General features: G+C 36.6%; 7 protein-coding genes, 2 non-coding genes and 6 pseudogenes across 25 annotated transcripts; 8 read left to right on the top strand and 7 right to left on the bottom strand.

Moving 5' to 3' along the window:
* Positions 1–20,394: 20,394 nt before the first annotated feature.
* DNA2 (DNA replication helicase/nuclease 2) lies at positions 20,395–109,999 on the bottom strand. 2 transcript variants are annotated; one of them, XM_077125106.1, is made up of 21 exons: positions 109,834–109,999; positions 107,698–107,880; positions 106,622–106,805; positions 104,226–104,371; positions 93,745–93,876; positions 73,274–73,493; positions 67,924–68,041; positions 66,094–66,256; positions 64,684–64,875; positions 63,198–63,428; positions 56,626–56,742; positions 56,438–56,547; positions 55,906–56,015; positions 54,151–54,375; positions 45,897–46,090; positions 45,702–45,791; positions 45,412–45,616; positions 43,910–43,999; positions 42,680–42,862; positions 22,574–22,720; positions 20,395–21,977 (listed from the first exon to the last, which is right to left on the bottom strand). In XM_077125106.1, exons 1-21 carry the CDS (start codon positions 109,905–109,907, stop codon positions 21,909–21,911), a joined length of 3,183 nt encoding a protein of 1,060 aa, XP_076981221.1. In that variant the 5' UTR covers positions 109,908–109,999; the 3' UTR covers positions 20,395–21,908. The 2 variants fall into 2 exon arrangements, with proteins under 2 accessions (XP_076981221.1, XP_076981219.1); XM_077125104.1 differs by having other exon boundaries at positions 20,395–22,720.
* LOC143653076 (large ribosomal subunit protein uL18 pseudogene) lies at positions 66,625–67,514 on the top strand (annotated as a pseudogene).
* Positions 110,000–115,135: 5,136 nt separating the features above from the next.
* SLC25A16 (solute carrier family 25 member 16) lies at positions 115,136–187,661 on the bottom strand. 2 transcript variants are annotated; one of them, XM_077125102.1, is made up of 9 exons: positions 187,438–187,661; positions 182,763–182,855; positions 173,992–174,125; positions 172,989–173,052; positions 145,666–145,787; positions 145,229–145,295; positions 122,669–122,831; positions 119,847–119,915; positions 115,136–116,891 (listed from the first exon to the last, which is right to left on the bottom strand). In XM_077125102.1, the coding sequence occupies exons 1-9, from the start codon at positions 187,556–187,558 to the stop codon at positions 116,735–116,737; spliced, it is 990 nt and encodes a 329-aa protein (XP_076981217.1). In that variant the 5' UTR covers positions 187,559–187,661; the 3' UTR covers positions 115,136–116,734. The 2 variants fall into 2 exon arrangements, with proteins under 2 accessions (XP_076981217.1, XP_076981218.1); XM_077125103.1 differs by lacking the exons at positions 172,989–173,052; positions 173,992–174,125; positions 182,763–182,855; positions 187,438–187,661 and adding an exon at positions 155,671–158,226.
* On the top strand, positions 136,352–138,678 carry LOC143653812 (coiled-coil domain-containing protein 138-like). 2 transcript variants are annotated; one of them, XM_077125101.1, is made up of 2 exons: positions 136,352–137,570; positions 138,034–138,678. In XM_077125101.1, the coding sequence occupies exons 1-2, from the start codon at positions 136,377–136,379 to the stop codon at positions 138,139–138,141; spliced, it is 1,302 nt and encodes a 433-aa protein (XP_076981216.1). In that variant the 5' UTR covers positions 136,352–136,376; the 3' UTR covers positions 138,142–138,678. The 2 variants fall into 2 exon arrangements, with proteins under 2 accessions (XP_076981216.1, XP_076981215.1); XM_077125100.1 differs by having other exon boundaries at positions 136,352–138,678.
* Positions 162,107–165,920, bottom strand: LOC143653075 (large ribosomal subunit protein uL6 pseudogene; annotated as a pseudogene).
* Positions 187,662–239,980: 52,319 nt separating the features above from the next.
* Positions 239,981–399,524, top strand: TET1 (tet methylcytosine dioxygenase 1). 5 transcript variants are annotated; one of them, XM_077125088.1, is made up of 13 exons: positions 239,981–240,077; positions 247,580–249,597; positions 280,493–280,546; positions 329,405–331,736; positions 335,329–335,419; positions 335,972–336,065; positions 359,542–359,753; positions 372,023–372,173; positions 372,502–372,588; positions 376,572–376,661; positions 383,407–383,544; positions 386,152–386,500; positions 390,125–399,524. In XM_077125088.1, exons 2-13 carry the CDS (start codon positions 247,699–247,701, stop codon positions 391,144–391,146), a joined length of 6,519 nt encoding a protein of 2,172 aa, XP_076981203.1. In that variant the 5' UTR covers positions 239,981–240,077; positions 247,580–247,698; the 3' UTR covers positions 391,147–399,524. The 5 variants fall into 5 exon arrangements, with proteins under 5 accessions (XP_076981203.1, XP_076981205.1, XP_076981204.1 ...); XM_077125089.1 differs by lacking the exon at positions 239,981–240,077 and adding an exon at positions 240,581–240,655; XM_077125090.1 differs by lacking the exon at positions 372,502–372,588.
* LOC143653810 (uncharacterized) lies at positions 304,573–436,808 on the bottom strand. Of its 8 annotated transcripts, none has more exons than XM_077125097.1 (4): positions 435,885–436,371; positions 434,376–434,436; positions 376,653–376,750; positions 304,573–304,795 (listed from the first exon to the last, which is right to left on the bottom strand). In XM_077125097.1, exons 1-3 carry the CDS (start codon positions 436,145–436,147, stop codon positions 376,691–376,693), a joined length of 384 nt encoding a protein of 127 aa, XP_076981212.1. In that variant the 5' UTR covers positions 436,148–436,371; the 3' UTR covers positions 304,573–304,795; positions 376,653–376,690. The 8 variants fall into 8 exon arrangements, 4 of the variants coding, with proteins under 4 accessions (XP_076981212.1, XP_076981211.1, XP_076981213.1 ...); XR_013161540.1 differs by lacking the exons at positions 304,573–304,795; positions 376,653–376,750; positions 435,885–436,371 and adding exons at positions 389,442–392,150; positions 397,374–397,435; positions 436,384–436,808; XR_013161542.1 differs by lacking the exons at positions 304,573–304,795; positions 376,653–376,750 and adding exons at positions 389,442–392,150; positions 397,374–397,435 and having other exon boundaries at positions 435,800–435,899.
* On the bottom strand, positions 334,654–334,761 carry LOC143654676 (U6 spliceosomal RNA). Its single transcript, XR_013161873.1, has one exon. It is a non-coding gene; the product is annotated as a U6 spliceosomal RNA (small nuclear RNA).
* Positions 380,422–382,351, top strand: LOC143654523 (dynein light chain 1, cytoplasmic pseudogene; annotated as a pseudogene).
* On the top strand, positions 415,393–416,366 carry LOC143654522 (programmed cell death protein 6 pseudogene; annotated as a pseudogene).
* LOC143653074 (uncharacterized) lies at positions 425,949–427,288 on the top strand. Its single transcript, XM_077124384.1, has 2 exons — positions 425,949–426,462; positions 426,546–427,288. Exons 1-2 carry the CDS (start codon positions 425,949–425,951, stop codon positions 427,286–427,288), a joined length of 1,257 nt encoding a protein of 418 aa, XP_076980499.1.
* On the top strand, positions 435,945–492,762 carry CCAR1 (cell division cycle and apoptosis regulator 1). Of its 3 annotated transcripts, none has more exons than XM_077125093.1 (25): positions 435,945–436,087; positions 437,278–437,400; positions 448,505–448,677; positions 449,171–449,215; positions 451,185–451,214; positions 454,139–454,332; positions 455,264–455,378; positions 455,487–455,679; positions 466,112–466,241; positions 466,367–466,528; positions 469,151–469,376; positions 469,932–470,045; positions 470,582–470,748; positions 471,490–471,700; positions 472,510–472,593; positions 476,251–476,436; positions 482,932–483,123; positions 485,968–486,207; positions 486,526–486,637; positions 489,199–489,281; positions 489,597–489,743; positions 490,586–490,706; positions 490,806–490,991; positions 491,472–491,677; positions 492,420–492,762. In XM_077125093.1, exons 2-25 carry the CDS (start codon positions 437,328–437,330, stop codon positions 492,477–492,479), a joined length of 3,450 nt encoding a protein of 1,149 aa, XP_076981208.1. In that variant the 5' UTR covers positions 435,945–436,087; positions 437,278–437,327; the 3' UTR covers positions 492,480–492,762. The 3 variants fall into 3 exon arrangements, with proteins under 3 accessions (XP_076981208.1, XP_076981209.1, XP_076981210.1); XM_077125094.1 differs by having other exon boundaries at positions 435,945–436,214; XM_077125095.1 differs by lacking the exon at positions 435,945–436,087 and adding an exon at positions 436,289–436,811.
* LOC143654692 (small nucleolar RNA SNORD98) lies at positions 470,389–470,453 on the top strand. The gene has a single exon (XR_013161887.1). It is a non-coding gene; the product is annotated as a small nucleolar RNA SNORD98 (small nucleolar RNA).
* On the bottom strand, positions 482,456–482,795 carry LOC143653811 (large ribosomal subunit protein eL30 pseudogene; annotated as a pseudogene).
* Positions 492,763–520,709: 27,947 nt separating the features above from the next.
* LOC143653073 (SUMO-activating enzyme subunit 2 pseudogene) lies at positions 520,710–522,477 on the bottom strand (annotated as a pseudogene).
* Between the last annotated feature and the right edge of the window lie 16,608 nt (positions 522,478–539,085).

The raw sequence follows: 539,085 nt of genomic DNA, 5'->3' as shown, positions 1-539,085 counted from the left end.
CAAAGGTGATTCTCTAGTGAGTCTAGAAGTTATATTACTATATTGAAGAGGAACAAGATTGAAAGGGGTTGTATAGACCTACATGTCACACTGACACATTAGAAATATGAATGCGTTCTTATAAGAATTACTTCAAAGATATAAAGAGTGTTTAAGTCCAGGATACTGGGGGAAAACTGCTATTACATGCTATGAGCTATGTGCAAAAGGAAACCATCAGCACTACCACAGCAACAGCAGAGGTAAATAATGGGGTGAGGGACAAGTTAAGAGGAGATTTAGATCTCCTATTTGGTGAGGGTGTGTTTATTGGTTTTCTGTCTCTTGGGAACAATGAAATCATCTAAAATTGAGAATGTTTATGGACTGTGGAGTTTGGGCCCTCTACATTATGCCTGATGAATGCAGGTGGCTGAAGGATGCACTAACGGAGAAGTAGATTGGCAAACAATGGTGTATACTTATAAATGAAGGCTGTACTGCTACAAAAAGGAACATTGTCGTGAGGCATGCAATGATGTGAATGAACATGTGGACATTTGGTGAGACAAAATAAGCCAGAAACAAAAACCAACAATGCTATGTTCACCTTTAGAAAATGCTTATAAGAAAACAGGGGCCTAGATTGTAAGCTTTTAGAGCAGACACATTAAGTGCAGAGTGGTGATAATTATTTCTGGATTTTGAGAGGCTGTTATATATATATATAAACTGATATTTAGAGATAAGAATGAAACCGAATAGGTTGGGGTTAAAGTAATTCAGAACATAGGGGTAAGGAAGACAGTGTCTATATTTTAGAACCACACACATACTCTTTGAGACCAATGGAAGAAAGGTTTACTTGATCTGGAATTGAAATTTTCTGTAGTGCATAATCTAATTCAACCTATCTGTATAGCTCATTTGAACAACTAAGACACAGAGAGCACAGAATGAGAAAGAGGTCCTTTAATCCTGTATAGGTTATTGTAATGCCTGGAAACATCCTAGAGTATATTAACCAGATAATCAAAAATATTGGCAAAGTCCTCTGAGGGAGGGAAGAAAGACTATGGAACTATTAAACCTTACTATCAGGGAATCCCCTGATTCTGTGTCCAACTTTGGGGATACCCAAATCAATAGGTCATGCCCACCATCATGAGGCTTACTCTTGTGAAGCTTATGTAGATAGTGGAGAAGTTTAGACTACCTATAGGTATGCCTAAGAGTTACTTCTGGAGGACCTCTGTTGTTGCTCAGATGTGGCCTCAGTCTCTCTAAGTCCAACTCTGCAAGTGAAATCATTGCCCTCCCCTCTATGTGGGACATGACATCCCAGTGTGAAAGTCTCCCTGGTGATGTGGGAGAGGACTCCTAGGGATGAATCCAGACCTGGCAACAACTCCATCCTGACCAAAAGGGGGAAAAGAAGTATAATTAATAAAGTGTCAGTGGCAGAGAGAATTCAAATAGAGTCAAGAGGCTACTCTGCAGGTTGCTGTTATGCAAATTTCAGGTAGACCTTGCTACCTATCATAACCTGCCAAACCCCAACTAGGACCATTCCAGCTAATCCTAAAGAATACCGACAGATTCCACAAGGGTTCCAGGCACTAGAGTAATCTTCCAGAAACCTACAACCCTCATATGGGTCCCTGGTCTAGATAAGTCCTGAAACCTAACCCAGCCTGTCCAGAACATCAGATAGTTCCATCTCCCTACCCCATATTAGCAACAGACCCTGCTAATATCAAAAATTTAGAATTGCCATAGCCCAAACAACTCCAATGAGAGGTATAGAAAGATCAAAGGTGATGGTGGAATTATACATAGAAGATAAGACTTAACGAATATGAATGCTGAATCATTAAATTGATATCTCTTAGTCTCCAGTGTTTTAGAGCAGCTAGAAGTAAACACCTAAAATTGTGAAACTGTAACCCATGTCAAAGTCTGAACTATGTACTACAACTAATTGTGGTGCTGTGCTTGGAAAATCATAGTTTTTTTGTATATATGTTATTGTTCACAAAAAAAGTAGGAAAAAAGTCAATTGTGATGATAAAAGAGTATTTAAGCCCTATAGTCTCCTATATTCTGGAGCAGCTAGAAGGAAAAGTATGAGAGGATCATATGGTAGCCCATGACAAACTCTGGGATCTGTCCTGTAACCACTTTTTGAAGCGTGCTTTGAAAACTATTGCTTTTTTATTTTTTGCTTTGTATATATGTTATACTATACGCTAAAAAGTTTTTAAAAATACCTATGCAAATTATTTGTAAATATTAAAGCATACTATGCATTATTACTGGTGTAGTGAAAAATTAACCTTGCCAAAAAAAAGTCTGGCCTTTGCCCTTGGCTACTGTGAAGTGCATCTATTGGCCCTTAGAATGTCCTTCCTGAGAGGAGTGGAGTGTCTTCATTTCCATGGGGGCTTTGGCTATTGGACAATCTAACAATGTGATTTATGATGAAGATTTTGAGACATGCCATAACAGTTCAGATCTCTGGAGGTACTGGAGAGTAAAGATATTAACCTGAATCTCCAGGACGGTCTGGAGACTAATGATCAGCCATAAGAACAGTATATATTAGAGTCCTAGTGAAAATTCGGGACATCAACTGCTTGGGTGAGCTATCATAGTTAGCAATACTCTGCATGCTGTCACACATAGTGCCTGGAGTGAAGTGACATCATCCATGACTTTATAGGGGAGGATGACTGGAAACTTCAAATTTGGACCCCCCCCAGACTCTGCCCTATGCATCTCTTCCTTTGGCTAATCTTAATTTGTATCCTTTTGTAGCGTGAAAACCACCTCCAAGAACTTTCCACGAAGTTTGAACAGGCTGAGACTAAGGATCTGTAGTTTCCGGAAGCAGGTTTTATTTTCTATGGACATAGGGCTCAGCTGAGTAGCCTCTGAAAGTCTGAGCCCAGAACAAAAGGCAACCTTAGCTTTTATAGACTGTATAACATGTTAAAGACAAGGAAAACAATTGGCTGATTTAAGTTGAGAATGGCCCAGAGCTGAACTGTTGAGGGGCCCCCACCCCAGGAATGTCTTCTCTTGCCTACGTGCATCTTCATCAGTTCCTGAAGGCTAGGGGAGGGGGTTTCTATCCCAAGAATGTGCCTTATCTCGCTTGCCTGTAAGGAGATGGGGTTGGGATTTTCCACAGAGAGCACAGCTAAACCAGAAAGAGGGGGAGGGCTGCCTGCTACATTTTTACCATAATAAAATCGTAATTTTAAATATAGTGCTTTCCTGAGTTCTGAGTCACTCTAGCAAATTATTGAACTTGAGGGTGGTTGTACGGACCCCAAATTTGTAGCCAGCTGGTCTGAAGTGTGGGGAATCCCAAACTTTGGTGTCTGAAGTGAAAACAGTCTTTAGAGAACTGTTTCCTCTTCCTGTACAGTTGGGTAAACTCATTGTAGTACTTTGTACAACTACTGTTAAAAAATCAATAAATGCTATGAAGCTACAAAAATACTATTATAAAGATGAAGATAGGCAGAGAAAAAATTAGCAAAGGCTTTCTGGAGAAGGTAGCATCTTAATGTCTTTCAGACTGAGGAGAGTTGCATAAATGGTAATAGAGGACTGTACAAATCTAGATAGAGTACAACAAATAGAGAAAAGACAAGACATGCACAGCGAATAGCAAAAAAGTAGTTTATAGTTTAGCATGGCTTTGACCTGAGCAAGATAGCAGAATGAGATGCTTCAGAGCTCCATCCTGCCATAGAAGCTTTAAACAGGCAGACGTTGGCAGAAACATCTTTCTCAAAGCTCCAGACAACAGTTAAAGGACTAATGTAACAGGGCAAATGCCAAATCAGGAAAAAAATTTTAAACATATTACAGACTCACAACAGCAGATTTCAGGAGACAGAAGAATAAACAAATTAGAAGACACAACAAATGAACTTGAACATTCAAAAGAACAAATTGCAAGACAGATGGAAAAAATGCAACTTGATTTCAGTGAAATGAACATGAAGTGTACATAATATAAGAATTATTGGTGTCCCAGAGGAAGAAGAATAAAGGGATAGGAAGGCTAATTGAAGATTTAATGTGGGAAAACTTCCCAACCCGTACAAAAGACATAAATATCCAAACCAAACAAGCCCAATGAATCTCAAATAGAATAAATCCAAATAGGCTTAGTGTAAGACATATACTTATCAGAATGTCAAACCCTGAACAGAAGCAAAAAGTCATGAAAGCAGCAAGAGAAACTATGTAAGATTGAGCTCAGACTATTCAACAGGTACCATGGAAGCAAGAAGGCAGTGGTATAATATATGAAAGACTTCCAGCCAAGAATCCTTTATCCTGCCAAGTTGCCTGGTAAAATTGAGAGAGAGATTAAAATCTTCAGATAAACAAGTTGCAAGAATTTGCCAACAAGAGAGCTGTCCTATGTCCCTTGGGAGACTGAGGAGAAAGAAGGAAACATTCAACTTCCCCATTTGGAGACTTTCTGATATTTGTGCAGGCAGTGGGGGACAACCAAACCAATAAGGTGAGCCTCGATCTTGGGGTTCAACTCTACGAAACTTATTCCTGCAAAGGAGAAGCTAAGCCTACTTATATCTAACAGTCACCCCCAGAGAACCTCTTTTGTTGCTCAGATGTGGCCTATCTGTTCTCTACAGATTTACTCCCAGGTGTAAATCTCCCTGGCAATGTGGTACAAAACTCCCAGGAATCACTGGGACCCAGCATCATGGGACTGAGAAAGCCTTCTTGACGAAAGAAGGAAGAGAGAAATGAGACAAAATAAAGTTTCAGAGGCTGAGAGATTTCAAAGAGTCAAGAAGTTATCCTGGAGGTTATTCTTATGCATAATATAGTTATCCCTTTTTAGTTTATGGTGCATTGGGTAGCTAGAGGGAAGTACCTGAAACAGTTGAAATGTGTTCCAGTAGCCTTGATTCTTGAAGATGATTGTGTACCTATATAGCTTTTACAATGTGACCATGTGACTGTGAAAATCTTGTGTATGGTGCTCCTTTTATCCAGGGTATGGACAGATGAGTAAAAAAAATAAGGATAAAAAAATAAATAATGGGGGTGGATAAGGGGTAAAAAAAATTGGGTAGATTGAAATACTAGTGGTCAATGAGAGGGAGTGGTAAGGGGTACGGGATGTATGAGTTGTTTCTTTCTTCTTTTTATTTATTTTTCTGGAGTGATGGAAATGTTCTAGAAATGATCATGGTGATGAATACACAACTATGTAATGATATTGTGAGCCACTGATTGTACATAATGTATAGACCATATGTGTGTGAAGATTTCTCAGTAAAAATATTTATAAAAAAAAAAGAGAGAGAGAGAGAGACCTGCCCTACAAGAAATATTAAAGGGAGCTCTGCCGACTGAAAAAAGACTAGGTCTGGAAGAGGGTACAGAATTGAAGAGCATTAGCAAGGGTAACTTAAAGGATAAAATATGAGAGAGGGAAAAGAATATATAGATTGAACAAATAAAATCTATAGGATAAGGTGCTAGACCCAAGAACTGCTTTCACAATAGTAATTTTGAATGTTAATGGATTAAACTCCCTAATTAAAAGACACAGTTTGGCAGAACAGATTAAATAATATAATCTATCTATATGCTGCTCAGCATAAAGACTTATCTTAGACCCAAGGATACAAACAGATTGAAAGTGAAAGAATGGAACTAGATGTTCTATGCAAGTTGTAGCCAAAAGAAAGCACAAGTAGCTATAGTAACATTAGATAAAATAGATTTTAAATGTTATAAGGGATAAGATTTTCATGTTACTTGCAAAAACATTTGTATCTTAATATTTTCCTGAAATCAAAAATTTGAAAATTTTCAGTAACATGCAAAAACATTTATATCTTAAGATATGCCTAAAATTAAAAATTTGAAAATGTTCAGTACCATAGGTCATTAATATAGCAAAGTTGACATTCTAATAATTTTCTAGTTGATATTTTGAGAATGTACACAGTTTTAGTAGCTAATCAAATGGTATTTAAGTTAGGCTTCAACATTTAGAATTCAAGAAACTCTGATATCTGTAGATCTTTTCGTTTGCCCTCATTTTAAATTGGCATTTGAAACTTACTATACAAGCACAGGCTTTACAATGGTTATATTTTATTTAAAGTGGCAAAAAAAATAATAATAATTTAAAAAATGAAACTATAAACAAAAGTGGACCAGACCTGGGACATTCCAACAATGACTTTTTAAAAATGGTCCAAATTATACTTAAAGGGCTAAAGGAAACCATGGACAAAGAACAAATGAAAATCAGAAGATGACAGCTGAACATGACAAGAATATCAACAGAGAGACAGAAATTATGAAAAGAAGCCAAACAACTTAAAAAATTCAGAAATTAAATTAACAGAAATTTAAAATTCCATAAAGTTCAACAGCAGGTTGAACTTGCAGAAGAAAGAATTCGTGAATTTGAAAAGCAGACCACTGAAATCATCCAGTGTGAGAAACAGAAGGAAGGAAGAATGGAGAAAAGTGAACAGAGCATGAAGAACCAATATCCACAGCGTGGGAGCCCCAGAAGGCGAAGAAAGAGAGAAAGGAACAGAGAGAATATTCAAAGAAATTGTGACTGAAAACTTCCCAAATTTAGCAAAAGACATGAACATACAATCCAAAATGCTCAACAAACCCCAGACAGGATAAATCCAAATGACCCGTGCCATGGCATACTTTAATCAAACTGCCAAATGCCAAAAATAGAAAATTCTGAAAGACATGAGAGAAGAAACATATCATGTACCAGAGGGCTTCAATAAGATTAAGTGTTGATTTCTCATCAGAAACCAGGGGGGCTAGAAGGTAGTAGGAGGAAATAATTAAGTGCTGAAAGTAAAAAAATATTGCCAACAAAGAATTCTGTATCTAGTAAAACTGTCTTTCAAAAATGAGGAAGGAATTAAGACATTCTCAAATAAACGAGAGCTGAGGGACTTCATCACTAGACCAGATCCACAAGAAACGCTATAGAGTTCTGAAGATTGAAAGGAGAAGAACTAGACAATTGACTAATGCCACACATGAAGAAATAAAAATCTCTGGTTAGGATAATGACGTGGGTAAATATAAAACCATATATTTTTTATTTCTATCTTCACATTTTCCTCCTACAGAAGCTAAAAGGCAAATGTATAAAACGTAATAAATCAATAGTTGTACACTCATAATATACAAATACGCAATTTGTGACAGGATCTATATAAAGGTGGGGGGATAGGGGTATATGGAAACATAGTTTATGTATGCTATTGAAGTTATTAAACTGGTATCAAAGTAAACAAGATTATTACAAATTTATGATGCTGAATTTAAGCTCCATGGTAACTATAAAGAAATATTGGGGAATTTTCAAGCTCATGGACAGAAAATTTAGAGTACAGATTACTAGAAGGGGCAGGGAGAATGGAAAGTTAATGTAAATGGCTAAATCATTTGCTTAGTGACATGGCAAAGTTTTAGTAATGGAAAGTGATAAGGATACCACAACGTAATGAATGTAATTAATCCACTGAATAGTATGCTTGGGAGTAGCTGAGATGGAAAGTTTACATGGTATACATGTTCCCACAATTAAAAAAAAAAAAAAAAGAAGCAACTAAAGAGACAATGTGAAAGGCAATACATGATCCTGGATGAGATCTAACAGGAAGGAGAGAGGACTCAAAGGGACATTACTGGACAGACAACAAAACTGGAATATAGACTGAACACTTCATATTCGTGTTAAATTTCTTGAACTTGATAACTGCAATTTAAGGTGAATACATAAGTGAATATCCTTGTTCTTAGAAAATGTACGTAGCAGTATTAAGTGTTCAAGACACATGATGTGTACAATCTACACACAAGTATTCAGAAAATAGAATGTTAGACAATCAGACAGGCAGATAGATGGATAGAATGATGGATAGGCAGGATAAGGCAAATGTGGCAAAACGTTAAAAATAGTAGATCTGGGTAAATGGCGGGAGAGGGGTATGTTGGAGTTCTTTGGGTATGGTTTGTATTTTTTTTTTTTTAACATTTGTTCCCCCTATTATTTATTTTTATTTCATATATTCCTCTCATCTATTGACAAGGTAGATAAAAGGAGCATCAGACACAAGGTTTTCAAAATCACACAGTCACATTGTGAAAGCTATATCATTATATAATCATCATCAAGAAACATGGCTACTGGAACACAGCTCTACATTTTCAGGCAGTTTCCTCCAGCCTCTCCATTACATCTTGGATAACAAGGTGATATCTACTTAATGCATCAGGATAACCTCTCGACTCTGTTTGGAATCTCTCAGCCACTGACGCTTTGTCTCATTTCGCTCTTCCCCCTTTTGGTCGAGAAGGTTTTCTCAATCCCTTGATGCTGGGTCTCAGCTCATTCTAGAGTTTTTCTCAATTCCTTGATGCTGAATCTCAGCTCATTCCAGGATTTCTGTCCCACACTGCCAGGAAGATCCACACTTCTGGTAGTCATGTGCCACGTAGACAGGGGGAGGGTGGTGAGTCTGCTTGCTGTGTTGGCTGGAGAGAGAGGCCACATCTGAGCAACAAAAGAGGTTCTCTTGGGGGTGACTCTTAGGCTTAATTTTAAGTAGGCTCAACCTATTCCCTGTGGGGTTAAGTTTCATATGAACAAACCCCAAGACTGGGGGCTCAACCTATAGCTTTGGTTGTCCACACTGCTTGTGAGAATATCAAGAATTCAACTTGGGGAAGTTGAGTTTTCCCCTGTTCTCACCATTCCCCGAAGGGGGCTTTGCAAATACTTTTCCACAAACTGATCAAATCACTCTGGGATTCATCAGGGCATCACCTGGAAAAACCAACAAAATCTCATGTCCTACCCAAAGTTCCATGTACTTAAGGTGTTCAATCAACTATCTACATAAGTTATATTAGGAGATGCACTAGTCAAAGTATAGATTTGTACCAAATAAACATTTTTTGCTTTAGTCTCACACATTAGTTGAAATTTTTAAATATTAATTACCATCTATTTTCAGCACACTGCAGTAATGACATTCTTTTGTTCTTCCTCATGCAAAAACATTTTTAAAATTTGTACATTGTACATTTCACTATTATTATACACTCTAGGCATTCCTAGATTACACCATCTCTATCTTTACCATCTATCTTTCTTTCTGATTTCATTTACGTCCCCAGCCCTCATCCCCCTATCATTCTCTATGCAGCTTCATTCAGTGTTTTAACATAATTACATTACAGTTAGGTAGTATTGTGCTGTCCATTTCTGAGTTTTTATATTCAGTCCTGTTGCACAATCTGTATCTCTTCAGCTCCAATTACCCAATATCTCACCATATTTCTATCTCCTGATGGTCTCTGTTACCAAGGAAATATTCCAAGTTTATTCACTAATGTCAGTTCATATCAGTGAGACCATACAGTATTTGTCCTTTTGTTTGTGGCTAATCACACTCAGCATAATGTCCTCAAGGTCCATTCATCTTGTTACATATTTCATAACTTTATTCTGTCTTACAGCTGCATAATATTCCATCTTATGTAAATGTCACAGTTTGTTTAGTCAACTGTCTGTTGATGGACATTTTGGCTGTTTCCATCTCTTGGTAATTGTTAATAATGCTGCTATAAACATTGGTATGTAAATGTCCATTTGTGTCCTTGGCCTCGTGTCCTTTGAGTCGAGACAGCATATAGATAATCCATTCTGCCAGACTATGTCTTTTGATTGGAGAATATAATCCATTAACATTCAGTGTTATAACTGCATGGGTAGTACTTTCTTCTACTATTAGCCTTCTGGGTTTTATATGTCATATCTAATTTTCCTTCTTTTTACCTTTACTCATAGTCTTCCTTTCTACACTCTTCTCCACACCTCTCTCTTCTGTCTTCGTATCTGTCTCTAGTGTTCCCTTTAGTATTTCTTGCAGAGCTGGTCTCTTGGTTACAAATTCTCTCAGTGATTTTGTATGAAAATGTTTTAATTTCTCCCATTTTTGAAGGACAATTTTGCTGGATATAGAATTCTTGGTTGACAGTTTTTCACTTTTAATAATTTAAATATATTATCCCACTGTCTTCTCGCCTCCATGGTTTCTGCTGAGAGATCTGCGCATAGTCTTATTGGGCTTCCCTTGCATGTGATGCATTGCTTTTCTCTTGCTGCTTTCAAGATCCTCTTTCTCTTTGACCTCTGACATTCTGATTAGTAAATGTCTTGGAGGATGTCTATTTGGATCTATTCTCTTTGGGGTATGCTGCACTTCTTGGATCTGTAATTTTAAGTCTTTCATAAGAGTTGGGAAATTTTCAGTGATAATTTCCTCCATTAGTTTTTCTCCTTCTTTTCCCTTCTCTTCTCCTTCTGGGACACCCACAACACGTATATTCGTGCGCTTTATATTGTCTTTCAATTCCCTGAGTCCCTGCTCATATTTTCCATTTTTTCCCCTATAGTTTCTGTTTCTTGTCGGATTTCAGATGTTCGGTCCTCCAGTTTAGAAATCCTATGTTCTGTCTCTCTAAATCTACTGTCATGGTTAGGGACAGGTGTCAACTTGGCCAAGTTGTGGTACCTGTTCATCTGATTGGGCAAGCGCTGGCCTGTCTGTTGCAATGAGGACATTTCATAGGATTAGGTCATGATCACGTCAGCTACATCCACAGCTGATTCCATTTGTAATCAGCCAAAGGGGAGTGTCTTCTGCAATTAGTGATGCTAAATCCAATCATGGGAAGCCTTTTAAGGAGGACTCAGAGGAGACAGGTCCCATTCCTGCTTTGGCTGGTGAGCTTCCCCTGTGGAGTTCGTCCAGGCCATCCATTGGAGTCATCGGCTTCGCAGCCTGCCCTGTGGATTTTGGACTCTGCGTTCCTACGGTCACGTGAGACACTTTCATAAATTTTATATTTGCAAGTGTTCCCTGTTGGTTCTGTTTCTCTAGAGAACCCTAACTAATACATCTACCATTGTAGGTTTCCACTGTTTTTTCATCTCTTCTACTGTGTCTTTCATTCCCATAAGTTCTGTGATTTGTTTTTTCAGACTTTCAGTTTCTTCTTTTTGTTCTTTCCTTGCCTTCTTTATATCCTCCCTCAATTCACTGATTTGGTTTTTGATGAGGTTTTCCATGTCTGTTCGTACATTCTGAATTAACTGTTTCAGCTCCTGTATGTCATTTGGATTGTTGGTTTGTTCCTTTGACTGGGCCATATCTTCAATTTTCCTAGTGTGATTTGTTATTTTTTGCTGGCGTCTAGGCATTTAATTACCTTAATTAGTTTATTCTGGAGATTGCTTTCACTTCTTTTATCTAGGGTTTTCTTGCTCGATGAATTTGTTGTCTATCTGTTCTTTGACATTCCGTTCAGCTTTATCTTGAACGTTGGCTTAAGTTTTATTTAACAGAGAATTTTTCAGTTCTTGTGTTCTAGTTTCTTGCCCTGCTTGTGTGGTGCCTTCCCCCCACACACACTTAGGAGGGTCTACTTAGATTTTATAGACCCCAGCCAGATTTTCCCAAACTGGCCTCCTATCAGGAGGAAAGAGTGACCTGCGTCAGTTTTCCCCGAGGGTGAGACCCAGCAGGTTGAAAGACTTCCTGTGAAGTCTCTGGACTCTACTTTTCTTATCCTGCCCTGTGTGTGGCGCTTGTATGACTACAGGTCCCACCAGCATAAGATGATGTGGTACCTTTAACTTTGGCAGACTCTCCCTGCTGGGGGTATGGTGAACACAGAGGAGAGGTTGTAGACTGGTTTTAATGGCTTCAAATTACCAAGCCCTGGGGTCTGAATTTCTTGAGGGAGGGATTCCACCTGAGTTGGGCTTCACCCCTCCCTGGGAAGGCACAGGCTCCAGACAAGCCCCCAAAAGAGCTCACTTCTGCCTATGCCTGGGGCAGTTGCAGCCTGAAAAGTTCTGCTGCTGTATCCAGAGGTAGTCAAGCCTTTGTAGATACACAGCCACAAAAACCTCGTTTCCTTCTTTTTTTTTTCCCCCCCTTTTTCTGTCAGTCCTGCCCCCTTGGCGCCAGGGCAAAAATGAGCAACCTCTGTTTTGATCAGGTTCACCTAAGCTGGGGGCCTATTTTTAGTAGTTAGAATGTGTTAATTAGTTCCACAATTGGCGTTTGATTGTGCCCAGTCCCTGCTGCTGGTAAAGTCCTTTCCTTTCCCCTCTGGGAAGCGGCCTATGGGGGAGGGGTGCTTGCTACCGCAACTTTGGGAACTCACAGTTCTGGGGGGTGCTTGCAGCTGGTCCGGCTGGTCCAGACTGGGGTATGCTGGGTGTCTGGTCACTGACGTGGCCCCAGGAGCTATTCTGTACTATTTCTGGTTATTTAGTATTTGTTCAGGAGGACGAACTAAAATGTGCACATTGTGAAGCCGCCATCTTGACCCAGACTGGGTTTGTATTATTTTTAAACTGTCCTACAAGTTTGAAAGTATTTCATAATAAAAAGTTTAAAATAAAAAAACGTTTAGTATAATTACAATAAGTATATAAAAAGATTAGAGATAATTTACATTACAAAATGTGTATCTCAAAATATTAGTAGGACATGAAAGTAACATAACATGCTGCAACCAATATTTTTAAGTAGGATAAGATAGAAAGTACTAGAAGGATAAATATCATTTTGTGAAAGTATTATTTCAGATTCATACATACACACATTTAACTATATTTTTTTCTTTTTTTTATTTATTTTATTTTTTAATTAAAAAAAGAATTAACAAAACAATTAGAAATCATTCCATTCTACATGTACAATCAGTAATTCTTAATAACATCACATAGTTGCATATTCATCATTTCTTAGTACATTTGCATCGATTTAGAAAAAGAAATAAAAAGACAACAGAATAAGAATTAAAACATTAATAGAAAGAAAAAAAACAAAACAAAAAACCTATACCTCACATGCAGCTTCATTCAGTGTTTTAACATAATTGCATTACAATTGGGTAGTATTGTGCTGTCCATTTCTGAGTTTTTATATCCAGTCCCGTTGTACAGTCTGTATCCCTTCAGCTCCAATTATCCCTTCTCTTTTTTTTTAATTAACGGAAAAAAAGAAATTAACCCAACATTTAGAGATCATACCATTCTACATATGCAATCATTAATTCTTAACATCATCACATAGATGCATGATCATCATTTCTTAGTACATTTGCATTGGTTTAGAAGAACTAGCAACATAACCGAAAAAGATATAGAATGTTAATATAGAGAAAAAAATAAAAGTAATAATAGTAAAATCAAAACAAAACAAAACAAAAACCTATAGCTCAGATGCAGCTTCATTCAGCGTTTTAACAAGATTACTTTACAATTAGGTATTATTGTGTTGTCCATTTTTGAGTTTTTGTATCTAGTCCTGTTGTACAGTCTGTATCCCTTCAACTCCAATTGCCCATTATCTTACCCTGTTTCTACCTCCTGCTGGACTCTGTTACCAATGACATATTCCAAATTTATTCTCGAATGTCTGTTCACATCAGTGGGACCATACAGTATTTGTCCTTTAGTTTTTGGCTAGACTCACTCAGCATAATGTTCTCTAGGTCCATCCATGTTATTACATGCTTCATAAGTTTATCCTGTCTTAAAGCTGCATAGTATTCCATCGTATGTATATACCACAGTTTGTTTAGCCACTCTTCTGTTAATGGAGATTTCGGCTGTTTCCATCTCTTTGCAATTGTAAATAACGCTGCTATAAACATTGGTGTGCAAATGTCCGTTTGTGACTTTGCCCTTAAGTCCTTTGAGTATATTCCCAGCAATGGTATTGCTGGGCCGTATGGCAATTCTATATTCAGCTTTTTGAGGAACCGCCAAACTGCCTTTCACAGTGGTTGCACCATTTGACATTCCCACCAACAGTGGATAAGTGTGCCTCTTTCTCCACATCCTCTCCAGCACTTGTCATTTTCTGTTTTGTTGATAATGGCCATTCTGGTGGGTGTGAGATGATATCTCATTGTGGTTTTGATTTGCATTTCTCTAATGGCCAGGGACATTGAGCATCTCTTCATGTGCCTCTTGGCCATTTGTATTTCCTCTTCTGATAGGTGTCTGTTCAAGTCTTTTTCCCATTTTGTAATTGGGTTGGCTGTCTTTTTGTTGTTGAGATGAACAATCTCTTTATAAATTCTGGATACTAGACCTTTATCTGATATATCATTTCCAAATATTGTCTCCCATTGTGTAGGCTGTCTTTCTACTTTCTTGATGAAGTTCTTTGATGCACAAAAGTGTTTAATTTTGAGGAGCTCCCATTTATTTATTTCCTTCTTCAGTGTTCTTGCTTTAGGTTTAAGGTCCATAAAACCGCCTCCAGTTGTAAGATCCATAAGATATCTCCCAACATTTTCCTCTAACTGTTTTATGGTCTTAGACCTAATGTTTAGATCTTTGATCCATTCTGAGTTAACTTTTGTATAGGGTGTGAGAGATGGGTCTTCTTTCATTCTTTTGCATATGGATATCCAGTTCTCTAGGCACCATTTATTGAAGAGACTGTTCTGTCCCAGGTGAGTTGGCTTGACTGCCTTATCAAAGATCAATTGTCCATAGATGAGAGGGTCTATATCTGAGCACTCTATTCGATTCCATTGGTCGATATATCTATCTTTATCCCAATACCATGCTGTTTTGACCACTGTGGCTTCATAATATGCCTTAAAGTCCGGCATCGCTAGACCTCCAGCTTTGTGTTTTTTCCTCAAGATGTTTTTAGCAATTCGGGGCACCCTGCCCTTCCAGATAAATTTGCTTATTGGTTTTTCTATTTCTGAAAAATAAGTTGTAGGGATTTTGATTGGTATTGCATTGAATCTGTAAATCAATTTAGGTAGGATTGACATCTTAACTATATTTAGTCTTCCAATCCATGAACACGGTATGCCCTTCCATCTATTTAGGTCTTCTGTGATTTCTTTTAGCAGTTTTTTGTAGTTTTCTTTATATAGGTTTTTTGTCTCTTTAGTTAAATTTATTCCTAGGTATTTTATTCTTTTAGTTGCAATTGTAAATGGGATTCGTTTCTTGATTTCCCCCTCAGCTTGTTCATTACTAGTGTATAGAAATGCTACAGATTTTTGAATGTTGATCTTGTAACCTGCTACTTTGCTGTACTCATTTATTAGCTCTGGTAGTTTTGTTGTGGATTTTTCCGTGTTTTCGACGTATAGTATCATATTGTCTACAAACAGTGATAGTTTTACTTCTTCCTTTCCAATTTTGATGCCTTGTATTTCTTTTTCTTGTCTAATTACTCTGGCTAGAACCTCCAACACAATGTTGAATAATAGTGGTGATAGTGGACATCCTTGTCTTGTTCCAGATCTTAGGGGGAAAGTTTTCAATTTTTCCCCATTGAGGATGATATTGGCTGTGAGTTTTTCATATATTCCCTCTATCATTTTAAGGAAGTTCCCTTGTATGCCTATCTTTTGAAGTGTTTTCAACAGGAAAGGATGTTGAATCTTGTCAAATGCCTTCTCTGCATCAATTGAGATGATCATGTGATTTTTCTGCTTTGATTTGTTGATATGGTGTATTACATTAATTGATTTTCTTATGTTGAACCATCCTTGCATACCTGGGATGAATCCTACTTGGTCATGATGTATAATTCTTTTAATGTGTTGTTGGATATGATTTGCTAGAATTTTATTAAGGATTTTTGCATCTATATTCATTAGAGAGATTGGTCTGTAGTTTTCTTTTTTTGTAATATCTTTGCCTGGTTTTGGTATGAGGGTGATGTTGGCTTCATAGAATGAATTAAGTAGTTTTCCCTGCACTTCGATTTTTTTGAAGAGTTTGAGGAGAGCTGGTACTAATTCTTTCTGGAACGTTTGGTAGAATTCACATGTGAAGCCATCTGGTCCTGGACTTTTCTTTTTAGGAAGCTTTTGAATGACTAATTCAATTTCTTTACTTGTGATTGGTTTGTTGAGGTCATCTATGTCTTCTTGAGTCAAAGTTGCTTGTTCATGTCTTTCCAGGAACCCGTCCATTTCATCTAAATTGTTGTATTTATTAGCGTAAAGTTGTTCATAGTATCCTGTTATTACCTCCTTTATTTCTGTGAGGTCAGTAGTTATGTCTCCTCTTCCATTTCTGATCTTATTTATTTGCCTCCTCTCTCTTGTTCTTTTTGTCAATCTTGATAAGGGCCCATCAATCTTATTGATTTTCTCATAGAACCAACTTCTGGCCTTATTGATTTTCTCTATTGTTTTCATGTTTTCAATTTCATTTATTTCTGCTCTGATCTTTGTTATTTCTTTCCTTTTGCTTGCTTTGGGATTAGTTTGCTGTTCTTTCTTCAGTTCTTCCAAGTGAACAGTTCATTCCTGCATTTTTGCCTTTTCTTCTTTTCTGATATAGGCATTTAGGGCAATAAATTTCCCTCTTAGCACTGCCTTTGCTGCATCCCATAAGTTTTGATATGTTGTGTTTTCATTTTCATTTGCCTCGAGGTATTTACTAATTTCTCTTGCAATTTTTTCTTTGACCCACTCATTGTTTAAGAGTGTGTTGTTGAGCCTCCATGTATTTGTGAATTTTCTGGCAACCCGCCTATTATTGATTTCCAACTTCATTCCTTTATGATCCGAGAAAGTGTTGTGTATGATTTCATCTTTTTAAATTTGTTAAGACTTGCTTTGTGACCCAGCATATGGTCTATCTTTGAGAATGATCCATGAGCACTTGAGAAAAAGGTGTATCCTGCTGTTGTTGGATTTAATGTCCTATTAATGTCTGTTAAGTCTAGCTCATTTATAGTAATATTCAGATTCTCTATTTCTTTATTGATCCTCTGTCTAGATGTTCTGTCCATTGATGAGAGTGGGGAATTGAAGTCTCCAACTATTATGGTATTTGTGTCTATTTCCTTTTTCAGTGTTTGCAGTGTATTCCTCACGTATTTTGGGGCATTCTGGTTCGGTGCATAAATATTTATGATTGTTATGTCTTCTTGTTTAATTGTTCCTTTTATTAGTATATAGTGTCCTTCTTTGTCTCTTTTAACTGTTTTACATTTGAAGTCTAACTTGTTGGATATTAGTATAGCCACTCCTGCTCTTTTCTGGTTGTTATTTGCATGAAATATCTTTTCCCAACCTTTCACTTTCAACCTATGTTTATCTTTGGGTCTAAGATGTGTTTCCTGTAGACAGCATATAGAAGGATCCTGTTTTTTAATCCATTCTGCCATTCTATGTCTTTTGATTGGGGAATTCAGTCCATTAACATTTAGTGTTATTATTGTTTGGATAATATTTTCCTCTACCATTTTGCCTTTTGTATTATATATATCATATCTGACTTTCCTTCTTTCTACACTGTTCTCCATACCTCTCTCTTCTGTCTTTTTGGTTCTGACTCTAGTGCTCCCTTTAGTATTTCTTGCAGAGCTGGTCTCTTGGTCACAAATTCTCTCAGTGACTTTTTGTCTGAGAATGTTTTAATTTCTCCCTCCTTTTTGAAGGACAATTTTGCTGGATATAGGAGTCTTGTTGGCAGTTTTTCTCTTTTAGTAATTTAAATATATCATCCCACTGTCTTCTAGCCTCCATGGTTTCTGCTGAGAAATCTACACATAATCTCATTGGGTTTCCCTTGTATGTGATGCATTGTTTTTCTCTTGCTGCTTTCAGGATCCTCTCTTTCTCTTTGACCTCTGACATTCTAACTAGTAAGTGTCTTGGAGAACGCCTATTTGGGTCTAATGTCTTTGGGGTGCGCTGCACTTCTTGGATCTGTAATTTTAGGTCTTTCATAAGAGTTGGGAAATTTTCAGTGATAATTTCTTCCATTAGTTTTTCTCCTCCTTTTCCCTTCTCTTCTCCTTCTGGGACACCCACAACACGTATATTTGTGCGGTTCATATTGTCCTTGAGTTCCCTGATACCCTGTTCAAATTTTTCCATTCTTTTCCGGATAGTTTCTGTTTCTTTTTGGAATTCAGATGTTCCATCCTCCAAATCACTAATTCTATCTTCTGTCTCTTTGAATCTATCATTGTAGGTATCCATTGTTTTTTCTATCTTTTCTACTTTGTCCTTCACTTCCATAAGTTCTGTGATTTGTTTTTTCAGTTTTTCTATTTCTTCTTTATGTTCAGCCCATGTCTTCTTCATGTCCTCCCTCAATTTATCGATTTCGTTTTTGAAGAGGTTTTCCATTTCTGTTCGTATATTCAGCATTAGTTGTCTCAGCTCCTGTATCTCATCTGAACTATTGGTTTGTTCCTTTGACTGGGCCATATTTTCAATTATTTGAGCATGATCCGTTATCTTCTGTTGGCGTCTGCCCATTTAGACAGATTTCCCTGGGTATTGGATCCAAAAGTTAGGAAGATTTTTCTGTGAAATCTCTGGGTTTTCTTATCCTGCCCAGTAGGTGGCGTTTGTGGCACACGTTTGTCTGCGGGTCCCACCAGTAAAAGGTGCTGTGGGACCTTTAACTTTGGAAAACTCTCGCCGTCCGGGAGGTTCGCTAGCCGAAGCGGCTTGGAAGGGTTCGAGCCGGCCCGGGGTCCGAATGCGGGGAGGGTTGCTGGCCGCCGCAGCCCTGGAAAGCGCCCGTCTGAATTTCCTAGTCGCCCGGGCGACAAGCGTGGCGGGAGCGCGCCAGCGGCAGCGGCCCGCCCGGGAGAGTGCACGTTCCCGGGGAGTCACGGGTTTGGAAGGGGCCTCCCCCACCCGTCACCGTTCTCCGCGGCTTGGGGATTTCCGATCCAATTCTCTCAGTTGGTCCGGGGGGCCGCGCGTGGTGTGGGCGCCAGCCGCCGTGGTTTCAGGGGACCGCCTCTCCAATTCTTCCAGCCGGCCCAGGAAGGGGGAAGGGAGTGACTCCGGCCGCTTGCCGCCCCGCCCGGTGAAGCCCGCGCGCCTCGGCGATCTCACCCGAGCAGCTTCTCTCAGCCAGCCAGCCGTTCCAGGATGGGGTACGCTGTCTTTTTTATCTCTGTTGTGGCTTTGGGCGCTGTTCTGTATCGTTTCTACTCCCCTAGTAGCTGTCCTGGAGAAGAAACTAAGATCCGCGCGTCTTACTAAGCCGCCATCTTCTCCGGAAGTCCACATTTATCTATATTAACTCACAATGTAAAATGTATTTTTTACTATGGATTGTGGTAATTTTTGCTCCTCAAACACCAGTCTAGTTCATAATACAACAAATTCCAGTAGTTATTACTAAGGGATCATATTACAAAGAAATGTCATTTCCCAAAATCTGTAGTGTTTCCAAATTATAGAAACAGAGATCACAGGAGGAAGGCATTAGATCATGACATATCAGTTCTGTGTGTATTGAGTCTCAAATGCCCATAAAATATCGTGAAGACTTGAGCTAGAACTTGGATCAAATGGGGTAGAGATTTGGTGAACAGTCACAGGGTGATAGTTGAAGCCAGTGAATGCCCAAAGACAGAAAAGAGGATCAGAGGAAGCACAGAATTCTGGAGAAGACCTACCTTTAGAGAGTGACGGATGGGAAGGAAAAGAAAGGAACCAGAGAAAAGAGGGAGAAGAGACCAGGAGGCAGAAACTCTGGACTGAATCAGGAACGGGGCCAGCGGAATGGCTACACTGTCTTCACATCATGGATTTCATTACAAGGAAAAGGCCAGTGGTGCTTTTGATCAGGGACTGTACAAAACTAAGAGTCCAAAAAGGTTGGCGATCCACAGCCACTACTGTTTTAGTCCTCGGCATGGACAGGGCCTCACATGCTGCACTGAGTTCCCTCGAAGTCTGGTCTGGGTTTCACTTCCCCAAGCCTCCAACTCATAGTGCCTCATTCAAATAATTAAAAAGCCAGAATTTTGTGACTGAAACAAAACCCCAAATGAAAGGAAACATGGAACTCTTTCCCAGGCTCTTTTTCTACAGAGCTTTACTTTTTCAGGGCTTACATCTTTGGAATGAAGCAGCCACTGACTATACCAAAGGTATTAATCACCTCAAACACAGGAACTGAAATTATCTTCAATTCCTTCCTGTTTTATACCCCCACGATATCAAACCAATATTTAAGTCCTATCACAGCAACCATTCCAGGTTTTCCTGTCTGGTCTCTAAATATTTTCTGTCCTTGATCAAGTCAAGTCCATCCTGTGTGTTTCCCATTAATCCCTTTATTATTTCAATACTTCTTGGTTTCAGCTTTAGAATCAATATTTTAGAATCAATATTTTACCTGTCACTTCTGAAAAAACTGCTGTACAACCCCAAAACAAATTATTACTCAGTATTAATAATTGATACAGTTAAGATCCAACAGTAGAAAACAATTTATTCAATGAAAATTTCAAGTAGTTGTAATAATAATAATAATGATAATAATAATAATAATAATAAATACCTGAGGTAAAAGCAAAAACTTCAACATATTTAACATTCATTAAAAAAAAATAAACCTTGAAAGAAATGGAAGATTTCCTTCAAGAAGCCAAAAACACTGAGGTTAAAATCTGTCACAATTTACTTTTGTTTTACAACCATCTTTACATAAAAAGAGAAATCTGAATAATGCCCCCAAAACAAAGGGGCATATGAACATGAATAGCTGAATGTTGGGATATGTCTTTTAACTTCTTATCAATTCAGTAAACAAAATTTCTTCTCACCACAAGAGTAAAAATTATTTTTATACCCAAATTTACTCAGGAATACTCAAAATAACAAGTGATGGGGGTTGAAGGAATAGGAATTAACTAGAAGTAATCAATTCAGAAATCATACTTAAAAGGCCAGGTTTAAGGCGAAAACACATCTGATAGCAGAAAAAATCAGGGAAAAACTCAGCAAAACTGCCTTTGGATCAGGACCTAGAAATATAGAAAAGAATCACACCAGTTTTCCCATCACCATAAGATTATTCTTAAATAAAGACAACAATTCACCTTTTATCCAGTCTTCGAATAAACAAAAGTGTTATCATAAAATCTACAAAATCAAATTAGTCCTCGGACCTTTAAAATTCAAATCTCAAATTTAAAAGTCATCCACCGTTAAAGTCAGTAAAAATTTATCAGACTTACCATACAAAGACATAATTATAATGTCTATAAATCTAGACTTTTCACAGTTTTGGATACAGTTGTACTAAAAAAAAATCTACCACACTGAATCTTGTATGATGACAGAGCTTCATGCTGAATAATATTATATCAAAATGAGTTGAAGATGTGACTCCATCCATCCCAGGTGGATCTTGATTAGTTTACCAGCATTTTTCAAATGGGAATAATTTGGAGAAATCTCAGAAACTTCAGAGCATCACTGACACAGATGACAAAACTTGGGGATCAGAGACATGGTATCTGGAGATGATTGTAGCCCAGCAGACATTGCCATGAGATGTTAAGCAAGTCAGAAACTGGAGACAGCCTTGAGGAGCCAAAAGATGAAATCCAGACCCAGCAAAGTGAGGAACCGCTAAAGGAACAGAGTGTTAAAACAACCAAGCCGAAGAGCAAAGGACCACAGATACCAGCCATATGACTACCCAGCAGACAGATGTGTCCCTGACCCATTGGCCTTCCTTGAATTGTGGTATCTTTCCTTGGATGCCCTACTTTGGACATTTTTATAGATTTAGAGCTATAAACATTAACTTAATAAGTTCACTTTATGAAAGCCAAAAAAAAGATTATATCAAAAAAATTAAAAACAAAACACTGGAACTCTGAACAGAGTGCATTTTGTACCCTTTGAATGAGAACTATCTTCACAGTCTAAGCAGGTGCTGATTTTACAGCATATCCAAGCTAAAAATAGTTTGCACTGGTTAGAGGAGACCACTGCCAGAGTGTGAAGAAGGCAAGAGAAATAGTGTTTTATCCTTTTTGAAAATCACCCAATATGTAACAAAGGCTTTCATGTTCTCCTGGTGGAAGATCAACGATGTAAAATAAGTTAAGGAAGATATATTTAACATAATATAGAAATCACACAAAAACTTTTATGACACTATTCTTCAACATTTTATACTTTGGATTACAAGAGTGCTTTAAAAAAAAGAACATTTTGTTATTCTATGTATCATTATGTTCTTAAGCAGGAAGGTTTACATATCTTAGCCTAAGGTGTTTATATAAGTTTTTATAAAGATGACCTAGTTTTAAAATAATCTACTAAATGAAAAGGAATAATTGTCCATCTTTTAATACAATGTTTTGTCCTGGATATAAAAAAGTTTATCAATTTGGGGTGAGAAGGACCAGAAGAGATAATTTATTTTCATAGATGTGTTAGGATTATAGTTTTAGAGCAATAAAACAAGTCCTTCTTTTTCCCTTTCTCACTCAATAATCTACTACCCTTAATCACCTCATTATTTCATTTGCTTAACCTTAATTCCTGTGAACTGTTTTCTCTTTCTTTTGTAGAATCTGATCTTCAACATATATCCAGGAAAACACAGCACACAAAATTTTACAAGCACACAAATAAAGTACAAAAAACAGTACAAACATGAACTTGTAAAGAACAAAAAGGATATTAATTTTTCTGAGTTTAGATGAGAAAGTAGCTTCTCCAAAGGAGGATAGCGGTTTAATGAGGGGACACATCCAAGAAGAATTAGTTTATGTTTGGCTCTGGTGATAGCAACATTAAGACGTCTCCAATCTTTCAAAAGTTCACCAAGCTGTAAAAAATATAATTTCAATTATTTTAGTTTCTGATCATATATGTTACAATCATTTCAGTTTGTTCTAACAACAATCACAGTTTGGCTTGAACTACTTTTCTACTTCTAAAAACACTGACTGTTAAGTGAGAAAACTATAAGGCATAGTTTATTTTGGACATTTTGTTGGTTTGAAATTATTATATACCCCCAAAAACCCATGTTCTTTAATCCTGATTCAATATTGCTGGGTGGGACCATTTCAATTAAGTTGCTTCAATGGAGATGTGACTCACGTAGTTGTGGGTGGGACCTTCTGATTAGGTGGTTTCCATGGAGATGGTATCTCCATCCATTCAAGGGGGGGGTCATCGCCATGTGCCTTCACAGCTGACATCGACCCTTTCCTATGTCAAGATATCCTTCTCTGGATGCCTTAGTTTGGACATTTTAAGGCCTTAAGCTGTAAACTTGTAACCTAATGAATTCCTTTTTTTAAAGCTGCCCCATTTCTGGGGGAAAATTCAACTTCCCCAAGTGGAGAATTCTCAATAGTCTCACAAGCAGTGGGGATACCAAAGCAATAGACTGAATGAGACCCCAATCTTGGGGTTTGTTCATATGAAATTCAACCCCACAAAGGATTGGTCAAGCCTACTTAAAATTAGGCCTAAGAATCACCCCCAAGAGAACCACATGTTGCTCAGACGTGGCCTCTCTCTCCAGCCAACACAACAAGCAAACTCACCACCCTCCCCCTGTCTACATGGGACATGACTCCCAGGGGTGTGGACCTTCCTGGCAATGTGGGACAGAAATCCTAGAATGAGCTGAGACTCAGCATCAAGGGATTGAGAAAACCTTCTCGACCAAAAGGGGGAAGAGCAAAATGAGACAAAATAAAGTGTCAATGGCTGAGAGATTCCAAACAGAGTCGAGAGGTTATTCTTACGCATTAAATAGATATCATCTTGTTAGTCAAGATGTAATGGAGAGGCTGGAGGGAACTGCCTGAAAATGTAGAGCTGTGTTCCAGTAGCCATGTTTCTTGAAGATGATTGTATAATGATAGAGCTTTCACATTGTGAGTGGGTGATTGTGAAAACCTTGTGTCTGATGCTCCTTTTATCTACCTTATCAACAGACAAGTAAAACATAAGGCATTAAAATAAATAATAGAGGGAACAAATGTTAAAATAAATTTAGTAGATTGAAATGCTAGTGATTAGTGAAAGGGAGGGGTAAGGGGTATGGTATGTATGAATTTTTTTCTGTTGTCTTTTTATTTCTTTTTCTGAATTGATGCAAATGTTCTAAGAAATGATCATGATGATGAATATGCAACTATGAGATGATATAGTGAGTTATGATTATATATGTAGACTGGAATGATCATGTTAAGAATCTTTGAGTTTGTTTGTTGTTACATATATATATATATACATATATATATTTAAATACCAAAAAACACCAAACAAATGCAAACATTCTTATTTGGAGTCTCTCAGCTATTGACACTTTGTCTCATTTCACTCTTCCCCCTTTTGTTCGAGAAGGTTTTCTCAATACCCTGATGCTGAGTCTCGGCTCATTCTAGGGTTTTTCTCAATCCCTTGATGCTGAGTCTCAACTCATTCTAGGATTTCTGTCCCACGTTGCCAAGAAGGTCCACACCCTTGGGAGTCAGGTCCCACATAGACGGGGGAGGGTGGTAAGTCTGCTTGTTGTGTTGGCTGGAGAGAGAGGCCACATCTGAACAACAAAAGAGGTTCTCTTGGGGGCAATTCTTAGGCCTAATTTTAAGTAGGCTTGACCTATCCTTTGTGGGATTAAGGTTCATATGAACAAACCTCAAGACTGGGGGCTCAGTCTATAACTTTGGTTGTCCACACTGCTTGTGAGAATATCAAGAATTCAACTTGGGGAAGTTGAATTTTCTCCCTTTCTCACCATTCCCCGAAAGCGAGTTTGCAAATACTTTTTAATTCACTGTTCAAATCACTCTGGGATTTATCAGGGCATCACTCTGGACAAACCCACAAAAATCTCATGCCCTACTCAAGGTTCCATGTACCTATGGTGTTCAATTAAGCAGTCTACATAAGTTATATTAGGAACTGCACTAGTCAAAATATAAATTTTGTACCAAATGAACATCTTTTGCTTTAGTCTCAAACATAAGTTGAAATTTTAAAATATAAATTACCGTCTGTTTTTAGCACCCTGCAGTAATGACATGCCTTTGTTCTTCGTCATGCAAAAACATTTTAAAAATTTGTACATTTAGTCACTAAAAAAATTTAAAATTATACAAAAAAAGAAAAGCTACCTAATTTCTGGTAGATTGCATTCTGGCAGCTTTGGTAAACCAATACAGACATCATTCATGATGTACAACAGACGGAGGGAGCCAATGGGTACAATGACTGAGAAGCAGAGTGGTGAACTGTGATACATTTATATGATGGAATATGGTGCAGCTACAAAAAAGAAGGATGCCAAGAGGCAAGAAACGAATCGAATAAATGTTGGGGACAATGTTTTGTACAAAATAAGCCAGAAACAAAAGAACAAATATACTAAGGTCTCTTTCAGAAAATAATTATAAGAAAATTGGAGCGTTGATTGTAAGCCCTTATAGCGGCACATTTAGTCTACAGTTGCGTGTTTCTAGATTTTGAGACACTGAGCTATATGTGCATCAGCTGGTATTTCCCTGGACCCTTGCATAACTCTGTGATGCCTACGAATGAGGAATGGAGTGCTGCAGCCCTGAAAGTTAGCATAGCTATGTACAATAACAGTTAAAGACACCAAGACTGAGATCAGGCCTCAATTAGAGAGAAAAACGAAGCCAATCTGGCTGGGACTAAGGTATATCAGAATATAGGGTAAAATATGATGGTGTTTGTATTCTAGACCTCCACCTACAGTGTGAGACCAAAGGCAGAGAAATTTCTTGTGCTAGAACCTAAATTTTCTGTAACACAGTCTAAATCAAGCTGTCTGGATAGCTCACTCAACCCCAATTCCTGGAGTACAGAAAGGGAAAGAGGCCTTGTAATTCTATATAGCTTAATGTAATACCTAGATACATCTCAGTCTATGGTGGGCTAATAATTAAAAAGTATTGATAGACTGTCCCCTATGAAGGACATAACACCAGCAGTGAAAGTCTTCCTGGAAGCATGGGATATGGCTCCCAGGGATGAGCCTGCCCCTGGCACCGTGGGATCGACAGTGCCATCCTGAACAAAACAGGGAAAACAATTATAATGAATAAGGTATCAGTGGCTGGAGAGTTCAAATAGAGTTGAGAGGCTACTCTTATGCAAACTTCAGCTAGACATTGCTACTTATCATGGTTTGCCAACCCCCCACCAAAACCACTCCTCCCAACCCCAAAGAACACCTACAGCTTTATCTGAGATTCTACAAAAGTTTCTAGAAAACTACAATCTCCATTTGGGTTCTTAGGTTGAGAAAAGTTCTGAAACCCAGAGGGGCCAGCCTCTCCAGAACATCCCTCTATTCCATATTATCGACAGCCCTTTCCAACATGAAAAAGTTAGAATGGGTATAGCACAAATACCCCTAAAGATTGGGAGAAATATCAAAAGAGAAGGTGACATTCCAGCAGAGAAGATAGGATTTAATAGATTATATGACTGCTGAATCATTATATTGATATTTCTTTTAGTCTCCAATATCTAAGAACAGCTAGAAGTAAAAACCTAAAATCATGGAATTGAAACTCATACCAAATTCTGAAATCTGTTCTACAACTAATTGTTGTGCTGGGCTTTGAAATTTATTTCTTTTTTGTATATATGTTATTTTTCACCATAAAAAATTTTGGAAAAAAAAAGTATTGGTAGAGTCACTTGAGGGTCCAAAGGAAAACAAAATTGAACTATTAAACTTTCCCATCTGGGAAACCCCGAGTACCCTCTCAACCACTGGGGATTCCCAAGAAAATAGACCAAGCCTTTGATTTTTAGGCTGCCCTTATGAAACTCATTTCTGTAGTAGAGAAGCTAAGACTACCTATAATGAGGCCTGAGAGTGGCTTCCCGATGTGGCCTTTTGTTGCTCAGATGTAGCCTCTCTCTCTCTCTAAGCCCAGCTCTGCTTAGGAAAGTCATTACCCTCCCTACTACATGGGACATAACATTCAACCCACCACTGCACTGTTGTGCCCTGCATCCTGCTCCACATAATCCCACAAATACAAAGCTTTAGTCTACTGAAGGAAATCAGAAATAACCCTATCAAGTTATTTAAATGTCCAGAAAGTAACAGAAGATCACTAAGCATATCATGATGCAGACAGATATAACCCAGCCTAATGACCAAATTAAAACACTGGAGGATACAGACTTTGAAACAATTAATCAAAGATGCTCATATAACTACACTAAATAAAATCAATGGGATGGCAACTGACATAAAGGAGATAAAAAAAAAACTAAAGAGAATAAAGAAGAATTTGAAAGAATAGAAAAACAGCAGCTACCACAGAGATTAAAGATGCTATAGACCAAATAAAAAATATACTAGAGACACACACAAGCATAATTGAAGATGGAGAAGAAAGAATAGGTGAACTACAGGACGAGGCAACTGATTTAAAACCCACAAAAGAGGAAATGGCAAAAAAGATAGAAAAAAATTTACTTGGATCTCAGGGAAATGATGGAAAAAACAAAGCACACAAATATAACAATCACTGGTGTTCCAGAAGAAGAAGAGAAGAGTAAAGGGCCAGGAAAATTAGTTGAGGATATAATGGGGAAAAACGTCCCAACCCTTATTAAGGACATAAATATGCAAATCAAAGAAGCCCAATGAACTCCAAATAGAATAAATCCAAATAGGCCTTCCCCAAGACGCATACTAATCCATCTGCCAAATGTCGAAAGTAAGCAGAAAATCCTGAAAGCAGCGAAGAGAAAAATAATCTACTACATACAAGGTAACCACACAAGCTTGAATTCAGACTACTCAATTGGTACTATGGAGGCGAGAAGGCAATGGTATGATATCTTTAAGATCCTGAAAGAGAAAGGCTACCAGTCAAGAATTCTGTACCCAGGCAAATTATCCTTCAAAACTGAAGGAGAGAATAAAATTTTCACAGACAAACAAATGCTTAAAGAATCTGTCAACAAGAGACTGTCCCTACATGAAATACTAAAGGGAGTTCTGCTGACTGAAAAAAAACAGGAGAGGGAGGTCTGGAGGAGGGCACAGAATTGAAGAATACTAGCAAAGATAACTTAATGGATAAAAAGAGAAAGAGGAAAAAAATATGTAGATCTGACAAATAAAATACAAAGAATAAGAGTATGGATTCAAGAAATGCTTTTACAGTAATAACTTTGAATGTTAACAGACTAAACTTACCACTTAAAAGATATCGATTGGCAAAATGGATTAAAAAATATAATCCAGCTGTATGCTGTTTACAAGACACTCATCCTAGAATCAAGTATACAAATAGACTGAAAGTGAAAGGATGGAAAAAGATGTTCCATGCAAGCTGTAAAGAAAAGAACAGCTATACCAATTTTAAACAAAATGCACTTTAAATGTAAAGACTTCATAAGAGACAAAGAAGAACACTATATTAATAAAATGGAAGAAGAAGAAATAACAATCATAAATGTGTATGCTCCCAATCAAGGAGCTCCAAAGTACATGAGACAGACATTGGCAAAACTGAAGGGAGCAATAGACGCCTCAACAATAATCGTAGAAGACTTTAATACACCACTCTCCTCTTTAGATAGAACAACCAGACAGAGGATCAGCAAAGAAATAGAGATTTTAAACAATTTGATAAATGACTTAGTCCTAACAGACATATATAGGTCATAACACCCCAAAACACCAGGATATACATTCTTCTCTAGTGCACATAGTATTCTTCAGGATAGATCATATGCTGGGACACAAAACAGGTCTTTATAAATTTAAAAACATTAAAATTATTCAAAGCACACTCTCTGATTACAAATGAATAAAGCTGGAAATCAATAACCATCAAAGAATGAGAACTGCCACAAATAAATGGAGATTAAATAACACACTCTTAAACAACCAGTGGGTCAAAGAAGAAATTGCTAGAGAAATTGGTAGCTACCTGGAGACGAATGAAAATGAGAATACAACATATCAGAACTTATGGGATGCAGCAAAGTCTGTTCTGAGAGGGAAATTTACTGCCCTTAATGCCTATATTAAAAAAGAAGAGGAAAAATTGAGGACTTAACTGCTCACCTGGAGGAACTTGAGAAAGAACAGCAAACTAATTCCAAAGCAAATAAAAGAGGAGAAATAACAATGATTAAAGCAGAATTAAATGAATGGGAAAACAAAAGAATAGGAAAAATCAACAAAACTAAAAGTCGATTCTTTGAGAAAAATCAATAAAATCAACGGACCACTAGCAAGGCTGATAAAGAAAAAAATAGAGAGGATGCAAATAAATTAAACCAAAAACGAGAGGGGGGTTGTTACTACAGACCCTGAAGAAATAAAATAATCATAAGAGGATACTATGAACAATTATATTTCAACAAACTAGACAACTTAGAAGAACTGGACAAATTCCTAGAAACACACATACTCTGCCTCAGAAGAAACAGAAGATCTCAACAAACCAATCACAAGTAAAGACAAAAAATCAATCATCAAAAATCTTCCTACAGATTTTGTAGGTTTATCCAGAGGGATGCCCTGATAAATCCTAGAGTGATGATCCGATAAATCCCAGATGGATTTTCTACTGGTTTAAAAGGATGTATGTCCCCTAGAAAAGTCATGTTTTACTCTAAATCCCATTTCGTAAAAGCACAATAATCCCTATTCAATACTGTACATTTGAAACTGTAATTAGATCATCTCCCTGGAGATGTGATTTAATCAAGAGTGGTTATTAAAAATGTTAAAATAAATTTAGAGTGAAATGCTGGTGATAGGTGAGGGGGAGGGGTGGGGGGTAATGGTATGTATGAATTTTTTTTGTTTTCTTTTTATTTCTTTTTCTTAATAGATGCAAATGTTCAAGAAATGATCATGATGATGAATATGCAACTATGTGATGATACTGTGAATAACTGATTATATATATAGAACGGAATGATCAAAAGTTACAAATGTTAGCATTTGGTGTTTTTTGGTATTTTAAAACAAATTAAAAATTAATTTAAAAAGAAAAGAGTGGTTGTTAAACTGGATTAGCTGACGACATATCTCCACCCATTTGGGTGGGTCTCAATAGATTTCTGGAGTCTTATAGAAAAGGAAACATTTTGGAGAATGAAAGAGATTTGGAGAGAGCAGAGAATGCTGCAGCACCACGAAGCAGAGAGTTCACAAGCCAGCAACCTTTGGAGATGAAGAAGGAAAAAGCCTCCTGGAGAGCTTAATGAAACTGGAAGCCAGGAGAGAAAGCAACAGATGATGCTGTGTTCACCATGTGCCCTTTCAGCTGAGAGAGAAGCCCTGACTGTGTTTGCCCTGTGCCAGTTGAGAGAGACACCCTGAACTTCACTGGCCTTCTTAAACCAAGGTATCTTTCCCTGGATGGATGCCTTTGATTGGACATTTCTATAAACTTGCTTTAATTGGGACATTTTCTCGGCCTTGGAACTGTAAACTAGCAACTCATTAAATTCCCCTTTTTAAATGCCATTCCGTTTCTGGTATATTGCATTCCGGCAGCTAGCAAACTAGAACAGGGCACACACCAAATGAAGAAACATTTATTCAAGAAAATCTACAAAAATTTGATAAGAGTTAGAGGATGTGTTACTTGAGCCGCAACCCAATACCTTGCTCGCCCCCTAGATCAGTTTCCTAGCCATACTTGCTCCACTCCAGGCAAGTATGGCTAAGAAAATGTGGCTCCCTCTCTCTCAACTTCCAATCAAGGCTTATTGTATCTCACCAGGAAGGGCCAGCTTGTGGGAGGATATGGTTAAAGCATTTGTAAGCTTGCTCTGTGTTTGCATGTCCTCAAGCAGCAGAAAGCCACTGCACTTGTTTGTCTGTCAAAAACAACAGGAGAGCTGAAAACAACTCAAGATGTCTGTGTGCTTTGTTGTGTCATTTGCACATCTGTCTGCTTCGCGTATCTGGGGCATTTACTTATCTAGAACATATCCTCCTACTCATGGGAAAATACCTGCTTTGTTCTTAAAATTAAAGATACCTACTCAAGGCAAATGGGAACTTCCACTGATGTTCACTGGATAGTTTAACTCCAAATGGCCCCTTGACCCAATTAAAAGCTAGCAGAAAATAAACCTGAGTCTCTGGCTGTCTCTTGGGACACAGACTGCCTTGCTTTCTGACTTTGTGTTAAAGAGTTTTTCTTCTTGTGCTGATTCTCTGCGGGACAAAGAATAACTACCATAGGTGGTAATGCCCACACCAGTCACCAATATTTCCCATCTCCTCCAACCCCAAATTCTCACTATGTGAAAACAGCTAAGAGATTTGGGGGCTCCCTCCCTCCACCTACCCAGTTATAGGGTGGACATTCTACCACAGGCACAGCAGGCGGAAACCACTCTTACCCAAGCTCAGTCACAGGATGGTTCCACACTAGTAGTGGCAAGCTGAGAAGAGCCCGTGCCCAAAGTAGTGAATCAGTTTGGAAAGTTAGTCTATAAGAAAATAAAGCTTCAAAGACCTCACTAAAGAAAGTGATGGTGTGTGTTGGGGAAGTTCAAGCCTAACACAGTAGTTCACGAAAAAGAATGGGTGCTCTTAATTAAGAGAAACATGCTTTGCAAGAAATGTTTATTTGGTACAAAATTTATATTTTAACTAGTGCATTTCCTAATTTAACTTATGTGGACAGTTTAATAGAACACCATAAGTGCATGGAACCTTGAATAGGGCATGAGATTTTGTAGGTTTGTCCAGTGTGATGCCCCAATAAATCCCAGAGTGATTTGAATAGTGAATAAAAAAGTATTTGCAAAGTCCCCTTGGGAGAATGATGAGAAAGGGGGAAAATTCAACTTCCCATTTGAAGAATTCCTGATATTCTTGCAACCAAATAAACAGGCCGAGCCTTCAATCTTGAGGTCTGCTCATATGAAAATTATCCCTGCAAAGGACAGGCTAAACCTACTTAAAATTTCGCCTAAGAGTCACCCCCAGAGAATCTCTTTTATTTTTTTTCTGTTTTTTTTTTTTTGCATGGACAGGCACCAGAAATCGAACCCAGGTCTCCAACATGGCAGAGAACTCTGCCACTGAGCCACTGTGGCCCGCCCTTTTTCTCAGTTTTGCTACATTTTAATAGCAACTCATTAAATTTCCCTTTTTAAAAGCCATTCTGTTTCTGGTATATTACATTCCGGCAGCTAGCAAACTAGAACAGATTTGAACAGTGAATAAAAAAGAGCTTGCAGGGTTCCCTTGGGGGAATGGTGAGAATGAGGGAAAACTCAACTTCCCCATTTTAAGAACTCCGGATATTCTCGTAAGAACTGGGGAAAACCAAATCAATAGGCCGACCCCTCAATCTTGGGGTTTGTTCATATGAAATTTATCCCCGCAAACGACAGACTAAGTCTACATAAAATCAGGCCTAAGAGTCACCCCAAGAACCTCTTTTGTTGCTCATATGTGGCCTATCTCTCTCTCAGCCAACACAGCAAGCAAACTCACCACCCTCCCCCTCTCTACGTGGGACATGACTCCCAGAGGTGTAAACCTCCCTGGCAACATAGATCAGAAATCCTAGAATGAGCTGGGACTCAACATCAAGGGACTGAGAAAGACTTCTTGACTGAAAGGGGAAGAGACAAATGATTCAAAATAAAGTGTGAGTGGTTGAGAGATTTCAAATAGAGTCGAGAGGTTATCCTGGAGGTTATTCTTACATATTATATAGATATTCCCATTTTAGATTAAGGTGTATTAGGCTAGAGGGAAGTGCATGAAACTGTAGCAATGTGCTCCAGTAGCCATGTTTCTTTTTTTTTTTTTGTATATTCATCATGATTATCATTTCTTAGAACATTTGCATCAATTCAGAAAAAGAAATAAAAATAAAACAAAAAAAATCATACATACCATACCCCTTATCCCTCCCTTTCATTGATCACTAGCATTTCAATCTACTAAATTTATTTTAACACTTGTTCCAATTATTTATTTATTTGTAATCCATATGTTTTACTCATCTGTTGATAAGTTAGATAAAAGGAGCATCAGACACAAGGTTTTCACTGTCACACGGTCTATTGCGAAAGCTTTATCATTATACATTCATCTTTAAGATCATCTTCTTGCAATACAACTGTGAAAACCTTGTGTCTGACGTTCCTTTTATCAACAGTATGGACAGACTAGTAAAACATACGGATTAAAAATAAATAAATAATAGGGGGAAAAATGTTAAAATTTAAAAATATATATTGGATAGATAGAAATACTAGTGATCAATGAGAGGGAGGGGTAAGTGGTACAGTATGTACAAGTTGCTTCTTTTTTCCTTTTTATGTCTTTTTCTGGAGTGGCGCAAATATTCCAAAAAATGATCATGGTCATGAATATAGAACTATGTGATGACATTGTGAACCATTGATGGTACACCATGTGTGAAACGTTTGTATGTTAAGAATGTATGTGCTAGTACTTTGCAAAAATAGAAATTAAAAAAAAAAAAAAATCTTCCTACAAAGAAAAGCCCAGGGCCAGATGGCTTCACAGGGAAATTTTATCAAACACACCAAAAAGAACTACCAAAAATCCTGCTCCAACTTTTCCAAAATATTGAGGAAAAAGGAACACTACTTAACTCATTTTATGAAGCTAACATCACTTCAATACCAAAATCTGGTAAAGATGCCAGAAGAAAGGAAAACTACAGGCTACTATATTCCCTAATGAATATAGATGCAAAAATTCTCAAAAAATACTAAAAAATTGAATTCAACAACAATTAAAAGAATTATACACCACGGCCAAGTGGGGTTTATACCAGGAATGAAAGGATGATTCAACACAAGAAAATCAATTAATGTAATACAGCATATTGTCAAATCGAAAGAAAAAATCAGATGATCATCTGGATTGATGGTGAAATAGCATTCAACAAAATTCAACATCCTTTTCTGATAAAAACACTTCAACTCCTCTCCCTCTTTGTCCGCCGGCCCGGCGCGCGGCGCCCACGCCCCGCCAGCCAGCCTGCCCACCCGCCCTCCTCTCCCTCTTTGTCCGCCGGCCAGGCGCGCGGCGCCCAGGCCCCGCCCTCCTCTCCCTCTTCCCCCTTCTGCTCCGGCGGCGCTCCATCTGCCATCTTATCCTTCCCTTTCTCCTCCTGCTCCGGCGGCTCTCCAACCACCACCGTGCCCTCTTCCGCCTTCACCGGCTCCTCCGCCACCGGCCTCGACAGCCTTGCCACCCTCACCTTTCCTCCTCCAGAACAACTACTGGGGGAGTGGAGACAATACAGAGCAGCTCCCGGAGCCACGACGGAGATCAAAGGGACGGCATACCCCATTCTGGAACGGCTGACTGTCTGGGAGAAACAGCTCCGGTGAGATGGCCGAGGGGCGCGGGCTTTCCCGGGCGGGACGGCAAGCGGCCGGAGTCCCTCCCTTCCTCCTTCCCAGACCAGCTGGCAGAATTCAGCAGGCAGTCCCCTTGAGCCGCGGCAGCTGGCGCCCCCGCCACGCGAGGCCCCCCGGACCAACTGAGAGAGTTGGGTCAGAAATCCCCAGACTGCGGAGAACGGTGACCGGGGGTCCCTTCCAAACACGTGACTCCCCAGTCCGGCTGGGAACAGTGCACTCATCCGGGCTGCGGCAGGTGGCGCCCTCCCGCCACGCTTGGCGCCCCGGGCCGACTAGGAAATTCGGTCGGGCGCTCTCCCGTGCTGCGGCGGCCGGCGACCCTCCCCGCGTTCGGACCCCCGGGCCGGCTGGCACTCTTCCTAGCCGCTTTGGCTGGCGAACCTCCCCCACGGCGAGAGTTTTCCAAAGTTAAAGGACCCACAGCACCTTTTACTGGTGGAACCCGCAGACAAACGTGTGCCACAAGCGCCACCTACTGGGCAGGATAAGAAAAACAGAACCCAGAGATTTCACAGAAAAATCTTACAACCTGTGGGGTCCAACACCCAGGGAAATCTGACTAAATGCCCAGACGCCAACAGAAGATAACGGATCACGCTCAGAAAATTGAAAATATGGCCCAGTCAAAGGAACAAACCAATAGTTCAAATGAGATACAGGAGCTGAAACAACTAATGCTGAATATACGAACAGAAATGGAAAACCTCTTCAAAAACGAAATCGATAAATTGAGGGAGCACATGAAGAAGACATGGGCTGAACAAAAAGAAGAAATAGAAAATCTGAAAAAACAAATCACAGAACTTATAGAAAGGAAGGATAAAGTAGAAAAGATGGAAAAAACAATGGATACCTACAATGATAGATTTAAAGAGACAGAAGATAGAATTAGTGATTTGGAGGATGGAACATCTGAATTCCAAAAAGAAACAGAAACTATCTGGAAAAGAATGGAAAAATTTGAACAGGGTATCAGGGAACTCAAGGACAATATGAACCGCACAAATATACGTGTTGTGGGTGTCCCAGAAGGAGAAGAGAAGGGAAAAGGAGGAGAAAAACTAATGGAAGAAATTATCACTGAAAATTTCCCAACTCTTATGAAAGACCTAAAATTACAGATCCAAGAAGTGCAGCGCACCCCAAAGAGATTAGACCCAAATAGGTGTTCCCCAAGACACTTACTAGTTAGAATGTCAGACGTCAAAGAGAAAGAGAGGATCTTGAAAGCAGCGAGAGAGAAGCAATCCATCACATACAAGGGAAACCCAATAAGACTATGTGTAGATTTCTCAGCAGAAACCATGGAAGCTAGAGGACAGTGGGATGATATATTTAAATTACTAAAAGAGAAAAACTGCCAACCAAGACTCCTATATCCAGCAAAATTGTCCTTCAAAAAGGAGGGAGAAATTAAAACATTCTCAGACAAAACGTCACTAAGAGAATTTGTGACCAAGAGACCAGCTCTGCAAGAAATACTAAAGGGAGCACTAGACTCAGATATGAAAAGACAGAAGAGAGAGGTATGGAGAAGAGCGTAGAAAGAAGGAAAGTCAGATATGATATATATAATACAAAAAGCAAAATGGTAGAGGAAAATATTATCCAAACAGTAATAACACTAAATGTTAATGGACTGAATTCCCCAATCAAAGACATAGACTGGCAGAATGGATTAAAAAACAGGATCCTTCTATATGCTGTCTACAGGAAACACATCTTAGACCCAAATATAAACATAGGCTGAAAGTGAAAGGTTGGGAAAAGATATTTCATGCAAATAACAACCAGAAAAGAGCAGGAGTGGCTATACTAATATCCAACAAATTAGACTTCAAATGTAAAACAGTTAAAAGAGACAAAGAAGGACACTATATACTAATAAAAGGAACAATTAAACAAGAAGACATAACAATCATAAATATTTACGCACCGAACCAGAATGCCCTAAAATACGTGAGGAATACACTGCAAACACCAAAAAGGGAAATAGTCACATATACCATAATAGTTGGAGACTTCAATTCACCACTCTCATCAATGGACAGAACATCTAGACAGAGGATCAATAAAGAAATAGAGAATCTGAATATTACTATAAATGAGCTAGACTTAACAGACATTTATAGGACATTACATCCCACAACAGCAGGATACACCTTTTTTTCAAGTGCTCATGGATCATTCTCAAAGATAGACCATATGCTGGGTCACAAAGCAAGTCTTAACAAATTTTAAAAGATTGAAATCATACACAACACTTTCTCGGATCATAAAGGAATGAAGTTGGAAATCAATAATAGGCGGAGTGCCAGAAAATTCACAAATACATGGAGGCTCAACAACACACTCTTAAACAACGAGTGGGTCAAAGAAGAAATTGCAAGAGAAAGTAGTAAATACCTAGAGGCAAATGAAAATGAAAACACAACATATCAAAACTTATGGGAGGCAGCAAAGGCAGTGCTAAGAGGGAAATTTATTGCCCTAAATGCCTTTATCAGAAAAGAAGAAAAGGCAAAAATGCAGGAATTAACTCTCCACTTGGAAGAACTGGAGAAAGAACAGCAAACTAATCCCAAAGCAAGCAAAAGGAAAGAAATAACAAAGATTAGAGCAGAAATAAATGAAATCGAAAACATAAAAACAAAAGAGAAAATCAATAAGACCAGAAGTTGGTTCTATGAGAAAATCAATAAGATTGATGGGCCCTTATCAAGATTGACAAAAAGAACAAGAGAGAGGAGGCAAATAAATAAGATCAGAAATGGAAGAGGAGACATAACTACTGACCTCACAGAAATAAAGGAGGTAATAACAGGATACTATGAACAACTTTACGCTAATAAATACAATTTAGATGAAATGGACGGGTTCCTGGAAAGACATGAACAACCAACTTTGACTCAAGAAGACATAGATGACCTCAACAAACCAATCACAAGTAAAGAAATTGAATCAGTCATTCAAAAGCTTCCTAAAAAGAAAAGTCCAGGACCGGACGGCTTCACATGTGAATTCTATCAAACATTCCAGAAAGAATTAGTACCAGCTCTCCTCAAACTCTTCAAAATAATCGAAGTGGAGGGAAAACTACCTAATTCATTCTATGAAGCCAACATCACCCTCATACCAAAATCAGGCAAAGATATTACAAAAAAAGAAAACTACAGACCAATCTCTCTAATGAATATAGATGCAAAAATCCTTAATAAAATTCTAGCAAATCATATCCAACAACACATTAAAAGAATTATACATCATGACCAAGTAGGATTCATCCCAGGTATGCAAGGATGGTTCAACATAAGAAAATCAATTAATGTAATACACCATATCAACAAATCAAAGCAGAAAAATCACATGATCATCTCAATTGATGCAGAGAAGGCATTTGACAAGATTCAACATCCTTTCCTGTTGAAAACACTTCAAAAGATAGGCATACAAGGGAACTTCCTTAAAATGATAGAGGGAATATATGAAAAACTCACAGCCAATATCATCCTCAATGGGGAAAAATTGAAAACTTTCCCCCTAAGATCTGGAACAAGACAAGGATGTCCACTATCACCACTATTATTCAACATTGTGTTGGAGGTTCTAGCCAGAGCAATTAGACAAGAAAAAGAAATACAAGGCATCAAAATTGGAAAGGAAGAAGTAAAACTATCACTGTTTGCAGACGATATGATACTATACATCAAAAACCCAGAAAAATCCACAACAAAACTACTAGAGCTAATAAATGAGTACAGCAAAGTAGCAGGTTACAAGATCAACATTCAAAAATCTGTAGCATTTCTATACACTAGTAATGAACAAGCTGAGGGGGAACTCAAGAAACGAATCCCATTTACAATCGCAACTAAAGAATGAAATACCTAGGAATAAATTTAACTAAAGAGACAAAAAACCTATATAAAGAAAACTACAAAAAACTGCTAAAAGAAATCACAGAAGACCTAAATAGATGGAAGGGCATACCGTGTTCATGGATTGGAAGACTAAATATAATTAAGATGTCAATCCTGCCTAAACTGATCTACAGATGCAATGCAATACCAATCAAAATCCCAACAACTTATTTTTCAGAATTAGAAAAACCAATAAGCAAATTCATCTGGAAGGGCAGGTTGCCCCGAATTGCTAAAAACATCTTGAGGAAAAAAAACGAAGCTGGAGGTCTCGCGATGCCGGACTTTAAGGCATATTATGAAGCCACAGTGGTCAAAACAGCATGGTATTGGCATAAATGTAGATATATCGACCAATGGAATTGAATAGAGTGCTCAGATATAGACCCTCTCATCTATGGACATTTGATCTTTGATAAGGCAGTCAAGCCAACTCACCTGGGACAGAACAGTCTCTTCAATAAATGGTGCCTAGAGAACTTGATATCCATATGTAAAAGAATGAAAGAAGACCCGCATCTCACACCTTATACAAAAATTAACTCAAAATGGATCAAAGATCTAAACATTAGGTCTAAGACCAAAAAACAGTTAGAGGAAAATATAGGGAGATATCTTATGAATCTTACAACTGGAGGCGGTTTTATGGACCTTAAACCTAAAGCAAGAGCACTGAAGAAGGAAATAAATAAATGGGAGCTCCTCAAAATTAAACACTTTTGTGCATCAAAGAACTTCATCAAGAAAGTAGAAAGACAGCCTACACAATGGGAGATCATATTTGGAAATGACATATCAGATAAAGGTCTAGTATCCAGAATTTATAAACAGACTGTTCAACTCAACAACAAAAAGACAGTTAACCCAATTACAAAATGGGAAAAAGACTTGAACAGACACCTACCAGAAGAGGAAATACGGATGGCCAACAGGCACATGAAGAGATGCTCAATGTCCCTGGCCATTAGAGAAATGCAAATCAAAACCACAATGAGATATCATCTCACACCCACCAGAATGGCCATTATCAACAAAACAGAAAATGACAAGTGCTGGAGAGGATGCGGAGAAAGAGGCACACTTATCCACTGTTGGTGGGAATGTCAAATGGTGCAACCACTGTGGAAGGCAGTTTGGCGGTTCCTCAAAAAGCTGAATATAGAATTGCCATATGACCCAGCAATACCATTGCTAGGTATCTACTCAAAGGACTTAAGGGCAAAGACACAAACGGACATTTGCACACCAATGTTTATAGCAGCGTTATTTACAATTGCAAACAGATGGAAACAGCCAAAATCTCCATCAACAGAAGAATGGCTAAACAAACTGTGGTATATACATACGATGGAATATTAAGCAGCTTTAAGACAAGATAAACTTATGAAGCATGTAATAACATGGATGGACCTAGAGAATATTATGCTGAGTGAGTCCAGCCAAAAACTAAAGGACAAATACTGTATGGTCCCACTGATGTGAACCGACATTCGAGAATAAACTTGGAATATGTCATCGGTCACAGAGTCCAGCAGAAGTTAGAAAAAGGGTAAGATAATGGGTAATTGGAGCTGAAGGGATACAGACTGTGCAACAGGTCTAGATACAAAACTCAAAAATGGACAGCACAATAATACCTAATTGTAAAGTAATCATGTTAAAACACTGAATGAAGCTGCATCTGAGCTATAGGGTTTTTTTTTGGGGTTTTTTTGTTTGTTTTTTGTTTTTGTTTTTGTTTTTTACTGTTATTACTACTTTTATTTCTTTTCTCTATATTAACATTCTATATCTTTTTCTGTTGTGTTGCTAGTTCCTCTAAACCGATGCAAATGTACTAAGAAACGATGATCATGCATCTATGTGATGATGTTAAGAATTACTGATTGCATATGTAGAATGGTATGATTTCTAAATGTTGTGTTAATTTTTTTTTCCGTTAATAAAAATTTAAAAAAAATAAAATAAATTAAAAAACACTTCAAAAGGTAGGAATCAAAGGTAACATCCTCAATATGATAAAGGACATGTATGAAAAACCCATAGCGAGATCAAAATCAATGGAGAGAGACTGATAGGGAACAAGACAAGGGTGCCTTCTGTCACCACTATTGTTCAACACTGTACTAGATGTTCTAGCTAGAGCAACCAGACAGGAAAAAGAAATAAAAGGTATCCAAATTGGAAAGGAAGAAGTAAAATTTTCACTATTTGCAGATGGCATGATACTATACTTGGAAAATCATGAGAAATCTACACAAAAAAGTTACTAGAGCTAATAAACAAATTCAGCAAGATGGCGGGATATAAAATTAGTGTGCAAAAATCAGTAATGTTTCACTTCTGGGTAGACAGTCGACTAGAGTAACTTGAGATTAGCCCTGCTCCATAGAAAAGTTAGAGAAGGGACAGGAGGGCAACAGAGGCAGCAATTCGTGACTGCAGTTCTACGCATGACTTAACTGAAGACTCAGTTAAGGAAAAAAATTCCATTCAAAATAGCAACTAAACGAATAAAGAATATAGGGATGAACTTAAAGAGGGATGTAGAGGACTTGTACATAGAAAACGATATAACATTGCTAAAAGAAATCATAGGAGATCTAAATAGGTGGGAAGACATTCCCTGTTCATGGATAGGAAGGCTAAATATAGTTAAGATGTCAATTCTACCAAAATTGATCTACAGATTCAACACAGTACCAATCAAAATTCCAAAAACCTAATCTGAAGAAGACTTGGAAAAACTAGTTACCAAATTCATCTGGAAGGGAAAAAGACCCAGAAAAAAGCATCCTAGGAAAGAAAAACAAGGGAGGATTAACACTTACAGATTTTAAAACTATTATAAAGCCACAGTGGTTAAAACAGCATGGTACTGGCACAAAGACAGAAGTATTGACCAATGGAATCGAACCAAGAGTGCAGAAATAGACCATGAAATCTATGGTCAACTGATCTTCAACAAGACCCCCAAATCCAATGAACTCAGACTAAATAGTCTTTTCAATAAATGGACATGGGAAAATTGCATATCAATAGCCAAAAGAACGAAAGAGGACCCTTACTTTACATCCTATACAAAAATTAACTCTAAGTGGATCAAACACCTAAATATAAGAACCAGTACCACTCAGCTCCTAGAAGAATATGTAGGCAATTATCTTCAAGACCTAGTAATAGGAGGTAGCTTCCTAACCTTTACACTCAGAGCACAAGCAACAAAAGAAAAAATAGATAAATGGGAACTCCTCAAAATCAAATGCTTCTGCACTTCAAAAGACTGTGTCCAAAAGGTGAAGAGGCAGCCAACTCAATGGGAGAAAATATTTGGAAATAACATATTAGATAAAGGCTTGATATCCTGTATACATAAAGAAATCATACAACTCAACAACAAAAGAACAAGCAAACCAATTTTAAAGCGAGCCAAACATATGGATAGACATTTTTCTAGAAGAGCGAATATAGATAGCTAAAAGGCACATGAAGAGATGCTCCTTTTTATTAGCTATAAAGGAAATGCAGATCAAGACTACAATGAGATACTACCTCACACCTATAAGAATGGCTGCTATTAAACAACAGGAAACAACAAATGTCGGAGAGGATGTGGAGAAATTGGGACACTTACGCACTGCTGGTGGGAATGTATAATGGTAAAGCTGCTATGGAAGACAGCTTAGCAGTTCCTTAGGAAACTAAATATCAAGTTGCCCTATGACCCAGCAATACCACTACTCGGTATATACCCAGAAGAGCTGAAAGCAGTAACACAAATAGACATTTGCACACCAATGTTCATAGCAGCAGTATTCACAATTGCCAAAAGAGAAACAATACAAGTGCCCATCAACAGAAGAGTGGATTAACAAAATGTGGTATATACAAACGATTGAATATTATGTAGGAGTAAGACAAAATGATATCCTGAAGCACATGACAAGATGGATAATGTTGAGTGAAATGAGCCAGACACAAAAGGATAGAAACTATATGATTTTACTTTTATGACCAGGGTAAAGGTAAACTCAGAGGCGTATAATATATTATATAGGGGACCTAGAGATACACAGAAGCTTGAGATGGGTGAATAGTTAGCTAATGAGGTTGAACTTAATTATAAGTGAGTAAATAGAAGTGAAGGTGGTTCACTACTGGGTCTATAAGTAATATTACTATATTGACAGTGAACATGATTGAAAGGGGTTGTAGAGACTCATGTTTCCCACTGATCAACACTACAAATACATAATAAATTCTTGCATGAACTATTGCAAAAGAAAAAAAACATATGGATGTATTACATAGTTAAGAAAAGTGAATCAAGTGAGTAAAAATGCAAAAGGTAAATACAAACAAAAAACCCTGGTATTATCTATAAATTTAATTAGGAAGACTTAATGTTTAAAATGCCCTAAATGAACTAGTAGTAAATACATTTAACTCACAGTTCCATCCTTATTACTTCTAACAAAAGATACTAGGATGATGCTTTTGTCTCTTCCTTGGTATTTATCTACTGTATTAACTTCAACCATCCCAATAGAAGAATGTGCCAGTAAATCGTTGATGATCTTTAATTGCTGCTTGTACGGTGCAATGATACCAATATCAGAGGGATTACATCCAGCCTAAACAGAAGAGAATACAATTTAAAATGGAAATTTCTGATTTTACATTTTTTTAAGCTTTACTAAATTTATTAAATCAAATGTTTACATTATGTGCCCAAATGATATTTGTAAGAGATGTTCCTATCTTCTAAATGTAAACACAATTATTGAATTTGCTCTAAATTGATATCCATATTTCCCATTACAGCCATAATTCCTTCATCATAATTGTTCTCTTGATTTTTAAATATTGGTTTGCAAGAGTGCTGTGAAACCAAAACTAAAAAAGTATGAAGAAATACATTTCACTTACACAGAAAAGTATCCCTGACATAGAAAAGTTTCCTATCCCCAATCATACCAACTATAGTAAGCATAGTATTGTCAAGATTAGAACTGTCTGATGTTACAAAAATTATCCTGAATAGAAACCCAAAATGCCATTATAAAAAAATTATGTCTTAGATATTTAACTTTTTCTCGAAAGAAAACAAAACCAATCAGGGTTCAGTCTCTTTATCTTATTAAACAAAGGCTAACACCAGATCTTTAGTTCTTTACAGTCCTAACATTCTATGACTCCTCACCTTGATAGTAATTAGTTCTCAAAATTCACAGTACATGTGTGATTGTGAAAACCTTGTGTCTGATGCTCCTTTTATCTACCTTATCAACAGACAAGTAAAACATATGGAATAAAAATAAATAATAGTCAACAGACAAGTAAAACATATGGAATAAAAATAAATAATAGGGGGAACAAATGTTAAAATAAATTCAGATTGAAATGCTAGTGATCAATGAAAGGGAGGGGTAAGGGGTATGGTATGTATGAATTTTTTTCTGTTTTCTTTTTATTTCTTTTTCTGAATAGATGCAAATGTTCCAGGAAATGATCATGATGATGAAAATGCAATTATGTGATAATATTGTGAATTACTGGTTATATATGTAGAAAAGAATGATAAAAAGTTAAGAACATTTGCATTTGTTTGGTGTTTTTTGGTATTTAAAAAAATTTTTTTTAATTAATTAAAAAAAAATTCACAGTATATTCTAAATTACCTTAATAAAAACTGAGGCCAGGAACACTATGAGTTTGGCTTCTGTTAGGTTGCTCACACCACCGTTTTCAACTAGTTCTTGGGCTGGAACCTATATAGAAAAAAAGTACATCCTACTTATAAAACAACTACTAAGATTATTTTCAGTACCTAGCTGGCTACAGGAACTTTACTACCAGGAGACAAATGAAAAATATCTTCATCCTAAAATGTGGAGGTATAAGAGTTAAAAAAGAATGATATTAGTCATTTCAGAAATCCACAAAGTGGCAACCCATCTTAAACATGCTATGATTTTTGAAAGGAGATCACATATTTGGCCAAATGCTTTGCAAACTTTATTATCCCCCATTTATAGGAATGAAAGGCCAGAAAGGATAAATAACTTGCCCAAGACCACACAATTGTGGCAGGGATAACAAAGTAAATCTGGCTCCAATATCTGTGCTATTTCTATTTCCTTGTGGCCTGTTATGCAAATAACAGAGCAGATAAGCTCTACCATACCTGGTATTCAACTCTCCTAGTACTATTTTGATTCTGTATCATCACTTAGCAACCTTGATTATTTTTAATACAACTTACTTGGAATCCTGATACTAAGAAAGAGGAAACTTGAGTAGCAAAACTAAGAATCTGAGCAAGCATTTGTAAGGTAAATAATTGTAAATTATAATTAATAAACTAGAATTCTGGCTTGTAAAAGCAGTGATTTATGAGATCAGTTTATATGAATGAACTTCCCACAGGCTTCTTTCCCCTAGTTAAGTGTTAAGATCAAATTCTTGAACCTGAAGTGCTAAGTACAATATCTAAATGAATGAAAATTCCATCAAAGTACATGTGTTTAGGCCCTATTTAAACCATCAGCTGGGTCTACCTACCTTAATAACAGCAAACGACAAAATCAATTTAGAGGAATATGCACAGGTATAACTGGGCACTATATTTTTATCTGAACTTATATAAAGACTTTCAAATCAATGTAAAATAGCACTATATAAAATAAATTATAATAATATAGGGTCAAAACTTTCTTCTTAGTGCCTAGAACAAAGAATCAAGTCATTTAAGGTCCTTATAAAGATTTTTGTTAAATGAAGATTTCTGTTTAATGGTTTGTAAACAGGTCTTTAAATGACATCAGTTTATTATGTCTTCCACCTACTCTGTACGCAGCACTTTGGGAGTATCACTGCCAATTTCTTTTCTAGGAAACGTAATTATACCCTTGAGTTCACTTTCTGCCTTCCCATCTTCAAAAGCCACTTTTGAGAGCTATCAATTCCCAGAATATATTCCCTACCAAAGATAGTGAGGCTGTAGAAAGAAAAGACTTTTTGTGTTGAAGCACAAGAAGTACACTAGTTTCACCTTATAGCTGATGAGCTCTAATGGAGCACATACAACCGCAAACTGAAAAATTAAAATAACTTTTAAATTTATTTGTTAAATAAAATTTAAACAAAAAGAAAAAAACTAAAGGAAAAAAACATGTTTTACCTTGTCTGTATTAAGAAAACAAACAGGATTATTTGGATCAAATACTCCATTCAGCCAAGGATTTTCAGAATAATCAGCATAAAATTCCAGTTCCAGCTTCACATCTTTAAAGTTAGGTAGATTTATCACTGCATTAGCCACTTTGTCTGATCCGCACTCCAACTTTCCCTCATATATCAGCTTATTACTTAAGGACATAATTTTACTGAGGGAATTACAAAAAATAATTTCAGTTTTGGAAGATGGAAACAAACATGAAAATCACATATACCCGACACTGTTATAAATACCTGTTCATTCTGTACTGCACAGTTAATTGCACAACAGCATTCTTATGCTGCTCTAGCCTCTTGAATAAGCTCTCACTCATGCCAAGGGCTCTGTCAACAAACCACACACAGGCTTAACAATATATTAAATTTGGTATTAAGAAGAATACCTTAAGAAGAATCTAATATGAAATTAAAACTTAAATGCTTGCTTACTTTGCTTCACGGTTTAGCACGAGGGGAGGAAGCTGCTGATGATCCCCAACCAACACAAATCTCCGTGAAAAAAACAATGGTCCAAGGCAAACTGGTTGGCTAATTTGAGAGGCTTCATCCACAATACAAAAATCAAAAAGTTTACGAGAAAAAATTGGATGATTTATCCCCATACATGTTGTTGCAATTATAAGCTATAACCAAATAAAGAAAACAGATCAGTTATTTTTTTCTTTAAAACATTTTAAACTTTATTTAGAGCACTTGTAAGTTTAGATCAGTTATTCAATATACAAAGAAAATGTAATTTTGTTTTCCCACTTTTGAAACCAAAAGATTAAAATAAAATTGTCCTCTAACAAGAATCCTCCAATATTATTTTGTCTGAAATATTTACAGTATGTAAAAATAAAAGTAAAATTTTTTTCTTTTACTAAGAGTTGAAAAAGCTCATATTTTCCAGATACCATTGAATAATGTTCACATTTGGATATTTCCAAATGGAAATCTGAAATATTCAAGGAGTAATATGTTAATAAGCTTTTTTTTTAATGTCAATTTCTGCTTTCAAGAAGACGAAGTAGATGTACTTGCTCCTATTCCTTCAATTAAGAACAACTAAAAATGCTTATAAAACAAATATAAGAAGATACTGAAAAGTGGAGAGAATCCCAATTGGCTAGCAACCTTGGGAACCAAGGCACAACACAGTGGTTAGTTTTCCAGGGTTTCTTTTTGCCTCACATATCCCAAACCAGAAACTGAAGAAGCGAGCGACCCAATAAAATGAATGGGCACAGACCAAAAAAAAAAAAAAGAAAAAAAAGCCCCAACAAAAGCCTGCTCTCTCTAGCCAAAGGACCAGGAAAGGGAAAACCTAGCAACACAGAAAACTTACATAATAACTGCTCTACACAGCCAAACACCACAGAGAAAGCTGATGGCCACACTTCTGAAGAAAACAAAAGGCCAATTGTCAAAGGCCAATAGGGAGGCTAGATTTTCATCCTTGCAAGGCTGTAATGAAGAGCCCAAACAGTTCGTCCTCCAGGGTAGGGTCACAAGTAGGAAGCTGAGCTTTTGGAAGCCGCGGCCCCACTGGTGTCAGCCTGGACTTCTGCCCATGCCCACCATAACAAGGGGCCTCCCCTACAGTGGATGTCAAAGGAGACTGCGTAGGTTCTACTGCCCACCTGGCAGTAACGAGAAAGAGCACTCTCTATCCCCACTTGAACAGTGTCAGAGGAAACCAGCTAAACCAGAAGTTTAAAATGAGACTCACAGTCTCATAACAACAGGAAAATGCTCAGGTTTCAATCAAAATAGCTTATCATACGTAAAACAAGGAAAATTTAAAACTGAATGAAAAAAAGACAATCAATAGATGTCAACATTAAGATGACAGATATGTTAGAATCATCTGACAAAGATTTTAAAGCAGCTCTGATAAAAAGCTTTAAAAACCAATTACAAACACACTTGAATCAAATGAAAAATAGAAAGTCACAGCAAAGAAATAGTAAATAAAAGGAAGAAAGAAATGGAAATTTCAGAAATGGAAAATATGACAACAAAAATGAAAAATACTCTGATGGACTCAAAAGATTGAAAGAAAACATAAAAAATGATATGAAATAGAATACAGAAAAATAGAAATAACCCAATCTGAACAACTGAACAAAATCAGATTGGATTAAAAAAATGAACAGAACCTCACGAACCTGTGAGACAACATCAAAAGATCTTTGCATTTTTGCGGTTACAGAAGGAAAAGAGAAAGAGAAAGGAGCCTAAAATGTATTCGAAGAAATAATGGCTAAAAGCTTTCCAAATCTGGCAAAAGACATTAAACCTGCAGATTAAATAAAATAAGAACATTCCAAACAAGATAAACTCAAAGAAAACCTCTCTAGGACACAGCATAATTTAAAATCTGAAAACGAAAGTTAATAAAAAAAAAATACTGAAAGTAGTTAGAGAAAATGACACCTTATCTATAGGAAACAAATAATTTCAAATGACAGTGTATTTCTCATCAGAAACCATCAAAGATCAAAGGGACATAGCACAATATTTTTTAAATGGTGAGAAGAAAAGAAGTGTTAACCTGAATACTATACCAGCAAAAATATCATTCAGGAATAAAGTGAAAATCAAGACATTATCAAATGGAAAAAAATTTGTTGCCAGCTGACCTACCACCCTGTACCAGTTTGAAAGGATTTATGTACCCTAGAGAAGCCATGTTTTAATCCTGATCCAATCTTGTGGAAGCAACATAGCTTTAATCCCGATTCAATAACGCAGGTTGGAATCTTTTGATTAGATTATCTCCATGCAGATGTGACTTGCGCAGTTGTGGGTACTGCCCTTGATTAGATGGAGACGTGACTCCACCCATTCCATGTGGGTCTTGATTAGTTTACTGTAATCCTTTCAAAGAAGAAGCATTTTGGAGAAAGTTTCAGGTTTACTGTAATCCTTTCAAAGAAGCATTTTGGAGAAAGTTTCAGAATGACAAGAAAACAGAGCAGAGTCATGATGAAGCAGAGAACCCACACTGCCTGAGACCTTTGAAGGTGAAGAAGGAAATGTCTTCCCGATGAAGCAGAGAACCCATGCTGCCAAGAGACCTTTGAAGATGAAGAAGGAAAATGTCTCCCAGGAGCTTCATGAAACAAGAAGCCTGGAGAAAAAGCTGGCAGATGTCACCATGTTCACCATGTGCCCTTCCAGTTGACAGAGAAACCATGAACTTCATCGCTTTTTCTTGAGTGAAGGTAACCTCCTGTCAGTGTCTTAATTTTTATAGACTTGCTTTAATTAGACATTTTCTTGGACTTAGCACTGTAAATGAGAAATTTATTAAATTTCCCATTTTTAAAAGGCCATTCCATTTCTGGTATACTGCATTCCGGCAGCTAGCAAACTAGAACACACCCTAAAAGAATAACTAAAGAAAAGTTCTCTAAGCAGAAAGTAAATGATGAAAGAAGGAGCCTAGGAACAACAGAGAGGAAGAAAATATAATAAGCAAAAATGTGGGTAAAAATAATAGGCTTTGTTTCTCCTTGTTTCTTTCTCAAAATTATGTTTGACATTTGAAGCAAACATTCTAACACTATTTGATGTAGTTCTAAATGTATGTAGAGGAAATATTTAAGACAATTAATTACATTATAAACTAGGGAGTGTAGAGAAGTGAGGTTTCTAAACTTCGACTGTAAAATGACTACAACAGTAGGAGGAGGAAAAAACAAGCTTCAAAGTGGGAGAAAATATCTGCAAACCAATATCCAACAAAGGTCTAGTATATAATGTATATAAAGAACTCTCAAAACCCAACAGTACAGGCTTCTGGGAAGATGGTGGAACAGAGTGGAGTGAGTTCACTCCTGCTCCATGAAACAAGATAGGAGACAGGGAGAAAATGCCTGGGACTGCAGGTCCCGGGGTGGGAATAGTCTAGGAGGGTCTTTAGGCAGTTTTGGGAAGAGGATAATGGGAGAGTGAATGGGTCGGGTGACGCGGATCCCCACCCGCTGGGCTGCAGTGCACCAGAGAGAAGCAGTTGAAAGGAACTGACCCTCCTGGGCTCCAGTCTGCACAGCTGCCATCTAGGGAAACCTCCCCACCTGGCTACAGTGGGCAGTGTCGGCAGGGAGACCAGAGGCCTCAGGGTGGGGGGAGCGATCACACAGTCAGGTGTGGGAAAAGCCAGCCCTCAGTTGCCATGTCTGGCAGGCCCACCAGCACTGCAGATCAGCTGATCAGCTGACACCTAATGCGCTGGTCGGCTCCCCAGTCCCTCCACAGAGACCCACTGCCCGGCTGCCGCTGGCAAAGCAGCACCCCCTGCTGATCACACCAACCTCAAATTGCCCTGGCCAGGAGGGGCGAGCATAAGAGAGGAGGAGACTAGGGCCCGCCATCTGCTGGCTAGATGCAGTAAGTACAGGTGAGTGGCAACGGACAGGGATGGGAGAGCTTGAGGGACAAAGAGCATGACAGTCGCCAACTTCTGGAAAGAAGGGGTTAGTGCCGGCAAGCTAACTCCCTATCTGCCTAGGTCTTTTTTAAAATTTTTTTCCTTCTTAATATTCTTTTTTATTTCCCCCCCTTTTACAACATATTCATTCTATACATTTTTATTAGTAACATAATTCTCCTTTTCATTTTTATAGATATTTTATATTACTATATTTTTATTCATTTCTATTTTTAATTTCACATATTTTTATTTTTTATTCCATTTATTTTTATTATCACTGTTATTATTTTTTTACATTATTTTCATATTATTTTTCTCTTAAGTCTTTTCTCCATCTGGTGGGCACCAGTCTGACTTCACTCCCAGTATACCCTGGTATCTCCTTTTGATTTTGATGCCAACTACTGTTGAGGTGTATTTTGTTGTGGTTCTTGTTTTTGTGTATCATATTTTTATTATATTATTATTTTACTTTATTACTATTATTATTATCTCTTTTTTCTTCTTTTATCTTTTTTTTGTGTGTGTGTGTGTGTGTGTGGGCATAGGCTGGGAGCCAAGCCTAGGTCTCCTGCTTGGTGGGCAACCATTCAGCCACTGGAACACTGTGCACCCCAACCTAGCTTATAACTGACCCTTAAGTTGAACTGTATCCCCTACATGAGATTCAGACACTGATTTGGCAGAGAATAACCAACAAAGTGCAAAAGGAAACATTCAACAAAAACAAAGTAAATACAAAACTTTAGAAGAGTGAAGGAAACCAACTTGCAAAATAACCATATCAAGATAATCAAATGCCCCAAATACAACAGAAAATAATAGAGCACATGAAGATCCAAGCAGAAATGGTCCTGCCAAACTACCAAATAAAAATTCCAGAGGGGACACAGAATATGGAACTACTCAAGGATATTTATAAAGAAATAAAGGATATAAGGAAGACACAGAAGAGCACAAGGAAGAATTCAGGAGTTTAAATAGAAAAATAGCAGATCTCACAGAAATGAAAGATACAGTAGACCAAATAAAAATATACTGAAGGTATACAATAGCAGATCTGAAGAAGCAGAAGGAAAAATAAGTGAGCTAGAACAACAGAACTACAGTGCGCAAAAGAACAAACGGCAGGAAATGCAACTGAATCTTAGGGACATGATGGACAACAAGGGGCGCAAAAATATAAGAATTATTGGTGTCCCAGGAGGAAAGAGTAAAGGGTTGGGAAAGTTACTTGAAGATATAATTGGAGAAAACTTCCCAACCCTTATAAAGCACATGAATATGTTAATCAAAGAGGCCCAGTGAACTCCAAATAGAATAAATCTGAACAGGCCCACTCTAAGACACATACCAATCAGACTGTCAGGTGTTGAAGAGAAATAGAAAGTCCCGAAAGCAGCATGAGAAAAGCAATTTACTACATACAAGGGAAAACAAATAAGACTAACTTCAGACTACTCAACAGGCACCAAGGAAGCAAGAAAGCAGTGGTATGATATTTTTAAGATCCTGAATGAGAAAGGCTTTGAACCAAGAATTCTTTATCCAGCCAAGTTATCCTTCAGAATTGAGGGGGAGATTAAACTCTTCAAAGACAAAGAAAGATTGAGAGAATTCGTCAACAAGAGGACAGCCCTATAAGAACTACTAAAGGGAGCCCTGTCCGCTGATAAAGACAGGAGAGGGTGGTCTGGAGGAGGGCATAGAATTGAAGAATATGAGTAAAGGTATTTTAAAGGAAAAGAGAGAGACAAGGAAAAAATAAAATTATTTTCTGACAAATAAAAACTAAAGGACAAGAAGAAAAAAAATTTTTTAAAACAACAAAAAGAAAAAAGAAAAAGAAAACATAAAGGACAAGATGGTAGAATCAAGAACTGCCTTTACAGTAATTACTTTGAATGCTGTGGAGTTCATCCAGATCCTTCCCTGGCGTCATCAGCTTCACAGCCTGCCCTGTGGATTTTGGACTCTACATTCCCATGGTTATGTGAGACACTGTTATAAATTTTATATCTACAGATATTTCCTACTGATTCTTTTTCTCTAGAGAACCCTAGCTAATACAAGCAGGCAGCTTTTTTTTTTGTATGCTGTATGGCGGGGTCACATTTCTTTCTTTTTCCATGGGAGTATCCTGTTACCGCAGCACCATTTGTTGAATTTTTGTTTCTTTGGTTTTTGATTGGTTTGTTTGCTTGTTTGTTTGTTTTTTGGGGAAGTGCACGGGTCGGGACTTGAACCAGTCTCCCACATGGCAGGCAAGAATTCTACCACTGAACTACCCTTGCACCACCCCAGTTTGGCAGATTTTTAAAAAGCTCAATATGCAACTTACAAAACGACCCTGAAATTACACTCCTGCGCATTTATCTCAGAGAAAGGAAGATTTATGTTTACACAAAACCTCTACACAAATGTTTATAACAGCTTCAGTCATAACTAGAAACAATTCAGAAGTTCTTCAACAGGTGAATGACTAAATAAACTGAGGTACATCCACACCATGGAATAACACTCATCAATAAAAAGGAACAAACTACCTCCCAGGGAGCTTCATGAAGGGAAGCCAGGAGAGAAAGGTAGCAGATGATGCTGTGTTTGCCACATGCCTTTCCAGATTAGAGAGAAACCCTGACCCTGTTCGCCATGTGCCTTCCCCTTGAGAGAGACCCTGAACTTCATTGGCCTTCTTGAACCAAGGTACCTTTCCCTGGATGCCTTTGATTAGATATTTCTATAGACTTGTTTTAATTGGGACATTTTCTCGGCCTTAGAACTGTAAACTAGCAACTTATTAAATTCCCCTTTTAAAAGCCATTCCATTTCCGGTATATTACAGTCCAGCAGCTAACAAACTAGAACAAACAGCAACCCCAAAAGGTTGCATATTGTATGGTTCCATTTATAAAACACTGTTGAAATGAAAAAAGCATAAAAACCAAAAGCAGGTAAGAGTTTCCAGAATGTAAGGAGGGACAGGGCACATGGGAAGTCTGTAGCAACAAAATTACAATATGAGGGATCCCTGAGACATAGAACTGTTCTGTATCTTGACTGTATTTATGTCAGTGTCCTGGTGATATTTTACTATAGTTTTGCATGATGTTCCCATTGGTTAAAGGGCACATTATTTAGGATCTCTCTGCATTATTTCTAACGACTGCATGTAAATCTACAATCTGCTCAAAATAAAAAGTTTAATTAAAAAAAAAAGTCGGCTGGATATATGTATCTTAGCCACTTCAAAATTTTTCAGTAATGGGTACAGATATTAAATTAAAGTATATTTGTATTTGTACTGGTTTGAAACTATTATGTACCCCAGTAAAGCCATGTTTTAATCCTGATCCTATCTTGCGGGGCCAGACCTATTGTTTAGGGGGGGAAACTGTGATTGGATTGTTTCCACACCCAGTTGTGGGTGTGACCTTTTGATAAGAGATGTGATTCAGCCCATTCAAGGTGGCCTTATTGTTTACTGGAGTCCTTTAAAAGAGGAAACATTTTGGCGAAAGCTCAGAGCCCAAAAGGAGACCCAGACATTTGGAGATGCAGAAAGAAAACACCCCCGGGGAAGCTATTTAAACCTGAAGCCAAAGATCCCAGATGACAGAGGTGTTCGCGATGGCATTAGCTTTTCTTAAGCAAAGGTAACCTCTTGCTGGTGTCTTAATTTGGACAGCCTTAGAACTTAGACTTTTAACTTAATAAATTCCCCTTTAAAAATCCATTTCATTTATGGGATATTGCATTCTGGCAGCTTTAAAAACCAATACAGTAAAGAAAAGAAAAGAAAAATATAAAAAGAGAAAAAACAGGCTAATTCTGTTGAAAGAATAGGCTAATAACGCAACTGTATTTGAGGTGATTTTTTAAAAGACTAAATATCAATTAAGATTTCCCAATAAAAATATATACAGGCATTAAAAAATAAAACAAAAATTTTAAATAAGGTGATACATCAAAGCCTGGTATATTCATCACAAGACCATTCCAATGTTGCTTCTAAAACATCCTGAACATTAATAGTTTTCTAGGATATCTGAAACTAGAAAAGAGAAGCCCTTAATAATAAAACAGAAACCTCATTTCAGTTCAAAAGCAACAGTAAACAATACATCAATAAACTGGTCCTGAGCTATGCATAAATTAATCACTTGCAAATCTAGTCAGTGTGAGAATTTCCTAGTGTTGTTTCTTCCCTCATTCTGATTATAGAGATTACTGTCAGTATTGTTATATCATAATTGTACTTACTTGACTATTGTAGAGTTCTTCTAGAAGAGTTAAGGATTTAATGGACTTTGATCTGCAAATTTCCTCCTCTGTAAATTTCCGTATATCTGGATGTACCTTCTGAGTCTGACCCAAACGCAAAAATCCTACTTTAAACTTGGCTAACTTCAAAAGAATATTGTCAACAGCAGAATGTGTATAACTGGTCAACAGAACACTAAAGCTGCAGGCATAGAGAATTCTTACCTAAAAAAGGATAAGAGAAAGAAAAGAAGCATTACTTTCAATTTCAGGTATGTTTTATATTTGCTTCTATTTTTACATATAAATATATACGCTTATATTTTTCAAACAGAATTAGAAAACTTAATATGAAGACTATTTAAAAACTGAGCCAAATAATTTTTTATACATTATAAAACCAAATTATTTTATAAAAATCACATGGTATTACTACAGATTAGTAATGCTATATTAAAATTAAGTATTTTTATGCATGCACGTAACATATGTTATGTATGTATGTAAATGTACATAAAGCATCAACTGCCATCTTTAGTTGTGAGTAGAAGGAAGGGCTCAGTTTAGATATTGCAGGCTGCCCAGCGAAGGGCAGAGGTGACTGTTTTAGTGCAGAAGGAATGTGGACAGTTGGAAGAAAGCAAGGGCCCATAAAGACCACCAGCTCCCTTATAAATAAGCAGCCTAACTTACAGAAAAACCCGACTTGCTTGGATTTACTAATTCAATCTTTGGGAACAAAGTCAGCCTTCCACATAAGTGGACTCAAGCCTAGTAGAATAGTTTATGAAGTGCAGACAGGGCCCACCCACCCCCTAAAAAAAAAAGAAAAGAAGGGAATCCTAGCAATAGTAACACCGAAAACTCTATCATTAGCTGTCTTCCCTTTATGTTAGGCATCGATCCCTCCCTTTTGTTCTCCTTTCATAAAACAATTATTGAAGATAATGTAATAGAAATAGCACTGGCTCTGAACATGCCCTTTGGCCAGCAAATCTACTTCTAGGAATTTGTCCTACAGAAATGCCTGCTCACCTGTATATATACTAAGATACACATACTAAGATATACATGGCAGCATTGTTGGCAGTTTTAAAAAAAAGTGACAATAATCTAAATGTTTATCTATACAGGCAAGATTAAATACAGTACCCTATACTATGGCACACACTATACAGCTGGTTCTTAAAGAATGAGGTCATTTTTTAGGTACTGACATAGAGAGGTATCTGTGAAATATTAAGTGAAAAAAGCATTTTGCCCCATTTATGCAAAAAAATACCAAACATTCTGTATTTGTGTATATTTGTGTGGGATTATGTATTTACCTACATGTGCAAAAAACTGTTTAAGAAGTGGAACTGACAAGACAATCAAAAGGGGACTTTTATTTTTCCTTCATGTTATTCTAAATTGTTTTAATTTTTTCCAATAAGCACTGATTGCACATAAAATTAAAGATACAGAGTGATAAAAAATTAAGCATTTTTAAAGCAAAAGGAAAGCATACAATGATACACATACCACCAACAGAAAAAGATCTTAGCAAATTTTAAATGTAAGAAAGGTACAACATGATTACAACCATCTGTGATTTAATTTTACTATTTCTCATATCATCTTTAAAAGGTGATCTGAAATAAAGACAGTTTGAACTAAAATTTAGCCTTTTTGATATCAAACAACACATCCCCTAAACTGACAAGAAGCTGATGTAAAGACTTAATTTCTAAGGAAAAGAACAGCAAACCTTACGAGAGTACATATCGTAGTTGTTTTCCCTGTCCCAGGCATACCCACGATGAGGGTGTAGTCTTTTGAAAGAAGTACCTTTTTCATTGCTTGTCGCTGAGGCTTATTCAAACCTACATTTAAATTTAAGTAACAGGAAATTAAATTAAATTAAAATCAAAATAACAAGAAAAAAGGGCTGAATTTCAATAAGCAAAGTCACTATTTTATAAGAAAAGCAGTCTTCATAAGTCTGTTCTTCAATATACATTTTTTTTTTTTTTAATATGGGCAGGCACCAGGAATCGAACCTGGGTCCTCTGGCATGGCAGGCAAGCATTCTTGCCTGCTGAGCCACCATGGCCCACCCAATATACCTCTTAAAGTAAGAAACTATCATGGTGATTTTAAAAGATATGTATAAACTACATCCTCAGAGACTGTCTAAAAACTGTAATTGAAAGTCTAATAAATTAATAAAATACTAGATATAGCATTGCTTGATTTATAATAGAACCATTATAAACAGAACCAAATAGAACTGATGATAGCACACCTTTTAGAATACAGGCAACTGTATCTTTTGCATCATGCGGAAGAACAGAACTGAGGTAAGATATAAACTGAGGTTCACGAAAGTCAATAATTAAATCTCGAAGTTTCTTGCTGGAAAGAAAAAATATACTTTTAATGGTATTCTTAACGAAAGCGCAATAAAATTCAGATTCGTTCACTGTTACAAACCTTGTATAAGTATTTTCCATCAATTTAGAAAGATTTCCTAATGGAGTATCTATATCACAATTTTTTTCTTCCTGGTCGAGTCTGAATAAAGTTGATTCTGGGAGTCCCAACAAGTTCCTAAAACAGCAAAACAGATGTACCTGAATGCTTTTCATTCAACATAATCAGTTGGTCAGTACAAGAAATATGTTGCTATTTGTTAAAAGAACAAAAGAAGCCAGCACAACTATTAAGTGACTATGAGTTTCTAATTCACATTTATTCATCAAAGCAGCATAAAGCCCTGGATAGGTGGAGAAAGGGGAAGGAGAAAGATACAAGTCACCAAAGCCAAAGCAGCTAATAGCCAGGAACCAACATGTGCTGAAAATTCACTTGCCTCCGTGAAGGATCCTGAGCATGTGGCCCCTCTCTCCTCCAGACTGGAGTACAGTTTTCTTCCTAGAGGCCTTTACCAACTCCTCTCAACCCCTGCCCTCCAATCCCTGGCATTCCCTAGGTACCTTCCCTGTTCCATGGTACTATTCTTTCTAGTACGTATCTAGGTACATAGCTGCACCTTTAGGTCTGACTTCACATTCCTCATCTCCTGCCTGGGTCCTCACTCAACCTTCAGATTCAGATACTCAGCAGGCAGCAAGAACTCCCAACATCTCCATGGGTGATAAAAGCTCAATATATTCAAATGTGAATTTTCCTCCGCCCCTGAAATTGATCCTCTTGTGGTACTCACATCAGTTAGCAGCACTTTCACCTATACTGCTACATTGATTTTTCAGACTCCCTCACTCTCCTCCCGACCTGCATATCCCCTGCATATCCAATCGGTATTCAAATGCCAGCCAATTTTACTTCCTAAGTATTTCTCAAAGTCTTTCCATACTCTCTGCCAACACTTCCCTGCTATCAATCACCTCTTGCATGAATCACAACAGCTTATTCATTCCTCTGCTTTCAGTTTTTCCTGCAATAATTAACTCCATTCTCTACAATGCAACAGAAAAAAAAATGTAAATCTGTTTAATATCCTTCAATGCATCTCAATAAATAAAGTCAAAACTTCCTATGGGACCCCACCCCAACTATGATGGAGAAGTGAGATGCTTCAGCGCCCTGTCACTCCTACAGAAACTTAGAACCAGCAAGAACTGGCAGAAACATCTTTCTCAAAACTCCAGAAAACAGTTAAAAACCTGCAATAACAGGGTAAGAAGGGAAACAAGAAAAAGGCTACTAAAAAGCAGTAGGATTTCCTGGGGCTCTGGCTGCCTCCCATATCCACCCTTTACTGGCTTGGGGTGGAGCACCTGCACTCCAATTGTGGAAAGCCTTGTACACATCCTGGGAGCATGTACCTCGGGCTCAATCTGTCTTGTGGTGGCCTGAAAGACTCCTTTCCAGAACTTGCCCTGGATGTAGAAGGGGACTCACCAAGATCTCCTACAGAACACTATGGGAGCTCAAGCAGTCAAGTGGCTACCAGGGGCAAGGGATTGCTGGCTGCAGCAGATGTAGTACAGTGCCAGGACCCTGAGGAAATTGTTTCTAGGGAAGAGGGGACGTTTGTACCCATGGAAATGGGAGAACTCCCAGGTTCACATGTGCATATCCATGACAAGATGCACAGGTAGAAAGGATCAGGGTAGACCCTATAATGTGGCCTCAAGCTATCTGGATAAGCCCCAAAGAAGGCTTATCTCACACAGGTCAATCTGCAAAGATTGGAAAAGATATTTTCTTTTTCTTTTTTTTTTTAACATGGGTAAGTACCAGGAAATGAACCCAGGTCTCCAGAATGGCAGGCGAAAACTCTGCCACTGAGCCAACATTGCAATGCCCAAAAGACATTTTCTTTTATTCCTTTTCTCTTTTTTTGTTAGCTTCTAACATTCAGGGAAAGCTCTGTCATAACACCAGCTGAATACAAGCTTAAGGTTAAGATGCTTCAGAGTCTAAATTTCAGTAATAGCACATTAAAATATTAAAAGTCCAGGCAACAAAAAATTACAAAACGTACTAAGAAACAGGAAGCAAGGGCCCAAGGAAAGGAGAGAATTAAAGCACCAGAAACCATCAATAAGAAGGACTGTACCAGGGACATACCACACAAAGACTTTTAAAAAACATGGTCCTAAATATGCTCAAAGAGCTAAAGGAAAACATGGACTAAGAACAAAAGGAAATCAGGCAAATGAGAGATGAACACAAGGAAAATAACAATAGAAAGATGGAAATTATGAAAAGCCTCCCAACAGAACTGGACGCCACAGTAACAGAAATTAAAATTTCCCTTGAGAAGTTTCACACAGTGGGGCTGGCAGAAGAAAGAATGATTAAATTTGAAGATAAGACAAACTGACATCACCAGTCGGAGGAGCAGAAGAAAGAATGAAGAAAAGGAAACAGAGCCTGAGGAACCTGTGGACACTATTAAGCAACCAAAACATGCATTGTGGGAGTCCCGGGAAAAGAAAGAGAGAAAGGGGTAGAGAGAATATTTTTAAAGAAATAATGGCTGAAAACATCCCAAACTTAACAAAAGATATGGAGTATACATCCAAGACACTCAGTGAACCCCAAACAAGACAAACCCAAATAGACCCACACCACAGCATAGTTTAACCAAACAATTAAATATTAAATAGAGAGGAATTCTAAAAGTAGCAACAGAGAAGCAACATGTCACATATAGGGGAGTATCAATAAGATTAAGTGCCAATTTCTCATCAAAAACCATGAAGGCAAGAAGATACTGGGAGGACAAGAACCCCTGCCAACCAAGAATTCTATTTTTGGCAAGACTGACTCTCAAAAAGAAGGAGAGATTAAGACATTCCCAGATAAACAAAAGCTAGGGAGTTCATCACTACTAGACTGGGCCAACAAGAGATGTTATAAAGAGTTCCACAGGTTGAAAGGAAAGGACAATAGACTATAGATAGAAGCCACATAAAGAAATAAGTATCTCTGTGTGAGGGTAATGATAGGTAAATATTAATGTCAATACTATTATATTTTTTATTTGTAACTTCACTTTTTACATCCTACAGGATTTAAAAGGAAAATGCATAAAATGTAAAGAGAAAGGAGTGGTTTGGGTCTCAATATATAAACAAGTAATTTGGAACAAGAACTACATAAAGGTGGGGGAATGGAGGGATACAGGAATATAGTTTGTATATACTATTAAAGTTAAATTGATATCACAGCAAACAAGACTGTTACAGATTTAGGATGATAAATTTAATCTCCATTGTAACTACAAGGAAAACAGAGAATATGTAAGTTCATACAGACAGAAATTAGAGTACAGGTTGCCAGGGACAGGAGAAGGGAGAACGGAGAGTTAAGGTAAAACGGGTTTAGGGTTTCTGTTTGGGGAGAAGGGAATGTTTTAGCAAAGAAACGTGGTGATAGTACTATAACCTAGTGAATGTGATTAATCCTACTAAATGGTACGCTTGGGAGAGGCTGAGATTATATATATATATATATGTTCCCCCAATTAAAGAGAGAGACAATGACAGTTAAAAGTAATACATGATCCTGGACAGGATTTAGCAAGGGAGAAGAAAAGGCTCAATAGGACATTATTTAGGACATACGAAAAATATGAACTCAATAACTGCATTTAATGTGGTTATGTAAGTGAATATCCTTGTGCTTAAGAAATATACATGGTACTTCATTGATATCTCATATGCTAAAATAATATATATAAATGTAAAAATATCTTTTAAACATTTGTACTTTTTGAGCAAAACTACTCATAGTTTTACTTTCGCTTTTGGCTATACTTGAGAGTTTTCCTTTAATCATCAAAAATTTTTTTCAAAGGCTGATGACTGACATCCTACTAGATTTCTCATTGCCTCCTCAATTGTTCTCGTATTACTGCATTCATGTTTTATTCTTGTATTATTGAAATACTTGGTTGAAATAATCATAATCATGTGAGCTCTTAGTCTCACAAAGGAGCAACATGTAAATGTCAAGTCTGCACCCAGGTGTGAATAAGCTTTCTTCAACTGCCCTAGAAGGGGAAGCACCTCTTCCAGGTATCACAGGATATAAATCCTAAAGGAAGTAGGGAATAACTGAGATTATAAAATAAAAAACTACTGAAGTTTTATAGATATCTGTTACTTAAGATGATTATCTCTCTTTGCCCCTCATGTATATACGAGCCAATTAAAAAAATCACTCTGTGGAGACAGATCTTGGAAGGAAATCTGCCATGTCCTCCCACTATTGTAAATAAACCTTTTTTTCTTTTTGCCTCCTCAAGAAAAAGAAAGAAAGAAAGAAATACACATGGCAGTATTAACTGTTGAAGGAGCGTGATGCTACAACCTACACTGAAGTGTTCTGATAAACAGAAAGATAAATGGATAGAAAGAGATCAATAGATTGATCAATAGAATGAAACAGTAAATGTGGGAAAATGTTAAAATTGGTGGATCTGAGTATGGGGGGGATTGGAGCATGTTCTCTTTATGGGGCTTGTATTATTTTTCTAACTTCCCTGTTAGTTTGAAAGTATTTCAAAATTAAAAGTTTAAAAGAAAACAACAAAACAAAACAACTTTTTAATGGTATATAAGATCCTCCATGATCCAATGTCTCTAATCATTCCATGCCTTATATTTTTACATTACAGAAGTAATGAATTATCTGCTCTTTCCTGACCACTCCATATCATACCTTCATATCATATCATGCATTTACTCAAAATATTCCCTCTTTTTGTGTGCTAATCTCACACTGCTTCACAGCTAATTTAGCAATCCACAGAATCATGATCCAGGATTGTCTCTTTCACTAGCTTTCCTTGAACCTCCTAAAATTGAATTAAATTTCTCTCTCCCCTCTGTGTTCCCATCAATTAAAAACTTGTCATAAGTTTGAAAATATGTGTACATATTTGCCCACAAAATCTTATCAAGGATTTGTACAGTACTAACACAGAGAAGGCACTAAAAAAACACAGCAGGAGACTGCAATGAATTCTAATATTCAACAGAAATATTGTGGCTCATATGCCCATATCATGGAACCCATAGTGGGGTTGGTTATGACTCAACTAGGATTGCTGGTTTGTATGAGAACAAGCCTGGACATTTCCACTGCAGTTACTCAGAAAACACTGAGTCACAATTGCTAATCTCCAACCATTAAGAAATGGTGATGCATGCCAGCAGTTAACTGCAAGGAAGGAAGACTGAAAAATACAACCCAGCTAGCTGGGTGTGCAGGAAGCAGTGAGTATAGATACTGAAGAGCATGGACATGGATATTGACCTCTGCCACAGATTTTCATACCAACTACTCTGATATTTACTCATTACTTTTCTTTAAATCAACTCACTTTGCTTTTACTGAGATAAATATATTTTTATATCACAACTATAAATTAAATAAACATTTTCCTTAAAAAAAAAGAGAGAGAAAAAAGAAATGGAATGCCCAGAGTGCTGAAAAAGAGAAATAAACCTTACAACTAACACAGGATCTCTATCCTGCCTACCATACATGTGGTTTTGAGAATTAGGTAAGATTATGTCACAGTAGCACTATGGAACTAAACAAAAGTTTAGCAGTCTAGCAGTTCCCCAAAATGTTAAACAGAGTTACTATGTGACCCAGCAATTCCACACCTAGGTATCTACAAAGGAAAATGAAAATATGCCCACATAAAAATTTGTAAACAAAGGTTTATAGCAACATTATTCATAATACCTAAAAAGTAGAAATAATCCAAGCAACCCATCAGCTGGTGAACAGATAAAGAAAATGTGGTATATCCACATAATGGAATATTATTCAGCCATAAAAAGGAATGAAGTACCAATTAGACGTTATAATATAGATGAATCTTGAAAGTATTATGCTGAATGAAATAGAGCAGACACAAAAGGTCATATATTATATAATTCCACTTATATGAAATATCCAAAATAGGTAATAGAGGTAGAAAGCAGGTTGATGGTGTCAGGAGCTAGAATGAAAGGGAAGGGAACGACTGTTAATGGGTACAGGGTTTCCTTTTAGGGTGATGAAAGTGGCCTGGAACTAGATAGAAGTGATGGGTGCACAACACTATGCAAAATGCTGCTGAATTGTACTCTTTAAAATGGTTGATGGTTAATTCTATATATATATGTGAGTTTTGCCTCAATAAATAAAACAGAATGAAGTACTGATACATGCTACAACATGGAAATGAACTTCAAAAATAGAATGCTACGTAAAAAAGCCAGCCAAAAAATACCATAAATTATATGCTTCCATTTATATGAAATGTCAAAAGTATACAAATCCATAAAGACAGAAAGTTAATTAATGGTTGCCAGAGTCAAGGGGAGAAGGGAATGGGGAGTAACTGCTTAATGGACATAGGGTTTTGTTTTGTTTTTTTTGGGGGGGAGGTGATGGAAATGTTCTAAAATTTATTGTTGTGCAACTTTATGAATGCATTCAAACCTATTAAATTTATGCTTTAAATGACTGAAATGTACAGTATGTGAATGACATTTTAATAAAGCTGTTGTAAAAAATAAATGTTTCATTACCTGTCTAATAAACAAGTTACCGTTGTCCCATTAATCTCCTTCACATATCCCCTAGACAAAGCAAACAGTGTTCTCTCTTCTCCACTTAAAATAATTCTGTCACCTGCCATTAGATTTGTGATAGGGATGGCACCATTTTTACGCTGGAAATCATATAAATATTGTCCATCACTAACTGTCTTTACATGTTTTGTTCTAATCAGGTTTCCAATGCAATTGCCACCTTCCTCCCTAAGAAAGAGAAAGAATGACAGAGAGAAAAAGTTTCCATTATAATCATATATATTAGTATTTTATGTACGTTTTTCCACAATTTACTCCTTCATCTGACCTCGAAATGCTACAGTTAATATTGAATCAGTCATTTTGGCATTTCCCACAATCTGCACCAGAGTGTTAGACATGCTAAGTAAACATTCCCTCTTTAGTTTTAAAATAACCTTTTTAAATAACCTTTCAGCAAGACTTCTAACAAGTGCTGCATCTCCACAGGCTGGGATCTCTGAAGAAGGCATGTGTCAACACTTTAATATTGCACAAGACCCCTACCTATGGGGACACACAACATTACAGAAGACAAACCATAACAATTTGTTCCTGAACCTGATGTGAAGAAAACAATAGCCAACTTCTTTAGTATTTATAAAAGGTTTTCTCATTTATTGTTATTAAAGTATTGCCAAACAAAATTCCAGTACCTCTAAGAAATAATTACTAAGCACTGACATCCTCTTGGGTGCTATCATTAGTACAACTTCAGAGGCTAGCTAGCATGTACAGTTGACATATCGAATATACTTATGCAGCCTATAATCATTTAACCTGCTCCACTGTAATGTTTCATTGTATTAAAGTCTAATATTAAGGACATAATCCAATTATTTCTAAACCCACACTATCATCAACATTTTTTCTAAAAATATATAAATGAAAAGAATACATATAACTGGAACTAAAGCCCTAAATTTTACATAAAAATACTATGCAGACATACAAAATTACAATTTTACAAATAACTACAAAAAATGATGGATCTCAAGAAGAAAACAAGATGGACCTACCTTAGAAAATTTGAATCTATACCAAAATTTACTGAAAATATAAACCTTAATACTAATATTTTTAAAAATCAAATAAAACCTCATTAATTTGCACTTTACCAATATGCAACAAATCGCCTTAAGATATATTCAAGTTTATACTATTATCACTGATAAAAAAGAATTCACTAATAATTCTTAAAAGAAGATTTCATGACGCATACTTAATTTCTTAAAAATAACTAATTGTTTTTCTAGTATATAGAATACGTGGAAATGGTGCTTCCTTTAGAAACAATTCAATGACAGCCATCTGGAGTTGTCATGAGTTTATGAAACAGCGTGTCTTTACCATCTACATAACCTGAATTTGCCATGAATTCCAAATGCTATCCAACTACTCAATTCAAATTATGAAGTCTTACTATATTAAATGGGCCACTTACATTTCTGAAGCAGGCATTAATATATTTTGATGATTCTTTCTACTATTCTTTGATTGTGACTCCAGGGTTAACATTAGACACCAAAGGTTGAAATACTGTAAGTGTGTGAACTTCAGATGCTGGGTTTCTTCTTGTACTTTGGGCAGCATGTCAATCGGAACTGAACTGTCATCCATCTGTTGTTCAACTGCTCTGAAATAATAAGCCTTAAGTTAGTTAGAAATGTGTGGGAAACATTTCACTGACTGGTCATGAAATGAGACATTTCTAAATTAAGAACGCATTTATGCTGATCATCATAATTCATAACCATAGTCCCTAATTTTCTTTAAAAATCATTTCAATATTTTATAAAATTTTCAAACATTTTAAAAGCTTTATGGCTTTTTAACAAAACAAAAGGATAAGGAACTGAATATCGCATTATTTTGTCTTTAATGACTACCCCCCAAACAACTTAAGTTTAGCATATCCTGGTCTCCATTCCTACATGCAGCAAATTTTGGCTTTTTCTACAACTGCGCTTCTCAAAATTACAATATTTGTACTCCCAGCTCTGTGCCATAAGGAAGTCAATATTACATGGAGAATCCTTAGAACATCACTTTTGTTTAATAAATAAAAACATTTTTATATAAAAACAAAAATGTTATAGGATAACATACAAAACAGAGAATTAAACATAAGATTTCACAGAAATGTACTTGTACCATAGGTCCAGACTTCCCAGGGTTCACATTCCTCTGCTATTAAGGGATCCTCTGATACAATACTTATTAAAGTACTTTATTTGAATTTTCAGGCTGAAAAAGAACTTTGTTTCTGAATTTTTCTTATTTCCTAGTCTATACTTAGATCTACTTTTCTGTGTTCTTTTGAGCTTTCATTGACCTCTGAAGATATAAATACATAGGACTGTTCATATGAAAGCTAGTGAACTTGCTATTTGTGGAAAAATAGCTCTATATAAACAGTTGCATCTGGGAGAATCAATTTCACTATATCTAACTACAAAAGACCTGAAATTAAAATAGCAATGGGAAGACTTCTTGAAATATCATTTAGAAAAATTTGTATTGTTTCCTAAATGCCTAAACAATATTTTTCTTAACTAGATTCCGTACATGCTAAAATTATTTCATTTTCCCAGAGACTATATGCAGCAAGACTAAAATATTCACTTTTTTTCAGAAAAAGTTTTTCAAGTACTTTATTATTCCACTAGGAAATGGGCTTGTTAGAAAATATAGACTGTGTTTATCTTTCCCTTAATTTTAGAAATATTAACACAAAAGAAAATATAAAACGAAAATGAAGTTATCAATGCCGGTCTAGCCAACAATGTTAAATCATTTTGACTTGAGTTCATATTCAACACGAAATAATGTTTTTGGAAGACAATGGATTTACCTGCTATAAAGAGCACAGTTGTTCATTTGTGAACAATATTTACAGGTTTGATATTCTTCAATCATTTGTGGCAAGGGAGCAAGTTGTGTCTTCTTTCCAACAGCAGATTTGTTAATACGGTGAAACAATGAGAATGCCATCTGGTTTCTGAGCTTTAATAATTCTACAACGAAAAAAAAAGAGAAGTGGGTATCTTTTTAAGAACTAAGTAAAATTCATAAAATATCTTTCCCATTATTTAAGTAAAACTTTCAGATATAAAACCTTTTAAAAAGTAGAGAATATCATCCATTATTTCCCACTACACTAGAGTAAACCACTATAAACTTTTTCACTATTTCTTTCAAGTTTTAGTTCACTTGAAAAGATCTTTAAACAACTACGGATCTCATAATTAGTAAGTATTGTAAAATTGGTCCTTTATCAGCGGAGTGCTAAAAAGAAATATGACTATCTGGACTATCTCTGACATAGGATAGGAAGTTTGGCAGGCCTTTGGCGAGCCACGGAGGCTGGTCTCTGTTCCGCAGAATGGGGTTTGTTAAAGTTGTCAAGAATAAGGCCTATTTCAAGAGATACCAAGCGAAATTTAGAAGAAGGCGAAAGGGTAAAACCGGTAACTATGCTTGGAAACTCTTGGTAATCCAGAATAAAAATAAGTACAACACATTCAAATACAGGATGATAATTTTTGTAATTTACAGGGATATCATTTGTCAGATGGCTTATGCCCGTATAGAAGGGGACATGATAGTCTGCACACCTTATGTTCACGAACTCCTAAAGCATGGTGTGAAGGTTGGCCTGACAAATTATGCTGCAGCATGTCGTACTGGCCTGCTGCTGGCCCACAGGCTTCTCAATAGGTTTGGCATGGATAAGATCTATGAAGGCCAAGCGGAGGTGACAGGAGATGAATATAATGTGGAAAGTATTGACGGTCAACGTGGTGCCTTTACCTGCTATGTGGACGCAGGGCTTGCCAGAACTACCACTGGAAATAAAGTTTTGGGGGCTCTGAAGGGAGCTGTGGATGGAGGCTAGTCTATTCCTCACAGTACCAAACGAGTCCCTGTTTATGACTCAGAAAGCAAGGAATTAATGCAGAAGTACATCGGAAGCACATCATGGGTCAGAATGTTGCAGATTATACGGATTACCTAATGGAGGAAGACGAAGATGCTTACAAGAAACAATTCTCTCAAGACATAAAGAACAATGTAACTCCAGACATGACGGAAGAGATAAACAAGAAAGCCCTTGCTGCTATTCGAGAGAATTCAGCCTATGAGAAAAAGCCTAAGGAAGTTAAAAAGAAGAGGTGAAATAGTCCCAAAATGTCTCTTGCCCAAAAGAAAGATCGGGCAGCTCAGAAGAAGGCAAGTTTCCTCAGAGCTCAGGAGTGGGCTGCTGAGAGCTAAACCAAACTGCAATTTTTTGGGGGGAGGGGGTGTGTTTGCATGGTCCTGGAATCGAACCCAGGTCTCCCACATGGAAGGCAAGCATTCTACCACTGAATCACCTATGTACCCCTAAACTGCAATTTTATACAATAATTATAATTGTATAAATTTATACACTAAATTAACCAACATTTAAAAAAAGGAAATTTAAAATAAAGTTCTGTATAATAAAATCTTAAAAGGCTAACAATGTTTTCAACTATCAAGTATACTGTTAAAAGTCTTCTAAAAGATATCACAGCTACAAACTACAACCTGTATTAGTTCTAGCAAGGGCAGTGAGCAAATTGCCAGGTGTAACCATGTATCCAAAAGTTGGATGGGGGAAAAAAACAGAGAAGCAAAACTGAAAGAAAAGGGTTCACACCTCTTTTATCTAGATGTTTGGCAGTTACTGGGTACATCTGGCCAGTCTTGAGGTAAAGAAGCAAGCCTGCCTCTGGGTTAGCTCTTCTTTCTTGGCTTAGTAGTGTGTACAGAACAACCTGCAAAAATAATGGTACACTTTGTAAAATAAAATTATAACTTTCTATATGTCCCTAAATTGTTTTGCAATCAATACAAACTGTATAATTTTTTTTTTGTAAGCTGTATTGTGGAGGTCACATTTCATTCTTTTTCCATGACAGTTTCTTGTTATTACAGCACCATTTATCGAAAAAATTTTGGGGGCGATGGAAGTACATGGGCCAGGAATCAAGCCCAGGTCTCCTGCATGACAGGTGAGAATTCTACCACTGAAATACCCTTGCACCCCCCACACATATAATTTTAAGTCAAAATGCCAAGTAAGCTATTTCCATCTCGAAAATAATATGACCCAAAATTAGCAAACACAAATTTGATGTCCAATATTTAATTTCCACAAAGCACCAAACATATAGTTCATCCTTTTAGTTTTATTTAAGACAATAAATATTTAGATTGCCAATAAACTGAAGGGGGCAATAAATCAAGTTAATAGTATTTAGATACTATTTTCCCTGTTTAAAATAAATAAACAATAAAATGCTTATCATTACAAATGTTCTAAGAAATGATCATAATGATGAATATGCAACTATATGATGATATTGTGAATTACTGTTATATATGTAGAATGGAATGATCATGTGTTAACGATGTTTGAGTTTTTTTCTCGTCATATCTTTTAAAAAAATTTTAATATGGTATGTATAATCTTTTTTCCCTGTTATTGTTTTATTTCTTTTTCTGTTGTCTTTTTATTTCTTTTTCTAAATCGATGCAAATGTTCTAAGAAATGATGAATATGCAACTATGTGATATTAAGAATTACTGATTACATATGTAGAATGGAATGATATGTTAATATTTTTGTTTGTTAATTTCTTTTAATTAATAAATAAAAAATTAAAAATAAATTTAAAATGCTTATCATTTATGTCATTTGTTATTGTGACAAAGCAAAAGAGACTAACTGTACAGAAAATGTTCTGTTTCTCCCAAAGCAACAGGCATCATCAACTGCATTTGGTTTATGTAGCACTCTTCAGAGAAACGTCAAGAGACATGCTAATTCATGAAAAAACTTCAGCTGCAAGAGCAGTCATTTAGTTGGATCAAAAGCAAGCTCACACCAAGCTCATTTGTATTCCAAAAGATCTCCAAGATTAAAATATTAAATATTTTATAAAGACCCAGTCTTTAAACTCACAAAGTACTAAAATTCCAAATCTAGCAATTATAATTCACATGCACAAGTATGTAAAATAGTACAGTAGTCCTGTTTTCTAAACTACATTTAAATGATTAGTTTATAGAAGACACACAGATATTATTAATAGTATAAATATTAATTATATCTATTTATCACTAAGTGCCAAGAAAAGATTTACATACACAAACAAAATTGAATTTTAAAAAGTTTTAAAAAAATAAAAACAGAAATTTTTAAATATAATAAAAAAAAGAAATGTAGTTTGATTTTTGTTCTTTTAATTATATCAAAAATAGGGGTGTTTTCACAATTAGCAAAAATAATAGAAACATGGAAGAAACCCAAATACATAAATCTTGTAAACACAATACAACTCCATATGCTTCAATATTCAGAGACATTTATAGACATACTTATGCAAACCTCAAATGTCCTCAAATTTTCCTTCAGAAAAAATCTTTGTTTTAAACATCAAATTACCGATTTATCTATTTTCCGTCGAGGGATTTGCCAGTGATTCTGGAAGTCTCCCGTAAACGGCATCAGACGACATTCGGTTTTTTGTGAGTGGCTTCTTCAATTTGACTTATCTTTAATGCACAGTGGAGCATTCCCTGGCCAGCCTCAAACCTTTCTCCAGCTTCCCCTTGCTTTAGAGCTTGCAGGTCCCTGCACGGGAGTCTGCCAGCCTTGCCAGCTCCCCTCTTCCGCTCTCCCCTTCGTGCTCCTCTGCAGACACGTCAGCCTTTCTCTCCTCTCAGGAGCCTTTGCATGGGCTGCCTCCTGAGCTCATCCTCTCCCCACAATTTGCAGAAGCCTTCCTTACCCTTTCTGCCTCGCTGGAAACACCCCCTGCTCTGAGAAAGGCTGTCCCCTACCCCAGCCCTACATTTTGGACATTTAACCGCACCCTGTTTTCCAGATGACACTTGTCCCAATTCATAATGGCATGGTGGTTCGTTTCTCCTTCCCAGATGCGTGAGTCTGACTCAGGGCCGTGGTTAGGGTGAGGCAAGTGAGGCACTCAATTCCAGTGCAGAATTTAAGGGAATGTTAAATTGCTGATGTTCCCTCGCTAATGATGCTGGCTTTACCTAAAAGATTGATATTTTGTTTGTCATGCGTATTTTGCATTATTATTATCTTTAATTTTGTATTACAATATTAGTGATCTTGAAAAAAGAAAAAAAAAGTGGTGGAACAAAGTTTCAGTGGCTGAGAAATTTTAAGCAGGTTATCCTGGAGGTTATTCTTTTGCATTATATAGATATCCCTTTTCAGTTTATGGTGCATTGGAAGAGTTAGAGGAAGTACCTTAAACTGTTGAGCTGTGTTCCAGTAGCCTAGACTCTTGAAGATTGTATAAAGATACAGCACTTACAATGTGACTGTGTGATTGTGAGAATCTTGTGTCTGATGCCCCTTATATCTAGGATATGGACAAATGAGTAAAAAAAAATATGGATAAAAATAAATAAGCAAATAATAGGGGTGCCAGAGACCTGGATTTGATTCCTGGTGCCTGCCCATGCAAAATAAATAAATAAATAATAGGGGGAACAAAGGGTAAAATAAATTGGGTAGATGGGAATCCTAGTGATCAATGAGAGAGAGGAATAAGGTGTATGGTATGTTTAAGTTTTTTGCTTTTTTCTTTTTATTCCTTTTTCTGGAGTGATGCAAATGTTCTAACAAATGATCATGGTGATGAATACACAACTATGTCATGATACTGAGAGCTACTGATTGTGTACTATGTATAGAAAGTATGCACGTGAAGATTTCTCAATAAAAAATTTTTTTAAAATTACTGGTTTACAATGAACTTTTAGAATTCAATTCATTATAAAGATCTTCCTTAGTTGAAGTTAGTCTATAATTTAAACTTTTTCTATATTACCAAAGTGAAAAATTCAAATCTTCTAAAAAGGAAAAGCAATATTTCTTTCCTCATCTCCAGTATCTATATAATTGAAAATTGAACTATAATTTTTCATATCTCCTTGTTCCTTATCAATAAATATACAATACAGACAATATTTTTGTTTGAATCTTTTTCAATACAAGATATACAATTTTACTTTTGAAACTTCTTGCATCTTCTCTTCTTGCAAAGAAAAAAGTTCCAATTGAACAAAATTAAATACAGTGCTATTAATTCTTTGCTTTGAGCGCACTGCAATGTACAGCAGCAACCTTAATGGAGAAAGGTCCTTGAATCTAGCCCACTTAGGTGCTGAAATGCTCTCATATTTCTCCCCCATTTTATCATTCTAAAGTGATTTCAACCAAAACTGTCTTTTAAAAAAATAAAGTACAGTATTTTGTTTTATGTACACAAAATATATTTCCTCAAATCTTTATGACTTCAAAAACCTCTTTTCTACTATCTTGGTGGGATTCTCCTTCCTCAGGAGGGCTTTAGTCTAGCCAGATCGTTAGTTTATATCAGTTATTTCTGTACTTCCAAAGTGAAAACTTCAAAACATGAAACCTGTTTTTATCTTCACCCTCAATATCTAAACAACCCAATAATAGGTGAAACAACAAGGTTACTTTAGCTATTCATTCCCAAACTGAAAAGCTTTCATAAAAAACCATTAGTGTTTAGTATACAATTAAGTGTAGCAATCAAGATTTAAGAAGTTTAGAAAATCTCCTTAATCACTGATTATACAATTAAGTATTCTGAATCTAAAACTTATTTTTTGTAAAATTTGCTCAAATAATACATGAAATCCCAAAGGCAAAGAAAATTTAAAATTACATTACAAATGCTATGCTACTTGCTATATGTTATATATTCCCTGAATATATAATATAAAAATACAATCGTTTCATTAATTGTAAAACATACCACACTAATGAAAAGTGTGAATAATAGGGAAAATTGTGGTGAGAGGGAGAGGGGTTTATGGGAACTCCGTATTTTCTGTATGATTTTTCTAACCTACAATTCTCTAATTTAAAAAATTAATTTAAAAAATACAATATTTACTATCTTTCAGTTGTATCTTTGCTCATCTAAACATTTCTCTGAGAACATATGATGGATCTTTAATGTTGGATGTGTGTAAGGGGAGGAAAATAATTAGAAAACAAAACAGAATTTTGCTAATTGCTTTCATATATTAAATCACTGTAATTAATATAAACTTAAATAATTTTGAAGGATGACAGATGATTGATATGTTTACCAAAGGAGAAGAATATGAAATAAAATGGCAATAAGACACTTAAATTTAAGATAATGGTAAGACACAGTTCTATATTTCATCTTAGATAAAAATTATTATAATCAGATTACAGGTCTAAAATACAAGAATGAATTTATACAATATATTCCTAAATGCCATCCTAAATAACATGAGAAAACAGCTCCATGATAAATTAGGTTTGGAAAGTATGACATTAAGCAAAGCTAAAACAAATGGCATTACTCTAATAGTTCTCAGAACCTTTAATATATTAATATATATTCTTAATATTAATATAAATATTCAATATTTTATATATAAATATATATTTTTATATATAGTATGTTTTTATATTATATAATATATTATATAAAATGTATTTAAAATTATATATTATAAAATATATTATACATATATATTATATTATTATATTAATATATTAATATGCATTAATCGCCAAAATCTCCAAAGGCATTTGGTTTCCTCAACTTATATAACCAAGGAATTCTTTTGGGGTAGGAGAATATCTGTTGTTTCTGGAAGTTTGAAGGTATACACTTGGCAAACTGGATTATCACTTTGGCTATCATATTGATTTGCTGGAAAATATTTCTGCTGTAGCATATATATACTTACAAAAGAATTTGAGTACTCTATATTACAAATTGAAAAGCATCATATGAAATCCAAATTAAAATTACCTGAACTGAATAAAAATGTATAAAGCAGATTATATTATGAATAAAAATGTATAAAGCAGATTATATTATTAAATATGTTTAAAATTTTCAAAAATGTTTAAGTATTTTTAAACATCCCAACCTTCTTATTAATATTTATACCTGACTACGGTGTTCAATAGAATTTGATTCTTTTCCAGTTTTAAGTTCCAATGGCATTATCTTATATTTTGTTTTACTTCCTTGATGTATTCTCACACCAACAGTAACATCTATTTTGCCCTTCAATCCAAAGCGAGGGGACCAAATGCTTTCTTCAATATCCAGTGTTTTTACAACCTCCATATTACATGTTGAATTATTCTTGCTATCATCACTTGGCCTAAAAAAAAGAAAAACACATACACATTCACAGAAACACTTAATTAGAACACAATTTAATTTACACATGCTGGTAATGACTCTATACTAAACAGGAAAAGGGGGGGTAGGAAATACACTACATATCTCTAGAGTACTGGTTCTGAGTGTGTTCCTTGGACCAGGACCAATAGCATCCCCTGGGAATTTGTTCTAAATGTAAATTCTCAGATCCAACCCCTGCTCAATCAGAAACTCCAGGGGCAGGGCCCAGTAGTCTGTTTTAATAAATCATCCAAGTGATTCTGATGCATACTCAAGCTTGACAATTACTGTTCTAACGATTCTATATCATTTCAGGATTTTTTCCTCAATATTTATCATCTGTCCCTTTCAATTAATTCCTACTACAATCTTTCTAACTGAAGTCTTTATTTCCTCACACCTATATTCCTACAATAGCCTTACTGCTGCAGCCACATTGCCAACCTATTATGATACACAATTACAGCAACTACCATGCAATGGGTTGCAAGTAGTTCCTAGGTAGTAAGAGATGTGTGCCTTTATGGAACATCATATTAAGATGAATAAGAAAGAGTTATCTTTCCCCACAATTTATGCAGTGTAGGGCTTAAACATCCAACACTTCATCCCCATGCCCCTATGCAGCAATCTTTAGAGGAGTGCATATGTGTCATCCCTGCATTTCCCCCTTATTTTCCTTACTTAATTGATGAATTAATCCATCTCTGCCACCACTGATATTTAAAACTAAGTACTCATCAGCATGGAAGTTTTGACCTACTCCGTTTTCAACCTGGGTCAGTTGACCCCTCCTTAGGCAACCTGGTGATCTCCCACTCCCGGGAGGTCACCATATTGATGCCGAACTTAGTGCAGACACCCAATCAGCATAGCGCACTGCAGCCCAGAACTCCTGGGCTCAAGCGGTCCTCCTGCCTCAGCCTCCCCAGTAGCTGGACTACAGGTGTGTGTCACTGTGCCCGGCAATAAATTTAGTTTGAAATGCTAGTGATCAATGAAAGGGAGAGGTAAGGGGTATGGTATGTATATATATATTTTTTGTGTTTTCATTTTATTTCTTTTTCTGCTGTCTTTTTATTTCTTTTTCTGAATTGATCCAAATGTTCTAAGAAATGATCATGATGATGAATATGCAACTGTGTGATGATATTGTGAATTACTGATTATATACGTAGAACGGAATGATGAAAATAGGAATGTTTGCGTTTATTTGGGGGTTTTTTGTATTAAAAAATAAAGAATAAAATAAATCAAACTAAGTACTCAATATTCTTTATATCACAAAAGAGGCTCTGACTATAAGATCTTAATCACTAAATTAGCAATGAGCAGAGGAAGGAGGATAAGAGAATATATAAATGGCGAAGGAATTAGAAGAGATGAAAATTATAAAACTTCTTGAACTTCTCTTAGCTAAGATATACTCACTTTCAGAATATTAGTTATTCTGCAGAAGGAGTTAGAAGAAAAAGATGAGTTAACTTTTATTTATTAATCTGATCAACTGGAAAAAAGTTTAGACTTCAGACTGGCAGCCACAGAAAATGGCTAAGTAATGGAAAACTTAAATGAAAACAACACCTCTGAATTTTCTAATAATAAAACACATTTTATATCAGATCAAAATGTACATTTAAAATTATAAGAATTCTGTCTATTATAATAGAGAGTACATCATTTAGTTGTTTTGAGTTTGCTAATTTCATGTAATTTACGAGGACAGCTATTTCTTAACAAATAAGAATATTTTCTAAGAAAAAAATTTTAATAACAAGTATCTTCAACAATATTTTTAGTAAACTGTTTCAGAATGCTTCATATATAATCTCTAGACATATATGTATACACTCGGCATCTTTGAAGAATATAGTAATACAATTTGGTAAGCCACAGCTTATCTTCTGATACTAATGCTCATACTCTGTATTACACCTAATAGAGTGCTGACGGTGGAGTGGTATATGGGAATCCTGTATTTATATATAACTATTTGTAAACTGACAATTTCTTTAATAATGGAGAAAAGTAAAAAAATAAAACATTAATAAACTGCTGGCAAATTTATGCAAGTTAAAATATAGAGAGGTGCTTCCTTTACAAGCAAACAAGTAAATTACCACTGGAAAAAACTAAAACAAAGAAAAGTCCTGTACTGAGATATAGAGATGAGAATGCTGAGGAGGGAATCATGAGACCCCTTATTCTAGACTCAACTCCACAACAGGTTATTCATATAAAATCTGAACAAGTCACACCACCCTCGCTGGACTACAGTTTACTTATTTAAAATCAAGGACTTGATCTCAAAGATCCCTTTGAGGTCCTTTGAACACCAGACTTTTCACTTGTGAGTGGAAGAGATTGCCCAGAGAAACCACAGGCAGCAACAAAAGAGGGATGCATCCCTGGGAAGTTCCAGCCCTAGGTGAGGCCTGGAGGGACAAGCACGCTGTAAAACAGCTCCTAATCTTGTCCTAAAGGAACTGACTTCATTGGCTGTATGTGAAGAAGTTTAAACCTAAGAGCGCTCTCAAAAACAAGTGAGGGCGGGGCCAAGATGGCGGCTTAGTAAGGTACGCGCGTCTTAGTTCCTCCCCCAGAGTAACTACTAGGTGAACAGAAACAGTGCAGAACAGCTCCCGGGGCCACGGCAGGGAATGGACACACAGCGTACCCCAGTCTGGACTGGTTAGACTGACTGCAAGACTCTGTTGCGGTGAAATCCCCGAGCGGCGCGCGTCTCCCAGAGCCACGGCAGCTGGCGGCCGGAGCTCCTCCCTCCATTCTTCCCGGGCCGGCTGAGAGTCTCAGAGAGGCAAGTTTACCAAGCCGCGGCGGCCGGCGCCCCTCTTTTGCGGGTGGCTTCCTGGACCGGCTACGAGTCTCAGATCAGAGGGCTACCCAAGCGGCGGTGGCCGGCGACCGGCGCCTCTCCCCCGCGGGCGGCTTCCTGGTCCGGTGGGGAGTTCCCCAGGCCGCGGCAGCCGACAACCGGTACCCCTCCTCCACATGCAGCTTCCTGGTCCAGTGGCAAGTTCCCTGGGCCACCGCGGCGGGCAAACGGCACCCCTCCAGGGAGAGGAGGGAATTTCCGACAGTGGCAGGGACTGGGTCCAACCAAACACCAATAGGGGCATTAATAAAGGAGTGACAGGGTCCCCTCAAGCCGCGGCGGCTGACGCCCCCACCACGCGCGGCCCCCTGGACCAACAGAGAGAACTGGATCAGAAAACCCCAGGCCGCACAGAACGGTAACCGGGGGGATCCCTTCCAAACACGTGAGACAAATGTGTGCCACGAGCGCCACCTACTGCGCAGGATAAGAAAAAGAGAACACAGAAATTTCACAGAAAAATCTTTCAACCTGTTGGGTCCAACACCCAGGGAAATATGACCAAATGTCCAGACACCAGCAGAAGATAATGGACCACGCTCAGAAGATTGAAAAAATGGCCCAGTCAAAGGAACAAACCAATAGTTCAAATGAGATACAGGAGCTGAAACAACGAATTCTGAATATACGAACAGAAATGGAAAACCTCTTTGTTCTGGTTTGCTAGCTGCTGGAATGCAATATACCAGAAACGGAATGGCTTTTAACAAGGGGAATTTAATGAGTTGCTAGTTTACAGATCTAAGGCCGAGAAAATGTCCCAATTAAAACAAGTCTATAGAAATGTCCAATCAAAGGCATCCGGGGAAAGATACCTTGGTTCAAGAAGGCCGATGAAGTTCAGGGTTTCTCTCTCATCTGGAAAGGCACATGGTGAATGCAGTCAGGGCTCCTCTCTCGGCTGGACAGGCACATGGCGAATACGGTATCATCTGCTAGCTTTGTCTCCTGGCTTCCTGTTTCATGAAGCTCCCCGGGAGGCGTTTTCCTTCTTCATCTCCAAAGGTCGCTGGCTGGTGGACTCTCTGCTTCGCGGTGCTGCAGCATTCTCTGCTCTCTCTGAGTCTCTCATTCTCCAAAATATTTCCTCTTTTATAGGATTCCAGTAAACCAATCAAGACCCACCCATATGGGTGGAGACATGTCATCCCCTAATCCAGTTTAACAACCGTTCTTAACTAAATCTCATCAACCAGGGAGATGATCTCATTACAGTTTCAAATATACAGTATTGAATAGGGATTATTCTACCTTTATGAAATGGGATTTATATTAAAACATGGCTTTTCTTAGGGGGCATATATCCTTTCAAACCAGCACACTCTTCAAAACCAAAATCGATAAATTGAGGGAGGACATGAAGAACACATGGGCTGAACAAAAAAAAAGAAATAGAAAAACTGAAAAAACAAATCACAGAACTTATGGAAGTGAAGGATAAAGTAGAAAAGATGAAAAAAACAATGGATACCTACAATGATAGATTTAAAGAGACAGAAGATAGAATTAGTGATTTGGAGGATGGGACATCTGAATTCCAAAAAGAAACAGAAACTATCTGGAAAAGAATGGAAAAATTTGAACAGGGTATCAGGGAACTCAAGGACAATATGAACCGCACAAATATACGTGTTGTGGGTGTCCCAGAAGGAGAAGAGAAGGGAAAAGGAGGAGAAAAACTAATGGAAGAAATTATCACTGAAAATTTCCCAACTCTTATGAAAGACCTAAAATTACAGATCCAAGAAGTGCAGCGCACCCCAAAGAGAATAGACACAAATAGGCGTTCTCCAAGAAACTTACTAGTTAGAATGTCAGAGGTCAAAGAGAAAGAGAGGATCTTGAAAGCAGCAAGAGAAAAACAATCCATCACATACAAGGGAAACCCAATAAGGCTATGTGTACATTTCTCAGCAGAAACCATGCAACCTAGAAGACAGTGGGATGATATATTTAAATTACTAAAAGAGAAAAACTTCCAACAAGACTCCTATATCCAGCAAAATTGTCCTTCAAAAATGAGGCAGAAATTAAAACATTCTCAGACAAAAAGTCACTGAGAGAATTTGTGACCAAGAAACCAGCTCTGCAAGAAATACTAAACGGAGCACTAGAGTCAGATACGAAAAGACAGAAGAGAGAGGTATGGAGAAGAGTGTAGAAAGAAGGAAAGTAAGATACGATATATATAATACGAAAGGCAAAATAGTAGAGGAAAATATTATCCAAACAGCAATAACTCTAAATGTTAATGGACTGAATTCCCCAATCAAAAGACATAGATTGGCAGAATGGATTAAATAACAGGATCCTTCTATATGCTGTCTACAGGAAACACATCTTAGACCCAAAGATAAACATAGGCTGAAAGTGAAAGGTTGGGAAAAGATATTTCATGCAAATAACAAGCAGAAAAGGGCAGGAGAGGCTATACTAATATCCAACAAATTAGACTTCAAATGTAAAACAGTTAAAAGAGACAAAGAAGGACACCATCTACTAATAAAAGGAACAATTAAACAAGAAGACATAATAATCATAAATATTTATGCACCAAACCAGAATACCCCAAAATACGTGAGGAATACACTGCAAACACTGAAAAGGGAAATAGACTCATATACCATAATAGTTGGAGACTTCAATTCACCACTCTCATCAATGGACAGAACATCTAGACAGAGGATCAATAAAGAAATAGAGAATCTGAATATTACTATAAATGAGCTAGACTTAACAGACATTTATAGGACATTACATCCCACAACAGCGGGATACAGCTTTTTCTCAAGTGCTCATGGATCATTCTCAAAGATAGACCATATGCTGGGTCACAAAGCAAGTCTTAACAAATTTAAAAAAATTGAAATCATACACAACACTTTCTCGGATCATAAAGGAATGAAGTTGGAAATCAATAATAGGCCGTGTGCCAGAAAATTCACAAATACATGGAGGCTTAACAACACACTCTTAAACAACGAGTGGGTCAAAGAAGAAATGGCAAGAGAAAGTAGTAAATACCTCGAGGCGAATGAAAATGAAAACACAACATATCAAAACTTATGGGATGCAGCAAAGGCAGTAATAAGAGGGAAATTTATTACCCTAAATGCCTATATCAGAAAAGAAGAAAAGGCAAAAATGCAGGAATTAACTCTCCACTTGGAAGAACTGGAGAAAGAACAGCAAACTAACCCCAAGACAAGCAAAAGGAAAGAAATAACAAAGATTACAGCAGAAATAAATGAAATTGAAAACATGAAAACAATAGAGAAAATCAATAAGGCCAGAAGTTGGTTCTATGAGAAAATCAATAAGATTGATGGGCCCTTAGCAAGATTGACAAAAAGAAGAAGAGAGAGGATGCAAATAAATAAGATCAGAAATGGAAGAGGAGACATAACTACTGACCTCACAGAAATAAAGGAGGTAATAATAGGATACTATGAACAACTTTACGCTAATAAATACAATTTAGATGAAATGGACGGGTTCCTGGAAAGACATGAACAACCAACTTTGACTCAAGAAGACATAGATGACCTCAACAAACCAATCACAAGTAAAGAAATTGAATCAGTCATTCAAAAGCTTCCTAAAAAGAAAAGTCCAGGACCAGATGGCTTCACATGTGAATTCTACCAAATATTCCAGAAAGAATTGGTACCAACTCTCCTCAAACTCTTCAAAAAAATCGAAGTGGAGGGAAAACTACCTAATTCATTCTATGAAGGCAACATCACCCTCATACCAAAACCAGGCAAAGATATTACAAAAAAAGAAAACTACAGACCAATCTCTCTAATGAATATAGATGCAAAAATCCTCAATAAAACTCTAGCAAATTGTATCCGACAACACATTAAAAGAATTATACATCATGACCAAGTAGGATTCATCCCAGGTATGCAAGGATGGTTCAACATAAGAAATTCAATTAATGTAATACACCATATCAACAAATCAAAGCAGAAAAATCACATGATCATCTCAATTGATGCAGAGAAGGCATTTGACAAGATTCAACATCCTTTCCTGTTGAAAACACTTCAAAAGATAGGAATAGAAGGGAGCTTCCTTAAAATGATAGAGGGAAAATATGAAAAACCCACAGCCAATATCATCCTCAATGGGGAAAAATTGAAAACTTTCCCCCTAAGATCAGGAACAAGACAAGGATGTCCACTATCACCACTATTATTCAACATTGTGTTGGAGGTTCTAGCCAGAGCAATTAGACAAGAAAAAGAAATACAAGACATCAAAATTGGAAAGGAAGAAGTAAAACTATCACTGTTTGCAGATGATATGATACTATACGTCGAAAACCCGGAAAATCCACAACAAAACTACTAGAGCTAATAAATGAGCACAGCAAAGTAGCAGGTTACAAGATCAACATTCAAAAATCTGTAGCATTTCTATACACTAGCAATGAACAAGCTGAGGGGGAAATCAAGAAACGAATCCCATTTACAACTGCAACTAAAAGAATAAAATACCTAGGAAAAAATTTAACTAAAGAGACAAAAAACCTATGCAAAGAAAACTACAAAAAACTGTTAAAAGAAATCACAGAAGACCTAAATAGATGGAAGGGCATACCATGTTCATGGATTGGAAGACAATTATAGTTAAGATGTCAATCCTACCTAAATTGATTTACAGATTCAATGCAATAACAATCAAAATCCCAACAACTTATTTTTCAGAAATAGAAACACAAATAAGCAAATTTATCTGGAAGGGCAGGGTGCCCCGAATTGCTAAGAACATCTTGAGGAAAAAAAATGAAGCTGGAGGTCTCGCGCTGCTTGACTTTAAGGCATATTATGAAGCCACAGTGGTCAAAACAGCATGGTATTGGCATAAAGATAGATATATCAACCGATGGAATCGAATAGAGTGCTCAGATATATACCCTCTCATCTATGGACATTTGATCTTTGATAAGGCAGTCAAGCCAACTCACCTGGGACAGAACAGTCTCTTCAATAAATGGTGCCTAGAGAACTGGATATCCATATGCAAAAGAATGAAAGAAGACCCATATCTCACACCCTACACAAAAGTTAACTCAAAATGGATCAAAGATCTAAACATTAGGTCTAAGACCATAAAACAGTTAGAGGAAAATGTAGGGAGATATCTTATGAAACTTACAATTGGAGGCGGTTTTATGGACCTTAAACCTAAAGCAAGAGCACTGAAGAAGGAAATAAATAAATGGGAGCTCCTCAAAATTAAACACTTTTGTGCATCAAAGAACTTCATCAAGAAAGTAGAAAGACAGCCTACACAATGGGAGACAATATTTGGAAATGACATATCAGATAAAGGTCTAGTATCCAGAATTTATAATGAGATTGTTCAACTCAACAACAAAAAGACAGCCAACCCAATTACAAAATGGGAAAAAGACTTGAACAGACACCTATCAGAAGAGGAAATACAAATGGCCAAAAAGCACAAGAAGAGATGCTCAATGTCCCTGGCCATTAGAGAAATGCAAATCAAAACCACAATGAGATATCATCTCACACCCACCAGAATGGCCATTATCAACAAAACAGAAAATGACAAGTGCTGGAGAGGATGCGGAAAAAGAGGCACACTTATCCACTGTTGGTGGGAATGTCAAATGGTGCAACCACTGTGGAAGGCAGTTTGGCGGTTCCTCAAAAAGCTGAATATAGAATTGCCATACGACCCAGCAATACCATTGCTGGGTATCTACTCAAAGGACTTAAGGGCAAAGACACAAACGGACATTTGCACACCAATGTTTATAGGAACGTTATTTACAATTGCAAAGAGATGAAAACAGCCTAAATGTCCATCAACAGAAGAGTGGCTAAACAAACTGTGGTATATACATACGATGGAATATTATGCAGCTTTAAGGCAGGATAAACTTATGAAGCATGTAATAACATGGATGGACCTAGAGAACATTATGCTGAGTGAGTATAGCCAAAAACTAACAGACAATTACTGTATGGTCCCACTGATGTGAACCGACATTCGAGAATAAACTTGGAATATGTCATTGGTAACAGAGTTCAGCAGGAGTTAGAAACAGGGTAAGATAATGGGTAATTTGAGCTGAAGGGATACAGACTGTGCAACAGGACTAGATACAAAAACTCAATATGGACAGCACAATAATACCTAATTTTAAAGTAATCATGTTAAAACACTGAATGAAGCTGCATCCGAGCTATAGGTTTTTTTTTTTTTTACTATTATTATTACTTTTTTTTCTCTATATTGACATTCTATATCTTTTTCTGTTGTGTTGCTAGTTCTTCTAAACCGATGCAAATGTACTAAGAAACGATGATCATGCACCTATGTGATGATGTTAAGAATTACTGATTGCTTATGTAGAATGGTATGATTTCTAAATGTTGGGTTAATTTCTTTTTTTCTGTTAATTAATAAAAAAAAAAAAAAACAAGTGAGGCTGTGTAAAAGAAATTGTGAGAATATAGTCTATACCGTAGGCTGGCTAGTTTGCAGAGACAACCAGGCAATAAGACACTAGAAGGAGCCCTCTTAGGGTCAAAACAAATATCAGACCCTGTCATCACATACTCTTCATGAAAGAAGACCTAAGATTAGTATATAGAGGAAGATATGCCATCAGAGCACTGCTGAAAAATTAGTGAAGTTTAAAAGCTGGGTGTGTTCAGGGAAAGACTGGAAGAGAGTCCCACTGGTACCTCTGTTATCTGGGGGTATGACAATGGGCATACCCAAAGTTGACCCTTCTTTTTTTTTTTTTATTAATTAAAAAAAAATAAACTAACACAACATTTAGAAATCATTCCATTCTACATATGCAAGCAGTAATTCTTAATATCATCACATAGATGTATGATCATCATTTCTTAGTACATATGCATCGATTTAGAAAAAGAAATAGCAAGACAAAAGAAAAAGATAAAATGATAAAATAGACAAAAAATAAAAATAAAAATAAAAAATACAAAAATATATAAGAAAAAAAATTAAAAAAAACAAAAAAACTATAGCTCAGATGCAGCTTCATTCAGTGTTTTAACATAATTACATTACAATTAGGTAGTATTGTGCTGTCCATTTTTTTTTTTTTTTAGAAATCATACCATTCTACATATGCAATCAGTAGTTCTTAACATCATCACATAGATGCATGATCATTGTTTCTTAGTACATTTGCATCAGTTTAGAAGAACTAGCAATATAACCGAAAAAGATATAGAATGTTACTATAGAGAAAAAAAATAAAAGTAATAATAGTAAGAACAAAACAAAGCAAAACAAAACAAAAACCTATAGCTCGGATGCAGCTTCATTCACTGTTTTAACATGATTACTTTACAATTAGGTATTATTGTGCTGTCCATTTTTGAGTTTTTGTATCTCGTCCTATTGCACAGTCTGTATCCCATCAGTTCCAATTACCCATCATCTTACCCTGTTTCTAACTCCTGCTGAACTCTGTTACCAATGACATATTCCAAGTTTATTCTCGAGTGTCGATTCACATCATTGGGACCATACAGTATTTGTCTTTTAGTTTTTGGCTATACTCATTCAGCATAATGTTCTCTAGGTCCATCCATGTTATTACATGCTTCATAAGTTTATCCTGCCTTGAAGCTGCATAATATTCCATCGTATGTATATACCACAGTTTGTTTAGCCACTCGTCTGTTGATGGACATTTAGGCTGTTTCCATCTCTTTGCAATTGTAAATAACGCTCCTATAAACATTGGTGTGCAAATGTCCGTTTGAGTTTTTGCCCTTAAGTCCTTTGAGTAGATTCCCAGCAATGGTATTGCTGGGTCGTATGGCAATTCTATATTCAGCTTTTTGAGGAACCGCCAAACTGCCTTCCACAGTGGTTGCACCATTTGACATTCCCACCAACAGTGGATAAGTGTGCCTCTTTCACTGCATCCTCTCCAGCACTTGTCATATTCTGTTTTGTTGATAATGGTCATTCTGGTGGGTGTGAGATGATACCTCATTGTGGTTTTGATTTGCATTTCTCTAATGGCCAGGGACATTGAGCATCTCTTCATGTGCCTTTTGGCCATTTGTATTTCCTCCTCTGAGAGGTGTCTATTCAAGTCTTTTTCCCATTTTGTAATTGGGTTGGCTGTCTTTTTGTTGTTGAGTTGAACAATCTCATTATAAATTCTGGATACTAGACCTTTATCTGATATGTCGTTTCCAAATATTGATTCCCATTGTGTAGGTTGTCTTTCTACTTTCTTGATGAAGTTCTTTGATGCACAAAAGTGTTTAATTTTGAGGAGCTCCCATTTATTTATTTCCTTCTTCAGTGCTCTTGCTTTAGGTTTAAGGTCCATAAAACCGCCTCCAATTGTAAGTTTCATAAGATATCTCCCTACATTTTCCGCTAACTGTTTTATGGTCTTAGACCTAATGTTTAGATCTTTGATCCATTTTGAGTTAACTTTTGTGTAGGGTGTGAGATATGGGTCTTCTTTCATTTTTTTGCATATGGATATCCAGTTCTCTAGGCACCATTTATTGAAGAGACTGTTCTGTCCCAGGTGAGTTGGCTTGACTGCCTTATCAAAGATCAAATGTCCATAGATGAGAGGGTCTATATCTGAGCACTCTATTCAATTCCATCGGTCGATATATCTATCTTTATGCCAATACCATGCTGTTTTGACCACTGTGGCTTCATAATATGCCTTAAAGTCAGGCAGTGCAAGACCTCCAGCTTCGTTTTTTTCCCTCAAGATGTTTTTAGCATGAACACGGTATGCCCTTCCATCTATTTAGGTCTTCTGTGATTTCCTTTAGCAGTTTTTTGTAGTTTTCTTTATATAGGTTTTTTGTCTCTTTAGTTAAATTTATTCCTAGGTATTTTATTCTTTTAGTTGCAATTGTAAATGGGATTCGTTTCTTGATTTCCCCCTCAGGTTGTTCATTGCTAGTGTATAGAAATGCTACAGATTTTTGAATGTTGATCTTGTAACCTGCTACTTTGCTGTACTCATTTATTACCTCTAGTAGTTTTGTTGTGGATTTTCCGGGTTTTCGACATATAGTATCATATCGTCTGCAAACAGTGATAGTTTTACTTCTTCCTTTCCAATTTTGATGTCTTGTATTTCTTTTTCTTGTCTAATTGCTCTGGCTAGAACCTCCAACACAATGTTGAATAATAGTGGTGATAGTGGACATCCTTGTCTTGTTCCTGATCTTAGGGGGAAAGTTTTCAATTTTTCCCCATTGAGGATGATATTGGCTGTGGGTTTTTCATATATTCCCTCTATCATTTTAAGGAAGTTCCCTTGTATTCCTATCCTTTGAAATGTTTTCAACAGGAAAGGATGTTGAATCTTGTCAAATGCCTTCTCTGCATCAATTGAGATGATCATGTGATTTTTCTGCTTTGATTTGTTGATATTGTGTATTACATTAATTGATTTTCTTATGTTGAACCATCCTTGCATACCTGGGATGAATCCTACTTGGTCATGATGTATAATTCTTTTAATGTGTTGTTGGATACGATTTGCTAGAATTTTATTGAGGATTTTTGCTTCTATATTCATTAGAGAGATTGGTCTGTAGTTTTCTTTTTTTGTAATATCTTTGCCTGGTTTTGGTATGAGGGTGATGTTGCCTTCATAGAATGAATTAGGTAGTTTTCCCTCCGCTTCAACTTTTTTGAAGAGTTTGAGGAGAGTTGGTACTAATTCTTTCTGGAATGTTTGATAGAATTCACATGTGAAGCTGTCTGGTCCTGGACTTTTCTTTTTAGGAAGCTTTTGAATGACTGATTCAATTTCTTTACTTGTGATTGGTTTGTTGAGGTCATCTATGTCTTCTTGAGTCAAAGTTGGTTGTTCATGTCTTTCCAGGAACCCGTCCATTTCCTCTAAATTGTTGTATTTATTAGCGTAAAGTTGTTCATAGTATCCTGTTATTACCTCCTTTATTTCTGTGAGGTCAGTAGTTATGTCTCCTCTTCCATTTCTGATCTTATTTATTTGCATCCTCTCTCTTCTTCTTTTTGTCAATCTTGCTAAGGGCCCATCAATCTTATTGATTTTCTCATAGAACCAACTTCTGGCCTTATTGATTTTCTCTATTGTTTTCATGTTTTCAATTTCATTTATTTCTGCTGTAATCTTTGTTATTTCTTTCCTTTTGCTTGTCTTGGGGTTAGTTTGCTGTTCTTTCTCCAGTTCTTCCAAGTGGAGAGTTAATTCCTGCATTTTTGCCTTTTCTTCTTTTCTGATATAGGCATTTAGGGTAATAAATTTCCCTCTTATTACTGCCTTTGCTGCATCCCATAAGTTTTGATATGTTGTGTTTTCATTTTCATTCGCCTCGAGGTATTTACTACTTTCTCTTGCCATTTCTTCTTTGACCCACTCGTTGTTTAAGAGTGTGTTGTTAAGCCTCCATGTATTTGTGAATTTTCTGGCACACGGCCTATTATTGATTTCCAACTTCATTCCTTTATGATCCGAGAAAGCGTTGTGTATGATTTCAATCTTTTTAAATTTGTTAAGACTTGCTTTGTGACCCAGCATATGGTCTATCTTTGAGAATGATCCATGAGCACTTGAGAAAAAGCTGTATCCTGCTGTTGTGGGATGTAATGTCCTATAAATGTCTGTTAAGTCTAGCTCATTTATAGTAATATTCAGATTCTCTATTTCTTTATTGATCCTCTGTCTAGATGTTCTGTCCATTGATGAGAGTGGTGAATTGAAGTCTCCAACTATTATGGTATATGAGTCTATTTCCCTTTTCAGTGTTTGCAGTGTATTCCTCACGTATTTTGGGGTATTCTGGTTTGGTGCGTAAATATTTATGATTGTTATGTCTTCTTGTTTAATTGTTCCTTTTATTAGTATATAGTGTCCTTCTTTGTCTCTTTTAACTGTTTTACATTTGAAGTCTAATTTGTTGGATATTAGTATAGCCACTCCTGCTCTTTTCTGGTTGTTATTTGCGTGAAATATCTTTTCCCAACCTTTCACTTTCAACCTATGTTTATCTTTGGGTCTAAGATGTGTTTCCTGTAGACAGCATATAGAAGGATCCTGTTTTTTAATCCATTCTGCCAATCTATATCTTTTGATTGGGGAATTCAGTCCATTGACATTTAGTTTTATTACTGTTTGGATAATATTTTCCTCTACCATTTTGCCTTTTGTATTATATATATCATATCTGATTTTCCTTCTTTCTACACTCTTCTCCATACCTCTCTCTTCTGTCTTTTCGTATCTGACTCTAGTGCTCCCTTTAGCATTTCTTGCAGAGCTGGTCTCTTGGTCACAAATTCTCTCAGTGACTTTTTGTCTATAAATGTTTTAATTTCTCCTTCATTTTTGAAGGACAATTTTGCAGGATATAGGAGTCTTGGTTGGCAGTTTTTCTCTTTTAGTAATTTAAATATATCATCCCACTGTCTTCTAGCTTCCATGGTTTCTGTTGAGAAATCTACATATAGTCTTATTGGGTTTCCCTTGTATGTGATGGATTGTTTTTCTCTTGCTGCTTTCAAGATCCTCTCTTTCTCTTTGACCTCTGACATTCTAACTAGTAAGTGTCTTGGAGAACGCCTATTTGGGTCTATTCTCTTTGGGGTGCGCTGCACTTCTTGGATCTGTAATTTTAGGTCTTTCATAAGAGTTGGGAAATTTTCAGTGATAATTTCTTCCATTAGTTTTTCTCCTCCTTTTCCCTTCTCTTCTCCTTCTGGGACACCCACAACACGTATATTTGTGCGGTTCATATTGTCCTTGAGTTCCCTGATCCCCTGCTCAAGTTTTTCCATTCTTTTCCCTATAGTTTCTGTTTCTTTTTGGAATTCAGATGTTCCATCCTCCAAATCACTAATTCTACCTTCTGTCTCTTTAAATCTATCATTGTAGGTATCCATTGTTTTTTCCATCTTTTCTACTTTATCCTTCACTTCCATAAGTTCTGTGATTTGTTTTTTCAGTTTTTCTATTTCTTTTTTTTGTTCAGCCCATGTGTTCTTCATGTCCTCCCGCAATTTATCGATTTCATTTTTGAAGAGGTTTTCCATTTCTGTTCGTATATTCAGCATTCGTTGTCTCTGCTCTTGTATCTCATTTGAACTATTGGTTTGTTCCTTTGACTGGGCCATATTCTCAATCTTCTGAGCGTGGACAGTTATCTTCTGCTGCTGGTGTCTGGGCATTTAGTCAGATTTCCCTGGGTGTCGGACCCAACAAGGTTGTAAGATTTTTCTGTGAAATCTCTGGGTTCTGTTTTTCTTATCCTGTCCAGTATGTGGCGCTCGTGGCACACATTTGTCTCAAGTGTTTGGAATGGATCTCCCCCGGTCACCGATCTCTGCGGCCTGGGGATTTCCGATCCAATTCTCTCCGTTGGTTCAGGGGCCGCGCGTGGTGGGGGCGTCAGGCGCCGCGGCTTGAGGGTACCCTGTGGCTGGTCGTCTGCCGCTGGCCACAGCGGGCCCGGGGAAGTCACTACCAGACCAGGATGTCGCCCGCGGGGGAGAGGCGTCGGTCACCGGCCGCCGCGGCCTGGGGAATTCCCCACCGGACCAGGAATCCGCCCGCGGGGGGGGCCACCGCGGCTTGGATAGCCCTCTGATCCGAGACTTGTAGCTGCGGACTTGAAGCCGAGACTCGGAGCCGCCCGCAAAAGAGGGGCGCCGGCCGCCTCGGCTTGGGAAACTTGCCTCTCTGAGACTCTCAGCCGGCCCGGGAAGGAGGGAGGGAGTAGCTCCGACCGCCGCAGCTGCCGCTGCTCGGGAAATCATGCGCTGCTCGGGAATCTCACCGCAGCCAAATCTCGCAGTCAGACTAGCCAGTCCAGACTGGGGTACGCTGTGTGTCTATTCCCTGCCGTAGCCCCGGGAGCTGTTCTGCACTGTTTCAGTTCACCTAGTAGTTGCTTTGGAGGAGGAGGAACTAAGACTCACGTACCTTACTAAGCCGCCATCTTGGCAAGTTGACCCTTCTTGAGGATATACATCAGAGATATAACACTGTGTGTGTACTGGGGGACCAGCAGGACAATAGACATCATTACTATAAACCAGCCAGTCACTATACAAATAAGCAAATAACACTAATAAGCTCTGGGGGGTAGGGAGGACCCACTACCTAGAATTGCTACAATACTTATCTAAAACATCCAATTTCCAGCAAAAAAAATTATGTCATGCAAAGAAATAAAACATTCACAGGAAAAAAGCAACAAACTACCTCCAAAAGTGGCCAGATATTGGATTTAACAGGAAAAGATTTCAAAGTAGACATTATAAATATGTTCACACACAAAATAAAAGATTGATTAAAAAAGTAAAAGAAGGTATGACAACAATGTTACATCAAATAGAGACTATCAATAAACAGATTTTTTTTTAAAGGCAATGGAAATTATGGAGTTGAAAAATTTAATAGCTGAAATATAAAATTCACTAGAGGGGCCCGACAGTAGATACGAACTAGTAGAAGAAACAATTCATGAACTTGATGACAGAATGAAAGACATTATGCAAGTTAAACACCAAGAGAAAAAAAGAATGAAGAAAAATTTAACAGAAGCCCAGAGAAACATGGGATATCAGTAAGCAACCCACCATACATGTAATGGAAGTACCAGAAGGAGATGAGAGAGAAAAAGGAGAAGAAAAAATGTGTGAAGAAATAACGGGCTAAAAATTTCCCAAATTTATTGATAAACAATAATCTACACATCCAAGAAGCTCAATGAATTTCAAGGAGGATAAATGCAAAGAGACCTACTAACAGATGCATCATAGTAAAAACATAGAGAAGTCACAGACACAGAGAAAATCTTCAAGGCAGCAAAAGAAAAAAGATCCATCACTTTCAAGGGATCTCCCATAAAACTGACAGCTGACTTCTCACCAAAAACAACAGACGTCAGGAGGCAGTGGAATAATATATTCAAAGTGCTCAAAGAAAAAAAAATGTCAACCCAGAATCCAGTAAGCAACAAAGCTATTGTAGAAAAATGAAGGTAAAAAACGGAGGGCGGGGGAATAAAGATGTTCCCAGATAAACAAAAACAGAGAATTCATTGACAGCAGACCCACCTCATAAGAAGTACCAAAGGACATTCTTCAGGCTGGAAATAGGTGATCCCAGATATGTTCTTCTCTTAATTGATTTGTAAAGCAATTATATAAAACAATACATATATAAAGCATTGTTGGGCCTATGACACATAGAAATGTAACACATGTGAAATATATTAGCCAATAGCACAAAGAAGATGAGTGACAGCAAAGTTGTAATGGGCTAAGGAAATGGTAACAGATGATAAAGTAATAATTATCATAACGCATTCTTGGGTTTGTAACATCAATAGTTGTAATATGTATAACAATACTATATAAAGAAGAAAAGGGAATAGAATTATAAAGGAACATTTTTATATATTAGTGGAATTAAGCTATTATACATCTGAAGTGATTCTGATAAGTCAAGACGTACATAGTAAACACTAGAGGAACCACTAAAAAATTTAAAATGCAGTAAAAAGTCATTAATGCAATTAAAATACTAGGGCGGGCCATGGTGGCTCAGCAGTAAGAAATGCTTGTCTGCGATGCCAGAGGAGCCGGGTTCGATTCCCGGTGCCTACCCATGTAAAAAAAAAAAAAAAAAAAAGAAGAAGAAAAGAAATTAAAATACTAAATTTCAAAATAAAAATAAAGTAGAAGAGGAAGAGAGGAACAAAAAAGCATGAGACATGGAAAACAAAAAGCTAGATGGCAGATGTAAATCCAACCACACTAATAACAACATTAAAGATGAGGGGACTAAACAATCAAATCAAAAGTCAGGAACCGTCAAAAATTTCTGGATAAAAAACATGATCCAACTACATGTTGTCTACAGGAGATACACTTTAGATTCAAAGACACAAATAGAAAGTATAAGGATGAAAAAAGATGTATCATGCAAACAGCAATGATAGTAAAGTTGGCATACATCAGATAAAACAGACATTAAAACAAAAATGTTAGAAATAAAGAGGGACATTTTATAATGATCATTTGAAAAGGATCAATCCATCAGGTAAGATATAACAATTAAAAATACATATGCACTCGACAGCAGAGAATCAAAATACATGAAGCAAAAACTGACATTGAAGAGAGGTATAGACAATTTAACAGTAATAACTGGAGACTTAAATACCTCAACTTTTCTTTTTTTTTTTATTTGGGGGGGGGTGGTGGAGGCAGTACATACTCTGGGAATAATCAAATCCAGGTCTCCTGCATGGAAGGCAAGCATTCTACCACTGAACCACCCATGCACCCTTTCCCAACTTTTTAATAATGGATAAAACAACTAGACAGAAGAGCAGCAAGGAAACAGAAGACTTAAACAACACTATAAACCAACTAAAGCTAACAGACATCTATAGAACACTTCACCCAAAACAAAAGAATATCCACTCTCAAGTGCACATGAAACATTCTCCTGGATAGACCATAAAACAAACCTCAATAAATGTAAAAGGATAGAAACAACATAAAGTATATTCTCTGACTGCAATGGAATGAAAATAAAAATTAATAACAAGGAAAAATCTGGGACACTCACAAATATGTGGAAATTGAACAACACATTCCCAATTAACACTGAGTCACAGAAATTACAAGGGAAATCAGAAAACACATTGAGATGAAAATTAAAGACATAAAATACTACAACTAATGAGAGAAAGCTAAAGCAGTCCTCAGAGAGAAATAGAGGTACAAATGCACACATATTAAGAAAAAAGAAAGATCTCAAATCAGTAACCTAGGTTTACAACTTAAAACACTGTAAAAAGAGCAAACCAAACCTAAAGCAAGGAGAAGGAAGAAATAAAGATTAGAGCATAAATTAATGAAATAGAAAATAGATAAACAGTAGAGAAAATCAATGAAACCAAAATCAGATCAAAATACTCTGCACCTTTCCTCCCTAACTGCCTGACCATCAGCTGCCATCATGAATGACAATGTATCCAGACCAGGAAGTTCATAACCAACCCACTATTTCAACAGAAACAAATGGTCATCGATGTCCTTCACTTTGAGAAGACCACAGTACCTAACAGAGATATCTGGGAAAAACTAGCCAAAATGTACAAGGCCATATCAGATGTCATCCTTGCATTTGGATTCAGACCCATTTTGGTGGTGGCAAGACAAGTAGCTTCCTTCCAATGTTTCCAAAGACTTCCTATCTAATCAGATTAGCAGCCCAAGTTCTGACATGCTTACAATGCCCTACCAGAGCTGTATCTCTTGCTATCTCTCCCACCTCATTCGGTTCCAGCCACAGTGATCTCCCTGATGGACTGAAACACTGTAGGTACACTCTAGCTACAGGACTTTTACCCTTTGTGTTTTCCCTGTCTCGAAGGCTCTTCCTCGAGATAGCTTCACAGATCACTTCTTCATTTCCTTCAGGCTTCTGCCCAAATCTCACCTTATTAGAAAGGCCTTCCATGAACTTTCTGTGGAAATGTTCTACTACCATCACTATCTACACTATCTGCTTTCCTTTCCTTCTTATCTACCTTACTGTTCTAAACTGAATTTATTACAAACTGTTTACTTGCTCAGTGGTGTGGAAGTTCCATGAAGTCCACAGTTTTGGGTTTTTCTTTTTTCCCACTACTATAATCCCAGTACCTAGAACATTTCTTGGCATATATCAGAAACCCAATATATAGTTGCGGAATGGCTAAATATCCAAAAAAGAAAAAATTTATGTCAGTACTATTTTAAGGGAAAAAAAGCCAAATGCCAATCATTATATGGCTAAACACAGTATTTAAACATAAAGCACAAATCTAAATAGCAACAAACATACGACATAGTCCATATATCACAGTAATACAGAGAAATATATATGAAAGTCAAATGAAAAAATTTAGGAGCACAAAATATTTGCAAATTGATTATTTTATAAAATATGTATATGCACATACAGATTTTATTATAATGAAAATAGAAAGTATTATTCATTTGATTCTTTTTGTCCAAGAAAGAAACTAAGGACCATAATTTATGATATAAACAAACAAAACAATTGTAAAAGATTAACCTTAAAAAAAAAAAAACTTTGATTCAAAGTACAGAATAGAATCCTGGTCTATAAAAATGATTGCTGGGTGGGCCACGGTGGCTCAGCAGGCAGAGTTCTCACCTGCCATGCCAGAGACTTGGGGTCGATTCCCAGTGCCCGCCCATACAAAAAAAACAAAAGTTGATTGCTACATAAACATAATGTGTTTCTTACAGAGAAAGCCGCATCTGAGGGAACTCAGGTGAGATATATTCATGCATGAAATCTCCAGCCCATTTAGAAAATGAAGGAAGATACTCTTCTACTTCTTGTTTTATTTCGTCTTGATTCAGATTTAAGCGGTACCTGCCATATCAAACATAAAAGCATAAATATAGAAAAGTAAACAAGGACAAAAACTTTCAAATAACAATAATGACATCAAATTTCAGAGATGTTCTCCAATTCCTACTATCTCATGTCTAAATGGAAGAGTCCCACTAACAACTGTGGATAAAGAGAAACATTTGGAGACACTGATACCATGCATGGAAAATCTATAGGAGCATTAACATCAAAAGTCAAAAAAGACTAACAGAAACCTTGTGTCTGATGCTCCTTTTATTTACCTTGTCGAGAGATGAGCAGAACACATGGAATAAAAATAGATAATAGGGGGAACAAATGTTAAAATAAATTTAGTTTGAAATGCTAGTGATCAATGAAAGGGAGGGGTAAGGAGTATGCATGTAAAATTTTTTCTTCTGTTTTTGTTTTATTTTTCTGTTTTTGTCTTATTTTTCTGTTGTCTTTTTATTTCTTTTTCTGAACTGATGCAAATGTTCTGGGAAATGATCATGATGATGAATATGCAACTATGTGATGATATGGTGAATTGCTGAGTGTATGTGTTGGGAATGTTTGTGTTTCTTTCTTGTAATTTTTTTTAATTAATAAAAAATTAAAAAAATAAAAGACTAACAGACTATATTCTCAGTTTTTCAGGTGTCCAACAAGGTCAACAATATTCATAATAATAATAAGACATAATTTTCCCTTTTCACTCATTTTCTCGTGAATGCAGAATGAAGTTTTCCGAGGCTTCATGACATATGATACGGTAATCTAATAAATGCAGAAACAGATATGAGAATACAGATATCTTGTATTAAGACAGGTATTTTTAAAAATTGCAAAAATTTAAAACAATGCCACTAAAATTCTTCAAAAAGTTTTTCCATAAAAATGTTCTTTATGGCGGGCCGCGGTGGCTCAGCGGGCAAAGTGCTTGCCTGCTATGCCGGAGGACCTCGGTTCGATTCCCGGCCCCAGCCCATGTAACAAAAACGGAGAAACAGAATACAATAAAACAAGAAAATGTTTAAAAATGTTTCCCTTTCTTCCTTCTATCCTTCCTTCCTTCTCTCTGTCTTTCCTTTAAAAAAAAAAAAAAAAAAAAAAAAAAAAAAAAAAATGTTCTTTATTATTAACATGTAATGGGTTATTACTATTTTTAAATGAATGAACATTTTAAAAATTTCTCAATTTTGATTGAGAAATTAAACAAAAGCTCTTTAGGGACTCAAGTTTTTAGTATGAAGGGGTCCGGAGACCAAACAGTTAGAAAACTGCTACTGTAGACTTAACTTACCAGATTCTTTCTCCCAGCTCCTTCATTATGTTTAACATTTCCAATCTTAACTACTCTAAGATGTTCAGAGCACATCTATTTGCACGTCAGATCACTCCCAGACTTGAATCCTAACTCTATACTTACTAGATATGTGACTAGTAAGTGGGTTCAATTCACTGTCAACTGAACACATTTCCTTATCAGTGAGGTGGATGCTGGAGAAGTCAAGGACACATTCAGCCACTGTCTCTCACCCATCTCCCAGGCCACACCTATTTCTGCCCCGCCTCTCCTGCACCCCTCCCCCCCACTTTTTCCTCTTCATTGTCTATAATGCAGATTTGGTTATGTTTCCTTTAGGCTTGTGCAATGGCAGGTGTTTATTACATGTCTATTTCACAAAAGACCTCAGGCAACCAAAGGAGTCATTAAATTTTAAGCAGCCCCAGCTACTTGCCAGGGCACAAAGGCTGCTCACTGGCAGAGCCCCCTCCCCATGGACCATATAAAAACTCAACAGGTAGGCAGTGCAGGTGTCCCTCATCTCCAACACAAAGAGAGGCCTGAGGAGCTGCCATCCATCGACCTGACCTGAGCAGCTGGCCTCCTTGGGAAACAGGCCAAGGTGGGATTCCCCCTGGATCTTTTGGACCCTTTGCTATACAAGCAATAAAGTGGTCTGGTGTGCCTGAGACCGTGCTCCCGTAACACACCGTATACCAACTTGCTCCAGAGTGGAGATGATAACTCTACACAGGGTTAGAGGATTAACTAAAACAATGTATGTAAAATACTTAGCTTATGGTAAGAACCTGATAAGTTAGAAGATGATGATAAAAAGCACATGCATATCATGCTGACTATAGGCCAGGCGCTATTCCAGCTGTTTTATATGAATTAACACCTTTCACCCTCATTATAACTCTATGAGATAGTTACTATAATCATCACCCCCATTTTGGAGTTGAGGAAACCCAGGCAAAAATGTAAGGCTATTTCCAAAGACTATACAGGTCCTGCTCTGGAACCTAAGTTCTTAACTCCGTCACTCCCTTCTATACAGTTACAACAATTCACTGCCATTATTCTCTCCCTGCAGGCCTGAGTTCATCTGGATATTAGCATAGCCTCTAACAAGCTGCAATTTTCTTCCAAAAGACAAAATTCATAATTTTTTCACATTCTCAAAGTAGCACCATAATACAACATTTATCAACCACTGAAACCTCAGTGAATTTAGTATTGTTAACTTTGTATACTTTCCAGTATGCTCCTACTTGTCTAGGTCTCTGTTCCCTACAGCTTACTAGTACGAAGAAGGCAATCTGGTCAGCCCTCAGAGAGTCTGTTCAACAGAATAGATAAAATTCGCAATCCTAGCTCTGTCAAGACTGGTTGTCCTGAGAACAACAGCAAACTCAGAGAGAAAGAAAGCTGAAATTTCTCAAGTAAGAGAGGAACAGTAGATACCAAAGTGCCCCAGAAGATCTAGAGAAACACATATTCATACTACCCAATGCACAAGGCTATCCTTGCTAAGGGATGTTTGAAATCAGGCAGTTTTCTAAAAGACGATGCAGGTAAGGATATGGGGAAACAAGGACTCATATTGTTTGCAGAAGTGTAAACTGGGATAGTGTCTATAAAGAGCAATTTGACAATCTATATCAAAATTTTAAATGAACCTAGATTGGATCCTGTACTGGAGCAAAACATACTATAAAGTACACCAATGGACAACTGACAAAACTGGAATGTAGACAGCAGATCAGATCAAAACATTGTACTGATGCTAAATTCCCTGTTGTTGACAAACATAGTACAGTTACATAAGAGAAAATTCTAATTCCAGTAGTTAGAGGCAAAAGACCATGATAGAAAATGAAAAAGTATTTGCAAAGTCTCTTGAGGGACTGGGAAAGATAGAACTATTAAGCTTCCTTACCTGGGGATTGTTGACATTTTCTTAAACAAGAGGGCCTCCCAATTTATTAAGCCAAGGCCTCAATCTTGAGGTTTGCTCTTATGAAACTTATTTCTGTAACAGCAAACTGAACCTACTTATGATTAGTGCCTAATAGTCATCGCCAGAAAATCTCTGCTGTTGCTCAAATGTGGTCTCTCTCTAAGCCAAACTCTGAACTTCCTGCGTACATGAGACATAATTTCCAAGTGTGTAGGTCCTGGCATCGTGTATTAGCTGACCAAAAGGGGGAAAAGAAACTCCAGGTCAAGATGGCGGCTTAACAACATGCACATTTTAGTTCATCCTCCAGAACAACTACTAAATAACCAGAAACAGTACAGAACAACTCCTGGGGCCACGTCGGTGACCAAACACACAGCATATCCCACTCTGGACGAGCTGGACCGGCTACGAGCACCCCCCAGAACCATGAGCTCCCAAAGCTGCGGCAGCAAGCGCCCCGCCCCCACAGGCCGCTTCCCAGAGGGGAAAGGAAAGGACTTTACCAGCAGCAGGGACTGGGCACAATCAAACACCAATTGTGGAACTAATTAACACATTCTAACTACTAAAAATAGGCCCCTAGCTTAGGTAAACCTGATCAAAGCGGAGGTTGCTCATTTTTGCCCTGGTGCCAAGGGGGCAGGACTAACAGAAAAAGGGGGGGAAAAAAAAGAAGGAAACAGAGGTTTTTGTAGCTGCATATCTACAAAGGCTTGACTGCCTCTGGATACAGTGGCAGGACTTTTCAGGCTGCAACTGCCCCAGGCATAGGCAGAAGTGAGCTCTTTTGGGGGCTTGTCTGGAGCCTATGCCTTCCCAGGGGAGGGGTGAAGCCCAACTCAGGTGGAATCCCTCCATTAAGGAATTCAGACCCCAGGGCTTGGTAATTTGAAGCCATTAAAACCAGCCTACAACCTCTCCTCTGTCTCCACCACGCCCCCAGCAGGGAGAGTCTGCCAAAGTTAAAGGTACTGCATCATCTTATGTTGGAGGGACCTGCAGTCAGACAAGCGCCACACACAGGGCAGGATAAGAAAAACAGAGTCCAGAGACTTCACAGGAAAGTTTTTCCACCTGCTGGGTCTCACCCTCAGGGAACACCGACGCAGGTGACTCTTTCCTCCTGATAGGAGGCCAGTTTAGTCTGGGAAAATCTGGTCGGGGTATATAATATCTAAGTAGACCCTCCTAAGTGTGTATGTGGTGGTGGGGGGGGGAAGGCACCACACAAGCAGGGCAAGAAACGAGAACTGAAAAATTCTCCTCTGTTAAGCAAAAGTTAAGCTAAAGGTCCAGATAAAGCTGAACTGAATGTCAAAGAACAGATAGACAACAAATTCATCGAGCAAGAAAACCTTAGATAAAAGAAGTGAAAGCAATCTCCAGAATAAACTAATTAAGGTAATTAAATGCCTAGACACCAGCAAAAAATAACAAATCACACTAGGAAAATTGAAGGTATGGCCCAGTCAAAGGAACAAACCAACAATTCAAATGACATACAGGAGCTGAAACAATTAATTCAGAATGTACGAACAGACATGGAAAACCTCATCAAAAACCAAATCAATTAATTGAGGGAGGATATAAAGAAGGCAAGGAAAGAACAAAAAGAAGAAACTGAAAGTCTGAAAAAACAAATCACAGAACTTATGGGAATGAAAGACACAGCGGAAGAGATGAAAAAAACAATGGAAACCTACAATGGTAGATTTCAAGAGACAGAACATAGGATTTCAAAACTGGAGGATGGAATATCCGAAATCCGACAAGAAACAGAAACTATAGGGAAAAAAATGGAAAAATATGAGCAGGGACTCAGGGAATTGAAAAACAATATGAAGCGCATGAATATACATGTTGTGGGTGTCCCAGAAGGAGAAGAGAAGGGAAAAGAAGGAGAAAAACTAATGGAGGAAATTATCACTGAAAATTTCCCAACTCTTATGAAAGACTTAAAATTACAGATCCAAGAAGTGCAGCGTACCCCAAAGAGAATAGATCCAAATAGACATACTCCAAGACATTTAATAATCAGAATGTCAGAGGTCAAGAGAAAGAGAGGATCTTGAAAGCAGCAAGAGAGAAGCAATCCATCACATACAAGGGAAACCCAATAAGACTATGCGCAGATCTCTCAGCAGAAACCATGGAGGCGAGAAGACAGTGGGATAATATATTTAAATTATTAAAAGAGAAAAACTGTCAACCAAGAATTCTATATCCAGCAAAATTGTCCTTCAAAAATGAGGGAGAAATTAAAATATTTTCAGACAAAAAATCACTGAGAGAATCTGTGACCAAGAGACCACCTCTGCAAGAAATACTAAAGGGAACACTAGAGACAGATACTAAGACAGAAGAGAAAGGTGTGGAGAAGAGTGTAGAAAGGAAGACTATGAGTAAAGGTAAAAAGAAGGAAAATTAGATATGACATATAAAATCCAGAAGGCAAAGTAGTAGAAGAAAGTACTACCCATGCAGTAATAACACTGAATGTTAATGGATTAAACTCTCCAATCAAAAGACATAGTCTGGCAGAATGGATTAAAAAACAGGACCCATCTATATGCTGTCTCTACTCAAAGGACACGAGGCCAAGGACACAAATGGACATTTACACACCAATGTTTATAGCAGCATTATTAACAATTACCACGAGATGGAAACAGCAAAAATGTCCATCAACAGACAGTTGACTAAACAAACTGTGATATTTACATAAGATGGAATATTATGCAGCTGTAAGACAGAATAAAGTTATGAAGTATGTAACAACATGAATGGACCTTAAGGACATTATGCTGAGTGTGATTAGCCAGAAACAAAAGGACAAATACTGTATGGTCTCACTGATATGAACTGACATTAGTGAATAAACTTGGAATATTTCCTTGGTAACAGAGACCATCAGGAGATAGAAATATGGGGTGATATTGGGTAATTGGAGCTGAAGAGATACAGATTGTGCAACAGGACTGAATATAAAAACTCAGAAATGGACAGTACAATATTACCTAACTGTAATACAATTATGTTGAAACTATGAATGAAGCTGCATATGAGAATGATAGAGGGAGGAGGGCTGGGGCATAAATGAAATCACAAAGAAAGATAGACGATAAAGATTGAGATGGTGTAATCTAGGAATGCCTAGAGTGTATAATGATAGTGAATAAATGTACAAATTTAAAAAATGTTTTTGCATGAGGAAGAACAAAAGAATGGCATTACTGCAATGTGCTGAAAATAGATGGTACTTAATATGTGAGACTTAATGTGTGAGACTAAAGCAAAAAATGTTTATTTGGTACAAATCTATACTTTGACTAGTGCATCTCCTAATATAACTTACGTAGATAGTTGATTGAACACCTTAAGTACATGGAACTTTGTATAGGACATGAGATTTTGTTGGTTTGTCCAGGTGATGCCCTGATGAATCCCAGAGTGATTTGATCAGTTTGTAGAAAAGTATTTGCAAAGTCCCTTTTGGGGAATGGTGAGAACAGGGGAAAATTCAACTTCCTCAAGTAGAATTCTTGATATTCTCACAAGCAGTGTGGACAACCAAAGCTATAGGCTGAGCCCCCAGTCTTGGGGTTTGTTCATGTGAAACTTATCCCCACAGGGAATAGGTCGAGCCTACTTAAAATTAAGCCTAAGAGTCACCCCCAAGAGAACCTCTTTTGTTGCTCAAATTTGGCCCCTCTCTCCAGCCAACACAGCAAGCAGACTCACCACCCTCTCCCTAAGTGGGACATGACTACCAGAGGTGTGGATCTTCCTGGCAGCGTGGGACAGAAATCCCAGAATGAGCTGAGATTCAGCATCAAGGGACTGAGAAAAACTCTAGAATGAGCTGAGACCCAGCATCAAGGGATTGAGAAAACCTTCTCAACCAAAAGGGGGAAGAGGGAAATGAGACAAAGTGTCAATGGCTGAGAGATTCCAAACAGAGTCGAGAGGTTATCCTGGAGGTTATTCTTATGCATTAAGTAGATATCACCTTGTTATCCAAGATGTAAGGGAGAGGCTGGAGGAAACTGCCTGAAAATGTAGAGCTGTGTTCCAGTAGCCATGTTTCTTGATGATGATTGTATAATGATACGGCTTTGACAATGTGACTGTGTGATTGTGAAAACCTTGTGTCTGATGCTCCTTTTATCTACTTTGTCAACAGATGAGATGAACATATGGAATAAAATAAATAATAGGGGGAACAAATGTTAAAACAGATTTCATTTGAAATGCTAGTGATCAATGAAAGGGATCAGTAAAGGGTATGGCCTGTAAAAATTTTTTTTTCTGTTGTCTTTTCTGAATTGATGCTAATGTTCTGGGAAATGATCATGATGATGATGAATATGCAACTATGTGATGATATTGTGAATTGCTGAGTGTATGTGTTGGGAATGTTTGTGTTTCTTGTAATTTTTTTTAATTAATAATAAATAAATAAATAAATAAAAATAGGGAACCCAGGAAGTACTGATACAGAACAATCATGAAGATTTGAAATTGTTTTCCTAAATTACTTTCTGCAGTTATCCAGGAAAATTGCTTCATTGTCATGATCTGTGGAGGAGATTCTTTCCAAAGTTTTACTTTTTTACATTTCAGGACTTATTTTTTCTTAAGTTTCTAAACTAGTACATTTTGATTATTTAATGTCTTCTGCATTTAAATTCTCCCTTTTAAATTTTAACTAAGTCTCAGTCAAATGCATGTAACAGGCTGGTCCTTCCTGAGATTATTAAGATACTTAAAGCAGGTTCTTTAAGGCTAATCTTTTATCCATATGATGGGAGGGTAGAGCATGAATAGATCTTTCTCTGTACAAAGGGAGATGGATCTATGAGAGAAAGTAGAAATAATTCTAGACTTGTTATTTTAGAACTTGGAAATTAAGAAAATAAAATTATCTTGAACAGGAATGGCATAATGTGGATGGAGAAGAATTATAATGAATTAATATTTCCTTAATTATTAAATGGAACACATATTCATATTTTCCCTAATGACTAAGGAGATCATGATACAAAACTGATATTATTCAGTGATACCCAAGGATCTACTAAAACTGCATTTCTCCCCAAGATTATGATCTTCAGATCTTTTGTGCTTTTTTTAAATTTTAGTTTTCCTGTCACTTATTCTGCAGTGAAATTATCAACTCTCACCTTATATGACTGCCAACGTGCTTGCTTATAGCAGCCCCCTTATTTCCTGCTGCATCTTAGAAACCAAAAAACTGTTTAGATATTAGTAAAAAAAAATAGATGCTGAGGGTCTGAGAGACACTTCATTATAAAATTGCACACAGTTTAATACCTGGACTTTGTGAAAGCAAATCTAGCTACTCATAAACCGTGCTTTCAAGCTGGGTTCTGGACTGAAACTGCCTGACCGGAATGCCTGTGGTGGTCTAAAACACATCCACAAAAATCTCTGACACTCCCTTTAAAAGATGACACAGTATTAGAGTGGCTGGAGGAAAGTGCCTGAAACCATAGAACTGTGTACCAGTATCCATGTTTCTTGAAGATGACTGCATTATGATATGGCTTTCACAATGTGGCTCTGTGATTCTGAAAACCTTGTGTCTGATGCTACTTTTATCTATAGTATGGACAGATGAGTAAATAATATGGATAAAAAAATAAATAATAGGGGGAAAAAGGTTAAAAAAAAAAAAATAGATGACACTAAAGTCCCCTACCCCAGAGTGAAGAATAAACTTGGTGACTTCCTCCCAATGAATGAAAAAAAGCAGAAGTGACAATGTATGAATTCAGAGACTAGGTCATAAAAGACATTGCAACTTCCTGCTTGCTCTCTCTCGGGACATTCAGTCTGAGGGAAGCAGCTGCCGTGTCATAAGGACATCTCAGGTCACACTATGAAGAGATCAGCCTGTCGAGGAACTGGGGCCATGACAACAACCACGAGTCAGCCCTCGGGGAAGCTGAACCTCTCACTGCTGAAGCCTCTTGATGACGGAGGCCGCACACAGGAGACCCTCAGCTAAAACAACACAGCTAAGCCACTTCCAAATTCATGACCTATATAAATGCTGAGTTAGCAGATGATTGTCATTTTAAACCACAGTTTTTACATAATTTGTTTCACAATAATAGGTAATACCAATACTGAGTAGTGTGTAACAACAACAAAAATTAAATACAAAGTGAAAAATAAGGAGGTAGAACTCAATTGATAAAGCAAAAACTTTTTGTTAAATCTATTCAAATTCTGAAGGCCATATTGTGTAGATTGAGCAAGTGATGACCTATCTGTGCTTCAGTTTCATTTATAATGGATTACTCTCGGATTACTCTCAGATTAAATAAAATGCCTGAAAGCACTTACAGTGCCTGACACACGGCAAGATTAAAAAAAATGTTTTCAAGACAACAGATTGCACGTTACTGATAAATCAGCTGTGTAGAATTTTGGAACACATTTTTCCCATACAAGCAACATTACCATAGAATTACATTCTGGGAAAAAGTAGGCTTTTGTCAGAGAGTCTGGAAATCAAAAGTACCACTAATAAAAATATTTCTATGAAAAAAGATGGTCTATAATAGGAGTCAAGGAAGAAACAGACAAGATACACCAGTCCCTCTGCAGGCAGTCATTTATACAATATCTAGGATTAGCCACTTCTGACTTATATCATCTCCAGTCATCACAAAAAGGCTGTACAATAACTATAATCACTTTTTTCAGATTCTCTAAGTTACTATCGCACAATCATAAAATTGGCAAAGCTAGAATTCGAAACTAGGTCCATCTGACCCCTAAACCCATACTCTTTTCAATGTTACAGTTTCTAGAACCAATGCACAAGTTTTCCACTCTCTAAAAGCAACAAAGGAGTCTGTTGTGCACTTGTATGAAATGTTTAGATATTTCTAACTAAAGACTTCCTGCCATGCAATTTCAGAAACTCTCCTCAGGGTTGCAACACAGAACCGCAACCTTGGAACAAGCATTCTAGTATTACACTAATTTATATTGAATAATCTAATAGCCAAATACTTACAGAATACAGGTAAAAAAATTATATAATAAAATAGTACCCATATGTCTTCTCAAACTACTTACATTTCCTTCAGATGCCTTATTTCTTGAATAGTTTGAAAAGCAAGTTCTTGCAGCTTCTCAGGGGCAAAGCTACCAATTATTGCTTTTTGAAATATTTCATGGAGAACTGTACCAATCAACATTTGGCGTGTGGCTGGATCAGAGCTCTACAAAAAAGTCATACAAATATTTTATTTCACAACATATTACAGATTTGACCACATATTTATCACGTAACCTACTTAATCACTATATGGACAAAGTGCACTGGTAAGACAACTGCCAAAATATCACACACCACCTTTCTTGTGCGTGAGATTTCAGGTGACTTTCACTTTCTTCTATTGTGAATTACCTGAATTGTTTTACAAGTATGAATTATTTCTAAAACAGAATAAATTCTCATTTTTAAAAACATTAAAATAATCAGCGTGGAAAAGTTCAACACATTCTCAAATAGTATTTTTTAAGTATTCTTCTTCTCTAAATTCACTTTATAATCTACCCAAATAGGAGAGTCAATCAAGGCAGTGCTGATAAACTCAGACAAGTAAAGGTACTATTCAAAGATAAAATTTAAACTTACAGCAAAATTTTTGCCAAGGAAGTCCTCTCCATTCAAAATGAAATACTTTTTTTTTCAATTAACTCTTTTATTTACCTAGATCCTTCCCTTGAAGCTACCACAGAAGTAGATAAAGGCCACAAGACATTTGTCAGGAATTATAAAAGCTAATTTACAGAAGAACTTTCCATGTTATTTTTGCAAGTTCTATATAAGTCTAAAATTATTTTTAAATAAAAAGGTTCTAAAAAAGTAATACTCAGGTCTGCTTTATTATATACATACAGCTAAAAGTTGATTTTTCCCCCCATACATCAAGCAAAAAAGCTAACAGAATCCTCAGTTAAACTACAAATAAAAAAATAATTAAGTCTAGCAGGAAATCTAATGATGTATACTTCTTTTTTCCTTCTTGCTCATCTGCATTTTTAGTTTTCTGCATACACAAAACTGCGTAACTTTTTTAAAACATTAAAAACCTGGGACAATTGCGTGTGATAAGGTTGTTAGCATCAGATAGGCGCTAGCCTTTACCCCTGGGCACTGTTTTACAGCTCAGTCATTAAGGATAATTTCAATCATAGTTCCCTAGCTCTTAGTGTCACAAGACTAAAACAATTCTGCCAGCAGCTACAAGAGGAGTAGAGAGGAGGAATTCCTTAAGAAGCCAAGGGGTTTTTTTGGAGAGAGTTCAAGGACAGGAAGCTGCTAAGGAAGCAGTTCTCCAAATAAAATTATTGTAGCGATAACTACCATTTAGTGAGCACTTATGCGCCAGGAGCTATATGAGGACCCTTTAAAAAACAGTTAATAGCAAAAACAACATTGAAATAACCACAGAATCTAAGGGAAAAAATTGCCTATATTCCAGTCACCTCATTAAATCAAAATTTTAATTTTTCCATTCATATATTTAGTTTTTCCCTATTTATTATAGATGTAGTTTAGAAAATTAATTTCCACTTAATTTTTGGCTGTAATATTTCCACGTTGCAAGACTCAACATTTACCTCCCTTTCTTCTTCCTTCTTTCTCTACTCCTATGTTATAAACACTATTCCTTTACATTTTAAAATATCCCTTATATCCTTCTCAATGTCCATTTACAGTAATAATAATAATAATAACAATTAATAATAACAGCAAACATTAGTTATGTTTATTATAAGCCAGGCATTGTTTTCACCACATTATCTACTATAGCTCATTTAATCCTCACAGCAATCTTACGAAATAGTGTTATTTAAAAAAAAACCTGGGGACAAAAACTTTTAAATGATCCAGGTTGTCAACATATGTCATTTGAAACAAAGGAGGTGGGTAAGAAGGCAGAACTAACATAGATTACAAACAACTTAAGGGACTTCAAGCAGACATTAACACAAGGATCTTGTTTAGATACCGATTCAAACAAACCAACTGAATAAAAAGATATTTTTGAGAAAAGATATTAGAGGTAAACTGGGCATGAGATAATTTAAGAAATTACTGTTAATTGTGGGAGGTATGACAAAGATATATTATACTTATGTTTGTAAAAAGTCCTGAGCCCTCATTTACTTGTAAAATGACTTAATGTCTGGGAAAAGCAAAGTGTTAGTTTGGAATTGCCTGCATGTAGAAATAAAATTTCAACACATTATTATTTTTCTAATGGCCCACTCAGGCACCTGGCCTTGAGCCTCAGCGCGACCATTTTGGGCAAGTCATTTAATCTTTCTGAGTTTGATTTTCCTCCTCAGTAAAATGGGGTTGATGAATACCACCTAGGATTAAAATGAAATTATTAAATGTAAAAGTACTCTGTAAACTCTGAGACACTATGTAAACGTCAGCTGTCAATATTGTTTACCCTAAAAGTTTCACTCAGAATAGCTCTTCTCATACATCGAATACTACTGGCTACACTTGTGCCAGAAATCAGCATGTCTGGATATAGAATCAAATATCCAAAATCTTTATCAATTATCCAAGTATCAGATGTACAGTCTCCTTCCAAATGAATGATGTCCCCTGGCTCTACTGGAACAGAGCACCTGCAAATAAAGCAGAGTGAAAGAATAAATACATAGTTAAGTTTCCTACATTTAAACATATTAAGAAGGCTTCAAAAATAAATGAGCATTTTATTTGAATGAGAAATAAGCATTTCTAAGTTCTGGGATCTTTTTAAAAACTTAAATACCAGGATGCAGTCTTCGGAATCAACTCCAAGTCATTCTACCCTTTTCTACCTTTGAAATACATCTGAGAATACTCATGGGTTTTCCTTAAATCTCAAAGAGGAAAATTGCTGAGTGCTGGCAATGTCCATTATGAAAGGTGTCAAACCTTTAACAGTGTAACATATAGCTCCAATTACAGATTGGGTTGTTATAATAATTAATTTTCTCATTCCTAAGACTTAGATCACATCTACAGCTTCTGTAAGTCTTGAGGCATGAAGCCAAACCCAATGTAACCAAAATAAAATCGTATTCATCTAGTTGAGTCCATTCAACTTGCAACCTGGACAAAAGCCAAAGTTAGACACCCACTCAACCACATTCTCTCATGTTCCTTATTCCCATCACATGCCATACTTTGCTTCAGTAGGGAAACCTAGTCTGAGAATTATATTAGGCTGTAATTAATTTTTCCCTTAGAAAGAACATGAATTTCAAGCTGCAAACTTAAAACAGAATGTATTGGGAAATATAGAGTGGTCATTAAAAAGGTCCTTTGTACTTTGATTTTCAAATGACAATTACAGTCAAATGGCTTTGAAATAAGAGACTTCAGATGTTGGAGTAACAGGCACAATTTTCACGCAGAATCAGTCCAGGTTCAAACCTACTCCCCTAATTAACAAACTATAGCAACGTGATAGATTTTAGGATGGTACCCTTAAGACTTTGCCAAATTAGCACTCAAAGTCACAAAAATTACCAGTCATTCCTGAGGATGCACAGTTCCTTGTATTCTAGAGACTTGGAAGCAGTGATGATTAGGTGCTTTTCATGATTTTCCTCTCCATTATGTACAATATTGATGGTTAAAACCAGGTACCGGTTATCCATTCCTCGGCTCAGAACCATTTTAGGAAAGGAAGCTTCCAACTTTTTCTGAAATCTAAAGCATACACCACACACAAAACTATTTTATTTTAGCACAATCATGAAATAAGAAGCCACCCGATCCCTTTAATTTACAAACCAACCTTCTCATTATTAAGATTTGTTACTTTGGTAATGCTTATGACAACAACCTTTAAAACAGGCCACTTCTAAGAGGTAGGACACAGCAAAACAATTCCAATCATAAAAACTTCCAAGAAGTTATGCCATTTAAAACACGCTTATGATATGGACTTTTCTGAATATAAACTCTGTAAAGAGCACAAATTGATAAATACTAAACAAGAAATTCTACCAGTGACACAAACCTCCACAAAGTACAAGTAAAAGATGCCTTGGACGAAATACTGTATGGTCCCACTGATGTGAACGGACATTCGAGAATAAACTTGGAATATGTCATTGGTAACAGAGTCCAGCAGGAGTTAGAAACAGGGTAAGATAATGGGTAATTGAAGCTGAAGGGATACAGACTGTGCAACAGGACTAGATACAAAAACTCAAAAATGGACAGCACAATAATACCTAATTGTAAAGTAATCATGTTAAAACACTGAATGAAGCTGCATCTGAGCTATAGGGTTTTTTTTTTTACTATTATTACTACTTTTATTTCTTTTCTCTATATTAACATTCTATATCTTTTTCTGTTGTGTTGCTAGTTCCTCTAAACCGATGCAAATGTACTAAGAAACGATGATCATGCATCTATGTGATGATGTTAAGAATTACTGAGTGCATATGTAGAATGGTATGATTTCTTAATGTTGTGTTAATTTCTTTTTTTTTTTCGTTAATAAAAAAAAAAGATGCCTTGGACGCTATTATTTTTGTAAACAGAAGGGAAGGGATGTATGCTCTGAAAAAGTGTAGTGTGCAATAGTTCACTGAAAATCCTACTGTGAGCCACAGAATTATTTTAATCTTTAAATTAGGAGCATACTTAGAGATCATACGGTTTAAACTTACTATTTAATGCAGGAAATATTTCTGTATCATTGAGGATCAACTAACTACTGCTTTGTAAAAACAGCAAACTTAATTTCCCCTCAAGCTCACTTCTTTAGTAACTGCCAGAAATTTCTTCTTTATAAATGGGTGAATCCACTTCACAATACCTTTATCCAGTAGTCCTAACCTTCTGAAACTATGCAAAATACCCTAATCTCTCCTCCATAAAGCAGCCCTTCTGCTAGTTTAAATCAGCAATCAAGTCCCTCAAAAACCTTGTCAGTTTGACTGCAGCAAATCTTTGTCAGTGACAGTCCCACCTAAGATTCCAAAGTCAGAATCTTTCGAAACAATTAAAACACCAAATGCCTTTCACATCACCTTTAATCAACTTTGTCACCCAACTCCCAAGTTCTATTATTTTGTAACTGCCTCACTCCCCAAACCCGACCACGAATTACCTAAGGTCAGGTGGGAAGCCTTAAGGATCTCTCTAAAGATAATGCTGATCAAACCCTAAACACCAAGGTCCATCCACAGTAATTAAAGTTATTTTTATATATTGAAAAGAATTCCACAACATTATTGTGGGTCAAGTTTCCCCTGCCACTGACCCTGAGCTGAGGGTGCAGAGTCCTCCCTAGCATAGGTTCCTCCAACTTAACGTGGAAAAAAGCATCTGGCAATTCCAATTCCCGCTTATGGAGACACTAAAGGTGATCGAGAATCCTCAACTACGGGAAAAGCCGAAATCAAGGGAAAGAATGAACTGCTGGCTAAGGAGAGTCTTCAGGCACTGGCTCTAGTGAGGCCCCCAAAAAATATCCCTAAGAAGCGGACTCCAGCTCCCGCGGCTCATCGGAGTTCGCCGGGACCTGAGGCAACCCCGGGTCGCCGGGACCCCCACTAGGGGTCCGCAGAGGCGGGGTTCGGCCCTCGCGCGCCTTTCTTTTAAATCTCCCGCGTTGCCTTCAGGCCCTTCCCCCGCCCCACTCACAGTTCTCGGGGTGGCGCAGCCTCCTCCCCGAAACTCTTTTGTATCAGCAGCTCCAGTTCGTCCAGATGGTCCATCCTGAGCGCGGGGACCACAAACCGTCGCCAGGGAAAATCGGGGGGCCAGAAAGCAGCAGCGAAGAGAGAAATGAGCGCGAGCCCGAGGGGCCTTGCGCATGCGCCGAAGCACCCAAGGCCGGCAAAGCCCAGAAACGCGCGCGGTCGCCCTCCCGCGCCGGGCGCAGGCGGTGTGAAGCACCTCACCCCGGCGGTGGAGGCCAGGAAGGTCTTTCTGCTCCTTTGCTTAAGTCTTGGGAAATAGGGTTTTCAAAATCTGGCCCGGACTAAATGCTCCTGCCTTCCCTCTTAACATTCTAACCCATGCCCAATACCCACCCTTTGAAGAGAACAATTTGCAGATGCCCAAATTCAGCAGTCCTCGTTGGCGTTCGGGAGCTTGCAGCTTTTCCCTTTTACTGGAAAACTCATCTAGAAAATAGAAATTGTCAGATGGGAACTCCCTCACTCTGTCACCACTAAATGTACAATACCAATATCTGCACCCATCTTACCTCTCTTCCCACTTCTTAAAAAAACAGTGGACAAAGGGACCCTTCTATAAAAAGGCAGTTCCCCTACTTGTACCCGGGACCCCGTGCATGGATTGTAGCATTCCCGAAAGCACAGATTCTTAAGCTATTCCCTCATTCTCTTGCATCATCAATCTTTTCACTATTGGATTGCTCCCATATTTGTAATGTGGCCAAGTATCTCCCATCTTTAAAAGATGCTACCATAATGGGACTCACCTCAATCGTTTCTCAGTCACTCTCCAGGGCGAAATTTTTAAAACTTTTAAGAATTAACTTCAAGGCCATCTCCAATTTCAACTCCCATTCACTTTTCCTTTTGTTTTAAATTTTACCACAAAATTTTATTGAATTTAAATTAATTTATTTTACATACACAGAATTTTTAAACCACCTTTAAAAATTAATATACTACAGTTCGGGTGCATGGGTAGTTCAATGTTTAGAATACCCGCCTTGTGTGCGCTAGACCGGGAGACCCGGGTTCAATTCCCGGACCATATACCCCCAAAAAAGAAAGTTAATATACTACATATTATCTAAAATACACAGAAAAAGTGTAAAAAGTAAAATGATCATCTCATAAGCCTATCACCCATCGTAAAAATAATCCTTATCAAAAATTCTTTCATATTCTTGTTTATTCATATAAAAATTATGGGCAACCTCTTGAAGGAAAAAAAGAAAACTCCGAGCGTGCAAATAAAACAAAAACAAAAAGGATTTTCTCTGCTTAAGAGAAAATGCTGAGAAATTTCAAACAGAGTCAAGAAGTCATTCTGAAGGTTATTCTTAGTTAGTATACAGATATTCCTTTTCAGTTTTTGGTGTATCAGAGTAGCTGAAGGGAAATACGTCAATCAGACTGTTGAACTGTAATCCAATAGTCATGATTCTTGAAGATGATTGTGTAACTATATAGCTTATAAAGAGTGACTGTGTAATTGTGAAAACCTTGTGACTGACTATTGAGTGTATGGACAAATGAGTAAGAAAAAAAGAATAAATAAATAATATGGGAGGGTGGTATGGGATGCTTTAGGTGTTCTTTTTACTTTTATTTTTATTTTTATTCTTATTTTTACTTTTTTTGAGTAATGAAAACGTTCAAAAGTCAGTTGTGATGATGAATACACAGCTATTTGACGATACTGTGAACCACTGGTTGTACACTTTGGATGATTATATGGTTTGTGAATTTATTACAGTAAAATCTGCATAAAAAATTTAAACCTGAATCATTGTACAGATATTCTTTTTTGCCTTCTGGTATATTGGAGTAGACAGGAAAATACTGGAAACCTCTACATTGTAATCCAGCTGCCTTGATCTCTGATAATGATTGCATACCCTTCATCTTCTGCTTGTTATTGTAAAAACCTTGTGACTAACCTACATTTGTACCCATTTATCCAATTTTTCAACTTAAAAGTCTTGTAATCACTAAAGACAGCCCCTAATGTTTATTAATGAAGGGTCTTGGGTCAGCCCACAAGTAACCCACCACAAGTTCGAAGTTATCTTGATAATTGAGACTGGATCTACCCAAAGTGGGACTGCCTGACATGCACAGTGGCTTAGACTTTAACTACAAGTCACCTATACCTCATTATAATGCTAAAAATCATGCAAATCATCATATTGAGGCCATCATTTTCTTACATACATTCTGTAACTAAGCATGTAATCAATCTGCGCAGGCTCAATAATTACATCACCTCTAATTACATCATTTTGGGCAACTGTGCTCATCCTAAGCCTTACCCATCTTTTTCTCTAATAAAACTATCAGAATTACTGCAGTTTGGTGAGACAGATTCTGAGCCAATAGGCCATCTGTTCTCCTGCTATGTGCCTAGTAATAAAACTTTTTCTCTCTTTGAAATCCCAGTGTCTCAGGAATTGGTCACTTAAGTGCATTGGGCAAAAGAATTCAGCACCTTTGTCAGGTAACAGTATTAGGGTTATATTGGTATCATGAAATGAGCTGGGAAGTGTTTTCTCTCCTCTAATTTCTGAAAGTCGGTGTGAGATTAATCTTTAGATGTTACTAGTATTCACCAGCTGAGCTTGGGATTTCTCTGTGGAGAGGTTTTTGATACATTCAATTTCTTTAATAGACTATTCAGATTTTGTTTCATCTATGTCAATTTTGACAAGTTACTTTTTTTAGGCATTTCCAATTTCATCTAGTGAGTCAAATTCCTTTACAAAAAGTTATTTAAAAATACCTTACTATCTATTTATATCTGCAGGGTTCATAGTGATGTCTTCTCTTTCATCCCTGATATTGGTAATTTGTGCTCTATTTATCTACTAGATGTTTATCAATTTTGTTGATCTTTTCAAATAACTAGTTTTGGGGTTTGTTCATTTTCTCTATTGTTCATTTTATATTCTTTTCATTTGTTTTTCCTGCAAATCATTGTTGATAAAGAAGGATAATCTTTGTAAAACATGATCAGGCAATTTTACCCCTCTGCTGAAAATCTTCAATGGCTTTCCATTGCATTTAGAATAAAAGGCAGAGTTATTACCATACCCTACAGAGCCCTACATGATCTGGCCCTTGTCTACTCCTTCACACACAATGCTTCATACACAGTGGCCCTCTAACAATTCCTATGTAAAGCCAAGTTTTTTCCTATCTCAGGTTTTTTTTTGCACCTGCTCCTCTCTTCACTGTCGATATTCCACCCTTCTCCCCCAATTCTTTGTGCAATTATTCTTCTCATCTTCCATGTGTCAACTTAAAAGTACAGCACAAAGAAACCTTTCCTTAACCATTCTAAAATAGGTCCCTGCTTCTTACACCTTACCTTTATTCTCTATCACAGTAATGCATTTCTTTCATAAGCACTTTCCACAAACTGTTTTCATTTTGATAGTTTATGTTTATTAATATGCTCTTATTTATTGACATGTTAAAGTTTTATCTGAACAGGATACTATGTTAGGCTATGGCTAGAACACTAGGCTCTAGATTCACACCGGCTGAATTTGAATCCTAGATTCCCAAGTTATTATATAAGCTTGGGCAAGTTAAATCTGTCTGGGCCTTGATTATCCCATCTGTAAAAATGGAATATTAAATAGTACCTATGCCAGTTTGAATCTGTTGCACATCCCAGAAAAACCAAGTTCTTTAATACTCATTCAATATTGCTTGGTGAGATCTTTTGTGTTGTTTCTAGGGAGATGTGACCCACCCAAAAATTGTGGGTGGTAACTTTTGATTAGATGGTTTTCATGGAAATGTGCCTCTACCCATAGGAGGTGGAGTTGCTTACTGGAGCCCTTTAAGAGAGAACCATTTTGGAAAAAGCTCAGAGCCAACAGAGTCAACAGAACCCACACAGCCAAAGACCTTCGTAGATGAAGAAGGAAAACACCCCCAGAGGAGCTTCTTGAAACAAGAAGCCAGGAGAGAATGCAAGCAGACTTCCCCATGTGCCTTCCCAGCTGAGAGAGGTGTCCCGAAGCCAGAGACCCCAGCAGATGCCAGCCACATGCCCTTCCCGCTGACTGAGGTGAATCAATGGTATTGCCTTTCTTGGGTGAAGGTTATCTCTTGTTGGTGCCTTAATTTGGACGTCTTCAAATTATTAGAACTATAAACTTGCAATTTAATAAATCCCCTTTTTCAAAATGCAATTTCTGGTATATTGCATTCTGGCAACTTTTGCAAACGAAAACGTGTGCTTAACTCAAAGTATTGTTGTGGAGATTGAGTTAATGCATCAAAAGTGCTTAAAACAAGGCATGACACAGAGTAAGCACTTGGGAAGTACAAATGACTGTTACTATTTGTCATTGAAGAACTGTGTAAAGTGTACAGTTGTTATGCAAATGTCACATTATTATTGGCCCCACAGTGCAAAGCAACACATTACTTGTATAATACATATTTTATCATTTACCACCCTGACTCAATTACCATAAGACTTCCCTATGAAACAAAGCAAATTATTTTATTTCTAGATTGTTCTTTTCTTGAACTATTTGTGCTTCATTTTCCCCAACTAAAACATAAGATCTCCAAAAACAGGAACCACATTTTTCTTTCCATGAGTAAATATTCACGGAGCACCTATTATGGTGCCGTACTCTGTACTCCTCATTGGGGATGAAAGCATCATGGCTCTGCCCTAGAGGGAACCAGGGAAGGGGGACATAGGTAAACAGTTCATTTCTATAAAGTGTGGTATATAATCTATCGGAGAGATGCCCAGTGTTATACTACTGGGCATCCAAATCAGACTACGGATGCAGCTAACAGGCTTCCCAGGGGAAGTACTCTCACAATGCCTGAACACACAATGGCTGCTGAATAAATAGATGTTCAATACTCTGGCAGAGAAAGGGCCAAGGCAAGAAGATATTATATATACCCGTAACCTCACCACCTTCATACACGCAATCTTGTGAGCTGGGAATGATATATTTCATTTATCAATCCCTAAACCAGACCATTTCCCATTCTACTGATCAAAGGGCTGTATCTATCTGAAAGGCAAGAACAGGTTCAATAGAGAACAAAAAAGAAAGAATTCATCTTAAAATAGACGATAACCTACAAGAGGCACCTTGGGTTATCTATCTAAAATAAATCAGATATAAACAGTCATTATTTTAGATATGCTTCCATTTTGATTTCTGATTTCTTATGTTTAGCCATTGTGCTTCAGTAATATAGTTAAAAGAAAGAAATAAGAGTTGAAACATGGATAAAATTTATTTTTAATTGTCCTATGTAGGTGTCTAATAGACATAGAATGCAAATTTTAATTAAAAAAAATATTTGCAGTCCCCTTTCCTTGATAACATGACTGAGTTACTTATTTTATACATTTAAATTATTTTAAGACTTTATAACAATATTTAGCTACAGTGTGGCCCAGAAATGAAAATTTACAAAATAGCTTTTTTTTTTTTACATGGGCAGGCACCAGGAATCGAACCCGGGTCCTATGGCATGGCAGGCAAGCATTCTTGCCTGCTGAGCCACCGTGGCCTGCCCCAAAATAGTTTTAAGAACACATGTATTTATAGCTGCTGTTACACTTATACATCATACAAAGATATATATTTATTTTAAAATAAAGTCTTTGAAAATGAAACCAGTTCATCCAATTTTTACCAAGATATGACAAGAAATACTTGACGCAAAAATAAAAATTGAAGAAGAAATAACACTTTCAGCTTAGTTTTCTAATGCCTTAAAAATTACATCAATTGTACAAATCATTATTTCTGAGGCTAGAACTATTATTGTTCCACTTCCATTTGTGACGTGCTTATTAAAAAAACATGAACACTCTAAAACAATAAATGAAGTTCTTACATTTTAAACCATTTTCTTATATAAGGGACAACAATTCAAAGCATATTTTACATCTCTACTTGTTTACAAAGCACTAAAATTATTTTACATGGAAGAACTAGTTCATGTATCAAGACATAAAATCTTAATAACATTCTTTGACATTCACACCTACATTAGTGGCTATTTCACAGTCTGTTTCACTAGAAAATAAATTTTCTAGTATACACCAAACCATTTAACAAAAATAAATCCTCAATGCTAACCTGTTTGTAAGAGCAAAACTATTCAGCACTTATTATTACTGCCTTTGGGAAATACACTGACTTTTAAAAACATACGTAAATCTTCCATAGTACCTGGTAGTAACATATGAATAATACCTGAAAATTCTTCATATAGTTGTGGAGTCTCTACATGGCTACTTTTTAAACACAATATTTATTTTATTGAAAAGAAATGGAAAAATAAATGTTTATCCTTTTATCCAATGGAGTAGAATTATGAGAAGAGAATAAGAATAATACTTCAACAATGGCTTCTAGGCTATTTTTATAGAATTTAAGAATTCTGTTCTGATCTTTCTGTCCCAATATAACCAAGCCTGTTTATTTTAATAAACACTGTTGGAGCCTTCTGAAAATCATGATTACAATTAAAAGCTTGAAATAGCATGATAAAACTAACAGCAATCTCTTTAAACCCATTTTGAAGTTAGTTCTACTTCCAAATAACACTTTAAAATGGCTTCAAATAACCTAACTGATTAGCCAGCATCAGTGTAGGAATTTTTTTGTTCCAAAGTACAATTTTTGGCATCAAAAAAAGGATAGTAAGCACTTTTGATTAATGACTAAAAAATAAAAAAATAAATAAAGTTGTAAAATACCAGTGGTTCCTGTGACAGAGTAAATAACCCCTTTCAAGTAATGAAATAATATTTTATTTCTCCATCTAATAGTTTAGTAATGAAAAAAATAGGAATTTTTTTTTCAGTTTAGGTGAAAAAATTGCTTCATAAGTTCATATGTTGTAAAAGCCACAGCTTGAGAGGGAATGCAACGAATGTAATTAAGAGATAATCCACGATATAATCCTTTTCGAATTCCATGGTGTCCATAGACATACTTCATCGTCTCCCGCATGGTACTGAAAGACATTACAATGGTTAAATGATAACACCTTTATGCCCATTAATGAAGAGATGATTTTAAGGTTAATAATATTATTTTTAAAAGGAGCAAAAATGCCATCTTTACTACCTTTTGGAAGGCAAATTATTCCAAAAAATACAAGCATTATGCACAGAAATTTGGGACTCATTAACACTATGTGCCTTGTTTGTACCATGTGTAAGAAGTTTAATGGCAATGCTATTTTATAATCACGTTTGGAAGTAGTTAATGTAGCCCCTTTTTTAAAAAAAAAAAACATGGGCAGGCACCGGGAATCAAACCCGGGTCCTGTAGCATGGCAGGCAAGCATTCTTGCCTACTGAGCCACCATGGCCCTAATGTAGCCCTTTTAAAGGATATATGAGCCGCTTAGCTTTCACCCCAGCCTAGGTTCAAGACTTGATGGTTGTAGAACTGAAGTTTGAAGGACTATCTTTCAAATTTCAACAATAAAAGCTCTCTCCTTTTAAAAAGTGTTTTCTCTCTCCTTTCAAACCAACAATTTGGGCTTTGCCTCTTTCAATACACAATATGGACTGAACTCTTCAAAAAAACTTTTAAGTAAACAAAGGCAATCCAAGTCCTGAACAAATGTTCTGCTCTTATCCTGAGGGACAACACATCATTAATCAAAGAGAATGATTCTGAATCTCTATAGATTATAGAAAACTCTAGAACTGTGCTGTGCATTATGCTAGCCATTAGCCACATATGGCTACTCAGCACTTTAAGGTGGCTAGTCCAAATTGAGATATGCTTGTAGGTGTAAAATATACCCCAGATTTCAAACCAGTATGAAAGAAAGAATGTAAAATATTGAAATGTTAAAGAGATAATATTTTAGACATATTTAGTAAAATAAAAAATATTTTTAAACTTAATTTCATCTGGTTCTTTTTTGGGGGGAGAGAGATGGTGGTGACAGTGGGATTGGGCAAAGAGAATGCACAGTTCACAGCTCAGCTCTTATTTCACTCCCTCTCTGGCTTTTATTTCTGGCTCGCACTTTAGTTGACACTTGTATGCTTTTTTGGACTAGTAACAGGTACTGAGTTGTTTTGGTTCCTGGAGGCCTGAGGGAACTAAATACCCTCTTCTCCTTGCTGTCCTTGACACTTTGCTCTTTAAAGCACTTTCATTTCATAACACACAACTCCATTAAAATGGAAGTAGTCAAACTGAACATCTTTTATTTTGAAGAAATAGATACTGAGTTTGCCTCACTTTCACTGAGGACTTTTTCCTAATAATATTAGCAAGTGGGTTGGTTATTCCTCTTGAACCAACATAGTGATTCTAACTATATTTAAGATAATTTGTTTAAAAAGCACACAGACAGAAAATAGATGGTAATTAATATTTTAAAACTTTAACTTATGTGTGAGACTAAAGCAAAAAATGTTTATTTGGTACAAAATTTATATTCTGATTAGTGCATTTCCTAATATAACTTATGTGGACAGCTTAATTGAACACCATAAGTACATGGAACCTTGAATAGGGCATGAGATTTTGTAGGTTTGTCCAGAGTGATGCCCCAATAAATCCCAGAGTGATTTGAACAGTGAATAAAAAAGTATTTACAAAGTCCCCTTCGGGGAATGGTGAGAAAAGGGGAAAATTCAACTTCCCCAAGCAGAGAATCCTTGATATTCTCACAAGCAGTGGGGACAACCAAACCAATAGGTTGAGCCCCAAATCTTGGGGTTTGTTCATATGAAACTTAACATCGCAAAGGATAGGCTAAGCCTACTTAAAATTAGGCCTAAGAGTCACCCCCAAGAGAACCTCTTTTGTTGCTCACATGTGGCCTCTCTCTCTCTCTCTCTCAGCTAACATGAAAAACTACTCACTGCCCTTCCCCTCTCTATGTAGGATATGACTCCCAGGGGTGTGGACCTTCCTGGCATCGTGGGACAGAAATCCTAGAATGAGCTGAGACTCAGCAACAAGGGATTGAGAAAACCTTCTCAACCAAAAGGGGAAGAGAGAAATGAGACAAAATAAATTGTCAATGGCTGAGAGATTCCAAACAGAGTCAGGAGGTTATCCTGGAGGTTATTCTTATGCATTAAATAGATATCACCTTTTTAGTTAAGGTGTAATGTAGAGGCTGAAAGGAACTGCCTGAAAAAGTAGAGCTATGTTCCAGCAGCCATGTTTCTTGAAGATGATTGTATAATGATATAGCTTTCACAATGTGACTGTGCGTTTGTGAAAACCTTTTTGTGAAAAAAATATGCTCCTTTTATCTACTTTATCAACAGATGAGTAAAACATATGGAATAAAAATAAATAATAGGTGGGCAGGTCACGGTGGCTCAGCAGGCAAGAATGCTTGCCTGCCATGCCACAGGACCTGGGTTCGGTTCCCGGTGCCTGCCCATGTAATAAAAAATAAATAAATACATAAATAAATAAATAATAGGGGGAACAAATGTTAAAATAAATTTAGTAGATTGAAATGCTAGTGCTCAATGAAAGGGAGGGGTAAGGGGTATGGTATATACAAATTTTTTTCTGTTTTCTATTTCTTTTTCTGAATTGATGCAAATGTTGTAAGAAATGATCATGATGATGAATTAAAAAAACAGCACACAGACCCAGGAAGAAATTAATAAGGTGGAAGAAACCACAGCAGGTTCTTTTAAATTCACCTGTTCGTTTATACCCTTTTTGAAAGATGCAGTTATCAGAAAAATTTTAATTACATAAGTGGCTCACATTATATTTATATTGAATAGAGCTGCTCTAAAGAGAAATTTTTAATAGGAGAACTAAGACTTGAATGAAACTTTATATTATCAAAGTTTACTATGGAAAATAAAATGGAAGATCTAGACTATTAGTAAAGCTCAAATCCTATCTCCCTATTTGCTTTAAACATTATACTTCTAAAGAAAATGACAATTATGTATGGAGAACTTACAGGCACTTTTCAAATTCTGGCAGAATAGTTCCTAATTGCATTCGTCGACGAGTTACATCAAATGGGTAGCTAAAAGAAAAAAGGACATAAGGACTTAAAATGGTTTTAAGCTTTTAACTCAACAACTATTATCGAATGCAAAGTCATATGTATGATGCGGGGGACATATTCCTATTATTGCTTTATCTAACCTAGGAGTCAGACTATAACCACATAAATAAAAATCAAATAACAATACAGGGTCTTCTTGCCTTTGCTTCTGCAGTTTCCTCTGCTCAGAGGATTCTTCTCTCCCATCTCCACAAGATCAAGTTCTATTCATTCCTCAAGGCCAAATTAAATGCCACTTCCTGAAGAAACAAACTGGATGGTTTTCATTGTTGTAATCCTAAAAGAGGGCTTCTAAACCTTGGCAGTACTGATATTTTTGGCCAGATAATCTTTGTTATGGGGAGTTGTTCTGTGTATTATAGGATGCTTAATTGTATCCGTGGCCTCTGCTCACTAGATGCCATTAGTACCACCCATTCCCTCACCCATCCTACTCCCCAAGCTGTAACAACCAAAAATGTCTCCAGACATTGCTACTGGTAGCAAAATCCCCTGCTTGAGAACCACTACCCTAAGATTATTCAGCAACTCCCTTTGAATACCAATAAAAAAATTTTGCTTATGTGCTAAAATTAACAATACAGATAACTAACTGCATTTAGAGGACAAAGAAAATATTACATAAAAAGATTGCCCGAAATGAAATTTACAAAAGCAAACTCTTTCATAAGTAGGACTCTGGGTGATTTTTTAAAAAACTTTTATTGTGGTAACATAGCTACCAAAAATTTCCCATTTAACCATTTTTAAGTGTGTACTTTAGCAGTATTACATTCAGTACTGCAGATACTGTTAACTCAGTGTAAGATAAGAATGTCTTAGAGACATTCTCGAATGTCACAAAGCTACATTTTACTCTCTGTATTTTACTATTTGAACTTGTCTACGGTATCTGATAAACAAATAATTGATATAAAAATAATTACACACTTCAAAAATTTACTATGAAATATTTAGGATAAAAAAATAACTAACAACCCATGCACCATCCAACCAGCTTAAGAAATAAAACATTAACAATTGCTGAAACCTCCTATGTACCATAATATCATCTCCAGCAATTATTTTTTAATGGTGGAAAAAAAGAAAAATTTTTATGGGGTAAAGGGACCAAAAAACCTCAACTTGAGGTATTCAGTTTCCAAGCAGGTGATGACCTATGGGGTGGGAGGAAGTAATTAACAGAAAGTACAAAATGTAAAAAAACAAGATGACAAGGACCAGAACTAGGGAAATAACAGCGTGAATAAAAAGAAAGCAGTATTCTGGGGAAATGTTCTAAAGTAACAACTGACAAGGCTTAGTGACCATTTGGTTATACACAATGGGAAAAACATATTTCAAAGCTTCCAGACTAGGAGGTTGATGGCTATCAATAACAAACAGGAAAGCTGGGAGCTGAGGATTGTTGGGAAGAAGACAAGAAGGTAATGCTTGAATTATGGAGTTTGCACTAAATGGCACAATATCCACATATTATTAGAGATGCAATAGGGAGTTAGTACTGAAGATTAAGCAGAATTGATTTTCTGTACAAAGGTGACCGCTGAAACCAGGAGAAGATAGATGAGCTGTTCCAGATATTTATAGACAGAGGACTAAAATCTAGTTGGGCCTTTAAAAATTTCCCACAGGTAGGGACAGGAGGTTACGAATCAGCAAGAGAGCTGAAAAGGGAAGACTGGGGAGGATAATCACAAGAGATGGCACTATTAGAAAAGCCAAGGAACCAGAACAATTGGAAGGAAGGTAAAAGAACTGAGGCGCCATTAGATCTCTTAAGGGTGGTTGCAGATGGATCTAGAATGTAATTTTAGAAGAGAAGTGAGAAAGAGAAGACGTTTTAAGGATCTAAGTTGTGAGTAAATAGTAAGGAACAGGAGGCAGTAAAACCAAGAAGAGAATCACAATAGCTAGAAGTGACTGTGTCTCTGCAAATGAACAAGGTTCCACCATCAGGTTTCTAGAAGTAAACCACACAGACCTCATCACTGCCAATCTCGTATAATCTGCTCGAGCCTTGGACTTTGCTATCACAAAAAGATGATTCTTAATTGTAAAGTCCAATGGACACCTTACTTCATAGTACTTTTCTTACTTTGAATTTCTTTTCCTATTGGATTCTTTGTGACAGTGCTATCTCCTTTTTGTAGTCCTATTTTCCAGGATACTCCTCGATCACAGAAAGCTTTTCTTCTTCTCAAAGTTCCTGTTTTTTAGTATTCCAGCCTTTCTTATCCCACTCTACTCGATCTTTTTTGGTCTAGAGAAATTCTGTGAAGCCACCTTTCCAATCACATTATAGCAATAACTTTATCTATATTCCCACTGCACCTCTGATCAATATAAAACTCCACTGTACTGTTACTGTTACAGAGTATAGGCTTCTTAAGGGCATCAACTTTGCTTTTTCTTAGTGATTTTCCTTTTATTTCCTTTCTTCTCATTTACACTTATTCTTCCTTCCTTTCTTTCAAATGAATTTACAGGAACATGTGTGAGTGCCAATTAATTTGGTCAATTCGGCACATAGTTATGTGAAATATGCTTAAAGTATGGACGTATCCAAAAATGTATTAAATTAATATTTCTATTTTATAAGAAATCTTGTATTCAATAATATGCCAGAAAGAATTAAAAAATTAACCATTGCTGAAAATCAGAATTGTGTAACTATAATTTGATTGAATTAGGTTGATGAAGAAACTTACGATATTGTCTGTGCTATTGCTCCAGCAACACCACCACAAAGTAAGTTAATGTGAGTTTTCAAAACTAAGACATTAGGATTGTCTGATGAAGGTCTGCCAAGAAGGGTAGGCGCGTGGGAAAGCCCAACACTCTTTAAAGTACCAAAAGTAAAAAATGAAACACCTGAAAAACAAAATATAAATCACCATGTTGCTTAACAGAACATGAGCTGTGAAAAAGACACCATTCTTACACAATATCCAATTAACTTAAGGAACTAACTATGCATTTCCTGATTTTTGATGTTTGGTTTATTCTAACATAGTAAGATTTCATTAATATTTATAAATAAGATAAAGATAACAAAATAACCACCTAAAAAATTATAGCATTGGTTTTCACACAATAATAAGTAGTTCAGTGTACTGAATTAAAGTAGTAATGAGTATAATACCATTTATACATGGACAGAATTAAACAGTTTTTTCAAGGTTCCACATGAGTAAAAATGAAATTCATGATTAATAATTACAAGTAAATATTACAACTTATATTTACAATCACAATGACGGTGTTAAAGCAAAGATGGAGGCCAAAAAAATCAAAAGTGATAAAGCATTGTTATTTTAAATGAGTGCCTAATTTTGTCTTCAAGGAAGAGTCATGACTATGAGAAAAATGTTCAGACAAGCTCACAAGACACATGGAATCTAATTGTTATTGATAGCATGCAGTTGATGCTAAACATTTACATGATTTTATACCAGAACCACTAAAGTAGTACATTCATAAAGACAAGAAGGGCATTCAAGCATTCTTATCAACTAAGCATTAATCAAGATATATTAAAGATTTAAAGATATCAAAACAAATACCTCACGCTTAAGAATAAATACGTACTAATAAAAATTCAATCTATGAGTAAAACTTCAAAATATCCATCTATTTCTTTATATAAAATTCTCATATAGTATTTTGGGATCATGATATATAATTATAATATTCATATATTTTTTTATTTGGGGAACATATTCCAAGGACTTAATCTTTTTTTTTTATTAATTAAAAAAATTAACAAAACATTTAGAAATCATTCCATTCTACATATATAATCAGTAATTCTTAATATCATCACATAGTCGCATATTCATCATTTCTTAGTACATTTGCATCGATTTAGAAAAAGAAATAAAAAGACAACAGAAAAAGAAATAAAATGATAATAGAGGAAAAAAAAACTATACGTACCATATCCCTTACCCCTCGCTTTCATTTACCACTATTTCAAACTGAATTTATTTTAACATTTGTTCCCCCTATTATTTATTTTTATTCCATATGTTCTACTCTTCTGTTGATATAGTAGCTAAAAGGAGCATCAGACACAAGGTTTTCCCTTTGACAGAGTCTCATTGTGAAAGCTATATCATTGTTCAATCATCATCAAGAAACATGGCTACTGGAACACAGCACTACATTTTCAGGCAATTCCCTCCAGCCTCTCCACTACATCTTGGACAACAAGGTGATATCTACTTAATGCGTAAGAATAACCTTCAGGATAACCTCTCGACTCTGTTTGGAATCTCTCAGCCATTGACGCTTTGTCTCATTTTACTCTTCCCCCTTTGGTCGAGAAGGTTCTCTCAATCTCTTGATGTTAATTCTCAGCTCATTCTAGGGTTTTTCTCAGTCCTTTGATGCTGAGTCTCAGCTCATTCCAGGATCTTTGTCCCATGTTGCCAGGAAGGCCCACAACCCTGGGAGTCATGTCCCACGCAGAGAGGGGGAGGGTGGTGAGACTGCTCATCATATTGGCTGGAGAGAGAGGCCACATCTGAGCAACAAAAGAGGCTCTCTTGGGGGTGACTCTAAATTTTAAGTAGACTTGACCTATCTTTTGTGGGGTCAAGTTTCATGTGAACAAACCCCAAGACTGGGGGCTCAGCCTATAGCTTTGGCTGTCCACACTGCCTGTGAGAATATCAAGAATTCAACTTGGGGAAGTTGAATTTCTCCCCACTCTCACCATTCCCCGAAGGGGGCTAGCAAATACTTTTCTAGTCACTGATCAAATCATTCTGGGATTCACTGGGGGATCACTCTGGACAAACCAACAAAATCTCATATGTTACCTGAGATTCCAAGTACTTATGACATTCAATCAAACTATCTACATGAGTTATATTAGGAAATGCTCTAGTCAAAATCTAAATTTTGTAACAAATAAACATTTTTTGCTTTAGTCTTACACACAATGTGACATTTTGAAGTATTAGTTATCATCTATTTTCAGCACCCTGCAATAATGACAATCAAGGACTTAATCTTAAGTACTGAAAAAAAATCATGACAAGAATATTCATAGCAATATGAACATAGAGAAATAAAAATCTATACATATTTAAGTGAAGTAAAACAATATGCAGTATAATATGACACAACTAATAAAAACGATGTTTGTGAAGCGTATTCAGTAATATGAAAAATATTCACCAAATGGGGAAACAGTAAGAAACAAAACTGTATATATACTCCGAGTATAACTAAATATAAAATAAAATATATTTAAAAACTGAAAACAAAAAACTAAAATAAATGAAAGGAAAATATCACAGAAAATTTAAAGTTCTGTACCCAGCAAAATGGCACACTAAGCATTCTGAGGGATCTTGCCATGGCAGGACAACTAGAATCCACTGCTGGACTTGTAAAATGAATAGGAAAGGGCAGGCCACGGTGGCTCAGCAGGCCGACTTCTTGCCTGCCATCCCAGAGACCATGGTTCGATTTTCTGTGCCTGCCCATGCAAAAAAAAAAAGAATGGTAAAGTCTCCAAGTCATCCCAGCATCATCACTACCTCCTCCCAAAAAGAAAAACACTAGGGCCAGAATGGGCTGACTAGAGAGGTGGAATGACTCTACATCCAGATGCCAGGAGTAGTGCCATGACATTGAGATGGATGCTGCCACCAGGCCGGCAGAAGATGAAATCACTGGTCCTGAAATTCCTGGGGCAGAGCCCTGATAGAATTCAAAAGCTATTCCAATAAGAAGTCTTACCAAATTTCCTCAACCTGATAAATAGTATACTACTAAAAACCTCAAAAAAAATCATGCTAAATGAAGAAGTATCAGAAACAGTCCCTTCAAAGTCAAGAATGAACTAAATGCTCAATATCATCACCTTTTTTCACTGCTGCACTGAAAGGGAGGGACAGACGGAGGGAGGGAGGGGAGGAGAGAAGGAGGGAATGAGGGAGGGAGGAAGGGAGGGAGAGAAGGAGGGAATGAGGGAGAGAGGGAGGGAGGGAGGGAGGGAGGAAGGAAGGAAGGAAGGAAGGAAGGAAGGAAGGAAGGAAAAATGTGATTGGCACAGAATGAGACTGCCTACACAGAAGCCAAGCAATAACCCAAAAAAAAATAATTTTCTAAATGATGCAACAAATTTATGTGTCTATGAATATATTCATATCTAAAATGTCAAAGACCTGCATGAAATTTCATTCAATATGGCAACAATAAACTTTATACATCATCAAAAGGTGATTTTAAATATTGCATGGAGTAGCAAAATACCTATAGCCCCAACACTCCTGAATAAAAAAGAGGCAAAAAGTAAAGGTCCTTTGACCTACCAAGCATAAAGACTCAAAGAGCTGCATTTTGTTATATTTTAAGAAGTAGCACTGGAGGGAAGGACTATTTAATAAATGGGTTGGGTAAAATGGTTATACTTCAGAGAAAAAAATTAATTCCAGGTAAATTTAGGGCCTATAAATGCTAATCTTTAAAAATAATTCTTGGAGGGCGGGCCGCGGTGGCTCAGCGGGCAAGAGTGCTTGCCTGCCATGCCGGAGGACCCCGGTTCGATTCCCGGCCCCAGCCCATGTAAAAAACGAACAAACAAACAAAATATAATAATAATAAAGATGTTTCCCTTTCTTCCTCCCTTCCTTCCTTCCATCCTTCCTTCCTTCTCTGTCTTTCTTTCCTTCCTTTCCTCCCTCTCTCTTTAAAAAAAAAAAAAATAAAAAAAATAATTCTTGGACTTCCGGGAAGATGGCTGAATCGAGTAGCTCAAAATTAGCCCAGCTTCATGGAAAAGTTAGAGAAAGGACAAGAGGGCAACTGAGACGTCAATACGGGAGTGCGGCTGACTTGGGAGATCCTTCTGCACCATACACAGCACCCTGGCCGCAGAGACCAAGGAACTGAGAGGCAGAGGGTTAGAGCCTGGCGCCGAGACATAGAACCTGCAGTAGTGCACAGATGGGAGCCGGGCATTAGAAAGTAAACCAGGCCGCATTTCTTAGGCATGCTACCCTCAGGAGCGCAGCCCTGTGACTGGCGACTCACCCTATATGCCATATACCTGAACACCCTCACCTGCTTCCATTCCTTGTGCTCCAAGCGCCACCCCCACCAGCTCCCAGAGCACATACCTGCCCCACCCCCTGACCCCAAGCGCAGCCCAACCCACCTTTCCTGCACCACTCCCAAGCACTACCTCCCCCTCCATGTTCCCTGCAGGCTGTTGCCAGTGCATAAAGGCTGCGGGCATTAACCTCCATACCCAGGCTACCCCTGCTGCCCTGCCCATACTGGCACACATCCTCATCCCCACCTTGCCTCAAGCTCTGAACATCAGTTTACAACACTCCCAGGCCCATGCATGCACGTGGGCCCCCAATCACGTCATTCAGCTCTGAGAACTGTACTTTACAGCAGTCCTAGAACCACGCATGTGCACAGCCCTCAGCCACACTTCGCAGCTCAAAAAAAAGCGCTGCCCTGCGCAGCCAGGTCACATCTACCCCCAGTCCATGGAGGAATAACACTGACCTGTTGTCATAGCTCTACGCATGCAAACAAAGGGTCTCATGCCTTAGACCAGCACACACCGGGGTTGTGCACACAAGGGTTAAGACCCCAGACAGGTGCATGGGCACAGTTACATTCTCCATGGCCAATGGGCACACACGCCCACAAGCATCAGCAAAACATCACCAACCTATGCCTATACCTGCCCTGAAACAAATCACCGCACTGAGGGCCCCACTCCATGTCTTGCTCCCAGCTGTACAATCATCCTGCAAATGCAAGGCCTTAGACTGCTGAAAGAAATCAACTCTCATAGTAAATCAATCAAGATATTTGCATGCCACAGAAACAGCAGAAGATCACTAGGCATATCATAAAGCAGATAGATATAGCCCTGCCTAATGACCAAACTAAAACACCAGAGAAGACACAGACGTTGGAACAACTAATCAAAGATGTTCATACAACTCTACTTAATAAAATAAGTGGGATAGCAAATGACATAAAGGAGATCAAGGAGACAGTAGAAGAGCACAAAGAGGAATTTGAAGAATAAATATAAAAAGAGCGGATATTACGGAGATTAAAAACACTGTTGAGCAAATGAAAAACATACTAGAGGCACACAACACCAGATTTAAAGAGAAAGAAGAATGAATAAATGATATAGAGGACAGGATAACTGACTTCAAAGACTTAAAACAGCAAATGGCAAGAAAGATGGAAAAATTTGAATGGCATCTCAGGGAAATGATAGACAAAACAAAGCACACAAATATAAGAATTACTGGTGTCCCAGAAATCCTAGAATGAGCTGGGACTCAGCACCAAGGGATTGAGAAAACCTTCTCGACCGAAAGCGGGAAGAGCGAAATGAGACAAAATATAGTAACAATGGTTAAGAGATTCCAAACAGAGTCGAGTGGTTATCCTGGAGGTTATTCTTACGCATTAAATAGATACCACATTTTAGTTAAGACATAACAGAGAGGCTGGAGTGAACTGCCTGAAATTGTAGACCTGTGTTCCAGTAGCCACGTTTCTTGAAGATAATCATATAATGATATAGTTTTCGCAATGTGACTGCGCGATTGTGAAAACCTTGTGTCTGATGCTCCTTTTATCTACCTTATCAACAGACAAGTAAAACATATGCAATAAAAATAAATAATACAGAGAACAAATGTTAAAATAAATGTAGGTTGAAATGCAAGTGATTAATAAAAGGGAGGAGTACGGAGTATGGTATGTATGAATTTTTTTCTGTTTTCATTTCTTTTTCTGAATTGATGCAAATGCTCCAAGAAATGATCATGATGATGAATATGCAACTATGTGATGATATCGTGAATTACTGATTATATATGTAGAATGGAATGATCAAAAGTTAAGAATGTTTGCATTTGTTTGATGTTCTTCGGTATTTTTTTAAAAATTTAAAACTTAATAAAAATAAAAATAAATAAATAAATATATAAAATTAATAAGGCTGGCAACCATGGCTCAGTGGCAGAGTTCTCAATTGCCATGCCAGAGATCCAGGTTCAATTCCTGGTGCCTGCCCATGTAAAATAAATAAATAATATAAAATAAATAAATAAATAATAGGGGAACAAATGTTAAAATAAATTTAGTAGATTGAAATGCTAGAGATCAATGAAAGGGAAGGGTAAGGGGTATGGTATGTATGAAATTTTTTGTTTTTTTTTATTTTTTTTTCTGAATTGATGCAAATGTTCTAAGAAATGATCATGATGATGAATATACAACTATGGATGAAAAAAAAAGAAACATTATCCAGTTATATGCTGCTTAAAAGAAACCCATCTTAGATGCAAAGATACAAATAGATTGAAAGTGAAAGGACGAAAAGAGATTTTCCACGCAAGTTGTAACCAAAAGAAAACAGATTAGACAAAACATACTTTAATACTAATATCAGACACAATATACTTTAAATGTAAAGACATCATAAGAGACAAAGAAGGACACTATATACTAATTAAAGGGTCAATTGTCCACAAACATATAACAGTCATAAATGTTTATGCTCCCAATCAAGGAGCTCCAAAGTACATGAGAGAGACACTGGCAAAACTGAAGACAGCAATAGACGTTTCAAGAACAACAGTAGGAGACTTCAATATATCACCCTCCTCAATAGACAGAAAAACCAGACAGAAGATCACAAGGAAACAGAGAAGTTAAATGGCTTAATAAATGTATTAGACCTAACAGAACTTATGGGATGCAGCAAAGACTGTGCTGAGAGGGAAATTTATTGCCCTAAATACCTTTATTTAAAAAGTTCCTGGGGGTCTCTCCGGCAGCCCCCACTCCGGCCCACTCCTCTCCTGCAGCAGTTCTCATCCTGCCCGTGGTGACCGACGGGAGGGGTTGGGGATGGAGAGTAGGGGGGCTCCCGCACTTACAGCCAGTTTGACAATTTCAGGAAATCCAAGCTCCTAGAGTTAAAGAGCCGGAAGGATACGGGAGGTCAAGGGAGCTCGGTGCTGGGTTTACTCACCCAAAGATTCAACGAATTAGAGGGTCGAAGCAACAGAAGACAACCAATCCACAAATTAAAAACAAAACAAGATTCTGGGACTTCCGGAGAAGATGGCGGCTTAGTAAGACACGTGGGTCTTAGTTCCTCCTCCAGAACAGCTACTAGGGAAGTAGAAACGGTACAGAACAGCTCCCGGAGTCACAACAGAGACCAAGAAGACAGCGTACCCCATTCGGGAACGGCTGACAGACTGGGAGAACCGGTTGCGGTGAGATTACCGAGGGGTGCGCGCTTTCCCGGGCCGGGGCGGCAGGCGGCCGGATTCCATTCCTCCCTCCTTCCCGGGACGGCTGGGAGAATTGGACAGGCGATTTCCTCAAGCCGCGGCAGCTGGCGCCCCCCACCACGCGCGGCCCCCCGGACCAGCTGTGAGAATTGGATCGGAGATCCCCCAAGCCGCGGAGACGGGCAACCGGGGTCCTTTCCAAAAACGTGGCTTCCTGGTCCGGCTGGGAACGGTGGATAGGCACTCCCCCAAGCCGCGGCGAACGGCACCCCCCCCCGCAATGTTTGGTGCCCCAGGCTGGCTGGGAAATTTGGACAGGCGCTCCCCTAAGCCGCGGAGACCGGTGCCCCCCCCACCACGCTTGGCACCCCAGGCCAGCTGGGAAATTTGGACAGGCGCTCCCCCAAGCAGTGGAGGCCGGTGACCCTCCCCACGCACGGATTCCCGGGCCGGCTGGGAGATTCGGATTGGCACTCCCACAAGCCGCTTCAGATGGCAACCCTCCCCTACAGCGAGAGTTTTCCAAAGTTAAAGGAGCCACAGCATCTTTTAGTGGTGGGAACCACAGACAGATGAGCGCCACGAGTGCCACCTACTGGGCAGGATAAGAAAAACAGAGCCCAGAGATTTCACAGAAAAATCTTTCAACATGCTGGGTCCCACACCCAGGGAAATCTGATTAAATGCCCAGACGCAAGCAGAAGATAACGGATCACACTCAGAAAATTGAAGATATGGCCCAGTCAAAGGAACAAACCAATAGTTGAAATGAGATACAGGAGCTGAGACAACTAATGCTGAATATACGAACAGAAATGGAAAACTTCTTCAAAAACGAAATCAATAAATTGAGGGAGGACATGAAGAAGACATGGGCTGAACAAAAAGAAGAAATAGAAAAACTGAAAAAACAAATCACAGAACTTATGTGAGTGAAGGACAAAGTAAAAAAGATGGAAAAAACAATGGATACCTACAATGGTAGATTTAAAGAGACAGAAGCTAGAATTAGTGATTGGAGGATGGAACATCTGAATTCCAAAAAGAAACAGAAACTATCGGGAAAAGAATGGAAAAATTAGAACAGGGTATCAGGGAACTCAAGGACAATATGAACGGCACAAATATACGTGTTGTGGGTGTCCCAGAAGGAGAAGAGAAGGGGAAAGGAGGAGAAAAACTAATGGAAGAAATTATCACTGAAAATTTCCCAACTCTTATGAAAGACTTAAAATTACAGAGCCAAGAAGTGCAGTGCACCCCAAAGAGAATAGACCCAAATAGGCGTTCTCCAACACACTTACTAGTTAGAATGTCAGAGGTCAAAGAGAAAGAGAGGATCCTGAAAGCAGCAAGAGGAAAAACAATCCATCACATACAAGGGAAACCCAATAAGACTATGTGTAAATTTCTCAGCAGAAACCATGGAAGCTAGAAGACAGTGGGATGATATATTAAAATTACTAAAAGAGAAAAACTGCCAACCAAGACTTCTATATCCAGCAAAATTGTCCTTCAAAAATGAGGGCGAAATTAAAACATTTTCAGACAAAAACTCACTGAGAGAATTTGTGACCAAGAGACCAGCTCTGCAAGAATTACTAAAGGGAGCACTAGAGTCAGATACAAAAAGACAGAAGAGAGAGATATGGAGAAGAGTGTAGAAGGAAGGAAAATCAGATATGATATATATAATACAAAAGGCAAAATGGTAGAGGAAAATATTATCCAAGCAGTAATAACACTAAATGTTAATGGACTGAATTCCCCAATCAAAAGGCACAGACTGGCAGAATGGATTAAAAAACAGGATCCTTCTATATGCTGTCTACAGGAAACACATCTTAGACCCAAAGATAAACATAGGTTGAAAGTGAAAGGTTGGGAAAAGATATTTCATGCAAATAAAAACCAGAAAAGAGCAGGAGTGGCTATACTAATATCCAACAAATTAGACTTCAAATGTAAAACAGTTAAAAGAGACAAAGAAGGACACTATATACTAATAAAAGGAACAGTTTAAAAGAAGACATAACAATCATAAATATATATGCACCGAACCAGAATGCCCCAAAATACGTGAGGAATACACTGCAAACACTGAAAAGGGAAATAGACTCATATACCATAATAGTTGGAGACTTCAATTCACCACTCTCATCAATGGACAGAACATCTAGACAGAGGATCAATAAAGAAATAGAGAATCTGAATATTACTATAAATGAGCTAGACTTAACAGACATTTATAGGACATTACATCCCACAACAGCAGGATACACCTTTTTCTCAAGTGCTCATGGATCATTCTCAAAGATAGACTATATGCTGGGTCACAAAGCAAGTCTTAACAAATTTAAAAAGATTGAAATCATACACAACACTTTCTCGGATCATAAAGGAATGAGTTGGAAATCAATAATAGGCAGAGTGCCAGAAAATTCACAAATACGTGGAGGATCAACAACACACTCTTAAACAACGAGTGGGTCGAGGAAGAAATTGCAAGAGAAATTAGTAAATATCTCGAGGCGAATGAAAACGAAAACACAACATATCAAAACCTATGGGACACAGCAAAGGCAGTACTAAGAGGGAAATTTATTGCCCTAAATGCCTATATCAGAAAAGAAGAAAAGGGAAAAATGCAGGAATTAACTGTCCACTTGGAAGAACTGGAGAAAGAACAGCAAACTAATCCCAAGGCAAGCAAAAGGAAAGAAATAACAAAGATTAGAGCAGAAATAAATGAAATTGAAAACATGAAAACAATAGAGAAAATCAATAAGACCAGAAGTTGGTTCTACGAGAAAATCAATAAGATTGATGGACACTTAGCAGGATTGACAAAAAGAAGAAGAGAGAGGATGCAAATAAATATGATCAGAAATGGAAGAGGAGACATAACCACTGACCTCACAGAAATAAAGGAGGTAATAACAGGATACTATGAACAACTTTACGCTAATAAATACAAAAATTTAGATGAAATGGACGGGTTCCTGGAAAGGCATGAACAACCAACTTTGACTCAAGAAGACATAGATGACTTCAACAAACCAATCACAAGTAAAGAAATTGAATCAGTCATTCAAAAGCTTCCTAAAAAGAAAAGTCCAGGACCGGACGGCTTCACATGTGAATTCTATCAAACATTCCAGAAAGAATTAGTACCAACTCTCCTCAAACTCTTCAAAAAAATCAAAGTGGAGGGAAAACTACCTAATACATTCTATGAAGCCAACATCACCCTCATACCAAAACCAGGCAAAGATATTACAAAAAAAGAAAACTACAGACCAATCTCTCTAATGAATATAGATGCAAAAATCCTCAACAAAATTCTAGCAAATCGAATCCAACAACACATTAAAAGAATTATACATCATGACCAAGTAGGATTCATCCCAGGTATGCAAGGATGGTTCAACATAAGAAAATCAATTAATGTAATACACAATATCAACAAATCAAAGCAGAAAAATCACATGATCATCTCAATTGATGCAGAGAAGGCATTTGACAAGATTCAACATCCTTTCCTGTTGAAAACACTTCAAAGGATAGGAATACAAGGGAACTTCCTCAAAATGATACAGGGAATATATGAAAAACCCACAGCTAATATCATCCTCAATGGGGAAGAATTGAAAACTTTCCCCCTAAGATCAGGAACAAAACAAGGATGTCCATTATCACCACTATTATTCAACATCATGTTGGGGGTTCTAGCCAGAGCAATTAGACAAGAAAAAGAAATACAAGGCATCAAAACTGGAAAGGAAGAAGTAAAACTATCACTGTTTGCAGACGATACGATATTATACATCGAAAACGCGGAAAAATCCACAACAAAACTAATAGAACTAATAAATGAGTACAGCAAAGTAGCAGGTTACAAGATCAACATTCAAAAATCTGTAGCATTTCTATACACTAGCAATGAACAAGCTGAGGGGGAATCAAGAAACGAATCCCATTTACAACTGCAACTAAAAGAATAAAATACCTAGGAATAAATTTAATTAAAGAGACAAAAAACCTATACAAAGAAAACTACAAAAAACTGTTAAAAGAAATCACAGAAGACCTAAATAGATGGAAGGGCATGCCTTGTTCATGGATTGGAAGACTAAATATAGTTAAGATGTCAGTCCTACTTAAATTGATTTACAGATTCAATGCAATACCAATCAAAATCCCAACAACTTATTTTTCAGAAATAGAAAAACCAATAAGCAAATTTATCTGGAAGGGCAGGGTGCCCCAAATTGTTAAAAGTATCTTGAGGAAAAAAAACAAAGCTGGAGGTCTCACGCTGCCGGACTTTAAGGCATATTATGAAGCCACAGTGGTCAAAACAGCATGGTATTGGCATAAAGATAGATATATCGACCAATGGAATCGAATAGAGCGCTCAGATATAGACCCTCTCATCTATGGACATTTGATCTTTGATAAGGCAGTCAAGCCAACTCACCTGGGATAGAACAGTCTCTTCAATAAATGGTGCCTAGAGAACTGGATAACCATATGCAAAAGAATGAAAGAGGACCCGTATCTCACACCCTATACAAAAGTTAACTCAAAATGGATCAAAGATCTAAACATTAGGTCTAAGACTATAAAACAGTTAGAGGAAAATGTAGGGAGATATCTTATGAAACTTACAATTGGGGGTGGTTTTATGGACCCTAAACCTAAAGCAAGAGCACTGAAGAAGGAAATAAATAAATGGGAGCTCCTCAAAATTAAACACTTTTGTGCATCAAAGAACTTCATCAAAAAGTAGAAAGACAGCCTACACAATGGGAGACAATATTTGGAAACGACATATCAGATAAAGGTCTAGTATCCAGAATTTATAAAGAGATTGTTCAACTCAACAACAACAAAAAGACAGCCAACCCAATTACAAAATGGGAAAAAGACTTGAACAGACACCTCTCAGAAGAGGAAATACAAATGGCCAAAAGGCACATGAAGAGATGCTCAATGTCCCTGGCCATTAGAGAAATGTAAATCAAAACCACGAGATATCATCTCACACCCACCAGAATGGCCATTATCAACAAAACAGAAAATGACAAGTGCTGGAGAGGATGCGGAGAAAGAGGCACACTTATCCACTGTTGGTGGGAATGTCAAATGGTGCAACCACTGTGGAAGGCAGTTTGGCGGTTCCTCAAAAAACTGAATATAGAATTGCCATACGACCCAGCAATACCACTGCTAGGTATCTACTCAAAGGACTTAAGGGCAAAGACACAAACGGACATTTGCACACCGATGTTTATAGCAGCATTATTTACAATTGCAAAGAGATGGAAACAGCCAAAATGTCCATCAACAGGCGAGTGGCTAAACAAACTGTGGTATATACATACGATGGAATATTATGCAGCTTTAAGACAGAATAAACTTATGAAGCATGTAATAACATGGATGGACCTAGAGAACATTATGCTGAGTGAGTCTAGCTAAAAACTGAAGGACAAATACTGTATGGTCCCACTGATGTGAGCTGACATTCGAGAATAAACTTGGAATATGTCATTGGTAACAGAGACCAGCAGGAGTTAGAAACAGGGTAAGATAATGGGTAATTGGAGCTGAAGGGATACAGAGTGTGCAACAGGACTAGATACAAAAACTCAAAAATAGACAGCACAATAATACCTAATTATAATGTAATCATGTTAAAACATTGAATGAAGCTGCATCTGAGCTATAGTTTTTTTTGTTTGTTTATTTGTGTCTTTTTTTTCTTTTTCCTTTTTTTATTATTATTTTTACTTTTTTCTCTATATTAACATTCTATATCTTTTTCTTTTGTTTTGCTAGTTCTTTTCCTAAATCGATACAAATGTACTAAGAAATGATGATCATGCATCTATGTGATGATGTTAAGAATTACTGATTGCATATGTAGAATGGAATCATTTCTAAATGTTGTGTTAATTTCTTTTTTCCTTTAATTAATAAAAAATAAAAATAAAAAAATAAAAACAAAAAGTTCCTGGGGGACAAAGGACAGGTCAAGTCTACTTAAAATTTAGGCCTGGCCCCCCGCCCCCCCGTGGGTTTGCAACGGTGTCCACGGCAAGTCATGGAGCCGAGGGTGGTCAAGCCGCCTGGTCAAGATTTCGAAGTTGAGCGTCTGAAAAGCCGCTACAGACTAGGGGGCAGCTGCCCGGCAGAGTATGACTTTGATGAGTCTAAATGTAAGAGAAGATCTCTGTTCTACTCAGATGATTTGGATGCCTATTCATCTGAAGATAAAGTTGGTTCCTCAAGATTTTATTCTGATGGAAGAAGGAATTGTACAACACCTCTTTGCAGTTCCCTAAAGCGCTTAAATGTGAATTGCCTAGATGATGAACTGGATTCTTTTCCTGATTTGAAACAACGGGAAACAGAAGAAGAGTTAATTGAGAATGATCGTAGAGTTAGTACCTCCAAAATAGAAAAAGTTTGCCGACCATCTAATTTGGATTCAAATTCAAGAAGTTGGACTGAATATTTTAGTGATGCAAGTGATTCTCCTTTGAAACATGTCAGCTATCCAACATCTAAAGCATCAAATAAACAGAATTTACTTCCACATCATGTCAATCAGATATATGATGAATTATCTCAAATACATCAGAAATTGCAGTGTGAAATTGCAGCACAGCAGGAATTTGCAGAAGAACTTCAAAAGCGAGAATGTTTTTTAGCTGAACGAGAACAACTGCTGTTTAAACATGAAACTGCCTTGAGTAAAATTAAAGGTGTTGAAGAAGAGGTTCTTACAAGGTTTCAAATTATAAAGGAGCAACACAATGCAGAGGTTGAACACCTAACTGAAGTTCTTAAGAAAAGAAAGAAAGAAAGCAAAAGGCTGAGGTCATCCTTTGATACATTGAAGGAATTGAATGATAACCTAAAAAAACAGTTAAATGAAGTAAGTGAAGAAAACAGGAAGATGGAGATTCAGGCTAAAAGAGTTCAAGCTCGTTTAGATAATTTACAGAGGAAGTATGAATTTATGACAATACAGAGATTGAAAGGAAATCCCCATGCTGCTCATGAAATGAAAATTGTAAAACAAGAAAAAATACCAATTTCAAAAACCTGTAAGGTACCACTTAATGCACAAGTTTATGAACTTTTAACTACCTTTATGGACTGGATTTCGGATCATCACCTTAGAAACTTGAAACATGAAGAATCTGGAATGGATGGCCAAAAGCCTCTATTCCAGCTTTCTTCTCAGAGAGATGATATTCAGGAGAAGTGTGTAAAGCTTTTGCCTATAATTGTAGACCAACTACAGTGGATGCCATTTGTGAATGCCAAACTTCATGAGCCTTTTATAAAATTTATATATTGGTCCTTAAGGCAGCTGGACACCAGAACACAGCATTCAGCTCTGACATCAACATTGAGGAGATTGGGTGAAGATATATTCAAAGGAATAGCAATTAAGGGAATTCATGGTGATTCTGTAGAACATTCTGTGGAGAATAAACCAAAGACAGCTGCTTTCTTTAAGAGCTCCAGTTTACCACTGAGATTTTTATCAACTTTAATTGTTCTTAAAACAGTCACTCAAGCTGATTATCTGGCTCAGGCATTTGATTCTCTTTGTGTGGACTTGAAGACAGAGGAAGGAAAAACCTTGTTTTTGGAGTATCAAGCTATTCCTGTAGTATTAAGTCATCTAAGAATATCCAGTAAAGGACTCCTATCCAATGTCATTGATAGTTTGCTTCAGATGACAGTGGAATCTAAATTCTTGCAGCCTTTTCTGGATGCTTGTAGTAACACTTTATTTTTTCGTACTTGTTCTGTGCTGCTTTGAACCCCTAAGCTTGATCTTCAAATATTAGAAAAGCTCAGTATTATTCTACAGAAACTTTCCAAAATCAAGAGTAATACGAAGCTCTTTGAACTCTTTACAGTTCATCTGATGTTTCAAGAAATACAAAGAACAACGCATCCAGAGCATGCCTTTCTCTGTATTAACCTAAATTCAACTCTGTTCAATTTGGGTTTAACAAAATATAACTCCGTGGTTTCTAATGCAAGCCATTAGACTGGCTTATTATTTATATATATATTATATATGTCTTCTTTATTTGTAAAATGTAGAGAATCACCAAGGCAACTAAAATTCTGCCAAGTAAAGTTATCAGTAGAATCATTTATCATGAAAGATAAGTTAAAAGTTTTTTATTTTTAAAATGTTTAAATGAAATCTATAGAAACAATGGAATTTTGGAACTGTTTCAGTTCAACTTACATAGTATTCATGTAGAAGGCACAATTTCCAGAATTAATGACAATTGGGTTACTTTTTGAAAAAATTGTTTTAAGAAAATTCTTTATTTAAATTATGTGATTATTTGGAATAAAATTGGTGATTATATGAAAAAAAAAAAAAGAAAAAAGAAAAAAAAAAATTTAGGCCTAAGAGTCACCCCCAAGAGAGCCTCTTTCGTTGCTCAGATGTGGCCTCTCCCTCCAGCCAACATGACGAGCAGTCTCACCATCCTCCCCCTCTTTGTGTGGGACATGTGTTCTAGTTTGCTAGCTGCTGGAATGCAACACACCAGAGATGGATTGGCTTTTAATAATAGGGATTTATTTTGTTGGTTCTTCAGAGGAAAGGCAGCTAACTTTCCACTGAGGTTCTTTCTTATGTGGAAGGCACGGGATGGTCTCTGCTGGTCTTCTCTCCAGGCCCCTGGGTTCTGACAACTTTCCCCGGGGTGACTTCTTTCTGTATCTCCAAAGGCCTGGGCTGAGCTGCAAGTGCTGAGATGAGGAATGCCGAGCTGCTTGGCTGTGCAACATTGCACTCTCTCATTTAAGCACCAGCCAATTAAGTCAAACGTCACTCATTGTAGCAGACACGCCTCCTAGCTGACTGCAGATGTAATTGGCAACAGATGAGGTCCACGTACCGCTGGCTTATGTCCGCAGCAACAAGACTAGGTATGCTCACCTGGCCAAGTTGACAACTGAATCTAACTAACACAACATGACTCCAGGGAATATGGACCTTCCTGGCAACATGGGACAGAGATCCTGGAATGAGCTGAGACTCAGCATCAAGGGACTGAGAAAAACTCTAGAATGAGCTGAGAATTAACATCAAGGGATATGAGAACCTTCTCAACCAAAAGGGGTAAGAGTGAAATGAGACAAAGTGTCAATGGCTAAGAGATTCCAAACAGAGTCGAGAGGTTATCCTGGAGGTTATTCTTATGCATTAAGTAGATATCACCTTGTTGTTCAAGATGTAGTGGAGAGGCTGGGGGGAACTGCCTGAAAATGTAGAGTTGTGTTCCAGTAGCCATGTTTCTTGACGATGATTGAACAATAATACAGCTTTCATAATGTGACTCTGTGAATGTGAAAACCTTGTATCTGATGCTTCTTTTATCTACCATATCAAAGAAAGAGTAGAACATATGGAATAGAAATAAATAATAGGGAGAACAAACGTTAAAATAAATTTAGTTTGAAATGCTAGTGGTAAATGAAAGTGAGGGGTAAGGGGTATGGTATGTAAACTTTTTTTCTCTATTATCATTTTATCTCTTTTTCTGTTGTCTTTTTATTCCTTTTTCTAAATTGGTGCAAATGTTCTAAGAAATGATGAATATGCAACTATGTGATGATATTAAGAATTACTGATTATATATGTAGAATGGAATGATATCTTATTTTGTTTGTTGTTAATTTTTTTTAATTAATAAAAAAAAGAAAAAAAAAAAACGTTCCTAGAGGAACTTGAGAAAAAACAGCAAACTAACCCCAAAGCAAACAGAAGAAAATGAATAACAAAGAGTAAAGCAGAGATAAATGAATGGGAGAGACAAAAGAACAATAGAAAGAATCAATAAAACCAAAATTTGATTCTTTGAGAAAATCAAAAAAATTGATGGGCCACTAGCAAGACTGACAAAGAAAAAAAGAGAGAGGATGTAAATAAACAAAATCAGAAATGAGAAGGGGTGTGTAACCACAGACCCTAATGAAATAAAATAAATCATAAGACGATACTATGAACAATTATAGGTCAACAAACCAGGCAACTTAGATGAAATGGACAAATTCCTGGAGACACACAAACAAGTTACATTGACTCAGGAAGAAACGGAAGATCTCAACAAACCAATCACAAGTAAAGAGATTCAATCAGTCATCAAAAATCTTCCCACAAAGAAAAGCCCAGGGCCAGATGGCTTCACAGAGGAATTTTATCAAACATTCAACAAAGAAATAATACCAATCCTGCTCAAACTTTTCCAAGAAATTGAGGAATAAGGAACTCTACCTAACTCATTTTATGGAGCTAATATCATTTTAATAGCAAAACCAGGTAAAGATGCTATAAGAAAGGAAAACTACAGGCCAATCTCCCTAATGAACATAGATGCAAAAATTCTCAATAAAATATCAGCAATCAAATCCAAGAACACATTAAAAGAATTATACACCATGACCAAGTGGGGTTTATACCAGGAATGCAAGGATGGTTTAACACAAGAACCTCAATTAATGTAATACAGCACGTTAACAAATCAAAAGGGAAAAATCACATGATCACCTCAATTGATGCTGAAAAAACATTTGACAAAATTTAGCATCTTTTTCTGAAAAAAAAACAAACACTCCAAACAATAGGAATCAAAGATAACTGCCTCAATATGATAAAGGGAATATATGAAAAAGCAATAGCTAGCATCGTACTCAATGGAGAGAGACAGAAAGCTTTTCCCCTAAGATCAGGAACAAGTCAAGAATGCCCACTGTCACTATTATTATTCAACATTGTGCTAGAAGTTCTAGCTAGAGCAATCAGGCAGGACAGAGAAATAAAAGGCATCTGAATTGCATATGTAGAATGGTATGATCTCTAAATGTTGGGTTAATTTCTTTTTTTCCGTTAATTAAAAAAAAAAAAAAAAAAAGAGAAGGGATAATTGGAGCTGTAGGGATACAGACTGTACAACGGGACTGGATATAAAAACTCAGAAATGGACAGCACAATACTACCCAATTGTAATGCAATTATGTTAAAACACTGAATGAAGCTGCCTGTGAGGTATAGGTTTTTTGTTTTTGTTTTTGTTTTTGTTTTTTTTTCTTTCTATTATTGTTTTAATTCTTATTCTGTTGTCTTTTTCTTTTTCTAAATCGATGCAAATGTACTAAGAAATGATGAATATGCAACTATGTGATTTTATTAAGAATTACTGATTGTACATGTAGATTGGAATGATTTCTAAAAAAAAAAAGGCATCTGAATTGGGAAGGAAGAAGTAAAACTCTCATAATTTGCAGATGACATGATACTATATTTGAAAGATCCTGAGAAATCTACAGCAAAGTTACTTGAGTTAATAAACAAATGCAGTAAGGTGGCGGGATATAAGATTAATGTGCAAAAATCAGTAACATTTCTATATTCAAGCAATGACCTAGCTGAGGAGGAAGTTAAGGAAAAAATTCTATTCAAAATAGCAACTAAAAGAATCAAGTACTTAGAAATGAACTTAACTAGGGATGTAAAGGATTTGTACACAGAAAACTACATAACATTGAAAAAGAAATCAAAGGAAATCTAAATAGGTGGAAAGACATTCCTTGCTCATGGATGGAAAGGCTAAATATAGTTAAGATGTCAATTCTCCCCAAATTGATCTACAGATTCAACACAGTACCAATCAAAATTCCATCGACCTACATTGAAGATTTGGAAAAGCTAATTACCAAGTTCATCTGGAAGGGAAAACGACCCCAAATAGCTAAAAGCATCCCAAAAATGAAGAAAGAAGTAGGAGGATTAACACTCCCTGACTTTAAAACATATTATAAAGCCACAGTGGTCAAAACAGCAGGGTACTGGCACAAAGATAGAAGCACTGACCAAAGGTATTGAATTGAGAGTGCAGAAATAGACCAACAAATCTATGGTCAACTGATTTTTGACAAATCCTTTGAACTGGGACAAAATAGTCTTTTCAATAATTGGGCATGGAAGAACTGGATATCGATAGCCAAAAGAATGAAAGAGGACCCCTATCTTATACCCTATACAAAAATTAACTCAAAGTGGATCAAACACCTAAATATAAGAACTAGCACCATAAAACTTCTAGAAGAAAATGTAGGGAAACATCTTCAAGACCTAGTTAATAGGAGGTAGCTTCCTAACCTTTACACCCAAAGCACAAGCAACAAAAGAAAAAAAATAGATAAATGGGAACTCCTCAAAATCAAATACTTCTGCACTTTAAAACATATTATGAAAAAGGTAAAGAGGCAGCCAACTCAATGGGAGAAAATGTTTGGAAATCACATATCCAAAAAGGCTTGAGTTCCTGTATATACAAAGAAATCATACAACTCAACAACAAAAGAACAAACAACCCAATTATAAAATGGGCTAAAGATATGAATAGACATTTTTCTGAAGAGCAAATACAGATGGCTCAAGAGCACGTGAAGAGATGCTCATTTTCACTGGCTGTAAGGGAAATGCAGATCAAGACTACAATGAGATACCAACTCACACCTATAAGAATGGCTGCTGTTAAACAAAAAGGAAACTATAAATGTCGGAGAGGATTAAGAGAAACTGGGACACTTATGCACTGCTGGTGAGAATGTATAATAGTGTAGACACTATGAAAGACTGTTTGGTGGTTCCTTAGGAAACTAAATATCAAGTTGCCCTATCAGCCAGCAATAGTACTACTTGGTATATACCCAGAAGAGCTGAAAGCTCCCAATGTCATATTAATGACAGGCCCTTCTAATACGAAAAACTTAGAATGGCCATAGCCCAAACACCCCTAAAGAGAGGAATGGGAAGAGCAAAGGTGATGGTGGAGTTATAGAGAGAAGACAGGACTTAACAAATGAATATGAATCCTGAATTATTAAACTGATATCTCTTTTAGTCTCCGGTATTATAGAGCAACTACAAGTAAAACGTAAAATTGTGGAACTGAATCCCGTGCCAAACTCTGAAATATGTTCTACAACTAATTGTGATGGGGTGCTTTGAAATTTATAACTTTTTTGTACGTATGTTATTTTTCACAAAAAAAGGAAAAAAGTCAATTGTGATGATAAATAAATATTGAAGCCCTCTAGCCTCCTATAATTCTGGAGCAACTTAAAGGAAAATATGAGATCGCATGGTAGCCCATGATAAACTGCGGGATCTGTCCTGTAACTACTTCTTGAAGAGTGCTTTGAAAACTACTGCTTTCTTATTTCATTGCTTTGTATATATGTTATACTATACAATTTAAATAGGTTAACAAATAATAATAATTCTTAGAGGAAAATACAGTATTTATGATGCACAAAAGCACTATTTATAAAAGAATGTTAACAAATTCCAAATACATTAAAATGAGAATTTCTGTCCATTAAAAGACACTATAAAGGAAAACTCTAAGCCACGATCAAGAAAAAGATTCTTCAATATATATAACCAGCAATGTATTGACAATTAGAATATATAAAGATTTACTACAAAGCAATAAGAAAAAGACACACAACTCAGTAAAAAAGGGGGCCAAATACCTTAATAGGCACTTCACAGAAAAGGAAATATAATTAATAAACACATGAAAAGGAGCTCAAGTTCATTGGTACTTAGGGATATGGAAAATAAGACCTCAGAAATTATCTATTTTTCATTATTATTATTATTATTATTATTATTATTATGTAGTTATCTTTATACTCAATAAAATTCACAAAAATTTAAAATCAGCTAATATCAATGTAGATGGAAAGGATATGGGTCAAGGGCAATTTTAACCACTACAGGTTGATGTGTAAATGGATATAACCACTTTAAATTAATTTGTCCTTAGCTCATAAAACTGAATATACATACATATAACTTACAACCTAGTAATTCTACTCCTAGATATGTACTCTAGATATATTCTTGCACTTCAGTATCAGATACACATACAACAGAGACAAATAAATAAAAACTATGCAAAACAACACAGACAAATCTTAGAAACAACTGAATCTTAAAAACATAAAATACATCCATATCACAGAATACTACCCAGCAACAAAAAAGAACAAACTATTGATATACACTACAACTTGGATGAATCTCAAGGAAATTATGCCAAGTGAAAAAAGCCAACCCCAAAAGGCTTCATATTGTACGAGTCCAAATATAGAATGTCCTTTAAATGAAAAAATTATAGAAATAGGGAACAGATTAGTGGTTGCCAGGGGTTAGGAAGGGGGAAGAAGGTGTGCCTATAAACATCAACAGGAGGGATCCATGGGGTGATGAAATGTTCTGCATCTTCATTATATCAATGTAGATATCCAGATCTGCAAGATCTTACCATTAGAAAAACTGGGTAAATGATACATGGATCTCTTTGTATTATCTCTTATAACCATATAAGAATCTACAAGTATCTCAAATTTAAAAGTCTAGGAAAAAAAGAAATATAAACACGTAATAGTGGTTATTTGCAGACTGGAGGACTATGGGTATCATATTTTTCTTCTTTCTACTTCTCTATATTTTCTAAATTTTTCTTAATCAGTCTTCACTGATTAATACAAAGTTTTTCCTTTTTATAATGAAGAATATAATAGTTTCAACTCTTATTTTTAATTAACATGTTCATAAAAACTGAATCCTTAACAGCCATGTAACTCAAGTGTAAGTACAGTTGTTAACAGGACTATTAGCTGGCTCAAATATTAAGAGAAAGATATAAAAGTGCACTTCTACTGAGTGTATATATAGTCATTTTTATATGCAAGACATTATTATATGGCCAATTCATCATTTCTTAAGTAAAAGTACTTTTTATGATAGCATCTTTTCATGCTATCATTTCAGAAAAAACTAGCAACATGTTTAAACACACAAACTAGAATTCAGCCAAATTTGGAACATACCTGCATATGGAGCCATTCCTAAAATAGTAGGCATCAGGCCTCTATAAAATCCAAGGAAACCACCTTCCTTTTGAGTAAAGGAAAATCAGATTACTTTGTGCTCATTATGATAAACATCAAAGAACAAAAGCAAACATTATAATGGAAAAACTACCCTGGGACCTACCTGAAATATAAAGACATTCTTTTACAATTATGATTATTATTATTTTTTTTTAAATCTTTTTTTTTTATTTACATGGGCAGGCACCAGGAATCGAACCCGGGTCCTCTGGCATGGCAGGCAAGCATTCTTGCCTGCTGAGCCACCGTGGCCCCAATTATGATTATTAATATCAATAATTATAAATCAAAGAGAAATTATTTAGATAAAATTCAAATTATTTTCCTAGCTATAAAAATTCATGTTGCACATGAGAAAGGTAAATATGAAATACCTTTGCATAAATTGTTTTGAATGCATGAATAATTCCTGTATAAGTGTGTTCCCCTTTGACCTGGAATGCTAGGCGAACTCTGACCATGTCAAGAGGGTAAGTACAGACAACTGCTGTCATACCTGAAAAGAAAATAGAAATTTAAATGTAAAAAAATGTTTTGACATTCTATATTGTTTCTAACTTTAGCAGTGCTCTCAATATTGTAGCAATGATGAAAACCCAGTGAAATCAAAGGTGATATTCCTGATAGAATTACACCATGGCATCATCAACTGGAAAACAACCTCGCAAGTAGATAGTCAGTTTGTAAAAATCTGCTCAGCTTCTTCCCACCATAAAGTTATAATGTTAGTCTGAAAACACTACAGTGTAAGTGGATCATGAGCATTTAAGAAAATTCTTATTATTACTTGTCCATTACCAGAATAAATATTAGAAAGAAAATACTGACCATCTCTGAGAACCAGGTGATATTTGATTTTTCACTTATATTCTCTAATACTAAAAGGAGGAGATGCTTTACCAACCTACTACAGGAATTCATATAAAAATAAAATAAAGGTACCTTTTAAAAAACATCAAAGCATGATAATTACTTAATTTTTAGAACTCAGGTAAATCTGTTATTGACACAAAATCATAAAAATATAAATGTCCAAGGTCATAGAAACAATTCATTTAGGGAAAAAATTTCTTTATGATAAGCAAATTTAGTATTAACTTCTTAATCTTCATCAATACATGATTTCAAATCCCACAAAATATCCAACTAAGTTATTGTTTAAATTAAAAACAAAAATCCCTTATTACTTTTCGTAAAGTACCAAAGAAATACATGTTCAGGAGCGAAATATTAGAAAATACAGATAAACAAAAATGAAAAAAAAATATATATATATATAATCCACTATCCAGTAAGAATTACCTAAAAATATAATCTTCCAAACCATTTTATAAATGTTCATTTACATGCATGTATATAAACACGTTTAAAAGATATAATACCATAATTCAATTTTGGAGCCCTTTTTTTCTATTTTACATTATATTGTGAACATTTTTCCATGTAAGGAAAACATTTTTTGGAAGTACCATAATTTATTAAAACAATTCTCTTAGATATTTAGTTTGTCTCCATTATTGGCTATATAATATTGTACTAACAAACAATGTTTTGGTAAATGTCCTTAAAACCAAACATTTTTACGCATTTCGATTATGGCTAAATTTCGAAAATACAGTTACTGGATCACATGAAAAGCAAGCATACATTAAGGCTTTTGATGGAATTGCCCTCCAGAAAGATTATACCAATGTATATCATTCATTGAAATAAAAGTCATTTCTCAGAATTTTCAAAAATATTAGATGATTATCAGGCAATTAAAATATTCAGTTATTAGATAATTTACCTCCAATTTGATGGACAATAAGCATCCTCTCAGTGTCGTTTTGGACTGTTTCTTATACGACTTTTATTTTTATATTCTTTTATTTCCATATGTTCTTTTCTCTCTTTGGCAGCTACCTTTTGCATGTGATTTTTAAAGACTATATATATATATACACATATACATATATATATACTTATATATACATATACATATACATATACATATACATATACATATATATATATATATTTTTTTTTTTTTTTTAACATGGGCAGGCACTGGGAATCGAATCCGGGTCTCTGGTATGGCAGGTGAGAATTCTGCCACTGTGGCACCGTCACACTGCCCCAAGATTATAGTTTTTAACGAGGCAATTTCTTCATATTTTTATTAGTTTACAAAATTAAAATGATTTTTTTTTTTGCCAGAATTTTGACTGGCAAACTAGTCAAGTAAAAGTAGCAATTTAAAGTGACTTCCATGTTCTTGACTTAATTCAAATTTTTAGTCTTATTTTTAGTATTTAATTTTATTTAATAGTTCTTATATATCTCACCCCAGTTTTTTTTTAATTTTTTTAATTAGAAAAAATTAACAAACAAAACATTTAGATATCATTCCATTCTACATATACAATCAGTAATTCTTAATATCATCACATAGTTGCATATTCATCATTTCTTAGAACATTTGCATCAATTTAGAAAAAGAAATAAAAAGACAACAGGAAAAGAAATAAAACGATAACAGAGAAAAAAAGGATTATACATACCATACCCCTTACCCCTAGCTTTCATTTACCACTAGCATTTCAAACTAAATTTATGTTAACATTCGTTCCCCCTATTATTTATTTTTATTCCATATGTTCTACTCTTCTGTTGATAAAGTAGCTAAAAGGAGCATCAGACACAAGGTTTTCACATTCACAGAGTCTCATTGTGAAAGCTATATGATTGTTCAATCATCATCAAGAAACATGGCTACTGGAACACAGCTCTACATTTTCAGGCAGTTCCCACCAGCCTCTCCACTACATCTTGAACAACAAGGTGATATCTACTTAATGCACAAGAACAACCTCCAGGACACCCTCCCAACTCTGCCCGGAATCTCTCAGCCACTGACACTTAGTCTCATTTTACTCTTCCCCCTTTGGTCGAGAAGGTTCTCTCAATCCCCTGATGTTAATTCTCAGCTCATTCTAGGGTTTTTCTCAGTTCTTTGATGCTGAGTCCCAGCTCATTCCAGGATCTCCGTCCCACATTGCCAGGAAGGTCCACACCCCTGGGAGTCATGTCCCACGCAGAGAGGGGGAGGGTGGTGAGACTGCTCATCATGTTGGCTGGAGAGAGAGGCCACATCTGAGCAACAAAAGAGGCTCTCTTGGGGGTGACTCTAGGGCCAAATTTTAAGTATACTTGACCTATCCTTTGTGGGGTTAAGTTTCATATGAACAACCCCCAAGACTGGGGGCTCAGCCTATAGCTTTGGTTGTCCACACTGCTTGTGAGACTATCAAGAATTCAACTTGGGGAAGTTGAATTTCTCCCCACTCTCACCATTCCCCGAAGGGGGCTTGCAAATACTTTTCCAGTCACTTATCAAATCACTCTGGGATTCATCGGGGCATCACTCTGGACAAACCAACAAAATCTCATGTCCTACCTGAGAGTCCAAGTACTTATGACATTCAATCAAACTATCTACATGAGTTATATTAGGAAATGCTCTAGTCAAAATGTAAATTTTGTAACAAACAAACATTTTTTGCTTTAGTCTCACACATAAGGTGACATTTTAAAGTATTATCATCTATTTTCAGCACTCTGCAATAATGACATTCCTTTGTTCTTCCTCATGCAAAAACATTTTTAAAATTTGTACATTGTACATTTCAGTATTATTATACAATCTAGGCATTCCTAGATTATACCATTTCAATCTTTACCATCTATCTTTCTTTCTGTTTTCATTTATGTCCCCAGCCCTCCTCCCTCTATCATTCTCACATGCAGCTTCATTCAGTGTTTTAACATAATTACTTTACAGTTAGGTAGTACTATGCTATCCATTTCTGAGTTTTTATATTCAGTCCTGCTGCACAATCTGTATCCCTTCAGCTCCAATTACCCAATATCTCACCATATTTCTATCTCCTGATGGTCTCTGTTATCAAGGAAATATTCCAAGCTTATTCACTAATGTCAGTTCATATCAGTGAGACCATACAGTATTTGTCCTTTTGTTTCTGGCTAATCACACTCAGTCCATCCTTAAGGAATGGACTCTTTAAGGTCCATTCATGTTGTTACATACTTCATAACTTTATTCTGTCTTACAGCTGCATAATATTCCATCTTATGTAAATGTCACAGTTTGTTTAGCCAACTGTCTGTTGATGGACATTTTGGCTGTTTCCATCTCTTGGTAATTGTTAATAATGCTGCTATAAACATTGGTGTGTAAATGTGTTCATTTGTGTCCCTGGCCTCATGTCCTTTGAGTAGAGACAGCATATAGATGGGTCCTGTTTTTTAATCCATTCTGCCAGACTATGTCTTTTGATTGGAGAGTTTAATCCATTAACATTCAGTGTTATTACTGCATGGGTAGTACTTTCTTCTACTATTTTGCCTTCTGGATTTTATGTCATATCTAATTTTCCTTCTTTTTACCTTTACTCATAGTCTTCCTTTCTACACTCTTCTCCACACCTCTCTCTTCTGTCTTCGTATCTGTCTCTAGTGTTCCCTTTAGTATTTCTTACAGAGCTGGTCTCTTGGTCACAAATTCTCTCAGTGATTTTTTTGTCTGAAAATGTTTTAATTTCTCCCTCATTTCTGAAGGACAATTTTGCTGGATACAGAATTCTTGGTTGACAGTTTTTCTCTTTTAATAATTTAAATATATTATCCCACTGTCTTCTCGCCTCCATGGTTTCTGTTGAGAGATCAGCGCATAGTCTTATTGGGTTTTCCTTGTATGTGATGGATTGCTTTTCTCTTGCTGCTTTCAAGATCCTCTCTTTCTCTTTGACCTCTGACATTCTGATTATTAAATGTCTTGGAGTATGTCTATTTGGATCTATTCTCTTTGGGGTACGCTGCACTTCTTGGATCTGTAATTTTAAGTCTTTCATAAGAGTTGGGAAATTTTCAGTGATAATTTCCTCCATTAGTTTTTCTCCTCCTTTTCCCTTCTCTTCTCCTTTGGGACACCCACAACATGTATATTCATGCGCTTCATATTGTCTTTCAATTCCCTGAGTCCCTGCTCATATTTTTCCATTTTTTTTCCTATAGTTTCTGTTTCTTGTCGGATTTCAGATGTTCCATCCTCCAGTTCAGGAATCCTGTTCTGTCTCTCGAAATCTACCATTGTAGGTTTCAATTGTTTTTTTCATCTCTTCTACTGTGTCTTTCATTCCCATAAGTTCTGTGATTTGTTTTTTCAGACTTTCAGTTTCTTCTTTTTGTTCTTTCCTTGCCTTCTTTATATCCTCCCTCAATTCACTGATTTGGTTTTTGATGAGGTTTTCCATGTCTGTTCGTACATTCTGAATTAATTGTTTCAGCTCCTGTATGTCATTTGGATTGTTGGTTTGTTCCTTTAACTGGGCCATATCTTCAATTTTCCTAGTGTGATTTGTTATTTTTTGCTAGCATCTAGGCATTTAATTACCTTAATTAGTTTATTCTGGAGATTGCTTTCACTTCTTTTATCTAGGGTTTTCTTGCTCGATGAATTTGTTGTCTATCTGTTCTTTGACATTCCGTTCAGCTTTATCTGGACCTCTAGCTTAAGTTTTGTTTAACAGAGAATTTTTCAGTTCTTGTTTTCTTGTTTCTTGCCCTGCTTGTGTGGTGCCTTCCCCCCCACACACACTTAGGAGGGTCTACTTAGATATTATATACCCCAGCCAGATTTTCCCAGACCAAACTGGCCTCCTATCAGGAGGAGTCACCTGTGTCGGTGTTCCCTGAGGGTGAGACCCAGCAGGTTGAAAGATCTTCCTGTGAAGTCTCTGGACTCTGTTTTTCTTATCCTGCCCTGTGTGTGGCACTTGTCTGACTACAGGTCCCACCAGCTTAAGATGATGCGGTACCTTTAACTTTGGCAGACTCTCCCTGCTGGGGGCGTGGTGGAGACAGAGGAGAGGTTGTAGGCTAGTTTTAATGGCTTCAAATTACCAAGTCCAGGGGTCTGAATTCCTTAATGGAGGGATTCCACCTGAGTTGGGCTTCACCCCTTCCCTGGGGAAGGCACAGGCTCCAGACAAGCCCCCAAAAGAGCTCACTTCCGCCTATGCCTGGGGCAGCTGCAGCCTGAAAAGTCCTGTCGCAGTATCTAGAGGCAGTCAAGCCTTTGTAGATACACAGCCACAAAAACCTGTTTCCTCCTTTTTTTTCCCCCCCTTTTTCTGTCAGTCCTGCCCCCTTGGCGCCAGGGCAAAAATGAGCAACCTCCGCTTTGATCAGGTTCACCTAAGCTGGGGGCCTATTTTTAGTAGCCAGAATGTGTTAATTAGTTCCACAATTGGCGTTTGATTGTACCAGCAGCAGGTAAAGTCCTTTCCTTTCCCCTCTGGGAAGCGGCCTGTGGGGGAAGGGCGCTTGCTGCCACAGCTTTGGGAACTCACGGTTCGCGGGGGGTGCTCGCAGCTGGTCTAGCTGGTCCAGACTGGGGTACGCTGTGTGTCTGGTCACTGACGTGGCCCCAGGAGCTGTTCTGTACTGTTTCTGGTTATTTAGTAGTTGTTCTGGAGGACGAACTAAAACGCGCACGTTGTTAAGCCACCATCTTGACCCAGAAGTATTATATAATTTTTTTAAATGTGAACTCTTATCAATCTTCTTCCACAGCGTGGATTTAGGCTTTCAGAGGTCCTAAAATATTGTAAAGAATTTGATGTTCTGTACTGACCAAAATAAAAACAATACTACATTGTAAAGTAAGTCTTAAAAAAGATTTCCTTTTCATTTCTGGAGACCCTGCTTTCCTGAGACCTAAGTATGTACATGGTTTGCCTGTCGAATAATCCAGCACTAGCATTATTTTCTTGGTTTGAAAACTGTTTGGGGATTGAATCATTTCCCCCACAAATGACTCCTTTCCTGTGGGTGTGAATCTGTTTGTATATAGATCCTTTGAAGATGCTATTATTAAGTTTAAGGTATGGTCAAATCCAATGAGGCTGGGCCTTAATCTAATATAGGTAGCAAAGAAAAGTGGACATAGAAGGATAAGCCAAAAGCATGACCGTACCAATACCCTGATTTTGAACTTCCAGCCTCAAATTTGTGAAACAATAAATTCCTGTTGTTTAAGCCAACTGTTGTGTGGTATTTGTCATAGCAGCTCCGTCAATTTAAGACAATAACTTTTCTCATTTCAGCTAATTATACGTATATAATTATATATATAATTCAATATAAATTATAAATATTTAAAACTATTTCCTTTTGTTTTATAGCAAGTGGTTCAAGCATGGATTCTAGAATGACTCTAGGGTTCAATCCAGACTCTACCAGTAACCAGCTGTATGATTTGGAGCAAGTTACTTAACCTGGGTCTCAGTTTCATTCTGTGTAAAATGGAGATCACTAGTAGGTACTTAAATCAGGATCTTATGAAGATTAAATGAATATAAGTAAATGGTAAGAATAATTACTGGCATATAGTAAGTGCTATATAAGGGTTAGTTATTATAATTCTCCCAGTCTGTTATTTTTCAAGCTATTCATCTTTTGATCCTTTCCTTCGAAAACCAAATCATTTGTCTCCACTTTTTACAAAAGTTTCCTCCATCCCCCATTCTCTTTCTTTTCTGTACATCAATGCTCAAGAATTAAAACAGGACTTCCGGAGAAGATGGCGGCTTAGTAAGACGCGCGGGTCTTAGTTCCTCCTCCAGAAAAGCAACTAAAGAAACAGAAACAATATGAAACAGCTCCCGGAGTCACGACAGAGACCAAAAAAGACAGCGTACCACATTCTGGAACGGCTGAACTGGTAGGGAGAATCCACTGCGGTGAGATACCCGAGGGGTGCACGTTTTCCCAGCTGGGGTGGCTGGCGACTGGGGTCCCCTCCACGCACGTGGCTCCCCGGTCTGACTGGGAACATTGGATAGCGGGGCCCTCCCATCACGCTTGGCGTCTCGGGCCAGCTGGGCAATTTGGACCGGCACTCCCCCAAGCCACGGCCAGCGACCCCCGCCTCCACGCGCGGTTTCCCGGGCCGACTGCCCCGCAGACAAACGACCGCCACGAGCGCCACCTACTGGGCAGGAAAAGAAAAACAGAGCCCAGAGATTCCACAGAAAAACCTTTCAACCAGCTGGGTCCCACACCCAGGGAGATCTGATCAAATGCCCAGACACCAGCAGAAAATAATGGATGACACTCGGAAAATTGAAGATATGGCCCAATCAAAGGAACAAACCAATAGTTCAAATGAGATACAGGAGCTGAGACAACTAATGCTGAATATACGAACAGAAATGGAAAAACTCTTCAAAAACCAAATCAATAAATTGAGGGAGGACATGAAGAAGATATGGGCTGAACAAAAAGAAGAAATAGAAAATCTGAAAAAACAAATCACAGAACTTGTGGGAGTGAAGGACAAAGAAGAAAAAATGGAAAAAACAATGGATACCTACAATGGTAGATCTAAAGAGACAGAAGCTACAATTAGTGAACTGGAGGATGGAACAACTGAATTCCAAAAAGAAACAGAAACTATAGGGAAAAGAATGGAAAAACTTGAGCAGGGAATCAGGGAACTGAATGACAATATGAAGCGCACAAATATACGTGTTGTGGGTGTCCCAGAAGGAGAAGAGAAGGGAAAAGGAGGAGAAAAACTAATGGAAGAAATTATCACTGAAAATTTCCCAACTCTTATGAAAGACCTAAATATACAGATCCAAGAAGTGCAGCGCACCCCAAAGAGAATAGACCCAAATAGGCGTTCTCCAAGACATTTACTAGTTAGAATGTCAGAGGTCAAAGAGAAAGAGAGGATCTTGAAAGCAGCAAGAGAAAAACAATCTGTCACATACAAGGGAAACCCAATAAGACTATGTGTAGATTTCTCAGCAGAAACCATGGAAGCTAGAAGACAGTGGGTTGATATATTTAAATCACTAAAAGAGAAAAACTGCCAACCAAGACTCCTATATCCAGCAAAATTGTCCTTCAAAAATGAAGGAGAAATTAAAACATTTATAGACAAAAAGTCACTGAGAGAATTTGTGACCAAGAGACCAGCTCTGCAAGAAATACTAAAGGGAGCACTAGAGTCAGATACGAAAAGACAGAAGACAGAGGTATGGAGTAAAGTGTAGAAAGAAGGAAAATCAGATATGATATATATAATACAAAAGCCAAAATGGTAGAGGAAAATATTATCCAAACAGTAATAATACTAAAAGTTAATGGACTGAATTTCCCAATCAAAAGACATAGAATGGCAGAATGGATTACGACCCAGCAATACCACTGCTAGGTATCTACTCAAAGGACTTAAGGGCAAAGACACAGATGGACATTTGCACACCAGTGTTTATAGCAGCATTATCTACAATTTCAAAGAGATGGAAACAGCCAAAATGCCCATCAACAGACGAGTGGCTAAACAAACTGTGGCGTATACCTACGATGGAATATTATGCAGCTTTAAGACAGACTAAACTTATGAAGCATGTAATAACATGGATGGACCTAGAGAACATTATGCTGAGTGAGTCTAGCCAAAAACTAAAGGACAAATACTGTATGGTCCCACTGATGTGAACCGACATTCGAGAATCAGCTTGGAATATATCATTGGTAACAGAGACCAGCAGGAGTTAGAAACAGGGTAAGATAATGGGTAATTGGAGCTGAAGGGATGCAGACTGTGCAACAGGACTAGATACAAAAACTCAAAAATGGACAGCACAATAATACCTAAGTGTAATGTAACTAGGTTGGAACACTGAATGAAGCTGCACCTGAAATATGGTTTTTTGTTTGTTTGTATCTTTTGTTTTTGTTTTTTTTCTTTTTCCTTTTTTTATATATATATATTTTTTATTAGTATTATTATTTTAATTCTCTTCTCTATATTAACATTCTATATCTTTTTCTGCTGTTTTGCTAGTTCTTTTCCTAAATCGATGCAAATGTACTAAGAAATGATGATCATACATCTATGTGATACTAAGAATTACTGAGTGCATGTGTAGAATGGAATGATTTCTAAATGTTGTGTTAACTTCTTTTCTTTTTTTTGATTAATAAAAAAATTAAAAAAAAAAAAAAGAATTAAAACAAAAAGGGAAGCACAATTTGAGGATTATTGGAGAGGAATATGTAACAAAGTTGTAACAAATTTAGAACTCAGCCTGACTGGTGGTAATCAGACTGATACACATATTCCTCAACTAGAGGGTGACTGGGATTTTCAAATGATAAAGCTAGTGTTCACCATTTGGACTCCTTTCCTACACTCATACATCTCCTCCCTAGTATTCTACCTAGCAGGAAGTAAAACAAACAAACAAACAAACAACAAGAAAGCCTCTAAGAGCAAAAAAGGGAAATCAGAAACTACTTACCTCAAAAAGTGATGGTGACAGTTTTCTTCTTCCCTCATTTTACAACTACAATCCAATACAAAGAGCAGAATATCTTCACCTACCAGGAAGCAACAAAACTCAATCAAGCTGAGATGTGCTTGTGATATTGTGCATGTGCTGTTAAATAAAATGCCTGCCTGCATTAGGCATTGCCAGGAGAAGGCCCCTTTCTGAGAAGGGCTTTTCTAGAACACAATTGACCTGCAGTCAATTGTTCAAGTTTTACAAGAAAATGGAATACATACTTCAGGGTTGCTGAAAAGCAACACCTACTGATGCAACTAATTTTGGTTCAGCAAAGACAGCTTATCAGAATGGATAAGCATACCATGTAAATCAATGTATATATGCTCCCCACTTGTAATCCCCCCTATGTAAAATGAACATTTTAATGTCAGCCAATCAGAACATTTCCTCCATGTTTGCCCTCTATGAGCTTTCCCCTTCCACTCCCCAGGCAAAGCTACCTTCTACTTTCTGAATGGGATGCTACACAATTCATGAATCACTCATAAAGCGGTCAGATTCTAATTGCATGAAATGCTTTCTTTTATCACTGTAAACTCCTCTTTTCCTCTTTCAGTTAAGAAACTGAGTACTTTATGCTGAATCCAAACCAACTGAAACTATTTTTTTTCCCTAAATTCTCATCTTCTTCCTGTCTCTATAGTCTATAAGTCCAGTAATTGTGGTAAACATAAGAACATACTTTGACAAGCCTAAAAGAGCTTAACATTACCTATCATAATACACTCAGTGTACTTTCCATACATTTAAACAAAAAACAGAAACAAAAACTTCTGCTTGTAAATTATGTTTTTCTAAACACTCTACCAAAGACATTGAACTTTGGAGCTCATATTCAAAAAATATGGCAAATGTGAACTGTTGATTCTGCTACAAAAAGAAACACAAAGTTTTTCTTAACAAAGGAATTAACACCACATGGAGGAAAGAGTATAGGGAGGAGAACATTAATATTAGAAGTTGTATAATACAGGATTGGAGTAGAGGAGCATATATGGACCCTCACAATTTGATCCCCTGCTTTCCAACAACTCAATCAATCTGGAAGGAGACTGAGCTTCCAGAGACGGCTACTCCCCAAGTCACCATCCTTCATTCCACCTGTGATTGCCCAGAATTCATGTACTTATCCAAAAGGACTAAAGATGAAAAAAAATAAATGGATTCCAAATACATACTTTAGACAAAGTAAAAGGCTCACTCACTCTCTTATATATATATATATATATTTTTTTTTTTCTTTTTTGCATGGGCAGGCACTGAGAATCGAACCCAGGTCTCTGGCATGGCAGGCGAGAACTCTGCCACTGAGCCACCGTGGTCCACCCCCTATATATTTTAGACGCAAAACCTAAGCCACAAAAGCTAAGGAAATTAATCTGGAACAGATATCCAAAGGAGTCTAATTTTACTATTTTCTTGTCCTTGGGAAGTACATCACTGCTTTGAGCCTGATGACTAAGTATCAGTTACAAATAACCAAAATACACTGTCTATAGTAGTTGTGTGACTACTAAAATCAGGCTTCAAATGCTATTAAATTTTTTGTTTTAGTTTAGTTTCTTCAAAAAAAAAAGCAAATTCCAATTTTAAGTTGGACTAAGAACAGCTATTATTCTCTAAATATGTAGGAAACTGGTTGCTTTTGAAATCTGGGTCAGGGCTCAGGTGGATATAGTTAATGTAAGTATCTGGGAAAGGTACTTCCAAGCCTCTATGAGATTTTCAAAAGAACAGTGTGCAATTAGGGCTAATACGCACTGGACTACATCGCATTTGATATCTGGGCCTCTGTTCTGACTGCTTGCTGCTCATGATATACTGCTTGTTAAATATTTTTAATATCACCTCCGTTCACAATTAAAATTTTCCCTATGTTAGAAATGAGACAAAAAGAGGAACAAAGAATTCAGGTGGCTGGCTCAAAAGCATGCAACAAAGTCACTGGAATGGAAGGTTTAATAATATTTCATATTTACAGGAGACTTCAGATCTTTCAGAACTTTTTCTCCCCTGATCTTCAAAATAAGTCAGAGTGAGCTGAGTAGCCATGAGGTCCACTGTAAGAAATAGATGATTGAGTTACAGAGGGTTTTGGTGATGTGTCCATGATCAAAGAGAAGGTGAGTAATAGAAGCCAGGTGAGTAAAAGAAGTATTCTGACAACTCAACAACCCAGTCTTGGGCCACTACATCAAGTTGGAGCAGACAGTGAGGGCAATAAGCAAAATTGAGCTCATCACCTCTGGTTTCTAATAACATCTTCCTTATTTCCCCCTTCTCTTTATCCTGTAGACCTTAGTGTCATGAAAGTGGTTTAAACAACTAAAACACACGTAACGAAAGAAGACCTTCCTAAAAGATAGTATACAAACCTCTGTTTCTAGCTTTATTCTTTTTCTGGCAGACTGAAATTCAGAATGTACTGGATTGTAGTTGTAGGATGAGGGAAAAGATTGAAGTTCACTAAAGCTTTATAATAAGCTCTATTGAAATGATCACGAAAAACATATTTTTTTACTTTGACAAATACAAAATTTCTAGACTTAGCATTTTAAGGCCATCAAAAGTACAGAAACAAAAATGGAAGATATAAAATTAACTGGAATAGCCATTTCAACTTTCAAATCATAGAAACAAATGTAAATTTAATTAATTAAACATGATAATAAAAATAGAAATATTGGATAACATTAGCACTAGTTACCTATAATAGCTCGAATTTTTTCAACTATTTTTTAATTGTGAAACATAAAATACATACAAAAAAGCAATAAATTTCCAAGTATATTTTAACAAGTAGTTATAGAACGAATGTTAAAGTTTGGTATGGGTTACAGTTCCACAATTTTTCATATGTTTTTCTAGTTACTCCAAGTCACTTGATATTTGGTATCCAGTGATACCAAAAGAAATATCAATATAATGATTCAGCAGTCATACTTATTTTTTAAATCCTATCTTCTCTGTGATAAAAAAAGCATTTCTTTAAAGTGCTTTCTTTTGTATGCTGTATGGCGTGGTCACATTTCATTATTTTTTCCATGTGAGTATCTCATTATTGCAGCACCATTTGTTGAATTTTTATTTGTCTGTTTTAATTTTTTAATTAATTATTTTTTTTAAATATAACAACAAACAAAAACATTCTTAACATATGATCATTCCGTTCTACATATATAATCAGTAAATCACAGTATCATCACAGAGTTGCATATTCATCATCATGATCATTTCTTAGAACATTTTCATCAATTCAGAAAAAGAAATAAAAAGACAACTAATAGCTCAAATTTTAAGAGCTTTTTTCTTAAAAGTTAAAATTTGTAATTCAAGTTCTTGTTTATTATTGTTTTCTAATATAATTCTGACACTTTGATACTAACATCTTGAATTTCAGAAAAATGAACCTAGAGACACTATTTAAATGAACATGAAATTGCCATGAAAATGAAATACTATAAAGTCTTCAGGATTTAATTCATATTCATGATCCTACTTCTTCTTTCCTACAATCTTTAAAGAAGGATTTTGACCAGTCACTTGTAAAGTTGAATTTATGACACAGAAATTTAAAAGTAATGCTTGAAATAGTAATTTTAAGGCTAGGAAACTTTACTATACACAGCAAGCAATCAATAAATGTTGTTTTGTTATTCTCCAGTACCATTATGTCATTGTAAAATACTGAAATATTTCTATACCTCATTAAAGAGCTGCTGCTACAACTCCCCCAGAGGCCCCCATAACTGTGGTGATCTACTCTGCCCCCAAGAACTCTCCTCACTGCCCCACCAAACACCATCTTATGATCCAGCCATAAGGGGTTAATACTTGTCACAGGAGGAGGCCTTCAGACCCTGTTCTATTTGTCAATCTCTACAGTTGGGCTGTTACATATTTTGAATATTATTCCTGATTATTGATACTACTTATTGAACCTGGGTCAGCCAGGCAATCGCAGAGGAAACCTAAATAAGTACTGCTTAAGGAAAACCATGGGCAGGACAAGTCAGATCAGATATCTCTGGTAACTAATACTATGAATCTGGTTAGAAAGATAAGACTGAGAAGTCATTGCTTTCAGAGTATGAGGTAGCATCTAGGAAGTCTCTAAGACTTGTTATCCAAGACTAAGAATGTCGTCTCAACAATCAGAAATATGTATCTTCAAGTTTTTGTTGTCTTTCAGGTCTTACCCGTTCAACATCTGTCCCCATTCCTCTACCCTCTACAGTAAGGGTTCTGGCATTACCCTTACAGTTCAAGGGTTCTGGCATTCCCAGAATGCTTAACCATACAAACTTAACAGCAGATGTTCACATGCTCAAAAAGCCAGATAATTTAGATGCTCTGGTTGCCCACACTTCTCTTTGCCACTGTTAAATACCCATCAACAGATGGTACACAATCTTGATTACAGAAACTGGACCCCACCATAGGGTGTATCATACAAGACTAAAGCAATAACCACAAAAGTTAACTGAAATCCTACAAACTCTGTGGTAATCACAACAATCAAGATTTTGATATATAACCTTCCAACCATTTTATCACCAGAAATAAAAACTGTTAACATTTCTGGATATAACCTTGCAGATATTTTTCTACACATTTATTACTTTAAAAAAATCAAAACATAATACCTAATATTGAATATATTCTTTTGTAACTTTCTTTCTACTTACAATGTGAACACCTTCCTTTGTCAACAAATACAATTCTACAAAAAATATATTAATGGCACTCATCCCTTTCCTCAATCCTGATCAAGATGGCAGAATGGGATGCTTCGGGGCTCTAGTACCTTACAGAAACTTTGAACAACCAGCAAGAACTAGCAGAAGCATCTTCCTAAAAGCTCCAGAAAACAGTTAATGGATTGTAGTAACAAGGCAAGCACTGAATTAAGAAAACGGCCAATTAAAAGTGGTAAGGACTCTTGGTACTCTAGCTGGCCATTTCCCTAACCCTTACTGGCTCAGCACAGAGCCAGAACACTGCCAGTGCAAATCCCTGGGACTCACCATTACAGAACTTGTCCTGAGTATAGAAGGCAGCTTACCGAGCTCTCCTACAAAAAGGTGTAGAGTATACAGTGCAGTGCCTAGATTGTGGGGAAATTGTTTCCTAGGGAAGAGAGGACAGTTTTATCCATGTAAATGGGGGAATCCCTTGGGCAGCATACACATGCCCAAGACAAGTCACAAGCACAGAAAGGATCAGAGGTACTTATACACTTTGGTCTATAGCTATTCTCCAACCTTACTGTATAGATAAGCCTTTAAGGAAAGCACTCCCACAGATCAATCTTCAAAGACTAGGAATAGTGCTTTCTTTTTTTTTTTCCTTCTTTTTCTTTTTGGTTAGCTCCTGAAATTCAGAGAATGTTCCATCATAAAACTAGATGGATACAAGCTTAAGGAACAGATGATGCAGACTCTAAATTCCATTGACAACACATTTACAATACCAAAACGTCCAAGTTTCCCCAAAATGTACAAAGAAACAAGTGATGGCCCACACAAAGGAGAAAATTAAAGCATTAGAAACCATCAATGAGGAGGAACCAACCTCATACATTCCAAAGATATTTTTAAAAATTGTCCTAATGAGCTGAGACTCAACATCAAGGGACTGAGAAAACTCCTAGAATGAACTGAGACTCAATATCAGAGGACTGAGAAAACCTTCTCGACCAAAAGGGGGAAGAGTGAAATGAGACAAAATAAAGTGTCAATGGCTGAGAGAATCCAGAGTCGGGAGTTTATTCTGGAGGTTATTCTTACACATTAAATAGATATCACTTTGTTAGTCAAGACGTAATGGAGAGGCTGGAGGGAAGTGCCTGAAAATGTACGGCTGTGTTCCAGTAGCCATGTTTCTTGAAGATGATTGTATAATGATATAGCTTTCACAATGTGACTGTGTGATGGTGAAAACCTTGTGTCTAATGCTCCTTTTATCTACCTTATCAACAGATGAGTAAAACATACGGAATAAAGATGAATAATAGGGGGAACAAATGTTAAAATAAATTTAGAGTGAAATGCTGGTGATCAGTGAAGGGGAGGGGTGGGGTATGGTATATATGCATGAATTTTTTTCTGTTTTCTTTCTTTCTTTTTTTTATTAATTAAAAAAATTAACAAAACATTTAGAAATCATTCCATTCTACATATACAATCAGTAATTCATAATTTTCTTTTTATATCTTTTTCTGAATAGATGCAAATGTTTCAAGAAATGAAAAAAAAAATTGTCCTAAATATGCTCAAAGACCTAAAAGAAAACATGGACAAAGACCTAAATTAAATTAAGAAAATGATACAGAAACACAAAGAGAATATCAACGGAGATATGGAAAATATGAAAAGGAACAGACCATATAGAATGAGGCTAAAGAATAGGGAGCAGTTGTTTAATATGTGTAAAAAAGTTTAACTAGGGTGAACTTAAATTTTGGTAATGGACAGAGGTAGTACATTATTGTGAGTATAATTAACAGTGCTGAATGGTCTGTAAGTGTGGTAGAAAGGGGAAGTTTAGAGTTAAATATGTCATCACCAGAAGGAAAATTTGCAAGTTAAAACATGGAAACATATAACACAGTGAATACTGTGGTAGACATGTCCATGATTAACTGGACAAATATAAAAAAGTTCTTTCATGAACTCAAGCAGATGTATGACACTATTAAAAGGAGTTAATAATAGAGGGGTATATGAGAAAAAATGTGCTGATTACATTTTTTAATTATATGGACTATAATTAACAGTAATATTTTAATACACATTCATCAGTAGTAACAAATGTACCACACTATAGGTCAATAATATGGGGGGATAAGGAGTTATGAAAGGATTAGGCTTTGCCTTTTTATTTTTTGGAGTAGTGAAAATGTTCTAAATTTGATCATGGGGCTGTATATATAATCATATGGTACTGTGAACCCATGATTGTATACTTTGGATGGTTTCTATACTGTGTGAATATATCTCAATGAAATTACATTTAAAAAATTAAGGACTTAGTATAACATCTAAAATTTTAAAAAAAAGAATCAGAGCTGAAGATTGCAATAACAAAAATTACAATTTCCCTAGAAGGATTCAAGAGCAGACTGGAGCTGGCAGAATGAATCCCTGAACTTGAGAATAAGACAACTGAAATCTTCTAGTCTGAGGAGTAGAGGAGTAAAGAATGAAGAAGAATGAACAGAGCCTAAGGGACATGTGGGATACTGTGCTGGTTTGAAAGTATTGTGTACCCCAGAAAAGCCACGTCCTTTAATCCTGATTCAGTATCGGAGGGTAGAAACTTTTGATAAGATTCTTTTCCATGAATATGTGACACACTCAATTTGTGGGTGTGACCTTTTGATTAAATAGAGATGTGACCCCACCCATTTAAGACACAAATTGATTAGTTTAGTGGAGTCCTTTAAAAGGGGAAACACTTTGGAGAAAGCTCAGAAGCAACATAGACGCAGACATTTGAAGATTCATGGCGTGCTGACAGAGAACGCAGATGCCTAGACACGGGTATTTAGAGATGCAGATCCCAGCAGATGTTGCCATGTGCCTTCCCGGGAAATGCTAAGCAAGCCAGAACCCAGAGTTGTGTCCCAGAGGAACTAAGTGAAGGCCCACAGAAACTTGGACAAGAAATCACTGGCATCAGAAGCTGGAAGAAACGGAACCAGAACAAGGACCAGCAGACACCAGCCACATGCCTTGCCATGTGACAGACACAGGCCTTTCTGGAGTCAAGGTATCTTTCTCGGGATGCCTTAGTTTGGCCATTTTTATGGGCTTAGAACTGTAAACTTATAACTTAATAAATTCCCTTTTTTTTTTTTCTGCATGGGCAGGTACTGGGAAGCGAACCCAGGTCTCCAGCATGGGAGGCAAGAACTCTGCCTGCTGAGCAACCATAGCCTGCCTATAAATTCCCTTTTTAAAAGCTATTCCATCGCTTCTCGGCCTTCTGCCTAAGATCAAGTGTAAAAGCTGTTCCATCTCTGGTATACTGCATTCTGTCAGCATTTAACAAACTAATACAGACCCCATGAAGCATACCAAATACTCATTGTGGAAAACCAAATGGAGAAGAAAGACAAAAAGAGGCAAAGAGAATATTCAAGAAAATAATGACTGAAAACTTTCCAAATGTAACAAAAGACATGAATATACACATTCAAGAAGTTCAAAGAACTCCAACTAGAATAAACCCAAATAGACCCACATTGTGCCATATAGTAATCAAACTGTCAAATGCCAAAAATAGGGAATTCTGAAAGCTCCAAGAGACAAGGCAATGTACCATGTACTAAGGAGCCTCAGTAAGATTAAGCACTGATTTCTCATTGGAAACCATAGAGGCAAGAAGGTCGTGGGAAAGCATATTTAAAGTACTGAGAGTAAAAAATTGTCAACCACGAATTCTGTATCTGGCAAAACTGTCTTTCAAAAATGAGGGCAGAATTAAGACATTCCCAGATAGATAAAAACCAAGGGAATTCATCACCACTAGATTAGTACTACAAGACACGCTAAAAAGAGTTTTACTACATGCTAAAAGGTTGAAAGGGGAAGTACACTAGATAACTGACTGAAGCTACATGAAGAAATAAATATCTCTGGTAACTTGATACTATGAGTCATTGATTGTACACTGTGGGTGAATTGTATGTTCATGAATATATTTCAGTAAAAATGCAATATATATATCTGGTAAAGATAATTACATGGGTAAATATAACTGCCAGTACTATTGTATTATTGATATGTACCCCACCTTTAAATTCCTACATGATCTAAAAAGCAAATGCATAGATTGTAATGATAAATCAATGGTTTTGGACTCATTATATAAATATGTAATCTGCGACAAGAACTATACAAAGGTGGGGGACAGAAGGGTATAAGAACATAGTTTACGTATGCTGTTGAAGTTCTTTGTTTTTTTTAAGCAGATGAATTTTATTGCACCGTTAAAATCACAAATAGTTCTGGCATCTTGTTTCCATTGCTGCACAACTCGAAGATCTTATTCATCAACCTGCTGTTCCTTTTTTAGAGAAAAAGGTACCATCCAAGATTTTTCTTATATCCTTGTGCTTACTGAATCAAAGCAGCTGAATTTGATACAAGTTTAGAATCATTTCCTTTGAGAATTAACTCATCTTTCTGGGCTTGAGATACAAAACAAGCCACACCTGGCCTTATCTGAACCCTATGAATGTATTTTTCACCCCCCAAATTTCAGATTTCTACCAGAGACCCACTCTCCTGAATAATAACACTGATGGAGAAGTGAGCATACACAAAAATGCATTTTATAACGGAAGCCCAGTGTAAAACCCTCCATCATGTTCTGTATATGACTATAGATACTGCGAATTGCAGCCAGCTCCTTCCTATTTCTCCACCATTTGTCAACCTGAAGCCTCTTCTTTTTCTTTCCAAGTAGACTGAATTCTACATTGATGTGATTGAAGTCCCTCCACGGGGTTCCTCAGGGGCCAGTCACAGTAACTGGCCCTTCATGTATGTTCCTTCAGCATGATGTTGATATTTTCTGGAAGGTCAACAGTCTGGTTCCTGAGAATGGTCTTCATTCTCACAGTAGATGCATCAAAGAGCACTACTGAAGTTCTTAAAGTTGATATCAAAGCAAACAAGATTGTTATAGATTTAGAATGTTTAATTTGCAAACCACAAAGAAAATACCACAGAACATGCAAACTCATTGAGATAGAAAACATATTACAGATTATAGGCGCAGGGGACAGAGGCAATATGGGTAGTTATTACAAAATGAGTGTAGAGTTTCCATTTGAGGTAAAGGGAAAATCTGCTAATGGACAGTGGGAAGAGAACTGCAATATCATGAATGTAGTTACTCCCACCGAATGGTATGTTTGGGAAGGGTTAGAACGGGAAGATTCATTTCATATATAGTTTTCCACAATTCAAAAAAAAAGAGAGATAAGTAAAAGTGATAAGGACAATTAAATGCAATACATTATACTGGATGGGATCTAAGAATGGGGGAGAAAAGGATCAAAAGGGTATTGCAGGGACATAAGAAAAAAATGGAATATAGAATATAACCTTCATATAGATGTTAAGTTTCTTGAACTTCATAATCCAATCACTTAAGATGATTATATAAGTGACTATCCTATTAGTAGAAAAGGTACATGAGAGGATTCAAGGAATATGAGAGTATGATACATGTACCTTGTTCCCAAATTTCAGAAAAGATAGATGACAGATAGAAAGATAGATAGATAGACAGACAGATGAAAAGAAGGAAGGGAGGGAGGGAGGGAAGAAATAGAATGATGGGCAAGGATTAAAATTAGTAGATCTTGGTGGTATCTGGGGGGTGTGACGGTCTGTTAGAGTTCTCTTTACGGAGTTTGTATTATTTTTACAACTGTCTACTAAGTTTGAAATTATTGCAAAATTAAAAGCTAAAGCATAATAATAAAGAAAAAATATTAATGGATATAAAGAATTGTGAATTACAGATTTTTTTTAACCACTCTTCTATTGCTACATATTTAAATCACCGTTCAGTTTGATATTGCAATGAACATCTTTATGGCTAGGTATCAATGTGTACATCCTTAATTCTTCTTTCAAATAAATTCACTAAATTTAAATATATGATAGAAATAGTGTTTCCAATAAGGTGGAAAAGGATAAATTATTGAGTAAATGGTATTCACACAACTGATTAGTCAACTGTAGAAAGATCTCTTTTCAATCCCTACCTTATACCTTATATTAAAAATAAAATACCCACGGAGGAGGCGCCCATAGTTCGTGGAGTACTTGGGCCACGTGCATGGGAGTAAATTGTTTCTTGTTCATGCCTGAGACTGAGTTGATAAAACAATATTAAAATATTATTGTTGGAAGATGGCGGCTTAGTAAGACACGCGGATCTTAGTTCCTCCTCCAGAACAGTTACTAGGGGAGTAGAAACGATACAGAACAGCTCCCGGAGCAACGACAGAGATCAAAAAGACAGCGTACCCCATCCTGGAACGGCTGACTGGCTGAGAGAACCCACTTCGGTGAGATCGCCAAAGGGCGCAGGGTTACCCAGGCGGGGCGGCAAGTGGCCGGAATCCCTCCCTTCCTCCTTCCCGGGCGAGCTGGGACAATTGGACAGGCGGTCCCCTCAAGCCACGGCGGCTGGTGCCCCCACCACGCGAAGCCCCCCAGACCAACTGAGAGAATTGGATTGGAAATCCCCAGGCCGCAGAGAACGGTGACCGGGGGGGTCCCTTCCAAACACGTGACTCCCCGGTCCGGCTGGGAACGGTGCACTTTCCCGGGCCGCAACGGCTGGCGCCCTCCCGCCACACTTGGCGTCCCAGGCCGACTAGGAAATTCAGACGGGTGCTCTCACGGGCTGCAGCGGCCGGCGATCCTCCCCGCGTTCGGACCCCCGGGCTGGCTGGCCCTCTTCCAAGCCGCTTCGGCTAGTGAACCTGCCCCACGGCGAGAGTTTTCCAAAGTTTAAGGACCCACAGCACCTTTTACTGGTGGAACCCGGAGACAAACGTGTGCCACGAGCGCCACCTACTGGGCAGGATAAGAAAAACAGAACCCAGAGATTTCACAGAAAAATCTTTCAACCTGTTGGGTCCAACACCCAGGGAAATCTGACTAAATGCCCAGACGCCAGCAGAAGATAACGGATCACGCTCAGAAAATTGAAAATATGGCCCAGTCAAAGGAACAAACCAATAGTTCAAATGAGATACAGGAGCTGAGACAACTAATGCTGAATATACGAACAGAAATGGAAAACCTCTTCAAAAACGAAATCAATAAATTGAGGGAGGACATGAAGAAGACATGGGCTGAACAAAAAAATAAAATATCAACACATCAAAAATAGTTTTATGGTAACAAAAACCATCAGGAGGCAGAAATATGGTAAATATTGGGTAATTGGAGCTGAAGGGATACAGACTGTGCAACAGGACTGATTGTAAAAATTCAGAAATGGACAGCAAAATACTACCTAATTGTCATACAATTATGTTAGAATACTGAATGAAGCTGGATGTGAGAATGATAGAGAGAGGAGGGCTGGGGGAACAAAGGAAATCAGAAGGCAATATTAATTTCACAAATGAAACCAGAAGGAAAGCTAGACAATAAAGACTGAGATGGCATAACCTAGGAATGCCTAGAGTGTATAATGATAGTGACTAAATGTGCAAATTTAAAAATGTTTCTGCATGAAGAAGAACAAAGGAATGTCAAGAATGCAAGGTGTTGAAAATAGATGGTAATTAATATTTTAAAACTTTAATGTATGTGTGAGACAAGCAAAAATGTTTATTTGGTACAAAATTTATATTTTGACTAGTGCATTTCCTAACTTATGTGGACAGCTTAACTGAATACCACAGTACTTGGTACCTTGTGTAGGGCATGAGCTTTTGAAGGTTTGTCCAGAGTGATGCCCAGATAAATCCCAGAGCGATCTGAACAGTGAATAGGGAAGTACTTGCAGAATCCCCTAGGGGGTATGGTGAGAAAGGGAGAAAATTCAACTTCTCCAAATGGAGAATTCTTGATATTCTTACAGGCAATGTGGACAGCCAAAGCAATAGGCCAAGCTTCCAATCTTGGGGTTTGTTCATGTGACACTTAATCCTGCAAAGGATAGGCTAAGCCTACTTAAAATCAGGCCTAAGGACATTATGCTGAGTGAGATTAGCCAGAAACAAAAGGACAAATACTGCATGGTCTTACTGATATAAACTGACATAAGTGAATAAACTTGGAGAATTTAGTTGGCAACAGGGACTATCAGGAGATAGAAATAGGGTAAGATATTGGGTAATTGGAGCTGAAGGGATACAGACTGTGCAACAGGACTGAATGTAAAAACTCAGAAATGGACAGCACAATACTACCTAACTTTAATACAATTATGTTAAACATTGAATGAAGATGAATGTGAGAATGATAGAGGGAAGAGGGCTGGGGGCACAAATGAAATCATAAAGAAAGATAGATGATAAAGACTGAGATAGTATAATCTAGGAATGCCTAGAGTGTATAATGATAGTGACTAAATGTACAAATTTAAAAAATGTTCTTGCATGAGGAAGAACACAGGAATGTCATTACTGCAGGGTGCTGAAAATAGATGATAATTTGGTATTTTAAAATTTCAACTTAAGTGTAAGACTAAAGCAAAAAATGTTTATTTGGTACAAAATTTATATTTTGACTAGTGCTTTTCCTAATATAACTTATGTAGACAGCTTAATTGAACACCATAAGTACATGGAACCTTGAGTAGGACATGAGATTTTGTTGGTTTGCCCAGAGTGATGCCCCGATAAATCCCAGAGTGATTTGATCACTGAATAAAAAAGTATTTGCAAAGTCCCCTTCAGGGAATGGTGAGAACAGGGAAAAATTCAACTTCCCCAAGTTGAATTCTTGATATTCTCACAAGCAGTATGGACAACCAAAGCTAGAGGCTGAGCCCCCAGTCTTGGGGTTTGTTCAGATGAAACTTAACCCCACAAAGGATAGGTCAAGTCTACTTAAAATTTAGGCCTAAGAGTCACCCCCAAGAGAGCCTCTTTTGTTGCTCAGATGTGGCCTCTCTCTCTCCAGCCAACACAACAAGCAAACTCACTATCCTCCTCCTATCTACGTGGGGCATGACTACCAGGAGTTTGGACCTTCCTGGCAATGTGGGACAGAAATCCCAGAATGAGCTGCGACTCAGCATCAAGGGATTGAGAAAATCCCTAGAATGGGCTGAGACTCAGCATCAAGGGATTGAGAAAACCTTTTCAACCAAAAGGGGGAAGAGAGAAATGAGACGAAGTGTCAATGGCTGAGAGATTCCAAACAGAGTCAAGAGGTTGTCCTGGAGGTTATTCTTACGCATTAAGTAGATATCACCTTGTTATTCAGGATGTAATGGAGAGGCTGGAGGGAGCTGCCTGAAAATGTAGAGCTGTGTTCCAGTGGCCATGTTTCTTAATGACGATTGAATAATGATATAGCTTTCACAATGTGACTGTGTGATTGTGAAAACCTTGTGTCTGATGCTCCTTTTATCTATGTTGTCAACAGACGAGTAGAACAGATGGAATAAAAATAAATAATAGGGGGAACAAATGTTAAAATAAATTTAGTTTGAAATGCTAGTGATCAATGAAAGTGAGGGGTAAGGGGTATGGTATGTATAATCTTTTTTTTTCTATTTTCATTTTATTTCTTCTTCTGAATAGATGCAAATGTTCCAAGAAATGATCATGATGATGAATATGCAACTATGTGATGATATTGTGAATTACTGATTATATATGTAGAACAGAATGATCAAAATAGGAATGCTTGCGTTTGCTAGGTGTTTTTTGGTATTTAAAAAAATAAAATATTTTAAAAATAAAATAATTAAATTAAATTAAAAAAAAATTAGGCCTAAGGGTCACCCCTAAGAGAATCTCTTCTATTGCTCAGAAATGGCCTTTCTCTCTCAGCCAACACAGCAAGCAAACTCACTGCCCTCCCCCTCTCTACATGGGACATGACTCCCAGGGGTGTGGATCTTCCTGACAACGTGGGATAGAAATCCTAGAATGAGCTGAGACTCAGCATCAAGGGATTGAGAAAATCTTCTCGACCAAAAGGGGGAAGAGCAAAATGAGTCAAATAAAGTGTCAATGGCTGAGAGATTCTATCCTGGAGCTTATTCTTATGCATTAAATAGATATCAGCTGTTTAGTTAAGATGTAATGGAGAGGCTGGAGGGAACTACCTGAAAATGTGGAGCTGTGCTCCAGTGGCCATGTTTCTTGAAGATAATTGTATGATGATATGGCTGTCGCAGAGTGACTGTGTGGTTGTGACAGCTTTGTTTCTGATGCTCCTTCTGTCTACCTTATTGACGGACAAGTAAAATAAATGGATTAAAAATAAATAAATAGGGGAAACAAATGTTAAAATAAATTTAGTAGATTGAAAAAAAAAAGATCAGACTTGTGACAAAAAAGCACTCAATCATTTCTCTAACAATACTTTTTTAATGAATTATTTCATATTTTGCTAAAGATGTTCCACATTTAGTGTGTTCATGGCTTTTTTTTTCTTTAATAATTTTCTGAAAAAAGATGAGGCCAAATATATTACTGAAACCCCTGCCATATTCATTGTCATATAAAAATATTTCTCTCAGTATAAACTCTTTGAACACTTTTGATCTCTTATTTTTGTGCAAAGCCTTTCCCATAATTATTATAATTTTACCAATTAGTAGTTCACTTATAATCTTCCCATGGAAAGCTTTCCTAGTCTGTCTATTCATGTTTTATCTCAGCATAAACTTTTTTGATGTAAAATGACCTAGAGAATTTTTATCTATGCAGATTGTATCAGAGTTGCTTCATACATGTTTTCTCTGAAATAAAATGTGAGGTAATTGAATACTAAAAAATTTAAAAAAAAAAATAGTTTTACCAGCAACACTTGACAGAAAAATAACTAATGTCCTAATTTCCAAACTCATACAAATAAATATTTTTAAAGCAGAAATGTCAAGGTTGACAGTAAAAGAAATATAAATGGTCAATAATATTTGAAAAGTTGATTAACTTTACTAATAATTAATTGGCAAATATTAAAAGTCTGGTAAGATCCAGTGTTGGTAGGGTATGGCAGAAAAAGGCCATTGATCAATTATACAATATTTATCAAATTTAAATACACATATTACAGATAAAGTAACTTTCTAGTCAGAATTTTTCTACAGATATATAAGTACAATGCATTATTTGTAAAACAAAAACTGAAAATTCCCAAATGTCAAACAGGGGACTGATTAAATAAATCACAGTATATTCCTCAGCCAACATAACAAGGAAACTCACTGCCCTCCCCCTGTCTACCTGGGACATGACTCCCAGGGATGTGGACCTTCCTGGCAACATGGGACAGAAATTCTAGAATGAGCTTGGATTCAGCATCAAGGGATTGGGAAAACCTTCTTGACCAAAAGGGGGAAGAGCATAATGAGTCAAAATAAAGTGTCAAATGGCTGAGAGACTCCAAACAAAGTCGAGAAGTTATCCTGGAGGTTATTCTTACGCATTATATAGATATCACCTTTTTAGTTGAGGTGTGGAGAGGCTGGAGGGAACTGCCTGAAAATGTAGAGCTGTGTTCCAGTAACCATGTTTCTTGAAGATGATTGTATAATGACATAGCTTTCACAATGTGACTGTGTGATTGTGAAAACCATGTGTCTGATGCTCCTTTTATCTACCTTATCGACAGATGAGTAAAACATATGGATTAAAAATAAATAAATAATAGGGGGAACAAATGTTAAAATAAATTTAGTAGATTGAAATGTTGGTGATTGGTGAGGGGGACCAGTCCAGGGTATGGTATGTATGAACTTCTTTCTTTTTTCTTTTTATTTCTTTTTCTGGATTGACGCAAATGTTCTGAGAGGGGATCATGGTGATGAATATACAACTATGTGATGATATTGTGAGTTACTGATTATATACCGAGAATGGAATGATCATACGGTAAGAGTGTTTGTGCTTGTATGCTAGGTTTAAAAAAAGAGAAAAATCATGGTGTGCATATACAACTATGTGATGAATTGTGAGCCACTGATTGCACACTATGTATGGAATATTTGTATGTTAAGAATGCTTGTGTTTGTATGTTGTTTTATCAATAAAAATATTAAATTAAAAAAATCACAGTATATTCATTCTTTCATATATAAGACAGCTATAAAAGAACAAGCAGATCTGTATGTTTCTATAGAAAACAGTATATTATAACTATAAAAGAAAAATCATATGCTATGGAACAGTATTAGAATAAAGCATACATAAACTATTAATAGCAATTATCTCTAAGGAGTAGAACCATATTCATTATATAGGAATATGTATTACTATAGTCATCATAATTTTTAAAAATTTTTTATAGAAATAGAATTCTTAGGTGAAAGAACACATGCTTGTCATGCTTGTCACATAGTTTTAAATTTAGACTATGTATTATCTTCTTCTACTGTAAAATAAACTTTTTTAGATTGAATAGTAATGGATTCCTTGTAAAGTGAGTGTAGTAAAATAAGAAACAGGTGCTATCTAACCAATAACACAGATAAAATCTAAACCAAAATTAATCATTTTATTAGAAAAATAATTGGTCAAATTAAAATACACTCATCTCTCTTACCTGCCATGGATCCAGCCATTAATCTGTGTACATGACCAGAAACTCCTAGCTTTGTAGTGATTAACTAGAAAACAAACATAGCAAATTAAAGAGATATTTTTTAAATGCTGCACATTTTACTGTTTAATAATGAACTTATTTCAAAAGAATCACAGAAGCAGTAAAAAAAGCTATAATAAACATGAATGAATGAGAAAAATTATATAAAGTTGGGTATCGTTTTACATCAGAAAGTCATCATATTTCCTCTGAAGTCTCTGCTCTAATTTTTTATACTTTTACACAAGCAACCTGGCTTAGAATTGAAAAATATGCTATACTATATAGTATATTTATATATACACACACACACTATATACTACAAACTCTTAAAGTGTGAATGGAGATAGGAAGAACAAAATGCTATTACAGAAGTCTTGATATACTGATAGCACCAATTCTGACTGAGGAGCTTAGAATTTTGTTACCATTGCTATTACTTACTTTTCATTCTAAAATACCTTTTGAAGTTTAACATATTTAACCCTTTTCTGTGGCTTAAGATAATGACTGAGAGGATAAGTTTCCACACAGCTAGAGAAGGGAAACTTATTCAAGGAGTACGATGGGAAAAGATGTTAACTTATAGCATCACTCCAAAGTAATATGGTTTCACTACTTTACTGAATATGAAAATCCAAAGCCACAGTGATCCTCTCCTACAACTGAGAAACAAAAAACACATTAAAGAGCTAATAATACATGGATTTATTATTACCTACTTGATGAAAACTCTGGCTTTTACGTAAGTGTGAAGATAAAAAATTTCCTTATAAATGACTAATACTTCTGAAATAACTTCAAAACAAAACTAATTTTGAAAATTTAAACCATTACAAATCTTATTCCTTTAAAGTGGCATTACTGTTTCTAGCCATCCAAAGTAATTTTGAAGCCAAAAGCCTTGCCAAGTAAGCATGATATTCAAGGACACAAAAGAGAAAACAAGATAAAGTTCAAGTACCATTTTATAGTGTTCAAATGCCATAAACTGGATTGCGCCATAGGGAAAGATTCTAATCATCATTGCACCATTTCCTTTATACAATCCAAGGAATCCTTCCTTTCGGGGCACAGCACGCAATGTAGAAAACACTCCTATTTTTAGAAAGGTTTTTTTGGGGGGGAAGAAAAACATAATTAAAACAGAGAAAACTATCTAAATTCAAATTTTCATGAAAATGGCAGATAAAGATTACTATGCTATCATTCATGAAATTTTCTTTGAGAAATTACATGACTAGTAATTTCTGTATATTACTGTAAGTTAAGCCTACTTAAAACACATCACACACCCAAATTATATAAATACATATACTGCCTATAAAAATATAAAACATGAAATTTAAAGAAAGAACAGCAACAAGATATAGTAAGTTATAATTATAGCAAACTATATTACCCTATGCAAATATGTACTCAGCATGTATACTGCAAAGGGTTAAAAATAGGAGTCATTTGTTCTTAATGAGTTCCCAGCACAGAAAGGAAAACAGACACAAAACAAATTCCCATAGTACAGACAAATTCCCATAGTACAAAGCAGCAACAGAAACGTATTCAAAGCCCAGATACTGCACTGAAGATGATAGAAACTATCTGGAAGAATGAAGGAAGGTTTCCCAAACTGACCAGAAACATGTGTGTAGTTTATTTATATCAGGAAACTACTAAATGAAAAGACTGCCTACAAAAACATTTTGGGGCAATTTTCATTAATTAGGATTCTTTAATCCAATATAGCTGAAGTTCTTTAAAGCAAAGGAACTTGGATGCAAGGTGGGAAAAGCATGGAGCTGGAAATTAATGGAATCTGGAAGAAAAAGGAAAAGATGCCACCACATGTATTGCTAATTGATGGAAAAGCCAAGGAACTCTGTTCTTGTTTGCCAGCTGCTGGAATGCAACACACCAGAGATGGATTGATTGGCTTTTAATAAAAGGGGATTTATTTCATTCGTTCTTTAGAAGAAAGGCAGCTAACTTTCAACCGAAGTTCTCTCTTACAAGGGAAGGCACTGAGTGATCTCTACTGGCTTTCTCTCCAGGCCTCTGGGTTCCAACCACTTTTCCCAGGGTGATTCCTTTCTGCATCTCCAAAGGCCAGGGCTGAGCTGGCAAGTGCTGAAATGAGGTATGCTGAGCTGCTTGGGCGGTGCTATGTTGAGTTCTCTCATTCACGCACCAGACAATTAGATCAAACATCATTCATTGCAGCAGGCACATCTCCTAGCGGACTGCAGATGTAATCAGCAACAGATGAGGTTCACATGCCACTGGCTCATGTCCACAGCAATAGAACTAGGCACCTTCACCGGGCCAAGTTGACAACTGAATCTAACTACTACAAACCCCAAATATTGCAGGCCAGCCAGAAGATATCAACTCCAAGGGAAGCAAATTCTTGTCATTAAGCCAACTCATTGTATGGTATCTCTTAGCAGATCGGAATCTAAAACTGGTATCGAATTTAGAACATTTACTTATAGGAGATAGGAAGGCAGATGATAAAGGAGAAGCACAGAGAAGGTTCCAACTGACTAGATAATGCTTATTTCTGAAGCTCTGTGAAAAGTCCCTTATGTTTATTATACTAGTCTTTAAGATTTTTTGATTGTCACAACCATCTTTACAAAAGTTTACGAGAATCTATTAGTAAAAGTAAAACAGATATAGTACTTTCAAAAATGGAAATTCTTTTTTTTTTCCAAAAAAAAAGGGGGGAGGAGTAGAGAGGAAAGGATACAGGAAAGGAGAAAAAACAGAATACAAAATAGTTAATGAATAAATCCATAATTCATTTGAAATCTGAATTTTCAAAAAAAATCAGAATGGCTTAAATTCCTCTAATAAAAGACAAATAATACTCAAATTATGTTTAAAAGCATATCCACAAGAGGCTACTCTGGATGTTGCTCTTACGCAAGCTTCAAGACATTGCTACCTATCATAACCTGCTGTTCTAGTTTGCCAGCTGCCAGAATGCAATACACCAGAAATAGAAGGGCTTTTTAAAGGGAGAATTTAATGAGTTGCTAGTTTATAGTTCTAAGGCCGAGAAAATGTCCCAATTAAAACAAGTCTATAGCAATGTCCAATTTAAGGCATCCAGGGAAAGATAACGTTGGTTCAAGAAGGCCGAGGACATTCAATGTTTCTCTCTCAGCTGGAAGGGCACATGGCAAACATGGCAGCGTCCGCTGGCTTTCACGTGGCTCTACCAAAAGGGACTCTCTCCAAAATGTTTCCTCTTTTAAGGGATTCCAGTAAGCAACTACACTTTCAGTGGGTGGAGACACACCTCCATGGAAATCATCTAATCAAAAGTTACCACTGACAACTGAGTGGGTCACATCTTCATGGAAACAATCAAAATGCTCCCACCCAGCAATATTGAGTGAGGATTAAAGGGCATGCCTTTTCTGGGGTCCACCACAGATTCAGACCGGTACACCTGCCAACCCCCAACCAGGACCATTCCAGATAATCCTAAAGAACACATAGGGCAATATGTAAGATTCCATAAGGGTTCCATGCACTAGAGTAACTTTCCGGAAACCTACAACTTCCAGGTGGGTCCAGACCAGATAAGTCCTGAAACACAGAGAGCCGAGTCTCTCCAGAACATCAGATAGTTCCATCTTCCTACCTCATATTATTGACAGACCCTTTCAACATGAAAAAGTTAGAATGGCCATAGCCCAAACACTCCTAAATAGAGGGATAGAAAGATCAAAGGTGATGGTGGAGTCATACAGAGAACACAGGACCTAACAAACGAATATGACTGCTGAATTATTAAATTAATATTTCTTTTTAGTTTCCAGTATCTTAGAGCAGCTAAAAGTAAAAACCTAAAATTGTGGAACTGTAACCCACGCCAAACTCTGAAATACATTCTACAACTAATTGTGGTGCTATGCTTTGAAGTTTATAGCTTTTTTGTATATATGTTATTTTTCACAAAAAGAAAAAAAAGTCGATTGTGATGATAAAAATATATTTATGCCTTCTAGCCTCTATGTTCTGGAGCAGCTAGAAGGAAAAATCTGAAAGGATTGTACGGTAACCCATGACAAACTGTGGGATCTGTCCTGTAACTACTTGGTGAAGAATGCTTTGAAAACAATTGCTTTTTTCTTTCTCTGCTTTGTATATATATTATACAATAAAAAAGTTTAAAAAGAAAAAGTATATTCAACTATTTGCTTTCTACAAAAATCTAACCTGAAACAAAATAACAGAGAAATCCAAAGAAATAGGTAGACAAAGAATAGATGCTGACTATTTCAAATGGTTTAAAAATATGCAACAGTTATAAAAAATACAGTTTTCTCCTTCAACCTATGGACTATACTATTTTTACTTTGGGTCTGAACTGAGATTTTCTTTGTAGCATAACACTAGGTCAATTTTTGCAAATATTATGTTTGGAAATAATATATATTCCTATAGGGTGCAAAGTTCCCTGTGTGTCTGTTAAATCAAACTGTGTGTTATTTCACTCCTCCCTGTATCTTTACTTATTTTATCAAGCTAGGATTAGAAGGAACTAACATTTGGCAACATTTAAGTATGCGCTGGTGTATGCATACATTAGCTCTGGTAGGAAATGGATGAAACATGTAAAAGTGCTTGATTCTACAGAGAGAAGTGAAGAGGACTTAGGCTTTGGTGTATTTTTCTAATTTTTATTGTGATATCTATGTACAACATAACATTCCCCATTTTAGAAATTTTAAAGTTCACAATTCAGTGCTGTGAATTCATTTACAATGTTGTGCTACCATCACCACTGTCCATTATCAAACATTTTCCATCACCCAAATAGAAACTCTGCAGCTTTGGTACTTCGAGAATTATGATCCTTGTGAAAATATTACACAATCAATCAATCAATCAGCAACAAAATAAAAAGGAAACATTTTTTAAGAATCCTATTCGAATTAGTCTCTTTTTATTTTTTAAATTCACATTTTACTTTAAAAAGATAAACAGAGAACAAGGGACAAGGGTTTTCAAAGTATTACTGGGAAAGGTTCCTTACATTAACATTATGAATAATAAAGCATTTGTGAGACATGTAACAAAGTGAATAAAACTTGAGGACAGTATGCTGAGTGAAAAAGGCAAAAAACAAAAAGACAAATATTATAATCCCTCACTAATATGGGTTAACTACAATGTGTAAACTCGGAGAATAGAATTCACGAGTATAGGTTATCAGATGAAGGCCTATTGTAAAGGTTCCTAGATTGTAAGCTCTTATAAGCAGAGTTGTATCTGTTATTTCTAAATTCTGACATACTGAGCTCTTTGAATATAACCTGGTTGTTCCGTGGAACTCCAGGTATTTGTGTGATACCTAAGACTCAGAGCTAAAGTTCTTTGAGAGCTACAAAAGTCAGCATTACCTCATACAGCAACTGTTAAAAACACCGAAGAAAAGCCCAGACTTCAACTAGAGATATGAATGAAGCTGGTCTTGGTAAGACTAAGATAAATCAGACTAAAGGGTAAAAGATGATATTGACTTTATTTTAAAATGTCAACTCCTGTGTGAGACCAAAGGAAGAGATGTTTATTTGGTACAAAATGAGTATCTTCAGTAGCACTCTATTTAATTTAACTTGTATGGTCAACTTATGCAAACACCGTAATTACAATTATACTTGAATAGGGAGTGAGATCCTGTTGGTTTGTACAGGTTGGTGTGATGCCCCAATACATCTCAGGGTAATTTGGGCAGAAGATCAAAAAATATTTGCAAAGTCTCCTTGAGGGATGGGGAAAAAGGTGGAAATATTAAACTTCCACACCTGGGAAACACCTGTTATTATGGCAAGCATTGGGGACTGCCAATTTTCAATGGGCACTTGCTCTTGGGGTTGCCCTTATGAATCTTGTTACTGCAGAGAAGAAGCCAAGCCTACTTATGATTATGCCTAAGAGTCATCCCCACAGAACCTCTTTTGTTGCTCAGATGTGGCCTCTCTCTAAATCAACTAGGCAAGTGAACTCACTGCCCACCCCCTACATGGGACATACTCCCAAGGGTGCAAATCTCCCTGACAATGTGGGACATGACTACTGGGGATGAGGCTGGCCCTGGCAATGTGGGAGTGAGAAAGCCTTCTGGACCAAAAGGGATAAGAGAAATGAAACAAGATTAAGTTTCAATGGTTGAGAGATTTCAAATTGAGTCGAGGTCATTCTGGAGGTAATTCTTATGCAATATATAGATATCCCTTTTCAGTTTTGGGGGTATTGGGAGTAGCTAGAGGGAAATACCTGAAACTGTTGAACTGTAATCTAATAGCCTTGATTCTTGAAGATGACTGAATACCTACAAGGTATGCTTGTGTGACTGTGCAAAGCCTGTGACTGACACTCTCTTTCCCCAGTGTATGGACAGCTGAGTAAGAAAAAAAAAAGACAAAAAATAAATAAACAATAAGGGGCATGGCAAGCATAGGATGTTTTGGATGTTCTTTTTTTATTTTTATTATTCAATCTTTTTCTTTGGAGTAACAAAAATGTTTAAAAGTCTATTGTGATGACGAATACACACTATCTGATAATACTGTGAACCACTGATTGTACACTTTCGATGAATATATAGTATGTAAATATATAATATATCTTAATTTAAAAGGGGGTGTCAAATGCTTTTAAAAATAAAATTTAAAACTTTGACTGAACCTTGAAAACTTCATGTTAAGTAAAATAAGTCAGAACAAAAGGACAACTATTGTATGATTTCACATGAAATAAGTAGAATATACATAGTTAGAAAAATAGGAAGTATGTTATAGGATATCAGGAGCACGGGTAGGGAGAGGGAATGGGCAGTTATTACTTAATGAGTACAGAGTTTCTGTTTGGGTGATGGAAAAGTTTTGTAATGGATAGCAGTGATGATAGCACAACATTGTGAATATAATTAACAGCACTGGAATTATATACTTAAAATTAGTGAAAATGGGAAATGTCACGTTGTATATATTACCACAGCAAATATTCTTTTTAATTAAATTAAAAGTCATCAATACTTTTTTTCTAGGTTTATATTTTTAAGACACATGAAACTCAATATACTATACTAATAGTTCCCTGTTACACTGAAGGAATTTCATTTCAAATTTTGCATGGCATGCAGCTCAGAGCAAGAAATGTAATGTGAATATATAATCTAATGATTATAAATAAGGAAACAAAACAACATATATAAGCATGGAAGGAGGTTAAAGGAGTAAAACAATCCTGATCAAACATTCATGCGTTCAATTATTGTAAAACACCCCAAGATATTAGCTAATATAATTTATCTCCTTTTCATCTTCAACTTAATTAGGTAAGAAAAGAAAATCATTTCTTTCATTTTCAGTTTTTAAATAATATCTCAGTAAATTTAAAGGTCTGATTCTTTCTACACAAAAACCGCACATTTGTAAAGCTAAAGAAATCATTGCTAGACAAAGATATGATAGCAATTCTTCCCCAAATTTAAATACAGACCAATTTAGTATAAAAATATTGACAAGAAAATTAATTACAATTAATATACAGCCTAAAATTATACAGATTCTCTAAATCCTATATAATTAGAAAGTAAAATACATTAAAAATAGGTAGCTTTTTTGAAAATTGAAAAACCCAATTGGAAAAAATAATTGATTCTTAATCAGACAAAGGTTACACATCTTTCTATACAATGCTGCAACACAGATCTTACACAGCACACACCATTCCTAGCTAACAAAGCATAAAACTGTAAAGCAATGAAAAGAGTGGTGTGAGTCAGTTACCCCTGGCCTAATATCTTTCTTGGTCTCTGTTCATACACATATTTTTCCTTTAAGTCCTTTTCCCCCAACAACAAAAGTAAAACATATTCAATGCAAATTACAAATGAGCTGCATGGGGGGAAGTTCCTATAATCCCACCATTCAAAATCAACCACTTAAAAAAAAAGAGCAAAAAAAAAGAAAAAAAGAAGAAAAAAAAACAACCACTTAATGTTAGCATTTGTCCTTCTAGATTTTTATCTAAGTACCTGCTTATTTATATAAAATGCAATACAATTAAACCATTTTGTATAGTTGTTTTTTATTTAACTAATGCATTATAATCATTAATTAATAATGTCCCATCAGTTAATATTATTTCACATTAAAATATTTTATGATTGCAAAATAATCTATAATATGGATAAACTAAAACTTAATTTAGACAATTTCCCATTATCGAATATTGGGATTGTTTAAATTTTTTTTCTTAAACTAACATACATAATGTTTTGATCCTGGTATATACATCACTGAGCATGTCTGATTTCTTCCTAGAAATAAGGTAACTTCCTAGAACTGGAATTCTAGAATCAGCAAAGTCAAAGAGTATATACCTTTTCAACACTTTTGATACATATTGCCACACTCCCATACAAAAAGCTGTAAAAAGATCTAATTCCATTCATAGCATGTGTGCTGGTTTGAAAGGATGTATGTCCCTAGAAAACCCATGTTTTAATCTAAATTCCATTTCATAAAGGCAGAATAATCCCTATTCAATACTGTATGTTTGAAACTGTAATCAGATCATCTCCCTGGAGATGGATTTAATCAAGAGCGGTTGTTAAACTAGATTAGGTGATGACATCTCTCCACCCATTTGAGTGGGTCTTGATGAGTTTCTGGAGTCCTGTAAAAGAGGAAACATTTTGGAGAAAGAGATTCAGAGAGAGCAGAGCAGAGCAACATACCCACAAGAAGCAGAATCCACCAGCCAGAGATGAAGGAAAATGTCTCCCGGGGAGCTTCATGAAACAGGAAACCAGGGGAAGAAGCTAGCAGATGATGCCATGTCCACCATGTGCCCTTTCAGATGAGAGAGGAACCCTGACCATGTTCACCATGTGCCTTTACAGATGAGAGAGAAACTGACTGTGTTTGCCATGTGCCTTCTCACTTGAGAGAGAAACCCTGAACTTCATCAGCCTTGTTGAACCAAGGTATCTCCCTGGATGCCTCTGATTGGACATTTCTACAGACTTGTAATTGGGACATCTTCTCAGTCTTAGAACTGTAAACTAGCAACTTATTAAATTCCCCTTTTTAAAAGCCACTCTGCTTCTGGTATATTGCATTTCAGCAGCTAGCAAACTAGAACAACACATTATTACAATGTTCATGTTAATTTAATGGCCAACGTTTATGTTTGTAAGGAACAAGGGCTTGATGTTTTCCTTAATAATAGTTTATTCATGCAATACTAACTGCCATTAGATTTCACCTGTACTAAGGTTTCTGGAAGGATTGTTTAAGTGCTTACAAAAATGACTAATTCAGTTTTACAGTTATCAAATCTTATCTCCAACACTAATCAGGATTATAAAAAAAAAAACTGAACTTGAATTGTTCTGTGTGTCTGTGAAGGATGTGACTAGCTTATTTCATAAACAAATACACTTACTTTGAGGATTCCAAGATTTTGGTTTAGAGAATATCAGCACCCTAAAATGATTTTATAGATATATAGATAAATACCTATATCTATATATATATATTCACTATTGCAAATGATAAGATTAAAATGGATGAGATACATTCCTTGCAAAATAGGTCCCCAAATTTGAATTTTTTGCATCCTCTTTTTATCATAATTTACAACTGGAAACCAAGCCAGCAGATGGCTAATGTTTTTGTTCATTTTTTTCTTTAGCATCCATCAACTTACCTAAATGTTTGTAATGGTGATTGTGAGCTTGTAATAAAACTTTTACTCGATCCAAAGGAGCAACTGTTGTTTTGGCACAGCATCCAGCAATACCTAAAAAAAGTTTGTAAAAAGTCAGAAAGAAATTACATACCATTTCTTCGCAGATAGAAATCTTCTATTTGTTCAGCCAGCAACCATTCTGATCACTAACTGGATCCCCATGGATAAAAGTGCCTAGGAGCAGGGATAGGCAGATTATTGGTCCCCAATTTCTATACCTTAATATTTAACCATGACAATCGTAAAAATAAATTTGAAAAGTGTAACTCAGACCTCTAATATCTGATCAACTCTGGGAAACTTGCTAAAATGGGGTTATGGAGACATTGAAAGTATTAATTCAAATGTGAGGCTATCTTTAAAATAGTCTCCTTTCTTCATGGATAATTTTTTCATTGAAACAACCAACTTATTTACACCCATGAAAGATTCAGTCATATGTCTATTCATTCAACAATAAATGTTCAGTCCCTACTATATACCACTGTGCAGACATGTGGATGATAGCAGAGTAGTTCATTGCATACTTGGGCTTTAGCCTAAGTTACTGTGGCACGCTTCTAAGAGATAATATATTTTTATAAAGTACCCAGCGTGTAGTAAACACTGGGTAAAACAAGTTGTTACTGTTTTAAGAAAGTGGATAAAACATTCCTTAGGCATCTTCTATAATTACATTAAGCTCTTTACCATTGAAAAAACATTTCAGAAGGCACAAGAGAGAGGGTACTTTGTGAGTCTCTCTCACTGCAATATCCCAAGACCAGTATGGGGCCTCACCTACAGTGGCACTCAACAAATGTTTGTTGCATATAAGACAAAAATCAAAGTCCACATACATTTAGTAAGTAGCCTCTTTTAACAGTATCTTAACTTGCTTATCATAGTACTTTATAGCTCAATTAATCATCACAACTGTACACTGAGTTAGGTCAAGCAACTTTTATCTTCCATTTGAGATTAAGTAAAGTTGAGAGATTTGCCCAAGGTCATAGCTAGCAAACAATAATAGGCAACTAGCTTGAGTGTTTACTTTTTATACCAGGCACTTAGGCCAAGAGTTAAATCTGCAGGCACTGTACCAGGGCTTTCACAGGTATTTCACAACTATATGATGTAGATATTCTTATTACCCCATTAAGGACTGGAAAACTGAGGCAGTTCATCTATCCAAGATTATTTTTTTAAGGACTGGAAGACTGAGGATCGGGAATTTTTTCATGTCACTTGGACATAGTACTCCTACACAATTTTTTAAACTATGCAAACTCCCCCAAAATTTGAACCAACACTTTACCAAAGAAGAGATACAGATGGCCAATAAGCACACGAAAAGATGCTCAGGAATACTGGTCAGGGAAATGCAAGTTAAAACCACAATCAGAGACTACTAAACACCTATTAGAATGGAAACACACACATATATACACACAAAATCCTGACTCTGCCAAGTGCTGACAAGGAAGTAGGGACACAAAATGGAACAGGAGCTCTGGAAAACAGTTTGAAAAATAAGAAATTGTTTCAAAAAACAGTTTACCCTAAGACCTCATAGTCCCATTCCTAGGTAGTATTTATCCAAGAGAAACAAAAACATATAACAAGACAAAGACCTGCTGGCAACTTTTCACAACCACTTCTTTCAGACAGCCAAAAACTGGAAACAAAGCAAATTTTCATCAACAGGTAAAAACTGGTATATCCATACAATAAAATACTACTTAGCAACAAAATGGAACAGACTACTCATACATGTAACATGGATGAAACTTAAATGCATTTTGCTAAATGAATAAAGCCAGACTCAAAAGACCATGTATTGTGTGGCTTCATTTACGTAACATCCTGGAAAAAGTAAAACTATAGTGATAAAAACCAGATCAGAGGCTGCCAGGAGGTAGGGATGAGAGGAAGGAAATGACTTCAAAGGGAAGGGGGAAATATTTTGGGGCGATGGAACTATTTTAAATCTTGCTTCAGTGGTTGTTATGTGTCTCTCAAAACTCCTTGAATGCATGCCTAAAAAGGGTGAATTTTACTATATAAAATTAGGCCTCGATAAATTTTTTTTTAAATTATGCAAGCTCCTAAAAAAATGTGTAGCTTAATCAAGATATCTTTGCAGTGTTTCCTGTACTTGCTATCTCGTATTACCTTCTCTTTTTAATACATTTTGTGTATCAAAGCTTAAGATACATGGAAAAAATATATAAATCATAAGCATGAGACTAAATGAATTACTGCAAAGTGAACACACCCATGTAAGTACCACCCAGACCAAGAAATGGAACATTCCTTGGTGTACTTTTTTTTTTTTTTTTTTTGCCTGGGCAGGCACTGGGAATCGAACCCAGGTATCCGGCATGGCAGGAGAGAATTCTGCCACTAAACCATTGTCGCACCGCCCTTCCTGGTATACTTTTTACATGACTTTTCTGTAAAAACCTACAACATCTCTAATTAAAAAAAACAATAATTTTTCAACTACTTGTTGAAGAATGCTTTGAAAATTATTGATTTTCCTTTCTCTGCTTTGTATATATGCTATATTATACAATTTTAAAAGTTAAAAAATAATAACAATTAAAAAACATTATGCTAAGTGAAAAAAACAGACACAAAGTACTATACATTGTATGATTATATTAATGTAAAATGTAAATATAAATAAATTTATAGATACAGAATTAGATTAGTGGTTACACGGGTTTGGGGAAGGATAGAGGGATTTGAGAGATGACTGCTAAGGGTTATGGAGTCTTTCTTTTTGAGGAAATAAAATTGATTGTGGCAATAAATGCACAACTCTGTGATTATTCTAAAAGTCATTAATTGCATATATGTTGGATGAATAGCACAGTATGTAAATATATCTCAATAAAACTGCTAAAAAAAAAGAAAAAGAAATTGAATGCTCCCCTTAGAAGTCCTTTTCTAATGCGAAATTGATCATGTTGTCGCAAGTGACAGGAATTTATTCATTTTCCTTGCTGCATAGTATTCATTATATAATTATACCATATTTTAGTTATACAGTCTAGTATTGACAGACCTTCGGGTTGCACCTGGTTTAGGCTATTATGAGTATCGCAGATATGAACAGAAATATATACATTGGTATATGTCTATGAATGGAACTGCTGAATCAGGTGGGATACAAATGTTCAGCTTCACAGATGACGGCTCAATCAGTTCTTCAAAGCACCTGTATCAATTTACACCACTGCCAGCACTGCATGAGAGTTCCAGTTGCTATCCTTGGCTAACTTTCACCAAGACTCTACTTCGATGTCTAATCACAGCACAAAAGTAACACTGTCCATCACTAAACCCTTCATCTTCCCCCAAAATCACCACAAAAGCTGCTCCAACTAAACCCTTCCCTATTTCAATCAGTGACAGCTCCATCCTTCCAGTCGCTCATGCCAAAATGTGTCACCCTTAACTTTTCTTCCTCATCTCACATCTAATCTGTCTGAAAAATCCTGTCTGTTCTACCTGTATTCAGAATCTCACAATTTCTCACCTCCTCCACCGCAACTACCCTGATCCAAACCTCTATCATCATCCCTGTTTCCATATTTGCATCCCTACAGTTATTCTCAACAGAACACCAGTGATCCTTTCGAAACATGTCAATCATTTCATGTCACTTCTCTACTCAAAACCTGCAATGGCTCCAGCCACACAGGTCTTTCTGATATTCTTTGAACAGACCAGGCCCTCTCCTAATTTTACCCTCCACCAAACATACTATGCAATTTACTTCTTCATTTTGTTTATAGTCTTTCTACTCACAGCTCCCCAACCAAGGTAAAATCCAGGAAGGCGGAGATTTTTGTTTTGTTTTCTGGTGTACACCAATACTCATATGAATGTCTGCCCTTTCTGTCAGCAGAACAAAATAATTAAATTCTTAATATTACTGCAGCCTACAGATATTATTTTCTACAAGTGCTTTCTAATGTGGAATTTTTTTAAAATTCCCGTCCTAACAAATTACTAAGTGATGACAACCCAAACAAGCACTTAAGGGAGGTTAGACACTGAAACACTTATTTATGGGAAGGCAGAAGAAATTCCTTAGAGACAACACGAGCCTTCTGGCCTCACAGTCATAGCAATAGCAGGGCTCCACCAGCCACTTGTCAACTGTGGCACAGTTTACTAGAATAATTGGAATCAGTTTTGGTTGCAGACAGTTTTGCACAATTTCCCAATCATCTTTCAAAAACTGGTCTCCAGTATTTGTTTCCCTTTAAGTAAACAGCAAAATCAAATTTTACATTCGGTCACTCATATTCATAAAAGAAATGGGGACTTGGCGTGTTTCACTGAAACCCTGGGGTCTTTGTAAGGGCTCTTGCTTTTCTTCCCTGCTATTCTAACCCTGGAAAATGGGTGCTGGTCCAGTCTTTCCACCTGCACCCCGCACCCGGCTCCCTGAGAACCTCAGACTCTAGTGACCAGACTGTCACTAGTCGAGTGATTGTTTGAAAGAGGCTACGGCTGATAAGGGCAAACACTTGGCGAGGAACTGCAGCAGCCAGAGCCCAAGAATGTCTCTGGATCCTGCGCCCGACCTGGCCTGGATCCTGCCATACACCGCCCTGGAGACCCAGCCGAAACCCACCTCCGGCCAGAAAGGAGCGCAGCCAGTAGAAGTCTCGGCGGGCCGTGGGCCCTCCGGCCCCAGCTGCCTGCGGCATCGCAGGAGGGGAGTCGGCCGCTGCCAGGGCCGCCGCCGCCGCCATCACGGCCGTGGCTGTGTCGGGAGCTTCGGTCCCAAAGTTACAAATCACAGATCCGAGCCATGGCCCGAGCGGGCGGTGACAGAGCGCCGGACGCCGCGCTCGCAGCAGAACAACCCCTCGCGGCACAGCGCGGCGCGGCGCTGACTGATGGCGCAACCAGGGGGCGTGGCGTGGACCGCGGCTCGAGACCGCCCCCGGCGCGGAACCCGGGGACCAGGCTCGGCACCCGGCGCGTGGCTGGAACCGAGTCTCGGACGCGAAGACGGAGTCACCCAGTCCTGTCATCTCCTCTGTCCCGCCTCACCCACGCCCCCACTCCCCGCTTCTCTTTCCAGGCCCCTTGTGCTTAGAGCGAAGAAGGGAAGTGTGGCCAGCGAGAGGGTCCCTCAAAAACCCGCCACGTCAGGAAGAGCACCCCGACCCCTGCCCCCTTCCCTGCCGGTTGCCTTGTAACCGCCCTTTGAGCTGTTCTCTGACTTCTCTGAGATCCACCCTTTCCCGACCAACTTTCAGCACCTCTGAACTTCCTTCCCTCTTCCACCAAATCAGCTCTGCCATCTCAGATCTCACGGCCCCACTTAGGCCGCCGCCCCCACCACTGCCTTTGCCAAAGTGTTGCTAACCCCTGAAGTTATTTCCTTGAGGCTCTGCAAATTACACAAACACTTATGCCATGTCGGGCCTTTCTGAATCTTGGTGGCCATCAACTCTCCACCAACCCCAAGTCTCTGCTCTAAACTTTTAGGAAAGTCCCAGTTCCTTTTCACTGCCCCCACTGCATTCCAAACCTCTATTTCTTAATTACCTCTTACAGACGTTTTTTCTCGTACTGTGAGCCCCTCATCACTTCTAACTTGTGCAAGCATTATTCCTATTCTTTCTTGCCGAAGTTCTGAACGTGTGTATCTTCTAGTTCAGAAATTATCTATTATAATTTACCTCAATACTTGCTCCAAACTTCCCTATTACTGACACTGATCCCCTTTCCCTCTGCAAGGGTTTCTCTCACATTCAATCACTATGTTGAATCCGAATTTCAAGTATATTTCCCGCATGTTTTCAATTCTCAAAATTTTGTGATATCAGAAAATACAGAACTATTTAAATATATTATTAATTATATTTGACATGTCTAATCTGAAGACTCAAAAGCTCCCTAGGATTTTTTTAAGTAACAACAAGAGAAATAGTTTATATTTTATGTAACCAGCAAAATTGTTGCAATTCCCTAATGCTAATTTGTATTTTCCCCTGTCCTGTAGGCTGTGCTGGTTACATCCCTTTCTGTTAATTTCTGTTCTCAGTGAGATACATCTTACAGGTTTACTTTATCACTTTACTTTATCACAAAGAGTTAGTTGTCCCCTAACTCCAAATTTAAATCCAGATCAAGGATAGAAATACAACATAAACTATAACTGACAAATGAATTTGAATAAATGTGTCTCCAAAGAAGATATACAAATGGCCAACATGTACATGAAAATATGCTCAATGTCATTTGTTTTTAGGGAAATTCAAATCAAAACAACAGTGAGACATCACTTTATAAGCACAGGTTTACCATAATATTAATAAGAGGAAAAGAAAATAATGAGTATTGGCAAGAGTGTGGAGAAATTGGAATCTTGTATATTGCTACCAGGAATGTAAAATGGTGCTGCAACTGTGGAAAACTGTTTGGCAGTTTCTTGGTAAGTTAAACGTGGAATTATCATGTGATTCCCCAATTCCACTTCTAGGTATTTACTCAAAAGAACTGAAAACAGATCTCAAACGAATACATGTATATGCATGTTCATAGCAGCACTATTTACAGTAACCAAAAGGTAGAAACAGTTCAAATGTTCATCAACTGATGAATGGTTAAACAAAATATGGTATATCTATGTGTGATGGTTAGGTTCTGGTCAACTTGGCCAACTCATTATGCCCAGTTGTCTGGTCAGACAAGTACTGGCCTGACACTTACCACAGAATATTTCGTGGCTAGTTGCTAAACAGGAAAGCTGGTGTATTGAGTCATCAGTCAGTTGATCACATCTGTGGCTCATTATGTCAACTAAGGCGGGTCTCCCACAATGCGATAATCTAATCAGTTGAAGACTTAAGAAAGAAGAATCTTTCCCTGCTTCTTCAGCCTGCTAGCCTCTCCTGTGGAGTTCATCCAGAACCCTCATCAGAGCTGCCAACTTCACAGCCTACCCTACGTACAGATTTAGAACTCTTCCATTCCCATGGTTGCGTAAGACACGTTTCTAAATCTCGTATCTACAAATTTCTCCTGTTTGTTCTGTTTCTTTAGAGAACCCTGACTAACACATCATACGTGGAGTATTATTCAGCCATAAAACGAATGAGGAATTCATCTATGCTACAACATGGATGAACCTTGAAAAGTTACATTAAGTGAAAGAAACCACTTATATATTATTATATATAAGAATTCTTATATATAATAAGTCCATATATTATTCTATTTATTTGAAAGGTCCAAATAAGCAAGGCCATAGATACAGAAAGCAGATTAGTACTTTACAGGGGCTAGGGAGAGAGAGGAATAGGAAGGGACTACTAGGTTATGGGCTTTACTGCTGGGGTGATGAAACTGTTTTGTAACTAGATAGTGGTGATGGTTGTAGAACATTGTGATTGCATTGTGGTGTCACTGAATTGTACACTTTAAAATAGCTAAAACAAAATATGTTACATGTATTTTACCATAGTAACAAATAAAATATTAGCTGGCAAGTTTAATGATTTAAATGTCTAATGATTTGTTCTCTACTTATTCTGCTGATTATTCCTGAAGTCGTAATCTGCAGATATTAGAGTGCCCCAGAGCTCAGTCTTTGGGCTGCTGAGCATTTCTTCCATAATTACACTTACTCTCACCCAGCCTCATGGTTTTCAATACCATCTAGGTATATGCTGATGACCCCCATTCTGTAGTCCTTATGCCCCCTGCTCCCCAAACTCTATTGATTCATGTCTCTGACATCACCATCTTGTTATCTACCAGAATCTATTTAGCATATGCAAAACTAAATTCTGGTCTTTCTTCAGAGATATACTACACCCATAATCTTCTCTCACTTCAAAAATGGCAACTCCTTATCTCAGTTCATAAACCCTGAGTAATTTCTTAAAATGTTTTTTGTTTGTTTGTTTGTTTTTTGGCATGGGCAGGCTCCGGGAATCAAACCCAGGTCTCCAACATGGCAGATGAGAATTCTGCCACTGAGCTACTGTTGCACCACCCCCGGATTAATATCTAATTAGTCTTTCTGCTTTTTTCTTGCCCCCTACAGTCTATTGTCAATGTGGCAGTCAAAGTAATCCTTTAAGCCTAAGATAAATTTTGTCATGCCTCATCTCATAACCCTTAAATGGCTTCCCATTTCACTCAGAGAAAGTTCAAATCATTACAGTTGCCCACTGGCTCCGTACTATAGCTCTGGCCTCAACTTCTAGGACTACCTTTAGTCACACTGTCCTCTGTGTTATTTCTGGTAAACACCAGGCATGCTCACCTCAGGGCCTTTACATGTGCTGTTACTTCTGCTGATACTGCTCCTTCCCTAAAGGGTCCACATAAATCTCCCCCTCCCTCCTCTCCTTCAGTTTTTTACACCTTCAGATGTCATTGTCTCAAGGAGGCCATCTTGTATATAGTATTTAATACCATCTCTGCACCCTCATCCCTAGCTACTTACTACTTCTTTTCCCTGCCTTAATTTTAATTGTTTTCATAGTCCTTATCAGCACTGCGTATGTAGTGGGTTGAACAGTTCTGCCGAGATTTCATGTCCACCTGGAATCTCAGAATGTACCCTTTTTAGAGATGTAATTAATTTAAGATAAGGTTCACACTAGATTGGGTGGACCCTAAATCCTATGACTGGTGTCCATTTGAGAAGAGGACAGATACACAGAGATACATAGAGAAGAAGGTCACAAGACGACAGAAGACTGAAGGCACATATTGGAGTAATGCTGTCATAAGCCAAGGAATGTCTGGGATCACCAGAAGCCAGAAAAGGCAAAGAAGGATTCTTCTCTAAACCTCAGAGGGGTCATAGCCTTCCTGACGCTTGATTTCAGATATTTAGCCTCTAAAACTGTGAGATAATTAATTTCTGTGGTTTAATCACCCAGGTGTTTGTGGAAGTAAAAGATGTGCATGTGTTTGTGTGTATACAAAATAAAATGTTGTAATAAAATTTATATTATGTATAAAATGTTTTTATTGTCAGTTTCTCCCCACCAGAATGTAAGCTCAGTGAAGAGCTTATCTGTATTGTTCTCTGGATGTATCATTTGGCATTGAATAAATGATAAACGATGGTGTATTTACTTAAAGAAAAATCTTTTCTTACTCTATCACTATTAGAATATCTAGCAGAGGCTGACAAAGGGAGAAAAGCCAATGCTATCTCTCAAAGAACTTACTATTTCATAAGACAGATGTGAACCTAACAATAAAATAATTGTAATATATACGGAAAGTAAAATGTGGGGACACGAGAGGAAAGGCAGACCATATTTTGTCAGTGGTCACCAGGCCATCAGGGGAGGAAATAATTACAATAATTAACGCTCAATGAAGTAGGGAAGAATCAGAGTGCCATCTTAATTTACACTGTCTTAGACCTATCATCAGGTCTTCTACTATGTTGCCTCTTTTAGACCACAGATTGTTAATTTTTATTTATAAGTACCAGGAAAAAGCATGATATATCACAGATGTTTTATTAGTTTAAAAAACTTCAGGGTCATAAATAACTTAGCCCATGCAGAACATAGGTCTTTGTTCCTTTTGTATATAGTTCATTCATAGACAAAATGTATGCAATGTTACATGAAATAGAACATCTTTTTATTTTATGTACACAGAAAGTAAGGTATTTTAGTGTATCAGAAGAAATGCTATAAAAATTTCTGGAAGGAAACAGGATAAGCTGTCATTTGTGATTACCTCTGGGTAGTGGGATGGATGATGAATGGGGACATGTACCTTTTACTTTTCATCTTATCCTCTTTTATATGGTTTGATTTTTTAAAAGCATGCTCTGGTTATATTTTTTTACCTTAGGTAATTATATCTTAAGAAATTATGTAAGATAAACATAAGTCCTTTATTTTCAACTCTTGAAATTATATTAAGTACTCTTAGATTGTTGTGAGGTCATGTTTCCCCAGCTAATGTACTGGCTAGTTGGGGAAAGTTTGTTAACATGAAGCAAAGGTTGATCAGGAAACCAGGAATTGTAGGAAAAGGCTTCAGGTTTCTCTTCTGTTTTGGCTTTAGTGGTTGGGTTTTTTGTTTGTTTGTTTGTTTGTTTTTAACATTTGGGTAAAAATGTATTTCCCCCTTCTTGATATCCTGGCACTGTTGATAGATGCGTAAATTACCTGTCCACCACTCTCTTACCTTAACAGACACCAGATTACCAAGCATGGTTGTTGAATGATTACTTTCATAGTTGAAAAAGTGGTATACTTCATATCAATACAATTATTTTCGTTTTCTTAAAAAAAAACAAGTGTCTAACATGCAGCTTACATATATGACACTTCTGCATTAACACTGAAAGTCAATTACACAAGTTTTAGAAAACACATTGGTCATTTTCAAAGAGCAAAATGGTAATGAGCTATAGCTACAGTTTAAGGCATAGGATATTTTAAAATTGAGAAATAGACAGTTCTAATGCTGTGCATAGATTAACTCTTTTTATGTATTTTTAAAATTCTCTTCATATATATATACAGTCTAGACTTTATAGGTCAAAATTTCCATTAAAGAGTCATTACATACATGCCCTGTAAATGGAACCAAACTGCAACCATTTTGGAAGCTGAGACTTGACAGTTTCAAGTAATTACCAAAGCAAAACAAAGGCTTCTGAATGGATAGTTTTGATAGGATCACGCAGAGACAGTATGACATGGGTTGGTAAGCAGCTGAAAAATCTGACAGGTTTTTCACATCCATAGGTGAAACACCATGAATGTGTCACACCTCTGGATGTGTCAAAAAAGTGAGGAAAATAAGTCTATTTGAGATGCACAAAATACAGAGAAGAAGTTATATTGCTGATGTAATTACAGTGCAGAAAAGGAAGATAATAAGTAAGTGATTGGGTATTTTTAAAAAGTAAAAACTACCATTTTCCCAGCCAAATCTTTTTCTACGGCCCACTAAATCTATGCATTAAATTTTTAACACAGAGTAGTGAAAACAAACAGAAGGATGAATGTCTGTTTTCCCACTTATGAAGCAAGTGACCTTAAGAATTTGCTAAATATCTGAGCTTTATTTTCTAATCTATAAAATTTGGATGATACCCCCTTCCACAAGATATCACATAAAGATCAAATAAGATAATTCAGGCATTGGACCTACCACAGGACTTAGCACATAGCAGGTGCTATGGTTATTCTCCCTTTGTATGTGCAGCTAAGACCTAGACCTGCAGAGCAAGTCAGTCCATGAACACTTATTATCTACCTACTATGTGCCAGGCGTTATGTTAGAAGTTGAAGATATAAAAGTAAGATAAAATTCCTATGAAGACTTTGTAAGAGAAAATGCAACTATGAGCAAGTGAGTATATTTTGTCAGTTATCTGTGCTCTTTCAAGGATATGCATAGAGTACTGTAACGTACAAAGAAGGAAGAGACCAGTTCTACAGGAGAGATAGGGAGATCAAGAAAAACAAGATTCCTGAGCTGAGCCTTAAGAAATAAGATTGTGACTGTACTAAACGCCACTGAATAGTACACTTTAAAATGATTAAAATGGTGAATTTTATGCTATGGTATTTTACCACTGTTCTAGTTTGAAAGCTGCTGGAATGCGATATACCAGAAACAGAACAGCTTTTAAAAACGGGAATTTAATAAGTTGCAAGTTTAGTCATTCTAAGGCTGTGAAAATGTCCAAATTAAGGCATCAGGGAAAGACGTCTGGGTTCAAGGAGGCCAATGAGGTTCAGGGTTTCCCTCTCAGCTGGAAAGGGAGGTGACAAGGTCTGCTAGTTTTCTCTCTTCATTTCGTAAGAATGAAGAAGGCTCTGTCCTTCCTCAAAGGCTTCCCTGGGGCTCTGTCTGTTCTGTTGGTTCTGTCTGGCTCTGAACACTAAAAAAAATGATACCCTCTTAAAAGGCTCCAGTAAGCAACCCCACCTTGAATGGGTAGAGACGCATCTCCATGGAAACCATCGAATCAAAGTTACCACCCACAATTGGACGGGTCACATCTCCATGGAAACAATCAAAAAGGTCCCACCCAGCAATATTGAATGAGGATTAAAGTACATGGCTTTTCTGGGGTACAAAATAGCTTCAAACTAGCACAACCACACACGCAAAAAAAAAAAAAAATTAAGAAGGCCTTCTTCAAGCATTTGTAGGTGAAAGATATTCTAGAACAGGACTACATCATCTCTTTTAATGTAGTTACAATTAAATACAGCAATGAATTAGAAATTATTTTGTAGAGAACTGAATTTATTCAATTTATTCAATAGACATTTCTTTTTTTTTTTTACATTTTCTTTAATTGTGAAAAATAAAATATATTCAAAATAGCAATAAATTTCAAAGAACACCACAACAATTAGTTATAGAACAAATTTCAGAGTTTGGTATGGGTTACAATTCCACAATTTTAGGAATTGTAGCTGCTCCAAGACACTGGAGACTTAAGGAAATATCAATACAACGATTCAGCAATCATACTCATTTGTTAAACCCTACTTTCTCTGTGTAACTCACCATCTCCTTTAATCTTTCTCCCAATCTTTAGGGGTATTTAGACTATGCTCATTCTATCTATTTCATGCTGGAAGGGACTGTCAATAATATGGGCTAGGGGGATGGAACTAGTTGATGTTGTTGGAGAGTCTGGGCCCTCTGGTTTCAAGACTTATCTGGCCCAAGAATCCATTTGGAATAAAAAAATTTAAAAAAAAAATCCATTTGGAGGTTTTAGGTTTCCGGAATGTAATCATAGTGTATTGAACCTTTGTAGAATCTCACATAAGCTCCAGGTTGGCAGGAATGGTTTTGGTTGGGGTTTGGTAAACAATGATAAGGTAGCAATATCTAGCCGAAGCTTGTGTAAGAATAGCCTCCAGAGTAGCCTCTCGACTCTACTTGAGCTGTCTCGGTCGCTGATACCTTATTTGTTACACTTCTTTACCCTCTTTTAGTCAGGATGGCATTGTTGATCCCATGGTGCCAGGGCCAGGCTCATACCTAGGAGTCATCTCCCACATCGCCAGGGAGATTTTCACTCCTGGATGTCATGTCCCACATAGAGGAGAGGGTAATGTTTTCATTTGCAGAGTTGGACTTAGAGAGAGAGAGGCCACATCTGAGCAACAAAAGAGGTTTTCTGGAAGTAATTCTAAGGCATAACTATAGGTAGGTTTATCTTATCTGCTATATAAATAAGTTTCACAAGAGCAAGGCTCAAGATCAAGGGCTTGACCTATTGACTTGAGAGTCCTTAATGTTTGAGACAGTGTTAGGGGTTTCCCCGGTAGGTAGAGTTTAATGGTTCCATATTTTTTCTCCCATCCCTCAAGGGACTTTGCTGATACTTTTTAATTATCTGCTGAACATACTCTGGGATGTGTCCAGGCATTACATTAAGCTATACAGGATTATAGGCCCTCATTCCCATTCTGGGCTCCCTGTATTCAGTTTGTTTAAATGATCTATCCAGAGAAGTTGAATTAGATTATGTGCTACAGAAAATTCAGGCTCTGGACAAAATAAACTTTTCTGCCTTTGGTCTTACAGTGGAGGTGAAGTTCTAAAATACAGGAATCTCTTCCTTACCCCTGTATTCTGAAATACCTTAATGCCGACCTAATTGTTTACATTATTGTCTATAATTGAAGCCTGATCTCTTTTTCAATTTCTTTAACAGTTGTTGTATGTTGTATGTGAAATAAGTATTTCTTATACAGGCTAGTAGGCATCAAAGCTACAATGGTGACTATATACTTGATCCTTATCCTCAACGAGCTTACATTCTAATGGAAGAAACAAGAAATTGATGTAAAATTGAAACTGAGATAAGTGCTTCTGAGAGGAGATTTAGAACATAATGATATTAGAGCATAAAATAAGGATTTGGCTTAAATAAGGAGGTTAGGGAAGACTTTCTTAAGGAAGTGATACTTGAACCCAGAAGTGAAAGATGACTAGGGCTTAACTGAGAAAAGGGGAAGACAGAGCAGTCCAGGAAGAGGAAACAGTTTATGGTGAGGGTCATGGCAGGAGTACTCAGTGTTTTTAAGGTCTGATGACAACCCTGAGTGCTTTACCACACTATGTCTTTGAAGAGTCAAAAATTCAGATGCCTGCAAAAACCGGGTAGACGTATAAGACAATAGAGGGAGCTTCTGGCCTGTGGAGAACTGTAGAAATGCTTGCCTTGTCTAAAATGGAACTTGACTGCAAGTGAGATTTGCTGGTTTACAAGAGAAAACTATTGGTTTGTAAGTACTGTAGAAAATCAGGGTGGTGGAGTGAGGAGAATTTGTGATGTGAGATGGGATGGAGAAATAAGGGAAAGCCAAATCATTGGCAGCCTTGTAGAGCTACTGTAGGAGTTTATCGTTCACCTAAGAGCAACATTCAGCTATTGAAGTGATAAACTGGGTTTAACATGATAAGGTATATGTTTCAAAAAAGACCCCTCTGCCATTGTTGAGTAATGGAATCAAGATAGTTCTTTACACTGCATGTAACATAGAGAGAAGTAAAAGCTGTTTCCAGCATTTCTCATGTAAAATGAAGGGAAAATAATCAGTGCCTCACTTTGGAGGTTAAATATAGTGGACTGGGGTTACAGACCAAAATATTCAGGGCTGGAGATTCAGTTTGGGGAGTCTGCTGAGACCAGGAATGCTGAAATGTTCACAGTGCAAGAAGTCTCAGAAAGAGGGATAGATAGAAAGATGGTGATGAAGGCAATTTGATTGGATATGTCAAAAAATCAGGGTGGACTATACTATCACAACTTTCCAGGGAAAAGGCATTTAAACATAAAGATGAAAAAGGGTGAATGAAATGCAATGTTAGGATAGCCTCAGAAGAATCAGTTAATGGGTGAAGGAATAAATGGTTATGGTAGCAAAAAGAAAATGCAAATAAAAATTTTCAGTGAGAGAAATAGGGTTAAACTTAGATGAGGAAGCAAGGTCAAGCAAAGGCAAACCTGAACATGGTAAACATAAAAGACCTATAAACTATCAACAGCAGAGAAGAAGGAGCTAATGACAAAGAAGAGACTGAAGATGCTAGAAAGAGAGGCTCAACAATGGAATAAGAACTGCTTAAATAAAGAAACATGTAGACTATGGGTTCAGGCTACAAGTTAATGTGCAGCCAGATAGCATAGGGAAGAAATTTCAAATAAGGAAGGAAATAGTAGCACTGGTAAGGAAGGGATGGAAAGATAAATAAGATATCTATTTCTTGAGGGACAGTTTGAGATGTGAGTTGTAGCTTTGGGGGTGAGGAAAATGAAGGCTTAGAATTGGTTCCATGGCTGAAAGGAGCTGAGAAGCCCCTGAAATAGGAATTGCTTAGAACTAATAAAGAGCACAGGCCGATTTAGGTCTAAAGATTTGGAGCTGGCTAAAGCTCCAGTAGAGTTCTGGGGCAGGAATAGGAAAGATGCATGATGGAGAGGTCGAAGTGAGGTGGGGCTGGTTCCATTTTGAGACTGAGAGAGGTTAAGAGGACAATTCAATTAGTGGGTTGGTAAGGTTAGTATTGAAGTTGCTGAGAAAGGCATGAATAGAGAAAGTGACCTCTTCATGTCATAGGAAGCAGGGAAGAACTTTGTACCAAAACAGATTCACTTTGACCACATTCTCATATTTCTTGATTTGGGGTCTTTTTTTTTTTTTTTGGCAGATTAAAACACAAAAGACCCCATTTTCATGATCATAACTAAACTTTATCTTTATGATCTATAGTCACTGTGAAGATATGCTAATTTTTCCAGTATTGGTCAGGATTCTCTAGGGAAACAGAACCAACAGGAGACATCTGTAAGTAATATGAGATTTTATAAAAGTGTCTCATGCAAATGTGGGGGTGCATGAGTCCAAATTCTGTAGGGCAGGCTGCAAGCTGGCACTGTGTTGAAAGTCTTTGATGAATTCCCCAGGAGAGACTGTCTAGCTGAAGTAGAGATGAAAGTTCTCTCTTCTGACTGCTGAAGCTGTCACCTCTCTCTTAAAAGCCTTCAACTGATTGAATTAAATGTCCCTCATTGCGGAAGACACTTCCATTAGATGATCACAGATGCAATCAACAATTAAGTTCCTGAAATGTCCCTATAGTAGTGGTTAGAAGGCCACTGTTTGCTTGACCAGACAACCGGACATCAAGTACTGCCAAGCTGACACATGAACCTAACCATCACATCCACCTCTTGTCGAATTGGCAGCTATACACATCACCTAAACCCATACTTAATCTCTAAATAGAAAATATATTTTTCACTTAACAATACTCAGCTGTCCTGAGTACAACCAGAAATACACTAAATCTCTCCAGAATAGGGTGCAAGTCCTTGAGTAATATTTACTCTTAAGCTTGATATCCTGTAACATAAATACTATAACATGAACAGTACAGCTTATATGATAAAGAGGATAAGATAAAAAGGAAAATAAAGGTATTTGTTTTATGTGCTAATACAAACACACTCCTAAAAAGACAAAGAAGAAATATTCATACCATTACAGTCCTCATTTCTGTAACTGGCCACATGGTGATAGTTCATATTTATCACTATCTTCTTCCACTACCCATTCCATGTTCCCTTTACCTACAACAAGCACCAACTGGATGTTGTTTTTTTCCTGGTGGGGGTGACCCAGACTTTCATTTTTGAAGTTTTGGGGCCATTAGTAGTCCTGTCTGGATTGTGTGGTTGCTGTTTTACATTAAGTTTAATCACAGGGCATAGAAGTATTAAGACACGCCCTAGGGGATCTATTGCAATCCAGGCAAACTCTTCTTTACCTCTATTGTATAGTTCACTGTCCTATTTCCCCTTGATATTTAGGATTAATCACCCTGGCCAGTACAGTAAACCCCTCCCTTGCTTGTTGATTCAGAGGCATGAGAAGCCTGAAGTGGACAGTTGTCAGTCATCACTTCCAGTTGAAAGGTTTCATAGTTGTGTCTCCTGATGGGACCACTCCTCCTTTTGGAACTAAGACCTACAGACCACCAGAACTTAAGCTTACAGGGACAGGAAGCAAAAATTTTTCTAGTGGTTCACAAGGGGTGATAGCATGTGGTACCACCCCCATTTCCCCCCTTGATTCCTGGACCCGAGAATCCTGGCTATGGGAAAAACATCACCACAGAGTGGACATGGATTCAGAGCATACTCAGAGTTCTTGAGAATATTGCCACCTAGTTGGGACCTGGATTGGGTCTTCAAAAGACCATTCCAAAAGGGAGCCAAGATGGCAGCTTAGCGAGGTGTGGGATTTAGTTCATCCTCCAGAGCAGCTAGTAAATAGCCTGGAACAGTACAGCACAACTGCTGGGGCAATGTCAGTGACCGGACACAAAGCGTACCCCAGTCTGGACCAGCTGGACCGGCTGCGAGTCCCACTCAGAACCGTGAGTTCCTCAAGCCACGTCTCCGGTGCCCCTCCCCCACAGGCTGCTTCCCAGAGGGGAAAGGAAAGGGCCTTCACCAGCAGCAGGGGCTGAGCACAAACAAATGCCAATTGTGGAATTATTTAACAAATTCTGACTACTAAAAATAGGCCCCCAGCTCAGGTGAACCTTGTGTAAAAGCAGAGTTGTTGTTGTTGTTGTTGTTTCCTGGTTGTTGCCCCGGCGCAGAGGAGCTGGGGTAACAGAAAAAGAAAAAAGAAAAAAACAGGTTTTTTGGATCTGAAAAGGTCTGGGGCCTGCAGGAAAGGAGGGGGCACATAGGACCTGGAGATACACAGAACAACATACCAACTTAAGCTCTTGATTGGCAAACCCAAGGGACCCTGAAAAGGATTTTTTTTCTCTTTTGTGCCTGTGTTTCTATGGATTGATTACACTTTGGATACAGCTGAAGACTTCTAAGGCTCAAATGCCCCAGGCATAGGCAGAAACAGGCTTGTTTGAGAGCTTGTCTGGAGCCTGTGCCTTCCCCAGGAGAAGGGTGGGGCCCAACTCAGGTAGAATTCCTCCCTCAGGGAATTCAGACCCCAGGGTCTGGAAAAGGGAAGTGATTAAAGCCAGTCTACAACCTCTCCTCTGTCTCCACCACTCCCCCAGCAGGGAGAGTCTGCTGAAGTTAAAGGTAACGTATCACCTTATGCTGGTGGGACCTGCAGGCAGAAAAGTGCCACATACTGGGCAGGACAGGAAAAAATGCAGAGTCCAGAGACTTCAAAGGAAAGTCTTTTATCTGCTGGGTCTCACCCTCAGGGCAAACTGACACAGTTGACTCTTTCCTCCTGAGAGGAAACCAGTTTGGTTTGGGAAAATCTTACTAGGGTCTATAATACCTAAGTAGACCTTCCTAAGGGGTGACAGAAATGCACCATACAGGCAGGGCAAGAAATGAAAAAACAAGAACTGAAAAATTCTGATCTATTAAACAAAACCTAAGCTAGAGGGCGGGCCGCGGTGGCTCAGCGGGCAAAGTGCTTGCCTGCTATGCCGGAGGACCTCGGTTCGATTCCCGGCCCCAGCCCATGTAACGAAAACGGAGAAACAAAATACAATAAAACAAGAAAGTGTTTAAAAGATGTTTCCCTTTCTTCCTCTCTTCCTTCCTTCTATCCTTCCTTCCTTCTCTCTGTCTTTCCTTTAAAAAAAAAAAAAAAAAAAAAAAAACCTAAGCTAGAGGACTAGAATAAGCTGAACTGAATGTCAAAGAACAGATAGACAACAAAGTCATCCAGCAAGAAAATCCTAGGGAAAAAAAAATAAAAACAATTTACAGAATAAACCAATTAAGGTAATTAAATGCCTAGATGCCAGCAAAAAATAATACATCATACTAGGAAAATTGAAGAAATGGCCCAGTCAAAGGAACACACCAACAATTCAAATGAGAAACAGGAGTTGAAACAATTAATTCAGAATGTTCGAACAGACATGGAAACCTCCTCAAAAATCAAATCAGTGATTTGAGGGAGGATATAAAGAAGGCAAGGAATGAAAAAAAGGAGAAATCAAAAGTCTGAAAAAACAAATCATTTCATTTATGGGAATGAAAGGCACAGTAGAAGAGATTAAAAAAAATGGAAACCTACAATGTCCAATTTCAAGAGGCAGAAGATAGGATTAGTGAACTGGAGGATGGAACATCTGAAATCTGACAAACAAAAAGAAAATACAAGGAAAAGAATGGAAAAATATGAGCAGGGACTCAGGGAATAGAATGACAACATGAAGTGTAAGAATATACATGTTGTGGGTGTCCCAGAAGGAGAAGAGAAGGGGAAAGGAGGAGAAAAACTAATGGAGGAAATTATCATTGAAAATTTCCCAACTCTTATGAAAGACTTAAAATTACAGATCCAAGAAGTGCAGCATACCCCAAAGAGAATAGATCCAAATAGATGTACTCCAAGACACTTACTAATCAGAATGTCAGATGTCAAAGAGGAAAGAGAATCTTGAAAGCAGCAAGAGAAAAACAATCCATCACATAAAAGGGAAGCCCAATAAGACTATGCATAGATTTCATAGCAGAAATAATGGAGGCAAGAAGACAGTGGGATGATATATATATATATAATACTAAACAAGAAAAACTACCAACCAAGAATTCTATATCCAGCACAATTGTCCTTCAAAAATGAGAGGAAAATTAAAACATTTTCAGACAAAAAATCACTGAGAGAATTTGTGACCAAGAGACCATATCTGCAAGAAATACTAAAGGAGCACTAGAGACAGATAAGAAAAGACAGGAGAGAGAGATGTGGAGAACAGTATAGAAATGAAGACTATTAGTAAAGGTAAAAGGAAGAAAAATGAGGTATGACATAAAATCCAAAAGGCAAAATGGTAGAAGAAAATACTGCCCATACAGTAATAACACTAAATGTTAATGGATTAAACTCCCCAATCAAAAGATATAAACTGGCAGAATGGATTAAAAAACAGGACCCATCTATATGCCATCTACAGGAAATGCATCTTAGACCCAAGGATAAACATAGGTCGAAAGTGAAAAGTTGGGAAAAGATATTCCATGCAAATAACAATCAGAAAAGAGCAGGAGTAGCTATACTAATATCCAACAAATTAGACTTCAAATGGAAAACAGTTAAAAGAGACAAAGAAGGACACTATGCATTAATAAAAGGAACAATTCAACAAGAAGACATAACAATCATAAATATTTATGCACCAAGCCAGAATGCTCCAAAATATGTGAGGCAAACACTGAAAACACTGAAAAGAGAAGTAGACACATCTACTGTAATAGCTGGAGACTTCAATTCCCCACTCTCACCAATAGACAGAACATCTAGACAGAGGATCAATAAAGAAACAGAGAATTTGAATAATACAATAAATGAGCTAGACTTAACAGACACTTATAGAACATTACACCCCACAATAGCAGAATACACCTTTTTCTCAGGTGCACCTGGATCATTCTCAAAACCATATGCTGGGTCACAAAGCAAGTCTCAATAAATTTAAAAAGATTGAAATCATACAAAACACTTTCTCAGATCATAAAGGAATGAAGCTGGAAATCAATAATAGGCAGAGTGACAGAAAGTTCACAAATATGTGGAGCCTCAACAACACACCAGTGGATCAAGGAAGAAATTACAAAAGAAATCAGTAAATATCTTGAGGCAAATGAAAATGAAAACACAACATATCAAAATTTATGGGATGCAGCAAAGGCAGTGCTAAGAGGGAAATTTATTGCCCTAAATGCCTATGCCAAAAAAGAAAAAAGACAAAAATCGAGGAATTAACTGTCCACTTGGAAGAACTAGAGAAAGAACAGCAATTAACTCCAGAGCAAGCAAAAGGAAAGAAAGAATGAAGATTAGAGCAGAAATAAATGAAATTGAGTACATGAAAACAATTGAGAAAATCAACAAAACCAAAAGTTGGTTTTATGAGAAAATCAAAAAAATTGATGGAACCTTAGTGAGTTTGACAAAAAGAAGAAGAGAGAGGATGCAAATAAATACAATCAGAAATGGAAGAGGAGACATAACTACTGACTCCATGGAAATAAAGGAAGTAATGAGAGGGTACTATGAACAACTTTATGCTAATAAATTTGACAATGTAGATCAAATGGACAACGTCCAACATTGACTCGAGAAGAAATAGACAACCTCAACAAACCAATCACAAGTAAAGAAATTGAAACAGTTATTAAGAAGCTCCTGAAAAAGAAAAGTCCAGGACCAGATGGCTTCACATGTGAATTCTACCTAACACTCAAGAAAAAATTAGTACCAATCCTGGTCAAACTCTTCAAAAAACTGAAGAAGAGGGAAAGCTACCTAACTCATTCTATAAAGCCAACATTACCCTCATACCAAAGCAAGACAAAGATATTACAAGAAAAGGGAACTACAGACCAATACCTCTAATGAAGATAAATGCAAAAATCCTCAACAAAATTCTTGCAAATTGAATCCAGCAGCACATTAAAAGAATTACACACCATGACCAAGTAGGATTCATCCCATGTATGCAAGGATGGTTCAACATAGAAAAGCAATTAATGTAGTACACCATATCAATGCATCAAAGCAGAAAAACTACATGATCATTTCGATTGATGCAGAAAAGGCATTTGACAAAATTCAACACTCTTTCCTGTTGAAAACACTTCAAAGGATAGGAATACAAGGGAACTTCCTCAACATAATACAGGGAATATATGAAAAACCAACAGTTAACATCATCCTCAAAGGGGAAAAACTGAAAACTTTCCCCCTAAGATCAGGAACAAGACAAGGATGTCCACTATCACCATTGTTATTCACACTGTGTTGGAAGTTCTATCCAGAGCAATTAGACAAGAAAAAGAAATACAAGAAATCAAAATTCGGAAGGAAGAAGCAAAACTCTCACTGCTTGCAGATGATATAATGCTATATGTCAAAACCCTGAAAAATCCACCACAAAACTACTAGAGCTAATAAATGAGTACAGCAAAGTGGTATGTTACAAGATCAACACTCAAAAATCTGTAGTGTTTCTATACACTAGTAATGAACAATCTGAGGGGGAAAGCAAGAAAAAAATTCTATTTACAATTGAGACCAAAAGAATAAAATATTTAGGAATAAACTTAACTAAAGATACAAGAAACCTATACAAAGAATACTACAAGAAATTGTCAAAAGAAATCATAGAAGACCTAAATAAATGGAAGGGCCATTTCATGGATTGGAAGACTAAATATAATTAAGATGTTGTTCTAGTTTGCTAGCTGCCAGAATGCAACACACCAGAGATGGATTGGCTTTTAATAAAAGGGAATTTATATTGTTAATTCTTCAGAGGAAAGGCAGCGAACTTTCCACTGAGGTTCTTTCTTACATGGAAGGCACAGGATGGTCTCTGCTGATCTTCTCTCCAGGCCCCTGCGTTCCAACAACTTTCCCTGGGGTGACTTCTTTGTGCATATCCAAAGGCCTTGGCTGAGCTGCAAATGCCGAGATGAGGAATGCTGAGCTGCTTAGCTGTGCTATGTTGCGGTCTCTCATTTAAGCATCAGCCAATTAAGTCAAACGTCCCTCATTGCAGCAGACATGCCTCCTAGCCAACTGAGATGTAGATCAGCAACAGATGAGGTTCATGTACCATTGCCTCATATCCGAGCAACAAAACTAGGTATGCTCACCTGGCCAAGTTGACAACTGAATCTAAGAACCACAGATGTCAATTCTACCTAAATTGATTTACAGATTCAATGCAAAACCAATTAAAATCCCAAAAATTTACTTTTCAGAAATATAAAAACCAATAATCAAATTTATCTGGAGGGACAGAGTACCCCAAATAGCTAAAAATATCCTGAGAAAGAAAAATGAAGTTGGAGGCCTCATGCTACCTGACTTGAAGGTGTATTATGAAGCTACAGTGGTCAAATAGCATGGTGCTGGCATAAAGATCGATATACTGACCAATGGAATCAAATAGAGTGCTCAGATATTGACCCTCTCATCTATGGACAATTGATAAGGCAGTCAAGCCAACTCACCTGGGACAGAACAGTCTCTTCAATAAATGGTGCCTAGAGAACTGGATGTCCACATGCAAAAGAATGAAAGAGGATCCATATCTCACACCCTATACAAAAGTTAACTCAAAACATTAAACATTAGATCTAAGACCATAAAACTGTTAGAAGAAAATGCAGGGAAATATCTTATCAATATTATAATAGGAGGTAGTTTCCTAGACCTTACATCCAAAGCACGAGCCTTGAAGAAAGAAGGATATAAATGGGAATGCCTCAAAATTAAACACTTTTGTGCATCAAACATCTTCGTCAAGAAAGTAAAAACACAGCCTACACACTGGGAGACAATATTTGGAAATGATATATCAGATAAAGGTCTAGTATCCAGAGTATATAAAGAGATTGTTCAACCAACAACAAAAAGACAGACATTTCAATTACAAAATGGGCAAAAGACATGAACGAACACTTCTCAGAAGAGAAAATACAAATGGCCAAAAGGCACATGAAAAGATGCTCAACTTCCCTGGCTATTAGGGAAATGCAAATCAAAACCCAATGAGATATCACCTCACACCCACCAGAATGGCCATTATCAATAAAACAGAAAACGACAAGTGCTGGAGAGGATGTGAAGAAAGAGGTACACTTATCTACTGTTGGTGGGAATGTCAAATGGTACAACTGCTGTAGAAGACAGTGTGGTGGTTCCTCAGGAAGCTATGTATCGAATTGCTATATGATCCAGCAATACCATTGCTAGGTATCTACTCAGAGGACATGAGGGCAAGAACAGAAACAGACATTTGCACATACATGTTTATAGCAGCATTATTTACAATTAACAAGAGATAGAAACAGCCAAAATGTCCATCAACAGACAAGTGGCTAAGCAAGCTGTGGTATATACATCTGATGGAATATTATGCAGCTGTAAGACAGAATAAAGTCATGAAGCATGTAACAACATGGATGGACCTTAAGGACATTAAGCTGAGTGAGATTAGCCAGAAACAAAAGGGCAGACACTGTGTGGTCTCACTCATATAACTGACATTAACAAATGAACTTGGAGAATTTCAGTTGGTAACAGAGACCATCAGGAGATAGAAATACGGTAGTGTGGTAGTTAGATTCAGTTGTCAACTTGGCCACGTGAACGTGCCTAGTTCTGTTGCTGTGGACATGAGACAATGGTACGTGAACCTCATCTGTTGCTCATTACACCTGCAGTCAGCTAAGAGGTGTGCCTGCTGCAGTGAATGGTTTGAGTTAATTGGCTGGTGCTTAAATGAGAGAGCTCAACGTAGCACTGCCCAAGCAGCTCAGTGTACCTCATTTCAGCACTTGTAGCTCAGGCCAGGCCTTTGGAGATGCAGAAAGAAATCACCCCAGGAAAAGTTGTTGGAACCCAGAAGCCTGGAGAGAAGGCCAGCAGAGACCATCCTGTGTCTTCCCACGTAAGAAAGAACCTCAGTGGAAAGTTAGCTGCCTTTTCCTCTGAAGAACTAACAAAAATAAATCCCCTTTTATTAAAAGCCAACCCATCTCTGGTGTGTTGCATTCCGGCAGCTAGTAAACTAGAACAGACTGATATTGGGTAATTGGAGCTGAAGGGATACAGATTGTACAACAAGACTGATTTTAAAAATTCAGAAATGGATAATGCAATACTACCTAACTGTAAACAATAATGTTAGAACACTGAATGAAGCTGAATGTAAGAATGATGGAGGAGGCCTGGGGGAACAAAGGAAATCAGAAGGAAAGATATACAATAAAGACTGAGATGGTATAACCTAGGAATGCCTAGAGTGTATGATGATAGTGACTAAATGTGCAAATTTAAAAATATTTTTGCATTAGGAAGAATAAAGGAATGTCAATAATGCAGAGTGTTGAAAATAGATGGTAATTAATATTTTAAAACTTTAATGTATGTGTGAGACAAGCAAAAAATGTTTATTTGATACAAAATTTGTATTTTGACTATTGCGTTTCCCAATATAACTTATGTGGACAGCTTAACTGAACACCACAGTACTTGGTACCTTGCATAGGGCATGAGCTTTTGTAGGTTTATCCAGAGTGATGCCCAGATAAATCCCAGAGTGATCTGAACAGTGAATAGGGAAGTATTTGCAGAGTCCTCTATTGGGAATGATGAGAAAGGGGGAAAATTTAACTTCCCCAAGTGGAGAATTCTTGATACTCTCATAGGCAGTGGGGACAGCCAAAGCAATAGGCCATGCCTCCAACCGTGGGGTTTGTCCATATGAAACTTAATCCCTCAAAGGATAGGCTAAGCCTACTTAAAATTAGGCCTAAGAGTCACCCTCAAGGGAACCTCTTCTGTTGCTCAGATGTGGCCTCCCTCTCTCTCTCTCTCTCTCTCTCTCTCTCTCTCTGTGTCTCTCTCTCTCTCAGCTGACACAGCAAGCAAACTCACTGCCCTCCTCCCCTCTACTTGGGACATGACTCCAGGGGTGTGGACTTTCCTGTCAATGTGGGACAGAAATCCTAGAATGAGCTGAGACTCAGCATCAAGGGATTGAGAAAATCTTCTTGACCAAAGGTGGGGAAGAGTGAAATGAGACAAAATAAAGTATCAGTGGCTGAGAGGTTATCCTGGAGGTTATTCTTACGCATTAAATAGATATCACCTTGTTAGTCAAGATGCAATGGAGAGGCTGAAGGGAACTGCATGAAAACGTGGAGCTGTGCTCAGGTCGCCATGTTTCTTGAAGATAATTGTATGATGATATGGCTGTCGCGCTGTGACTGTGTAATTGTGAGAGCCTTGTGTCTGATGCTCCTTTTGTCTACCTTATCGATGGACAAGTAAAACATATGAATTAAAAATAAATAAATAATAGGGGGAACAAATGTTAAAGTAAATTTAGTAGTTTGAAATGCTGGTGATTGGTGAAGGGGAGGAGTAAGGGGTATGGTATGTATGAATTTTTTTCTGTCTGCTTTTTATTGCTTTTTCTGAATTGATGCAGATTTTCTAAGAAATGATCATCATGATGAATATACAAATATGTGATGATAGTGTGAGTTATTGATTATATAACAAGAACGGAATGATCATATGATAAGAATATTTGTGTTTGTATGTCGTTATGTCTCATAAACAAAAAATAGATAAATTTAAAAAAGGAAAGGGATGGGTAAGTGGTATGGAATGTATGAATTTTTTTCTGTTGTCTTTTTATTTATTTTTCTGAACTGATGCAAATGTTCTAAGAAATGATCATGATGATGAATATGCAGCTATGTGGTGTTATTGTGAATTATTGATTACTTATGGAGAACGGAAAAAAAACATTCCATCATTCTATCAGCCCAGCTACTTCTGGATGAGGGGGTATATGGTAAGACCAGAGAATTCCGTGAGCATGTGCCTATTCTCACACTTCATTTGCTGTGCAGTGGGTTCCTTAATCAGAAGCAATATTGTGTGGAATACTGTTCTAGTTTGCTAGCTTCCAGAATGCAATATGCCAGAAACAGAATGGCTTTTAAAAAGAGGAATTTAATAAGTTACAAGTTTACAGTTCTAAGGCTGAGAACATGTCCCAATTAAAACAAGTCTATAGAAATGTCCAGTTTAAGGCATCCAGGAAAAGATAAGAAGGGGTATGGTATGTATAATTTTTTTTTCTCTGTTTTCATTTTATTTCTTTTTCTGTTGCTTTTTATTTATTTTTCTGAATTGATGCAAATGTTGTAAGAAATGATCATGATGATGAATATGCAACTATGTGATGATATTATGAATTACTGATTATATATGTAGAATGGAATGATCATATGTTAAGAATGTTTGTCAATTAAGTGTCAATGGCTGAGAGATTCCAAACAGAGTCGAGAGGTTATCCTGGAGGTTATTCTTACGCATTAAGTAGATGTCACCTTGTTAGTCAAGATGTAATGGAGAGGCTGGAGGGAACTGCCTGAAAATGTAGAGCTGTGTTCCAGTAGTCATGTTTCTTGAGGATGATTGTATAATGATATAGCTTTCACAACGTGACTGTGTGATTGTGAAAACCTTGTGTCTGATGCTCCTTTTATCCACCTTGTCAACAGATGAGTAGAACATATGGAATAAAAATAAATAATAGGGGGAACAAATGTTAAAATAAATTTAGTTTGAAATGCTAGTGATCAATGAAAGTGAGGGGTAAGGGGTATGGTATGTATAATTTTTTTTTTCTGTTTTCGTTTTATTTCTTTTTCTGAATTGATGCAAATGTTCTAAGAAATGATGAATATGCAACTAAGTGATGATATTGTGAATTACTGATTGTATATGTTGGTGTTTTATTTGGTTTGTTAATTTTTTTAAATTAATAAATAAATTTTTAAAAAATGCTCCCACCCAGTAATATTGAATGAGGATTAAATGATATGGCTTTTCTGGGGTCCACCACAGATTCAAACCAGCACAAATACCATGAGAGTGGATAAGACATTCTGTAAGTCCATGGATGGTAGTTTTGGCAGAAATATGGTGTTCAGAGAAGGCAGTCCCATATCTGGAGTATGTGTCTATTCCAATTAAAACAAATTACTGTCCCTTCCATGATAGAAGTAGTCCAATGTAATCAACCTGCCACCAGGTAGCAGGCTGGTCACCTCGGGGAATGGAGCCATATCGGGACTGAGTGTGGGTGTCTGCTACTGGCAGATTGAGCACTTAGCAGTGGCTGTATCCAGGTCTTCCTGGGTGAGTGGAAGAACCATGTTGCTGAACCCATGCATAACCTCCATCCCAACCACCACACCCACTTTGTTCATGAGCCCACTGAGCAATGACAGAAGTGGCTAGGGAAAGAAGTTGGTATCCACAGAATGGGTCATTTTATCCAGTTGATTATTAAAACCTTCCTCTACTGAAGTCACCCTCTGGTGAGCATTCACATGGGACACAAGTATTTCATGCGTTTTGCTCACCAGAAAGGTCTATCCTCAGACCTCATTGCTGTTAATTTTCCAGTCATGCTCCTTCTAAGTCTCTGATTATCCAATCAAACCATTAGCAACAGCCCATGAGTCAGTATACAAATACACCTCTGGCCAGTTTTCTTTCCAAATGAATGGAATAACCAGTTACATTTCTTGAAATTCCACCCACTAGAAGGATTTTCCCTCACCACTGTCCTTTAGGGATAGCCCAGAAAGGGGTTAAAGTACTGCAGCTGTCCATTGGTACCTGTGCATCATGCAGGTCCCTCTTTAAACCAGGCCCAAGATTTCTCTTCCTCAAATGATTGTAAGAAACTCCCCAAGAGACCATAGCTCTGATCTGGGAAAGAGAAGTTATTGTGGTAGGAGTTGAGGGCCATGAGCATTTGGGCCATTTCCTCGTGTAACTTGTGCCTCCAGGACCCACTCAAGCCCTATCTCTTATATAACATTTCCATTTTATGATGGAGTGCTGCTGTGTACACCCAACTTTATGGCGTGACAGATCAGACAACACCTAGGTCATGATAGGCAACTCAGAACTCATGGTAACTTGGTGCCCCATGGTGAAGTGTTCAATCTCTGCTAAGGCCCAGTAGGAGGCCAAAAGCTATTTCTTGAAAGGAGAGTAGTTATCTGCAGTGGATTGTAAGACTTTGCTCCAAAATCCTAAGGGTCTGCATTGTGATTCTCCTATAGGGGCCTGCCAAAGACTCCAGACAGCATCTCTATTTGCCACTGACACTTCCAGTACCATTGGACCTGCTGGATCATATGTCCAAGTGACACAGCAGCCTGGACCTGTCATAGAGCCTCTTCTTGCTCCAGTCCCCACTCAAAACTAGCAGCTTTTCTGTTCACTTGGTAAATGGGCCAGAGAAGCACACTCAAATGAGCAATATGGTGTCTCCCAAATCCAAAGAGACCAACTAGGCATTGCGCCTCCTTTTTTGGTCATAGGAGGGGCCAGATGCAACAGCTTATCCTTCACCTTAGAAGGGATATCTTGACATGCCCCACACCACTGGACATGTAGAAATTTTACTGAGGTGGAAGGCCCTATATTTTTGTTGGATTTATCTCCCATCCTCTGACATGCAAGTGCCTAACAAATAAGTCTAGAGTAGTTGCTACTTCTTGCTCACTAGATCAAATCAATATGATATTATCAATACAATGAACCAGTGTGATGTCTTGTGGGAGAGAGAAATGAACAAGGTCCCTATAGACAAGATTATGACATAGGACTGGAGAGTTGATATATCCCTGAGGCAGGACAGTGAAAGTATACTGTTGGCATTATCAGCTGAATGCAAATGGTTTCAGGTTTATTTCACCAATAATTATTGAGAAAAAAGCATTTGCCAGATCAGTAGCTGCATACCAGTTACCAGGGGATGTGTTGATTTGCTCAAGCAATGATACCACATCTGGAACAGCAGTTGCAATTGGAGTTCCACCTGGTTAAGTTTATGATAATCCACTGTAATCCTTCAAGTCTCATCTGTTTTCTACACAAGCAAAATAGGAGAGTTGAATGGGGATGTGGTGGGTATCATCAACCCTGCATCCTTCAAGCCCTTAAGATTGGTACTAATCTCTGCAGTCCCTCCAGAAATCTAGTATTGCTTCTGATTCACTATTTTGCTAGGTGGGGGCAGTTCTAGTGGGACTTGACCTTTCCTACTATAATAGCCCTCACTCCATGAGCCAGAGATTCAGTGTAGGGATTCTGCCAGTTACTGAGTATGTATTCTAATTATGCATTCTGAAACTGGGGAGATAACCACAGAATGGGTTCCAGAATGGGTTCCTGGACCCACTGTGAGATGGACCTGAGCTAAAACCCCATTGATCACCTGACCTCCATAAGCCCATACTCTGACTAGTGGACCAGACTGACGTTTTGGGTCTCCTGGAATTAATGTCACTTCTGAGCCAATTTCTAATAATCCCTGAAATATTTATTTCCTTCTCCCCAGTGCACAGTTGCCTTGGTAAAAGGCCATAGGTCTTCCTGGGGCAGGTTGGGAAGAAGATAACAGTATAAATTTTGGGCAGTGTAACAGGTGTCCTTCCCTAAGGGTATTTGGTCTTCCCCTCATTCAAGGGACTCTGGGTCTGCAAACTGTCTCAAATCTGGAAATTGATTAAGGGGCTATAACTCTCTGTTCTTGTAATTCAAGTTAGATTCTTGTTCACTTGAGCTATAACTCTTCCACTTTTATAAATCAAACAAGAATTTATTAGACTGCCCATCTGTTTTACTTCTAAGTACTTCATGATCTACTAGCCGATGCCATCATAAGTCTCTATGAGTCAGATTATTTTGACTGCTGCTGTGAGTCTGGTGTCCATTATGGTAGCCACACCTACCTTGTCTTTGGTGATTAAGTGCTGCCACATGGCTTCTGCCAACTTGGGATCTGATCATACCCATTGTGTTTATGAGGATTCCAGCTCAATGACAGCATTTCCCACAGTAATATCTGACCTATAGAGAAGGGTGACTACAGAGATCTTCAGCTAGTCTTACAAATTTATTCCTCACAGTCCTGGTAAAAGGCATGTCCTCTGGACATTTTCTGTGTTTGTGAGCAGGTCTTCCATGATAAATCCACTCTTAACATGCCAATCTCTCTAAGCCTTTGGATCCCTTCATCTACATTATACCAGGACAGTTCTGGCATCTCACCCTCAGGTAATGCAGGCCACATTTTGATCCATGTTTCAGATAACTACCCAAATGGATTTATACCTTTTCTAAACCCTCAATCCAGAATTTCTGCTTAGTGGGCCCATATCAATAAATACAGTCTGATCCAGCATTATATTCCTTCCACCATTATCCCACACCCTTAATACCATTCCCATACGTATTCCCCTGGTTTCTGTCTATATACATTGGAAAACTCATACAATTCTTTTGGAATACCAAGTACCTCCTCATGGGTCACATTTTGAACCTCAGTTTTTGGGCCTGTTGGGACTTTGGTTTAGTTATAAGCCTGGAAGTAAAGGAGGGTAGTGAGGGAGGGTCATGAAATGAGTTAGAAGTGTCTTTCAAACCAATTACCTCAGGGCATTCAATTGCAGTTTCATCTGGTCAAACAGGATTAATCTCTCCAGACAGAGGATTGAGGACTGTTTCCCCAGGGGAGGTGGTGACAGGTTTACCAGACACAGAAGGGTTAATCTCTTCAGGTGGAGGTTGGATGGCAGACTCCAGTCTCAGGGCAGACTGGAGGTAGAGGAAGCTGTTTCCTCAAGGCAGGCTAGAGGTCAGGTAGCTGTCTCCTCAGGGTCCGCTGGAGATTGGATGATAGATTCCTCAAGGCAGGTTGGAGGTGTGTGTGTGTGTGCTGTTTCCTCAGGGCAGGCTGGAGGTGTGTGTGTGTGTGTGTGTGTGTGTGTGTGTGTGCACTTTTCCTCAGGGCAAGCTGGAGGTGGAGTAGCTGTTTCCTCAGGGTGGACCATTACAAGTTTATCTAGCAAAGACTGGGCAGAATCTAGGATTTCAATGTCCCCACAGTCATCATTTTCAATCCAGATGTCTCCTAGTTTTCAGGATCCCATTCCTTCACAATCAATGCCCTTACTGTATCAGCAGACACCCTGCAAGGTTGAAATTTTAGTTTACCTTGTAAACCTGCCTCTCACCAATCAGAGTCTGGGTCTGGTTTTCAGAGATCCCAAGTCTGTGGCCACAGGAAATAAAATTTTCTTTCAGGGCCCACATAGAAACTTTTGCATCTTTCATATGAAACTTAAGCTGCAATTTTTAAGCCCTCAGTTCATCCTTTCTTTTATAATTGTATCCAGCATATCTAGCAACAAGCAGCCAACATCTTTATATCTTTTAATTCCACAAAACTTTGTTAAGGTGTCAAAAACACTATCACCCACAGCCTTGCCTCAAATAAGTGTATGATTAGCAGAATCAAATGGTGACATTTTGCATATCTCTATTGCCAACTCACACCGTGGACTTAGTGCCATCTTTTTTTGGTGCTGTTGTTGTTGTTCTCAACTTTTTATTTTGAAATAATTTCAGAGTTACGGAAAAGTTGCAAGCATAGTATAAAGAACTCTTGTATATGGTTGACCCAGATCGCTATCGTTTTTTCACATTTGCTTTATCATTTTCTCAGACTCTTTTGTCTCCTTGCCTCTCCTTTTTCACTTTATATGTCAACTTTTTGTCTGAATTGCTTGAGAGTAAGTTGTAGACAACATGCTCCATCACTAACTCTAAAGATTTCAGTGTGTATTTTCCAAAAACAAGGACATTCACTTACGAAATCACAGTATAATAATCAAAATCAGGAAATTTAATATTGATAAAATGTTATTATCTAATCTATAGAACTTACTTAAATGATACCAATTGACCCTAAAATATCCTTTATAGCAATTTTTGTTTTTCTGGACCAGAATCAGCCTTCCTTTGCCTTTTACAATATTGACAGTTATGAATAGTACAATTTCCTTTGTGATATCCCTCAATTTGGGCTTGTCTAATATTTCCTTGTGATTAGATTTAGGTTATGCATTTTTGGTGAGAATACTACATGAAGGATGTGTTTTTTAGTTATCACAACAGGAAACACATGAAATTGGTTCGTCCAATTATTGGTAATGTTAACTTTGATTACTTAGTGTCTGCCATTTTTTTCTACTTTAGTTTTCCTTTTTCTTTAACTTTAATTTTTAAAAATATTTTTATTTAAGAAAACAAACAATACACCTAGAACCACCAAAAATGGATAACTTAGTTAGCTTAACCATAAGCATATTTAAATAAAGTACCCAAATAATCATTGTAAAAACAGTATCTGTATAAGTTTCATATACCAATTTAAAATTAAGACAACAAGGAAAAAATCTATAAGTCCAGATAGCAGAGTTTCTTAAATTTTAAATATTAAATACTAACTTAAATACCATTTGATCATCTGTCAAAACTGAATATTCTCAAAATATCAAGTATAGGGGTGCGAGGATAGTTCAGTAGTAGATTTCTTACCTGCCATGTGGGAGGCCCCTGTTTAATTTCTGGCTCATACACTTTACCCAAACAAACAAAGCAACAAAACCAAAAAAAAAAAAAAAAAAAAGCAAGCAAACATTCAACAAATGGTGCTGCAATAACGGGATACTCACATGGAAAAAGAATGAAATGTAACCCTCGCCATACAGCCTACAATTAAAGATACATAAATAAATAAATATCAAGTAGAAAATGATTACAAATATCTATGTTGCTACAGAAATGACCTATGTTACTAAACATTTTCCTGATTTACTGAAAATATGAAGATACAAATTTTTTTTCATTTTTAACTTTTTTTATTGTATAGTACAACATATATACAAAGCAAAGAAATAAAAACAATAGTTCTCAAAGCACTCTTCAACAAGTAGTTACAGGACAGATCCCAGAGTTGGTCATGGGCTGCCCTATGATCCTCTCATATTTTTCCTTCTAACTGCTCCAGAACATAGGAGGCTAGAGGGCTTAAATATTTTTTTATCATCATAATTGACTTTTTTTCCTTATTTTTTTATGAAAAATAATATAAACAAAAAAGCATAAATTTCAAAGCATAGCACCACAATTAGTTGTAGGACATATTTCAGACTTTGAAATGGGTTACGATTCCACAATTTTAGGCTTTTACTACTAGCTGCTCTAAAATACTGGAGGATAACAGAGATATCAATTTAATAATTCAGCATTCATATTCATTTGTTAAATCCTATCTTCTCTGTATAACTCCACCATCACCTTTGATCTTTCCATCCTTCACTTCAGGGGTGTTTGGGGTATGGCAATTCAAAATTTTTCATATTGGAAAGGTCTGTCACTAATTTGGTGTAAGGAGATGAAACTGTCTGATGTTCTGGAGAGGCTGGGCTAGGTTTCAGGACTTATCTGGACCAGGGACCCATCTAGAGGTTGTAGGTTTCTGGAAAATTACTCTAGTGTATGGAACCCTTGTGGAATCCTATATATTGCCCTACGTGTTCTTTAGGATTGGCTGGAATGGTCCTGGTTGGCAGTTGACAGGTTATGATAGATAGTAAGGTCTAACTGAAGCTTGCATAAGAGCAACCTCCAGAGTAGCCTCTCAATTCTGTTTGAACTCTTGAAGATACAAATGTTTTTACAATTACCATATGAACATCTTAACTACCTAAAATGGATATCTCAGTTAGCTTATCCATAGGCATATTTTAAATAAAATATCTAAATACTCATTGTAAAGTCTGTTTGTGCAATGTTGCATAAACCAATTTAAAATTAAAGCAAGAAAGGAAAAAATATATAGATTCAGATATCAGAGTTTCTTAGATTCTAAATATTATACACTATCTTAAAAACCTTGCTTAACTATCAAAACTGTAGACATTCTCAAACTATCAAGTAGAAAGTTATTACAAATATCAACTTTACTATAGTAGTGGCCTATGTTACTAAACATTTCAAACTTTTTATTTCAGGAATTTATTTTGCCTAATATTACTATAGCTGCTTATAGTTTTTGTTTTTTACTTTTTTCATTGTTGTAAATTATAACATATATATACATATACACACACACATATGACAAAGCAAAGAAAGTAAAAGCAACAATTTTAAAAGCACACTTCAACAAGCAGTTACATAAGAAGTCCCAGAGTTTGTTATCGGCTACCATTCTCTCATCTTAGAATTTTCCTTCCAGCTGCTCCAAAACACTGGAGGCTTTACCAGAGTCATTATAATGAAACCATATAGTATTTGTCCTTCTGTGTCTGACTTACTTCATTCAGCATTATGTCCTCAAGGTTCATCCATGTTGTCATATGTTTCGGGACATCATTTGTCTAACTTCTGCATAATATTCCATCGTATGTATATACCACATTTTGTTTATCTGCTTGTCTGTTGATGGGCACCTGGTTGTTTCCGTGTCTTGGCAATTGTGAAAATTACCACTACAAACATCAGTGTGTAAATGTCTGTTTGTGTCACTGCCCTCAACTCTCCTGGGTATATACCAAGTATTGGAATTGCCAGGTCATACGGCAGCTCAGTATTTAGTTTTCTGTGGAATCGCCAAACTAATTCCCACAGCGGCTGAACCATTATACGTTCCCACCTGCAGTGAATAAGTATTTCAATTGCTCCACATCCTCTCCAACATTTATAGTTTCCTGTCTGTTTAATAGTTTAACATTTATAGTTTTCTGTTTGTTTAATATAAGCCATTCTTACAGGTGTGAGGTGGTATTTCACTGTCGTCTTAATTTGCATCTCCCTTTTAGCCAATGAAGGTGAGTCTTAATTTGCATCTCCCTTTTAGCCAATGAAGGTGAGCATCTCTTCATGTGTTTTGTAGCTATCTGTATTTGCTCTTTAGAAAAGTACCTATTCATATCCTCTGCCCATTTTATAATTGGATTGTTTGTTCTTTTGTTGTTGAGCCGCATAATTTCTTTATGTACACAGGATATCAAGCCTTTATCTGATATATGGTTTCCAAATATTTTCTCCCATTGAGTTGGCTGCCTCTTCACCTTTTTTTTTTTTTTTTTTAAAGGAAAGACAGAGAGAAGGAAGGAAGGAAGAAAGGGAAACATTTTTAAACATTTTCTTGTTTTATTGTATTCTGTTTCTCCGTTTTTGTTACATGGGCTGGGGCCGGGAATCGAACCGAGGTCCTCCGGCATAGCAGGCAAGCACTTTGCCCGCTGAGCCACCGCGGCCCGCCCCTCTTCACCTTTTTAACAAACTCCTTTGAGGCACAGAAGCGCTTCATCCTAAGGAGTTCCTATTTGTTTATTTTTGCTCTTGCAGCTTATGCTTTAGGTGTAAAGTTTAAGAAGCTACCTCCTATTACTAGATCTTATCGATGTTTTCTTACATTTTCTTCTAGAAGTTTTATGGTACTGGCTCTTACATTTAGGTTTGTAATCCATTTTTGAATGCATTTTCGTATAGGGTATAAGGTAAGGGTCCTCCTTCATTCTCTTGGCTATTGAAATCCAGTTCTCCTGTGCCCATTATCGAAAAGACTATTCTGTCCCAGTTCAGTGGATTTGGAGGCCTTATCAAAGATCAAATGTCCTTCCTGGCAACGTGGGACAGAAATCTTAGAATGAGTTGAGACTCAGCATCAAGGGATTGAGAAAACCCCTAGAATGAGCTGAGACTCAGAATCAAGGGATTGAGAAAAACTTCTCGACCAAAAGGGGGAAGACAGAAATGAGACAAAGTGTCAATGGCTGAGAGATTCCAAGAAGAGTCAAGAGATTATCCTGGAGTTTACTCTTATGCATTAAGTAGATATCACCTTGTTAGTCAAGGAGATATAATGGAGAGGCTGGAGGGAACTGCCTGAAAATGTAGAGGTGTGTTCCCGTAGCCATGTTTGTTGAAGATGACTGTATAAGAATATAGATTTCACAATGTGACTGTGTGATTGTGAAACCCTTGAGTCTGATGTTCCTTTTATCTACCTTGTCAACAGATGAGTAGAACATATGCAATAAAAATAAATAGTAAGGGGAATAAACGTTAAAATAAATTTAGTTTGAAATGCTAGTGATCAGTGAAAGGGAGGGGTAAGGGGTATGGTATATATAAATTTTTTTCTGTTTTTGTTTTATTTCTTTTTCTGAATAGATGCAAATGTTCCAAGAAATGATTATAATGATGAATATGCAACTATGTGATGGTATTGTGAATTACTGATTATATATGTAGAATGGAATGATCAAAATAGGAATGTTCGCATTTTCTTTGTGTTTTTTGGTATTTAAAAAAATAAAATAAAAAGATTTTTAAAAAAAGATCAATATCCATAAATTTGGTGGTCAATCTCTGCACTCTCAATTCTATTCCATTGGTCAATCCGCCTACCTTTGTGCCAGTACTATGCTGTTTTGATCACTGTGGCTTCATAGCAAGCTCAATGCCATCTTGACTATTGAAAATAGAGTCATTAATGCCTTTGAATCTAATCAGAGTAGAATATCAATTGCAAGGACCCATTAAAAAATTCTGAGTTGTAAAAATGTTTGAAACAAGTTTTCCCCCTTATGTTTTTTTCTTTTTTAATTAATTAAAAAAAATTTTTTTAAATACTAAAAAAAAAACCCAAACTCAAACATTCTTAACTTATGATCATTCCATTCTACATATATAATCAGTAATTCACAATACCATCACGTAGTTGCATATTCATCATCATGATCATTTCTTGGAACATTTGTATCTATTCAGAAAAAGAAAACAGAAAAAAATTCATACATACCCTGCCCCCTCCCCCTGCCCCTCCCCCTCACCAATCACCAGCATGTCACTCTAAATTTATTTTAACATTTGTTCCCCCTATTATTCATCTTTATTCCATATGTTTTACTCATCTGTTGATAAGGTAGATAAAAGGAGCATCAGACACAAGGTTTTCACAATCGCACAGTCACATTGTGAAAGCTATGTCATTATACACTCATCTTCAAGAAACATGGCTACTGGAACAGAGCTCCACATTTTCAGGCAGTTTCCTCCAGCCTCTCCACTACATCTTGACTAACAAGGTGATATCTATTTTATGCATAAGAATAACCTCCAGGATAACATCTCAACTATGTTTGGAATCTCTCAGCCATTGACATTTTATTTTGTCTCATTTCTGTTTTCCCCCTTTTGGTTGAGAAGGTTTTCTAAGTCCCTTGATGCTGAGTCTCAGCTCATTGCAGGATTTCTGTCCCACGTTGCCAGGAAGGTTCAGTCCACACCCCTGGGAGTCATGTCCCACGTAGACAGGGGTGGGCAGTGAGTTTGCTTGTTGTGTTGGTTGGAGAGAGAGGCCACATCTGAGTATCAAAAGAGTTTCTCTTGGGGGTGACTGTTAGGCCTAATTTTAAGCAGGCTTGACCTATACTTTGTGGGGTTAAGTTTCATAAGAACAAACCCCAAGATTGGGGGCTCAGCCTATTGCTATGGTTGTCCACACTGCTTGTGAGAATATCAAGAAGTTGAAATTTCCCCCTTTCTCACCATTCCCCAAAGGGGACTTTTGTTGTACCAATTTTTAAGTGCAATTTAAAATTACAGTGTAATATGTGTTAGCAGCATTTGAGGGAGAATAGACTCTTTTATACATTTGGAATAGATAAAAAGCAGTTTGCAAATCCTTTTTTTAAAATCTTAAACCATGTACCAAGTTTTTGGTTCAAATTGTGTAGCTTAAGTTAAATTTAAATTGCGTTCTTTTAAACGATATGAGTGTATTTCTGTAAAAATAGTTAGGTTGAAATAAACTTCTGAAAATCATGAAAAAAAAATTCTGTTTCTCAAGATCCACTTCCAGTACCAAAGCTGTATTAGTCAGGCTCCTCTAGGTAAACAGAACCAATATGAGATATCTGGAAATGGTATGAGATTTTATAAAAGTATCTCATGAAACATGGGGATGCAGGAGTCCAAATTTCGTAGGGCAAACTGCAAGCTAGCACCCTGTTAAAGGTCTTCGAGGAATTCCCCAGCTGAGGCTGGCTGGCTGAGGCTGGCTGGCTGAAGTAGAGAAGAATGTTCTTTCTTCTGACTGTGGAAGTCATCACCTCTCCCTTAAAAGCCTTCAATTGATTGGGATTAAATGTCTCTCATTGCAGAAGACACTCCAGTTAGATGATCATAGATGTAAATCAGCCATAGATGCAATCAACTGACTGATGATTTAAGTCCATAAAGTGTCCTTACTGTGTTCTCATAGTAATGGTTAGGCCAGCTCTTGCTTGTCCTGACAACTGGACACCATCACCTGGCCAAGTTGACACATGAACCTAACCATCATATTCCCCTTCCTTTTAAAATAAGTTTTGGCAACCCCAACTTTTTTTCTCTCAGAATATCTACCTGAGTTCCTCTTTATTCAACCATCTCCACTGAAGTGCCTTTCAGTTTGTATCTCCTGTGTGTTGTGTGCTCCCTTTATATTCTTCTCAACAAACTTCCAATTCGACTCAGAAACTTGAATAAAGACATGTTTTTGGTCTGTGTCTGCCAGTAAACTGACCAGTAAATGTCAATTCCTGAAGACTGCAGGTTGCACATTCTTTGGTAATTCCTTTGGGTCTTTTTATTCTGTTTTTCTTGCTCTCAGATTCCTTATAGAATTGACAGCATTAGATCTTTCCTAATAGTAAACCACTGCTGGCTTCTGCTATTGCAGATTTATCTTGCCCTGTCTCCTTAGTTAAATTCCCAGGATTTTGTGGATTATGCTGTCCTGGAATCATCTTTCCAATTTACAACCAAAAGAGTCAAATAACCCTTTCTTACTTATTGTTATATCACCTCTCTCTCTCTCTTTCTCTCTCTCTCTCTCTCTCACTCAATCCTGATTTCCTTAAAGAGAATAATAAGTTTGTCCTCCTTAGTTATACTATCTATACTACCAGAAATGTATAAGAATTCTGATTACCCTTTATCCTCACCAAAAGTTAGTATTGTCAAACTTTTAAATGTTGTCCAATGAGAATTATATTGTTTAGGAAAGAAGCTTTTGGAGTTTTCTTTTGTTTTTTTTACTTAAAAAATTATTTATTTATTAATTTAAAAAATTAAGAACAAACAAAAACATTAACATATCATTCCGTTCTACATATAATCAGTAATTCTCAATATCATCACATAGTTGCATATTCATCATTTCTTAGAACATTTGCATCAGTTTTTGTTTTTTAAAGCTGAGTATTTATCTCCCCCCATGCCACATTATTGTGGGAATTAGTGAGCATGACTGTTCTAGTTTGCTAGCTGCTGGAATGCAATATACCAGAAACGGAATGGCTTTTAAAAGGGAGAATTTAATGAGTTGCAAGTTTTCAGTTCTAAGGCCGAGAAAATGTCCCAGTTCAAACAAGTCTATAGAAATGTCCAATCAAAGGCATCCAGGGAAAAGATACCTTGGTTCAAGAAGGCTGATGAAGTTCAGGGTCTCTCTCTCAAGTGAGAGGGCACATGGCGAACACAGTCAGAGATTCTCTCTTGGCTGGAAGGCCACATGGCGAATACAACGTCATCTGCTAGCTTTCTCTCCTGGCTTCCTATTTCATGAAGCTCCCCGGGAGGTGTCTTCCTTCTTCATCTCCAAAGGTTGCTGGCTTGTGGACTCTCTGTATCTCATGGCTTCATCGTTCTGCTCTCTCTGAGTCTCTCTGAATCTCCAAAATGTTTCCTCTTTTATAGGACTTCAGAAACTAATCAAAACCCACTCAAATGGGTGGAGACATGTCATCCCGTAATCCAGTTTAATGACCATTCTTAACTAAATCACATCAACCAGGGAGATGATCTCATTACAGTTTCAAATATACAGTATTGAATAGAGATTATTCTACCTTTAAGAAATGAGATTTATATTAAAACATGGCTTTTCTTAGGGGGCATATATCCTTTCAAACCAGCACAATGACTGATAAAATGATTTAGAGATTGAACACAGGAGAATGGGAAATAATTTGAAAGGTGACTAGTTATATATTTAGAGAGGCAGATAAGTGCAGTTCAATGCCCACATCATATGCCTCTTCACATTCCTTTCCTAATGAGGTGATTAGAAATAAGTCAGGAGCTCTCGCTTTGCTATTCAGGAATAATGGCGTAAGGCAGTTGCAAAGATGGTGGGAAATTGCCTAAAAATGTATTCCTTAATATTGAAGTCTGGAAAGAATTGCATTTTCTTTTCTTTTTGTTTAGTTGACACTTAATGTTACTATTTAGTTTCCCAAGACTTGTTCAACCTCACTGATTCATCCATATGAGTCCATATGATTCGTTCTTGTCTGGTCAGCAATGATGTTTGATCTTTGCGAGGAGGGCACACAGAGCATTTTCTTAATCCTGTGTTGTCTCAAGCACATCTTGTTATACCAGGTTCAGTGATTAGCTTTAGTGATTAGCTTTAGATATTGATGTACAAGCTCTTGCAGGCAGGGTCTTCATGACTTTTTTCAAATTTTTGTCTTTTGAAGAGGAACTCACTGATTCAGTGGGCCACAGAGCATTCTTCATGCTATTCTGTTATCTTATTCCTGTAAGCAGAACTGAGAAGGTCTGGTTAATGTCCTGGGAACAAAGTACAAAGAGTGGATTGCTAAACTCAGCTGAGGTAAGTATATTCTCCAGCTATCAGTATGATTTTCCCTTCAATAGTTCCCTTCACCACCCGCCTTTGCTGGGTATAGCGTACTTAATTGATGGTACATGAGAAGATGAGGCTCTCTAAGCACCTCCCCTTCTTCAGTGAGTCCAGGGTGGAACTATGTCAAGGAAAGGAGACTTTCAGTGTGGGGGAGCAAGTTGGGGCAAGGACTCCCCAGCAGCTGACCGTCACTCTCTTCCTGTCATGCTAGTGGTCCAGGCTCTTACCCTTAGAAGGCCATGTGCACCATAAGGCTCACCACCCTGCTGCATTAGCCACATTCATTGTCATAGGAGGAAATGAGTCTGACAAAGTGGTCATTGAGAGCAATGCCAGCTCCAGCTTCTAAGATGGAAGAGCATGCGTCACTGTTACAGGAGAAGGAGACAAACTGATCCTCAGTGTACCCCAGAAAACCCTTTAAGGAGTCCTCTGACACCTGCTTCATCACCTTCTTGATGTCATGGTATTTCGCTGCTTTCTCCTGGCAGAAGATCAGATCCGCTGGGGGTGTGGATGTGGGAAGCCATGCCAGTGAACTTCACATTCAGTTCAGGGATGACCTTGCCCACTGACCTGGCAGCAGCAGTAGATGCAGGGATGATATTCTAGTTTGTCCTATGGTCATGATGCCACAGTTTTCCGGGAGGTCATCCACAGTCCTCTGGGTGCCAGTGATGGTGTGAATTGTGGTTATGAGTCCTTCCACAACACCAAAGTTTTCACGGATGACCTTGGCCCCGGCACCAGGCTGTTGGTGGTATAGGAAGAATTGCTGACAATCTTAATGGAATTGTTATACTTCTTAGGATTCATGCTCTTCGCAAACATGGGGGCATTGGCAGAAGGGACAGAGATGACAACATTTTGGGCTCCACCTTCAGGTGAACCCTAGCCTTCTCCTAGGTAGTAAAGACACCAGTGAACTCCACAACATCACCCCATTTGATGTGGTGGGGTCTCGTTCTTGGAAGATAGAGATGGCTTCCCACTGTTGATAAGCTTCCTGTTCTGAGCCTTGACAGTGTCTTTGAACTTGTCATGAGTAGAATCATACTGGAACAATTAGACTCGTAGTTTAGGAAAATAAAGAGGTCACTGATGGCAACAACCTCCACTTTGTCAGAGTTAAAAGCAACCCTGGTGACCAGGAACCCAATAAGCCAAGTCTGTTTACTCCGATCTTCACCTTCAAGTCTTAGGGATGTGGCTGGCACTGAAGAAGCAGAAGGCTCTCTGTTGAATACAGAGGAGCAGAGAACCCATTTCAATACATTTTAAGGCTAATCTATTCAATTAATTGACAAAAGCCAGGATGCTGCTCGTTCCTGATAGTCTCTTTTCTTTTGTTCTTTATGAAAATCAAGCTTTGATTTTTCCCAACCTTTCTGTTCTTCTCACCTAGGTCCCAAGAGATTATTTCTGACAAGGAATTAACAGTGAGGCCTTTGGAAACATTGGCTTCATCAGTTATTTAAAAATTTTTTTTAAACTAGAAAAGTTGTAGGTTTACAGAAAAATAGGTTTGTAGAAACCTAGAGAAGTTGTCAGCTTTTAGAAAAATCATGCAGAAAACACTGAGTTCCCTTATACCACCCTATTATTAACACCTTGCATTAGTGTGGTATATTCACTACAATTGATGGAAGGAAAAATATTCTTGTAATTGTACTATCAACTATAGTCCATGTTTACATTGGGGTCCACTGTTTGTGTTGTATACTTCTATGCTATTTTAAAAAATTATTATATACAATCTAAACTTTCCCCCTTCTAACCATATTCAAATACATAATTCAGTGCTGTTAATTGCTCTCTCAACATTGTGCTACCATCACATCTCCTTATCAAAACTTTTCCATCAACCTAAATAGAAACTTTGTACAATTTAAGCATTAATTCACCTTTTGCTATACCAACCCCAGTCCCTGGTAACCTATATTCTAGTTTTTGACTCGATGAGTTTGCCTATTCTAATTATGTCATGTTGGTGAAAATCATACAATATTTGTCCTTTTATGACTGTATTATTTCATTCAACATGATGTCTTCAAAGTTCATCCATGTTGTAGCATGTATCATTCCTTTTTTAGAGCTGAATAATATTCCATTCTATGTATATACGGTTTGTTTTTCCATGGACACTTGGATTGCTTCCACTTTTGGCTATTGTGATAATGCTGCTATGAATATTGGTGTGAAAATAGCTGCTGTTATTAATTCTTTGGGTATATACCTAGAAGTGGGATAGATGGGTTATATGGTAATTCTGTGCTTAACATTCTGAGGAACTGCCAAACAGTCTTTCACAGCAGTTGCACCATTTTACATTCCCACCAACAATGAATGAGTGTTCCTATTTCTCTACATCCCCTCCGACACTTGTAATTTTCTGGGCTTTTTTTTTTTTGTAATAGCTATTTTAAGTGTAAAATGGAACTTCACTGAGGGCTTTTTTTTCTTTATTATGGAAGTTGTGGGTTTACAGAAACATCATGCCTAAAATGCAGAGTTCCCATATACCACTGTATTATTAACACCTTAGATTGGTGTGGATTATTTGTTACAACTGATGATAGCTCATTTTTATAATTGTACTATTCACTATGCCTCATGATTTATCTTCAAGTTCACTGTTTGTGTGGTGTAGTTCCATGGATTTCAAAAATTGTATCCTGTGACCATAGATATAGTCTAATATTTCTGTTTTTATCACATTCAGATATGTATTTCAGTGCTGTTAATTACATTCACAGTTTTGTTTACCATCACCACCATCCATTACCAAAACATTTCATCATTTCAGATAAGGAACCTGTACATTTTAAGCCTTAACTTCCCATTCCCTATCCCTACTCCATCCTTTGGTATCCTATATTCGAGATTCTGACTCTATGAGTTTGCTTATTCTAATTATTTTGTGTCAGTGAGACTATACAATATTTGTCTTTTTGTGTCTGGCCTATTTCACTCAAAATGATGTCTTTAAGTTTTGTCCATGTTATAGCATGTCTCAGGACTTCATTCCTTTGAATAGCTGAATAATATTCCATTGTATATATGTACCACATTTTAGTTATCCATTCATTGGTTTCAGATTGTGGTTTTGATTTGCATTTCCCTAATGGCTAATGATGTTGAGCATATGCTTTTTGGCTGTTTGCATGTCTTCTTTGCAGAAATGTCTATTCAAGTCATTTGACCTTTTTTAAAAATTTTTTTTAAATTAAAAAAAATTTTTTTAAACACCAAAAACATTCTTAACTTTTGATCATTCCATTCTACATATATAATCAGTAATTCACAATATCACCACATAGTTGAATTTTCATCATCATGATTATTTCCTGGAACATTTGCATCTGTTCAGAAAAAGAAATAAAAAGAAAGCAGAAAAAAATTCATATATACCATACACCTTACCCCCTCCCTTTCGTTGATCACTAGCATTTCAAACTAAATTTATTTTAACATTTGTTCCCCCTATTATGTATTTATTTTTACTCCATATTTTCTACTTGTCTGTTGACAAGGTAGATAAAAGGAGCATCAGACACAAGGTTTTCACAATCACACGGTCACATTTTGATGGAGAAGTTTCTCTCAATCCCTTGTTGCTGAGTCTCAGCTCATTCTAGGGGTTTTCTCAATCCTCTGATGCTGAGTCTTAGCTCATTCTAGGATTTCTGTCCCACATTGCCAGGAAGGCCCGCACCCCTGGGAGCATTTGAGCATTTTTCAATTGGGTTGTTTATCTTTTTATTGTTGAGCTGCTGGGTGCCTTTACATATTCTGGATGTGAAACCATGTTCTAGTTTGCTAGCTGCCAGAATGCAATATACCAGAAACAGAATGGCTTTTTAAAAAGGGAATTTTTTAAGTTGCAAGTTGACAGTTCTAAGGCTGTGAGAATGTTCAAATTAAAGCTAGTCTATAGAAATGCCCAAATTAAGGCACCAATAAGAGTTTACCTTCACTCGAGAAAGGTCAAAGAAGTTCAGGGTTTCTCTCTCAACTGGAAAGGCACACAGCAAGCATGGCAAAGCCTGCTAGCTTCCTCCGCAGGCCACTTGCTTCATGAAGCTCCCCTAGAGGCATTCTCCTTCATCTCCAAAGTTTCCTGTCTGGTGGACCCTGTGTCTCCAAAATGCTTCCTCTTTTAAAGGATTCCAGTAAACTAATCAAGCCCCACCTGGAATGGGTGGAGTCACATCTCCTTCTAATGAAAGATTAATACCCAGGATTGGGTAAGTCACTTCTCCATGGAGATAATCTAATCAAACTCCCAGCCTATAGTACTGAATAGGGATTAAAAGAAATGGTTGCTCCCATGGAATTGGATCGGTATTAAAATAAAGCTTTTCCAGGATTCATAAACCAGCACAACCCATATCATGTATATGGCTTCCAAATATTTTCTCCCATTTAGTAGGTTGTCTTTTTTTACTTTAATAATAAAGTCCTTTGAGGAGCGAAATTTTTAATTTTGATCAGGTCCTATTCATATATATATATACATATATTTTTTGTTACTTGTGCTTTGGATGTAAAATTAGGAAACCATTGCGTAACGCAAGATCCTGAAGATGTTTCCCTATGTTTTCTCATCGGAGTTTTATAGTTCTTGCTCTTATAGTTATGTCTATGATCCATTCTGAGTTGATTTTTAGTGTGATGTAGGGGTTCACCTTTATTCTTTTGCTTATGAACATCCAGTTTTTTCCAGAACCACTTGTTGAAGAGACAATTCTTTCCAAATTGAATGGAGTTGGCGCCCTTGTAAAAAATAACTGTTAGTTTTTTTTTTTTCTTCTTCCTGTAGTTTATTTAACTTTTTTTTTTTAATTTTTTTTTTTATTAATTAAAAATAGAATTAACGAGACTTCCGGAGAAGATGGCGGCTTAGTAAGACGCGTGGGTCTTAGTTCCTCCTCCAGAAAAGCAACTAAAGAAACAGAAACAATACAAAACAGCTCCCGGAGTCACGACAGAGACCAAAAAAGACAGCGTACCCCATTCTGGAACGGCTGAACGGGTAGGGAGAATCCACTGCTGTGAGATACCCGAGGGGTGCACGTTTTCCCGGCTGGGGTGGCTGGCGTCTGGGGTCCCCTCCACGCACGTGGCTCCCCGGTCTGACTGGGAACATTGGATAGCGGGGCCCTCCCGTCACGCTTGGCGTCTCGGGCCAGCTGGGCAATTTGGACCGGCACTCCCCCAAGCCACGGCCAGCGACCCCCGCCTCCACGCGCGGTTTCCCGGGCCGACTGCCCCGCAGACAAACGACCGCCACGAGCGCCACCTACTGGGCAGGAAAAGAAAAACAGAGCCCAGAGATTCCACAGAAAAACCTTTCAACCAGCTGGGTCCCACACCCAGGGAGATCTGATCAAATGCCCAGACACCAGCAGAAAATAATGGATGACGCTCGGAAAATTGAAGATATGGCCCAATCAAAGGAACAAACCAATAGTTCAAATGAGATACAGGAGCTGAGACAACTAATGCTGAATATACGAACAGAAATGGAAAAACTCTTCAAAAACCAAATCAATAAATTGAGGGAGGACATGAAGAAGATATGGGCTGAACAAAAAGAAGAAATAGAAAATCTGAAAAAACAAATCACAGAACTTGTGGGAGTGAAGGACAAAGAAGAAAAAATGGAAAAAACAGTGGATACCTACAATGGTAGATCTAAAGAGACAGAAGCTACAATTAGTGAACTGGAGGATGGAACAACTGAATTCCAAAAAGAAACAGAAACTATAGGGAAAAGAATGGAAAAACTTGAGCAGGAAATCAGGGAACTGAATGACAATATGAAGCGCACAAATATACGTGTTGTGGGTGTCCCAGAAGGAGAAGAGAAGGGAAAAGGAGGAGAAAAACTAATGGAAGAAATTATCACTGAAAATTTCCCAACTCTTATGAAAGACCTAAATATACAGATCCAAGAAGTGCAGCGCACCCCAAAGAGAATAGACCCAAATAGGCGTTCTCCAAGACATTTACTAGTTAGAATGTCAGAGGTCAAAGAGAAAGAGAGGATCTTGAAAGCAGCAAGAGAAAAACAATCTGTCACATACAAGGGAAACCCAATAAGACTATGTGTAGATTTCTCAGCAGAAACCATGGAAGCTAGAAGACAGTGGGATGATATATTTAAATCACTAAAAGAGAAAAACTGCCAACCAAGACTCCTATATCCAGCAAAATTGTCCTTCAAAAATGAAAGAGAAATTAAAACATTTATAGACAAAAAGTAACTGAAAGAATTTGTGACCAAGAGACCAGCTCTGCAAGAAATACTAAAGGGAGCACTAGAGTCAGATACGAAAAGACAGAAGAGAGAGGTATGGAGTAAAGTGTAGAAAGAAGGAAAATCAGATATGATATATATAATACAAAAGCCAAAATGGTAGAGGAAAATATTATCCAAACAGTAATAACACTAAAAGTTAATGGACTGAATTTCCCAATCAAAAGACATAGAATGGCAGAATGGATTCAGCTTTAAGACAAGATAAACTTATGAACCATGTAATAACATGGATGGACCTAGAGAATATTATGCTGAGTGAATCCAGCCAAAAACTAAAGGACAAATACTGTATGGTCCCACTGATGTGAACGGACATTCGAGAATAAACTTGAAATATGTCATTGGTAACAGAGTTCAGCAGGAGTTAGAAACAGGGTAAGACAATGGGTAATTGAAGCTGAAGGGATACAGACTGTGCAACAGGACTAGATACAAAAACTCAAAAATGGACAGCACAATAATACCTAATTGTAAAGTAATCATGTTAAAACACTGAATGAAGCTGCATCTGAGCTATAGGTTTTTGTTTTGTTTTGTGTTGTTTTGTTTTGATTTTACTATTATTACTTTTATTTTTTTCTCTATATTAACATTCTATATCTTTTTCGGTTATGTTGCTAGTTCTTCTAAACCAATGCAAATGTACTAAGAAATGATGATCATGCATCTATGTGATGATGTTAAGAATTAATGATTGCATGTGTAGAATGGTATGATCTCTAAATGTTGGGTTAATTTCTTTTTTTCCATTAATTAAAAAAAAAAAAAGAGAAGGGATAATTGGAGATGAAGGGATACAGACTGTACAACGGGACTGGATATAAAAACTCAGAAATGGACAGCACAATACTACCCAATTGTAATGCAATTATGTTAAAACACTGAATGAAGCTGCATGTGAGGTATAGGTTTTTTGCTTTTGTTTTTTTTTGTTTTTTTTCTTTCTATTATTGTTTTAATTCTTATTCTGTTGTCTTTTTATTTCTTTTTCTAAATCGATGCAAATGTACTAAGAAATGATGAATATGCAACTATGTGATGTTATTAAGAATTACTGATTGTACATGTAGATTGGAATGATTTCTAATTGTTTTGTTAATTCTTTTTTTAATTAATGAAAAAAAAATAAAAATAAAAATAAAAAAAAAATAGAATTAACAAAACAATTAGAAATCATTCCAATCTACATGTACAATCAGTAATTCTTAATAACATCACATAGTTGCATATTCATCATTTCTTAGTACATTTGCATCGATTTAGAAAAAGAAATAAAAAGACAACAGAATAAGAATTAAAACAATAATAGAAAGAAAAAAAACAAAAAAAAACAAAAGCAAAAAACCTATACCTCACATGCAGCTTCATTCAGTGTTTTAACATAATTGCATTACAATCGGGTAGTATTGTGCTGTCCATTTCTGAGTTTTTATATCCAGTCCCGTTGTACAGTCTGTATCCCTTCATCTCCAATTATCCCTTCTCTTTTTTTTTTTTAATTAATGGAAAAAAAGAAATTAACCCAACATTTAGAGATCATACCATTCTACACATGCAATCATTAATTCTTAACATCATCACATAGATGCATGATCATCATTTCTTAGTACATTTGCATTGGTTTAGAAGAACTAGCAACATAACCGAAAAAGATATAGAATGTTAATATAGAGAAAAAAATAAAAGTAATAATAGTAAAATCAAAACAAAACAACACAAAACAAAACAAAAACCTATAGCTCAGATGCAGCTTCATTCAGTGTTTTAACATGATTACTTTACAATTAGGTATTATTGTGCTGTCCATTTTTGAGTTTTTGTATCTAGTCCTGTTGCACAGTCTGTATCCCTTCAGCTTCAATTACCCATTGTCTTACCCTGTTTCTAACTCCTGCTGAACTCTGTTACCAATGACATATTTCAAGTTTATTCTCGAATGTCCGTTCACATCAGTGGGACCATACAGTATTTGTCCTTTAGTTTTTGGCTGGATTCACTCAGCATAATATTCTCTAGGTCCATCCATGTTATTACATGGTTCATAAGTTTATCTTGTCTTAAAGCTGCATAATATTCCATCGTATGTATATACCACAGTTTGTCCAGCCACTCTTCTGTTGATGGAGATTTTGGCTGTTTCCATCTCTTTGCAATTGTAAATAATGCTGCTATAAACATTGGTGTGCAAATGTCCGTTTGTGTCTTTGCCCTTAAGTCCTTTGAGTAGATACCTAGCAATGGTATTGCTGGGTCGTATGGCAGTTCTATATTCAGCTTTTTGAGGAACCGCCAAACTGCCTTCCACAGTGGTTGCACCCTTTGACATTCCCACCAACAGTGGATAAGTGTGCCTCTTTCTCCGCATCCTCTCCAGCACTTGTCATTTTCTGTTTTGTTGATAATGGCCATTCTGGTGGGTGTGAGATGATATCTCATTGTGGTTTTGATTTGCATTTCTCTAATGGCCAGGGACATTGAGCATCTCTTCATGTGCCTTTTGGCCATTTGTATTTCCTCTTCTGATAGGTGTCTGTTCAAGTCTTTTTCCCATTTTGTAATTGGGTTGGCTGTCTTTTTGTTGTTGAGATGAACAATCTCTTTATAAATTCTGGATACTAGACCTTTATCTGATATATCATTTCCAAATATTGTCTCCCATTGTGAAGGCTGTCTTTCTACTTTCTTGATGAAGTTCTTTGATGCACAAAAGTGTTTAATTTTGAGGAGTTCCCATTTATTTATTTCCTTCTTCAGTGCTCTTGCTTTAGGTTTAAGGTCCATAAAACCGCCTCCAGTTGTAAGATCCATAAGATATCTCCCAACATTTTCCTCTAACTGTTTTATGGTCTTAGACCTAATGTTTAGATCTTTGATCCATTTTGAGTTAACTTTTGTATAGGGTGTGAGAGATGGGTCTTCTTTCATTCTTTTGCATATGGATATCCAGTTCTCTAGGCACCATTTATTGAAGAGACTGCTCTGTCCCAGGTGAGTTGGCTTGACTGCCTTATCAAAGATCAAATGTCCATAGATGAGAGGGTCTATATCTGAGCACTCTATTCGATTCCATTGGTCGATATATCTATCTTTATGCCAATACCATGCTGTTTTGACCACTGTGGCTTCATAATATGCCTTAAAGTCAGGCAGCGCGAGACCTCCAGCTTCGTTTTTTTTCCTCAAGATGTTTTAGCAATTCGGGGCACCCTGCCCTTCCAGATAAATTTGCTTATTGGTTTTTCTATTTCTGAAAAATAAGTTGTTGGGATTTTGATTGGTATTGCATTGAATCTGTAAATCAATTTAGGTAGGATTGACATCTTAACTATATTTAGTCTTCCAATCCATGAACACGGTATGCCCTTCCATCTATTTAGGTCTTCTGTGATTTCTTTTAGCAGTTTTTTGTAGTTTTCTTTATATAGGTTTTTTGTCTCTTTAGTTAAATTTATTCCTAGGTATTTTATTCTTTTAGTTGCAATTGTAAATGGGATTCGTTTCTTGATTTCCCCCTCAGCTTGTTCATTACTAGTGTATAGAAATGCTACAGATTTTTGAATGTTGATCTTGTAACCTGCTCCTTTGCTGTACTCATTTATTAGCTCTAGTAGTTTTGTTGTGGATTTTTCCGGGTTTTCGACGTATAGTATCATATCGTCTGCAAACAGTGATAGTTTTACTTCTTCCTTTCCAATTTTGATGCCTTGTATTTCTTTTTCTTGTCTAATTGCTCTGGCTAGAACCTCCAACACAATGTTGAATAATAGTGGTGATAGTGGACATCCTTGTCTTGTTCCTGATCTTAGGGGGAAAGTTTTCAATTTTTCCCCATTGAGGATGATATTAGCTGTGGGTTTTTCATATATTCCCTCTATCATTTTAAGGAAGTTCCCTTGTATTCCTATCTTTTGAAGTGTTTTCAACAGGAAAGGATGTTGAATCTTGTCGAATGCCTTCTCTGCATCAATTGAGATGATCATGTGATTTTTCTGCTTTGATTTGTTGATATGGTGTATTACATTAATTGATTTTCTTATGTTGAACCATCCTTGCATACCTGGGATGAATCCTACTTGGTCATGATGTATAATTCTTTTAATGTGCTGTTGGATACGATTTGCTAGAATTTTATTGAGGATTTTTGCATCTGTATTCATTAGAGAGATTGGTCTGTAGTTTTCTTTTTTTGTAATATCTTTGCCTGGTTTTGGTATGAGGGTGATGTTGGCTTCATAGAATGAATTAGGTAGTTTTCCCTCCACTTTGATTTTTTTGAAGAGTTTGAAGAGAATTGGTACTAATTCTTTCTGGAACGTTTGGTAGAATTCACATGTGAAGCCATCTGGTCCTGGACTTTTCTTTTTAGGAAGCTTTTGAATGACTAATTCAATTTCTTTACTTGTGATTGGTTTGTTGAGGTCATCTATGTCTTCTTGAGTCAAAGTTGGTTGTTCATGTCTTTCCAGGAACCCGTCCATTTCCTCTAAATTGTTGTATTTATTAGCGTAAAGTTGTTCATAGTATCCTGTTATTACCTCCTTTATTTCTGTGAGGTCAGTAGTTATGTCTCCTCTTCCATTTCTGATCTTATTTATTTGCATCCTCTCTCTTCTTCTTTTTGTCAATCTTGCTAAGGGCCCATCAATCTTATTGATTTTCTCATAGAACCAACTTCTGGCCTTATTGATATTCTCTATTGTTTTCATGTTTTCAATTTCATTTATTTGTGCTCTAATCTTTGTTATTTCTTTCCTTTTGCTTGCTTTGGGGTTAGCTTGCTGTTCTTTCTCCAGTTCTTCCAAATGGATAGTTAATTCCTGAATTTTTGCCTTTTCTTCTTTTCTGATATAGGCATTTAGAGCAATAAATTTCCCTCTTAGCACTGCCTTTGCTGCATCCCATAAGTTTTGATATGTTGTGTTTTCATTTTCATTCGCCTCGAGGTATTTGCTAATTTCCCTTGCAATTTCTTCTTTGACCCACTCGTTGTTTAGGAGTGTGTTGTTGAGCCGCCACGTATTTGTGAATTTTCTGGCACTCTGCCTATTATTGATTTCCAACATCATTCCTTTATGGTCCGAGAAAGTGTTGTGTAAGATTTCAATCTTTTTAAATTTGTTAAGACTTGCTTTGTGACCCAGCATATGGTCTATCTTTGAGAATGATCCATGAGCACTTGAGAAAAAGGTGTATCCTGCTGTTGTGGGATGTAATGTCCTATAAATGTCTATTAAGTCTAGTTCATTTATAGTAATATTCAGATTCTCTATTTCTTTGTTGATCCTCTGTCTAGATGTTCTGTCCCTTGATGAGAGTGGTGAGTTGAAGTCTCCAACTATTATGGTATATGAGTCTATTTCCCTTTTCAGTGTTTGCAGTATATTCCTCACGTATTTTGGGGCATTCTGATTCAGTGCGTAAATATTTATGATTGTTATGTCTTCTTGTTTAATTGTTCCTTTTATTAGTATATAGTGTCCTTCTTTGTCTCTTTTAACTGTTTTACATTTGAAGTCTAATTTGTTGGATATTAGTATAGCCACTCCTGCTCTTTTCTGGTTGTTATTTGCATGAAATATCTTTTCCCAACCTTTCACTTTCAACCTATGTTTATCTTTGGGTCTGAGATGTGTTTCCTGTAGACAGCATATAGAAGGATCCTGTTTTTTAATCCATTCTGCCAATCTATGTCTTTTGATTGGGGAATTCAGTCCATTGACATTTAGTGTTATTACTGTTTGGATAATATTTTCCTCTAACATTTTGCCTTTTGTATTATATATATCATATCTGATTTTCCTTCTTTCTACACTCTTTTCCATATCTCTCTCTTCTGTCTTTTTGTATCTGACTCTAGTGCTCCCTTTAGTATTTCTTGCAGAGCTGGTCTCTTGGTCACAAATTCTTTCAGTGACTTTTTGTCTGAGAATGTTTTAATTTCTCCCTCATTTTTGAAGGATAATTTTGCTGGATATAGGAGTCTTGGTTGGCAGTTTTTCTCTTTTAGTATTTTAAATATATCATCCCACTGTCTTCTAGCTTCCATGGTTTCTGCTGAGAAATCTACACAAAGTCTTATTGGGTTTCCCTTGTATGTAATGGATTGTTTTTCTCTTGCTGCTTTCAAGATCTTCTCTTTCTCTTTGACCTCTGACATTCTAACTAGTAAGTGTCTTGGAGAACGCCTATTTGGGTCTAATCTCTTTGGGGTGCGCTGCACTTCTTGGATCTGTAATTTTAGGTCTTTCATAAGAGTTGGGAAATTTTCAGTGATAATTTCTTCCATTAGTTTTTCTCCTCCTTTTCCCTTCTCTTCTCCTTCTGGGACCCCCACAACACGTATATTTGTGCGGTTCATATTGTCCTTGAGTTCCCTGATACCCTGTTCAAATTTTTCCATTCTTTTCCCTATAGTTTCTGTTTCTTTTTGGAATTCAGATGTTCCATCCTCCAAATCACTAATTCTATCTTCTGTCTCTTTAAATCTATCATTGTAGCTATCCATTATTTTTTCTATGTTTGCTACTTTATCCTTCACTTCCATAAGTTCTGCGATTTGTTTTTTCAGTTTTTCTATTTCTTCTTTATGTTCAGCCCATGTCCTCTTCATGTCCTCCCTCAATTTATCGATTTCATTTTTGAAGAGGTTTTCCATTTCTGTTCGTATATTCAGCATTAGTTGTCTCAGCTCTTGTGTCTCATTTGAGCTATTGGTTTGTTCCTTTGACTGAGCCATATTCTCAATCTTTTGAGCGTGGACAGTTATCTTCTGCTGCTGGCGTCTGGGCATTTATTCAGATTTCTCTTGGTGTTGGACCCAGCAAGGTTGTAATATTTTTCTGTGAAATCTCTGGGTTCTGTTTTTCTTATCCTTCCCAGTAGGTGGCGCTCGTGGCACCCGTTTGTCTGCGGGTCCCACCAGTAAAAGGTGCTGTGGGACCTTAAACTTGGAAAACTCTCGCCGTCCTGGGGATTCGCTAGCCGAAACGGCTTGAGCCGGCCCGGGGTCCGAACGCAGGGAGGGTTGCTGGTCGCTGCAGCCAGGGAAAGAGCCCGTCCGAATTTCCTAGTCGGCCCTGGGCAACAAGCGAGGCGGGAGGGCGCCAGCGGCAGCGGCCCGCCCGAGAGAGTGCACGTTCCCCGGGAGTCACGGGTTTGGAAGGGGCCTCCCGCACCCGTCACCGTTCTCCGCGGCCTGGGGGTTTCGATCCAATTCTCTCAGTTGGTCCGGGGGCTGCGCGTGGTGTGGGTGCCAGCCGCGTTGGTTTCAGGGGACCACCTCTCCAATTCTCCCAGCCGGCCCGGGAAGGGGGAAGGGAGTAACTCCGGCCGCTTGCCACCCACCCGGTGAGGCCCGCGCGCCTCGGCGATCTCACCCGAGCTGCTTCTCTCAGCCAGCCAGCCGTTCCAGGATGGGGTACGCTGTCTTTTTTATCTCTGTTGTGGCTTTGGGTGCTTTCTGTATGTTTCTACTCCCCTAGTAGGTGTCCTGGAGAAGAAACTAAGATCCGCGCGTCTTACTAAGCCGCCATCTTCCCTAACTGTTAGTTTTTAGGACTTCCAAGATTTATTTAAAATGGCAAATTTCTGACTTTCTCCAGTCAAGGTACTTTATCTGAGCTAATAGTGGAAAACACTATAGTGCAATCATCAGTTTGCACTGCTTGCCAACCTGGAATGTGTTCCTCCTGGGCAGAAGGCAATTTTATTTATCTTTGTATGTCTAGCTGCTAGTTAGGAATAAATTTGAATAAAGCAATCAGTGACGAAGGCTGAAAGTTTAGGAATCTTTCTCAAAAGAACAACCTGGGTAAATTTGTTAAGGTGTGTATAATAGAATAAAAATTAAGTGTGGAATGTGGGTATTAGAATGGTGTGGATGCTGGTGATGGAACTAATCAGTTCTTTTTTAGTTGAAGTTTAATCTGAAAGGAATAATAGCTCCATGAACAGCCTTTTCCTTACCACCATGACCCCATCAAAGATCTGAATTACTTGTTTATTTTTTTAATGGCTGACTGCTGGAAGAAGCAACATTCATCAAATATTTAAGGAGAAATTCAGATGCCCCAGTCAATCTTTTTAAAATTTTTTAATCATTTTAAGATAAAACTTTTCAAGCATGTATTACATATTCGTGTTGATCATAATTTCACCTTTCTTGAAGACACAGTCATAACAATAGACAATTATCAGAAGATAATGTAATATATATAGATGCACTCCAAGCTGGGCTGGCTGTCCTTACACTAAAAAGTCTTGGATATGGTATTCTTTTCAGTTTTTTTCTGTCTCCTTTTCAAGCCACCATTTCAATCTGTTAATAAGTTATGGGGTAGGAAATAAAATAATGAAAATTATTAGAGTCTCACATAAAAACAAATGCATGAGGGGGTGTAAGGGCAGTTCAGTGATAGAATTCTTGCCTGCCACTGGGAGGCCAGGGTTCAATTCCTGGCCCATGCACATTTTCAAAAAACAGAAAGCAAACAAAAAACCAAATAAAAATTCAACAAATGATTCTGCAATAACAGGGTACTTATGTGGAAAAAGAATGATATGTGACCCTGCCATAGAGCATGCAAAAAAAAAAAAAAAAAGCATGAGCTCTAATGTATAGACTTTGTGACTTAAGTGGGTTTTTCAGAGACATTTTTTTTTTTAACTATGACAACTTTCTTGGGTGTGTTTCATTTTGATGAGCTTTCCAGATTATCTCTGAATGAATGAGGCATTACTGTACATAAATATTTAAACATGTTCATTTGACTATCAACAGAAAGATGTAACTAACATTAGTATCATTGCCTTTATAAACAAAGTATTCTATGATTTCAAGGTAACATTGGGGTATTCTGGTTAACATTCCAGTTTCTTTCCTGCCACCCTCCCCAGATTAACATAAACAAATGTCCTATAGATATTATCTGCTTTCCCAGTCAATCTTAATTTTGGCCTAAGACCACTAGTTTTTCCTTGTAAAGCCGAAAGTTTCTTTCCTCTTCCTGTGTCTTTATTTCTTCATCAGTGAATATAACCACTGCAGAGGTTCAGGGGCCAAATTAATAAAACTAACAAAAACGTTAGATCACCTTTGCAGACATTAAGTGCTGAGTCAATGGAAGACAACTCTCTTTGGTTTCTCCCGTTGGTATTGAGGGCGGTTTTCCATTGCTAATGGAATGGTGGAGACCCAGATATTGCTCAATGGTGTCATCTCTGTCCTGGCACCCCACCCCACCCCCACCCCCTTAATATTTCTATAAACATTCCATTTAGAGACCCTAAAACGTCTATATCTCAGCCTGAGAGCCCCCCAAGGCCTTGACACCTCTCGCCCTCTAAAATACTCTTTTGACCTCCGAGAAAAATAAAGAAGTTGCTGGAAGAGAAATGAGGAGAGGAAGGAAGATGGGGAAAGGGGGAGGGTCGGGAGGGTAGTCCAGCTCCAGTTTGGGGAAATCCAGCTCGCGTTTTGCCTCTCGCTCTGCGGTGCAGGGTCCAGCGAAGGCAGAGCCCCAGCTTCACTCCCAGAGGTTTGTCCTGGGGAGACACTGCTGCTCCGGGGGGCTGACCTGGCGGGGAGCGGCCGCGCAGTCCGCTCTGGCGCCGCTTTGTGCGCTCAGCCGCCGGGCCCTCGGTTCCCGGGTCTGCCCCCCGGGACGTCGCCCCCCTGCCCCGCCCCAGTCATGCAACTCTACCTGCCTCTCCCCGGTGGACCTTTGGAAAGCAGCCGCCCACACCGGGGGCTCGGGCCTTGACCGTGCCGGGAGCCGGTAGGTGTCCGCCTGGAGCCCGCCCGCGGTCCTCGCGACTGCCGGGGACTTCTGGCCCCAAAGTTGTGGGAACAAGCGCGAGTTGGAAAGTTTGCCCGAGGGCTGGTGCAGGCTCCGAGCTGGGGGCACGCGCCCAGCCCTCGGAGCCCGAGCGGGGTAGTGGTGAGTTGGGCCCCTGAGGAGGGCAGGGGTGCGGGGAGTGGGGGGCGGGGGGCAGCGTTCCGCTCCGGCAGGACGTGCTCCCTGGCTCTGTGCCCCGCCTGTTCCCGGGACCGCAGAGGTGGGCCGGCTGCCCGCGGTGACCCCCTACCCCGGGCCTCTCGGGGCGCTTTTGTTGCGGGTGGTAAACAATGCCCCCGCGGCCAGAGGTCGCGGCCGCCCGCCCTGGAGGCCGGGTCGCCGGGTCACCGGGTGAGGGTAGCGCGGGCGCCTCGGGCTCGGACCCCGGGCTCTGCTGGATACCAGGGCTGTGGAGGACAAGCGTGGCCTGGGGGTGAAGTGGGGGAAGGATCCGTGAATGTGCCGGAGGGATGATTGCAGCGCCTCTTAGGAGAGTCGGAGGTTGGGGCGCCTTTGGGGTGAGGAGAGGGAAGGGTTTGTGCAAGTTGCTGGTGGGAGTATGGGACTGTCGGTTGCCCGAGGTTCTCCTCAGCAGATTTTTCTCCTCCCCCACCCCGCCCCGTACTTATACTCGGGACAGATTCGTAGGATAAACATTTTGGCGCCTGCATCCCAGCACATTTCGGGGAGGTTGGCCTCAGGGGCGAAACTTTTGGGGTGGAGGCGGTGAAGGAGTCTTGCTAGAGGTTGACTTGGAGTAACACGGGCCGGAGAAGACGGGACTAGGGAATCGAGTTTATGTTCTGTCAAAATGACTTTAAAAAGTTTTTTGAGCATCATCCGGGAGCCGAACGCGCTGGCGTAGCCGCAGCATCAGCCCCACTGGCGGGATCCCGGAGCGGGCCCCGGGGTGGGAGGTGCGCGGACGTGGGTGCCTGGGACCTGCCGTGCGGCGCGTGAGGGGCCCGGTCCCCGCCGGAGGGGGGCGACAGGGATTGCCGCCGCCGCTACACGTGTCGGGGAACAGACGGGGCTAGAGCTTGCCCCCCTCCCCTTTTTCTCCTCTCTACCCGCCCCTCCGCCCCCTCCCGAGTTCAGCTCCCAGAAGGATTGTGCAGTCCATATATTTCTACATGAAGTGGTTTGGAATCCAATAAAAATTAATGGATCTCCAAGAGAAACAGCTTGAGCTAGGAGTGTTTCCCCCGCCGGCGACTCGTCCTCCTCCCAAATTAACTGTCTTGAATAGGTCGCTTATGTGCCTCTTCCCCTTCTCCCCAGCTCCGCTCTCGGGCAGAAAATGAAACACGTAGTACATACATCATAGTAATGATCAGTTTATAAACGAAGTTTGAAAAATTCTTCGAGACCTTCGGGCCAAGAAAGGATTAGGTGAACAGCCATGTGTCCTGGTAGTTCGCTGCACTCTCCACCCGCGGGTGGGTTGAAGCCGACCACGTTACCCCGGTGGCAAGCTCAGGTGGTCCCAGGATTGAAATGTGCGGGTCAGCACCCGGCTCCTAAAATAAAGTAAAACAAAGCATTGGTTTCATCAGGCCAGAGGATAGCAAAAAAAGAAGATGAAAAAAGGAGATTTTAGCCAGTGAGGGCAAGAGTTATTTAAGGCGTATTTGGGGTTATGATCAGGGGAGAGGCATACTGATATGTACATAAAGACGACGTTCGGAGATAGTCTGTAGTATTTCCAAGGACTAAATGACTTAGGTTATGTGGTGATGTTTGTTGTGTTTTCTGATTTTATCGGCGTTGGTTACACAGTTTAAAACCCAAGTCCTCACCACCCTTCCCGGCCCTGTTTAGGGGTCTTAATTAGGTTGTCAACAGCAGTCTTTAAAGCCATATTATGATTTCAATTAAAGTTCAAAATCAAGATACAGGGGAGATAGCATACACTGTACCTCTTTATTTGCAAAGATTAATAGCCCAGTTTTACAACTCTGGGGCCGCCACTTACCATTTTAATGCGTTAACTATCCCTCTCAGCTCTGGTCTTCCAGAATTGATGTGTCTGAGGTTTGGATCACCACTGTTCCTGCCCTTTTGTTTCTCTCCTTTCTCCAATCTTCTTTATCGGGTTTGTCCTTCCCCTCCCCCACTCTCCTCTGTGTTGCTGGGTCTTTCTTTCCCCATAGTACTTTTACTTAACATTTCTTTCTGCCTTTAGTCTTTCTGCCTTTTGCTTTCAGTAGTCTTTTTATTTTCTAGTATTATTACTATACATTTCTTTCTTCCCCTTTTTCCCTTCTGCCCTGCCTTTTGATCTTTTCTTTTTTCATATATATATTTTCTTCCTTCTTCTGCTTTTCCTTCCTTTTCCTCCCAATGTGTTTCATGCCCTTGTTTTTGGAGGGGTCATTCCATCTCCGTTTTAACTTCTCCCCTCCATTCCCTTGGCCGATTTTGGCCCTTTTTTTTCACTCTCTGCAGGGCAGCGGGGGTGTTTTACATATGGAAGGAGCCTTTGACTAAATCTGCTGGCATTCTAGTGAGTTTCCCTGAACAGCCTTTCCATGTGCTGAGGGCTCTCACACTTCCTGTGGTAGAAAACTATCTAGGAACAGCAAGCAGTCTGCCCACCTCCTCTTGCTTGAGATATAGTACTTAGTTGCTGGAGGAAACTGAGCCAGGTGGTGCCTTTAAAAAAAGAAATAGTTTAAGTTTTGTTTTTCTCTGTCAAGTGCAGTAGCCTTTACTTTCTAAGAAGTTGAATGGGATGACTTAAGAAATTCTAATTTCTTTTTGCAACTGGCTCTATATATGCAAATACTCACTACTCTTTTGGCCACTGCTGGTAGTCGGAAGGATTGCAATATAATTTTAAATTGACATGTGGGCTGGATGGTTACATCAGTTCAGCCACTTCCTGCCCAGGGGACTTTTGGAGATCCAGAAGGAGGAGAGATGTAGATAGGAGGGAATTTTCTGACATGGTGTGGTCAATGTTGTCTTAAACTGATACAGTATAGGAAGTCAGCTTTTCATTTTCTCAGCAAGGTGATTATTTTAATAATTGTTAAAAAAAAAAAGTCCTCGTTAAGGAAAGACTCATAGTTTAGTAAACGCAAATAATAGGCAAAATTTCTATCCCATTTGTTGGTCAATTTAGCTAGGTCTGACTTAGCAAGGGAATTTTAAAATTATGTATATACAATGGGCAGACCCTCTTACAGGCTGTGCTTATTAAGTTCACCCAGGGGACTACTTTTAACACTTTGCCACTCTGTCCTTAATTTTTTTTTTTTTTGTGGTAACATACATAACAAAATTTGCTATTTTAACCATTAAAAATTTTTTTTATTAATTAAAAAAAATTACAAGAAACACAAACATTCCCAACACATACACTCAGCAATTCACAATATTTTAACCATTTTTATGTTATACAGTTCAGTGATATTAATTACCTTTAAAATGTTGTGCTGCCATCACCACCATCCTTTACTAAACTTTTTTATTACCCCAAACAGAGATTATTTACCTATTAAGCAATAAACTCCCAATGCCCTATCTTACTAGTGTCCTTAATCTTTAGTCTGTACTTTGGGCTACCATCATGTCTCTTTGTGTCCCAAATTATGAAGTGACCTCTGTCTCCTGACCTATAATGTTTGGATCTCAGACTCCAGTCCTTATGTAAGGACATTGTAGGAAAAAGAAATCCTATTGTGTGTAAGGAGTATCGGTGCCTTCTGGTGAAAAGAGCTGTTAATTGAGTAATGTTCTGCATCCTGGTTTCCCCCCCTCTTCCAGGAAAATAAGAATTCACAAGGTGGTGTCAGTTAATTGCTCATGGTCCCCTCTCCTGGGCTTACTACATATTTTTCTCCCCTTCTAGTATATTTAATAACAGGTTGCAGTCTCTTCTATTTTATCTGACTATATTATTCTGTGATTATTCCTGTAGCACTTGGACTCTTGAAGATATTCTAGCATAGAATAATACTGATTTTGAGACGTTGGTTTTCATCAGAAATTGAAAAGGGAAGTGAAATTAGGAAAGTATACATAAGGGGCATTTAACTGCATTGGAAATGTTTTAGTTCTTAATGGGGTGGTGGGAGGTGAGTATACATTTGTAAATATACCTTTTTTGGCACATCTTAAGTATTCTATAATAAAAAAATAGAGCTGAGTATTTAATAATGTTTACAAATTAGAAAGGAGAAGTAATTTCAGGAGGCTTGGGGGTAATTCACATTTAAATGTGGGCCTATTTAAATGGACAACACTGTTCTCCCCCTCCCATACACACAAATTTCAAGAAAAGCTTGCTACCCCTACTCCCTCAGTTCAGCCCTTGGGACATGTGTGTTTATCACAAAAGAAAGTTATACTTCTTCAGCAGAGCCAAGGGTGATAAAATTAGGGTCTTGCAGAAGCCCTTATTTTGCTTTTGATTGTTTCTGGTTCTTTGGCTGGGAGGTACCCAATAGCTTCTCCCCTGCAGTTGGTTTTCTTCAGGGGTCATTGGCCTCTTTCACAATCTCATAAAAAGGCTGTTACTATTTAAAGAGGCCACATCTTGCCTATCCATGTTGCTCAGACGTTTCCCATCTCCATGGTAGGCTCTTTTTTAGGAGATAAGGTTTGCATGGTAAACATATCTTAATTACAAGTCTGAATTTCTAAAGCACTTCAATTAAAAAATATAAAGGAATATAGAAGAGGCAGTTTCAGAAGACTATCCCATGATACCCTCTGGTATATACAGATTACTTCCCCCATATATGAATTTTACTTTCTATGATTGATAGCAATGCCTAGATTATATGCTCCTGTAATTTTCTAGCAGTGTGATTGTGATACATGAAGTAAAGCATGCTTATACCGATATTGTTGAATTTCTAGAGATTGGAATGGATTGCTTTCGTTATCTAAAATAAGCATCCTTATAAAAATGTAGTTGACTTTCTGGGGATTAGAATTGGAATGTCTTTTGTTCTCTAAAAAATGTTAGTACAAAAGTAGTGGTCTTTGGAGAAAATAGCCTACAGTTTTTCACAGCCAAAGAATTATTGCAAACCAAAACTTCTTTTTTTTTTTTTGAACGAAAAGGGGAAAAAGCAGTAAGCCCTAATGCCAAGAATTCAAGTGAAATGTTTTCTGGCCTATTGTTTGTATTTAATACAGATTTATCAAAATGTTATTTTTCTGTGGTTAATGTTATCACAAAGGTCTGCTTAAAAAGTCTTTTTAAAGGCACAGTGATTTGATTCTAAACGTTATGCTCTAGGCTCTCTTATTTATAATGTGTGACCTACAGTGTGTTAAGTGGAAACAGAAACAAAAGAACTCCAGATTATGCTTTGCAGGATATGGCAGACTGTTTGAAATGGGTTTTATAATAATGATAACTATTTACCTTATTTTCTCTATTTTATTATATTTCTGTATTCTACAGTCATGAACAGTTTTTATTTTTTAGCTCCCATTTATTAAACACCCATTATATGCAAGTACTTTGCTAAGCCTTTACACGTATTATCTCATTTTATTATCATGTTAACCCGATTGGGGCAGTACTATTATGCTTCTTATTCTTTTATACATAGGAAATTGAGGTATAGCAAGGCCAAGGAATTTATCAGGATCACATAGCTCGAAATGTTTCTAGCCAAGAGCCTATCTACTTCCAAAGTCTCTTTCTTCCCAGCCCCCTCCCCCAATTCTCCCTCACTAGGATGAAACCGGTGCCATTAGGATTTCCCTGTAGTAGGAGCCCATTGAAACTTCAAAACAGCCTCATTTCAGATGAAGAAATTTGGTGAAAGTAAAGTAGCTTGCTGAGCAAGTATAGCTGGTGGTCTCACAAACTCAAGATTTTCTGATGCGAGACCATCTTTAGTCACAAAACCAACAGCTCCCAGGATTACCTGAGTCAGTAAAATAAAATAAAAAACAAAATTTAGGAAGGTAGGGGGTTGTCAACTTTTTCTTTTGCCAAGTGATAGCATTAAAAAACATCTGTCCCCACACTTGCATAAAAGAAAAGACATTACTTTTTTAGAAAGGACATTTTAATAATAGAAAACAGGGAGACATAATTTCAGGATAAAAACAGTGTTGTTTAAAATGAAAAAAACTCAGCTTTATGAGAAACTCTCAACACTGTCTCTTTTTTCTTTTTCTTTCTTTTTTTCTTCTCATTTTGACACAGACTTGAAAACTTGGTCACAAACCGGTTTCTGGTAACTATTCCCCCCACATCACACTTTCTACAAATACAACAGTTTGTCAGCTATTAAAGGATCCCCAGCAAGTTGATGCCACATTTTTGTTTTTTGATCTTTAGAGAGTTATTGATGTATTAGTGTGTTGGGCTTTAGATTCCATTTTCATCAAACTTCTTTCTTGCTCATAACTTTTTCTTATTTTGGGTCAGGGGAGGCAATCTGAAGACACACAAAAGCAATTGATGATGGCTGTCGGTCAAGCTTTCATTTTCTCCTCTTTTCTTACTTATCTTTCAAATAATAGTTGCTTGCCTAGTATGCTTTACTGTTTTAATTAGCTCATTTTCTCTTTATTTCTGATTTTGTTGCTTAGGCATCCACCATGAGAATTTTGGGACCCTTGGTAGAAGGGATTTTAGAACCAGAAGTCTGTGGATTAAGTCGGGTGAAAGAGAAAAGAGGGACATCATTTCTGGGTGTGGGCAGTGCCCACCACAATGCCTTCCTTACACATAGTAGGTACTCAACAGATTTGTTGGATGGACCAATGAGTCTTTTTTGTATCCTAATCTGTCAACACTAACTCCCAGCATTTTAGGCTTTTGTGTACATGTGGAAAGCTCAAAACTTGTAGATTGTTCATTGAAATGTGCAGGTGTCCCCTGCCTGGAGCATCCCCAAGGACAGAGTTGGGAGTACTCATGCTCTGCACTCAGGGTGTCTGCCAGCCTTGTTCTTGCTGCCTGTTGTCCTACTCTCTCATTAACTGTGATATGACATTATATTGTCACAACATTTGTGAAACTGGTCAGCATAAGATCTGAAGAACAACAGTTTAAAAAGCTTCTTCTTCCATTGCCTTTACTGGCTGTATTGTCAAGAAGATGATAAACCTCTCCTGCATGGTGATGTGCCCAGGAAAGAGCTTTGAGATAAGTTGTTAAGTATCCATATTTGTAAAGATTGGGACTTAAACTTTAAACTACATGTAACTACACCTGAGTTGTGGTTGCCATTGTAGAGGAACCCCCATAATTACCTTATTCAGTGAATTTTATCACCTTAACCAGTTATCACAGTAATTAAAGGAGCTTTATAGAATACTTTAGTGTTTTTGTGTTTTTTTATTTTGCATTAAACATTCTCAATTCCCTAATTTTATTTAATACTTGTTAGTAAATATTCTGTTTCAACTGGGAGATGCATAGGAAAAAGGTTCACTTTCATTTTTTTTTTTTTGTTATTTAGACCAAAGCCTGTGACCGAGCTCAACCATGGGACATCCAGATTCTCCTCAGAAACAAGACTTTCCAAAGGACCAATGACTCTGTGCCCCATGCCCTATCATTTATTCCTACTCCATAGCTATGTCTCGATCCCGCCATGCAAGGCCTTCCCGATTAGTCAGGAGGGAAGATGTAAACAAAAAGAAAAACAGCCATCTGAAGAAAACATCCAAGCCAGCCAACAAAAATTTGGCATCAGTCAAGACTGTATGCTCCGAAAAATTAAAGCAATTAGTTCAAGAAAGAGATGTTAAGAAAAAAACAGAACCCAAACCACCCATGCCAGTCAGAAGCCTTCTGACTAGAAGAGGAGCAGCCCGAATGAATTTGGACAGGACTGAGGTTCTTTTTCAGAACCCAGAGTCCTTAACTTGCAATGGATTTACAATGGCTCTGCGAAGCACCTCTCTTAGCAGGCGGCTCTCCCAACCACCGGTGGTCATAACCAAAACCAAGAAAGTTCCACCTTCTAAGAATTTACAAAAGCAACATGAGTGTGATTATAAGGTACTCACTGATGTGGGAGTAAAGCCTGCAGAAAATGAATCACACCCAATGCAAGACCCTCTCATCCCCCTTGATATAGAGAATTTAATTGGTGTACAAAAAGCATCTTTAATTAAAAATGAGGGCCAAGAGACAACCCAGTCTTGGTCCGAAAGGGTTGAAAATTCCAAAATAAATACTCATCATGGCCCTGTAGCTGAGACCCATTCTGGGTCATTGGAAGGGACATATGGTAGTGAAGAACTATTCTCTGGACAGACAGTGAATGATACCAGCGGTTCTGCTGTATGTGCTCCTTTGCCCCAAAGAGAAGCCCACAAGGTTACCTCTGAAAGAACTCCCAATATTCAGTTGGAAGATTTGGGTTCACGAGTAGAATCTCTTAAGCTATCTGATTCTTACCTAGATCCCATCAAAAGTGAACATGATTGCTGTCCCACCTCCAGCTTTAATAAGGTTGTATCTGAATTGGACCTTAGAAACTGTTTATCTATTGGTGGGTCTATATATCCTACCTCTTTAATAAAACTCCTTCTGGCAGGCTCAGAACCACAAGAAACCATTGGTGCTAACTCAGATCATCAAGAGGTCCTCAAAACTACTCCATCTCAACAGGAGGCTCCTGGTGCTATTTCAGATGAACAAGAAATTCCTGATACTACACCTGTCCTAAGAGAGGCCTTCAGTGCTATCCCACAGCAACAAGAAGTTCCTGGTACTACTACATTTTATGGAGAAGCCCTGGGTGAGACCCCAGACCCACAGGAGATTTCTGCTACTATTCCATTCCAACAAGAGGTCTTTGGTGCTATCCTAGAACAACAAGAACCCCCTGGCATGTGTGGTGCTGCTGCCTTAGACCTGCCTATTTTCCTTCCTGCTCCTCCAAACCCGATTACCACCTGTAACGCTCCCCCAACGTGGCCTGTCTCATACGGGCTGGAGGCCCAGGGTGCTATTCACATTTTCCCTTTGGGCTCAGATCACACTCCTCAATCATCATCAAACTCAGAGATAAATTCAGTACCCCCAGCAATGACTATAAGCAATAAGGACAATGAGAAGCAGGTTCATATAAGCTTTCTGCCAGTAAACACTCAGGGGTTCATAGTAACCCCTGAGAGAGAACTGTACCAGTCATCGCTGGGTGTTGCCCCACTCTCCCAGACAGGTCCCAACAAATCAGAAGGAGGAAGTTCCGAGGTCAGCACAACAAGCAGGGTTGATCTTGCCAACCCCATAGTGGGGTCTTTGCCAGGGTCAGTTGCTACTACCTCCTCTTCCTACACAACTTTGCTACCTACTTTGGAAAAGAAGAAACGAAAGCGATGTGGGATGTGCCAGCCCTGCCAACAGAAGACCAACTGTGGTGAATGTACTTACTGTAAGAATAGAAAGAACAGCCATCAGATCTGCAAGAAGAGGAAATGTGAGGAACTGAAAAAGAAACCATCCGTCCTTGTACCTTTGGAGGTAAGCAGTTAGCCAAGGGGCTGGGAGATACCTGTGACTCTTTGCTTAGTAATCTGTGTGGAGACAATTAAAAAAAATTTTTTTTAATTGTGGTAACATATATATATATAACATAAAATTTGCCATTAAAAAAAGGCGTTTGTCCCCATTTTCACTATTTTTAAATGTACAATTTTTTGGCATTAATTACAGTTATGGTGTTGTGCTATTGTCACTCCATCCATTACCAAAACTTTTCGTCACCCCAAACAGAAACTCTGTACCTATTAAGCATTAACTCCCTGTTTTCTCATTCCCCTCTAATCTGTTTCATAGAAACTTTCTGTTTCTATGAATTTACATATTCCAGTTATTTCATATCAGTGAGATTATACAATATTCCTCCTCTTGTGTTGGGTTTACTTCACTTAGTATGATGTTTTAAGATTCATTCTTGTTTTAGCATGTATCAAAACTTCATTTCTTTTTATGGCTAAATGATACTGCATTGTGTGGACATACTACATTTGTTTATCCATTCATCTGTTGATGGATGCTTGGGTCGTTACCACCTTTTGGCTATTGTGAATAGTGCTGCTCTGAACACTGGTGTACCAGTAACTGGTTTCAGTCTTTTGGGTGTCTACCTAGGCATGGAATTTCTAGATCAGATAGTAATTCTAGGTTTTAACTTTTTGAGGAACCACCAAACTTTTCCACAGCCACTGCTCCATTTTACATTCTCACCAGTAAGGCATGAAGGTTCCACTTTTTCCATATCCTTGCCAACACTTATTTTTAAAAAATAATAGCCATCTTAGTGGGTGTGAAGTGGTAGCTCTTTGTAGTTTTGATTTGCATTTTGTCCTGAGGCAATTTGCTTCAGTATTGCATTATCTTGGTAAAATGTTGCTTTAAGTTATCTATATGAAGAAGTGAACTTACCTGAAATATGTCTTGTACAGTGATGCATTAGCTTATTTTTAGAATTTGTACTAGAAAACTAGAACAGTTTTTCCATTAGAGGATTTGATGGAGACATAGGGCAGTTGTATGAACTATGGTTTTGCAAAGATTTCCACTATATCTCATTTTGGTCAGCTGTATGTCTTTTTTGAAAGTTATAGATAAAAAACTAAGAGTGAAATGAATTCATTAACTCTCTAACAACCAGAGGAATTAAACTTCTTTCCTTCTGAAGGGATAAAACTGCATCAATAATCTTGAAACTTTTCCCTGGAGCATATAGATTTTGTCTCAATCAAAGCTAATTTTTACCTGCTCTACATATCTCACAAGGTTGTTGGAATTAAAGGTTATGAGAAGGTGAAAATGGTTTCTAAGCTTTTCTATTATATGCAAACATTTGTCCTTATTACAGTTTGTGGACCTAAATAGTAAAAATATTGCTCGACTTAGAATTTGTTTAAAGGACTTTAAGGAACTTGGTTAAAATGAGTCTTGGGTGTCACACAGGAACCCACAGTTCCGGGGAAATACCAGGTTATACACATATAGCACAGTCTCTCAGAACCTAGAAATAACAATTGCAGCTCTGGGCTAAATGTGATTGCTATAGGAGCTTACAACTAGGCCCTAATTTTCCTATAAGAATTTTCTAAAAGAAACCACACAATATTTGCTTTTTGTTTCCTGCTTATTTTGCATCACATAATGTCCACAGGTTCGTTCACATCATTGTACTTCATTTATTCTTATGGCCAACTAACAATCTATTGCATGGATGCACCACAATCTGTTTATATATTCGTTGGGTGATGGACATATGGGTTGTTTCCTCTTTTTGGTCTATTATGAATAATGTTGGTGTGAATAGTTGTATATGAATTTTTGTATGAATGTGTATTCAGTTCTCTTGGTTATAGGTCTAGAAGTGGAATTACGGGGTTATATGGTACTCAATGTTTAACTTTTTTGAGATACTGCCAAACTATTTCCCAAAGTGGCGACACCATTTTACATTCCCACCAGCAATGCACAAGAGTTCCTATTTCTCCACATCCTTAACTATTGCGTGACTTAGAATTTGTTTAAAGGACTTTAAGGAGCTTGGTTAAAACTCAAAGTGTTGCTTTTCATACTTTTAAAACACCTGTCCAATAAGATGTTTTATGATTTGTTAAAATTTTAATTTATTTATTAATTAAAAAAAATTTAACAAACAAAATAAAGCACCAATATACATAATCAGTAATGTTTTATGATTTTTAATAACTCACCTGAGATTGTATTTATTCTGTGTCTACTCTAAATACAGGTATAATAGAATAGGTTGATTAAAAAGTATTGTGAACTTTAATTCAATTAATCTTTTAAATTTCATTCTTGACTTAAATTATCTGTCCAGAAATGCTTTGACTTCTTATTTGATTGTGCCATAGCAAACAAGAGATCTAGTGTTTATACTGTCATGTGTTGACAGACTTTTAAGTTGTCTCTACACTATTTTGTTACTACAAATCTTACTACAATTTTTCTTTACATGAGTCATTTCACTGATGTAAGAGTATAGCAGAATGAGGCCAGTTATTTAAAGGTTTGCAAAATTCTGAATACATGCCTAGTAATATCTAGCAGAGAAGTACTCCTCCCTGCAACTTGTGAGCTCCAGATTTGTAACTCTGCCAATTGACATTGCCAAAAGCACTCTCTCTTAATAGGTAAAAAGAAATTTGTTCTTTTCTTCCCCAAACCTGTTCCTCCTCTTGTGTTACATGTTTGGTTCAATGACTTACCCAAAGTAGAAAATCCAGTGTCATCTATGTTGCCTTCTTCTCTCACCCCTATAGATTCTCTTGTTCTATAAGATCTGTGTACTTTTATCTCGCCATTTTCTTGCCACCACTATGGATGAGGCATTTATCTCTCATTGGGACAATTTCAGCTTGCTCTTCATTGGCCACTTCTATTCTGGGTCGTACCAGCTAGCATGGAAGGTATTGTGTTCCATACCAGGTGATTTGCTTCTGTAGTAGCTGGCTGGGCTTGGTACAGGGATAGGTGCTCAATAAGTATTTGTTAGTTAAATGGAAAGAGAATATATTTGTAATTCAGATAATCAGGTTTATAAATTTAGATGTAGGCTTGTGGTTTATATTTGTAGCTATGGCAAGCAGGTTCCATCAGTGTGGGGATAAAAAAAAACGGTCTTTGTTGATGCATGAATGGATACCTTGGTCACTGGCCCTTATATCCTCTCCTAAATAGGACATTCTTTATTTTTAAAAACTACTTGTCATTTTGATGTAATTTCAGACTTACAGAAAAGTTGCAAGAGTACTACAGAAAATTCCATATATATTCCATCCACATTACCCAAATGATAACTCTTTATCATATTGCTTCATTTCTCTCTCTTTTTCTCTATCCCACTCTTTCTGTTTCTATTCTAAACCTTATCATGGACATGATGCTTCTTTAACCCTATATACCACAGTGTCTATTTCCTAAAAGCAAGGATACTCTCATATCCTATTATCAAAATCAGGAAATTAACATTGACCCAAGATTATTATCTAATCCACAAACCTATTCCTATTTTACCAATTGTTTTATAAGAAAATGTCTATGTATCCTTCTTTAACCCGGAAGTGAAATTTTTAAAGCAACTTTATTGTGGTATAATATTTACAGGCAATAAACTTCACATTTTAAAGTGTACAATTTGATGAGTTTGACATATGTATTCACTGTAAAACAATTACCACAATAAAAATCCATTCCTCCCTGAAGTTTCTTTGTGCCACTTTGTAATCTCCACCTCCCTCCCTGCACCCTTCCTTCTCACACAAACACTGATCTTCCTGTTACTGTAGATTAGCGCATATTTTCTAGAGTTTTTAATAAATGTAATCCATACAGTGTAGATACCATTTTTGGTCTGGAACAGTTCCTCAACTTTTGTCTTTCATGACATTGCCACTTTGAAAAATTGCAGCTCAGTTATTTTGTTCCTCAGTTAGAGTTTGTCTGTGTTTCCTCGTAACTAGATTTGGGTTATACATTTTGCAGGGATATCTTATCAAGAGGCGTATGCTATCAATTTGTTCCACTATTATTGATCTTAATTTTGATCAGTTGGTTAAAGTGTCTTTCAAGTTTCCTCATTGTGAAGTTAATATTTTCCCCTCTGTACTTAATAAATATCTTGTGGGGAGGTTGAGACTAAAATCATGCTACCCACTCAAACTTGCACTTCCTAATTTTAACATGCGTTGGTGATTTGTGCCTGAGTCACCAAATAATGATTTTTAAATTTCCATCATTTCTTCTAAATCTATTACTTTTAAACTCTTTAAGTAATGTCACTATTACTATTTTCTAGGCTTACTTACTTTCTGACCTGTCCCAGCCCTGAAATCAGTTATTATCCATGGAAGCTTGGTTCCTTTTAGTGGAGAATGGTATTTAGAAACCAAGATTTTGGTGACTGGTGGATCACTGTTACTGGGATGTCAGTCCTGTGTTCAATAGGTACTTGAAGTATTCATTTCTCTCTTATGCGTGCATGCACACACACACTCATGAACATGTTGTTCTTTTGAAATATAGTTGTAGTTCATTTATTTCTATTTATTTATCATTTCAGGGTTACCAAATACTTGATGGTATTCATTCATTCATGCATTCATATTATCTCTATCTCTTTCTCTTCCTTCCTTCTTTCTTCCTCCCCCCAAAACAGCACCATTATTACTGATTAAGTCAATTCTGAAGAATATCTTAAGTTGTCCTTATATTGAACCCTGGAGTAGATAGACCTTACCCACTCAAGATTGCATGGAGAGGCAAAGGAGAACACAGGCTTTCCTGAGAGGAGCTCATTCTGATAGAACAAGGAACAGTTGCATATTCTTGTTCTTGATTTCTTTCTTTTCTTATTAGTGAACATGTGGGGTTACAGAAAAATCTTGCATAAAATACAGGATTCCCACAAACCACCTGTTTTAGTTTGCTAAAACTACCGAAATGAAATATACCAGAAATGAGCTGGCATTTAAAGATGGGGACTTATTAGCTTACAAGCTTACAGTTCTGATCTTATCAAGACAATATCTGGACTTCTCTGGCAGGTGACAAGGGACATGGTGGTGTTTGCTGGTCCCGCCCTTCTTTTCTGGGCTTTGTTGCTTTCAGTTCTTGCTTCCATGTCTTTCTCTCTGTATTTTATTCTTAGGAAGAGCTCCAATAAAAGAATTAAGACCCATCCTGAAATGGGTGGGTCACATCCTACCCAACAAAGATCCTATGTACAAGGGTTTCACACCTATATGAACAGATTAATTTTAAGAACTTACTTTTCTGGCATCCATAAAGCCTCCAAACCATCACGCCATCCTATTATTAACACCTTGTGTTGGTGTGGTATATATGCTACAAATATACCACAATCCATGGTTGAACTTGGGGCTCACTATTTGTGTAGTACATTACTATGGATTTTTTTTTAATTTATTGTTTTGCCATACATACAACTTAACATTTCCTTTTTAACCACACTTGGAAGTATATTTCAGTGCTGTTAATTATGTTCACAACATTGTGCTACCATCTCCACCATCCATTGCCATATATTTCCATTGTTCCTTGTTTCATTTGCTTAACCTATGTTATGAGACTCACCCATAATGTGGTTTGTAGCTATAGTTACTCATTCCCACTGTGTTACAGTATTCCATTGTATACATATATCACATATTCACTCATGTGACTGCTGATGAAGAGTAATGCTACTATGAACATTATTATGTTTCTTCCAGTGAATAAATGTATGCATTATGTTGAGTATATACCTAGGAGTAGAATTTCTGGGTCATAGAATATGCATATGTTCAGCTTTCATAGATATTACCAGACAGTTGTGATTCCAATTAAGACTCATTAGCTGTAAATGAGACTTCGAGTTGTGCTACCTTCTTGCTGACACTTGAAATTTTCTGTCGTATTTTAATCATTTTGTTGGGTGTTCATTGGTATCACTTCATTGCATTTCCTTGATGACTAAGAAAATTGAACTACTTTTCATACATGTATTGGTCATTCAGATATCTTTGGTAAAGTACCTTTTTAAATCCTTTGCACATTTTTCAATTCGTTTTTCTACTATTTCCTTATTGGTTTATAAAAGTTATTCATTTTGTTGATACAAATCCTTTGTTGAATATAGGGTTGCAAATGTGTTTTCCTATTCTGTGATGTAAATTTTCAAACACTCATGTCTTTAAATGAACAGGAATTCTTGACTTAATATAGTCCAATTTACCAATCCTTTGTTTATGAAAGCTTTTTCTGTCCTAAAAATTTTTTTTTTATTTATTTTTGCTTATTCTAAGGTCATGAAGATCTTATTTTTCATTTCCTTCTCAAAAAAAATTTTTTTTAACATTTCACATATAGATCTACAATATATCTGGAATTGATTATTTTGTATCGTGTGATAGACATCAAGATTTTTTCATATAGAGCTGTACTTGCCCAGCACCATTCTTGAAATGACCTTCCTTTCTTTGATGCTACAGTGTTAACTTTATCATAAAACATGTAATTGATTAGTTGTGGTGGTTTTTACACTCAGTTCCACTGACCTTTTTGTTTATCCTTCTGTATAAGTTGTTGTAATTACTATAGCTTTATAACAAGTCTTGCTATCTAGAAATGTAAGTCCTTTCTTTAACTTTGTTCTTCAAAACTAACATGGGCTATTTTTTTGTTCTTTGCATTTTCATAAACATTTTTGAATTAGCATATTAATTTCCACCAAAAACCTTACTGGGATTTTGATTGTGATCATGTTGACTCTATACACCAATTTTGGGAGACTGACATTTTTATAATATTGAATCTTGTATCCCATAACATGGTATATCACTATTTATGAAATTATGTTTCATTTTTAATTATGAGATATAATATATTCAAAAAAGTAACAAATTTCCAGGTACATTTTAACAAGTAGTTTAGAACAGATTTTTTTTTCCTTATCCTAATGTCTTTTTATTATTAATTAAAAAAATTTTTTTAAATACCAAAAAGCACCAAACAAATGCAAACATTCTTAACTTTTGATCATTCTGTTCTACATATATAATCAGTAATTCACAATATCATCACATAGTTGCATGTTCATCATCATGATCATTTCTTGGAACATTTGCATCTGTTCAGAAAAAAATAAAAAAATTCATACATACACTACCCTTTAACCCTCCCTTTCATTGATCACTACCGTTTCAATCTAAATTTATTTTAACATCTGTTCCCCCTCTTATTCATTTTTATTCCATATGTTTTACTCGTTTGTTGATAAGGTAGATAAAAGGAGCATCAGACACAAGGTTTTCACAACTCACAGTCACATTGTGAAAGCTATGTCATACTATCATCTTCAAGAAACATGGCTACTGGAACACAGCTCTACATTTTCAGGCAGTTCCCTCCAGCCTCTCCATTGACTAACAAGGTGATATCTACTTAATGTGTAAGATAACCTCCAGGATAACCTCTCAACTATGTTTGGAATCTCTCAGCCATCGAAACTTTATTTTGTCTCATTTCACTCTTCCCCCTTTTGGTCAAGAATGTTTCCTCAATCCCTTAACGTTGAGTCTCAGCTCATTCTAGGGTTTTTCTCAATCCCTTGATGCTGAGTCTCAGCTCATTTATAGAACAGATTTTAAAGTTTGGTGTGGGCTACAGTTTCACAATTCTTCATTTTTTTCTTCTAGCTGTTCAAGACTCTGGAGACCAACAGAAATATAATGATTCAGCAGTCATACTCATTTGTTAAATTCTATTTCTCTGTTATACTCCTCCTTCTCTTTAAATAACATATACATAAAAGTAATAAATTTCAAGGTACATCAAGTTTGGTATGGGCTACAGTTCCCCAGTTTTAGAGTTTTATTTCTAGCTGCTCTAAGGTACTAAAAGAAATATCAGTATAATGATTCAGTATTCATACTCATCTGTTAAACCCAACCTCTGTATAACTCCACTATCATCTTTGATCTTCCTCCCACTCTTTATGGGTAGTTGGGCTATGCCCATTCTAACATTTTCATGTTGGAAGGGGTTGTTGGTAATATGGGATAACGGGATGGAACTAGTTGATGTGCTGGAAAGACTGGTCCCCCTCTGCATTTTGGGACTTAATCTAGTCCAGGGACTCTTCTGGAGGTTGTAGGTTTCTGGAAAGTTACCCTAGTGCTTGGAACCTTTGTAGAATCTTACATAATGCCTAGGTATACTTTAGGATTGGCAGGAATGATTTTGATTGGGGCTTGGCAAGTTGTAATAATGTTTTATATTTCTCTAAAATATACCTATTCCCCGCAAGCATATGCTGTTTTCTCAAAATGTTGACTACAGACCTTTGGGAGTAGTTAAAGCAACTTGATTTACTTTTTTTAGTTGGTCATAGATTACATTTTTGTCTTCCACAATAATAAACAATTTCTTTTTAATTACATAACAACAGGGATAGAAAATCTTCCCAGAGATATATTTTGGCCAAGAAATATATGTTATTCGTCTTTTGCCAAGCTTAATTCAGCTTACTGTTCTTCATATTAAGAAATACAGATAATTGAAACCACTAACTCTATAACTCTTATAGTTATCTAAGATTCTACTCTTTGCTAGATATTCCTCATGTGTATTTGTAAATTAGTATTTTGAGGCATACGTACTATCCTGTTTGCACTGAACAGTGATGGAAGTAAAAAAAAAAAAAAAAAAAGTAAGAATACTTTTCAGAGCCAGAGTAGTTTGCTTTGGCCAGGCTGCATATTCAGAAGTAAATTTTAGTGTTCTTTAAAAAGAACAGAAAGCAAAAAATGCCTGTTGGGTAGACTGTGCTTCAAAGGGTGGGTTATAGTATAATTCAGTGATTTTTGTCACAGCATCACATATTTAATTAATGTTAATTGATTAACTAAATGGTCAGTTTGTGAGCTGTTCTTGCCGAGATGAAATAATTTCTCTTATTTACTCTAGTAATGTTGAGAGCTTTTTCCAAAGCGATTAAAAGGTTATTACCTCTTTGATTAGATTAAATAGCAGTAGAACAAATAATGTTATATTAGATAACTACAGGTATGAAGTATGCTGTATGTATTTCCATGATATCTTTTTTAAATTTATTTTATATTATCAAACCAAAACAACATACAAACAGGAACATTACTAACATACAAAGATTCCACATATGGTGTACAATCAGTGGCTCACAATATTCATACTATCTTCTTATCTAATGTAAATTCTACCTGGAGAAATAGTAACACATGCATTGATAATATTTGAAAAGCTAAAAGGTGAGTAGTATTATATGATACAAATTGAACCACTGACTGCCCACTCTCTTAAGGGTGGGTGTTTCCATGTGCTAACAGTCCAGTTCCAGAGATGTTATTATAGAATTGTTTGGCACACTTTTTTTTTCATTTTTTATTTTTTTATACTCTTTTATATCTAATTTTTAAAATACATATTGCTTTATTTTTGGTGGGAGTGGGAGGAGTGGACTAGCCTCACTTGGCCTCTGCTTTTCTCAAAGTTTTGAGACAGCTGTATCTCATTTTGGCATATGTTGTATATACCATATGGAACACATTTTTGCTACTCACTCCTTCAGTTGAGGGCAGATGTTATATGTTTTTAAATATGCCTTTAAGGACTCTCTTTAGATCACTAGTACTGAGAATTCAGTAGCTATCTTTCCTCAGGGCTTGCCATAGATTAAAAAAAAATAAGAAGAAGCCTTTTGGGTCTTGTATTAGCCATGGTTCTCTAGAGAAACAGAACCAACCGGAAATATCTGTAAATATGGGAGTTTATAAAAGTGTATAACACAACTGTGAAGATGCACGAATTCAAATTTGGTAGGGTAGGGCCACAAGGTGGCAACTCCAATGAAAGTCTTCAATGAATTCCCCAGGAGAGGCTGACTGGCTGAAGCAGAGACCTAAGTTCTCTCTTCGGATTGCTGAAGTTACCGCCTCTGTGTTAGAAGCCTTCAACTAATTGAATTAAATGCCTCTCATTGTGGAAGACACTTCCCTTGGTTGATCACAGATGTGTCAACCATAGATGAATCAACAGATTGAAGATTCAGGCCCACAAAATGTCCAAGCTGTAACAGTTAGACCAGTGCTTTCTTGATCAGGTAACTAGGCACCATCTGTTGGCCAAGATAACACATGAACCTAACCACCACAGGTGTAGTATCCTCATATACGTAAACTCCAAATATGACGTAAGAACATGCTGTTCTGGATTGATTCTGACCACAGCTGTTAATTTCTGAAATCTTGTCACCGTGGCTCAAATCTTACCTTGCCATTTTATTTATATAATCTTATCCAGGAAAATATGTGTGAAACTGGCCACCACCTTCATCTATTATCACCATAATCCAAGTCATACTACTATATATAGCAAGTACTTTGGAATGGTACATATTTATTTTGCTACAAAGCTTAACTCCAGATCTCCTTGTGCTGTCATCCTTTTGTTTTTGATGATACTGTGTAGCATTTCAAGAGCTCATGATAAGAAAGCTGCAAAAGCTGCCCTCATTTTAAAATAGCTGTTCATTGAAGCACTAGGATGGGTGTGGCACAAGTGTTACCAGGGAGAGTGGAGGGGAAATCTTACCCTTTTGCATTATCATCATTCTAAAATGAGGTGGAACTTGCAACAGAATAAACTAGTTTAGGGTTTTACCTTGATAATGAGACAACACTCAAAACCAGAATATCCAGGTCTTCGCGAAATATCATCTGTTCTTCATGGCTGCTATAAAAGCAACAAAGATAAATCTTGCTTTTTTTTTTTTGTGCCCTATCAATACTCATTTAACAGAAGGTTATAGTGTTTTCCTGCAGAGAAAACAATGATTAGAAGTGAAATGCTCAAGTTATCTCTAAAGTCAAAGCCCAGGACTTACGGGGTGTGCTAGCACAAATAGTGACTCAATGACTTATGATAAAGCAACCATTGAACTAATTAATGAATGGAAGAAATCTTATCAAGAAATGTAAGATGCAGCTTATTTCTCATAAATCAATGTCTATTTTTAAAAAGTACCCTTGTAAACAATTTATTTTAATCCATATATAATATTATATCACTTTAGTTGCTGGTACCCCAAAACATCATTTAGGGGTTGATTCTATACATGTCATTTTAAAGTACTAAGATCATGGGATATTCAAGTAGAAGGCTTGAGAAAGTTTTCAGGAAGGTAGAAAGTGCTTTTAAAAAATGTGGTAAAAAGCTGTCTAAGTTGTTTAAAAGTAGTGCTTTATGCCAGGAGGCTAGGCATTGCCATATGATCCTGAAATCCCTTTTATGCTCAGTATTTGCCTGAAGGAACTGAGTGTGGGGACAGAAATGGACATTTGCACACTGGTGTTTGTGGCAGCAGTGTTAGTGATCCACAATGGATGGAGGTGCCCTAAGGGTACAACTGATGAATGGAAGGGGTAGCTATGGTGTATACATACAATGGACTACCAAAAGGCTGCAAGAAGGAATGAAGTTGTGAGTCGTGTAATTAGGTGGATGAATCTTAAGGACTGTATATATATATATATATATATATATATATATATATATATGTATATTTTTTGTATCTCAGTTCCATATCTTTAATGGTCATTCATTTGTATGTATTATATTAACCCAATTTTAGAAATGTTTGTATATATTCTCCACTTCACCTAAAATTTTCAATTTATTATCATAAATCTGTTCATAATATTCTCTATGGTTTTAAATGCATGTATTAAAGTTTTAATACATAGGAAGCTAAGTTCCCCCTGTAGTTCTTTTTTTTAAATTTTTTTCATTTTATTTTTTTAAATACCAAAAAACACCAAACGCAAACATTCCTATTTTGATCATTCTGTTCTACATATATAATCAGTAATTCATAATATCATCACATAGTTGCATATTCATCATCATGATCATTTCTTGGAACATTTGCATCTATTCAGAAAAAGAAATAAAATGAAAACAGAAAAAAAATTTATACATACCATACTCCTTACCCCTCCCTTTCATTGATCACTAGCATTTCAAACTAAATTTATTTTAACATTTGTTCCCCCTAGGCTTAAGGGTCACCCCCAAAAACTTCTTTTGTTACTCAGATGTGGCCTCTTTCTCTAAGCCAACTCGGCAGGTAAATTCACTAACCTCCCCTCTACGTGGGTCATGACTCCCAGGGTGTACATCTCCCTGGCAATGTGGGACAGAAATCCCAGGATGAGCCGGGACCCAGTATCAAGGGATTGAGAAAACCTTTATGAAAGGGGCAAGAGAGAAATGAGACAAAATAAAGTTTCAGTGGCTGAGAGATTTCAAACAGAGTTGAGAGGTTTATCCTGGAGGTTATTCTTACACATTATATAGACATCCCTTTTTATTTTATTGTGTATTGGAGTGGCTGGAGGGAAGTACCTGAAACTGATGATCCTTGATTCTTGAAGATGATTGTATAAAGATTTAATTTTTACAGTGTGACTGTGATTGTGAAAACCTTGTGTCTGATGCTCCTTTTATCTACCTTGTCAACAGATGAGTAGAACATATGGAATAAAAGTAAATAATAGGGGGAACAGATGTTAAAATAAATTTAGTTTGAAATGCTAGTGATCAGTGGGGGCGAGGGGTAAGGGGTATGGTATGTATAATTTTTTTTTCTGTCTGTTTTTGTTTTATTTCTTTTTCTGTTGTCTTTTTATTTCTTTTTCTGAATTGATGCAAATATTCTAAGAAATAATGAATATGCAACTGTGATGATATTGAGAATTACTGATTATATATGTAGAACGGAATGATCATATGTTGATGTTTTTGTTTGTTGTTAATTTTTTTAATTAATAAATAAATAAATTTTAAAAAGATAAAAAAGAAATAGCATGATTTATGTTAAATGGGTAAATTTTTCCTCCTTTTTTCACTCAGCATATCATCAGCATTTTTTCTTGAAACAAAAAATTTTTAAAGTTTTTTTTTAATTCCTGCATAATATTTGTTTAGCTAAATGAACATAATTTGTTGAGGTATTTTTCATCACTGGGTGCTGCAGTTTCTTACAATTTTCCATAGGATAGGGAACTTTTTTCTATAAATCTTGGATACCATTTCAGCTGATTTCCTTGAGAATAGGATCACTTGGTTCTTCATTTCAAGCTACACATACTAACATAACTAAAATTTTTAATATTTCAGTGTCCACTTAATGCCTAATGATTTTTTAATCTTTACTGCTTTTGGAAACTTCGTGGTTGTGGTCTAGGTACTTTGGGAAAGTAGGATCCATTTCCTTCCTCCCAAATGAGAGACTCTGTAGTTTCTATTGTATCCTTTTTTATGATAAACACATCTTAATACCCCTTTCAGTGATGATGATTGAGCCAGCATTTTAGCAAGTCCAGCTGGTAGTTGGACATCAGGAAAATCTAACTAGATATTTTGGGTAAATATCTATCATGGAAAAAACAGAGTTTTAAAATTACACGTATTTGTGCTTTAGTACTGCTAAATTTTCTACATGTTTTTAGGTGGCTAGTCAAGAATTCCTAAAACTGATCTGATTCTAGTTTAAATGATCTCAGCATCAATCTTTTGTATAATGTTCCACAAGTCATAAAAATGGAACTTTTCCATCATAGGTTCTTTTTGTTTATCATCACAATTGACTTTTTTTTTTCTTTTGTGAAAAATAGCATATGTACAAAAAAGCAATAAATTTCAAAGCACAGAGCAACAATAAGTTGTAGAGCAGTTTTCAGAGTCTGGTACAAGTTCCAGTTACACAATTTTAGGTTTTTGCTTCTACCTGCTCTAAGATACTGTAGACTAAACAATACTGATATAATGATTCAGCAATAAACTCTACCTTCTCTGTATAACTCCACCATTGCTTTTGATGGCTATGCTCATTCTAACTCCTTCATGTTGGAAGGGGCTGTCGATAATATGGGATAGGGACATGGGAGTAGTTGATGTTCTGGAGAGGCAGGCCCTTTTGGATTCCAGGACTTACCTGGTCCAGGGACCCATCTGGAGGTTGTATGTTTCTGGAAAGTTACCCTAGTGCATCAAACCTTTGTAGAATCTTATTAACACCCTTGGTGTCCTTTAGGATTGGCAGGAAGAGTTTTGGTTGGGGGTTGGCAAGTTATGATATATAGAAATGTCTAACTGAAGTTTGTGTAAGAGTGACCTCCAGAGTAGCTTCTTGACTCTATTTGAACTCTCTCAGCCACTGATACCTTATTTGTTACACTTCTTTTCCTCCTTTTTGTCAGTATAGCATTGTTGATCTCATGGTGCCAGGGCCAGACTCATCCCTGGGTGTCATCTCCCATGCTGCCAGGGTGACTTGTAGTGGGGAGGGCAATGATTTCACTTGTAGAGTTGGGCTTAGAGAAAGAGAGATTATGTCTGAGCAACAAAAGAGGTCCTCCAGAAGTAACTCTTTGCATACCTATACGTAGGGTAAGCTTCTTCACTACGTATAAAAGCTTCCCAAGAGCAAGCCTCAAGATCAAGGGTTTGGCCTATTGATTTGGGTATCCCTAATGTTTGACATAGTATTAGGGGTTTCCTTGGTGGTAAAGTTTAATAGTTCCATATTTTTTCTCCCATCCCTCAAAGTTATGCCAAACTTTTTGATTATCTGCTTAATATACTCTGGTATGTATCCAGGCATTACATTAACCTGTAGAGGATTAAAGGCCCTCATTCTTAGTCTGAGCTCCCTGCGTTTGGATTGTTTAAATGATCTATCCAGACAGATTGAGTTAGATTATGTGCTACAGAAAATTTATGCTCTGGACAAAATAAACCTTTCTTCCTTTGGTCTCAAAGAGTAGATAAGGTTCTAAAATATAGACAATGTCTTACTTACCCCTGTATTTTGAATTATCTTAATCCCTAACTGACTGGCTTCATTCTTATCTCTAAATACCAGGTTATACATATATAAAACAGCCTGTCAAAATCTAGAAATAACTATTACTCCTCTGGACTAAATGTGACTGTTTCCATCATATGTTCTTAAATGTGCTCTAGTGATCTGTGATCCAAACTCATCAATTATATGCAACATATTTTTTGCATATGCATTTTTCTGGAGAGATGGTCAATACCTTTTTTTAGATTATATATAAATCCTAATCATGTTCCTCAGCCCCTCCGAATAAAAAAGTTACTAAAGGAATCACAGTACTGTATAAAGAGACTTTGTAGGAATACGGTTAACAACTTTTCCTAAAGTAAAGGAAAAAACAGTTCTACTACAAGTTTAGCTATCCCTATTGTGGTCATCGTGGTGAGAATGGATCTACTTTTGACATGGGTAATCCACCTGTGAAGCCAACACACCATGAGAGCAGAGATGATGTATAGAAAGGGTCTGGCAGAACATCTACACAATAGGTGCTTAAACATGGTAGTTATTGTTACATTCCTGAAGAGATTTGTGAACTCATTTCATTACTTTCACCTGCTTCCCTCTTGTTACCTTGATTGGTGCTCTCTGGAGGAAAATAAATGAAGTCCTCAAAAGTAGCCAATATAGACTGTTTCTCAGTATCTTTTCTTCTAAATCACTTTTTCTAGTGGAGGATTAAGATGCATTATGAATGAATTTGTTTCACGGTTCCCATGTGATGCAGAATTATACTTGTGGTTACCAGTGAGATCTATACCACAATTATTTTCTTGTCCTTGCATAATGAGAGGGTTTTGGTGTTTCTGGTGTGTTCTAGACATTTACATTGTATGGCTTGTTTTCGTATTGTATTTCATATGCAAAACAATTTTGTGGTGAGTTTTCGGTTAAAGAACAAGGGGAAGAATCAATGCTGGAGGAAGTGGGTGGAAGACGAGGCTGTGGAAGCCCACAGTTGACCTAAGCCAGTTGTATGGAGTGGATGTTTGTTACATTTAGAGGGGGGTGTGTGTGCGTTTTGGTTTCTCTTAACCTGCAAGAATAAGCTGTTGTAGGAGTTAACACGGAATTGTAAGGAGACTTGTCTGCTGGGCAACATAAAAATTAAATTGTTTTTTTTACTCACCTAGCTCCATTTTTCAGAAGCCACGCCTAGTACATTATGAGATGTTAAAATGAAGAAAAATAAATAAAACAAGGAAAAAACCAAAGGCATTTAACTTTTCTGTTGTTTGTTTTAACCTAGAGGACTATTGTCATCTTTACTAATTAGGTGCATAAAATTTTAACAAAATTAAAAATTCTTTGTCTTTGAAACAGAGGAAACTGGCACAGGAAAAGGAGGAAGGAAACTTAACATTTATCGAAGGTCTATTATGGGCCAGACACTGTAATAACAGCTTTATATTACCATATTCAGTCCTGACAGTAATCCATAAAGTATTAGGTACTAATAGTTTCAAGACTAGAATATTGAAACACACTTTAAAAAATGTGTTTAATTCCCCAATGGTTAGTAAGGATTAGAGCCATCTTTCTACTGCAATAAAGAGCACTTAAAAAATTGATTACCCCCTTTTAAAAAAAGGTTTGAGATGTAGTTCCATACCATAAAATTCATTCTTTTAAAGTGTACTGTTAATTGCTCTTTAGTCATAAGTTTGTGCGACCGTTACCACCATCTAATTCCCGACATTTATGCATTTCTATATCTGTACATAAAAACACAGAGGCAGATATGTGATATGTATATCATAGGGAATTTTGCTCACATTGTTTTTTGTTTTTGTTTATCTATTTGTTTATTTGGGTGCATGGGTCAGGTATGGAATCTGGGTCTCTGCATAGCAGGTGAGAATTCTACCTCTGAAATACCCATGTACCCTCCAGAACATTTTCATCATCCTAGGAAGAAACCTTGTAACCATTAAGCAGTAATTCTCCCTCCCCCATCCTTCCAGCCCCTGATAACCACTAATCTACTCTGTCTTTATGGATTTGTCTACAATGGACATTTCATACAAATGGAATCATATAATATGTGGTCTTTTATGACTGGCTTTTTTTACTTAGCATAATATTTTCAAGGTTCAGCCATGTTGCAATAGAGATCAGTACTTTGTTCTGTTTTATAACTGAATAATTACTGTATGAATGAACCATACTTTGTATATTCGTTAGTTGATGGACATTGCATTGTTTCCTTTTTGGGCTATTATAAATAATGCAGCTATGAATGTTCCTGAACAGGTTTTTGTTTGCCCTTTTTTTTTTTTTTTTCATTTCTGTTGGGTATATATCTAGGAGTAGAATTACTGGGCCATATGGTAACTATATGTTTAACTTTTTGAGGAGCTTCCAAACTGTTTTCCAAAGTTGTTGTACCCTTTCAAATCCCATTAGCAGTATATGAGGGTTCCAAATTATCCAAATATTCTTACTATTGTCTTTTTGATTCTAGCTATCCCTAGTGGATGTGAAATGATATCATGTTGTGGTTTTGTTTTGCATTTCCTAATGAAGTGTAACTTTTTATGTGCTTATTGGCCACTTGTATATCACCTTTGAAAAAAATATATGCTCAAGTCTTGCCCATTTTTTTAAAAGTTTTATTTTGAAATAGATTCAGGAAAGCTACAGAAATAACATAAACCCCATACAAAGAACTCCAACAATCCCCTGCCTCCCAAATACTCAGATCCACCAAATTTAATTTTTGCCAAACTTGCCATATTATTTTATTATCCATCCATCCATCTATCCTTTTTCTGAACACTTTAGTATAGGTTGTGTACATTATAGTCCTTGAACATTTCAAGGACTATATACACTATACATGGTATAGTGACCATGTACATTTCCTAAGCACAAGGATATTCGTTTATGTAACCACCATATATGCTGTTATCAAATTCAAGAAACTTAGCATTGATATAAAGTTTATAGTCAGTATTCCAGTTTGTTCATATGTTCCAATAATGTCCCTTTGAGCCTTTTCCTTCACTAGATCCCATCCAGGATCATTTATTTTTAAATTGTGGGAACATATTACATTTCATGCATTTGTCATTTAGATACTACAGGAAGTAAGAAGTGTAATTGCACACCAAAAACACAACAGCACTGGCGTTAATAATTACTCATGTCATTACTCTCACCAGAGATCTTTATTTGTTAATGTAGCTCTTTTTTGTTAATCTAGCTTCGCTCTATTGTCTAGTGTCCTTTCCTTTTAACTTGCAGAAATCTCTTTAACATCTGTTGCAGGGTCAGTATAGTTGTCATGAACTCCCTCGGCTTTTTTTTTTTAATCTGGCAGTGCTTTATCTCTCCGTCATTTTCAAAAGACAGTTTTGTTGATAGAGAATTCTTGGGTGGCAATTTTTTGCTTTCAGCACTGTAAATATATGTCTTCCCACAGTCTTCTTGCCTCCATTGGTCCTGATGAGTAATTGGCTCTTAATCTTATTCATGCTCTCTTGTACAGACATGTTGCTTCTTTCTTCCAGTTTTCAGGATTCTCACTTTATCTTTGGTATTTGACAGTCTGATTATTATATGCTGTGATATGGTGTGCTTAGGGTTTGGAGTTTGTTGAGTATGTTGGATGTGTATATTAATTTATTTCCTTAAATTTAGGAAGTTTCCTTCCATTGTTCTCTTCAGTATTCTCTCTGTCCCTTTCTCTTTTCCTTCTCCTCTAGAGCTCTCACAATGTGTTTATTGTTGTGCTTGAAGGTGTCCCACGGTTCCTCAGGCTCTGTTCACTTTTCTTCCTTCTTTCTGCTTCACAGACTTAATGATTTCAATTGTCTAATCTTCAAGTTCACTGATTCTTCTGCCAGCTCCAATCTGCAGTTGAACTCCTCTAGGGAATTAAAATTTTTCTTACTGTGGTGTTCAGATCTGTTGGTTCTTTTTCCATCTCCCTATTGATGCTCTGTTGGGGTTCATCTATTGTTTCCTTGATTTCTGTTAGGTGCTTGTCTGTTTTTCATTACCACTTGAGAATACTTAGGACCCTTTTATTTTCCCAAGTCTTTGGTATGGCCCAGGTCTGTTCTTCCTCATTGATGCTTTAATCTCCTTTGTCTGTGTCATCCCTTGACCCTTTTTTTAAAAATATTTTTTATTGTGAAATAAAAATCAAAACATAATAAATTTTAAAGTATATTGTAACAAGTAGTTATAGAACAGATTTCAGAGTTTGGTATGGGTTACAGTTCCACAATTTTAGGTTTTTCCTTCTAGCTGTTGTAGGACACTGGAGACAAAGAAATATCTGTATCATGATTCAACAGTCATACTCATTTGTTAAATCCTATCTTCTCTGTTAGGACTCCTCCTTCTCCTTTGATTTTTCTCCCAATCATTATGTGTATTTGGGCTATACCCATTCTAAATTTTTCACATTGGAAAAGGGTGTTGATAATATAGGATAGTGAGATGAAACTAACTGATATTCTTGGAGAAGCTGGCCCCTCTGGATTTCAGGATTTATCTGGCTTAGGAATCCATCTGGAGATTGTAGGTTTCTGAAAAGTAGCCTTAGTGTCTGAAATCTTTGTAGAATTTCAGATAAAACCCTAGGTGTTCTTTAGGATCGGCGGGAATGGTTTTGGTTGGGGGATGGCAAACACTGGTAATTGGCTATATGTAGCTGAGGCCAGCGTAAGAGTAGCCTCTAGACTCTATTTGAACTCTCTTGGCCACTGACACCTTCTTTTGTTACATTTCTTTTCCTCCTTTTGTCTGTTAATCCCATGGTGCCAGGGCCAGCCTCATCCCTGGGAGTCATATCCCACACTGCCATAGAGACTTTCAGTCCTGGATGTCATGTCCCATGTAGTGGAGAGGGTAATGATTTTCCTTGCAGAGTTGGGCTTAGAGAGAGAAGCTACATCTGAGCAAAAGGTTTTCTGGAAGTAACTCATAGGCATAACCATAGGTAGACTTAGCTTCTCTGCTACATAAATAAGCTTCACAAGAGCAAGCCTCAAGTTCAAAGGCTTAGTCTATTGACTTGGGAGTCCCTTAATGTTTGAGACAGTTTCAGGGATTTCCCTGGTGGTAAAGCTTAATAGTTCCATTTTTTTCTCCCATCTCTCAAGGGACTTTGCCAGTACTTTTAAATGATCTGCTCAACATACTCTTGGGACTTAGTGGGGTATTACATTAAGCTATACAGAATTACAAGCCCTCATTCCCATTCCAGGCTCCATGTGTTTGGGTGGTTTAAATGAGCTGATCAGGTAGGTTGAGTTCATCTATGTGTTACGGAAAATTTAGGTTTTGGAGAACCTAAACCTTTCTTCCTTCGGTATCATTCAGTAGGTGAAGTTCTAAAATATGGACAATATCATCTTTACCCTGTATTCTAATTTACTTTAGTCCTGATCCAGTCAGCTTCACTCTTATCTTTAATTAAAGCCTAATCTCTTTTTCAGTTTCTTTAACAATTATGGTATGTAGCAATGCTGACTTTCAGAGCTGCAGAACTCCAACTCTGAGTCTTAGTTGTCACACAGATAGTCAATGTGCCAGGGAAATACCAGGTTATACATATATAGCACAGCATCTCAAAACTAGAAATAACATTTACACCTCCAGACTAAATGTGACTGCTATAAGAGCTTACAATCTAGACCCCAATTTTCATTTAAGTATTTTCTAAAAGAGATCATACAATATTTGTTCTTTTGTTTCTGGCTCATTTTATACCACATCATATCCCCAAGGTTCATTCATCTCACTGCATGCCTCACAACATCTTTCCTTTCTGTAGCCATGCAATATTCCCTCATATGTATACATCACAGTTTGCCATTCTGCTTCTTAGTTAATGTATTCTTCAGTCACCTCCTTCCATTTGGCATCAGGTAGGTCCACAGACAACAAATCATGCCTCACATTATCCTCACTTAGTTGTATGATCATCAGTGCTCTCAATTTTAGACAATTTTCATTGCTCCAACAAGGAAAGTAGCCAGTAAACATACCCTCACCAAATAGTAAATCCAAAGCTCCCCTTAACTCCCTCACCCCGTTTTTAAATTGAGTTTTTGTATTTTGTGGTTAAGTTGTTAGAGTTCTTTATATATTTTCGATACTAGAACTTTATCAGCCATATGGCTTACAAATACTTTTTCTCATTCTGTGGGTTGTCTTTTCACTGGATAGTGTTCATTTGGAACACAAAAGTTTTAAATTTTGATGAAATCCATTTTATCTATTTTTTCTTTGATTGCTTTGCTCACACTTTTTATTTTTATTTGTCATCCAAAGTTATGAGTAAATTTTACCTTTTACCATGTTGAAACTTCAGTGGCTCGAGTGAAGTATCTAGAATTTTTATCTCCCTCTTTTTCCCTTCCATATGTACTGTCTGGCATATAGCACACACCAAACAAATGTTGGTTGAATTGAATGAAATTGATCATAGAGGTGGAATTGGTATATATTAAACATTGCTTGATACTGGATAGGGTTAGTAAGAACTCTCATGTATTGAGTACTCACTAAGTGCCTGGTACTTTATCATGTATTGTGTGCATGATTGTCATGTATTGAGTACATCAGCATGCTCATTGTCTCATTTAATTCTAACAACAATCCTATGAAATGGAAATATGGATCATTTCCCTTAATTTATAAAACAGACACTGAGGCTTATAGAAGCCAAGTAATTTGTCTAAAGCCACATAGGTGATTTGGGATTTGAACCTACGGTTTACATGACTTGTTCTCCTTTTAGCCACTGTGTCCCTGGTCTAGGAAAATAAGCAAAAATGTAAAGGACCCAAGGGCAAGAGAGGCAGGACCAAGAGGTGGACTGGTTGAGGGACAGTCACACACCTCGGTTATTGCTGCTAACTTTGAGACTTGTGAAACTTTGAAAGAGATGTTGTGTTAGAATCTTACAGGTTCATTTTGCAAAAATATAAGTTTTTTAAACATGAGTCAAACATTTAACTCCTTGAGCATATCCACTGCTGATATATTTTAATTTTAAGGTTACATTTTCCTTTAATCTTTTAAAGTTGTTTTTCTCCATTTTTTCTTTTTATTTACAATACTTTTACCCTCTCTGGTCTTCAGTACCCTCTGAATCCTGGCCTGGAAATTCTTCACTATTGTTATTTTTCACTTTTACACTTTCAAGCAGATAATTTTATATTTTGCCCAATCTTTCTGATTGCCTTCAGCAAGAGGGTTGCTTCAAATTACCTTTTCCATTATCATTGGGAATAAAAATTTCATGTTCTTTTAAAATAATAAACATAAGAATGTTATAATGGAATCAACGTTGAATTAACATGTCCCCATATCTTGGGCAGCAATCTAGTTTAATATTAGATTTATCTGGGGAGATATTCCAATATCCCAAAATACTGTATGCTGTGGATATCTCCACTTTTTTATTAAATGATTTTTACTTGCTTATTACATCATTTACTAGTACATAGTTTTCTTTCGTAGTAATAGCCATGGTATCTCATTGCTGTGATTGGACCAGTTGGAAGTCAGGTGCCATATCATGCTTTTCACATCCGTTAGTGCATTTCATACTATTGTCAGCATTGCCCCTCTCTGAGACTACAGGAAATTAAATAACTTGTTCTAAATTCCACAATTAATAACATTGCTTGGATTTGAATTTCACTAAAGACTAAGGATATATTGATCTTATATGAGATAGTATTTTAATCTATCTCGGTCAGGAGGGAATAATAATTCTTAATTTTCAAAACATCAAAAGCCACTTTCTGCCATAACATGCTTGGTAGTTAAGAGAATTGTTGGGTATAGTTGCCCCCCCCCACAAACCCATGATTTATTATGATTAATGGAAGTGCCCCTATAGAAAGATGCGTATGTATTCCTAAAGTTAACCAAAGCATGCAATTTGATTTTATCTCAAATGATGTGCTTGAAAGAACTGATGTTTATTATGGGCAAGGAAACATCAATTCACAGCTTATAAATATCTAGTAAGAATTCTATTTATTTATTTATTTATTTATTTGGCATGGAGAGGTCCGGGAATTGAACCCAGGTCTCTGGCATGGCAGGTGAGAATTCTGCCACTGAGCCACTGCTGCACCGCGTATTCATTTATTTTAAGCAACAAAAGATAATATGCACATTGAATAAGTATTTGAATGTCAGGTGTATCAAGCAGACTTTTGAAACAATCACATTTTCTTAGCTAGTCATTAAGAACAAGTATCTATGGAAACAACCATTACAACTCTCCATTCTAAAACATTCATAATAAAGATAGGCAATTTTTTTTTCATTTAAATCTGCACAGCCTACACACTTTTAAGTTGAGCTCCATTCCTCCTGGGTTTTAAGAAAGCTTAAATGGTGAAAAATCACCTTTTTGTTTTGTTTTGTTTTCTGTTAGGGTACGTCTATCTTTTATTGACCCCACAAGACATCGCTAAAAAGCCATACATTGAGAATCTCAGAAGGATCCTGTTTAGACACAGAAATGGTAGCAAGTTAAAAGTTTTTCAAGTAAGAACACCAAGAACCATTTATTTATTTTATTTGTAGCAAGAAGATTTAATATGCCCATTGAATACGTTTTTGGAAAGCAGGAAAATCAAACATACTTTGGAAATATTTAATTTTAGACATTCTGTTATAAATCTTGTGGGCTCAATGGGAATTGTGGGTTTTTGTTTGTTTGTTTTCCCTGAAAACTATAATTCCTTTCTTCTCTCTACCTAAGCTTCATGGAAAAGAGTTTTCATTAAGCCAAAGATCTCACAGTCATCCAGCAGTGCCTTGAACATAGTTGGTGTCCTATACTCTGTTTCTGGAATGAAAGAAGTGCCTGCCTTTTATTGCAAACATCAGAGGCATTTGTCCAGTACAGAGCTACCCAGCTGAGAGTAACTTGTTTTTAGGCAGACACATGGTGTGAAACTCTAGTAAATGAGTTTAGAATCTAAAGATGTTGATCCTTTCTGAATAAACTAATCTCATCTCCACGATAAACACCCATACCCATTTCAAATATCCATCTTATAATACTGCTTTTCTCCCATGAGGACACTTGGTACACACTTGGTGTTTTCTAGTTTAAAAATAAGGATTTTCAGACCTAGGACAAGCTAATCACCTCAGATTAGTTCTTTCTTATGAAATGTAGTAGATATTTGTGGTGACCAAATTGATGAGTACATTATTGACTTTTCAAAGGACAAATTATAAAAAAAACAAGCAGGGAACCAAAAAAACTAACATTTCAAACTGGAACGGTAGAGAACTAAGCTCATGACATCTCTTCATATGCATACTCAATGACCAGCCTTACAACCAAAATGGTAGCACCTCTGTTTCTTTGCATATCTATCCGCTGCCTCCTTCCCAGCCTCTCTGTCTCACCTGCACCTGCTGATCTAGGTTCCAGTGGAAATGTCACTTCCTCTGGGCAGTCTTTTCTCTGCCCTGCACAACTTCCTAGGCTCATTGCATCTGGGTGATCTCTTTATTTGTTCATGTCTCATAAGATGGTAAATCTTTGGGGTAAGAATCTTGTTCCTGATTATAGACAAATACCATGTCTGCATGTAGGAGGTACCCAGCATTTATTAAATTACTTTAAGGGTTTCTGGCTATTAAATGATGAGAGTTATTATAAAGATGAATTAATAAATTTTAAAGAAACCATTTTTGGTTGTATAGTTGGGTCTCTTAAAGTTAATTCAAGAAAGTTAAAAAAGTTTACTTTTGTTAGAGTTAGGAGATGCCTAGATATTTCTCAGGAGGATTGTGTGTGCGTGTAATGCATTGAGCTTCTCTGTGAAAAAATAAATTTTTACGATTTTGCTGTTAGACTTGATTAAATAGATACTGCCTTAAGTCGACTACCAATGATGAATGACATAGAGAAGGAGCCCAAAGGAACAGAACTTTCTTTAAAATATATTGATTATGAATACACAGGAGTCTAGCAATAAGAAGAAGCAAGCCTCAATATATTGTTCACTAAAGGGGAAAGTGTTCCAAATAGAAACTTCCTCTGTGATCTCTTTGTTTTAGGCAACACCCTCTAGCTCCTGTTATTGGAGTTCTCTATCCAATTATGGATGTAGACACTAATAGTGGAATTGTCTTGCCAATTTCAAGGTACTGCTAAGAGGAATTGAGACATTGGGGAGATGTGGTATTTTGATCCCTTTAGTCTGGCATTGTCTATTCTTATATAATTCTCAGTTGGCAACTGTTGAAGAGCTTTTACTCACTTCTTGTTCTTTTTTTTCTTTTTATGGGCAGGCATCCGAAATCAAACCTGGGTCTCCAGCATGGCAGGCAAGAACTCTGCCTGCAGAGCCACTAAGGCCCTCCCTCACTCACTTTTTCTTAATTCTTGCCAATGAAGAGCAGCTATTTTTACTTGGAATAATCAGGACTGGTAGAAAGAAGGGTTGGGGTGGAAACCAGGTACACCTGGCCCCTTGAAGAAAAAAAAGGGCTGCGGTAGATAAGCCTTCTAGAAGGAAGTGGGAGCATGGGGGAGGCTAGGAAACAGCTAACTCAGGGGAATCAACCACCTTCCCAGAGACTACTGCTCAACCGAAAATCCGGAAGATTCTCTGAAGTTAGTCTTTCAGGTTCCTATGTTCACAGGAAATAAAACCAAACTAACTCTTTTTCTTAATAAATGTTAGTTTTCTACAGTACCTGGGATATCTTTACCCAGTTAGCAAAAACTAGCTCCCACCAAAATTGCAAGAAAAATATAAAGGAATTTCATAGAGGAGTGTGTGACAAATATTGGGAGGATGTTGTACTGCAGAGGTGTCAGTCCTGAATTATTCCTGAGATTAATTTGGAGGAAGACTTCTATTTTATAGTTGTCGTCTTAATTTAGGCAGTGTTTGTAACATCTAGTTTCTTGTGGATGCAGAATTGTTTGTACTTAGAGAAGTTGAAAAGAATTTTGAAATTATTCATAAATTTAGCTCTGAAGAAACAAAAGTTTTTTTTTACAGCATACCTAATATAACATTGGTTAAAAATAGCAGTCTTCTAGAAATCCGAACCACTCATCTTCTATCCTACAAAATATATTATGTGCTTTAAAAGGCATTTCTTTTAAGTTTGCCAGAGCTGCTATGACATACACCACACAATGGGTTAGCTAAAACAACAAGAATCTATTGGCTCACATTTTTAAATGCTAGAGGTTCAAAATCAAGGTGTTAGCAAGGCTGTGCTTTCATTCACAGGTCTGTTGCATTCTGAGGCTGGCTTGCTGCAATCCTTGGGATTCAGTGCCTTGGATCTCTGTCTCCCATCACATCGCCATCTCTTTCTCCTCTGTTTGCTCTTCTAGTTCCCACTGACTTCTGGCTTCTTCCTGTGGCTTTCTCTGACTTACTGTGTCTATTTCCTCTCTTTATAAGGCATCCAATAAAAAGGACTAAGACCCACCCTGATTTAGTCTATCACACTCTGAAGGATTTTCAAGATTCTATTCACAAATGAGACCACACCCTGACTCACTTTAACATATTCGAGCATACTATTTACAAATGGGTTCACACCCACAGAAATAGAATTAAGAACCTGTCTTTTGTTTGGGTACGTGATTCAGTCTACCACAAGGCTATTTTGGGATATTTACAAGTGTATATTGCTGCGTGTTGAAAATTAGAGCAGTTGCAGAGAGAGCAGTGTGGATGATTAGGACTAAGGCTCAAGTCAAGTTCTCTGCTGGTGTGTAAACTGCGCTAAGTAATTTTACCTTTTTTGAGCCAGTTTATTGATGAAATAAAGTAGTTAAATTATATTTTCTCTAAGGTTCTTGTTTGTTTGTTTGTTTGCATGGGCAGGCTCTAAAGTTCTTTTCAGTTCTGTAATCCTTTGATTTTCTTAAATGAAAAACAGATTAATTCTATAGTATATAAAATAACAATATATTTGAGTTATTGCAAAATGAAATATCAAATCATGTAATTCAATAGTCATGATTCCTTGTGGGGAAAACGTAGTTTGAAGTGACAAAGACAGGTTCAGAATACTAGCACTACAAGGCAAGGTTTCATGATTTCTGATCTTTCTCTCAAAAAGAATCTTATATACACTTTCACCTAAATAAGGAAAGTAAAAGAATGAGAATGCCTTTTTTTTTTTAGTTTTTATTCATAAAACAACGTACAAGAACATGCATTCTTAATATACAAACATTCCATACATGGCGTGCAATCATTGACTCACGATGCCATCACATAATTGTATATTCATCACCATGATAATTTTTTAAAACATTTCATAAAAAGAAATTAAAAAAAAGAAAAAACTCATATATACCATGCTCCTTACTCCTCCCTCTCATTGACCACTAGTATTTCCATATATCCAATATATGTATTTTTCATTTTAACATTTGTTCCCTCATTATTTATTTATTTTTAATTCACATGTTTTCATAGGACACAAGGTTTTCACAATCACACAGTCACACTGCAAAAGCTCTATCATACAGTCATCTTTAAGAAACATGGCTACTGGAGCACAGCTCTACAGTTTCAGGCACTCCCCTTTAGTCTAATACACCTTAAACTAAAAAGGGGTTATCTATATAATGCATAAGAATAAACTCTAGGATAACTTCTCGACTCAGAAATCTCTCAGTCACTGCCACTTTATTTTGTCTCATGAGAATCACTCTCTTGACTCCAGTCTCTCTGCTTGTAATTTCTGATTATTCTCTCCATCACAGTTTGTTGTCACTTAAGCCCTGAGTTGAGATCATCAAATCACTAAGTATAGATTTGGAACACGTGGTCACAACCAATAACGTTATCAATATGTTGAGACAAGTTCACATTTTCATGGTGTAGCATTAGTTAGATATTTGGAGCTCATGTTAGCTCTGGTCACTCATCTCTAGCTGGGATGAACTTAGGCTTTATTAATTAACTAATTTTACAGAGTAGCACACACAGACTTTCAGCTTTGCTTATGCTGCCAAATGTCATGTTGTGTGACTTCATGTGTATCCCATGTGATAAAAATGTCTGTCCACAGGGTTCTCAATGTGGATATTCAACACACCTCACTTTCTTTGAGTCTGATTTTATTTTATATATTGAGGCAAACATATGAGTCATACAACTAGTGGATTGACTCACAGTTTACCAGTTGGTCCTAAAGTACTCATGGTCACTATTAAAAATTGAGCAATCTGAAAAAAGAAAAGTTGATGCCTTTTAAAAATTATACTCAAGTATTTAAGAAGAGAGAGATGATCTATAATTGAAATACCAAGCACTTTAAGAAATGTAGGGCTATATGGATAATTTCATGTGTAAATTATAAAACTATTTTAATATTTAGTAACATAGGTTATTACTATAGCATTGTAGATATTTGTAAGAACTTTCTACTTAATATTTTGAGAACATTCACAGTTTCCATAGCCGATCAAATAGTATTTAAGTTAGTGTTTAATATTTAGATTTTAAGAACTTTGCTATCTGAATTTGTAGATATTTTTCCTTGTTGCGTTAAATTTTTTTTTCCATGGGGAGGCACCTGGAAACGAACCCAGGTGTTGCCTTAATTTTAAATTGGTTTATGAAACTTACTGTGCAAGTTAACAATGGATACTTTATTTAGATATGCCTATGGCTAAGCTAAGACATCCATTTTTGGTGGTTCTGAGCGTATCGTTTATTTTTTTAGATAAAAAAATTGAAAGAGCTAAATGGCTTTAGCCTCTTTAGAGTCTTGCACCCATTTTCAAACCTTGTTGTATTTGATCTGATTTTCTACCCATTTCATTTCATGGTTGCTTCATTCCTCACAGAGAGGTCCTTGAAATGATGTGGGTGTAAGTGTGTTTGAAGTTGTGCTGGTGGATGTAGTTACATCAAAATCCATTGGCTTTCTTATTTGTTTTAGGAAGAGTTGAGAATACCACACCCAATGTTTTTTTTTCTTAAATGAATTTATTAAAAATGTTTGGGGTGGGATAAGTGGGGGAGAGTAGTTTAAAAGTGGGAAAACACTGCATGTTTGACTTCCCGTTCCAATAAAGAAAGCATGCTTTTGTGGCCAACTGAAAGCCTAGGAATCAAGAGTGATGAAATGCAGGCCTTCCGGCCCTCACTCTTTTCCCAATTCCTGGTTGTGGGAATCTGTTCTGAATCCAACTGCAAGTGGAAAACCCATCCTTGGCTGAACAGAACGGGAGGCCCTACTGCCAATCCCCCAAATGTGCTGCTGCAACTTTGGCCCTGAGAGACTGGAGCTGGAGCTAGCTGTCTTTCCAAGACCTGTGCAGCTGTCAAGGTGGCTGTGACGGAATTGTGACCCGACTCTGCGTTGCATTTTTGGCGGTGACCTTGAGCCTGTTAGTTTACCGCAACTGCTCCGTTTCTGCTGCCGTCGCAGTTGCAACGCCAGGGAGCCAGAAGGAAGGAGACTCTGGTTCTGCCTTTCTCAGTGTCTGGCAGGTGCCAACTATGGTGTCTAGCTCTCCAAGTGAGAGCCTTCCACTCACTGGGTGTGGGAGCCGTCCAGGTGTGGAGCGGGGAACTGCTAGTTCCAGCCCTGGCTCTAGTCCCATTCCCTGGGAAATGATGGTTCTGTCTGACCGCCAGCCCAGGGCGCAAGCGGACTCCACGTGGGGACCTGCTTGGCAGCTCTGCAGAGGGACGCTCAGTGACAGTTGATGATCTTGGGGAAGAGATAAACGAAAGGTTCCCTTTTTGTTCCAAAGGTGAGAGTCTGTCTGTCTTGTGATAGGAAATGAAGGTCATCAAAAATGCCTGAGCAAGAGAGAGAAATCCTTTCTCTCGAGCCACTCAGAGTGGCAAGTGTATTTTGAAAATGCCTCCCGCTCTCCTTGTCCTCATCCTGTCCTTTTCCTTGTAAGTGGATTTATTATTATTTTTTAATCCGCCTTTGTCATTGGACATTTATTGACAGTAATCAAATCGCTGTGTTTCTGGGCAAAGCGCCTGCTGCAGAGAGGTGTGGTTCCCGAGGAATGAGACACGCAGCCCAACAGCTGAGCCTACACTGTCCTCACATAACCTCTCTGCCTTAAATATCGCCAATATTTAGCCTTGCCTTATAAAGTAAAAATGCACAATACCTTCCAGAGTTTAAGCAAGCCCAAATGCCCCCTTAAGCTCAGTTATATCTCCTGTACGTTGGAGTCAGAGCAGCGCACCCCTCCCCCAACGCAGACTTGCCCTCGGAGCCGCGAAGAGGTTACTAATCAGGGAGACTCCGCCATCGATCCGATTGTGGAGACCTGGGGGATTTGTATGCATTGTTTTTGCTGAAGCCTCCTGTGATTTCGGCGCGACCAGATCCTCTGCAGCGAACTCCATGTCGCAGCTTGTGGCTGCCTGTGTCCTGTGGTGAGAGTGGAGCCGCACAGGAGATCCTTTGTCTAGGAAGGGCTAGGCAGAGAAGATCACTTTGGAGTTGCTAAGCTCTGCATTGCCATTGGCTGCACTCTTTGTGGGGCTGTTTTTGCAAAAGGCATGCCCAGCACGTCTACAGTGCTGGCAGGCCAGGGCTGCCTTTAAACACCATGATAATAATACCAAAAAGCAGTTTGCAGAACTGTTCCACTGTAGAGGCTTCCTCTGCAGAAGCAAGCAAGATGGCTACCTCGTGGGCTTCGCTGTGAAGAATGCAGAGGCTAATTAAGACAGACTTTAAGGGGAAAACAGGGTATTTCCCTACTTCGTCTTTGTGCAAGGCTTTTTTTTCAGTGATTTTTAAGTATACATTTTACATAAGCTCATTAGGTTCTGCCTAGCAAACATGTTGATGATTTAAAATGGAATAAGTAGTTTTACAGGGAAATAGCCAAAAATTTAGAGGGGTGGGAGCTAATTTTTTTTTAAGCGGAGGCTCATCCTGCAATTTGATTTTTTTTAGGTTATAAAGGAAAACAAGAGGCCCCAGAGGGAAAAGAAGCCCAAAGTTTTAAAGGTAATCAGCTATTGATTAAATAATATTTAATTTTTTTCCATTTCATATAGTATTTTTGCTGTCACTTGGGGGTAAATTTGGAGTACAGTGGATGTGAATTTTCCCAGATTTTTCAGTTGATAAATGCATTTTCACTCAACTAAAGTGTTTTTTCTCTCTCTCTTTCTCTCTCTTTTTTGATCTGCTGCATAATGTGCATATTAGCATCCTTTATTTTCAACTCCACACAAGTCTGCAGAAGGAAAAGTTTATATGCAAAGTGTTGTGAATAAAATTTGTTTTTCTTTGTTGCTCCTTTTGTAGCATCTGCATTTGTGGTGTTGCAATAGTGTGTAAACTTAAGCTCTTTAAGAGAAAGGCACTATTTGAAGTTGACAGCTATGGTCCATTGTGATTTTAATAGACCTTTCATTAGATACTATTTTTAAATGTGTGATTTTTTTTTTCCAAAAAGAAAAGGACCTTAGAGCTTTTAGTTCAATTTAAAATGTGAAAGTGGTTGAGATCTTACTGCCCAATTATAATTGCTTTTCCCAAGTCATCATTAAAGCATCTTTCATTCTGGGATTCATAGAGCTCTAGGAATATGCATGTTTTTGTTATTTTCTGTAGTTTGCCTAGAGAGTATTTAGTAGTAACCTAATTCAATTATAAACTAGCACTGTGCTATGAGCTTTGTACAGTATTCATAAGGGTTAATTTAAAAGCATATGGCATCACAAAAAGTTTGAGGCTAGCTTTACTCTAGCAAAGAGGTGCTTAATATATTAAAGGCTCTAAGTGGTATATTTCTATTATAAATGAAAACAACCTGAACATACAACCATTTTTTAATTCAAGAAGACTTACTAAGCAATAAAACCATTGCTATTTAAAATTATATTGTGTATATTTGGTTTAACGTATTTTAACCTAATCATAGCTTTTCTTTTGTGAATTAAGTTCTAGCACTCAAAGAGAAACAACATATGGAACTATAGATGTGGCAAAAATTTTATGTCATTTGTTTCCCCAAGTGAAAATGTTGTTGATATGGAGAACCAAACCTTGCCTTGCTTTCTAGTTTGTCTGGCCACCTTGAGTTTCTGTTTCCTGTGTGTACATAGCTTTGTCATGTGCATTTTTCATCAACCAAGAATGTATTTAATATTTACCACACAGGCAGCAACGTGCTAGGACTGTGAAATGAATGAAATTGCTTGGTACAAATTCTCACTGGGCCAGAGCAAATAGAATAGTAGTTATTTTCAAGAGAAATTAAATCTTCTGTTTTTCTTTTGCATATTAATCTCTTTTACTTCCTTCCTGCTCCTCCCTCAACTATAGAAGTTTATCGTTAAAAGCCCTACTTGTATTTCTTAATCTCTTTCCACACTTTCTGTGTTGGGTATTATCCATCTCAAGCATTTTGAGGCTTAAATTCTTCTAAAAAAATAGTTTTGGTCCTGCAGTTATAGACAGCTCTCAAATTTAGAAGGGGGTTGCTGGGTGGCAGGAGAAAGGTATAGCTTACTTGGAGAAACTAATATACATTAAATTAAACCTGTTAGCTAAAGTTTCTGCCTTTGCTAGGAAGTAGAACTGGGTTTGGGGGGTGCTGTTTAATTTCTGTGTTTATTTTGTTAGTCTGTGGGTGTCCTGTCACCTAAAATAGATTTCAGAAGTAAATATACAGTGTGCTCCCTTCTGGAATCATGGTGGTGGACTCTGGATTTTTTTTAAAAATAAGTGTCTGTGGGTGGCTAAATTTCATCTGCCATAGCAAGCAGAATTGAATTGTTGCTCACTTTCCTCTATAGTTAGTAGTCGTGGTCAAGAGTAGGGAACTACTCTAAGAGGGAATTTTTTTTTTCCTGATTTTGAAATTTTTAAGTGTTTAATTTTTAATTTTGGTTAGCATAATATTTTTGTTTTTCTCAAATAAAACCTTTGTTTCTCTGCTCCAAAGTAGAAATGCGAAGAACCTCAGAGTTTAATGTATATAAAATTTAGCCAGAGAATATTATATAGCCCTAAAGGAAATGCTAAGAAGACTCAAACCTTATTTTGGGAGGGAGGGTAGGTGATGGGTAGAACTTTCAGTTTGAAGTTTTATGGGTAAGGGCTTAACTATTCCAGATGGCTGCTGCCCAGGGGACCTGAGATGTGAGTCCCACAGGTTGCAACTTTGTCGCCTTTCATAATTCTCCGTCTTTGCTTTAGGGCATTGTGCCAGAAATCTAGTCTGCTTCCTTTGATTCTGACCTCACAGTTCTTCAAATCCTCTGGGTCCCTTGCTTTTTTGTCAGATGTGATATTACAGGTTTCATACCTGACTCTTCATCTGTTAGAAAGTTGGGGAGATGAAGAGCTTGACTAAGGAAACTGGGCATAGAATTTAAGCTTGGTCTATGCTACTTTGATCCTGATGACTAAATGCTGAATCCATTTGTGTGGCTGAAGTTGCCTGTATGTCTCACACTGCTCCTTTTTAAGAAAACAACAACAAAATAAACCACACAGCTATATTTATGTTCATTCCATTGTAATTCAGGTTTCAAAACTATAAAGAATGTTGTGAAATCCCTGACTAGAGTCTTCCCAGACCTGAAATTGATGTCTCTGTCCAAAGCACTCTCATAGCCAGAATGAATACCAAATCACAGGGGGGTATGCTCAGCACAAACCCCTACCCACTGGCGCCAGAGAATCAGCTTCCTACTCAAGCCCTATTGATAATCACTAGAGTTATTTTCAAATATAGATGACATCAAATATAGATGAACTGTGTCATAATTGTTTCTTGACTCTTTGCTAAGGTAGAGAGGTATGGACATTCACAGAGTCATAGATTGGTTGGAAATCTAGTTATCTCAACATAAATGTTATTTACTTTCAGTCCTCGGTTCATGAATTTGGGATTTGTGAGTAACATGGCTTGCAATTCTTGTGGAAAGCATTTAGGTAAATAAGCTCTGCTTTTTGTGGGATAGCTGAATATATATCCTTGGAGAAAGTCAGTTTTAAGGCAATGTTTTTTTGGTTAGGTTTTTCGTCAGAGTCCCTGCAGATCAGACAGCACAGTCAGTTGGAGTTATTGAACAGAAATTAATAAAGGGATTATTTTTTAAAGTGAGGGCAGGATAAAGGAAAACCAACTAGGGATGGTGATGTCCTCAGCATTGAGCTCCTACTACTTCTAGACCTCAAAGGGTAAAAGGGTGGGAGCAGGGGCTTTTGCTGTGATATCTGGGTAGAAGGATGTTCAGCAGGGAGAAGGCCATGGGGGGGGGGAGCAGGTTGATAAATAGCCTATCCTCCAGTCTTCTGTTGTTTTCATTAGTTAATCCCCATTAGAAGTCAGGGAAAAAGGTTAACCCACTGAGAAATACATCCAGGTCAGCTCTTGAGCATGTTCATGTTCAAGGGGTAGAAGGTGGAGTGTGGACCTGGAGGGGCAAACAAAACATATGTGGCCTCATCAGTGACCATAGGGCGGATGGGATAGTATGATAGTGCCAATATAGCACAAGAAGCGTGGCTACGTAAAAGGTAACAGGGAGGCTGCAAGAATGTATGTAAGAACTGTTTTCCTATCTTTGCTAATCATCTGTAAACTAAAATCATTTCAAGTTGAAAAGTATTGACATCCCTGAGAAGTGGACCACATTTATATATTCTGTGATCAGATGTTTGTTCTTGTCTGGCAAGGGACATTTTTGATCTATTTGGTTATAAAATATCATCAAAGTAGTATTAGGAGAACTGGGTGAACACAACGACATGATTTTCCTGCTAGCTTCTGCACTGGGAGCCCTACTCTTCAGTGTTTACTTCCTTCCTTGATGATACTGATAAAGGGGAAGAATAAATGGTGGTAGGGGCCACAGAGGTGGAGTGGGGATATAATACATATATCTCACTAAGTGAGAAAGACAGGACATTTGCATATAGCTATACTTACGTGTGTTTTTGAAACTTGTTTTAAAAGGAGAATCAAATCATAAATGAATCACATTTGTGCCTGGTCTTGATTTGAGTGGCATAGTGACATTCACAATGTTTAGTTCCCATTGCCTGATGTAAAGTAAATGCTAAGTAAGTGTTTCTTCCTAAACAACATTTTTCTTACCATTTGATACCTATTTTTCAAACACTTGCTAAGCACCGGGACTACACTGGTATCCAAGACTGATATGATGCCTGCTCTTAAGTAGCTTAAAGGCAGCTGAGGAAAGAAAGACAGGCAAAAAATTAAGAACAAATGAATAAATTACAAACTGTGAAAAATGCTGAGGAAAGAAAGACAGGCAAAAAATTAAGAACAAATGAATAAATTACAAACTGAAAAATGCTTTGAAGGAAATAAGAAAAGTCTCAAAGATATCTTTGAGAACTGTTCCCTGTATCTGTACATTGTTATAAATACTAATGATAGTTTAAAAGTACCAAAGCAGATAGTTACCTTGTTTACTTTTAAATCCATTAAGCTACAAGAAAGAAAGATAACAGAGTTGCTAAGGATTTTTCTCTGCACTCTTATCTACAACTCTGTTTCAGTTAGTAAAAGAGATCATTGGTACAATGATAAAGTTTTCTTAACTCTGGTTTTAATGTAGCATTCTATGACTTGTAGCAACAAGTTGCAAATTTAGGTGATAGATCCAATACTAAATTTGAACATTGTTCAGGAAAAACATGCCATTTTGATAGATTCCTTTATAGCCTGGGAAATTAATCCCAGACTTTTGGATATAGTAAACTAGTGGGGGGTGGGGGGAGAGATGGAGAGTAAGGGGAGATGAGAGTATTCACAAAGAAATACAGCTTTTTACAACCATGAAAGTTGGAAGAAAAACTCAGAATATAAATTGGTCATAAAATTCAATAATTTAGTCTTATGATTCAATTCCTTATTTTCCTCCTTAAACCGTAAACTAGCAAAAACTTTGCCAAAGATATGTACTGATCCATCAGTGTTCACACAATCAAAGCCACAGGTGGGGCTTCCGGTTTGCATAACCAGTAGTTACAACACAGCGTTTTGAGACTGATTTCAGGGCAGGGGTCTCAGTAAATCAGTTCACACACACTCATTCCTTTATCATTGCGGCACATACATTTCCAGCGACTAAACACTCATGTCCATTCTGTGACTTCTAGGAATGATCCCATCAGAGAATCAGACTGAATAAAAGCCAAGTGTGGGGTTGGATGAGTTTGCAGAAATTTTCATTCAGACTACTAAAAATGTCTGTTGATTTCTTCTAATCTGCAAAAGAGCATATGCCTTGTGTCTTGAATACTGATGTTCATTTGATACTGTGCTTGTGTTTTGATAGTGCTGAATTCATAAGGCAATTTTCTGAGGTTATAACTCTCTTACTGTATAGCTCTCCATATACAGACTAGAATATATTCTCAAGGGTCGGAAGAAGCAAGCCCAATAACTGATAATGAATTTAAATTTTTGTTAAATTTTTTTGGTATTGACCTTAATTCACTTTCGAGTTAGGCTTAATTTAGTAATGGAAAATACTTTTTGGTACCCAAAAGATGTCACTTATTTTTATGTTTTTTAAAGGCTTGATAGCATGATTTTCCCACCACGGTGGCCTATGCAAGAGAATGAAGATGTATCTTTTTTTTTTTTTAATCTGTTTTGATGCATCATAGTTTTAAATATCTTTTATTCATTTTGAACTAAAAATCAGACTTTATGCATGTGTAAAAAAAAATTACGGATGAGAGAGCTGTTACAATTTTGATCATCTATGTTTAAAATTTAGTAGTGTTATGTGAATTTGATTAATGCTTATGGTCCTTTTAGAATTCTAGGGAACCAGACATTAACAATAAACTTATTTATTTTAGGAACTAAGTTATTTAAACTGAAACATTTTAAATAACTACGTTAGTTAATTTGAATATTATTATATTATGTACCTGTATGTAGACATTTCTATATAAAACTTTAATTATGTTGTACACTTGTACTCATACCCCACCATCATAGGCTTGCTGTGCAATTGAATGATTATTTAAATATAGAAAGTGCTTAGGACAACTTGGTACATAGTGATTTCAACAAGTGAAAATATTTTTATTTTTATATATTATATAAGTATATATATATTTTGGTGACAAAACATAGCAACATGCAAACACAAACATTCTTAACATATGAACATTCCACTCTTGATATATAATCAATGACTCATAATATCATCACATAGTTGTATATTCATCACCTTGTTCATTTCTTAGAACAGTTGCATCACTCCAGAAACAGAAATAAAAAGAGAGCAGGCAACAGTGGCTCAGTGGCACAGTTCTTGCCTGCCATGCCAGAGACCTGGGTTCAGTTCCTGGTGCTGCCCATGTAAAAAAAGTGAGAGAGAGAGAGAGAGAGAGAGAAGATTCATACATATCATACCCCTAACCCCTCCCTCTCATTGACCGCTAGTATTTCCATCTACCTAATATATTTTAACCTCTGTTTCCCCCCTTTTTTTCTATACCCCTTACCACTCCCTTTCATTGATCACTAGTATTTCAGTCTACTCAATTTATTTTAACATTTGTTCCTCCTATTAATTATTTTTAATTCATATGTTTTACTCATCTGTCCATTTTGTAGATAAGAGGAGCATCAGACAATGAGGTTTTCACAATCACACAGTCACATTGTGAAAGCTGTATCATTATACAATCATCAAGAAACACGGCTACTGGAACACAGCTCTATAGTTTATGCACTTCCCTCTAACCTCTCTAATACACCTTAAACTAAAAAGGGGATATCTATATAATGCGTAAGAATAACCTGCAGGATAACCTCTCAACTTGGTTTGAAATCTGTCAGCCACTGACACTTTATTTTGTCTCATTTCTCTCTTCCCCTTTTTGGTCTAGAAGGTTTTCTCAATCACTTGATGCTGAGTCCCAGCTCATGCTAGGATTTCTGTCCCACATTGCCAGGGAGGTTTATACCCCTGGGAGTCATGTCCCATGTAGAGAGTGGGGAGGGCAGTGAGTTTGCTTGCCCTATTGGCTGAGAGAGAGAGGCCTCATCTGAGCAACAAAAGAAGTTCTTTGGGGGGTGACTCTTAGGCCTAATTTTAAGTAGGCTTAGCCTATCCTTTGTGGGGATGAGTTTCATATGAACAAATCCCAAGATTGAGGGCTCAGCCTACTGATGTGGTTGTCCCCGCTGCTTGTGAGAAATATCAGGCCTTCTCCAAATGGGGAAGTTGAATTTTCCTCCTTTCTCCCCATTCCCCAAAGAGGACTTTGCAAATATTTCTTTATTTACTGTTAAAATCACTCTGGGATTTATCGGGGCATCGCATTGGACAAACCTACAAAATCTCATGCCCTATTCAAGGTTCCATGTAATTTATGGTGTTCAATTAACCTGTCCATATAAGTCATCAGTGTCTAACATAATATTGTATACCTACCACTCAATAAACATTTACCTGTTTAATGAATGATTGAATGAATGGATATCATGACCTAATTTAAATCAGTTAGGTCTGAACTGTAAACATTATTAGGATGACATATGGGTCATGAATATATTAGGATGACATCTGGGTATATAAAAGAAATTACTTTCTCAAATAATCAGCCCTGCCTTGATAGTCTCTGTAGTAAGTTGCTATGGAAATCTGAATATATCTAATACATTTCTTTTATAATCAAGTATAATTTTTCTTTAACTTTTTATTTTGGAAGAAAGGTAACCCTATAGAAAACTTGAGAGAAGTGCACTGAATATCTGTATATTTTATATGCATTATTTTTGCTAAACCATTTGGGATTTTACCTATAAATACCTCGGCATGTTTCTCCAAGAATAAGAATATTCTTCTGTATAACCACAATATGATTATCACACTGAGGAATTTTAATATTGATTGAATCTAATGTCATATAATATACTGTCCATTTTTAAATCTTTCCAATTGTCCCAAAAACCTTATTAGCTGGTTTTCCCCAATCTAACAGCCAGTCCTAGAACATGCATTGCATTTTGATGTCTTATCTCTTTAATCTGGTCTTCCCACCATTGTGTGTATGTGTATCTCCTTCTCAACTGATGATTTTCAAGATAGTGTGTCTTTTATTACATTTTTATTTACACCTTTTGAATTAAAGGTCAAGTGATCTGAGTTAATGACAGTAAATTTCAAGTATCAGGTGAGTTGTCTCATCTATATTTAGCCACTGGGGCCCCTGTTGGAGACTAATTAATGATTCATTGCAAAAAGAAAAAGAAAAAATGAAGCAGTGGTATTTATGGAGCCATGGGGAAGTGAAGTGCTTACAAACCATTATTGGCTCTCAGTCAGCTTTATAGAAATGTGAAGGTTATTTGTTGTGAAGTTAAATGGAAACCTTATCAAGATGTTGATTTTGTCACTGCACCCATGAAATCTAGTTTATGCCCTCACTTAATGGACACTGTAAGATAGTGGCACTGCTGCTTAGCACATTTCATCAGAAATTTAATCCAGGTGTCCAGAGTTTATTTAAAGCCTCTGATATTTGATCACTTCCCCAAAACAAATTAAGACCATTAGAAAGTTGAAGTTACCTAGGCCACATTTCCTTAGCCCTTCCTGGAAATTCTTTTAGTAAATTAAAGTTTCATATTTGTCTTTGTGAATTATCAACACTGTTCGAGCAATGTTTATTCTCAAATATATCTACAATGTAGATGGGTTGTTGAAGTTGCTATGGGTAATGATACGCAATACCCTTCTATAAGGCCTGACAGGCTCATTTCTGTTCAGTATAATTTGTAGGGGAAAATTATGAAGATTATGTGCCATCTATGATCAAGATAAAAAAAGACAAAATAAACAAATATTTTCTCCTATTTTGACTTTTGGTCAGAAAAGTCTGTCAGATTTATCGCTTAGGCAGTATGTAATCTGCTCAACTTTGAAATGGGAAAACAGCTTGTCTTCCTAACTTCTTTCTGATGGATATCATTAAACATTTTTTTTTAAGTTTTAGTCTGACATAATTTCAAACATCAAAAAGCTATAAGAGAGTTCAAAGTATCCCCAAATGCTCCTCACTCACTTACCCCAATGTTAAACATTTTTCCATATTTGCTTTATCGCCTGTAGATTTTTCCCCCTAAATTCTCAGAGTAAGTTTCAGACATGATACCCATTTGCCCTTAAATACTACAGTGTGTTTGCTAAAAATAAGAACTGTCTTCTTATATAATTACAGTACAATGATCAAAATCAGGAAATTATTGATAGACAAAATTATATACCCATAGGGACTTTATTCAGATTTATTCACCAATTGTTCTAACAATGTAGATAAAAAAAGATAATCTCAGCTCATGCATTGAAGTTATGTCTCTTCAGTGTTCTCATTCTAATATTTTCGAAGAGTACAAGTTGGTTATTTTGTAAAATTCTCCTCGGTTTGAGTTTACTTAATGTTTGCTCAGATTATGCAGTTTTAGCAAGAATACCACGGAAGTGATTTATCTTCTCCCTACATCGAATCAGGAGGCACATGATGTCAGTGTGTTCCATTACTGTGATCTTGGCATTGATCATTTGCTTAAGATGGTAGCTGCCAGATTTCTCCATTAAGTTACTCTTTTTCCTTTTGTTATTAATGAATATTTTTGAGGACATACTTTGAGACTATGTAACTATTCTGTTACAGTTTCCTGGTATTGGCATCTATTGATGATTCTTGCCTGGATGAAATGTTACGATGGATTCCATTTTAACCTAAACATTCTATCTTGTACCATGTCACCTTTTTGGCACCTTGAATTTCTTTGGGACATAGAAATGGCACATGTCTTAGATTTAAAAAATTAAATGAATGAAACTTTTAAGTAATAATGGAAAATTTTATGGCTTTATTTAATGTCCTATTGGGAGATGAGGCTAACTAGGCATAGAATTCCATATGAATGTGACATAGACTTCATTCTTTCCTTATCTTGTCCTTCCCCCATCCCTATCTTATCTTCCAAACAGCCTTATCTTACCAGAAACTTCCTGCCAAAGAAAGAAGCTCAATTTAGAGAAACTCCCTGGAAACAAATGAAGTAAAATAAAAGATAACAAATCAATCAGTGCCAACCCCCCTCACCTAATCTAGAATAAAATAACTTTGAAAAAAAGAAGAAAAAAGATTTGATTATGAAGCAGATAAGAAGCCGATTACAAAAAACAATCTTCAGAGTATATAAATAAATGAGAAACAAAACTTACTTATGGATGAAGTGTATAGTTGATCATTACAGCAAAATTATTCTATATAATAGCACATACAACTGATATTATGAGGGAAACATGACAAAGTATACCAAAATTAGGTTTGTTGAGGAGGAAAGTGTACATGAATCAATATGATTTAAAAGGAAATCCAGTGACTTCATTCAAAAATAATTTTTTGGGGGGGCTGCATGGTCTGGGAATCAAACCAGGGTCTCCGACATGGAAAACAAGCATTCTACCACTGAACCACCCAAGTAAAAATAACTTTTTAATTATTAAAAAAACAATCTATATGTTCAGTTTATATTAAGCAATGATATATCTAAGATTAGTAGACTCCTTCAGTGGACTGGGTCTAACAAATATTTCCTTTCTGACAGTGATTGGTTTAGGGGTGGCCATGTGACCCAATTCTTCTCAAAGAGATCTAGGGAAAAGTTTGTTGAAAAGCTTTGAAATTATTTCCCCTCCTTGCTTAAAAGACAGAGAGAAACAAGGAGAAATTCCTGCAAACTACATTTGGATGTATGAGGACATGACATTGGAACTGTAGCAGCTTTACAGTGTGATCAGTAGTATACAGAAGCCACCCAAATCCCTGATATTTTCTTAGCCATGCCACTAATCAGGTCTGAAACCACATATCTCTGATTTTCTTGCAATGTGATATTAAAACCCTATTTTTAAAACCCAAAGGAAAGAACAATCTAGAAATAAAACAGAAAGATATTAAGAAAACATGGAAGATTCCCTATTTGCTCATTATTCCTCCCTCTTTTCAAGTTCTATAGTCTCGTATCTTATCAGTATACGCTTTTAATAGTTTTGTGAGTATTCTAGATATGGCCCACATATAATATACCTTTAGTTATATTGTTTAATATAATACATATGTATTGACTCATTTCTTTCCCCTCCAAGCAACAGCTGATCTGATTTTTATCACCAGGTAAATTTTGTCTTTTTGGTAATGTCTTATAAATGGAATTTTATAAAAGTTACTTTTCGGTGTCTGACTTTGTTGTTTCAGGACTTTTTTTTCTTTAAAATGTCTTTAATTTAAAAAAAACAGTTTTATTGAGATATAATTCATATGCCATGCAATCTATATGTTTGTATACCCTTTTGAAGTATACAATTTAATGGCTTTTTGTATGTTCACATTCATGCATCCATCACCACAATCAATTTCAGAATGTTTTTATTTTCACTCCCTTTGGTCACTACTCCAGTCTCTCTACCACCCACCCACTCCCAGCCCTTTGCAATCACTCATTTACTTTCTTTCTCTTTGGATTTGCCTATTCTGGACATTTCCTATGAATGGAATCATATAATACATAGTCTTTTATGACTGGCTTCCTTTACTTACAGAGTGTTTTTTTAATTTTTTAAAAACATAACAATACACAAATACAAACATTCTTACCATATGATCCTTCCATTCTTGGTATAAAATAAGTAACTCACAATATCATCACATAGTTGTATATTCATCATTATGATCATTTCTTATCAATTCAGAAAAAGAAATCAAAAGGAAAGAAAACCTCATACATACCTTACCCCTCCCTCTCATTGATTGCTAGTATTTCCATCTACCCAATATATTTTAGCCTATGTTTCCCCTATTTTTTTCTATACCCCTCATCACTCCCTTTCATTGATCACTAGTATTTCAATCTACTAAATTTATTTTAACATTTGTTCCCTGTATTCTTTATTTTTTAATCCCTATGTTGTACTCATTTGTCCATTTCCTAGATAAAAGGGGCATCAGACACAAGGTTTTCATAATCACACAGTCACATTGTGAAAGCTCTATCATTATACAATCATCTTCAAGAAACATGGCTACTGGAACACAGCTCTACAGTTACAGGCAGTTCCCTCCAGCCTCTCCATTACACCTTAACTAAAAAGGTGATATCTATATAATGCAATATCTATTTAATCTATATATGACATCTTCTGTAATGTCTATAAGAATAACCTTCAGGATAACCTCTTTGGTCTGTTTGAAATCTCTCAGCGATTGACACTTTATTTTGTCTCACTTCTCTCTTCTCCCTTTTGGGCAAGAAGGTTTTCTCAATCCCTTGATGCTGAGTCTCAGCTCATTCTTGGACTTTGGTCCCATGTTGCCAGGAAGTTTACACCGCTGGGAGTCATGTCCCACATAGAGAGGGGGAAGCAGTGAGCTTGTGTGTCATGCTGGCTGAGAGATAGAGACCACACCTGAGCAACAAAAGAGGTTCTCTGGTGGTGACTCTTAAGCCTAATTTTTTTTTAAATTTTTAAATTAATTTTAAATTTAAAAAATATGACAACAAAGAAACACAAACATTCTTAATATATAATCATTCTGTTCTACACATATAATCAGTAATTCACAATATCATCACATAGTTACATATTCATCATCATGATAATTTCCGAGAACATTAGCATCAATTCAGAAAAAGAAATAAAAAGACAACAGAAAAACATAACAAACAAACAAACAAAAATTTTACATGCCATACCCCTTACTGATCCCTTTCATTGATCACTAGCATTTCAAACTAAATCTATTTTAACATTTGTTCCCCCTGTTACTTATTTTTATTCCATATGTTCCTCTCATCTGTTGACAAGGTAGATAAAAGGAGAATCAGACACAAAGTTTTCACAATCACACAATCACATTGTGAAAGCTGTATCATTATACAATCATCATCAAGAAACATGGTTACTGGAACACAGCTCTACATTTTCAGGCAGTTCCCTCCAGCCTCTCCACTACATCTTGGATAACAAGGTGATATCTACCTAATGCATAAGAATAACCTCCAGGATAACCTCTTGACTCTGTTTGGAATCTCCCAGCCATTAACACTTTGTCTCATTTCACTCTTCCCCCTTTTGGTCGAGAAGATTTTCTCAATCCCTTGATGCTGAATCTCAGCTCATTCTAGGGTTTCTGTCCCACGCTGCCAGGAAGATCCACACCCCTGGTAGTCATGTCCCACGCAGACGGGGGAGGGTGGTGAGTCTGCTTGCTGTGTTGGCTGGAGAGAGGGGCCACATCTGAGCAACGAAAGAGGTTCTCTTGGGGGTGACTCAGGCTTAATTTTAAGTAGGCTTGACCTATCCCCTGTGGGGTTAAGTTTCATATGAACAAACCCCAAGACTGGGGGCTCAGCCTATAGCTTTGGTTGTCCACACTGCTTGTGAGAATATCAAGAATTCAACTTGGGGAAGTTGAGTTTTCCCCTGTTCTCACCATACCCCGAAGGGGACTTTTCCACTCACTGATCAAATCACTCTGGGATTCATCAGGGCATCACCTGGACAAACCAACAAAATCTCATGTCCTATACAAAGTTCCATGTACTTAAGATGTTCAATCAACTATCTACATAAGTTATATTAGGAGATGTGCTAGTCAAAGTATAGATTTGTACCAAATAAACATTTTTTGCTTTAGTCTCACACATTAGTTGAAATTTTAAAATATTAAGTACCATCTATTTTCAGCAGTATTGACATTCTTTTGTTCTTCCTCATGCAAAAACCTTTTTTTAAATTTGTACATTTAGTCACTATCATTATACAGTCTAGGCATTCCTAGATTACACCATCTCAATCTTTATCGTCTCTCTTTCTTTGTGATTTCATTTATGCCCCCAGCCCTCCTCCCTCTATCATTCTCACATTCAGCTTCATTCAGTGTTTTAACATAATTGTATTACAGTTAGGTAATATTGTGCTGTCCATTTCTGAGTTTTTATATTCAGTCCCGTTGCACAATCTGTATCCCTTCAGCTCCAATTACCCAGTATCTTACCCTATTTCTATCTCCTGATGGTCTCTGTTACCAACGAAATATTCCAAGTTTATTCACTAATGTCAGTTCATATCAGTGAGACCGTACAGTATTTGTCCTTTTGTTTCTGGCTAATCACACTCAGCATAATGTTCTTAAGGTCCATTCATGTTGTTACATACTTCATAACTTTATGCTGTCTTACAGCTGCATAATATTCCATCTTATGTAAATGTCACAGTTTGTTTAGCCAACTGTCTGTTGATGGACATTTTGGCTGTTTCCATCTCTTGGTAATTGTTAATAATGCTGCTATAAACATTGGTGTGTAAATGTCCATTTGTGTCCTTGGCCTCGTGTCCTTTGAGTAGAGACAGCATATAGATAATCCATTCTGCCAGACTATGTCTTTTGATTGGAGAGTTTAATCCATTAACATTCAGTGTTATTACTCCATGGGTAGTACTTTCTTCTACTATTTTGCCTTCTGGATTTTATATGTCATATCTAATTTTCCCTCTTTTTACCTTTACTCATAGTCTTCCTTTCTACACTCTTCTCCACACCTCTCTCTTCTGTCTTCTAATCTATCTCTAGTGTTCCCTTTAGTATTTCTTGCAGAGCTGGTCTCTTGGTCACAAATTCTCTCAGTGATTTTTTGTCTGAAAATGTTTTAATTTCTCCCTCATTTTTGAAGGACAATTTTGCTGGATATAGAATTCTTGGTTGGCATTTTTTCTCTTTTAATAATTTATCCCACTGTCTTCTCGCCTCCATGGTTTCTGTTGAGAGATCTGTGCATAGTCTTATTGGGTTTCCCTTGTATGTGATGGATTGCTTTTCTCTTGCTGCTTTCAAGATCCTCTCTTTCTCTTTGACCTCTGACATTCTGATTAGTAAATGTCTTGGAGTATGTCTATTTGGATCTATTCTCTTTGGGGTATGCTGCACTTCTTGGATCTGTAATTTTAAGTCTTTCATAAGAGTTGGGAAATTTTTAGTGATAATTTCTCCTCCTTTTCCCTTCTCTTCTCCTTTTGGGACACCCACAACACATATATTTGTGTGCTTCATGTTGTCTTTCAATTCCCTGAGTCCCTGCTCATATTTTTCCATTTTTTTCCCTATAGTTTCTGTTTCTTGTCGGATTTCAGATGTTCCGTCCTCCAGTTCAGGAATCCTGTTCTGTCTCTCGAAATCTGCCATTGTAGGTTTCCATTGTTTTTTTCATCTCTTCTACTGTGTCTTTCATTCCCATAAGTTCTGTGATTTGTTTTTTCAGACTTTCAGTTTCTTCTTTTTGTTCTTTCCTTGCTTTCTTTATATCCTCCCTCAATTCATTGATGTGGTTTTGATGAGGTTTTCCATGTCTATTTGTACATTCTGAATTAATTGTTTCAGCTCCAGTATGTCACTTGAACTGTTGGTTTGTTCCTTTGACTGGGCCATATCTTCAATTTTCCTAGTGTGATTTGTTATTTTTTGCTGGCGTCTAGGCATTTAATTACCTTAATTAGTTTATTCTGGAGATTGCTTTCACTTCTTTTATCTAGGGTTTTCTTGCTGGATGAATTTGTTGTCTATCTGTTCTTTGACATTCCGTTCAGCTTTATCTGGACCTCTAGCTTAAGTTTTGTTTAACAGAGGAGAATTTTTCAGTTCTTGTTTTCTTGTTTCTTGCCCTGCTTGTGTGGTGCCTTCCCGCCCCCCCCCCCCACACACACACACTTAGGAGGGTCTACTTCGATATTATATACCCAGCCAGATTTTCCCAGACCAAACTGGCCTCCTATCAGGAGGAAAGAGTTACCTGCTTCGGTTTTCCCTGAGGGTGAGACCCAGCAGGTTCAAAGACTTTCCTGTAAAGTGTCTGGACTCTGTTTTTCTTATTCTGGCCAGTATGTGGCACTTGTCTGACTGCAGGTCCCACCAGCATAAGATGATGTGGCACCTTTAACTTTGGCAGACTCTGCCTGCTGGAGGCATGGTGGAGACAGAGGAGAGGTTGTAGGCTGGTTTTAATGGCTTCAAATTACCAAGCCCTGGGGTCTGAATTCCTTGATGGAGGGATTCCACCTGGGTGGGGCTTCACCCCTCCCCTGTGGAAGGCACAGGCTCCAGATAAGCCCCCAAAAGAGCTCACTCCTGCCTATGCCTGGGGCAGTTGTAGCCTGAAAAGTCCTGCCACTGTATCCAGAGGCAGTCAAGCCTTTGTAGGTGTGCAGCCACAAAAACCTCTGTTTCCTTCTTTTTTTCCCCCCTTTTTCTGTCAGTCCTGTCCCCTTGGCGCCAGGGCAGAAATGAGGAACCTCCGCTTTGATCAGGTTCACCTAAGCTGGGGGCCTATTTTTAGTAGTCAGAATTTGTTCATTACTTCCACAGTTGGCGTTTGATTGTGCCCAGTCCCTGTTGCTGGTAAAGTCCTTTCCTTTCCCCTCTGGGAAGTGGCCTGTGGGGGAGTGGCACTGGCCACCGCAGCTTTGGAAACTCACAGTTCTGGGGGGGCTCGCAGCCGGTCCATCTGGTTCAGACTGGGGTATGCTGTGTGTCTGGTCACTGATGTTGCCCCAGGAGCTGTTCTGTACTGTTTCTGGTTATTTAGTAGTTGTTCTGGAGGACGAACTAAGATGCGCACCTTGTTAAGCCACCATCTTGACCCGGAAAAGTCGCAAATACATTTTTTTCACACTTCAGATCACTCTGGGATTTATCATGGCATCACTCTTACACAGTGTTTTTAAGTTTCATGCATGTTCTGGAGTCCAGTACTACATTTTTTTTTAGTGTAGTAAAATGCGCATAGAATTGATCATTAATAACATTTGTTCTTTCACAGTGTTGTGCAACCATCCATACTATCTAATTCTAGACATTTTCATCATCCCAAAAGGAAACAATATCCACTGAAGCAGGCGTTCCCTATCTCCACCTTACCTTCCCAGTTCCTTTTAACCACTAATCTGCTTTCTGTCTGTAGGGATTTGCCTGTTCTGGGTATTTCATATAAATAAAATCATACAATATGTTGGCTTTTGTGTCTGGCTTCTTTCACTTAGCTTAATGTTTATAAGGGTTCATCCATGATTTAGCAGGTGTCAGTGCTCCATTCCTTTTTATTGCTGAATAATATTCCATTGTATGGATGTAACTCATTTTGTCTATCTGTTCTCTCCTTGATGGACATTTGAATTGTTTCTAGCTTGGGGCTATTGTGAATAAAGCTGCTATGAACATTCTTGTGCAAGGTTTTTTGTGGAAAAGTGCTTTAATTTCTTTTGGATAAATACTTTCATTTCTTTGGATAAATTGCTGAGTCATAGATTTGAGGTATGTTCAATGTTTTGAGAACCTGCCAAGTAATTTTCAAAGAGAGTATACCATTTCACATTCCCTCCAGCAGTTATGAGTGTTTAGTTCCTCCACTGGTATTTGGTATTGGCACATTTTTTCATTCTAGTCATTCTTGTGATAGCCACATTTTTTTTTTTAGGGTTACCCAATCTGTGACTCTATAACAATTGCTTTACTTTATTTTTGAATAATATTGTTTATATTACCTAAAAATAGTAGCATGTGTTAAATTACAATAGGTTTATTAAGAAAAAAAGAACGCTATTGTCCAAAACAGTTAATTGACTTGGTTTTTCATCATTACAATCACTATTAAAGTGAACATACTTGACTAAACACAGATTTTGAAAGATACCACATACTTTATGGACAGAAGAATTTATTATCAGGGTAAATGTAATGGTGGAGCTTGAGATTTAATCATTGGGTGAGCATTTTTCATTAAATTTTTAAGTAATTAGATTTTTTAAATTCTAAAGACATCATTACAAAATAAAAGATTTTTAATAAGACAAATAGGCCTTTGGTTAGGCTGATGGTGAAATTTGGTAAATATATAGAGCAAATTGTACCTGCCTTACAGTTTCGCCATCTAGATTAAAGGGTAGGTAGAACAATGAAAAAAAGAAGCTCAGGATGTTTTATTATGGCTTACTGAAGTTCATAGTTGCCTAAAATGAGTTCAGGTTTCTAATTTAGATGAATAACATCCCGTAATATTGACAGTACTTGGAAATAGAATCTTCATGATATCACAAAGTATAGGAATAGTGCCAGAAAATTTGTAAAAAAGGAAAAGATAAAGAAAAAGAAAAACTTACTAAATGGGCAATGTCACAAAAAGAAGAAATTTAAATATCCAAGGAATAATTTTTAAATGGTCAACCTCTAATAATTTTTAAAACCTATACTCTTATGAATAAAATGCCATTTTTTTGCCATCTAAATTTGGGAACGTGAAAGAACAGGCTTTCTAAAGTGGAAATGGGATAGTCTTGGTGAGAAAATAAAGTACTATCTTTATGGTTAGAGAGATTCTTGAAAATGCATGTCTACTTTAATCTAAAGGGATGGAGAAAGTTTAACAATATATTGTTTAAATGAAAAAGATCAAGTTACAGCGTGAGCAGATCTCATATTTGTTTAAAATAAAACAAAATAGGTAGTAAATAACACAAAATATAGAATGTTTACATATAGAAAAAGGAATCTGGCCAACTACATAGTAGTTTGGGAAATTTACTCTCCTTATCTATATCTGCTTGGTTTTTTATTTTTTATAATGAAACTTGTTCTAGTTTGCTAGCTCCCAGAATGCAATATACCAGAAACGGCATGGCTTATAAAAAGGGGAATTTAATGAGTTGCTAGTTTACAGTTCTAAGGCCGAGAAAATGTCCCAATTAAAACCAGTCTATAGAAATGTCCATCTGAGGCATCCAGGGAAAGATACCTTGGTTCAAGAAGGCCGATGAAGTTCAGGGTTTCTCTCTCAAGTGAGAAGGCACATGGCGAACACAGTCAGGGCTTCTCTCTCAGCTGGAAGGGCACATGACGAATACGGCGTCATCTGCTAGCTTTCTCTCCTGGCTTCTGGTTTCATGAAGCTCCCCGGGAGGCATTTTCCTTCTTCATCTCCAAAGGTTGCTGGCTGGTGGACTCTCTGCTTCATAGTATTGCTCTCTCCAAATCTCTCATTTTCCAAAATATTTCCTCTTTTATAGGACTCCAATAAACCAATCAAGACCCACCCAAATGGGTGGAGACATGTCATCACCTAATCCCGTTTAACAACCACTCTTGACTAAATCACGTCATCCAGGGAGATGATCTGATTACAGTTTCAAACATACAGTATTGAATAGGGATTATTCTACCTTTATGAAATGGGATTTATATTAAAACATGGCTTTTCTTAGGGGGCATACTTCCTTTCAAACCAGCACAAAACTGTAATAAAAAATCAAAGGAATTGCAAATTAAAATAAAATACAAATCCCAACATTACAAGTAAAGAAGAGTGATCAGTATGCTCAACATTGTGAAAACTATACTCTATGAGCAAAAAGTTCCAGCTAAGGATAAGCCTGGAGGCAGACAATAGGGGAAAAATATGGGCTCTAGACTATGATAAGTATATAATCTTGGGCATTTCGTTTTGAAATCATTTCAAACTTGAAAAAAAATGTAAAATAGTACAAAGAATTCCCTTATATTCTTCACCCAACATCCACAAATGTCAACATCTTACATAACCATATTACAATGATTCAGGACCAGGAAATTGGCACAATACTATTAACTACTCTAAAAACCTTATTCAAATTTCGCCAGTTTTCCCACTGTCCTCTTTCTGTTGTAAAATTCATTCAATCTAGGCACTAGGAGCCCATTTAGTTGTCACATCTCCTTGGTTTCCAAACTGGGACAGTTCCTCAGTCTTTTTTTTTTTTTGTCTTTTAAGAAACTGACACTTGAAGACAAGTTGACAGCTGGTCAGTTGTTTCATAGAATACCCCTCAAATTGGAGTGTTTAACGCTGCCTCATGAGTAAATGCAAGGCATGCTCTTTTGGCAAGAATCCCAAAGAAGTGATATATATGCCCTTATCAGTGTATCCCATCAGAAGATGCCTGATGTCAATATCTGGTGATATTACCTTTGATCACTTGGATAAGTTGTCTGCCAGGTTATGCCACTGCAAAATTATTACTTTTACTTTTGTAATTAAAAAATCTCTTGTGGGGAGACACTTGGAGACTATGCAGATATCCTGATTTTCATCATACATGCGCCCACTAATTTTAGCTTGCTTTTTTTGGGTGGGGGTGTATGTGCATGGTCTGGTAATCTAACCCAGGTCTCCCCCATGAAAGGCAGGCATTCTAACCACTGAACTACCTGTGTACCCTATGCCTACTCATCTTAATAATCCTTCCCTCAAAACTTATTACAGTGCTGTTTACCAAGTGGTGATTTTCTGTGTCCACTGCTCCTTCTATATTTATGAATAGGAATTCTACTTGAAGGAAAAGCAGACCCTTCTCTACTTTTTAATTTAGTAATTCAATCATTTATATCAGTATGGACTTACTGTTATTTGTTTTATTTTATGGGCTGTAATCCATTACTGATAGATATTTGAAGGATCAAGGAAGAGTGTATTTTGACTTGACTTCCTGTGTTCCGAGTGTTAAAAGTATTCATTCATGAACAAGTGGAGATGTACAACACTACTATAAGTGGTTAATAACAGAAGGGTAGCAGTATATGGGAAATAATGTACCGATTGCAAAGTATGGACTGGAGTTAACAATAAAAGTAAGACACTTTCATCAGTAGTAACAACTGTTACTATTTCAGGGGGTCAATAATATGAGGGATAAAGAGTATGGGAGGATTAGGGTTTTCCTTTTCTGGAGTAATGAAAATGTTCTCAATTTGATCATGGGGCTATATGCACAAACCTGATAATACTGTGAACCAGTGATTGTGTACTTTGGATGGTTTCTGTGCTGTGTGATATTTATATATCAATAAAACTGTATTTAAAAAAGTCACTATTACAAAATGAAACTAAGAAAAGTAGAACTGTTGGATAGAAAGTAGGAAGAATCAGCATATGGAACTGTTTAGAAGTAGTTTGTTTCTACTTTAGGTACTTAAGCAGAGGTTGATGAATCACTTATTAGAAGTAATACAGAGAGGGGTTCACACCTGGCAAACAGTAGGTGAGCTTTATGCCCTTGACAGTCTCTTCAAATCTTGAGATCCTCTTAGCAGGTTAAGCAGAAAACACAGATTGGCCACTTCATAACTTACTTAAACCATGAAGCTTGTATAGTAAGCATTTTACCTCAGAGTATTTAGCCTCTAGTGTGTCTGTCATATAATTAATAAAACCCAGTAGGCACACCAGGCGGAGTAAAGTGTGTAGATGTTCAGTATGAGTAATCTAAAATATGAAGACCTTGGGATTCTACCACTTTCATGTAACTGGGTTTTCACTTCTGAGCATTCAGCATAATGCTGTATAAGTTTAGCTCAAGGTGACTTTTACTTGGGGCGTATAAAGTAGATTATTAAATTGGCTGGTATAGTGGTGTTTTCTAGTACCAAGTACATTGCCTGTCATTGCCTACTGCCAACTCAGATCCTTTTTATTTTTAGCAGTTCTTTCTGTAAATTTCAGCATTATTTTTACCCAGATATTTCTATATTTTTCAGTTGAGTTGTATATTTGTCTGTTTTTTTTTTCTGAATTCTGATATTTCCATTTAGCAGTCTGATATATTTTAACAAAAATATTTTCTTTTCTTTTAGAATGTCACTGAAAATCTTCCTTGCTTTTTGGTCATATTTGCCCCCAAACTTGCTCTTTGCTCTATTTTTTCAATTAATTTTTTTTTTTTTTTTTTTTTTTTAAAGGAAAGACAGAGAGAAGGAAGGAAGGATAGAAGGAAGGAAGAAAGGGAAACATCTTTAAACATTTTCTTGTTTTATTGTACTTTGTTTTTCCGTTTTTTGTTACATGGGCTCGGGCCGGGAATCGAACCGAGGTCCTCCGGCATAGCAGGCAAGCACTTTGCCCGCTGAGCCACCGCGGCCCGCCCAATTTTTTCAATTAATTTTTAAAGTTAGATGGTCTTACAGGTTATTTGAATCCTTAGCAATGTACTGCTCCACCCTGGTAAGCATCCTTTGCTTACTATACTTAATCTGGTTTTTAGTCCCTGCAATTGCTGCTTCCCAAGCTCATTTGCATCAGTTTGGCAAGTAAAATACCAAGAGGCCTTGTAGGAATTGCTTCATTATTAATGTCCAAATGTATAACATCTGCTGGGGCTTCCTCACCCCGTGGGCTGTATGTTCTTGAAACTCCCATTGGTTTCCTCTGCTGTCATCTCGTTTGTTAGCAGACATTAGGATGGTTTTCAGAACCGGCCACAGAAGTCTACTTGGCAGTATTCCAGTGAGGTGAAGAATAGAGGTATTTTAGGGTCAGGTTGTAAAGTAGTAATTCATGTAAGAGAGGTGAGAAAAATTCAGCAGTAATGGAAAGTCCTCATTATTCACACTTCATTTTTCTGGTGTTATTTTTGTGCGTTTTCATTAAAAACCTTACATTCAACGGTGCCTCCTCACATTGTCTGATTCTATAATTCACTGCTATTGTGTAACACCAGTCTTTTGGAACTGTGGACTTCAGAATCTAGTCCCTCTCTTTCTGGTTTTTTATTTTTACTCTCCCTTTCCTTTATCGAATTTATAGTCTTTGATGTATATGATTTTTATGGGGAACTGAAAAACAATGTTTTGTAGTTCGGTGGTTAGAATGCCCGCCTTTCCTGTGGGAGACCCACGTTCTATTCCTGGACCATTGCACACCAACCCCCCCCCCAAAAAAAAAGCAGTGTTTTCTTGTAACTGACAAATACTTAAAGAAATTGGAAAAATGTGGTACCTCACTTCTGTACGGTTGCATTGACATAATTTTTGTTTTGTTTTGCTTTAAAATTATTTATTTATGTTTGTCTTTCTAATAAAATTGACAGTATTTCAAATAGATATCACTCTTGTTTTATCTTCATAATTTAGCATCATGACTGAACCATGTAATGACATAATTTTTATGTGGTTACTGTTTGTTTTTTATAATGGCTTTGCTTTATGTGTTTCATTTCGTTTATGATATGAAACACAGGAAGTGCAATGGTGGCAACATATTTTCTGATGTTTTATCTCACAAAATATTTGTGTCTAGCAGGTGTGTTCTAGACATTTATTATAAAATATCTTCTTTTTTTAATTTTAAATGTTTTTGTTGTGGACAGTGTACTTCCCTCCCTCACCCAGATGGGCCCAGTATTAACTGTTGTCATATTTCGGTCCTTTTTTGTTGCATATTCGAAACACATTAAAATAGTACCATACTAAAATACTGTTTTGTCATATGGTCTTTTACATTTTCCTGACTTATGAAATTTATGTTCAAGAATGTGTCTGAAATGTATTTATATAGTTGAGAATCATCACAGAATGAACACTGTTAGCCACCAGTCACATTAAGGTGAAGAACTTTGTCAACACTATAGAAGACTTTGTGTGTTTTCATCTCTCCTGACTCTAAAATAATCCTTCCCTTGCCATTGTATATCAAGTTTCATAATTTCTGATTGCATCCTTGATAATATGAGATTTCTATAGTATAAATTCCTAGAAGAGGGATTCTTGGGTAAGGTCATGTAGAAAAAAAATTAAGAAAAAGAAAAAAATACTAAATATCATAGTCAACAATTAAAAGAAATCACTCTGATTTTGTTTTTAAAAAAAAACACAACCAAAATACCCCTAAATCAAGTGATATATTGTTTATAAGAGAGATGTTCCTAAATAAAAAGGAGTTAGAAAAGTTGAAAGTCAAAGGATAGACAAAAATATTTCAGGGAAATGTAAACAAAAATAGAACCCGGTGTATATTTATTATTTTGATGGTTATTGCCCTTTGAAAACTTAAACTTAAGAGAGACAGGTTTATTAACTCTAGATATTATCAGTTGTTATTCTTTATTAATCTGACACTTAAAAAGTGATTCTATTATTTTAATTTTCGTTTCTTTATTATTAATGAGATGAAGCGTGTCTTCATAGAAAATTTTTTAAGAGTGGAATCTGGTGCTTATAGCTTCCTACATTTAATTTCATTTATAATGCCATTTTTAGAATTTTGTTAAAAGGAACAAATTCCAACTGAAAAAAAAATATTACAGTGGTACGACGGTGGCTCTGTGGCAGAATTCTTGCCTGCCATGCTGGAGACCTGGGTTCAATTCCCGGTACCTGCCCATGCACAACAAAGAAAAAGAAAGAAAAAAAATTAAATACCGAAGTGTCCAAAGTTAAAAGTTGCTGTTTTCTTCTCCCCTCCACTGCTTTCTCCTACCTACCAGCAATAACAATGATAACCGGTTTGTTGTGTGTCTTTTCTGACATTTTATGTCTACATATAGATGCTCTACTTCTCTCAAGCCCTTCCCTTCCATGCTTTCCCCTCACTCTCTCCCCCCAGAAGACAGCAGCATATGCACAAAGATTCTTCAGTTTCCTTTTTTTTTTCATTTGGATTTTTAACCATTTAAACATGATAAATATATATTTTGGGGGGGGCTGCATGAGGAGTGAGAATTCTACTACTGAATGAACTACCCTTGCAGCCCAATTCAGTGCATGATTTGTAAAAGCTAAATAGAATTCCAGTGTAGGGACACATCATACTTTATTACGCAAACCTGTATTGTTTTGAAATTTTTGGTGTTACAATGTGACTGAAACTAACTTTCAATAAAAATTTCTTGTATATATTTTAAATTATTATTATTATTATTATTAAAGAAAACTGTTAAATCTGGAATTATTTTTAATGTATTACTTGCAATAAAGGAGAAAGGTAAGCATAAATGATCATTGTAATTATCTGTGGAAATTAAAGGATGGCTAATAAAGCACAGCAACTAAACCCCTGGTGGCAATTAGCTGCTGAAATACAAATATAATTTCTATTGTATTTCTCTTTGCTTCATAATCCTGCTTGGAAGTGCTTTTTTATTTCTCTTCTGGACATGTCAAGATTGACTCATGCACTAAAATTGGAGTCTGGAACCTAGATAGAAAAAGACCAGATTAAGGGGGAGGGTGTTGAATATGATTGAATGATGGTGGGTGACACAGGAGTCTAGTGATGCTTATACAACTTGCAGATTTTCTTTGCAGGAGGCAAGAAAAGCCTAGAACAACAAGGACATCAAATATAACTCTTTCTAAACCAATCCTGCCATTTATAGTATCTGGATTCAGAAGGGCCTCCTTCTGAAAACAAGTATTGGAATAATTGTTGTATAGAAAAGGGGCTCTTCACATTCCTTTATTCTAAAATAGTATTTACAAAAGAATTTTCAAGCAGGAGTTGAAAAAGTCACCAGATTAAACCACCATGGAAGATCTGTGTTTCTTCTTTTAAATTCCTTTGTGTGCTTATTCATTTACTTATTGTTAAAACAAGCTGCAGTAACTATCAGTTTTTTGTGTGCGTGAACCATTAGAAAGTTGTAGGCATCATTCTTTTATATATATATTTTTTTATTGACAAAACAAAACAATATACAAACATGAACATTCTTAACATATGAACATTCCATACTTGGTGTGCAATCAATGACTTATAGTATCCTCACATAGTTGTATATTCATCACCATAATCATTTCTTAGAACATTCGCATCACTCCAGAATAAGAAATAAAAAGAAAAAAGAAAAGCTCATATATACCATACCCCTTACTCCTCCCTCTCATTGACCACTAGTATTTCCATCTACCCAATATAATTTAATCTTTGTTCCCCCTATTTTTTTCTATACCCCTTACCCACTCCCTTTCATTGATCTACTCAATTTATTTCAACATTTGTTCCCCCATTATTTATTTTTAACCCATATTTTTTACTCATCTGTCCATATCATAGGTGAAGGAGCATCAGACACAAGGTTTCACAATCACACAGTCACATTGTGAAAACTATTCTTATTATACAATCATCTTAAAGAAACATGGCTACTGCAACACAGCTCTACAGTTTCAGGCACTTCCTTCTACTCTCTCTAATACACCTTAAACTAAAACGGGGATATCTATATAATGTGTAAGAATAACCTTCAGGATAGCCTCTCGACTTTGAAGTCTCTCAGCCACTGACATGTTATTTTGTCTCATTTCTCTCTTCCCCCTTTTGGTCAAGAAGGTTTTCTCAATCCCTTGATGCTGAGTCCCACCTCATTCTAGGATTCCTGTCCCATGTTACCAGGAAGGTTTACACCTCTGGGAGTCATGTTCCATGTAGAGGGGGGAGGGCAGTGAGTTTGCTTTGTAGGCATCGTTCTTAAGGTTGAATCTTCAAACAATAAGATAATTCTGTACAACCATGCCATTATTATAATTTCTTAATTAGATATTAGGAATATTAGATGAATATTCAACCTTTATTATGATTTCTTCAGTTGTCTGCAAAGTAAAACAAACGTTTTGAGCTTATACCACGATAGAGTATAGGAAGACAATGTTGCAGTCAAATAAGTAAGTTCTGTTTTATCTGGGAGATGCTGAAGGATGGTTAGAAAAATGCAGTGGCTCAGTGGCAGAATTATTTCTGCCATGCCAGAGACCCGGGTTCAATTCCCAGAGCCTGCCCATGCCAAAAAAAAAAAACTTGATTTTACAGGTCACTTTTAGTGATTGCTGCACAAATTGAATTGGGGAGGGGTAAATCACCAAATGCATTCTATGTGGAAGTTGCTATTTCAGAGAAGGCAGGGCTTGCTGGAAATAGCCTGGTGGAAGCATTTGGCAAGGCTGGAAGTGAGGCTTTTGTGGGCATGGAGTGGTGGAAAGAGACATTCTGTGAAATTTGGCCAGGGCCAGTAATTGGGAGGGCTTTCTTGCTGGACTGAAAGATGTGAATTCTACTACTCTGGAGGTTAGTGGTACATGAATTCTTTTATGCTAGGGTATTCTGTTTTGTTTTGTTTTGTTTTTGTTTTCTCTCTCTCTTTTTTAACTTAAGGAAAATTTCAATTATACAAAGAATATAGAGAATAGTATAATAAATGCCCATAATACCCACAATCCAGATTCAACAATTACCAATTCTTTTTCTTTTCTTCTGTTTTTTTTAACTAGAGAAATTATAGGTTAACTGAAAAATTGTGACGAAAATAGAGTTACTATATACCAGCCTATTATTAACACCTTGCATTAGTGTGATACATGTGTTACAATTCATGAAAGAATATTTTTATAATTGTACTAACTATAATATATCATTTATAGTAGCGTTCACTGTCTTGTACAGTCTTGTTTTCTTTTTAAATTTTTATTCCAGTAACATAGATTCGATCTAAAATTTCCCTTAAATTTAAATATATAATTCAGTGCCATTAATTATGTTCATAATGATGTGATACCATCAACACCATCTATTATCAAAAATTTCCATCACCCTGAACAAAAACTATAATAATTAAGCATTAACTCCCTACTTCCTTCCCCTGCCCAACCCCTGGTAACCTGTATTTTAGTTTCTGACTCTTTAATCTTTCTTATCAGTGAGATCACACAATATTGTCCTTTTGTGTCTGTCTTATTTCATTCTACATGATGCCGTCCAGATACAGCCATGTTTTTGCACGTATCAGAACTTCATTCCTTTTTATGGTTGAGTAATAGTCCATTGTGTGTATATACCACATTTTGTTTATCCATTTGTCAGTTGATCACTTGGGTTGGTTGCGTCCATCTTTTGGCAAGTGTGAATAACATAGGTGTGCAAAGATCTGTTTGAGCCCCTGCTTTCAAATCTTTTAGTTATATACCAAAAGTGGGATTACCGATTTTAGGATTTTTAACCCCCAGACTCAAGGGAACCATGCAGGGCCCAGTTTAGAATCTTTTTTTCTAAAACCCCTGTAGGTGATGTTGATGTTCAGTCAGGTGTGGGGAACATAACCTAAGGTGCTGGGATTTGCATTTTAGAATGAACCTCTTCAGCAGTGTGTGGTCTAATACTTGGAATTTGGATAGTTCTACTAAGAACTGATTTGGTGATTTTATTTCATTTTAATCAGCTTAAATTGAAGCAATGTAAGATGTTTTAGTGTTAAATACAGTTTTCTTATTTTGGTACCACTTCATTTTATTTTGTAAACCATGAAAATTTAGCATCCAAGTCAGGATGTGTTATACGCCACAAATAGACACTGAATTTCAAAGACTTCATATGAAAAAATAAGTAAAATAGCTCATTGGTAATTTTTATAGTGATTACATGCTGAAATGATAATACTTTGAATATGTTTGCTCCATAAAAATATAAAATTAATTTCACCTATTTGTTTTTACTTTTGAAATGTGGCACCTAAAATTTTTAAAATTAGATATGTGCCTTGCATTATATCTCTATTAGACAGCCCTTCCTTAGAACAGAGTAAAGGATTGGGAGTGGTATATCTGGAAACCACTCAATTCTGAGACTAACCATTAAAGATTAAAAGGTAAAAGAAGGCAAAGATATGAAAATGTTCACTGCCTCACAATTGGAGAATAAGCTCCATAGGAGTTAGTACTTTGTCCTGCTAACTAAGATATCTTCCGGGCAGAGAACATGCTGTGGATACTCTATGAATATTTGTTGTGTGAGTGTACTGAAGCAGAAGCACTAGAAAAAACACAGGATGGGTAAAGGAGATATCCAGTATGTAGTTTGCTAAACTTGCTGGCTAAATTTGGGTCTTGAAAGTAAAAAACTTCTGAAGACTCATGAGTATTGGGATTGAAGCAGGTTTGGGTCAGAGGTGCCCCATTTCCTTTTGAATACTGAGTTTCATAGCTCAGTAAAGATGTCCAGTTGGTGATTGGCTGTTTGAGTTGGGGGTTCAGGAGAAAGATTTTATCTTGATATGGTTGTGATTAGCAAATACGTATATGTATAAATTGAAGATAAGTATGTAGATAGATAGGGAGATGGGTGAGAAGACAAAAAGTATAAGTGGGCCCAGGAGTCTGCAAAGGAAACTGAAATAATGGGTAGATAAATGAAGGGGGATCCTAAGGAAATGAGCAAGAGTTTCAAAATAGGTGCATTAAAAGAAAGATGGAATTAGAGATATCCATAGAATTTGGCAATTAGGACAATGTTTGAGAATCTTGAGAAGTTTTATTGGAATGGTGAGGGCAGAAGCCTAATTATAGTGGGTTGAGGAGTATATGAGAGACAGACAATTATTTGTAGGGGCTTAGCTGTAAAACCTGCAGTAGCTTGGGAGCTAAAAACTCCTGGAGGATTTTGTTTCCTTAAAATAGAAAATACTTTATAACCTAATGGGAAAGATTTACAGATCTTGCCTCCAGAATACTTTATTTTGTTCTGGTAGGAATGTGTAAAATACCTCTGTACACATCTTCACCAGCTAAGTGCTGACTGTGAGTAAACACTTGGTATTCTTGGAGTTTTCCTTCTTAGAAAGCCTAGACAGAAATAGAAATTCTTTTTTTTTTTTTCCTTTAAAGCGGAAAACTGGAAGAACCAACTAGAGACTCAAGACACATGGGCAATATAGAAAGAATTAAAAGTGAGGACATGAATTAACTCTTTATCTGATATGGCCTTCTGGGTGGAATTCAGTGATGCAAGGATCCTGTGCATTACCTTTGGTCCTGGGGGAGCGTTCTAAGCAGAATGCTTTGATAGATAGAGGCTACCCCCTCAGGCTCTACCTTTTAATGGAAAACAGGCTTGAACATAAGACAAATCTGAAAACTTGAGATGCGTTCAAGTCATATTAAAAAAAAAATCCAATATCTTTGGAGCCTACCTGCTACCTGACAAAGGCAATGGATTCTTTCGCCCAACGAGCTCAATAACCAATTCCTGATTTAGCAGGGTTTCAAAGAGAGAAAAAGTTTATTAGTAGGTGTGTAGTAGGAGTGCAGATGGCCTAGTGGCCCAAAATCTGTCTCCCCAAACTGCAGCAATTTGAATAGTTTTATTAGAGAAAAGGTGGACAGGGTTTAGGATAATCAGTACAGTGGCCCAGATGATGTAATTAGCGGTGATCAAATTATTGAGCATGCACAGACTGATTACATGTTTATTCACAGATTATATGAAAGAAAATATATATGAGGTATAGGTGACTTGTAGGTTAAAGTCGAAGCTACTGCATATGTCAGGTGGGCCCACTTAGATTAAATGCTCTCTCGGTCATCAAGATAATTTTGGACTTGGGGTTAGTTACAGACTCAAGACCCTTCATTAACAAACATTAGGTGCTTTCTTTAGTGACTACAAGACTCTAAAGTGAAAAAACTGGATAACTAGGTACAGATGAAGGTTTTTACAATCACAGGGCAGAAGATAAGGGCTATATAACCAGCCCTGTCTAATCCAATATGCCAGAAAGCAAAATGAATATTTATATAACAATTCAGTAATCAAAATCATCCTTTAAATCCAAATTTCTCAGTTACATACCTGTCAGTGAATCCTGACAGTATGAGTGCTTTTGAATTACATCTATAAATTGCAAAACTAGTGTGATTTAAACTTGTCTGACTGAATTAAGTAATCTGCGATTTGTATGTTATTTTAATTTGAGGGTTTTGATATGTATATCAATATATATCAATATACCAGTTCATTTTGGGGCAGTATTTTATATCAATGAAGTTTTCATTGGATTTTTTATTTTACTTTTTTTTAATTAGAGAAGTTATGGGTTCACGGGAACTTAGTCTCTTTTTTTTTGCATATTCATCATCATGATCATTTCTTAGAACATTTGCATCAATTCAGAAAAAGAAATAAAAAGACAACAACCACAAAAATTCATACATACCATACCCCCTACCCCTCCCTTTCATTGATCACTAGCATTTCAAACCAAATTTATTTTAACATTTGTTCCCCCCATTATTTATTTTTATTCCATATATTCTACTCATCAGTTGACAAGGTACATAAAAGGAGCCTCAGACACAAGGTTTTCACAGTCACACATTCACACTGTGAAAGCTGTATCATTATACAATCATCTTCAAGAGACATGGCTACTGGAACACAGCTCTACATTTTCAGGCAGTTCCCTCCAGCCTCTCCATTACATCTTGACTAACAAGGTGATATCTACTTGATGCGTAAGAATAACCTCCAGGATAACTTCTCTACTCTGTTTGGAATCTCTCAGCCATTGACACTTTATTTTGTCTCTTTTCACTCTTTCCCCTTTTGGTCAAGAAGGTTTTCTCAATCCCTTGATGCTGAGTCTCAGCTCATTCTAGAATTTCATGTCCCACATAGACAGGGGGAGGGCAGTGAGTTTACTTGTGTTGGCTGGAGAGAGAGGCCACATCTGAGCAACAAAAGAGGTTCTCTTGGGGATGACTCTGAGGCCTCATTTTAAGTAGGCTTGACTTATCCTTTGTGGGGTTATGCTTCATGTGACCAAACCCCAAGATTGGGGGCTCAGCTTATAGCTTTGGTTGTCCCCTCTGCTTGTGGGAATATCAAGAATTCAGCTTGGGGAAATTGAATTTTCCCCCTTTCTCACCATTCCCCAAAAGGGACTTTGTGAATACTTTTTTATTCACTGTTCAAATCACTCTGGAATTTATCAGGGCATCACTCTGGACAAACCAACAAAATCTTATGCCCTACTCAAGGTTCCATGTACTTATGGTGTTCAATTAAGCTGTCTACGTATTATATTAGATTAGGAAATGCACTAGTCAAAATATAAATTTTGAACTAAATAAGCATTTTTTGCTTTAATTTCACATGTAAGTTAAAATTTTAAAATATGAATTACCATCTATTTTCAACACCCTGCAGTAATGACATTCCTTTGTTCTTCCTCATGTAAACACATTTTTTAAATTCATACATTTAGTCACTATCATTATACACTCTAGGCATTTCTAGATTATGCCATCTCAGTCTTTATCATCTATCTTTCTTTCTGATTTCATTTGTGCCCCCAGTCCTCCCTTTATCATTCTCACATTCAGATTCAATCAGTGTTTTAACATAATTGTATTACAGTTAGGTAGTATTGTGCTATCCGTTTCTGAGTTTTTACAATCAGTCCTGTTGCACAATCTGTATCCCTTCAGCTCCAATTACCCAATATCTTACTCTATTTCTATCTCCTGATGGTCTCTGTTACCCATAAAGTTCTCCAAGTTTATTCATTAATGTCAGTTCATATCACTGAGATCATACAGTATTTGTCCTTTTGTTTTTGGCTAATCTCACTCAGCATAATGTCCTTAAGGTCCATCCATGTTGTTACATACTTCATAAGTTTATTCTGTCTTACAGCTGCATAATATTCCATCGTATGTATATACCACAGTTAGTTTAGCCACTCGTCTGTTGATGGACATTTTGGCTGTTTCCATCTCTTTGCAATTGTAAATAATGCTGCTATAAACATTGGTGTGCAAATGTCCATCTGTGTCCTTGCCTTCATGTGCTCTGAGTAGATACCTAACAATGGTATTGCCGGGTCATATGGCAATTCTATATTTAGCTTTTTGAGGAACTGCCAAACTGCCTTCCACAGCAGTTGTACCATTTGACATCCCACCAACAGTGGGTAAGTGTGCCTCTTTCTCCACATCCTGTCCAGCACTTGTCTTTTTCTGTTTTGTTGATAATGGCCATTCTGGTGGGTGTGAGATGATATCTCTTTTTTTGTGTGTGTGGTTTTGATTTGCATTTCCCTAATAGCCAGGAAAGTTGAGCATCTTTTCATGTGCCTTTTGGCCATTTGTATTTCCTCTTCTGAGAAGTGTCTGTTCAAGTCTTTTGCCTATTTTGTAATTGGGTTGTCTGTCTTTTTGTTGTTGAGTTGAACAATCTCTCTGTATATTCTGGATACTAGACCTTTATCTGATATATCATTTCCAAATATCATCTCCTATTGTGTAGGCTGTCTTTTTACTTTCTTGATGAAGTTCTTTAATGCACAAAAGTGCTAAAATTTTGAGGAGTTCCCATTTCTTTCTTTCTTCAGTGCTTGTGCTTTGGGTATAAGGTCTAGGAAACCACCTCCTATTATAAGATTTATAAGATATTTCCCTGCATTTCCTTCTAACAGTTTTATGGTCTTAGATCTAATGTTTAGGTCTTTGATCCATTTTGAGTTCATTTTTGTATAGGGTGTGAGATATGAATCCTCTTTCATTCTTTTGCATATGGATATCCAGGAACTTAGTCTCTTAATTGTATGAATCTGAAAATTTTTAGGAAAAGTTAAGCAAAATGTAAAGATGTATCAGAGTTTTCCAGAAATGAGGAGACTTATAGTTCAAAGGACATTTGGATGCAAAATAGTAACATCCGACCAGATTAACAAAGACTGCGTTCTACCCTAAATCCACTCATATTCCTTAATAACTTGGTGTCAGTCTTGTGTGTTGAAATTGGTTTTGGATATAGAGTTTTTTTTAATCCTTAATTTCCCCAGACATATTAGTTACCAAAAAAAAAAAAAGCCAATTAGGCTTTTACTGTTTTTTAAAGAAAATTGTAATGGAAGCAAAGCACATTAAGTCCTTTGGATTTATGCAACAAGCAGTGACATAATGAAGTAAAATGAGATTTTTTTTAATACAATATTAACAGACATAGGCCATGGATTCTTTTGCCCAATGCACTAAATAACCAACTCCTGAGACTGTGGGGTTTCAGAGAGAGAAAGAGGTTATTACTAGGCACATAGGAGGAGAGCACATGTCCTAGAGGCCCAAAATTTGTCTCCGAGTTTAGGGGTTTCAAGGATTTTATGGATTTTAGCAAGCGGAGATGAGGTCATTGCAATTTCAAATAGCAATTTCAAAGGAGACAGCGTTTATCATTATCATTTCAACAGGAGAACATAATCGGAAAGGAGAGGAGGCAGAGCTATCATTTCAATACGAAAGATAAAAGCCTAAAGGAAGGAAGGGAGATAAATTATCTTTCAATAGCACAGTCTAGCTGGTAGGATTTACAGATGTAAGGGATGAAACTAGTTACTGGATGACTTGAAATTCTTCATTAGTCTTAGGTCTCTTGCCCTACAAGAAAATGACCAGATTAAGGGAGCAACAGCTCTTATAGTCACAAAGGCACAAGATAAGGACTTTTACAATCGTTTCAGATATCAATGCAGCTGAATTATAGTTTAGGGATTTCAGGTATATATACCAGAAAGCAAAAAGGAATATGATTCAGTAACCAAAATCGTCCCTTAAATACTAATTTCTCAGTTACAGCAGTGCTATCCTGCTACAACTCAAAATTAATATTCTTTTGCAAATAGAATAAAAGCAGGTCTGTAAATTCAGAAAGGTAGCAATTCCCATAATCTGAGAAAATAAACTACCAAAGGAATCACATTGTTCCTTTAGTTCAGTATGCTTAGTGTTAAGTGTTAATGCTGATTGTTAGGTGTTAAGTGTTAATGCTGATTGGTTGTTTGTGAATTGTTAGCCTGGACAACAAAGCATAGGGGTTAAAACATGGACTTTGTTTTCAGAGAGACTTAGGTTTGAGTTTTGGCTACTGAGAGTATTGATTTGACTTTGACTTTGTCTGGTTAGTTAACCCCTCTGAATCTTATCAGAAATTTCCTTATTTTAAGAATAGCGATATTAATGCTCCTTTTCTCAGTAGGAAAACCAAATGAGACAATCACTATAAAGTGCTTATAACAATGCCTGGCAAATAGTAACTGCTCCATACATAAATAATAGTTATTAATAATTGCTATTTCTTAAGTTGTGGTTTTGAGGCAGAAATTATCTGCGTTTCTTATATGTTAAAGGACAAGTAGGGAAGGAAGAAATACGTAACATAAATATTTAATTCAATACACATTAAAATCCAACAATATATACAAATTCATTGCTTTCAATATATATAAATATATTTCCAGTTCAGTGATTGCTATTACTAGTCTTGCTTTATCTTAAGGAAACTGAGGCTCAAGGAAGCTCCACAGAGCAAGGATTGGCTCTAGGCTCCCATGGTTGGTAAATGTGATTGTGGGTGGGTAGCCAAAGTGACTGATTCCAGCAAAGCCCATATTCTTTAAAAACTATGATATAGTTAAGGTACACAAAGGATATAAAGATTAATACACTAAATACCAGAGGTGATTATTAAATCAGTAGCATGGGTGGGATTGTTCATGAAAAATATGAAGAATGAAAAGGCAGTAGATATTACTTCAGAATCCTTGGGTAACTCTAGACTTTAAGAAGTAGGTTTGGGGAAGGGGGGCAAATTTAGTGCAGAGGGACTGAGAGGCATGAGAGTTGCAGCGCTATGGGAGACCTAGGTTTCATAGAATTTTCAGGGAGAAATAAAAGAAAGAAATAAACTAACAGGTTAAATTATGGCATTTAAGGAATAATTCAATATGTCAACTGAGAAGCAATTATAGCCTTGAGGGTAAGAGTTTAAAATATCTGAATGAGGAGGGAACTTGGTAGGATTAGGATGATAGTTTGAGGTAGATTTGAGGTCTTAAAAGGTTTTTTTGTTTTGTTTTGACTGGGAATAAATTGTACTAGCTCATAGCCTCTGGGAAAGAGTCTGCAGGCCAGGACATCTGTGACCAGAGAGGTTTAGCTTCTTAAGGTAGTGATTTCTATAATTTTGGGACCAATCTTCAACTTCTACATTCTTTAAATTAAATAGAAGTTGTCCCATCCCTAGTATCAGCCTGCACACATATGCCCTCCTTCCTCTACCCAACTGCCAAGTTAAAGAATTTGCTTTGGGTTCAAAGACCCTGTGGCCAAATGAGTGGGGAGATGTTTGTTGGTGGTTAGTAAACCCATCACAATAGAAAGGTCATCTCCCTGTTGTGGAGAGAATTGGGAAACTTCTGAGGGCTCTGCCTTGGCTTCTGTCTGGTCAGGCAGAGAAGAATCTTAAGGCCATACTGCACCAAGGTAGGACGCTGCAGATTCAGGTCTCTCAGATCCACCTCTCTGGGCTGACGCGGCCCTACCTTTCCATGGCCTTTCAATTCTCCACCACTCCCACCCCAACTGGTGGCAATATATAGACTGGAAAAATGGAGATCAGTATTGGTAATGGGCAGTGGTAATAGTTGTATAACACTGTAAGTATCATTAATGCTACTTAATTGTACACTTAAAATGGTTAAATTGGTAAATTTTATTATAGATATACATACAACTTTGGGAAAAAATGGAAATCAAGGCAAAGCTCAAAGAATTTTAGGACTATAATATACTTGGTGTCTTTTTATCCCTGAAAAGGGAAAAACAAGGACTTGAGGACTGGAATTCTAGACTAGTCAGTTTCACTGCTCTAGAAAAATTAAGTAACTTGTGCAGCCTGCTTCCACCCCCACTCACCCCCTTGGATGAAACTTTATTTTTCATTTTAAATGTTTAAAAATTCTCCTTAGGTGGATCTTTGGTGAGTAGCTGTTTCATCTTTCCTTTTGATTTAAATTTGATTTTGTTAGCAATCAGCAGTGGTATGCATTGTATGGTGGCTGGTTCTACTGTGGGGTCTGTATATTATTAGTATCATTGTGATGTGTTGAAATTCTCTATCAAGCATGATTGTGTCACCTGTAAACTAATAGTAAGGGAGGCACTGATGGTCCTTCCTGAATATCGTCTTATAAACAATTTCAGGGTGATACATTGGTCTTGAGGGCATTACTTCTGCTTAGGCATAACTTTTCTGGTGAAATAAGCACACTATTTTTTATGTTTTACATGTTAATGAAATTATTGTTCCTCTTAGTTATCATGCATTCTCAATGGGGGTGAAAATTTGTTGCAAGGAGGAAGCAAAACTATTACAATGGGGCCACAATACATAAACTAATACACAGTTTATGTCTGTAGTACTAACTTTCTTGGGTGTGGGGTGGGGAGGGAGGGCTAGGTGGGTGTCAAAAAAAAGAATGTTTCAAAAGACACTTTAGGAAGGGCAAAATGAAAAAAATAAAAGGTTAAGAAGTAATAGTTTTACTGGATCATGTCTCTGGGCATACTTTGAAAGGCTGTTTATTGCTACATGATCTGAATTCCTGTTTCTGGATACAGGAAATGCAGCATGTATGGAATGTGAATGTATTGGGAGGGCTCTATGAATCAGATGTGGTCAAATAGCGTGCTTATTTCACAATAAAATGGTATTGCTCAATGCTACTTGAGCTCCTTTGAGAGTAAGTTTAAGAATATCAAGGTGCAAAGAATCTGGAAAAATGAAAAAAAAAATAGAGGTGGCTTGGGAACTGTTGGACCCAGGCCTAATCAGAGTTCAACATTCCTGTTTGCGCTGGAAGGGCCCAGAACAACCATTAGTCTTGGGATGTGTGCAGGTTTGGAAGGCAGAGATTTGAGGGCTTTGATCATTTCCTGTCATTTAATCTGCACACCGGGGCCTTTTTGGAATAGCAGAGAAAGATCGCAGGAAGTGATGTTGAAAGAGAAAGGGGTGAAAGAGAAATGCAGGTGAGAAGATGGCTGGAGTTTGGTGCCCCCAGAATACAGATGCAACTTGAGTTGGGGGTGAACTTGCCAACATCCCAGCAGGCTAGGAACAATTCACTTCTTTCAGAGAATCCCCTTTGGAGATAGGTGTTTACAGGTATTTTGAAGTTCAAGATGGGGGGGGTGTTTGGGAATACACTATAACTAAGTAGATTAAATGTCAAGAAAAATGTCATTTTGAAAAAACCCAGCAAGGCGGCACGGGTGGGTCTGTGGTGGAATGCTTGCCTGCCATGCAGGAGGCACAGGTTCTATTCTGGCCCTTGTACCACCTATCACTGCCCCCGCTCCCCACCCCCCACCAAAAAGGTCTTAAATTAAAAAACCCAACAACCTCCTAATGTAGCTAGTGGAACATATTTCAAATAGTAATTTGGTTTAGCACAATCAGTATGGCAGAGCCAGCTCCTTCCAGCTCACCAACGGTGTGCGTCTCTTTCCAACTCTTGTTCAGTGAGAGCACATGAATAGCCTGAAATCCACAATGGTGGGAATAATTACACCACAGCAGTTGGCAACACTGCAAAAAGAGGGCTTCATCACCACCTCCCAAACCGGTTGTTAAATATTTACCAGCATTCCAAGGAGTATAATTTATTATATAATAGTATATTCTGGACATCTTGCCTATTAGCAAGGATAATTTTGTCATTCTTTTTTGTAGCTACATAGTAGTGTGTAAATGTTCCATAATTGAATTGTGTAGTCTGCTGTGGTTGGATATTTGGGTATTCACACTTTTGTTAATAATAGCAGGAAAGGTGTCAAAACATATGTCATTATATGCAGGTGTGGGGTTGCTGCATTTGTAATTTTTGTGAGTATTGCTAAATTGTCCTTTTGCATCATTTTGCATTCCCATCAGGATTTTGTGAGAGTGCCTATACCCCATGGCTTCACCAGACTGTGGGGTACAACTTTAGATGTTTATCATTCTGATAAGTGAAAAATGTTACCTTACTGTCATTTTAATTTGCATTTCTCTTTGAGTTGAGAACCTTTTTGGACATTTAAAGGCCATTTAGATAGAGGTCTTTTTATCTGAATATTTCATTCTGGCTTCTTCTTTTTTCCCCCCTTTGTTTCTGTGTACCTGCTCTCTTCTGCACTGCTTTACACAAATGATAAGCTCACCTTTTCAAGGTGCTAAGAACTATATTGAAAGTAATGTAGATGACTGGTTTGAGTTTGGTTCTGGTTTATCTATTTATCTGTAGTTAAGTGACTGTGGACCTGTTTTCAATCTCAGTTGCTTCTATCTTTAATAATCTCTATCTCAGGGCTGTTGTGAGGATTAAATGACTAATTGCAAGTAAGGAGATGATATAATACAGCTAACATTCTTTGAATTAAATCCATCTCAGATTATTATAATGAAAATATGTAACTGCTCTCTTTCGGTGACAGCTAGAATTCACTGTACTTATGTATTGAACTATATTATCTCGTCTAACACCACCACAGTCTGTTATGTGATCTCTTTTATAAGGAGGCATCAAATTCATGCTTATGTGGAATATCCTGGATCACACAATTCCTCTGGATTTCCCTCTTCCCTTCATTGATTTTATTCTCCAAGAGTAATCAACAAGTAGATTTCTTTTCAAAATTTTAATTTAAAAACAAATATGAGTATAATTATTTAGATATGCATGTTTCTTTTAAATGAGTTGATAGTATATATTTTATAAATTTCTTTTTTCACTCACCCATGCTGATTCACTTTTTGGGTGTGTGTGTGACAATTTTAATGAAGTATAATTCATATGACATTCAATTTACCCATTTTGCTGACTCACTTTTTTTTTTTTGCATGTGCAGGCATTGGGAATTGAACCTGGGTCTCTGGCATGGCAGGCAAGTACTATGCCTGCTGAGCCACCAGGGCCTGCCCAATTGCTGACTCACTTTTGATGTGGTCTGAAATAGGATTTATTCCCCTAGCACTAATAACTCTGTTTGCTCTGGTCACTCAGTTTCACTGTGAACAGCAAATAGCTAAAGAAGATTAACTGTTTTCTTAGAGTACCATGGGTGCACACGAATGCACACACACATAAATTGTTACATTTAGTGAAATATGTTTCTAAGAGTTCGATATGATTTCTGAGGATACAGAACAGAGAAAAGCTGACTAATCCCTAGCCCCTACTGTAATTTAATCCATGAGGTTGTTCTTGGACAAAGAGGTATTCTTTTGCCTATGAGCTCCAGTGACCAATTCTGGAGACACCAGTTTTCAAAGTCAGAAAAAGTTTGTTACTAGGTGTGTAACAGGAGATCAGATGGCCTAGCAGCCCAAAGATCTGTCTCCCCAAACATCCTGATAGTTTTATAGAAGTTAAAAGGTGGGCAGGCTTTAGGATAAAGAGCTCAGTGGGCCCAGTTGATGTAAATTAGAGGTGATCTAATTATTGGGTATGTGCAGATTGATTATTAGCTTAGTCACAGAGTATATGTATGAAAATGATGGCCTTAATATGATGATGGACATGATTTTTAGTATTATAATGAAGTATAGGTGACTTACAGGTTATAAATTCTAAGCTACTATGCATGTCAGGCAGTCCCAGTTTGGTTAGATCTAGTCTCAGTCATCAAGATAACTTTGGACCTCGGGTGGGTTAGTTCTGGGGTGACCCAAGACCCTTCATTAATAAACATTAGGGGTTGGCTTTAGTGATTACAAGACTCTAAAGTTTAAAAACTAGATAACTGGGTACAAATAAAGCTTAGTCACAAGGTTTTTACAATCACAGGGAGAGAAGATAAGAGCTATACAATCATTATTAGAGATAAAGGCAGCTGGATTACAATTTAGAGATTTCAGGTATTCCCCTCTGTCTACTGCAATATAACAGAAAGCAAACAAGAATAATGATTCAGTAATCAAAATCATCCCTTAAATCCTAATTTCTTGGTAACAGTTTTCTTCTTTTAAAATCAAGTTTTATTGTGAGGCATGCAACTAGGTGAATGAACCTTGAGTACAGTGTGTTGAATGAAATGTCAGAAATACAAAGACAAATATTATCATGTCTCACTCATATGGACTAACTATAATAAATATACAAACTCAGAGAATTGAAGTCAAGAGCATGGCTTATCAGCTTGGGGCCTATGTAAAGTTTCTTATATGATGAGCTCTTAGAGCAGTCACATCAATTCCAGAGTTGTAACCGTTCTTTCTAAATTCTGAGATGCTGAGCTATTTGTGTATAACCTGGTCCTTCCCTGGGACTTTATATGACACCTGAGATGCAGAATTAGAGCTCTGAAGCTATGAAAGTCAGCATTACCCCATATAGCAACTGTTGAAAAAGTTGAAAAAGTGATCAGACATTGACTAGAGATATAAATAAAGCTGATCTGGATAGGACTAAGTTAAATCAGAATACAGGGTAAAGGATGATATGTTCTGTGTTTTAAAACTTCAATTCCTGTGTGAGACCAAAGGAAGAGATGTTTACCAGATGCAAAATTTATATTTTGTGTAGCACATTATCTAATCTAACTTGTATGATTTGTTTATTTGAACACCATAATTACAGGGAATCTTGAATAGGATGTGAGATCTTTCTTATTGTTTTAATTTTTTAATTGATAAATCTTAACATACAAGCATTCCATACATGATGCACAATTAATGGCTCACAATATCATCACATAGTTGTGTATTCATCACCATGATCATTTTTTAGAACACTTGCATCACTCCAGAAAAAGAAATAAAAAGAAAAAAGAAAAAACTCATACATACTGTGCTGGTTTGAAAGGATGTAGGTCTCCTAGAAAAGCCATGTTTTAATCTAAATCCCATTTCATGAAGGCAGAATAATCCCTATTCAATACTGTATGTTTGAAACTGTAATCAGATCATCTCCCTAGAGATGTCATTGAATCAAGAGTGGTTGTTAAGCCAGATTAGGTGATGACATGTCTCCACCCATTTGGGTGGGTCTTGATAAGTTTCTGGAGTCCTATAAAAGAGGAAACAAACATTTTGGAGAATGAAAGAGATTCAGAGAGAGCAGAGCAGAATGACATATCCACGAGAAGCAGAGTCCACCAGCCAGCGACCTTTGGAGATGAAGAAGGAAAATGCCTCCCGGGAGTTTCATGAAACAGGAAGCCAGGAGAAGAAGCTAGCAGATGATGCTGTGTTCACCATGTGCCCTTCTACTTGAGAGAGAAACCCTGAGCTTCATCAGCCTTCTTGAACCAAGGTATTTTTCCCTGGATGCCTTAGGTTGGACATTTCTATAGACTTGCTTTAATTGGGACATTTTCTTAACCTTAGAACTGTAAACTAACAACTTATTAAATTTCCCTTTTAAAAAGCCATTCTGTTTCTGGTATATTGCATTCTGGCAGCTAGCAAACTAGAACACATACTATACCCCATACCCCCCTCTCTCATTCATTGACTACTAGTATTTCCATTTACCCAATTTATTTTGACCATTGTCCCTGCTACTATTTGTTTATTTTTTATCCATATTTTTCACTAATCTGTCCATACCCTAGATAAAAGGAGCATCAGATACAAGGTTATCACAATCACACAGTCACATTGTAAAAGCTATATCATTATACAGTTGTCTTCAAGAATCAAGGCTACTAGAACACAGCTCGACAGTTTCAGGTACTTCCCTCCAGCCACTCCAATACACTATAAACTAAAAAGGGATATCTATATAATGTGTAAGAGTAATCTCTGGGATAACCTCTCAACTCTGAAATCTCCCAGCCACTGAAACTTTATTTTGTCTCATTTTCATCTTCCCCCTTTAATCAAGAAGGCTTTCTCAATCCCATGAGACCAGGTCCCGGCTCATCCTGGGATTTCTGTCCCACATTGCCAGGGAGATTCACACCCCTAGAAGTCATGTTCCATGTAGTGGGGAGGGCACGGTGTTCACTTGCTGGGTTGGCTTAGACAGATAGGCCACATCTGAAGAACAAAAGAGGTTTTCTGGGGGTGATTTATGATCATTCCGTTCTACATATATAATCAGTAATTCACAATATCATCACATAGTTCAATCTAAGTTAAACATTCTGCCCATATTGTTCTCTAGTTTCATTCTATATCATAGTAACCTACCTTCGATATTTTATGTCTGTGAGTGTACATATTATAATTAGGTCATATCAGTGAGATCATACGCTTTTTCCTTTTGTATCTGATTTATTTCACTTAACATAATGTCCTTATGGTTCATCTATGCTTGTTGCATACTAAACAAATAGTAGCAGGGACAATGGTCAAAATAAATTGGGTAAATGGAAATACTAGTAGTCAATGAATGAGAGAGGGGGGTATGGGGTATAGTATGTGTTCTAGTTTGCTAGCTGCCAGAATGCAATATACCAGAAACAGAATGGCTTTTTAAAAGGGAAATTTAATAAGTTGTTTAATAATTTTAAATAGGCTTAGTCTGTCCTTTGCAGGCATTAGTTTCATAGGGGCAAACCCAAAGATCGAGGGCTTAGCCTTTTGATTTGGTTGTCCCCAGTGCCCCAAGGAAACCTTGCAAATTCTTCTTTATTCACTGCCCAAATTATGCTGGGATATATTGGGGCACCACACTAACCTGGACAAACCAATAAAGTCTCACACCGTATTCAAGATTCCATGTGCCACACCCTATTCAAGATTCCATGTACTTACGATGTACATGTAATTTAACTTGTATGGTTAAATAGGAAATGCACTACCCAAAATATAAATTTTACACCAAACAAATATCTCTCCCTTTGGCCTCACACAGAAGTTGAAGTTTCAAAATATGGGTGATATCATCCCTTACCCTATATTCTGATTTTCCTTAGTCCTATCCAGATCAGCTTCATAGCTCTACTAGAAGTCAGATCCCTTTTTCAGCTTTTTAAACAGTTCCTGTATGGGGTACTGCTGACTTGCTTAGCTTTAGAGCTCTAATTCTGAGTTTGGGGGTCACATAAATACCCAAAGTTTCTGAGAACCACCCGGTTATAAACAAACAGCTCAGTATCTTAGAATTTAAATATAATAGTTACAGCTTGTGAATATATGTGACTTCTGTAAGAGCTTACAATCTAGAACTCTTTACAATAAGCCCTTTGCCTCTTTTAATCTGTGGTAGACCCCAGAAAGCCATGTCCTTTAATCCTTATTCAATATTGCTGGCTGGGGGCATTTTTTTTTTTTTTAAATACAGCAACAAGCAAACACAAATATTCTTAATTTATGATCATTCCGTTCTACATATATAATCAGTAATTCACAATATCATCACATAGTTCAATCTAAGTTAAACATTCTGCCCATATTGTTCTCTAGTTTCATTCTATATCATAGTAACCTACCTTCGATATTTTATGTCTGTGAGTGTACATATTATAATTAGGTCATATCAGTGAGATCATACGCTTTTTCCTTTTGTATCTGATTTATTTCACTTAACATAATGTCCTTATGGTTCATCTATGCTGTTGCATACTTCAGAACTTCATTTCTTCTTACTGCTGAATAATATGTCATCGTATGTATATACCACATTTTGTTTATCAGTTCGTTGGTTGATGTATACTTGGTTTATTTCCATCTTTTGGCAATTGTGGGTAATGGGTTATGAACTTCAGTGTGTAAATGTCTATTTGTTTTTTCAGATCTTCTGGGTATATCCCTAAGCAGGATGATCAGGTTGTAAGGCAACTCAATAGTTAGTCTCTTCAGGAACTGCCAAACTGACTTCCATAGGGGCTGTAACATTTTGCGTTCCTACCAGCAGTGACTAGTGTTCCAATTTCTTCACATCCTCTCCAACACTTGTAGTTCCTATTTGTTTAATAATAGCCATTCAAGTAGGTGTGTGATGACACCTCATTGTGGATTTGATTTGTATTTGCCTTATAGCTAGTGTGGCTGAGCATCTTTTTATGTGCTTTTTAGCCATCTGTATTTCCTCTTTGGAAAAATGTCTATTCATGTCTTTTGCCCATTTTTTAATTGGGCTGTTCATCTTTTTATTGAGTTGTGGGGTTTCTTTTTATATTCTGTATATCAGAGGCTTTGACTAGAAACTCCAGAACTATGTTACATATTAGTAACCTAGAGGTTACTTCTACTGTCTCAATGCCTATTGTATGTTAGATTAGATGTTTCAAGTTTTGAGAAAATAAGGATTAGAAGGGGAAATGGGGAGTGATTGCTTAATAGGTATGGGTTTTCTCTTTGGGATGATGAAAATGTTGTGGAATTAGATTGTGGTGATGATTGCACAACATTATAAATCTACTAAAAACTACTGGATTATAAAAATGCTGAACTCTATATTATGACAATTTTATCTCAATTTTTAAGAAAAGGATTATACCACTATTCACTCAGAATAGGTAATGTAAAAAAAACAGGAAATACAGCTCTTCAGTGAGTTTGTAGAACAGTTGGAATTCTTGGAATTAAGGGTGTATTCTCTGATACAATAAATTTAAGGAATTATTTGACTTTTTTACTAAAGCTGAAGAGATACAAACACACACACACATACATGCACATTCTATGACTCAGCAGTTCTACTGCTGGATTTATATCCAATGTGTAAATATGTTTACCAATGGATATTCCCTGGAATGCTGTATATTTCTAATAAGCCCAAACCTGAAATAACCCAAATGTCCATCTATATTAGAACAGATAAATATGTAGCAATATATTCAGTCAGTGGAATACTAAAAGAAATGAGGTTCAATCAATGAAAAGTATGTTCAACAACATGGGTAAATCTCACTCGTATAATTTTGAGTGAAAGAAGCCAGTTATGCCAAGTTAAAAAATAATAATAAGCAAAAATAATCCATGATGTTAGGTGTCATTCTTGAGGGTGAAGCCTGGACTTGCTTAAATCTAGGTGTATAGGTCTTAATTTTGTGAAAACTCAGCAAGTTATATACTTATGATTTGTACAGTTTTCTATGTATATGTTCTATTTCAATACAATTTACATTTTAACTAATAGATATTGCCTAGTGAATGGTACCAATGTAAAAATATTTTAAAAAGTGTATTTAGAAAAATAAATGAATATACCACCTTAATAACAGTCACAGGCATATGATATTTTATGATTCTTCTTTTTCCTACTCCCTCTTTCCTTTTGAAATTTTGACTTCTATAATCATGTAAAAAAAAACAAAAATAGATATTCCTAGAAATGATATATCAGGTAAGGGTCTAGTATCCAGAATATATGAAGAGATTATTCAACTCAACAACAAAAAGACAGACATTTCAATTACAAAATGGGCAAAAGACATGAATAGACACTTTTCAGAACAGGAAATACAAATGGCTAAAAGGTACATGAAAAGATGCTCAACTTCCCTGGCTATTAGGGAAATGCAAATCAAAACCACAATGCGATATCATCTCACACCCACCAGAATGACCATTATCAATAAAGCAGAAAATGACAAGTGCTGGACAGGATGTGGAGAAAGAGGCACACTTATCCGCTGTTGGTGGGAATGTAAAATGGTACAACCTCTGTGAAAGGCAGTCTGGTTCCTCAGGAAGCTATGTATAGAATTGCCATATGATCCAGCAACACCATTGCTAGGTATCTATTCAGAGGACATGAGGGCAAGGACATAAACAGACATTTGTACAACAATGTTTATAGCAACATTATTTATAATTGCAAAGAGATGGAAACAGCCCAAATGTCCATCAACAGACGAGTGGCTAAACAAGCTGTGCTATTTACATACTGTTCTAGTTTGCTAGCTGCCAGAGTGCAATATACCAGAAACAGAATGGCTTTTAAAAAGGGGAATTTAATAAGTTGCTGGTTTACAGTTCTAAGGCCGAGAAAATGTCCCAGTTAAAACAAGTCTATAGAAATATCCAATCAAAGGCATTCATCCAAGAAAAGATACCTTGGTTCAAGAAGGCCGATGAAGTTCAGGGTTTCTCTCTCAAGTGAGAAGGCACACGGCGAACACAGTCAGGACTTCTCTCTCAGCTGGAAGGGCACATGGCAAACACAGCATTATCTGTTAGCTTTCTCTCCTGGCTTCCAGTTTCATGAAGCTCTTCGGGAGGCATTTTCCTTCTTCATCACCAAAGGTCGCTGGTTCATGGACTTTCTGCTTCATGGTGCTGCAGCATTCTCTGCTCTCTCTGGATCTCTCATTCTCCAATAATGTTTCCTTTTTTATAGGACTTCAGAAACTAATCAAGACCCACCCAAATGTGTGGAGACGTACCTCCCCTAATCCAGTTTAACAACCGCTCTTGATTAGGTTACATCTCCGGGGAGATGATCTAATTACGTACAGTATTGAATAGGGGTTATTCTACCTCTACAAAATGGGATTTTGATTAAAACATGACTTTTCTAGGGTACACACATCCTTTCAAACCAGCACACATAGAATGGAATATTTTGCAGCTGTAAGACAGAGTAAAATCATGAAGCATGTAACAACATATATGGAACTTTATGGACAGTATGCTGAGTGAGATTAGCCTGAAACAAAAGGACAAATGCTGTATGATCTCACTGATAGGAACTAACATTAATGAATGAACTTAGAGAATTTTGGTTAAGAACATGGGTCATCAGGTGATCTCAATAGGGTAGATATTGGGTAATTGGAGCTGAAGGGATACAGACTGTGCAACAGGACTAACTTTAAAAATTCAGAAATGGATAGCAATATACTGCCTGAATATAGCACAATAATGTAGGTACACTGAATGAAGCTGAATGTGAGAATGATAGACGGAGGAGGGCTGGGGGCACAAATTAAACCAGAAGGAAAGAGAGATGATAAAGACTGAGGTGGTATAATCTAGGAATGCCTAGAATATACAATGAGAGTGACTAAATGTACAATTAAAAGAATGTTTTTGCATGAGGAAGAACAAAGGAATGACAATATTGCAGGGTATTGAAAATACATGGTAATTCATATTTTAAAGTTTTAACTTATGTGTGAGACTAAAGCAAAAAATGTTTATTTGGTACAAAATTTATATTTTGACTAGTGCATCTCCTAATATAACTTATATGGACAGTTTAATTGAACAATATAAGTAGATGGAACTTTGAGTAGAGCATGAGATTTTGTAGGTTTGTCCATAGTGATGCCCCGATAAATCCTAGAGTGATTTGAACAGTGAATAAGAAAGTATTTGCAAAGTCCCCTTGTGGGAATGGTGAGAAAGGGGGAAATTCAACTTCCCCATTTGGAGAAGGCCTCATGTTCTTGCAAGCAGTGAGGACAATAAAATCCTCACCAACAAAATCCTAATAGGCCAAGCCCTCAATCTTGTCTTTGTTCAAATGAAACTCATCCCTGCAAAGGATAGGCTAAGCCTACTTAAAATTAGGCCTAAGTGTCACCCCCAGAGAACCTCTTTTGTTGCGCAGATGTGGCCTATCTCAGCCATCATGGCAAGCAAACACACTGCCCTCCCCATCTCTACATGGGACATGACTCCCAGAGGTGTAAACTTCCCTGGCAGCATTGTACAGAAACCCTTGAATGAGCTGGGACTCAGCATCAAGGGAATGAGAAAACCTTGACTGAAAGGAGGAAGGGAGAAATAAGACAAAATAACATGTCAGTGGCTGAGAGATTTCAGATTTAGTCGAGAGGTTATCCTGGAGGTTACTCTTATGCATTACATAGATATCCCCTTTTTAGTTTAAGGTGTATTAGAGAGGCTAGAGGGAAATGCCTGAAACTGTAGAGCTGTGTTACAGTAGTCATGTTTCTTGAAGATGATTGTATAAATAGCTTTCGCAAAATGACTGTGTGATTGTGCAAACTTTGTTCTGATGCTCCTTTTATCTACAATATGGACAGATGAGTAAAAAATATGGATTAAAAATAAATACATTATTAGGGGGAACAAATGTTATAATAAATTGAGTAGAGGGAAATACTAGTGGTCAATGAGAGGGAGGGGTAAGGGGTATGGTATGTATGAGTTTTTTCCCTTTTCTTTTTTCTGGAGTTACGTAAATGATCTGAGAAATGATGATGGTGTTGAATATACAATGATGTGATGATATATTGTGAGCCATTGATTGCACACCAAGTATGGAATGTTCATATGTTAAAGAATATTCGTGTTTGAATGTTGATAGGTTTTTTTAATTGGTTTTATTAATTAAATTTTTAAAAATAGATCTTCCTTTAGGTTGTATCTCCAGGGGCTTTACACATAATTACTAGTAAAATGCAAAGTTTTTGTGATTATTATTCAGATATTCTAAGTAGATCAGAAGAGTAATTTAATATGTTTATATTCTACAGGCAGATTTTGGCAACAAAGCAGTAAATGGCCCCAAGTCAGAATCCATGGAATACAGTAGATGTGGTCATGGGGAAGAACAAAGATTGGAATTGAACCCACATCCCCTTGAAAATGTAGCTAAAAATGAAGAAAGCATGACGGGTATTGAAGTGGAGAAGTGGACACAAAATAAGAAATCACATTTAGCCGATTATGTCAAAGGAGACTTCAGTGCTATTGTGACTGAAGCTGAAAAATTGAAAATCTCTGAAGAAGACAGGAAAAAAGCCCTATTTACTGACTTCCTTGAACCTCAGAAATTGTTTGCGCAAACTGTAAGAAATGGCATTAAAAATGTACCTTATTTACCAACAGAAACAAACACATCATTTAAAAAATTTAATATTGAAGAATTTGGCAAGGCACTTGAAAACAATTCCTACAAATTCCTGAAAGATACTGCAAACTTCAACAATGCCATGAGCTCCGTTGCGAATAGTGCGAGCTGTGATCATCTCAAGGGGGCGAGTGATGTTTTTGTCTTCCAGAAGCCTGGCTTTCACTGCAAGTCGATTCCGGATTCTGCAAACTTCAATTTGAATAGTCAAACCAGTATCCACAATGAAAGTGATCAACCAAAAACTCCTGAGACTATACCAAGTAAAGAACCAAAAGACAGGTCTCCAGTTCAACCAAGTCTTTTATCCCTAATGAAAGACAGGAGATTAACCCTTGAGCAGGTAGTGGCCATCGAGGCCTTGACTCAACTCTCAGAAGCTCCATCAGAGAATTCCTCACCATCAAAAGCAGAGAAGGATAAAGAAAAAGAGGAGAGAACAGCTAGTTTGCTAAATAGCTGTAAAGCTATCCTCTGTTCTGTAAGAAAAGACCTCCAAGACCCAAACTTAAAAGTGGAGCCACAAAGCCTGCATCACTGCTCATCTTTGGAAAAACAAAATTCATGCAACACACTGGTGTTCAATGGCCAAAATACCATTTCTAAGTCACACAACAGCTCAGCTGCTAATCAAGCATCCGCTAAGTCAGAGGAATGTTCAAAAGTCACAAATTCAACATCTCTTTTTATAGCAAATTCAAATTCATCTAAAATTGACACTAGTAAGAATGTTGCTCAAGGTAGAATTACTCATGACAATTGTTCCAAGGAGTTGAATCAGTTACCACCAAGAAGTAAAGAATTGGGCCATTATAACCAATTACTGGATAGCAGCAAAAAGTTGGACTCAAAGGATGACCCATCATGTCAGGATGCAGCTCATAGTCAAATAGAGGAAGATGTTGCCACACAGTTAACACAACTTGCTTCAATAATTAAATTCAATTATATAAAATCAGAGGACAAAAAAGATGAAAGTACACCAACAAGCTTGGTTGCACACAATGTGCAGCAAAGACATAATCAGGAGAAGGGCATGATACCACAGAAACCACCTTCAAATATACAGAATAATCACAGCTCATCATTAACAAAGCAAAAGAACACATCCCAGAAAAAGATAAAATCCACCCCATCAAGAGAGCGTCGGAAAAAGAAACCTGCCATCATAAATTGTCAAGAAAATGACCAGAAGAAGCAGGAACAGTTATCCTATGAGTATAGTAAATTACATGACATTTGGATAGCATCTAAATTTCAAAGATTTGGTCATTTTGGCCCACATGATTTTCCTATTCTGTTGGGAAAAATTCCTCCCCTAACCAAAGCATGGAAACCACTGACTCAAATGAGTTCAGCATTGCAACACAAAAAATTATTTCCTCCACTTGCTCAGATAAAATTTGAGAGATATTATCCTGAATTAGCACAGGAAAAATTGATTAAGGTTGAACCATTGGATTCTTTCTCTGTATCTCCATTCACAACAGAAGTCAATGCGCAGGCGTTTACAGAAAAAGCTTACAATTCTCAGGTACAGCCAACAGTGAATGTCAATCAGAAAGCTCATCCTTTGCCCCAGCCCTCCTCTCCCCCTAACCAGTGTGCTAATGTAGTGGCTGGTGATGACCAAACACAGTTTCAGCAGGATTCTAAAGAACAACTCATGCATCAGAGACTGCCAATATTGACTGGTATTTCTCATGAGAGACCCCTACCAGACCCAGCACAAATTCTCAGGAATGTAAATGCAGTATGTTCAGGTGGAATTACAGTGGTTTCAACCAAAAGTGAAGAGGATGTCTGTTCATCTAGTGTTGGAACATCAGAATATTCTCCAGTTGACAGTGCACAGAGAAGTTTTAATGATTATGCCATGAACTTCTTTACTAATCCCACAAAAAACCTGGTGTCTACTACAAAAGATTCTGAACTGCCAACCTGCAACTGTGTTGGTAAGTGTTTGTGTGTGTGTTTCTTTCTCTGTAACCTGCATAAGTTTCCTCAAGTCATAGCAGAATCAAGTTCTGGTTCATCTTTCATGTGTGGTATTTTTACCTTTAAATATTCTAGCTAATAAGCTGGACTAGGTAACTCTATGCCCATTTTTGTTGTTGTTGTTGTTTTGTGGGACCTGTATAAATGCTGCTCAGATAAATGGAAAATTCAGCTTATAATTTGGAAAATACAAAGGTAAACTTTTTCAAGTGAAAAATCTGCTTTATTTCTCCCAAAGTCAAATGTCTTTTGAGTTGTTTATTGTACATATCCCAAGAATGAATTCTCTCAATACTTTATTACAGTTTGCTTATTCTGCCTATATTCAAAAGAATTTCAAGCTGCAAGGCATTCATTTAAAAAATAGTTTTATTGTTGCTTTAACATGTATACAGAGAATGTAAAACATATGTACAGCTTAACAAAAAAGTACAAAAAGTATCTGTGGAATTGCCATCCAGGTTAAGAATTAGAAGTGGTCTATTTCTTTTTCAGTGCCTAGTGCTTCTGTGCTGTGTGATATGAAAGGTGTACTCATATGTGAAAAAATTACAAAATCTCAGCCAGTTGAAGAATTCTCAGATTTTGGGGGTTTTAAAATACTTCAGAAAATTTGTTCAATAAAGTTTGATTTTTAGTTAAAAAAAATAAAAACCAACAAGCTTATGCTAACAGCTGACTGATGCTAACAGCTGACTGATTTCAAACTGAAGTACTTGCACATTTGGTGGCTTAGGAGTCACTGAAAGAGAACATTCAGAAAGTGAACAATGAGGATTTTTAGCAGTATGTTAAGTGCCCTCAGAAATCTTGCTGGGGTAATATTATTCTCAGGCAGATCTTATGAGAAATTTGCTCAATATTTGAAACATAGTAGATCTCATTTTGAATCCTCTACTGAAATTAGTGCCATGGATGGAGTTCATCTAATAGTCAAATATAAGAAGAAATTTATAGGATGATTTATAAGATTCTAATAGAGCTGGAAAAAATTGATTAAATAATTACTTTAAACAAAGTTTGTTATGCTGCCCCATTATTTCAACTATAATTCCACCTATGATAGGATGGAATTTGGGAAATAACCTGGCTTGAATGCCATCCATCCAAATAGGTTTAGTTATTAAAACACAAATCTCACTTAAAATAAAGCCCCAAGTCACAGACACAAATTCTCAAAAGGCAGATTTGTTTTTACTAGAAGCAGGGGTTCATTAGTACATTCCAGAATGAGTGATTAAAGGATTGTTTTTGGAGGGATAAGTATATCATTCTGATTTTTTTCTTTAACCACAGTAGAAAAAAACACTTGAGTATAGTGATGACTTTTAATTCTGATTATTCAAAGTACATTGGATATTCTGAAATAACATCTTTCCATTTCTCCACTCATTCATTCAACACCCAGTTTTGACAGCCAGGCACGTAGGATAGGCCTTGCTGAGAAGGATCCCACAGCCTGGAATAGGTGACAGTGCCGTCTGGGCTGCAGGAACTGGAAGACAGAGAGGTTATAGGACCAGAGAGAAAAGGGTGTAATAATGATGACAGCTTTTATTATGGAACTCTCACTACAAGTCTGGTACTGTGTCATGCCCTTGACATGATAAATCTCACAACAACCTTACTGATGCAGGGCTTCTTATCCCCATTTAAAATGAGGAAATTGAGGCTCAGAGAGGTTCACAGCTTGTAAGTGGCTACACTGATATTCAGAGATATGCAGTCCCAGTTCTGGAGCCTACACTTGTAACCTCCAACCTCTGTTGTTGCTTCAGAAATTTGCAGTGGAAAAGGTAGAGGGAGAACTTTTCTTAATATCACACACACACACAAAGTCTCTAACAAAAAAATAAATGCCACTAAATTTTATATCCCTGTTGTTACCATGCTAATGATCACAAACAATGATTTTCTATCTTCAACACAACTTCCTTAAGCATAATAACTAGTCACAGTGTAGAAGTTAAGACAGCCAGGCATTCAAGGTTTATTGAGCACCTGCCGTCTATCTGGTACTGTTTAATACGTGTCGTTAAAGGAAGATATATGTCTTCCTCACATTATATGTGAGGTTATTGTGCTCGTTTCATAGAATTAGGACTGAAAAAAACAAAAAGGCAGACTACTCAGAAATCATCCCAAGTGAGACCATCGTATAAAGAGTAAATGTGTTCCTGGGGGTAATGTTCCAGCAAAACAGAGTAATTAGCCTCTAGATACAGAACTCTCAACCTCAGCATTCTTTACATTTTGTTTGTTTGGTTTTTTTTTTTACATGGGCAGGCACCGGGACTCAAACCCAGGTCCTCTGGCATCGCAGGCAAGCATTCTTGCCTGCTGAGCCATCGTGGCCCACCCCTTTACATTTTGGACTGAATAATTCTTTGTTGTAGAGGGCTGGTCTGTATAGCAGCATTCCTAGCCTCTAGATGCCAATAGGAACTTCTCCCAATTGTGCTTACTAAAGATGTCCCTACCAGGGCAAAATCGCTCCCAGTTAAAAACCAGTGTTCTAGATTTCCAATAATATGTTAAAATCTATTTAGTATATCTTGTTTAAGAAGCCACAGACATAATCCAATGTTATTTCTGATGTCCAGTCAAAATGGTTAAATAACAACCTTTTGGCATAGGTAAACCATGGCCAGAAATACATTTCCCAGTGATTATATTAGGCATGATTTTGTGAAATCAAATTAAAAAGATTGTTTTCTAATAAAAGTATAATTCATGCTCCCTAAAATTTAAACATTACAAATATGATGTTAATGTCTAATCATAGTCCCATTAAAAAAAATTTATTTGAGGAATTGTAGGTTTTCAGAAAAGTTATGCATAAAATGCCAAGTTCCCATATACTACCCTATTATTTAAAATATGGAACGTGTCACAAATTTGCATGTCATCCTTGCACAGGTGCTATCTTAATTTTTTCTGTATTGTCCCAGTGAAAATAGGGTCATTTTAAACATTCTATGTTTGCAACATGGTTTTTTAACTTAATGAAACTTAAGATTTTAAAATAAATTTGTATTGTATAGTATTTTATAGTTTTCTACTCTATAGATATCTCATAATTATTTAACTTATCACTTATTGATAGATTTTAAGGGTGTTTCTTTTTCATATAAATAACTGTAACAAAGTACAGTCATGTTCCATTTGCATTATAAATGCATACTTTTGTGAGGGTATAATTCTTAGCAGCAGAAATCACTGGGTTCAATTTTAATAAGATTCTGAGGCCAAACTTTTTTATTTGTTCCTCTTGGATAAAAAGCAGGAGATGGGAGAATAAATATGACCCAGATCTTCCTCTGGTTTTTAGAGGAAGAAGTTATTAGTTAGGAGCAGGGGAAAAAAGAACACCAACAAGTAAAAATCCAGGGCCTAAAGTCCTTGACTAAAACCTGATCAACAGTCATGGTTCTGTATTGAAGAAGAAAAATATTAGCAAAAAATAATAATAATAATAATAATAAGCTCCTCCTTGCCCCTATGCAATTCTGTAAAGCTTTGGGTCTAATAATTTTATTCCTTCCACAGATCGAGTTATACAAAAAGACAAAGGTCCATATTATACACACCTTGGGGCAGGACCAAGTGTTGCTGCTGTCAGGGAAATCATGGAGAATAGGTGAGGAAAAATGCTTCCCTATTAAAACCATTCTTTATTGTGGACCTGAGTCAATGCAGATCAATAATCTTTGGGAACAAACATGAAGTGATTGAAAAACCTTCAGAAGTATGAGTTGGATGTTTCTTAGGGCCCAGGAAAAGAATAGCATCCTGGTGTCCCTACAGAGTCATTCATCACATGAGCTGTTGAACACTCAACAACACACTCACAGAGCAAGGCTAATTTTGTTTCTTGAATTCAGAAATACTAATTTTATATTATTGCTTAATGGTAGAGAGTTCAAATTACTGCCATCAACATTGCCTTCAATCTCTTTGCTTATCTGGGAGCCAGGCCATTTTAAAAGAGGGTATTTAAGGATAATTAAATAGAACTGGATAGCAAATAAAATATCTGCCACACAAAAGTAAATTTTAAATAAATGAAGAGGAAGTGTTTAATTTTGAACTTCTCTAAATATCTTGTTCACATTAACATGTTGTAAACTAAATTCTTCAAGTATAGATTACAACTAATTAGTATTTTCCCTCCACTGTGTTTTGTACTCAGGTATGGTCAAAAAGGAAATGCAATAAGGATAGAAATAGTAGTGTATACGGGAAAAGAAGGGAAAAGCTCTCATGGGTGTCCAATTGCTAAGTGGGTAAGTATTTTATATTATTTTTGAAAATGGATTTATTCCACGTTTAAAATAAGCTTATTCAATTTTTTTCCCCCATGAAACTATGAAGTAGTGAAATCTACCCACTCCCATAGGGAAATAACAAGGAAGCTATCTGTCTTAGACTGGACTCTGGGCAGGGGTGGTGGAGATACACCTTTAGAATGTTTAAAAACATGTAGCTTTATGTCAAATGGACAAAATTGTACACCCCATTCAGCTGTCTTCATCCTCTCTCCCAAAGCCACCACTGTTAATTTTTTGTGTGTTACTTTCCGAGATAATTCAACGCCTTTACAATTAGATACCATATGCAAATGGCACCAAACTGTACACAGTTTTATACTTTACTTTTATCACTTACTAAATCTTTCCAATTCAGTATTTAAAGGCCCATCTTATGAGGAAAATATAATACTGAAAGCAAAACCAAATTTCCAACATGCTTCCCAAGTCATTCCTGTGATTACTTTGGGTTTTCCAAAAATGCATAATTATAAAAAATAAGAACTGGATTGGCTTTTTTAGGAAGTTCTCAGCTGAATAACAAACAGGTGAACTGCCATAGGTTTTTAGTAGGATATTCATATTGACAAGAATTTTAGCTATTTTATTATAAATTCTTAATCACGGAAGTGTTTGTGGTCCCTGTATTATTGTTTGTAAATAATGATAATGATACAATAATGATGATGATAGCGCTAGAACTGTCCTTTACTGTATTCCCTGATGTGTTAAGCATTTGACATACATTGTCTCATTCATTCCTTACAGTGACTACCTGATTTAGGGAAAGGCAAAAGTGGTAACTTTCATACCCATTTGATAGAAGTTTAAGAACATTAAATATAAGGTGGAGATGGGCTTTGAACCTAGGTATTCCTAAAGCAAAAATATTGCCACACTCTTAGCTACTCTGCAAGGCTGTATGTCTTGGTTACTTTTCAACATTTGGACGGTCACAGCAGTAATGAGCATCAGAAGGGGACACTAAACACTAATTAATTACTTTAGAATATTTTGAGTTTCTTCGATCTATCTCAAATATATATTTCTGTCAAAACACAAATCATTCCAGAGATCTGAGAAGGACCTTCGTTATCTTATGTACAGTGAAGTACACAAATCTTTAGTGTACAGATCAGTGAATCCTTCATATACATATTACCCATGTATCAAGATATAAAACATTCCAGCATCCCAGAAGGCTCCCGTGGAGCTACTCCCAGTCAATAACCACCCCCAAAGGTAATAAACACTATTTTGACATTTGTCCCCATGAATTAGTTTTGCGTTTTTTTGAATTTCATATAACTAAAATTATAGAGTACATACTCTGTTTGTCTTTCACTCAACACTGCATGGAACATAGATTTGATGACTGGAGTTCCATCTGCCATTTGGAAGTGTGAAGTCACTTGAGAGTGGGAGAAATGTACTAGGCTGATGGGAAGAAAGGAGCCTGACTTCCTGCTGATAATAATGGAGCTGACATTCCAGCCCCAGGACTTCTTCTTCTTCTTCTTTAAAAAAAAAGTTCCTTTAAAAAAATTATTATGGATAACAATATTACCACATAAAATTTCTCACTTTCACCACTTTCAAGTATACAATCCAGGAGTGTTGATTACATTCACAAAGTTGTGCTACCATCAGTATCACCCAGTACCAAAACTTTTCCATTACCCAGGACTTCTTAATCTTGTTTTCTTTAATATAGAGGGAAAAAGTTGTTTCTTGTTTAGCCATGTTATTTTGGGGTTTTCTGGTATATGTGGTAGAATCACTTCCTAACTAAGATAGTTGCCTTTATTTTGTTATAATATGGCTGGATTTAGAACAAATCCAATTTCGGAAAAAGGATCTTAAGTGAAGGAACTCATATAGATTGAATACTTTCTATTGCCAGGCCATGTGCTAAATATTGGAGATAAAATCAGGAATTAAGATCTACTAAGCATTTCATTTTGCAGATGTGAGGAAATGCATAGAGTCACATTACCCATCACGAATGGAGTTTGAGACAAGATTTCCTGATTTCTAGCTCATTGCTTTTTCTCTCATTTCCTCCAACAAATGTTAGCTGGAGTCATCTTGTCTATTAACAACTAAATAAGATTTCCTAAAACACTCAGTTTTGCTCCCCAAAAGTCTAATACTTTCCCTGAAGTTTATGGTGATATGAATGGTTGGGACGGGAAAGGGGTTTGTGGTTGTGAACTGTCTCTTCTTCAGTTCATGAATCAACTTATTGTCTTGTATATTCACCAACTTTCACACTGTGTAATCTCAGCCGTGAATTGTAGTACCTTTCTGAATTTCCACAAAACACCCGCTTATATAACTCAGTCTCTGTGTATTTTGGTGAAAGATATATTGAAACATAGCCTGTGATCTTTATGTTATGTTTTATTCCAATTTTTGGAAAAGTAATATAGTCAGATGATTCAAAACATTTTAAAGAAGGAAATGGAATATTTCTATTAGTTGTTCATATTTTATTGATGTAGTTGTTGTTTGAAAAATTGGCTATTGAGGATAAAAGTTGCAAATATAATTTCTCAGTCTGTTGTGGTTTTTATCATTTAGATTTAAATTGTTTTATATAATCAGTTTTTTCCATCTTTTCATTTATGACTTTACAATACTGTACCTTAATTGGAAAAAAATTGCCTACTCCTAGGTAACAAATAATTCTCATTTTTATGGTGTTTTAATGATTTCATTTTTTCTACATTTAAATATTTTATCCACTTGGAATTTATCCTGATTTACATTGTTAGTAACAAATCCAACTTCAGTTTTTCCAAATGGCTGCCCAATAATTCTGATTTATTTCATTGTCCATCTTTTCCCCCCGATTCTATTTATTTATATTGGCAGATTTTCTATTGTATTATGTCAATCTACTATAAAACTCAAATAATTGGAGTGATCTGATGTTGATACACCTGACTTCTGACTTTTCTCTGTTGTCACTTGGGATCTTGGCAGGGAGCAGTTATTACATGAAGCAGATTTTGGTGGCAAGGTAGATGCAGTTTCTCAGATGCACTAGGCTCTGTTAATTCCCTGTACAACTTCCCTATCTGAGCAGACTCTGGGGTGATGTTGGACAGATGGAGAACAATTTAAGCAACAGTCTGTTGGTTGGCTCCAATGCCTAAGCAATTCACACCAGGCAACTAACTGTGTCATCTGAGATCGCTCTAATTATTTAAGTTAATAGTAAGCTCACTAACTGGTAGGGCTAATTCCATCTCCTTTTAATTATTCAGAAATTTTCCGGCTATTCTTGGCTTTTTATTTTTCCACATGAGTTTATAATTGCCTTGTCTAATTGCAAGAATAAAGTTCTATTGGCATTTTTATTAGGATCAGAGAATTTGGAGAATTTACATCTTTTTCATGTTTTTTCTTCCTATTCAAAATATACTTTTCCATTTATTTATGCCTTCTTTTGTCCTGTAGGAGTGTTTTAAAGTTTTCTTCTCACAGAATTTCCATATTTCTGGTTTTTCAGTTTATTTCTGTCGCATATCTCAAGTGCACAATTATATAATCTATAGTGATAAATTTGTATCCTTCTTCCCAAATTTTATACTATTAATTTCTTACCTTCATTTAATACAGTTAGTCCAACAGGACAATTTTTTATTGTGTTGGTGATGATTGCTTCCTTAACTTTTTCCTGTCATTAGCAGAATCCTTCCAGAGTTTCCTCATTAAACATGGGTAGTCAGGGAAAGCTTTTCTGAAGTGAAAACTGAGAACTGAAAGCCAACAATGCAAAAAAGTCAGGGGAGATCATTCCTGTACAGAGGAAACAGCAAGTGCAAAGGCCTGGGTCAAAGAAAAGGTTACATTTTAGAGTAATTTAAGTGGAGGCAGAGAATGGAATGAAGTAAGGCTAAAAAGGTAGGCAGAAGCTAGACCATGAACAGTTTTGTAGGTCATAGTGAGAAATTTGGGTTTTATTCCATGAACAATGCTAAGCCTTTGACATGTGTTAATTAGGGATGTATTATCTTGTTTGTTTTATAAAGATCATTCAAAGACACTGATTAAATCTGTGTTAGTTATTTGTTGTGTAGAACAAATTACCCCAAAACTTTGAACCAAAAACATTATTATCTCACAAAGCATTTTTGGATCAGGAATCCAATAGTAGCTTAGCAGGGTGATACTGGCATAAGCCCTCTTGTGAGATTGCAATACGATGGAGCTAGGGTTGCAGTGATCTGAAAGCTTCACTGGGGCTGAAAGATCTGTTTCTAAGCTCACTTGCAGGAGGTCTCATTTCCTCATCATAAGGATTAATGGCATTTCAGCTTGGTTTTCCCCAGAGTGATCCAAAAGAGAGCAAGGTGGAAACCCCACTAGCTTTTTTTCTTTTTTCTTGTGAAGAATAACATATATACAAAAAAGCGATAAATTTCAAAGCACACCACAACAATTAGTTATGGAACAGATTTCAGAGTTTGGTATGGGTTACAGTTCTACAATTTTAGGTTTTTCCTTCTAGCTGCTCCAAGACCCTGGGGACCTAAAGAAATATCAATATAATGATTCAGCAGTCGTACTCAGTTTTTAAACCCTACTTACTCTCTCTAAATCCTATCTTCTCTATTATAACTCCACATTCTCCTTTAATCTTTCTCCCAATCTTTAGGGGTATTTGGGCTATGCCCATTCTAACTCATGTTGGAAAGGAGTGTTGATAATAGGGCATGGGGGATAGAACTAGTTGATGTTCTGGAGAGGCTGGCCCCTATGGGGTTCAGGACTTATTTGGCCTAGGAACCCATCTGGAAGTTGCAGGTTTCTAGAAAGTAATTATAGTGCATGGAAACTTGGTAGAATCTCAGATAAAGCCCTCTGTATTCTTTAGGGTGGCAAGAATAATTTTGATTGGGGTGTGCCAAACCATGATAAATAACAATATATCTAGCTGAAATTTGCATAAAGAGTAGTCTCTCGACTCTATTTGAACTCTCTCAGACACTGACATCTTATTTGTTAGAATTATTTTCCTCCTTTTGTTCAGGAATGCATTGTTAGTCCTGTGGTGCAACAGGAATGCATTGTTGGCCAGAGTAATACCTGGGAGTGATAGCCCACATTACCAGGGAGACTTTCACCCCTGGATGCCATGTCACATGTAGCGGGGAAGGGTAATGATTTTCTTTGCAGAGTTGGGCTTAGAGAGAGAGATCACATCTGAGCAACAAAAGAGGTTTCCTGGAAGTAACACTTGGGCATAACTATATGTAGGTGTAGCTTCTCTGCTACATAAATAAGCTTCACAAGAGCAAGCCTCAAGATCAAAGCCTTGGTCTGTTGACTTGGGAGTCCCTAATATTTGTGAAAATAACAGGGGTTTCCCTATTGTGAAACCTTAATTGTTGCATATATTTTCTCCCATACCTCAAGGGATGTGTCCGGGCATTGCATTAAGCGATACAGAATTACAAGCTCTCATTCCCATTCTGGGCTCCATGTGTTTGGCTCATTTAAATGATCTATCCAGCCAGGTTGAGTTAGATGATGCCACAATGGCTTTTATGACCTAAGTTGTTATAACAGTTAGTGACACAAGCCTGCCTAGCTCAATTCACTGTAGGCAGGCCTACACAAAGGTGTGGGAATACCAGAAGCTGGTGTTCATTGGGGTCCTCTTAGAGGCAGACCACCATAAAAAATCAGCATCCATTCTTCATTAAAAATAATAGCAATAAGTTAAAGAGTCCACATTCAAAGACAAAATATACCTTTGTCCCAAAGTTAACATCATGCTTAATGTGGAAACCCTTTAACTTGTGAACCTTTTGTCAATATAATGCTATTAAGCATTAACACTGTTCTTTATGGTCTAAAGCAGTAGTAATGTTCAAAAAATATAAATGCACAGTTTACTATATTTACAAAGTAAACATTCATTAAACAACTGCTCAAGTCAAAAATGGAACATTGTTTGATTCCCAGAGGCCCCAATTGTAAACTTCCCATCCTGACTTGTGGTAATACTTCCCTGCGATTCCACTGCATATGTATTTCTAAACAGTACAGTTTCATTTCGTGTTTGTGTGTGTGTGTCTTGCCTCAATATAGCACCCTGTATATTTTCTGAAATAGAAGGAATTGATTACCAATACCTGGCACTGGAAATTGACATAAGTTTAATAATCAATGTTTGTCAGTTACTTCTGAATTATTTACTTATTTGCCTGTTAGGTAACAAAGAGTGGCTTCCGACATGGTAGCTGGCTTCCTCAGAGTGAGTGATTAAAAGAAGAGAGCAGGGTAATTGAATTAAGTGGTGGTATTTTGGACCTTTTTTTTTTTTTTAACTTTTTATTGTATAATATAACATATATACAAAGCAAAGGGAAAAAAAGCAATAGTTTTCAAAGCACTCTTCAGCATGTAGTTACAAGACAGATCCCAGAGTATGTCATGGGCTACCATATCATCATCCAGATTTTTTCTTCTGGCTGTTTCAGAAAATTGGAGGGTAGAAGGAATATATATATATTTTTATCATCGTTTTTTTTTTCTTTTTTGTGAAAAATAACATCTAGACAAAAAAGCAATAAATTTCAAAGCACAGCACAATTAATTGTAGAAAAGATTTCAGAGTTTGATATGGGTTACAGTTTCACAATTTTAGGTTTTTCTAGCTACTCCAAGACACTGGGGACTAAAGAAAATATCAGTTTAATGATTCAGCAATCATACTCGTTTGTTAAACCCTACCTTCTCTGTACAACTGCACCATCACCTTTGATCTTTCTCCCACTCTTTAGGGGTATTTGGGCTATGCCCATTCTAACTTTTTCATGTAGAAAGGACTGTCAATAATATGGGGTAGGGAGAGAGAACTAGCAATGTTCTGGAGAGGCTGGTCCCTCTAGGTTTCAGGACTTATCCGGTCCAAGGACCCATCTGTAGGCTGTAGGTTTCTGGGAAGTTACCCTAGTGCCTGGAACCTTTGTAGAATCTTACATATTGCCCTAGGTGTTCCTTAGGATTGGCTGGAATGGTTTTGGTTGAGGTTTGGCAAGTTATGATAGGTAGCAATGTCTAACTGAAGTTTGCATAAGAGCAACCTCGAGAGTAGACTCTCGACTCTATTTGAAGTCCCTCAGCCATTGATACTGGATTTGTTACTTCTTTTCCCATTTTAGCAGGATGCCTGCCTTACTCTTAAATCTTCTCTAATGTAATCATAATGGTGGTACTGATAGAATTTTGATCTATGCTAATATTTTTTTCATCACATAGTTGTATATTCATCATCATGATCATTTCTTAGAACATTTGCATCAATTCAGTAAAAGAAATAAACAGAAAAGAATTTATACTACCATACCCCTTACCCCCCCCTTTCATTAATCACTGGCATTTCAATCTACTAAATTTATTTTAACATTTGTTCCCCCTATTACTTATTTATTTTTATTCATATATTTTACTCATCTGTCCATAAGGTAGATAAAAAAGAAGCATCAGACACAAGGTTTTCAAAATCATACAGTCACATTGTGAAAGCTATATCATTATATAATCATCTTCAAGAAACATGGCTACTGGAACACAGCTCTACATTTTCAGGCAGTTCCCTCCAGCCTCTCCATTACACCTTAACTAAAAAGGTGATATCTATTTAATGTGTAAGAATAACCTCTAAGATAACCTCTCGACTCTGTTTGGAATCTCTCAGCCATTGACACTTTATTTTGTCTCATTTCTCTCTTCCCCCTTTCAGTCGAGAAGGTTTTCTCGATCCCTTGATGCTGAATCCCAGCTCATTCTAGGATTTCTGTCCCAAATTGCCAGGAACGTCCACACCCCTGGGAGAGCAGACAGAGGGGGAGAGCAGTGAGTTTGCTTGTTGTGTTGGCTGAGAGGGAGAGGCCACATCTGAGCAGCAAAAGAGGCTCTCTTGGGGGTGACTCTTAGGCCTATTTTTTTAAAAATTTATTTAATTTATTAAACATACCAACATAAAAACACAAACATTCTTACCATATGATCATTCCATTCTACATATATAATCAGTAATTCACAATATCATCACATAGTTGCATATTCATCATCATGATCATTTCTTAGAACATTTGAATCGATTCAGAAAACGAAATAAAAAGGAAACAAAAAAATTTATACATACCATACCCCTTACCCCTCCCTTTCATTGATCACTAGCATTTCAATCTACTAAATTTATTTTAACATTTGTTTCCCTATTATTTACTTTTAATCCATATGTTTTACTCATCTGTCCATAAGGTAGATAAAAGAAGTAACAGACACAAGGTTTTCACAATCACACAGTCACACTGCGAAAGCTATATCATTATACAATCATCTTCAAGAAACACGGCTACTGAAACACAGCTATACATGTTCAAGCAGTTCCCTTCAACCTCTCCATTACACCTTAACTAAAAAGGTGATATCTATTAATGTGTAAGAATTACTTCCAGGATAACCTCTAGACTCTTAGGCCTAATTTTAAGTAGGCTTAGCCTATTCTTTGTGGGGTTAAGTTTCATATGAACAAACCCCAAGATTGGGGGCTCAGCCTATTGCCTTGGTTGTCCCCACTGCTTGTGAGAATTTCAGCAATTCTCTAGATGGGAAAGTTGAATTTTCCCACTTTCTTACTATTCCCCCAAGAGGACTGTTCTAGTTTGCTAGCTGTTGGAATGCAATATACCAGAAACGGAATGGCTTTTAAAAGGGAGAATTTAATGAGTTGCAAGTTTACAGTTCTCAGGCCCAGAAAATGTCCCAATTAAAACAAGTCTATAGAAATGTCCAATCAAAGGCATCCAGGGAAAGATACCTTGGTTCAGGAAGGGCGATGAAGTTCAGGGTTTCTCTCTCAAGTGAGAAGGCACATGGCTAACATAGTCAGGGCTTCTCTCTCAGCTGGAAGGGCACATGGCGAACACAGCATCATCTGCTAGCTTTCTCTCCTGGCTTCCGGTTTCATGAAGCTCCCCGGGAGGTATTTTCCTTCTTCATCTCCAAAGGTCGCTGGCTGGTGGACTCTCTGCTTTGTGGTGCTGCAGCATTCTCTGCTCTCTGAATCTCTCTCTCCAAAATGTTTCCTCTTTTATAGGACTCCAGTAAACCAATCAAGACCCACTCAAATGGGTGGAGACATGTCATCCCCTAATCCAGTTTAACAACCATTCTTGACTAAATCGCATCATCCAGGGAGATGATCTGATTACAGTTTCAAACATACAGTATTGTCTACCTTTATGAAATGATATTTTGATTAAAACATGACTTTTCTAAGGGACATACTTCCTTTCAAACCAGCACAAGGACTTTGCAAATACTTTTTTATTCACCGTTCAGATCACTCTGGTATTTATCGAGGCATCACTCTGGACAAACCTACAAAATCTCATACCCTGCTTAAGTTTCCATTATACTTATTTTTATGAATCCAAATTTAAAATATGCAGCTTAAAGTTATTGATAGCAATTTTTTGTTCTGGGTTTTAGTTCTTTCTGAGCGTTCTTAGGTCTAAAGAAGAATGGTTATTCAGCATTTTCTGTGAAGCAGCTGTAGCAAAATTATTTTTCTTTTGTGGAGTATTTCTTTTCAGAATAAATAGGCCATTCCAGTATTTAGTGATATACATCTGGTACTTGTTACAAACACAAAAGAGATAAGGATATAAAGCATGGTTGCCAAGCAACTTAATGAAAAATTTAATATCTTCTAATGACAAAAGCAAGTATTGATGCTGCATGTCCAAACTGAAATAGTTTTCATAAGTGATTATATGTGTTAGAAGAATCATAATTTTAGTCAAACTTATTTTTTTGCAAACTTTTGTAGTTATCCTATTTAAAATTCTCCCCCTGTTTGCTGCTGTTGCCTGGAGGAATGCCTGCCCAGCATATAGTCTATATTCAGTAAACTTTTGTTGAATGAATGGATATGGCACTTAAACAAGATTATTTAAAATATAGTAATTTTTTAATTTGAATTGGTACCTTATATTGTGGTGTTCATTATTAACTCTTTCCCAAGTTATGAAAAGATTGGTATATTAGAGTTAGGAGTCTGCCAGAGTTATTTTAACCCAAACTTGACTCCTGTTAAGTTAAATGAAAAATTGTTAGAGTGAAATGATTAGGTCTCTCTTGTTCCTAGGAGATTATTGTGAATGGCACTCCTACAGTTGAGTCCTATATGTGGGTGTGTTATGAAGGAAAAGAAGTAAAAGAAGATACGAGGGGTAGGAAATGAAGATTAATCATTTTGAATAAGAAATCTGATAAACATTCAACTAGTGGATTGCATTGCTCTAAATTTACTTTTTCTATTGAACTTTCATCAATTATATTTGTAACGTATTTGATATTAAATATTAACCTACATCAAACATTGTTTAATTTTAATTTTAATTTTCACATGCAAGCCTGTTTGGTGGTAGTAGTTGAGTTCTGTTTTATTTGTATCATATGGGAGATATTTGTTGTTTCTCTTTTTAGGTCACATGCAAAAATCCTAACAGCAAATTCTGACTGGGCAGTGCAAAATTCTGAACAATTCTCATTTTATTTTTTCATTGCTTTCAACATTGCTTTATTCTTTTCCTGAAATGTTTCTTTGCCAGGCGGTCATTAAGACTCCCACATAATTGTTAGCCTTTGGCAGAGATTTCTGATTACTTTCTCTACTGTCATTTGGATCTTGTCAGGAACTAGTTATCTTGTTATTAACGATATAACAGGCAAAAGGTGATGCTGTTTCTTGTCTGCACTTGGCTATGTTAATTCCTTGTACTACTTCCCTGTCAGAGCAGACTCTGGGGTTATGGCAGGAGTTTGAAGAAAATTCAAATAACAGGCTACCAAAATGGCTGTAATGTTTAAGCAGTTCAAAGTGGCACAGTCCTTGGGCTCCCCTCTCTGCAGGACTGGCCACTAGTCAGAAAGACAGGTGAGGCAAGGAAAACCTACAGGTGATTTGTTAGTAACTACTCTGGTCTGAGGTGACCAGAGTTTGGGGTGAGGTATGGATCAAGCTGAAATATGCAGAAGACTTCAATCCATCTTGCTTGGATTTTTATGTTTATTCAATACTCAAAATCTTCCCTTTCTTTGTTCCAAAGTCTTGCCTAATACCTCCCTTGATTGTCTTTAGGCTGTACTATGGTTCTACTTATTTCTATGCCTGAATTCGGAAGCTCTTCCTATATTATCATGCCAGTGTAATATAGGTAATAGGTAGTATCTCCAGCTTCTTGTTTGGTGCCTATGATATCTTACTAATGGGAGAACTGTATCATGCTTCAGTGATCAAATTTAGGCAAAGCACAGGGAGTTTCCTCTATCTGTTGTAACACTAGTTCATGTTAAAACACCTTTTTTTCATTGCCCTTGTCTTTTGTTGTTGTTACAATACCTGTCTTCCTACATTTAAGTCTATTGTTAATAATCTGATAGAACTACTCCTTTGTTAGTTTAATCATTTATAGGTTCATTTTTTTTTTTTACGTGGGCAGGCACCAGGAATCGAACCCAGGTCCTTGGGCATGGCAGGCAAGCACTCTTACCTGCTGAGCCACTGTCGTGGCCCTATAGGTTCATTTTTTAAGGACACTTTATTAATATAAAGGGCATACATTAATATAGTTACATATTTTAGTTTAAAAAAATACATGCAGAAAAGGGTACAGCCCAATCATATATTGCAAAGTGAACACACCCAGGTAATCATAGAAATGGAATGTTTGCAGCACCCAGAAACCTCCCTCATACACCAAACAGGACTTACCTAGGATTAAACTTTGTTTTGTTATAATATAGTGGTCAGATTAATTGATCTTAATTAATGTGTGTTTTTTGTTGTTGTTGTTAGTCAACATAATTTTATTTTGAAAATTTAACACTACTTTGACACAAGCTTTTTTTTTCCCCTCCATTTTTATTGTGGTAAATATAAATATAACATAAAATTTTCCATTGCAGCCACTTTCAAGTATACAATTCAGTGCTAGTTACTACATTTACAATGTTGTGCTGCCATCACCACCATCCATTACCAAAACTTTTCCATCATCTCAAACAGAAACTTTGTACGCATTAAGCCCTGATATCCTATTCTCTAACCCTCCCCCACACCCCATATTCTGTAGTCTCCTTTTCTTTCTCCATGAATTTGTATATTCCAGTTATTACATATAAATGAAATCATATAATTTTTGTCCTTTTTTTTCTGAATTGTTGCACTGAACATTAAGTCCTCAGGGTTCATGCATGTGGTAGCATGTATAAGAACTTCATTCCTTTTTATGGCCAAATAGTATTCCACTGAATGGATATACCACACGCGGTTTATCTGTTCATCTATGACACTTGGGTTGCTTCCACTTTCTGGCTATTGTGAATAATACTGCTATGTACAATTGCTGTACAAACATGTGTTTGAGTCTCTCTTTTCAATTTGGTTAGGTATATAACTAGAAATGAGATTGGTGGATCATATGGTAATTCTATAATTAGCTCTCTAAGGAACGGCCAAACTGTTTACAAAGCAGCTGCACCATTTTACATGCCCATACCACAGTGTAAAGTGTTCTTTTTCTCTGTATCCTCTCCAATATAAGAACCGTTATTATCCAGTTTTTAAATAATAGCCATCCTAATGTGTGTGATGTGGTATTTCATTGCAAATTTGGTTTGCATTTTCCTAATGGCCAATGATGTTGAGCATCTTTTCATGTGTTTATTGTCCATTTGTATATCTTGTTTGGAGAAATGTCTATTCAAGTCTTTTGCCCATTTTTACATTTGTTTGTTTCTTGTTGAGTTGTAGGTATTCTTTATATATTCTGTATATTAAATCCTTGTCAGATATGTGAATTCCAAACATTTTCTCCCATTCTGTAGGTTATCTTTCCATTTTCATAATAATGTCCTTTGATGCACAAAAGTTTATTTTTAATTCAGATTTTGTTGAAATATATTCACACATATGTAATCTATTTGAAGTATAAAATCATTTGTTCACAATATTATTACATAAATGTACAGTTATCACCACAATAATTTTAGAAAGTTTTCATTACGCCAAAAATAAAAAAAACACAAAAAAGAAAACCCAGACTACCCTTTATCCCTTATTCCCCCCTATTGTTGACCCCTAGTGTTGGTGTGGCACATTTATTACTGTTGATAAAAGAATATTGCCATGTTACTTTTAACCATAGATTGTACTTTGCAATATGTACATTTTCCCCCATATACCACTATTTTATTAATTTTTTGTTAAAGTGTCATACATTTGTTCTGGTTAATTGAAGAACTTATTTACATTTGTAGTGTTCATAACAGACATCTTCCACCACAAGATTCACTGTATTATACAGTCCCCTATTTAACCTCTAGCTTTCCTTCTGGTGACATACGTGACTCTAAACAACCTCTTTCTACCACATTCACAGGCAACTCAACACCATTACTTATACTTCCACTAATGTGCTACCATCACCTCTATCCATTTCCAAATGTTTAAATTCAACCTGATTAAAGATTCTGTACATATTAAGCAATTTCTCGCCATTCTCTAGCCTCATCCTATCTCCTGGTAATCTATATTCTAGATTTTATGACTGTAAGTTTCATACTGTAATTAGTTCATGCTAGTGAGATCATACAATATTTGTCCTTTTGTGTCTGACTTATTTCACTTAACATAATGTCCTCAAGGCTCATCCATGTTGCATGCCTCAGGACTTCATTCCTTCTTGCTGCTGAGTAATATTCCATCATATGTATTTGTTTATGCATTCATCGGTTGATGGATACTTGGGTTGTTTCCATCTTTTGGCAATTGTGAATAATGCCACTATGAGCATTCTTTATATATTCTGGATATTAAACCCTTGTCAGGTGTATGGTTTCCAAACATTTTCTCCCATTCTATAGCTTATCTTTTTACCTTAATGTTAATGTCCTTTGATGCACAAAAGTTTACTTTTGATGAAGTACACTTTATCTGTTTTCTGTTTTGATGTTCGTGCTTTTGGTGTTGTATTAGATAATTGATTCTTTATATATAAGGACCTGAACTTACTTCTCTATTTTTCTTCTGGTTTTAGTTTTTTAGGCCGTTTTGCATTTAGAGTTAATTTTTGTGTATGGTGTAAGGTAGGGGTTCACCTTCATTCTTGTTTTTTTTTTTTTTTTTTACATGGGCAGGCACTGGGAATTGAACCCGGGTCCTCGGGCATAGCAGGCAAGCACTCTTACCTGCTGAGCCACCGTGGCCCGCCCCACCTTCATTCTTTTGTATATGAATATCCAGTTTTCCCCACACCATTTGTTGAAGAGGCTCTTCTTTCCCAATTGAGTAGATTTGGCAACCTTGTCAAATATCAGTTGGCCATAGTTGTAAGGATGTATTTCTGAACTCTTAATTCTATCCCATCAGTTTCTATGTCTGTCTTTGTGCCACTTCCACATTGTTTTGATTGCTGTAGCTTTGTAATAAGTTTTTTTCCTTTCTTCTTTTTTTTTTTTTTTTTTGTGAAAAATAACATACAAAAAAGCAATAAATTTCAAAGCACAGCACAATTAGTTGTAGAACAGATTTCACGGTTTGGTATGAGTTACAGTTCCACAATTTTAGGTTTTTACTTCTAACTGCTCTAAGATACTGGAGACTAAAAGAAATATCAATTTAATGATTCAGCCATCATTTTCATTTGTTAAATCCTATCTTCACTGTATAACTCCACCATCACCTTTGATCTTGCTTTCTGTCTCTTTAGGGGTGCTTGGGCTATGGGCATTCTAACTTTTTCATATTGGAAAGGTCTGTCACTAATACGGTGTAGGGAGATGGAACTAGTTGATGTCTTGAAGAGGCTGTGCCCTCTAGGTTTCAGGACTTCTGTGGTCCAAAGACCCATCTGGAGGTTATAGGTTTCAGGAAAGTTACACTAGTGCATGGAACCCTTGTGGAATCTCATATATTGCCCTAGGTGTTTTTTGGTGTTGCCTGGAATGGTCCTGGTTTGGGTTTGGCAGGTAGCAAGGTCTAACTGAAACTTATATAAGAGCAACCTCCAGAGTAACCTCTCGACTCTATTTGAACTCTCTCTGCCACTGATACTTTATTAGTTACACTTCTTTCCCCCATTTTGGTCAGGATGGAATTGTTGATCCCATGGTGCCAGGGTCAGATTCATCCCTGGGAGTCATTTCCCATGTAGCCAGGGAGACTTTCACCCCTAGAAGTTATGTCCCACATAGTAGTGAGGGTAATGATTTCACTTGCAGAGTTGGGCTTAGAGAGCGAGGCCACACCTGAGCAACAAAAGAGGACCTCTGGAGATAATTCTTAGGCATACCTATAGATAGGCTAGCTTCTCTACTACATACATAAGCTTCACAAGAGCAAGACTCAAGATCAAGGTCTTGGTCATTTGATTTGAGTGTCCCTAATGTTTGACACAGTATCAGGTGTTTCCCCAGTGGTTAAGTTACAATCTCTTGATTATTATAACTTTATAGTAAGATTTGAAATGGGAGGCATGCTCCATATTTGGAGTCCCTAAGAATCTAAGCTTTGGTCTTTCCATTTCTGCATAAGAGGCTTCTAGAGTTTTAATTGAGTTTGCACTGACTCTATAGATCACTTTGGGTTGTATTGACGTCCTGACAATATGAAATTTCCCATTGTGATATCTTCTTTATTTCAGCTGTATTTTGTAGTTTTTATTGTTCAGTTTCTACTATTATTTACTGGTTAGTAATCAGTCACTTAGAATTCCAACCGTGAGCCAGAGGTCTATGTTATCATAAGATAACCTATGCCAGGTTATCTCTCTTGATGCTGCTCTAACCTGCCTTAAGAACTCCCCTTGAGGAACTTAAAATTACCATCACCCCTACGCCCACCCCCACCCACACCCAAGACCAGTTATCAGTAGTTGTTTAAAATGTAATTTTCAGAATTATTTAGATAAGCTGTTGAACTAGAATTATTAATAGCCCTGGACTAGCTCATAGGAATACCAGGAATTCTTTTCCTAATGATCGTTTAACTGATGGGTTTTCTATTTCCACCTCTTCTTTGAAGTGCTATTATTCCTAAGGTCACGGATACCTTAACTGCCCCCTTCCCACTCCCAAAATTTCAGTCCTCATCATAACCTTTCATTTGCATTCAAACTATCAGTTACACTCTCCCTTCTGCTCATTCTTTGCTTGGTTTCTGTAACATGGCTTTACCTCATCAGTCCTCAGCTGTTGCCCCCAGTTTGCTGTAAGTAGTATACCTTCCTAGTGCAGCTTATTCATGGCCACCTTTTAATTAGTCCCCAGTGTGCTAGTACTACCAATGCTGCCACTTCCCAACTTGAGCAAGGCATATAGGGAGCAGAGAGGGAACCAAGAGTGACACCTGGTGGTAAGGGTCTAGGCAAGGGCTTTAGGGGGAGGTATTGACTCAAGCTACCTCTTGAAAACAGAGCAAGCTTTATTTTATGTTACAGAATTCAAAAACAGAGCCATCTAAATAAAGGGGGTTTATAATCACAGAAGTTATTTGCTGTCAATACGATTGACAGAATTCTTCCTTAAATAGCATCCTTGCCTGTAGATCCTGGCTTCCAAAAGCCTTAAAATTAATTGCCTTTGAGCTGTCTCCTCTCTCCTTATAAACTATTTTTTTAATCTATGAGGAAAAATTTCACCCATGAAATCGTCTCACTCTCTGTAAACAAGAAGAGTCTGGGCCTACTTTGTGTTCTTGCTTAATATCCTGCTCAAGCATAAACCTTACAATGCCTTATATTCCCTACTATCAATACTACAATAGAAAAATGTATTGTTAACATTTTTTCCATTCATGGAAATTACAATGTACATTCAATTTTGTATTTGTGTCTTTCTTTCACTTGTAATATTACTTCAGCAGCTTCCTAAGTTATTACAATTTGCTTTGTGTCATAATGAGACAAAACAGTATCTTGTTAACTTGTAATTATTTTAGATTTGCTCTTGGTTTCTAATTGCTTTATCTAAATTCACATACTTCCTGATTTACATTAATTTATTTAGGACGCTATCTGAACTTTAATATTCATGGAATATATTAATGCTATTTTATTGATATATTTTATATTATTCACATGCCATATAATCTTGCAAAGTATATAATCAGTGGTTCACAGTAATCTTATAATCCGTACATTTATCATCCAGTCGACTTTTTTTTCCTTTTTAGTGAAAAATAGCATATACAAGAAAAGCAATAAATTCCAAAGTACACTGCAACAGTTAGCTGTAGATCAAATTTCAAAGTTTGGTGTGGATTATAATTGTACAATTTTAGTTTTTTACTACTAGCTGCTCCAAGACACTGGAGACTAAAAAATAGCACTTTAATATTCAGCAATCATACTTATTTGTTAAACCCTACTTGCTCTGTATAACTCCACCATCATTTTTTATCTTTCTCCCACTCTTTAGGGGTATTTGGGCTATGCCCATCTAACTTTTTCATGTTGGAAGGGGCTGTGAGTAATATGGGGTAGGAGGATGGAACTAGTTGATGTTCTGGGGAAGCTGGGCCCTCTGCATTTCAGGACTTATCTGACCTAGGAACCCATCTGGAGGTTGCAGGCTTGGAAAGTAATTATAGTGCATGGAACCTTTGTATAATCTCATATAAAGCTCTAGGTGTTTTTTAGGTTGGCAGGAATGGTTTTGGTTGGTATTTGGCAAACTATGATAGGTAGCAATGTCTAGCTGAAGCTTGCATAAGAGTAGCCTCCTACCAAAAATAAAATAAGAAAAGGCAAACCAATAAAAAAAAAAAAAAAGAGTAGCCTCCAGAGTTCATTCAGTATTTATTGTTCCATAAAATACTTCTAAAATAAAGAAAAACAAATAAGTTAAGTAAATGTATCAGATTACCAGGAGTTGAAATTAAAGCTTTGTTTTTTTTTCTTTTACAAGAATTTCCCCCATTGTTATGCAGTGGCTTACTTTTTTTGCTCTTATATCATTTCCCCCAGTGGCCTGTTTTGTTGTTGTTGTTGTTGTTTGTTTGCTTTTTGTTTTTCTTTTTGTTTTTCAATGGGCAGGCTCCAGGAAATGAACCTGAGGAGAAGGGCTTCCCGGACTGGAAAGAAGGGCTTCCCTGACTGGTGTTTTGTTTTTAATTGTAAAATATAACTTTTATACAAAGCAAAGAATGAAAAAGCAATAATTTTCAAAGCACACTTCAATAAGTAGTTATAGAACAGATCCCAGAGTCTGTCATGGGCTCCCATTCCACCATCTCAGATTTTTTCCTTCTAGCTGCTCCAAAACAGTGGAGGCTAAAAGGAATATTAATATAGTGATTCAGTACTCAAACTCATCTGTCAAATCCCATTTTCTCTGTTTTACCTCTTCCTTCTCCTCTTATCCTTCTCCCAATATAGGGATCTTTATGCAATGCCCATTCTTTTTCATGTTGAATAGGGGTATGGACACTAAAGTCTCGAGGGATGTAATCAGTTGATAATCTCAGACAGGCTGGTCTCTGTGGGTTTCAGGATTTGTCTGACCTAGGAACCCTCCTAGGGTTTATAGGAATTATAGGTTGAAGGAAAACAAATTTAGTGCATGAAACCTTTATAGAGTATTTGTTTAAGCCCTAAGTGTTGTTAAGAGCTGACAGGAGTGATGTTGGTTGACGTTTAGCAAACCATGGTAGTTGGCACTATCTAACTGAAGCTTGCATAAGAGTAGCCTCCAGAACAGTCTCTTGACTGTATGTGATCTCTCTTGGCCACTGATGCCTTATTTTATTACCCTTCTTTTTCCCTTTTTGGTTCAGAAGGCATTGTCAATTCCACAGAGCCAGGGCCAGACTCGAGGCCTGTTTTATAAATCTCTAAAGTTGGTGCTTTCCATCCAGATGTCTTTTTTGTGGCTTGTCTTTTGTGCTACTGATCCAATGATTTTGTTCTAAAATTTATCTTCCATTGTTGAAGGCTGTGTGTACCAAGTCTCAACTTGTGTTGAGAAAAGAATACATAATGACTCTAAATTTTGCAAGTACCATAGAATTTTTTATGGTTGAGGCAAAAATTCATATAACATTGTTAACCATTTTAAAGTTGAGCAATTCAGTGGCATTTAGTATATTCAAAAAATTATCTATTGATCCCACGCTGCCAGGTAGACTTTCACCCCTGGAGTCATGTCCCATGTAGTGGGGAGGGCAATGGTTTCACTTGCAGAGTTGGTCTTAGAGAGAGAGCGGCCATATCTGAGCAACAAAAGAGGTCCTCTGGAAGTAATTCTTAGGCATACCTATAGGTAGGTTAAGCTTCTCCTCTACATTCATAAGTTTCACAAGAGTAAGCCTCAAGGTGAAGGGCTTGGCCTATTGATTTGTTTGTCCCTAATATCTGACACAGTATCCAGGGTTTCCCTGGTGATAAAGTTTAATAGTTCCATGTTTTTTCTCACATCCCTCAGGGGACTTTGCCAATACTTTTTGATTATCTGCTTAATATCCTTTGGGATGTATTCAGGCATTACATTAAGCTATGTAGGATTAAAGGCCCTCATTCTTATTCTGGGCTCCCTCTGTTTGAATTGTTTAAATGATCTATCCAGACAGGTTGAGTTAGATTATGTGCTACAAAAAATTTAGGTTCTGGACAAAATAAACCTTTCCTCCTTTGGTCTCAAAGAATGGATGAGGTTCTAAAATATAGACAACATCCTCCTTACCCCTGTATTCTGAATTACCTTACTTCCAACCAGATTGGCTAGCAGCATTATTCATAATAGCCAAAGAATGGAAACAAAGAAGTCACCAACACTGCTCACTGAAGTTTGTATTCAACATTTACCATCTAAAATGATCCTGCCATGTAGCCTTAGTTTCAGCAGTTTATAAATTAATACATCCTGCCAGTTAAAAAATAATGTGATTCTTGACAAAATTTTTTAGTTTGGGATATTTGGGTCATTTTAAATCTGTGTGAAATGAAAGTTTCCATCTTATTAGTAGTGAAAATTTTAGTATTTGAAATTTTCATAAAATGCAACCACATTGGTTTTTTTGTGGTTTTTAACCATTCATTCAACAAATATTTAATGAGAACCTTCTATGAACTGAGTTATGTGCTCAAGAGCCAACTATGTAGTGGTAAAACAAACAGACATAAAATAGCCTCTAACATTGTCTCTAACATTTATTAGTTTCCTACTCTGAGCTACTGTTGAAAGGTTAAGTAACATACACAGTTTCCTGAGGCAGTTTCTGTTTTTGGCTTTTAATTTAGGTCAAGGTATACTTTCAATGGAATTATGATATATATGCAGAAGAATGCAGAGATCCCAAGCTCAACAGGTTTTTACAAAATGGACCCACTCATGCCACTTGGGTCCAATTTCATTTGTACCCCAAAAGCCACTCACTCCTTCCTGCACCAAGTGGCACCCTCTCTCCTGCCTTTTAACATCATTCATTTTGCCTGTTTTGACCTTTATATTACTGCAATCTTACAGTACATATTCTTTTGCATATTTTCTTTCATTCAACATTATAATTACAAGGTTCATTCATGCTGTGTTTAATTATAGATAATTCTCATTTCCAAATATTATTCTGTTCTAATGAGTAGTTAAAAATTTATTAAACCATTTTATTGATGAGGGACATGTGAGTTATTTCTAGTTTGTGACAATTATGACTAGTGCTGCTACGAACTTTCTAATACATATCTTTGTGGGGTATATGAATGTGTATGAATGTGTAGCAAACATTAATTTGCTAATGTTTGTTTCACTTAGAAGTGAAACTGCTGGATTATAAGGTATGCATATCTTCAGCTTTGGGTGATACTAATACACTGTTTTCCAAATGTTTATACCTTTTTATATTCCCTTGACCAATGTATAAGAGTTCTAGTTCTTCCACATCTTACCAATACTTGGTATTTTATGTTTTTTACATTTTAGTCATTTTACTGGATGTGCTTTTAAATCATGGTTTTAGTTTGCTAAATAAAATTTGGCATAGTTTCATACACTCTTTGGTCATTGGATATCCCATGTTGTGAAGTGTCTGTTTTAGTCTTTTGCCCAATTGTCTATTATGTTTTTAGGACTTGTGGACATTTATATTTTATACAAATATAAAATTATGTATTTTGAATATTTTTTCAATTACATGTATTACAAAATTTTTTCCACTCTATTGCTTATATTCCTAATCTTCCCTGATTAATGGCTTTTTAAAAAAATTTTTGTTTTTGATGAACATAGAAGTTCTTCCTTTTACTACAGTACAACGTCTCAATTTTTTCTTTATGATTGACATATTTGGATAATTTTTAATTTTTGCCTTTTCCAGAGTCATGAAGTTGTTTTCTTCTAAAAATTTAGAAGATATATACTTTCACATTTAGATATATAATATACTTTTAGTTGTTGATGTGAGATAGGTTCAAAAATGTTTTTCCATATGAAGATATCCCCAGTATCATTTATTGAAAAGTCTTCTTTTTTTCTTTTTTGCATTGCACTGCTTTCTTATAAGACAAATGACCACGTTTATATGGGGTTATTGTTCTCTATTCTGTTACAGTATCTATTTATCGTTGCACCAATACCATATTGTCTCAATTACTATAGCTATACAATAGATCTTGGTATCTAGTATCCATTTTTTGTTCCTTTTCTTGGCTTTTCTTATAAATTTCAGAATAATATTGCCATTTTGCCACCAAAAAATTAGGATTTAAAAAGTTTTTATTGTGGTAACCTATATATAATATAACATTTCCCACTTTAACTATTCCCAGTAAGATTTTAATTGGTATTGCATTGAATCTAGAGGTTAATTTTCAGAAAATTGATATCGTTATAATATTGGCTATTCCATTGCAATACATGGTATCTCTTTCCATTTATTGGGTATTTTAAATTTCTCTCAATAATGTTTTATAGTTGTCTGTATAGTGGTCTCTGTCAGATCTAATACTTTTCACCGGATCTGAATATAGTGACTCAGCTCCTAATCACAGCTTAATTTGCTAATTTTGTTGAAGGAAATTTGGAAGATACAGGAAATGCACAAATACAATTAATAAATAGGATTTTAGCATTTCCCATACAATGACTGGCTGAGTATAAATTCAAATATAAAGTTGTTTGAACAACTTGGAAGTTATTTCATATAATTTTGTTTGATGCAGTATATATCATTCTGTCTTTGAGGTATTTGAAAGCAAATGTATTCTTATTTGGCTGTAAAGGACATATAAATACAGAAAAAATTTTAATATAAATAATTGTGTTTAGGGGGAAGGTCCTAAAGCCAACTCTACTCAAGGGATGCTTTACTGAATGCCTTGGTAGCAATGATTGCTAACCATCTGGAGTGACAGAAGAAAGTGATATTGGGTAACTAATGTCTTAAGAAGTTTCATCTCAAGTTTATGTAATATAGCAATGAAAGTAGAGTACTGATTATGCTATTGTTAGCTCATTTTGGTCATATGGGTGGGCAGTTTTATGAGATACTGATTTATATAGTAAGGTAATCAGTCTCTCTGCTCTGTAAATTTATGAGTTATGGAGGGGGCAACTTTCCACGGGGAGCTTTAAACAATTGCTTGTTATTCTGTGGTTGGACTACTTCTATAGATTTTTTTATCATGAGCACTAGAACCAATGGGAAATATTTGAAATACTTTGAAAGCCTTTTTAACAACCCCAGGGGCATGATGCAGTGAAGAAAATGGGCCAGTTTTTAATGTTGTGTTTTGCATTACCAAGTTCAGCTAGACCACTTTATTCTCAGGAATAACATGGATATGAAAAATCCTTGTGAAAGTATGGAAAAGTCATAGAAATAGCTGAGACATGGTTTTACATATTAATCATTCACTATAGTAAAACCATTTGCCTAGAAGAAAAATCCATGCCTTCTCTAAGGTGCCAAATTTCAGCACTCATTAGTTTTGAATGTTGGGTGGATTGTTGGTTACTTCTAACTAGGTTGTCCTGCTCTAACATTTGTGGATGAGCAGAGCAGATAGTTAGGATCTCTGCACTGGGCCCTCTGTTAGGCAATACTGTAACAGCAACAAAATACCACAGTTTGTCTGCTTTGTTCTTCTTTTACAAATAATAACCATATATCACAGATTTCTGTTCAGCTTGCTATTTGTCAGTCATGGAAACTGAGATACTCTGAAATGTATTGTGTGGAGGCAACTAGAGAGACAAAGGAAGAGTCCTATAAATGTCGACCCCTTGAGGAATAGTCCTATAAACGTTGATTTAAAAAAATAAAATATGCAACTAATAGAATCATACAAAGCTTTAAAAGGAATATCCATTGCACTGGACTCCAGTTTACTCATTTTCCATAAGTGAATGCATTCTTCTTTTGTAGGTTTTAAGAAGAAGCAGTGATGAAGAAAAAGTTCTTTGTTTGGTCCGGCAGCGTACAGGCCACCACTGCCAGACAGCTGTGATGGTGGTTCTCATCATGGTGTGGGACGGCATTCCCCTCCCAATGGCTGACAGGCTGTACAACGAGCTCACCGAGAGTCTAAAGTCTTACAATGGCCATCCCACAGACCGCAGATGCACCCTCAATGAAAAGTAATCAAATCCATTTCATACTGCCTTGCCATCCAGCTCTGTTTACATAACTTTAAATTGTTAATCAGCTATCAGCTAAGTATATGAAGTGGGATAACAGTATTATGGAATTAAAAAGAATGAACATTTCTTTCTTTTTGTATGCTGTATGGCAGGGTCACATTTCATTATTTTTCTATGTGAGTATCCCGTTATTGCAGCACCATTTGTGGAATTTTTTCTTGTTTGTTTGCCTGTTTGTTTTTGAGGAAGTGCATGGACCGGGAATTGAACCCTGGTCTCCCTTAGGGCAGGTGAGAATTCTACCGCTGAACTACACTTGCATCTACTGAACATTTCTTTTTTAAAAGATTTAGTTTGGCAGTAAGTAAGTTAAGACCATTTTAGAATATATTCCATTTTGCTTTCCTCTTTAATACCTGCCTCCTTCCCCACCTCCCCCAAGCCACCTCTGAATACTTAGGGCCTTAGTGGAAAGGGAATTTTGCATTAAGGCTAAGATCCTCCATTTGGGGTATTCCCAATCCCCTTAGCAATGTAAGAGAATAACTGTTTCTCCATACCCCAGCCAAGGGACATATTATTAAACTTCTGAATAGTTGCCAATCTATTAGGAGTAAGTGAGAAACTGTATCAGTGTACTTTTGATTTGCATTTTTATTGTAAGTGAGAGTATGTTTTCCATTTGGTTAATAGCCTTTTGCCATTTCTTTAACAGTTCACATTAGAGTGATATCTTTGTCACAAGTGATGAATTAATACAATTATATTATTAACTGTAGTCCATATTTTACATTAGGGTCACTGTTTATATTGTACAGTCCTGTTTTTAAAACTTTTTTATTCTTGTAACATACACAACATAAAATTTCCAATTTTAACCACACCCAAATATAGAATTCAGTGGTGTTAATTACATTCACAGTGTTCTGCTACCATCAACACCATCCGGTTTCAAAATATTGCTGTTGGGGTGCATGGTAGTTCAGTGGTAGAATTCTTGCATGCCATGTGTAAGACCCAGGTTCAGTTCCGGTCCACACACCCAAAAACAAAACAAACAAACAAAGAAAAAAGCGTTATGAATTAAATTGCCTCTATGTGTCTATGTATATATATATATGGACGTACATATATGTAGGGAGGCACATTTAAAGAAAAAACAAACAACAAATCAACATTGTCATCACCCCAAACAGGAACTCCATACCTATTAAGCATTAACTTCCCTTTTCCTTCCCCCACCCCACCCCCTGGTAACCTATATTTTGGTTTCTGACGCCATAAATTTGCTTATTCTGATTATTTCATATCAGTGAGATCATACAATATTTCTTCTTTTGTGTCTAGCTTATTTCACTCAACATGATGTCTTCCAGGTTCATCCATGTTGTTGCAGGTATCAGAACTTCATTCTATATTATGACTGAATAATATTCCATTGAACGTGTATTCCACATTTTGTTTATCCATTCATCAGTTTGTGGACACTTGGGTTGCTTCCATTTGGGGCAATCATGAATAATGCCACTATGAGCATCAGAGTGCAAAGCTTTGTTCAAGTTCCTGCTTTCAATTATTTTGTGTATATACCTAGATGTAGGATTGCTGGATCATATGGTAATTCTATACTTAACTTTCTGAGGAACTGCCAAACTTTTCTCCATAATGGCTGTGCCAATTTACATTCCCACCAAAAATGAACAAGTGTTCTTATTTCTCCATATCTATAACACTTGTTATTTTTTTGCTTTTTACTTATTTTTTATCTGGAGAGCTTATTAAAAATTGCAGTTTGCTTTTTAAATAGTAGCCATTCTATTGGTACAAAATGGTACCTCATTATGGTTTTGATTTGTATATCCCTAATGGCTAATGATGTTGAGCATCTTTTCATGTGCTTTTTGGACATTTGTGTATCTTTGAAGAAATGACTTTAAGTTGTTTTCCATGTTATAATTGGGTTGTTTGTCTTTGATGTTGAGCTGTAGGATTTCTTTATAAATTCTGGATATTAAAACCTTATCAGATATGTAGTTTCAAATATTTTCTTCATTCTGTAGATTGCCTTTTTATTCTCATGATGAAGTCCTTTGGTGCAAAAAGTTTTTACTTTGATGAAGTCCCTGAGATTTAATTCTTGATTTTGATACTTGTGCTTTTGATATAAAGTCTACAAAACCAATGTCTAATAGTGGGTCCTGAAGGTGCTTCCCTATGTTTCCTTCTAGGAGTTTTATCTAGGTCTTTGATCCATTTTGAGTTGAGTTTTTTATGTCTATGAAATAGGGTCCACCTTCATTATTTTTCATGTGGACATTCAGTTGTTACATCTTTTGATTAACAGAATTTTTTAGATTGAATGTCTTTAATGCATAGCTATGTCCAGTCTAGCACCATTTGTTGAAGAGACTATTCTTTCCTCATTGAATAGAGTTGGCATTCTTGTCAGAAATCAATTGGCCATTTATGCAAAGGTTTATTTGTAAGCTCTCAATTTGAATCCATTGGTTTGTATTGTCTTGGTGCCAGTACCATGATGGATAAAATCAGGAAATGCGCATCCTCCACTTTCTTTCTTCTTTTTCAATATGGCTTTGGCTATTCAGGATCTTATCCTTCCATACAGATTTGATGATGGCTTTTCCAGTTCTGCGAGGAAGTCTGTTGGAATTTTAGCTGGGATTGTATTAGATTTGCAAATCACTCTGGGTAGAATTGATATTGTAACAATATTTAGACTTCCAATCTATGAAAAGAGGATATTTTCCATTTATTTAGGTCTTCTTCAGTTTCTTTAGCCATATTTTATAGTTTTCCATGTTTACATTCTTTTTGTCTTTGGTTAAATATATTTCAAGGTATACTATTAATAGTGGAATGTTTTTCTTCGATTCCTCTTCAAATTGTTCATTACTAGTGTATCAGAAACATTATTAGTTTTTGCTTGTTGTTCTTGTACCTGCCACTTTGCTGAATTCATTTATTAGCTATAGTAATTTTGTCGCGGATTTCTTTGAGAATAACGTCTATATAGGATCATGTTATTTGCAAATAGAGAAAGTTTTGCTTCTTCCTTTCCAATTTGGATGCCTTTTCTTTCATTTTTCTTGCTTAATTGCTCTGGCTAGAGCTTCCAGAACAATGTTGAATAACAGTGGTGACAGTGGACATTCTTGTCTTGTTGCTGACCTCAGAAGGAAAGCTTTCAGGCTTTCACTATTTAGTATAATGTTGGCTGGCTGTGGGTTTCTCATATTTGCTCTTTATCATGTTTAGAAAGTTTTACTCTTCCCTAATTTTTAAAATATTATGTGATCAAATATATTTATATATAATCAGTATAACTACCTTCCTCCTTATTATTATCTGGATTTTGAGCCATAATTAGGAAAGTTTTTCCCTTTATGTAGTTATAGAGTACTTCATCCATGTTTTCTGCATCTCTGGTGCATTCAAAATTCATTTTGACAATGGTGAGGTGCTGAGATTCATTATTAACTTTGTTAACTTTTTTCTTTTATCCCATACTACTACTAAAAAGTACATCTTTTCCCCTTGATTGAAATGCTGCCTTTACTATATACTAAAAGTACATATGTAGTTAGGTCTATCTTTGGGGTTTAAATTCTGTATAATTGCCCTCTCTCCTTTCAGGAATGAGTGTCACAGTTTCAAATTATATGGGTTTTATAATATGCTTTTTTTTTTTCCTCCTATAATATGTTGTAACTGTGAAAAATAACGTGTACAAAAAAAGCAATAAGTTTCAAAGCACACTGCAACGATTAGTTACAGAACACATTTCAGACTTTGGTATGGGTTACAATTCCACAATTTTAGGTTTTTCCTTCTAGCTGCTCCAAGACAGTGGACACTAAATGAAACATCAATATAATATTTGAGCAGCTATACTCATTTGTTAAATATTATCTTCTCTGTTATAACTCCACCTTCTCCTTTCATCTTTCTCCCAATCTTTAGGAATATTTAGGCTATGCCCATTCTAACTTGTTCACTCTGGAAAGGGCTATTGACAATATGGGATGGGGGTTGGAACTAGTTTATATGCTGGAGAGATTGACCCCTCTGTGTTTCAGGACTTATCTGGCCTAAAAACTCATCTGGATGTTGCAATTTTCTGGAAAATAATTATAGTGCATGGAACATTTGTAGAATCTCAGATAAAGCCCTAAGTATTCTTTAAGGTTGGCAGGCATAGTTTTGGTTGGGGTTTTAGCAATGTCTAGCTGAAGCATGCATCAGAGTAGTCTCTCGATTCCATTTGAACTCTCTCAGCCACTGATTCCTTATTTGTTACACTTCTTTTCCCTGTTTTGGTCAGGAAGGTATTGTTGATCCCACAGTGCTAGGGAGACTTTCACTGCTGGATGTCATGTCACATGTAGGGGAGAGGACAATGATTTCACTTGCAGAGTTGGTCTTAGACCACATCCGAACAACTAAAGAGGATTTTTGGAAGTAACTCTTGGGCATAACTATGGGTAGGCTAAGCTTCTCTGCTACATAAGCTTCACAAGAGCAAGCCTCATGATCAAGGGCTTGGCCTCCTGACTTAGCAGTCCTTAATGTTTGAGATACCCATACTTTTTAATTATCTGCTCAACATACTCTGGGATGTATCCAGGCATTACATTAAAGCTATACAGAATTACAGGCCCTCATTCCCATCCTGGGCTCCCTGTGTTTGGGTTGTTTAGATGATATATCCACACAGATTGAGTTACATTATGTGCTACTTAATTTAGGTTGTGGATAAATCTCTCTTCTTTTGGTCTCACAGAGTGGGTGAAGTGCTAAAATATACACAATGTCTTCCTTACCCCTGTATTCTGATTTACCTTGGTCCTGACCCGATCAGTTTCATTCTTAACTCTAATTAAAGCCTGATCTCTTTCAATTTCTTTTAACAGTTGTCGTATGTGGCAGTTCTGACCTTCAGAACTGCAGAACTCCTTCTTTGAGTCTTAGATGTCACACAGGTACCCAAAGTTCCAGGGAAGTACCAAGTTATATATATATATATATATAGCACAGCCTCTCAAAATCTAGAACTAAGTTACTGCTCCAGACTAAATGTGACTGCTGTAAAAGCCTACAATCTAGTCCCAATTTTCTTATAAGTATTTTCTAAATGACAGCATACAATAATTCTGCTTTTGTTCCTGGTTTATTTTGCATCACATGATGTCCCACAGGTGCATTCACGATGCTGCATGCCTCATGACTTTGTTGCTTTTGTAGTGGCACAATATTCAACCATATACACCACAGTTCGCCATTCTGCTTCTCAGTCATCGTATCCTTCAGCCACCTCCATCCATTGGGTGTCATGTATAATGTCCAAAGTCATTGTCTCACATTATCCTCACTTAGTGGTATAATCATCAACACTCTCAGTTTTAGACTATTTTCACTGATCCCAAGAGAAACATTTGCACACTGATGCACACAGCATTATTCACGATTGCCAAAAGATGGAAACAATCCAAGTGCTCATCAATAGATGAGTGGATAAACAAAATATGGTATATACATATGATTGAATAATATGCAGCAGTAACAAAGTGTTGCCCTGAAGCACATGACAAGATGGATGAAACTTGAGGACGTATTACTGGGTGAAGTAAGCCAGACACAGAAGAATAGATACTATATTATTTCACTTTTTATTTCCGTGGTAAAGGTAAACTCAGAGGCTTATAATACAGAATATAGGGTACCTGGACATACATGGAAGTTAGAGATGGATGAACAGTTAGCTAATGAGATTGAACTTAAATGTAAGGGAATGGATAGAAGTGAAGGCGGTTCATTAGTGGGTTTACAAGTAATATTGCCATATTGAAGGTGAACATGATTGAAAGGGGTTGTATAGAGCCATGCATGCCACTGATTAACATTACAAATATAAATAGGATTAGCATTACAAATATAAATAAGTTCCTGCATGGACTACTTCAAAGGTATGAATCTTTTACAAAGAGTTGATAATATCAGGGTATAGGGGAATAACCACTGTTGCAGGCTATATAGGCTATGTGTAACAGGAAGACATCAACAGTACTATAGCAATAACGGGTAAATAATGGGGGGTGGAGGGGCAAGAGTTAAGAGAGTTAACAAGAGTTAATGGGAGGGCGGGCCACTGGTGGTTCAGCAGGTAGAGTTCTCACCTGCCCTGGAGACCTGGGTTCAATTTCCGGTGCCTGCCCATGCAAAAAAAAAAAAAAAAGAGTTAAGGGGAGGTTTGGATTGTGTTTGGTGAGGATGTGTTTATCAGTATAATATACATATATATATCGATATATAAATATATTTTGAAAGACTTGAGTTACATTGTGCTGAATTTTGAGTTACATTCTCATGACAACTCAATATTCAGCACAATTTCTATTCCCTTATTTTTTATTTTTTCCCTTTTTTTAACTTTTTTAAATTGTGAAATATAACATATATACAAAAAAGCAATAAATTTCCAAGTACATTTTAACAAGTAGTTACAGAATAGATTTTAAAGTTTGGTATGGGTATATTTTTAAATTTTGTGGGTCTAGATCCCTAATTGTTGGTTTTTTCTTTCCCAAGGTTTTCCTTTGTTATTTATTTTATTGTACTTCCAAATAAAGTTTATAATCAGCTCACCTAGTTCTAATCAACTTGTAGTAGTTTTAATAAAAATTAATGATATTTTTAAAGAGATTGGACTAAATTAACAAATTAAGGAGAAGGGACACCATTATGATCTTGATTCTTCCTATGCAATAACATGATTTTTCTTCACATTTGTTCAAGTTTATTTTTATGTCTGTCAACATTGTTTAAACTTTTCCTTCAATAGGCCTGTCTCTCTTTAAAAGAAATGTCATTTTGAAAGGTGAAACAAAAATATATATCCTCTTCCCCAATTGCCCCATGTTAATTTGCATGCATTCCAGAGCTTTCCTTTATGCATTAAATATCATTTCATTATATTTTTCTTATCTTTCTAATGTCAACAAGTATATATACCTCTTTTTTTAATGGCTGCTATTTATTTTATTAGATGGGTATACAATAATAATAATAATACCACTCGTGTGAAGGCACTGTTCTGTGCGATGTACATATATTTTCTTGTTATTCTTTCAAACAAGCCAATAAAATAGGAATTCTTCTATTTCACTTAATGTAACTCTAGCTTATCCTTTTTAAAAAACTTTAAATTTTCAGGAAAGAGTCCTATATACCTTAACCTAGAGTCCTGAATTGTTAACATTTTGTCATATATGCCTTTATACACGTGTGTGCACCAAAAACATTCACATATATATATATTTTTAATTTTGTTTGTGTTTCTTTTTGGATCATGTGAGAGCTAATTGTAGACTTCATGCCTTCCTTCCCTTGAATAAAATTTTAAGGATTATTTTCTAAGAATGGGGAATTCTCTAACCTAATCCCTGTATAATCATTAAAATCAGGAAATTTAACTTTGATAAAAATACTATTATTTAATCTAATCTACAGTTTTATTCATATATGATCTTTCTCAATAATGTGCTTCATATTAATGTTCCTCTATCCAGGCTCCAGTTTAGGATCACGCATTGCATTCAGCTGTTTGTTTAGTCTTTTTTTTTTTTTTGTATGCTGTATGGTGTGGGTCATATTTCATTTTTTTCTCATGTGACTATCTCATTATCACAGCACACTTGTTGATTTATTTTTCTTTTTTTTTGAGTGCATGGGCCGGGAATCAAACCTAGGTCTCCCGCACGGCAGGCAAGAACTCGACCACTCCACTACCCATGCACCTCTTCTTAATCCTTTCATCTCAGTCTTTGTCTTCCATGGCATTAACATTTTTTATTAGAACAAGCTAGTTTTGTATATACTTGGTCAATTTTGTTGTTTCTGCTTGTTTCTTTCTGATTCAATTCAGTTTATGCAATACTGGTAAAAATATTACCTTATCCTTCTCAGCACTTAGAGCTACATTAAGCAAATGTTCCCATTACTGGTGATTTTATCTGTTTAAAATGTTCTGGGGAAGCTTTGTAGCTCAATTTTTTTACATTTCCCTCTGTGTGTTTTTAAATAAACAGTTAAAGTAAATTCTAACTAGGTTTCTCACTCCCCAAAACTTGATTCTTTTCTTTATTATTTCAATGACTTAAACAAATTACTTAATTTTCTATTGGTTTGGCAATTTTAGTTTCCTTCTGCAATTTCAAATTTAACCTAACCCCTTGATTAAATTTTATCCCATGTTTCTGTCCTATCGATTTATAATATTTTGCCCTTTCAAACTGTATCTTTCATCTCTTCCCCTTTTTTCCATCATAGTATCTTCTATATTTCTTTTTAAAGTCCTTGTTTGCAATGTTATCTTACGTAACACGCATTTTCCTCACTTTAATAATTAAAAAAATAATCTTCATCTTTATGTTTCCATATTCTTTTATCTACTTAAGTTCATCTTATATTTTTTAGTCATTACATAAATACTACATACTATTAAAATTTCTCAAGCATTGTGCAACTTTGCAACCACAGTAAGTGCATGCTACTTTCCTTTATTTCATATCTCTGCATGTATATTCTAAATAATGTCACTCTTACTGTGGATTTCAGGGCTGCAGAAATGCTTCAAAAAGGATACAATTACCAAGTTACTGAATGGAGCAGGCTTTTCATGCCGCTTTTTCTCTTGTGATATTCATTAAGGCTTGCTTTAAAATTGACATTAATTTCACAAACAATATATCATATTAATCTTTATTATAGCAATCTCATTTTACACATGAACAAACTGAAGTTCAAAGAGATAGGGAAGAGAACAAGGACTTAAAATTTAGGCCCTTATATTTACTCTCAGACCTCTCTAAATCAAAACAGTTGTGGATATTTTAGATCTGTATAGTATATTTCCATGTATTTGGATTTACAATCTTAAACATTTTAGTTCACAATTTAGTTAAAATCAAATAGTGTTAGCTTTGCGTTGTTAGTCTAAACCATCTTTAGATTAAATAACAAATAAAAGAGGCGAGTGTTCTTTTAAAGCTTCCTCCTTTCTTGTTTCTCTTCTATATTTCCTTTCCCTTTCTCTTAAAGTTTTAATACTTTCAAGGATTTTAAACATTAATCATGTTTGGATTGTTTTAGTTTTCTGACTTCTGTAAGGTGGTTTCATTGAAGGAAGGAGAAGGTATAGGTATGTTTAGTTTCACAGTTAAGATATATGGTCCCAAAGACTAGGGTGTCAAATAATTTAAAATAGTTTAGCTAATTTTTTTAAATGTCCTGCTTTCACATGGAATGGCAGAGCCTACAAAATAATATTTATTCAAAAGACAAAAAGAAGCAGCAGCAATATCTTGTTCTCTAATTCATAGACAAGTTAGTGTGTTTGTGGTACTTTGGGTTTTTAATGCTGTTTGTGGGATTCTAATCCCTAAACATTGCCTTCACTCCACCTTTAGTCCTTCTGAGCACTGACTCAGCAGCTGGGCCATTATTATCATTCTTGTAAGAAATACTTAAGCCTTTGTTGTTGTTTCTTTAAGCAGTTTTTCCTCTCCTCCTTGCCGGTAGTTGAGGTGGATGGGGCAGTTTGATTAGCTAGTGCTTATACTTCCTTATACTTCGGTCTCAGTATTTGAGTTAAACTGCTTTTTGCTAATGAGTGGGCTGGTTACTAGCAGGTTTATTTTTCCTGCTGTTGATTGTTACTAGCGGCATTAACTTTTAGAATGTGGGCAAGTGAGATTAATTTATTTTAATATCCCAGCTAGAGATATGGCCTTTAACTGACCGAAAGGTTTGTTGTCATTTACTTTTTTCCCTCCTGTCCTTTTTCCTCAGTGACCCCCAACAGTAGTTTTAGTCAGCACTGTTAAAATTGGACTTTATGTCCTTATAGGTCAATGCCCTCTAATTAAATCTGATACAGGTGTTTTCTCTTGGACTTTATTAAAAAGGACTTAAAAGGAAAATTAGATGGACTTGTGGCACAAAGAAATTAATTTAATGTCAGCTAATGCAGGCTGCTAAACCTGTGGTCACTGAGTGTTTGATTATATAGGAAAGAATATCAAGGCAGTATTTTTGAGAACATAGCTATGCTATTACTTATCAGTGCCTACAATGTTGAGTTTAAGGATTTGGGGAAGAGTGGAATTGTTAAATATATTGCTTCTATCCTTGGAAAAGTAGAAGTCTTGAAGTGTTAATAATGCACACATCACTATGACCTACTCAACTAAAGGAACTCACTTATACCATAATATTTTCTGGTGCGTAGACAAGTGGCTTTGATGGGTTGATAAATTTTTGTAAGATGGGAAACATCTGAAATTTTTTATCATTTCTTCCCTTAATCCCATTTCCAATATTAGAAATTTTTTATATTGTCAATAATGATGGCCCATTACACTGCCCCATTAGATTCTATAACAGTGCACAGGGCTTAAATTTTCTCTCACTTTACTTTAAAAGGAAGGTTGATTCATAACATTTATCTTCTTTTGAAAACTTCTAGTAGGCAAGTCTCAGCTCTTCAAATATAATATTTACAAGATGTTTATGCATATTTTATAATCCTAAATTCTTTTTTAAATTTATTTATTAATTAAAAAATAAACAAAGTAAAACAATATACATAATCAGTAATTCACAATATCATCACTTAGTTGCATATTCATCATTTCTTAGAACATTTGCATTAATTCACAAAAAGAAATAAAAAGACAATAGAAAAAGAAATAAAACAAACACAGGAAAGAAAAAAAAAAGATTATGCCTACCATACCCCTTACCCCTTGCTTTCATTGATCACTAGCTTTTAAACTAAATTTATTTTAGCATTTGTTCCCCCTATTATTTATTTTTATTCCATATGTTCTACTCCTTTGTTGACAAGGTAGATAAAAGGAGCATCAGACATAAGGTCTTCACAATCACACAGTCACATTGTGACAGCTGTATCATTATTCAATCATCCTCAAGAAACATGGCTACTGGAACACAGCTCTACATTTTCAGTCAGTTCCCTCCAGCCTCTCCATTACATCTTGACTAACAAGATGATATCTACTTGATGCATAAGAATAACCTCCAGGATAACCTCTCGACTCTGTTTGGAATCTCTCAGCCATTGACACTTTGTCTCATTTCACTCTTCCCCCTTTTGGTCGAGAAGGTTTTTCTCAATTCCTCCATGCTAGGTCTCAGCTCATTCTAGGATTTTTCTCTATCCCTTGATGCTGAGTCTCCATTCATTCCAAGATCTCTGTCCCACATTGCCAGGAGGGTCCACACCCCTGGGAGTCACCTCCCATGTAGAGAAGGGGAGGGTGGTGAGACTGCTCGTTGTGTTGGCTGGAGAGAGGAGCCACATCTGAGCCACAAAAGAGGCTCTCTTGGGGGTGACTCTTAGGCCTAAATTTTAAGTAGACTTGACCTATCCTTTGCGGGGTTACGTTTCATATGAACAAGACTCCAAAGCTCTGCCTATAGCTTTGGTTGTCCATACTGCTTGTGAGAATATCAAGAATTCAACTTGGGGAAGTTGAATTTCTCCCCATTCTCACCACTCCCTGAAGTATAATCCTAAATTTTTAATTGAGAATGTGAAAGTACAATAGACTTAAACAGTCTTATTGAGTGCCAAGAATAATACAGAAAAGGAAGGTAGTGAATATATGAAGTTCCAATTTTAAGATAGTAAAAATCTACAAAGACCATGCTTTTTCTTGAGCATCAATTTCTTAAGCAGTCCCAATCAGCTTAGAAGAAAGGTTTCCTATTAGGCACCTTTCACCTTCATGGATAAATTTCAGCTTCCTGTTGCCAAGAGAAGAGTAGAGTTAGAGAAGGCATTAATTTGAAGAATTCACTTTTTGTAAACTTCAGATATCAAAATACATTTTGATTTGTAAATGAGTTTTCTGAGATGACACTGCCTCTATTTCTATAACCATTTTGCCTGGACTATCTAATCAGTCCTATGAATGTATCGCTAAATGTGGTTACTGAAAGCAGAATAGCTGCCTTATGACTAATTAAATACATGTTATTTAAGGAGGGAAAAAATTAAATTTTGAGTTGAGTGTGTAGGCTCCCTTTCAAAAAAAAAATAGAGGTGAGTTTTATAACCAGTTTATTATCCACCTACATTTCTAAAAATATGTGAACTTGAAATGTTCTGTCTGAGGTATTGTCCTGCTATATCGGTTCACTCCCTTGCAATTACCATCTTTCAGTCGTACCTGTACATGTCAAGGAATTGATCCAGAGACTTGTGGAGCTTCATTCTCTTTTGGCTGTTCATGGAGTATGTATTTCAATGGCTGCAAATTTGGTAGAAGCCCAAGCCCCAGAAGATTTAGAATTGATCCAAGTTCTCCCTTACACGTAAGTGTCCTTTTTATTTTTGAATTACATAATGAATATATAAGTACATTCCTTTAAAACTTTTTGAAACACTAAAAAATTTAATATTAAAAAGTAGTAATGAAATAGTAAAAAAAAAAACCAAACAACTAAATAGTTGAAAATTCTAAATAAATTAAATGTCTTTACTACCAACCCACATTCCAAGTGTCCCTGGGCCCCCTCTCCCATATCCCCATCCCAGAAAGAACCACTGTTAAAAGAACCTAGAATTTTATTCCCAGTCAAAGTAGGAAAAATAAAGTCATTTTCCAACATTTCAAAGACTCAGAAAGTTTACTACCCACAGAACTACTATGAAAGAATTACTAAAGGACGTTATCCAGAAAGAAGATATATGAAACCGGAACGAATCTGTCCGGGACACGAGGCCATGGTGAGCAAAGAAATTAGTCAAACTTACTGTTAACTTTAAATAAGTTGAGTAATTATATTTTTAATTAAAATAGCAATCTATAAGTATAATTCCATACTCATCAGTTTGGTGGGGGTGGGGTATAGGCAGTGGGTGGGGGTGGAACACCAATAGGAACTAAGTGTGGTAATGTTTTTGCTTTGTCTTTGCTGGGGAGGATTTAGACACTCATTACGTCTAAGATCAGTGTTTTTCAAGCTTTGAGCAATGACCAAGAGTAAAAAACATTTATATTGCAAATGAGTACACACATACATATATACACACAAATAATTAAAACAAAACTGTCAGAAAAGTATACCTAGCCTTATAATATATAACAAAGCTGATAATAAAATGTAAGAAAAGCTAATGTCAAATATAGTTTTGACATTCCTTAATAATTTCATCTATATAAAATTTTATTTCTTTTTAAAATGTTACTTGTTACCTATCAAGCTGATTACATAGCACATTAATGAATCATGACCCACAGCTTGGAAAACACTGCTCTAGATATCGTTGGAAAAAACATATATTTGAGGAAGGGTATGTTAAAAAGTCTTTAGATGAATAAAATTAGTATACATTCAAGTTTTGAACTAGTTGCAGAAAAAACAATGAAAAAGAAAAAGGAAAGCAATCCATCCAAAAATTAGCAAAGGGAGTTAAAATAAATAACTAGTATGCAGGATAAATAGGAAAAAAAAAATAAGACAGGAAGAATTAATCCAGCAATATCTGTAACACAATGTATATACTTGTTCTGAAAAAACTCAGAATTATTAGAACAATCACCCCTTTAAAGAGACAATCAAAATTATTTACCATTTTATATAGTTCTTAGCCATTGTAATAAAAGCAAGGAAATAGTTCTAAATATTAGCAAGAGAGTGAGAACAGTCATTATTTACTGATAATATGCCTTACTGTATAGAAAATACAGAATATTATGACTATAATATATATTTATATTAGTATGTATAGATAGAAAGTCATCTTGTGACAAATCAATGACCTTCCTATCTTCCGGTAGTAACCGTTAAGTAAACATAACATTTTTTAAAAGTCTCATTAACATTTGCAACAAAATCTGTCAAGTACCTCATTAGAAGTATAATAAGTATATTAGATCTGTAGGGAGAAAACTATAAAACTTTACTAAAGGACATAAAAAAAAAATACCTGACTATAGAAAGCCACCATACTGAAAGATCTGAACACTTGATAATACGTCAGTTCTCTCCTAAAGTCAACCAGGTAATTTTCTTAATATTATATAAGTGTCTTTTAGTATATAAATATAATAATAATACTGATATTGCCATGACAAAATTTTATTCTATAACAATAATAATGCTATGTAATTCATGAATATAAACTGAATATTTGCTTGTGGTTATTACTAATAATAAGTAACATTTGTATAGTGCTTATAATACAGGAAGAAGCATGAATCATTCCAGGAACTGACAGAGGCCAGTATGGCTGAAGCTCAGCAGGCAAGGGAGAGTGAGGTGCATGCAGCAGCTTTGTAAGCCATGTCAACAATTTTGGAAGATCAATGAAAGGCTTTAAGGAGGAGAGTGACAAAATCACACTTGTCTTTTAAAGAGATCTCTCTGGCTTCTCTTTGTATAATTGGAAGTGGCTAAGATGGGGTTTAGGAAATGAGCTAGCGAGCTATGAAAATAGTCCAGGGAAGAGATAATGTTGGTTGGGTTAGGCTTTTGACAGAGGAAGTGGTGAGCAGAGATTGGTCTGTAGAAATTTTTTCAAAATGTGATATTGGTAGTATACCTCACCATGGGGTATATAGGAATAGGACCAGGTTCATAGAGGGCAAATCACGAATTCAATTTGGACACGTTTGGTTTGGATTCCTAAGGAAAATCCAAGTGGGCCATGAAGTGAATAATAATATGTATCTTAAACTCAAGATGTGGTCTTTGACCATATGGCAATTACAGCCATGGATGTAGATATGATTTGTCCTAGACTGAGAAAAGCAAAAGGGATGGAGACTTGAGCACCAATAAGGTCTGATAAGAAAAGGCTTCTATATCTTTTTTGTTTTTGCATGGCCAGGCACGGGGAATCAAACTGGGTCTCCTACATGGCAGGCGAGAAATCTGCCACTAAGCTACTGTCACACCGCCCATGAAGAGGCCTTTATATCTTACATGCACTTTTATTCTAATGAAATGATTAATGTGAAAAATCAGCCTTACATTTGTAAAATGATACCAGTAGAAAACCGTACATTCTTTATCTGATTTGTTTCAATTTGCCTACTTTTTTTTAACATTTCCACACAATAAATACAATAGATATTTCATGAGATGACACATTTCTCAGTCTGATTTCTGACACTGGATCATCTGTAATAGATTTTACTATAGAACAGGGGGAAATGATGTAAGAATATTGAAAAATTTAAATTTAACAGTGCATATGAAGTATAGAATTTACATATGTAAATAAGGCTTTTTCAAAGTTTATATCAATAGCAGTCAGTGACTATCACAGTTTTTCTGCCTCATTATGTTTACTAACATAAACTAACTGTCCTCCTCACCAGATATTTCAAATGTTAGGAAACATAATCAAACCCTATTTCATGGGTCTTTAAAATATAACTCTAAAGATTCCCCCAAATAAATAGAATAATCAACATGTGAGTACAATTAGGAGGTTTTTTGAAGTAAGTAATGACTTTCTTGACTATGTCTTACTAAGCTACAATGAATAACTGAGGCAAATGAATGGAGCAGTCTAACCTAGAAATTCACCTTATATACATAAATTTCTTGTGTGATGAAATCATCAGCATAAATCAGAAGTAAATGAAATAGGATATCACTGATGCTTTATCAAGATTGAGGCTCGTCAGAAATCACTCAAGAATTGACATCTGTGTCCACATTAGTGTGTGTGGTGTTAAAATACTTTGATGCATACCAGATGTGAACTGAATCATATGAAATTCTTTCTGTATTTATAGGATATCTCCATCTACCAAATACCAAATAAGGCAGAAGTCTCATTTGTCTCTCTTCATCCTAAATATCACCCACCTTTCAATCAACTGTCCCGGCTATGACTGTTCATTTATCAAGTCTTTGACTTGACTTATGATGTAATATATGATATTACATACTGTGATAAGCTACCCCAGTGGTTTTTCATCTATACTTGCCTCCGAAATGTCCCTTTTTTGCTTCCTACTTCATTCTGTTGTCAGTGACATTTTTAATAGAGACTCTTTTAATGACAGTGTTCCTTTGAAAAGGCCTTATTTGTCTCTACTGTCAATAGACGTCCAGATTCTTGACATGGTATAAATGCTTCTCACAGTCTTACTATTATCTTTGATCTTGCATCATTTACTAAGCATCTCAGTCATTCTCACCTTGCCCTTCTATAAATGATAAATCATCATGCCTATCTTATGGTGTTATGGTGAGGACATATTTGATTTGAAGATCTTAGCAGCACAGGATCTAATACATAGCTCATGCTTTATGTGTTGTTATACTTCACGTTTATAGAAACTTGTCACATTTTGTCACAGTTCTTTACTTAGATATCTCCCCTTTCCAGCAGGAGCCTTGTCTTAATTTACTCTAAGTGCCCAGTACTACTTAATAAATATAAAATATGGTTATTGTTCTTAGCAACATGGGCAATTTTGCAGCCTACCTCTAACACCATTTAGATTTTTAATACCTTATAAATAGCTATTTCTATAGCTATTCTAATAGACTAAATAACAGCATAATAATGATTAACTATTTAGAATAAGACTAATAATCGTTATTTTCTAAGGAAGCTATTTTTTTTATCAGGGTAAGTATGAATTTTGTGTCATCCATCCAGCAGCAGTGATTTATGATTCAATTTCATATCTTAAACTCATTTTGTATGTCATTACAAAACAACTTATGGACTCTCTTTTCCTATAGGAAAAAAATCTTGAAGATAATTTGCAGAGTTTGGCTACACAATTAGCTCCAATTTATAAGCAGTATGCTCCAGTTGCTTACCAAAATCAGGTATGTGGTGGGCCCGTACACTGTGTTCCTTAACAGGGCTGAACTGCTGTACATAGGACATCATCGGTAATAGATGTGCTTAGAAAAACCTGTAAAATTTGGACTTGAGTATTCATCTATTTTTATTGGACACTTTAAAAGATTATCGAACCTTAAAAATTAAAATTAAAAAAAAAACCTTCCTAACATGGTAGCTGAATTTTTTTTGAATATTTTTATTGATAAACAACATACAAACATTCTTAACATACAAACATTCCATACATGATATATAATCGGTGGCTCGCAATATCATCACATAGTTGTATATTCATCACCATGACTATTTTTTAGAACATTAGCATCACTTCAGAAAAAGAAATAAAAAGAAAAGACTCATATATACCGTACCCCTTACTCCTCCCTCTCATTGACCACTAGTATTTCCATCTAACTATTTTATATTAACCTTTGTTCTCCTTATTATTTGTTTTTATTTTTATCCATATTGTTTACTCATCTGTCTATACCCTAGATAAAGGGATTATCAGACACCAGGTGGTCACAGTCACACAGTCACATTGTAAAAGCTATATCATTATACAGTTATCTTCAAGAAACATGGCTATTGGAATACAGCTTTACAGTTTTAGGTATTCTCCTTTAGCCACTCAAATACACAATAAGCTAAAAAGGGATATCTGTATAATGTGTAAGAATAACTTCCAGAATAATCTCTCAACTCTGTTAGAAATCTCTCAGCCACTAACACTTTATTTTTTTCTTATTTCTCTCTTTCCCTTTTTACACCCCTGGAAGTTATGTTCCACCTTGGTGGGGAAGGGGCTTGGGTTTGCCAGGTAGGTTTAGAGAGAGAGGCTACATCTGAGCAACAAAAGAGGTTCTCTGTGGGTGATTCTTAGGCCTAATTTTTTTTTTCTTTTTTTCTTTTTTGCATGGGCAGGCACTGGGAATCGAGCCTGGGTTTCTGACATGGCAGGCGAGAACTCTGCCTGTTGAGCCACTGTGACCCACCCTCTTAGGTCTAATTTTAAGCAGGCTTAGCTCATATTTGCAGTGGTAGTTGAATTTTAACTCCAGGTGGCAAAAATATATTATTTCCAGAAGTAAAAATGTAAAAAGCAGGAATGCATAGCTAATTCTATATGTGAAAACCAATCACAGTGATACACCCTCTTAAGAGAAATAAAGACAAATACCACATGATCATGTCAATAGATGCAGAAAATTCATTTGACACAATCCAACACCCTTTCATGAAAAAAGCACTCAACAAACTAAGAATAGAAAAAACTTCCCCAATCTGAAAAAGGACATCCACAAAAAACCTAGAGGTAACATCATATTTGATGGCTTTTTGCCTGACATAAGGAACAAAACAAGAATGGCCACACTTACCATTTATATTTAACAAATTACTGAAGGTTCTAGGTAGAGTGGGTATGAAAAAGAAATAAAAAGCAACTATTCTGGGGCAGGCCACAGTGGCTCAGAGGCAGAGTTCTTGTCGGCCATGCCAGAGACCCAGGTTCGATTCCTGGTGCCTGCCCATGCAAAAAAAAAAAGGCACTATTCTGGAAAAGAAGAGGTAAAACTTTAGTATAGTAATGGATGGTGTTGATGGTAGCTCAACATTATGAATATAATTAATACCACTGAATTGTACAATTAAAAATAATTAAAATGGGAACATTGTGTTCATGTGTATGTTACTAAAATAAAAAATATTTTTAAAAACCCTATTAGGGGGTGCAAGGGTAGTTCAGTGGTAAAATTCTCACCTGTCATGCGGGGCACCCAGGCTTAATTCCCAATCCATGCAATTCCCCAAAACCAAACAAACAAAAATTCAACAAATGGTGATGCAATAATGGTATACTCACATGGAAAAAATAATGAAATATGACCCCACCATACAGGATACAGCAACAACAAAACGTCTACTAACAGATGACATGATCTTATATATATAAAATCCTGATGAAGGTGGTGCAACAGTGGCTCAGTGGCACAGTTCTCACCTGCCATGCAGAGACATGGGTTCGATTCCTGGAGCCTGCCCATGCCAAAAAAAAAAAATCATAGTGTGTCTGCCACACACAAGCTATTAGACTGATAAATGATTTTGAGACGTTATAAGATCAGTTTCAGAAAATCAGTTATAATGAATAATGCAAAAATGAAATTAAGAAAATAATTCCACATACAACAGCAACAAAAATAGAATACTTAGGAATAAATTGAAGAAAACATGTACAGGACTTGTACTCTAAAAACCACAAAACATCCGTAATAGAAATTAGAGACCTAAATAAATGGAAAATCATCCCATGTTCATGGATTAGAAGATGTTTAGATAGAAGTAGTCAAAAAATATTTATCAAACATAGCTGCCTTGACAAAGATAATCCTAAAATTCATACAGAAATGTGAAAGACACAGAATGGCCAAAACAGCCTTGAAAAAGAAAAACAATGTTAGAAGAGTCACACTTTCCAATTTCAAATTTAGTGAAGTTATAGTGTGGCCCTAGCATAAGCCTAGACATAAAGAACAATGGAATAGAATTGTACATCCACAGATAAACCCTCAGATTTATGGTTAACTTATTTTCTACAAGGATGTCATGTCTTTTCAACAAATGGTCAAATGGTGTTGGGACAACGATTTCCATAAGCAAAAGAACAAATTTAGACCAGAACCTCTTATCATACACAAAAATTAACCCAAAATGGACCAAACAACTAAATGTAAGATATAAAATTCTTTAGAGAAAATTTAGATATAAATCTTTGTGGGTTTTGGATTAGGCAGTGGTTTCTTAGCTATGACTCCAAAAGCATAGGCAACAAAAGGGGAAGTAAGTCAGAATTCATTAAAATGAAAAACTTTTGTACTTCAAAGGATACTATCAAATGAAAAAGAAAACAAAATAGTAGAAAATATTTGCAAATTATATATCTGATAAGCGACTTGCTTCTACTATATATAAAAACTCTATTTAGCAATCAAAAGGTAAATAAGTCAATTAAAACTATAGGTAGGGGTGGGATCTGGAGCTGCTCTGCACTGGGTCTGACACCTCCTTCCAGTATTCTTTCCTGCTGGCTTACCTTGCTCCTCAGCAAAATGATCCCCACCCCACCTTCAAAGGCACTGACCCTAACAGCAGGAATAGCTTTGGGGTTTTGTGGCCTCCAGGTGGTGGATCCAATTTTTCATTAGATTTTGATGAAACAATATAGCAACCTGTAAAACAAAATGGCCTCTACTATCTTTGGGACAACTGAAGGAAATTCCCCTTCTTGGGCCAATTCCAAGGGAAGATTCTCCCCACTCTCCCAGGTTGTAAATTGGTTTCTATATTTTTTTGAGACTTAAAAAAAAAAAAGGCAAGTACAGAAAATCAATGTTCTCATTGCATAGAATAAACTTTTAACATTTTATCCCCACTCCCAGCCCCTGACAACCACTAATTTGATTAGCTTTATATTCCATCAGCAATGTAAGAATTCCAGTTGTTCCACATCATTGTCACATTTGTTATTGTCAGTTATTAAAATTTTAACCATTTTAATGGGTGTGAAGTGGTTTCTCATTGCAGTTTTAATTTGCATTTCCATTATGACAGATAAGCATCTTTCATGTGATAATTTGGCACCTGTATTACTTCTTGGTACTCAAATCTTTCTGACCATTTTTCAACTAGGTTGTTTATTTTCTTTATACTGAGGTTTTTGTGGAGAGGTGGGGGGCATACATGGGCCGAGAATTGGACCTGGGTGTCCCGCAATTGCTCATGCAAAAATCGTAGTCTTTGTATCAGGACTATGTTGGCAGGGGAAGAGTCTGAATCACCTGTACCCTAGGGAAGAAATTCTTCTGAAGCTAGTTCTAAAGACTTAGATCTGAAGGGAGAAGGTGGCACTTATGAAAATATGGATTCAGATTTATAAGTAGCCTGCAACAGAGCGAAGCGAAGTCCTTGTGGTCCATTAGAAACCTACCTCCTGGTGGCAAGTTTTTTTACTTTTTCCTTTTTTAAAGAACAGGTTTTTCTTTTCTATCCTGACTCCTCTGAGTCTATTGGCCATGGCATGAATGTTTTTAGTAGGAGAATTGAAAGAAAGCTTTGTAACATTTCATACGGTGTTTTAAAGAACAAATAATTTAGCTCAATTAGGGTTTTCAAATCCTTTTTCTGCCAGCTTTACCTGGGTTTACCAAATCGTCATCCGACTGACCAATGAACAGTCTTCACTGTTTCTTTCAGGCCCCCAACAGACAAGGTTGGACTTATGCAGAACCTTCTCCTTGGTGTTGCTATAATGTATTGGTGTCCTTTGCTAAAAGCATCTTGTATTCCACTGTGCAATACTGAACAGTAGAAAGGTCTGTGCCTCATGCCTTGCTACGCCAAAAGGAAAGAAAAACTGCTTTTTATTTTTTAATCTTAAGAAATAAACCAGATACTAGATGTGCCACAGCTTCTGTAGTGACAGCAGCTCTCGCCAGGCTCAAGCCTTGCTAGCCCCTCTCGCAGGGAGACCATTGCAATCGACCAGCTATGCTCCTTGGTCATCATACGCAACTGAAAGGCTGTGAAAGAAAATGTGGACATGTCGGAGGAGATCCAACAGGACTCGGTGGAGTGTGCTGCTCAGGTGCTAGAAAGATAGAGCATAGAGAAGGACACTGCAGCCCATATCAAGGAGTTTGACAAGAATTACAATCCAATTTGGCACTGCATTGCGGTGAGGAACTTTGGTAGATACGTGACACCTGAAACCAAGCACTTCATCTACTTCTACCTGGGTCTAGTGGCCATTCTTTTATTCAAGTCTGGTTAAACCATGGACCATGCCACCCAGCCGGTGATCCGTCCAAAACAAGGACTGCAGCCTAAATTCCAAATACCAGAGACTGCAATCCTCAGCCTTGACAAAGGAACACCTTGATCTCTGGACCTTTATTGTGTTGTTTTGTACAGGGAATTCTCTATACTAGTTGTTGGGGTTATAAAACAATTAGCAAAACAGCTTACATTTGTATTTATTTTCTGTTTTGTACGTTTCCCTGTGCCATGTTTTTTCTTTCAAAATCCATTCCTCTCAAACAAAATAAATGTGTTGGAGATGTGCATGTTAGAAAAAAAAACATACTAACATGACTGGCTGACAAGCAAAACCCGGTGCTCTCCTTCAGAGAGAGGCTTAGGTTGCACAAACTAGCTGGAACTAAGTGGTGAAGCAAGGAAGGGAGGTGAATCACACAGAAATGGGGCTCCATCAAGGAATGTACCCCACAGAAGCATTTTTCATGCAAAGGAACTTGATGCTGGTGCATGACTACAAAATGAAACTCATCTATAAGATGTGTGCTATACTTCACAATCCTGGATGGTTGCTTAAACAATACACAAATTCTGGGAGAAAAAAATATATAGGTAAAGTATTTATTTAAATAAGAATTTTTGGGGCGGGCCACAGTGGCTCAGCAGGCAGAATTCCCGCCTGCCATGCCAGAGACCCAGGTTCAATTCTTAGTGCCTGCCCATGCAAAATACAAAAAAAGGGTATTTCTCCAAATAAAATATACTAATGGCCCATAAGCACATGAAAATATGCACAGTCATTAGGGATATTCCAACCAAAACCACAATGAGATACCAAAAAATTCTAAAAGTAAAATGTGTATAATATGCAAATCAGGTTAGAGAAGGCTCAAAAGAATATTTTAGAGAAGAAAGGTTTAAATAAAGGAAATAAATTTTTTAAATTGACATCGTAATGAAGAGCCATAATTCCAAACAAAAAACAATGAGGAAAAATTATGAAAAGCCATAAAATAATTATAGTGATGAAAATCTTTTTAGTTGATGAAAGAAGGGAAATTCTAAATTATTCTGAAGAAACAAATTCAAACAGACTGAGGAAGAAAGGCAATAGCAAGTGTAGAAGGATGGACAGTCTTAAAGTTACGAAGACAAATTTTAAACTACATAGATAATAATTGTGGATGATTTTCTTATAAACAGGAGGCCCATATGTATATATTTTAATTTAATTAGAGAAGTATTGGGTTTACAGAACAATCATCATAAAATACAGGATTCCCCTATACTACCCTATTATATTAATACTTTGTATTGGTGTGGTACATTTGTTACAGCTGATGACAGCAGATTTTTATAATTGTACTACTCTACAATTATATAATTTTAAATATTATCTATAGTTGTACTATTAACTATAATTCATAGCCCATGGTCCAAAACAGTGTTGTGCAGTTCCATAATCCATACTCTTATCATAAGTGACATGCTTTGTTGAATTTCAGCTATGCATTTTTAAAAGATTTATAAATTCACTTTCTATAATGGCTCATGAAATATATATATGTTTACTATTTAGTGGTCATTGAATATTTGCAACTGTGGTTAATACACTGTATTTGTCAGTTTTCCTAATGAGGTTTTTTAGGCCACTCTACTTGTATATCCATCACTAGCAGAAATAATACCCGATCCTGGCTTAGCCGTAATTCAGTGATTGTTGTTTTACTCCATGTTTTCTTAAACTCTTTTTTCTGAATGTTAATAAACTAAACATTCACTACAATAATCTCAAAAATCAAATGTTCAAAGTATTATTCATCTAGGAAATTTGGCAGGAAATGGTTTTACTCTTTGCTGAAGATGATTCTTTCCATCACTTAAAGCTGAACCTTATCCTTTCTCTTTTAGGTGGAATATGAACATGTTGCCCGAGAATGTCGGTTAGGCAGCAAGGAAGGTCGTCCTTTTTCTGGGGTCACTGCTTGCCTAGACTTCTGTGCCCATCCCCACAGGGACATTCACAACATGAATAATGGAAGCACTGTGGTATGTGCCTAGGAAGCCTTTGGTTCTGTTGGCTTCATTGCAACACACTTAGGCTGTGGTCCTGAAATGTGATTGACGTTGCTGTGACAATTTTGTATGCTGTTAGACATAAAATTATCTAAAGGTATTATATGTATTGATTTTTTTATCAGTGCATTTCCAAAATTTACAAAACCAGCCTTAAGCAAATATTTTGTGGAAAGACTTGAATTATATACACAATTGAGGTATGTTTGCTGGGAGATAGGAAAACATGATTATTTAAAGCAACTGTGAAACTGGTAGTTATGAAGTTAAGCAAGTTACTTAATGTTTCTTTTTGCCATCTGGACCTCAGAATTTTTTGTAAGTAAACTGTGCCAGAGGTATCATCTTTTTTATGCACACTGGTTCCTTAATCCCAATATGAATGACATAATATTGATATTCCAAATTTATCAGCAATATTTGTACTCAGATATGCATAATTTGTTGTCAACTATGAAATAATCACATGCCCGTAGCCCTGCAGTTAATGAAGAGATACTTAACATAGGTAGAATACCTAGTGAAAAATCATGCAATAGTCTTTTGTCAGGGAAATGAGTTTGCTTCAAGAAATTGTCTCTTTTTCACCTAGTTAAAAAAGATAAAGTAATTGGCTCTATTTATGCAGTGTACTAATTTGTTTGCTCTGTCCAGTAATTTTGAAATCTTCATTAAGGGAGCTACATAGGCTTTTTGGGGGGTGCATAGTCCCAGAATGGTACCCAAGTGTCCCGCATGGAAGGCAAGCATTCTACCACTGAACCACCCGTGCACCTGTTACATAGACTTTTATACTGTGATTAGAGTTCCACCATCAAATCTTATTAGAAGCCAGCCTTCTTCCTTGTTTTATCTAGAGATCTAGCAGTGATAAATAAAGGAGCCAAAATAATTTTTTACATATTACTCCTTTACTAAGATTGAGACTAATGTTATTTCCATATGTTCAAGTTATGTAAATCTGTCCTGGTGCATCATGGCTGAGAGTGGTTCATCATCATCACTTGGTCAATACAGTTTACCTGAATTACCCCCATTAAAGAATTACTGTGGTTGGCTACAGTATGTCTGGGTCTTAGAGCCAAACTAATTTTCAGTTCCTGTTCTCTCCATTCTGGTTTCTCATGCTTTAAGGCTCTTGCCCTGGAACCTGTCATCACTCTAAATTTCCCTATATCTTAAATCCTGAAGTATTAATATTCTACCACTAACTCTCTTTCCACCTTCTTTCTTTATTCTTTCTAATTATGCTCCTCAGTGTTAGTTTTGTCCCCTTTTTGTCTCCCTCTGCAGAAATAAAATGAATGAAACTTACTTACCTAAGATCTTAATTTTTAATATACTTTGTTTCAAAATATTATTAAGAGATTACACTCAGGAGAGTTGAATATTTCAGCCTTGACAGTTAATATGGCTTATAGATGTTGAGAAACAGGTGATTAAAAACATTCTAACTTACCTTGATTTACCAACCCATAGTTATCAAGTTCTATCATGAAACCCAAAACTTGAAAATCAAATCCATATATTTCTCTGAACTCTTTCTGGGAGAAATGTCTTTAAAGGAAAATAAAGAAATCATTGGACATATTTCTGATGGGTTCTAATGACATTTGAAAAGTATTTAAAATAAAAATAATAGTTTATAAAGCAGAATATTAATGTTAGCTATTTAAGCCAAGAATTTTCTGAATATAGTTCTGAATATTCATCTCTCTACACTAAATAAACAAATTTTAAAAGTAAGAAGGAATACTAAAGATACGCTATATTTGAGGGAATTTTTTTTAAGCAATTTTATTGAGATATAGTCACATACCATATAATCACCCGAGAATTTTTTTTTAAGGTGTCCTATTTCAGGCCAAAAGACAGAAAGGAGAACTTACTGATATGGCTACACAGAAAGAGAAAATTATTCAAGCGAAAATATTTTTTAAAAGTTTTAACTATTAGAATGTAAATCCTGATGGGAACAGAAATCTCTCTTGTACCTCTTTCTTTGCTTCTAATATCTCACTTCATTTAGTGAAGAAGAAAAAAATCACAGTAACAAAGAGGGTAGAAAACATGTATTGATAAATCTCAGAAGTAGAAGTGAAGAAATATTAAAGGAAAACCCAGCATATAAGAAAAATTCATCATGATTAAGGTTCCCTCTGTCAACAAATATGTTAGTTAAATATTAAGAAATGGTTGTCACATAGACTAATACCATATCTTTTTAATAGTTAATGTTTAATGAAAAGATAGTAAACACAGTTCAGTAGCTATTCCTTAACTTAGACAAAGCAGTATGATGGGAATCCAGGAAGAAGAAGCTTTAGAATTAAAAGTATAAATAATATAATCATTTACTTATAAAATCAACTCAAAATTCCACTGTTCTGCTTATAAAAGAACTGGTAGGTTATCAGAATTGAGAGGAGTTGCATGGTGTGATATGTGGTATTTATCCAGAATTAATTGGAAATAAAATGAGAATGCAGATCCTTTTTGTAGTGACAAGAAGCAGCTAGGGATAACTAACAAGAAATTTGCAGGACCTATATTTCCCATTTCATGTTTTCTTCCTATCAGGTTTGTACTTTAACACGAGAAGATAATCGCTCATTGGGTGTTATTCCTCAAGATGAGCAGCTCCATGTGCTACCTCTTTATAAACTTTCAGACACAGATGAGTTTGGCTCAAGGGAAGGAATGGAAGCCAAGATCAAATCTGGGGCCATTGAGGTCCTCACACCTCACCGCAAAAAAAGAACATGTTTCACTCAGCCTGTTCCTCGTTCTGGGAAGAAGAGGGCAGCGATGATGACAGAGGTTCTTGCTCATAAGATAAGAGCAGTGGAGAAGAAACTCATTCCACGAATCAAACGGAAGAATAATTTGATGGCAAACAACAGTAAGGCCTCATCACTGCCGCTTTTAGGTGAGGCCTCTGGAACCTGATAATTTTCTGTGCTCAACTTTTTAATTGGCAGAGGGTTTAGATTCCTTTGCCCCTTACTTTTCTTTAGAAAAGATATTAGTTCATTATTTTTGAATCTCACTTGTCTATTGTTAGTTTGTTTAGAGCTAAAACTAAGACCTACCTACTTACATGCCCAAACTAAAATGAACAAAAAGTGACCTGTCAATATTTATTTTTCTATTTATTTCTTTAAAAGAGGCATGTTCTTAATGTTTGTTCTTGTGAATTCCCCAACTAGTTTGAAACTTTACTCATTCTTCTTTGGCATAGATAAAATGACATCACTTCCCATGAAGCCTTCTTTGATCACATTTAGCATCAATTTGAATAATCCAGTTAGCAAATGTGAGCACCACTTTGAACTGTTTTAGGTGTTGGAAAAGCATCAGTGAGAGACAAGGTTAATTCTGTGAATGGATGCTGTTTAAATAGGGTTATTGGAGAAGGCCTCACTGAAAATGTGGCATTTGATTAAAATCATGAAGGAAACGAGAGTCCACAATATAGCCAGGAGGGGAAATAGTATCCCAGGTGGAGGAAATGGCAAGTGCAATGGTGAGGAGGCAGAAATTTGCCTTTTGATGCAAGCTAGGATGCCATTACAGCTGGAGCAGAATGTGAAAGAGAATAGTAGGAGATAAGAGAGGTGCGGGGGAGGTGGGTGTTTGAGCAATTTGAGGAGGGCTTTGTATACCACTACAAAGATTTTGGCTTTTATTTTGAGTGAGAGGAAAGATCTTAGAATAGAAAAGTGATACGGTCTGACTCAAATCTAACACACTAATTCTCAAGTTGAAACTATACTACAGGGGTGCAGAGGATAAAAATCCCAGGAGACCATACAGAGGCCATCCAAATATCTGAGAGAGATGGTAGAATTTGACCACGGTTGCTAATGAAGAGAAGAGAAATACCTGATTTTGAGTCAATCAGGACTTCTGATAGATTAAATATGGAGTATAAGACAACAAGAGGTGTCAAAGGTAACTCTAATGCTATTGAACTGAGGAAACTGGAAGGATGCAGACACCATCATCTGTGATGAAGAATGCAGAGAGAAGGGCAGGTTTGGAAAAGTAGGTAGGGGGAGATCAGAAGCTTAGTTTTGATAGGTCTGTTGAAAGTTCAAGTGGAGGTGTTAGGTAAGCAGTTGAGTAAAATACCTGAGTTCAGGGAAGAGGTCCAGGCTGGATGTATAACTCTGGAGGTGAACAACAAAAAGACAGGATTTAAAGCCATGAGACTGAATGAGGTTGCCAAGGAACCAAAGGAAATAGAAAACAAATCCAAGGACTAATCCTGGGAATTCCCAATTTGTAGAGGTCTTGGAAATAGGAAAAAACAAGCAAGAGACTGAGAATATGTGGTGTGGTAGGTATAAAACTACAAGAGTAGTGTTTCAAGGAGGGAATGATTGTGTCATATGCTGCTCCTTGAAGAAGACTGGCATTTGACTATTAGATGTGAAAGATATTGGAGTCCCTGCCAGAACAGATTCAATAGAGTGTTAGAGAGGAGAATGAATGAAGTGAATTCATGAGGTAATGGGAGAAGATCTTGAGGTGATTAGCTTTAAAGGAGATCAGTGAAATGCAGTGAATGTTACAAGGTTGCAGGGTTTTTTTTAAATGGAAATTTAAATAGAGAGAATTGTGTAATGAGTCCCTCCTCCCCTTGAATACTCATATCCTGGCTTTAATAATTTTCAAGACATAGCTATTCTTGTTTCATCTATTGTTTTACCAGGTCTACCCCCTACACTATTTTGAATCTAATTGCAAAAATCATTTTATCTGTAGATTTATCAGTACGTGCCAACAAAATATAAGGAATCTTTAAAAACAAAATACCTAAATAAACAAAACCAATAATGCCTTAATACTAATCAGTGTTCATATTTCTCCATTTGTACACTCCTATTGCATTATATCACATTAGGAAGCACACTCTATCTGGTGGTTTCTATTTTTATGCTGTTAAGATTGATCCATGGCTCAGATGTTGTCAGCCTAATTAACTGGTAAAATTCCCTATTTTTTACCTAATGGTTTTAGGAACTCTTCAGATCATCATTAGGAGTTAAAAGGCCTATCATTAGTTTTTCATTTTTTAGTTCATCTTTTAAAAAGAAATACTGTTCTTACCAATAACTTGATAATCGTACAGGGTAGTCAGGATAAATGCTTAATATTTGCCTTTATCAATTTATACTGATATTCAAATTTAGGATTACTGAGTTTTCCTTAATTTCTTTGAATTTTGTATTTTTTAAAGAGGTTGTTTTTTTTAAGTTGGAGAAATGACAATGCAGACAAGGCAGTGAGAACTGTCATTCCTTCTTACTGGTAGCTCCATTTTCCATATATTTAACTTGGGCTTATTTTAGGGTTCACATATCCGTGAGCCACATAAGTACTTATAAACAAAAGCAACAACATTGTCTTCATCCTCCTGTCGTTCCCAATAGCATCCTTACATATAGTAGATGCTGATTTAAATGTAACTAATTTTTAGGTGTTATCTTCTAGCTATGTCTTTTAGCATAGTCATACGTACTGTATGTGGTCCAGAGCCTGCTTTTTGTAATCTTAAACAAAAGAACTTTTTCTAAGTTTTTTCTGACTAAATAGAATACTCTTCATTCTTTTAACCTTTCCTTCCCATGATTTAAATTCTGTTGACACTTGACCTCTGTAATAATAAACACAGCCTTAGATAGTAGCACAGGTCCCTTGATGGACCACTGCTTGGGTCTTATGTATATATTCTTTTTAGAAATGAGATCTGTCATGTCTCCGTGTTGTATTGTCTGAGACAAGAATTGCAGCTCTTCTGAGACAGATCAAAGTTAATTGTTATATTAATTATTTTAATACATGATTTCATTATTTTTTTCCTATTATTTGGTACTAACATCAGCTGCTTTTGCACTTCCAAAAAGTTTTTAGAACTTCAAAACAAACAACGTCCTCAATAAAAATCTTTCCTTTTGATTTGAAGTTTGCTCTGACACTACCCAATTGATAATAATGATCTACCTACTTAATGAGAAACAGAGTTTAAATGCCATCTGTTTCTGAGGGTCACAAATGGTTTATTTTCAACTAAAAAATTTTATGTGCCTTCCTTTGCTTAATAATTAACTTTACCAGTTAAGATACTTTCATTACCCAGAAATATTTAGAAACTATTGCCTCTTTTTACTTTTTCAACAAGGAGATCGTGCAAGACCTTATATATATATATGTATGTAAACACCTCTTCGGGTAGTTAAATATTACTCTCTGTCATCATATTATTGCCTACATAGTATTCCAAGGTATGGTTCCATTATTTACTTTATAACCCATTAGGTCATTTCTACTATTTTGCTATTTTAAACAATGACCATCCTTCTGGCTAAATCTTTGCAGTTAGGATTGTCTTCCAAGGGGAGTATTCCTTAAGGAAATCTGTTGGGTGAAAAATAATAGCAAACTATATATAATTTTTAGTACTTTTTTTCTATGTGCATGTTAAGTACAACAACTACCAAAAGTAGTTTGCATTTATCTTCACATTGGTGTCCTTTTCTCTGTTTAGGGATTAAAACCGAGACCTTGCAACCTGAAATAAAAAGTGAAACTGAACCGCATTTTATCTTCAAAGGTTCAGACAACACTAAAACCTACTCACTGATCCCATCCATTCCTCACCCATTAAAAGAGGCAAACTTACCTCCAGGTTTCTCCTGGTCCCCTATGAGTGCTTCAGCCACAACAACTCCATTTAAGAATGATACAACAGTCTCCTACGGGTTTTCAGAAAGAAGTAGCAATCCCCACTGTACAATGCCTTCTGCAAGACACAGTGGTGCTAATGCAGCTGCTGGGGAATGCACTGGAATTGCACAGCCTGGTGAACCAGCTCAGAGGAGCCCTCTTCCCACACTGTCTACTCCCATGACAGATTCCTTGGTTTATTCTGAGCCTCCCATTGGCCCAAATGAGCAGCTAACTTCTAATCAGCCAAACCAGCAGCCCCCATTCATCACCTCTCCTCGTGAACTCGCTCCCTCCCTGGTGGAAGAAGATGAGCAGCATTCTGAAGCAGATGAGCCTCTCTCAGATGATCCCCTATCAGATGAGCCCCTGTCACCTGCTGAGGAGAAATTGCCCCATATTGATGAGTATTGGTCAGACAGTGAGCACATCTTCTTGGATGCCAATATTGGTGGGGTGGCAATCGCACCAGCCCACGGCTCTGTTTTGATTGAGTGTGCCCGACGAGAGCTTCATGCTACGACTCCTGTTGAGCATCCCAACCGGAATCATCCTACACGCCTCTCCCTTGTCTTCTACCAGCACAAAAACCTGAATAAACCCCAACACGGTTTTGAACTAAACAAGATTAAGTTTGAGGCTAAAGAGGCTAAGAATAAGAAAACTAAGGCTTCAGAGCAGAAAGATCAGGCAGCTAATGAGGGTTCTGAACTGTACCTTGAAGTTAATGAGTTGAACCAAATTCCTTCTCACAAAGCATTAACATTAACCCATGACAATGTTGTCACCGTGTCCCCTTATGCTCTCACACATGTTGCAGGGCCCTATAACCACTGGGTTTGAAGGCTTTTCTCCCCTTCTTAATGCCTTTGCTAGTGCAGTGTATTTTTTCAAGGTGCTGTTAAAAGAAAGTCATGTTGTCGTTTACTATATCTTCATCTCACCCATTTGAAGGCTGAGGTAAAATAAATGAATAAATGGGGTGGGGATTTCTTAACTGTGACTATATTTTGACAATTGGTAGAAGGTGCACATTTTAAGCAAAAATTAAAAGTTTTATAGTTTTAAATACACAAAGAAATGTTTTGGTTAGGTGTTAACCTTGATAGAATCTCTCAGTTTGGTGCTTTAAATTAAGTCTGTTTACTATGAAACAAGAGTCATTTTTAGAGGATTTTAACAGGTTCATGTTCTATGATGTAAAATCAAGACACAGTGTTAACTCTACACAGCTCCTGGTGCTTAACCACATTGACACAGTTAAAAATAAGCTGAATTATTATTTCATGGTGCCATTGTTCCAACATCTTCCAATCATTGCTAGAAAATCAGCATATTCCTTTGAAATAAACCAATGAAATGTTTTCTCTCTTAAACTATTTCTCCTGTATAAAATAATTCATAATTGTTAGTGATGGTTGGAGGCTGTTCATAAATTGTAAATATATATTTTAAAAGCACTTTCTATTTTTAAAAGTAACTTGAAATAGTATAGTATAAGAATCTTATTGTCTGTTGTTTGTGCATCTTTGCATACAAGAGAAATCATTTATTCTTGCTGTGTAGAGTTCCATCTTGTTAATTGCAGTATGTATTCTAATCATGTATATGGTTTGTGTTTTTTTTAATGTGTCCTTTCTCATTCAGATATTAGCTACTTATATAAAATGGTTAGATAATGCAAAAATTGTTAATTATCTCTAAAATTGGAATTAGGAAACATTGCCAATATTGATTAACTTTTTCTTTGGGACTAAGTTAAGAGTGGTCTCTTCTGATTTTTTGAGCAACAGTGGCTCCATTACTTTCATCCCGGCTTTCTCAATATAATCCATGAAAGGTGTTTCCTAAAAGAGATTAGATAGAATAGGATTCAGAAGAGTCAAATGCTTCCAATGTTTCAAGGTGATAAAATACAAAAATAAAGTTACAGAACTCTACCCACTTCAGATTGCCTTATTCTGATGTTTATTCCAGCGTAGCGTACGAAAAAAAGATTCCTATAGAAATCTTTTTCAAAACAAATTCCCTATCATCATCATACTCCCCACGCCCAAAACAAACAGTAGGAATGGTATTATACGCATGGTTTTGTCCATCATGCACTAATCCAAAGTAGTTTATCTCAGCATATTAGTTTTGGAAAATGATAATTTAACTTTTCTGATATTTGTTCTAGGTAACAGGAAAATAAGGCACTCCATTTATTTCAGTTCTTCTATTACTTTATTGACTTATAGTAGAACAAAAAAAAAGATTGCCCAAACAAAATATTTAGAACAAAAAGAACTTTCAATGAAATACTTGATTCTGTTAAAATGTAGAGGTGCTATAACATTCAAAGTGTCAGATTCCTTAGGAGTATGGAAAACCTAATGGTGCTTCTCCCCTGGAAATGCCATAGGAAGTTCACAACCGCTAACACTCACAATTTTGGTGCAAAGGAAAATGATTCCAGCAAGCTATCTAAAGAAAAAACTCATTGTAACTTATATTAAAATAATATATGGTGCAAAGAATAAGTTTCAAGCTTTTGACTAATCCAAGTAAAGGAATATGAAGGGATTGTAAATAACAAAATGTCAATTGATAAGACCATAATCTTGTAAAAGTAGATTTCTGCTTCTTGAATATGTAAAATAGGGTAATTCATTGACTTGTTTTAGTATTTTGTGTGCCTTAGATTTCTGTTTTAAAACATGTATATTTTTGTGAGCCTAAGGTTTCTTATACATATGAGTATATAAGTAAGTGATTGTTTATTGCTTCAGCTGCTTCAATAAGATATTTACTAGTATTAGACTATCAGGAATACACCCTTGTGATGCTATGTTTTAGATTTTAGCTCCCACTAGAAATTATTTCCTCACTAGATTTAATGGATAAAGTTTTAAGACCCTTTATCCATCCACCCATCTAATTCATTCTTCCATTCTACAAACACTTATTGAACGCCTGCAAAATTTAAGTTTAAAGCTTTTGTTTTTCTTTCAATTGTCACCTCTGACATAGTAAACTTAAAGAATTAAAGTCGTAAAAGAAACCTTTACAAATATTTTTTAAAAGAAACAGCAAATTTCCTTCAAAACAATTACTGTGATATTATCTGCAGCAATTCAAACCAGTCTGTTACTAACTTAAACAATTTATGTTTCTTAACAATCTAAATGCTAAATTAACTGATGGGAATATTGCGATTTTTGATGCCTGTTGCAGATCATCAAAACAATTACATGAAAATATCCAGTCTCAACTAAAATGTTTCCATTCCATGGTTTTATTTAATTAACATCATAAATAATGGACTGTGTCAACTGATACCTGGCCCGTGGGAACCATACACAATTCTTACTTTGTTGGATTCCTATTTCCTAAATTGAACAGTTTACTATCCGATTCTCTGCCTCTCTGTTTAATAAGCTTATGCTTATTCAATGTTACACAGCATTGTGATTGTATGCTGGCTATATAGCTTTTAAAATGCTCTTTCTCATGAAGCAAGGAAATAAATTTGTTTGAAATGAAACACTCTCACTCAGTAAATTGGTCATCTGCTATTATTTCTACAACTCTGTTTTACTGTAATGATCACCTTTTCTTTCACCTCTTATAGCACCTAAATTTAAATGATTTTTAAAATCTTTTTGTGTTTGTTCATGATATAATTGAATTCACTGATACATGACCTCCAATTTATCCCCACCTGTTCATAATATCATACACAATAAATATTATGAGTCTTAACTCCTGCCTATTGTAGGATCCCTTACCCTACTGCCCTTCAAAATTATTTTCTGATATTTCTCTTAGGCCATTGTTGAAATTTTTTTCCTCTTGTACCTGTGAGCCTCACTTATATCTTGTTTCCAACTCCTCCACAAAATTCTAGGTAGACCATATCATAAACCTAGTTGAAATATATTATTAATCAAATGTGAGGCTATCTGAAAACTTAAAGCTGTATGTAAATTTTATGTTAGCAAAATGTTTGCATTTTAAATAACTTTCCAACATCCTTATTATGCAATGTGCATGTGGATGAAATATTTTCCTTTGTTAAATATAGAATTTCAACTGATGAGTCCATAAGGAATTTACTTAAGACATAACCCCAGTACCTAGTTTAATGAATGCAGACCCTTGTGTAAATGAGCTACTAACATAATTCACATGAAGTAACCTACTTTCCAATGCTATTACTTCAGGGGACTCCTACTGATTATTTCACCATAGCATGTATGAAAAGTCCCCAAACTATTTAAGTTTAGTTTTTAAAAAAATATATCAAGATCCTTATATCTGGGGCAAATTTGTGGCATTACTGCATGACAACATCCACCGATAGTAGGCATGGCACTTCCTTTGAAAGTGTCAACTAAATCTGTAGCTATATGCCACATTTAATAATATTTAGCTACCTTCTATTTCACACCTTAATGCATGGAAATCTTTTTTCCTTTCTAGTTTAATACAGCTGTGAATTTTTTCTTTTCTAGAAATTTATGACAAGAGAATTGTGAAATAAGATAATATGCCAGTGGTATCTCACAATATCAGAAGCCACCTTTGAAATCGCATAGTTCACTCACTGGGGCCCAGAGAGCAGAGCTTAATGTGTCTGTAATTGGAATTTAAACAGTCAAATGAAGGTTTTTTGGTTAGGAGGGCTTGAGAAAAAGCAAAACTGATTTGCTCACCCAGGAGATAATTTATCACTAGGAAATAATCTTATTTTGGCACAAGTCAAAAAACTAAATGTCTGGGATTTTCTGGAGGTTCAGGGAAAAAAAATTTGAAGTGAAATTTGATCAGGATTCCCCTTCCTGCAGGGAGTTTTGCAGGCCTTGTGCTGAAACTATAGCTGACTTTTACCTATGAAGCTGTCCTGTTAACTCATTCTACAAAATGTGGCAATAGTCTTAAATGGCACTTTAATAAACAAATATTAACTGTTTATACAGTATAGGTTTTTACTTCCCCTGGACCAGTGTTAGGCACATAAAAAGAGAAAAGATTAGATGATGGGAGTAATTGGGAAAATTATATTTCCACTGTATATAGCACCTTTTCACATTTTGTATATACTATAGTCCATTCACATCTGTTGCTTAGTTGGCCTCACAGTTAAGTCCCAGCATTGTTTATTTTGATGTGGGGTGTCTACATGTATTTGAATACTTGTTTTAATATACTCAGCCCCTAAAAACTTGCCCATAAATGGTCTAACTCATTACTTTGATATCAATAGTATGGCACTATTAGAGTGATCTCATCAGTGCCCAGGCTGCTGAAAGAGTCTTTGGATTTATACAAATCAAATTGTGCTCCATGCTGAACTTTCTTCTAAGGTTTAGAAAACAATGCCATCCTGAGCTCTGGACTACAGTTCAGAAAGTCAGAATCAGTATGTTCTTCACAGAAATTTACATGCATTCTAAGAATATATTCAGATTCATTGGCATCTTTTGCTTTTCTTATGTATTCAAAATGGTAACAGTGCTCTGTTAATTTCTGAAAACATGGAGCTGGATTTTATGTATGACATGATTATTTTTACCCCCACTGAACAAACTTTAGTTTTCTACCTTCCTATATCTAGATGATTTTGTTTCAGTATCTGTTTCTTCTTGACTCCCAATCAAATACCATTGTTTGCTTCAAAAGGAATGTATTTTACTCCTTGAAGTAAACCAAAAGTATTCCTCATCATGCCACTCCTCATTTTCACTTCTCCTTCAAGGGCCCCATAATGCATTTAAATTTCTCTTTCTGTAGTACGCAATATCTAATATTTCTAACTTTAAATGCCCTATACCAATCTCTTCTTGGTTAGTTCCACCCTTACTGTAATATCCATGATACTGCCTGGGTCGCAACTTTTCTTTTAGTTAGTTCAGCCATAGATGCCACCCCCTAAGTTAAGCAAAACTTCATCCAAAGTAGGAATGTTGCTGTCAGATGTTAAACATAATAGTGGTTTAACTGTTTTATATTTAAGTGCAACTTTGGAAACCCTTGGCTAACAATGTAAACCTAACTTAAACCTAGTTTTCCAAAAAGTTTTGTCCAAAGCAGCTTTTACGAAAGGCATTCTCTCTTGTCTTGTTCATAAGAACAAAAAATCTTGCAGCTCTCAGAAACATTTTCATTGTAGGAGAAAAAACATTGGAAATTAATTTTTTTTTCTCTATTTGGCAAGGCATGAACTTAGAATCCTTGACAAGAAACTCTGCTTAATATTTTTTTTCTCATTTTACTGAAGTTGCAATGTCACTAAATGCACTTTGATTCTTTTTACAGTTTTTATTAATTCGTCTGATTTTCTTTAAATTAAATATGTATTGCTTCCCCCACCCCACATCCTGTCTCCTTTCCCCATATCCTCTGCATACATACTCTTGGTTCATTCTAAAAACGGCAGTGAACTTGGTCAAGATGTCTTCCTTTCTTTTAAATCATGTTTCCCTAGCTCTTAGGTGCAGTACAAAAAAGAATCAAGAGCTTTTATTTAGCCCATTTCAGTTAGAGGCAAATTCAGTTTTTAAGAAAAGATAGTAGTCACAGAGTCACAGGTTAACATCAAGTGCTCTTTCTCAACGATGTTTAACTCATTTATCTCTTAACTCATTTATTAATATTTAAGTGCTTTAAAAGATTGTATATGAATTTAAATATCCTAGGACTATTGCCTTATGGCTTTGCTATTTCCGTACACTGCATCTTAGTAATTAAAAACTGGCTTACCAGTGATTTTGAATTAATAAAGGGTCTGATCTAAAAAGCAGTTATTTCTTTGCATGCTTCCTTCCTTATCTCCCCATCCAATTTTGTGGGTAGTGTCTACTTTCTAACGTAAATTTCCCCCTTTGTGATTCTTTGATTGTTGGCAATAATAGGAGCTATTCTATAACTTGTGAGAGAAAGGAAGGTTAAAAATGAACTGAAAGCATTTAGAAGAGTTCTTAAAGAGGCGATAAGCCATGAGAAGCTCTTGAGTTCAAGAGGGAGAAGTTCAAAGGCAAAAAGGAGGGAGAATTGTACTCTGAGGGTTTATTCTACCAGCTCAATACCTGTCAATACTTTTAATATTGCTTCTCCCCATGCCACATCGATTTCATCCAAAAGACAGCTCCTAAAAATGAGAACATTTTGAAAGTAAATGTAGTAGTAATAAAAATAATAATCTTTGGACTATATAATATTTTAGGCTATCGAAGTGATTTTTCTTCTGGACAGGGAACGTTGTTCCCATCTTTCAAGCAAGGAAACTGCAGATAGTAAAGGTAGTAGGTGGCTGACTTCAGGATACAGCTAGCCAACCAATCTGGGACTACAACATTTAATATCTCCAGACTGCTACATGCTTTTCTGCATCATGAACTATGACTTAGAAAGTGCTAACAAGTAGAAATTTTGTCAGACTTGATCTAAAAATAATATAAAACCTACTTCTTGTATGCAAAACATGTCTCTGAAACACTTTGCTTTTCCTATTTATTTTTAGCCTGGTATTTTGTCATGCATACCTAGAAAAATCTCACATTCCCAGGACTTCTGCATTACGGCTTAAATTAATGAAGTTACATTTTTTTCCCCTGAAAAAAAAAAAAACTTTTTGTAAACAATGCCCCTTTACTACTGAAACAGGGAAAATTTTCCTAAATAATTTTTTTTGAATATTATTTTTAAAAAGATCGTCAGTCTTTAATTGTAATGTCAGTCACAATCAAAATTTAATATAATTGTTATATCCAAATGCAAAGGTTTCTTTCCTTCCCAGGCTCTTGAGGCAAAAATGTAAACATATTGGAATCCCAGAGATAGTACTGTCTCCCACTTATTTGCATTTGTGTTTTTGTTCTCCTTTGTTTCCAGCCACATAAAATCTCTGGCCAGAGGTTAAAAATACCTTTGCCAGATAATTAAGAAAAATAATGAGATATATTTGTGAAGTTTTTATAGAGATAAAGAGTTATAATATTTTGGCTGTCGCATCAGTACATTCTGGAACAATAAACGCCCAGGCCAACCACCCTGAATATGTAAATATACTCTCCACCTTGGGTGATTCAGTTCCCCAACTGTCTATCTTTACCAATGCCTGTTTGTGATGTTATAAAATGTCTGACAATATAGGACTTTAAAAAAATCTCTTAAAAAAGAAAAAGTAAATTTTTTAATCACAATATATCATCATTTTTTTTAACTTTTATGATATAACATTGTGATAGGTGCTTTGAGAAATATTTTTCCAGAAATGGTTTTACAGTAAAAATCAAAGGGCAGCTTTTGCATTGTGACATATGGGTGGATGGTCATTTTGGGGTTACTAAGACTTTATGAAGAGAAACTCGCAAGCCTACTTGGCAGAAAGAAAGGCATTAATTTTCAGTTTGCTCATTTTCTCTCATGCTAAATGGTGACCTACGAAGTAGACTGATACTCAAATCAATACCGTGGTGCAAAGCCAAGATGGTTACAGTTAGTGGGAGTAAAATATTCAGATTCTTCACCATGGTGAAAAAGAGAAGTACTGAATTCCCAAAAGAGAATAAATTTCATCAGCTAATATTCCTGTCTCTAGTTGACTTTTTCCTTTTTGGGGGTGTATTTACTATTTATTTATACCTTTGATCTTTTGCTTTGAGGGATTTAGTTGTACCTATAGCTGTCCTACTGTCTATCCCATACGATGAAATAAGCTAATAAGGAAATGCTTCTAAAAATCCACAAATACCCGTTTTTAGATCTTAACATTTGGGGAAACAGTTTAAAGAAAAAGCACTTCACCATGTATAAGAAAAAAAAAACCTTAATTATGATGATTTTAATTCATGGTCAACTTTTAGTCCTCTGCAGATAAGGGAACACTTACTAGCAGTACTTGAAGACTTGTGGGTTGGAATTGCACGTTACTTGAAAGATCTAATTAAGCTAAATTTTGGTGCACAGCAGTTGTATGTGATTTCATGTTTATGTAGCAAAATGCATTGAAATGTACTAGTATTGAAACATACATGTAAAGATAGTTGTGGAATTGTCTATTATTTTTCCTTGTGTGTCTCATTTGTTTAGAGCATAAAGTTTCTTTTTTTAAAAATTGTTCTAACTGAATAAGGCTAAATGAATACTGTAATTGAAAATATATTTTAAATCTTTGTCATGAGTTTTTAAAAAAAACTATTGCAAATTGTATCATTCCTGAGTACACAGAACTTTGTGGGTAGTTTTAAATAAATTTTATACTTCTATTTTGCACCTGGTAGTCTAATTTTTCTTTCCTCTTCAAAATCATCTTTTTTAAAGGTAATATCCAATAAAATCCATACATTTTAATTACAAAGGACTGTAAGATTTAATTTTTAGGGGTGACCAAATGTATGGATTGTGTTCCACACCAAACCAAAATAATAATAGCTAACATTTATGGAAGCTTTATTATGTGACAGGAACCTTGCATTTTGTATGGATTATTTAATTCCCACAGTGATGTTATTAAGTGGTAACTCTTTATCATTCCATTTTATAGATTAATTCTGAAGCTTAAAGTGGTTAAGTAAGCTCACACCTCTATTAATTGGCAGTGCTGTTATCCAATCCAGAACTGACTGATTCATGTCCTCCCCTGAGTTTATCACTACTTCAATAAACTTAATTCTGAACAGAGAATACCAAAGGTATTTTAAAGTTGACAACCTAAAAGTGTTTTTTATTTTTAATGTGAACTGAAAATAAATGCATTGACAACAAACTGTTAGTGATGTTACAGCAAATATCACAGATCAAGAACTTAAATTCATCCAGTTTGAAACCCAAATTCCCCTACTGTAGCAGCCTGGTAGTTTTCTTCCTCCTTTTAGTAATGGTGCAACGCCCTCACTGCCCTCACCTCCTCAGGTTTAGCTAGGGAGTGGCTGGAACTGCTGGATGGAAACTCTAAAAGAAGCTACAATACCCTCTCCTGCCTGATTTTCCCCTCCTTCCTGGCTGGTTAGAAAGAAGACATGGTCATGCGAGCCACAGTGCCACTACAGACCAAGTCAACACGCTAAAGGAAGGCAGAAAACCAAGAAAGAAGGAAGCTCGATCCTTGGAGAGTGATAAGTGTTCTTTTCTAGTATTTTGCTCTGTTAAAATAACCCACCAATACCCTAACTAAGCGTCCACCCTATAAGACAAGTATCATATGTATTTAGTCTTTTCCAGACCAAACATACAGTTTCCTTCAATGTTCCTATGTTGACAAGGTTTCTAAGCCCTTTATTTTCTAATGTTCTCTAAACAATAACCTGAGTGATCTTTTAAAAGCAGAACTCTAATCATGACATTCCCATGCTTAAAGCACTCCAACAGCTTCCCATCGTATTTAGTATGAAACTCCTTACTCGTTCTGCAAGTATCTGAGTGACCTTGTTCCTGCCAACTTGTCTGACCTCATTCTCCATGTTCTAGCCACACTGAGCTTCTAAATTCCTTGAACAGGCCAAACTCTTCTCTGACTCAGCCTTTGTGCTTGCTGCCTAGTTCTATCTTCATATCTTCCTATGGCTAGTTCCTTTTTGTAATTCCTCAATCAGCTCAAATGTCATATTTTAAAGAGCTGTAGAGTGTAGCATATAGATGTTCCACAATTTTATCACTCTATTATTGAATATTTTGATTGCTTCCAGTTTTTTACTATGATAAGCCCTGTAAACAACCATGTACATTTAAAGGTTAAATTGTGGATTAAAGAGATTGCATTTTATATATTTAAAAGATTTTAATAGCTAAGACATGCCATTAGTACAAAATATGAAAAGTACAAAAGGCATTAGAGGGAAAAGTTAACGTCCTTCCTACATCTGTTGCCCAGTGTTCATCATTCAGGATGTTTTTGACAACATCCTTAATGGGAACAAAATAATCAATTAAGAGTGTCTGAAATGATAATGCATTTTTCTGACATAGCAAGAGGTTAAGAGATAAGTGATTCCAGGATTAATAAATTCAGCAAGTGAATACTATTAGAGATCTGGATCTATTTCTCTGTAATTCTCTTCAGCTTTCCTCATGGTCTCAATCTCCTCTGTATAAGGTTGCCCCTGGCAATGACTGATCTTTTTTGGGTTCCTATAGTTTTGGCCTTTTTTGGAATGTTATGAAGACAGAATGCTTTTGAGATTCATCTATGTTAAGAATAACCAGATGTTGCCTACACTGATTCCCCGGCCCTCTGGTGGTGAGATTGTTTTCCTTGAACTGCTTCACATATCTGGGCAGAGCTGGAATAATGATTATAATAGCTAACCTTTATTATATACTAAATACATATATATATATATATATATATATATATACACATATATACTAAATACATACATATATACTAAATACATATATACATATATATAGTCATTTAATCCTATATCAGGAAATCAGCACAGAAATTAAGTAGCTTGCCAAACATCCCACAGTCAGGAGGAGCCAGGATTTGAACCCAGGCAACCTGGCTCCACAGTCCCACTCTCTTAATCTCTACTTCCTACCCACCTCTGCCCCATCTCAGGTGATTCAGAGCAAAGGAACTGCTCTGTGAGATGTCTTGGTCAGTACTTCTTGACCTTGTGATGACCTGCCTCCCTCTTTTATGCCTAGAACTGATGATAAAGAACTTTTCTTTCTTATTTGGAGCTTGGAGACGTGGGATGTTTCTACTCCTGAGTAATACAAAGTAGTGAGCATGCCAAGATTTTCATGACATAGTGCCTAATATAAAGTCTGAAGAAAATGTCATTTTTTCTTTTCTTTCCTTGGTTATTTCATATAAATTATTTTGTGGGAATGAAATAGCCTAGGCCTTGCTATTCTATGCTCACTTAGATATAGGTTTTCAATTTGATATGTTTGTAGGTGAAGAAAGCACAGTCACACGACAAACGGCTAAGAACCCTTTCTATCTACTGAGACTGGGTTGCTCAAAGCTCCCCTGGCATGATGGCAGAATCCCAAGTATCATTTTAAAAAGGCAGTCACAAAGTCAGTCATAGGGCCAACGGGGCCTGCAACGCTGTTTCTCGAATCCATTCAATCTGTGTACACCTTTGAACTCTGCTCTTAATTGTTGACTCTGCCTTCTCTTCACAGAGGAAATAGAAACCACCGCCCAAAACTCCTCCCCCTTTCCCCTCTACAGCTTGTCAACCTATCTCCACCTGCACCCTTCTTCTTCTTCCCATTACAATGAAGGACGTGTCCTTCCTCCCACCAAAGGCTAACCCTTCCAGGTGTACTCTCGCTTCTGTCCTTCTTGCCTGCTCAGGGACTTGACTTCAAGTATCTCCTTTCTTTCCTGTGCTTTTAATCTCTCTTTCAATTCTGTATCCTCCCTATCAGTAATTAAATATACTCTAGTCTCTCATATCACAAAACAAACAAAAAACTGCCCTTCAACCCCACGTCCCACTTCAGTACCACCATTTCCTCTCTCCTTTCAGTCACAGCCATTTCTTAAAATGGTATTAGACATGTTCCTCCCATTTTCTTACATCTGGGGACACATCTAAGCACTCAGAACTTATGAACTTTCTAAGAATCTATGGAAATATTCAAACCCTGAAAAAAGGTATTAGCTCAATAATACAGAAGGAAAACCACAAAATCAAAATTAATATTTAATTACTTCTAAGCAAAGTAAAAAAGCATATCACATCTTTGTTAATTTTCCAATTTGCTATTCATAAAAATTCCATTACATTCACAATTACCAAAAGATGGAAACAACCTAAGTGTCCATCAACAGATGAGTGGATAACAAAACGTCGTCAACACATACAATGGAATATTATGCAGCAGTAAGAAGAAATGAGGTCCTGAAGCATATGACAACATTGATGAACCTTGAGGACGTAATGCTGAGCAAAATAAGCCAGATACAAAAGGACAGATACCGTATGGTCTCACTAATATCAACGCCTCGAAAATGTAAACTGATTTCTCTAAATGTAGAAAATAGGGGACCTAGAAACAGACAGGAGCTAGAGAAGGGGGAACAGTTACCTAGTACGTACAAACTAGTTAATGGGATTGAACTTAAAAGTATGGGAATGGATAGAGGTGACCGTTGTTCATTAGGGGGGGTTATGGGCAATAGTGCCATATTAAGGTGAATATAGCCGAATGTTTAGAGCCATGTAGTTCACCAATTAGCACTACAAATATAAATAAGTTCTTGCATGAACTACTTCAAAAGAATGATACTTGTACAAAGAGTTAAAAATAGACGGGTATGTGGAAAAAACTACTTATTGATGCTATGTTCTGTATTTAACAGGAGTACATCACTAGTACCACAACAATACTAGTGGTAAATAATTGGGGTTGGGACAAAAGTTAAAGAGAGTTTGGATTTTTTCTTTGGTGTGGGTGTATCTGTTATTTATTTTTCTCTTTGGAACAATAAAAATCATCTAAAATTGAGAGTGATGATGATTGTATAACTAAGTGAGGATACTGTGGAAACATTGTTTATTTTGGATAGAATATATGCTATATGAATATATCTCAACAAAATCTGAAAATTCAAAATAAACAGAAATATTCAAGTGCTAGAGAAAATGTGGAGAAAGAAATGTATCTATTTACTATTAGGAGGGTAACAGAATGGGGCAGCCCTTTCGGAGGATAATGCAGTGGATCTACAGGAGGCTAAATATAGGGTCACCACATGATTAGGTAATCCTGTTACTGGGAATATACTCGAAAGAACTGAAAGCAGGGATTGAATCGACATTTGCACACTGATGTTTGTGGTAACATTATTCATTATACCCAATGGATGGAGGTGGCCAAATGGTACATTGACTGAGAAGCAGAAGGGCAAACTGTGATGTACACATATGTTGGCTACTGAAAGGAATGAAGTCATGAGACATGCAACGAGGTGAATCAACCATGAGGACAGCATGTTGAGCAAAACAAGCCAGAAACAATTGGACAAAAACTGTATGGTCTCCTTTAGAAAATACAAGAAAATTGGGGCCTAGATTATAAGCTCTTAGCATAGTCACATTTATTCCTGAGCTTTAAGTGTTATTTCTAAATTCTGAAATGCTGTGTTATATATGTATAACCTGGTGTCTCCCTGGAACTCTGGGTAACTGTGTGATACCTAAGACTCAAAGTTGGAGTTCTGCAGCTCTGAAAGTCAGCCTTCCTATATACAACAATTGTTAAAAAAGCTAAAAAAGAGATCAGGCTTCAATTAGCTCTAAGAATGAAGCTAATCAGATTGGGACTCAGGTATATCAGAATATGAGGTAAAGGATGATATTGTCTGTATTTTAGAACTTCACCTACTGTATGTGACCAAAGGAAGCACAACTAACTGGTGCTCGTGGAGAGAGTAAGTGAGTATCGATATTATTTTGGACAAACGTTTTAGTTTGTCCAAAAACTAAATTTTCTGTAGCACACATTCCAGTTTAGCTAAGCAACCTAAACACATGGAACCTAGAACTGAGAATGAGGTCTTGCAATTCTGTATAACGATGTAATTTCCAGATACATTCCAGAGTATGTTGTGCAGATAATTAAAAGAATTAGCAAAGTCCCTTGAGGGACTGGATAAAAAAATATGGGACTATTACACTTTCCCACCTAGGAAATCTGTGATATTCTGTCAAACAGTAGGGAATTCCAAGTTAATAGGCCAAGCCCTTGATCTTGAGGCTTGCTCTTATGAAACTTAAATCTGTAATGGAGAAGCTAAACCTACCTATAATTATGCCTAAGAGTTTACTTCCAGAGAACCTCTTTTGTTGCTCAGATTTGACCTCTCACTCTCTAAGCCCAACTCTGCAAGTAAAATCATCACCCTGCTCCCCTCCCTGCTATGTCGAACATGACGTCCAGGGAAGTAAGTCTCCCTGGCAATGTGGATCATGACTCCCAGGGATGAGTCTGGTCTTGGCACAGTGAGAGCAACAATACCTACCAGACCAAAGGGGGGAAAAGAAAAGAAGGTATCAGTAGCTAAGAGATTTCAAACAGAGTAGAGAGGTTATTCTGGAGGTTACTCTTTGCAAGCTTCAGCTAGATATCTAATTGCCACAGTATGCCAAGCCCCAACCAACAGTATTCTTGAAAACCCTAAAGAATGTCCAGGGCTCTATCTGAGACTCTATAATAGTTTCACTCAGTTTTATTTTCCGAAACCTAAAAGCTCTAGATTGTTCCTCTGCCAAATAAGCCCTGAAACCCTGAGGTTTCCATGGGGGAGTGGCATGCACAAGCAGAGAGAAAAGGAATAGATGTTATCTCATTTAATTCCAAGCTGGTGAAATGGAACTTAGTGATAACATTTAAGCTATTGTTATGATGTGATATGACATGAAGGGGAAGGAGTGCTATATGAACAATAGAGACACCTTGCTTAATCGAGGGTGTCAGAATATGTGCCCTTAAGGAAGTAGCAATTAAACTAAAACCTGAGATCAAGGAAGAGTTGGCCAGGCTAAGAGAGAAGGGAATTTATTGGTGAATTTAGCAAGTACAGTTGCTAAGTTGAAAGTCTCACCCTATATCACGTACTCACTTTTAAATGCTCTCAAATACACCACTATATTTAATACAATATACATAATTTTAATGTAAACTTTAAAATTATTTAATGGTTTTGGTTTTGAAATTATTTTGACACAAATAACTCATTTAATTCGTAATCAACTAAAATTTTCTTCGATCTTTGTGCATGTGCAGAAATTCTTAAGTGAGATAAATACAACCCACACATTATTTTCAATTATGAGATATAACATGTATACAAAAAAAGCAATAAATTTCAAAGTACATTTTAACAAGTAGTTTTAGGACAAATTTCAAAGTATGATGTGAGTAACAGTTTCACCATTTCAGGAGTCTCCTTTGAGCTGCTCTAAGACACTGGAGACTAAGAGGAAATATCAGTATAATGATACAGTAATCATACTCATTTGTTAGATCCTATCTTCTTCCATTCTTTAGGGATATTTGAGCAATGGCCATTTTAGCTTCTTCATGTTGAAAAGGGGTATCAACATTATGGGTAGGGAGATACAACTAACTGGTGCTCGTGGAGAGAGTAAGTGAGTATTGATATTATTGTCATTCATACAAAAGAACATTACTGGGCAGGCCACAGTTGTTCAGTAGGCAGAGTTCTTGCCTGCCATGCTGGAGAGCCGGGTTCAATTGCCGGTGCCTGCCCATGCAAAAAGAAAAAAATATTACTTAGCTAGCAAAAAGAATGAGGATGCACGTTATATTCCTATATGGAACAATTTCCAAGATATATTGTTAAACAAAAAGCAAGATACAGAATTTGTGTAAAAATGAGAGAAGAGAATATTGATCATAGTCACTTCACTCTAAAATTTAGGTACCACAAGTGACAAAATCTGTCATTGGCATCATATCATTGACTGTAAGATGTATTCTGGTTCAAACTATGGGAAATGTGTCTTAGAATCTACGAAATTGCATATGTATGTGTGTGTGTATTCTCAGGAAATCACTTACCTTCTTAACTTTCTCTTTTTTTTTTTTTCACATGGGCAGGCATCGGGAATTGAACCTGGGTCCTCTGGCATGGCAGGTGAGCACTCTGCCTGCTAAGCCAACCTTCCTAACTTTTAAGTCAAGTATTATTTTTCTTAGCTCATATGTAAAAATCTAATTTGTCATTTATTTGATAAAAAGCAACTCTCCAGACTAAGCAAATGGGTAAATTTCCAGTTGGACACCACAGTTAAACCGAATAAGATGTGTGTTTAGGTAAATAAAGTCCATAGTCAAGAGAAAAGTATTTGTTAGTTGTATAATACTAAGAGGAATTTATGGAAGCTTTCCTTAGCCTGTGGGGCTGCAGGGTAGACAGCTTCATATCATACAACAGATTCATGGAACTACTGTTACATGTTCATGTGACTCAGTCATATTTCCATATCATCACCTCACTCCTACTAATCCTGGGTGATGTGAGTAAGTTAGATAGCACAGAAGGCCCACTTCTGGCTACACATTTTCTAGTATACATAGCTATCCTAATAATTTCTCCTCCTTCCAAATTCAACTTCTAATTCTCTCCTTCAGTTTGCTGGAAGTAAGAATTTAGGGGAGATAAGCAAGTTGACCTCTTGATATTAAAAAATTTAAAATAAATGCTATAGCTATAGCATTTATTTCACAGATACATCATCTGGATGTTCATGGAGTATTAATAATGGATGTTTTATGGTATACAGAAAGAATGTTCAGTTACTCTTAATTTATATTATTTTTACATATATATTATTTTATTTCAGATTATCTCTTACTGCATCTAAAATTATATTTGTAAAACTACTTTTATTAAAAAAATTTCAAATAATGCAAAAGTGCAAACGTCTCTGGCACTCAGTCTCAAATGCTCTTTCCTGAGAGGTAAATATGATCATCACTTAGGTTGTATATTCACTAAGAAATATCAAATGCATATACAACCATATCACCACTTTTTTTTCAAAATTGGAGCATTCTATTATACATCTTACTTTTTTCATTTAACAATAGTTTTTAGCAATCATATCAACACGTATTACAAACTCCATTCTTTTTGGTGTGTTACATATTCTTTTATATGTGTGTACCATTGTTTATCAGTTCACCCAAGTTTCTGTATAATTAACCTATGTTCTAGTTTGCCGGCTGCTGGAATGCAACATACCAAAAATGGAATGGCTTTTTGAAAGGGGAATTTAATGAGTTGTTTACAGTTCTAAGGCCGAGAAAATGTCTCAATTAAAACAAGTCTATAGAAGTGCCCAATCTAAGGCATCCAGGGAAAGATACCTTTGTTCAAGAAGGCCGATGAAGTCCAGGGTTTCTCTCTCATCTGAAATGGCACATGGCGAACACAATCAGAGTTTCCCCCTCATCTGGTAAGGCACATGGTGAACACGGTCAGGGTTCCTCTCTCATATGGAAGGGCACATGGCAAACATGGCGTCATCTGCTAGCTTCTTCTCCTGGTTTCCTGGTTCATGAAGCACCCAGGAGGCATTTTTCTTCTTTATCTCCAAAGGTTGCTGGCTGGTGGACTCTGCTTCTCATGGTTATGTCGTTCTGCTCTGCTCTCACTGAATCTTATTCTCCAAAACATTTCCTCTTTTATAGGACTCCAATAAACCAATCAAGATCCACCCAATCCAGCTTAACAACCACTCTTGACTAAATCACATCATCCAGGGAGATGATCTGATTTCAGTGTCAAACATACAGCATTGAATAGGGATTATTCTACCTTTATGAAATGGAATTTTGATTAAACATGGCTTTTCTAGGGGACATACATCCTTTCAAACCAGCACAACCTGTAATAAATATTCTTTTCATTTATACTCTCATGTCTAGCAGATCTATGAGCTAAATTTGTAAAGGTAGAATTTATGGCTCAGTGAGTATCTACTTTTGTACTTTTGACAGATATTGCCGATCTCCAAATAAGTTATAACAATCTACACTCCCAACAACAGTGTAGACAAGTGGACACGTTTTAGATACAGTTCCCCGATAAACAGAGTCTGGGATGGAACTTGGCTTGCAAGAAGTTTATTGGGGAGTGTTGACAGGAACAACACCTGAAGGCAAACAAGCAGGATTGAACAAAAGGTACAGCTGAACTCTAATGTAGTCACAATAAAGGTCTCAGGAGATTCCATGGGGCATTTTGAAGGTGGGTGGCATTTCACAGTTGAGCCCAACTAAGGCAAGTGGACTAAGTCTTAATACCCCTGCATTAGGTTAGGCAGCTTCCTATTGCTAACAGGTAGTGAATCTAATGAGTCCTTCATCCTAAAGAGGGAATCTGGTGTGCGACAGAGTCCACTATGTCCAATCATCTACAGACTTCTGGTTGGTCACATCTCCCGAGAAACCTCCAAGAGGAAGTTTAGTGGAACAAACTCACTGCTGAAGCTGGTTTCAGGGCTGAAAATAAAACTCATATCTCTATACTCTACTATTCATCCTAGATTCTCTTACTTTGGCTAACACCTTACTGGTCTAGGTGGTTTAACTAAGCCCATTATAACATTCCTTTCTCTGGGCATAGCTGCTGCATTTGTCCATTTATCACCAACATTGGGCAAGAGAGGACAAACAGATGTCCTGCCCTCACTGTGTAGCAGCAATACCATGTCCTTTTGATGATCAGAGGTCCTTTACCCTTACCAGGATAGTGGCTCCTTTTCTTGACTGCTTGTCCCTTAGTATGAGGAACTCAAGAGTGCTCATATGGCAGCTGTGACTTCAATATGACCTTTGTGCCTCCTACTAGAAATATTCACTTTTTGGGAAACAATACCTGTAACACAGGGATAACCTGCTTCCACCCATAGGTTTCTGGAACTATATATATTAATGAGGGATCCAACGCCAACCATATAATGGTATTGATTTAGGGTATATACACTCTATCATTGCAGGGTATCAACTCAAAGCAGGTGCCTCACCTAAGCCTGCTTAGCTAACTCTACCAGACTGCCACTGTCTAGGTGGCACAGTGTAGTATAGGCAAGTGGATCCCATAGCCAAGTGCTCACCGCTGGAATTCTATAATGTGGGTTCCTATGATAAAACGCCATACAGGATCCCATATCAGTGGGTGGATCAAACATTCTGTAAGCCCTTAGATAGTGGTATTGGCCAAGGCCCTGTGGGCAGGAAAGGCATATCCATATTTAGAATGTGTCAACATCAAATAAGATAAATTGCTATATATATACAGAGACCCAATTTGACAAATACATGTAAGTTCACACACAAACACACACTTTCTCACACACATGAACATGTGCACACATGCACACACAGAGGATACACACATATACTCCAGCTACAATAAAGAACAGCTCATGCGCAGTGCAATGGTGGCTCAGTGGCAGAATTCTCACCTGCCATGCCAGAAACCTGGGTTCAATTTCCAGAGCCTGCCCATGCAAAAAAAAAAGAACAGCCCTGTGTTAGTTAGATTCAGTTGTCAACTTGGCCAGGTGAGCATACCTAGTCTTGTTGCTGCGGACATAAGCCAACAGTACGTGAACCTCATCTGTTGCCAATTACATCTGCAGTCAGCTAGGAGGCGTGTCTGCTGCAATGAGTGATGTTTGACTTAATTGGCTGGTGCTTAAAGGAGAGATTGCAACGTAGCACTGCTAAGCAGCTCGGCATTCTTCATCTCAGCACTAGCAGCTCAGCCCAGGCCTGTGGAGATACAGAAAGAAGACACCCCAGGGAAAGTTGTTGGAACCCAGGGGCCTGGAGAGAAGACCAGCAGAGACCATCTTGTGCCTTCCACGTAAGAAAGAACCTCAGTGGAAAGTTAGCTGCCTTTCCTCTGAAGAATCAACAAAATAAATCCCCTTTTATTGGAAGCCAGTCCGTCTCTGGTGTGTTGCATTCCGGCAGCTGGCAAACTAGAACAAGCCCACATTGTCTTGGGAACATCACATCAGACATAACTGGGCTGGCTTCACCACACCACCCTCTGCTACAGCTTCCCAGCTCACAGAAGATGTCCAGGGAGCAGGGTCTTAACCAGGCATCTAGGAGCAGGGAGGAAAACATCCCTGTCCTCTTAGTCAGCCTTTTTGCCCCAATCCCAACAAGTTGCTCAGGGATTGGAAGAATCAGAAGAAGATTTTTCCACTGCCCAGAGGTATGTGGGAGGGGCCAAGATGATTCCCAGGCACTCCCTATCCCACATAAGACTTTGGTACATTTTTTATATTACATGTACCACCTGCAGTTACAGCTTGAAGGTAGTTGACCCACTGAACTCAGATGATCATAAAGATAGGATAGAGATGGAGGAACCTAAGACCCTGCGGTGTAGAGTTGTCAAGCAAACCCAAGTTCAAATGGTATTTCTGCTACTCAGTAGCAGGTCACTTCACCTCTGAGCCTCAGTCAACTCATCTGCAAAGTGGAGGTATACTTATGATAGCACCTAGCTCAGAGAATTGTTTTGAGCTTAATGAACACCTTGTACAGCATCCATCACATAGTGAGCTCACTATAAATCAGGGTTTCTCAACCTTGGCACTACCGACATTTTGGGTTAGATAATTCTTTCTTTTGGGAGGCTCTCCTATTAATTATAGGATATTTCTCAGCATCTCTGGTCTCTATCCCCTTGATGCCAGTTGCATGCTCTTCCTACTCTCACAGACTTATGTGAATCAAAAATGTCTCCAGCTATTGCCAAATATTTCCTGGAGGGAAAAATCATGCCCAGTTGAGAACTTCTACTATGAGGTTTGGGTGTAATTATTATCATCATCATTATTATTATCATTATTAGTATTACATTGGCTATAAGATCAGAACACAACAGAAAGGGGGACCCAAAAGTAGAATGAGTGGATAGTCTCACTCCTGAAGACACCTCTTCTCTTTCTCTTCCATTTTGAACCTTTTTCTGGCTTTGCTGTTGAAGCTACCTCACTCATTCCAAGGCATGGCCATTAGACACCCTAGCTGGGCAGTGTGGTTGTGGCACCTGCAAACACAACCTTGAGAGTGAGGGTAGAATCGCTCCACAAGGATGAGCAATCTGTCTCATAGTTACACGAGTAACTATGTACCTGGAAAACCTAGCCTCTTGTGAAACCTTGCATGGGGGTGGGAGGACAGAACTGAAAATCAGGACCTAAGAAAGCAAAGGGGCTGGAAAGGAGGAGTTGAACAGTGGCTTACAGAAAAGTAGCTTGGCCATATCTACTAAAATGTAAAATATTGAAAGAGGCCAAGATGGCAGCTTAGCGAGGTGTGGGATTTAGTTTGCCCTCCAGAGCAGCTACCAAATAGCCAGGAACAGTACAGAACATCTGCTGGGGCCACATCAGTGACCCAAAACATAGTGTACCCCAGTCTGGACCAGGTGCACTGGCTGCGAGTCCCCCCAGAACCATGAGTTCCCCAAGCCATGGAGGCTGGTGCCCCTCCCCCACAGGCTGCTTCCCAGAGGGGAAAGGAAAGAGACTTAACCAGCAGCAGGGGCTGAGTGCAACTAAGCTTCAATCGTGGAATTAATACACAAATTCTGACTACTAAAAATAGGCCCCCAGCTCAGCTGAACCGGTCAAAGCAGAGGTTGCTGATTTTTGCTCCAGCACTGAAGGGGCAGGGCTGACAGAAAAAGAAAAAGAAAAAAAGAAACAGAGGTTTCTGGGATCAGATAGCACATAATAATTGAAAGAGTCTGAGCCCTGAAGGAAAGGAGGGGGCACATAGGATCTGAAGGTACACAAAGCAACATACCAACTTATGCTCTTGATTGGCAAACTTAAGGAACGGGGCTCCTGCTCCGAGAAGGATTTTTCTCTTTATTTTTGTGGGTGTTTCTACAAAGGCTTAACTGCCTTTGGATACAGCGGCAGGATTCTCAGGCTGCAACTGCCCCAGGTATAGGCAGAAACAATCTTGTTTGAGAGCCTGTCTGGAGCCTGGGCCTTCCCCAGGGAAGAGGCAGAGCCCAGTTCAGGTGGAATGATATATCAGATAAAGGTCTAGTTTCCAGAATATATAAAGAGATTGTTCAACTCAACAACAAAAAGACAGACAACCCAATTACAAAATGGGCAAAAGACTTGAACAGACACTTCTCAGAAGAAGAAATGCAAATGGTCAACAGGCACATGAAGAGATGCTCAACTTCCCTGGCTATTAGGGAAATGCAAATCAAAACCACAATGAGATATCATCTCACACCCACCAGAATGGCCATTATCAATAAAACAGAAAACGACACGTGCTGGAGAGGATGTGGAGAAAGAGGCAGGCTTATCCACTGTTGGTGAGAATGTCAAATAGTACAACCGCTGCAGAAGGCAGTTTGGCAGTTCCTTAGGAAGCTAAAAATAGAATTGCTATATGACCCAGCAATACCATTGTTAGGTATCTACTCAGAGGACTTGAGGGCAAGGACACAAACGGACATTTGCACACCAATGTTAACAGCAGCATTATTTACATTTGAGAAGAGATGGAAACAGCCAAAATGTCTATCAACAGACGAGTGGCTAAACAAGCCACGGTATATTCATACGATGGAATATTATGCAGCTGTAAGACAGAATAACGTTATGAAGTACGTAACAACATGGATGGACCTTTAAGGACATTATGCTGAGTGAGATTAGCCAGAAACAGAAGGACAACTACTGTAAGGGCTCACTGATATGAACTGACATTAGTGAATAAACTTGGAGAATTTCATTGGTAATGGAGATTTCTAATCAGGAGATAGAAACAGGGTAAGGTATTGGGTAATTGGAGCTGAAGGGATACAGGTTGGCAGCAGAACTGATTGTAAAAACTCAGAAATGGATAGCAGAATACTACCTAACTGTGATACAATTATGTTAAAACACTGACTGAAGCTGAATGTGAGAATGATAGAGGGAGGAGGGCTGGGGGCACAAATGAAATCAGAAAGAAAGATAGATAAAGATGAAGATGGTATAATCTAGGAATGCCTAGAGTGTGTAATGATAGTGAGTAACTGTACAAATTTAAAAAATGTTTTTGCATGAGGAAGAACACAGGAATGTCATTACTGCAGGGTGTTGAAAATAGATGGTAATTCATATTTTAAAATTTTAACTTATGTGTGAGACTAAAGCAAAAAATGTTTATTTAATTCAAAATTTATATTTTGACTAGTGCATTTCCTAATATAATATGTAGACATCTTAACTGAACACTATAAGTACATGGAACATTGAGTAGGGCATGAGATTTTGTTGGTTTGTCCAGGTAAATCCCAGAGTGATTTGAATTGTGAATAAAAAAATATTTGCAAAGTCCCCTTTGGGGAATGATGAGAAAGGGGGAAAATTCAACTTTCCCATGTGGAATGCTTGATATTCTCATGAGCAATGGGGACAACCAAAACAAGAGGCTGAGGCCCCAATCTTGGGGTTTTTTCATATGAAACTTAACCCCACAATAGATAGGTCAAGCCTACTTAAAATTGGGCCTAAGAGTCACCCCCAAGAGAATCTCTTTTGTTGCTCAGATGGACCCCTCTCTCCCCAGCCAACACAATAAGCAAACTCATTGCCCTCCCCCTCTCTACGTGGGACATGACTCCCAGGGGTGTGGACCTTCCTGACAACGTGGGACAGAAATCCTAGAATGAGCTGAGACTCAGCAACAAGGGATTGAGAAAACCTTCTCGACCAAAAGGGGGAAGAGTGAAATGAGACAAAATAAAGTGTCAATGGTTGAGAGATTCCAAACAGAGTCAAAAGGTTATCCTGGAGGTTATTCTTACACATTAAATAGATATCACCTTGTTAGTCAATATGTAATGTAGAGGCTGGAGGGAACTGCCTGAGAATGCAGAGCTGTGTTCCAGTAGCCATGTTTCTTGAAGATGATTGTATAATGATATAGCTTTCACAATATGACTGTGTGATTGTGAAAACCTTGTGTCTGATGCTCCTTTTATCTACCTTATCAACAGACGAGTAAAACATATGGAATAAAAATAAATAATGGGGGAACAAACGTTAAAATAAATTTAGATTGAAATGCTAGTGATCAGTGAAAGGGAGGAGTAAGGAGTATGGTATGTATGAATTTTTTCTATGTTTTTATTTCTTTTTTTGAATTGATGCAAGTGTTCTAAGAAATGATCATGATGATGAATATGCAACCATGTGATAATACTGTGAATTATTGATTATATATGTAAAATGGAATGATCATAAGTTAAGAATGTTTGTTGTTATAGTTTAAAAAAATTAAAAAACTAAAATAAATAAATAAATACAAAGTATACATACACACGTAAAAAAATATATACTCATTTTTTTTCCCAAGTAATTCATTATATGAAAAACTTTCTTACATAACAAACACAGTTTATAAGATTTACAAGTGCAAAGAGGTTTATTGTAGCACTGTTTGTAGTGGCAAAAATCTGCAATCAACCTTCATATTTCCAATAATGGAGGAATAGTGGAATGAAAATTGTGAATGGTTCACACAATGGAATGTTATGCAACTCTTAAAAAGAAGCTAGCGATGGCTACTTACCTATACGGGGCTGGCTACAGTCTTGCTGCAGGCTTAGCACTGCTGAACCAGAGATTGCTATGGAACATCTTACAGAGGGCTGATAAAGACTGGAGTGGTGTGATATTGGACATCAAGCTTCAGCAGACATTATCGAATAGTACATGGACTCCGTTTAAACCTGTGACTGTCCACTCAGTTATATCCATGTTGACCAAGAGAACAAGGCTGGTGATTCTTCAACTTCAGTGAGTTCACCGGCTTCTGGAAGTACATCACAGACTAACAGAACATTTTCACACCTATGGCAGGGACAATTCTGGGATAATCGACAAAAAGGAGCTCAAGCAAGCACTCTCAGATTTTGGGTACCAGCTCTCTAACCAGTTTCACGATATCCTTATTTGAAAGTTTGATTGCCAAGTGTTCATTAGGGCTAAAAGAGGCGTGGAGACAGACCAGCGCAGGCATGTAGCATAGCGGGGTTCTGAAGAGAAGTCTTCAGCCCATCCCAGAAGGATAATGGAGAATCTTTCATATCTGAAGGACTAGGCAGGGTGATAAACGGCGTGAGCTCAGGCAGAACAGGAAAGCACCTTGAGCTGTTGGCCTGGGGGAGGGAGAGAGCCTATTTCAACAGGAGAAGACTTTGAATCCAGGTGTTGGTGGGACTTTCTGGGTCATGTGGGGTAAGGCAATAAGTGGAAGGTTTTACAGCATGGCCTCTGTTATTTTGTCTTCTCTTTGGTGTTCAAACCTATCAACAAAGAAGAGGGCAGATTGTTCTTGATGACTTCGTTCAATGCTGCATCATTTTGCAGAGATTGATAGAAATATTCAGACACTATGAATTGGACCCGGATGGTTGGATCCAGGTGCCTTAAGAGCAGTATCTTTTCATCATGTTCAGCATTGTAAAGCTCCAGCCTGGGCACACCACAGTGGATCTCATGGAAAGTAGACTGGAAACGCCAAACCTCTGATCCTTCACTTAAGGAAAAAGAACATGAATATACCTGATGCTATTCTTTGTTTAAATGTTATGTAATACTTAGGGACCTGACGGTATATATGTGTATAAGCTAATTAATGTTTTTGCAACCTTAACAATAGCTATATCACTGTTCAGACACAAACATTTGATTTGGTGACTATTGTGCCATGAGGTAAATCTAATAAAGTTTCAGATATTCTGCAGGAACAAAATGCATTATGTGCTTTTCTGAAATCTCCAGTTCTATAGTGGAAACCTTTATTAGTCAATAGGAATTTTAAATGATACGGAATTTGAACACAAGGCTTTTCATGTGTCTTCCTTTTCTAAAAAAGGAGTTTATTGTATTCATTTGAATATGCAACATAAGCAGTAAATGGTAAAGACTCTTGGTTTTAAAAAAAAGTTAGTTATATTGTCAATGACATAAATATTTAGGATATTATTGTTAAGTGAGAAAAACAAGATATAGAATAACTTAACTAGTGGGATCTCTTTTTTTTTTTTGTAAAAACAACTTAAAATGCCATTATTTTTGTCTGTATGCTTTAGAGTGTAAAGACTGCTAGCATTAATTGCCCAGGAGGAAAAATGGAATGAAATGATTAAGGAAGTCCAATTAACACACCTTTTCTTTTCTTGCTTATATTTTTTGTGTCCTAGGAAATCATTACCTAACCAAAGGTCACTAAGATTAACACTATGTTCTTCTAAGAGCATATCATTTTAACTCTAATATTTTTATTTACAACCCATTTTTTAATAACTTTAGTATGGTAAAATAGAGGTTCAGCTTTATTATTGTGCATGTGTACATCCAGTTGGTCCAACACCATTTCTTTGTGTTCTTTCTTTCCCCATGGAATCGTTTTGATACCCTTTTTGAAAATCAATTGAACAGATATGTATGGGTTTATTTTGGAGTCTCAATTCTCTTCCATATAAAAATATGTCTATTTTTATCCTTATCAACATGCTTTTGATTTGTGTAAGCTTTGTAGCACATAATGAAGTTGAGAAGTGTGAATTCTCTATGTTCGTATTTTTAGAGATTGTTTTGGCTTTCTGGGTCTTTTGCACTTCTATATGAATTTAGGATTAGCTTGTCAATTTTTGCAAAGATGGCAGCTAAGAGTTTGACAAAAATTTGAATCTGTTGGTAAATTTGGAGAATATGGCCATTTTTTTAAACTTTTTTATTAATTGAAAAAAAATTAACAAACAAAACATTAAGATATCATTCCATTCTACATATACAATCAGTAATTCATAATATCAGCACATAGTTGCATATTCATCATTTCTTAGAACATTTGCATCGATTTAGAAAAAGAAATAAAAAGACAACAGAAAAAGAAATAAAACAATAACAGAGAAAAAAAAAAGATTATATATACCATACCCCTTACCCCTCGCTTTCATTTACCACTAGCATTTCAAACTAAATTTATTTTAACATTTGTTCCCCCTATTATTTATTTTAATTCCATGTGTTCTACTCTTCTGTTGATATAGTAGCTAAAAGGAGCATCAGACACAAGGTTTTCACATTCACAGGGTCTCATTGTGAAAGCTATATCATTGTTCAATCATCATCAAGAAACATGGCTACTGGAACACAACTCTACATTTTCAGGCAGTTCCCTCCAGCCTCTCTGCTACATCTTGAACAACAAGGTGATATCTACTTAATGCATAAGAATAACCTCCAGGATAACCTCTCAACTCTGTTTGGAATCTCTCAGCCATTGACACTTAGTCTCATTTCACTCTGCCCCCTTTGGTCGAGAAGGTTCTCTCAATCCCTTGATGTTAATTCTCAGCTCATTCTAGGGTTTTTCTCAGTCCCTTGATGCTGATTCTCAGCTCATTCCAGGATCTCTGTCCCATGTTGCCAGGAAGGTCCACATCCCTGGGAGTCATGTCCCATGCAGAGAGGGGGAGGGTGGTGAGACTGCTCATCATGTTGGCTGGAGAGAGAGGCCACATCTGAGCAACAAAAGAGGCTCTGTTGGGGGTGACTCTTAGGCCTAAATTTTAAGTAGACTTGACCTATCCTTTGTTGGGTTAAGTTTCATATGAACAAACCCCAAGGCTGGGGGCTCAGTCTATAGCTTTGGTTGTCCACAGTGCTTGTGAGAATATCAAGAATTCAACTTGGGGAAGTTGAATTTCTCCCTGCTCTCACCATTCCCCGAAGGGGGCTTGCAAATACTTTTCCAGTCACTGATCAAATCACTCTGGGATTCATCGGGGCATCACTCTGGACAAACCAACAAAATCTCATGTCCTACCTGAGATTCCAAGTACTTATGACATTCAATCAAACTATCTACATGAGTTATATTAGGAAATGCTCTAGTCAAAATATAAATTTTGTAACAATTAAACATTTTTTGCTTTAGTCTCACACATAAGGTGACATTTTAAAGTATTAATTATCATCTATTTTCAGCACCCTGCAATAGTGACATACCTTTGTTCTTCCTCCTGCAAAAACATTTTTAAAATTTGTACACTGTACATTTCACTAATATTATACACTCTAGGCAGAGAATATGGCCATTTTAACAATATTAAATGTATTTAATATTGTTGAACCTGGGTTGTCTTTTTATTTATTGAGATCTTTTAGTTCTTTCAAAATGTTTTTAAGTGTATAGTGCATAATTCTTGAATTTTGGGGGTAAATTTATTCTAAAGTATTTTTTTTTTTGATGATAGTATAAATAGAATTTTCTTAATTTCATTTTCAGATTGCTTATTGCTAGTGTATAGAACCTGATTTTTGTATGTAGATTTTATATCTTGTAACCCTGCTGAACTTGTTTATTAGTGGTTAGACAACTATTTCAATGAGTTTTATTATACTGGGAAGTAAAGATGTGGGGCAGTAGATGGTGTGGGAGAAGATGGGTCAAGAGTTTTTTCAATATATTAGAAATAACAGCATTTTTGTATGTTGATGCAAATAGTCTGGTAGAGGGGAAAATGGATGATGAAGGAGAGAGATGGGGAAATCACTGGAGCAATATCCTTGAGTAGATGTGAGAGGAAGGCTCTAGTGAACTAGATTGGCAAGCATGGAAAAAGCATATAAATTTCATCTATGCCAACAGGTGGGCAGGCAGACTATATGGGGGCCGATGTTTGGATATGATGGTGGGAGGCTATGAAAGTCTTCTGATTGCTTGGAGGTGGGCAGATATGATGGTGGGAGGCTGTGAAAGTCTTCTGATTGCTTTGATTTTCTCAGTGCAATAGGAAGCAAAGTGATCATTTGAGAGTAAGGGTCAGAATGAAGGTGTTACAGGTTGAAGAGAGAGAGGAGAAGGCATGAAATAGTTGGCCAGGAGAGTGACAGCGTGGATGGACTAAGAAATAAGCTTTGACAGCACTGACAACCCCCGCTGATGGTCCCGGTCATGAATATTAAGAGAGACCAGATTTTTTTTGATGCTATTATAAATAGAATTTTCTTAATTTCATTTTCAGATTGTTTGTGGCTTGTTCATCTGCACAGATGCAAAGATGTAATAGGTAAAAAGTTATACTTAACCTAGATTCTTGTGATTTTCACAAATGAGGAGTGCAAGAGGATCAAGAGTGAATATAAGAGAGTGGTTATAATAATTGAATTTAATATGGATAAGAAGAGACTAAAGACATCAAGGGGGTGATGGACATTGAAGAGATAATGGGATGAATGATTTAGAAGTTCTAATGTGATCAAAGGATTGTTGGGATCGCACACTAGAGAGAAGGGTAGAGCAAGAGATGAGAGGCAGTCATAGTGATGCATGAAACTGAGACTATAGAGGTACTATGAAGGGTTGTGGGTCATGACAAAGTCTAAGGTTTGAACATGGGAATGACAAATTGAGGCAAAGAGGAGGGCATGGTCATAGGAGGAGAGAAGTTCATGGAAGTGAGAGGCCAGAGTAAAAGAGGGTCATCTATATGAATTTTGAAATAGTCAAGAATGAAACTAAGATGCATTAAAGGAATTCTTTATGAAGGTAAAAAGACAACCCCCAGAATGGGAGAAAATATTTGGAATCCAATACTTGATAAGGGCTTAAAATATCCAGAATATATAAAGAAATCCTACAACACAACAACAAAAAGATAAAAACCTCAATTAAAAAAATGGGCAAATATAATTGATGTACTGTGATCTTTGTGATCTGTCCTAGTGACCTTATACTCAATACAATTTAAGGAGTTAAGCACTGTTTCTGATAACCAGTTGTAGCCCTAACTATGCATTGCCATTTTTGCTTCTAAAATCATTGCACCAATTTTAAAATCTAAGAGCAATGGAAAAACAGAAAAGATTAGTTATATTTCAGGTCAAAATTTCTGCTAATATTTGCCATAATAAATAAATATATTTGAGCTTTACAAGAAAAAAAATGGGCAAAAGACTTGAAGAGACATTTCTCTAAAGAAGACACACAAATAAATATATGAAAAAGATGCTTGCATCATTAACATTAGAGAAATGCAAATCAAAACCACAATGAGATACCATTTTACAATTACCAGAATGGCTACTATTTAAAAAATGTGAAATTACAAGGATGTGGAAAAAATAGGAATATGCATCCATTGTTGGTAGGAATGTAAAATGGTGTAGCTGCTATGGAAGACAGTTTGGTGGTTCCTCAGAAAGTAAGTATAGAATTACCATACAACCCAGCAATCCTATTTCTAAGTAGGACTAAAAAGAATTGAAAGCAGGGACTCAAAAAGATATCTGCACACCAATATTCATAACAGCATTATTCATGATTGCCAAAAGAGAGAAGTAACCCAAGTGTCCATTAACGGATGAATGATGTGCTGCTTTGAAAGTGTTATATACTCCAGAAAAGCCATGTTCTTTAATCGTGATTCAATATTGTAGGATGGAAACCTTTGATTAGATTGTTTCCATGGACACTGACTCACTCAGTTGAGGGTGTGATCTTTTGATTAAATTACGTCCATGGAGATGCGACGAACTGTAGGTGTGACCTTTTGTTTAAGAGGGAGATATGACCCCATCCATTCAAGGAGGCTTTTGACTAGTTTACTGGAGTCCTTTAAAAGGGAGAAACATTTTGGAGAAAATAGTTGCTTCAGAGCCGACCGAGATACAAACATTTGTAAATGTTTGGAATGCTGACAGAGAGAGCAGATGCCTAGACATGGACATTTGCAGCCCAGGAGATGTCACCACATGCCTTCCCATGAGATGCCAAGCAAGCCAGAACCCAGAGTTGTGTACCAGAGGAGTTAAGTTATGGAAACTCTGTATTTTCAGCATGACTATAAGTCATGGCTTACATGACTGAAAGTTTTCTGTAAACTTACAACTTCTCTATTAAAAAATTAAAAATAAAGAAAGGAGCTAAGAGATTCCCACATTTTGGGAGGTACTGCAGATGTAATAGGATTAGATTTTTATTCAAATGTGTTCAGAATTCATAATTAATTTTAATTATTTTAAAAAGAAACTAAATATTTAATATATTAAAACACTAATGTTTCTATGTATATACAAAGCACCAAATAAAAACAAATGTATAAAATATTGATGTTTAATAAAACTGCATTTCAACAAATAAAACACTATATAAATGTGAACAAAAGTCAATTATAAACAATCAAAAGTGAAATAATGTTCTCTTTTAAAACAAATATGACTTGATTAGTGAATATATTTCTGCGCAAAATTTCCAAGCCACCGATAAGGCATCTTTTTTACTTTACACTAGTAGAACTGAAATATCTCCAACTTTAAATAATCCTCTGTCATACAAGATAACTTTAAGATCTTTTTGAACACCTTTTTTTTCATGAATGGTAAGCTTATCATTAATAAATGGCAGTTCTGGTTTTACAGAGTTTTGGTACTTCTAGTTCTAGTTCCTCTTTATTTCCTTTTGTTTTATCAGTACAGAGACTCCTATGCATTCTTTTTTAAAAAATTTATTTATTAATTAAAAAAATAAAGAAACAAAATAAAACAACATACATATCAGTAATTCACAATATCATCACTTAGTTGCATATTCATCGTTTCTTAGAACATTTGCATTAATTCACAAAAAGAAATAAAAAGACAATAGAAAAAGAAATAAAACGAACACAGGAAAGAAAAAAAAAGATTATACCTAACATACCCCTTACCCCTTGCTTTCATTGATCACTAGCTTTTAAACTAAATTTATTTTAGCATTTGTTCCCCCTATTACTTATTTTTATTCCATATGTTCTACTCCTCTGCTGACAAGGTAGATAAAAGGAGCATCAGACACAAGGTTTTCACAATCACACAGTCACACTCTGACAGCTGTATCATTATTCAATCAACCTCAAGAAACATGGCTACTGGAACACAGCTCTACATTTTCGGGCAGTTCCCTCCAGCCTCTCCATTACATCTTGAATAACAAGATGATATCTACTTGATGCATAAGAATAACCTCCAGGATAACCTCTCGACTGTTTGGAATCTCTCAGCCATTGACACTTTGTCTCATTTCCCTGTTCCCCCTTTTGGTCAAGAAGGTTTTCTCAATCCCTTGATGCTAAGTCTCAGCTCATTCTAGGGTTTTTCTCAATCCCTTGATGCTGAGTCTCCATTCATTCCAAGATCTCTGTCCCATGTTGCCAGGAAGGTCCACACCCCTGGGAGTTATGTTCGATGTAGAGAGGGGTAGGGTGGTGAGACTGTTCGTTGTGTTGGCTGGAGAGAGGGGCCACATCTGAGCAACAAAAGAGGCTCTCTTGGGGGTGACTCTTAGGTCTAAATTTTAAGTAGACTTGACCTATCCTTTGCGGGGTTAAGTTTCATATGAACAAACCCCAAGACTGGGGGCTCTGCCTATAGCTTTGGTTGTCCACACTGCTTGTGAGAATATCAAGAATTCAACTTGGGGAAGTTGAATTTCTCCCCGTTCTCACCACTCCCCGAAGGGGGCTTTGCAGATACTTTTCCACTCACTGATCAAATCACTCTGGGATTCATTGGATCATCACTCTGGACAAATCAGCAAAATCTCATGTCCTACCTGAGATTCCAGGTACTTATGGCGTTCAATCAAGCTATCTACATAAGTTATATTAGGAAACGCACTACTCAAAATATAAATTTTGTAACTAATAAACATTTTTTGCTTTAGTCTCACACAGAAGGTGACATTTTAAAATATTAATTACCATCTATTTTCAGCACCCTGCAATAATGACATTCCTTTGTTCTTCCTTATGCAAAAATATTTTTAAATTTACCTTGTACATTTCACTATTATTATACACTCTAGGCATTCCTAGATTATACCATCTCAATCTTGAACATCTATCTTTCTTTCTGATTTCATTTATCTCCCCAGTCCTCCTTCTTCTACCATTCTCACATGCAGCTTCATTCAGTGTTTTAACATAATTATATTACAGTTAGGTAGTATTGTGCTGTCCATTTCTGAGTTTTTGTATCCAGTCCTGTTGTACAGTCTGTATCCCTTTAACTCCAATTACCCAATATCTTACCCTATTTCTATCTCCTGATGGTCTCTGTTACGAACAAAATGTTCCAAGTTTATTCAATAATGTCAGTTCATATCAATGAGACCATACAGTATTTTTTCTTTAGTTTTTGGCTAGTCTCACTCAGCATAATGTTCTCAAGGTCCATCCATGTTGTTACATACTACACAAGTTTATTCTGTCTTAAAGCTGCTAGTATTCCATCATATGTATATACCACAGTTTGTTTAGCCACTCATCTGTTGATGGACATATTGGCTGTTTCAATCTCCTTGCAATTGTAAATAATGCTGCTATAAACATTGGTGTGCAAATGTCTGTTTGTGTCTTTGCCCTTATGTCCTCTGAGTAGATACCTAGCAATGGTATTGCTGGGCCATATGGCAATTCTACATTCAGCTTTTTGAGGAACCGCCAAACTGCCTTCCACAGTGGTTGTACCATTTGACATTCCCACCAAAAGTGGATAAGTGCACCTCTTTCTCCACATCCTCTCCAGCACTTGTCATTTTCTGTTTTATTGATAATGGCCATTCTGGTGGGTGTGAGATGGTATCTCATTGTGGTTTTGATTTGCATTTCTCTAATGGCCAGGGACATTGAACATCTCTTCATGTGCCTTTTGGCCATTTGTGTTTCCTCTTCTGAGAGTTGTCTGTTCAAGTCTTTCTCCCATTTTGTACTTGGATTGGCTGTCTTTTTGTTGTTGAGTTGAACAATCTCTTTGTAAATTCTGGATACTAGCCCTTTATCTGATATGTCATTTCCAAATATTGTCTCCCATTGTGTAGGCTGTCTTTTTACTTTCTTGATGAAGTCCTTTGGTGCACAAACGTGTTTAATTTTGAGGAGTTCCCATTTCTTTCTTTCTTTCTTCAGTGCTCTTACTTTAGGTGTAAGGTCTATAAAATCGCCTCCAATTATATAAGATTTATAAGATATTTCCCTACATTTTTCTCTAACTGTTTTATGGTCTTAGACCTGATGTTTAGATCTTTGATCCACTTTGAGTTAACTTTTATATAGGGTGTGAGATACGGGACCTCTTTCATTCTTTTGTATATGGATATCCAGTTCTCTAGGCACCATTTATTGAAGAGACTGTTCTGTCCCAGGTGAGGTGGCTTGACTGCCTTATCAAAGACCAAATGTCCATAGATGAGAGGGTCTATATCTGAGCACTCTATTCTATTCTATTGTCAATATATCTATCTTTATGCCAGTACCAAGCTGTTTTGACCACTGTGGCTTCATAATATGCCTTAAAGTCTGGCAGCGTGAGACCTCCAGCTTCGTTTTTTTTTCCTCAAGATATTTTTAGCAATTTGGGGCACCCTGCCCTTCCAGATAAATTTGCTTTTTGGTTTTCCTATTTCTGAAAAGTAAGTTGCTGGGATTTTGATCGGTATTGCATTGAATCTGTAAATCAATTTAGGTAGAATTGACATCTTAACTATATTTAGTCTTCCAATCCATGAACATGGTATGCCCTTCCATCTAGTTAGGTCTTCTGTGATTTCTTTTAACAGTTTCTTGTAGTTTTCTTTTTATAGGTCTTCTGTTTCTTTAGTTAAATTTATTCCTAAGTAGACAGATTTTGGGGTGTTAGGCAGTCTATTCTCCTGAAACACATGTAGTAATAAACTTTTACTCTCTTGGAAACCCCGGTGTCTCAGGAATTGGTAATGTGTACGTTGGGCAGAAAAACCGACAGCCTTTGTATGGTAACAATTTGGTGACACAGATGGGATGAACGTCTGAATCTCTGGAGCCTCAGCAGAGCAGTGAGCAAGAATTGGAGACATAGACTGTGAATGAAGGAGAACCACCAGAAGTCCAGTGACTTCTCTTGCCTGATTTTGCTTGAACAAGAAGTATGGGAAACAAGAAAAAAGAAGAATGAAGAATCACTATTTCTGAGGCCAGATTGGAGCACCATTCCTGAGGACAGGCAAGTAAGCATTGGTCACTTACTGTTTGAATTGCCTGAGAGTGAAAAATCAGAGGAATACAATTGGTGGTGGAACTATTGACAATGCAACCACTGGAATCAGTGACTTTCAGTGATGTAGCCATAGACTTCACCCAGGAAGAGTGGGCCTTGCTGGACACAAATCAGAAAAAGCTCTTCAGAAATGTTATGTTAGAGAGTATCAATCACCTGGTGTCTGTGGTAGGGTATCATCTCTGCAAATCAGAAGTGGTTTCCCAATTGGAACAAAGAGAGGAACTGTGGAGAGAAGGATTGAAATTTCTTCAAGGACAGGCTCCAGGCAGTGAAAATGACCAGGAAATTAAAGAAATGATAACCATACGAAGTATGTACAAGAAAGACACATCTACCATCCAGTCAAAGAATATTTCTTACAGTGGAAAGGATCCTTTTGAAAGTAATGGTTTTGGGGAAGAGTTTATTCACTCCACATCTATTGACATGGGAAAAGATCCTTGTGAAGACAAACAGTTTCAAAAAGCTCTCAATGGTCAGTCATTCTTTACTCAACATAAACAAATGCTTACTAGATTTATGGCACATGACTGTAATCTATGTGGAAAACTTTCAGAAATTGTTCTGTCCTTAAACAATATGAGGAAATGAACATTGGAGAGATGCCATATGGCTGCCATCCAGGTGACAAAAGCTCAGCTGCTAATTCTACCCTCAGACGACATGAGAAAACTCAAAATGGGGTAAAACAATATATCTGCCAGTTATGTGGAAAGGATTTCATTTATAATAGTCAACTCAGAAAGCATGAGAAAACGCACACTGGAGAAAAACCATATATTTGCCATCTATGTGGGAAACCTTTAGGTCAATGTAGTACACTTAGGGAACATGAGAGAATTCACACAGGAGAGAAACCATATGTCTGCCGTCTATGTGGAAAAACCTTCAATCAATGTGCTAGCCTTAAGAAACATGAAAGAATGCATACTGGAGAAAAGCCGTATATCTGCCATCTATGTGGGAAATCTTTCAGTCGATGTAGCACACTTAGTGAACATGAGAGAGTTCACACAGGACAGAAACCATATGTCTGCCATCTATGTGGGAAATCCTTTAGTAAACGTTGGAACCTTAGGCAACATGAAAGAACTCATACTGGAGAGAAACCCCATGTTTGCCATTTATGTGGAAAAACCTTCAATCATTGTGGTAGCCTTAAGAGACATGAGAGAATCCATACTGGAGAAAAACCATATATTTGTCATATATGTGGGAAATCTTTCAGTCAATGTAATAGACTTAGGGAACATGACAGAATTCACACTGGAGAAAATCCATATGCCTGCCATCTATGTGGGAAATCATTTAGTCAATGCAGTAGCCTTAAAAGACATGAGAGAATTCATACTGAGAAGAAATCATAAGTCTGCAATTTATGTGGGAAATCTTTCATCACATGTCATAAACTTAGGTAACATGAGAAACCATTTTCTGACATCTAGATGGAAAATCTACACATTATTCTGCCATTAGAGAACATCAGAAAACTCATTAAATAGGTTGTGCATAAGGAGAAGGCTTCAGTTACAACTCTCATTTTTAATCAAAATGAAAGAACTTAGAAAGGAGTGTATTTCTCTGTCAATGTAATCAATGTATAAAGGCTTTAATTAAATCTATTCTTAAACAATAGGATTGTACTATCCAGTGAGAACAGAATAGGTGTCTATAATTACCTGTAATAGATTTCAGCTGAGCTCCAGCCTTCGTGTGCACAAGCATACCCCATAGTAGCTGTCATGGTTATGTTCTGGTGTCAAATTTGCCAAGTGATGATGCCTTGTTGTCATGTCAGTCAGGTAATGGCCTGATCATTGCTGCAAAGATATTTGGTGGCTGGTTGAAAAACCAGAAGTTTGCTGTATTTAATCATCAGTCAATTGATTACATCTGTGGCTGATAACATCTGTGATCAATATAAGTGTGCCTCCACCGACAAGATAATGTGATCACTTGAATATTTTAAGGAAGAGGAGAGACTGATTCATTCCTTCTCCATTCAGCAAGCATCTCTTCTGGAATTCATCAAGGCCCTTCATCAGAGTTGCCAGCTTCCAAATATGGCCTGTGGATTTTGAACATTTCCTTTTCTATGGTTTCATGAAACCCCCTTATAAATCTCCTATTTGCAAATGTCTCCTGCTTGTTCTGTTTCTCTAGAGAATCCTGGCTAGCACAGGTTGCTGCCAAGAGTGAGGTTGTCCTTGAGAAACAATATTAAAAATGAGTTTTCACAAAAAAAAAAAAAAATTTATTCCTAAGTATTTTATTCTTTTAGTTGCAATTGTAAATGGAATTTGTTTCTTGATTTCCCCCTCAGATTGCTCATTACTAGTGTATAGAAACACTACAGATATTTGAATGTTGATCTTGTAACCTGCCACTTTGCTGTACTCGTTTATTAGCTCTAGTAGTTTTGCTGTGAATTTTTCAGGGTTTTCGACATATATTATCATATCATCTGCAAACAGTGAGAGTTTTATTTCTTCCTTTCCAATTTTGATGCCTTGTATTTCTTTTTCTTGTCTAATTGCTCTGGCTAGAACTTCCAACACAGTGTTGAATAACAGTGGTGATAATGGACATCCTTGTCTTGTTCCTGATCTTAGGGGGAAAGTTTTCAGTTTCTCCCCATTGAGGACGATATTAGCTGAGGGATTTTCATAATTCCCTTTCTTATTTTAACGAAATTCCCTTGTATTCCTATCCTTTGAAGTGATTTCAACAGGAAAAGATGTTGAATTTTGTTAAATGCCTTCTCTGCATCAATTGAGATGATCATGTGATTTTTCTGCTTTCAGTTGTTGATATGGTGTATTACATTAATTGATTTTCTTATGTTAAACCATCCTTGCATACCTGGGATGAATCCTACTTGGTCATGATGTATAATTCTTTTAACGTGTTGCTAGATTCGATTTGCTAGAATTTTGTTGAGGATTTTTGCATCTATATTCATTAGAGAGATTGGTCTGAAGTTCTTTTCTTTTATAATATCTTGGTCTGGTTTTGATATGAGGGTGATGTTGGCTTCATAGAATGAATTAGGTCGCTTTCCCTCCACTTCAATTTTTTTGAAGAGTTTGAGGAGAGTTGGTACTAATTCTTTCTGGAATGTTTGGTTGAATTCACATGTGAAGCCATCTGGTCCTGGACTTTTCTTTTTGGGAAGCTTTTCAATGACTGATTCAATTTCTTTACTTGTGATTGGTTTGTTGAGGTCATCTATTTCATCTTGAGTCAAAGTTGGTTTTCATGCCTTTCTAGGGAGTTGTCCATTTCATCTACATTGTTGTATTTATTGGCATAAAGTTATTCATAGTATCCTGTTATTACCTCCTTTATTTCTGTGGGGTCAGTGGTTATGTCTCCTCTTCCATTTCTGATCTTATTTATTTGCATCCTCTCTCTTCTTCTTTTTGTCAGTCTTGCTAAGGGCCCATCAATCTTACTGATTTTCTCATAGAACCAACTTCTGGTTTTATTGATTTTCTCAATTGTTTTCATGTTCTCAATTTCATTTATTTCTGCTCTAATCTTTGTTATTTCTTTCCTTTTGCTTGCTTTGGGGTTAGTTTGCTGTTCTTTCTCCAGTTCTTCCAAGTGGACAGTTAATTCCTGTATTTTTGCCCTTTCTTCTTTTTTGATATAGGCATTTAGGGCAATAAATTTCCCTCTTAGCACTGCCTTTGCTGCATCCCATAAGTTTTGATATGTTGTGTTTTCATTTTCATTTGCCTCAAGATATTTACTGATTTCTCTTGTAATTTCTTCCTTGACCCACTGGTTGTTTAAGAGTGTGTTGTTGAGCCTCCACATATTTGTGAACTTTCTGGTGCTTTGCCTATTATTGATTTCCAACTTCATTCCCTTATGATCTGAGAAAGTGTTTTGTATGATTTCAATCTTTTTAAATTTGTTGAGTCTTGCTTTGTGACCCAGTATATGGTCTATCTTTGAGAATGATCCATGAGCACTTGAGAAAAAGGTGTATCCTGCTGTTGTGGGGTGTAATGTCCTATAAATGTCTGTTAAGTCTAGCTCATTTATTGTAATATTCAGATTCTCTGTTTCTTTATTGATCTCTGTCTAGATGTTCTGTCCATTGATGAGAGTGGGGAATTGAAGTCTCCAACTATTATGGTAGATGTGTCTATTTCCCTTTTCAGTGTTTGCAGTGTTTGCCTCATGTATTTTGGGGCATTCTGGTTCAGTGCATAAATACTTATGATTGTTATGTCTTTATGTTGAATTGTTCCTTTTATTAGTACATAGTATCCTTCTTTGTCTCTTTTAACTGTTTTACATTTGAAGTCTAATTTGTTGGATATTAGTATAGCTACTTCTGCTCTTTTCTGGTTGTTATATGCATGAAATATTTTTTCCCAACCTTTTACTTTCAACTTATGCTTATCTTTGGGTCTAAGATGTGTTTCCTGTAGACAGCATATAGAAGGATCCTGTTTTTTAATCCATTCTGCCAGTCTATGTCTTTTGATTGGGGAGTTCAATCCATTAACATTTAGTGTTATTACTGTTTGGGTAGTACTTTCCTCTACCATTTTGCCTTTTGTATTTTATATGTCATATCTAATTTTCCTTCTTTCTACACTCTTCTCCACACCTCTCTCTTCTGTCTTTTCGTATCTGTCTCTAGTGCTCCCTTTAGTATTTCTTGCAGAGCTGGTCTCTTTGTCACAAATTCTCTCAGTGATTTTTTGTCTGAAAATGTTTTAATTTCTCCCTCATTTTTGAAGGACAATTTTGCTGGATATAGAATTCTTGGTTGGCAGTTTTTCTCTTTTAGTAATTCAAATATATCATCCCACTGTCTTCTCACCTCCATGGTTTCTGCTGAGAAAACTACCCATAGTCTTATTGGGTTTCCCTTGTATGTGATGGATTGCTTTTCTCTTGCTGCTTTCAAGATCCTCTCTTTCTCTTTGACCTCTGACATTCTGACTAGTAAGTGTCTTGGTGAACGTCTATTTGGATCTATTCTCTTTGGGGTACACTGCACTTCTTGGACCTGTAATTTTAGGTCTTTCATAAGAGTTGGGAAATTTTCAGTGATAATTTCTTCCATTAGTTTTTCTCCTCCTTTTCCCTTCTCTTCTCCTTCTGGGACACCCATAACACGTATATTTGTGCACTTCATATTATCATTCAGTTCCCTGAGTCCCTGCTCATATTTTTCCATTTTTTTCGCTATAGTTTCTGCATCTTGTCGGATTTCAGATGTTTTGTCCTTCAGTTCACTAATCCTAACCTCTGTCTCTTGAAATCTACCATTGTAGGTTTCCATTTTTTTTCATCTCTTCTACTGTACCTTTCATCCCCATAAGTTCTGTGATTTATTTTTTCAGACTTTCCATTTCTTCTTTTTGTTCATTCCTTGCCTTCCTCAATACCTCCCTCAATTCATTGATTTGTTTTTTGATGAGGTTTTCCATGTCTGTTCGTACATTCTGAATTAGTTGTTTCAGTTCTTGTATCTCATTTGAGCTATTGGTTTGTTACTTTGACTGGGCCATATCTTCAATTTTCCTGGTGTGATTTGTTATTTTTTGCTGGCATCTAGACATTTAATTACCTTAATTAGTTTATTCTGGAGATTGCTTTCACTTCTCTTACATAGGGTTTTCTTGCTAGATGAATTTGCTGTCCATCTGTTCTTTGACTTTCAGTTCAGCTTTTTCCAGACCTCTGGCTTAGGTTTTGTTTAACAGAGGATAATTTTTCAGTTCTTGTTTTCTTGTTTCTTTCCCTGCTTGTATGGTGCCTTTTCCCTCCCCACACTTAGGAGGGTCTACGTAGGTATTATAGACTCCAGCCAGGTTTTCCCGGACTAAACTGGCCTCCTATCAGGGGGAAGGAGTCACCTGTATCAGTTTTCCCTGAGGGTGAGACCCAGCAGGTTAAAAGACTTTCCTGTGAAGTCTCTGGGCTCTGTTTTTCTTATCCTGCCCAGTATGTGGCGTGTCGGCCTGCCGGTTGCACCAACAAAAGATGTTGCGGCACTTTTAACTTTGGAAGACTCTCCCTTCCAGGGACGTGGTGGAGACGGAGGAGAGGTTGTAGGCTGGTTTTAATGGCTTCAAACTGCCAAGCCCTGGGGTCTGAATTCCTTGAGAGAGCGATTCTACCTGAGTTGGGCTTCACCCCTCCCCTGGGAAAGGCACAGGTGGGAGACAGCCCTGAAAGCAGCCGGTTTCTGCCTATGCCTGGGGCAGTTGCAGCCTGAGAAGTCCTGTTGCTGAATCCAGAGGCTGCCAAGTCTCCGTAGAAACATAGTCACTAAAGCCTCTGTTTCCTCCCCTTTCCTCTTTTTCCGTGAGCCCAATGAGCGAACTCTGTCTTGACCAGGTTTAGAATCTCTTTCCTTTCCCTCTGGGAAGCCGCCTGTGGGGGAGGGGCGCCGGGCACCAGCCACCACGGCTTGGGGAACTCACGGTTTTGGGGAGGCTTGCAGCCAGTCCAGCTGGTCCAGACTGGGGTATGCTGTGTGTCCGGTCACTGACGTGGCTCCGGGAGCTGTTCTGTACTGTTTCTGGTTATTTAGTAGTTGTTCTAGAGTACAAACTAAAACGCGCACATTCTTAAGCCGCCATCTTGGCCCCTCTCCTATGCATTCTTAAATGTACTAATTTAAGTATTATCATGTTTATATTCTAATTTCTTTGGAAAGTCTATATTCTATTACTGCACTGCTCAATATGATAACCAGTAAGCACATGTGGTTATTTAAATTAATCTTAAAATTAGTTGAAATTAAAGAAAGTAAAAAATTTAGTTCCTCAGTTGCACTAAGCACATTTCAAGTGCTTAGCAGTCACACATAGCTAGTTGCTCCTGTATCCTGTACTGGATAGTGCAAGATATTAAACATTTCCATCATTTCAGAAAATTCTATTGGATAAGCTACTCGAGAGTAAGAATTCTGCAAATTCTTGCAGTTGAATTTGCAATGCCACATTGATTACTTATAGTAAGTCCTACCTAGAATTGTAGACTGCGTATCACTTTATTTTTTCTAAAAATTTAATAATTTATATATAATATAAATTTCAAATTTATAAAAATACCAAATTAATGGTGTCACACATGCCCCCAAGAAAAATCAGTATTTCAATACCAAAAAAAAAAAGGAAGACCTAAATCTGTGTTGCAATTACTAGCGTAATTGTTACCTGGTTTATGTCTGGAGGAATCATGCAAGGAATAGAGAGATTAACTGTTACAACAAAGGTTGAGCCTTAGACTCTATCAGTAATTTGGATTCTATTTTTTGGTCAACAGGCCAAAGGGTAAACAGGAGCCAACTACTCTTCTACCTCAGTATTTACATTCTTGCTATTCCACAGGCCTGGAAATTCTGTGTGGCTCTTCTCTCACTCCTTTAGCTATCTGCTCAAAAGTCAAATGGAAGCTTCCTTAGCCTATCTCCTTTACTCTGCTTCCTTTTTCTCCATTTTACTTCATGGCACGTAGTAAAACATTTCACACCACTTAGCATATTATGCATTTATTAGTCTATTATCTTATTTCAAGACTTAGACTATAAAGTCATCTAGCTAGGGACTTTGTTTTATTCACAGTGATATAGTCAGTGCTTAAAACAGTGTTTCACAAAATAGATATTCAAGTTCCATGAAAAATGAGGAAATGAAATTATTTTTATAGAAGAGACAATAAGTAAAGGTCTAAAGACTTTTAGATCCAAATTTGTAGCCCACCATTAGCAAGTGAATACACCATTGTAATATAAATATTAAAGCTAACTCAGCACTACATATAGCCTCCATTTTCTGTCTACTTTTTATATATACAAAATATATATATATATATATATTATATATATATTGTTAGTTTGTTTGGCATGGACAGGTTCTGAGTATCGAACCCGGGTCTCTGGCATGGCAGCCAAGAATTCTGCCACTGAGCCACCATTGCACCACCCTTTCTTTATATTTTTTATGCATCTTTTTGAATTGCCTTAAATCCTTTTTGACACATGGCAGAGTACAGAAATATGTATTGTCAAAGACATACATCTAAGACAGAGCTGATTAAGTAGATTTAATAATCTCTTTGTGTCTTTTTACTGTAGGTTATTAGGTCTACTGGCAGAAGAATTTTTCCAGTATATTATTTTCGTGTATAGCAAATAAAGAAGGTACGTTATGACATTCCCTCTTTAACAGTAATTGCTACATTAGATCTCTGCCCTTGCCAACATATTGGACTTTCAAAATCAAATGGAGTACATCAGTGAAGCTTCAAAAGTCTGTCTCACCACAAAAGCAGCAAATAAACTGACAAAAACTTAGAATTAACTATATCAAAACTTAAATTAAAACTTGACAGTAATCAGGGCAAATACTTAATCAGGAAATAGAAAACAAACACAACAGAATTTCAGTAAGAGAACTTTGGGGCATATTAACTTACCTTGGCCCTGTCCCAAGCTCCCCAGCTCAACAGTCTGCATTCCTGGTATAGATTCCTAGAACTGGAGGAAATAGAATGGACTTTATTCTCAAAAAATGGTGATTGTTTGTTTTGACCTGTCTGGTGTCTCTCTAAGGGACTGGCTCAAAGGATCTGCCTTTGTTTCACCTAGCTCAGAACTTTCCCAGGACTGAAGTGACTACCTGGGGACATTTGTCAATAAGATTAAAAAACAATAAGAAGAATGAAGTACTTTGAATCAATCTTGAAAACATTATGCTAAGTCAAAGAAGCCAGGCACAAAGGCCAGATTGTATAATTCCAGAAATATCCAGAACAGGCAAATCCAGAGACAAAGTAGTTTGTTGTTGCCAGGGCCACTGAGGTTGCTGCGTGGGTTGGGGGGTAGGATTTGGAAAATAGGTAAGGAGCTTCTTTTTGGAGTAAAGAAAATGTTCGGGAATTAGCAAGTTGCACAACTTTATAAATGTACTAAAAGCCACTGAATTGCATGCTTTAAAATAGTTAAAATGGTAATTGGTTAAAATGGTAATCGAATATTACGTGAAATTCCCCTCAAATTTTTTAGAAAAGTAAAATGTCACAGTGTTACTGGACAAATGACATGGATTCTTTTGCCAGAGGTACTCAAAAACAATTCCTGAGCCACCTGGGTCTCAAGGAGAGAAAGAGTTTATTACTAGATGTGTAGCAGGAAAGCAGATAGCCTAGCAGCCCAAGATCTGTCTCTGAACTACAGTAATTCTGATAGCTTTATAAGAGAAAAGATGGGCAGTGTCTAGGATAATGAGCACAGTAGCCCCAGTGGTGATCTAATTATTGAGTATGTATAGATTGATCACATGCTTAGTCACAGAACCTGTTAAGAAAATGGTGGTATCAAGTACAGGTGACTTGTAGGTTAAAGTCTAAGCTACTGCCCTTATCAGGTAGGCCCATTTTGGTTTGATCCATCCTGGTCATCAAGATAACTTTAGACTTGGGGTGGGTTAGTTCTGAGCTGATCTAACACCCTTTATTAATAAACATTAGGAGCTGTCTTTAATGATTATAAGACTCAAGTTGAAAAACTGGATAACTGGGTACAAAGGAAGGTTAGTCACAAGGTTTTTACAATCACAGGGGTAGAAGATAAGGGCTACACAGTCCTTATCAGAGATTAAGGCTTACAATTTAGAGATTTAAAATGTAGAGATTTCAGGTATTTCCCTCTGTTGGCTCCAATATAGCAGAAAGCAAAAAGGAATATCTACATAATGATTAAGTTATCAAAATCACCCCTCAAATCATCATTTCTCTGTGACAACAGGATAAAACCATTCTTCCAAGTAACTGAACTGAAAAAAAAAAAATGGCCACTGCACTCATCCCAACACGTGACCCGCCATATTGTTCCTCTCTACCATCATGAGAGCCTTTTCCTCAGAGCATGCCTTTCAACAAGCCCCACTCTTTCCTTGCGAAGCCTAGGCAACCCTTTCTACGCACGCTCTCGTTCTAGCCGCGTAGTGAATGAGGGAGCGTATTGAAGGTGGTTGCGGGGCGCGCACGTAGAACGTAAACCCGTAAGCGCCTTTCCTGTCCGAGGTCGGGAGGAGGGGAGAGGCGTGGAGGAAGAAAGAGAAGTTGGCGCATGCGCTGAAGGCTGACGGGTTTGAAATGGCTTCGGTGCTAGTCGGGACTCGACTCAGGTGAAGCTCTGGTTGGCGCGGTTGGAGTCCCGGGCGGCCCGAGTTGGGGTTGTAAAGCATCCTAACGGATACGTGGCAGGGTTAAGGACCATCGTTTTGGAGTCACGGCGGCCACAAGGCAGCGACGGTGGGGTTCTCAAGGGACTGGGGCGGGAGAGACGCGGCCCCTTTTGTGCGGGTCGGAGCAGGCCCCGCGCGGCCGGCCCCTCCCCCACCGCCTCGCTCTTTTCCCCGGGCCCTCTGGCTACTTAGCGCCCTCAGCCTCTGTCCCGCCAGGAGGGCCAGATGCGCCGTACCTCGCCCCTGAGTCTCTGAGAGTCACTCTGCCTCCGGGCGGCTCTCAGCAGCGTGGGTTGTTAAGCGGGCCAGGGGGTCTGTTCAGCTCGGGGGTTAAGCGGGCCAGGACGCTCGATGTTTCCTTCTTGGTGGCTTCGCTTCGACGCGTGGGGCGGAAAATTCCTCCTTCCGTGGCCTGTGGCCCGCGAGGAACTCGGGCCGGAGGAAGATGGATGACAGCGTTCGGGCCTGTCCGGTTTGCGGGCAGTGGAGGAGGGTGCCAGCGGAGATCTTCGCCTTTTTTGACTGGATTTTGGGGGGAGGGGTCTTCACTATATTTGTTTAAGGGAAATCCGTTATCTCAACTGCCTTTCTGCCTCGAGAGAGAAAGAGAGAAAGGAAGGAAGGACGAGAAGACCCCGGTTCCCATGTTCCTTTACTGGAGACAGTGAGATGTTAATTATTTAAATGATAATCTCAAATACTTTTATTCAGAGTCTTGTGGAGCCTGCTTCCGTTATTGGCTTCCCCACCATTCTGGCCTTAATCCCCCAAACCACTGCCAAAACAAACACGCAGGCTACATCTCTCCTTCTATGATAAAGTTATGAACTTCTTATTGTTAAGAATCGGGTAAATAGAGTAAACGGTCTTCCCTTTAAATGTGACAGTTCACAGTCGCAAATCGAAATGTCTTTCAAGTCTACCCCAGTCTCATCTTTAATAATTACGTACTTTTGGTGAACTACTTGATATAGAATGCTGCTGCTTAAGCTGTTCATTTGCTCTTTCTCTACTTCTAGTTATTTCCACTGAATTCTACGAAGATGTCCTTGTTAAACACTTCTTTAAAGCATGCTTTTTGTGATATTTGCAGTTTGGTTGAACTTTAAAATGTGGATCCTTTCTTATAGATCGCTACTATAGAAGAAAAACGAACGAAGGTTTTTTTGCCCGTTTCATCATGGCTCAGTTTGGAGGACAGAAGAATCCGCCATGGGCTACTCAGTTTACAGCCACTGCGGTCTCGCAGCCAGGTCAGGCTCCTGAATACATGTACTGTAAATGTGGGGGTGGGGGAAAGCATGTTATAACTATGAGAATTAACCTATGCATAATATTGTAAAATTTTGTAAATTATGTGCCTTTTGTTTAAGTGTATCTGTAAAATTTTTAAATGCCTGGGTCAACTAGGAAGAAATTTGTTTTATACTGCAGTTTGGCCGAGTTGTAGTTTTCAAATAGCTTAAATTGATAAATTTTAATAGAGGTTGGCAGACAAGTATTCATTTAAGTATACCTTATTTGGCATGTTAAGGTGTCAGTATTCACGTGTTAATGTTCAAAAGTAAGTGTTTTTAAAAGCCATATTTTTACTAAAATTAGACGTGACTGGTTTTCAGTTGTGTGAATTTAAAGTAGAAAAACCAATTCTAAAGAAATTAATTATTCTGTGACAGAGAAAGAAATGGATATGAAAGTAACAAAATGAACATTTATATTTTCAAAATAAAATTAACCAAAAATATCATTGTCCAAGATAGACCTGATTATTTTAATAAATTTCTTCCCATTACTCTTAGGAAGAATTTTGTACCAATATTTTTGTTAACTTACTGGTTGAATCTTGAAATCTTTAATAATTCTTCTTGCAGCATTCCTTTTTTGCTTAAATATAATAAACCTGTAGGGTCCACGATTTCATGTCAGTTTCCCAAGGATCCTAAAGAAATGAGATTTTGGGCAGGCCACAGTAGCTCAGCAGGCAGAGTTCTCACCTGCCATGTGGGAGACCTGGGTTCGATTCCCAGTGCCTGCCCATGCAAAAAAAAAAGAAATGAGATTTTGAGTTTCTTTGAGTACCCAGGAAAGTTGTACCTTGTTTTGTTACTTTAAATATATTTTTATTTATGGTATATTTAATACTCGTTATTTGCTGCGTTTTACTTACTTAAAATATCTATTATGTAATTTGAGGTCAGTTGCAGAGAGACTGCTATCTTCTAATTTGGTCATTCTAAAATTTGATTGAAATGATTATCTAGTTATTTAGGTGACCGTTCTCATTCCTATTAAAGAAATGGGTACTTTAGGAATTTTTATTTTAATTACTTATTATTTGGAGGATTAAATGGTCAACAGTCACCTCTGCGGAAAAATGAAAACAATGTGAAATAACAGTTATAGACTATATTTAATTCAGATCCAAGTATTTATTTTCTGTTAAATAATGGGAAAACTAGCCCTGACTTAGTTTTGATGCAGCAGGAATTATTAGCATCTACTGTGTGTCCAGAAGCAACTGCTGTTTACTGGCACTTTTATAAATATGTTTTATCTGATTATTTCTTCATAAATTGTTTTAGATTCAAAATGTTTGTATTGTACCAATAAAATAGCTATTATGGTGGCATTCTTTTGTCCATGATTTTTGACATTTGTATGGTTGTTATTTGGATGCACTATATATTCCTTTGTTTTGTTTTAAGACCAAGAAAGGGAAGCATCAAAGCTTTTTGAAACTTATCAAAGGCAGAGTAAATAGTTAATATGGGTCTTTTCTTTCCATATTTGGCAATAGAGATTCAAACATAAGTAATGGAATTTGTATAAACAGAGCTTGGTTTGTGCTGTATGAGAGTAGTTATGGGCTTTCTTGGACCTATCATTAATCAGAATTTTTCACAGTCTAAAATTTTGCTGATGCATCATGACTTCAGAAAGTCGGCACGTGTTTTGTGAGTATTAGGCTTAGCTTTTCCGTAAAAATCCCGGAGTAGGTTTTAAATGGAACACTCCAGTGACATTGTTTTGATGAAAATATTTAATTTCTAGGTGCTCCATTTTTGGTTGAACACTTGATATTTCCTTGGATTCTTTTTAAGGCCTTTGTAATTAATCATTGCCTTGTCTTATTAGAGTTGATGCTCAGTCAAGCAAATTTCCTTCAGAGTTCAATTTTTTCAATCCTGACCAAAGAAAGTACGTCTTATTTACACCTTCAGATTCAATAGAGAACATTTTTGCCTAACTATAACTCCTTAAGTTTTTCCTGACAGCTTCAATTATAATTCGAGAAAACAAATTTCAAAAGGACTTCATTAAATAATAGTGTAGGTGTCAGTTTTATTGTATATGTATATATATTAAATTCAACCATTGAAATTTGCAAATACATTAATATCAGAGGCCACAATCAGATCAGATGATCATGCTGCAGAAAAAGGTTATTTGAACAGTTCAACTTAAATGAAATATTTTGATCTTTGTGCCTATGTTTCTGACTCAGTTTCTCCTGAGAGCAATATAAAAGTTATCCCTCTCATTTCCTGTATGTATATAACTTGGCATGGTTTTGTTTCAGTTTATTGACTTTGCTGTTGGTTTACTAACAAGGGTTTTTTGCATTTGTACTAATTTTATGAAGAATTCTCAGCCTAGAGTGATTTTAAATTTCAGTGTGTTGTCCCAGGTGGCACATTGAAAATAGCATTAGAAAATTCTGTAAAAGCATGCATTTCTAGCAATTTATTACTGAGTCTGTTGTAAAATTAAAGATCTGTATTTGAGTTGTTTCTGAGTAATTTTAGTACTGAGCTTATTCAAGTAAGGCAAGTCAGTAATTCCTAGGTGTCATCATTAATTTTCTTTTCCTTTAACCCCATATGCAATCAGATTCAAAACCTTGACTTCTTTACACTTTTGAAAATGTCTTGGATTTACCTCTTCTCAATTTTACATTTAGACTATATATACTTCATATTTGGGTAACTGCATCTACAGCAGTTTTCTTTTGCTTACAGCTTCCATGCCAAAGTCCATTACCTAACTTGCAGATCCTTCTGTACCTTCCTTAAACCTTTATATCCTAATCTATAGTGCTTACCAATGTAGAGCCTTCACTTCAATCAGTAAAGTCTTTTCCCAGTGTAGTGATGCTTTATCTTTATTATTATTTACTTACTTCTAACTACTAACTTTATTTGCTTTCCTCTTTTATATACTAGATAAGCTATCTCTTATTCTGCCACCACCCCCACTCCAGTGCATCTGTCAGGTGTGATCTTCCTAAACCATAGTTCTGTTGAAATCACAGAATTTTTCACAGCTGAGCTAGATTCTCCCCTTTCTTAACAGATGAGGAAATTGATGCCCAGACAGGTGAAGAAATTTAAGGTCTTACAGCAGGTACAGTAGAGTCAATGTTAGGACTTCAGAATTGTGGTCTGTTGTATTTTCCATTACTTTGTTCTCTTAATCAGCTGCAAAAATATCTTTAAGGAGTTTTAGAATATAGTTTAAACTCCTTAGAATGGTATTAAAGGTCTCTTTCCAGCCCCATTTCCCCCACACATTGAAATACTTGTTTTTTCTTAATATTTATCAAGTATCTTGATACTTTTTTTTCTCACAGTCTTGGTAGGGTCGTGGTAGGGACTAGAGCTGTTAGGTTTGAAAATTTAATAGTTTTCCCTTTGTAAAGAAACAGTGAATCACACTGATTGAATCTTGAAATACCCTTAGGTCAATGTTAACTTACGGGTACCTTCATTTTTTACTCCTTTATTTCCAAATTTCATGCTCACTGAATATATCTTCTATCAGATATTTTCATAGTTTCAAAATGTGAAAGTATTTTGTACTTTTGATAGTCATACATATAAACCAAAAGTTATTAGAACACTAAATTTGAAAACATTGATGTGATAGAGTTTCGAGATTTTACTGTATTCTTCATGTATTTGTAAAATATATAACCAATTGTTATTTTGACTAAAATTAGGATATTTACATGTGTATATGTATATAATTGCAAAAATATTAAAACAACACATTTAGTAGATTCATAACCTATTTTCACTCAATGCTTTTGATCATTTTTAAGGTGACTGTATTGTGGCCTTAGATAAATTAGGAATTAAAACTTAAGTGCTATGTGCTTCTTTAACCACAGGTGATTGAAGCTAGTGCTAATAGATATTTTAAATGTGATTCCATTTTTTTCTGCCACCTCGTTCTGATACAGCTGTCAACTTTTTAAACTCCCATCCCTTGACTCAGCAACACAGATTGTTAAATTTCAAGATTCATCATTCTTTTCAAACAAATAATTGCTTTATCTATTATTTTTACTTCATTTTCATTAGTTATCTCTTAAAGGTAATACATATTTTTTCCTCATCCTTTGATAGAGTACCTTACTCTCATCTAGTAAGAGTTGATATGGTGGACTATCTTGTTTACTTTATACCAGTGATTTACTTTTGACCAGTGATTATTAATGTACAAAACTACAAACAAATTAGTGTGCCACCGCCTTTCCTGAGTTGAGTGTGAATTAATGTTTAGGCAGTTGTACCTTCTCTTGAACTATGTGTTTTAAGATTTGAGAAATAATTTTACTCTGTTATAGCTGATAAATATATTGGAAGTCACATTTGGGTAATACAAGACTTCTTGAAAGAAATAGGCTGGGAAACTGGGTAAATATTAGAGGCAGTTAAGAATGTTAGAAATCCTGTGAGCTATGAATGGTGTCTTCAAATGCCTGGGAGAATTGACCAAGTGTTTAAATTGTAGCTAGAAGATATTATGTCCTGAAGCACGTTTTTATTTCTAGGGGACTTGAAGAAAATGAAAGAGCTATTGCCTGTTAAGATTTTATCTTTATAGAGACATAAGAATACCACATAATGCTGTTTTAGTTAAGGCTTTACATTTTATACAATAACACTGTCTAAAAAGTAGAACTTCAATAATGAGTTTATATGTAGTTTCCACTATAGTAGCCATTAGCCACATGTGGCTGTTGAGGCCTTGTAATGTGGTTGGTGTGATTGAGAAACTGAATTTATGAACTTTATTTAATTTTTGCTAATTTGAATTGAAATAACCATATGTGACTAGTAGCTATTTTATTGGACAGTGAGTTATAGACAGTTACAACACTTAGAATATGCTGTATTTAAAATTTTTGTGCTTTAATTTCTGAAGTAAAGGGTAGTGAGTATTTCCATCGTTGGGTGCATTAGCATGCTTAGAATGGAATCTTTCAAACCACAACAGTGGGTTGACCTGTGAGTTTTCAGATCATAATAAAGTTATTTGTGTATAGGGAGCATCAAAGGTTTTGTACCTGTGTAAAATCTAATCTTTAAAAACCTCTTCTTAAGGAAGATACTGGATAGAAGACATTGAGAAGACTTTTTTGTTCACTTGATTTAAAACCTGAATTCATAAGTATTTTAGTAAATCCACAAATTATAAAGAATTGACAAAATGGAGAACTAATGATTTTTAAAAAGTCAGTAAAAATGGAGAGAAGGGACCAATACTAAATTTGATTTTACATAGTGCCTGAGTATTTTTTTTATTAATTAAAGAAAAAAAGAAATTAACATAACATTTAGAAATCATTCCATTCTACATATGCAATCAGTAATTCTTAATATCATCACATAGATGCATGATCATCATTTCTTAGTACATTTGCATCGATTTAGGAAAAGAACTAGCAAAACAACAGAAAAAGATCTAGAATGTTAATATAGAGAAAAAAATTAAAAAAATAATAGTAAAAAAAAGACACAAACAAACAAACAGACAAACAAAAAAAAACCCTATAGCTCATATGCAGCTTCATTCAGTGTTTTAACATGATTACTTTACAATTAGGTATTATTGTGCTGTCCATTTTTGAGTTTTTGTATCTAGTCCTGTTGCACAGTCTGTATCCCTTCAGCTCCAATTACCCATTATCTTACCCTGTTTCTAAGTCCTGTTGGTCTCTGTTACCAGTGACATATTCCATGTTTATTCTCGAATGTCGGTTCACATCAGTGGGACCATACAGTATTTGTCCTTTAGTTTTTGGCTAGACTCACTCAGCATAATGTTCTCTAGGTCCATCCATGTTATTACATGCTTCATAAGTTTATTCTGTCTTAAAGCTGCATAATATTCCATCGTATGTATATACCACAGTTTGTTTAGCCACTCGTCTGTTGATGGACATTTTGGCTGTTTCCATCTCCTTGCAGTTGTAAATAACGCTGCTATAAACATTGGTGTGCAAATGTCCGTTTGTGTCTTTGCCCTTAAGTCCTTTGAGTAGATACCTAGCAATGGTATTGCTGGGTCGTATGGTAATTCTATATTCAGTTTTTTGAGGAACTGCCAAACTGCCTTCCACAGTGGTTGCACCATTTGACATTCCCACAAACAGTGGATAAGTGTGCCTCTTTCTCCGCATCCTCTCCAGCACTTGTCATTTTCTGTTTTATTGATAATGGCCATTCTGGTGGGTGTGAGATGATATCTCGTGGTTTTTTTTTGAGAAGTATAATCACACACAATCTACTTTTGACAAAAGTGCCAATTTGGTTTTGATTTGCATTTCTCTAATGGCCAGGGACATTGAGCATCTCTTCATGTGCCTTTTGGCCATTTGTATTTCCTCTTCTGAGAGGTGTCTGTTCAAGTCTTTTTCCCATTTTGTAATTGGGTTGGCTGTCTTTTTGTTGTTGAGTTGGACAATCTCTTTATAAATTCTGGATACTAGACCTTTATCTGATATGTCGTTTCCAAATATTGTCTCCCATTGTGTAGGCTGTCTTTCTACTTTCTTGATGAAGTTCTTTGATGCACAAAAGTGTTTAATTTTGAGGAGCTCCCATTTCTTTCTTTCTTTCTTCAGTGCCCTTGCTTTAGGTTTAAGGTCCATAAAACTGCCTCCAATTGTAAGTTTCATAAGATATCTCCCTACATTTTCCTCTAACTGTTTTATAGTCTTAGACCTAATGTTTAGATCTTTGATCCATTTTGAGTTAACTTTTGTATAGAGTGTGAGATACGGGTCTTCTTTCATTCTTTTGCATATGGTTATCCAGTTCTCTAGGCACCATTTATTGAAGAGACTGTTCTGTCCCAGGTGAGTTGGCTTGACTGCCTTATCAAAGATCAAATGTCCATAGATGAGGAGGTCTATATCTGAGCACTCTATTCAATTCCATTGGTCTATATATCTATCTTTATGCCAATACCATGCTGTTTTGACCACTGTGGCTTCATAATATGCCTTAAAGTCAGGCAGCGCGAGACCTCCAGCTTCGTTTTTTTTCCTCAAGATGCTTTTAGCAATTCGGGGCACCCTGCCCTTCCAGATAAATTTGCTTATTGGTTTTTCTATTTCTGAAAAATAAGTTGTTGGGATTTTGATTGGTATTGCATTGAATCTGTAAATCAATTTAGGTAGGTTTGACATCTTAACTATATTTAGTCTTCCAATCCATGAACACGGTATGCCCTTCCATCTATTTAGGTCTTCTGTGATTTCTTTTAGCAGTTTTTTGTAGTTTTCTTTGTATAGGTTTTTTGTCTCTTTAGTTAAATTTATTCCTAAGTATTTTATTCTTTTAGTTGCAATTGGAAATGTGATTCGTTTCTTGATTTCCCCCTCAGCTTGTTCATTACTAGTGTATAGAAATGCTACATATTTTTGAATGTTGATCTTGTAACCTGCTACTTTGCTGTACTCATTTATTAGCTCTAGTAGTTTTGTTGTGGATTTTTCTGGGTTTTCGACGTATAGTATCATATCGTCTGCAAACAGTGATAGTTTTACTTCTTCCTTTCCAATTTTGATGCCTTGTATTTCTTTTTCTTGTCTAATTGCTCTGGCTAGAACTCCAACACAATGTTGAATAATAGTGGTGATAGTGGACATCCTTGTCTTGTTCCTGATCTTAGGGGGAAAGTTTTCAATTTTTCCCCATTGAGGATGATATTAGCTGTGGGTTTTTCATATATTCCCTCTATCATTTTAAGGAAGTTCCCTTGTATTCCTATCTTTTGAAGTGTTTTCAACAGGAAAGGATGTTGAATCTTGTCAAATGCCTTCTCTGCATCAATTGAGATGATCATGTGATTTTTCTGCTTTGATTTGTCGATATGGTGTATTACATTAATTGATTTTCTTATGTTGAACCATCCTTGCATACCTGGGATGACTCCTACTTGGTCATGATGTATAATTCTTTTAATGTGTTGTTGGATTAATTTGCTAGAATTTTGTTGAGGATTTTTGCATCTATATTCATTAGAGAGATTGGTTTGTAGTTTTCTTTTTTTGTAATATCTTTGCCTGGTTTTGGTATGAGGGTGATGTTGGCTTCATAGAATGAATTAGGTAGCTTTTCCTCCGCTTCGATTTTTTTGAAGAGTTTGAGGGTGCCTGAGTATTTTAAGGTGTGTGGTAAAACCTAAAAAGTAGTGACTTGCCCCTTTAAGAGAAGCTCTGTATTTTCCTCCAAATTATGTGTAAGACTGCTTTTTGAGCATATATTGATATGTGGAAATTTATTTATTTTTTTCTAGTTTATTCGCATCAAGTTGTTCATAGTATCCTCTCATTACCGCCTTTATTTCTGTGGGGTCAGTGGTTTTATGTCTCCTCTCCCATTTCTGATTTTATTTACATCCTCTCTCTTCTTTTTGTCAGTCTCACTAAGGGTCTATCAATCTTACTGATTTTCTCATAGAACCAACTTCTGGTTTTGTTGATTTCAAATTTCCCATGTAAGTGATTAAGAAAGAACTGTATTGGATATTTATAAAAACTATAAGCACATGTCCAGTGTTTTCACAAAATTTGAATAACTGGGCAGTGGTGTGAAACAGTGAATCACTGATTGAATCTTGAAATACCCTTAGGTCAATATTAACTTACAGGTACCTTCATTTTTTACTCCTTTATTTCCAGATTTCATGCTCACTGAATATATCTTCTATCAGATATTTTCATAGTTTAAAAATGTGAAAGTATTTTGTACTTTTGATAGTCATACATATAAACCAAAAGTTATTAGAACACTAAATTTGAAGCGTTCATGTGATAGAGTTTCAAGATTTTACTGTATTCTTCATGTATTTGTAAAATATATAACCAATTGTTATTTTGACTAAAATTAGGATATTTACATGTGTATATGTATATAATTGCAAAAATATTAAAACAGAACACATTTATTATATTCATAACCTATTTTCACTCAGTGCTTTTGATCATTTTTAAGGTGACTGTATTGTGGCCTTAGATAAATTAGGAATTAAAACTTAAGTTCTAGAATGCAAATTCCCTTCCCATGCACTTCTAGCTATTGAACCCCTACCAGTTAGTATCTTGTAGTTTCTAACTTATTGCATTGATTGTCATCAGTTGAAAAGTATAGGTATTAGCTATTGTCACACCTTAATACTGGGCTGCTGAATGTTGCCAGGGGCTAGGAGAGCCAAGAGGAAAAGAGAATACTCTGAGATAGTGGTTCTGACCTCTTTTGTTGTGGCAGCTAATTTCCCAGGGTTCTGAAAATTGGTACCAGCAGAGTGAAACAGTGTATCTGAGACCAGTGCTTAATACCAACCAGTGCAGTTGGGTATGTTATTTCTGTCAATTGCAGAACACGTCAAATTTTGAATTTAAAATACAGTATTTTCTATGTCCTTTCCTTCTCATATTTACATGAGAATTTTTCTTCTATTACCCGAGAACAGTGATTCTTTGGCTTTCTGGGTACAAAATCCATTTGAAAATTTGATGAAAACTTGGAATTTTTCATCTGCAATTTTGCATATAATTTCAGGAAAGTAACAAGATCTACTCTTTGAACCTAATTCCTAAATTATACATTTTTTTCCTCTAATTTTACTGTAGCTAAACTCATTTTGAATTTATGTTGACGTTATACTACTCTGTTCTTTCCATTTAAATACATTGTATTCTGGTCCTGATTTTTCGTCTCATCCTTAAACAGAGTTAAAAGAAAATATAATTTGATGTGCTGATGATTAGTACCCTGTATTTGGAAGATTTTTCCACCTTCCATCTTTTTTTTTTTTTTTTAACTTTTAAAAGTCAGTATTTTTGCAGGGTATAATTTGTAATTTAGAAAACGCCAAAAGATTATTTCTGGCCTTTATTTTCATTTGTTTTCATTTTATTTTGTTGGTGGTAGCTTATTTTCTTTTTAAATGGACTGTTATACGAAACAGCTGATTGATATGAACATCAGACTTCTACAGATTTTGTAGGATGTGCTAGACTAGATTACTCTGCTTTGGTTAGTTTAGTATGGTTCTCTGTTCTCGTTCTGTGGAAATCTTGTTTTCGTGGAAATCTTGAGATAAACATTTGTGCTTAATTCTGTTGCCTTAACTTTTTAATCTTCTGTCCTCTTTTTTTCAAACTTTAATTTCTTGGGAAATAGTCATTGTTCCAGGGAAACACATTTTGAAGAAATGCAGAGCTATACTGCTATTTTATTTAGTTTACTTTTCTGCATTTTTAGTAGGATTGCGTGAAAGCTTCAGGTGAAACCTTTTTCATGTTCTCTTCAGCATTTAACCCATCTAGGCATACATTAAAGATCATGTACTTTAATCTGTCATTGTGATCCCTCCCCCCATTCACTTGACCTCTAACCAAATGATTATTTTTAAGTCTCTAAATGATTACTTTTACCTGTCAGTGCGTGAAAATATAATCTCTTTTGTTTTTTATAATTTGTGATGCCTGTGAATATTACCTAATCAAAAATTGTATTTAAAATACTGCCATTACTCATCCATTAACATATTAAGATATCTTTTTATCTTTTTTGCTTTTTAAGAGCTGTTTTTGTTTCCTTAATTTTACAATTCTTAAATGCAAAGTAGAAGTGTATGAAAATTCTGTCCAGTAGAAAATTTTAAAGGTAGAGAATGTATAAGCTACACTGTTTAATAAATGATTCTCATCTGCCCAAAGATAAGTATTAACTCTAGATTAGTAAAATAGTTTATTTTCTCCTTACCTAAAAATACTTCTTGAAAGTACTTTGTCAGGTAAGTTTGGTTGTATTTATTCTTAAATATAATTTTATAGACTAATGTTTTCTTGGATTTACCATAGCATGAACATTTAATATAAAGCCAATGGGATCTGGGGTGGTATATGAATGTTAAGTTCAACAAGCATTACTGAAATTGTTTTTTCACTTTTTAGTAACCAGGGCCAGACTATACACAACTAAGAACCAATGGAAAATTTCCTTGAAGGACCCAAATAATCTTGATTTTTTGTTTTCTTTCTTAATTTCATTTTAGCTGCATTAGGTGTTCAGCAGCCATCACTCCTTGGAGCATCTCCTACTATTTATACACAGCAAACTGCATTGGCGGCAGCAGGCCTTACCACACAACCCCCAGCAAACTATCAGTTAACTCAAACTGCAGCATTGCAGCAACAGGCCGCAGCTGCAGCAGCTGCATTGCAACAGGTGAATCCTTAATTTATTTTAATATGTGACTTAGAAAACTTTATAAGTCTGAGTAGTCAGGGTCACTGCTTTCACTTTTTTTAAAGAAAAGGAAGAATTGTAGGCTTTTATTACGTTTATTGTTTTTTTCTGGTGATAAAAATTTTTTATGCCCAGCACACATAGAATTGTAATGACATAGTCAGAATTCTTCAGTTTTTACACCTTATTTGAACAAATTCGTTACCTGATGGATCCTAGAGCATAAGTAATAACTATTTTGTTTATTTTTGACAAATTTAGCTATTCCCAAAATTTCTTTTTTGTGTAATTCTGGTGAAGTGTTTGTATGAATGTATATCACTAGAGAATGAATAAAACAACATCTGCAGTGGTAGAATGCTCACCTGCCATGTGGGAGATTTGGGTTTGATTCCTGGTTCATGTACTTCCCCTTGCCAAAAAAAAAAAAAAAGATGTGTTTTTCTTTAAAACTTATTTTTTAATTTTGCAGCAATATTCACAACCTCAGCAGGCCTTGTATAGTGTGCAACAACAGGTTAGTTTATATTTTCTGTGTTAAGAACTGATTTTAAAATAGCCATTTGTTTAAAAATTCAATTGATAGAGATTCCCGCTATTATCAGGTCCCTTAATGTGTGATTGAATTCTTTGGTGGTACAGGAAGTTAAGTAAGTAAAAAGAAATTTCTCCAAGGGACAGGGAAATAAGAGAAAGGTCTTGAAAACCCAAATCCTTAATTAGCAGTAAGTCTTTTTCACATTATATCTAAGGAAGTGTTTATTGGATAATCTGGAAAGAATCACTTTGTAAAATTACTGAGTCTTTTACACTCTAACTCTTCTCTGGAAACATCCCTGCTCTGCTGCACTGGACTACATGTGGATGAAAATGAAAAGCTTTTTTCCGTCTGGAACCTAAACCCTAGAACTTTCAGTTCCTCCCCTCCCCCTCCTTTTTAATGCACCTGAGCACACACACCCCCTTTTCTCCCCTAAAATGAAATTGCGTGTGAATACCCAATATATATGATACTAAAACAGAACTATTGAAAATGCAAAGAAACCTCCCCTGGTCATTCTAACCCCTACTCCCAAGACACATTTGAACACTTTGAAAATCCCTAAGAAAGGCAAGTTTCTTTGGCCTCTCTTCACTAGACTCATATTCATGTTCCTTAAGGTCTTACATCTGTGATGGCAGGAAGAGATGAGGAAAACTCAAGGAGATGCAGGTCAAGGGAAAGAGAGTTTGCCTAGCTGAAGTCGAGATAGGCTGTAGCCTAGCCTAAGCACCCATTCTATGCCTTTCCATGACTAGGAGGTAATCGTTAGTCTGTCTCAGTAACTGAGCAATTAAGTTGTTTAGGAAAGTAGAGCAGTCAGGAGAGGAAAGGGATGGATAAAAGAGAGAGGGACCAAAAGCTGGATCTAAAGACACTTTGGAGAAGCTTGAAGCTTCTCATGTAAGCTCTTGTCCTTGGAATAGTGGCCCAATTTCATCTGTAGCTTAAACTGACCTGAGAAGCATTGTATTTTCCTAGAAGATTATAATATCCCACTGATAATTGTTTTAAGCCTTTAAAAATCTGGCTCAAAAATTGGCTGTCTCCAAAATATCCTCAGACTGCCTTTTAATAGTGTAAAGAAATACGTTATTAAAGATTACAGTGTATTAATTGAACCATATGAAAATGGCAATACTCATATGTTCTTTAAAAAATGGTGGTACTCAACCATTCTGGACTTAAAGAAAATAGTAATCTGATATGATAGGTTTAATTATTACATGACTCCAGGTAAACTGTTTTAAAATCAGTACCTTATATAGGTTCTTTCTTAGCTGTTTGCTATTTTTGGTGTTTTGTTTTGTTTTAACTTCTTCCCTTCTACCAATTCCTTTTATTTTCTGGCAGTGTAACATTTTGTCATTGCCAGAAAACCTCATGGCAGTGTTTGGTTTTTCATGGACTCTGTGCCTATAGCAAATCTATCAGGAGTGCTTTTCTTTTTCTTTTTTTTTTAATTTAAGAAAGCAAACAATATACTTAGAACCAAAGAGTGCTTTTCATTTTAAGGATATACATTAATTGAATGATCAGTGATTTTTTTTTTGATACAATTAGCATAAGGATGATAATCACTTCTATGGCATGGTAATTAACACATTTTAGAACTAGAAATCTTTCCCTCTAGAGGCCTATGTTTGTGGGGAGGGGGCATGGAAGTATTATTCCTATGGAATAGCAACAAAAACCTATTTCTTTAATTTTTTTGGATGCTGCTAAGTGCCTGTTGTTGAATGATGTTTGTATATCAGGTCTGCAGTGGTAGAAATAAGAAACCATACATATTGAATGACCCCTGTTACTTTTCACAAAATTTTTCTTAGAAAGAAAGAAAGTAATTATTTATAGGAATTTTTTCTTTTTATAAAGCACCTATAGAAACGACTATTCTGACTTCATTTGTTTGTCTTTTGTGTGTGTGTGTTTTTTCTTTTTTCAGTTACAACCCCAGCAGACCCTTTTAACACAGGTTAGTTTGACGTTACTTCTTTTGGATGTCTGAGGTACAAATAGACCAAAGTTTTATTCCTTTTCTTATTTTTATATTATTTGTTGGATTCATATATAAGTTTATCAGTATAATATTAAGTAAAGATGGAAAGTATATTGTTGTTTTGTTTTTTTTCTTTTATGCTTTTTGATTGTGGGTCCAACTGTGATCGTGTTTTAATAAAAAGAGGTCATTTTAAACTTAATACTGAATTTTAATCTTTACATTTTCTTTATACAAAATATTTTTAAGGACTCTTTTGCATGTTATTTCTTTTTTAGCTTGGCTTTAGATGGAGCTGATATTTTCTTTATTAGCATAATTTTTTAGTAGCATTTACAATTTTTTGTACTTTTGATATTTGATGCTGCTTTTCTACAGAATGGCTGCATAAACTCATGAAGGAAGATTTCAGATATGTATTTAAAATTTACTGCATGATAGATGCAGTTTGATCATATCTAAAAACATTTTAAATGCACCTGTTAGAAATATTTGTGAGCAATTCCACTTCTGAGAATTTGTGCTAAAAACGTAATCATACACATGCAAAATGATATAGGATATTCATTACAACTGTTTATAAGAGAAAATTAGGAACAATGTAAATGTCTTAAATAAGGGTCAGTTTAAAAATTATGATATATGCAAGAAGTCAGCAAACTTTTTCTCTTTCTGAAAAGGTTCAGATAATATATATTTTAGGCTTTGTCTCTTGCATATCCTTTTTTTTTTTTTACAACCCTTAAAACGTATAAAAGCCGTTCTTTGCTCATAGGCTGTTAAAAAAAAAACAAAAAAACAAACTGTGGACTGGATTTGGCCCCTGGTCATAGTTTGCTGACCACTGGCATGTGTATAGAGTAAAGTATACTGTGTAGTTGTTGAAATGGAAGAAGAACTTCTTTATGTACTAATATAGAATGATATCCTAAATACAGAAAGTGGAAGAAAAGGTTTACAGTGCCATATGTATTATATTATTCCATTTATATAAAAGGGTAAGGAGCATATCTATTTATGTCTGTCTGTCAGACAGATATTTTGTGTAAAACATCTCCAGGAGACTATAATAAAAACTGTTGACAGTGATTGCCTCATGAATAGTGAACCTGGGTAGCTGAAGAAAGGGATAAGACAAACTTTTATTATCACCTTTTACACATTTTTATTATTGAAGCTGTTAACTTATTTTTTTTAAATAAAGTACTTTGAGAAATGAGACTTTCTGTTTTTATTAAAGAACTGAAGTTAACCAACACTTATTTCCTATTTTCAGTTCCCAGTACTATAATTTCTAGGTTTAAGTAGAAAGGCTGAAAAAGTTTGTCTTTCCTTAGAATAGCATTTCCCAAAGTGTGCCCCATTGAACATTAGTATCTTGAGATATCACAGAGATTCCGGGAAAAAAGTAATTATGTGATCAAAGTTTAAGAAATGCTAAGTTCCTATACTATATGTATAGGACTTTCCTAAGTCTTTATTGTGCCACTGTGGATTTTGAATTTTTAAGAGGGGCTAAAATATGCATTCTGGTGTTTTTGTTTGTTTTTACTTTAATTATAGCAATTTTAGATTTTTCATAAACGTGAAGAAAGTACAGAGTTCCCATTATACCTCCCTCTTACACAGTATTCTCTGTTAACATTTTGCATTAGAGTGGTACCTTTGGTACATTTTACAAATTAATATTACAGTTATGCTGTCCACTTAGCCTAGTGTTTATTTTTTTCACATTTTTTTCATTTTATTAATTTTTTAATTTGTTAAAAAAATGTAACAACAAACACACACATTCTTAACTTATGATCATCCCGTTCTACCTATATAATTACTAATTCACAATATCATCACCATGATCATTTTTTAGAAGATTTGCATCAATTCAAAAAAAGAAATAAAAAGATAACAGAAAAAAGTTCATACATACCATACCTCTTAGCCCTCCTTTTCATTAATCACTAGCATTTCAATCTAAATTTTTACATTTGTTCCCCCATTATTTATTTTTATTCCATATGTTTTATTCATCTGTTGATAAGGTAGATAAAAGGAACATCAGACACAGGTTTTCACAATCACACGGTCACATTGTGAAAGCTGTATCATTATGCAGTCATCTTTAAGAAACATGATTACTGGAACACAGGTCTACACTTTCAGGCAGTTCCCTCCAGCCTCTCCATTACATTTTGACTAACAAAGTGATATCCATTTAATGCATAAGAATACCCTCCACGATAACATCTTGACTCTGTTTGGAATCTCTCAGCCATTGACTCTTTATTTTGTCTCATTTCACTCTTCCCCCTTTTGATCAAGAAGGTTTTCTCAATCCTTGATGCTGAGTCTCAGGTCATTCTAGGATTTCTGTCCCACATTGTCAGGAAGGTTCACACCCCTGGGAGTCATGTCCCACGTAGAGAGGGGGAGGGCAGTGAGTTTGCTTGTTGTGTTGGCTAGAGAGAGGCCAAATCTGAGCAACAAAAGAGGTTCTCTTGGGGGTGACTCTTAGGCCTAATTTTAAGTAGTTAGCCTACTGTTTAAATTAGAGTACACTCTGTTGCACGTTTTGGAGAGGGGGGGTTTGTGTGTGTATGCATGTGCTAGCTTCTGTATACCCTAAAATTCTCCTCTTTTCCATTTTCTGCCCTGTTTTTAAACTCACTGGATCATGAAACTTTTTTCCCTTGGAGTAACTTTTGTAAACACTCATCTTGGGAACATAATGATGAAATAGATTTAAAATAACTTTTTAGAGTCGGTGCTTACCTTCAAACTGTACATGTGCCTTTTTACTAATTTCAAATGAATTTTAATGTTTTGGATTAGTTTTAAGTAATTTTTATTTTTTACACAATTTTAAGTCATTATCTTACTTGAATGTTAATTTTATTTTATAGCCAACTGTTGCACTGCCTACAAGCCTTAGCCTGTCTACTCCTCAACCTGCAGCGCAGATAACTGTATCATATCCAACACCAAGGTCAAGTCAGCAGCAAACCCAACCTCAGAAGCAGCGAGTTTTCACAGGGGTGGTTACAAAGCTACACGATACATTTGGATTTGTGGATGAGGATGTATTCTTTCAGCTGAGGTAAAGTTCATTAAGTGTTGACAGATGCTGTCTTCTATTTATCATTAAGTATAGTGAGAAGAGCACAGGATAGAATTGTTTTTTCACTATAATTTATTTCTGTTTTAATCGTTCAGCTTTTATTATGTTTATACCTGTGAACTTTTTTGATGGCGAATGTGATAAAGGATATCTTTCGATTATTGAACAAACGAGTTATGGTAAACTCTTTATAAATGTTTTATAGGAGTTAGATAAATAGGGAGGATTAAATTTTTTTATAAATAGGGAGGATCAAATTTTGGTAACATATTTACAATAGTGTTTTGATAACTTTGTTGTAGCTACAAGAAATACGAATTTCCTTAGATATTTCAAATATATACTTTCTTAGAAGTATTGTATTTGAAATCGATTTTAATTACTTAGTATAGATTTTTTGGTTTTGTCTTGGTGGTGGTTTTTGCCCCCTACTGGACTGGGTATATTCCATCTTCTCTGCATTTATCTTTCCAGAGCCAAAGCTAATCTTACTTTTGGGTTAAGAAATGTTATATAGAGACACACAGTATTAGGAGACTATCAGGTGGTAAATTGTTTCTTACATTTCAAACCTTGTGTTTATATAGAGAGAGTGAAACTCATGATCAGTTCTAAAATGAATACGTCTAGGAGGTATATCTACTGTAAGAAAACGAGCTTTCTGTGCTTTCATTTCAGATATAAGTTTACTTTAAATTTACTTTAAAATGTTAAGTATGTGAATCTTTTTCGATGGAGGTCTCTTTTTTTTATTACCCTTAAATTTTTTATTTTCAAATAATCCCAAACGTATAGGACAGTTGGAAAAAGGATACAAAACCCATACAGAGAACTTTAGCACTTGGGGCATGGGGGGTTGTCTCTTTAATTGTGTTTATATTAAACTTAATTTTTTTGTGTGCTTTTGCAGTGCTGTCAAAGGGAAAACCCCCCAAGTGGGTGACAGAGTATTAGTTGAAGCTACTTATAATCCTAATATGCCTTTTAAATGGAATGCACAAAGAATTCAAACGTTACCGAATCAGGTACATAAAATATTTTATTGTGTTAGGTGTTATAGAAATTAGGTAATTGAGTCATCCCATTCACAGGGATTTTTTTCACTTTTATTTTTCTTATTTATTTTTGTTAAGAATCAGTCACAAACTCAGCCTTTGCTGAAGACTCCTCCTGCCGTACTTCAGCCGATTGCACCGCAGACAACATTTGGTGTTCAGGCTCAGCCCCAGCCCCAATCTCTGCTTCAAGCACAGATATCAGCAGCATCCATTACACCACTATTGCAGACACAGCCGCAGCCTTTATTACAGCAACCACAGCAGAAAGGTATTACGTGTAGTAATGTATGTTTGGAAGTTCAGTGAATTTAAGACAAATATCAAATATACTAAAATTCTGTCCTGCTATTTTTATATCTTTACTGTAATGGAAGAAAATGTTTTTAAAACTTAATTTCTTATAGCAATAATATTTATCCACATGTAGGAATCTGGTAGTTGTGCTTTTAATTGCTCATTGAACCATAGTACTTCAAATGAATGAGCTGTGGTTTTTTTTTTTTTTTTTTTTTTTTTTAACATGAGCAGGCACCAGGGATTGAACCTGGGTCCTCTGGCATGGCAGGCAAGCATTCTTGCCTGCTGAGCCACCGTGGCCCGCCTTGAGCTGTGTTTTAATATTTCCTTTGCAAATTGATCTTTTAGAACTTGACATTTTCTTACAGAAATAATGTTAAAAATGATAGTCTGAGTTACAGAATCCTACTTAATCAATTTGACTTTTATGTAATTGTGGCATTTTCTCATCTTTAAAGTAAATTATGACACGCAACAAAGTGATAAATTATAATGAGTTATTAAATGAATACTCTGTAATCCTACAGATGTTAGCTTTTTCTATTAATAGCTTTACTCTTTTATGTATGCATCCTCATAAATGCAATTTATCTTTTTGCCTGTTTTTGAGCTTTATAAAATGATTCCATTATATAATCTTTTTTGTAAGTTTTTCATACTCTTCCATGTGGCTCTGGTTTGTTCATTTTCATTATTGCTTAGCAGTCCATTGAATGGAGATTGTGCAGCTTATGTGTTCTTTTTGGCAAACATTTCGATGGTTTCTAGTTTTTCGCTATTTCTGAAAATGCTGCAATGAATGTTCTCATATACTTGTTTAGAGGCAGTGTGCACAAGTTTCTCTGGCATATATACCTTTGAGTGGAGTGGCTGGATCAGAAGGTATATAAATATGTTAAATTTACTTGTTGAAGGTACTTGGATGTTCCAAATGCCATGGTTTCTGATTTTTTTCTTTCTCATATTTTCTTAAGTTTCTATTTTCAACTTGTGAATTGGGACTTAAATCACATTTTTTCCCTTACTACCCTCTTAGAGGAGATATGGCTTCTGTGGGAAAGTTCAAGAAAGCAGTTTTTTTTTATTAATTAAAAAAAATTTTTTTTAATACCAAAAACCACCAAACAAACTCAAACATTCTTAACTTTTGATCATTCCATTCTACATATGTAATCAGTAATTCACAGTGTCATCACATAGTTGCATATTCATCATGGTCATTTCTTGGAACATTTGCATCTATTCAGAAAAAGAAATAAAAAGATAACAGAAAAAAATTCATACATACCTTACCCCTCCCTTTCATTGATCCCTAGCATTTCAAACTGAATTTATTTTAACATTTGTTCCCCCTATTACTTATTTTTATTCCATATGTTCTACTCATCTGTTGACAAGGTAGATAAAAGGAGCATCAGACACAAGGTTTTCACAATCACAGTCACATTGCGAAAGCTGTATCATTATACAGTCATCTTCAAGAAACATGGCTACTGGAACACAGCTCTACATTTTCAGGCAGTTCCCTCCAGCTTCTCCATTACGTCTTGGATAACAAGGTGATATCTACTTAATGCGTAAGAATAACCTCCATGATAACCTCTAGACTCTGTTTGGAATCTCACAGCTATTGACACTTTGTCTCATTTCACTCTTTCCCCTTTGGTTGAGAAGGTTTTCTCAATCCCTTGATGCTAAGTCTCAGCTCATTTCAATGCCGTGATGCTGAGTCTCAGCTCATTGTAGGTTTCTGTCCCACATTGCCAAGAAAGTCCACAAGCCTTGGAGTCATGTCCCCCATAGACAGGGGTGGGCAGTGACTTTGCTTGTTGTATTGGTTGGAGACAGAGGCCACAGCTGAGTAACAAAAGAGGTTCTCTTGGGGGTGACTCTTAGGTCTAATTTTAAGTAGGCTTGACCTATCCTTTGTTTGGTTAAGTTTCATGGGAACAAACCCCAAGACTGGCGACTCAGCCTATAGCTTTGGTTGTCCACACTGCTTGTGAAAATATCAATAATTCAACTTAGAAAGGTTGTATTTCCCCCATTCTCACCATTCCCTGAAGGGGACTTTGCAAATACATTTCCATTCACTGATCAAATCACTCTGGGATTCATCAGGGGATCACTCTGGACAAACCAATAAAATCTAATGTCCTACTCAAGGTTCCATGTACTTATGTTGTTCAGCCAACTATCTACATAAGTTATATTAGGAGATGCACTAGTCAAAATAGAAATTTTGTACCAAATAAACATTTTTTCATTTAGTCTCACACATAAGTTGAAATTTTAAAATATTAATTACCATCTATTTTCAGCACCCTGCAGTAATGACATTACTTTGTTCTTCCTCATGCAAAAACATTTTTAAATTTGTACATTTAGTCATTATCATTATACACTCTAGGCATTTCTAGATTATACCATCCCAATCTTTATCATCTATCTTTCTGATTTCATTTGTGCCCCCAACCCTCCTCCCTCTGTCATTCTCACATTCAGCTTCATTCAGCATTTTAATGTAATTGTATTACAGTTAGGTAGTGTTGTGCTGTCCATTTCTGAGTTTTTATATTCAGTCCTGTTGCACAATCTATCCCTTCAGCTCCAGTAATCTTACCCTATTTTTATGTCCTGATGGTCTCTGTTACCAACGAAATATTCCAAGTTTATTCACTAATATCAGTTCATATCAGTGAGACCATAAGTATTTGTCCTTTTCCTTTTGGCTAATCACATTCAGCATAATGTCCTTAAGGTCCATCCATGTTGTTACATACTTCATAACTTTATTCTGTCTGACAGGTGCATAATATTCCATCGTATGTATATGCCACAGTTTGTTTAGCCACCCGTCTGTTGATGGACATTTTGACTGTTTCCATCTCTTGGTAATTGTAAATAATGCTGCTATAAACCTTGGAGTGCAAATGTCCGTTTGTGTCCTTGCTCTCATGTCCTTTGAGTAGAGACAGCATATAGATGGGTCTTGTTTTTTAATCCATTCTGGCCAGTCTGTCTTTTGATTGGGGAGTTTAATCCATTAACATTTAGTGTTATTACTGCATGGTAGTACTTTCTTCTACTATTTTGCCTTCTGGATTTTATGTCATATCGAATTTTCCTTCTTTTTACCTTTACTCATAGTCGTCCTTTCTACATTCTTCTCCACACCTCTCTCTTCTGTGTTTTTATCTGTCTCTAGTGCTCCCTTTAGTATTTCTTGGAGAGCTAGTCTCTTGGTCACAAATTGTCTCAGTGATTTTTTTTTTGTCTGAAAATGTTTTAATTTCTCCCTCATTTTTGAAGAACAATTTTGCTGGATATAGAATTCTTGGTTGGCAGTTTTTCTCTTCTAATAATTTAAATATATCATCCCACTGTCTTCTCACCTCCATGGTTGCTACTGACAGATCTATACATAGTCTTATTGGGCTTCCCTTGTACATGATGGTTTGCTTTTCTCTTGCTGCTTTCAAGGTTCTGTCTTTCTCTTTCACCTCTGACATTCTGATTAGTAAATGTCTTGGAGTATGTCTATTTGGATCTCTTGTGTTTGGGGTATGCTGCACTTCTTGGTTCTGTAATTTTAAATCTTTCATAAGCATTGGGAAATTTTCAGTGATAATTTCCCCCATTAGTTTTTCTCCTCCTTTTCCCTTCTCTTCTCCTTCTGGGACACCCACAACACGTATGTTTGTTCGCTTCATATTGTCTTTCAATTCCCTGAGTCCCTGCTCATATTTTTCCAATTTTTTCCATATATTTTCTTTTTCTTAACAGATTTCAGATGTTCCATCCTCCAGTTCAGAAATCCTATGTTCTGGCTCTCAAAATCTGTCATTGTAGGTGTCCGTTGCTTTTTTCATCTCTTCTACTGTGCCTTTCATTTCCATAAGTTCTGTGATTTGTTTTTTCAGACTTTCGATTTCTTCTTTTTGTTCATTCCTTGCCTTCTTTATATCCTCCCTCAATTCATTGATTTGGTTTTGATGAGGTTTTCCATGTCTGTTCGTACATTCTGAATTAAATGTTTCAGCTCCTCTATCTCATTTGAATTGTTGGTTTGTTCCTTTGACTGGGACATATCTTCAGTTTTCCTAGTGTGATTTGTTATTTTTTTGCTGGTGTCTAGGCATTTAATTACCTTAATTAGTTTGTAATGGAGATTGTTTGCACCTCCTTTACCTACGGTTTTCTTGCTCGATGAATTTGTTGTCTATCTGTTCTTTGACATTCAGTTCAGCTTTTTCTGGACCACTAGCTTAGGTTTTGTTTAACAGAGGAGAATTTTTCAGTTCTTGTTTCTTGCCTTGCCTGTATGGTCCCTTTTTCCCCCCACCCTTAGGAGGGTCTCCTTAGGTATTATAGACTGCAGCCGGATTTTCCCAGAGCAACCCGGCCTCCTATCAGGAGGAAAGAGTCCCCTGTGTCGGTTTTCCCTGAGGATGAGACCCAGCAGTTTGAAAGACTTTCCTGTGAATTCTCTGGACTCTGTTTTTCTTATCCTCCTCGGTATGGTGCTTGTCTGCCTGCAGGTCCCACTAGCATGAGATGATGCGGTACCTTTAACTTTGGGTGGGGGCGTGGTGGAGACAGAGGAGAGGTTGTAGGCTGGTTTTAATGGCTTCTAATTACCAAACCCTGGTGTCTGAATTCCTTGAGAAAGGGATCCACCTGAGTTGGGCTTCACCCCTCCCCTGGAGAATGCACAGGCTCCAGATGAGCCCTCAAACCAGTTTGTTTCTGCCTATGCCTGGGGCATTTGCAGCCTGAGGAGCCCTGTCACGTTATCCAAAGACAATCAAACCTTTGTAGAAACACAGCCACACAAAAACATGTTTCCTTCTTTTTTTCCTTTTTCTGTCAGCCCTGCCCTCTTGGCACCAGGGTCAAAATGAGCGAGCTCCACTTTTTTTTAATTTGTTAATTAATTCCACAATTGGAGTTTCCTTGGGCTCAGCCCCTGCTGCTGGTCAAGTCCCTTTCCTTTCCCCTCTGGGAAGCAGCCTGTGGGGGAGGGGTGGTCGCCACTGCTTGGCAACCTCACAGTTCTGGGGGTCTCGCAGCCGGTCCAGCTGTTCCAGACTGGGGTACACTGTGTGTCCAGTTAGTGACGTGTCCCCAGGAGCTGTTCTGTACTGTTTCTGGTTATTTAGTAGTTGTTTTGGGTGATGAACTAAAACATGCACATTGTTAAGCTGCCATCTTGGCCCAGAAGTCCTCCTATTGTATCTTTGTCTGACTTTGGTATTAGGTTATGTTGCCTTTTAGAATGAGTTAGGTAGCTTTCCCTCTCTTCAGTTTTTTTTAAGCAAACTAGAGCAGCATTGGTACTAATTCTTCTTTTTGCTTAAATTTAAAAAAAGTTTTTTTTAAACATAACAGCATGTAAACATAAACAATCTTACCATATGATCATTCTGTTCTTGGTATATAATTAATAACTCACAATATCATCACATAGTTGTATATTCATCACCATGATCATTTCTTAGAACACTTGCATCAATTCACAAAACAAAATAAAAAGAAAAAAGTTCATATATACCATACCCCTTACTCTTCCCTCTCATTGACTGCTGGTATTTCCTTCTACCCAATATGTTTTAGCCTTTGTTTCCCCTGTTTTTTTCTGTACCCCTTACCACTCCCTTTCTTTGATCACTAGCGTTTCAATCAACTAAATTTATTTTAACATTTGTTCCCCCTATTATTTATTTATTTTTATTCCATATGTTTTACTCATCTGTCCATACCATAGATAAAAGGAACATGAGACACAAGGTTTTCACAATCAGACAGTCACACTGCGGAAGCTGTATCATTATACAATCATCTTCAAGAAACATGGGTACTGGAACACAGCTGTACATTTTCAGGCACTTCTCTCCAGCTTCTCCAATATACCTTAACTAAAAAGGATATCTATATAATACGTAAGAATAACTTCCAGGATAACCTCTCGACTCTGATATCTTTCAGCCATTGACAGTTTTTCTCATTTCGCTCTTTCCCTTTTTGGTCGAGAAGGTTTTCTCAATCCCTTGATGCTATGTCTCAGTTCATTGTAGCATTTCTGTCCCATGTTGCCAGGAAGGTCCACACCCCTGGGAGTCATGTCCCATGTAGAGAGGGGGAGGGCAGTGAGTTTGCTTGTTGTGTTGGCTGAGAGAGAGAGAGGCCACATCTGAGCAACAAAAGAGGTTCTCTGGGGGTGACTCTCAGGCCTAACTTAAAGTAGACTTAGCCTATCCTTTGTGGGGTTAAATTTCATATGAAAACCCCAAGATTGGGGGCTCGGCCTATTGCTTTGGTTGTCCCCACTGCTTATGAGAATATCAAGAATTCTTGGGGAAATTGAATTTTCCCCCTTTCTCACCAGTTCTAGTTTGCTAGGGAACTGTTCTAGTTTGCTAGCTGCCAGAATGTAATATATCAGAAACGGAATGACTTTCTTTTTTTTTTTCTTTTTAATTTTTTATTAATTAAAAAAAATTACAAGAAACACAAACATTCCCAACACATACATTCAGCAATTCACAATATCATCATATAGTTGCATATTCATCATCATGATCATTTCCCAGAACATTAGCATCAATTCAGAAAAAGAAATAAAAAGACAACAGAAAAATATAACAAACAAAAAAAAATTTTACAGGCCATACCCCTTACTGATCCATTTCATTGATCACTAGCATTTCAAACTAAATCTATTTTAACATTTGTTCCCCCTATTATTTATTTTTATTCCATATGTTCCTCTCATCTGTTGACAAGGTAGATAAAAGGAGCATCAGACACAAGGTTTTCACAATCACACAGTCACATTGTGAAAGCTATATCATTATACAGTCATCTTCAAGAAACATGGCTACTGGAACACAGCTCTACATTTTCAGGCAGTTCCCTCCAGCCTCTCCATTACATCTTGAATAACAAGGTTATATCTACTTAATGCATAAGAATAACCTCCAGGTTAACCTCTGGGCTCTGTTTGGAATCTCTCAGCCATTGACACTGTCTCATTTCATTCTTCCCCCTTTTGGTCGAGAAGGTTTTCTCAATCCCTTGATACTGAATCTCAGCTCATTCCAGGATTTCTGTCCCCCGCTGCCAGAAAGATCCACAGCCCTGGGAGTCATGTCCCACTCAGACAGGGGGAGGGTGGTCAGTCTGCTTGGTGTGTTGGCTGGAGAGAGAGGCCACATCTGAGCAACAAAAGAGGTTCTCTTGAGGGTGACTCTTAGGCTTAATTTTAAGTAGGCTTGACCTATCCCCTTTGGGGTTAAGTTTCATATGAAAACCCCAAGATTGGGGGTGACTCTTAGGCTTAATTTTAAGTAGGCTTGACCTATCCCCTTTGGGGTTAAGTTTCATATGAAAACCCCAAGATTGGGGGCTCGGCCTATTGGCTTTGGTTGTCCCCACTCCTTATGAGAATATCAAGAATTCTTGGGGAAATTGAATTTTCCCCCTTTCTCACCAGTCCGCCAAGGGAACTGTTCTAGTTTGCTAGCTGCCAGAATGCAATATACCAGAAACGGAATTACTTTTAACAAGGGGAATTTAATGTTGCTAGTTTTCAGTTCTAAGGCTGAGAAAATGTCCCAGTTAAAACAAGTCTATAGAAATGTCCAATAAAAGGCATCCAGGGAAAGATAACTTGGTTCAAGAAGGCCGATGATATTCAGGGTTTCTCTCTCATCTGGAAAGGCACATGGTGAACACAGTCATAGTTTCTCTCTGAGCTGAAAAGCTACATGGTGAGCAAGGCATCATCTGCTACTTTCTTTCCTGGCTTCCTGTTTCATGAAGCTCCCCGGGAGGTGTTTTCCTTCTTCATCTCCAGAGGTCACTGGCTTGTGGGGTCTCTGCTTCTCATCCTATGTCGTTCTTCTCTACTCTCTCTGAATCTCCTTCTTTCTCCAAAATGTTCCTCTATTATAGGACTCCAGAAGCTTATCAAGACCCACCCAAATGTTATCACCTAATCCAGTTTAACTAAATCACTTCATCCAGGGAGATGATCTGATTACAGTTTCAAATATATAGTATTGAATAGGGATTATTCTACTTTTATGAAATGGGATTTTGATTAAAACATGCTTTTCTAGGCTCCATATATCCTTTCAAACCAGCCCAGTTGCTCACTCTTATTTTTAATTGTGGCAATAAATATGCACCATAAACATTCCCATTTCAACCACTCCCAAGCATTCCATTCAGTATAATTAATCACATTCACAATATTACTGTACCCTCATCACCTTCTATTATTGAAACTTTCCTGTTTTTCTGTCCCCTGCCTTCATATCCTGTATTCTAATTTCAGTGTCAGTAAGCTTGCATATTCTCCAATATTTTCTTTTTAGTTAAGAGGGGACTTAAATTTAGCATCTTAAATCTATAGCAGTCTCATTTGCTTTGATACTAACTTAACAACCACTAGTTAAGTTAGTATATATACAATATATACTGTTCAATTGTATGTACAAACTGTGTTCCTATACCCCTGTATTCCCAACCTTTATGTAGTTCTTGTCCCCCATTATATGTTTATACATTTTGAATGTAACCAGTGATTTTTCACAGCATATCCATTTGCTTTGACACTTAATCTTAATGAAGCTCCCTTGTATGTGACATTGGCTTCTGAAATTTGGCTTTCAGAAATTTCTGTGTTTGCATTCGACTGTTTCATTAGAGCAAGGTGCCCTGTTGTCTGTCTGGGTTTACCCTATTTGGAATTCACTGAGTGTCTTCTCAGAGTCTGTTCACTTTTCTTCAGTTTTAGTTCTTTCTGCTCTTCAGACTGGATGATCTCAATTGTATTAACTTCAAGTTCTCTGAATCTTTGTTCTGTCAGTTCCAATCTGTTGTTGTACTCCTCTAGGGAATTGTTCGTTGTTTTCCCTGATTTTCTTTAGTTCTTTTTCCATATATTTTCCTTTAGCTCTTTGAACATATTTAGGACCATTTCCTGAAGTCTTTGGTTTGTCCCAGGTCTGGTCCTCTTCATTGATACTTTCTAATGCTTTAATAGTCTTCCTTTGCTTGGACTATCATTTCCCTCTCTGTATATGTTTTGTAATCTTTTGTTGACACCTGGAGATTTTGGTATTTTAATGTGTTATTACTGGACTTTAGATTGAGGTGTTTATTCTTTAAGCTTATATGCATCTAGTGTTAAGACAAGCTTTTCTTCAGTGTCAGGAAGTAATAAAAAAAAGTTTTAAAGAAGGAACAAAAAAAACCCCTTTTCCTGTCTGGGTCTGTTGACCTGTTCAGATGCTTTCCTTCAGGGTTTATCTATACAATAAATTTAGAAAATAGCTCCAGGCCAAAGCTTAAGGACTTCCATGATCCTTTCTCCATGTTTATTGTTTTGAACATCTTGGGCATATTTCTGTAGCCCTAGAATTCCCCATTATACACAGATACTAATGTCACCTCTACCCTGAGAAACAGTTTCCTTGTGGTCCTGGACACTGCTCTGTATGTCCGATACCTAGTAATCCCTTGCCTCCCCTGGCAGCCATGGCTTGTCTGTTCTCCCATAGCATGTAGCAGAATAGCTCTTTGAGCTGCCTACTGCACTGAGGGCAAGTTCTGTGACAGCAAGCCTGTGTGATATTTCTCCTTGTCCACCACAAAGATAGGCCCAGACATACCCCTAGTATGGGCAAGAGAGTTCTTGTGCTCCCTCAAGAACAGGACAGTGACCCCTCCTGGGAGCACAGATGGGCATTTTATCTAGCTAGTGAAGGGATAGTGTATGGGCCAGTTAGGGTGCCACAAGATCCTGAGACTTCTAAGTAACCTTTTTGAGTGGGGGTTCACTTTGTTTCTGCAAGCCTTCAGCTGTTTTTTTTTTGAGCTTTGAGAAAGATTTTTTTCAGTTCATGCTTGTTGTTCAAGCTTGTGGAGTAACAGAGTCCTAAAGCTACCCTTATCGGACTGGTTTTAGCAAATTTTAAAGAAAAACATCTTTTTTAATTTTTGTTGCCTGAGAAGATATTCAGAAGTGAAAATTATTTTAATCCAAAGGTGTGAAGGATTTTTTGTTGTTTAAACTCTTTTCAGATGCTTTTATCTGTCTGTAAACTATTTTAAGGTCATGGTTTAGCAAAGATGGTATAAATATATTATCTTACCTGGAAGTAAAATAAATATTTAATTGTGTTTTAAGATGAATTATTTTTCAATATTAGGAAGAATTCACCAAGACAGTACCTGTTTTTGAAAAATATATTGTATTGACTTGAAAAAGGCAATTTTAGTGATTCCAGGTTATTTTGGTGATGTTCATTCATATAGCCAACAGTTAGAATGTATCCAAGTAATGTTTTATAATTTGTTTAAATGTGTTAAAAATTTTTTCCTTATTTTTTAAGCTGGTTTACTGCAGCCCCCTGTCCGTATAGTTTCACAGCCACAACCAGCACGAAGGTTAGATCCTCCATCCAGATTTTCAGGAAGGAATGACAGAGGGGATCAAGTACCTAACAGAAAAGATGACCGAAGGTATATTTGAAAAGTACACTATGAACTTTTGTTGCTGCATTTGCATTATATTGATTGCATTAATGAACTCTTCTGTAATGCCCAGAAATATCAGTAATTTTAGAAAATTTTGTTTTGTTTTTAAGTCGTGAAAGGGAGAGAGAAAGACGTCGATCCAGAGAAAGATCGCCTCAGAGAAAACGTTCCCGGGAGAGATCTCCCCGAAGAGAGAGAGAACGATCACCTCGGAGAGTTCGACGTGTTGTTCCACGTTACACAGTTCAATTCTCAAAGTTTTCTTTGGATTGGTAGGTTCTTTCTCCCCATTGTTTTATTGAGTTAGAGTTTTCACAGTTCTGTTTAATTTGTTAGACTGTGTTACATAGAGAAATATTTTTCTTCCAATTTTAATATCCTGAAACTTAATGCTTTTAATTTATATTAAGGGAGAAACTCAACTAGAAATAGCATTTTAATTCTCTGCAAGGGCACATTAATTTTCATACATTCATTGTAAGGGTATCACCTATTTAAAAATGCAGCTCCTGGAGGAAGTTCCTCTATGATGAAGTTCTATAAAGTTAGAATCATTTTAAGATCCAAATTATTGATTGAAGTTCATACAATAGCTCATTTATACGATGAAGCAGTAAACTAATTTGCAGTGTAGTATAGTAGAAAGACTGACTACACCTGGATGCATATACCCAAATACATTATGCAGCCTTTGGAATCAGAGGCCATGGCAAGTTACCATGAATTTCTGAGCTTTATCTACAAAATGGAATTATCTAACAGAATTATTGTGAAAACAAGTTGAGTTAATATATCTTAATTGTTTAATGCAATTAATGACAATTGTTGGTGTTCAGTAATTGATGATAGGATCATGAGTTGAGGTCTTTGATGTAGAGAGCTGCAAAATTATAATTCATAAAAAAGTGAAATTGATGAAAGGGAAAAAACTAACTTACTTGAAAGTGAAGGTAGAATCATCTAAAGACCCTAGGACTGGCAGTTGTGTGTAAAATAAACAGATCAGGAACATGGAAAAACTAAGAACAATTAACAGTAAAATAAAATTAAAAAGCAGTATTCAGGAAAAGAAAAGCAGTGTCCAAAAATTGTTTAATATGGGAGCATTTAACTGTATTCACTTCAGTACTGAGAATGTGCTGAAGGTATAAAAATTCAAAGTATAAAAATTAATATTCATAATACTGGCCTATCAAAAGTTGAATTTTCATTTTAACAAAGTATAAAATTATAATATTAGCCTATTAAAGTTAAATTTTCTGTGTTTTCATCTAGAGCCAATGAACAGCCATTGTATTTTATTTAAGGTATTTAATATAGTGTTGCTTTAAAGTTTGTGGACTTTAATTATGTTATATAGTTGGTGCTCATTTATACTCATGCTTACTTGTAGTCATATGAACAACTACTTTTAATACGTTATCCTACCTTTCTGTACTCTTTTGCTTAAAAATAGAGCACCTCTACATATTTCAGAGAAACCCTTTGGAAGTAAAATCACTTCCTCAAGCCTCCGATAATAGAGCAGCTCTGCTTTATTTATTCCTAATCTAAAATGCTATTCTGAGAAGAGTTGATGCATAGGATATAAAATTGGATGACAACCTTCTCCCAATTTAGACCATAGTTTCACTTTACCATTTTGGTAAATTACCGGAACATCTAGTGCACCCATAATAAATATAAAAGATCTTAAAGTTCCGTGTCTTCTTGGTTGTGGAAATCAAGATTTTCTTACAGCAATGAGATGATTATAGGAAACTGTATACCAAGAAGTGATACCAAGAAGTGATTTATGTGTACTTATTTTTGCTCTATTATAGATTTTTACTACCACGGGATAAAACACAGTTTCAAAAATTGTGATGTTTACTGGGAAACGATTACACATACTTTTACTCATACTTTCTTTTTGCAGATACTTCCTTAAAAAAAAAAAACTCATGTCCTTGCTTTTCATATTTTTATTATTTTAACAGCGGAATCTTGTCCATGTAAAGTATAATTGCGTCAGCAAACATTACTGACAAGTTTATCATTCTCTTATTTTTAGCTTTAAAATAGAAAGACATCCCTACATATATGTATTCACATTTCATGCCCTTGTCTTTAGTTTTCTTTTAAAAAGACAATTTAGTTTCTTATGTCTTAAAAATTGTTGATGATGTCCATTTTTCATTATGCTTTTAACAAAAATCTCTTGACCTTTTATCAGATTGGTTTACCTTTGAGTTCCTCTCCTTTAAAAGTTCTGTTTTTCAGAAAAAAGGAAAATGATCTTTAAAAAAATTATCAGTATTCCAGATTTAAAAGGCAAGAAACTTATCCCCTCTTTTCATAATAATCAGGTATGGATTTTAATCATTAGCATAGAGGGATACAAAGGTGTGAATAATCAAAAAGCACCTGGATTTGGCTTTCACATGAATTTTTGTTTTTAATTTTGAATGGGAGTATGCTTGATCTAGGAGCTTACTACAGAATGAAAATTATATTTTTTGTACAGTGTATGGACCTGAATGAGGAGCTGTTAAATGCTTATTTGGTAGTATAGTTTTCTCAAATCATAGAGAATTTCACTTCATGTAGAACTGCTTTTACTCATGTTTTCTCTGGAGCCAGAGTTGGATTTTACTTTTAAGGGTGAATTGCAAGCTACACACAAAAAGTAAAAGGGGAAAAAAGTGATAATAGTTACTAGTTATTTATTAAAGCTGTTCTTAAATTTGAAAATAAGATTTTCATATGTTTCTATGTAAATCTATACCTCAATAACTGTCCGTTTTTTGCTGGCTTTTAACTGATTATGTATTTAGCTTTGGTATTGAGTGAATAATTATATAATCTTCAGTATTAAGACTTTTATTTACTCACCATTTGTGTCTGTTTTTCAGTCCTAGTTGTGACATGATGGAACTAAGGCGCCGTTATCAGAATTTATATATACCTAGTGACTTTTTTGATGCTCAGTTTACATGGGTGGATGCTTTTCCTTTGTCAAGACCATTTCAGCTGGGAAATTACTGCAATTTCTATGTAATGCATAGAGAAGTAGAGTCCTTGGAGAAAAATATAGCTATTCTTGATCCTCCAGATGCTGACCACTTATACAGTGCAAAGGTTTGTATTCCACTGTGATAAACAACTTAAATTTCTTAGCAGTTATTCATAATGGGAGTATATGTGGAGAAATTCTTCAGCACTTTTTTTGTCTGCCAATTCTGTGTTGATTAAATAATTTAACCTCTCTTTGCCTTAACTCTTAAGCTTTAAGAGTAGGATTATTTTTTAATATTTTGATCTTCATAAAAATATAAAGATCTGGTTTTATTGAGCTTTTTTGGAATGTTCTATGATTTTGGGTAACTCCAGATAAAACTTAATGCTGGGTAAAAGCACTAAACGCATAGTCTTTAAAATGGCATTCAGTGTGTTGCTTGTGGTCAGTAGTTTTTCTGCTGTTTTAAAACATTTAATCTAAAAAGCATCCCTTGAGAAGTTAAAACTATATAATTATAAGGTTAAGGTGTCTAATACCATTTCTGCTGTGACTTTTTACCTTCCATTTTTACGAAAGATTTTGGATCTCTAGTACGTAAGGATAATTAGTAGTGCTTCTCATTTTTTTACATTACTTTAGACTTTTGACAGGATTGAATTATTTGACTATAATAGGTAATGCTGATGGCTAGTCCTAGTATGGAAGATTTGTATCATAAGTCATGTGCTCTTGCTGAAGACCCACAAGAACTTCGTGATGGATTTCAGCATCCTGCTAGACTTGTTAAGGTAAAATGAAACATTTACTTTAACTTTAGGTGCGTATTTAATTTGCTTAGTTGTAATGATATATATATGAAATGAAGAATGCTACCTTTTCAATCTTACTCATTTGCTTAATTAATTTTAGTATTGTTAAGGCACTCAGAATTTAATGATGCAGTATGTTTTTCTCATTACAGATATGACTGTCTTATTTGTATTTCTAGTTAAACTGTGATTTTGATGCATTTCTGGCATAGAAAAGTTAGTGGTAATGGAATTTAGTGTATCTTCAAGTCCTATTAAAGTTTGAATTATAGCTTATTTTTTTAAAAAGAACTCTTAATCTGAGGAAATATTTTAGAAGGATGAGTTATGATGTATAAATCCTATTCCATTGCTGAAATGCAGTGTGGAACATGATGAACTGAACTCTTCCTTGACTGAAAGATAACCAGAGGTAGTAAAAATGATATTGGAAAGGTTTGTACCTTTCCTATTTGAGTATTTTCTTTATCATTTGATAAGTAGCATAGTATAAATGATTCTTTATCTTGAATTAGTTTTTAGTGGGCATGAAAGGCAAGGATGAAGCCATGGCCATTGGAGGTCACTGGTCTCCTTCGTTGGATGGACCAGACCCAGAAAAAGACCCCTCTGTGTTGATAAAGACTGCTATTCGTTGTTGTAAGGCTCTGACAGGCATTGATCTAAGTGTATGCACACAATGGTAAGTACCAATTCATTTCTTGATTAGAAGTGTTTTTCAGATAGTTTATGTAGATGTTTTTGTCGGTCAGCCTCCCCCCCCCCCCCGCCCCCATTTGCACAATGCTGGTCATACAGGTAATCTCCTCAAAGAGGAATCCCCTTTTGTAGGAAAAGTATTTGGTGCCAAAAGTGTTTGGGGGATAAAAGGATTAAGAACTAATCAAAACAAAGTGAAAATTTAAATGTTTTGTTATGCTCTACTTTGGAAGTTGGATGTATGTTGAAAATATTTTTCATTTCATGCATAGCTGGAGAAGATCGTCAAGAGAGAACTTCATTTCATTACAATTATTTTGTTATAAAATGATGTAGTTGCTGGTTATTTTTGTTCAGCCATATTTTCTCTTGAGGCTTATTTGTCTTATGTATCATAGTATGTTTCTTGTGTCTTAATTAAGAATATTCTTTTTTAGCACATGAAATCTGAACAGCTATCCAGCTTCTTCAGGTATTCTCTAAAATATGGGTAGCTGTGTAATCAAACTTGAAAATACTTTGGGGAACTTATTCTTCTTTTAACCAATACAATCTTGTACAAATGTACCAAAAGAGGAACTATGGCTTCTATAATTTTTTTTTCTTTAGACCAACCTCAAGTTCTTGCAGCAAAATTTCTTTACTTGATGTGCTACAAGTGAACTAGGGTCTTTAAAATGTATTTTAGAATTTTTTTTCCAACATGCTTCTTCCCTTGCAACAGGTACCGTTTTGCAGAGATTCGCTACCATCGCCCTGAGGAGACCCACAAGGGGCGTACAGTTCCAGCTCATGTGGAGACAGTGGTTTTATTTTTCCCGGATGTTTGGCATTGCCTTCCCACCCGCTCAGAGTGGGAAACCCTCTCCCGAGGATACAAGCAGCAGCTGGTCGAGAAGCTTCAGGGTGAACGCAAGGAGGCTGATGGAGAACAGGCACTGAACGCTAATCCCTTTTTCTATTTCCGCTTCTCACAGGCACAGGAACACAGGCACAAATGCACACCACACACTACATGACAAACACACATGGAGGAACATAACTGGTAACAGCGACTGGTAATCCAGCTTTCAGCAGTATAGTTGTATGTTGTTTTCTCTGAAAAATTCTGTCTATTATACTAACTTTAAGAGTGCTGAGACCTCAAAGGAAAAAAAGTGCTTAAATTGCACAAAATTCTGTTTTTATCATAGGTCTAGTTGCTGGAATCTGGGACCAGTTGTTGAGCAAGATTCAGTATTAAGCCATTTTAAACATTTTGCCATTTTCTAAAATTCAAAAAATTTTCTCTTTCACGGTCATCAGTTCTAGTCATGGATATTTGAAATTGGACAACCACAAGTCTGAGAGATTTGAAATTTCAGGCTTTGTGGCAACGTCTTTGGTACACTTGAAAGGTCTGACTAAATCAGTCTTAACTTTGGGTGGCTTGAAAATTGGGGCAAGATCACACACTGTGTGGTTAGTGGAGACCGGCAGTGTTTGTGCATCCCTGATATCCTTTGTGTTGTAATTTATCACCCTTTTGTGTTTCACAGATCTGGCTTTGATTGGCTGATGAGTGTCTTTGTGATCAGTTAAAGTGGTAGAGTGTATGTACTTGGACTTGCCTAAATAATAACTTTAGGAGAAGACAATCTGAAACATTGTGACCTTGCACAGATCAGCAACAAACTTTTAAAAATAAATTACTTTTATTTTAAGGTTTCAAGGTAGTAATTATGTTCTTAACTTTGTATATCAGGATGAAGAAGAGAAAGATGATGGTGAAGCTAAAGAAATTTCCACACCCACCCATTGGTCTAAACTTGATCCAAAGACAATGAAGGTAACTTTGAAAGTGATGATGGTATTTAATTTGAAATCTCTTAAATAAGAATAGAGTGATATTGGCAGTGTCTTGAGATAAAAGAACAGTTTTTTCAGATAAAAGCTTTTTTGAGATGAAGCCTTCTAATTAAAAAAAATTTTTTTTTAATTTGGATACTTTTATTGAATCACATCATCTTTAATGTGCAAATATGATTTATCCCTAACAGTATTTAATAACTTATAGATTTGTAAATTTAAGATGATTTTTGGTATATATTATATATTGTACTATATACAGCATACATATATAGTAGATATATATATTTTATATAGAAAGTACACAAAAGGTGACTATAAATCATCCAATAGGTGTTGAACGTCTGCAGTGTACAAGTGACTTTAGTATGAGACATTGTTTTCTGGTTTGGGCATAGCTGAGAAGCCAGGATTTCTGTCCTTAACTAAATTCAAGAGAAAAGAAAAAAAAAGATTTCCTGCTTTTTCAAATAAAAATTATAAGTAAAAAGTAGATTGATGTATATATCTAAACCGGAAACGTTTTTTTTTTTTAGTATTTTGTATTTCTTATTTACATGGTAAAAGGAATTAAATATATATATTTTCAAAAGACCATGTAGCTGTGCATTTATCATCACAATCAACTTTTTCTTTTTTGTGAAAAATAACATATATACAAAAAAGCAATAAATTTCAAAGCACCTTGCAACAATTATAGTGTAGAATAAATTTCAGTGTTTCATATGGGTTACAATTCCACAATTTTAGGTTTTCAAATCTTCTAGCTGCTCTAAGATACTAGAGACTAAACAAAATATCAGTATAATGATTCAGGAATCATACTCATTTGTTAAACCCTACCTTCTCTGTGTAACTCCACCACCACCTTTGATCTTTCTCCCACTCTTTAGGGGTATATGGGTTATGCTCATTCTAACATTTTCATGTTAGAAGGGGCTATGGATAATATGGGATGGGGGGTGTAAATAGCTGATGTTCTGGAGAGGCTGACCCCTCTGCATTTCAGGACTTATCTGGTCCAGCCGACCCATCTGGAGATTGTGGGTTTCTGGAAAGTTACCCTAGTGCATGGAACCTTTTTAGAACCTTAGATAATGTGCCCTAGGTGTTCTTTAGGATTGGCAGGAATGGTTTGGTTGGGGTTTCACAAACTATTTTAGGTAGCAGTGTCTAACTGAAGCTTGCATAAGAATGACCTCCAGTGTAACCTCTTGCCTCTATCTGAACTCTCTCAGCCACTGATACCTTATTTGTTACTCTTCTTTTCCCCCTTTTGGTCAGGATGGCATTGTTGATCCCACAGTGCCAGGGCCAGGCTTATCCCTGGGAGTCATTTCCCATGCTGCCAGGAAGACTTTCACCCCTGGTTGTCATGTCCCACATAGTGGGGAGGCAATGATTTCACTTGGCAGAGATTCTCAGAGAGAGAGAGAGTCCATATCTGAGCAACAAAAGGGGTCTTCCGAATGTAACTCTAACTCTTAGACATACCTCTAGTTAGGCTAAGCATTTCTGCTACACACATATGCTTCACAAGAGTAAGCCTCAAGATGAAGGGCTTGACCTATTGATTTGGGTGTCCTTAATGTTTGGGACAATGTCAGGTTTCCCCGGTGGTAAATTTGATAGTTCCGTATTTTTTATCTCACATCCCTCAAAGGACTTTGCCAAAACTTTTTGAATATCTGCTGAATATACTCTGGGCACTACATTAAGCTATACAGGATTAAAGGCCCTCATTCTTAACTCTGGTCTCTCTGTGCTTGAATTGTTTAAATGATCTGTCCACACAGGTTGATTTAAATTATGTGCTACAGAAAATTTAGGTTCTAGACAAAATTAACCTTTCTTCCTTTGGTTTCAAAGAGTAATGAGCTTCTAAAATATAGACAATGCCTTCTTTACCCCTACCACAAACGTTTTTAAGAGCCTATTTTGAAAATCTTTGGCTAATATATCCTATTCCATATAGTTAATAAACTATTTTTCTTAGCTACTACCCTTATATGGCACTGCTATTTTGAAAATCTTTGGTTAACTTGTGCACTAATTTTTTGCTTCCCGATGTCTCTGGATCTGTTTTTCCTTTTTGTAGTTTTGCATCTCTGGGCCCATGATGTGATATGCTCAGAAAGTCAGATGTAGATCATTACTTGCTTTGTAGTTAGTTATTAAACACATAAAACCCAGTTTTCTGGTCAACTTAGATTCTCAGCAGGAAGCATTTATTTCCTTTGTTATAAAATTTTTATTCTTAGCCCACATTAGTGTTTTTTTTTCTTGATTTTACTTCAGAAGTATACAAGATCACAAAACTAGAGCACGTTTTGTTTTCTAAAACAAATTTTGCTTCTGTAAACGTCAAAATCTGCATCATTGAATACTTAAGCCAGAATAAACACAAAATCATTTTAAAACTGACACTGTCAATGCATGTGTGAAGTGTCAAAATATTTTTTCTCAATAGCACAAGTGTATTTATCACTAAAATACAGAGTTAGGGACAAAAATAAGTGAATCAATGAATTGTGACTCTCCTAAAACTTACATCATTAGAAAAATAGAAAACACAAAGTTCTCTCTTGATTACAATTTTTAATGTCCATCCCAAAACCATACCCAACTGATAACTCACCATACTTTTAAATTACAAGATAGGGTACTTTATAAAACCTCATAAATAATACTGAGAGGCCAGATGCAGAAAATATTTGCTGAGAGATCCCATAAAATAAACCACATTGCTTTTTAAATGAGAATGGATAACATAAGAATTTTTATTTATTGGTTTTGCACTTCAAGTGATGGACTACATCACTATCTGGTTTTATGTCAAGTAGTATAGATTCAGCAGAAATGTCTGGTTTTATGTCAAGTAGTATAGATTCAGCAGAAATGTCAGTTAGACTAAGTCTATCTAAGAGCTTTTTCTTATTTTGTCATACTGATTAATGGCTTTGTTATTAGGTTCCTTATTTTTAACCCAGAATTGCTTGCTTAATTTGAAAATTGGTACTTACGGAAAAAATAAAAGAAAAAAATTACCCAAGCCTGTCATTGAAATGCATCCACTCTTAAAATATTGATGTCTTTTTTTTCTAGTAGATTTTTTGGGTACAAGCTTCATGGTTGGTTGGTTGGTTTCAATCATGTTGAACACAGAAATTGCTGTCTCCATTCTCTTTAATTAACATTAGTGTTTCCCTTGTAACCTTTTTTGTTTATTGTGCTAACATATATACAACAAAAAATTGTCTATTTTAATCCCTTTCATGTGTGCAATTAAGGCATATTAATTACTGTTACTTTAATGTTATATCCTATTCCATATAGTTAATAAACTATTTTTCTTAGCTACTACCCTTATATTGCACCGCTTTTTTTTTTTAAGGATGGAACTATTGTAAGTAAGACAGTTTTTTTCTGTATTAGGTTAGATTCTCAGAAATTAGAATTACTGAGTCAAAGAGTATACAACTTTTTTTTCAGTTTGCATTTTCATAAGCATTGTATGAGCTGTACAAGTGTCCCTTTCACTGAATTTTTTTTTAATCAGACAAAACATAATTACAGTTAGTTTGTTCCATATTTCAATATTATATTTTCTTTGTGTTTTTCTGCTTCATGTATTTAGGTAAATGATCTTCGAAAAGAATTAGAAAGTCGAGCTCTTAGTTCAAAAGGATTAAAATCCCAATTAATAGCCCGATTGACTAAACAACTTAAAGTAGAAGAACAGAAAGAAGAACAAAAGGAATTAGAGAAATCTGAAAAAGATGAGGAAGAAGAGGATGATAGAAAATCTGAAGATGATAAAGAGGTATATTTTAAATTGATTAAGTATATTTATAATGGTATTGTTTGTTTATAGGGGGTTCTTGGATGTGTGATTTAAGTTGCATATATACTTTTTATTAAGGTATAATTTACTTAGTAAATTTAACCATTTTAGTGAACAGTTCTATAGGTTTTGACAAATGCAAATAGACGTGTTATTACTACCACAATCGAGTTATAAAACTGTTCCATTACCCCTAAAATTCTCCTGTACCTCTTTGTAATCATTTTCTTCTCCCATTTCTAGCCTCTGGGAGCCAATGTTCTATTTTTTATTCTTCGAGTTTTGCCTTTTCAAGAATGTGAGATAAACTAAATCATTTGCCTTTTGAGTCTAATGTCCTTAACTTAGTTGATGTGTTAGAGATTCACCCATTTTGTAGTGTGTATCAGTAAATTGTTCCTTTTTATTGCTAAGTAGAATTCCATTATACCACATTTGGATTGTTTACAAGTCTTAATTTGTAATCCACCCTTTTAAAATTTACATAGCTTATTATTGTATGTTTTATTTATTTTTTGTAGGGGGGAGAAAAAAGTAGATATGCCTAATCTTTTTTTTCTTTTAAATTTTTTTAAAAATATAACAACAAACATAAACATTCTTTACTTATCATTCCATTCTATACATATAATCAGTAATTCACAATATCATCACATAGTTGCATATTCATCATTGTGATCATTTCTTGGAACATTTGCATCAGTTCAGAAAAAGAAATAAAAAGACAACAGAGAAAAATTCATACACCATACCCCTTACCCCTCCCTTTCATTCATCACTAGCATTTCAATCTAAATTTATTTTAACATTTGTTCTTGTATTTTTTATTTTTATTCCATATGTTTTACTCTTCTGTTTATAAGGTAGATAAAAGAAGCATCGGACACAGGTTTTCACAGTCACACAGTCACATTGTGAAAGCTGTATCATTATGCAGTCATCTTCAAGAAACATGGCAAACTGCCTTCCACAGCGGTTGCACCATTTGACATTCCCACCAACAGTGGATAAGTGTGCCTCTTTCTCCACATCCTCTCCAGCACTTTTCATTTTCTGTTTTGTTGGTAATGGCCATTCTGGTGGGTGTGAGATGATATCTCATTGTGCTTTTGATTTGCATTTCTCTAATGGCCAGGGAAGTTGAGCATCTCTCCATGTGCCTTTTGGCCATTTGTATTTCCTCTTCTGAGAGGTGTCTGTTCAAGTCTTTTTCCCATTTTGTCATTGGATTGCCTGTCTTTTTGTGGTTGATTGAACAATCTCTATAAATTCTGGATACTAGACCTTTATCTGGTATGTCGTTTCCAAATATTGTCTCCTGTTGTGTAGGCTGTCTTTTTACTTTCTTAATGAAGTTCTTTGATGCACAAAAGTGTTTCATTTTGAGGAGTTCCCATTTATTTATTTCTTCAGTGCTCTTGCTTTCTGTGTAAGGTCTATAAAACTGCCTCCAAGTATAAGATTTATAAGATGTTTCCCTACATTTTCTTCTGTTTTATGGTCTTAGAGCTAATGTTTAGTTCTTTGATCCATTTTGAGTTAACTTTTGTGTAGGGTATGAGATATGGGTTCTCGTTCATTCTTTTGCATATGAATATCAAGTTCTCTAGGCACCATTTATTGAAGAGACTGTTCTGTCCCAGGTGAGTTGGTTTGACTGCCTTATCAAAGTTCAATTGTCCATAGATGAGAACGTCTATATCTGAACACTCTATTCGATTCCATTGGTCAATATATCTTTATGCCAGTACCATGCTGTTTTGACCGCTGTAGCTTCATAATATGCTTTAAAGTCAGGTAGCATGAGACACGTCCAACTTCATTTTTTTCTCAGGATACTTCTTTTTTTTTTCCTCAGGATGCCTTTAGCTATTTGGGGACCCTGCCCTTGCAGATAAATTTGGTTATAGGCTTTTCAATTTCTGAAAAGTAAGTTGTTGGGATTTTAATTGGTATTGCATTGAATCTGTAAATCAACTTAGGTAGCATTAACATCTTAACTATATTTAGTCTTTCAGTCCATGAACATGGTATGCCCTTCCATCTATTTAGGTCTTCTGTGATTTCCTTTAAAAATTTCTTGTAGTTTTCTTTGTATAGGTCTTTGTCTCTTTAGTTAAATTTATTCCTAAATATTTTATCCTTTTGATTGCAATTGTAAATGGAATTCGTTTCTTGATTTCCCCCTCAGATTGTTCGTTACTAGTGTATAGAAACACTACAGGTTTTTGAGTGTTGATCTTGTAACCTGCCACTTTGCTGTACTCATTTATTAGCTCTAGTAGTTTTGCTGTGAATTTTTCAGGGTTTTCGATATATAGTATCATATCATCTGCAAACAGTGATAGTTTTACTTCTTCCTTTCCAATTTTGATGCCTTGCGTTACTTTTTCTTATCTAATTGCTCTGGCTAGAACTTCTAATACAATGTTGAATTAAAGTGGTGATATTGGACATCCTTGTCTTGTTCCTGATCTTAGGGGAAAAATTTTCAGTTTTTCCCCATTGAGGATGATATTAGCTGTGGGTTTTTTGTATGTTTCCTTCATCATTTTAAGGAAGTTCCCATCTATTCCTATCTTTTGAAGTGTTTTCAGCAGGAAAAGATGTTGAATTTTGTCAAATGCCTTTTCTGCATCAATCGAGATGGTCATGTGGTTTTTCTGCTTTGATTTGTTGGTATGGTGTATTACATTAATTGATTTTCTTATGTTGAACCATCCTTGCATACCTGTGATGAATCCTACTTGGTCGTGATGTATAATTCTTTAAATGTGTTGCTGGATTCGATTTGCTAGAATTTTTTTGAGGATTTTTGCATCTATATTTATTAGATTGGTCTGTAGTTCTCTTTTTCTGTAATGTCTTTGTCTAGCTTTGGTATGAGGGTAATGTTGGCTTTATAGAATGAGTTAGGTAGCTTTCCCTCTTCAGTTTTTTTTGACAAGTTTGAGCAGGATTGGTACTAATTCTTTCTGGAATGTTTGGTAGAATTCACATGTGAAGCCATCTGGTCCTGGACTTTTCTTTTTGTGGTGCTTCTTAATGATTGATTCAATTTCTTTACTTGTGATTGGTTTGTTGAGGTCATCTATTTCTTCTCGAGTCAAAGTTGGTTGTTCATGCCTTGCTAGAAAGTTGTCCATTTCATCTACATTGTTGTATTTATTAGCATAAAGTTGTTTGTAGTATCCTGTCATTACTTCCTTTATTTCTGTGGGGTCAGTGGTTAAGTCTTGTCTTCCATTTCTGATCTTACTTATTTGTATCCTCTCCTTTTTGTCAGTCTAACTAAGAATCCATCAGTCTTACTGATTTTCTCATAAAACCAGCTTCTGGTTTTATTGATTTTTCTCAATTGTTTTCATGTTCTCAATTTCATTTATTTCTGCCTTAATCTTTGGTATTTCTTTCCTTTTGCTTGCTTTGGGGTTAGTTTGCTAGAAGTTCTTTCTTTAGTTCTTCCAAGTGGACAGTTAATTCTTCGATTTTTACCCCCTCTTCTTTTTTGATATAGGCATTTAGGACAATAAATTTCCCTCTTAGCACTGCCTTTGCTGTGTCCCATAAGTTTTGATATGTTGTGTTTTCATTTTCATTTGCCTCGAGATATTTACTGATTTCTCTTGTAATTTCTTCCTCGACCCACTGGTTGTTTAAGAGTGTTGTTGAGCCTCCACATATTTGTGAATTTTCTGGCACTCTGCCTGTTATTGATTTCCAACTTCATTCCTTTATGATCTGAGAAAGTGTTTGTATGATTTTAAATCTTTTTAAATTTATTGAGACTTGCTTTGGGACCCAGCATATGGTCTGTCCTTGAGAATGGTCCATGAGCACTTGAGAGAAAGGTGTATCCTGCTGTTGTAGGGTATAATGTTCTATAAATGTCTGTTAAAGTCTAGCTCATTTATTGTATTATTCAGATTCTCTGTTTTTTTTATTGATCCTCTGTCTAGATGTTCTGTCCGTTGATGAGAGTGGTGAATTGAAGTCTCCAACTATTATGGTAGACATGTCTATTTCTCTTTTCAGTGTTTGCCGCATGTATTTTGGAGCATTCTGGTCCAGTGCATAAATAGTTATGATTGTTATGTCTTTGTGCTTGTAATCATCTGTTAATCTTGCTTCAACATGTGTATATTTAATGCTTAGCACTAGTCTATATGTCAGTATTTCTCTAATTGTTTTGGTTTTCTGAAGCTCATCTCTAGTAGCTTCCTCAGAAAAAGCTCATGGAGCAATATTTCTGCAGTTCTTGCAAGTTAACAGATTGTCTATCCCCTTTATCCTTGAAAGTCACTTCTGCTGGATATAAAATCATAGGCTCATACTTCTTTTTCTTGAATATCTTAATCATGGCACTCTGTTTTCTTCTGGCGTTGTTTTGCTTTCAAAAACTGATGACATTCTTTGTGCTAAAGGTCAAATTGCTGTTTTTGCCTAGATACACAGATTTTAAAATTTGTTAGAAATGTGGTTTGGTTTTGATAATTCTGGGTTAATATAATTAGAAACTTGACATACTCTTTCAGTATGTAGTTACAGGTCTTTTATTTTTTTGTCAGGAAAATTTTCTTAAATTACGTATTTTTAAATAATTGTTTCATTCCTTTTGTCTTCTTCAGGGACTCCTGTTAACTACATTTTAGACCTTCTTTGCCATCCTTATTCAATGTTCAGTTAAAAATTCAATATTCAGTTTTTCTTTAATTCTTTTTCTCTTCCTTTCTTTTTAACTTTTCCTCTTTACCTTGTGTTCTCTTTTTATTTTGTGGACAGGCACTGGAAATCGAACCCGGGTCTCTGGCATGGCGGGTGAGAATTCCCCCTGCTGAACCACTGTGGCTCACCCTACCTTGTGTTCTCTTAAAGCATTATTTATTGAGCTTATTTGCTTTTATATTCCTTCTAGTTTAGTCTTTAATTCCTGAAATTATTTATTCCTTTCTCTAATCCTGTCACCTTATTTTTTATTTTAAAATTCTTATATTGTTTTTTTGTGCCTTATAACAATCTCTTAGCACATTTTGAAATATTTAAATTTTTTATCTGTCTTGTAACAGTGTTGTTTCTGGCCTGCTGGCATTTGTTTGTAGGAACATGATTTTGTTTCTTGTTCTCTTTTTACAGTGACTTTGAATGGGATTTGACCTCACTATTTTTCTGTTGCTCATTCTTAGGTTAATTTAATTTGCCTAAAATTTTATTATGAGGAAGTTTGAATCAAATAGCTTTTCTCATTCACAGAACTCTGTTTTCTTGTTCTGCAGAAAAACACAACCACCTTTGAGATTTCATGACTCTGTTGCCCTCTTTTGTTTTATCTGACCCTTCTCTTTCTATCTCTGTTGTCCCTGTCCTGTTCAATATTGATTCTACTTCCAACAGTTTCTCCTTTGTATGAGGCCCTTGCTGAAAGAAGCCCTAGTAAATCAGTTTTCTGAGTTCATGGTGCTAGACTGTTTTTCAGAACTTATCATGGACCCCTTGTATTCATTCATTGTTGTTGCAGTGGCAGCCATGGGTAGGGGGTAGAGGAGGGATTGCTTACCTAGTTTCAGCTGCTATTTCTTCAATTGACCTGCTGTACTTTCCAGTGAATACCGGTTGGTTTCACAAGGGTTTTCCTGTTCTCAGGTCTGCCAGAAGCTCTTTATTTCCTTTTGTTTTTCCACACACAGATGCCAGTAATACATAGATCTTACATCTCTTGTGATTCTTTTTCCCACCCCCTGGTATACTGGGGTTTTGGGAAACACTATGTCACCTAGTTTTGTTTTGTCTGTGGGTTTTGGTTTTAGTATCCAAATTGCACTTTCTCACTGTGAGAATTCAGAAAGATCTGAAAACTATGCTTTGTTTTTATTTGGTGTACTTCTTTTTAATGTTCTAATTTTTACTTTTTTTGGTTTTTTTCATTTTTAATTAATTTGTTCATACTTCTTTTTTTAAAAGCAAACTCTGGCTGACTTTATTAAGGAAAAGTTTTATTGAGTTACTTTTTGCCAGTCTGTTCTGGCAGGCTTCTAATGATATCAGAATCACCTGGATCAGTGATAGCCATTGTGCATGCTTGGTAGTATTTTCTGCATACTGTTCCTCAATTCAATATTAATTGCCACTGTGGTGATGGAACACCAATTTTGGTCATGATGGCATAGTGTACTCTATTTTGTATATCCTCAAGGCTGGGCAGGATGACATTTATCTTTCCCTTGCCTGATCATCTTCAGAGTCTACTTGTATTTCAGCACATACGTTCCACTTCTCCTAACAAATTGGAGGTTAGAGTTAATTCACTCCAGTGACTTTTTCATCTTCCTTGTGGCCACCATCTTCCTACCTTAGGTGTAGGAAAACCGCAGTCAAGAACAGCTGCCAGAATGACAAGGAATAGCTGTTTGTGTACATTATATATATACATATACTGTACACAGTGCTTAACCATGATTTAAAATTTCAAATATCTAGGAAGAAGAAAGAAAACGTCAAGAGGAAATGGAACGCCAGCGTCGGGAAAGAAGATATATTTTGCCTGATGAACCAGCCATAATTGTACATCCAAATTGGGCTGCAAAAAGTGGCAAATTTGATTGTAGTATCATGTCTTTGAGTGTACTTTTGGATTACAGATTAGAGGATAACAAAGAGCATTCATTCGAGGTAATGTTTTCAGTTTGTTTGAATTAGGTTGCAAATAAGATTCACATATGATTGATTATCTCTTAAATCTCTTTGTGTGACCTCTTTCATCTCTTTTGCTTTGTTGTGTTCTTATAAAGTTTCCTACAGATTCAGGTTACATTTCTTGGTTTGTTTTAAATGTTCCTCAGTCTTCTGTGTTTCCTGTTAAGTGTTAGTTGGGTCTAAGCCTTACTTATTCATGTTTGGTTATTTTTTTTCCTAAAATGCTTCATAATTAATGATGTGTTCTTTTTATCAGGATATCTGATGTTTATCTTTTCAACATGCATCATTCTTTGTACCATTATTTTAGAGCTGCTTTATAGTTATGTCATTTTTGAAAACAGTTGAATTTTTTTATCTGTAAGTGAATGAATGCTTCGTTCTTCAGAGATGTAAACTATTTTAAAGTATCAAATAATTTTGTAGTACCCTGTTCAAAATCATAATATCTAAAATCATAGTCATGCTCAGTTATTGTATCTAATCAACATATCTCACAATATTTTATTTTTTTTAATTATGTTGTAAAGATCAGTCATTGACCCAGGGGCTCATTGTCTACCCAGTGGGAAGATGAAAATGAAGAAAAGTGCCTTGAAAAGAGATCTTTATAAACAAAATATAGAGGCAATTATAAAATATGAAGTGCATGTTTCTAAACTTGTTATAAACATATTACAAGTATTAAAATTTTCTATTTTTTAATATATTAATAGTCCCAGTAACCAAATGATGTTAAATGTTAGATGATATTTGATTTTACTTTAATTATATTAGCAGTTGTCTTAAATTTAAGTGGCTCCTAATAGTAACTTCCATAGAGTAGTGACTCAAGAAATAAGTAAATGAAAAAATAGTCTTTGGTGCTATCTGTACTGCTTTATAAGAAATACACTGAGTGTCTAATGCTATTAAGAGGATCTCAAATTATGCTTCTCTGGTGAAAAGAGACAAAGGGATTTGAGAAACAGTCCTTTTGCTAATGTAGCAATCTTTTTGTTTTTCCTCATCTAACATATCCCCTTGATTAAGTCTCATTTCAATTTAACATTAGAATTTTAGTGCTTATAGAATTCATTCTGCTCTTGTAGTTACTATTCCATACTTTCAACCTAAGACATTATAATTGCTGCTTTCTATTGCTAAGAATAGAACATAGAAAACTCTAGGGAAATGATAAGCCTCTTCATTCACTTACACAAATTGGATATTTGTTTAGTTTACATCAATGGTTAAGAGAATGTGGAATTTTCAATATCTTCAAGGTTGTTTTACTTATAGTAGATTTTTTTCTATTTTAAATGTATAAATATGAGCATGAACTTAAAGAAAATAGAATCTGTTGAAAGCAACAGGATCCTGTTCTTTAAACCTAATATAGCTTTATATTTATACACACACACACAGCAGAATTAGCATATCATTTTAGATCCATTTCTCATGGAGGCCAGCATAGTAGCAATTTCTGTTTCCTACTCAGGGTTTTGAATTATTTCCCTCACTGATTTTTCAAATATCACGTGATCAAGGAGGTCCATGATTGCTCTCTCTTGTTACTTTATTTACTCCTTATCCTTTGATATTTTTTTGGTTATTTCCTACTCCTCCCTTCTAGTTTATTAGCTCTACAAGAGCAGGGGTTTTTCTCTACTTTCTTCACTGCTGTATTTCCAGTGCCTAAAGCAGAACTTGTCTTTGGTACATATTAGGCATTTGATAAAAATTTGTTGAGTAAATGAATCATGAAACTTGGTAACTGTCTTAGGATAGGGGAAATCCTTTATTTTCTACTACTCATTTACAAATTTTCTACAATAGGGTTATTAACTTTTTTATTAATTAAAAATTAACAAATGAAATAAAAATTAACATAGATAATCAGTAATTCACAATATCATCACTTAGTTGCATATTCATCATTTCTTAGAACATTTGCATCCATTCAGAAAAAGAAATAAAAAGACAATAGAAAAAGAAAACGAAAACAGAAAAAAAAAGATTATACCTATCATACCCCTTACCCCTCCTTTTCATTGCTCACTAGCATTTCAAACTGAATTTATTTTAACATTTGTTCCCTCTGTTATTTATTTTTGTTCCATATATTCTATTCGTCTGTTGACAAGGTAGATAAAAGGAGCATCAGACACAAGGTTTTCACAATCACACAGGCACATTGTAAAAGCTATATCATTATTCAGTCATCTTCAAGAAACATGGCTACTGGAACACAGCTCTACATTTTCAGGCAGTTCCCTCCTGCCTGTCTCTTACATCTTGAATAACAAGGTGGTATCTACTTAATGCGTAAGAATAACCTCCAGGATAACCTCTCCACTCTGTTTGGAATCTCTCAGCCATTGATACTTTGTCTCATTTCCCTCTTCCCCCTTTTGGTCCAGAAGCTTTTCTCAATCCCTTGATGCTCAGTTTCAGCTCATTCTAGAGTTTTTCTCAATCCCTCGATGCTGAGTCTGAGCTCATTCTAGGATTTCTGTCCCATGTTGCCAGGAAGGTCCACACCCCTGGGAGTCATGTCCCACGTAGACAGGGGAGGGGGTGAGATTGCTTGTTGTGTTGGCTGGAGGGTTATTAACTTTTATGTTTAACTAAAACTTTACTGAACATGTTTATATCTTCAGAAGGTTTTTTTTTTTGAGAATTTGAAGCTCCTCATCAGTATTGATAATCAACTATTTTAAATTGTAATTGCACATAATTGTTAAATGTGTCAAGCTTTTATTTGATGAATTACTGAGTGCTGCATGTATCCAGTATTCTCTTAAAGTTGGCTTTGTTGGTCTTGGTATCTTTTTGTAGGTTTCATTGTTTGCAGAACTTTTCAATGAAATGCTTCAAAGAGATTTTGGTGTCAGAATATATAAATCATTAGTATCTCTTCCTGAAAAAGAGGACAAAAAAGAAAAGGATAAGAAAAGCAAAAAAGATGAGAGAAAAGATAAAAAAGAAGAAAGAGATGATGAAACTGAGGAGCCAAAACCAAAACGGAGAAAATCAGGCGATGATAAAGATAAAAAAGAAGATAGAGATGAAAGGAAGGTCTGTAATTATTTCCATGACCAGCAAGCTAGTTTAAAATTTTTCAGTTAATACCTGGATTTAACACAGATAACACTGAATTCCAACATTGTAGTAAAATTTAAAGCTCAAACTGTTAGGAATTTGAATCTTTAAGATTAAGTCTATATAAACATATACAATTAGTTTTCTGGGAGTTCATTCATAGAGTATGTTACTTTTAAAAGAAACTTTAAATTTGCAAATTATTTCAAGTATGTTTAATGAATTTAAAGTGTTTTCTGGTTTAGTCATTTAATGATTAGTGAGATGGCTTTTGTAAGGCATTTTAAATTACAGAAAGAAGATAAAAGAAAAGATGATTCTAAAGACGATGATGAAACTGAAGAAGATAATAATCAAGATGAATATGATCCAATGGAAGCTGAAGAAGCTGAGGATGAAGAAGATGGTATGATCATTCAAATTTACTTATTTCTCTTTAGGATTAAAAATACATGTTTGCTGACTGAATCACTGTAATCTGTAATTTTTATATTTGTTATTGAGAATCTAAAATTTTCTTCTAGTGAGAATCTGATTTTATTAAGTAATTGTGATTTTATTAATTTTTACGTGAGAAGATAATGTTTTAGGGCATTTATTATTAACGTATATGTCCTATATGTAATTAATTCTTACCCACCTTGAGGAAGAAAATTCCCCTGGACTGCTAATTAAACTGTGTCATAAAAGGTATACTAGTCCAGATGTTACGGAGAACAATTTAATTTGAAACTGTATTTACTTTGGTCACCTTTTTTTTATTAATATGAAGACTATAAAGAACACATATAATGTGTTTGTAGGGTTTAAACACTTAGGATAATCAACACTCCTGTACCTTTCACCCAAGTTAAAAACACACCTTTGCCAGTAGGGATATTATATAAAATATTTTACAATAGTTATTCTGACCAGTTAAAGCAAATGTCAGTCTGAAAGTACCTATTAATCTCTCTGTAGATTTGTGGCTTTTTTTTCTCAAGATGAGTAAAACCAAAAGATCTTAAAAATTGCTCATCTGTGAGGATTATTATTACTTAAGGCATATCTGTTTGTCTCTAATTTTTCTGACTTCTACCATAGCGTTTTATCTTTGTTCTCATTAAGAAAAATATTCAAACATGCAGAGAAGTTGGAAGACTCATCCAGTGGACATCCATGTATCTAACAGTGTTGGCTCTATAAGTGTTAATAGTTTGCCTGTTTTGTTTTATTTCTTTATGTATATGTGTGTTTCTTATCCACTTGAAAGTAAGAATTCTTCAGCCTGCTAAGAATAAGGGCATACTCTTAACTAACCACAATTCCATAATCACACCTAAGGAAATTTAGCAGTGACCTCATAATAACTATCTATTAATATCATATACTATATAGTTTAGTTCTACTATTTAGTTTTAATTGCCCAAATATCTCAGTAGCAATAAAATAATAAGCATATACCAGTATTATTTCACTTAAGAGAGAAATTTTATACTAAAAATTCTCAAATTTATATCTTGAATTAGACCTCTCTACCAGTCTCCCACATTCACTTGCCTACTTAACATCTTCGGTTAATTATCAAACACACAAATCAAAATGAACATGTCTAAAAATGAATTCCTGATTTATATATCTTCCTTCACCAAACAAAAACAAAAGAAATCCCCTTCATCCTCAGCCTTCCAAACTCATTTTCATTTGATGCAATTTCATTGTCCTTTTTTATTTTACTCACATCCCACTTCTCATCAGTTCTACCAATCTACCCCAATCCAAGCCAAACTGTCTCTTGCTTAGACTTTTTAACAGTTTCCTAACTGGCTCTCCCATACAGTTACCAGAATAATCTTTGTAATATGTAAGTGATTGCATTAATCTTTAAATCCTTCCACTGGCTCCCCATTTTGCTTAGAGGATAAGTCAAAGTATTTGCAATGATCTAAGGACCATACCATGTCACATCTCTAATTTCATCTCCTACTACACTTCTGCCTTAACTCCTCATACCTCAGCCGCCCTGGCCTGATTGAACCCATGAGTAAGCCTGTAGGCACTTTCCCAGGATCTCACCTTCCTGACCCTCTGATACTTATCTACTGCTCAAGTATTACTTTCTCAGTGAGTTCTACTCTGCGCCCCAACCTATTTAAAATTGTGTTTCCCCCAGTCGAACACACATTCCTGGTCCCTCCTTACCCTGCTGTAATTTTTCTTACTTTCTGTGGGACTTACAGGAAACTATGCCATTATGGTTAATAGTATATCCTATACAGTTTGCTTATTTTGTTTATTATCTATGTTCCCCCACTTGAATGTAAACTCTTATATAAGAAAGAGAGGAATCTTTCTGTTTTCCTTGCTGATTATGTTCCGAGTTCTTAGAATAGTCTAGATATCTAAATATTTACATTTTAGTGAATATCATAAACTGAAAAGCCAAATAGAGTGGTAGAAAATTAGTGTACTTTTTTTAGTTTCTTGGTTTTTCCAATTTTGCTTGCTTCTGTAATCATGGTTTTATCATTTGTTTTTCAAACTTTTTAGTTCATCTATTCTATGAAGTTTTCTAGAGACTACTCTTTTGCAATGAAAAGGTGGAATTGGTGATTTAAAAAATGAAAACATATTATTGAATCTTATTAATAATCAGAATACCAGACAAATAGTGAGACCATTTTTTACTTATCAGAATATGTTCTCTAAATATTTATGGAATTAAATCCTTTTAATTGATTCAGTAAAGTTGATTTTATTTATTTTTCCCCCTCTTGTAGTCACTTAATAAATTTCTTCTTTAACCTTGAAATTAAATTTCTTATAACATCTAAACAATTCCCTCAGTTTAGTTTATTGTTACTTATATATTTACTTGCTGTTCATCTTTTGAAAACTGTTTTCACAAGTAGTTTCATTTTCTGCAGTAGTTGAAAATGCCTGTATTAATGATTTGTGTGTGTGTGTGCTGTTATATTTATTTTACAGATCGGGATGAGGAAGAACTGAACAAACGAGATGACAAAAGAGATATCAACAGATATTGCAAGGAGAGGCCCTCTAAAGATAAGGTATTAATTGATTACTGTATTCCCTAATTGCTTTATCCCAAATTTATTATTAGGTATAACACAATCATGCAAGTTTTTAGTCCTTAATTTTGCTAAGAGCAAAATTCAGTCAGTGTTTTTAGTATCTATAACTATGTCATGTAACCAGTATAACTTGATTCCTTTATCCCATGCACATGCACCACGTCAGTTCATTTTGGCTAAGATGATGCAAAGATCTTTTCAAGTTATTGCTGTTATGTAAACACATTCTCAATTTCTCCTTTTTCAGAGGTAAAAATTTTTGCATTATCTTTTTCTGCTGCGTTTTCTTAGGAAAAAGAAAAGACTCAAATGATCACAGTTAACAGGGATCTATTGATGGCTTTTGTTTATTTTGATCAAAGCCATTGTGGTTACCTGCTTGAAAAAGATTTGGAAGAAATACTTTATACTCTTGGACTACATCTTTCTCGGGCTCAGGTAATTTATCTTGTGAATATTTAAAGTGAAAAGCATTTTTAGTAACTTTTGAAAAGAGTAGAATAATGTATTTAATTCCATATTGGTGCTCAGTTTACTTTTTAATCTCTTGGCTCTTTTTTTTAAATACAAATCACAATATAGGCTAATTAGAACAGTTAAGCAATCCTAAAATGTATAAAGTGAAAATATTAAAGTCCCCTCTCCCTCTTCCTCCAGTTCTCCTTTTCAGACCTATGCATTGTTTAGCCTTCTAGGTCGTTTTCCTAAGCAACTTAGATATATGATAGTCCCTTTATCTTAATAAACAAAAAAAAATCATTCTATACGTAGCGATTGGCAATGTTTTTCATTTAGCAGTGTATATTGTGAACATTTTACCATGACAGTAGAGACCTACTTCATTATTTTTATGGCCACATGCTATTCCGTAGAATAAATGGTCCATAATTGACGTAACTAATTCCATATTGCTGACTGTTTTCCATGTTTTGGAATTTTTTAAACTATGCTGTAATAAACATCCAGGTACATATATTTTAATGTATGTGTATTTCTTTCAATATTACACTTTCCCCCCCCCAAATGGTACCTTGGATTTTAGATTTATGTAGAAGAACATTAAAAGGACAGCTGTTCTTAGTGGGAGAGGATACCTGAGACTCCTGCTTTGCCCCTTTTTGACCTTTTAAGGCCCTACCTGGAAACCCAGAATATTATGAAACATAGTTTGAAAACAGTTGCTTTCATCATATGTCAGCATTAGGCAAATGAGAAAATAGTTCTAGGAGAATCAGAAATTATTTTCATCTTTTTTAATTTTATACTTGCTTGCATAACAGGTAAAGAAGCTTCTTAATAAAGTAGTACTCCGTGAATCTTGCTTCTATCGAAAATTAACAGACACCTCAAAAGATGAAGAAAACCATGAAGAGTCTGAAGCATTGCAGGAAGATATGCTAGGTTTGAGCATATTATTTAAAAGTATTGCATTTTTATTAATGTATTTACTAAATGTAGAAAAAAATAATTTACTGAAATATGGGGTCATTTATGTTATAGGAAACAGGTTATTACTTCCAACACCAACAGTGAAACAGGAATCCAAGGATATGGAAGAAAATGTTGGCCTCATTGTGTACAATGGTGCAATGGTAGATGTAGGAAGCCTCTTGCAAAAATTGGAAAAGAGTGAAAAAGTAAGAGCTGAAGTAGAGCAGAAGTTGCAGTTACTAGAAGAAAAAACAGGTATGGAGCAACATTGGATGTATCAGTACTTTTAACACTGTTGGGATATATATGTATACGTACACATAAATATGTTTTGTTTTTTAGTCTAATCACATATGTAACTTTACTTTTTGACCATTTCTATTTCAGGTTATAAAATTGCTTTAGCTTTATGAAAATTAGTCTTAGTCTTCATGTGCATTCTCAGGTTCCTGTGTGGTTCAGTTGTATCCTTCTCAGTTCTCTTCACATAGCTTTCAGCAGTTTCTGATACTTTCTTTTGTCTATACAGTCATCTTAAAACGGAACTTTAGTTTAGAAATAATGCTTTGTTGAAAACTGAATGAAATGAGTATCGCAGTGTGCTTTTTAACTAAAAAAGTAGATGTTTATAGCCATTTTAAGGAGTTTTATTAGCCTAAGTGTTTTTAACCTTAAAGTTAAATTGGAAATTTTAGGGGAAAAAAATAATAATGAATTTTGTATTTTTTTGAACAGATGAAGATGAAAAAACCATACTAAATTTGGAGAATTCTAACAAAAGCCTCTCTGGTGAACTCAGAGAAGTTAAAAAGGACCTTAGTCAGTTACAGGAAAACTTAACAATTTCAGAAACCGTGAATTTGCAATTTGAAGACCAACTGAATAAGACAATCAGAAATTTATCCACAGTAATGGATGAAATCCACAGTGTTCTCAAGAAGGTTGTTCATTTGTAATTTTAACATTTTCATAGTTTCAATATGTTAATGTATTTGTGGCATTTTTAGTATATTTTAATGTTGCTAAGTTCCTAGTCGTTTTTCTAAAAGAAGCAAGTTATGGTGGTAGTATTTTGTCGTTCATGAGTTTAGTGCTTCCCAAAAGATTGTATTTCTTTAGAGCTTAATTGCAATTTTAATATGGTTCATATGTACAGACTTGTAAAAGCAAGTTTGTATTACATTTCTATCTGAACTAGACAGTACGTTTGACCTTCAAAAAGATAAAAACGTTTACTTCTTTTTAAAATCCATTTATTCTTGGGCAGAGTTTTTGCAGGAAATCTCTTTGGGTACCAAGCTGTCAAAATTCATTACTGTTCTTTGTTATTGGAATAAATCTGGTGACTCGGTGTCATTTTTAAGTTAACTTAATGATTGAGAGATCTTCTACATTCCAGTCTCATTCAGAAGACAAGAAGAGTGAGGAATCTGCAGTGAGAGGAATATACTACTACTGTTATTCCTAAGAACCTCTGATTTCTTAGGATTCAGATGTTTTTTTTTAAATATAAGAAGCCAGGCTGCATAGAATTGAGAGAGAGATTTCTTTCATGGTTGACTTTCCATATATAATAATGAATGGGCTATCTGGAATATTTCTGTTTACTGACCTTTGTTTATTATTTTTAAAGTTAGATTTCAGAGAATCTAATAAAGTGTACTTTTTCCTTGTCTTTTATAGGATAATATGAAGAATGAAGACAAAGATCAGAAATCCAAAGAGAATGGAGCAAGTGTATAATAAAATACATGTAGTGATGAGAGATGGTGTTAAATAATGTAATATAAAATCATGATACAAGAATGTTTGAAAGTGATGCATGTGTGACTTTAGTAGTATAAATATCTGTTAGTTCAAAAGATGTATAAAGTTTTATGAATGTGAGAATCTCTGTTTTTGGAAATTGCTTGTAATTCCTAGCATTCAGATTATTAAACACTCCTTGAGTGAAATAATTTTGCATTGCAAAATGTTTTAGGATGAACTTTGTTATAGTTTTAACCCCAATAAAGTTCATCAATTTAACTGACAGTAGTATTTAATTACCAAATGTCTTTTATTAAAATGTCTAGAGAAGTTTAATTTTATTTATAGATTATTATTAGATCTTTAGTTTTTTAATCTACCTTTTACAATTGTAATATAAACACAAAATAGCACTTTGCTGAATTTTTGAACCGGAAAATTTTTTTACTTGCCATCAAAAATTCCCCTTTATCAGTCTCTAAAAGCATTTATTCAAAAGTCAGTTTATCTGAAAGATAATACATAAAGAAAGCAATAGACAACTGTCATCATTATTGTATATATTAGGCTTTACATAAAATCAAGTATTCAGATGTTAATGACACTGCTTTCAATTAATTGTTCCACTTTCCCAGAATAGCACCTATATTACTTTTAATTTTCAGGGTTTTTTTAATTTAATGCAGTGTATGGCAAATGTACAGTTTAGTGCTAGGTCAGTAGATGTCAGTATGATGTCTTAAATTAAGCCTTCTTTAATTAAAAATAATGTTTTAAAATTAATCTGTGTAGTTCCTTCAGAATTTTAGTGGATGCTTGAGTTGATTGACTCTTAAAAAAGGTAGGAAATAGGTGATACTCTAAAGCAGTGGTTGTGAATTGGAGCTGAATTTGTCCTCCCAGGGACCATTTGACGTTGTCTAGAGACAATTTTGATTGTCACAACTGCAGGGTGATACTGGCATCTAGCTGGAGCAGGTCAGGGATCTGCTAAATATCCTGTATTGCATAGGATGGCCCTCCACAACAAATAATTACCCTGCCCAAAATGTTCTTAGAAACCCTGTTCAAAAGGAATACGAAGGTAAAAGACATATTATCTTTCTACTTATACAAGTGAAAATCTAAATTACATCTTTAAGCACATGATTAGTTGTGTTTTTTTGTTTAAATAATCTTTATTGGAATGTTTCACTGTCATAAAAAATAGATGCTGTGTTACAGTTACAGCTTATTTCATTTTGTTTTACTTCATTTTATTTTGCTAAAATAATATCTAGGATGTCTGATAGGTGAATGTGAGAATGTACGTACTATGTTACATATGATTTATACCTAAGTGCAGTTCACTTGGCCCTTACAAAAGGATTTAAATACCTGAAATTATTTCCAATTGATTTCTGTTGCTGTTTCTAGTCTTAGGGTTTATTGATCCTTTCCAAAGTCAGATTGCCAGTCAATCTGTATTATTCATTAATGAGTGAGATGAAACATTACAGGGCAGTTGGAAAATGTTTTTCTCACGGGAAATCTTGAAGGTCGACTTCAAATTAATTACAGACAGTAATGAGATGAGTAATACTTTGTAGAATATATTTTTTTAAACGAGAAATATGATTATAAAGACCACCTGGCAGGCTTAATTTTTCCAGATAAATCTAAATTAAAATAGAATTGGAAGGATGAGAAAGGCTCTAAACCATTTCATTTTGTTACTTAGAAATAAATTTCTTACAAAGTTATTTCATTGGAATTAGAAATGAGATGACTAAGCTGAGGAAAAAAGCAAGTTACATATAGAAAAATTGGTTTTAGAGAAAATGAGAGACAGAAAACCTGTTTTTGGCATTTAAAGTATTTTGGCTATTCAGATGTGAAATTGCAGGCAGTTACTGTATTTTGTCATCTGACGTTAATTAGGTCAAAAAAATTTAGTTAGCTAACAAAATGTAGTTAGCTAGGATAACTTTCTAACATTCAATTTTATTTTCCCATTCTTTTTTATGTTCTGGTTTTCAATTTTTACTTTTCTCATTTTGCTTCAATCACTGTAGGACAATTGAAGACAAGAATTTAGCTTTTCTTTCTAAAGCCTAAATTCTAGAAAACTACTGTTTTCAAAAAAAGCACCAACAACAGAAAACTTTTTAGTTTTGAAAAAATGAAAATAGACATACTTTACATATGTCACTTTTCATTCTATTCCTTCTCAAACATTTTGGTAATAGTCATGCTTTTTAATATGTGCCTAGTCTAACTTATTCCTAACCATTACCTATTATCTTGTTTGAACTTGAAGATAAACATTGCCTTATCTAAATCAATGTTTGTCCACAAACTATAGAATTCTTCTCTGATTTTCTCAAGTTGTGTGTGCACCCATTTAAGAACATATGAAGTGCTCTCTTCTTTCACCCTACCAGTCCTAAAATCTTTATAAGTCTTGTAGCTTGAATGAAGAAAAGGGAACTCTTAATCCTATTATAAAATGCAAGGTTTATCTTATGAAATGGAAAAGGAATGATGGTTTTTTTGCCGTTAATAGGTCTAGTAGAAAAGAGAACTTCCTGTTTTCTATTTCTGGCAGTGAAAGTGATGATGAAGCATCATATTCCCAGTATTTATTGATGATAGAATTTAATTTCAGGATGTAGTACCAGAATCTATAAAGCTGTATTCTTCTGAAAAAATTCAAGAGGGCAAAGCCATTAAATAAAAAAATTTTAAGACAAGCCAAAGAATTGATGTTATTGGGAGATGTATCAAAATATTTGGAGTACTTTCTGGAAACTAAATTATGGAGAAATGATCAAGGGAGAAGAGTTCAGCGTATAATCAGAACTGCTCGTTGACACTCATTTCACTTAACGACCTGAAAAATCTCAAAAATTTGTTTTAAACTTTTTATTGTTGGTAAAATATACAACTCAGATTTTCCCATTTTTGCCACTTTCAAGTTTACAGTTCAATGGTAATACACATTGCTGTGCTAGCATCATCAAAAGCCACTACCAAAGCTTTGTCATTACCTCAAACAGAAACTCCCCATTAAACAATAATTCTCCATTCCTTTCATCATCCAGCCCCTGGTTCTAATCTACTATCTGTCTCTATGAATTTCCTTTTTCTAAGTATTCCAAATAAGCAAGATCATAACAATGTTTGTCTTTTGCATCAATTGGTATTAATCTGATTTTGGATGACAGTGTTTTTATATTCTGTCATTATTGGTAATTCCTTGGAAAACATCTCAGAATTAAGTGGAACAGAAAAATAAATATGAAGCCTGATGATGACGTTGGTTTTGGAAACTTGTAACATTCTGCTAAATGAATTTTGAGTAGGTTAAACATCAATGGATTTGTCTATTAGAATATGGAAGAAATGTACAGTAAATCTATTAGGAAATATACCCATGCCTACAAAGCTTTACAGCATTTGGTGAAAACAGATAATGCTTCTAGTACATAGCAAATAGTCAAGATATTCTTTTTAGATACTTAGAATTGTGTTTTTTCCTGCTAGAATTTTAGCAGGAAAAGAATTGTTTCTTCAGTGCTTGGCGGAGTCCAGGCAACCTTTCATGAATTCTGTCTCAGACAGGTAATTACTGACCTTTGTGAGACAGTTCATTGATAGCCCAGAGCCTGAAATCCCTTTGCTATTTAGATCTTTAAATACTGGCTAGAGTTTATAAAAAATACCACAATGAGGGCATAGATTTTATTTTATAAGGACTTTGAGGTCACTCTGACAGTCATATAGTGTAGGAGAAATGCACCTTCTTTTCCCCACTTCTTTGACGTTGCCTCTTAAGCCCAGTTTACTCCTCTTCTCAGTCATTTGCAATCTGCAAATTAACTCTGACCTGCCTTTGTATCTTTAAGTCTGAGATAACTGAAGTGTTTTTTTTCATTGTCAAAAACCACGTAGGCTTATTTCTAGTGACATGAAGTTCTAAAAATTACGAATCGAAGATGTCATTAGTTTGAAAAAGGTATCTTGATTTTTGGTAAAGATTGGAGTGCACACAATTATTAGAGGCCCACTAGGATGCTACTATGCAAATCATAGTAATATGTAGCATATTTCCTGGTTTGTTATGCAGTTGCTATGTCTGTAAATTCTAGGGGAAAAAATTGGCTCTCTTTACCCTTTATTCCCACCACAATTTTGTATTCAGATTATTTTGGAGTCCATTTAAATTGATATCTAGGAGTATCTTCAAAAATGTGTTAAATGAAACTGCCTTAGTCTTATAATAGACGATAATTAAACAGTTTATTAGTCCAGAGTGGAAAACTTTTGTAGGAGAAGGAGGGTGCCGGTGTTGATTATATCAAGACATTATAAGCTGGGTCTGTCTAAGACAAACAACAATATATGGTTATCGCCTACTTATTTTTTAACTTCTTGCTGTGTTCTTGATGACCAGTTAAAAAACAAGCCTTGGGCTTATACATTAATGAAGATTAAGTTTGTAGCCCCAGGTTGTTTTGGAGCATAAATTATAGAGGTTTTCTTGTTGTATATGATGTCAAATAATAAGATAGTGTACTAAAATCATTGAGTCAGCTCCATATTTCAGCCCTGTTATTGTGCTATTTAAATTATTGCTATTTAAATGTGGTCATTATGTCTGAACTAAGGGAGTGGTTCTCAAACTCTAATGCATTAGAATCACCTGGGGGGGGTGTTGTTAAAACACTGATTGCTGGGCACCACCCTCACAATTTCTGATTCAGAAGTTCTGGGTAGGGCCCAAACAGCATCTCTAAGAAGTTCCCAGGTATTGCTGCTACTACTGGAGAACCTCCAAACTCATGTGCAGGAAGAGCAGGTTTTCTTATTTAATTTGTGATTAAAAATGAGGAGAGAAGTGACAGTTGGTCTTGGAGATCCATAGCTGAGCAATTTGGACTTTTCCATGGGTATAGATACTTACATTAGATATGTTATTATATACTGAGAAATATTTGTTGAATGAATGCAAGTATAAGAACATTAGGTGGTCACTTTGAGATAGTTTTATGGGAAGGATCACTGCTTAAGTGAAAAGATTAAACTGGGAAGAATCAGTCATCTTTTACAGCTTTTTTTTTTTCCTCATCTTTAAGCAGGTAATTCCTTTTTGGGGTGTCAAATCATAATCTAACAGGGAGTTTGTGTGAAGATGCTAAGTACTTGGAGAATGTGGTTGGTGAGGGGCCTTATTGGATGGCAGGGCAAGAATGCTTGAGTAAGTTATTGGGCAAAAATTAAAGATCTGAAGGCCAGCAGAGGGAAAGGTTTTTTAAAAAAAAAAGCAACAATGGCTTGTCCACTAGTAGGAGGATTGTCAGAAGGATCTTTTCAAGAAATGTGAATTGTTAACAAATGTTTTCAATTCTAAGTTCTGCATATCCCCAGCCAGGAGTTAGTCTTCCACCTGTGTCTTAAAGGAATTTCCTATAGGAATTGTTTTGAATGTCCAAGGTAAAAGGCAAGAGAAACTTTATTCAGCCTGCATTAAGTGTGTTTCTAGGATGTTGCTCGATGGAATATTTGTTTTTATAGGTTCCAGAGAGCTAGAATCTAGGTAGTTATTCAAGTTGAGGGGATACATATATGCATATTTTAGCTTTAGAGCTTTACCTTTGTAGCTTTGCATTTGTAATTGAAAATGAGGAGAAATCTTCAAGGTTCAATTTCTTTTTTCTTTTTATTGAACATAGCTTTAAACCTAAGCTCAAATTTGTTATTTGATTTTACCTTCTTTAGGAATATTCAGGATGGAAGATGTATCTTGCATTTAGTGTGATATTTGAAACCTTACCTACTGGATATCATAAGAAAACCAAGTTTCTATTTATTTTAGTTTTCAGGGAAAAATTAGGCCCAAACCACCTCTACCATCTAATCATCCTTTACTATGTGCTAAAGACAAGGTGCCCTGTTTTCCCTCTAGGCCTTTCCACAAGTGCTTCTGTGATGACAATTTATTAGAAAAGCTCTGCAGGCCTACCCATGAGGCATTTTAGATATTTAAAGAATAGGAATTGAGGAACTAGAGTATGTTGATTATCAGTAAAACTGATGATATGGGAGTCATCCTAACTGCTGCTCCCCTAGGCCCTATCCAGCGGTGCCAGTTGTCCATATTTTTGTTTACAGGCTGACTTCACTATCTGAAGGTATGACCTGGTAGGTGGAGAGTAATGGAGTAGGGCCGAGCAAATGGTGGTCCTCCAGACAGTAATAGGATTACTAAAAATCGGACATTGTAATCTTAGTTCCAGAGGAGTTTGTCAATTTGAAGTAGACTTCAGCCAGTAGCAAGATTATGTTGGACAAAGTGCATCCCCTAAATAGAGAGGATTTTACAAACTGTCAGGGACCCAACCGAAAAGGCAGGGTTCAGGGCTGAGCCCCAGGTTTAGAAAATACCTTGGGCAAGACCAGGAGCCAAGGTAGAGACTTTATACATATTTCCAGTGAAGATGAGCTTGGTGTGAGGTCATTTGGGGTCACTACATTTAGAAGATCAAACATAAATCCCATTCTTTGTTGTGATGAAATCCTAATGTGTTAGGCACGGTTTGAATTGGTTCAGAAATCAGATTAGGCTAAATCTAGTTTAAAGATCTCTGATACCTATAGCTAGGTGGGGCTGATATGCAGGTTCAACCTCTGGTAGTTTTACAAACATTAATTAATCAATATCTAAGTATTTTAATTTGATGTTTTGTTAGTGTGAGATAGTCATTTAAAATTGAGTAAAATTAAATATAGTGTGCAATAGAAGAAACTTTTATAACTTAAGAATAATAGACACCCTATTAAAACATTCTTACTCTGCAATGTCCTGGATAATACTAGTTTGTTGTGTTTTTTTTTTACACTGCCCCCCCCCCAATGACTTTAGTTCCTGGTATGTGGTGGTAGGTTGCTAAGAGACATTAATTACTAAAGTTGGAGACTGCACTACATCCCACCAGTTTAATAAAGTGACTATCAGCTCTAAATGGTCTTAGATTAATGTTTAGAAAGGCTCAAAATCCGTCATGATATAATTTCTAGTGGACCTCTGAGGTTGCATGGAACCAGCCAACAAACCCTTATTACACAAATCCAGAGTTGGAATAAAATGAGAATCCTGCCATTCTAAAGCTAAGCCTTCAGCTCCACATTGTTGCTGTGACAAGGCTTGATCATGTTTAGCTCTTGTTTACCTGGGACCTCCAATAGTTTGCAGATAAAGATCATCATAGAAAAGTTGGCCAGGAATAAAGCTATGATCCACCAGCTTCTTTCTTCCTTGGGGCATTCACCATTGATCTGGTAGAGGAGTACTCTTGCATATACGTGAACTCAAGACCACTAAGTAAAGCCAATGCTTTTAAAGAGTCTATTTTCTGTAGGAGATCCTAAGCTGATGTTAGTCTTTGTATGTTAAGAAAGGTTGGTCATTAAAGTACATGACTCTGTCAGGAGAACTTCCTTTTAATGATAATAAAAACCTTGCAGTCTTTGTTGGAGTAACTAGGTTTTAGTTTATCATTGTTTTTATGTGTCCTTATATTTTCTGTCTAAGTAGATATTTTAAAATATCTTATTTTCTAAGGTGTTTAAACTTTAAAATTATTTTGAAGTCTAGGTTTAGATATTTCAACCACCTTTTTAAGTATTTGGTTCTTGGCATTGTTTTATAGTGTCTTAAGAGTAGATAGCTTTCCAATTCACTGCTTTAAGACCTCATGTGCCCTGGACCTAACATCAAAGTATTCCATATAATCACTTTAATTTTTCTTCTTTATTGCACTATTGTAGTATAATTATAGTGAACATATGGTTAAGAGGAACTTCTGTATGAGGCAGTTTCTGGGTTCTCAAATTGGGGGTATTAATTTATCTTAGAATTGAATATTTTTTGAGGCACTTTTTTGTACATTAACATTTATTTGTATTTTTATAGCTTTTGCCATATAACTCCTCGTCCACTAAATAAGGTTCCAATCTCACCATTGATTATATAACACGTGATTCTAACAATAATTGATATTGTAGTATTGCTCTAGTAGTTCGGGCAAATGAAATTTCATGAAGCCCAGGGAATAATTTTGAATTTGATTTATAGGAATTTATAGAGATTAGTAAAATGCTAATCTTGGAGTTAGAAACCTTTAAAAAACTTTTCACATCCGCAGAGACTGACATTAGGAATCTGCATGCTGCAGTTCATGATCTTTTTTTTTTAACTTTTTAATTATATTGTATAACACATATACAAAGCAAAGAAATAAAAAAGCAATAGTTTTCAAAGCACTCTTCGACAAGTAGTTGAGGACAGATCCCAGAGTTTGTCATGAGTTACCATACCATCATCTCAGATTTTCTTTCTAGCTGCTCCAGAATGTAGGAGGCTAGAAGGCTTAAATTTTTTTTTTTAATTGTTTTTTAGTATTTTTTTAAATACCAAGAAACAACAAACAAACGCAAACATTCTTAACTTTTGATCATTCCATTCTACATATATAATCTGTAATTCACAATATCATCACATAGTTGCATATTCATCATCATGATCATTTCTTGGAACATTTGCATCTATTCAGAAAAAGAAATAAAAAGAAAACAGAAAAAAAATTCATATATACCATACCCCTTACCCCCTCCCTTTCATCGATCACTAGCATTTCAAACTAAATTTTAATATTTGTTCCCCCTATTATATATTTTTATTCCATATGTTCTACTCGTCTGTTGACAAGGTAGATAAAAGGAGCATCAGACACAAGGTTTTCACAATCACACAGTCACATTAAATATTTTTTATCACAACAATCGACTTTTTCTTTCTTTTTTGTGAAAATAACATATATACAAAAAACAAATTTCAAAGCATAGCACCACAATTAGTTGTAGAACATATTTCAGAGTTTGACACGGGTTACAAGTCCACAATTTTAGGGTTTTACTTCTAGCTGCCCGCAGATACTGAAGACTAAAAGAGGTATCAATTTAATGATTCAGCAATCATATTCATTTGTTAGATTTTATCTTCTCTGTATAACTCCACGATCACCTTTATCTTTCTATCCTTCTCTTTAGGGGTGTTTTCATGTTGGAAGGGTCTGCCACTAATACGGGGTAGGGAGATGGAACTATCTGATGTTCTGAAGAGGCTGGGCCCTCTAGGTTTCAGGACTTAATCTGATCCAAGGACCCATCTGGAGGTTGTAGGTTTCTGGAAGGTTACACTAGTGGATGGAATCCTTGTGGAGTCTTATATGTTGCCCTAAGTGTTCTTTAGGATTGGCTGGAATGGTCCTGGTTGAGGTTTGGCAGGTTATGATAGGTAGCAATGTCTAACTGAAGTTTGATCATTCTTGATTTTCACATTCAAGATAAACCGAAGACATAAATTAGTCTTGGGATCAATTTGCTATGAAAATTCTCCTTTGCAAGGTTATGTAAGAGTTTAGGAAATTAAAGTAGTGAAAATCATCTTGTTTTTTCCATTCTAAAGGTGAGAAAAGGCAACAAAAATACCAGTTATTTCTTCTGGTCCCCAGATAAATAAATGATAAAAGGTTCAGTGTTTCCTATCATCTGATCTCAGTAAAACCTCAGATCCACTTCCTAGTTAAACCTGGCCTCCCAGTCTTTTTACAAGATTCTGTTTCCAAATGCAGCTCACTAGTTATCTCTGGTCTTTTTACTTTCATTAAGGCAGGGAAAGAGCAGAATGCAATTTTAACATGTAAAAAATTAATATTTAATCACCATTCATTTTGTTTCTTATGTAGAGAGACTTGTAAGCCAATCCTGGGCCACACAAAGACCTCGTTGTTTCTGGCTATAACATAAATATTTAATTAAAGGAAAACTTCCTTAGAACCATTCTTCCATTGAGCCAAAAGTACACCACCCTTGGCCTGCACATACACCATTTCCCAAATCCATCTGTTAACTTACCTCAGGCTTTTAACTAGCTTAAGTAACTCGGGAGGCATTCACCTGGCAGTTGGAAATGTTTTCAGGGGGTGAGTGATTAACCTTTGAGCTGCCATTTCCAGAAGAGAACCTATCAAACAATCATCACTATACACATCTGAATTTGGAATAGAATGAGAATCCTGCCATTCTAAAGCTAAGCCTCAAACTGCACTGTTAATTATTTCTGTTTTAAGGCTTGATCATATTTAGCTCTTGGTTGCCTGGGACCTCTAATAGTTTGCAGATAAAGAAAACCTTAGGAAACGAGGCCCGGAGATAAAAGCTATGATCTGTAAGTTTTTTGCCTTCCTCTGGCATTCACCACTGCCCCAGCAGTACTCTTGTTAAAAATTATTAAGGATTTGTTATAAATAAATCCTTATATTTGTTATAAATAAATCCTACCTAAAGATTCTCCTTTAATAAATAGCAAAGCAGTTCTTGTTTCCTTTTTGTCTGTTTGGGTAAAGCAAAAGGTTTTTAAAAAATGTTTTTATTTTAATTTTTTTAAAAAATATAACAAACACAAACATTCTTACCATATGATCATTCTGTTCTACATATATAATCAGTAATTCGCAATATCACCACATAGTTGCATATGCATCAAGATCATTTCTTAGAACATTTGCATCAATTCAGGAAAAGAATTTAAAAAGAAAACAAAGAAATTCGTACATACCATACCCCTTACCACTCCCTTTCATTGATCACTAGCATTTCAATCTACTAAATTTATTTTAACATTTGTTCCCCTTATTATTTTTTTTTTATTCTGTATGTTTTACTCGTCTGTTGATAACGTAGATAAAAGGAGCATCAGACACAAGGTTTCCACAATCACAAGGTCACATTCTGAAAGCTATATCATTATACAGTCATCTTCAAGAAACATGACTATTGGAGCACCGCTCTACATTTTCAGGCAGCCCCCTTCAGCCTCTCTATTACATCTTTTTTTATTTCTTTTAATTAATTTATTTTTTAAATACCAATAAACACAAACAAATGCAAACAGTCCCAACTTTTGATTGTTCTGTTCTACATATACAATCAGCAATTCACAATATCATCACATAATTGCACATTAATCACCATGATCATTTCTTGAAACATCTACATCCATTCAAAAAAAGAAAACAAAAAAATTCGCACACACCCTCCCCCTTCTCCCAACCGATCACCAGCACCTCAGTCTAAATTTACTTCAACATTTGTTCCCCCTATTATTTATTTTTATTCCATATGTTTTACTCGTCTGTCGATACAGTAGACAAAAGGAGCATCAGACACAAGGTCCCCACAACCACACAGTCAAATTGTGAAAGCCACATCACTACACAATCATCTTCAAGAAACACGGCTACTGAAACACAGCTCTGCATCCTCAGACAGTTCCCTCCAGCCTCTTCACCACATCTTGACCAACAAGGCAACATCCATTCAATGCGCAAGAACAACCTCCAGAACAACCTCTCCACTCTGCTCAGAATCCCTCAGCCACCGACACTCTACCTTGGCTCATTTCACTCTTCCCCTTTTTGGTCGAGAAGGTTTCCTCAATCCTTTGATGCTGAGTCTCAGCTCATTCCAGAATTTCTGTCGCACGTTGCCAGGAAGGTCCACACCCCTGGAAGTCATGTCCCACACAGATAGGGGGAGGGTGGGGAATTTCCTTGTTGTGTTGGCTGGAGAGAGAGGCCACATCTGAGCAACAAAAGAGGTTCTCTTGGGGGTGACTCTTAGGACTAATTTTAAGTAGGCCTGACCCATCCTTTGTGGGGTTAAGTTTCATATGAACAACCCCCAAGATTGGGGGCTCAGCCTATAGCTTAGGTTGTCTGCAATGCTTGTGAAAATATCAAGAATTCAACTTGGGGAAGTTGAATTTTCTCCCTTTCTTACTATTTCCCAAAGGGAAATGTTCAAAACACTGTGGGATTATTTGGGGCATCACTCTGGACAAACCAACAAAATCTCATGTCCTACTTAAGGTTCCATGGACTCATGGCATTCAACCAAACTGTCTACATGAGTTATATTAGAAAATGCACCAGTCAAAATAGAGATTTTGTACCAAATAAACATTTCTTGCTTTAGTTTCACACATGTTAAAATTTTAAAATATTAATTGCCATCTATTTTCAGCACCTTGCAATAATGACATTCCTTTGTTCTTCCTCATGCAAAAACATTTTTTTAATTTGTACATTTAATCACTATCATATACTCTAGGCATTCCTAGATTATACCATCTCAGTCTTTATCATCTATCTTTCTTTCTGATTTCATTTGTGCCCCCAGCCCTCCTCCCTCTATCATTCTCATATTCAGCTTCATTCGGTGTTTTAACATAATTGTATTACAGTTAGGTAGTATTGTGCTGTCCATTTCTGAGTTTTTACATTCAATCCTGTTGCACAATCAGTATCCCTTGAGCTCCAATTACCCAATATCTTACCCTATTTCTGTCTCCTGATGGTCTCTGTTACCCATGAAGTTCTCCAAGTTTATTCACTAATGTCAGTTCATATCAGTGAGACCATACAGTATTTGTCCTTTTATTTTTCCTAATCTCACTCAGCATAATGTCCTCAAGGTCCATCCGTGTTGTTACATACTTCACAACTTTATTCTGTCTTATAGCTGCATAATATTCCATCATATGAATATACCACAATTTGTAAAGCCACTCATCTGTTGATGGATATTTTGGCTGTTTCTATCTCTTCGCAATTGTAAATAATGCTGCTATAAACATTGGTGTGCAAATGTCCGTTTGTGTCCTTGCCCTCATGTCCTCTGAGCAATGGTATTGCCGGGTCATATGGCAATTCTATATTTAGCTTTTTGAGGAACCCCCAAACTGCCTTCCACAGCGGTTGCACCATGTGATGTTTCCACCAACAGTGGATAAGTGTGCCTCTTTCTCCACATCCTCTCCAGCACTTGTCATTTTCTGTTTTATTGATAATGGCCATTCTGGTGGGTATGAGATGATATCTCATAGTGGTTTTGATTTGAATTTCTCTAATAGCCAGGGAAGTTGAGCATCTCTTCATGTGCTTTTTGGCCATTTGTATTTCCTCTTCTGAGAGGACGAAGAAAATCCTTTTATGCACTGAGCCAGAATGCTCCAAAATACATGTGGCAAACACTGAAAAGAGAAATAGACACATCTACCATAATAGTTGGAGACTTCAATTCACCACTCTCATCAATGGACAGAACATCTAGACAGAGGATCAATAAAGAAATAGAGAATTTGAATAATACAATAAAAGAGCTAGACTTAACAGACATTTATAGAACATTACACCCCACAACAGCAGGATACACCTTTCTCTCAAGTGCTCATGGATCATTCTCAAGGATAGACCATATGCTGGGCCATAAAGCAAGTCTCAATAAATTTAAAAAGATTGAAACCATACAAAACATTTCTCAGATCATAAAGGAATGAACTTGGGAATCAATAATAGGCAGAGTGCCAGAAAATTCACAAATATGTGGAGGCTCAACAACACACTCTTAAACAACCAGTGGGTCAAGGAAGAAATTAGAAGAGAAATCAGTAAATATCTCGAGGCAAATGAAAATGAAAACACAACGTATCAAAACTTATGGGATGCCATCAGGAGATAGAAATAGGGTAAAACACTGGGTAATTTGAGCTCAAGGGATACTGATTGTGCAACAGGATTGAATGTAAAAACTCAGAAATGGACAGCACAATACTACCTAACTGTAATACAATTATGTTAAAACACTGAATGAAGCTGAATGTGAGAATGATAGAAGGAGGAGGGCTGGGGGCACAAATGAAATCAGAAAGAAAGATAGATGATAGAGATTGAGATGGTATAATCTAGGATTGCCTCGAGTGTATAATGACAGTGACTAAATGTACAAATTTAAAAAATGTTTTTGCATGAGGAAGAACAAAGGAATGTCATTACAGAAGGGTGCTGAAAATAGATGGTAATTTAATATTTTAAAATTTCAACTTATGTGTGAGACTAAAGCAAAAAAAATGTTTATTTGGCACAAAAAATACAATATAAATGTAACAATCTATGATAATGTGGAAATAATATGTTGAAGATTACAGAACTTGTTGAGAGAGGTTTGTGAAATACCTCTAAAACATATGGAATAAAGATGAATAATAGGGTCTACTCCCTATTATTATATAGTCTACTCCCATTTAAAAAAAAAAAACTTATGGAATGCAGCAAAGGCAGTGCTAAGAGGGAAATTTATTGCCCTAAATGCCTCTATCAAAAAGAAGAAAGGGCAAAAAAGGAACTGTCCACTTGGAAGAAGTAGAGAAAGAACAACAAATCAACCCCAAAGCAAGCAAAAGGAAAGAAATAATGAAGATTAGAGCAGAAATAAATCAAATTGAAAACATGAAAACAATTGAGAAAATCAACAAAACCAGAAGCTGGTTCTATGAGAAAATCATAGTAAGATTGCCAAAAAGAAGAAGAGAGAGGATGCAAATAAATAAGATCAGAAATGGAAGAGGAGACATAAGCACTGACCCCACAGAAATAAAGGAAGTAAGTGGGAGGTTCCAAGATGGCGGCTTAGCAAGGTGTGGGATTTAGTTCTCGCCTCCATGGTGTCTGCTGAGAAATCTACCCATGGTCTTATTGGCCTTCCCTTGTATGTGAGGGATTGCTTTTGTCTTGCTGCTTTCAAAATTTTCTCTTTCTCTGACCTCTGACATTCAGATTAGTAAGTGTCTTGTAGTATGTCTATTTGGATCTATTCTCTCTCGGGTACGCTGCACTTCTTGGATCTGTAATTTTAAGTCTTTCATAAGAGTTGGGAAATTTTCAGTGATGATTTCCCCCATTAGTTTTTCTCCTTTTCCATCCTGTTCTCCTGGGACACCCACAACACGTATATTCATGCACTTCATATTGTCATTCAATTCCCTGAGTCCTGCTCATATTTTTCCATTTTTTTCCCTATATTTTCTTTTGCTTGTCAGATTTCTGATATTCCATCCTCCAGTTCACTAACCCTGTCTTCTGCCTCTTGAAATCTAACATTTCTTCTGCTGTGCCTTTCATTCTCATAAGTTCTGTGATTTGTTTTTTCAGACTTTCAATTTCTTCTTTTTGTTCATTTCTTGGCTTCTTTGTATCTTCCCTCAATTCATTTATTTGATTTTTGATGAGGTTTTCCATGTCTCTTCATACATTCTGAATTAACTGTTTCAACTCTTGTATCTCATTTGAGTTGTGGGTTTATTCCTTTGACTGGGCCATATCTTCAATTTTCCTGTGTGATTTGTTATTTTTTGCTGGTGTCTAGGCATTTAATTACCTTAATTAGTTTATTCTAGAGATTGTTTTCACTTCTTTTACCTAAGGTTTTCTTTTTTTTTTTTTTTACATGGGCAGGCACCAGGAATCGAACCCAGGTCCTCAGGCATGGCAGGCAAGCACTCTTACCTGCTGAGCCACCGTGGTTCACCTAAGGTTTTCTTGCTGAATGAATTTGTTGTCTGTCTGTTCTTTGACATTCAGTTCAGCTTTTTCTGGACCACTAGCTTAGGTTTTGTTTAACAGAGGAGAATTTTTCAGTTCTTGTTTCTTCCTTGCCTGTATGGTGCCTTTTTCCCCCCACCCTTAGGAGGGTCTACTTAGGTGTTATAGACCCCAGCCGGATTTTCCCAGACCAAACTGGCCTCCTGTCAGGAGGAAAGAGTCACCTTCGTCGGTTTTCCCTGAGGGTGAGACCCAGCAGGTTGAAACACTTTCCTGTGAAGTCTCTGGACTCTATTTTTCTTATCCTGCCCAGTATGAGGCACTCGTCTGCCTGCAGGTCCCACCAGCATAAGATGATGCGGTACCTTTAACTTTGGCGGACTCTCCCTTCTGGGGGCGTGGTGGAGACAGAGAAGAGGTTGTAGGCTGGTTTTATTTATTTATTTATTTATTATTATTTTTTTTTAAATACCAAAAAAAAAAACCCACAAACAATCTAACTTTTGATCATTCCGTTCTACATATATAATCAGTAATACAATATCATCACATGGTGGTATATTCATCATCATGATCATTTCTTGGAACATTTGCGTCTATTCAGAAAAAGAAATAAAAAGAAAACAAAAAAAATTCATACATACCATACCCCCACCCTTCCCCCCCTCACCGATCACCAGCATTTCACTCTAAATTTATTTTAACATTTGTTCCCCCTATTATTCATCTTTATTCCATATGTTTTACTCGTTTGTTGATAAGGTAGATAAAAGGAGCATCAGACACAAGGTTTTCACAATCACACAGTCACATTGTGAAAGCTATATCATTATACAATCATCTTCAAGAAACCTGGCTACTGGAACACAGCTCCACATTTTCAGGCAGTTTCCTCCAGCCTCTCCACTACATCTTGACTAACAAGGTGATATCTATTTAATGCATAAGAATAACCTCCAGGATAACCTCTCATCTCTGTTTGGAAACTCTCAGCCATTGACATTTTATTTTGTCTCATTTCACTCTTCCCCCTTTTGGTCAAGAATGTTTTCTCAATCCCTTAATGGTGAGTCTCAGCTCATTCCAGGATTTCTGTCCCACGTTGCCACGAAGGTCCACACCCCTGGGAGTCGTGTCCCACGTAGACAGGGGGAGGGTGGTGAATTTGCTTGTTGTGTTGGCTGGAGAGAGAGGCCACATCTGAGCAACAAAAGAGGTTCTCTTGGGGGTGACTCTAAGGCCTAATTTTAAGTAGTTCTTGACTTATCCTTTGTGGGGTTAAGTTTCATATGAACAAGCCCCAAGATTGGGGGCTTGGTAGGCTGGTTTTAATGGCTTGAAATTACCAAACCCTGTGGTCTGAAGGAGGGATCCCGCCTGAATTGGGCCTCACAGCTCCCCTGGGGAAGGCACAAGTTCCAGACAAGGTCTCAAACAAGCTTGTTTCTGCCTGGGCCAAAACAAACTCAGCCTGGATAAGGCCACGGTCCCCAGGTTGGGTCCTTGATCCCTGTTCAGAGGAAGAAGAGTAATCCTCGTGTACATCCTGGGAGCATGTATGTCTAGCCAAGTCTCTCTAGTAGTTGCCTGAGGTACTGAACCAGGGAACTAGTCACAGCTCACTGTCCCAGGACTTGCCCTGTGTGTCACAGCTTATTGTCGTAGGAGGTGTCGAAGGCAACTCACTGAGCTCTCCTACAGAGATTTGTCAAAGATTTAGGATGTTAAATTTAAGTCCGGTAGTAACTACAAAGAAAATATTGGAGAATATGCAATCTCCTAGAGACAGTATAGGTTGCCAGAGATGGGAGTTTGGGGAGTTAGTACATAATGAGTATAGCTTTTCTGTTTGGGGAAATCAGAAATTTGTAGTATAATGAAAAGTAGCCAGGATACTACAACATAGTGAATGTGATTAATTCCACTGTAATTGTATGCTCAGGAGTAGTTGAAATGGGAAGTTTATTTTATATATTTTCTCACAGTTTCAAAAAAAAAGGCAGCTAAAGAGACAATGACAAAGGCAATACATGATCTTAAGGGATTTAACAGGGAGGAGAGAAGATTTAAAGGGACATTACTGGGACATATGGGTAAACTAGAATTATATACTGTAAGCTTTATATCAAGGTAAAGTTTCTTGAATTTGATATTGATCTTAAGGTGGTCACATAAGTGAATATCCTTATTCTTAGAAAATGTACATGGCAGTATTAAGTGTTCAAGGAGTATGATGTATACATTCTACACTCAAGTGTTCAGAAAACGGATTGACAGGGATAGAGAAGGAACGATTGATAGATAGCATGATGTGGCAAAATATTTAAATTAATGCAATCCGGCTTTCTGGAGAGATGGTGGTATGTTGAAGTTTTTATATGGGGCTTGTATTATTTCTGTAACTGTCCTGTAAGTTTGAAAGTATTTCAGAATTAAAAATTAACAAAAAGAAGAAACTAATCTTCCTCTCCTTTCTACACTAGCTGTGATTTAATAGCACTTGTTTTGACATAAAACTCTACTAAACTTCTTAAAATAACAGACTTAAAAGTCTAAGCTCCAAGGTCAGAGCCACTCCTGTCTTTTCTTCTTCCTAGCAGTTTAAAAGGATCTAATTTACTTAAATGCCATTTTGCCCAGCCTAAAATTCTTCCCATTTACAAAGGGCCTGCTCAGTATTAATTTTTTATAGTTACTTTGAGCAATTTTATATTATCCTTAAAGTATATATCCCATGAATGTTAATTTTCTTCTAAGTCAAGACAGAGATTCTTATACCTTTGTTAAGTACCTTCAAAACTATGCTTTCTCAAAAGAAAATGGATATACATCCAAATTTTAATTGAGAAAATGATACAGGAAAGAAAATCAGAACAAGGAAAGATGGGGTAAGAAAAAAAATTATGATGTAACTCTTTAGAATTCTGCATACACAAGATAGATATTTATAGTCACAAGGTGGAAATAAAAATAATAAACATATTTTGTAAAATTGAACTTGTTTCATAATATAATGTATAATCTTAATCTTTTTTCTGTATTATTTTACCATTCTCCTAACCCCAACCCCACCCTTACTTTAAATCGTGTTTCACTCAATCATCTTTTTTTTTTTGCATGCTGTACGGTGGGGGTCACGTTTCATTCTTTTTCCATGTGAGTATCCCCTTATTGCAGCACCACTTGTTGAATTTTTGGTTGGTTGGTTTTTCATTTGTTTGGGAAGTATATGGGCCAGGAATTGAACCTGGGTCTCCCACATGACAGGCGAGAATTCTACCACTAAACTACTCTTGCATCCTCATTCAATCTCCTTTTAAGCTTACTTTATAGGCAGGTGAGAACACTGAAGCAGTGACCCAGAACAGTCACACATACACACATACACATAGGTCACACGTACACTCACACGAATGTTTGCCCACAGAAGCAACCACAAGCTGAAATCCCTCCCCTGGCTTCATAAAGAAGAGAAAAAAAAAGTTGGGTTGCTATTCTTAGTTTTCATGATACGTATCTAATTAAAGCAAAATTTCTTGGATCGTTTTCATCATTAACTGAAATTCAGAGAAATTTCTTCCAAATTATTTGAGATCCTATATGATTTTTTGAAAAGCAGTTTATGGTAAGTGCAGTATGAGAATGATAGATCTATGTTGAACTATCAGAAACTAATCAGAAACTGATAGGTTGCCACTTCTACAATAACTTCACATCTCCTTTCTTGCTCATAGTTTATTCTCAGTGCCTAACCATAAACTTCTCTTAGGATATCTACACTGCAGTCTCTCAACCAATTGAGTCCGGCACTTTGATACATAGAAGTCCTTGAGGATCAAGGCAATTCCTTTGCAAATGTCAAGCTTAAGGAATCAAAGATGGAAAAAGTATAGTATCAACCATAATGAAAATGAATGAGAGCAAAGAAAGGGCTTTTGCATATATATAGTGTTTGAGAATGAAATATGAATGAATGAAAACTAAAAGGGCAGACATCTTCATTCCAGACGTCTCACAAGAGCTGTCCCAGACATTTGGGTTTGAGAACGGCATACTGAGTTAACTATGGCAAAATTGGTGGAATAAAGGCATTTTGTTCACATCCATAAAAATAACTAGAAGGAAAACTCTCCATTTCTAATTAAAAGGACAGCCACAACTATTGGTCAAACTGAGAGCTGACACTTCCCCTTTTAGACCTTGAAATCATGTATCTTTCCCACAAGTGACGAGTCTTAAAAGAAATATCCTTGCATTCTTGGTTAGAGTGATCTGATAAAAATAGCAAGGACAAGGCATGGGAGAAACAATATTTGCATAGAGACCCAGTTTCCTGTCCAGGAGGTGGAGCTGCGGACACACCAGGCCAGCCGTCTTTTGTATGAGCTGTGACCTAGGGTCTAGTTGAGGAGATCTAGGGGTGAAGTGGGATGGGGGAGGTGATGTTATTGGTAGCAATAGGCATAGAGCCTGTGATCTAATGGGCTTGTGTCAACTTCTGAAATCTGAGAGCTAAAGGCAAATGATTTCCTAGAGAGAGTAAAGGGAATAACAGATTTGGTGAAAGGGTATTTGAGATTAAATAAGGGGAAGTTCCCCAAGTAATCCGGTACCTAAGTGAAAAAAGGCCTCTCTCCAAAGGAATATAAGTAAAAGGCAGATGAAAAACATGAATCACTAAATAAATTTCCCCCAAACATTGCTTGGACAAATAGTTCGTTGTGATCTTTAAGAACTCTTCCTTTTTTTTCAAACGCTGAGGAAATGCAAAAATCCAGAGAAGAGTTAGACAACAAAATAAAATAGAACTCCCAGAGTTTAGGAAAGGAATAAAAATTAAAAATCAAAACTGTACAGAGAAAATCACATTAAAAGCAATAAAACTAACACAACTGAAAACCAGGATTCTAATAGGCTTGGGAAAATTACATAAAATAAAATTGAAAAATGGAAAATATATTAGGTTAAACCGTATGAAATTGTAATATGTGATCAGATTTGAACTACAAAAATGGCAATTTCAAATGGTTTAACCTACCAAAAGCGATGTTGGAGGAAATGATAGAATCAAAAGCTCAGGAAAAAATTCAGGGTGGTCTCAGACTTCTCGCAGCGGTTCTTAATGTCATAAGACAATAACGCTTTGTCTACATAGAGCAACCTAGCCTGGTTGTCCTTTAAAAATCAATGCGGTCCTATCCCGAGGGGGCGGCGCCGCGGGACTGTAGGGCCTGAGCCTCCCGAGGACCTCTGGGTCAGGGCTTTGAAAACAGCACAGTTACCTGTGCAACGCGCGCGGGAAGCCCTGTGCTGTTTCTCAGACCCCGAATTCCTCCTGACTCTGCAGGACTTTTGCCTTGGTTGGCACGCTCTAGGGGGTTGGCTTCCTGAGTGAAAAGGAAACGCGTGTCGCTCTGTTTTTGTGAATACATGGAATTGTCACATTTGCGGTCACCGACGGGTAGGTAAAACTGGTGTAACAGTCTTTCCTCGGTTTGGTTAAAGCGAAGTTGGGATCAGCTGCGGTTGGCACTGTATTATGGGTTAAATGACTTAGATGGCAAGAGCGTTTTTCACATTTTATCTGATGTGCGTGTGAGATACTGGTAGTGAACCTAGCTTAACAGGCAGGCGGTTGCCTACCACACATTTTATTTCCCAGTTAAGAAACCATGTCACATCTGGAGTACAAGACAGTGAGCATGACGTAGGGATACTTTTGAATGTTTTTAAATAATTGAAAAAGAAAACGGCTTAAAACTTAAGCATAACTGTAATTAGTGGGCAACGATTTGTGCTTACCTTACAATTCATGGTGTCCCAAAAGAGTACAAAATCAGTGGTTTGAGACCCAAAAGGGTAAACAAGTTAAGCTTTCCTCAGCCCTAGCTAACAAAGACTGAACCAGTTGTTCCTTTCTTTTAACAAATTTAAGCAGCTAAATATAAAGAGTAGTGTTAGTTTTTTTTTAAACATTTAATAATTTAGGAAAAGACTTAAAGACATAAAAACATCTGGGTGTAAATTGGTACTGTTCCCACACCCCAGCGATCAGTCACTGTTCAATTTTACACTAGTTTCTATCCTGAGGATAGCCAGAATCAGAACTTCTTTCCTTATCCTGGCTAGTGCAGACAACTTTATCTTCTTTTGCTGTAAAGTAAACCATCAAAAATACTTTATGGTGTCATAGTCATTCTACTATGAGTGCTCGACATGTCTAACTGTCCACATCCCACATTGCCAACTCAAGATTAAAATGACAATTTCTGTCTTGTTTAGCTACTAAAAAGGAAAGATTATGATATTTTTCAATCAGTAGGGAGTAATTTTCTTTTTCTAAAAATACACATACGTACATAGAAAAAAGTTAGAAGAATATCCACAAGGTTTTAACTTGAATTGTATGGAATATAATGGTTCTTTTTCCTTCCTTATAGGCATTTTCCAATTTTCTCCAATTTACATCTACTGCTTCTGTATTAATAAAAGAATATTAAATTTACAGTCTCTAATTTATCTGGAATCACAATCTGTTTTGGGTTTACTGAGTTAATTTTAAAACAGTGGTCTCTTTAGCAGCTACTTATCATTGCATTTTCTCAAAGTGCTTATCTACCCTTACTCTTACTAGAATTTAATTTAATTTAATTTATTTATTTTTTTTACATGGGCAGGCACCAGGAATCAAACCCGGGTCCTCGGGCTTGGCAGGCAAGCTTGCTTACCTGCTGAGCCACCGTGGCCCACCCTCTAGAATTTAATTTTAAAAACTTTATATGGTGATTACATAAGTGAAATCCTTGTTTGTAGGAAACGTGTTCACCGAGTATGATGTGTGCAACCTACTTTTAAATTTTAGATAGATGATAGAATTAAACGGCAAAGGTGGCAAAATGTTAACATTTTATATGAGTATCTAGAGGTGAGGGTATGCTCAGATTCTCTGTATGAATTACTCTTGGAGCTGTCCTGTAAATTTGAAATTATTTCAAAACAATAAGTTAAATTTAGTTTATCCTCCCAGAAAAAAGGAAAAAAAAAAGAATAAAGGCAAAATCCAGGTATTCTCAAGTGAACTCAGAATGACACACTCATGAGCCAATCTTTAAAAAGATAAAAAACTACCAGGTGATCCAACTTTGGAAATTTAACTTATAGATAATAGTAATTAGAAATAATTCCATTAGTATAAAAATAATATAATTAAAACGGAAAGGTCTCCTAATTTCCTCATGGTATAAATACCATCTAAAATTGATATGTACTCATGTCTATATTTTGAGGGGGATCTTGGCCTACGGCTTTTTTTTTTTAATAACTCTGGTGGTAAAAAAATATTTATCTGAAATTCTGCCATTCATTTTCACTTTTCCTAAAGTAGAATTTAAGTCTTTTTCAAAAACCTTTTGAAATAATTGTAGATTTACAGGAGGTTGTGAACATAGTTCAGGAGCGATTCCCTTAAATCCTTCACTCACTTTCTCCCAGTGGCTTCATGTTACATAGTTATAGTTCAATATCAAAACCAGGAATTTGACATTAGTACAATGTGTGTATCAATCCGTCTTTTTTTTTGAGCAGGACAAAGGGAGGCCGTACGTGTCCCACCCCACCCTTCAAACCCAGGGCAGCCTCGCTCATTTCTGTGATGGAGTGAGGTTCCCAGGCAGTTTCCACAAAGATTTGATTGACCCCTGACCACTGGCCCTCCTACCTTCTCTGAGTCATCTCAGGCCATGAACTTGAGAGCTGCATAACTGCTTAATACTAATGTAAAGAGGTTTTATTGTTGTTATTTCTTTGCAGTGTTTAAAAATGGGGATAAAATATTCATGACATGAAATTCACCATTTTAAAGTGTGCAACTCGGTGGTTTTTAGTATACTCACAGAGTAGTGTAACCAACCACCACTATCAAATTCTGGATCATTTTCATCACTCTAAAAAAAGAAACCCCAAATCCTCCCATTAGTAGTCATTCCTTTTCCCCCCTTTCCCCACTGCCTGGTAACCACTAATTTACTTTCTATCTCTATGGATTTGCCTATTATGGACATTTTGTATAAATGGAATCAATAAATGTGTGGCCTTTTACGTCTGGCTTCTTTCAGTTGACTTAATGATTTCAACATCCATACTGTAGCATATATAAGTTCTTCATTCCTTTTTATGGCTGAATCAATATCCTGCAGTTTAAAAAATAATCCTATAGTATACTGTACCATGTTTTGTTTATTCATTCATTAGGTGATAGACTTTTGGGTTGTTTTCACTCTGACTATTATGAATAATGCTGCTATGAACATTCATGTAAAGTTTTTGTATGAATACATTTTTTATTTTCTCTTGGGTGTATATGAAGTAAAAGGCTGGGTCATCCATTAAGTTTTTATTCTCTTTCTCTATTTTTTACTTCTAAATTTTAATTTGGTTCTTTTTTTTATCTTCTATTTCTTTGCTGGGATTTTCTATTTCTTTTCATAGTCTATTTTTTTGTGTGTGTATTTCAAGCATTTTTTTTTCAAGCATGCTCTTTTTTAAATTTTTTTTTTGTATGCTATACGTCAGGGTCACATTTCATTATTTTTCCATGTGAGTATCCTGTTATTGTAGCACCATTTGTTGAATTTTCTTTGTTTGATTGGTTTTTTGTTTGTTTGTTTTTTGGGAACTGCGTGGACTGAGAATCAAACCCGGGTCTCCCACATGGCAGATGAGAATTCTACTACAAAACTACCCTTCCACCCCCTCAAGTACACTCTTATTGTCCACTGAAGCATTTTCAGTTGGCTACTTTGAAATCCTTGTCAGATAATTCTAACATCAGTGTCATCTCTGTGTTGGTGGCTTTTGGTTGTCTTTTCTCATTCACTGGTCCTTGATATGGCAAGTTGTTTGTAATTGAAATCTGGACATTTTGGGATTATGTTATACGACTCTGGATCTTATTTAAATCTTGTGTTTTAGCTGACACCAGTAGAACCTCTGACACCACTCTGGTAGGTAAAAGTGGGTGCCACCTTCTTGCTACCAAGATGGAAGTCCAAGTTTTCCATTCTGGTTTCCTTGGGGTGACCTTGTTACTGCTAGACTGGGCTGAGAACTCAGGCTCTCCACTAGGCCTCTGCTGCTACTACCCTGGCTGGAAGGTGAAGGGACACGTTGTTATTGCTTTATTGTTTTTTATATGACCTCCACTGACACTGTTGGAAAGGCTAACCTTGTTACAACTGATCTAGGGTGAAAGTCCTTACACGACACAAGGCTGCCTCCGATACCACCCCAGTGGGAAGACAGAGGGGTACTTTGTTACAGCTGGGTGGTGGATGGAAGTCTAGGTACCCCATGACACTGTAGGGGTGGGAAGGGCTCCTGACCACCAGCTCCCCACTTGGCCTCTTCAGTCACCACTATGGCAAGGAATGGAGTGGGGAGTTTGTCATTATACCTGGCAAGGATGGATATCTAGGCTGGTGGGGGAAGGGTTGACACCAAAGTTTTTACTTTGGTATTTGGCTGGAATAGAGCAGCAATCATAAAAGAGTTTTGTTTTGCTAGGCTGCACCTTTCCTGATCCTTTAGCTAGAGAGAGCAGACTTTTCTTCAGGCTTCTTTTAACTGTGCTCATTGGTGTTTCTAGTTCGCTGGCTTCTTCAGCTCCAAATCTGGAATATAGGAGGCAAAAAAGAAAACTCAGGGAACTAACCACTGTGTTGCTCCTAAGGTCCCGAGGTCCCTAACCAGTTTCCCTTCTGTCTACCTTTCAGAGTCTTCTCATGCTTATTATATATATACATATCCCAAGGCTTTAGTTGTATTACAATGGAAAAATAGGGAAAAGTTTGTACATTCCATCTTTCCAAAACTAAGTCTAATATTTTTAATTTAAAATATCATGTATTGTGTGATTGCATTTTTCTAAGATTATTTCTATCTTTGCCTATATATTTAGCTAGAGAAAAGTTAACCAGGTTAAACATGATCATTTCTGGGTGGTAGAATTTCAAATAAACTTTTTTTATTTGTGTAGATTGCTTGAATTTTTAATAATCAGATTTATCATTTTTCAAAAACAGTAGAGTCATTCCTTTAAAAAAGTGTTGGGCAGGGAGAAGATTGGGAAATATTAATATCCCCAAAGACATTTTAACAACCTACAAAATCGTATTAGTCTCATTTCTAAGTGGTCATAATTAGCTTATAGTTCTCTTTTTTTGTCCACTAGTGTGATTTACTTCTCATCACCATATAGATATAGGGGAATGTCTGAGAAGGATAGTTTATTAGCTTAAGTGTGTGTGCCCTCAATATTCAAAATATAACTGAAACCTCTTTAGGGAAAAGTGAAAGGCTACATTGACATAAAAATAAATTATGATTGCAAATATACAGAATGCCACTGAATTGTTCACTTTAAAATAGTTAATTTTATCTTATATGAACAGCACTTTAATAAAAATATTAGGAGATATTGTCTTTATGAAATGATCCACCAAAGAGGTTAATTTGTAAGCTTTGCTTGTATCACATAGCTCTGGAGAGTTTTGCCATAAACCGTATGTGGGGAATCTGAGAGTGATCTTGTAGAGGGAAAATAAAGTTTACAGGACCTGTTAGCTATTTCTCCCTGCAAGTGTTAGCCCTCCTTCTGGAAAATGAGGTGAGTTCTTTGACACTTTTCCTGAGTATTCTGGAGGTCTCTAGGGATTAGTTAAGAGGGCTGCCTTTCACATTTTAAGCCCTGGTTTGAATCTAACAGGGGTCAGCCTTGTGACCCTAAATTGTTTGTGTGCAATGAGATTGTGATCTCTCTCCTGCCTTGAAGAAACACCTTTCACATTGAAATTGGCAGTAATTGGTTTCCCTGTTGACGGGCTTAGCTGAGAGACTCATGATTGAATGGGCAGTGAGAGCAGAAATTAATTACCCCAACTCAGCTCAACATGTTGACTGGAGGACACATTGAGCAGCTACCAGTTCTCCCTCTTCCAGGAGCATCCAACATGTACAGCAACTGGGTTGGCTCAGGAAGTGGGCCACAATTTATGCACTAAGAATCCTTTCCATATGTCTGGCCCAGTTCTATAAGGTAGCCCTGACACTAGCACCATGGACGCTGACACTAGGGAATTGCAAACTTTTTCTGTAAAGAGCTAGGAAAGTAAATACTTTAGGCTTTGCAGAATGTGTGATCGCTATTGCAATCACTCAGCTTTCTTTTGTAGCAAGAATGCAGCCGTAGACAAAGACGTAAGTGAATGAACTTGCCTATGTTCCAATAAAACTTTATAGACACAGAAATTTGAATTTCATATGATTTTCCCATGTCAAGAAATACTATTATTCTTTTGAATTTTCCCCCCAAACATCTAGAAGTGTGAAAAACAATCTTAGTTTGTGGTCAATAAAAAAATAAATAAATAAAATAAGCAGTGGGCTACAAATATGGCAACATATTCTCTCCAGGAATCTGGAGGTCTCTTGTGCATCATACCTGGCTAGCCACTAATTAGCAGTGGAAACCTGGGCACTGCCTTATTTTTGATGGGCCTTCCTTTCTTTATCAAGTATGTTTTAACAGAATGGGGAAGAACAGATTAATCAAAGTCCCTTTCACCTATAATACTAGATTTCCTGATGTTGTTTTAGGAACTTACGTCAAACCAAGCTATGTTATGTATGGGAAGGGAAAAAAAGTAGTGTCTTAATATTCTCAAGGTGAATCTTTGTCCTAATAAAAAGAACAATGTAACAAGCTCTTAATCTTGAACTCTTCCATAGCTAAACCAAAATTTGTAGCCTACTAATTACTTGAAGACTCATACCACTCTCTGTTTTTCTAGTGTTGTTCTTTTTCTTTGCTTTTTTAGAGGGGGGAGTATGATGCTGGAGTTTATTGGAAAACACATTTTTCTCCATCATAGATGTTATTTAAAAATACAAATGTTTTGTGTCATATTGGCAAGTATATTTTATAAGCACTTTGCTACTCAGATAAGGGCTACTAATCATTTCTACAGAAGAGCAGAAAAGAAAATCATAGAACAACTTATTCACCACATCGATATTTTTAAAAGGTGGAAGTATTTTTTTAACAGGTATGTAGATACCATTTATTTGGCCCATAAGTACAGTACAGTTGTGTTTGAGTTTTATAAACATCAAATATAAATAACCTAAAACTGTAACAATACACAAAAATTGGTTTCTGACACAGACATACCGGGCAGTACAAGCTGAAAACCCGAGTAAATTGACATTGTTTTACAGTAATATATACACTGCCAGTTAACATTTAAAAACAAGTTTCAATGTATAACACTTGATAGTTTTTTAAATGTTTCAGCCAGTTAAGAGTATGAAAATGGTTAATCGTAGGCTAAAAATAATTCTTCTAACCAAAAATAAAGGCATAATATTTATAACCAGGTATCAACTTTACTAAACCACAATACTTTAAAACTATTAAATCATTCCTAAGGGTATTTACATTAAAAGACAACATGCGGTGTGGTTTCATCTCATGACTGTTTATGCACACACTTTGTTCAAAGGGTTTAGAAATTATATTCCTACTTTTAATACAGCATACTGTAATGTTTCTAATAGTTCTAGCAAACTGAATGCTTTCAAAGAGAGGAGAATAGTTGTCAAGTCGTTGGTGTACATTTTTTTCCCTTTGGAACAAAGGACCTAACGAATAATCCAATCAGAAAGTTCTGTTCAGAGGCATTTCTGTTCAGTCTAATGCTATAACATCATCAAGTTCTTCTGTCTGTTCCGCACATGGCCTTTTTGCACTAACGTTCTCTTTCTCATCTTATTTCCTCTTGAGACTTCTCTCTTCTTCACTGATGTCAGCATTATTTGAAGGGCCTTATTCATTTGAATCAACCATAAGGACGTCTTCTTGTTCTTATGCTGTGGATGTGGAAGGCTGAGCTCTGTCATCACTGCCATTGGTTATACTTTTGGCAGCACCTTCTGCTTGTTTGTGCCCCACTTTTTCTGGAGCATCACCAGCAACCTCAAATTCAACATCCTTTCCCAGGTCTTCACTATGAAGATGTTGACCAATAACGTATATCCTGAAGAAAGTCATCTGCTTGAAGCCGGCCGCCATTTCTAATTCCAAATTCTGACAACTTCTTATGATCATTAGATTCTGTCTCTTCCACTTCTGAAGATATTAGGATTGTTCCTTTCCCATATTTGATTTGAGCATCTGGTGCTACCATTGCAAATTTTTCTTTTACTCTCTTATCTTGTAATGTGAGAACAGTCACTTTATGGATGCTCAGTTGTACAGTCACCTCTGGCTTGCTGGCCCAAACATAACCATTGGGGTTGGGAAGATCCAGTGTACAAGGTACAAGGAGCTTCTTGGGTTTGGTTGTTTATTTAAAAAAAAATCATTCTACATTGGTCTGTTTTTCCTGATGAAATCTTCAATCCTTCTAATCCTATCAACCCAGCAATCACTGCATTAGTAGCAGCAATAGCAGGAATAATATTTCCTGCCATTGATTTTATATCAGATCTGCTCTTCATATTCATACTGAAAATATGCATCCTGAGGTTTGCAGCAGACATGACAAAATCCATTGCAAACGGGTCATCCTTGTCCCATATGAGCTCACCTCCATCCCCTTTTTCTGCTAAATGAACTCTCAAAAGTCTCAATGCTCTTTGAAAACAGATACGCATAGCCGTTTACATCTAGAACCTGCTGGACTTTCAGACACAATTGGGGCTAATTTTGCTGATCTGATGCATTGGTCTCTTCACCTTGACTTTGTGCTTCAGCTCAGTCCAACAGAACTGGAGGTTTCCTTTTCCTCCAGAGTTCGTCCCTTGTCAACAGATACCTGATATCATCTTTTAAAAGTTTGTTAAAAAGTGTAACTGGATCACAGTTGATTTAACCCATTCCTTTGTGAAAATACGTTTGATGTCACCATCTTCATTATATGCTCTAGCTCTGGCTTCATCTTCCATTGGTTCCCAGGGTGCTTCAGAGTCAGCTCTGTCAGGAGATACTTCTTGATCAGCATTTTCTTCCTCAAACAGTCGATTGAACAAATACTTTTCTCCAACAATGCAGTGAATAGGTTCTGAAGGTGTGTTATGAATTGTGCAGCCAGGAAAAGTTTTGTGTTGGTTTAGGATGACATTCATAACACTACATCACACCCTTTTTAATAACCATTACTTGTCCAAGATAACCAGCAGTTTCACTCTCAATAAGAGAGACTCAGCTGCTGGACACATTCTATTTACATGGTTGTGGGCAGCTCTATTATCTAAAGTATTCATAACCAATCTAAGCTGTTGAAAAATTCCACATTATAGTCCGAATTCATGATGCTGTCATGGTAGGCTACTATATTAGCTTTCGGATAAAACTGCAGTACACTTTCTTTGGCAACTTGTGCCTTTGATCTTCCAGCATATTTCTTTTGAAATAAAAGCTGGCTGTTGAGGATTTTGATCTGGATCAATAGTATCCAGATCAATCAAATCGATGTGGGAGAAGCCAGTGACCGTGAAGTTCTTGAGGAGCTCTCAGCCAATCCCTCCCTGCCCACAACCGGAACCTGGCCCCCTGCCACCGCTTTGGCCGCTCCCGGGAAAGCCCCACCGACAGCACCACTGTGGAATGGAGAGCAGCAGCTGAGGCCGAGGAGGGAGAAATAAGCGGCTACAGAAGCGGGTGGGGGCAGGGCAGCCAAAAGGTGAAGGTATTTTAAGAGTAAATCCATTCATAAATTCCTATGTATTCCTCAGTGTTTCATTTTGTTCTCTTCTCCTTAGCTTCTCTAATTTCTTATAAATTATCTGCTTTACATTTAATTTATTCAAATTAAGATCCAAGTAAAGTCCAAACTTTTCATTGCATTTATTGAAAAGTCTTTAAATCTTTTAATTTATAGCCCTCATCCCATTCCTTTTTCTTTCTTGTCATGAATTTATTGAAGAAGGCTGTCCTGTTTTGAAAAACACTAGATTGCAAGCTTTTTGTGTCCTCTCTTCTTACCCAAAGCATCTCTGAAATTTGGCAGTTTAATAAATTATATTCCTATAGAACTACAATTATTTAGTTCTGTAAAGCCTCTTCCATTTTGTTTGGATCCTCTATAGAATGTTGAATGAAATAAATCTGTTTAGTCCTAAACCAAGGTTGATACCAATTTCGACATTTAGTCCGACTGTTGACCATACTTTTGTTCATTATCATTTTGTTCAGCTAAACATTTTCTTTTTTTAATTAATTTTTTATTAGAGAAGTTGTAGGTTTACACAAACCGTTTTCTTTTTTTTTTTTGTATAGTATAACATATATACAAAGCAAAGAAATAAAAAAGCAATAGTTTTCAAAGCACTCTTCGACAGGTGATTACAAGACAGAGCCCAGAGTTTGTCATGGGCTACTGTTCTAGTTTGCCAGCTGCCAGAATGCAATATGCCAGAAACAGAATGGCTTCTAAAAAGGGGAATTTAATAAGTTGTAGTTTACAGTTCTAAGGCTGAGAAAATGTCCCAATTAAAGCAAGTCTATAGAAATGTCCAATCAAAGGCATACATCCAGGGAAAGATACCTTGGTTCAAGAAGGCCGATGAAGTTCAGGGTCACTCTCTCTTAAGTGAGAGGGCACATGGTGAACACAGTCAGGGTTTCTCTCTCATCTGGAAGGGCACATGGTGAACACGGAGTCATCTGCTAGCTTTCTCTCCTGGCTTCCTGTTTCCTGAAGCTCCCTGCGAGGCAGGTTCCTTCTTCATCTCCAAAGGTCGCCGGCTGGTGGACTCTACTTCTCCTGGCTATGTCGTTCTGCTCTGCTCTCTCTGAATCTCTTTTCATTTTCCAAAATGTTTCCTCTTTCACACGACTTCAGAAGTAATCAAGAACCACCCACATGGGTGGAGACATGCCTCCATCTAATCCAGTTTAACAACCACTCTTGATTAAATCACATGTGCGGGGAGATGATCTAATTAGAGTTTCAAACATGCAATGCTGAATAGGGATTAGAAGAAACAGCTGCCTTTACAAAATGGAATTAGAATTAAAACATGGCTTTTCAAGGGCACATACATCATTTCAAACCAGCACAGCTACCATATGATCCTCACATATTTTTCATTCTAGCTGCTCCAGAATATAGGAGGATAGAGGGCTTACATACTTTTTAATATCACAATCGACTTTTTTTTCCTTCTATTTTTTGGAACAATAATATACATACAAAAAAACTATAAATTTCAAAGCACATCCTCACAACTAGTTGTAGAACGTATTTCAGATTTTGACATGTGAAATTTTACAATTTAACAATTATAGGTTTTTACTTCTAACTGCTCTAAAATACTGAAGATTAAAAGAGATATCAATTTAATAATTCAGCATACATATTCATTTGTTAAGGCCTATCTTCTATGTATAATTCCACCATCACCTTTGATCTTTCCATACCTCTCTTTGGGGTTGTTTGGGCTATGGAAATTCTAAATTTTTGATATTGGAAGGGTCTGTCACTAATATGGGGTAGGGAGATGGAATTATCTGATGTTCTGGAGAGGCTGGGCTGGGTTTCAGGATTTATCTGGACCGGGGACCCATCTGGACGTTGTAGGTTTCTGGAAAGTTACTCTAGTGCCTGAACCCTTGTGGAATCTTATATATTGCGATAGGTGTCTTTTAGGATTGGCTGGAATGGTCCTAGTTGGGGGTTGGCAGGTAATGATAGGTAGCAAGGTCTACCTGAAGCTTTGTAAGAGCAACCTCCAGAGTAGCCTCTTGACTCTATTTGAACTCTCTCTGCCACTGATACTTTATTAATTATACTTCTTTTCCCCTTTTTGGTCAAGATGGAATTGTTGATCCCATGGTGCCAGGTCTGGATTCATCCCTGGGAGTCCTCTCCCACGTCACCAGGGAGACTTTCACCCCTGGATGTCATGTCCCACATAAGGGGGGGGGGGGGCAGTGATTTCACTTGCAGAGTTGGGCTTAGAGAGACTGAGGCCACATCTGAGCAACAACAGAGTCCTCCAGAAGTAACTTTTAGGCATCCCTATAGGTAATCTAAGCTTCTCCACTATCTACATAAGCTTCGCAAGAGTAAGCCTCATGATCGAAGGCATGGCTTATTGATTTGGGGTATCCTTAAAATTTGACACAGTATCAGGGGATTCCCTGATGGTAAGGTTTAATAGTTCCATAGTCTTTCTCCCCTCCCTCAAGAGACTTTGCCAATACTTTTTGATTATCTGCTTAATGTACTGTAGAATGTTTCCAGGCATTATAATAATCTACACAGGATTAAAGAACCTCTTTCTTATTCTGTGTTTCCTGTGTTTCAGTTGTTCAAATGAGCTATACAGATAGGTTGAATTAGATTATGCGCTACAGAAAATTTCAGTTCCAGATCAAATAAAGCTTTCTTCCATTGGTCTCAAAGAGTATGTGTGGTTCTCAAATACAGACACTGTTTTCCTTACCCCTATGTTCCAAATTACTTTAACCCCAACCTGTTTGTCTTCGTTCTTATCTCATCTCTAAATATCAGGTTATAAATATAAAACAGCCTGTCAAAATCCAGAAATAATAATCACCACTCCAGACTTAACGTGTCTGCTCTAAAAGCTTATAATCTAGGCCCCTATTTTCTTATAAGCATTTTCTAAAGGTGACCATACCATTCTTGTTTTTTGTTTCTGCCTTATTTTGTCTCACCAGATGTCCCACATGTTCATTCACATCGTTGCATGCCTCATGACATTGTTCCTTTTTGTAGCAGAACAAACTTCAATCATAAGTGTACACCATCGTTCGCCAATCTACTTCTCCATCAGTGCATCCTTCAGCCACCTACATTCATCGGGCATCATGTAGAGGGCCCAAAGTCCACAGTCCATCAACACTCTCAATTTAAGATAATTTCATTATTCCCAAGAGACAGAAAACCAATAAACACACCCTTGCCAAATAGGAAATCTAAACCTCCTCTTAACTCTTGTTCCTCACCCCATTATTTACCTCTGCTGTTGCTGTGGTAGTGCTGAAGATTTCCTTTTGAACATAGCTCATAGCATGCAATAGCAGTCTCCCCCCTGTGCTCTGGACTTAAACACTCTTTATACAAGAATCATATCTTTGAAGTAATTCTTATGAGAACTCATTCATATTTCTAATGTGAATCAGTGGGACACGTAGGTCTGTACAACCCCTTTCATTCTTTTTTTAAATTAATTTTTAAATTTAAAAAAATGTTACAAGAAAGAAACGCAAACATTCTTAACATATGATCATTCCATTCTATATATAATCAGTAATTTACAATATCATCACATACTTGCACATTCATCATCATGATCATCCCTTAGAACACCTGCATCAATTCAGAAAAAGAAACAAAAAGACAATAGAAAAATAAAACTAAAACAGAAAAAAAAATTATATATACCATACCCCTCACCCTTCCCTACTAATCACCAGCATCACAAACTAAATTTATTTCAACATTTGCTCCCCCCATCATTCACCTTTATTCCATATGTTCTACTTGTCTGTCGATAAGGCAGATAAAAGGAGCATCAGACACAAGGCTTTCACAATCACACAGTCACATTATGAAAGCTACATCACTACACAATCATCATCAAGAAAGATGGCTACTGGAACACAGCCCTACATTTTCAGGCAGCTCCTGCCAGCCTCTCCACCACACCCTGGATAACAAGGTGATATCTACTTAATGTGCAAGAACAACCTCCAGGATGACCTCTCAACTCTATTTGGAATCTCTCAGCCATTGACACTTTGTCTCATTTCACTCTTCCCCCTTTGGGATGAGAAGGTTTTCTCAATCCTTTGATGCTGGGTCTCAGCTCATTCTAGAGTTTTTCTCAATCCCTTGATGCTGAGTCCCAGCTCATTCCAGGATTTCCATTCCACATTGCCAGGAAGGTCCACACCCCTGGGAGTCATGTCCCACGCAGACGGGGGAGGAAGGTGAGCTTGCTTGTTGCATTGGCCGGAGAGAGAGGCCACATCTGAGCAACAAAAGAGGCTCTCTTGGGGGTGACTCTTAGGCCTAATTTTAAGCAGGCTTGACCTATCCTTTGTGGGGTTAAGTTTCATATGCACAAACCCCAAGACTGGGGGCCCAGCCTATAGCTCTGGGCGTCCACACTGCCTGTAAGAATATCAAAAATTGAACTTGGGGAGGTTGAATTTTCCCCTGTTCCCACCACTCCCCGAGACTGACTTTGCAAATACTTTTCCACTCACTGATCAAATCACTCTGGGATTCATCAGTAGTCCATCATATGTATATACCACATTTTGTTGATCCAGTCGTCTGTTGATGGGCATTTGGTTTGTTTCCATCTTTTGGCGATTGTGAATAATGCTGCTATGAACATCGGTGTGCAAATGTCTGTTTGTGTCGTTGCTTTCAGTTTTTCTGGGTATATACCAATTAGTGCTGTTGCTGGGTCATAGGGCAACTCGATATTTAGCTTCCTACGGAACTGCCAAACTGTCTTCCATAGCAGCTGTACCATTATACATTACCACCAGCAGTGCATAAGGGTCCCAATTTCTCCACATCCTGTCCAACATTTATAGTTTCCTGTTTGTTTAACAGCAGCCATTCTTATAGGTGTGAGGTGGTATCTCATTGTAGTCTTGATCTGCATTTCCCTTATAGCCAGTGAAAATAAGCATTTCTTCATGTGCTTTTCAGCGATCTGTATTTGCTCTTCAGAAAAATGCCTATACATATCTTTAGCCCATTTTATAATTGGATTGTTTGTTCTTTTGTTGTTGAGTTGTATGATTGCTTTGTATATACAGGAAATCAAACCTTTTTCTGATACGTGATTTCCAAATATTTTCACCCATCGAGTTGGCTACCTCTTTACCTTTTTGACAAAGTCTTTTTTCTTTTTTTTATTGCATGGACAGGCACTGGGAATTGAACACAGGTCTCTGTTGACAAAGTCTTTTGAGGTGCAGAAGCATTTGATTTTGAGGAGTTGCAATTTATCTATTTTTTTCTTTTGTTGCTTGTGCTTTGGGTGTAAAGTTTAGGAAGCTACCGCCTATTAAGGTCTTGAAGATGTTTCTCTACATTTTCTTCTAGAAGCTTTATGGTGCTAGTACTTATATTTAGGTGTTTGATCCCACTTTGAGTTAATTTTTGTGTAGGGTATAAGGTTGGGGTCCTCCAGCACAACACCACCTAACTGTAATACAATTATGTTAAAACACTGAATGAAGCTGCATGTGAGAACGAGTGAGAAGGAGGAGGTCTGGGGACATAAATGAAATCAGAAAGAAAGATAGATATTAAAGATTGAGATGATATAATCTAGGAATGCCTAGAGTGTATAATAATAGTGATTAAATGTACAATGTACAAATTTTAAAAATGTTTTTGCATAAGGAAGAACAAATGAATGTCATTATTGCAGGGTGCTGAAAATAGATGGTAATTAATATTTTAAAATGTCACCTTATGTGTGAGACTAAAGCAAAAAATGTTTATTTGTTACAAAATTTATATTTTGACTAGTGCATTTCCTAATATAACTTATGTAGATAGTTTGATTGAACACCATAAGTACTGGAATCTCAGGTAGGACATGAAATTTTCTTGGTTTATCCAGAGTGATGCCCCAATGAATCCCAGAGTAATTTGATCAGTGAATAAAAAAGTATTTGCAAAGTCCCCTCAGGGAATGGTGAGAATGGGGAGAAATTCAACTTCCCCAGGCTGAATTCTTGATATTCTCACAAGCAGTGTGGACAACCAAAGCTATAGGATGAGCCTCCAGTCTTGGGGTTTGTTCATATGAAACTTAACCCCACAAAGGATAGGTCAAGTCTACTTATAATTTAGGCCTTAGAGTCACCCCCAAGAGAGCCTCTTTTGTTGCTCAGATGTGGCCTCTCTCTCCATCCAACACAACAAGCAGTCTCACCACCCTCCCCCTCTCTGCATGGGACATGATTCCCAGGGGTGTGGACCTTCCTGGCAACGTGGGACAGAGATCCTGGAATGAGCTGAGACTCAGCATCAAGGGATTGAGAAAAACCCTAGAATGAGCTGAGACTTAGCATCAACGGATTGAGAAAACCTTCTCGACCAAAAGGGGGAAGAGTGAAATGAGACAAAGTGTCAATGGCTGAGAGATTCCAAACAGAGTCGAAAGGTTATCCTGGAGGTTATTCCTATGCATCAAGTAGATATCATCTTGTTATTCAAGATGTGATGGAGAGGCTGGAGGGAACTGCCTGAAAATGTAGAGCTGTGTTCCAGTAGCCATGTTTCTTGAGGATGATTGAATAATGATACAGCTGTCACAATGTTACTGTGTGATTGTGAAAACCTTGTGTCTGACGATCTTTTTATCTACCTTGTCAACAAAGGAGTAGAACAGATGGAATAAAAATAAATAATAGGGGGAACAAATGTTAAAATAAATTTAGTTTGAAATGCTAGTGATCAATGAAAGCGAGGGGTAGGGGGTGTGGTAGGTATAATCTTTTTTTTTCTTTCCTGTGTTCATTTTATTTCTTTTTCTATTGTCTTTTTATTTCTTTTTCTAAATTAATGCAAATGTTCTAAGAAATGATGAATATGCAACTAAGTGATGATATTGTGAATTACTGATTATATACGTTGATGTTTTATTTGGTTTCTTAATTTTTTAATTAATAAATAAATTTTAAAAAAGATTGGGGTCCTCTTTCATTCTCTTGGCTATTGATAGCTAGTTCTTCCATGCCCAATTATTGAAAAGACTATTTTATTCTAGTTCAGAGGATTTGGGGGCCTTGTCAAAAATTAGTTGACCATAGATTTGGTGGTCAATTTCTGCACTCTCAATTCGATTCCATTGGTCAGTGCTTCGTCTGTCTTTGTGCCAGTACTATGCTGTTTCGACCACTGTGACTTTATAGTATGTTTTAAAGCCGGGGAGTGTTAATCCTCCCACTTTGTTCTTCTTTTTTAGGATGCTTTTAGTTATTTGGGGTCTCTTTCCCTTCCAGATGAATTTGGCAGTTAGCTTTTCCAAATCTTCAAAGTAGGTTGTTGGAATTTTTATTGGTATTCTGTTGAATGTGTTAGTCAACTTAGGGGGCACTGACATCTGAACTATATTTAGCCATCTTGTCCATGAGCAGGGAGTGTCTTTCCACCTATTTAAATCTCCTTTGATTTCTTTTAGTAATGTTATGTAGTTTTCTGTGTACAAGTCCTTTACATCCCTAGTTAAGGTCATTCTTAAGTATTTGATTCTTTTAGTTGCTATTTTGAATGGAATTTTTTTCTTAACTGACTCTTCAGCTAGGGCATTGCTTGTGTATAGAAATGTTACTGATTTTTGCACATTAATTTTATATCCCGCCACCTTGCTGAATTTGTTGATTAGCTCAAGTAACTTTGCTGTAGATTTCTCAGGATCTTCCAAGTATAGTACCATATCATCTACAAATAATGAGAGTTTTACTTCTTCCTTCCCAATTTGGATGCCTTTTATTTCTTTGTCCTACCTGATTGCTCTAGCTAGAACTTCTAGCACAATGTTGAATAATAGTTGTGACAGCAGGCATCCTTGTCTTGTACCTGATCTTAGGGGGAAAGCTTTCAGTCTCTTTCCATTGAGTATGATTTTGGCTATCGGTTTTTCATATATTCCTTTTATCATATTGAGGTAGTTACCTTTGATTCCTACCTTTTGGAGTGTTTTTATCAGAATAGGATGTTGAATTTCATCGTATGCTTTTTCAGCATTAATTGAGATGATCATGTGATTTTTCTCTTTTGATTTGTTGATGTGCTGTATTACATTAATTGATTTTTCTTGTGTCAAACCAACCTTGCATTCCTGGTATAAACCCCACTTGGTCATGGTGTATAATTCTTTTAATGCACTGTTGGATTTGATTTGCTTATATTTTATTGAGAATTTTTGCATCTATGTTCATTAGGGAGATTGGCCTGTAGTTTTTCTTTCTTATAGCATCTTTACCTGGTTTTGGTATTAAAATATTAGCTTCATAAAAATGAGTTAGGTAGAGTTCATTTTCCCTCAATTTTATGGAAAAGTTTGAGCAGGATTGGTGTCAGTTCTTTCTGGAATGTTTGATAAAATTCCCCTGTGAAACCATCTGGCCCTGGGCTTTTTGATGACTGATTGAATCTCTTTACTTGTTATTGGTTTGTTGAGATCTTCTATTTCTTCCTGAGTCAGTGTAGTTTGTTTGTGTGTCTCCAGGAATTTGTTCATTTCATATAAGTTGCCTAGTTTGTTGGTTGTTCATAGTATCCTCTTATGACGTCTTTTATTTCTTCAGGGTCTGTGGTAATGCATCCTTTCTCATTTCTGATTTCGTTTATTTGGATCCTCTCTCTTTTTTTCTTTGTCAGTCTTGCTAGTGGCTCATCAATTTTATTGATTTTCTCAAAGAACCAACTGTTGGTTTTATTGATTCTTTCGATTGTTCTTTTTTCCCCCATTTATTTATCTCTGCTTTAATCTTTGTTATTTCTCTTCTCCTATTTGCTTTAGGGTTAGTTTGCTATTCTTTCTCAAGTTCCTCCAGGTTTGCTGTTAAGTCCTCAAGTTTTGCTCTGTCTTGTTTTTTAATATAGGCATTTTAGGGGAATAAATTTCCCTCTCAGCACAGCCTTTGCCACATCCCATAAGTTCTGATAAGTTGTATTCTCATTTTCATTCATCTCCAGATAGCTACTGATTTCTCTAGGAATTTCTTCTTGACCCACTGGTTGTTTAAAAGTGTGTTATTTAATCTTCATATATTTGTGCCTGTTCTCATTCTTTGATGGTTATTGAGATCCTGCTTGTGATCAGCAGGATCCCATTGTGATCAGAGGGAGTGCTGTGAATAGTTTCAATATTTTTAAATTTATAAAGACCTGTTTTGTGCCCCAGCACATGATCTATCTTGGAGAATGTTCCATGAGCACTAGAGAAGAATGTATAACCTTCTGCTTTGGGGTGCAATGACCTGTATATATGTCTGTTAGGTCTAATTCATTTATCAAGTTATTTAACTTCTCTGTTTCCTTGTTGATCTTCTGCCTGGTTGTTCTATCTATTGAGGAGAGTGGTATATTGAAGTCTCCAACTATTATTGTTGAAACATCTATTGCTCCCTTAAGTTTGCCAATGTCCATCTCATGTACTTTGGAGCTCCTTGATTGGGAGCATAAACATTTATGATTGTTAAATCTTCTTGGTGAATTAATCCTTCAATTAGCATATAATGTCCTTCTTTGTCTCCTATGATGTCTTTATATTTAAAGTCTGTTTTGTCTGATATTAGTATAGCCACTCTTGCTTTCTTTTGGTTACAACTTGCATGGAAAATCTGTTTTCATCCTTTCACTTTCAATCTATTTGTATCCTTGTGTCTATGATGAGTCTCTTATAACTAGCATATAGCTGGATTATGTTTCTTAATCCATTCTGCCAATCTGTATCTTTTAATTGATAAATTTAGTCTGTTAACATTCAAAGTTATTACTGAAAGGCATTTCTTGATTCCACAATCTTATCTTTTTAAATTTATTTGTCAGATCTATATATTCTTTTCTCTCTTCCTTTTTGTATTCTTTAAATTACCCTTAGGGGTAGTCTTCAATTCTGTGCCCTCATCCAGACCTCCCACTCCCTTTTTTTTTCAGCCAGCAGAACTCCTTTTAGTATTTCTTGCAGGGCTGGTCTCTTGTTGACAAATTCTTTCAGGACTTCTTTGCCTGTGAAAACTTTAATCTCTCCCTCAGTTTTGAAGGACAATTTGGATGGGTACAGAATTCTTGGCTGGAAGTCTTTCTCTTTCAGGATCTTGAATATATCATACCACTGCCTTCTCACCTCCAGGGTGCTGGTTGAGTAGTCTGAACTCAGTCTTATTTAATTTCTCTTGTGTGTAGTAGATTGTTTTTCTCTTGCTGCTTTCAGGATTTTCTGCTTCTTTTCAATGTTGTGCCTTTTGGGGGAGACCTATTAGGATTTATTCTGTTTGGAGTTCTTTGGGCTTCTTTGCTTTGTATATTTATGTCCTTTAAAATGGTTGGGAAGTTTTCCCCCATTATATTCTCAACTACTCTTTCTGACCTCTATATCACTTATTCTTTCTTCTGTGTCTTCAAATCTGGTGTTGTGTGCCTCTAGTATGTTTTTTATTTGGTCAACAGAGTCTTTAATCTCTGTGATTTCTGCTATTTTTCTATTTATTCTTTCAAATTCCTCTTTGTGATCTTCTACTGTCTTCTTGATCTCCTTTATGTCATTTGCTATCCCACTTATTTTATTAAGTAGAGTTGTAGGACCATCTTTGATTAGTTGTTCCAATGTCTGTGTCTCCTCTGGTGTTTTAGTTTTGTCACTAGGCAGGGCTATATCTGTCTGCATGTGATATGCTTAGTGATCTTCTGCTGTCTTCATTGTATGACAATATCTTGATTGATTTACTTTGGGAGTTGATTTATTTCAGTAGTCTAAGGCCCTGTGTTTGTGAGATGGTTGTATAGCAGGGAGTAGGGCACAGGGTTGGGCACTCAGTGCGGTGATTTGTTACAGGGCAGGTATAGGTACAGGCTTAGGGGTGTTATGCTGATGCTTGTGAATGTGGGCGCCCAGCAGCCAGGGATGATAAAGCTGAGCGGGTGCACCTGCCTGGGGGATATAACCGTGGTGTGCTCTGGTCTAAGCACGGGGCCCTTTGTGTGTATGTGTAGAGTTTTGACAGCAGGTCAGCGTTATGCCTTTGTGGATTGGGGGCAGCTGTGACCTGGTTGTGTGGGTCGGCACTTTTTCAGAGCTGGGAACAGGCTGAGGGCCATGCGCACGCATGGTTCTAGGACTGCTGTAAAGTGCAGTTCCCAGAGCTGAATGACATGATAGTGGGCCCGTGCACACGTGTGGGCCTGAGAGTGTTGTAAAGGGATGTGCTGAGCTCAGGAGGGTGGGTTGAGGCTGTATGACACTGTGGAGGAGGGGCGTGGGGGTAGCCTGGGTATGGAGGTTAGTGTCCATAACCTTTATGCACTGGCAACAGCCTGCAGGGAACAGTGAGGGGGAGGTTGTGCTTGGGAAGGGTGCAGAAGAGGTGGTTGGGCTGCATTTGGGGTGGGGGTGGAGTTGGGGGCAGGTACGTGCATTGGGGGTTGGTGGGGTGGGGGTGCCTGGAGCACGGGGAACGGGAAAGGGTGATGGGGTTCGGGGGTAGGGGTGTGGGGTGAGTCGCTGGTCATGGGGCTGCACTGGTGAGGGTAGCGCACCCAAGGAATGTGGCCTGGCTTACTTCCTAGTCCTGGGCTCCCATCCATTCCCTCCCACGGACTCTGCAACTCTGTGCTTCCGTGCCAGGCTCCGGCCCTCTGCCTCTCAGTTCCTCAGCCTCTGTAACCAGGGCTGCTGCATGTGATGCAGAAGGTTCTCCTAGGCCAGCCACACTCCTGAATCGCCGCCTCAGTTGCCCTCTTGTCCCCTCTCAACCTCTCCGTGGAGCAGGGCTAATCTTGAGCCACTCTAGTCGGCCATCTTCCTGAAAGTCACAAACCATTTTCTTTTGAACACTACTGTAGCGGGTGTTCTAGAGGCTATATAAATGAGTATGAGACAGGCCTGGGTCCTTGCTGTCAAACTAAAAAAAACTGGTAACAGGTAGAATGTGAGAAGAGGGAAAGCAACAGCTTGTTTTTCAATTAATAATAATTTTAGGGTGTGAAGGACATGCCTTAGTATCTTTTCTTCCCTTCCCCCAAAGAAACCAAAGAGGGAGAGACTTCAGGCTAGAAGGCAGGGGCCTCATTTGGAAACAGAGCTCCTTTGAGATCTGGATAACTGGAGTGAGGCCAACTCATTTTTTATGGGATTTGCATGTAAATAGTGGTATATGAGGCCCAGCTTTACACCCTCTGCTGTAATAAAACTGAAGAGAGGTGGTTTTGCCTTTAAAGTGCTGAAACTGGTTTTGGCATCTTGCCTTACTTAGGCCTCCACACTTAATTCCTTTTTTTTTAATTTGTCAGGAAAGGGTTGATCTAATTTTCCATGTTTCAAATAAGAGTAATCTTACTATGTTGCACTGGATTCAGAGCAGTTGGTTGCATGCCTTCCTGACAGGCTGGTGTACCAGCTTTTCTTTCCAGAAGTAACTTTTTTTTGTTCCAGAAGTAATTTTTCGTTGTTGTTCCAGAAGTAATTTTTTTTTTAATGTTTTTTAAGCTTCAATTCCTGCCCCCAGTATTTGATCATATTCACCTGCCCTCCAACCCTGATTTTAATGGAGAGACAGGGTGGCGGGGTCTTCTCATTTCGGTTAGGAAGTTTTTTTATTTTGCTAGCTTCAGTTCATGAGAGTCAGCAGCCACAATTTTTTTCAAGCCAAAAATTATTGGGACTTTTTTAATTGTAGAATTTTTGGATAGTATAGAAAAGTTCCAAGCAGCAAAAATTCCTTGTAATACCACTATCCAGAATACTACCATTATATTCTGTTAATAGAGTGATAATTATTCCACACATGCACACCCAAAAACCCCACAAAACAACAAAAACAGGATTATGGGATGTTTTTAAAATGCTTTATGGGTGTTAGTTCCTTTAACAAAGAGGGGAGGGTCAGAGTAATGGATATTTGTACTGGCTCCTCACATCAAAATCATGGGGTTTCTATAGTATTCTTAATCTTTTAATGTTCAAGCTAAGGGCATTTTTCTCCAATATATGTTTCTTTGTGGCCTCTTGCCATTGGGAAGACGGAAATTAGGTGAATTATTTAAGGCAAATCAGAAATAGTTAAAGGATATCTGGCTCTGATTTTATATCTCTTTAAGTATCTCATTTGGCTCAGTATCTGTTTCAGCTGGGCTCTAGTTCACATTCTTAGTGGAGCAAAAGTGGAGTCATAGAAAGTTGACTTGGTGGAAAGTTCCCAAGAAATACTTAAAGTAGGCTAAGTATTTTAGTTCCATTTTACAGATAAAGTTACTGTGATCAAGCAACTTTGAGTTTTGACTAAATTCAGAAACTATAATAAAGGAGATGATTTTTCTTTTAAGTGGCATTAACTGTCCTTTTCCCTGCCCCCATCTACTTTTCTCTGCCCTTTGAGTCAACACAGTTGCTTAGTGAAGCCTCATGTTTCCCTTTGAGAAATGGAAACAAAAGTCTCCATGGCTGTATGCGTGTGCCTGTGTGTTAAAGGGAAGAAAGGTGCTGTAGGAAAAGAATGGCTAAAAAATAATCATAATAAAGACAATCCAGGTAGAAAATACTTTCTAAATTAGCCTTACAGCATCAAAGCTTGATTTTCTGAGCTGAGGAGGGAACTCCAGCCTGACGAATTTTGGTGTGAGAAAAATTTCGAGGTGGTTAATTCAAACATCATCCTCAGTATAATGTGTGCTGGAGACAGACTCCGGAGGAGAAACTGCTGTAACCCAGAGGTCTGAGTGTGTAAGGAGGCCCCTCCCTGGAGACTTTGGTGTGGGCATTGACTGTTGGATAGCCAGGCCTTCCTATCACTCATGGTCCAGACTTAGGTGTAGTGACACCAGGCTAGAGGACAAACAGCAAAAGCAGTATGACCTTGGAACAAGGAGGTACTAGTTAAATTGAATTTGATTCAGGTTGCATGAATCTATGTGTCAGGCACTGGGCCAAGTGCCAAGACAGAGATGAATCAGGCAGGAGCCAGGCCCCCAAAGGATCTCAGCTTTCTTGACAAGCAAGATAACTGTTATACGAGCCAGATAAATACTGTAGCCTTCAACACGCAAGTATTATAGAAGGATTAACAATGTGTTCTGAGAGCAGGCTGATTCTTCCCGGATGTGTCACGGATTTTATGAACTGGGCTTTGTAGGATATTACTGCCTGATAGAAAAGGGGAACGACTTTCTAGGTAGAGGGAATAGTATGAGCAAAGATGTGGAAGTGTTTGTTTTGTCAAGGTTGTGTAATTTTGTGTGGCTAGAGTCAAGATCTTTTTTCTAAACCAAATAAAATGTAACTCAGAGCCTCGTTTTCCAGACTTGACCGAATATTCAATCTTGGTCATTACTGGTATTGTCTAAGAATCTTACGGGCTTACATAGAATTCAGAAAGTAGGGAGAGGGGGCTTGATCTTCTTCTGGGGTGCGCATCATAGTTCCCTTAGCATCTGTTGCTACAAAGTACTGATACTGAGAGGATTTGGCTGTAGTTAATTTTTTTTTCCTGTGAGTTACATTTTTCCCTCTTCTTTTGTTAACTGAGCCGCTTGGTTAATCGGGCTAGCTTAAGTAATTGATAAGGAGAATTTCATACATGTGAGCAAAAAGTTTCCACTCCTTAAGACATTTCTACTTCAGTTTCAGGCCATGAGACCTCATAGGTGTTTTTACTTCACAGCATCCTTATGGCGACAGCCCCTGCTAATCAGGGCCTAAGTGTCTCTGTGTATTTCCCTATTCAAATTCTTGGCAGAGAGACTCAGCTCAGGATGACTAACTTTTCACACCAGGTCTTAATGATCAGGGTGATGATCTCCTGACCTCCTCCTCTCTTATGGGTAAGGCCTCAGTGGGAGCCCTGCTTCACCATCTACTAGCTTTATCCCCATGGGCCAGGTGCCTAAACTCTAAGCCCTTGTTTCTCTTGTAGATGGGGCTTAATAATAGTACCCACTAAAGAGGGTTATCCTGAGGATAAAATTGGGACATACATGTAAAATCCTTAGTATAGTTCTAGGCACAAAGTAAACTGAGAGTAAATGCAAGTTATCATCATCCGTATTGTTTGAGTTTTCCAGCTGCTAAAACAAATACCGTACAAAGGGCTGGCTTAAACAACGGGAATTTATTGGCTCACAGTTTGAGGCAAGGAGGCCTCAGCGTTTCCCTCATTCTGGCATTTTGGGGGCGCTCTGCTAGCTATCTTTGGTCCTTGGCTTTTAGCTGTTACTTGGCAAAGTACATAGCTATGTCTTCTCCTTACTCCTTGGGGTTCTGTCAACTTCCAGTTTCTTGTTCTTCCCAGGGTGTTCAATTTCTTTTGCTTAAAAGGACTTCAGCCATACTGAATTAAAGCCCACCCTTATTCAGCTGGGGCACAACTTAACTAAGAACATCTTTAAAGGTCCTCTAAACAAATGGGTTCACACCCACATAACCAGGGGTTGGGACCTGGACATTCCTTTTGTAGGGACATGAGTCAATCTCTAATACTTATTATTATGGGCAGGACACTGTACAGGTGCTAGAGATAATGAGATAAAACTCTCAGCCCTCCAGGCTAGGGAACACAGGAAAACCAACCTTGACCCAGCATAGCGAATGCCATAATAGAATTTAGGAGAGAAAGCATAACCCTCCTTCTGGAGATTGCACAGTTATGGGAGTTTATTTCATTCAGGCTCTGTGCTGTATTTATCTGCCCGTCTATCTATCCATTCATCTGCCCATCTGAGAATTAGAATTCAGATGTAAGATGGTATGCATGCTTATTTGAATTGAAAATTGTCATAAGGGAAGCCTGATTTGACAGTTGTCTAACTATTTCTTAGTATGTGTTACCTGGAAACACTTCTTGATCCAACCTACTGGCAGTTAGATAACAATAGTAGTCAACTTGAGTTGTGAAATTAATGTCCTCTGCATGTAGTGTTTAATAAATGTTACCTATTATTTAATAACCATCTATCATTTATTGTGTGCCCGGTGTAGATGTAGGTGTAGATGTATGGGGGTGGGTGTAGATGATTTCAATTATGGTTATTGGGAGGGAGTTGGAAGTCTGGACCCAGGTCCTGCCGCTCTCCAAAACTAAGAACAATGCTCTTCACCTTTTTGTCCTGTTCTGTTCTCTTCCCAAATGCACTCTTGCCTCAAGGGTTCCTCACCGAGTGGCCCAATTAGGGTTCCAGTGTCTGTCCCACATTGCTGTGAGGCGCCAGCAAGTCTGCCTAGTCTGCGCGACAGGAGAGCACAAGTCCCTCTTCCTCCCCGCGGGAGCTCCCAGGGCAAGACGGAGTCTTAGCTTTCTTGGGACTCCCAGCTTCCGCCCAGGCTGAATCTCAGCAATT

Source organism: Tamandua tetradactyla, chromosome 13 (genome assembly GCF_023851605.1).
Source record: "Tamandua tetradactyla isolate mTamTet1 chromosome 13, mTamTet1.pri, whole genome shotgun sequence".
NCBI lineage: Eukaryota > Metazoa > Chordata > Mammalia > Pilosa > Myrmecophagidae > Tamandua > Tamandua tetradactyla.
This window is presented reverse-complemented; position numbering and strand designations above follow the sequence as displayed.

Bases quoted from the DNA above. Each gene is read 5' to 3' on its own strand.
- LOC143653812 (XM_077125100.1), top strand. From the start codon at position 136,377: ATGGAGCCGAGGGTGGTCAAGCCGCCTGGTCAAGATTTCGAAGTTGAG.
- LOC143653074 (XM_077124384.1), top strand. From the start codon at position 425,949: ATGCAACCACTGGAATCAGTGACTTTCAGTGATGTAGCCATAGACTTC. The intron at 426,463-426,545 runs GTGGAAAACTTT...GCTGCCATCCAG, and splicing joins GGCACATGACTGTAATCTAT to GTGACAAAAGCTCAGCTGCT.
- SLC25A16 (XM_077125102.1), bottom strand. From the start codon at position 187,558: ATGGCGGCGGCGGCGGCCCTGGCAGCGGCCGACTCCCCTCCTGCGATG. The intron at 182,856-187,437 runs GTGGGTTTCGGC...AACTTTTTTTAG, and splicing joins GCGCTCCTTTCTGGCCGGAG to GTATTGCTGGATGCTGTGCC. The intron at 145,296-145,665 runs GTATTTCATATT...TTTACTCAAAAG, and splicing joins TCAAAACAATTTATGCAAAG to GAAGGTGGTTTCCTTGGATT.
- TET1 (XM_077125088.1), top strand. From the start codon at position 247,699: ATGTCTCGATCCCGCCATGCAAGGCCTTCCCGATTAGTCAGGAGGGAA. The intron at 335,420-335,971 runs GTGAGGAAAAAT...TTTTGTACTCAG, and splicing joins AGGGAAATCATGGAGAATAG to GTATGGTCAAAAAGGAAATG. The intron at 359,754-372,022 runs GTAATCAAATCC...ACCATCTTTCAG, and splicing joins AGATGCACCCTCAATGAAAA to TCGTACCTGTACATGTCAAG.
- LOC143653810 (XM_077125097.1), bottom strand. From the start codon at position 436,147: ATGCTTTACAACCCCAACTCGGGCCGCCCGGGACTCCAACCGCGCCAA. The intron at 434,437-435,884 runs GTGCGTAGAAAG...TATTTCCTCCAG, and splicing joins TACGCGGCTAGAACGAGAGC to TTCTAGGAATCTATACCAGG. The intron at 376,751-434,375 runs GTAAGTTAATAT...CAAATTTTACAG, and splicing joins GAGCTTGGGACAGGGCCAAG to GTTTTTCTAAGCACATCTAT.
- DNA2 (XM_077125104.1), bottom strand. From the start codon at position 109,907: ATGGACCATCTGGACGAACTGGAGCTGCTGATACAAAAGAGTTTCGGG. The intron at 56,743-63,197 runs GTAATGAAACAT...TTGCTGTTTTAG, and splicing joins GTAACTTGTTTATTAGACAG to GAACTTGTTGGGACTCCCAG. The intron at 45,617-45,701 runs GTATTTATAACA...TAATTCCCTCAG, and splicing joins GTGCAGTACAGAATGAACAG to TAAAATTATGTCCTTAAGTA.
- CCAR1 (XM_077125093.1), top strand. From the start codon at position 437,328: ATGGCTCAGTTTGGAGGACAGAAGAATCCGCCATGGGCTACTCAGTTT. The intron at 472,594-476,250 runs GTAACTTTGAAA...TCATGTATTTAG, and splicing joins TTGATCCAAAGACAATGAAG to GTAAATGATCTTCGAAAAGA. The intron at 489,744-490,585 runs GTAATTTATCTT...CTTGCATAACAG, and splicing joins TACATCTTTCTCGGGCTCAG to GTAAAGAAGCTTCTTAATAA.